General features: G+C 44.0%; 1 protein-coding gene and 1 non-coding gene across 2 annotated transcripts; both read left to right on the plus strand.

Moving 5' to 3' along the window:
* Window positions 1–8,562: 8,562 nt before the first annotated feature.
* On the plus strand, window positions 8,563–8,636 carry Trnat-ugu (transfer RNA threonine (anticodon UGU)). Its single transcript has one exon. It is a non-coding gene; the product is annotated as a tRNA-Thr (tRNA).
* Window positions 8,637–66,240: 57,604 nt separating this feature from the next.
* Window positions 66,241–393,605, plus strand: LOC126100226 (translation initiation factor IF-2). The gene is made up of 7 exons (XM_049910801.1): window positions 66,241–66,436; window positions 360,353–360,623; window positions 364,567–364,891; window positions 372,416–372,595; window positions 374,247–374,379; window positions 381,489–381,631; window positions 389,630–393,605. Exons 1-7 carry the CDS (start codon window positions 66,386–66,388, stop codon window positions 389,823–389,825), a joined length of 1,299 nt encoding a protein of 432 aa, XP_049766758.1. The 5' UTR covers window positions 66,241–66,385; the 3' UTR covers window positions 389,826–393,605.
* Window positions 393,606–576,716: the final 183,111 nt, after the last annotated feature.

Consider the following 576,716-nt stretch of genomic DNA (forward strand, 5'->3'; position numbering starts at 1 on the left):
TTGCCGTAAGCTAAAGATCTGGTTCTGACAACCTCTAAGAGGCCTAAACCCACACTGATTTTCATCCAATTGGTCCTCAACTAATACTCGCACTTTCCTTTCAACAATACCTGAGAAGATTTTACCCACAACGCTGATTAAAGAGATACCTCTGTAGTTGTTACAATCTTTTCTGTTTCCATGTTTAAAGATTGCTGTGATTACCGCTTTTGTCCAGTCTGATGGAACCTGTCCCGACTCCCAGGCCATTTCAATTATCCTGTGTAGCCATTTAAGACCTGACATTCCACTGTATTTGATGAGTTCCGACTTAATTTCATCCACCCCAGCCGCTTTATTGCACTGCAATCTATTGACCATTTTTTCCACTTCCTCAAATGTGATCCTACTTCCATCATCATTCCTATCCCATTCTACCTCGAAATCTGAAACATTACTGATCGCATTTTCACCTACATTGAGCAACTCTTCAAAATATTCCCTCCATCTGCCCAAGGCATCCACAGGATTCACCAGCAGTTTTCCTGACCTGTCCAAAATACTTGTCATTTCCTTCTTACCTCCCTTTCGAAGACTGCTAATTACACTTCAGAATGGTTTTCCAGCAGCTTGACCCATAGTCTCCAACCTGTTTCCAAAGTCTTCCCAAGATTTCTTCTTGGATGCTGCAATTATCTGTTTGGCTTTGTTTCTTTCTTCAACATAACTTTCTCTGTCTACCTGGGTTCTGGTATGTAGCCATTTTTGATACGCCTTCTTTTTCCTTTTACAGGCGGCCTTGACTGTTTCATTCCACCAAGCTGTTTGCTTCATCCTACTTTTACACACTACTGTTCCAAGACATTCTTTAGCCACTTCTAGTACTGTGTCCCTGTACCTTGTCCATTCCTTTTCCAATAACTGTAATTGACTACATTCAACTAACTGGTACCTTTCTGAGATCGCTGTTATGTACTTGTGCCTGATTTCCTTATCCTGAAGTTTCTCCACTCTTATTCTCCTACATATGGACCTGACCTCCTGCACTTTCGGCCTCACAATCCCAATTTCACTGCAGATTAAATAATGATCAGTGTCATCAAAGAATCCCCTGAATACACGTGTGTCCCTCACAGCCTTCATGAATTCCTGATCTGTTATGACAGATCTGGTTCCCCTGCCTTCCCAAGTATACCGGTGAATGTTCTTATGTTTAAAAAAGGAGTTTGTGATTACTAAGCCCATACTGGCACAGAAATCCAAGAGTTGTTTCCCGTTCCTGTTGGCCTTCATATCCTCTCCAAATTTACCCGTAACCTTTTCATACCCTTCTCTTCGATTTCCAATCCTGGCGTTAAAATCACCCATGAGCAGAACACTGTCTAACAACTACATCACTGAGTGCCTCATAAAAACTATCCATCTTTTCTTGATCTGTCCCTTCACAATGCGAATATACTGACACAATCCTAATTTTCTTGCTAGACACTGTCAAATCTATCCACATCAGTCGTTCGTTTACATACCTTATTGCAACTACGCTGGGTTCCATTTCTTTCCTGATGTAAAGCCCTACACCCCATTGTGCTATTCCTGCTTTGACTCCTGACAGGTAGACCTTGTATTCTCCCACTTCCTCTTCTTTCTCACCCCTTACCCGAAAGTCACTAACAGCTAAAACGTCCAGCCCCATCTTACTTGCAGCCTCTGCCAGCTCTACCTTCTTCCCAGAGTAGCCCCCATTGATATTAATAGCTCCCCATCTCATTACCATTTGTTTGCCAAGTCGTATCTTAGGAGTCCCTGGTTTGTCAGTTAGAGGTGGGACACCGTCACCTCCAAAGGTCCGAGGCATTTTGCTCTGATTGTTGCCAGCATCATATTTAAAGTACCAGGGAAGCAGGTTGCTAGCCTTACTTGCCCCGAGTCCCATTGGGTTTTACCCCTAACGGCTGAGGGACTAACCAGTGGATTTGGTAGTCTTTGCCGTATGAGCACAAAGGTGACCACGACTCAGAATATGTCCGAGATGCCCAGCCTTATTCCAAAGTAACTGGTATCCCGACTGTCGGGACCACTTACTTGGCCACTCATACGTTGCCTGTGGTTCATGGACTAGACATGACTACAGGAACCCACACCATGAACCACCAAATGTATACACGTTTTCTAAAATTATATAGAAAGGTTTATGTATAAACGATGTTTTATGAATGTTGCACATTGTTTTATAGACTATTTTTTAAATGTACAGCAGTGGCCTGGCTGTAAGTTATGATAATAATTTAGGCATATGTACACTCCTGGAAATTGAAATAAGAACACCGTGAATTCATTGTCCCAGGAAGGGGAAACTTTATTGACACATTCCTGGGGTCAGATACATCACATGATCACACTGACAGAACCACAGGCACATAGACACAGGCAACAGAGCATGCACAATGTCGGCACTAGTACAGTGTATATCCACCTTTCGCAGCAATGCAGGCTGCTATTCTCCCATGGAGACGATCGTAGAGATGCTGGATGTAGTCCTGTGGAACGGCTTGCCATGCCATTTCCACCTGGCGCCTCAGTTGGACCAGCGTTCGTGCTGGACGTGCAGACCGCGTGAGACGACGCTTCATCCAGTCCCAAACATGCTCAATGGGGGACAGATCCGGAGATCTTGCTGGCCAGGGTAGTTGACTTACACCTTCTAGAGCACGTTGGGTGGCACGGGATACATGCGGACGTGCATTGTCCTGTTGGAACAGCAAGTTCCCTTGCCGGTCTAGGAATGGTAGAACGATGGGTTCGATGACGGTTTGGATGTACCGTGCACTATTCAGTGTCCCCTCGACGATCACCAGTGGTGTACGGCCAGTGTAGGAGATCGCTCCCCACACCATGACGCCGGGTGTTGGCCCTGTGTGCCTCGGTCGCATGCAGTCCTGATTGTGGCGCTCACCTGCACGGCGCCAAACACGCATACGACCATCATTGGCACCAAGGCAGAAGCGACTCTCATCGCTGAAGACGACACGTCTCCATTCGTCCCTCCATTCACGCCTGTCGCGACACCACTGGAGGCGGGCTGCACGATGTTGGAGCGTGAGCGGAAGATGGCCTAACGGTGTGCGGGACCGTAGCCCAGCTTCATGGAGACGGTTGCGAATGGTCCTCGCCGATACCCCAGGAGCAACAGTGTCCCTAATTTGCTGGGAAGTGGCGGTGCGGTCCCCTACGGCACTGCGTAGGATCCTACGGTCTTGGCATGCATCCGTGCGTCGCTGCGGTCCGGTCCCAGGTCGACGGGCACGTGCACCTTCCGCCGACCACTGGCGACAACATCGATGTACTGTGGAGACCTCACGCCCCACGTGTTGAGCAATTCGGCGGTACGTCCACCCGGCCTCCCGCATGCCCACTATACGCCCTCGCTCAAAGTCCGTCAACTGCACATACGGTTCACGTCCACGCTGTCGCGGCATGCTACCAGTGTTAAAGACTGCGATGGAGCTCCGTATGCCACGGCAAACTGGCTGACACTGACGGCGGCGGTGCACAAATGCTGCGCAGCTAGCACCATTCGACGGACAACACCGCGGTTCCTGGTGTGTCCGCTGTGCCGTGCGTGTGATCATTGCTTGTACAGCCCTCTCGCAGTGTCCGGAGCAAGTATGGTGGGTCTGACACACCGGTGTCAATGTGTTCTTTTTTCCATTTCCAGGAGTGTAATTGTATGGAATAGTAGATCCATGCCTTAACGTGATGTGAGATGATAATACTGATTAATGCTACCACTGCGCCATCTGATGGTCTTGTACATAAGTATGGATATTTACGCTAGAATTTGTCAGCTGTATAATGGTGATGAACGTGAGCACGCATAATTAGTGCAATTACAGGTGTGTGCATAGCTCTTATATTGAAATTGACATGCAGACTTCTAGACTATCTCACGATACCACAAATAAATACATTGTGTAGCACTACTTCTGTACTGGTGGAGGAGATTATGTAATTATGTAAACATAGGTATTTTGCTGTTCCATATATTTAAATTTTGCTCATAATTATGTGTGCTGCTATGTTAGTAGCTGTATCCTAGCATCTTAACACCATCAATGGTGGAAATGTGTGGTGTTGTGGAGCACCTGATTTCAACAAAGGACTCTTTCTTTTCTAGAAGTTGGCAGAGCCTCTGGTCTAATCCTTTCTCAATTTCCTGGTATTTTGTTTCATGATCTTCAGCCATAACGGGTCTGAAGATTGCACTTTTTGCTGTTCAAGTTTCTTTATCTTGCTGTGGATCTTTCTGAGAATAGTTTTGCCTTCCTTCTCTGTCGTCCTGGTTTCTGTTCGAGTTTCTTACGTGATACGCTTTGTGCCCCATGCTATTATTCTCGCTTCCTTTGCTTGCTTTTGTGCGTCTGAAACATCTCGTTTCAATTTTTGCTCGGGTTACCAACAGCTGGTTTTCGAGGTACCCTATTTTTCTTCTTGTTCAAATGGGTTCAAATGGCTCTGAGCACTATGGGACTTAACTTCTATGGTCATCAGTCCCCTAGAACTTACAACTACTTAAACCTAACTAACCTAAGGACATCACACAACACCCAGTCATCACGAGGCAGAGAAAATCCCTGACCCCGCCGGGAATCGAACCCGGGCGTGGGAAGCGAGAACGCTACCGCACGACCACGAGCTGCAGACCTACTTCTTGTCTCCTCCCCTAATTTCTTAATCTACTCTCGCATTTCAACCTCTGTTTCATCAAATTTTTTGCATAGTTTTGTCCAAATAGTCGAATATGCTCAACATGTCGTTCGTTGCCTTTCTTTCTCCATCATACGTGCCTCGCTCCATCCAAACTGACTGAGGAGAGTCTCACTTATCGCGATGTCGGTCTTTCTCTGCTAAATATTTGCGATCCATATGTACCCGTCAGACTACCTCGTCCGCATGTACGAGGGCAGTTCAATAAGTAATGCAACACATTTTTCTTTATGAAACAGGGGTTGTTTTATTCAGCATTGAAATACACCAGGTTATTCCCCAATCTTTTAGCTACACAACACTATTTTTCAACGTAATCTCCATTCAATGCTACGGCATTACGCCACCTTGAAATGAGGGCCTGTATGCCTGTACGGTACCATTCCACCGGTCGATGTCGGAGCCAACGTCGTACTGCATCAATAACTTCTTCATCATCCGCGTAGTGCCTCCCACGGATTGCGTCCTTCATTGGGCCAAACATATGGAAATCCGACGGTGCGAGATCGGGGCTGTAGGGTGCATGAGGAAGAACAGTCCACTGAAGTTTTGTGAGCTCCTCTCGGGTGCGAAGACTTGTGTGAGGTCTTGCGTTGTCATGAAGAAGGAGAAGTTCGTTCAGATTTTTGTGCCTACGAACACGCTGAAGTCGTTTCTTCAATTTCTGAAGGGTAGCACAATACACTTCAGAGTTGATCGTTTGACCATGGGGAAGGACATCGAACAGAATAACCTCTTCAGCGTCCCAGAAGACTGTAACCATGACTTTACCGACTGAGGGTATGGCCTTACACTTTTTCTTGGTAGGGGAGTGGGTGTGGCGCCACTCCATTGATTGCCGTTTTGTTTCAGGTTCGAAGTGATGAACCCATGTTTCATTGCCTGTAACAATCTTTGACAAGAAATTGTCACGCTCAGCCACATGACGAGCAAGCAATTCCGCACAGATGGTTCTCCTTTGCTCTTTATGGTGTTTGGTTAGACAACGAGGGACCCAGCGGGAACAAACCTTTGAATATCCCAACTGGTGAACAATTGTGACAGCACTACCAACAGAGATGTCAAGTTGAGCACTGAGTTGTTTGATGGTGATCCGTCGATCATCTCGAACGAGTGTGTTCGCACGCTCCGCCATTGCAGGAGTCACAGCTGTGCACGGCCGGCCCGCACGCGGGAGATCAGACAGTCTTGCTTGACCTTGCGGCGATGATGACACACGCTTTGCCCAACGACTCACCGTGCTTTTGTCCACTGCCAGATCACCGTAGACATTCTGCAAGCGCCTATGAATATCTGAGATGCCCTGGTTTTCCGCCAAAAGAAACTCGATCACTGCCGTTGTTTGCAACGCACATCCGTTACAGACGCCATTTTAACAGCTCCGTACAGCGCTGCCACCTGTCGGAAGTCAATGAAACTATACAAGACGAAGCGGGAATGTTCCACAAGAAATTTCCGGTTTTTTCAACCAAAATTGGCCGAGAAAAAACATGTGTTGCATTACTTATTGAACTGCCCTCGTACATGATGCAGGCCCGCTCTAACACCTTCTCTCCACTTACGGTCCATCACAATCACTTTCTGGATAGTTTCGTAAATTAACTATTGCTTCTACATAGTTTCGCGCTTGCCCCTCATTATCTGTTGCATAATCCATTATCTTATCACAATTGTGCTGTCGAGACATGCAGTCTGTCTATATCCTCCACTACAGCTTCCCTTTCTATACAGTTTTTTTTTTTTGCCATTTCTTCTCTGTATACGGTGCTATTCTGTTCTTTCTCTTTACGAGCCTTGCTAAGACTTAAAATGAGCCTCCTACTCTGTTATTTGCGCATACATATGTGAAAATAATTTGCAAAATTATCAAAAATTTCTATACGGTAAGTGAATTTACAAAGTCATCGGACTGTGTCTATTAGTCGTCAATACATTTTACATTATCCTACAACAAAGTCCTATCGTAATTTACATAGTCACACAACAACGTAAAGACAGCACAATGACGTGAAAAAAATAAAGTGAGGTCAAAAATCAGAAAAAATTCTGGAAATGAAATATTAGTTATGGCATGGCACAGTACATGTACTTCTTCTAGCATGCGAAGTTAAGAGTTTATTGCAAAATTGTGCAAACCTAGTAACAGTTCCGCAAATTTTATTTTTATAATACTGAGCAATTTTTTGCCTACTAACCTGGTATTAACGATACTGTGTTGATAGAATTAAGACATAAACGATTCCTGTTTTTGCAGTGATGTCAGACATAGGAGATATAAATATAAAAAAACTTGCATATTTTGCTTATTTTCACTCCATTATGTTATATGGTATCAAATTGTGGGGTAACTCCACAAACTGAGAAAAAATTTTTAGATTACAAAAGCGTATAATAAGAGTAATGTGTAGTGAAAATCCAAGAACATCATGTCGAAACCGATTCCAAAAATTGGGCATAGAAACCACAGTTTCTCAGTATATTTATTCCTTAATGAAGCTTGTTGTAAATAATACATCTCTTTTTCCAACTTAGTGCTTTGTACACAGTATGAATACTAGGAATAAGAACAATATACATAAAGATTTAAAATCACTTTCTCTTGCCCAGAAAGGAGTCCAGTATTCAACAACGCATATTTTCAATAAGTTACCAGCAAGCATTAAGAGTTTAGTTTCAGACAAGGCACAATTTAAACATGATTTTAAAGAATTTTTGGTGGCCAACTCCTTCTGTTCCATCCATGATTTTCTCAACAAGTGCAGTAGACCATTTTAATGAAAATTTATTATGCTATAATTTTTGGCAATACTTAGCTGTAACAGCCAAGTAACTACGTACTCTATGAATGATGGATGTATGGAAAGAAGGTGTACCTCTTAAGTATGTAAACAGTGGAAGCTTAATTTTAAATCTTGTACACAATTTGACTGTTCTTAACTGAGGATCATTGAAATGAATAATTTACTTTAATTTTTGACAATACTTGGTTGTAATAGCCAAGTGTGTGAATAGCTACTGTGTGAATGATGAATGTAATGAAAGCAGATGTAAGTATTAAACCTGTAAATATTAGAAGTTTAATTTTACTTCACGTACATAATTTTACTGTTTATTGACCGAGGACCATTAAAATTAATGAAACACGTTTTTCTAATTTCATTTTTGTAATTTGTTTATCTGACATGTACCACAACAAGAAGGATCCCCTCTTTTGTGGGACTTGGAATGAATAATTAATCTAATCTATCTAATCTAATCTAAGATGCTTGCAGGTCCCCATTACATATAACTAGGTCAGTCAAGATTTTATTATGTTGTTGTTGCGTTCTGCCTAGTCCTTCTATAGTTGGCCCACTTCAGATGTTACACAAAAATTATTTAACTGGTCCTAACTGATTAATGTTATTCAGTAACCTATCCAGGATCGATGGACAAAAGAGTAGACCTAGTTAAATAAGAACAGTAGGTTGCTATCAAGTTATTTGTTACAAGAAAGAATCAAGGAAACTGCAAAATGGAATCTGTAAAATTGCAGCATTCAGTTAGTTCTACTGGTTAGACTAGTCTGAGGCTGTCACTACGCCAAAATTCTACAGATACCATCTTAGTATATCTATAATTAAGGCTCACCGGCCACTTTGTCTTCTGTGCGAATGCACAAACAGTGCCCGAACTCTTAGGGGAATCGGCAACGCGCCACGAGTAATGAGTATAATGGGCGGGGCCACTACGAATGTAGTGCGGGACAATACGTTGAGGATGTGGGTTTCGCGGGAGGCGTGCCAGAGATAAATCCCTGCAGTCGCGCTATCGTATGTGTCCTCGGTGGCTCAGATGGATAGAGCGTCTGCCATGTAAGCAGGAGATCCCGGGTTCGAGTCCCGGTCGGGGCACACATTATCATTTGTCCACGTTGGCGTATGTCAACACCTGTAAACAGCTAAGGGTGTTCATTTCATTGTAATTTCACCTATATTCTATGCCAAAATCGGGCCTCCTACCCTTTTTTCACGATAGGAACACTTAAATGGTTGACACTGTGTAGTCTCCTTATTAATAAAAACCCCTACCGTCACTGGTGCCGGTAACAGTGAGCTCAGAGAACAATCTAGTGGCCGGCCGTTGTGGCGGAGTGGTTCTAGGCGCTTCAGTCTGGAAGGTTCGAATCCTGCCTCGGGCATGGATGTGTGTGATGTCCTTAGGTTAGTTAGGTTTAAGTAGTTCTAAGTTCTAGGGGACTGATGACCTCAGATGTTAAGTCCCATAGTGCTCAGAGCCATTTGAACCATTTTTGAACAATCCAGTGGAACTGAACACATTTATCGTTATGGTTCCCTGTTTGTCAAGCCGTGGAGCGTATATCACCATAAATAGTCGAGTAAAGAGCACGTCCACCAAGTCGACCTGCGGAAGAGTGCAGTTGGCGTGTAGACGAAGTACGACTTGCGGATATGAATTTAACTACACAGTAGACAAATAGCTGCATTTGCAAACTCGTATATTCGAAGTTACTCAAGTAAAGAATCCGTTCACTAGTCAAGGCAAGCTGTTTGCACGCTTGCCAGAAGTAGGCACTTCACACAAGTGCGCAGTCGTGAGTACTTTGGAATGCCTAAAACTCCACAGAGAAGCACATATTCGTCTTTCTGTCCGCAGAGAAAGAAAATGATGTTACTTCATGTGGCACAATCAGCATTTTCTCAAACTAAGTTTGAAAGTTATCACTAGACGATTTGCCAACAGCGTCTCAAACAAACAATAAATTCTCCAGTGGTGAGTGTGGAAGGACACCAACAAGGAGTCCCTGACACCTTCTGCCTGCACATTAGCAAACTACTGTTCACTAATGTGGACTCTCGACTCAGCCAAATATGGCCTGCATTACAACCTCATTTCCTCCCACTCTTTGAAACTGCTAGCCAACCGGAGCAGTTCATACACTAATGTTCTAGAAGCTTCTATAGCAATTTAGAGCAGTGTCTGACTGAAGGACTTACCCAATCGCAGGGCCTCCTGGAAACAGCAGCAGGAAAACGCTCTGTGTTCTTCGTGGGAACGATTCTTAACTGTTGACTCCTGGGCACCTGCGGGGCGGCAGGAGATGCATGCCGATGGGGCGGAAAAAAACTGCAGGCAATTCTTGTGAGACGGCTCTTTGCCGTCTCCTTGCAACTTTCACCCGCGCCCCTTACAACAGGAGGCTGCGCTCACTGGTTAGCTACACAGGAAGGCTTCGCAGCGTGTTGTAAAAATTGTGTTCTTCACGTTGCTGAGCTAAAACTCGCACGTCACCCCAGATGTGTCCGAAGTCCGCCGCTTCCTTAGCCTCTCTCGCTGTCCTAGACAGCGTAAAAATTACTTATGTAAGGCATGCGATATTACAGTTGTTAGTGTGAAGTTGTCCAGTATCAACCACTACGATTAATAAACTGATAACCTCACCTAAATTTCAATTCCAAATGATATAAACACGTTAATCTAAGCGACCAAATTAATTACATTAGTTCATCACATAAGAAGGCAAAAAACAGTCGCCTTACAGAATGACTTAGCAAAGAGCTGTATCTGATCGCTGAATGCATAAAAAATTACTTATTGTAATCAAGAAGACGAATATTTGTCTCAAAGAAAAAAAATTCATTACATGCAGCACAAATTGACCATATGCGCAACGAATGCTTTAGGCGAACTGAAGTGACATACAAGACCAATGTCATTTCAGACATGGAGAAGTATAAAGCATTTACTAAATCTGTTGCAATGTAACATTATTACGACATAAATATTTGGTTTGTAGATTCCTTTAGTTTTCTGCCTCGCTCTCCTGAAATATGTGTCTTGTATTTAAATCCTAATAAGTTGAAAATAAGAATAAAGTACTTCTGTGACAGTGTATAGTTTAGTTTGAGTAATAAGGAAAGGGTCTTTCCATATGAGTATATAACTGACGATTCCTTTTCGTTGCAATCAGTTGATATCATCAATGGCTTGCTGACCAGTGACACATCTACCAAAGAATACGAATATCTAAGGGTGTGCAAGGTATGGTTTTTTTCTGAATGCAAGACATTAGTACCTTACTGTAAGGTACATATTAAAATTGATGTTTTGCCATTGGTCGATATCTTTGAAACTCTCCATGCACTTTTCCTCAAAAGGAACGAACTTATTATGTGACTGCATCTGGTTTAGTGTGGGGGTGTGTGAAATCTTATGGGACTTAGCAGCTAAGGTCATCATTCCATAAGCTTACACACTACTTAACCTAAATTATCCTAAGGACAAACACACACACCCATGCCCGAGGGAGGACTCGAACCTCCACCGGGATCAGCCGCACAGTCCATGACTGCATCGCCTAAGACCGCTCGGCTAATCCCGCGCGGCTTTAGTGTGGGAAACTTTTCTGAAAACTACTAATGTAGTATTGCAACTTATAATTTGTTGGGCATGGTATCAGATGTGGTACAGTTCGCAGTTCATATACACATGCTGTTGCAAACAATAGGTTCATGGCTGATTATAACGAAAATAATTATGAACCTTGGGTTTCATGTGTCGATGCAGCAGGATATTGATGTAATTTCTACTGTTCTTTGATTTTGCATGGGTTTATGGACTCTTTTATGTAAAGAAGATACCAGTTGGTTCAGATAAGATTCATTTTTAAGTTGATCTTGAGTATCAGGAAATATCCAAGAACTTTTCTTCAGTCTACCATTATTCATAGATAAAATACTTCCACCACAAAGTATCAACGAGGTAGGAGTTCCATGGAAGTCGATTTTCATACCACGCGATAAAATTAGTTAATTCATTACAGAAAGTCAAAGCACTCAAACAATAATCATACTCTAAGCGAAATTCAGCGGATATGATCATTCCATTAAGCTCCTTGGATGAAAACATATGTCGATATTAATGCTGAAAAACGTATAAATGGAAAAAAAATTGAGAAGATTTTTCAAACTTATGATATACAGTGTTCTGTGGAAGACTACGCAGAATGTACAAAAAATGAATAATATGTAGGAAATAACAAGCTGGGAAGGTATGTATGAAACTGCTGCTCTGATTGATAAGCTGAATTTCAAGTGAATTGTGGTATTTACAGACAATATGCTTCCTATTCAATTAAGCAGACTTATTGTTCCTGATGAACCCATATCAGCAGGAATAGCTATTTTGACATTTCTAAGATTCTTCATGTAGAGTTACATTATGGATATGCATTGAAGAAATCTGAGGCAAAAAATTTATAATATGTTACATATACAAGCGGAGCTTAATCTGTCATTTAACTATCTCAGAAATTTTTCATGTTATCTAAAGTGATGTACATAAATGGTTTGATAATTTGGGTAATCTCAACAGAAACGTTTATGACATCCCATGCATCAATAAAACGAAAGTAGGTGTAATGGAAGATGTATTTTAAGGCGACATTATTACAGAATTCGTAGGTCTGAGAGAAAAAATGTATGCTCTGGAATTTTGAACACAACGTATAATGTGTTGAGCGAAAGATGCAAAACGCTCATCAGCTATGGAATTGAGCACAAATGATTTGTAAAATGTGAATTAAATGGTGTTGATAACTCGATTGCCAGTACGTATTTCACTCCAAGTGACATACAATTCCCACTACACAGCAAATTAAATTAACATTGTCGGCAACAGATGATAAACACTATATACTTGATGATAAAGAGAGCATCACAGCGTGGGGTCATTTTCGATAAGACATGGATATTCAGAAGCTGTGTGCGCAACAGTAGGCGATTTGAAATTGATTTAGCAGTAAAATGCTAGTTGTAAACGTAGAAAAAATGGTTCAAATGGCTCTGAGCACTATGGGTCTTAACATCTGAGGTCATCAGTCCCCTAGAGCTTAGAACTACGTAAACCTAACTAAGCTAAGGACATCACACACATCCATGCCCGAGGCAGGATTCGAACCTGAGACCGTAGCGGTCGCGCGGTTCTAGACTGAAGCGCCCAGAACCGCTCAGCCACAACGGCCGGCTGTAAATGTAATTTAGTCAAATTGTAACCTATGCATTATAGAAGTTGGAAGGACGTAAATTGAAATTATAACCTACATTTTAATATTAATGTAATACACATAAATTGTAACGTGTATGTTACTGAAGTAGAAAAGACGCAGTCGTAGCATTAATTGAAATTGTAACCAACATGTCATAGGTGTAATATAATAATGAAATGTATCACACTGGCTGTAGAAATATTATGAAAATGTAACTGTATCACTGTTGTTGTAGAAAGGGCGAGTCAAAAGTCCTTGACCACCTTCCTAAGTTGGAAGATTGAAAGTAAAATTGAAATGTGACGATGGGAACGTAGGTTTGATGTGGGGCCGCAACTTTCGGAGTGAAAGTCATTCATGGCCGCCATCTTGAAATCCGCCATTTTGAATTCAAGTCTTTTTTTTTTTTTAATGGAAAGGGGGGTGTATGACACATCAAATAACACTCGCTTGAGCTCTGCAATTTAGTGGTGTAATTTGTTTTTGTCTGTCTTGTACTGTTTAGAGGTTATTAATGTTCAAAGTTGGGAAATTAACCTTCATAGCGACTGCTACAACACATGTCCTACGTGTGGTCCATCCCGTGCAATGCACAACTGTAGTCGCCGCAACCAATCTGACTGCACACGGAGGAGAGTGTCTCCTGCAATTTGGTCACAGGCGTGTTGTATGTGTTCCTCCAGGTGTCCCAAATCACGGATGCTCTCAGCATACACTATCTGCTTAAGATGTCCCCTTAGATAAAAATCAAGGGGCGTTAAGTCAAGGGATCTGGGCGGCCACTCCACGAGACCACGGCGAGACTTCCCTGGCAGTTGTTCCTCCAACCATTCACGGACACCAATGCCATAGCGCGGAGGGGCTCCATCGAGCTGAAAATAAAATGGGAAAATGCTGTCAGCGTTCAGTGTGGAAGGGATCACAAGGTCCTGCAGCAGTATCAGATACTGTGGTGCAGTTAAGGTGTTGTAAATGAAAAATGGCCCAATGATGCGGGTGTCCCATGTGCCACACCACACCATCACCTTCGCTGGACTATGTTCTCGAATTGGGGCAACCCAGTTCGGATTTGCGTCACTCCAGTATCGACAATTATCTCGATTAACCTCCCTGTTCAAAGTGAAATGCGCCTCGTCGCTCAACAGTATGCCCTTGGCAAACGAAGGATCCAGTTCGCGTTGTTCGGTAGCCCACAGGCAGAACTCCAACCAGCCATCAGGGTCATCCTCGTTAAGTCGATGTTGCATATGCAGCTTGTAAGGATGCCACTTATTGGTGTGCAGTATCCGGACAACGGAGGTTTGGCTTATTCAACATGCTAGGGCCACACGATGGGTACTTCGTTTAGGACTTTTCACAAACGACGCAACAACCGCAGTTGCAGCTTCCCCATTGGTGGCAGTCCTTGGTCGCCCACTACGTGCCCTATCGTGAACAGAGCCCGTCTCCCGGAATTTGGTGATCACGTGAGCGACTGTGCTTTGCGATACCAGTTCTCTGTCTGGGTGCCGTCTGTTGTAGACAGGTGCTATTGTTCGGTAGCTACGTTCCCCTGTTGTAAGGATGATTTCGATATTCTTTTCACGTGTCAGACCCATTTTAGATCACCTGGAACAAAGAGAGACATGAGTCGGTATCAATGTAACTTTGAACATTAATAACTTCGAAACTGCACAATATAGACAAAAACAAATTACACCGCTCAATTCCAGAGCTCAAGCGAGTGTTATTTCATGTGTCGTACACCCCCTTCCCATTTAAAAAAAATGACTTGAATCCAAAATGGCGGATTTCAAGATAGCGGCCATGAATGACATTCACTCCAAAAGTTGCGGCCCCGCGTCAAATCTATGTTCCCATCATCACATTTAAAATTTTACCTTTAATCTTCCAAATTATGAAGTAGACCAATGACTTTTCACTCGCCCAGCTCCGTTGCCTCAGCGTTTTTAATATGATGTATGCAAATCATTCTTGTTGAAACCTAAGTGGGTGAGAGAATATTGCATCTCCTTCATGCGTGTGTACATTTGCCTAGATTGTATCACATGAGACTTTTGGTGAAATGGCGTAAATTGTAAGACATCTTATGCAGGTAAGTGAAGTATATGCCTCTTCCTACCTGCAGATAGACGGCAGCGGTGGCCGAGAGGTTCTAAGGCGTTTCAGTCCGGAACCGCGCTACTGCTACGGTCGCAGGTTCGAATCCTGCCTCGGGAATGGATGTGTGTGATGTCCTTAGGTTGGTTAGGTTTAAGTAGTTCTAAGTTCTAGGGGACTGATGACCTCAGACGTTACGTCCCATAGTGCTGAGAGCCATTTGAAACATTTTTGAACAGTTTTTGAACATACGAATACTGTGGTGAAAAGCAAGCAAAGAGGAATAAGATGGGCTGGTCATGTAAATGGAATTCCAGATGCTCGAAGTGTTAAGAGAGCGTTTACAGGAAAGCCCGCGGTGAGAAGGAGAGGATGATGACCCAAGAATAGGTGGCAAGGAGATATGGGGGAAGTTTTTAAAGCAGTGGGAGCCAGGAATTAGAGAACGAAACCAATGGACAGAGAAGAATGTAGGCAGGTGACAAAGGAGGCCAAGGTTCTACAAGGACTGTAGCGCCAGTCAGAAGGCAAGTAAATAAGTCTCCAATTGGATGTCCGAATTGGTGGTTACGTTACATCAGGAATATTTTACCCAAGAAGATGCCATCATCATTTAACCATACAGAAGAGCTACATATATCGGGAAAAATAATGGCTGTAATTCCCCTTTCCTTCAATTGTTCTCGCCGGCCGCGGTGGACGAGCGGTTCTAGGTGTTTCAGTCCGGAACTGCGCGACTGCTACGGTCGCAGGTTCGAATCCTGCCTCGGGCATGGATGTGTGTGATGTCCTTAGGTTAGTTACGTTTAAGTAGTTCTAAGTTCTAGGGGACTGATGACCTCAGATGTTAAGTCCCATAGTACTCAGAGCCATTTGAACCATTTGGACCTACCTGCAGTTGTGAAACAACCATCGCCACTGGATGAGAATGATGCCGTGCACTGCTTGTCATTGCCATAGGAAAAACTAATATATCTATTTCCAAATAAGATAGTGACCTATGGAGGAACTGAAAAATGTGACTGGAAGGTAAAATACTGAGCTGTTATAGGGAGAGTTTAATATGTTTGACGGCTTGGAAGTTCTCTGATTGGCCTATTTTCAAAAAAGAAGCAAGGCTTAGGAAAGGACACGTTACACGACATCATGTGTAGTGGCAACGGTAAAATACAGAGGAGTTGGCTTTACGGTAGGGAGGGTGATTTTCGTGGTTAGCATGTGATTCCCTTTTGTGCTCAATAAAATGCTAAATGTGGAAGGATATGAAGACAGTGTACAGCATTATGTACTGTGTGCAGCAGAGGAGTTCATAGACGAAGATGATATTCAGCATGACATTTCACTCTGTCATAAAGCATCGTCTGTGGCATCTGTGGACAGTAAGATTCCAGAAATGGGCTAGCCTTCCCAGAGTCCTGACCTGAGAGAGATTTAATGGAACACCTTTTGGATGAATTAAAACGACGGATTCGCTCCAGATCCCGCTACTTTTTCTGGCTGTGACTGTTGAGGAAGAATAGGCTCCATTCTTCCACAGACATTCAGATAGTTCATTGAAAATAACGCCAACAGAGTTCAAGCTGTCAAAAAGACGAACGGTGGAAACAGTCCGTATTAAAGTCCGCTAATAGGTGTCCACATACTTTTGATTTGTAAGTGTCTCTTCTTAGCTCCATTCTATCGGTATGATACGTGGTAATTCCATTTCTTCACATTTTCGTCTACTATTGTCTTACTTCAAACAAAATTTGGTTATTTTCTTACCTTTTTGTCGTATTCAGTGTAAATAATTATTTCACTTATCTCCGAAATTCACGGTCTCAATTTGGTTCAGCTAGTTCTTTGGAGGAACTTGTTGTTCACTTGCGTATGTCAGAACTGGTCTCCAGGTGCCTATGCTGGTCTTTTGTTATTCGAAACCCATCCTAAGCTTTATGATTTTGGCTTATTACTTCTTCATTTCTCTGCGTTAGTTGGGTTCGTATTTGAGTTGATGCTGACTACTTTCGAACGTATGTGTTGACTTTCAAACTATTAACTGAGTCGCTCTCATGTATTAACAAAATAATTTCATAGTACAGGGTGTTTCCGCAACAGCGCATAAAACTGTAACAGATCGTAGAGAATGCTACACTGAACAGTCTAGAGTCGGGGAAGCCAGCTTAAGGATATATGGAAGTAAACTTGTCTACCGCTTTGTCTAGCATTACTGTTTCCCAGCTTGTCTAGAACTAACATGCGTACAAGTTTACACATACTGAGCTGTTTAGTTGCACGTACATTATTTATTTCCTACAAGGAAAGGAGGAGGACGAGACTGATTTCTATGAAGTCTTCATGCAGGTTTTGCTTACTTCTCTTGTCGAGGAGGTCGTTCTGTTGTATCGTATTTACATTGTCTCATGACAGAACATGCTACAAATCAACGACAGACCCATTCATTACTCAGTGCTGTTCAGAGACGTACAGTGCAATACGATGGAGCAGTACCGGTACAGTGTCGCAGTACTCACTGACGTGCACGTTGTGTATGGAGACGTATGTTGCAATAGTCTCGCTGCTGAAAGACTGTATAGGGAATGATTTACTGACAGGTATCATCCGTCACGAAGAGTGTTATTTCTCTCGATCGATGGATACGGGAGACCTGGTTCACTGGAAAGGAGAAACGAGGGACGTGGCAACATGAGGACAACTCGCTCATCCGATTTTGAAGAGGAGATGCTGGAACGTGTTCTAGCGGACCCCACTACAAGTACTGCACGTGCAATGAACGCCGCACGCACTACACTAGTATCACGCACAACGAGTCTCTGTAATGCTTGTGTCTGACTTTGTACCAAGGGTCGCATTGTGTCAGTGGTTGCTCCAACAATATATTGATTGACCAAATTTCCTCCTAATCGTGCTGCTTACTGACGAACCGTCATCTGATCGTGATGGTATTTCGAACAGCAGGAATAGCTAAGTGTGGGTCGAGGAAAACCCTCACGCTGTGGTGGAGTCACATCATCGAGTACGTTTTGCTGTGAATACCTGGGCCGGCATTGTAGGCGTCAATCTCATTGGGCCATATCTTCTATCTGGCCGTCTGCGTGGCCACCTGTACTTGAGATTCGTACAAAGAGTTCTACCTGATTTATTGGAGAATGTACCCTTGGATGTTCGTGAGAGGATGTGGATGTAACATGACGGTGCACAGCCTCACTTCAGTGTCGATGACCGCAACCATCTCAGTGCTGTATTTCCCGGTTGCTGATTGGAAGGGAAGGTTCTATTCCATGACCTGCGACGTCATCTGGCCTGAATCCCCTTGATTATTTCCTATGGTTCCAATGGGAATATCTAAAGTCACTTGTATGTGAGACCCCAGTGGAGCCGGAGATGGAATTAGTTGCCTGAATTGTAGCTACCTGTACTGTGATTAGAAATACATCAGGAATATTTGTCAGGGTGCATCAGAATCTTGTTCGCCGATGATGTTAAGGTTGATGTTGATGGCCGTCAGTTTCAGCATATTCTGTAAGATGTAGTACAAATTGTACGTTCATTATGTCAGTCATGGTATTTGCACTTAACTGTAACTAATGTAAATAAAAAAGTAGACAGTAATCTGATTTTATTCCTATTATCTCCTTAAGCTGGGTTCTCCGATCCCAGGTTCCCTACCTCAAATTGTTCAGTGGAGCATCCTCTATGTCCTATGTCTTGCACGCTCTTATGGATACACGCTATATCTGTACTGCTGCATCAAACACAGAATGTTCAAATGTTAACTGTTGAAATATATTAACATAATACTACACTGATGCTCATAAATTAAGGATAATTGCAGAATGTGGTGTCACACACCGTGGCACCACACAAAACTAGCGCTAATTGCATAGGCACATAGGGAACACACACGACACAGATCTGTAAGTCCACGGTATTGGTGATATATTGAGAAAATCGTCCCGAAATACATGTGCTACAAAACGACACTGTTTCCTGCGCATGTACCCCGACATCAATATGGGATATGATCATCATGCACACGTACACGGACCGCACAACGGGTTGTCATACTCTGGATCAGGTGGTCGAGTAGCTACTGGGTTATAGCCTCCCGTTCTTGCACCAGTGCCTGTCGAAGTTCCTGAAGTGTCCTAGAGGTTTGAAGACGTGCAGCCATACGTCGACCGAGATCATGCCAAACTTACTCGATGGGGTTTAGGTCTGGAGAACAGGCAGGCCACTCCATTCGCCTGATATCTTCTGTTTCAAGGTACTCCTCCACGATGGCAGCTCGGTGGGGCCGTGCGTTATCATCCATCAGGAGGAAGGTGGGACACACTGCACCCCTGAAAAGGTGGACATACCGGAGCAAAATGACGTCCCGATACACCTCACCTGTTACATTTCCTTTGTCAGAGACATGCAGGGGTGTACGAGCACCAATCATAATCCTACCCCACATCATGAAACTACGACCTCCATACAGATCCCTTTCAAGGGGTTGGTATCTGTATCCTGGTTCACGTCAGATGAAAACCCGGCGAGAATCACTGTTCAGACTATACCTGGACACGTCCGTGAACATTACTTGGGACCACTGTTCCAATTACCATGTACTCTGTTCTTGACACTAGGATTTACGGGCTCTCCTGTGACCAGGGATCATTGGAATGCACTTTGCAGGTCTCCAGGCGAATAAACCATGTCTGTTCAATCGTCTGTAGACTGTGTGTCTAGACACAACTGTTCCAGTGGCTGCGGTAAGGTCCCGAGCAAGGCTACCTGCAGTACTCCGTAGCCGTCTGCGGGCACTGGTGGTGAGATACCGGTCTTCTTGTGGTATTGTGCACTGTAGTCTTCCCGTACTGTAGCGTCTGGACACGTTTCCTGTCTGCTGGAATCGTTGCTATAATCTTGAGATCACATTTTTTGGCACATGGATAGCCTGTGCTATGACCTGCTGTACTTGACCAGCCTCCAGTCGTCCTAGTGCCCTACCCCTCATAATGTCATCAAAATATGTTTTTTGAGCCATTTTCAACACACAGTCACCATTAGCACGTTTGAAAACGTCTGCACACTTACTCGCTGCTCCGCACTCTGACATGCACCAACACACCTCTGCGTATGTGGACTGCTGCCAGCGCCACCGTGCGACGACCACAGGTCAAATGCACCGCATGGTCATACCCCGAGGTGATTTAAACGCGCAAACCGCTCACCAGAGCGTAATTTCACCAAGTATCAGCATTATTCTTAATTTATGAGAATAAATGTATGAGACTGGTTCATTAATCCCGTGAGAACTATTCAACTAATTGTCTGAAAACTAACAAATGCATTCAAAATTAGACACCATTAACTACAATGTGAACCCAACTAAGACACAAAAATATAGAAATAGTATGATTAAATGAAACTGCTCGTCCTTCTGCCAACGGAGTTTTCGAATTTCACATTTATGGTTTTCGTTCTACGTCTCCTTCTCGTAGCTTACACTACTATCTTAGCAGTTCCGTTCGGATCGGCACTGTAAACTGTTTCTGAGCGATCAGCAGGAAATTTCGGTTGAAAAGCTATGCTTCCGGCTCTATCGCTGATATTTCAAAACTTTTCTTTTGAAAAAATTGTTCTAGTTTGGACACTATTCGTTCGGACCATCTTACGTTTACTGTGTTTAATTTAATTTTAAAACTTTAAGTGGCAACTACTCTGTCTTGAAGCCGCTGCACCAGGAATGACTAAGCGTTACAGCTACATGTGATTGCGAAACAGCTGGTCAGACCAAAAATACCGCCTGTTAGTGTCCAACGGTGCGACGTAACGTATGTGAGCTGTCGTGGAAGCCTACACGTCCAGCCTCGACCCGTGGACTCCCAGCAGCGTGAATCACAGCAGAGCCGGCCGGACATGTGCCGCGCTCTGCTCTGAGTGTGTGTGTGTGTGTGTGTGTGTGTGTGTGTGTGTATTACATACGCGCCAACTGTGTCAGACGAGACGGCGTGGTCGGAGGCGGTGACACAGCGAAGGTTAGCAAGCAGGGGAAAAGCTCTAAGCGAAATAAGTGTACCAAGGCCTGCATCCTTAACATCTCATTTCAAAATACTAGAGGTTAGCTTCAAAACTAATGGACTGATCTACTTCTTAGGCCTCCTTAGTCACTGATACCTAACTTTCCTGAGATTGCACAGATAAGCTCACCGAAAAACAAATTAGCACGTTTCATGCGGTCCATAGTGTATGAACACGCGCTAGATCGCTCAGAGGGAGGGAGGGGATAGATGGGGCAGGGGGGGGGGGGCGAGGTATCGTGGAATAGGGCAGGAAGGCGGTCATCGCTTCAGCAATAACGCTTACGTGCGTGGTGACATCAGCGCTACAGTACCCGACTGTGTACTGTTCCTCACCATATGACGTCTGGGTGAATGTTGCATTTGGTGCTTAATCTGGGTCAAGGCACGGGTTTCTCTTGAAAAGATGTAAACAATATCGGACTTCCTAGTATTTTATTATGACAGAGATAACAACCTAAGCGCGTCATTCTTACGGTAACAAATCGCCAGATGTGAAAGTAAGTGAACCGCGGGACTGCTACGGTCGCAGGTTCGAATCCTGCCTCGGGCATGGGTGTGTGTGATGTCCTTAGGTTAGTTAGGTTTAAGTAGTTCTAAGTTCTAGGGGACTTATGACCTAAGATGTTGAGTCCCATAGTGCTCAGAGCCATTTGAACCATTTGAAAGTAAGTTCTTGAGCATCCTAAAGGAGTGTTTATAACACCGTTGTGTTTACTACCGTAAACACTGTGATGGAAATGTGTGACGTGTTGCATCGTCAAGCCGGCCGGGGTGGCCGAGCGATTCTAGGCGCTTCAGTCTGGAACCGCGCGACCGCTACGGTCGCAGATTCGAATCCTGCCTCGGGCATGGATGTGTGTGATGTCCTTAGGTTAGTTAGGTTTAAGAAGTTCTAAGTTCTAGGGGACTGATGACCGTACAAGTTAAGTCCCATAGTGCTCAGAGCCATTTGAACCATTTTTTGCATCGTCAATCCGCGGTCTGTTTTGTACTGCTCAAACACATTCAGCATCCCAATATACCTTCACATCTGTGTCATCTCCATATAGGACGTACTCACCATACCGCATAAAGCACGTAGAAGCAACAACAGGGAATAAAAGAATGCCAAGATCGCCCTTGGCCAATTCAGTGAAACATTATTTTAATTAAAGCTAGTTCAGTCAGCCTAAAATTCGAGGAGCGTTCAATAAGTTATGTAGTACATATTTTTTTCTAAAATCAGTTTGCTTTTATTCAGGTTTCCAATACACCATATTACTCCCTACTCTTTCGGCTACAAAACACTATTTTTCAACATAATCTCCGTTCAATGCGACAGTATTATGCCACCTTCCTGGGAGGGCTTGTATGCCCCCATGTTACCACTCTACTGGTCGACGTCGGAGCATCAACAACTTCCCCGTCATCCACGTATTGCTTCTCACTGAGCCATATGGAAATCGGAAGGTATAAGCTGTAGACTGAATGACCAATGAAGTTTTGCGATCTCCTCTCAGGTACGCAGACTTGTGTGACACCTTGCGTTGTGATGTAGAAAAGGAAATTCGTTTCCATTTTTGTGGCAACGAACACGTTGAAGTCGTATATATTTATATGGATATAGTGTCTGTACCCCGCCCCCCCCCCCCCCCCCCATGAACCATGGACCTTGCCGTTGGTGGGGAGGCTTGCGTGCCTCAGCGATACAGATAGCCGTACCGTAGGTACAACCACAACAGAGGGGTATCTGTTGAGAGGCCAGACAAACGTGTGGTTCCTGAAGAGGGGCAGCAGCCTTTTCAGTAGTTGCAAGGGCAATAGTCTGGATGATTGACTGATCTGGCCTTGTAACAATAACCAAATCGGCCTTGCTGTGCTGGTACTGCGAACGGCTGAAAGCAAGGGGAAACTACGGCCGTAATTTTTCCCGAGGGCATGCAGCTTTACAGTATGATTAAATGATGATGGCGTCCTCTTGGGTAAAATATTCCGGAGGTAAAATAGTCCCCCATTCGGATCTCCGGGCGGGGACTACTCAAGAGGATGTCGTTATCAGGAGAAAGAAAACTGGCGTTCTACGGATCGGAGCGTGGAATGTCAGATCCCTTAATCGGGCAGGTAGTTAGAAAATTTAAAAAGGGAAATGGATAGGTTAAAGTTAGATATAGTGGGAATTAGTGAAGTTTGGTGGCAGGAGGAACAAGACTTCTGGTCAGGTGGCTACAGGGTTATAAACACAAAATCAAATAGGGGTAATGCAGGAGTAGGTTTAATAATGAATAGGAAAATAGGAATGCGGGTAAGCTACTACAAACAGCATAGTGGACGCATTATTGTGGCCAAGATAGATACAAAGCCCACACCTACTACAGTAGTACAAGTTTATATGCCAACTAGCTCTGCAGATGACGAAGAAATTGAAGAAATGTATGATGAAATAAAAGAAATTATTCAGATAGTGAAGGGAGATGAAAATTTAATAGTCATGGGTGACTGGAATTCGAGTATAGGAAAAGGGAGAGAAGAAAACGTAGTAGGTGAATATGGATTGGGGCTAAGATATGAAGGAGGAAGCCGCCTGGTAAAATTTTGCACAGAGCACAACTTAATCATAGCTAACACTTGCTTTAAGAATCATGAAAGAAGGTTGTATACATGGAAGAACCCTGGAGGGTAAAAATCGTAGGGGGAGACCAAGAGATGAATACGCTAAGCAGATTCAGCAGGATGTAGGTACTGGGAGATGAAGAAGCTTGCACAGGATAGAGTAGCATGGAGAGCTGCATCAAACCAGTCTCGGGACTGAAGACCACAACAACAACAACATAGTGTCTGTACTTTCGGACATGTGTGCATCCGCACATAAGAAGGTCATGGCCGGTATTGCCAGAACTATGTATTTATATGGATGTGATGTCTGTTCTTTCGGACATGTCCGAAAAAAACGGACACCATTGATGACCGGCCATGACCTTTCTCTTCTATGCGGATGCACACATATTACCCGAACCCTCACGGGACTTGGAAAGAATGTCTTCCACGAGTAATGAGTGTGTTGGGGTGGGACACTACGAACGTAGTGTGTGGATATACAAGGTGAGAATGTGAGTCCCGCGGGAGGCATGCGCGAGATAGTCCCTCCAGTCGCACTATCCTCTGTGCCCTTGGTGGCTCAGCTAGATAGAGCGTTTGCCATGTAAGCAGGAGATCCCGTGTTCGAGTCCCGGTCGGGGCACACATTTTCACCTGTCCCCGTTGAGGATTTTGTGCACGAACTGACTTCTCGATTATGTCCCATAAATGTTTGATGGGATTTACGTCGGGCTATTGAGCGGCCAACGGTTCGGTAGAACTGTCCAGAATGTTCTTCAAACCAGTCACGACATGTCGCATTGTCATCCATAAAAATTCCATCGTTGCCCGCGAATACCATGTCCATGAATAGCTGTAAATGGTCCCAGAGTAGACGAACATAATCATTTCCAGTCAATGATCGGTTTAGTTGGACCAGAGGACCCCGTCCTTTCCATGTAAATACAGCCCACACCATTATGGGGCCACCATCAGCTTGTACAGTGCCTTACTGACAACGTGGGACCTCGCTTCGTGGTGTCTGCGCCACACTCGAACCCTATCGTCAACTCTTATGAAGTGAAACCGAGACTCATTTGATCAGACTATGGTTTCCAATTCGACTAGGATCCATCAGATATGGTCACGAGCCCAGGAGAGGAGCTGCAGGCGATGTCGTACTCTTAGTAAAGACATTCGCATCGGTCGTCTGTTGCCATAGCCCATTAACACCAAATTTCGCCGCACTGGCCCAAAGCATGCGTCCATCGTTTGACCCATATTTATTTTTGCGGTTATTTCTCGCAGTGTTCCTTGTCTGAAAGCAATGATCGTTAAGTGTCCATGGCGAGAGGTAAGGCCTGAAATTTGGTGTTCTCGGCCCATTCTTATGCACTGTGGATCTCTGAATATCGAATACTAGCTCCAACCACCATTCCACGTCCAAATTCTTTTTCATTCCCGTCTTGCGGCCATCATTACATCGGAAATATTTTCACATGAATCAGCTAAATTCAAATGACAGCTCCATCAATGCACTGCCCTTTCATACCATCTGTATGCGTGCTTAAAGGAAATTAAACTCAACCGCGATGGTTGAGAAACGAAAGAATTTAGTATTCTTGGAGACAAAAATGCTTGTGTTATTTTGTACCTTCAGCTGTAAGTTTTATTGAGAGGCATGAATTCGGATAAAATTCAGCCTTTCAGCTTAAACTGCTATTCATGTACAACTTTCGATTTGGGTACCGAGCGAAGTGTCCCACAGGGTAGGATCATCATTCAAAACCCGGTCCATCCATCTCGATTTAGGATACCATTTGTTTCCCTAGCCTTCTTCAGCCACGGATTGTTCTCTGTCTCTAATGAACGCGTTATAGTTCGGACATTACACCCTATTCGAACTTTCACTATTATGTCGCCTACGTGTATTTTAAGCAATTTTTTTACCGTTACGTTACAAGTTCACAATATTATTAACATTCTAATGACAGTTTTTAAATTAATTTAAAGATTTCATTCCAACCTATTTCGCAGTACGTAAATCTTCGCTTGTGTTCGATCGTAATGTCACAGTTAGGCCATTATTAGCTGCACAGAAGTTTGAGAACTAATCGTTGTTGACGAGATTTTGAATTCAAACGCTTATATAAACACATAGAAAAGTCGTGATTTGAAAAGAAGCTCTCATTGAAAACAACTTTTTGTTTGCAACGTGATATGCATGAGTATGTACACATCTTAAATTATCGATTTTCAGTGTACCCTCACAGTTTGGAGACATCAGTCCAATAGAAAATTTGTTGCCTTTATTTAAGTAAACCGAGAATAAGAAGTGCACGTCGTTAAATTAGCAACATGGAAACGTCTTGGGCGTAAATAGGTCCTGGGGTTTCAGCTAAAGTTTTGAATTCAATACCTAGAAAACTACGAACCATAACAGAAGCAAAATGACTCTATACTAAATATTATAGCTTAAGAAATACTCAAGATATAGTTATATAACTACTTTCATTGCACAAAATTCTTTATACGAATAGAGGCTTAAGAAGTCCTCATAACATCGTTACAGGGGTACGTCCTTTGCACGCAGTTCTTGTATCTAATTAATTATTTAGTTTTGTCTTATAATTCCGGTAATTCAGAATTAGAGTGCTATGTTCGTTTTAAATAAATAGTATCTTTTTTTAACTGTGACCAAAACTTATACAGAAACGAGACTGCAGTTATGAGAGTCAAATGCCATGAAAGTGAGGCAACAGTTGAGAAGTGCCTTATGTACACTGAGCAAGCAGTCAAGGAAACGAAAGAGATTTCTGAATAATTAAGGTCCAGCAAGAAGGAATAAAAACTTTATGATTTGCCTTCGACTCTACGGTTCTCTGAGAGGTGGAAAATGACTTGAAACAGGACTTGACTGGAACTAATAGCGTCTAGAAAACAAGTTATAAGATTAAAATCAACAAAAGTAAAATAAGAGTAATTGAAGGTAATAGAGGTCAATTAAGCAATGCTGAGGGTATTAGATTAGGAAATGAGACACTAAAGTTTTGCAATTTGGGCAGAACAATAAATGATGATAGCTGAAGTAGGGAGGATATAAAACGCAGACTTTCAACAGGAAGAAGAGTAGTTCTGCTAAAGAGTAATTTGTTAACATGGAGCATAAATTTAATTGTTACGAAGACAATTGCCTGGAGTGTAGTGTACGTACGCAAGTGAAACGTGGGTGATAAACATTTTAGAGAAGAAAATAATAGAAGTTTTTAAAATGTGGTTCTCAGGAAGATGCCGAAAATTTGAAAAAGACAGATAGAGTAACTAATTAGGAGACACTGAATCGAGTTAGCATACAAAGAAATTTATGGCACAGCTGGACTGAAATAAGGGGTCGGTTGATAAGATTCTGAGCATCAAGGAGTCGTCGCTTTGTTAATAAAAGGAAACGCGGGAGCAAAAATTATAGAGCTAGGCCAAGACTTGAATACAGTAGGCTGATTCAAATGGAGTTAGGTTCTGGCAGTTGCGAGGCTTTCACAGCATAGCCTAGTGTGGAAAGAAGCATCGAAAATGTCTTCGAACTGAAGACAGCAACAACAACGCAAGCAAATAGAAGAGCATGAGGGTATGAATACCGGTATTAACTGCTGTGCGAATACCTCGAAGATCAATGTGGGGAGGTACTTTTAAGTATTTGAAAAAATCCACATATCACTTCCATAATACACAATCGCGTAGTAATAATTAAATATTTTATCATTACTGAACAACTAGCAGAAGGCGCGAATTATTCGTTGTTGCGTATACGCAGACCTAGCGAGCGCCCTTGCCGGGCTGGTCCGGTGACCCAGATGTCGCCACCTACAGCAGAATAACAACAGAGGTCGGCGGTCAGTGGGCCCGTGCCAGCACAGCCCGACACGTAGCGAGAGGACCCTCTGGAATGCTGCACTCACTGGGGCAAGGTTACGGCGCTTCGCAAGCACCGCCACCGTGACTAATGGAAGTCAGACACGTGCTTTTCAAGGTCGCCGACGCCTTTGAGCCAGTAGCTGTTCATGTTGTTATTGTTGCTGTGGTTTTTGAGGTTATCAGTTCGAATACTGGCTTGATGGATCTCGCGACTGCTGGCCGCTGTGGCCGAGCGGTTTTAGGCGCTTCAGTGCGGAACCGAGCTGATACTACGTTCGCAGATTCGAATCCTGCCTCGGGCATAGGAGTGTGTGATGTCCTTAGGTTAGTTAGGTTTAAGTAGTTCTAATTCTAGTGGACTGATGACTTCAGAAGTTAATTCCCATAGTGCTTAGAGTCATTTGAACCGTTTTTGACCTCTCGACTGTTTATGATGTTGTTGTTGTGGTCTTTAGTCCTGAGACTGGTTTGATGCAGCTCTCCATTCTACTCTATCCTGTGCAATCTGCTTCATCTCCCAGTACTTATTGCAACCTACATCCTTCTGAATCTGTTTAGTGTATTCATCTCTTGGTCTCCCTCTACGATTTTTAACCTCCACGCTGCCCTCCAGTACTAAATTGGTGATCCCTTGATACCTCAGAACATGTCCTACCAACTGATCCCTTCTTCTAGTCAAGTTGTGCCACAAACTCCTCTTCTCCCCAATCCTATTCAATACCTCCTCATTAGTTATGTGATCTACCCATGTAATCTTCAGCATTCTTCTGTAGCACCACATTTCGAAAGCTTCTATTCTCTTCTTGTCCAAACTATTTATCGTCCATGTTTCACTTACATACATGGCTACACTGCATACAAATACTTTCAGAAACGACTTCCTGACACCTAATTCTATACTCGATTTTAACAAATTTCTCTTCTTCAGAAACGCTTACCTTGCCATTGCCAGTCTACATTTTATATCGTCTCTACTTCGACCATCATCAGTTATTTTGCTCCCCAAATAGCAAAACTCCTTTACTACTTTAAGTGTCTCATTTCCTAATCTAGTTCCCTCGGCATCACCCGACTTAATTCGACTACATCCCATTATCCTCGTTTTCCTTTTGTTGACGTTCATCTTATACCCTCCTTTCAAGACACTGTCCATTCCGTTCAGCTGCTCTTCCAAGTCCTTTGCTGTCTCTGACAGAATTACAATGTTTTTATTTCTTCTCCATGGATTTTAATACCTACTCCGAATTTTTCTTTTGTTTCCTTCACTGCTTGCTCAATAAAATGGTTCAAATGGCTCTGAGCACTATGGGACTTAACATCTAAGGTCATCAGTCCCCTAGAACTTAGAACTACTTAAACCTAACTAACCTAAGGACATCACACACATCCATGCCCGAGGCAGGATTCGAACCTGCGACCGTAGTGGTCCCGCGGTTCCAAACTGAAGCGCTTAGAACCGCACGGCCACACCGGCCGGCCTTGCTCAATATACAGATTGAATAACACCGGGGATAGGCTACAACACGGCCTCACTTCCCTTTCGTGCTGTTGTCTACTCCCGGGGCCTTGTTTCGACTTAGGTCTTTCAGTGCTCTGTCAAACTCTTCACGCAGTATGATATCTCCCATTTCATGTTCATCTACATCCTCTTCCATTTCTATAACACTGCGCTCAAGTACATCGCCCTTGTATAGACCCTCGATATACTCCTTCCACCTTTCCGCTTTCCCTTCTTTGCTTAGAACTGGATTTCCATCTGAGCTCTTGATATTCATACAAGTGGCTCTCTTTTCTCCAAAGGTCTCTTTAATTTTCCTGTAGGCAGTATTTATTTTTATGGAAACAAAGAATTTTTTTAACTAATATGAAGCTCGACAGCAGGTGTAGCATAGATCACCCAGGAGTGACCGCGCTCTCGGAGCACAGGTCGCCAGCGGCAGAGGACCCCGGGACTCAGTGGGTGTGGAGCCGCCCCGCCATCGGGAGAAACCTGGGCCGGGCGCCTTGCGACACTTTGCAGGCGAGGCCGGCTCACCTCTGGCTGGCAGCCACAGTGTGTCCAGCAGAACGGCAGCATGCGCTCCTACACCGCCACACACCACTGCCGGCTCGCCGTCCTCCTGGTAAGTCACGCCGGGCGCGGCTGCTCGCTAGCCTGTGCTCGCCTCAAATGGTTCAAATGGCTCTGAGCACTATGGGACTCAACATCTTAGGTCATAAGTCCCCTAGAACTTAGAACTACTTAAACCTAACTAACCTAAGGACAGCACACACACCCATGCCCGAGGCAGGATTCGAACCTGCGACCGTAGCAGCCTCGCGGTTCCGGACTGCAGCGCTAGAACCGCACGGCCACCGCGGCCGGCTGTGCTCGCCTCACGCCGCCAACCAGCGCAACCTCCGATACCCCCTGCTGTCGTCTTCTGAACATGCCCTCAGTGATCGTATTCACATCGCACCTTTAAACCGGCAACTCGTTAAGTGATTTAGTTACACCCATATCTCATCCTAGCAGTGCACGTCGAATGATAATAAGAAATTTCGTGCTTCCTCGTATTTGATAAAAAGCATATTTCAAGATCGTTGACAGCTATTCTTTATTTGACTTGTAAATTATAGATTTCAGCGATCAGTCGCCCTTTTCAAATTTTATAGCTAGAAGCTAGCCATCCTCAATGCACTATTATTTATGATCAATGTTTGTAATGCCTGTTGGTCGGGCTTCATCCACAGTTCATTAAATACTATTGTTTGCGGAAGGCGGGCTCTATGGAGGACACATCGGTTGGTTACATTGCAACTTCCCTTGAAGTTGAAACTTCCTGGCAGATTAAAACTGTGTGCCGGACCGAGACTCGAACTCGGGACCTTTGCCTTTCGCAGGCAAGTGCTCTACCATCTGAGCTACCCAGGCACGACTCACGCCCCGTCCTCACAGCTTTACTTCTGCCAGTACCTCGTCTCCTACCTTCCAAACTTTACAGAACCTGTGGCGGAAGTAAAGCTATGAGGACGGGGCGTGAGTCGTGCTTGGGTAGCTCAGATGGTAGAGCACTTGCCCGCGAAAGGCAAAGGTCCCGAGTTCGAGTCTCGGTCAGGCACACAGTTTTAATCTGCCAGGAAGTTTCATATCAGCGCACACTCCGCTGCAGGGTGAAAATCTCATTCCCTTGAAGTTTATATACGTAGTTCACATAGATGACGTCATGTAACCAACCGATGTGTCCTCCATAGAGCCTGCCTTCCGCAAACACTAGGATTCAATGAACTGTGGATGAAGCCCGACCAACAGGCATTACATGCATTGAGCATAAATAATAGTGGTATGTAATATACAAACCATATGAGTTAAACCATTAATCGTAACTTTTTATGACATCTTCTAACTATGTACTTCTTGTATTCTTAGCATTGGGAATGGCTAGCTTCTAGCTGAAATCTAGATCTGCCAATAAAATTTAAAAATGACGACTGATCGCTGAAATCTATAACTTACAAGTCAATATAACAGTCGCTGAATGCAACAGCTTTGTGAATGGAAGGTAACCTGATATTCTTTATTAGCTATCGATTTCTATCATTGATTATCTTCAGGTATAATAAAACTATTTACAACAGCCTATGAGGAAAATGCTTATTGTAGCGTCTAATACGATAAAATCCACCCTGCGTCACTGTCATCAATAGTAAAATACACTATACCGCCAATAGTATTTAGCTGATGCGTAAGTTGGTAGCGTTTTTGTTTTGCATGCTGGTATTGCGGTCCCTATGCCTTTGCTTATAGACTGTCATTTCTTATTTGTAATTTAGTCTTGCTATTTGAGTATACATATTGTCATTGTGTCATCTGGATACAATGAGTGAAACTGTGGACACTAGAAAACGGAGTGCCAACTGGAGAAAGCGGAACATATTAGACAAATTCCTCTGTTTGACTTCGACAGAGGGATGACAGCAGCAGAGCCAGCCAGAAATATTTGCGCCGTGTGTGGGAACAACCCTATTGGACAGAGCACGACAAGAAAATGGTTTTCTCGTTTCAAAGAGGACCATTTTGACATTAGTGACTCCCCACGTTCAGGAAGACCTTCGAGGTCTGATGAAGATCCTTTAAACGCAGAGTTCCACAATGAACCACGTCAGTGAACTCGAGACCTGGCAAATCTGATGGGCCGTGATCATTCCACCATCGTGTGGGCATTTACATGCGTGGGGAAGTTTCAGAAATTGGCTGTGTGGGTAGCGCATACTCTAGCCCAAAATCACAAAAATCAGCGCGTGGCCATATGTGCGTCTCTGCGCGCTAGCCATCAGTCGGCTCGTGAACAACGCCGACCACTCCTATCCTGTATAGTTTGGTGACGAGGAACTGTGCCTTCATGCTGACATAATGAAAAGAAAGGAATGGTTGAGCTCAAATAAAGCAGCAACTCCCCGTACAAAGGCCTGGGCTCATCCACAAAAGATAGTGTTATGCATCTGGTGGAACAGCGACGGTGTGGTGTACTACAAATTGCTTCTCTGAGCTGTAACTATCACTGCTGACATTTATTGTCAATAACTGAGACGTCTTGCACCTGCAGTCCAATAACAACGACCAGGAAGTGTTGCGTGATATGATGCTACTTCACGATAACACCCGCTCGCATTCTGTTAGACTGATTAGAAACACTGTACAGGAGTTGGTTTTGGAATTCACTTCGCACCCCCTTGTTTACCTGATCTTGTGGCCTCAGATTTTCACCTTTTCCGCTGTTTATCGAACAACCTCCAAGGAAGATTCTTTCCGGGTGAAAATGCGCTCCGAACATTGCTAGACGAGATCTTCACCTCAAAACATGTGATTTTTCAGTCGGGGAGTCGAAAAGCTACTCAGGAATTGGCAGTGGTAAAGGAGAATATACACTACTGGCCATTAAAATTGCTACACCACTAAGATGACGTGCTACAGACGCGAAATTTAACCAACAGGAAGAAGATGCTGTGATATGCAAATGATTAGCTTTTCATAGCATTCACACAAGGTTGGCACCGGTGGCGACCTCTATAACGTGCTGACATGAGGGAAGTTTCCAATCGATTTCTCATACAAAAGCAGCAGTTGACCGGCGTTGCATGGTGAAACGTTGTTGTGATACCTCGTGTAAGGAAGAGAAATGCGTACCATCACGTTTCCGACTTTGATAAAGGTCGGATTGTAGCCTATCGTGATTGCGGTTTATCATATCGCGACATTGCTGCTCGCGTTGGTCGAGATCCAATGACTGTTACCAGATTATGGAATCGGTGGGTTCAGGAGGGTAATACGGAACGCCGTGCTGGATCCCAACGGCCTCGTATCACTAGCAGTTGAGATGACAGACATCTTATCTGCATGGCTGTAACGGATCGTGCCGCCACGTCTCGATCCCTGAGTCAACAGATGGGGACGTTTGCAAGTCAACAACCATCTGCACGAAGAGTTTGCCGACGTTTGCAGCAGCATGGACTATCAGCTCGGAGACCATGGCTGCGGTCACCCTTGACGCTGCACCACTGACAGGAGCGTCTGCGATGGTGTACTCAACGACGAACCTGGGTGCACGAATGGCAAAGCCTCATTTTTCGGATAAATCCAGGTTCTGTTTACAGCATCATGATGGTCGAATCCGTGTTTGGCGACATCGCGGTGAACGCACATTGGAAGCGTGTATTCGTCATCGCCATACTGTCGTATCACCTGGCGTGATGGTATGAGGTGCTATTGGTTACACGTCTCGGTCACCTCTTGTTCGCATTGACGGCACTTTGAACAGTGTACATTACATTTCAGATGTGTTACGACCCGTGGCTCTACCCTTCATTCGATCCCTGCGAAACCCTACATTCCAGCAGGATAATGCACGACCGCATGTTGCAGGTCATGTACGGGCCTTTCTGGATACAGAAATGTTCGACTGCTGCCCTGGCCAGCACATTCTCCAGATGTCTCACCAATTGAAAACGTCTGTTCAATGGTGGTCGTGCAACTGGCTCGTCACAATACGCCAGCCACTACTCTTGATGAACTGTGGTATGGTGTTGACGCTGCATGGGCAGCATGCCTGTACACGCCATCCAAGCTCTGTTTGACTCAATGCCCAGGCCTATCAAGGCTGTTATTACGGCCAGAGGTGGTTGTTCTGGGTACTGATTTCTCATGATCTATGCACCCAAACTGCGTGACAATGTAATCACATGTCAGTTGTGGTATAATATATTTGTCCAATGAATACCCGTTTATCATCTGCATTTCTTCTTGGTGTAGCAATTTTGATGGCCAGTAGTGTATTGTTGATGACTGAAGTCTCTGGTATGTGTATCCGTGATGTTTATTAAACTTATAGAAAAACGCTATGAACTTATGCACCAACCTAATAGGATGTATTGACATAGGTATGCACACCATAACTCAGCGTTTCACGTCCAAGTGCTCGGCTGAGCGTTCACGAAACATTTTCAGACTCCTCGTGTTTTTCGACCGTTCCAGTCTCGAATAAAATATGGGAAAAGTGAACACTTAACTCTTTCAGAGAGACTTCTGATTCCCCTTATTCCCTCATGGTGGTCATTTCTCACTATGTAAGTGGGAGTCAACAATACATCAATCTTTGTGACATGATAATTAAATGGACACCCTAGCTGCAAACAGGCGTTGATATACTTCATTGGGGACATGTTGAAAATGTGTACCCGCACCGGGACTCGAACACGGAATCTCCTACTTACATGGCAGACGTTCTATCCATCTGAGCCACCGTGCACCTGCAGGGACTTATCCCTTGCACGCTCTCCGCGAGACCCACATTCCTAACATGTCCTGTATGCAGCTAGGGTGTCCATTTAATTATCATGTCATTTCTAGCAAAGCTGCATGGTCATCAACGGTAATTGTTCTTTCGGGAACAGTTACTACTGTCATATATAATCAATTTTTGTATTCTGTCATAACAATGTCATCTTTTCATAGGACTAGTCGACCACAATATATTCGTACCTGAGAGTGAAGGCGCTTCGACCGACTTATGGTGTGTTTTTATCGTGGTATTTCATGAGGACGCTCTGAACCACTTGATGGCATATGCAAAACAATCTTGAAATCATTCACAATACGATGCCTTGTCTTAGTCGCCACTGTTCTTCTTTACTGTAATGTCACCGCATGAGTCCATTAACGTCGACGGAAGATCAAATGCAATAATATCGTGGCGAGGTAAAAAGTGATCATTACATAATGTTGTTGTTGCTATTGTTGTTGTGGTCCTCAGCCTGACGACTGGTTAGATGCAGCTCTCCACGCTACTATACAACATACATTCATTTGAATCTGCTTATTCTGTTCATCCCTTGGTCGCCCTCCACAATATTTACCCCCCACACTTTCCTCCATTACCACACTAACGATTGCCTACAGACCACAGGATATCCCTTCTTTTAGTCAAGTTGCGCCACAAATTTCTTATCTCCCCAGTTCTATTCAGCATCTCCTCATTAGTCACGCAATCTACCCACCTAATTTTCAGCATTCTACTGTATCACCACATTTCAAAAGCTTTTATTCTCTTCTTGCCTGAACTGTTTGTCGCCCACGTTTCACGACTGTTCATGGCTACACACCAGCCAAATCCCTTCGAAGAAGACTTCCTACCGGTTAAATTCCTACTCAGTGGTAACAATCGAAAAATGTACTAAGTGCCACGTGTGTCGGCTGACAAAGAAATCTTGATAAGGACTGGGAAAACACACTAGCTGTGGCGGCTCTCAGGATATCAGCCCTTGCCCTCTGTCTTGATCTTTGGTCTTTGATTGCGACTCGAGCTGGAGATGGCGCACCCTGGCGGAAAGAAAAGGAGTCGCTGGAGAGAGGTGAGGGGAGTACAAGCCTAGCAAGTGCCTCGCGACGTGGTCGTCAACTTGGCCGGCGTCGACGGTGCTTGCGGCGTGGAATGGATGAGTCGGGTAGACTAGGCGCTTGGAGGCGGTTGACGGCTGTTGCTGTGCGAACCTCGTTCACTTATCTGTCAACTGGAGAATTTGTGGTGTCAGACGTGGACCCTTGGAAATGTTTTAAGGTGATTCTCCTGTGCTTACGTCGTTTTATTTGAACATGTTTTCTGGTCTCTATGTCTGCAAGTGCGGTTACCCTGATGCTGCTTTAAGTGCAGTTTGCTGTCTGCTTTTGAACTCTGAATTCGTATTCAAGCGAGTTTCTGCGCGGGTCGTTGTCATGATCCGTTCAGAGTAGTGCTGAATAGTAACTCAGGTTATTCGCGCCTGTGTATGAGTTGTTCAAAATGTTCAAATGTGTGTGAAATCTTATGGGACTTAACTGCTAAGGTCATCACTCCCTAAGCTTACACACTACTTAACCTAAATTACACTAAGGACAAACAGACACACCCATGCCCGAGGGAGGACTCGAACCTCCGCCGGGACCAGACGCACTGTCTATGACTGCAGCGCCCCAGACTGCTTGGCTAATCCCGCGCGGCTGTATGAGTTTAAAATGAACAAAGTAAGAGCATATGGACTATCAGACCAATTGTGTGATTGGATTGAAGAGTTCCTAGATAACAGAACGCAGCGTGTCATTCTCAATGGAGAGAAGTCTTCCAAAGTGAGAGTGTTTTCAGGTGTGCCACAGGGGAGTGTCATAGGACCGTTACTATTCACAATATACATAAATGACCTTGTGGATGACATCGGAAGTTCACTGAGGCTTTTTGCAGATGATGCTGTGATGTATCGAGAGGTTGTAACAATGGAAAATTGTACTGAAATTCAGAAGGATCTGCAGCAAATTGACGCATGGTGCAGGGAATGGCAATTGAATCTCAATGTAGACAAGTGTAATGTGCTACGAATGCATAGAAAGATAGATCCCTTATCATTTAGCTACAAAATAGCAGGTCAGCAACTGGAAGCAGTTGATTCCGTAAATTATCTGGGAGTACGCATTAGGAGTGATTTAAAATGGAATGATCATATAAAGTTGATCGTCGGTAAAGCAGATGCCAGACCGAGATTCATTGGAAGAATCCTAAGGAAATGTAATCCGAAAACAAAGGAAGTAGGTTACAGTACAGTTGTTCGCCCACTGCTTGAATACTGCTCAGCAGTGTGGGATCCGTACCAGATAGGGTTGATAGAAGAGATAGAGAAGATCCAACGGAGAGCAGCGCGCTTCGTTACAGGATCACTTAGTAATCGCGAAAGCGTTACGGAGATGATAGATAAACTCCAGTGGAAGACTCTGCAGGAGAGACGCTCAGTAGCTCGGTACGGGCTTTTGTTAAAGTTTCGAGAACATACCTTCACCGAAGAGTCAAGCAGTATATTGCTCCCTCCTACGTATATCTCGCGAAGAGACCATGAGGATAAAATCAGAGAGATTAGAGCCCACACAGAAGCATACCGACAATCCTTCTTTCCATGAACAATAAGAGACTGGAATAGAAGGGAGAACCGATAGAGGTACTCAGGGTACCCTCCGCCACACACCGTCAGGTGGCTTGAGGAGTATGGATGTAGATGTAGATGTAGATGTTCTTACCTTGGAAACCTGTGATCACTGTGAGTATTTGTTGTTTTACCACCTCTCAGTGCTGTCACTTAGTTCGTTCCAGGCAGCACTGTGTACGGCCGAGCCTCGTGGAGAGGAACGTGGCCAATGAGACGCGACATCGTTTTACGTCACAAGCAGAACTTTGAAGCCAAAATATTGTATTGAGTCACACTACGTATTTGGCGGGTATTCTTCATCACGTATCACATGGTATGAATACGTGCTGTTCCAAAGCATCAGTAAACTGGGGATGTCTTGAAAAAGCGTCATTTAGCTATAACAAAATGACGGGAAACTACATGTCGGGAGGTAAAGGTTTCCTGTATATAATGTTGCTACTGTTATAACTTACGTGCTACGAAAGTATACCGTATCAATGTTACGGCATAATGATGACCTATCAAAAGTGCGTCGTCCTGATACGATCTGTTCTAATTAAATATCAAATCATTTGTAGGTGCAGTCCTTACCTAATATGTATCAGATACGGAAACTCTGGTACTAGAGGTCGTAGCTGAATTGTTAGAATCATGAGCCGTGTAGTGAAAGGTAGCGGATAAGTTTCTACATCCTACAAAAGTATTTTTTTTCCTTTTTTAATAATATTCTGAGTCTTCCTTATTGATTTAATACAAGTAACACATACAGTGGAATGGAAATGAAGTCCCACGCTACTTGACAGCGCGTATTGGAACGATTCTGGAGACTCCCATCTCCGTACTAGGCAAGGTCCTAATGGAGGTGGTTTACCGTTGCCTTCCTCCGACCTTAATGGGGATGAATGATGATGATGAAGACGACACAACAACACCCAATCATCTCGGGGCAAGTGAAAATCCAGGATCCCGCCGGGAATCGAACTCGGGACCCCGTGCTAGGGAAGCGAGGACGCTACTACGAGACCACGAGCTGCAGACAACACATATGGTAGTTGATGGTATTTATTATGAATACTGTATTTGCTGCACTTCTTGTTCCAGTGACTGGACTGTTTCCCCAGTGGCCAGAAATTGTAACGTAACCAAGGGCGCCATACGATGTTTTGTAGGAAGGCGTGAGGGGGCTAGACCTGTGAGCATGGAGTATTTCTTAATTTTTAGGAAGAAGAGTAGCGACTTTTAAGTATCTGGGGAAAAGTTCCAGTTCCTGCATTATTAAAAGCCTTCATAGTTCCGAGTTTGAAATCATTTACTTGAAACTAAAGCACGTGGCCACACTATATTTTTTTCCTTTCCCTAAGAGTTAGGCTGGAGGTTGGAGGGGGGGGGGGCGAGGGGAACCCCACCACCTTGCCCCGGGTATCGGCGCCCTTGAACTGACTGTCTGTCTATGGCAGAAAGTGAAGTTACACTCTGGTAGCGTTCTTCTATTAGAACCTATGAGTAAAATGTACATACCTACCTCTTGGTTTTATGAACTGCCTTATATTTCTATCTTGTCCATAAATATCTTTTTCAGTGATGCTGAGCAGCTTCGGAGAAATCTCCTCTTCCATTCGAATAAAATTACGAAACTCTCTGCCGGCCGGAGTGGCCGAGCGGTTAAAGGCGCTACAGTCTGGAACTGCACGACCGCTACGGTCGCAGGTTCGAATCCTGCCTCGGGCATGGATGTGTGTGATGTCCTTAGTTTAGTTAGGTTTAAGTAGTTCTAAGTTCTAGGGGACTTATGATCACAGCAGTTGAGTCCCATAGTGCTCAGAGCCATTTGAACCATTTTTTGAACGAAACTCTCTATCTTGAAATTCGTAGGAGCGGTCGTATTCAACGACAACGCAACATCAAGAATACAGATATTGAGCAAGTGTAGACTGACATTAGAGACTATAACTACATTCGGTTTAAAACTGAAAGTAGGATGAAGATTTGATTGAGCTACATAACGAATAACTTCTACTAGTATGTACGTCAGATCGTTGTAGAGCATTATCCGCTGTTCAAGTCATCAACGAGTCCAGAGTCTTCTTCACGATTTTCTCCGTTCTTCTTCGACAATCGCTAACAGGGTTAACGCAGCAATTTCAGGCGCATCCATATTCGTAAGGAAACTGTGATTTACGCTCCAGATCCTGCACCAGATGCCGCAGACTGCAACTGGAGAGCGCTCAGAGTGTAAATCGCGTTAACTAGCTCCTCCCGTGTGGGGATGGCGCTCGTCCGCGTCAGCGCTAGCTGCCTCGTCCCGTGTGAGAACGGCGTAGGACTCTCGGCCGGGAGCTGAATGACGGCTGGCGTTTCGTAAGCCGTAGCGCCGGAGGGTCTGAACGCGCTCTTGACACCGCAGACCGCATCGCAGTGGCGGACTGAGTTATTACGGTTGCTCCCCTCCAAGGTCGCGGCCATGGGCGTCGCTCTGTTCCGTCACTAAAGCGACGTGAGTTGCGCTCCTACTGGCCAGGTTATCCCCACCTTGCGTCACACTTGACGGCAGCTGTTTCCCGGAAGATGCTCTCCAATTCATTCCACAATCTAGTATTCTCGATTCCGCGTGGTATCCAGTAGCAGGAAGTCGTAGAACCCTGAAGGAAGCGGAACTGCTCACCCTAATTCCTTGGCCTATCTGTGTTAAACACAACGTACCCTGAACTTCGTGCGAGAAAAGAATTGTATCCCACCGAATTTTTTTACAACGCTACTGCCCTAATGGCGGTCGTAACAATGTGTGACCTGCAACAGAAAGTCTTCGTTGATCCATTATGGATCGTGGGACGACGACTGGCATGAACGTCTTGATGCAATAATTTACCAACAGCCGTATGTTCTTCTTTTCTTCTTCGCGGATGGATCACTTAGGACCACGCGTAATCAACATTTGTTGGCCTTCCTTTCGCCCAGTATTCCTTCATAAACAACGAATGGGCTAGCTTTCGTTGCGTAGACCATGTATGTCGCTTAGTTTTTCTCTCTTCTTCCTCAAAACCCCGTGTGTTTGTGATTTTTCTGCTTTCATTTCTATCATGTAGATTTGGAGACCCTAATTCTCTCAGGTCTTTTTCCGTCTGTTTGTACCAGTTCGGTCTTGTAGTTTTGTTCTTTAAAAATGTATGGATTTTGTGCGTTAACCTGTTTGAGTCCATTCTTTCTAAGTGCCCCATGAACTGGATTCTTCTCATGCGCATTGTGTCTGTTATTTTGGAGATATTTTTATATATTTCCGCATTGGGTTTTGGATAATGTACCCCATCTTTAGTTCTTGGTCCTAGGATTTTCCTCATTATCTTACGTTCTTTCACTTCTAATTCCTCTTTTAGTGTTCTGTGTTGAAGGTTTAGTGTCTCAGATGCATAGAGAGCTTCGGGTCTAATTACTGTTGTATAGTGTCGTATTTTGCAGTTCCACGAGAGACTCTTTTTGATGTAAATGTTTTCTGTTAACTGAAACGCCGTCTCCATTTTCTGGACTCTTGATCTGACAGATTTCTTTTCATTACAATTTTCTGCAATCAATTCACCTAAATATTTAAATTCTTTTACTCGAGAGATGTAGTTATTACCAATTTTGAGATCAGAAGGTGCATCTTTGACGTCAGTCATAAATTTTGTTTTTTCAAATGAAATTTGTAATCCTATTTTAGCTGCCTGTTCTTGTAATAATTCTAGCTGTTTCTGTGCATCGGTAATGTCTTGTGCGATCTTCAGGCTCCACTCGTCATAGTCGTAAAATCACTATACTCCGAAGGAGCCATATAACTGGATCCGTGAATCAATTCGTCCTGCAACAGCTCTTGGTGGCCAGGCGACACAGAGTCTGTGGGGCCTCAAGACTGCATCAATATAATGCCGAAACTGGTAGCGCATAGAAGTTGATAAAATAAAATAAATTTCTACAATACATAAGGCTGTTGGTAAATTATTGCATCAAGAAGGAAATGCAAAAGAAAACGTTGGCCCACTGTCTTAAAGTGCGTTTACACCTGTCCAACTTCCTGTGCGCTCTGGGTGTCTGCACAAAAGGCAATCAAGCGCGTGCACCAGTGTAAAGCCACACACGTCTCTGATTTGTGCACGCCCGTTATTGAGCACTGGTGTACGAGTCCTCCCCATCACAGACTTCGAGACACGTGCAACAATGTGCCCCTGCTCGTGCTTGTCTCCGCTTGGTGGTACGTTACACTAGATCTCACAGTCAGTTTTTCGCACGTATTCAAATTTGCCTTTGCACGAGCACTTTGACCGATTGGTCTAACGAGAAACATGGATTTTGGAAAGTATCGTCGTGCATTTCCCGTCTTGTGGATGGGTCGGTTTTAAGACACAATGGAAACAACAAAGGCAGACCTGAACAAAATAAAAAGCCTCCTTTCGTACTTCCGCCAAAGATGAGAACAAATTCTGCAACTCTTGACATGCCAAAGCCGTCCTGATTTCTTTACAAGCCGTTTTGAGTCATAAATAGTTTGCGGCGACGAGAGCAAATGAAAGAAAATTGCAATCGTGCTTATGATTCAAACAGTTGCTTTCACTTTTGTATGGGTTCTGAAAACCATGTGATTGCCTCCTAAAGTCACCAAACAGTATAGGAAATACCTCCTCAGTTGGGAATCTCGTGCGACATCCAACGACTCTTCTTCAGAGTTGGAGGCTGAAGGTAAACAAAAAAAAATCTATCAAATCTAATTAAATGCTTTTGGAAAAATAAGACTATACACAAGCCCCCGCCAAAGACACGCACATGTTCATATTCAGAAATTAGCACATTCAAATACTCTGTAACTACTCACTGTAAACGTTGCACAGTCCGCAGCTCGTGGTCGTGCGGTAGCGTTCTCGCTACCCACGCCCGGGTTCCCGGGTTCGATTTCCGGCGGGGTCAGGGATTTTCTCTGCCTCGTGATGACTGGGTGTAGTGTGATGTCCTTAGGTTAGTGAAGTTTAAGTAGTTCTAAGTTCTAGGGGACTGATGACCATAGATGTTAAGTCCCATAGTGCTCAGAGCCATTTGAACCATTTGAAACGTTGCACAGGAAAGAATCGTTTTGTTTGACAAGGGCCTGGAAAACTTCTGGGGTTATGTTACATTTCCATCCAGTCAACTGGAACTTCAAACCGGGCCAACTCTTACCAGGATTCGAAACTGCAGAACTATCCTTGTCGTCACTGAAACAGGGTCTTTGTATTTTGTGTTTTCCTTCGCTATCAGTGGTCTGTATCGTTGCCACCTTTGGCGAATCAAAAATCGGGGTATGTCAAACTTTAATACATCACATGCGACGACCTTACTAACGTTCGTTAGTTTTAATCCTCATGCCAAAACTAAACTACAAACGCCATACTAGAAAGTTAAAATACTTAAAAGTTAACCGTGTTTAGCTTATACATTGGTGAAAATCGGTGGGGCTGGGGCTGAAACCTACAGACGTACTTCCTGTCTGATGTAGCAGCCTCTAGAAGTCTCTTCTCACGTAGGACATGTTAATGTAACTCTGTGCAGCTCATAATTTAGTTTATTTTTATAAGCAATTCACTTTTAAACAGATTTCACCTTAAGTTAGATTCGCTCTTCAGTTCACAAGTATTTCATCAGAAAAAACACCTGTTCCACGTTTGCATTGATCACAAAAACAGAAAAAAATTTCGCTGCCTTTAATAAGTTTGGGGCTGTAGCTTCACTAAGGAAATGAATCCATTTTTGGTTTGTTGGTAAATATGAAATTCTACTCGTTTCAGTGACGCTGCGAATTCATTGTACAATTCGTCACTGTTTATTTCTATACTATAGTCATTTCCAATATCCATAAGGCTACCAAAGGTCATCTCGTCTTTCATGCTCATAACAGTGAATTTCTTCAAAGGTCAGTTTTTTAATTAGTTTAGGCTTCTCTGATAATTGTTAGTAGCAGCTCTCCTAAATTTCTTCTGGTCTCATTAGCTCAAGCAATATCTCTAAATTTTGGTTCACGTTATAACACAAAAAGGTCATCTTTCAATCTCGATTCAACGTTTTATGCTCAGGTACTGTAAAAGGTCATAAAGATCTGTACGTTGCGTTTTCTGGTTTTCAAGTTGTAAAACCGTGTAATAAAAGTCATATTACAGTTATGTATGAATTGCATACAAAAAAGGGAAGTCACTTTTCATTTTCTTCATCCACACCTTTAACGGAAGTCCATTTTAAAGAGTTGGCCTCTTTTCCCCTAAAGAGAAAAACTACGATCGAATAGCTGTCCAGTGTCTTAGTAAACGCTCAAGAGCCGGCAACAAGGACAACTATCGTACGGGAATAAGCCCATAAAATAGTTAAATATTCTTACTGAACAAACTTCAACTTATTTTTGCGTTCACGAGTTATCTTACTAGAAGATGAGAAGTCGTTGTAGACTTCCAGTACTAGACTGTCGACGTCGAATTTAATCATATAGCGGGCGTTATTGTCCATGTTATGAATATTACGACAGCAAGTATTAGTTTCATTTACATTACTTTTTAAAGATTTAAAACTCAGAAGAACTGAATGATGTTTTCCATAGATCATTACTACATTTTCTGCATCGAAATTTTGTGTACTACCAACTTCCAAACTGGGTTCATCTAAAATAAACTTAGGTTTTCCGAAAACAGCAACAGCTGTTTCATTTGTATCGTCATAGAAACTTAGTAATTTTCCTTTCACCCGGATAATTCAGAAACTCGACGCAGATAAAATGTGCCATCTTTTAATTCATTTTCTACGAATTCTACCGAAAGCGGAGACAACACTTTTGTGATAGCACCTCACATTTTGCATGCCCAAAATCGAGTTTTGAACTTAACTTAGGGTTTTTGAAAGTTGTACTTCCTAGCTTAAGACCTTAACCAGTAGAAACTAACTGTAGTTATGCTTAACTCCATTATGTGCAGATGACAGTTCGGCTGCTGAAACTTCATTGTCATAGAAGAACGTATTACACTAACAAATTTTCCTTCACTTGGAATATATAGCTACCTCTTTAACGCCATGAAAACAAGGTGGTGAAACAGTTGATAGCAGCCTCGACGACACTATTATGAAAATAAGGTGGCGAAGCAGTTCTAAATACGTTGTGTACTTTACCCATAATGGCTTTGGATAACAATAATAAGATTATAAGAATATGACATGAAAAATTTTGCAGTATGTAATATAAGAAGTAAAACTGTAAAAGTAAACCAAAATGAGCGTATCCCGTCATACTCATATGGGACACGGGACAATTAGAGAAAAGAAAAGACGATCCCTACGAAGTCGGAACAAGTGGCAACCCTAGTGGTCCGACCTAGTAGAAGGTAAGTAACAATGAAATGGGCCCAAATATGTTGGATAGCAGTAGTTCTATGTTTAGTCCTGAAAGAGATACTGTGGGAAACACCGCTGAAAATTCTCAGAGCTGTCTAGAACACAAGCTCGGTGTAGTTGATGCCATGGACTCTACAAATGACGAGTCACTTGCCTTCTATGCTCAGGGAATCAGAGTTTTATGAATGGGGATCACCTTACCTTCTTTGGAGAACATTTAGAAATCTTAGCAGCACTTGTCTTCAGTCTCTAGCAGAAATGATGATCCATAAACTTGTGACGATACTGGTTTGTCACATCTCGGTTGAAATGGCTCTGAGCACTATGGGACTTAACATCGGAGGTCATCAGTCCCCTAGAACTTAGAACTACTTAAACACATGTATGCCCGAGGAAGGATTCGAACCTGCGACCGTAGCGGTCGTGCGGTTCCGGACTGAAGCGCCTAAAACCGCTCGGCCAGGCAGACCTCGCTAAGCGAATATACCGGGTGATCAAAAAGTCAGTATAAATTTGAAAACTGAATAAATAAAGGAATAATGTGGACAGAGAGGTACAAATTGACACTCATGCTTGCAATGACGTGGGGTTTTCTTAGAACCAAAAAAACACAAAAGTTCAAAAAATGTCCGACAGATGGCGCTTCATCTGATCAGAATAGCAATAATTAGCATAACAAAGTAAGACAAAGCAAATATGATGTTCTTTACAGTAAATTCTCAATATGTCCACCATCATTCCTCAACAATAGCTGTAGTCGAGGAATAATGTTGTGAACAGCACTGTAAAGCATGTCCGGAGTTATGGTGAGGCATTGGCGTCGAATGTCGTCTTTCAGCATCCCTAGAGATGTCGGTCGATCACGATACACTTGCGACTTCAGGTAAACCCAAAGACAATAATCGCACGTACTGAGGTCTGGGGACCTGGAGGCCAAGCATGACGAAAGTGGCGGCTGAGCACACGATCATCACCAAACGGCGTGCGCAAGAGATCTTTCACGCGTCTAGCAATATGGGGTGGAGCGCCATCCTGCATTTTGGTTCTAATAAAACCCCATGTCATTCCAAACATGTGTGTCAATTTTTACCTCTCTATCTACATTATTCCATGGTTTATTAAGTTTTCAAATTTATATTGACTTTTTGATCACCAGGTATATACTAATCATTTTATGTTTTACTCTCGTAAGCTTTCTGAATGCAACGGCAGGGCCTGTGAATTCTCGAATTTTAGATACTGCTTCTGCCAGTTGTTGAAATGCCGCGAGACAAGCCACCTGCAAGGCTTAGCGGTGGGCAAACAATGGTGGAAATCCGGGAGATTTCCCACCAGGAACTCCCAGTGGCAGTGGACGCTCGAGAGTGAGCCACTTTGGGTACCTCTTAGGCCAGAGTACCCAATAGCGCCTTTCAAAGCAGCACGAGCCACGTGAGATCCCACAAGATTTCAACGAAAGCCCACAGGTTATCCTAAAACCGGAAGCAGAGAAAAGAGTCACCGTTATGTTTCCGTAAACAAAATGGGAAGCGAGCTGCATTTACATTCATCAAAAAAAGTTTTGCATCGCCCCGGTTCCCAGAACTCCTCAAGATGGACGTTGGTTGTGGATATTGTATCACAGACACAGTCCCTTCGACTGTTCATAGATGTCACTAAACCAGCTCAAAGATAACGGCAAACATCTGATACCTGTTATAAAGGAAGACCTTGAACTCCCTAAGCATGCGTTTAGAAGGCTGAAACTGACAAAAAATAACAAGGCAGTGAAGGACTTTGCGATGCCACCGTTCGGGACTGCTCTTCTGTCCACGTAATTTACCCTGGAAGGAACGCACATCAAGGATATACTGAATGATTCATTTGGGTCTGGCAAATGATGGTGAGGAACGTCAGGCTGCAGAATAAGAAAATGTGCATGCTGAATTGCCACCAGTTGAAGATGACAGTGAAGATGCTAAATGAGTGCTACTACTGAAGACTGAATATCATTCCTCATTCTATCACCGCTGTAATTTATGGCTGCAATTATCTGTCACCTTACTTATGACATTTCATTGCAAGCTAGCCATTTTTTTACTGTTTTTGTGGAATAAAAGAAAGAGTAAACAACCATGCTTGAGCATGGTCTATTAGACGGAGGGGGTCCGACCGCCGATCAGTTCCAGTCATTCCACCAGGAAGGAGATACACGGCTCGTGTTGTCTGTAGTTCCACCACGCCTACACGGTCATTACCGCTGTTTGATCGCGTCCGCATTGTTACTGTAGTGGACTGACAAGACAGCCAGTCCACAGTGACGGGTAACCGAAAGGCACGCGTTTACTCATGCAGGCTTGCGTTATGTCTGAAACAGGATACGTAATGAATGCTATAAAGAAAAGTACGTAGCTGCTGGAATACTTAACTTTAATCCATCATTTGTATACAGCATTCTGGATGATACAAGTGAGACTCTCTCTAGAAATGGTTAATGGCGCCTTGCTAGGTCGTAGCGATGGACTTAGCTGAAGGCTATTCTAACTATCTCTCGGCTAATGAGAGAAAGGCTTCGTCAGTGTAGTCGCTAGCTAAGTCGTCCGTACAACTGGGGCGAGTGCTAGTAAGTCTCTCTAGACCTGCCGTGTGGGGGCGCTCGGTCTGCAATTACTGACAGTGGCGACACGCGGGTCCGACATGTACTAATGGACCGCGGCCGATTTAAAGCTACCACCTAGCAAGTGTGGTGTCTGGCGGTGACACCACAGTTACTTTGTGCCAGGAAGGGCTCTCAACAAGGGCGTTTTGGAGTGAACCAAAGCGATGTTGTTCGGATATGAAGGAGATACAGACAGGAACTGTCGATGACATGCCTCGCTATGGCCACCCAAGGGCTACTACTGCAGTGGATGACCGCTCCCTACGGATTATGGCTTGAAGGAACCATGATAGCAACGCCACCATGTTGAATAATGCTTTTCGTGCAGCCACAAGACGTCGTGTTACGACTCAAACTGTGCCCAATAGGCTACACGATGTGCAACTCACTCCCGACGTTCATGGCGAGGTCCATCTTTGCAGCCACGACAACCAAACAGCACTGTACAGATGGGCCCAACAGCATGCCGAGTGGACCACTCACGATTGCCATCACGTTCTCTTCACCGATGAGTGTAGCATATGCCTTCAACCTGACAATCGTCGGAGACGTTATTTGGAGGCAACCTGGTTAGGTTGAACGCCTTAGACACACTGTCAAGCGAGTGCAGCAAAGTGGAGGTTCCTTGTTGTTTTGGGGTGGCATTATGTGGGGCTGACGTAGGCCGCAGGTGGTCATGGAAGGCGACGTAACGACTGTGTGATACGTGGATGCCATCCTCCGACAGATAGTGCAACCAATTCGGCAGCATATAGACGAGGCATTCGTCTTCACGGACGACAATTCGCACCCCCATAGTGCACATCTTGCGAATGACTTCCTTCAGGGTAACGACATCGATCGACTAGAGTGGCCAGCATGTTCTCCAGACATGAACCCTATCGACAATGCCTGGGATGGATTGGAAAGGGCTGTTTATGGACGGCGTGACTCACCAACCACTCTGAAGGATGTACGCCGAGTCGCCGTTGAGGAGTGGAACAATCTGGACCATCAGTGCCATGATGAACCTGTGAATATTATGCTACGACGAATACAGTCATGCATCAATGAAAGAGGATGTGCTACTGGGTATTAGAGGTACCGGTGTGTACAGCAATCTGCGCCACCACCTCTGAAGGTCTCGCTGTATGGTGGTACAACATGAAATGTGTGATTTCCATGAGCAATAAAAAGGACGGAAATGATGTTGATGTTGATCTCTGTTCCAATTTTCTGTACAGGTTCCGGAACTCCCGGAGCCGAGGTAATGCAAAACTTTTTTTGACGTGTGTACATGCCCACCCAGCCAATCGTAAGACGAAGGCCAGTACAATGCCAACTTTGTTGACAGAGAATATAACGAGTGGAGTAGGAGAAAATTCTCCAAGCTTTCCCTACATGTAGGATGAGAGAGGGAGATTTGCAGTTGTTACTGTGGCAAGCCTTCCAATGCCCTTCCCCCCCTACGGAAATTTTGAGAACTGTGTGAAAGTAGGCAGTTGTCGCTTTTGGGAGAACACATGGCGGCTGTTCATGTCTGGTCTTTGGAAAGTCGTTGTCCGGTGCTCTGCTTCAGCTTGGTGCTGGTTTTAGCTGTTGTGGAGTAAGTTTTGCATTTAGCATTTTCCATGTCTCTGCATTGCATAGCTCACTATTTGCGAGTGTTTTGCAATTTGTGATTGCTTTATGTGGTTAGTTCTCTATCACAGTAGGATCAAAAGTCGATGCTAGCCAGTATATGTTACGATTGTGAGTCCCTCAGACTTTGGAAAGTGATCTGCACCTCAATTTACCGTCTTAGGATTTGGGTGCCATCTGCACAGATACAGCGTTTATAAATGTGCATATCATCACACTAATGATTTAGAAAAATCTGAACATTGTATATGTATTGCTTTTTACGTTTTTGGATGAAATAAACTGTAAATCAATACTACTTAGACTTAAACAATATTGACTACGAACAAGTAAATTAGTATTTTTAAGATAATTTTTCTTACTCCCTCATTCTCTCTCACAACGTTCTGATAAGGTGACCCTTTCCATTGAAAATAAATGTCGTCAAAGTATTCTTCCTCGCTGAATTGCAGTCTAACTGTGATGGTGTCTGAATGTAATGCAGATCCATTACGGGAAACATTATCTTTTCTTTTCTTTTAATCTGGAAAGTTAGCTGGGTCCTTTTTGTTTATATGAATTGAATTTAGTTTATGTTTTGTGGATAACGAAAATTCAGCTACAGTAGCACTTAGCAGCACGAGTAATTATCAGTTTAGTAGACGTACCATAGTGTGGGATTCTATCAGAGCATAGAATCACTTCTTTGCTCATTTGTGTGTTGTTCGCGAGTGCTGCAGGCAGCTTGCACAAGTAACAGATGAGCACTGGTCGATTCGCACGTAGTGCAACAAGTAGGCCTATAACAAGAGACGTGAACATTTCAAAGTATATGTTTTTTTTTTTATTTGCAAATGGAATCGGAAATCCAACATATAATGTCTGGTATTTCTCCACTGGCCGCGAGCCAGTCCTTGAATGTTGCAGATCCATATACTGCAGCAACTACTCCACTGTCTTAATCACAAATTTCAACTGCCGATGCATACGGCTTAGCCAGTAAATCGAATTCATCAGAGCAACAACAAAATATCGTGACGTTTAACTCTTTGTGCTTCAGTCTACGACCACCCGAAGTGAAGCAAAAAAATATGTTTCTAAGAACTCATGACAGTGAACTGCATTTACTGCATTTTATTAGTACTACCTGTTTCGGCTGTAAGCCATCATCCGGTATGAAACTCATTTAAGACATTTCATTTGTCATGAATATTGCAACACAAAGCAATGAATATTTTAATCCACATGAAACACGTAATAAAATCTCGTTCAAAGCATTTACAAGTACAGCAAACGTCCCATTCATATGGGACGACATATGAATGGGACCTTTGCTGCAATTGTAAATGCTATGAATGAGTTTGTTATTATGTGTTTCATGTGAATTAAGATATTCATTGGCCTGTGTTGCACTATTGGTGACAAATGAAATGTTTTGAGTGAATTTCGCAGCGGATGATGGCTTATAACCGAAACAGGAAGTACTAACAAAATCCAGTAAGTGCAGTTCAATGTCATGAGTTTTTTGAAACATATATCGACTGCTGAAAATTGCCTGAAGAAAACCTAAGAAAAAAAGTGTTCATAATACAAACTGAAGGACTTACCAAAAATACTGATTTGATTACTTTTTTCTTTTTTAATAAAAGGTTTCCTCATATTTTTAATTCATCAATATGATTCTATAAGTTTTGCGATATAAATAAGATACTCATACTTACATAGTCTTGAACTGTTAATTGTAATTGTTAGGAATCTAGCAAGTAATTTGTTCCGTACTGTACGACTCATAAGTAATGTTAGTTGGTCGTAGCCCGCCTTTAGAGGGTATGTTTATGCTGTAACGTCGCTGGTGCACATCGCCAGCACCCCAGGCTGGCTCTGATAAACAAACCCATTGCCTACTGGCCAGTCACACAGGCGCATTTAACCTGCAACTGTATCTTCAAGACTGCAACAGCGTGCGTGCGTCTCTCTAAGTGCAAATGAAATAGCTCATGCGCAGAGAAAGAGGCATGCACTTACAGGTGTGTCTCGGGCTTGCGTCTGGGGTAAGCACAGGTGAAAATGCAACTCTAGGGTCAGTCATAAACGCACGTGCTATTCTGTGCCTAAACTTGAAGTGTTAGCAGTTCTTCAAATAAAGTTGTTTGGTACTAGTCGTGTGCTATAAATTGCTTCCACAGACTAAAATTTTTATTCAGTTACAAATAACTTCAAATGTCGTCACATGAATCAATCACTATTGACTGAGTGAAGATTGCCTGAGTTAAACGACCATAAATTGCTCATACTCAAATCGTTTATCGTTATTCACAGTTTTCTAAATTCAGTGCCAACTGTTCCGGTAGAATATTATGTACTCGAAACTTGTGGCCTTATCGACACTCATACCGTCATCATTGACCACGTCTCCGCAGTGCCCTCGCCATTTTGCCTTCTCGTGGACCGTCTGAAGCGTCCACTCATTTTGCGTGCTAATCGACTCATCCTCTCTTATCAGCACACAAATCTTTATTTAATGAAATTAATCAATACCATGAACATAGCATTGTCGAATGCGTGCACATGCACCGATTATAATGATATGATGCTTATACTTTGTAATACAGTCTCTCTTTGAACAACAACAAAACTGAGTATTCGAATGTCGTCACAAATCTCACTTCTTGCACAGTGCACTCTTTTGTATAAGTGGATCACGATTCCTTAAAAGGCAGAATCAAAGAAATTGTGATTAGAATTTCAATCTTGATTTTAAATTGAATATTGGTGACTAATTTTACTAAATTTTAGACATCATACTTTATCACTTTTTTAAGATCTTGGTACATTGAGTCTCGCAGTAACAACTATCATTACATGGTACAAAAAATTGTTGGGTTCATTATATTATTCCAGTGATCTAGAATAAAAGGCCCTATTTGTTTAAATTGATTCTTCAGTACTCGTAGTTCATCATTCCAAATACGTTTTTGCCAGAAAATATGCAGAGAAACAACATAATACATACCACTCTCAGCCCAATACATAACATAGCATACATAACACAAGCATCTTCAAACCATCTGCGAGAAAGCGAGCAGCACAAAGATGTAATTTTTACAGGGGTCTATACACAGAAAGAAAAAGTGATATGTGACTAATTCATTCGATATTATACTTGATGATTTATTTAAATAGTCATCAAGAAATTATAGAAAATTAAAGAAAACAGCTTCACCACAGGGGGACAAACATTGTATCAAGGGATGGACCTTAAAAGTGGTTCAAATGGCTCTGAGTACTATGGGACGTCATCAGTCCCCTAGAACTTAGAACTACCTAAACCTAACTGCCCGAGGCAGGATTCGAACCTGCGAACGTAGCAGTTCCGGACTGAAGCGCCTAGAACCGCTGGGCCACCGCGGCCGGCTAGGATGGACCTCATCAGCCGCAATGGTCACATAATACTTCGCAGTGTTGCAGCCTTGCAGAATAACTTTCGGGACCATGTTACCAAAGCCATGTTTCACTCTTGGGACGTTAACTCGACCAGCAGTTGGAAACTGTGTGAAGAAAGGCTATCTGACCAAAAGGCTTTCTTCCAATGCTCCATATCGCTATTTCTTCCTTTTCTTACAGTGTTCGCGAGCGCGACATTCAGTGCAGCAGTGACTTCCGCAGCTGTTGTCCCCTTATTTTTCGTCACAGACCTATTCAGTGACAGTCTCTCACGATCACACAACACACACTTCCGTCCGCGTTGTAACTTCCCGGCTTTCCCTGTAAGTGGCATAAATCTTCGATACGATGCCTCTTGAAACACCAAACACTACGCCTCCTTTGGCTATAGAAGCACACACCATACGAGCAACAGCAATTTATCCCCGTTCGAATTCACTTAGCTCCGATATAATGCAATCGCAACTACACAGAACACTGATTTGAATAAGACTGACAAATGCAATGTATTAAGGACATTGCATGGGTGCCGTACGTGATCCAGTACAACAGCGTAACCTCCGGCTTGGCTAACATCTGTATTTACGAGGGTTGGAACTTAAATAGTGGCAAGTATTTATTCACAACCGATACGAAAGAGTTACATGTTTGCACCCATTACTGTCCTTCAAAGTAGTCACCAGCTTTGTGTAGAACCCGTTGCCAGCGATGTGGAAGGCGTAGTATACCGCTAGCAGAGCCTGTTCTGTTGATGGTGCGAATGGAGCGGTCTACTGCCTGTCGAATGTCTGGAACGGTTCTGAAGCGAATGCCACGTACCCAAAACCGAAACGCCAGCCCAACGAATGGCGTCATTATGGGTCGCCGCGAAAGTCGAAAGTGCATCAGAGACCCAGTATGGTTAAAGTTATGGTGATTCTCGTGTACGACTGTGATGGTGTTATCCTAACGATTACGTTCCTCCATGGCAGACCGTCAACGCACAGTATTACTGTTCGTTTTTGGATCTTCACCTGTTACCAGCTTTGAGAAACAAGTGGCGACACTTTCTACGCAAGCCACCCATCATTTTGGATGACAATGCGGGGGCACATACAGCGAAAGCTGTGGCTGCTCTGTTCGGTCGAAGGGACTGGGAAGTACCGTACCATCCACCATACTCCCTTGTGACTTTGATTTGATTCCGAAGGAACCACTTCGCGACATTCGCTTCAGAAGTGTTCCAGAGATTCGACAGGCATAGACCGCTCCATCGGCAGAACAGGCTCTGCTAACTGTATACTACGCCTTCCACATCGCTGGCAACGGGTTCTACACAACACTGGTGACTACTTTGAAGGACAATAACAGGTGCAAACGTATAACTCTTTTGTATCGGTTGTGAATAAATAGTTGCCACTATTTAAGTTCCAACCCTCGTATATTCAAGAATGCGTTTCTCGCTATGTTTCCATATTTTTGTCCAAACCTTGTAAATCGATGGGAGTAGATTACACATTACGATGTGTGGCGGGTGGTGCTTCGGATATAACGAACTTGTACTCCCTGTCCCGTTCCATTCACGAACCGCACATGAGAAGAATGACCGGCGCTAAAACTTCGTATTGGTTTTAATTTCTCGTATTCTCTCGTTGTGTTCATTTCGCAATAAATACGCGGGAGAAAAGCAGCACACTGAAAAAAAAAACGCACCACGAAGGAATTATCCGGATGGGTGGGAAATCGGTAGGCGTGATGTACATGTACGGACAGACAAATGATTACAATTTCACAAAAATTCGATGATTTATTCAAGACAAAGGGCTTCACAAACTGAACACGCCAATAAAGTTTTGGTCTATCTCTGGCCTTATGCAAGCTGTTATTCGGCTTGGCATTGACTGACAGAGTTTTTGGATGTCCTCACGAGGACCAGGATAGCTTGCAGCGAAGGGCAACAAAACGGAGCGCGCCGACCTGACGCTGCGCTATAAAGGTGCCGGAAATGACAACCAAAGGGGTCCTTACAAGGACATCCAGCATCAAAGACGAATGACTGGCTCAGTTTGTGGAACTCTTTCTCTTGAATAAATCATCCAAGCCGGATAACAGCTTTCATAGAGGCCAAAGGTGGACCAACGCGTTTTAGTTTACTCAGTTTCTGAAGCTCTTTCTCATCAATAAATCATCCAGTTTTCCTGAAACTGTAATCATTTTTTTGCCTGTACATGTATATCACATATGCCGATTTTCGTCTCCTTCAGATAATTCCTTCGTGGTGCGTCTTTTTATCTTTTCTGGAGTGTATATTCGAATCTGGATTTCGGATATCGTTGCTGTTTGTTTTCGAATTCAACCAGCTTTCAGTTCCTAATATATTATTGGACTTATTGTTCTTAAAATACGACAGTAATTCTGGGACCTTACCGTGGATGATACTGCAGTTTACTGATATCGTATCAGCCGTTTCTGTTTCCGATCTGCGGGGGTGGACGTTCGATAACAGTAATGTGGTTGACCTATCTTCGTCTTAGGCAAGCTGTTCATCAGCGACCTCAGTGAGGAGTCCGCCATATATACTCTTCTACCTCGGTATCCACGTCCTTTGTGTAGTGCACTTCTGACCTACTCAATGGGGCCCTGAAAATGTTCCACTGTCCAGCAGACGTCAAGAAATTCGCATACTGGGTCGTCGCAGAATCGTGTCGGCCTTTGCTTTAGACCTTCAACTCGGCTCCAAACCAGAGGACTGTGGACTCTGGGTACAATGCTCAAAAAACTCAGTCAGCTGCCTAAAGGAAGCAAAGATGGTCTCAAACCAAAACGGGAAGCGTCATTCGTAGTAACATCAACTAAGATTTGCCGACGGTTGCACCCAGTGCGTTCAGCAGCCGCCGTCAGATCCTCCTCCACATTTCGAATGAGACCTTGCGGCAAGTATACCTGGTGCACGCTGGTCTCCTGTTTGAATCTGCCTGCTGTGTTTTTGAGGGGTCCCCATTACCAGTCTATCATTGGAGCTGCCAGCAGCAAAACACTCATCCCCTGTGATTACAATTGCATCTACATCTATATATACTTCCCAAGCTAACCGAGCGAGGCGGCGCAGTAGTCAGCACGCTGGACTCGCATTCCGGAGGAAGACGGTTCAAACCCGCGTCCGGTCAACCTCATTTAGATTTTCCTTTGAAAGGGGCCACGGCCGAATTCCTTCCCCATCCTTCTCTACTCCGATGGAAATGATGACCTCACTGTTTGGACCCCTTCCACAAATAAACCAACCAACCAATCCTCAAGCTACTATATGGTGCGCAGTGGAGGGTACCCCATACCAGTACCAGTCATTTATTTTCTTGCTCCACTACCAAACAGAGCGAGGGAAAAATGGGTCTCTATATGTCTCCATATGACCCCTAATTTCTCCTATCTTATCTTCGTGGTCCATACGCGAAATGTACACTCCTGGAAATGGAAAAAAGAACACATTGACACCGGTGTGTCAGACCCACCATACTTGCTCCGGACACTGCGAGAGGTCTGTACAAGCAATGATCACACGCACGGCACAGCGGACACACCAGGAACCGCGGTGTTGGCCGTCGAATGGCGCTAGCTGCGCAGCATTTGTGCACCGCCGCCGTCAGTGTCAGCCAGTTTGCCGTGGCATACGGAGCTCCATCGCAGTCTTTAACACTGGTAGCATGCCGCGACAGCGTGGACGTGAACCGTATGTGCAGTTGACGGACTTTGAGCGAGGGCGTATAGTGGGCATGCGGGAGGCCGGGTAGACGTACCGCCGAATTGCTCAACACGTGGGGCGTGAGGTCTCCACAGTACATCGATGTTGTCGCCTGTGGTCAGCGGAAGGTGCACGTGCCCGTCGACCTGGGACCGGACCGCAGCGACGCACGGATGCACGCCAAGACCGTAGGATCCTACGCAGTGCCGTAGGGGACCGCACCGCCACTTCCCAGCAAATTACGGACACTGTTGCTCCTGGGGTATCGGCGAGGACCATTCGCAACCGTCTCCATGAAGCTGGGCTACGGTCCCGCACACCGTTAGGCCGTCTTCCGCTCACGCCCCAACATCGTGCAGCCCGCCTCCAGTGGTGTCGCGACAGCTGTGAATGGAGGGACGAATGGAGACGTGTCGTCTTCAGCGATGAGAGTCGCTTCTGCCTTGGTGCCAATGATGGTCGTATGCGTGTTTGGCGCCGTGCAGGTGACCGCCACAATCAGGACTGCATACGACCGAGGCACACAGGGCCAACACCCGGCATCATGGTGTGGGGAGCGATCTCCTACACTGGCCGTACACCACTGGTGATCGTCGAGGGGACACTGAATAGTGCACGGTACATCCAAACCGTCATCGAACCCATCGTTCTACCATTCCTAGACCGGCAAGGGAACTTGCTGTTCCAACAGGACAATGCACGTCCGCATGTATCCCGTGCCACCCAACGTGCTCTAGAAGGTGTAAGTCAACTACCCTGGCCAGCAAGATCTCCGGATCTGTCCCCCATTGAGCATGTTTGGGACTGGATGAAGCGTCGTCTCACGCGGTCTGCACGTCCAGCACGAACGCTGGTCCAACTGAGGCGCCAGGTGGAAATGGCATGGCAAGCCGTTCCACAGGACTACATCCAGCATCTCTACGATCGTCTCCATGGGAGAATAGCACCCTGCATTGCTGCGAAAGGTGGATATACACTGTACTAGTGCCGACATTGTGCATGCTCTGTTGCCTGTGTCTATGTGCCTGTGGTTCTGTCAGTGTGATCATGTGATGTATCTGACCCCAGGAATGTGTCAATAAAGTTTCCCCTTGCTGGGACAATGAATTCACGGTGTTCTTATTTCAATTTCCAGGAGTGTATATTGGCGGCAGCAGAATTCTTCTGCAGTGAGCTCCAAATGCCGATTCTCTAAATTTTCTGAGTAATGTTCCTCGAAAAGAACGTCGCTTTCTCTCGTGGGATTCTCATTTGAGTTCCCGAATCATCTTCTTTACACATACATTTTGTCGGAATCTACTGGTAACAAATTTAGGAGCCAGAATTTGAATTTCTTCCAATCCGACCTGGTACGGACCTCAAACTCTCGAGGACTACTCAAAAATAGGTCGCACTAACGTCCTATATGCGGCCCCATTTACAGGTGAACCACACTTTCCCTAAATTCTTCCAGTAAACTGAAGTCGACCATTCACCTTCCGTACCACTAGCCGGACTTGGTAGCAAAATCGGCTATTCGCCCAACGGGCTAACTCATAAGGGGGAAACCCTGTAACCAGTTGCCATGTTCGCCCTCTGCCCAGAGATACGCGAAGCCACCACTGTCCATCACTCAGACTTGAGTGAAGTCAGACCAGTCACGTGTGGCGCTTCGAAAGACACACTGACAACGGGAATTACAACGGTACCAAAGGTGCAGTAGCATTCGTCTCTGGTGCCCGCTTGTCATTGCAGCTTAGAGCGGCAGGTGAATCCTGAGAGCTATGGTCAACACAGCCCCTATCTGTTCTCGGACAGCAGCTAAATCTCAGCCTGCAATAGACTGTCCCGGTCCGTTTCATACTTTCAAAAAACTGTATAAAATCACAATGCAGGGCTGTCCATAAATCCGTAAGAGTACGAGGGAGTGGAGATCTCTTCTAAACAGCACGTTGCAAGGCATCCCAGATATGCTCAATAATGTTCAAGTCTGTGAAGCTTTGCGTCCAGCGGAAATGTTTAAACTCAGAAGAGTTTTCTCAGAGCCACTCTGTAGCCATTCTGGACATGCAGGGTGTCGCATTGTCCTGCTGGAATTGCCTAAGTCCGTCGGAATGCACAATGGATGAAACGCCAGGGCTAGCAGGACAGAGCGGATTAGGTTGTAGAAAGGGACCAAAGTGAGTTCCTGTCAGTTGCATTCTACATACAAACTTTTTTTGTCAACACAATATTACAACAAGGATGCAAAACACTCAAAACCTCCTTGATTAACTTTAGATCGTCTGAAGGCCATATTCAAAATCCAAGACACAAGGCCTAAGCAAAATAGAAATAAAAGATTCTTTTGGAGGTTTCACCAAAGAATATTTTCTAAATCTTCGATCTAATCGGCTGAAGGCCTTAGCAATTTAATTTTAATGGAACCAGACTGGAGGTCGTATATTAAGCAATAAGAGGAGTTTCAATCAAAAGGCAGAAGGCCTTATCTTAAAACATTTCACATAAAATAAAGAATAACAGTCTCGTGCCTTAAGGGCAAGACAAGGACATTAATTTAAGAGATATTAATACTCGGCTTAAGGCCACACATCAACACAATAATTTCACGACTTCAGGCCTCAAGAGATTTGATGTAAAATTCGGCTGAAAGCCCCATATAACAATCTTAGGAACATCAATTCAGGATATATAAAAACTCGGCTGAAGGCCACACATCAACCAAATAGCGAAAACTCAAACAAGGAAGTTACTATGTAAAAGACACGGAACGGTGCTCAGGAGTTTCCAAGGATCGGCCTGGAAATGTAACACTTAGGCCCGTTTTGGCGAGACAGGCAGCCTGACCAACGATCTCTAAATCAGAAGGCAACCCAACCGACAGACAGCCGACGAACCAACCAACTACCTGATTTCGGTCACCAGACCAAAAACACTACAACCAAAACGCCAGCGAGGCGAAGAGACCAGTACCAGTCTTCTTCAAATATTGGTTTGTTAATAAGCCAAAGCACAGTAACTACTGACATACATGAACATCGCAATGGCTGTGGAACTACACGCCGTGGCGGACAGCATCAACATGGTGTGAAAACACTCACTCGCTGCTCTGTCGCAGCCGACCAACTGGCTACTGTAGTACGCAGACAGCATTACAGCCTTGAAAGCATTGCTCAGTCGAAATGACACAGGGTATTCAGTGTTGCACGAAACACTGTCACAAGAAACTCGAACACTCGTAAAACGAATCACTGATGAACAACTAGAACAAATCAGCGGCAGACACACACGCAAACTCGAAGAACGGTCGGTAGCGAAACACACGTCATCTGACCAGACGACCGACCAACAACCAACCAAGGTCGTTGGCACTCAAACCATGTGCGTCCGCTGTCCGTCGGGAACTGGGAGACACGGCGTTCCCGGCACACTGGCCCGGACCCAATCATGCAGAGGTGACTCTTGCCCATTGGCCATGACGTCTCCGCACAAGAAGGGGCCGAGCCACGTCCAGCAAGATGACCCTGTGACGAGGCCCAGAAACGGTTAAAAGACCAAACACACGTCGCCCAAAGAGGTGACCAACTGAACGACCGACCAACGGTCGATCCTCCTGCCATCTCCGTCCGTTCATCCTGTGTCGCGGGCGGTCGGCGAGTACTGGCTGTCCGCGCCTCCCTAGCGTTCCGTCCCTGACTGCAGCTACGTCCCGACTGCACTTCTGACGCGTTCCAATTCCAAAATGTTTCAAATGGCTCTGAGCACTATAGGACTCAACATCTTAGGTCATAAGTCCCCTAGAACTTAGAACTACTTAAACCTAACTAACCTAAGGACATCACACACACCCATGCCCGAGGCAGGAATCGAACCTGCGACCGTAGCAGTCCCGCGGTTCCGGACTGCAGCGCCAGAACCGCTAGACCACCGCGGCCGGCGTTCCAATTCCAACCGCGCCAGGTGCGTTCTCTCTCCACGACACACCACGACCGGGAAGTAACAGCCGTCCAACAAAGATAATACGGCAGGGAAGATATCGATACGCGCTGCTGCTGCCACTCTCGGGCAGGTAAGACAGTAATTCAGTGACAACAATAATTGAAATTTAAAATGACGAGGCGGCCATACGGTAAAACAAGATGTTACCTGATAGATTGCAGGAACATGAGCCACTCACGGTTCAATGGGCATCAATGGATACAAGTGATCAGACAGGATGCGTATTTAGACGTATCACGGGTCCCATATCACTCAAATTGCTCACGACCCACACCATTACACAGCCTCCGGCAGCTTGAACAGTCCCTTGCTGACATGCAGGGTTCATGGATTCATGAGGTTATCTCCATACCCATACACGCCCATCCGCTCGATACAATGTGAAACGTGACTCGTCCGACCAGGCAACATGTTTACAGTCATCAACAGTCCATGGTCGGTGTTGACGGGCCCAGGCGAGGCATAAAGCTTTGTGTCGTGCACTAATCAAGGGTACGCGAGTGGGCCTTTGGCTCCGAAAGCCCGTATCGATGGTGTTTCGTTGAATGGTTCGCACGCTGATGGCCCAGCATTGCGATCTGCAGCAATTCGCGGAACGGTTGCACTTCTGTCGTGTTCAACGACTCTCTTAGTCGTCGTTGGTCCCGTTCTTGCAGGATCTTTTCCCGGCCACAGCGATGTCGGAGATTTGATGTTTTATCGGATTCCTAATATTCACGGTACACTCGTAAAATAGTCGTACGGGAAAATCCCCACTTCATAGCTACCTAGGAGATGCTGTGTCACATCACTCTTGCGTCGACTGCTGCTCCACGTTCAAACTCACTTAAATCTTGATAGCCGGCCGGGGTGGCCGAGCGGTTCTAGGCGCTACAGTCTGGAACCGCGTGACCGCTACGGTCGCAGGTTCGAATCCTGCCTCGGGCATGGATGTTTGTGATGTCCTTAGGTTAGTTAGGTTTAAGTAGTTCTAAGTTCTAGGGGACGGATGACCTCATAAATTAAGTCCCATAGTGCTCAGAGCCATTTTAAATCTTGATAATCGGCCATTGTATCAGTAGCAACCGATCTAGAAATTGCGCCAGACACTTGTCTTACGTAGGTGTTGCCGACCGCAGCGCCGTATTATGCCTGTTTACATATCTTTGTATTTTAATACGCATGCCTACACCAATTTCTTTGGCGCTTCAGTGTATCTTTTTTATATTTTATTTGTTCCTGTCAAAATTTCCACATTTTCATTAATTTTTAAGCACTGTAGGTGGATTGTGCCCCCATGTCTTACGGTTAGCCAGTTATGTTCAGCCTACTGTCTCCGTTTCAAAAATGGCTCTGAGCACTACGGGACTCAACTGCTGAGGTCATTAGTCCCCTAGAACTTAGAACTAGTTAAACCTAACTAACCTAAGGACATCACAAACATCCATGCCCGAGGCAGGATTCGAACCTGCGACCGTAGCGGTCTTGCGGTTCCAGACTGCAGCGCCTTTAACCGCACGGCCACTTCGGCCGGCCGTCTCCGTTTCAGATTCATGGCATGGTCTCCTAGTCTATTATGCGTATTTCATCGCGTTAAGTAGGGAGCATATTTCTGGATGATTCTTACAGCTTTTTTGTTTTTTAATTGGGCACGATTGGGAACAGTGGTCCCATACTTCCCGCTTATCTGACGATCCGCTAATTGCGCCGTTTATTCATAGACAAGAAGTGTTCGGTCCTGTCCATGATCCACCATGTTAGTAATTTTCTCTATTTCTCAATACTAATTATAACCATATTTCGACCACAATTGTAGCGAATGTCTTTTTTCCTAATTTTATAGGTCTAACGTGTTAACGTTGCTTCTAGGCTACTAGACCCGTAGTTAAATAAATTATTTACAAGAGCAGCCAAGCGGTTATTATTCAAGATGACACAGATATATAACACAAGAGATAGAACAGTTGCCTACATATTTTAAATTGGACTCAGCTATGCTTCTGGCTCAAAAACAACAGTCCTTACCTGTGGAAAAAAAAACCTTCGTGGTAGAGTCATTTCTTAGGTGCGAACCAAGCATTACTTTTTCCCTTGCTGCAGGTGGAATAACTCACTAATGAGAAGTTTCTGTCATTCTCAGCGTATATATGAGAGAGAGAAAGATAAGAGGTTTTTTGACCAATTATGTATTCCTCTTTAGAGCAATTCACTCATCTGTAACGGAATCACTGTCTACACCGATCGGCTTCGTTGTGAGCATTCTCATTACATCTCCTGCATTACATTTTCATTGTAACAACGTAAGTAATTCCAAAATCAGAATACTGATCGCGCCTAACTCCACAACTACGGTACTTGTTGGCATGTATAGGTGGCAAAGTTTTGCAACGGCGGCTCACCATCAGTTGTGCACCGGTGTTGAGAATGTCCTCACGTGTCGCTATACTTCTATGTAGGCTTTTGTTTTTTGGTATAATGACCCAACTGTGAATTATTTTCATTTTCTTTTAAATAACGTGAAATGTTTTCACTTTTAATCTTTAGCGTACGGTATGTCTATGCTCTCGCAACTTTTGTATATCGTTTGGCAGGTCTTCTGAGGACAGGGTATGCCCGAAATGCGTCAAATATAACTTCGTAACAACAATGTCTGTTTACTGATTTCCAGCAATGGTTGGTTTGTTGGTTGATTGGTTTGGGGGAGGAGACCAAACAGTGAGATCATCAGTCCCATCGGATTAGGGAAGGCTGGGCAAGGAAATCGACAGTGTCCTTTCAAAGGAACCATCCCGACATTTGCCCGAATTCATTTAGGGAAATCACAGGAATCCTAAATCAGAATGGCCGGACGCGGGTTTGAACCGTCGTTCTCCCGAATCAGAGACCAGTGTGCTAACCACTGCGCCTATTGGCTCGGCAATTTCCAGCTTTCTGGGAGGCATGACGTCAGCAACTTTATGGTTTACCAAATTATGCAATAAATTGCAGAGAACCGTCGAAATTGTAATTTTTTTTATTACTTGATGAGTAGTTTCGAGCCAAAGCTTATTATCAAATCATCCATTACCACAGCCACGTATTGTAAAACAATATAGGGCTGAACTTAGGCGAATTAAGTTCAGTTCTGTACTGTTGACTGTGGTATAATTCTCGCACTTGTCGGCTCTCGCAATCTTCGGAATGGTGTGGATGATACTTTCCGAAAGTCTGATGGTACACCTCCAGTCTCATACATTCTACACAGCAACGTGAATAGTCATTTTGTTGCTACTTCTGCCAAGGGTTTTAAAAATTCAGTAGGAATGTTATCCATCGATTCTGCATTATTTGATTTTAAGTCTACCATAGCTCTGCTTGTAATATTGTATCCCTCCCTATCTCTTCGCTGCCAACTTCTGTTTCTTCTTCTATCACGTCATCAGACAAACCCTGCCTCTCACAGATGATTTACATATAGCTTTCCAAAGTTATTTCCGGCAGGTGCCGGAAAACATCATCCAATCGTGAGGAAATCATTCATCTTTGAAAGAGCATGGTCGGCCCAAACTACAAGCCATTTAGCAGAATACGAAACAGGAACGTTGCATCGCACTTCTTAATAGCGCAGGCACTGCTATTTCTTGCTTATTCTCCAGTACCGGTCCGTGACTCTCAATAAATACACTACTGGCCATTAAAATTGCTACACCACGAAGATGACGTGCTACAGACGCGAAATTTAATCGACAGGAAGAAGATGCTGTGATATGCAAATGATTAGCTTTTCAGACCATTCACACAAGGTTGGCGCCGGTGGCGACACCTACAACGTGCTGACATGAGGAAAGTTTCCAACCGATTTCTCATACATAAACAGCAGTTGGCCGGCGTTGCCTGGTGAAACGTTGTTGTGATGCCTCGTGTAAGAAGAAGAAATGCGTACCATCACGTTTCCGACTTTGATAAAGGTCGGGCTGTAGCCTAACGCGATGGCGGTTTATCGTATCACGATATTGCTGCACGCGTTGGTCGAGATCCAATGACTGTTAGCAGAATATGGAATCGGTGGGTTCAGGAGGGTAATACGGAACGCCGTGCTGGATCCCACGGGCCTCGTATCACTAGCAGTCGAGATGACAGGCATCTTATTTACATGGCTGTAACGGATCGTGCAGCCAGATCTCGATCTCTGAGTTAACAGATGGGGACGTCTGCAAGACAACGACCATCTGCACGAACAGTTCGACGACGTTTGCAGCGAGCATAGACTATCAGCTCGGAGACCGTGGCTGCAGTTACCCTTGATGCTGCATCACAGACAGGAGCGCCTGCGATGGTGTACTCAACGACGAACCTGGGTGCACGAATGGCAAAACGTCATTTTTTCGGATGAATCCAGGTTCTGTTTACAGCCTCATGACGGTCGCATCCGTGTTTGGTGACATCGCGGTGAATGCACATTGGAAGCGTGTATTCGTCATTGCCATACTGGCGTATCATCCGGAGTGATGGTATGGGGTGCCAATTGTTACACGTCTCGGTCACCTCTTGTTCGCGTTGACTGCATATTGAACAGTGGTCGCTACATTTGAGATGTGTTACGATCGGTGGCTCTACCCTTGATTCGATCCCTGCGAAATCCTACATTTCAGCAGGGTAATGTACGACCGCGTGTTGCAGGTCCTGTACGGGCATTTCTGGATACAGAAAATGTTCGACTGCTGCCCTGGCCAGCACATTCTCCAGATGTGTCACCAATTGAAAACGTCTGGTCAATGGTGGCCGAGCAACTGGCTCGTCACAATACTCCAGTCACTACTCCTGATGAACTGCGGTAACGAGTTGAAGCTGCATGGGCAGCTGTACGTGAACACGCCATCCAAGCTCTGTTTGACTCAATGCCCAGGCGTATCAGGGCAGTTCCGCTGGCCTGTGTGGCAGAGCGGTTCTAGGCGCTTCAGTCTGGAACCGCGCGACCGCTACGGTCGCAGGTTCGAATCCTGCTACGGGCATGGATGTGTGTGATGTCCTTAGGTTAGTTAGGTTTAAGTAGTTCTAAGTTCTAGGGAACTGATGACTACCGATGTTAAGTCCCATAGTGCTCAGAGCCATTTTGAACATGTTAGTTCTAGTATAATATATTTGTCCAATATATACCCATTTATCACCTGAATTTCTTCTTGGTGTAGCAATTTTAATGGCCAGTAGTTTATGTGCTTTCTGGAAGAGGATACATGTGACGTACGTATGTAGATTGTGACGCAAGGACGACGATCGTGGAAGTTTGGGTCTGGTCGTCATTCGTGCACGGATAGCCGAAGCGGTTAAGGCGACCGCTCGGGTAAAGCGTGAAATCCGGGCTCGAGTCCCGGTGTGGCACAAAATTTGGCTGTCGTCATTGTAATGAACAACCGAAGGTGGTTCATATTTGCAAATGCGAATACGTCCCGCACATTCAGCAGGAGTGAGGGAAGAAGTGGCCATTTTCTCTAAATCTACATCTACACCCATACTCCGCAAGCCACCTGACGGTGTGTGGCGGAGGGTACCTTGAGTACCTCTATCGATTCTCCCTTCTATTCCAGTCTCGTATTGTTCGTGGGAAGAAGGATTGTCGGTATGCTTCTGTGTGGGCTCTAATCTCTCTGATTTTGTCCTCATGGTCTCTCCGCGAGATATACGTAGGAGGGAGCAATATACTGCTTGACTCTTCGGTGAAGGTACGTTCTCTAAACTTCAACAAAAGCCCGTACCGAGCTACTGAGCGTCTCTCTTGCAGAGTCTTCCACTGGTGTTTATCTATCATCACCGTAACGCTTTCGCGATTACTAAATGATCCTGTAACGAAGCGCGCTGCTCTCCGTTGGATCTTCTCTATCTTTTCTATCATCCCCATCTGGTACGGATCCCACACTGCTGAGCAGTATTCAAGCAGTGGTCGAACAAGCGTACTGTAACCTACTTTCTTTTTTTTCGGATTGCATTTCCTTAGGATTCTTCCAATGAATCTCAGTCTGGCATCTGCTTTACCAACGATCAACTTTATATGGTCATTCCATTTTAAATCACTCCTAATGCGTACTCCCAGATAATATACGGAATTAACTGCTTCCAGTTGCTGACCTCCTATTTTGTAGCTAAATGATAAAGGATCTATCTTTATGTGTATTCGCAGCACATTTCTCGACGCAGGACAGAACCTTCCTTCTCCAGAATACCGATAGCTGGCTCGGGCTTATCACCGTAGCCGAAGGGCGAGTACACAGGTGCGGCCGGGTAATGATTTGTCTAAAAAGCCGGAATAAACGGGAGACGAAACGGCATTCCACTTCATCGAATCGCGCGTCACCGTTCCAGGTCCGAACAGGGAAATGTGAAGTGCAAATCAAATAGCAGCAGGAAACCTGTGCTAGGAAAGGGCGGCGCTTCCGGCGCCTAGCACGAGGAGGTACGGGGCCGTGCCCGCGTTCCGGGACGCGCCGCAGTGACGCGCGGGCGGTGCGGTGCGCCCCTGCGTGTGACTCAGGGCCGGCGGCGCGCCTTTTGCGTGGCCGGGCAGCGCCGGCTCCCCCACCCTGGACGCGGCGGCCACGCCTGCAGAGCCGCCAGCCGCACAGCCGCTGGCCGCCAGACGCCAGTCAGTAGACGCGCGGCCGTCAGCTGATCGGCTGCCTGCTCGCCCGCTAGCCCCACCTGCCCTGTGCGCCCCGCGCTGCGCTCCGCTGCCCGACGTCTCGACCCGCCGCACCGACTGCACTCGAATCGAATCGAACCGACTGTCATCGATCATGACGAATCGCTCCGTGTTCGCCCGAGGCCTGCTGGTCGCCACGTTGTCGGTAAGTCGATCACACACAGGGTGCAACATTTATTTCTCTGTAAGTCGAACTTATCTTAGAAGCTAGATTAAGGAAAGGCAATCCTACGTTTCTAGCATTTGTAGACTTGGGAAAAATTCTGAAGGTGGCAGGGGTAAAATACAGGTAGCGAAAGGCAATTTACAATTTGTACAGAAACCAGACGGCAGTTATAAGAGTCGAGGGACATGAAAGGGAAACAGTGGTTGGGAAGGGAGTGAGACAGGGCTGTAGCCTCTCCCCGATGCTATTCAATCTGTATATTGAGCAAGCAGTGAAGGAAACAAAATAAAAATTCGGAGTAGGTATTAAAATCCATGGAGAAGAAATACAAACGTTGAGGTTCGCCGATGACATTGTAATTCTGTCAGAGACAGCAAAGGACTTGGAAGAGCAGTTGAACGGAATGGACAGTGTCATGAAAGGAGAGTATAAGATGAACATCAACCAAAGCAAAGCGAGGATAATGGAATGTAGTCGAATTAAGTTGCGTGATGCTGAAGGAATTAGATTAGGAAATGAGACACTTAAAGTAGTAAAGGAGTTTTGCTATTTCGGGAGCAAAATGACTGATGATGGTCGAAGTAGAGAGGATATAAAATGTAGACTGGCAATGATAAGGAAAGCGTTTCTGAAGAAGAGAAATTTGTTAACATCGAGTATACATTTAAATGTCAGGAAGTCGTTTCTGAAAGTATTTGTATGGAGCGTAGCCATGTATGGAAGTGAAACATGGACGATAAATAGTTTGTACAAGAAGAGAATAGAAGCTTTCGAAATGTGGTGCTACAGAAGAATGCTGAAGATTAGATGGGTAGATCATACAACTAATGAGGAGGTATTGAATAGGATTGGGCAGAAGAGAAGTTTCTGGCACAACTTGACTAGAAGAAGGGATCGGTTGGTAGGACATGTTCTGAGGCGTCAAGGGATCACTAATTTAGTACTGGATGGCAGCGTGGAGGGCAAAAATCGTAGAGGGAGACCAAGAGATGAATACACTAAACAGATTCAGAAGCATGTAGGTTGCAGTAGGTACTGGCAGATGAAGAAACTTGCACAGGATAGAGTAGCATGGAGAGCTGCATCAAACCAGTCTCAGGACTGGAGACCACAACAACAACAACAAGACGAAGTTATACAGATGGTTGCGGGGCTTCGCCTGTTCATCTACATCTACATCTACATTTATACTCCGCAAGCCACCCAAAGGTGTGTGGCGGAGGGCACTTTACGTGCCACTGTCATTACCTCCCTTTCCTGTTCCAGTCGCGTATGGTTCGCGGGAAGAACGACCGCCGGAAAGCCTCCGTGCTCGCTCGAATCTCTCTAATTTTACATTCGTGATCTCCTCGGGAGGTATAGGTAGGGGGAAGCAATATATTCGATACCTCATCCAGAAACGCACCCTCTCGAAACCTGGCCAGCAAGCTACACCGTGATGCAGAGCGCCTCTCTTGCAGAGTCAGCCACTTGAGTTTGCTAAACATCTCCGTAACGCTATCACGCTTACCAAATAACCCTGTGACGAAACGCGCCGCTCTTCTTTGGATCTTCTCTGTCTCCTCCGTCAATCCGATCTGGTACGCATCCCACACTGATGAGCAATACTTAAGTATAGGTCGAACGAGTGTTTTGTATGCCATCTCCTTTGTTGATGGACTACATTTTCTAAGGACTCTCCCAATGAATCTCAACCTGGTACCCGCCTTATCAATAGTTAATTTTATATGATCATTCCACTTCAAATCGTTCCGCACGCATATTCCCAGATATTATATAGAAGTAGCTGCTACCAGTGTTTGTTCCACTATCATATAATCATACAATAAATGATCCTTCTTTCTATGTATTCGCAATACATCACATTTTTCTATGTTAAGGGTCAGTTTCCACTCCCTGCACCAAGTGCCTATCCGCTGTAGATCTTCCTGCATTTCGCAACAATTTTCTAATGCTGCAACTTCTCTGTATACTACAGTATCATCCGCGAAAAGCCACATGGAACTTCCGACTCTATCTGTTCAGTACAAAATGTCGAATCAAAACATCTTCAACCGTCTAAGTTTCCAGTTGTTATTTTACTTGAGCAGTCAGTTTCAGTGCTACATTACACCATCTTCAGGCTCTCTGAACGACGTGTGGGAAGGATCCCACCCCCGGTCCAGTCGAAATAGGTGCCAGCATTCAGTGACAGTTATCCGTGGATTTCTTCTGAACGCAGCGATCCCTTCGATCACTACTTGCCAGTCGAATGGATTGCTGTCTTAAGAAGAAATCTACGGTTATCTGTCACTGAATGCTGGTCCCCATGTTGACCAGACCAGAGGTAGGATCCTTTCCACACGGCTGTCAGGGAGCCAGGGGATGGTGTAATTTAGGACTGAAAGTGGTTGCCCAAAGAAAAAGACGACTGGAGATTTGGTCGACTCTAGCTGTTTTGAATCGATATTTTATCTATTCATTCAGCGTATACGCGTGCGTCCACGGTAACTGAGTGGTCAGCGAGAGGGAATGTCAAAGCTCCGGTTCGATTCCCGGCTGGGTCGGAGGTTTTCTCCTCTCAGGGACTGTGTGTTGTGTTGTCCTGATCATCATCATTTCATCCCCATCGGGGATAAGAGAAATTATACCGGAAAGAAAAGAAATTATACCGGAAGTCCCTCGTAATAGCCGTCAGGCGCATATTCTCTGGTATTTCTGAAGATATCTGCAGTTTCGTTTTTGGAATGTGTAGCTCGAGTTAGCCCAAATAAACAAAAATGGTTCAAATGGCTCTGAGCACTATGGGACTTAACATCTGAGGTCATCAGTCCCCTAGAACTTAGAACTACTTAAACCTAACTAACCTAAGGACACCACACACATCCATGCCCGAGGCAGGATTCGAACCTGCGACCGTAACGGTCACGCGGTCCCAGACTGTAGCGCCTAGAACCGCTCGGCCATTCCGGCTGACCCCAAATAAACAGAGTTCATCACCTCTTTTATACGGCGTCCAGAATCGACGGAAAGCGCTAGTCTCTTTCTCCTTGCAAACAACATGCGACATATGTTTCATCAATATGAATTAACAGGGACAGTAAAAACCGAATAATACTCCAACAGCAATTGAGCAGCGCTGCTACATGGCGGTAGCAGTCAGCACGGGCTAAGACGTTGTTGTCGCTGCTGCAGTACTCGCTATACTTCGTGTCTTACTCTCCCTGTTATGTAATAGCGATAAAGCAAATGTCACAGTAGACTAGTACGGTACCACTCTATTGAATGAGCACGTAATATATCTTAGCAAAAATTAATTTTGTTTCTAAAGGGAAAGAAACTGACGCTTTCGTACGACACTGGGTTTGGTTGGGTTGGGTTGTTTGGGGCAAGAGACCAAACAGCGAGGTCATAGGTCTCATCAAGTTAGGGAAGGACGGGGAGCGAAGTCGGCCGTGCCCTTTCAAAGGAACCATCCCAGCATTTGCCTGGAGCGATTTAGGGAAATCACGGAAAACCTAAATCAGGATGGCCGGACGCGGGACTGAACCGTCGTCCTTCCGAATGAGATTCCAGTGTGCTAACCACTGCGCCACCTCGCTCGTTGTACGACACTGGACACCGCATGAAAGATGTAGTGAGCAGTATTTGTTTGGGCTAACTGGAGCTGTACATTGCAAAAATGAAATTGCAAATAGCTACGGAAACACCAGACAAAATGCGCCTGACGACTCTTACAAGAGAATCCCTGTATATCATTGTGAAGATGTTCAGTCCTTTCTATCGCCGATGGAGATACCTACACTATGTTTACCTCCTTGTAAGAGTGCAAAGAATATTCGCTGCCAAGATGCTGGATGCGCTGTATCGGTGCTCTGCATCCACTGTCTCGAGATTTCATTTTTCCCTGTTTATACATGGTGTCCCAGGAGTACTGGTCAGTTTTCAAGAATGTGACAAGAACGCTCATTTGAAGCAAAAACTTGATATGGATATGTGTCCCAATGCAATTGGTTTTCGAGGTAGAACACATTCAATGTACACCGTTATTTAAATTCTTTATTATAAAAAACCTTTCCGGTTCACACATATACGTGTGTACAACAGTCATTAAACAGCACACTTTGTAAAACAGCATGCGTTTTGGAAAGTGCCATCCCGTGCTACTGGGACAGTGACACGTATATTTGTTATCTGACAATCACATGCCTACCAAGTGTTATGCCTTTCTATATGCAGGATATATATGAGAATTCTTCTTTTACAAATTCAGTCTTGATCACACTTCGTATGTTACAAGAACATAGGTTACCAGTTTCGGTCATATCACATGACCATCATCAGACCCATGGCATCCTTCGAAGATGGTAGGTGGAGCACTCTTCTTAGCTGCTGTGATGTCAACTGGTTAGCAGCTGATAAGAGTGCTCCACGTACCATCTTCGAAGGATGCCATGGGTCTGATGATGGTCATGTGATATGACCGAAACCGGTCACCTATGTTCGTGTAACATACTTGGTGTGATCAAGACTGAATTTTAAAAAGAAAAATTTTAAAATTTTTTTATCACTGTTCCAAAAATGTTTATTAAAATATATGAGAATTCCTACTGAAGTCTTGTAGGAGTTGTGGATGGAACTTAGTAGATAAGGTTATGACGGCCAGAAATATTCCATTTGTATATAAACCGCTATACTGTAGGCACGCAAGCCGAGAAAAGGGTATCGTAGTCAGTCCCTGTTGTAATAATGGCGTCACGTCAGACTACAACAACGCCTGCGATAACTAGTACGTTCACAACTAGGATGGTTGACTTTGGTGCTCCACGGATGCGCGCAGTCTACTCTCGACTCTAAAGATGACGTCCTTCGTCACGTAGAAGACGAGATTACGAGTACTCGAAACACTGCCCGTGCCATGGCCTTCTGTGGACCTCGTAAGTCATTGTCTCCTTTGTGTGTGTGTGTGTGTGTGTGTGTGTGTGTGTGTGTGAGTGTGTGTGTGTGTGTGTCTGTGTGTGTGGGTGTGTGAATGTGTGTGTTTACTGTCGAGCATATAATCACCAGTTTTATAAACGCTGTCACTGTCATGAAAAAGAACTTTAGCTTGCAACTGTAGCATATCATGACTGATTTCGTAGCTTTAGTAACGTTGAGTGAGATAAAGAGTCTACGAAAAATCGATTATTCTTATCTTGGGCAGCGTTGTCTAGAGGATACGTCTTCTATCATCGTCTTAATAACGGTCCGGCCTTTTGATTTCGATATTAAAACACACATCTTCTTGGTCGTATATTGCGTTCGAAAATAACGCGTGCACATTCTACATCGACTTCAGGTCACATTTCGATATCATTAACAAGCAAAATTCACTTGTGTCTATTACACCACGTCTCAAAACGGACTATTTACAAAACTGGTCATTACGTAAGTGGCTCATGACCATAACTGTTTTCAACCATTCGCCTCACATGAAGCCAAAAGCAAAACCAAACACACAGATGAGTTTCAAAGCTGTTAACTCATACGGTTGAAAGTACACCACAACATAAGCAAAAATTTTCCAGTAAGCATGGCTCCTCAAACGAGCCGTTCGAGAGATAACTGCTAATGTGTGGCTACGAGTGGGCATGGAATTCAGTATGAGTTGTTATCCTAGTATGAACGAATATAGTTGAAATGCAAACTCTTCGATTAAGTCTCCACCTAGCTGGACACAAGTTTCACCCGTGTCCCATCTTAACAAGAAATGCAAAACTACTTCGGCGCGTTACATGTTGCAATTTACCGTAGTGCCAGGTCTAATAAAGGAGGCATTGCACGTGGCGTCCTCACATTTGGATGCAATTCAGCACTTGTCAGCATTGGGTTACCGTTCCATTTAAGCACTCCGCATCAAATCGTAAGAGTTGAAAAGATTTCACAACTAGTCATTCCAGTTCTTCAAGTGTATAATCGGGAGTCCTGTACACTTTACTTCTGAGATGACTCCAGACAGAAAAAACCCAGAGGACTGAGGACACGTAACCTTAAATGCCGAGGTACAGGCCTTATTCGGTCTATCCATCTTGAACCATATCGATAAGTTGGATGAAGTCTTAAATCAGCAACAAAATGTACAAAACCTTGCACTACCACATTCATAAAACATGAAACTTGGGTGAAATTTGAGCCCACTTAGATGGGGACTTAACCAAAAAACGTTTTAATTTTAAATATTTTGTGCAAATTTCAAGCCGGCCGTTGTGGCCGAGCGGTTCTAGGCACTTCAGTCTGGAACCGCACGACCGCTACGGTCGCAGGTTCGAATCCTGCCTCGGGCATGGATGTGTGCGATGTCCTTGGGTTAGTTAAGTTTAACTAGTTCTAGGTGATTGATGAACTCAGATGTTAAGTCCCATAGTGCTCAGAGCCATTTGAACCATTTTTGCAAATTGCAACTATATCTCACATTTAAGTCAGTGGTGGAACGTTACTGCATATTCGCATTTCTCTCGCAAACGGCCCGTTTCCAACGGAGGGCATTCAGTAAGTAATGCAAGACATTTTTTTCTGACAGCAGGTTGACTTTATTCAGTACTCCAGTAAAAATATTATTGCCCACTCTTTTGGCTACAAAACCCTGTTTTTCATCATAATCACTGTTCAATGCGATCAGCCATACGCCACCATACTGGGAGGGCATGTACGTTCGCATGGTACCACTCTACTTGCTGGACGTCGGAGCCAACGTCTTACTGCATCAGTAACCTTCACCGCCAGTGCAAGCAGTCCTTCATAGATGATCAAAAAATTGGTTCAAATGGCTCTGAGCACTATGGGACTTAACATCTGAGGTGATCAGTCCCATAGAACGTATAACTACTTAAACCTAACTAACCTAATGACATCACACACATCCATGCCCGAGGCAGGATTCGAACCTGCGACTGTAGCGCTCGCGCGGTTCCAGACTGAAGCGCCTAGAACCGCTTGGCCACAAAAGCCGCCCCATAGATGATCCTTCGTTGCTCTTTGTCTTCTGCTTGACGTCGAGGAACCCATCGGGCACATACCTTTGAGTACCCCAATGGTGGACGAGTGTGACAGCACTACGACAGAGACGTCCAGCTGTGTTTGAGGGTGTTCAATTGTGATCCGTCGATCACCTCGAATGAGAGTGTCCGCACGTTCCAACACTGCAGGAGTCACCGCTGTGTGCGGCCGGCCGCACGCGAGAGTTCGCGCGACATTGCTGTGATGATGACAGACGCCTCGCTCAACGACTCACCGTGATTTTGTTCACTGCCAGATCTCCGCAGACATTCTGCAAGCACCCCTGAATATCTGCGGTGCTCTGGTTTTCCACCAAAAGAAACTCAATGACATCTCTCTGCTTGGAACGCACCTGTGTTGTGAACGCTAATTTGAAGGTTATGTATAACGCCTCCACGTATCGGAACCTCAGGAAATGAAGCGATGATATTCCAAAATGTTCCATAACAAATTTCGCATTTTTTCACCCGAAACTGACCGAGAAAAAAATGTGCTGCATTGCTTATTGAACGCCCCACGTATTTACCAATAATTTCAGCAGTATCAGTTACCTCAGTTAATAGTAATACATCCTGTAGACAAAGAACTGGACGAAAGTAGTGCGTAGACATGTATAATGGATGCATATTAATGAAATACACATATGTCGTTTGCTCCTCGTAATACTGAGCTAGCATCATTCATCTGGTGTTTGTGGACATAAACTCAGTTTCATTTCGTGATATGTAGGTGAAACCAGTTCAGAGATTGCGCATGAAGTGATTCGCATGAAGGGCAAAGGCAAAGTTTCCTGCGTTGTAATTTTTGATCTCAGTTGTTGGGACACAATCTAATTATTATTATTATTATTATTATCGACTTTTTTTTCTCAGACTTAAGTCTGGTTAAAAATGGAACGTGACGCGGACCTCGGTCAAGCGTGACTTCCTTGTAACTGTATGGTATATGTTATATTGCATTTAGGAACTTTCGGGTAATTGAACATGTATGAATAATTACGGATTTCTGTAATTGTATATATAAGTTTGGATGTAGCTGTATTGCATTGATGTACTGGTGAATATTGTGAGGTATGACTCCTGTAGTTGATAGTATAATTGGGATAATGTCGACTTTATCCTGATGCCACATGTCCTTGACTTCCTCAGCCAGTTGGATGTATTTTTCAATTTTTTCTCCTGTTTTCTTCTGTATATTTGTTGTGTTGGGTATGGATATTTCAATTAGTTATTATTATTATTATTATTATTATTATTATTATCATTATTATTATTATTTTGGATGGTGACGGCAAAATGCGAAGAATAATCAATGTGTTCAGCAGTCACTGTGTCAGGCTACTGTGGGGAACCGATCTGTCCTCGCATGTTCACCAGACTGCTACGCGGCAAGTTTCCGCGGACGTTAAGGCACCGGTTCAGCAACCTGGGGGCTGAAATCCCCGTATGATTCAGTTATATCGCTTAAGGAAACTGCCGGGATGGATCCACTGCAATGAACGTGTTAACTTCCTCCCGCCTCGCTGTCCGATGGCGTGTTCCGTCTACAATGACCTCATCGTCGACGGGACACTAAACGCTATTTGCCATCAACCTATTGCAATAGACTTCGGCTACAAGCACTGTTTATTCTTAACGGTTGGTTGGTTGGTTTGGGGAAGGAGACCAGACAGCGAGGTCATCGGTCTCATCGGATTAGGGAAGGACGGGGAAGGAAGGCGGCCGTGCCCTTTGAAAGGAACCATCCCGGCATTTGCCTGGAGCGATTTAGGGAAATCACGGAAAACCTAAACCAGGATGGCCGGACGCGGGATTGAACCGTCGTCCTCCCGAATGCGAGTCCAGTGTCTAACCACTGCGCCACCTCGCTCGGTTTATTCTTAACGTTTTGCTCTCACTGCAATCAAACATGGAACTGGGAAACGCATCAAACCCATATTCCAGTCCATCTATCCAGACTTACATTTTCTGCGTTTTCTCTAAATCATTAAGCTAAACGCCTTGTTGGCGCCTTTCGAAGGGGGCACAGCTGGCTTCTTCCCTTATCCTTGTCTTCCTGATTCGTTACACTGTCATGACCTTATCAATTAGACATAAACAAAACATTCTTGCCTTCTTTCCTTGCACCAGACCAATATGAGGTCGTCCTTCGATCGGACAGATATAAAATGGAGACCATTTTTACTTCTAATAAGAACCTAATCAATGTGTTACATTATTACCAGAGATCATATGAATCATCCCATCAGTACTTTTTTTCTTTTCTTGTTTTAGGGACTGCAACTACACGTGGCAAAAAATTAAAAATATTTTTAGAAATGCCATACAAAACGTACTATATATTTGTTAGCAGGAACAGTCGCAGTGACAGAGTAAAACGGATTACCAGGCCAGTTTCGACCCTTGCCTTTCGCGGGCAGTGTTCTTAGCGGCTAAAGTATCCAGTTACAGCTCGAGCTTCACTAATCTATGACAGCGAGTCCTGAATAGTTCCTGGATAGCTCACTCGAGAAGAGCACTGCCCGCGAAAGAGAAGGAACTGTGCTCGAGTCCCGTTCGAACGCACAGTTTTACTCTACAACACCGCACCCTCCCCTGCAGAGTGAAAGATTCGTTGTGGATTTGCTAACACCTCTGTACCCTGCTTACTGAAATATGGATTATCAAGACCCAAATAAAAATTATAATTCTGAGGTTAAATTAAAAAAAAGGGCAAGCACATGGCTCGCAACACCAAACAGTGGTGACAAGGTCAGTCGTCAAAAAAATATGCAGGAAAATAACATTATCTGGGCATACTCCCGATGGGGACCCGAAAAATCGGTATGACAGCGTTCGCAATTTTGTGTGAAGGGCACTAATAGAGTTCCAGGGTACAATCCCTGCCGCTTAATATCTCTTTCCGTTTTTTTCAACTGCCGGTGTGTTATGTCTTGCGTTAATGCACGTGATTAATGCTAACATAATAATAATGAAGTCGTCCTTGCAGCATAGTACATTTATTTTTGTCTTTGACACTGAAGCAGCCGAAAAATCGTATTTCAGCTAGTTTCTTGCAGTAATGAATTACGATAGTGAAATTTCGATACCGATTAAAACTGTACAGAAACAGATTCGGATCTCAGTCTTGCACAGTCATAATGACAATCTATTTCAGAACTGCTTATACTCCTCTGCACTGTGAAAGACGTGTTCTGAAAACGGTTCCTCGACCGTGGCCGAGCCGTTGCCGGCACTATTTTTTCCACAGATGTGATAGTCGACAAGATGTGTAGAGGAGCCTCTAGTAAATATAAAACTAGGAAAAATATCTGCAACTGTTCGTCGTCATCTGGGTTATTAAACGTCTGCTGGGACGAGTCTTCTGGTGTCACCGGGTGAATGTTGACCAACCGGAAGACGCCAGTAGATTGAAGCGGCGCTCAGCCCTGTCTGCATAGCTCAGCGGGTAAGAGTAATTCGCCGGTAGGTAAGTGTCTGCGTTCTAGTGTCGACCCGGTTCGCGATTTAGCGAATAAGGATATTTCCAAGAAGATTACACTGACTCTTTCTAGAAGTATGAAGTTTGCACCAAATTAACATGCGAACACATTTCTGCCGTACATAGTCGTATAAATAACAGTAACCAGTCTCTTAGGAAACAGCACATTCATTATAAAAGATGACCCATGGGACATAAACACCCTAAAATATCCTAAAACAGTTGAAGATAGCAAAGCTTTCAGCGACCGACAATATTTGCTGTATCGTCAGTATTTCTTCATTATTTTGTTTGTCAAGACACCGAAGCAACTAGGTTCGTCTTTAATGCAAAAGTGTACATTATGTTTAATAGCGTTCGATAGACTGACAAAAGAAGAGTCTTTTGAGACGCGAAATATGTCAGTATTCACGACAGAACTATTCTTAGAAATAGCTCGCAAGTGGGCTACATGTGCAGCCGAAATTTTGCGAAACAGGACAATTTAAACTGCACGAAGATGTGACACTAGCTGCAGCTGAAGCTTTTCTGTACGAAGATACTTTGTCCTACTGACCTTTGTAGCTAAGAAAAAGGCTTACGTAGTACGGAGATGAAAGACATGTACATCATAAGCAAATTATCGTGTATCTCCATTACAAGTTGGATGTCGATTTCAAAAATTATTTATTCATAACTTTTTCTTCGGCTTCTAGTCAAAGGAATGAAGGATAGAGACTCAACAATCGTTAGAGACGGGCAGCTAGTCTATTAGGACAAGGGACAAAAAATAACTCAGTTACGTCGTTGTTGAGCGAACCCGGCCACCACTCGTCTGAACTGATTTAAAAAACCTGCAGAAAACCTGAACCAGGTTGGTCTGAGTGAAGTTGTAACACTGCTCCGGCGGTACAGCGGTTCAGCCACCCCCTTGTCGATCTCTGATTCAGCGTTCACGAATTTTCATAAAATACTTCTGGGAAATACTTGGATGGTTCTTTCGATAAGGCCGGGTGATCCGTGTGTAATAAACTCGCTGCCTATCATGTGATAAATTATTCTTTCATTATTACGTTATGGACTTAAAGAGAAGCAAGGTGCGTGCTCTCATAAATTTGATCCTGTCACGTACTCCACATTACCTGATTGGATTTTAACGTGTGACCAATAAATTATGCGCCTTAGACATTTATTAATTAGATGTGATGTACATTGAGGTTACAGAAGTCATGGGATAGGGGTGTGTACAAATACAGATGGCGCTGGTATCGCGTATACAAGTTACAAAACGGCATCGATGAAGCTGTCATTGCTAGTCAGGTGATTTCATGTGAAAAGGTTTCCGACGTGATTACGGCCGCACGAAGGGATTTGAACCCGGAATGGTAGTTGGAGCTAGACGCATGGTACATTCCATTTCGGAAATCGTTACGGGATTCAATACTCCGAGATCCGTAGTGCCAAGAATGTGACGAGAATACGAAATTTCACCGACAATGCAGTGGCTGACGTGCCTCACTTAACGGCAGAGAGCAGTGGCGTTAGGATGGAGCTGTCACAGCTAACAGACAAGCAACACAGAGTGGTTCAAATGGTTCAAATGGCTCTGAGAACCATGGGACTTAACTTCTGAAGTCGTCAATCCCCTAGAACTTAGAAATACTTAAATCTAACTAACCTAAAGACATCACACACATCCATGTCCGAGGCTGGATTCGAACCTGCGACCGTGGCGGTCGCGCGGTTCCGGCCTGTAGCGCCTAGAACCGCTCGACCACCCTACCCGGCCAACACTGAGTGAAATAACCGTAGAGATTAAGGAGAGATGTACGATGAACGTATCCGCTAGGACAGTGCGGCGAAAATCGTCGTTAATGGGCTATGGTAGCAGACGACAACCGCGAGTTCTTTTGCTAACAGCACGACATCGCCTGCAGAGCCTCTCCTGTAATCGTAACCACATGGGTTGGACCCTAGACGACCGGAAACCATGGCCTCGTCAGACGAGTCCCGATTTCAGTTGGTAAGAGGTGATTGTAGGGTTCGATTGTGGCACACACATCCTGAAACCATGGACCCGAGTTGACAACAAGGCACTGTGCTGGCTGATGCGGCTCCTTAATGGTGTGGGCATTTATCTGCTCCAACTGAGCCGATCATTAACCGTAACTGGTTATGTTCGGCTACTTGGAGACGATTTGCAGCCACTTGTGGTCTTCATGTTCCCCCCCCCCCCCACCCCCACCCCCCAAAAAAAAACGACGGAATTTTTATGGATGACAATGCGCCGTATCATCGGGCCACAACAGTTCGCGACTGGTTTGAAAAACATTCTGTATAATTCGAGAGAATGTTTTGGCTACCCAGATCGTCCGACATGAATCCTATCGAACATTTACGGGACAATCGATTGGACAGTTAATGCACAAAATGCTTCACTAGCAACACTTCGCAATTAAGTGACGGCTATAGAGGAAGCATGGATCAATATTTTTGCAGGGCACTTCCAACGATTTTTTGAGTCCATGCGGCTGGTCCCGGTGGAGGTTCAAGTCCTCCCTTGGTCATGGGTGTGTGTGTTTGTCCTTAGGATAATTTAGGTTAAGTAGTGTGTAAGTTTAGGGACTGGTGACCTTAGCAGTTAAGTCCCACAAGATTTCACATACATTTGAGTCCATGCCACGTCGGGTTGCTGCGCTATGCCAGGCAAAAAGAGATGCGACACGATATTAGGAGGTGACTTTTGTTACGTCAGTGTAGAGGAGGTCTAGAACTTAGGACTTGTGATGCGACTATCAAAAGAAATAACCACGTCAGCGTGAGAAATCGGCACCCTTTAGAACACAGGACGACCTGCACGGACTCCCTAATTTTGCAAAGGAACGGCACAGTCTTGCCCTCGCACGCCACTTATCAAGGCAACATACATAACGCGCTGCCATGTGCTCCCCTCACAGACTGTTCCTTCTGACCAACCTATTACTCTTATCCTGTCTCCATCACAACTCTTAACGACTGTACTAGAATGGGTGGCGTTGTTATCTGGTGCTCTCCAGGGTCAAAATGACAACAGGCGTGATTAAACATCTCTATTAGCACATTGTTCAAGAGGTGTAGTCGGATATTAGCCACTGCTGCCCTTGGCTTTTATCTGCTAAGGCAGTTTCTCATTACGTTAGATGCATCAGGAATGTGAACAGCTTTCAGAACTGTTGCTGTACTTGTACATTAAGATCCGCCTAACAGCTATGCTAACAGCTTCTGGACTCGCATAGATGTTTCACAAGTCGACGTTAGTGACTTTGGAACTCCTAAATTTCTGACGTAGACATATGCCGAGTTGTCTTGTTTTGAAGTTTTGGAGAGAACTGATGCCTCCCTTCTGACAAAAGCAGGGAGTAACCAGTCAACTCTTTAACATGTAAATCTGAGGAGCGGACCACACTAAGCTATCTTTTGTATGTTCATTGTGTTATTCCGTGAGGTGAGTTTTGAGGCTGAACTCGGAACATTTGTGAATAATCTCATTAAGAGCTGTACTCCATCACATGATTATTTACGAGTATATCCTTATTTTTATGTTTTGCGTTTCTTTCAATAAGCCTAGTATTCCTCTTGTGCAATGATATTAGCATATTCGACGATGATGTTTATTTAAACCAAATTAAATTAAATTTCCTGCATCTAATAACGATAGGGAGCAATATTAGGGTTTAACGTCTCGTCAGCGACGTGGAAATCATTAGAGACGGACTACAAGCTCGAACTGGGTCACAATGGCGAAGGAAATCGAATGTATCTTTCATAAAGGAACTATCCTGGTATCTCCTTAAGTAGAAAATCACAGATATTTGAACAGCCGTACTCACGTATGCGAGTCCTGTGTCCCACCAGGTGTCGCCTTACTTGATTTTAATACTGAAGTCAAAGATCAATTTGTGAACCGATTAATTTTTTTTTATTTGTGGTAAGATCCTATGGGACCAAACTGCTTAGGTCATTGGTCCCTAAGTCTACACACTACTTAATGTACCTTAAGGGGCTCCGGAACGCCCTATACTTGCAATGTTAAAATAACGCTTATAAATTACATCTTTCCTCACAAAGTATTTGAGGTAGGATTTTACACATTATTTATTGGAATATGGGCTACAACTTAACACAGGGATTTTACAAAATTTTAGTTCAGTTATTAAAGATGATTTTTTTTCAATTGTAATGAAAATTCACAACATTTTTTTGCAATTTTTTATTTATATATTCAAAAATATACAGTTTTTTGGAAAAAGGCTGTGTTAAATTATGCAGAAGGTACTGTGTAACATTTACTGAAAGTTTGAAACAAATATGTTTGGAAGATCCTTAGAAAACATGTAATTAGTATGAGAAAATAAAAGTTTTGGGAATCGAGCGACAAAGATTGGATTAACTTTTTAGTGCATTCCAGGTCCATAGGATGGATTATCTTCATCCTCTGCAAACTCCTCCTCCAGCTTCCTCTTGTTCCTCCTCCTGTTTACTCTTGCTTGTATTTCTAGACTCTTTACAGCCCTGTCTGCAGCCCGAAGGCGTTCCTTGTCTAAAGCAAGCAGCGCTCGTACCATGTTAGAACCTATCTTCATTCCCATATTTCTAAATACCTTGCACCTTACAATGTTGCCATCATTGAAAGTCGCAACAGCATCATACACACCAAAGTGAAGTGTTTCTATTCCAACAAATACATTCTTGGGGATTCTCGACCATATAACACTATTTACACTTTCATTGGGGTTTTGAGTTTTTCCGTGAATACACTTTTTCAACAGTTCAGGTGCTGCTAAGTCTCTGAAAATAGGTTTAGCCACAACACATACTTTATCTCACATCAGTAAAATGTACCTGATGAACACGGACGTTAATAATAACACCATTTGACAGCAGTTTAACAGCGCCACAGTGGGTCACGCCCATGTAGAACACATTTCAAAAAAAATTTAAAAATAGTTGTAGTCTTCGAAATTGAATAAATTATATATCTATTACAAGGTAATAGTCTGCAGATTCAGAAAACGCAAAAAAGTAAAAATTGAACTTTTCATGATTTTGAGCCTTTCCGGAGCCCCTTAAACTAACTTATGCTATGGACAACACACACACCGATGCCCGAGGGAGGACTCGAACCTTCTACGGAGGCAGCCGCGCGGACCGTGACAAGACGCCTGAGACCGCGCTGCTAACCCGTGTGGCTGTGAACCGATTAAAACAATTGTTAACACATTATTATGTAATACATTTAAAATTTTAACGTCAATGATCAATAATAATAGACGAAATGTATTTGTAGCCGTCAAATTCGTACAAACAATGAAAAATTTCTGCCACAGTAAAGTAACAGACATCATGTTGATAGCACCACACACAGTGTTACCGAGAACGTCTACATCTACAGATGATCATAGGCACACGAAACCAATAACAATTTGAATAAAGAAGAAATTAAAAACAACGCCCTGAGGTGCATTATTTCATAACCATATGGTATATTTGGTATTAGTATCGTAAATGAAAAAAAAAGATTGTGACAAACCATTACCGTCAACATGAGGCGTTTCCTTTTAAAACTTTTATTTAATCGTAGATAAGTGACATGCATAAAAGGCAGCCTCATTGAAGAAGGGGGCCGGAAAATTTAATTCTCCTTATATTTCGGTGCGAAAGAGGTAGATAACATTCATTTAGTACTTTTTACCTCAAACGCTGCCTCTTCTAATGCTTTTGATTGACGCGCTTGTCAGACGGCGGCTGACCATTCGACTTACTACAATTTTTACGAAAAAAATCACGCAAGTCATTGAAGACTGACCGGTATGAAATATCTCAGGACCGCTTTAGCTTCAATTAAAGAAATAAATACCGAGAGAAAGCGATTAGCGTTCGGTCGTTCGCGGTCCAATAGTTCATCACCAACCTCTCTTATTTGAAGCTTGAAATGAAAATCTAAAAGCACAACGAATATTGCTCGCATTAGGAAAATTCGGATCGATGATGGAACTGAAATGATGGACACCGCAATGTATCAGATATTATAATAATTATTGAAGTACTTTAATATAAAGAGCGAAATTTATATGTTGCGTACAAAACATCAGACAAGAGAGAGTGTGTGTGAGCTCGCAAGCTCCAGGCACTAGAAGCTCGGTCCTTCTTCATTTTCCCCGCGATACTACACGTTTTTCTTTACTAGGTGCACAAAAATTCTACATCTACATCTACGTGGATACTCTGCAAGTCACATTTAAGTGCCTGGAAGAGTATTCATCGAACCACCTCCACAACTCTCTGTTATTTCAATCTCGTATAGCGCGCGGAAAGAACGAACACCTGTATCTTTCGGTACGAGATCTGATTTCCCTTATTTTATCGTGGTGATCGTTTCTCCCTACGTAGGTCAGTGTCAACAAAATATTTTCGCTTTCTGAGGAGAAAATTGGTGACTTGAATTTTGTGAGAAGATTCCGTCGCAACGTAAAACGCCTTTCTTTTAATGGCGTCCAGCCCAAATTCTTTATCATTTCTGTGACACTCTCTCCCATATTTCGCGATAATACGAAACATGCTGCCTTTCTTTGAACTTTTTCGATGTACTCCGTCAGTCCTATCTGGCAAGAATTCCACACCGCGCAGCAGTATTCTAAAAGAGGACGGACAAGCGTAGTGTAGGCAGTCTCCTTAGTAGGTCTGTTACATTTTCTAAGTGTGCTGCCAGTAAAACGCAGTCTTTGGTTAGCCTTCCCCACAAGATTTTCTATGTGTTCCTTCCAATTTAAGTTGTTCGTAATTGTAATACCTAGGTATTTAGTTGAATTCACGGTCTTGATTAGACTGATTTATCGTGTAACCGAAGTTTAACGAATTCCTTTTAGCATTCATGAGGATGACCTAACACTTTTCGCTATTTAGGGTCAACTGCCAATTTTCGCACCATTCAGATATCTTTTCTAAATCTTTTTGCAATTTGTTTTGATCTTATGATGACTTTATTAGTCGATAAACGACAGCGTCATCTGCAAACAACCTAAGACGGCAGCTCAGATTGTCTCCCAAATCTTTTATATAAATAAGGAAAAGCAAAGGGACTATAACACTACCTTGGGGAACGCCAGAAATCACTTCTGTTTTACTCGATGACTTTCCGTTAATTACTACGAACTGTGGACTGTCTGACAGGAAATCACAAATCCAGTCACATAACTGAAAAGATATTCCATAAGCACGAAATTTCACTACAAGCCGCTTGTGTGGTACAGTGTCAAAAGTCTTTGGAGAATCCAGAAATGCGGAATCGATCTGAAATCCCTTGTCAATAGCGCTCAACAGTTCATGTGAGTAAAGAGTTAGTTGTGTTTCACAGGAACGATGTTTTCTAAACCCATACTGACTGTGTGTCAATAGACAGATTAAATACTAATAGGACTCCACGAAAATGTTTACAGACGTATGTTTTCTCCATCATGCTGAAAATTTCAACGGAATGCTATTACAAAACGGTACAAACTTCAATTAATTTAAAAGTAATACTTCAAACAGCGCTTTTACCAAAGACGAGGACCAAAAACGAACTAGTTAGTTGCATTCGGGAATTAAAATATGCGTGCGGACACGTAGCTCTCGGTTTCCCTACCTCGATTAAAGTGAATGCTGGAATTATTTCTTTCAAAAGTACATGGCTGATTTTCTTCCCTCTCCTACCTCTCTCTCGGAGATTGTGCTCCAAGGACTTGGTGTCGACGGGGCGAAACACCGAAACATCGTGATCTTCCTTCCAAGGACAAAAAAGAAATCAAACAGATGCAGCTACCGACGAGTTTTCTTTCGATGGTCGGATACCGCACGTCGCATTCCCGGCGTTCCAGTGGCACGTGTTGACAGGAAATCAAAAGGCCGCTGTGGTCGGAGCAAAGCTCCAGCAACGTGGAAGTATCGGATCCGAAGGCAGCGGCGCAGCCGGGGGATCGGGTTTCTCGCCTGCCCGGCCTCCAGAGCTCTGCGGTCTCGGCCGGCGGCGCTTTCGCCGCTGTATGCATTCTTCGCTCCGCTAGCTGTCGGCCGTCAACTTTCCGTCTTGTTCCTGTCTGAGAAGAAGGCAGTGTCAGCAGCAGAATTTGTGGAATGAGCAAGCAGGCATGATAACAGACATCGTATGAAGTAGGAAGAACGAAGATTACATTTTAATGTTCTCTCAGTGATGAGATCATTAGAGACGGATTGGGAAGGGAAGGGGAAGGAAATCGGCCTTGCCATTTTCAAAGGAACCCTCCTAGCGTTTGCATTAAGCCGTTCAGGGAAATCGCTGAAAGCCTAAATCTGAAGCCTGAAACTCGGTCATGTAATACGGAGGCACGCTACTAGTGTGGCACGAAGTTCACACGAAGTGAACACAAGCGAACGCGGAGCACCGAACAAGAATTCAGTCCGGTGCAAACACTAAGCGCTCGCACGCAAACGGCATTCTGCATTGGACGGTTCGCTTTCGCAGTATTTCGCTCCTGTTCGCCTAGCTGTCGATTTTTCAGCGAACCACCATATAAAGTTCTCGTTCTTTCCGCTTCGGCGCTGGCAATACAGAACACTTTGATCTGCTTTGTCGTCTGCTTCTCTTGTCGTTGAATGAGTTCCGTGAGTGATGGATTGATCCGAGAAGGATGTAATGTTACTTGTTCTTTTGCCTGTCTGCATGGTAATTACCGGACCTGGCATTGTTAATGTTAGACGTTGGCCGAATGCCCTTACTATCACCATCGCCTCTTCTTTACCATCCCCCTCTCCCCTCCCAGGGCCGTGAGGGGGGTGGGGAGATTGAGCTTGTAATGTTCCTGATAGAAGAATGTAGGTGTCATACGTGCTTCTGGGATCCAAGAGATCGACAGCACATACGCCAAAACAAAAGGAATATGATTGGTGGAAAACTGCCGAAGCGCCCAACGTTCTACTGGGAACGTAAGAAAGAAGATAGCCGCGTGGTCTGGGGCGCCTTGCCAAGGTTTGCGCGGCTCCCCCCGTCGGAGGTTCAAATCCTCCATCGGGCATGGGTGTGTGTGTTTTCCTTAGCGTAAGCTAGTTTAAATTAGATTAAGTAGTGTGTAAGTCTAGGGACCGATAACCTCAGGAGTTTTATCCCATAGAAGCTTGCCACAAATTTCCAATTTCCAAAGAAGATATTCATTAGATGTTTGCAGCAGATGGGAACGGTGTAAATATACAATCACTTCGTCATTCTTTTTATTAAAAAGAAAAAGAGTAGTGTATTGCACTCAAAGAAAACAAGTGGGAATATGTAGTCATTATGCTTATTAAAATTAAAGGTATACAAAAGACGTGATCATTCTCGATGGTTATGTTCATTGTATGTGTAGTTAGATGGCCAATGTATCACTTATAGGTTAGAGATTTTTTATGATAACTAAGAATGGCTTACCCGGGAATACGCTATCTCTCCTCAAACAACCATACAGCAGATTTTATGTAGTGGCCTATGTGACAGGTCATCAATTCATTAATCTTATTTTATTATCATTATTTTCCTTACACGTACTTTAACAAAATCTTTAAAGGGTTTCGCACATGACAGAGCAGACACTAGAACCTATCTGATTTAAAGCAGCTATTAAAATATGAAATCATCACTAAAATAAATATTTCGGTTGTTAATAACGAGAGTGCAAATGCTAGCCTTAGTTCAGGTTGGGTTGGTCGTCAGTAATTAGTATTCTGCTTTAAAATTCACTTCTTACTTCTAATGAGAAGCCAGCGAAAAGCTTCTACACCTTTGCAAAATTTTGGGCTAATGCTAAGGGAGTCTGTACCTGCAGTTCAGCGTTAAGTGCATTTCAAGTTTACGTAAAAATTAAGACACCTAAATTCTTTCTTTCCTACACCAAACTGTACATTTATGTTGTACTGTGACTATGATGCGCTGTACAGAATATAAGTTGAGCAACAGCGTATGATTCTGTGTTCGCATCTTCACGTTCTCTTCCTTTCGCGCCAGTGTAAATAGTTATTCGTAGTTAAAAGTCAGTGATGGAGAGCACTACCGAATCCCCTGCACATTGTTTGTGTCCATTTTAGTGTAGAGGGGGCTTAAGAGGTCAACGTACACCATATGAAAATTTAACGGAAACGCTTGGTACTGCATTGCCTTAAAATGATGTGTTTTAGAGAGTATAGGCAACCCTTAATGAGAACTACATCATCGCTACTTTCCTTTTATTGTGTTCACAATAAGTGGGACAGCCTGCATGTGCAGATATAACGACAATCATCTGTCGCACTGCCTTTCCTAACTTGGATTAAAATATGCCTTTGAATTTTGTCTTTTTCATTGTTGCGTAGTTTCTGCTGTCAAGTCGTTATTAGGTGTATGGTATAACAGGTCAAATGGACATATTTAAGTTAGTCAAGCCTGAGAATGGAAATGCATTCGTGAAGTGCAGTTCGGTTGCAGGACTTCAAAATAAACATGACATCAAGTGCGCAACGTATCGTTTTCATTGAAAATCATGCTGAACTCTCTTTTGGAACTAGGGGCCTCCTCGTTTGTGAAAGCTCGAAAGTGCTGAGAGTGTGAAAGTAAGTTTCAATGGTGATTGTCGTAATAAAACCATGATCAAAAATACACTTTTCGCTGACACTCACAGACCCAATAGCACACCAAGCTGCTACGCGCTCTGAATCGAGAAGTTTAACAGGATTCACGTTGGTCCAGTAGCAGAAACTCTGTTTATTGAACTTGCCTCATCACTCTTGACGATTTTTTCGTTTTCTTCAAGGAGCACTTGTATTCGAATGACAGTGTCTCCATGCTCATAATTTGACGCCTTAAGCTGCTAAACAGCACACGTCTTGTACAGATGAAATTTTAAATCATTTCATCAAATTGTTCAAACTGATTGAAGAATTAATCTTAATTTACGTTCGTGTCTTCGCGCTGATCGCTTTAATCTTCGATTTAGCTCTTATCTTTGCCTCTCGATTTCTTCCATAGCCCTTTGAACCAGATCGCTTCATCTTTGTAATACAGCCGACTGTTCTCAGACAGTAAACACATCTTGAGAAGTGTATCGCGTTTGGGAGCGGTATCTTACCATCCAAATCAAAAGTGAATTTAAAATATCCGCTTCCGTAACCGTGCCAGACTCACGATTTCCAAAATGTGCCGCACACTCAAAGAGCTCTACAGTCTATCGCTCCATCTCTACTGAATGAAATGATATCGTATAGCGAGAGGCCAATGATCCCAAATACAGTCACCCTACCTACGTAGATGTATGTTTCATTACCATTTGATCCATATCGGTCACTCTGTGTAAAAAATATGGTGGCATGTCAAATCTGTGAATAAAGAAAGACTCTACAGCTGCACTGTTAAGAAAATACAGTGTTGAATGATCGCCTTGTCGATAATTTCCATTTATGCAATGCATTCACTGTAACCGATCTGTTTACACGGTGACTGATCGAGTTCGTCGTCTCTTCGCTTGTTGAAGTCTCCAGCCTTTTTTACGACAGCAGAAAATATAAAGCTGTCAATAACGTATTTATGATGGATAGAGTCTTCTTTAACGTCGATAGTATGTTCAGACGAAACTTGTTTGATCTGTCCATGTGATTAACTAATTCTTATCAGCTGCATCATGTTTACCTCAGTATTGAAACTCTGTCAAATAAGTCGCAAGGCGAATAAAAAGAAAAAGGTCATTAATACGTATTAAATACAAGATTTCCACATCACGTGCTTTTGTGCTTCTCTTTGGGGGAAGTGCAAATTGCGCGACTAAATCCCGGCCACATCTTGAAATCTTGCATATCGCATGAGGCTCGTTGGAAACACTAATCTCTTGCAGCATCTGTGCTAAGGAAGAGAGAAGGTAGAGAAAGACGGAGAGAGAGGGAAAGATGGACGGAAAACTCTCAACAAACAAGAGGCAATTTAAACGTCTTCTCACGGAAGTCCCGAATAGTGCTTATCTGTTTAGCTTATCTCCCATCTCCTGGACGTGATGCAATATGAGAGCTTGGGTTTGGCAACGTGGGTTTTGTAGTCGCAGGTACAAATGTGGCTGTAAAATTCTACCAACGCTAACAGAATTTAAACAGATCATCTTCAGTGCATGTGATGCATACTTAAAGCGTCTATACTGCGTACTCGGAGCGCATCATTCCAGGTACCTCGTGAGGCATTTAACTTCGATACAAAAAATGGTTCAAATGGCTCTGAGCACTATGGGACTTAACAGCTGAGGTCATCACTCCCCTAGAACTTAGAACTACTTAAACCTAACTAACCTAAGGACATCACACACATCCATGCCCGAGGCAGGATTCGAACCTGTGATCGTAGCGGTCACGTGGACTTCGATACATTTTCATGCCTGTGGACATCGCAACTTTCCATCTCCTTTCTTATAGTCTCTTTCTTTTATCTACGTTATTTAACTTATTTACAGCTCCAACTTCATTATTCGTTTTCCTCTCCTATAGTATTTTCACTAAATGTAATCACCTTTCAGTTTCACAACTTACATACGTCGCTTTCAGAAACTGCATTTGCCTGAAAGATAAAATTTTCATAAATTTATTACAAGAGGGCTTTTCCCACAATAACAGTAACACCACTACAAGGAATGTGCCGCGTGGGTACGATTACAAAAATGGCTCTGAGCACTATGGGACTTAACATCTATGGCCATCAGTCCCCTAGAACTTTGAACTACTTAAACCTAACTAACCTAAGGACATCACACAACACCCAGTCATCACGAGGCAGAGAAAATCCCCGACCCCGCCGGGAATCGAACCCAGGAACCCGGGCGCGGGAAGCGAGAACGCTATCGCACGACCACGAGCTGCGGACGGTACGATTACATTCAGCTGACAATTACACCTCGGTCCACTCACGAAAATAAAAAAAAAGTCAAGTGTTACTAGTACAAAATACCTCAGCTCAAGATGAGCAGCTCCTTTGCTGAATATAAATGTAAACTAGTGCTGAATATAAATATAAACTGAGACCACTTTATTGTATGGTGTCGCTATTGATGTAAAATTAAGTCGTCATTAATTGTTTTCCTTCTGTAACACTTAAATGGACAAGAATTCATCGTGATGCATACTTAGAGACAGCTTGCAGCCCTCGGTTAGGGTTAGGCGGAGACGAGACTGACCGTCAAAGTTTTTCACTACATAAGCGTTTCAAAGGCAGCACTATCGCCTAAACTCTGTTTCAGTCTATTATGGTATTGCAAATCCCCTACATCCATTATCATGTTCCACATTTAAGCTTTTAACCTCAGTAATATAACGTGTAGTTTCCTATTTTAGCTTAAAGTTCTCTGACTTCATTACGAAAGTTTCCAGTGGAACCGTGTACATGTTTCTTTAAATGCACAACAAGACATTGGCTTGCAGATAATGACTGAGGTTGCTGAACGGCGTCCGTGATCTTGACTACAGAAACATGGGTTTGAAGCTTAACCCATCTGAAATGCAAGCAATCTTAGTCGGCCAGAAAAGGCTTATTATTCTTCTGAAACAGCGCAGAAATCGCCTTTTCTTCTTCTGCAAAGAATTTGGTGATGCTTTTGGACCATCACCTAGACTGATTTGACCTCACACCTGCAGTCTGTATGAAGATGTCATTATCACTTCATTCACTACAAAAATATAAATATACCCTGAAGAATTTTATTGAAGATAAAATTTATTTCCTCTCGAGCTTAAAAGGAAACCCGTAGAGTCACTAATAGTCCCCATTCTTGATTATTCTCCAAGGACTTTCGTCTGAGTGCTCACGTCGACTGGAACTGGCGGTGAATGCTTGTGCGTGATAACTTTGTGCTGTAAGCTGTTTGGAACATATCGCTCCTGCCTGTGAACAATTATCTTGGCTGCGTGCCAATAAGCGTAGAGAGTATTATACAATGTGTTTTCCGTATCATCATCTCAATTATCGCACTCCTTCCTATTTATCTTCAACGCTTACAGTACCATCTGACCAAACCAACAGAAATACTCGTGCCCATCAAAGTGAAATCCTACTTGTACCATTGCACAACACTGGCACGTTCTCTAAGTCATTTTTCTGTATCAGGAACCGATTATGGAACAACCTTCCTCAGAATATTAGAGAAATTAAAACCATTTCAAAGTTCAAGAGACAGGTAATGGTCCACCTTTTACCACAATGGCTATCTCTTCTTGCAGCTCACTCCAGTCAGCTCCCCCTCCCCTACCATATTTCCCTCCTCTTGTCTACAAAGTTCTTTATCGACATTCTCTTTTTTCATAACACCCACTGTCACTTTCTTTTTAATCGTCTCCTGTTTCATTAACAATTCCACTTCTTCTAATACTAAACAAGGCTTCAAAAGTGCTGCACTAATCAATATAATTCTTAAACCATCCATTATTATTATTATTACTATTATTATTAGTATTTAATGATATTGTTATTATTGCATATTATTACTTTTATTAATAATGCAAACTATTATCATTAAGTTTTATGTAGTAAAAAACGAATATCATTTTTAATTCCTCCACTATTCGATCACCATTATCAGTCAGTGTTACTGTTTTTATTATTGTTATTATTATCATTTTAATGCCAATTATTAGTTTTATTAATAATACAAATTAGTATTATTGTGATTTTTGTGTAATATTTTTGTATGTGTTGACTCTGGTCAGATGTAAGACAGGGCCTAAAGGCCATAATCTGTGAAACGTCCCCTTAGAAAAATTATGAATGACTGTGCTAGTAAACCTCTTACGTTATTTGATTTTCAAACAGCTGAGCAAAACTGAACGTACTCAGACATTTCTCTCTTTGCTTATTCTGATCATCACTAAACTGACACACAATATTTTTAGCGCAACGCAATCTGAATTTCAATAATCCCTGCAGAATAATGGCCCTGTCTAACAATAACCCATACCCTTCATGAATCACTTACCTCACCACTAGCTACTGATAGGAATAGTTAGCAAATGAAATATTTTGATAGAGAAGAATGTATTTACCTTAATAATGTTCAAAAGTCATCATATATATATATATATATATATATATATATATATATATATATATATATATATATATATATATATATCAATTCATGCCATCCATCTTTACAAATTTCCTTTTACTGGCGGACACACATCCAGATCGTCCGTTCTCAAAACTCTGGCATCTCTCTCTCCACATCCTCCACTGCTGGCGGCTCACCTCCAACTACACAACGCCACGCGCTGTTGCCATCCAGCTGCCCAGCACTACAATAGCGAATATTCCAACAATGCCAACCAGCCACAGACTGCAAACAGCACAGTCAGTGATTTTCATACAGAGCACTAAGAGGCGTTACCAACATAAAAATCTAAACAGCCTACTCACATCTGGCCACACTAAATAAGCGATAAATAAATAAAAATTACTCACTAGACTTCGTATGAGTTGCATTGATTTTATAACCGGTCTAAAGTATGTAAATGTTTATGGTCATGGTTGATCTTACTGTTTAATTTCTGGTATTTTGCATCTAGAGAAGGAAGGCAAACAATGTGGGAACACCTGTGCATTTTTCACACTGAGAAAAATCTTCCCTCTAATTAATACTGACAATTTGTTTTGGTTCACTGCTTTAGCTCTTGGGCATACATCTAGTATGTAATTCCGGAAACGCTCCTCGTGAATCTGCTACTAGAGTCTTTGGCTATTATGCTTGAAAATTAAGTGGCATATTTAAGGTGGTCATAAAACTGGTTCCCCACGTACTCTGTCGTACAGGCACAATTTTCACGAGCCCAACCGCCACTGTATCGGTGAGTCACTTCTACACACACAGTGGAATAGAGCGCAAGTAGCGCTAAACGCTCCCATTCGTTCCAGCCGCTCCCGATGATGTCATATGTTTATTGCCGCCGCTCCTGGCAGACAAATTATCGTCGCGCGCCTCTGTTGGTGCAGCAGCAGTATTGCTCAAGACTTCCGTGCAGGAGTCGCTTAACGCCGAGGCCGTAGTGCCTGCTATAAGGCCGTTCATGTATCCCAGTAGTTCACGGCCTATACTCTTTGCATTCCTCATTTTCTTCCATTGCTTGGCAAACATAATATGGTTACTGTAAGTACTAACATTTGCCTGCGCTTCGTAACACGGTGCGCACAGAACTCCAGTTCATCTGTGGTATTGGCTTTTTTCCGTCCGAAAGTGCATGTAATTTCCGTTTACGATTCACTCTGATTTGCCTCTTTCGCTCGGCTGATTTTCCTGATTCAGGCTGCGCAATGGCAAATGTGCTGGGTTCGTATTCCGAAGAACAAGATTCAGAACTCACATGGTTCTTTTTTGCAATTTAGCTGTTATACACTACTCTTGAACACTTCAGTTGAATGCTGGTCTGTTTCCGTCAAAATGCCGTGACCGATTCATCCATGGCAAAGAAACAACTTTTTCTCCTTCCGCAAAGAACTTGCGGACAAATGTGGCTCATTAATTAGACTGATGGACAGAAATTAGTAAATGTGATGTACATATATATGTTACGTTTTTAGTTAGAACGCGTTCTTACTAGTTAGAACTAGTTTATACTGAGCCACTTCGTCAAAACGCATTTTGTCTAGTTAAAACTAGTTTTAACTGACTTTCGCTTTTGACCAGCAGTAAATTCTAGTTGTAACTAAGGCTATCAGTATCAACTAGTTTCAACTATTAAGAAAGCGTTCTAACGAAACTAGACAGAACTAGTTTTCACTAAATTTATTTAGGGGCAAGTATTAAAATTAAGAGCAACTACGTGTTGATTGAAATAAAAAAAACAGCATTTTCAGTATTGTGCAATGCAATATTTATTGAGAATATTGATCATACATCTAAATCGTTAGCTACAGCAATACAAAAATAACCATACACTGAAGAAACATTTAAAGGAACATTACAGAGCCATATTAACTGTATTAGTTACGAAAAGGGAAACAAAATAATCATACAGTAAAAGTATATTAATTACTCATACATTTGACAAAAGTTACTACAGTCTTAATAAAAGAGAAACGTACCAAAAAAATTTAACAATTACATTTTGATTATTTGTTATAGCGAGGCAAACTGTCGTGACATTTTGCGTTACAAAGGTTTCCTTTTTTCCTACAAAAGCACCTTTTTGAAATACATGCCTTCTTACACACACAGCGAACAAATCCTTGTTTGAAAGGCGATTAGGCCGGCCAGAGTGGCCGTGCGGATCTAGGCGCCACAGTCTGGAACTGAGCGACTGCTACGGTCGCAGGTTCGAATCCTGCCTCGAGCATGGCTGTGTGTGATGTCCTTGATGTCCTTAGGTTAGTTAGGTTTAAGTAGTTCTAAGTTCTAGGCGACTGATGACCTCAGAAGTTAAGTCCCATAGTGCTCAGAGAGCCAAAGGCGATTAGGTACTTAATAAATATCATAAAATATATTACAATGCAAGTATTAAAACTTAAAATATTAATTAATTATTTGTATAGTTAGCAACATTTTCAGACTATTAAATCAATAGAGTAATGAATATGTCTGACATTTGTCCTTAATTTTTGAAATCAATTCAGAAATACATACCTGCAATACAATGTTTCGAGTATCCTATATTTTGTTCCAATCTTGTGCAAGCCTTGTTCATCTTTCTGAAGAACAACTCCAATAACATTGGGGAGATCTGCTTTTGCTCTGTCGATAACAGGAATCGGTATAATTATATTGTCTCTGATTTCTACAGTGGTGTGTGTTGAAACTAGTTGATACTGTTAACCTTAGTTACAACTAGAATTTACTGCTGGTCAAAAGTGAAAGTCAGTTAAACGTAAATGTCGTGTGGCTAGGGCCTCCCGTCTTTCGATTTGACGCCACTTCGGCGACTTGCGCGTCGATGGGGATGCAATGATGATGATTAGGACAACACAACACCCAGTTCCTGAGCGGAGAAAATCTCCGACGCAACTAGGAATCGAACCCGGGCCCTTAGCATTGACATTCTGTCGCGCTGACCACTCAGATACCGGGGGCGGACGAAGGTCAGTTAAAACTAGTTTTAACTAGGCAAAGCGCATTTTGACGAAGTGACTCAGTAAAAACTAGTTTTAACTAGTAAGAATGCGTTCTAACTAAAAACATGGTTCGACTGTAAAATCCAGACAAACAAATGATTACGATTTCAGAAAAACTGGATGATTTATCCAAGAGAAATAACTGCAAGAAATTGAGTAAGTCACAGCCTCACAAACCGAGCAAGTCAATAACGCGTTGGTTCACCTCTGGCCCTTGTGCAAGCAGTTATTCGACTTCGCGTTGACTGACAGAGGTCCTGGATATCCTCATGAGGGATATCGTGGCAAATTCTGTCCAGCAGGAGCATTATATCGTCAAAATCCCGATCTGGTTGGAGAGCCCTGCCCACAGTGCTCCAAACAGCCTCAGTCGGGGAGACATTCGGCGAGCGTGCTAGCCGAGGTATGGCTTGGCAAGCAGTAGAAACTTTAGGCGTGTGCGGACGGGCGTTATCTTGTTGAAATGTATGCCCAGAATGGCTTGCCATGAAGGGCAACAAGACGAGGCATAGAGTACGTCGACGTACCGCTGTGCTGCAAGGGTGTCGCCGATGGCAACCAAAGGGTTTCTGGTATGAAATGAAATGGCACCCGGACCAACACTCCTGGTTGTCAGACCATATGGCCGGCGACAGATTGCTATCCCATCGCTGTCTGGGGCGTCTCGCTGATCACTGGAATTCAGTTCGAAGCGGGACTCGTCACTGAGGACAGTTCTACTTCAGTTAATGATTTTCCAGGCCGAATCTCCCGGAAAACACCTCAAATGGGCTTCTTAGTGTACAGACGTCAATGGTAGTCAGCGAAAGGGACACCGTGAGCTCGGCCCCCTTTCTGTGAGCCGACTTTTAAAGGTCTTTGTGCTTAACGAAGCATCAGTTGCACGTCGAATAGAAGACAATGATGAACCCAGGGCTCTGAGCGCTTCTCTGACGATTGCTCGGCCCTCACATACTGTCGTCTCTCCAGATCAACCGCTTCGTTTTTCACGCTGTTTTCGGCCATGGTTCACCCGTTCCTGCCAACATCATCAAACAATGGCAGCGCTCATAGTAAAATGTCTAGCAATTCGCCAATTACTCCAACTGTCTTATTTGACCCCAGCTACACATACTGTCTGAAATGCTCATATCAGTGTGTACTGTTCACGCTCTTGCCTGTGAGGCATCTTTACTGTCCAACCAAATACACGGAATGAGATTCGCAAAGACTTCCTGCCTTGGTATTTGCATGTCTCTTCTTTACTATCCATCCCAGCGGCGTTTTTCTTTTTCCCGTAGAGTTTATAAAAATAAATCCCTGTCGAGCTTAAAAAGGAACTCGTAGAATCGCTAATACTCCCCATACTTGAAACTTCCTTGCAGATTAAAACTGTGTGCTAGACCGAGACTCGAACTCGGGACCTTTGCCTTTCGCGGGCAAGTGCTCTACCGACTGAGCTAACCAAGCACGACTCACGAATCCCGAGTTCAAGTCTCGGTCTGGCACACAGTTTTAATCTGCCAGGAAGTTTCATATCAGCGCACACTCCACTGCAGAGTGAAAATCTCATTCTCCCCATACTTGATTACGGTGATCCTATTCTTCAAGGACTTCTGTAAGAGAATTTGCTTCTACTGAAACTGGTGTTGGCTGAGTCTGATACATTTCACACGTTCGCTATTTCCACCATATCACACCTCCCTACGAACAATTACCGTGGCTACGCACCGATAACCGTGGAGACTATCATGCTCTGAGTTTGCTCTAATGTCTTCTTAACTATCTCACTTCGTCTAACTTATCTTCCGTCGTTACACTACTATCTAAACAGCACAGCAGAAATACTCGTTCTCAACAAAGTAAAATCTTCCCTATATCTTTACTTGACACCACCATTTGCTCGAAATCATTTCCTGTATCAGGAACCCGACTTAGGAATGATCTTCCTCATTATATCAGAGAAATTAAATTCCTTCAAAATCTTCAAAAGATGTCTAACGGTCCACCTTCTATCACAATTGCTGTACTTGTCTGCAGCTCACTCTCGGCAACACCTACTTCATCACCGCTTTTCTCTCTTCCTTGTCACAGAGTCCTTTGTTGAATATCTCGTTTCTTTCTTAATGGCTATTATCGCTGTCCCTTTAATTTCTCCTCTTTCGCTACTACTTCTGTTTCTGAGGATACTAAACACAGCTTGAAATGTGTTAATCAATATTATTGTTACCATTAATGTCCGTTATTAATAATTTATTATTATTATTATTGTTTTTACCGTGTTATTATTTGTGTTCTTAATTACAACTGTGCTCATAATGTCTCAGATGTACGTAGCTGAACCAGAAATATGCACAGTAATTGAGAATGTTTTGGTAATGATTTGTTCCCGATCCAATGTAAGAGACAGCATTAAGACCCTTCCTTGGTCAGGCTAAATAAACAATAATTTATAAGCAAATTTGCGCCTTGGGTAACGACAGATCTCTAATGACCTACGTAGTTACGATACTTCTAATTTTCCTATTTCTAACTCTTTTTGGGAGTGAGTATGTTCTTCCAGTTTCGGCGTGTTTGGCTCCTTGTCGTGTCCTTTCCGCATTATCAAAGTTCTATGCATATACCGAGTGAATAATATATGAAATCAGAGCTAAATGTTTGTTGGTATTCCTCTAGTAGTAATCATCAGTTACGATACTGACCTACACTTTTACATGGTATATGTGTTAGTATCCAAAAGTGAAGCCAGAATCCATGTTTAATTGCATGAAAAGTTTACTGTAAGCCTTAAACAATAGCATGAGTTTACTGCACTATTGCACCATGTTTACAGAACAAAACAGAACAGAACAAATGTGGGTCTTGCTACGCGATCAACTAAACATCTCTTGCTATTAGGTTGTATACTGCAAGTAAATAGAGAAGATTCTAACGAAAATTTGAAGTTTGAATGTGACAGTATTGACTACAGCGAACGAAAAGGTATAAAGAGAGCACTGTAATCAAAAGAAAACAGTCCAGATGCCTTGAGGATAACCGTGTACTCTGAAAAAACATCAACGATATACAGTCTGTTGAGTTATTTAAAAGTCTGATGAACGTAGAGAAGAAGTGCTAAGAGAAACTAACGACTAATAATAATAGAAATAATTGGGATTATAAATACGGACAATCAGGGAAAGAAAAACTTGTAAGAAACATTTAAAACAGATATTTACAGTTGGCATTTTGGAGAAGTAATTTTGGAATGAAGTCTTTCAAGATTAATTTTATAGGTTCAATAAATGACAAATGACGGTCTAGACACAAGTTTATTGATCGTTGGTCTTTTTATTACAGTATTATGGCTAGGAAATTATAATTTTTATTTCCCGAGCGAGTTGCTATTCTTCTCTGACATTTATTATGAATAAGGTGAAACTGGACTCTAAGAACATCACAGACAATATATTTTACTAAACCCGTCTTTATTTGGCGTTTAACGCTGCTATAGAATATACAGCTTTCTGCTGTTTCTTAGAAACACTCGTTTGTGTAGATTCAGGTCGTATTCAGTTGAAATCCCCACTCACGCCTTCCGTCAAACTAGTGTCGACAGATTTCATAATAACCGAATCCCAGAACCAAACGATAAGGGCCGCAAATGGGGAAATTCACTGATATAAAAGCCTCTGATAAACCTTGGACTGTTGTGACTCGGCACTTGGGAACGCGCCCACCGAAATGGCGTACCTGCTCGGCTGTTCCCCTACTGCTTTGATAAGCACGCGTGAAAAGTGACTGGAAGACGGTGAAACCTCGAGTAGGCAGCAAGGTGTTGATCGTCAACGCCTCTTCACGGAACATTGAGATCAGAAACTTGCCCGATCTATGAAGCAAAATATATTGCGATTTGTGGCAGATCTGACGGCCGAGTATAATGCTGGTGCTATTCACAGGTGTTTCCCAGCACACCGTTGAGCGCGCGTTGTTATAGACAACCACTACGTGTTCTCATGTTGTCCCAACAATATAGTCACTTATGACTGCAGTGGGCACGATACCGTAGTGATTGGATCGTGGATCAATAGAAACGTATCACCTGTGTGAAGATGAATCACGTTGTAAACAGGTGGATGACTGCTTGATTCACACGAAGGACGCAGACTGTTGAGGACTATTTATTACGGGAAACATTCGTCTGGGTTTTCGTGGGACCTGTGGTAGTAATCGAAGGCACGATAACAACTGTGAGCTGCGTGAATATTATTGTGGATCACCTACAGTCCTTCACGACTGATGTCTTCTCCAAAAACGCTGGCATCTTTCAGCAAGATAGCTGTCCTTGTCACAAGGCTAGAATCATGCTACAATGGAGTGCGGAGCATGATAGTGACCTCACATTGACGTCTTGGCCACCAAAGTTGCTTGATATGAATCCTGTGTAACACACAATGGACGCTACGAGATGCCAGCACCGTGCCCATACACCGCCGTCTCGTAATTTACGGTATCTGCTTGGACTCTACTACTACTGAGATCTACGAAAGACTTTTCGAAACCGTGCCACTCAAAATCGCTGTTGTATTGCTTTCCACGTTGCAAAGATGGACCAACGCGTGGAGAATGACTATGTATTTATTTGTTATGTACGACTGGATCCTGTTGGATCTCGCAAAACTTCTTGATACTTTTTCCTTTCTTTCCACACTGCTCTTACTTTTTCTGCATGGGCTCTCTTCCTTTCCTCTGTCTATTTTGTTCCTGATTTCTTCGGAGCTTCGTTCTCTGACTTAATTTCCAATCTGCCAACATTCTGCTTAAATACTTTTGTGTCCAAAATATCTGAATAATTTATCTGAGCTTTTTGTACGTCCTTTTTGACCTCTTGTACCAGGATATAGTTTTAAGTACTTCTATGTATTTAAGAAATTTGTGAGTAAGTCTTATTTTGGGAAGCCTAGAGGCGTGCCCGTAAAATTTTAATTGCCTTTTCCTATTGTCTGCTGTAAGGTCAGACAATTTCTCAGTTGTTTGACGAGATAGTAGTGTATAGCTCTCTTCTGTATTCTTTGTCCCTAGTATCTTTCTAATGATTTTAGGTTTTTCTTTTGATAAGATTTCTAGGTGACCTTTTATGTGTACTGTCAGGGTTTCACTGGCATACAGGACCTCAGGTTTTAATACCATGTTATAGTACCTAATTTTAGTGTTTTTGGACAATAATTTTTTTGTGTCCACCTTGTAGGTTCTTTTATAGGCTCTCTTAAGTTTTTGAAGGCAAATGTTTTTTTGCTATTTTCTCTCGCTCCATAGGTTCAAGGATTTCACCTAAGTATTTAAAAAAAATGACACCACTGATATGACCCTATTTTATAGTCAAATTATGGGTGTCAATTTTTGTGGCGACGAACTCAGATTTTAGGAAAGATATCTGCAGACCAACTTTCTCAGCACATCCTTTAAGGGTTTCAACCTGTTCGATTGCTGTTATCTCATCATCCGCTAGTAAGGTTAAGTCGTCAGCAAAAGCTAAACACGAAATTCTTGTGTCATTCTTAACTCGCCCCATCTGTATACGTTTCCAGCAGTTTTTATTCTTCAATTCCTTTTCCTATTCGCGGATGACCTTGTCCGGCACAAGACTGAGTAGGAGTTGAGACAGACCATCACATTGTCGGGCGCCAATTTTGATCAGGAAGGGCTCGGATTTTCACCCATGAATTTCACCTTGGAGGTAGTATCGGTCAATGTTTCTTTGATGAGGTCATGGATTTTTGGATCTAACTCTTGTTCTTCAAGGATATTAAAAATTGCTTGTTGGTCAAATGTGTCGTATGCCTTTTTAAAATCAACAAGCGTGCTAATTATTGTGCTGTTTCTGACTGCTTTGTATTTTAGCACGATCTTTAGATTGAAAATTTGTTCTGTGCAGGATCTCCTGGGGCGAAAGCCAGCTTCGTATTCACCGATTTTGTTTTCCAGTTGCTCTTGTGCTCTTTGAAGAAAGACTGATAGAAATTTGTATGCGATCTGAAGTAGAGATATGCCTCGATAATTATTTACATCAGATTGGTAAAAAAATGTCGTGTGACTAGGGCTACTCGTCGGGTAGACCGTTCGCCGGGTGCAAGTCTTTCGATCTGGCGCCACTTCGACGACTTGCGCATCGATGGGGATGAAATGATGATGATTAGGACAACACCCTCTCCTTGAGCGGAGAAAATCTCCGACCCAGCCAGGAATCGAACCCGGGCCCCCAGGAATGACATTCCGTCGCACTGACCACTCAGCTGCTGGGGGCGGACATCAGTTTGGTAGAATGACTATGGACTTATTTCGGTATCTGTGAATGCGAGTCATATATCAAAAGATATTATTCTATCGTGAAGTTAGTTAAAACTTTAGAAAGCTGTCAATAGAGTTTAAACTATCTCCTACGGTACCTGGCAAGATACGCTATATCATGCAGATGCAGGTGCGTATTCCCGAAACGGCCAGGTATGTCCTTTGATGGCTCGGCTCCGTGGAGCTGACGGGTAGTGTCCGAGCTCTGGTAACGGTGTTGCGTCAGCCGCCCCACGCCCTTGATCCGTGTTGTCGGACCACTTGCACTGGCGCCCTTACGTCACACTTATAAGCACACCGGAAGTAGGACGCCAGGCGCGGCCTCTTGGAGTGCTGCACCTGTGGAGAAGACGACTCCTCGAGAGAACGCGGCAGAAGGCTTTCTCCGGTGGCGGGCATGTAAACACGCCGGCTGCAGCTTTCGTCACGTCGCGTGTTGACAGTTCGGGAGAAATTCCGACAGTACGGTGGACTGCGTTACTCCATGGCTCAATTGATTCGTTGTTCCATGCGCTATATCTTTTGCGTAAAATATTTCAGTATGGTGTAGGTGCCATGTAAAGGGGAGGGTGTGTGAGTCTTATCCGGGTATTTGAGTAAGACCAAAGACCGACCCAACTCGTTTTAGCAACACACTGGCTGAAATTTCATTATGGTTCAAAATATGGTGCCTGGTCTTCGATGCCGAAGCTTTCATGATGTTTCATCTACATGTACATCTACATATATACTCCGCTAGCTGCCAAGCGGTGTGTGGCGGAGGGCACAATTCGCGCCAAAGGCATATTTCCCCCTCTCTGTTCCACTCGCGGATCGCGCGAGGGAAAAACGACTGTCTGAACGCGTCAGAAGAAGCTCTAATTTGCCTTGTCTTTGAATGATGATCATTGCGCGATTTTAAACTTGGTGATAACAATATATGCTCTACATCCTCGGCGAAGATTGGATTTCGGAATTTAGTGAGGACCCCGTTCCGCTTGTCGCGCCGTCTATCTCTAAGTGTGTCCCACTTCAAACTTTCTATTAGATTTGTAACGCTCTCGCGATGGCTAAATGTACCAGTTACGAATCTGGCCGCTCTTCTTTGGACCTTCTCAATCTCTTGAATCAGACCCAACTGGTAAGGGTCCCATACAAACGAACAATTCTCTAAGACTGGAAGAACTAACGTATTGTAAGCTATTTCCTTTGTTGAAGGACTGCATCGCTTCAGCATTCTACCAATGAACCGCAATTTAGAGTTCGCCTTGCCCGTTACTTGAGTAATCTGATCATTTCATTTGAGATCATTTCGAATAGTCACACCCAGATACTTGACGGATGTTACCGCTTCCAAAGACTGGGCATTTATTTTGTACTCGTACATTAATGGGGGTTTTCGCCTTGTTATACGCAGTAGGTTTCAATTACTAATATTGAGAGATAACTGCCAGTCATTACACCACCCATTTATTTTCTGCAAATCCTCATTGATTTGTTCACAACTTTCGTGTGATACTACTTTCCTGTAGACTACAACATCATCAGCAAACAGTCTAATGCCGCTGTCAATACCATCAACCAGATCGCTTATGTAAATTGTAAAAAGCAGCGGACCTATTACACTGCCCTGGGGCACACCTGAAGTTACGCTTGTTTCTGTTGAAGTCACCCCGTTCAGGACGACATAATGCTCCCTGTTTGTTAGTAAACTATCTATCCAACCGCATATGTCATCGGATAGGCCGTAAGCGCGCACTTTTTGGAGCAAGCGACAGTGCAGAACTTGAGTCGAACGCCTTTCGAAAGTCGAGAAATACGGCATCAATCTGGGAGCCAGTATCTAGAGCCTGTTGTATATCATGCACAAAGAGGGCCAGCTGTGTCTCGGATGACCGCTGTTTCCTAAAACCGTGCTGGTTTCTGCAGAGGAACTTCTCAGAGTCTAGAAAGGTCATTATGTCTGAACACAAAATATGTTTCATGATTCTATAACAAATTATGTCACTGAAATTGGCCGATAATTATGTGCATCCGATTTTCTACCCTTTTTATATATTGCTATGACCTGAGCCTTCTTCCAGTCCCGTGGAACTTTTCGCTGTTCCAGTTATCTCTGATAGATGACGGATAAGAATGGTGCTATATTTGTAGCATAGTCAACATAAAATCTTACGGGGATACCGTTCATGTTGGACAACACAGCGTGTCGTGCTTAAATTTGAATCTAGAAACAGTCCCTAAGCAGTGTTTAAGCTATGCTTCAATTTGTCCTTTGTTCCGCAGGTTCTAGCTTAACTAGGCTAGTTGCTGGAAACTTTGGAAAAGTAGGAGAGAGTTTCTGAGATGTCGAAACTCTAGGGCAAGCCACGAGAGTGTTTATAGTTCCTGAAATTGACAGATTCGTACGCTAACTAAAGATACATAGTCCCGCACCACCACACAGCTTTAAATTGTCATGAATTTTATTCCATTGTCTACTACACTACGACATTAAGTATATTTTCTACACACTAAAAGTGAAGGAGCTGCTGACGGCAACGAATGTGACTTTTTACCATATAGCCAGTCAATATGGTCGTGAAGATGGCCTGTACATTCCAGAACCGTTTGCACGTTGAATAAATAATTTTTGTATAGATTGCTTAAGTACTTTTTTAAAATTCTATGTCACATGTTTCGACTACTGGACTTATCGGATATTGTAGACAGAGGAGAAACAAGTACAGAGGTAACTTACGTCCAAACATAAAACCATGATAGCTGTAAAATACCGTAGCACCACCTCGTGTTTGTTGCTTTTGCCTCCCACAAACAATAACGCCCTGCCAGTAGTTAGTTCTTTGCTCCAGTACATGAGATTTCATTGACACGGGACTTTATTTCTGTTAGGAGTGCGATTAAAATTCAGGGTCCAAAGACATCAATAACAAATTTCGCTGACGACACCGCTACCCTCATTGAAAGTGAGGAAGGATTACAGGATATATTGACTGAAGTCTTGCGAACATAGAGCATCAACTGACATTAAACCGAAGAAAGACGATTGAGGAGTAGCAGAAATGAGATTAGCGTTAAACTAGAAATTAAAATTGGAAATCACGAAGTAACGAAATGAAGAGATTTCGCAAACTTAGAAACTAAAAACACATGTCGGGTGAAACAAGGATGACATAAAAGCAAACTAGCACGGGCAAAGAGGGCATCATGACCAGGAGAATCTATCAATATCAAATATCGGCCTTAATTTGAGGAGGAAATTCACTGGCTGTGGGACAACAGAAACGGACACGAGTGGCAGCGGTTCAGAAGCAGTGCTTTATAACGACGGCGATAATTAGCTGCACCGATAAGGAATGAGAAGGTTCTCCGCAGAATCGACGAGGAAAAGAATGTATGAGAAACTGACAAGAAGACACAGTAACAGGGCTTGGCACGTAGAGGAAGTCTTTGTGACACACATTAAATCAGTGAAAAGATTGATTTAAAAAAGTGAAACTCTCCCAAATATGCCATATTCAACCAAAAATTGTTTAGCAATATGGCCACGAAGCCTTTCATGACGGAGTCGTTACATAATAGCTCTCAGCTTACTTGACGGGTCAAATTCGGATAACATCCCTAGCTTTCGATGCCTGCCTCCAATATCGTCGTCAGAAGCTATGTCTGACTGTCGCGAATCTGCCAAGAACGGCATCTGATTGGTTGGTTTACGTCATGATGACAACCGGAAATGGCGCGTACTGAGAAGGCGCCATGGAGATATACTAAGTGCAGATGGCGCTACAGACTTAAGCGATGTACGTTGCTTTGAAGCCGCCGCCGCCATGTTAGATGCCCCAAAACATTAGCAGGCTAATGTTTACGATTGTTACTGCTCCTAATTTCTGTTGTGTGCACGCAAAAATTATTTTAGATAGTAAACGTTACAGTACTTTCGTGAGTAAAACCGTGTCAGGAAGTCTTTTTCAGATTTTCTTCTCGTCATAAATAAATATTTGGAGACTTTATTTTTGCTATTCCCTTCGAATAACCAAGACGAGAAGTATGTGACGTGAAAACGTCGCTTTCGTAAACCAGCATTTTGTTTAATACAGACAGGGTATGTTCTCTTGCCGAAAATGCTGAGATGTATCTTGCTATGTTTGGTCGGCTTCCTAAACTTTCTTACTCGCTGCGTTCTCCCAGAGAACTTTTCGAGTTGGACTGATAGGAATCCAAAAGCCAAATGACAGAAATAAAACTACTGCAATAAAAGCACACAGTGCAATCCAAATTCATGTATATAAAACAAAATATATCTTGAAAGGGTCCATTTACAAATGAAATACGATTCATTAATCCTTTATACTATAATCAGAACGATTAGTACTCCCGAAAATGAAACAAAGTGACATTCTTATATCGTAGTACTCCCACCAGAAACTAATGTTTGGAACAACTGGCATAGCGGCCGGAAACGAGGCCCACGAGAAAGACAGGCAGCGTACGTCATAGCACGTGACGCTACAGATCTTACGAGTTGCACCGTCTGCAGCAGGAAGCGAATTACTATTGAGATCACTTTAATACTTCATAGCTGCGCATTTAAATTGATTCGTGCTCTCGATAACGTACTACAGAGTTAACGACTTTATTGGGTGCCTCTTCATTGAGATACTGATTTCACGGCAGGCCCCGGACGTAGCAGAGCGTTCGTGATGTATATCGAACAAGGCGACTAGTGTGACGTCACTAATTCGTTGCGGGGCCCCGGCTTCAAGTATGTGACGTCATGAGGGTGGCGCCCTCTTCGTCTGCAGGTTGTGCTCTCTGTCCAACGTTGCTTGCAGCGCCATTACTAGCAACAGGCGGTAACTGCGAGAAGGCTTCCTCTGTGGTCTCTATTTATCAGCGACACGCTTCCATGCATTGCTTAGAGCATAGCCGGTGTTGTTTGTACACTCATTTCAACTGCTTTCTTGATGACAGATTCCCAACAGTTTAATGCGTGAGCAAGTACTCTCGATTCATCAAACCAAATCTTGTGATTGTTTGACATTCTGTGCTTAGCCACGGCTGATTCTTAACACAGCTATCGGCAACAGTCGATACGGAGTATATTTCGTCACGCACACAAATAATGTAAGTTCTTTGCTCTCTCAGCCCGAGATTATCTTTAACGGGTCGCAAATTTTCTTTAGTTTACCTGGATGGTCGGAATATTGGTCTGATTCAGTGCCTGTTTGACCGCAGCTCGTGGTCTTGCGGTCGCGTTCTCGGGATCCCGGGTTCAAATGGTTCAAATGGCTCTGAGCACTATGGGACTTAACATCTTAGGTCATCAGTCCCCTAGAACTTAGAACTACTTAAACCTAACTAACCTAGGGACATCACACACATCCATGCCCGAGGCAGGATTCGGACCTGCGACCGTTGCAGTCCCGGGGTTCCGGACTGCAGCGCCTAGAACCGCACGACCACCGCGGCCGGCGATCCCGGGTTCGATTCCCGGCGGGGTCAGGGATTTTTCCCTGCCTCGAGATGATTGGGTGTTGTTGTGTCGACCTCATCATCATCATCATTCATCCACATTACGGTCGAAGAAAGGCAATGGCAAACCACCTCCGCTAGCACCTTGACTAGTCGGAGGTGCGGGTCTCCAGCATCGTCCTCTACGCTCCTCGGAGTATGGGACATCATCGTCCTCAACATTGACTGTTTAGGACTCTACCTATCTTACTAATTGTTGCAGCGCTAAATGGAAGAATGCTATGTACTGTTCCACCTGGCTTGCTTGAACGGTGCCGCGTCTTGGTTACCTCGACAACATTGACCCGTTATCACGTACAGAATACCCGTTCCTTCTGAACGCCATCGGCAGATGGTAAATGTCGGAGCTGAGGCGATCCTTGTGCGAAATATTATGTGTACTAATTTGTTCAACAGAGCTCTGTTTTGAGCTCCACGGTGAAGGCTATGAACATTGAGATACAATCTGTGCGCATCGGGTATCGTTCATAAAATTAACGCGATGACTGGGTGTTGTGTGATGTCTTTAGGTTAGTTAGGTTTAAGTAGTTCTAGGGGACTGATGACCATAGATGTTAAGTCCCATAGTTCTCAGAGCCATTTGAACCATTTGAACATAAAATTAAAAAAAAAATTGATTAACACGACGTGGTGGAACTGCATCTTATCTTTGTCTAAAGTTTGGACGTTACTTCTCATTGTACTTGTTTCACTTTTCTTGATATGCAATTTGGAATAAAAACTCCTCAAACGTTCGAGTTAAAAATTATTTATTTGAAGTGTCAAGAAGCTTCATGCAGTGAAACTGTTTCGGGATGTCTCTAAGTTGCCAGGTGGCGAGGAACAATAGTGAATGATAGCTCCCAAGCGCATTGACCTCTAGTGACGTGTTGCGGCAGGTGTCGATCTGAGTGAGCGCACAGCCCCGTCGATGACGCGCCTGCCACCTTCCCGCTCTGACGGGCCTGGGACAGCTGTCTCTGCCCGTGGCCGTCGATCCGCTCGCTCCAGCGAGCGCGGCGGAACGCGGACATCAGGTGAACATGAGCGGAACCCCCAGTCGCATCCTCTCGTTGATTCGACGCTGCTGATGCGGAAGAAGAGACAAGGCAACTCTCTTTGTTGGGCAGTAACTGAACTTTTTATATCTGGGAAGAAAAAGAAACACCATTGCCTAGGATCAAACACAAATAGGACTTCTACCGTAGCTTCTAGGCATGCGAAGACAGCACAGTTGGTAACAGCACTGCTCGCAAGAGGTGGAGGTGCAGGTTCGAGTCTTGGCCCAACATAATTTTAGTTTAAGGAAAGTTTCAGTACAGAGTACACATAGCTATAGGTAGTGAACATTTCATTCTGCAAAAAATTAAAGGCTAATGCCATGCCATTTCCTATCCCAGGGATCCTGCGAAAAGATAAACATCAGGACCTAAGTTGAGTTTGGAAGAGCTGGGAAGAGTGTCAGGACGATTGAAACTGAGGGTGTGGCCATGAGGCGTCCATACACACTGAACGGCGAAACCGTATGACCATCTACCTAATAGCACGTATGTCCACCTTTGGCGTGGTTTGGCGTGGATAACAGCGGTGACTCGTCGTCGTGTCATGGAAGGAATAAGGCCTTGGTAGGTCGCTGGAGGGAGCTGACATCGTATCTGCTCACACAACTCACCTAATACCGGGGAAGGGGACGAAGAGCTCTGACGCCACGTTCAATCCCAGATGTGTTCGATCGGGTTCCAATCTGGCGAGTTGGTTAGGCCAGGTCATCAGCTGGAACTCGCCGCTGTGTTCCTCGAACCACCCCATCATACTCTTGGCCTTGTGACATGGCGCATTATCATGTTGAAAAATGTCACTGCCGTCGGGAATTGTGATCCTCATGAAGGGATTTACGTGGTTTGCAACCAGTGCCCGATACTCCTCGGCCGTCAGGGAGTCTTCCACGAGCTCTGCTGGACCCATGGATGCCGACGTGAATGTTCCCTAGAGCATAATGGAGCCACCGCCAGCTTGTCTCCGTCCCGCAGTGGAGGTGTCAAGGAGATATTCCCCTGGAAGACCTCGGCTTCTCCCCGTCCCATCGGCATGATGAAGAAGATATCGGGATTCATCAGAACATGCAACGTTTTGCCACTGCACCAACACCCAGTGTTGAGGTAATTGCCCATTTCAATCGTAGTTGCCGATGCCGTGGTCTTAACATTGGCACATGCATGGGTCGTCGGCTGCGGAGGCCAATCTTTAGGGGTGTTCGGTGCACTGTGTGTTAACACTCTTTTACTCTGCCCCGCATTTAAGTCTGATGATAGTTCCGCCACAGTTTGCTGCCTGTTCTGTTTTACCAGTTTGCTTGGACTCTGATGTCCGACATCTGAAGTAAGGGATGGCCGTCCAACCCTAAAACGTCTGGAAGTGGTTTCATCTTGGTTTCGCCACACGCTGAAGACACCACAATACTCCTCGAACACCCGACAAGTCGTGCAGTTTCCGAAATGCTCGTGCCGAGCCTCCGGGCCATCACAGTCTGCCCTCGGTCCAACTAAGATAGTACGTGTACCTTCTCCGTTCCACACACGGACAGCACGCTTACTGATTAGCAGTCATTCCTCGCCAAGTGACCCTGCTATGATCTGAACGGATTTCTGTCGATAGTAGGGCGCTGGTCATAACGTTCTGGTTCAAAATGGTTCAAAAGGCTCTAAGCACTATGGGACTTAACATCTGAGGTTATCAGTCCCCTAGACTTAGAACTACTTTAACCTAACTAACCTAACGACATTACACACATCCATGCCCGAGGCAGGATTCGAACCTGCGACCGTAACAGCAGCGCGGATCTGGACTGAAGCGCCTAGAACCGCTCAGCCACAGCGGCCAGCCATAATGTTCTGGCTGACCAGTGTATGCTGTATGTGAGAAGTTCATACATTAGGTAGAAGTACCGTTCAGATTGCAATGCAGCCATCCAGATTTGATTTTCCGTGCTTTTACTACACACATTTAGGGGAATGATGCGATTTTCTTACGAAATGCACACGCCAAATTTCGTGTCCTGTCCTTCTCCAGTCCTAGCTTCTGTTTTGTTTCCAACGACAAAGTCGTCCATTGAACATTTAACGCCACCCGGTGTGGCCGTGCGGTTCTAGGCGCTTCAATCTGGAACCGCGCGACCGCTACGTGCCTCGGGCATGGATGTGTGTGATGTACTTAGGTTAGTTAGGTTTAAATAGTTCTAAGCTCTAGGGGACTGATGACCTTAGATGTTAAGTCCCATAGTGCTCAGAGTCATTTGAACATTAAACTGCCAATTTCCTTCTCCTTTCTTCGATTACGGTTATCTGTGGAGGACATGAATTAGTATAAATCCTCGCACTCTATGGCCATGGTGCATGAACCGGGATGTATTTCCAGTGGAAGGAAACAGTGTAGATTTTGATGACAGCAGAAGCTTTATTGGCGCATTTCACCATTTTGAGGCATCTTCAGAATTTCTACGTGGGAGAAATACATAACAACAGATTAATGGTATGGTCCTATCTGACCTGAGTAGGTAGTAAAGCTTATTTTAAAATGCTGCCCTGGTGTTTTGTAGCATTTCAAAAAAGTTTTTACCACATTCTCACTCTAGCAAAAAATTTGGAAATGTGTGGTAAGGTCTTATGGGACCAAATTGCTGAGGCCATCGGTCCCTAGGCTTACACAGTACTTAATCTAGTTTAAACTAATTTACGCTAAGGACAACACATACACCCATGCCCGAGGGATGACTCGAACCTCCGACGGGGGTTACCCCGCGCGGTTCACAAAAGTGAAACGCTTCATATAGGTCTTTTCAGTATTCCTTCATTTTAGTTTTATTACGATGTAGTTGAGTTGGATTTTTGTTATTACTGAGAGTGATTTTTTGTTGTAAATGTCCTTCGTTAATTGATAAGCCATTTCCATTTTTTGGGCTCTATTTTTGTCTGCTTCCTTATTTATACCATTTGGCTGTGTTACTTTCCCTAACTACTTAAATTTTATTTACTCATTCAGTGCGGACGCTTCGACAAACTGCTATATGCAGATGTGCAGGGCACCCACTGCCACAGTTATTTCAGCTATGTGACAGTTGGTGCTCCCTGCAAAAATTCATTTTTCTGTTCCCGGCGTCACATGCGAAGTGTGTCCATCTCCACTTGACTCTCCATCGGCAACGAAATCCTCGTACATACCTTGTTAAGGTTCGTCAGAATTGTCCAAGCGGCCGTAAGGTGCCTACACCCGCGGCTCAACTACGCATTTATTTTGGATCCTGTCTCCGGTGATTTTTGTATCTTCGTTTTTGAATGTTACGCTCTATACATTCGTGCCCAATTTTATGATCACGGATGTACTATATGCTGATATATTCTAATTTTTTGTGCAGCAAGTGGATCATGATGCTGCAGAATGCGCAGCTGCAGTAATTACCGGAATCAAATAGCAGCACCAATTGCACTTTTGCTTTCGACTATCGAGACCGGTCTCTTGACACTTTCAAATGTCTCACCAGTCCATGCAGATACTATGTATTATATGTATGATCGCAAGATTCATGCACGACTTCCTATCCTATTTAAAACCTAAATATGCTCCCACGACTCTAGAGTCATAATCAGTTGAAAAGACCGTCGGCGGCCGACATTCTAATGTATCGCGGTACAGTAAACCGAGGAAACCTTCAAACTTTTTTTTAATTTCCAACCCTGAATCCTTTTGAGCTTTCTAGATACGGACTTGTATCACGCCATGAAACGTCACACCTACACTCCTACTCAAAATATCGATTGATTTATGCTAACTGGCTATTGCCGTGTGGCTAGGGCCTCCCGTCGGGTAGACCGTTAGACTGGTGCAAGTCTTTCGAGTTGACGCCACTGCGGCGACTTGCGTGTCGATGGGGATGAGATGATGATGATAAGGACAACACAACATCCAGTCCCTGAGCGGAGAAAATCTCCGACCCAGTCGGGAATCGAACCCGGACCGTTAGGTGTGACATTCCGCAGCGCTGACCACTCAGCTACCAGGGGCGGACAACTGGATATTTAATCTCTGTCAAGGAGAGGCCAGACTTTGTGAACCACCTATTTCGTCGAGCTCCGGAGTATTAGTCGTGGCTACTCTAAAGTAACTACGCTTCTGTATTTAGAAAAAAAAAAAAGAAATACTGCCTGCGGCAATGTTTCCGTGAAGCTGTGTAATCAACATAGCTGGAAAGCATAACTGTGTTTCCCGTAGTGACTTGTGGTGATAATAACTGTACACAACGAAGCACAAAATGTCACAAGAAAAAAACATTTAAAGTTGTATACCATCTGATGGCGAACCTTCCTGGCAGATTGAAACTGTGTGCCGTACCGAGACTCGAACTTGGGACCTTTGTCTTTCGCGGTCAAGTGCTCTACCAAGGTTCTTTTTAATTTTTTTTATCGTTGTGTTTGGTTGTTGCAGACGTGACACGTGACCTGACATCCGTTAAAGTGTTAAAGTTCGTTTGTTAATCCTTCGACTCAGCTTTTTATTACAGAGGCCAAACAGCTCTCCGACCGAACAAGCTGAGCTATCGTGCCGGCGACCAACTGAGATCCCCAAGTACGACTCACACCCTTCTTCTCACAGCTTTACTTCTGCCAGTCTGTACGCGACTAGAAACAAGTCATGGTAAAATAAAAATTCAACAATCACAAAAGGTTGCAGTAATTTCTGACAACCTTTGTTCATCACAGTAGGAGTATTCCACGTCTATAATGAATGTTTTGTTTCAGCTACGTAGCTGTTCCGACGAAGGCTAAATGTAGATAGCTTAAGGGAGAAAAAAGAGGAAAAGTGGTGTAAGGCCTACATTCGGATCACAGTCAACTTGCCTGCGTGTGGATCCACGCTTATAACACTTTTTTTCGTACGCATGGTACGTGTCGAAGTTAATTACGAAGAGGCAAAGTAGACTGCGTGTGGCGCCCGTCGATCATTGCATGGGAAGTAAGAGTCTGTAAGCAAAGGACTTTCATCCGGAGTGATTAATGCAGAGGACTTTTCTGCTTCGCTTGTTCCTGTCACGAGTACCGTTAGACGCAGTGTAAAGGCATACGAAGACAGGAAGAAATAAGTGAGGGCGAGAGATTCCAACAACACTTTTGGGCTTTTTACACATTCATGTGCCCTAAAAAGTGTAATGTTTGCTAGTGAAAAGAAGATAAACATACACTCTGCACCGGAAACGAGACATGTCTGCTCAAAGCTCATAGGTACCTATGCTGATGACTTTCACCGTTCACAGTACAGTTTACTCTATTTTAAAAAATTACGTAAGTTTCGTTACAGCTTTCGTTTTCATGTCAAAAAAGTTGGGTCTAGTGCCAAGTGTCAGATTCGATCCCACGCGTTACGAAATTACCCTTGACAGCAGTTCCTACACCACTTACCCTCCGTTAAAGTAGAGAATCTGGGGTTCAGCGTCCCACAGACAAATTGATTGACAATGAGTGGAGCTGAATCAAACTTCTTCTATAAACCACGACAAAAATTGCAACGCTGTTTCTTCTTCTACATCTGCATCAATATGACTACTTCCCAATTCACACTTAAGTGCCTGGCGGAGAGTTTATCGAAACACTTTCACCCTATTTCCCTACCGTTCGACACTCAAACACCGCGCGGGAAAAACGAACAGCCGGCCGGGGTGGCCGAGCTGTTCTAGGCGCTACAGTCTGGAACCACGCGACCGCTACGGTCGCAGGTTCGAATCCTGCCTCGAGAATTGGTGTGATGTCCTTAGGTTAGTTAGGTTTAAGTAGTTCTACGTTCTAGGGGACTGATGACCTCAGAAGTTAAATCCCATAGTGCTCAGAGGCAAAAACGAGCACTGAAATCTTTCCATGCTAGCTCTGATTTCTATTATTTTATAACGATAACCATTTCTCCCTCTGTAGGTGGGTGCCAACAAAATATTTTCACATGCGGAAGTGGAAGCTAATGATTGAAATTTCGTGAAAAATTCTCGTACTCTTTCACCTGTGTTATTCAAGTTTGAAATTACTTAAACAGAAAGTCGCTCACAAGGACGAACTTGCCTTCCCCTACTCGGCATCAATTTCAACGACATTTTCACGTCATGTTTTAATTTCCCTCCAGCACACAGTTTTCTACACTGAAGCGCCAAAGAAACTGGTATAGGCATGCGCATTCAAATACAGAGATATGTAAACAGACAGAATAAGGCACCGCAGTCGGCAACGCCAATATAAGACAACAAGTGCTTGGCGCAGTTGTTTAGATCGGCTACTGCTGCTGAAATTGCAGAGTATCCAGATTTAAATGAGTCTGAACGTGGTGTTATAGTCGGAGCACGAGCGGTGGGACACAGCATCTCCGAGGTAGCGATGAAGTGGGAATTTCCCCGTACGACCATTTCATGAATGTACCCTGAATGTCAGAAATCCGGTACAATATCAAATCTCCGACATCGCTGCGGCTGGAAGAGATCGTGCAGGAACGGGAGCAACGACGACTGAAGAGAATCGTTCAACGTGACGGATGTGCAACCCTTCCGCAAACTGCTGCAGGTTTCAATGCTGGGCTATCAACAAGTGTCAGCATGTCAACCATTCAACGACACATCATCAATACGGGCTATCGGAGCCGAAGGCCCACTAGCGTATTCTTGATGACTGTACGACACAAAGCTTTTTTAATGACTTGAAACATTTCGCCTCGTTGGACGAGTCTCGTTTTACATTGTATCAAGCGGATGGACGTGTACGGGTATGGAGACAACCTCATGAATCCATGAACCCTGCATGTCAGCAGGAGACTGTTCAAGCTGGTGGAGGCTCTGTAATGGTGTGGGGCGTGTGCAGCTGGAGTGATACGGGACACCTGATACAACTAGATGTGACTCTGACAGTTGACACGTACGTAAGCATACTGTCTGGTCACCTGCATCCATTAATGTCCATTGAGCTGCATTGGGCAATTCCAGCAGGACAATGCGACACCCCAAACGTCTAGAATTGCTACACAGTGGCTTCAGGAACTGTCTTCTGAGTTTAAACACTTCCGCTGGCCGCCAAAGTCCCCAGAGATGAACATCATCGAGCGTATCAGAGATGCCTTGCAACGTGCCATTCAAAAGAGATCTCCACCCCGTCGTACACTTACGGATTTGGCCCCTGCAGGATTCATGGTGTCAGTTCCCTCCAGCACTACTTCAGACATTAGTCGAGTCCATGCCATGTGCTGCGGCACTCCTGCGTGCTCGCGGGACCCTACACGATATTAGGCAGGTGTATCAGTTTGTTTGGCTCTTCAGCTAGGATGTTTCACATCTTTCAGAAATGTTCGATCCAGCCTAGCTTCTAATGTGGCGCAAACACGTCACGTCGCTTTGTGGGAGTACTTCTCTGCGGTCTCTGGCTGAGACACACACTGTGCCTGTGTGGCTAGCTGGAACAACTGAATTAGGTATAGTGGCTGATTAATGTTGCTCAACGATTCCCCTGAAACCATAACCATGCCCATTGATCTAGTTAAAAAACTATCCGTATGAAAGAGCATCGGTTCGATACCATCTGCATGGTTGTACAGCAATTTTGTGAGAGTGTACTGCAGAATGTGTGTGCAGAACAACATCCACTCTACAGGGCTATTACAAATGATTGAAGCGATTTCATAAATTCACTGTAGCTCCATTCATTGACATATGGTCACGACACACTACAGATACATAGAAAAACTCATAAAGTTTTGTTCGGCTGAAGCCGCACTTCAGGTTTCTGCCGCCAGAGCGCTCGAGAGCGCAGTGAGACAAAATGGTGACATGAGCCGAGAATGCGTATGTCGTGCTTGAAATGCACTCACATCAGTCAGTCATAACAGTGCAACGACACTTCAGGACGAAGTTCAACAAAGATCCACCAACTGCTAACTCCATTCGGCGATGGTATGCGCAGTTTAAAGCTTCTGGATGCCTCTGTAAGGGGAAATCAACGGGTCGGCCTGCAGTGAGCGAAGAAACAGTTGAACGCGTGCAGGCAAGTTTCACGCGTAGCCCGCGGAAGTCGACGAATAAAGCAAGCAGGGAGCTAAACGTACCACAGCCGACGGTTTGGAAAATCTTACGGAAAAGGCTAAAGCAGAAGCCTTACCGTTTACAATTGCTACAAGCCCTGACACCCGATGACAAAGTCAAACGCTTTGAATTTTCGGCGCGGTTGCAACAGCTCATGGAAGAGGATGCGTTCAGTGCGAAACTTGTTTTCAGTGATGAAGCAACATTTTTTATTAATGGTGAAGTGAACTGACACAATGTGCGAATCTGGGCGGTAGAGAATCCTCACGCATTCGTGCAGCAAATTCGCAATTCACCAAAAGTTAACGTGTTTTGTGCAATCTCACGGTTTAAAGTTTACGGCCTCTTTTTATTCTGCGAAAAAAACGTTACAGGACACGTGTATCTGGACATGCTGGAAAATTGGCTCATGCCACAACTGGAGACCGACAGCGCCGACTTCATCTTTCAACAGGATGGAGCTCCACCGCACTTCCATCATGATGTTCGGCATTTCTTAAACAGGAGATTAGAAAACCGATGGATCGGTCGTGGTGTAGATCATGATCAGCAATTCATGTCATGGCCTCGACGCTCTCCCGACTTAACCCCATGCGATTTCTTTCTGTGGGGTTATGTGAAAGATTCAGTGTTTAAACCTCCTCTACCAAGAAATGTGCCAGAACTGCGAGCTCGCATCAACGATGCTTTCGAACTCATTGATGGGGACATGCTGCTCCGAGTGTGGGAGGAACTTGATTATCGACTTGACGTCTGCCGAATCACTAAAGGGGCACATACCGAACATTTGTGAATGCCTAAAAAAACTTTTTGAGTTTTTGTACGTGTGTGCAAAGCATTGTGAAAATATCTCAAATAATAAAGTTATTGTAGAACTGTGAAATCGCTTCAATCGTTTGTAATAACCCTGTATTAATTGGGCTGGACATACAAAATAATTTATGAACACAGGTATATCGGTAATGACTTTCAGTGGACAATTTATGATGAGAAGCACCTACAGAAATACTTCGAGTGTGATAGAAAGCAAAGGAACAATTGTGCCAGGATTTTCTAGTTACTGTAAGTTTACCCGCATATTGCAGCGAAATTTTTTGAGGCGATAGTGAGCGAAATGGCAAACGGACTCTGCTTCGGAAAAAGAGGCTCATTACTCAGGAAGACGATCGCAGGACACGACCCCTCTCTAGCGTGAGCTCCTTTTCCATCACGAAAACTGTTGGTCTTTATCTGCATCTTACTCCACAGAATCTGTTGCACAGGTTCCAACTTAGTTGCTCATGTAGACATACTCCTACCACGGGAATTACAGATGAGCAGTTCTCCGCTACGATTTTGCACGAGACCTGTGACTGATATCATGTTTGTATTCTTTGACGAGTTTGAACTTAACATCCTCGCTGTCACTTCCTGTCATAAGACGTGGCCACCGCGAACATTCCCCGCAGAACTTTTCCTGTGGAGACGATCACTGCTAACACTGAAGCGGCCACCCGGGACGAAAATTGTGAGCAGAAGTTTCGGGACCTATTAAATCCTACTACATTGCCGAAAGCTAAGTTCAGATCCGACTCAATGGATTACGTGGAATACTGAAACGTCCCCTTAGAACAATTTATACAAGACTGTGCTTAACCTGACACACAATAATTTTAGCGCAACGCAATCTGACTTTCAAAAATCCCTACAAAAGAATGGCCCTGACTAACATTAACCTATACCTTTCACAAATCACTTACCTCACAAAAATCTTCATTACTCGAACTACTGCAATACAGCGAGCGCCACTACTGCCAGCTAAATAAAAGATTCAAACTACGGAAGTCACTAACTACTGATAGGGATAGTTAGCAAATGAAAGATTTTAATAGAGAACAAACACTGTATTTACCTTAATAATCATAATATATATAGCAGTTCAATTTCAAAACTTCCGCCATCTCTCTCCCCACATCCACCACTGCTGGCGGCTCACCTCCAACTGCCCAACACTACAATGGCAGACAACAATGCAAACTAGCCACAGACTGCACACAGTACAGCCAGTGATTTTCATACAGAGAGCGCTACGTGGCGGCGGCGTTACCAATATAAGAACCTAAACAGCCTACTTACATAAAGAAAACATAAACAGCCTACTTACAATACGAATCGATTAATGAAGGTGTGTTGTGTCTCGGTGGACATACAGAGGAACCTGTGCAACACAGAAGTTGTACCACTTCGGTTGTATGGATTGCCACAAATCTATAAGGATAAGGTCTCACTAAGACCGATCGTAAGTGCTCTTGATTCACCGACGTATAAATTAGTTCGTGAAATTTCATTGAGAAATTGAGGAGACTGAAGCCTGGGCCAAACGAGGTCACCTCGCCTTGAGTAGTCCACTTAGTCCTGTGGTGGCCAATTTCTTCTTGGAGCATTTTGAAACACGGCGCTCGACTTGACACCTTGTTAACCTAAGGTGTGGTAAAGGTACGTTGCTGGCACCTAGGTGGTGTGGAGCCATGGTGAGGGACAGCTTGGTGACTTCTTAAGACATTTGAAGAGTCTCCGTGCCAACTTAAAATTTACCGTGGAGGTAGAAGAGGACCAACAGCTACCCTTTCCAGATGAGCTCGTTACGAGGAATGGCGAAAACCTGGAAAACAGCGTCAGTCGAAAACAACCACGCATGGACCGATACCTGCACAGACTGTCAAACCGTCACCTAAACCAGGAAAGAGGAACGACTGATAAGCTCGTAACGCGTGCGAGACGGATATCTGAGCCGCCAAAAATCAGACACTAGAAACAATTCCTGGAAAGCGTTCCAAGGAGCAATGGGTACTCTACCAGCTGCATAAAAAGTGTCACGTAATCTACTGTAGTGAAGTGAATCATATAAAAACATATCATTGACGGCCTGTTTGCCATGCATCCCCAAGGAGATGGACAGAATCGGCTATTTACGCAAACACGGCGTGAAGACTATTTAAAAATCGACCATGAAGACCAAAGAGTGTCTCATATCGCTAAAGGACAAAAGAGACCCAACTGCAATGTCAGGAAGATACCACATACCCTGTACATATAGGAAAATCTATGAGGGAATGACTGGACGTTCCATCTACATCTACGTCTACGTGATTTCTCTGCTATTTACAATAAAGTGCCTGGCAGAGGGTTAAAAAATGAACAACCTACAAGCTGTCTCTCTACCGTTCCACTCTCGAACGGCACGCAGGAACAACGAGCACTTAAATTTTTCCGTGCGAACCCTGATTTCTCTTCTTTTATCGTGATGATCATTTCTCCCTATGTAGGTGGGTGCCAACAGAATGTTTTCGCATTCGGAGGAGACAACTGGTGATTGAACTTTCATGAGAAGATCCCGTAGCAACGAAAAACGCCTTTGTTTTAATGATTGCCACTCCAATTCACGTATCATGTCTGTGACACTATCTCCCCTATTTCGCGATAATACAAAACGAGCTGCCCTTCTTTGTCCTCTTTCGATGTCATCCGTCAGCCCCACCTGATGCAGATCCCACACCGCACAGCTCCAGAATAGGGCGGACAAGCGTAGTGTAAGCAGTCTCTTTGGTAGACCTGTTGCACCCTCCAATGTTCTGTCAATGAATCGCGGTCTTCGGTTTGCTCTACTCACAATATTATCTATGTGATCGTTCCAGTTTAGGTAATTAGTAATTGTAATCGCTAAGTATTTAGTTGAATTTACAGCCCACAGATTTGTGTGACTTATCGCATAATCGAAATTTAGTTGATTTCTTTTAGTACTCATGTGAATAACTTCACACTTTTCCTTATTCAGGGTCAATTGCCACTTTTCGCACCATACGGATATCTTATCTAAATCATTTTGCAAGTCGTTTTGATCATCTGATGACTTTACAAGACGGTAAATAACAGCATCATCTGCAAACAATCTAAGCCGGCTACTCAGATTGTCTCCTATGTCGTTAATATAGATCAGAAACAATAGAGGGCCTGTAACATTTCCTTGGGGAGATAGCAGCATCACAAAAATAAATGTTATTGCAGGCTGGAATAGTTGGAGAAATCGGCCTTGTCAAAGCACGCGCTGGATGATCACCGACCACATAAAAAAAAATTCGCTGACACGCAAATTCTCGCTGTGGAGAAGAGTGGAAAATGGCTCTGAGCACTATGGGACTTAACATCTGAGGTCATCAGTCCCCTAGACTTAGAACTACTTAAACCTTACTAACCTAAGGACATCACACACATCCATGCCCGAGGCAGCATTCGAACCGACGACAGTAGCAGCACCGCGGTTCTGGACTAAAGCGCCTGGAACCGCTCGGCCACAGCGGTCCGCGGAGAAGAGTGACCGCGGACGCTTCTTCAGTGAAGCCATAGAACTCGAGAAATATGACAATAGCTTGAATAAGAAAGCGGAATGCCTCAAGCGATACGCTGTTCCTGTCATCTCCGTCACTTACGTTGTGAGCAGGTTATCTCGTTATCTCACTTATATATATATATATATATATATATATATATATATATATATACTCCTGGAAATTGAAATAAGAACACCGTGAATTCATTGTCCCAGGAAGGGGAAACTTTATTGACACATTCCTGGGGTCAGATACATCACATGATCACACTGACAGAACCACAGGCACATAGACACAGGCAACAGAGCATGCACAATGTCGGCACTAGTACAGTGTATATCCACCTTTCGCAGCAATGCAGGCTGCTATTCTCCCATGGAGACGATCGTAGAGATGCTGGATGTAGTCCTGTGGAACGGCTTGCCATGCCATTTCCACCTGGCGCCTCAGTTGGACCGGCGTTCGTGCTGGACGTGCAGACCGCGTGAGACGACGCTTCATCCAGTCCCAAACATGCTCAATGGGGGACAGATCCGGAGATCTTGCTGGCCAGGGTAGTTGACTTACACCTTCTAGAGCACGTTGGGTGGCACGGGATACATGCGGACGTGCATTGTCCTGTTGGAACAGCAAGTTGCCTTGCCGGTCTAGGTATGGTAGAACGATGGGTTCGATGACGGTTTGGATGTACCGTGCACTATTCAGTGTCCCCTCGACGATCACCAGTGGTGTACGGCCAGTGTAGGAGATCGCTCCCCACACCATGATGCCGGGTGTTGGCCCTGTGTGCCTCGGTCGTATGCAGTCCGGATTGTGGCGCTCACCTGCACGGCGCCAAACACGCGTACGACCATCATTGGCACCAAGGCATAAGCGACTCTCATCGCTGAAGACGACACGTCTCCATTCGTCCCTCCATTCACGCCTGTCGCGACACCACTGGAGGCGGGCTGCACGATGTTGGGGCGTGAGCGGAAGACGGCCTAACGGTGTGCGGGACCGTAGCCCAGCTTCATGGAGACGGTTGCGAATGGTCCTCGCCGATACCCCAGGAGCAACAGTGTCCCTAATTTGCTGGGAAGTGGCGGTGCGGTCCCCTACGGCACTGCGTAGGATCCTACGGTCTTGGCGTGCATCCGTGCGTCGCTGCGGTCCGGTCCCAGGTCGACGGGCACGTGCACCTTCCGCCGACCACTGGCGACAACATCGATGTACTGTGAGACCTCACGCCCCACGTGTTGGGCAATTCGGCGGTACGTCCACCCGGCCTCCCGCATGCCAATATACGCCCTCGCTCAAAGTCCGTCAACTGCACATACGGTTCACGTCCACGCTGTCGCGGCATGCTACCAGTGTTAAAGACTGCGATGGAGCTCCGTATGCCACGGCAAACTGGCTGACACTGACGGCGGCAGTGCACAAATGCTGCGCAGCTAGCGCCATTCGACGGCCAACACCGCGGTTCCTGGTGTGTCCCCTGTGCCGTGCGTGTGATCATTGCTTGTACAGTCCTCTCGCAGTGTCCGGAGCAAGTATGGTGGGTCTGACACACCGGTGTCAATGTGTTCTTTTTTCCATTTCCAGGAGTGTATATACACCAGACGTCAAGCTTCAAGCTTCGTGATGACGAATTAAATACTCGCATCACTACAGTTTCCGCACGGCACGTACGTAATTCCTTGACTTGCCTTTCGTGCCGGTGTATGAGTGGGTTTTGATGGACGTGGCAGCCGGCAGAGAACTATTACGGAGGTTTACGAGTTGACAGCCTGGACACGAACAGCGGACCCTCGGCCCTCGGCTGTGTGCTCCGGCCGGCCGCAGCAAGCCTCGCTTCCACTTTCGCCGCTCGCTTTCCTGCGGCGTCCCCCCCCCCCCCCCCCCCCCCCGTGCGAAACAAAAGAAGAGCACGGTTCGGACTGTGTGACTGCTGCTCTGGGCTGGGAAAGTCCGCGCCGGCTCGACAAGCTGCGTAAACATGAGCGCTAAACGCCGGACACCGTGTAGCGGCCCCCCTCTCTGAACCAGCGTTTCTTCCCTCTTTCTTTCGTCAGTAATTTGCTCAATAAGTTGGCTATACAGCACAGCACCTGTAGGAGCTGCCCTTTCCTCTTTCCCTTCCCTACTACCTCACTACCTCATCAGTCATCCCATAGGATTTTCTGCGTTTATTTCCATTCTGTATTTGTAAAAAGAAGGAAAAATAAGTATTAACGTATAGCAGACGACGAAGTCATAAGAACCTGCACGTACAGCGCGCTGTCTTGCGAGACATGGAGGTTAGGCAGACGCTGATGGGATACACTGAATGTTTCCAATTCCTGTTATAGGTCTCTACATCTACATCTACATCCATACTCCGCAAGCCACCTAACGGTGTGTGGCGGAGGGTACCATGAGTACCTCTATCGGTTCTCCCTTCTATTCCAGTCTTGTATTGTTCGTGAAAAGAAGGATTGTCTGTATGCTTCTGTGTGGGCTCTAATCTCTCTGATTTTATCCTCATGGTCTCTTCGCGAGATATATGTAGGAGGGAGCAATATACTGCTGGACGCTTCGGTGAAGGTATGTTCTCGAAACTTTAAAAAAAGCCCGTACCGAGCTACTGAGCGTCTCTCCTGCAGAGTCTTCCACTGGAGTTTATCTATCATCTCCGTAATGCCTTCGCGATTACTAAATGATCCTGTAACGAAGCGCGCTGCTCTCCGTTGGATCTTCTCTATCTCTTCTATCAACCCTATCTGGTACGGATCCCACACTGCTGAGCAATATTCAAGCAGTGGGCGAACAAGCGTACTGTAACCTACTTCCTTTGTTTTCGGATTGCATTTCCTTAGGATTCTTCCAATGAATCTCAGTCTGGCATCTGCTTTACCGACAATCAACTTTATATCATCATTCCATTTTAAATCACTCCTATTGCGTACTCCCAGATATTTTATGGAATTAACTGCTTCCAGTTGCTGACCTGCTATTTTGTAGCTAAATGATAAGGGATCTATCTTTCTATGTATTCGCATTCCTAGGGTATCCTTAATAGATAAATTTTTGATAAGGAATCGATGTCTGGAAATGTACCGTATGACTGTAAAATAGGTCTCACGATGAGATCTCTCACTTCAAGGTACGCACGCAGTGGAGACAATGAGCTCTGAACTCTCTTCTCCACGTGGTGCCATAGCATGGCCAATGCTGCGAGTACACTACGTGGGGTTCCCTCTTACATGACGGAGGAAGTCCTCTGCAGAACTGACGGTGCGGTGCGACTGTGGAGCACCACAGTCAACCCTAGTAGCTGAGAACGTACCAGTTTCTAACAGCGGTTTTTGTAGTCGGACGGAAATGGTGCGTGGTGTCGTAATTTCAACAGGGGTTGACAACTGTACCCATCCTCACTTTCTGTCCGTCCCGTAAAGAGGGAGATTTGAAAATGATCCTGTTCTAAAAATTATTTCACATCCAAACGGTTTATGTCCACATCAGCCGATACTGGGAATAGGCCCATCTTCTCTAAGACATCCTGCAGGAAACGGTGCTCCCCTCGGCCAAATGCATGATCTAGGTCAGTCGACACGAGGGCACCTTCTCAACGACACGCAGACGTGTGTGCCACATCTCTACAAGAGCTTAACGCCGTGTGTATATTACTCCTACCTCGCAGACATGTTTGGTCGGCGTGAATGGCATCCTTGACAGTAGTGAGGAGGTGAACACGAACTGTGTGGGCCAACAGGTTGTAGTCCGAGTTCACTAACGTCATCGTCCCGAAGTCTTGCGATCTGCATTCTCTCCATTCCGCTTTTGCACAGGGATTACCATGCCATCCACAAATTCAGGAGGGAAAAGGGGGACGAACTTTCGGAACCGGGAGTTAGCAGCACATTTGCCACCAAACTTCCCCTTCAGGTCAGAAAAGGTGCTATAAAACTTAAGCGGAAGACCATCAGGCCCAGGGGATTTGTTTGCCGCGCCCTGTCACAGGCCATGCGCAATTCTTCCAGTGTGACGTCCTCCAAGACTGTGCCGTCTTCTTGTGCTCTACCAAAAGGCGGCAGGTCGTGCAGGACGTCAATGTCAGGCCGTCGATCGGCCAAACAGAGAGTGCGGTAATAATATGTGATGACACAGGAGATGGCAGTAAGTGTCTTTGTACGTTCCCCATTAGTTGCTGTTGCTGTTCGCCTCTTACGATGTCCACGTTCTCTGACGATACTGTAGAGAGAAGCACCTTCATTTGGGATGGAATCTTGTAGTCTCGCTCGAACCTGCATGCCTGCTTGTCTGCATGCCTTCTAGTCTGGCAGCCGTGAAGTGCAGGAGCTGTGCCCGTGACCGGTGGACAGCCGTTTGGTGGTCTGGTGAAGGTGGTTGCGTTGCTGGTCCCCTCAAGACCGCGCACTAAAACTCAGAGGTCGATCGTTGCCAAAGCGCCCTGTCTCGGCCATACACCATGAGCATGCGGCGAATAGCCGGTTTGGCGCAGTGTGTCCACCATCGTATCGCGGAACCCTAGGTTTGATGTATTCGTATACATTTGTGCCATGTACAAGTGACCGCTAGACGGCAAGCCGTTTCCCGGCTAAAGTTGATGTTAGGAGTCTATGCTCCTCTACTACGGCTTGTCTGTTGTTGTGGTAGGTCACGGCGCTGATGAAGGCCTAATGGTCAGTGAATGCAGCCGGCCGTTGTGGCCGATCGGTTCTAGGCGCTACAGCCCGGAACCGCACTGCTGCTACGGTCGCATGTGTGTGTGCTGTCCTTAGGTTAGTTAGATTTAAGTGGTTCTAAATCTAATGGACTGATGACCTCAGATGTTAAGTCCCATAGTGCTCAGAGCCATACTAGGGATGAAGGACGACAGGCAGATTCCGTATTTCTAGATTTCCGGAAAGCGTTTGAGACAGTGCCCCACTGCAGACTGTTAAAGAAGGTACGATCATATGGAATAGATTCATAAGCATATGTGTGGCTCGAAGACATCATAAGTTATAAAACCCAGTGTGTTGCTCCCGACGGCGAGTGTTCATCAGAGGACTGAGGCTGAATTTCTCATTCGACAAACGGAAGACCATCAGCAGCATACTGAGTCGTCGTTTCATAAGCTGCTACTGACGTACTCTGTTGAGTGCCCCTGTAACGCTATAATTCACCAATGTCTACCGCTCACAAGGATACTGATGTTAAGGGAATTATTTGCACAAATTGTATAAGACACGACTCCTGATCGTTAAATGCAGCATGTTCTCTTTTAATGCCTGACCGCATAAATAACTCAGTGACTGGCCCACCTGTTACTGTCTGGATACCAGCTGTTGCGACAGTAAATTCGACTGACCCTCAGACGGTATAATGCGTTGCACAATATGCGGCTCTGCTGGCTGAGATCTGAAATGCCTGCGAACGCACCTGCGCCACGCACTGATCCGGTTTCGTGGGAGCACAAGAGAAACGGGAGCACGCATGCCACTACTGTAAAAAGAGGGCGTCTACGCCCCACTCAACCGGTCGAAGCAATTCCAAATACAGGGGGCATCAAAAAGAATCATCCGATTTGGCTCGTCTATGTTTCTGAAACTAATAAGAATATACAATTAATTTTGTTTTTTGATGAACGGGAAACTTTAAAAGTTTTTATTCATACATTTTCATAGGTATTAAATATGCCCCCTTGAGGTGTAGGCATATGTCAATGCGGTATTCAGGTTGTTCCCGCACTGCAGCGAGCATGTCTTGAGCTGCAGCTTCTACAGATACTGTCATGCGATGTCTCAGTTCAATATTTGTTGTTGGCAACGGAAGAACATAAACAAAGTGTTTTACAAACCCCACAAGAAACAGTCACATACAGTCAGGTCTGGTGACTTTGGAGGTCAGTAACGTAAGCCTAAATCATATGTTCCAGTGCGACTGATCCATCAAAAATGGTTCAAATGGCTCTGAGCACTATGGGACTTAACATCTGAGGTCATCAGTCCCCTAGAACTTAGAACTACTTAAACCTAACTATCCTAAGGACATCACACACATCCATACCCGAGGCAGGATTCGAACCTGCGACCGTAGCAGTCGCGCGGTTCCCGACTGTAGCGCCTAGAACCGCTCGGCCACCGCGGCCGGCGACGACCGATCCATCGTTCAGTAATCTTTTCATTTAGAAATTCCTGCACTTCCAGATGCCAGTGTGGCGATGCCCAATCCTGTTGGTAAATGAAATCGTTCGAATCAGTCTCCATCCGTGGGAAAAAAAAGTTCTCAAGCATATCGAGGTATATGCTTCCTCTAACACCTTTTCCAATGAAACTGCACAAAACAAATTAAGTTTTGGAGAGTTCCTCTCATGTTGTACAACTTAGTGCGGTTGTTCTGTAGCGCCGGCCGCTGTGGCCGAGCGGTTCTAGGCGCTTCAATCTGGAACCGCGCTGCTGCTACAGTCGCAGGTTCGAATCCTGCCTCGGGCATGGATGTGTGTGATGTCCTTAGATTAGTTAGGTTTAAGTAGTTCTAAGTTCTAGGGGACTGATGACCATAGATGTTAAGTCCCATCGTGCTCAGAGCCATTTGAACCTTTTTTTTTTTTCTGATGACCTCAGATGTCAAGTCCCATAGTACTTAGGGCCATTTGAACCATTTTGTTGTGTAGCCTATATTCTCACATTATGATGGTTCACTTGTCGATTTAAATGGAATGTTGCCTCGTCATTAAAGACTAAGAGTGGAACAAAACTTCCGAAGAACGAAATTACCGAACTCCACAACTTGTTGTTTGTCATCTTCACAAAGAACTTGCAGTAGCTGAATTTTGTATGGTTTCATGTGTAAACGTCGATGCAACACACGCCAGACGGACATCGGGGGCATGTTGAGCTGTCGAGCTGCGCGGCAAACGGATTTCTCTGGACTCCTTCCGAAACTATGGTTGACGCGTTCGACGTCTGTGTCAGACACTCCGGGACGGCCCGGCGATTTGCCTTTACACAAACAACCTGTTTCTGGAAACTGTTCATGCCATTGTCTGTCTAATGTTCTGTGCTGTAGGAGGATCCACACCATACCTGGTACGAAAGCCACGCTGGACCGTTGTTGCTGATCCGCACTGCGCAAAACGTAGAACACAAAACGCTTTCTGTTGTCCCACTACCATTTTTACTAGAACTGAAGTGGGCACACACTGCTGCTGCCTAGCGGGAACCATGTAAAACTCGAGAGTTTGTTCTTTCCTACAGTACATTGTTCACGCACATATCTCAAATATCATAATAGTTATGATTTTTTAAAATCGGATGATTCTTTTTGATGCACTCTTATATAAACAGAGACTATGCATATTGTAATGTTATCTCTCTGGAGGCAAGAACATAGCCTTAATTCTTTTCCCGTTAGCAAATTTATTAATTTGATTTAAGCAGCTCACGTCAATCTCAAGACAAGGTTCCGGTTATACATGGTAGGAAAAACAAAAACTGACTCAGAAAATATTTATAGTAAGACTGGCGCTTTATGCACCCACGGTCTACAGATAGCGTCTTTTACTAGTAATCAAAACGTCCCTAGCTTCCGTGTTCGAACCTCGCCTGCTCTTAAATTCTGAATAAAAGTCATCAGCAATGAATGCGTAGACTGCCGTCGTAAGAAGTCGCCTTCGTTCTGCCAACGGCCTTCTCAAAGAAGGCGAAGGAGCGGACAGAGGATCAGGGCAGTCTCTTGCTCTTGGGGTGAGGATGAATCAGCACTAATCAACGGCATGAGGATGCAAAACCAACGGAAACCACTGCATTAAACGCACATAATTAGTGTCAACAGCACAAGAGGCCTGTCATTTGAAACGCTTTATGATGATCTCTCTATTAACAAAAGACTCCAGACCAGTCCCCTAATCGGATCTCCGGAAGAGGATTGTCAAGGAGGAAATGAGTAGGAGAAAAAGACTGAGTAACCAACGAAAGGCAACGTACTGTGAATCGGGGCGTGGAATGTCAGAAGTTGAACGTGGTAGGGAAGCTAGAAAATCTGAAAAGGAAAATACTAAGGCTCAATCTAGATATAGTGGGAGTCAGTGAAGAAAAGGATTTCTAGTCAGTCTTGTGTAGTGTAGCGTAATATCAACAGCAGCAGAAAGTTGAAGGACTCGTTATGAATAGGAAGGTAAAGCAGAAAGTAAGATACTGTAAAGATATCAGCGATTATGTTGGTCAGAACAGACAGCGAATCAACACCGACAATAGCTCAGGTACCGGTATACATGTCGACGTCGCAAGCAGACGATGGAGAGATAAAGAAATATTTGAGGACCCTGAACGGGTAGTTCAGTACGAAAAGAGAGACGAAAATGTTATAGTCATATGGGATTGGAACGCTGTTGTAGGAGAAGAAGTAGAAGAAAGGGTTACGGGAGAATATTGTCTTGGTAGTAGGAATGAGAGAGGAAAAACTTTGAGTTCGGCAATAAATTTCAGCTGGTAACAGCGAATACTCTATTCAAGAATCACAAGAGGAGGGGGTAAACTTGGAAAAGGCTGCGAGATACGGGAAGATTCCAGTTAAATTACTTCATGGTCAGGCAGAGATTCCGAGCTCAGATATTGGATTGTAAGGCGAGGAGCTGATATAGGATCGTATCACAGTTCAGAATGAAGGAGAGTACGCTGAAGTTTAAGAGATTAGTCCGAAAGAATCGATGCGCAAAGAGTGATATATGGAAATACTAATGAAGAGATACGCTTGAAGTTCTTTGAGGCTTAAAATAGAGCGAAAATGAATAACACAGCAGGCAATATAGTGGAAGAGGCATGGATATCTCTAATAAGGGCAGTCATAGAAGTTGGGAAGAAAAGCATGGGTACAAGGAAGATAACTGCGAAGAAACCCTGGGTAACTGAAGAAATACTTAAATTGATCGACGAAAGAAGGAAGCACAAAAACGTTTAGGGAAATTCAGGAACACAAAGATATGCGTCACTTTGGAACGAAATGAATGGGAAGTGCAGAAAGACCAAGTGAAATGGCTGTACGAAAAATGTAAAGAAATCGGAAAAAATGGTTGACGAAAGGACTGATTCAAAATACAGAAAAGTTAAACAAACTTTGGTGAAATTAAAAGCAAAGCTAGTAGCACTGAGTGCTATGGGAATTCCACTGTTAAATTCAGAGGAGGGAGCGAATAGATGGAAAGAGTATACCGAATGCCTCTATGAGGGGGAACGTTTGTCTTATGACGTGATGGAAGAGGAAACAAAGGCGAACAGGGAACAGAGAGTGGATCCAGATTTGAAGCGGAATTTTAAAGAGCTTTGGATGTGATGTTTAAAACATAAAGTTTACCATTGAGATAGAGAAAGATGGTCGCTTGCCATTTTTAGACGACTTGGTGCGACGTAAGAGTGATGGCACACTTGGTCACTCGGTGTACAGAAAGCCCACTCATACAGACCTGTATCTACAAGCTACTAGTTGCCACCATCCAGCACAAACAATGGGAGATCTCAAAACCTTGATCCACCGTGCCCATACCATCTCTGACGCCGACAGTCTTCAAGCGGAACTGGAACACCTGCAAAAAGTATTCCTGAAGAATGGCTTTTCAACTAGACAAGTGAACAGAGTGATGCAGACCTACAAACGACGGAACAAGGAAGAGGAAGTGGCCTTCAGGTCGACTGCTTATCTACCATTTATTGTGAATGTTTCTTCACAGATAGGCAGAATATTGAGAAGTATCAGGTGAGAGTCATCTTTCGCCCTCCTTCCAAAATTTCATCACTGGTGGGATCCGTTAAAGACGACCTGGGCCTGCGCAAATCAGGTGTTTACAAGATTCCGTGTGAATGCGGCAAATCATATATAGGGCAAACAACACGAACTAGCCGGCCGCGGTGGTCTAGCGGTTCTGGCGCTGCAGTCCGGATTCGCGGGACTGCTACGGTCGCAGGTTCGAATCCTGCCTCGGGCATGGGTGTGTGTGATGTCCTTAGGTTAGTTGGGTTTAAGTAGTTCTAAGTTCTAGGGGACTTATGACCTAAGATGTTGAGTCCCATAGTGCTCAGAGCCATTTGAAGCCAACACGAACTGTGCAGGAATGCATTGTGGAACACCAACGGCATACTCGCCTTCTCCAACACACCAAGTCCGCAATCGCCGAACATTGTATTTACACAGACCACTCCATGAATTACAACGAAACAAAAATTTTGGCCCATACATTAAACTATTGGAGCTCCATTATCAATGAATCTGTGGAAATAAGATTGTCTGACAACGAGACTCTCATCAATCGAGATAGCGGTTATCAGCTAAACTCTGCTTGGAATCCTGTTATGGAGAAACTTCGCAAACGACGTAGTTATATGCATAAAGGTGAAAATCGACCTGATATCGATACGCCAAGCTTTCACCGTGGATGGCGCGAGGCGCAGCGCACGGAGTTGTTATGAACGTGCACGCTGAGCAGCGCATGCGCAGTGTCACCTCAGTATGGCTTTAAACAGCAAAGCTCAGCGCCAGTACTACTACAGTGGTACTCAGCTGAAGATGGTCAGTAGACTCTGCGCCGAACTATCGTGGCAGGACGTTACTGACATCCGGCAGTTCTCCCGTGTTTTTATGGAACGAGCTTTGGATGACTTGAGACCAAGTAAGGCGCAAGGTATAAGTAGCACTCCATCAGAGTTTCTTAAATCATTGGGGGAAGTGGCAACGAAAGGATTATTCACGTTGCTTCATAGAATGTATGAGACTGGCGATACACCACCTGACTTTCGGATAAACATCATCCATACAGTTCCCAAGATAGCAAGAACCGACTAGTGCGAGAAGTATCGCACAATCAGCTTAACAGCTCATGCAACCAAGTTGATGACAAGAATAATATGCAGAAGAAAGGAAATGAAAATTGAGGACCTGTTTGACGACTATCATTCTGGCTTAGGAAAGGTAAAGGCACGAGAGAGGAAGTTCTGACGTTGTGGTTGATAATGGAAGAAAGACTAAAGAAAAATCAAGACACGTATATAGGAGTTTTCGACCTGGAAAAGCATTTGGCAATGTCAAATGGTGCAAGTTGTTCGACATTATGAGAAAAACAGGAGCAAGTTGTAGCGAAGGACAACGTAATATACAATAGGTACAAGAGCCAAGAAGTAACAGGAGAGCTTGGATTAAAATGGGTGCAAGAGAGGGATGTAATCTTTCGCTCATACTGCACAATCTCTACATAGAAGATGTAAAGGCGAAAATAAAAGCGAGATTTAAGCGTCGGATTAAAATTCAGTGTGAAAGGATATCAGTCATATGATTCACTGATAACAATCCTATCCTCAGTGGAAGTGAATAAGAATTACAGGATGTGTGGAATGGAGTGAACAATGTAATGAGGACAGAATATGGGTTGAGAGTAAACCGAAAAAAGACGAAACTAATGAGAAGTTACAAAAATGAAAATAGCGAAAAATCTGACATCAAAACTGGTTGTCACGAAGTACATGAAGTTAAGAATTTCTACCAAGCAAGCACAATAACGGATGACGGACGGAGCAGGGAGGACATAAAAAGCAGGCTAGCACTGGCAAAAAAGGCGTACCTGGCCAAGAGAAACCTACTGGTGACAAACATAGGCCTTAATATGGAGCAGAAATCTATTGGGATGTACGTTTGGGGCACAGCACTGTATGGTGGTGAAACATGTATTGTGGGAAAATTGGAACAGAAAAGAATAGAACCATTTGAGATGTGGTACTACAGAAGAATATTGAAAATTAGGTGGACTGGTAAGGTGAGGAATGAGGTTCTTTGCATAATAGCAGAGGAAAGAAATGTATGGAAAACACTAAAAAAACGAGGGTTAGGATGATAGGATAAGGCATTGGGGAATCACTTCAGTAGTACTAGAGGGAACTGTAGAGGGTATGAACTACAGAAGAAGACAGGTTGGCATAAATCCAGCAAATTCCTGAGGACGTAGGTTGCAAGCGTTACTCGGAGATGACGAGGTTGCTGCAAGAGAAGAAATAGTGGCGGACAGTATGATATGACTTGTTAATGAAGATCACAGAAAATGCTGTTATTGGCCAGCGTTTACATCGTAGCGCTGTGCTCATCAAACTGTAAAGACGTGAAGCAGCTCAGCCTTGAGGGTTAGCAGCAGTAGCGTATTCCGTGTTCTGCTGCAACTCTTCCAGCGTGCGACTTTTCGATTTATCAGACAGGTAACACTCACAGGGTTAGAGATGGAGCGATCCAGGTTGCCTGCGGACTGTACTACCCCAGCTGATTGTCCTCACCTCACGCATCTACTCGTGCACTCGTGACGAAACCTCTGAGCTGTTGTTCTGTCTGGCTAAAAATATCGATACGCGTGAGTTGATACAGTTTTTCCGTAAAAATTTAAAAATGTAACGGTAAATAGAAAACGCTGAGCTGAACAATTTGAGGCAGGGAACCTGGGGTCGGAGAAGCCAGCTTAAGGAGGTATGGAAGAAAACTTGTGTACCACTTTGTCTAACATAATAGTTTTCTAGCTTATTTACAACTAACATGCGCACAAGTTACACGTACTGTGCTGTTTATTTACATGTATATTCTTTATTTGCTGCAAAGAAGTAATGAAGAAGAGCCTGATGACTAGGAAGCCTGAATGTCCACCTGTACTTGAGGTTCGAGTAAAGAGTTCTACTTGAGTTGTTGGAGAACGTACCCTCGAATGTTCATGAGAGAATGTGGATGCAACATTAAGGTGCACTGCCTCACTGCAGTGTGGATGTCCGCAACAATATCAATGCTGTATTTCCTGGTCGGTGGCTTAGATGGGGAGGTCCTATTGCATGGACTGCGAGGTCACCTGACCTGAATCCCCTTGACTATTCACTATGGGGATGTCTAAAGTCACTTTGTGTGAGACCCCAGTGGGTAAGAAGATGGAATTAGTAGCCATAATTGTAGCTGCCTGTGATATGATTCGAAACACACCAGGGATATTTGCCAGGGTGCGTCAGAATCTTGTTCCTCGACGTCATGCCTGCATTTGAGGTTGATGATCGTCAGTTTTAGCACATTTTGTATGATGTAGTAGAAACGGTACGTTCATTGTGTCAGTGATGGTATTTACAGTTAACTGTAAATGGTTCAAATGGCTCTGAGCACTATGGGACTCAACTTCTGAGGTCATCAGTCCCCTAGAACTTACAACTACTTAAACCTAACTAACCTAAGGACATCACACACATCCATGCCCGAGGCAGGATTCGAACCTGCGACCGTAGCGGTCTCGCGGTTCCAGACTGTAGCGCCTAGAACCGCACGGCCACTCCGGCCTGCTAGTTAACTGTAAATAATGTAAATAAAAAAGTACACAGTAATGTGATTTTATTCCTATTACCTCTCCAACCCTAGGTTCCCTATCTCAAGGAGCATTCTATATGTCCTGTTAAACTTTTGCACACTGGTACGGAAACATCCTCTATCTGTGTCCCGTTTCTGGACACAGATTATGCAACGCCTCTGATCGGGATTTTCTGATACATAATGGTGAATGTAGTGTGAGTTCTCATATCCTGAGAGGCTGAACTAGGCCTCATATGAAAAAATTAAAAGCTGACGATTTGTAAGTTCTGATTTCAGTTCAGTCACCGGCAGAACTCAACACGTGCAAGTTCTTATGGACGCTTTAATTCATGCACAGTACTAAATTTGTAAGGATATGGATGCAATCCATGTTTCGACACGGCGATCGCTTAATTCTCACTTGACAAGAAAAACGAAGTTGAGATTTCGTCGGACCTTGCTGAACGCATTACTTCGGCCGAGCGACGTTTCCTGGAGTTCGAAGAATTTTGGGATAGTTATTTTTTAGTAGATACAGAGACCGTGTCGTGCCGTTTTGCCACTGAGTTCTACATTGCAGATTTTTCTGGAGTTTGTGCAAAAACACTTCCAATTTTTAACTCCTGCACAAACAGTTCCGCAGTTGTTCTCCACGAATATTGCTTCGCGTAACAGTCGACAGCGAACACGCTCTGTTATCTAATGAACACGATATTGTGTTGAATTCGGCTGGTCGCTAAACACATCTCCTCCTCTCACTCACTCAAACGTAATGACACATAGAAATATTCTGGGCAGAGCAGTGAGATATACGCATCAACAGACTCGTCACACCAACCGATTCGTGCATCGAAATTACCGTTTCTGCTACGGCTAGTTTTCCTGTTCATTAACAAAGGTCAGTTTCGCATCAGTCTTATAAATAAAATCCGGACCAATTTGTTTTGCACACCTCCTATATGATGGTTTAAATTCCTCTTGAAAATTCTTTGGCCCTGTAGATAGCACTAGGAAAATAGGCTTTTAAATGGGGATCCATATCCGAAGAGGTATTGTCTCTCTTCCATCCTCCTGAAAGTAGACCATCATTTAAGGTGGAAGAGACGAGTGTCAAAATAGAGATTTTAATACTCTGCGTTTCGTGTGTCCATTAGCACTGGTCTCTATCCCCGCAACAATTGATTTAAGTATACGAGGTGCATTCAAGTTCTAAGGCCTCCGACTTTTTTTCTAATTAACTACTCACCCGAAATCGATGAAACTGGCGTTACTTCTCGACGTAATCGCCCTGCAGACGTACACATTTTTCACAACGCTGACGCCATGATTCCATGGCAGCAGCGAAGGCTTCTTTAGGAGTCTGTTTTGACCACTGGAAAATCGCTGAGGCAATAGCAGCACGGCTGGTGAATGTGCGGCCACGGACAGTGTCTTTCATTGTTGGAAAAAGCCAAAAGTCACTAGGAGCCAGGTCAGGTGAGTAGGGAGCATGAGGAATCACTTCAAAGTTGTTATCACGAAGAAACTGTTGCGTAACGTTAGCTCGATGTGCGGGTGCGTTGTCTTGGCGATGATGATGTTTGGTTTGTGGGGCGCTCAACGGCGTGGTTATCAGCGCCCGTACAATTACCCAATTATTGCTCAGTCCAATTTCGCCACTTTCCTGGATGATGATGAAATGATGGGGACAACACAAACACCCAGTCATCTCGAGGGAGGTGAAAATCCCTGACCCCGCCGGGAATCGAACCCGGGACCCCGTGCTCGGGAAGCGAGAACGCTACCGCGAGACCACGAGCGGCGGACGCGTTGTCTTGGTGAAACAGCACACGCGCAGCCCTTCCCGGACGTTTTTTTCTTGCAGTGCAGGAAGGAATTTGTTCTTCAAAACATTTTCGTAGGATGCACCTATTAGCGCAGTGCCCTTTGGAACGCAATGGGTAAGGATTACGCCCTCGCTGTCCCAGAACATGGACACCATCATTTTTTCAGCACTGGCGGTTACCCGAAATTTTTTTGGTGGCGGTGAATCTGTGTGCTTCCATTGAGCTGACTGGCGCTTTGTTTCTGGATTGAAAAATGGCATCCACGTCTCATCCATTGTCACAACCGACGAAAAGAAAGTCCCATTCATGCTGTCGTTGCGCATCAACATTGCTTGGCAACATGCCACACGGGCAGCCGTGTGGTCGTCCGTCAGCATTTTCGCATTTTCAGGTCGTCATGCAGGATTGTGTGCACAGAACCCACAGAAATGCCAACTCTGGAGGCGATCTGTTCAACAGTCATTCGGCGATCCCCCTAAACAATTGTCTCCACTTTCTCGATCATGTCGGCAGACCGGCTTGTGCGAGCCTGAGGTTGTTTCGGTTTGTTGTCACATGATGTTCTGCCTTCATTAAACAGTCGCACACACGAACGCACTTTCGACACATCCATAACTCCATCACCACATGTCTCCTTCAACTGTCGATGAATTTCAATTGGTTTCACACCACGCAAATTCAAAAAACGAATGACTGCACGCTGTTCAAGTAAGGAAAACGTCGCCATTTTAAGTATTTAAAACAGTTCTCATTCTCGCCGCTGGCGGTAAAATTCCATCTGCCGCACGGTGCTGCCATCTCTGGGACGTATTGACAATGAACGCGGCCTCATTTTAAAACAATGCGCATGTTTCTATCTCTTTCCAGTCCGAAGAAAAAGAATCGGAGGCCTTAGAACTTGAATGCACCTCGTAGTATGCACAGGAGAATAGGCAACTGCTTGTGTATGTTTATTCTTGTAGCACGCAAACGTATACTCTCAGTATATGGGTTCCTATCCAGTAGTTGTTATCCTGGATGACGGTGTATCAGGACACGACCATTGACCAGGTGTAATAAGGAAAATGATTCTTCTGACCAGAGGACACGTTTACGCTGATTCACGGTCTAGTGTCGATGTTCCCGAGGCCACAAAAATCATAGCTGTCGAAGTCGTTCGGAACACTTGGCCTCGTGTGGTGTTATACCCCTTATTCAACAATGCGCGCTGGCTTTGAGTTCCTAAACTCTTGTACCTGCAGCTGCATTGTACTTTGTCGTCATATCTGCCACAAATCGCTGCCTATTCTGTTTTACAACGCGGGAAAACCTCCGACCTCCACGTTCTGTGATGAGGCGCGGACGTCGAACACGTAGCGCCTACTCCTGGTTTTGCCGCCCTTCTCTCACTTTCCGTAGAAAGTCACGACAGCAGCAGGCGCAAAGCCCACCAGCTTCGCCGTCCCTAGACGCTCGTTCCCAGGTTCCGTGGCATAACAATCTGCGTTTTCTCAAAGTCGCTTATGTCACTCGATTGCCCGTATCGCCGTTAGTACACGGAAGCGCCAAAGAAACTGGTATAGGCAAGCGTATTCAATATAGAGATATGAAACAGGCAGAATACGGCGCTGCGGTCGGCAATGCCAGTATAAGACAAGTGTCTGGCGCAGTTGTTAGATCGGTTACTGCTACTACAATGGCAGGTTAGAAAGATTTAAGTGGCTTTGAACGTGGTGTTATAGTCGACGCATGAGCAATTGGAAACACCATAAAAATGGTTCAAATGGCTCTGAGAACTATGGGACTTTACATCTGAAGTCATCAGTCCCCTAAAACTTAGAACTACTTAAACCTGACTAACCTAGAGACATCACACACATCCATGCCCGAGGCAGGATTCGAACCTGCGACCGTAGCAGCAGCGCGATTCCGGACTGAAGCGCCTAGAACCGCTCGGCCACAGCGACCGGCTGAAACAGCATCTCCCAGGTACGGATGAAGTGGGGATTTTCCCGTACGACCAATTCACGAGTATACTGCGAGAATCAGTAATCCGGTGAAACATCAAATCTCCGACATCCCTGAAGCTGCAAAAAGATCCTGCAAGAACGGGACCAAATGACGACTGAAGAGAATCGTTCAACGTGACAGAAGTGCAACCTTTCGGCAAATTGCTGCAGATTTCAATTCTGGGCCATCAACAAGTGACAGTCTGCGAACCATTCAACAAAAAATCATCGATATGGACTTTCGGAGTCGAAGCCCCAGCCCCACTCGTGTACCATTGATGACTGCACGACACAAAGCTTTACGCCTCGCCAGACCTCCCGCCGGAGGATCGAGCCCCCTCTCGGGCATGGTTGTGTGTGTTGCTCCTAGTTAGTTTGTGTGTAAGTCTGGGGACCGATGACCTCAACTGTTTGGTCCCTTAGGAATTCACACAGTGAACATTTGAGCCTCGCCTGGACCCGTCAACACCGACATTGGACTTTTGATGACTGGAAACACGTTGCCTAGTCTGACGAGTCTCGTTTCAAATTTTATCAAGGGGATGGACGTCTACGGTTATGGAGGCCACCTCATGAATCCATGGAACCTGGATATCAGCAGAGGACAGTTCAAGCTGGTGTGGGGCGTATGCAGTAGGAGTGATAATGGGACCACTGATACGTCTAGTTACGACTCTGACAGGTGACACATAGGTATGCATGCTGTCTCATCACCTGCATCCATTCATGTCATTGTCCATTCCTACGGACTTCGGCAATTCCAGCAGGGCCATGCGACACCCAGAACGTCCAGAATTGCTACAGAGTGGCTTCAGGAACACTCTCCTGAGTTGAAACACTTCCGCTGGCCACCAAACTCCCCAGACATGAACATTATTGAGCATATCTGGCATGCCTAGGAGCTTGATATTTAGATCTCCACCCTCCCCCCCCCCCCCCACCGCCGCCCCTCGTACTCTTACGGATATATGGATGCCCTGTAGGATTCATGGTGTCTGTTCCATCCAGCACTACTTCAGACATTAGTCGAGTCCACGTCACGGCGTGTTGCGGCACTTCTGCGTGCTCGCCGATGCCCTACACGATATTACACTACTGGCCATAAAAATTGCTACAGCACGAAGATGACGTGCTACAGACGCGAAATTTAACCAACGGGAAGAAGATGCTGTGGTATGCAGATGATTAGCTTTTCAGAGCATTCACACAAGGTTGGCTGACACGAGGAAAGTTTCCAACCGATTTCTCATACACAAAAAGCAGTTGACCGGCGTTGCCTGGTGAAACGTTGTTGTGATGCCTCGTGTAAGGAGGAGAAATGCGTATCATTAGGTTTCCAACTTTGATAAAGGTCGGACTGTAGCCTGTCGCCATTGCGGTTTATCGTATCGCGACATTATTGCTCGCGTTGGTCGAGATCCAATGACTGTTAGCAGAATATGGAATCGTTGGGTTCAGGAGGGTAATACGGAACGCCGTGCTGGATCCCAACTGCCTCGTATCACTAGTAGTCGACATGACAGGCATCTTATCCGCTTGACTGTGACGGATCGTGCAGTCACGTCTCGATCCCTGAGTCAACAGATGGGGACGTTTGCTAGACAACAACCATCTGCACGAACAGTTAGATGACGTTTGCAGCAGCATGGACTATCAGCTCGGAGACCATAGCTGCATCACAGACAGGAGCGCCCGCTATACTGTACTCAACGACGAACCTGGGTGCACGAATGGCAAAACGTAATTTTTTCGGATGAATCCTGGTTCTGTTTACGACATCAAGATGATCGCATCCGTGTTTTGTGACATAGCGGTGAACGCCATACTGGCGTATCACCCGGCTTGATGGTATGGGGTGCCATTGGTTACGTCTCGGTCACCTCTTGTTCGCATTGACGGCATTTTGAACAGTGTACGTTACATTTCAGATTTGTTACGACCCGTGGCTCTACCCTTCATTCGATCCCTGCGAAACCCTACATTTCAGCAGGATAATGCACGACCGCATGTTGCACGTCCTGTACGGGCCTTTCTGGATACAGAAAATGTTCGACTGATGCCCTGGCCAGCACATTCTCCAGATATCTCACCAATTATAAACGTCTGGTCAATGTTGACCGAACAACTGGCTCGTCACAATACGCCAGTCACTGCTCTTGGTGAACTGTGGTATCGTGTTGAAGGTGCATGGGCAGCTGCACCTGTACACGCCATCCAAGCTCTGTTTGACTCAATGGCCAGGCGCATCAAGGCCGGTATTATGGTTAGAGGTGGTTGTTCTGGGTACTGATATCTCAGGATCTATGCACTCAAATTGCGTGAAAATGTAATATATTTGTCCAATGAATACCCGTTTACCATCTGCATTTATTCTTGGTGTAGCAATTTTATGGCCAGTAGTGTAGGTAGGTGTACCAGTTTCAGTGGCTCTTCAGCGTATTTCCCTTACCATATCAGGTGTCCGTAACGTCATCAGACGGTAGGCAGTTGTCATAATATTTTGGCCAGTCAGTGAATTTCGCGGGGCTGGTGAAAGACTGCAGGCACTGGCGCTGCCTCTGGCGCCAGTGCACTGGAAGAAAGCGCCTCGGCGCGCCAGAAGCGTGTCAGGAATGCGCGCGCAGTCTTCCCAGGGGCGGGGCGCTCCGTACACTCTCCGGAGCAGAGTGCAGTCACTCGCCGTCGGTGAGCTCAGCCGCGTCTGCTGCCTGTGGGAGCAGCGGCTGGTGGCGCCGGCCCCACGTCCCCTGCCGCCCGCGATGCTCAAACACCCAGCGGCCGCCTCGCTGCTCGCCCGCTACTGCTGCTGCAGCTGCCTGGTGAGTCCTCACCTCCCCTGCTGCTAACCAGCTCTCATTGTCTGCCCGCCGCTACGCGCGGCGCGTCCTACATACTCCTAGGCGCCGTGGCCTCGCTCGGTGCTAAAAGTGAGGACGGAGCATGCAGATTCGTGACTGGCTTACTTTGTGAGGGAGAGCGTCGTACAAGAAAGGTGTAGTCCCGGTGATTAGAGTGGTTCGGCATCGATGAAATAGAATTACAGAGTAATGAAATTATGAGAGACAATTGCTGCCTAGTATTTACTTTCAGGAGACAAAATACTTAATTTCTGCGGAGAGGCACGCATAAAATTAAAAGTAATTATATTATGTCAGTTTTCAGGTGATGGTGGTAAGTTCCTGTAGGGCCAAACTGCTGAGGTATCGGTACAGTTTGTAGGACTATTAGTTCCTTTTTACAGGGAAGAGAGAGAGATAGGTTGAGGAAGGTTAAAAAGGAAGAACAGGTCATCCAGACTCCACCTGTTGAGGGTCCCTCTCTTTCTACGCGCCGCCCGCAGTGGCCGAGCGGTTCTAGGTGCTTCACGCCGGGACCACGCTGCTCCTACGGTCGCAGGTTCGAATCCTGCCTCGGACGTGAATGTGTGTGATGTCCTTAGGTTAGTTAGGTTTAAGTAGTTCTATATCTACATCTACATCTACATTTATACCCCGCAAGCCACCCAACGGTGTGTGGCGGAGGGCACTTTACGTGCCTCTGTCGTTACCTCCCTTTCCTGTTCCAGTCGCGTATGGTTCGCGGGAAGAACTACTGTCTGAAAGCCTCCGTGCGCCCTCTGATCTCTCTAATTTTACATTCGTGATCTCCTCGGGAGGTATAAGTAGGGGGAAGCAATATATTCGATACCTCATACAGAAACGCACCCTCTCGAAACCTGGCGAGCAAGCTACACCGCGATGCAGAGCGCCTCTCTTGCAGAGTCTGCCACTTGAGTTTGTTAAACATCTCCCTAACGCTATCACCAAATAACCCTGTGACGAAACGCGCTGCTCTCCTTTGGATCTTCTCTATCTCCTCCGTTAACCCGATCTGGTACGGATCCCACACTGATGAGCAATACTCAAGTACAGATCGAACGAGTGTTTTGTAAGCCACCTCCTTTGTTGATGGACTACATTTTCTAAGGACTCTCCCAATGAATCTCAACCTGGTACCCGCCTTACCAACAATTAATTTTATATGATCATTCCACTTCAAATCGTTCCGCACGCATACACCCAGATATTTTACAGAAGTAACTGCTACCAGTGTTTGTTCCGCTATCATATAATCATACAATAAAGGATCCTTCTTTCTATGTATTCGCAATACATTACATTTGTCTATGTTAAGGGTCAGTTGCCACTCCCTGCACCAAGTGCCTATCCGCTGCAGATCTTCCTGCATTTCACTACAATTTTCTAATGCTGCAGCTTCTCTGTATACTACAGCATCATCCGCGAAAAGCCGCATATTCTAGGGGACTGGTAACCTCAGATGTTAAGTCCCATAGTGCTCAGAGCCATTTGCACTATTTGAAACTTTCTACGCCTGAGTAGTATGCCCTTCCCTTTTAACCTTCCTCAACCTATCCCTCATCTTTTCCGGTAAAAAGAACTGGTAGTCGTGTTGGCAGTATTAAGTCTACGAATGTAAGACCAAGCGGCGATATGAACTAATAATGTTTTCTTGAGTTTCCAGTAGGTTGAAGGGGTTAAATATCCTTTCCTTTTCGAACGATTACTCTTTATCCATTCTCAAACGATGACTGACAGTGGCCAAGGAGCACTAGTCCAAAAGCTCGAGGATATTTAAATACCTGATCTGGCTTACAGTACTGAACATTTCACCTTCTGAAGGCATGTGTACATTCATATTCTTAAAGTCGTCGGGACAACCATTGGCTATTCGATTTAGTTTCATGTAATTGTCACATCCTATCCTCTTCTCTGTGTCTTCCAAATACTTCTTCCTAGACCACCTGATCTCTTCTTTCCCAGCACATTCGTTTCGAGAATGTTTGTGATGAACGTGTTGTCTGATGACATGTCCAAAAAATTTTACTTGTCTACTCTCCGTTTCCTTTAATATCTTCTCTCTTCGTTGACTTCCCTTAAGAGAGAGAGATAGGTTGAGGAACGTTAGAAAGGAAGGACAGGTCACTCAGACCTAACCTGTTGATGGTCCCTCTCATTCTACGCCTGAGTAGCATGCCCTTCCCTCTTAACCTTCCTCAACCTATCCCTCATCTTTTCCGGAAAAAAGAACTGGTTGTTCTGAAAGCTAGGATAGTGTGCGTGTTGGCAGTATTAACTGTAAGATTGTATGACCAAGCAACGATGTGAACTAACAGCCGGCCGATGTGGCCGTGCGGTTCTAGGCGCTTCAGTCTGGAACCGCGTGACCGCTACGGTCGCAGGTTCGAATCCTGCCTCGGGCATGGATGTGTGTGATGTCCTTAGGTTAGTTAGGTTTAAGTAGTTCTAAGTTCTAGGGGACTGATGACCTTAGAAGTTAAGTCCCATAGTGCTCAGAGCCATTTGAACTAACAATCTTTTCTTGAGTTTCCTGTAGCTTGAAGCGGTTAAATATCCTCTCGTGTTCTCTTTGGCCATTCTCAAACGATGATTGACAATGCCCAAGGAGCACTAGTCCAAAAGCTCGAGGATATTTAAGTACCTGATCTGGCTTACAGTACTAAACATTTCACTTTCTGAAGGCGTGTATACATTTATATTATTTATGTTCTTAAGGTTATCAAGACAACCATTGGCTATTCGATTTAGTTTGATGTAATTGTCACTTTCTATCCTCTTCTCTGTGTCTTCCAAATACTTCTTCCTAGACCAACCTCATCTTTTCTTTCCCAGCACATTCCTTTAAAGAATGTTTGTGATGAACTTGTTGTCTGATGACATGTCCAACAAATTTTACTTGTCTGTTCCCTGTTTCCTTTAATATCTTCCCTTTTCGCTGACTTCCCTTAAGACTTCCATTTTGGTTTTTCTTTCCATCGAACTCGCTCTCGGCATTTTTTGCTGTATCCACATTTCATCAGCTTCAAGCTGATCCGTTGCCAGTTTACATTGAGTCAGACTTTCACTTCCATAAAACAGTGTACTCCATAAAAATAATTTTGCAAAGGTTATTCTGACATTTGTGTTCATATGTTTCCTGGCCAAAACATTTTCTTAGCAATAAATACTTGTTTTGCCAATGTAATACTTCACTTCAATTAAGCGTCTATTATCCTCCGACATTATACTACCCAGATAGTAAATTTGTTTCATTTGATCAAATTCTGACGTTATCGATTCTTATATTGGTTTCAATTTCGTCCATATTTTTCCGTAATACCATTCCATTCCTTTACCTTTTTCTTCGCTTTTAATATCCATAGTTTAACAGTGTCTGACAGTGTTTGCAGCACTCTATTTCTTTTTAAAGGGTTGGATGTGTATCTGCAGCTATTACACCGTCGTCAGCATATCTAATACAATGCACCCTTTCACCATCAACTTTTGTTCTCTTTGCCTTCTCCATCTTCATCTGGATAGCTTCCTCAATTAAAGCGTTTAATAAAGATCGAGATAGGGGACATCCAATTTTAACCCCTTTTCTATTCCTGGCCTGTTCTTTTACATTATTTGTGTTTATTTTTGAGTTTTGGTTCTGATACATTTGATTAATCAATCTTCTATGAGTCCAGTAAAGCCCTATTTTCTTCATAACTCAACAGACTAGCTCTCAGTACTCTTTGCTCAAATGGTTCAAATGGCTCTGAGCACTATGGGACTTAACATCTGAAATCATGTCCCCTAGAACTTAGAACTACTTAAACCTAAGAAACCTAAGGACATCACACACATCCATGCCCGAGGCAGGATTCGAACCTACGACCGCAGCGGTCACGCGGTTCCAGACTGAAGCGCCTAGAACCGCTCGACCACACCGGCCGGCAGTACAATCTGTCAAAATAATTTTCTGAGCCAATGAAAGCATGGTAAGTCTAACCATCCATATTCATCCTCCTCTCCAATAGCATGCTCAAGGCCTAAATTGTTTCTTGAGTTCCTGTGCCTTCTCTAAATCCAAATGTGCCTTCTGAGATACACTTATCTAGCTTTCCTTTTATCCACATTTAAGTATACTAATGAATATTTTATGGGCATGTGATAACACTGATATCGTTTTAAAATTGGTGTAGCCTTACCTGTTTTCGATATGGAAATAGCTCTGCAATTCGTGGAGTATTTTGGCATGATTCCTCTTTCTTAGCAATCATTTATTACTCTGAATAACTGGTCGTTCATGTTGTTACCTTACTTTTTCACCACTTTCGTACCAATTGGTATTTTCAATTAGATTATTTTCATTCTTGAATTTCTGATCTCGCACAGTTCCTTTGTGTATTCTTTCCAATGGCACACATTGGCCACCAATTCTCTCATAACTGTATAGCTTTCTTCAGTGAATTTTCCTTTTGACAGACTATCAGAACAGTACTGATGAGTTAGTCTGCTGTCGTCTTCCGCCTAGCAGGCATTCATGCTATGCGGTACTGATCCAAACGAATTGCCTAATTTTTCCAATACATTTGGTTATCTGTGCCCGTAATTCTTTGGAATGCATAACAAAAAAAAAGAGTAGAGTTTCTCTTAGCGATCTTTTCGAAATGTAAGCCATTATGGGTTCGGCTTTTCTCGCAACAATATCCATGTGTAAGATTATATCGGTGTTCGTACCGCGTCACATCTACGTTAAAATGACGTTTTGGAAGATATTCACTATCATCTTTGTTATTCAGCCTCTGACGACGAAGAGAATCTCGGAAAGCTTGACGTTTAACTCTGGCAAGAAGCTTCTCAAATACTGAGATGTATGCATGTAAGCCATTAAATTTGAAGTCGCAATATATCTAAAATTCACTTCAGATCATTTAGTAAAATCTGGGGGATCCCGAATAAGGATTATAGCACTGCTTTTCACTAAATAAAATTCCTGTTTCTTCACAACTTTGCCACCTCTCTTGATCTACGATACAAAGAGATCAGTAATTTAGGATAGTATTTGTATTTACGTGAGGTAGTTGTTGTACATGTTTTGTGACTTGTGCCTTGTTCCGGGTTGGGCCTGGTTACTTTTGTGAGTTTATTTTTCTATACATTTATGGTAATGTAGCTCGGTGGCTTCGGCGGTAAAACCCGGTTGTAACGCGGCCGGCTCTGAGTCCACATTAAACTGTAGGTCTCCCCCCCCCCCCCGTCCCCCATCCCCCACGACTGAGGTTCGAGTCCTCCCTCGGGCATGGGTGTGTGTGTTGTCCATAGCGTAAGTTAGTTTAAGTTAGATTAAAAAATGTGTAGGCTTGGGGATCAATGACCTCAGCAGTTTGGTCCCATAAGACCTTACCACAAATTTCCAAAAAAGGTCGAAGGAAGACAACGGCGTAAGACCTCTTATAAGGCCATGCGTAGTAAAACAATGTGACGTTCAATTCAAATTTCAAATTTAGTAGAACTTTACCATTGCCTTATGTTAATGGTAGTGCCATCACGCAAGGATAGTTTATAGTATTATTTTCCAGTATAGTCAATTGCAACGAACACCTAGTTACGAACATAATGTAACATGTACGTCACTACTAGCACTTTTTCAAACATACAGTGTACTAAAACAGAGGGCGCGTATTCGGAAGGAGTCGCGTTCAGACATCAAGCTGAACGTACTGATTTGCGTTTCTCTGAAACACTTCAGATGGACATGTGAATGGTTTCACTGAAATTACCGCATTCGTTTTACTGTAGCGTCCCTTCCTAACTGATTCTCCGTCTATCAGAGTCTATTAATCCGTTAGGCAACGATCCGGAATTAAATGGTAGCCCATCATCCCGCCCTTATCCAATAATTATAACAGTAATCTGACATAATACTGTGCTGCAGAAACTGTTCTGTGTTTATACTTTATTCAAGCACGTGCGTATTGCTTTTTTTCCCTTCTGCCAAAGAATGTATGAATTCCCTGCATAAGTTTACTTCGATGTATTTCATTATTCATGGGCTAAGCTAAATTTTTCAACCGTATGCACCTTGTTTTCACTCGATTAGCAATACTAATGTTTGCTGGGAAACGATTTCCCGAATTTGCAATACAACGAGCTTTTACCTACTTTCATCGATAATGTCTGGCGAACATTCCTCCAGTATAACATTATTCTATACGTCAGAAGCACTTTCACCCGTTTCACAGATACCGCATTTCTACTTCATTTGTAGTATGTGGATTGAATACTGCTCAGATAAGAATTACCATTTGCACAATGTGCTGAATCAATTGAAATTACAAGATCGCGTGCTTTGTTCGAATGTCATTGTAATTGTAAAGAGAGCAACAACGTTCGTAGTCGTAGTATCCTGGTTCCGTGAGATGCAGCATTATATCAGAAAGTGTGCTTAGTAATTAGTAACGGCTCAAGGACTGTAATTCTTTTGAATGAAGGCTACAGTTTAAAGTCCCGCTCACAAAGATGTCATTACAGGAGAAACAATTTGTCGTTTCATTTGATTTCGCCCACTGAGGTAATGACAATTATTTTCCATATGCTGTTCGATCAAAATATTGTAAATTAATTGGAAAGTCGGCATCTGTTAGAGACGAAAGTGCTTTTCGATGCACTGAACAATATTTTACTGGAGGTACGTTTCCCAAACATTATCGAGAAGGCAGGTAAAGGCTAGTGATGTCTCCTTTATTTTGCCGGCCGCGGTGGTCTAGTGGTTCTAGGCGCGCAGTCCGGAACCGCGGGACTGCTACGGTCGCAGGTTCGAATCCTGCCTCGGGCATGGATGTGTGTGATGTCCTTAGGTTAGTTAGGTTTAAGTAGTTCTAAGTTCTAGGGGACTGATGACCACAGAAGTTAAGTCCCATAGTGCTCAGAGCCATTTCTCCTTTATTTTCTTGGTACGACCAAAGGCGATTCGCTAGTTTTGGGCACGGAGAAAGTTGTTGCCAAACTTTCACAGGTATTTCGATGTCTCTTTCACCATCGGCCTTATTGCATTTCGTTCAAAGACGAGAGTCATCTTCCTTTTTTTATCTATTTCGACGTGAAAAGCTATTTTCGCTCATCGGTCAACTGTCGTGGGTGGCAAAATACCGTCAGATTTAAATCGCTAATAACTGCAAAAACAATGTTTGTACCGACAATGGGTAGTCCATATCTGTTCTGCTGGCCATGCAGTATTTGTTTTGTTATGACGTCACCGCACCAGTGTAGACGCATGCACCTGATCGGTACGAATTAGTTTCGTGCTAAGTTATAGACTGGTGTAGCGAGAAAACGGGTTTAGCTAGGATACTGAATCAGGTGTTCCTGTGAAGAGCTTGCGGAGCCCTACTACATCTCAAAGTGAGACGGTAAAAATACTACGAGGAATATAAGTGAAAATCGGTATTAACTTAAAATTACAGAACAATGGAAAGTGTTGGCTCTTATGGCTCTCAAATACGCTCGGAATTAAAGAAAACGCAATGCAGAAGAAAACTAGAGTCGAAATAAATCCAAGGGCTTAAGATGTCCAGTGACGAGTGAATGTGAGAGCTACGGAAGCGTCGAAAAGTATATGGAAAAATGTCGCAAAGTGATTACCTAACTGGACCGTCGGACATATGACGGCCAGCGTCAGTTAGAACTTGTCATTAATCTATTCTGTAACAATTCTACTGCTCTATGAAACCATGTATTAGAAAGATTGATAATTAAATTACATACCAATGAGAAAAAATTGCAATAGTCTTTATCGCTACGTTTTCGAGAAAAATCTACCTCAGGTATACGAACTACGCTCACAGGGTTTTCAAGAAATTTCAAGTTCTCTCTGCACTTCGTCATTTTTAGATGTGTGTAGTCTCGTGCAGCCTTCCTTGGATCTCAGGAATTTCCTTTCCGAATCTTGTATCTTTCTTATTTAGTAATTGACACCCATGTCTTCGAGCCGTAGAGTAAAACTGGCACAGTCATCATCTTGACTACAATTTCAGATGAATTTCTCTATATACAGTAATAAAATGTTCGATGTTATTTACTTGTTTTTCTGTATTTATTTACGAATTTTTTTGACCCGACGAGGTCAGGGCGTTCCAGCGCTCTTTCGCATCTAAACAAATTTTCTCAGCGAGTAAACATAACAATCGATGTTATACATGAGCTACATATAATAATAATAGTAATAATAATAATACTAATAATAATAATGGCCTTATGTGTAGCAATGGATATTTGGAGTTTAAGTAATATTAGTCTTATTAACATTTGCAATTTCCACTTCACATGCTTGTCGAATAGTAGTGATATCTAACACAAACACAGCGTAGCGGTACAGAAGAAATTAATGAGAAGAAGTAGAGCGAGAAATAATAGGGTAAGATTACCAGATGAGACGAAAGGAAGAAAAATTCTATCTTTGCCACTGTCTTCTATCTTAAAGAGCGCTTATGTGAAATATTAGGATTATTCCGATGTATGCATTGAGGATTTCTAAAAATTTTACCTGAACACATTTGAAGATGAAATACGTCTATCGAAACATGAAATGTGAGGAACAAATCAACTGAGTGGCAATGGTGGAAATTCTCATTACCGCTTCCCCACGTTGCCACCGTCGCAAACATTCCATGGGCAACTGTACAGGTTTCCCTATCATCACCCGCCCCCTCACCCGTTGTTGCTGATGTTCGTGAGTACAGTGACTGCCCAGGGAGGGTGGGGATCCGTCATAGTGACCAAAGCCAGTAACGATTATGGAGAAAACTGTTAAGGGCGTACAGTTCTTTCCATAGGGACGCTAAGTTCGGCGACTCCTTTGGTGCTCGTGGAAGGGAATGGGCTACATGCCAGCACTGAAATACACTTTTACACTAAAATTATACACAGTACTTAAACGCATCACAGAACTTACAGATCACAAATGAAATGTAACAGTTTAATAGAATAAAGATATTCTTTCCAGTCACATATTAGCTGATCGGAAACATCCGGACACCACTGTGTAGTGAGGAACTGACCACTAGATGTCACAAGGGGCGAAACCGGCAGCGTAAAAGGACGCCCGGAGTATTGTGTTGCCAGCAGAGAAGTAGTAATATCATAATGGATCAGCCAGAAGAGCTCAAAATGGTTCAAATGGCTCTAAGCACTATGGGAGTTAACATCGGAGGTCATCAGTCCCCTAGACTTAGAACTACGTAAACCTAACTAACCTAAGGACATCACACACATCCATGCCCGAGGCAGGATTCGAACCTGCGACCGTAGCAGCCGCGTGGATCCAGACTGAAGCGCCTAGAACCGCTCGGTCACAGCGGTCGGCCAGAAGAGCTTAGTCACTTCGAATGTGGTCGTCGTTGTATGTCTCATGAGCCACAAATCTATCAGCGACATTTCAGTCCTTCTAAAGCTGCCCAAGTGAAATGTCAGTGATGTGACTGTGAAGTGAAGACACGAAAGAATATCCCTCTTGTATTTGTTATCAAGGACCGTAGAATATTGACGTGGGTGGTTGTAAAAAAATCGCATAGGGAATCACTCGTTATTCCCAAACTGCTACCGCCAGTCCATCTAGCACGATAACTGGAGGTAGTCAATTAAAAAGAATGCGCTACAGCGGTCGAGCAGCTACTCACAGGCCACACAGTCCGCAGCTCTCGTTATAGTAGCTAGCGTTGCTGCCTCTGGATCACGGGGTCTCCGGTTCGATTTTCTCTCATCATTTCATCATTGTCATCATCATTCGTGACAGTGGTTAGATAGGACTGAGTAAAAATCGTACTGTGTAAAACTTGGGTCTTTGTAAGGGCGTTGAAGACGGTGCAGTCGAGAGCCCCCAAACCAAACCCCATCATCACAGGCCACACATTTCTGTAATCAATGTTGGGCGACGCTTAAGGTGGTGTGAAGCGTGACACCACCGGTCAGTCGAAGACTAAAAATGAGTGATTTAGAGCCATTAATCATGCCGTACCTTGTGACAGTCCGATGGAAGGGTTTGGGTTTTGGCAAAAGCCTCAAGAACCTTACATGTCATCATGTGTAGTGAAGTATGGACGACGTACCAATAGAGTATGGTGATGTTTTTTGTGGTTAATGTGTGCTCCCCCTATTCCGCTTTGGAAAACACTATATGTGGAAAGATATCGACACAGTCTACAGTGTTGTGTAGAACATACATCAAAGGAACAGTTCGGACACAATGATTGTATCAGCTCGACAATGCACCCTGTCATAAAGGAGCATCTGTGAGACACTGGTTTGTGGACAGTGACATTCCTGAAATGGACCGGCCTGCCCTAGATCCAGATGTGAACTCAGTGAAACACCTTTGGGACGAGTTAGGACAGTGACCTCACTCCAGACTCCGGCGTCAAACATCACTACCTTTGGTGGTTTTGGCTCTTCACGACGAATGGACTGACAGTCCTCCACGTACATGGGGTCTTCCACCTAACCATACTCCTCTTTCTCTACAAACGCATTTATTTACCACTCCTGCCTGTTAACAACTTTGATGCCAAAGTAAACATTGCAGAGTGTGTCAGATGGTGGCTGCTGGAATTGTGAGCGGGGTCCCTGTCGGTGGCGCGAGCAGCTGACTCAGCGAAGCTGTCACTCCCCACGGCGTTGCTCAGTATGCGGTGGCCGTCGGGACATACGTAGCATCGCCGCCTGCGCCGGACGTTGCGTCAACGCAGCTCACCGTGTCACGGCCAATGGCGTAACACGCGGCCAGAGCCTCAGGAGGTGGGCTCTGACAAGGGAACCTCCCCATCGCACCCCCCTCAGATTTAGTTATACGTTTGCACAGTGGATAGGCCTTGAAAAAGTGAACACAGATCAATCGAGAAAACAGGAAGAAGTTGTGTGGAACTATGAAAAAAATAAGCAAAATATAGAAACGAAGTAGCCCATGTGCAAGATAAGCAACATCAAGGATGATGTGAGCGCAGGAGCGCCGTGGTCCCGTGGTTAGCGCGAGCAGCTGCGGAACGAGAGGTCCTTGGTTCAAGTCTTCCCTCGAGTGAAAAGTTTCCTTTCTTTATTTTCGCAAAGTTATGATCTGTCCGTTCGTTCATTGACGTCTTTGTTCGCTGTAATAAGTTTAGTGTTTGTGTTTTCCGACCGCACCGCAAAACCGTGCGATTAGTAGACGAAAGGACATACCTCTCCAATGGGAACCGAAAACATTTGACTGTAAGGTCATAGGTCAACCGATTCCTCCACAGGAAAACACGTCTGACATATACTATACGACACTGGTGACGGCATGTGCGTCACATGACAGGAATATGTTGTCGACGCACCTAACTTGTACACTTGGCGAATGGGTAAAAAGATTCTTCTACCTTGCCCGATTTAGGTTTTCTTGTGGGTGTAATAATCACTCCCGAAAAAGTGATGAAAACATAAGAGTTTGTCTCACAAACTCCAACAAATCAATGCAACTGCCAGCCAGGGAGCCTCTTTAGCAGGAATACTCTCTCTTCCGTGCGCTGCAGTCGACTGATGTCGTGTGTTTCGATGTTTGCTTAGGTGTAGCGTCCCCATACTACGGCGCAGTTACCTCGCATCGGACGGACGGACGGGAAGATAATAATTATCTGAAAATAAAAAATTAAAATTTTCACGTGACCAAAGACTTGAACCAAGGACCTCTTACTCTGTAGCTTCTCACTCTAACCACGGGACTACCTCGCCCCTCTGCCCATACGATCCTTGATGTTGCTTATATTGCAGATGGACTACTCCGTTTGTATATTTTGCTTATTTTTTTCATAGTTCCACAGAACTTCTTCCTGTTTTCTCGATTGATCTGTGTTCAGTTTTTCAAGACCTATCCACTGTGCCAACTTATAACTCAATCTGAGGGGGGTGCGATGGGGAGGTTCCCTTGTGAGAGCCCTTAAAGTGGTCAGTGCAGCTCACAACCAGATCGAACGAACTACTTCACACCAGTTTGATTCGTGTTGAGAGAGTGTGTAGCACACGAGTAGGATTTTTATGTCTTTACTTTGGCTTTGGGTTACAAGGACCATACAGCCAACAACGGTTACAAACTGCCAAAGAAATATAATCGGAAAAAAGCAGAATAGCACAAAATTACGAAAGTAGCATGTAAACACACTCTTGCAGTAAGATATAAACACAATTATACACTACTGGCCATTAAAATTGCTACACCAAGAAGAAATGCAGATGATAAACGGGTATTCAGTGGAGAAATATATTATACTAGAACTGACACGTGATTACATTTTCACGCAATTTAGGTGCATAGATCCTGAGAAAACAGTACCCAGAACAACCACTTCTGGCAGTAATAACGGCCTTTATACGCCTGGGCATTGAGTCAAACACAGCTTGGATGGCGTGTACAGGTACAGCTGCCCATGCAGCTTCAACACGATACCACAGTTCATCAAGAGTAGTAACTGGCGTATTGTGACGAGCCAGTTGCTCGGCCACCATTGACCAGAAGTTTTCAGTTGGTGAGAGATCTGGAGAATGTGCTGGCCAGGACAGCAGTCGAACATTTTCTGTATCCAGAAAGGCCCGTACAGGACCTGCAACATGCGGTTGTGCATTATCCTGCTGAAATGTAGGGTTTCGCAATGATCGAATGAAGGGTAGAAATGGTTCAAATGGCTCTGAACACTATGGGACTTAACATCTGAGGTCATCAGTCCCCTAGAACTTAGAACTACTTAAACCTAACTAACCTAAAGACATCACACACATCCATGCCTGAGGCAGGATTCGAACCTGCGACAGCAGCAGTCGCGCGGTTCCGGATTGAAGCGCCTAGAACCGCTCGGCCACCGCGGCCGGCAATAAAGGGTGGAGCCACGGGTCGTAATACATCTGAAATGTAACGTCCACTGTTCAAAGTGCCGTCAATGCGAACAAGAGGTGACCGAGACGTGTAACCAATGGCACCCCATATCACCACGGGCGATACGCCAGTATGGCGATGACGAATACACGTTTCCAATGTGTGTTCACCGCGATGTTGCCAAACACAGTTGCAACCATCATGGTGCTGTAAACGGAACCTGGATTCATTCGAAAAAATGACGTTTTGCGATTCGTGCACCTAGGTTTGTCGTTGAGTACACCATCACACGCGCTCCTGTCTGTGATGCAGCGTCGAGGGTAACCGCAGCCATGGTCTCCGAGCTGATAGTCCATGCTGCTGCAAACGTCGTCGAACTGTCCGTGCAGATGGTTGTGGTCTTGCAAACGTCCCCATCTGTTGACTCAGGGATCGAGACGTGGCTGCACGATCCGTTACAGCCATGCAGATAAGATGCCTGTCATCTCGGCTGCTAGTGATACGAGGCCGTTGGGATCCAGCACGACGTTCCGTATTACTCTCCTGAACCCACCGATCCCATATTCTGCTAACAGTCATTGGATCTCGACCAACGCGAACAGCAATGTCGCCATACGATAAACCGCAATCGCGATAGGTTACAATCCGACCTTTATCAAAGTCGGAAACGTGATGGTACGCATTTCTCCTCCCTACACGAGGCATCACAACAACGTTTCACCAGCCGACGCCGGTCACCTGCTATTTATGTATGATAAATCGGTTGGAAACTTTCCTCATTTCAGCACGTTGTAGGTGTCGCCACTGGCGCCAACCTTGTGTGAATTCTCTGAAAAGCTAATCATTTGCATATCAGAGCATCTTCTTCCTGTCGGTTAAATTTCGCGTCTGTAGCACGTCATCTTCGAGGTGTAGCAATGGCCAGTGGTATAGAAACCCCAGACAGTTGACGACAGTGATGACAATGACTAACGGGACTATACCGCAACATTATGACAAGCAGACAACGACTAGGATTTCAACATATGTTTCCGAGAAATTCGAAGTAGAAGATTCAAGGCGTACTTACGTGCTTTTGTATGGTCGCTCTTTTTGAACGAGTCAGCAACCAAGCAAACAAGTGCCTCATTTCATAAGAGCAAGTTCTATGGATCGAATGTAACTGCTGCTACTTTTTTTCATTCCCATGTACTTCTAACAACAGATTTTATTACGACTTTGCAGACTATCAGTATTTAATGTTTCTTTTATTATTGTCATGCTGTTTATCCCGAAAAAAGGTCGCGAGAAACTACTGGTTCATTTGCAGCGAGGGTGAAAAAATCAGTTGCGTATTTATGCAAATACAAAATCGTTACCATAACATCTTAAATGTGCGACAGACTCACAGCAACGCAATACAAATGTTTTCTAGCGCACGTCTTGAAGCCATGCGTTTGCTCCTCAATTTATGGGGAGATCAAACGAACCTGCGTATCTATGACGAAAGTTTCCACGATGGTAACCGTCTGACAACTTTCGGTACTGAAGTAATTCACCATAAATGCACTCCACTGGCAGCCTTGCGACTTTTATTTACACAGACACGTAAAGGACTTTGTACCACTACTACAACATTCCACATATATCACTAAGCAGGAAAGGAGATGACTGCCCAAAAATTCAGTGAATCGTACTTCATCGTCAGTCTGCACCAATACTCGGTGATGTACTTCCATAAGCGTGGTACTCCGCGGAACTCCAGCGTACCGTTTATGTAAGTAAACCAGATTTCCTTGCAGCAGACACATATGCAAAAATTCAGCGTTCATTACAGGCGTTGAATGTCGCAATAGTTATACACTGAAGAACCAAAGAAATTAGTACACGTGCTAATTTCGGGTAGGGCTCGCGCGAGCACACAGAAATGGCGCAAAGCGACGTAGTGCGGACTCTACTAATGTCTGAAGTAGTGGTGGAGAGAATTGACACCATGAATACTGCAGGGCTGTCCATAAATCCGTAAGAGTACGAGGCAGATAGAGATCTCTTGTGAACAGCACGTTGCAACGTCTCCCAGATATCGCCCAATAATATTCACGTCTTGGGAGTTTGGTAGCCAGCGGAAGTGTTTAAACTCAGAAGGGTGTTCCTGGAGCCACTCTGTAGCAATTCTGGACTTATAGGGTGTCACATTGTCCTTCTGTAATTGCTCAGTCCATAGGAATGTACAACGGACGTGAATGGATGCAGGTGGTCAGACAGAACGCTTACATACGTGTCACCCGTCAGAGCCGTATCTAGACGTATCAGGGGTCCCATATCACTCCAATGCCACACGCCCCACACCATTACAGTGCCTACACCAGCTTGAACAGTCCCCTGGTGGCATGCATCGTCTATGGATTCATGAGATTGTCTCCTTACCTGTTCACATCCGTCTGCTCGATACAATTTGAAAAGAGACTCGTCCGCTCAGGCAGCATCTTTCCTGTCGCAGTTTCGAATCCTGCCCCGGGCATGGATGTGTGTGATGTCAAATCAAATGGTTCAAATGGCTCTGAGCACTATGGGACTTAACTGCTGAGGTCATTAGTCCCCTAGAACTTAGAACTAGTTAAACCTAACTAACCTAAGGACATCACAAACATCCATGCCCGAGGCAGGATTCGAACCTGCGACCGTAGCGGTCTTGCGGTTCCAGACTGCAGCGCCTTTAACCGCACGGCCACTTCGGCCGGCTATGTGTGTGATGTCCTTAGGTTAGTTAGGTTTAAGTAGTCCTAAGTTCTAGGCGACAGATGACCTCAGATGTTGCCATAGTGCTCAGAGCCATTTGAACCATCAACAGTCCAATGCCGGTGTTGACGGGCCCAAGCGAGCCGTATAGCTTAGTTTCGTGCAGTCATCAAGAGTACACTAGTGGGCCTTAGGCTCCTAAAGTCCGTAACGATGATGTTTCGTTGAATGGTTCGTACGCTGTCACTTGTTGACGGCCCAGCACTGAAATACGCAGCAATTTGCGGATGGGTTGCACTTCTGTCATGCTGAACGATTCTCTTCAGTCATCATTGGTCCCTTTCTTGCAGGATCTTTTCCCGGCCGCAGTGATGTCGGAGATTTGATGTTTTAGAGGAATTACTGATATTCACGCTACACTCGTGAAATGGTCGTACGGGAAAATCCCCAGTTTACCGCTACCTCGGAGGTGCTGTGTGCCATCGCTCGTGCGCCGACTATAACTCCATGTTCGAAAACTCACTTAAATCTTGATAACCTGTCATTGTAGTAGAAGTAACGATCTAATAATGCGTTACCGACCGCAGCGCCGTACTCTGCCTGTTTACATATCTCTGTATTTGAATGTGTATACTAGTTTCCATACCAGTTTCTTTGGTGCCTCAGTGTAGTTCCCCATGTTTTATGATCAGTATCATCCTAATTCGCGCAGTGCTCCATAGGATACACATAACACTCGTATTTCACATGCATCTAGTTATAATAATATATAAAGAATGACTATGGTGATTTGTTTGAAAGGTTCTCGTGTAATTATTTCCAGTTTCGTTGTCAAAAACTTATTTCTCACCTCCTCGGGGTAAAGAATATGCACTTAATAAAGGAACCATTAAAAACTGATAATTTCCACAGTCATAATTAATGTTTTGCTAGAATTATGTGGGAATGGGATAAATGTACCGGCACGATTTTAAATGGAGAGACCTTCGTTTATTAAAATAAGGACGCGCTTCCTCGCCCGGCCTCGGACCCCTTGAAGACGAGCGACCATAAAAACTACAGAAGCAGGCGTAAAATTTTCATCTCGATTTTTTAGAAAAAGGCTGAAAGTTGTGTTTCACTTTTTACGTATGTTGAAATCATAGTCGTGCCCCACATATCCTGGCAGTATGAAATCGATCGGTGAGGGGACGTTCGTACGGTTCCCTTTTCAGTGTTAACTAAACGACGCTAGCGTCTCACTTGCGATTTCGTTAGAGCTTTTAACATTTTGAAAATGTTAAGGATATTAAGTTGTCGTCTCTTCATCTAAGAATAGATGATGAATGCAGCTAGCCGCTAACTTTGTGTAATGTCTTGTCTGTATAGACGTGTATCTGTTGCCTTTAAGATCCCTTCACCTTCACACATAAATCTCTACAGTAAAGTAAGGGCCTCCCATTTCTTGGCTGATCCGTGATAAGACAGGCGAAAAGTTAGACTAATGGAGGATTATTAGTATTATCTCTATTTTCATTCGCTCTCTCTCTTTCTCTCCTTTATCTATGTACAGTTTTTAATATAATATTTCATTACGTGAAATCAGCCAAATAGAATCTTTGGTGGAGTCCTTCGTCTTGGTAATCAGCGGCTGGCTTGCTGTAAGAAATCTTTACATTTATTATTACTGTTAAACACTGCATTCAGTCGGCAGAATCAATCGTGTGGACAATTTGTTCCTTTTACGAAAGATTGCGAATTCCAGATGTGTACGAAGCCTTTTTGGACGATTTAACACAGACTCAGTGATTGCAGGCTCTCTTCGACACAGCTGAAACTTCCCCACTAATTACAGGGCCAACGTGATCATCAAATGATTCAGAAAAACTCATTCGTTCATTCACTCCAGAACAAAAAAGTCATAAACCTTATTTATAAAGGAAATTGTGTATTAAATCCATCTCCATTACATATCCAGATCTCCGGTGATTCCACGCCTTAATTATTTTCCTTTTACAGTCTTTTCCTCGCCAAACCAATCGCTAGCGGCACAAATGTTAATTGGCTCGCTTTAGCGAGAATAACAGCAGAATATGTATCTCTCAGAAACACGTCAATCCCTCAACAGATACTCCAGAAGCTGTCCTAGTTACCACTCTAACAACCATGGAGAAAGCATATATGCATCTCTGTTATTTCAAAGAATAAACGCACTAGAAAATACTTTGGCGTCGTCGAGCTGTCGCCGCATATGTTACGAGAAAATCAGATCAGATACTTTTCCAAAGTGAATGAATGTGGATGGTTTGATTGACAATGATTAATTGGTGCGTGGTAGAGGGTATTTTCTGTGGAGACATTACAATCTCTCGCAGATCGAGGAATATTTATGTGTTTATTGCTGCTACAAGTTTCTGCTGCGATCCGAGGTCTGTAGGTCCGTTATAAGACGAATGATGAGAAGCGTACTTCCCAGGCTTACTGGTGCTTTGGGGTGATACTGTCGAATCTGTACGGGTAATAGCGGGGATCTACGCCAGGCAAACTCTACCGAGTGCAGCTGATTACAGGGGTAAATAAAAGTAACAACATCTAGCTTCTGTCTGGAGAACATATGAATGGCAGGGTGACTCGAACGATAGGATATCGGTGTGTGTGCAGCTTCCTTCCAAGTGTCAAAGACAGAGTACGAGCATGCCTGGATGGCACGACAAACGAAATTGTGCATTTCATTACTGGACATGGTCCTTACACCGTCCACATAGAATCAGGAGACCGGCAACACCTCTCTGCGACGGCGGAGAAATAGGGACGCCTGGATATGTAAAGTTTCATTGTCATTTACACCGTATAAAAAGGGAAAACTTGTCAAGATATAGAAGGATGGAAGTCACTTAATTCTAGTCCCAAAAGAATATCAAGACCACTGCAGAATGATTTCTACAATAGGAAATTTTGGAAATTTGTGGTAAGATCTTATGGGACCAAACTGCCGAGCTCTTCGGTCCCTAAGCTTACACACTACTTAATCTAACTGAAAGTAACTTACGCTGAGGACAACACACACACCCATGCCCGAGGGAGAACTCGAACCTCCGACGGGGGGAGCCGCGCGAACCGTAACAGGACGCCCTGGACCACGCGGCTAACTCGCGCGGCTTTACAATAGGAAACATACAGATGTCAGTGACGAAGTATGGAGCAGTATACCTGACAACTAAATGAAATAAGGTCGAAGAGGTTTCGAGCTGATACGCACAAGAAGAACAGCAACAACAGCAGCAGAAACCATCTCAAGTGAACAATGAGGAGGAAACCTCATCGGCCATTCTAAGTTCAGATGTGACGATGAGCTGGAATGATATACTGATGGGTATGCTAATTACTGAAGTAATGTGTTCATTTCGAGTACACAATTGTTTGCATTCTTATCACTGGATCCAAAGCCATACAAATGGGTTAGTTTTAATGTAATATTTGCGGTTTCACCATTTCAATATTTATTTTTTTTCTTTATCGACGGTACTTTAAGGAAATGAATTTAATTCTCACACAAATCAAACTGTCCGCTCGTGTGATTAGCTACCGAACATCTGGATGTGAACAGCATTGTACTGTGGGTCTGCATCCAAGTCAATACTCTGCAAGTTATGTGACGGTGTGTGGCCGAGGGTGCCCTTGAACCACTGACAGAGCCTCCCTTTCCTTCTGCACTTGCGAATTGCACATGGGAAGAATAACTGTTGGTAAGTCTCTGTATCAGCTCTAATTTCTCAAATTTTTTCGTCGTGGTCACTTCGCGAAATTTATGTGAAAGGAAGTAATACGTTGTCTGAAAGTCTCCGGGAAGTACTCACTGTCATCGACACTTCAACTTTTTATTACTAATTAAAATATTATATGCAATATGTATCATTAAAATCACTAAACATAAATTTTAACTACTTTTAAAAATATCACGGGCGACACGGCTTTTTTCCTTGTAACATTAGGAATAAACATACTAAAAACCAAAAGACAGAGCTACCTTCATTAAATAAAGCTTTTTTCATCGTTAGATTCTATTATTAGTCCATAAAATTAGTCCATGAAACTACAGTGCCTTTTTCATCAAAAGCAAAAATATATGTGGATCAACACATTAGATGCATATTTTCGGTATGAACAGTGTGTTGTGCAGTTGGTTCAAATGGTTCAAATGGCTCTGAGCACTATGGGACTCAACATCTTAGGTCATAAGTCCCCTAGAACTTAGAACTACTTAAACCTAACTAACCTAAGGACATCACACACACCCATGCCCGAGGCAGGATTCGAACCTGCGACCGTAGCAGCCTCACGGTTCCGGACTGCAGCGCCAGAACCGCACGGCCACCGCGGCCGGGGTTGTGCAGTTGATACCACTTACCTGGTACTGTGCGCAACACTTAATACTTTGAACTAGTCTTCTTTAGGAATGCACTTCAAATCCCGTTTGAACCCTTTTCAGTGTTAATTCAGTCCCGTGTTTAATCATTTCTATGCATGCTATTTGATTCCTCCGACAGCTCCGCAATCGAAGTCCTCCCACAGCTTTACCTACCCTAGCTATTGCTCTGTCTGCCATCGCCTCATAGTCACTTTCTTCGATAGTACTTACTATGGGGGGAAAATTAATACTAGATTCTTTTGTAGCGGAGCGTTTCCTTCTTCAGTTGGGTTAGAGACTTTCTCCTAACGGAATTCAGTGATATTGCAGAATTTGGTATACGCAATGAAAATAGTAATTGTAAAGAGACACAGAAACTCCTAAAAGACAATTAGGAATTCATTCAGTTGGAGACAATTACCTGTGCGTATTACGGAAATCGGACCGCTTACGGTCATGAAGTTGAATGAGCGCTCACATAGAGGAACAAGTAACAGTTGTGTTCACATCTCCGATAAGAAGTGAGAAAGTAGTTTTCAAGGGCGCTGAAGTACAACACTTCAGCGCTAACGATCTAACGGTTACACTCTCCTTGTCACTTTTTACGCACTGCCAAATCTTCTCCTAAAACTTAATACGCTAACAAGTAAGCCACCCCCTCACTTTTTTGGACATCTGATTTCGACAATGCGTTAAGATGCAGTGTATTATCACTACAGACGGAACCATAATTGAGATATACGATACTGAGAGAAAGTATAGACCTTATTGTCATAGGATGAAGATCTGCAGTATCGAGCGAAACAAGAAAAAACACCAGTCGAGCTTGAAGTAGGTTTCGGGCCCGCCTTCTCCTTCGCGTCCCAGTATTGTCCTGGCGCCAACTTAATGGATCTATGTTTTTAATAGCTTACCCGTACAGTCAAAAGCAGGTTCCAAAAGGCTCTATTGAAATGTGTCAGCTTATACTAAAAGAAGTGTACGAAAATTAAATACTCTGGACATTCTCTCTAGTTACTCATTCCTTTACAAAATATCTCATAAATGATCTGCCTATTGAAAAATCTGCACAACGATACACGTTTTCGTATAGGAACTACGCTGTAAATTGAAGACTTTACATTAATGTTCACTATTTGTTCCAGATACTACCGTTGCTCTTGAAAAGTACGGTTATGACTCATTTTCCCATTGTTGTTGCTATCTAGAACTGAAGCAGAAACGACGAAATTTGCTTATATTACTGTCTCAAAAAAGAAAAAGAAAAGAAAGTGCTGTGGCGACGAGCTACAATCTAATTCAAAAAGTAATAGACAGACTGAAAAAAATGCAATTCCCTCAAGGACAAGATTATTTTATTGACAACTGAGGTGACAGGTAGTTGATCAATGTAGGAGTATTTGATCACAAATCCAACCAAATGAAACATACATGTCACAATAAAGTGTGTCCAAACAATCATATCAATACACAATGTACCCCCTTCTGGTGGCAAAGCACGCTTGTATTTTCACATGCAAATGATCATAAAGCTGCCGAATGGCAACTTGCTATAGATTTTGCAAAGCATCTTGCGCCTTTTGTTGCAATTCGGCAATGGTTCTTGCAGGTTCTGCAGAATAAGTATATTCTCGCTTCACCACATACCATATGTTCAATTGGTGAGAGACTTGGGGATGTTGCTGGCCAGGCCAGTAATTGTGTACCATGAAGAGTACGTTATGTCGCAGCAGTGCTCTGCTGAAAAAGCACTTTACCTCCCTGTCGAAGAAATGGCAGTAGCACGCGGAGATCTGCTTGCTCGGGGCGAACCCCCCCACCCTCTTGCGCGTCCGACCGAATTGCCACCCGCACCGCCCCCGCCAGTCAGCCCGCACACTATTCGTTCGTTTCTTTAGTCAGTCGACTCGACTGAATCGAGTTATCGAGTAGTTGTACTTTCCTATGTAGCACGCGCGTCCGCGTCATCGTATTTTATACGTTTCTTTCTGGCACATATATAGTTAACACACACCTACGAGAAAAGTCGCGGCCATCCTAGTGATCTCGATACGTTACTCTGTCTGCCATTTGCTCGAGAAAAGTCGCAAATATTCTATTGTTTTCTTGTACAGAAAATGGTTCAAATGGCTCTGAGCACTATGGGACTTAACTTCTGAGGCCACCAGTCCCCTAGAACGTAGAACTACTTAAACGTAACTAACCTAAGGACATCACACACATCCATGCCCGAGGCAGGATTCAAACCTGCTACAGTAGCGGTCGCGCGGTTCCACACTGAAGCACCTAGAACCGCTCGGCCACTCCGACCGGTTCTTGTACAGAGAACCTTCGACACGTAGCGTTATAAATACGGACCATTCACCGAATAGGAAGCTAGTTTACATTCAGAAGCAGAAATATTGAGACTGAAGAATGAATAAGTAAAATGTCCTAGTTGTAGCAAGTGGAAGTGTGAAGATTAGGCAATAGTGAGAGTGATCAGTTGATTGTGAAGAATTAATAATAATAATAAGGATCGACTCAATGGCTTCGCTCTGTTCAACACTCACCCTGACACAGATTGTCCTATTGATGATGTTATTAACCAATTTGCCAAGAAGAATAGGCGCATAGAATTCATCATTTAAGGAAGAGAATCACAATTGTAACTTTATTTTGTGATAATATTGTCTTGAATATGTGTATAATCAGTTTAAGTAAAATTTTCTTAAATTTTGCATGTGACTTCATTATTTTTTATTTCGGTAAAAGTAAAGGTAGCTCAAGATAGCTTTATCGCCCCCTCCTTGCGGTTTTTCTGTATCCGCCACTGCCACGAGCACGATGAAGCTGACGGTTGTGGGCCGGCCGGTACAGCTGCACATGCAGCTTCAACACGGTACCACAGTTCATCAAGAGTAGTGACTGGCGTCTTGTGACGAACCTGTTGCTCGGCCACCATTGAAAAAAAGTTTTCAATTGGTGAAAGATCTGGAAAATGTGCTGGCCAGGGCAGCTATCGAACATTTTCTGTATCCAGAAAGGCCCGCACAGGACCTGCAACATGCGGTCGTGCGTTATCCTGCTGAAATGTAGGGTTTCACAGGGATCGAATGAAGGGTAGAGCCACGAGTCGTAACACATCTGAAATGTAACGTCCACTGTTCAAAGTGCTGTCAATGCGAACAAGAGGTGACAGAGACGTGTAACCAATGGCACCCCACACCATCACGCCGGGTGACACGCCAGTATGGCGATGACGAATACACGCTTCCAATGTGCGTTCACCGCGATGTCGCCAAACACGGATGCGACTATCATGATGTTATAAACAGAAAATGAATTCATCCGAAAAAATGAAGTTTCGCCATTCGTGCACCCAGGTTCGTCGTTGAGTACAACATGGCAGGCGCTCCTGTCTGTGATGCAGCGTCAAGGGTAACCGCAGCCATGGTCTCCGAGCTGATAGTTCATGCTGTTGCAAACGTCGTCGAACTATTCGTGCAGATGGTTGTTGTCTTGGGAATGTCTCCATCTGCTGACTCAGGGATCGAGACGTGGCTGCACGATGCGTTACAGCCATGCGGATAAAGTTCCTGTCATCTCGACTGCTAGTGATACGAGGCTGTTGGGATCCAGCACGGCGTTCCGTATTACCCGCATGAACCCACCGATTCCATATTCTGCTAACAATCATTGGATCTCTAACAACGCGAGCAGCAATGTCGCGATACGATAAACCGCAATCGTGATAGGCTTCAATCCGACATTCATCAAAGTCGGAAACGTGATGGTACGCATTTCTCCTCCTTACACGAGGCATCACAACAACGTTTCGCAGGCTGCGGTGGCCGTGCGGTTCTAGGCGCTTCAGTCCGGAACCGCGTGACTGCTACGGTCGCAGGTTCGAATCCTGCCTCGGGCATGGATGTGTGCGATGTGCTTAGGTTAGTTATGTTTAAGTAGTTCTAAGTTCTAGAGGACTGATGACCATACGCGTTAAGTCCCATAGTGCTCAGAGCCATTTGAACCATTTGAACAACGTTTCACCAGGCAACGCCGGTCAGCTGCTGTTTGTGTATGAGAAATCGGTTGGAAACTTTCCTCATGTCAGCACGTTGTAGGTGTCGCCACCGGCGCCAACCTTGTGTGAATGCTCTGGAAAGCTAATCATTTGCATATCACGGCATCTTCTTCCCGTCGTTTAAATTTCGCGCCTGTAGCACGTCATCTTCGTGGTGTAGCAATTTTAATGGCCAGTAGTGTATTATCTGACTCATTTATGAGCATCTATTAACGTCTATGCTTTCTGTATGCTATGTAAGTTGTTAAAAGTACAAGTATCAGTAAACTAAGAACTCAATAAATTCGTAACGTCTACAGGTGTTATTTCTGTTTGTTACAGGTGAGTAGCTACCTAGCTTCACGTCAGTGTGCGAGTCCTGCGGGAGTACGTAAGTGAGAAGAGCCATCTTGGAAAAAAAATCCGCATGATTTTCTTCATCTACGTCTACATGACTACTCTGCAATTCACATATAAGTTCCTGCCAGACGGTTCATCTAACCAGTTATCCACTATTTCACTCCCGAATAGGATGCGGGAAAATCATCCTGTGCGAGCTCTGATTCCTCTTATTTTTTCCGTTGATGATGTCTCCCTACACAAGTAGCTTCAAACGAAAAATTCTAGCGTTCAGGGGAAGAAAGTTGGAGACTGAAATTTCGTTAAAACCTGCCGCAACGGAGAGCGCCTTTGTTTTAAGGATTACCACTCCAATTCAAGCATCATACCCGTGACACTGTCTATCCTATTTCGCTGTAATACAAAACGAAGTGTCCTTCTTTGGACTTTTTCTATGTCTTATCGCCTTATTCTGCTCTCTGTTCCGTAAATTGACAGGCAGCTTGAACTACAGTTACAGATGATTGTTGCATTGCACTGACTTTTTTACGTCACACAGTTTTGGCAGCAATGTCAAATATGTCATGGTGAAATTGGTGCCACATTTCTGCAGGGTGACAAATCAAATTATTCGTAACACAATAACCTTAAAACCTTCTTTTGTCCTCGCTGTCTGCATTAGAAACATTCTTTCCCTGAGATGTAAACAATGGTTCAAATGGCTCTGAGGACTATGGGTCATTAGTCCCCTAGAACTTAGAACTAGTTAAACCTAACTAACCTAAGGACATCACACACATCCATGCCCGAGGCAGGATTCGAACCTGCGACCGTAGCGGTCTCGCGATTCCAGACTGCAGCGCCTAGAACCGCACGGCCACTTCGGCCGGCTGATGTAAACAATGAACAGGTATTCGTACTTTTGAGACCACTGTTGACTTCCAGTAGAAAAACGTTCTCTTACATAGGTGGTGTAAAGCATAGAGCAGAGCACCTGGTGCGATGACGTCAGTGAAAGTTCCAGGCACTCCTGTAAAGCCCCACCCGCGATAGGATACACAATGCAGCATCGATAAACTCTTACTGTGTGTAGTCGATAGCTAACGCCGTACTCCTGCTGTGGCATTCCCTTCTTGTCCCACAATGAGAGTTAAAACAAGCTAAAGGTTTCTCAAAGGTGCGGTGGTAATTTAATAATTTGCGGATTGAACAACTCAAAACAATAGGATAGCCGCGACATAGAGACAACCGGCAGCCAGGGTGGCCGAGCGGTTCTAGGCGCTTCAGACTGGAAATGCGCAACTGCTGCGGTCGCCGGTTCGAATCCTACCTCGGGCATGGGTCTGTGTGCTGTACTTAGGTTAGTTAGGTTTAATTAGTTTAAAGTTCTAGGGGACTGATTGCCTCCGATGTTAAGTCCCATAGTGCTCAGAACCATTTTAACCATTTTTAGAGACAACCCACACTGAGGATGGAGAATTTGACTCAGATGCACACAACGTAGTATGCCACAGGGAAGTTCTCTGTTTTTATAACACAGTTTACCTTGTAGAATTCCACCCTCGTGTTCTTTATTCATAGACCTGTCTGGTATTAGGCCATTAAGTAGGATGGCAGATGTCGTCGTTCGGAAACGGAAACCGATCAGACACACGTAATTTTTTTGCAATATATCGCATACAGTCGGGAAATGATCGGATAAAGTATCTCAAGAGGGTTGGGGCACTTAACTGAAAAGTAGGACGGAAGGACGTAAATTTTGTCCGATCGTTAATGTCCGAACAATCCGTAGCCAGCTGCATCTGCTTTTTGTTGAAACATATGTAAATTACAATGTAAACTGCGTAAATGTTAAGGAGACGAGGTAGTGGTTTGGATTAATAACGTAATCGACACAAATATATAAATATAAATATCATTTATTTAGAAAGCAGAAACTGGTTCCATAGCTTAGGACTGCATAGCTCAAGAGGTTCCGAACAAGAGATAATTCTACAGGAAGAAGATAAAAGAGCAAAGGCCCTTTATTTATTCTCATTGACTTCGCGTTCACCACCTTAATAAACACTGGAAGCATTGCTATATTAAATGCAGTCTTTGAATATTTCGCAACTATTTTATCGCATACTGGGTTTGCAAACGAGTCATCCTTTTCTTATTGCACATCACTTCATTATCACTTATGAGAGTAAAAATAAGGACATGAAAGGAAATAATGTTATGAAATATAGGGTGACACAGAATAACGGGAATGTTTAGATGATTAGTAGTAGCCATGGGCAGGTGTCAGCATTGCGGGTTCGTGACTATTAGCGACTAAACAGTCCGCCATTTCAGTAATCATGGATCAGTGGAACGGACAACAGTGCGCGTTAACCATAAAAATATTTTATAAAAACAATGATAGTTTGGTTGCAGCGCAGAGGGAGTTTCGACGTTTTTATAATTTAGGACGTCATGATTCCGTTCCGTCAAAACACGCTATAAAATGTTGGATTAATAACTTTGAAGAGATTGGATCTGCCCTCAAGAAGAAACGAACAGAACGACCAAGAAGTGTGCGTTCTCCTGCGAACATTGATGTTGTACGCGAGTCTGTCTTACGGAGCCTACGGCGTTCAATTCGTAAACAAGCAGCAGTGGTTGGAATGTCTCGGGAGAGTGTTCGCAGGAGGCACATTTTCATCTCACGGGTTCTGTGAATAAACAGAACTACCGTTACTGGGCAAACATAAATCTTAATGACGTTCATGAGTGCCCTTTACACGCTAGTAAAGTGACAGTGTGAAGTGGTGTTTCATCGCGTGGGATTATGGGTCCGTATTTTTTCGCGCCGGCCGGTGTGGCCGTGCGGTTCTAGGCGCTTCAGTTTGGAACCGCGTGACCGCTACGGTCGCAGGTTCGAATCCTGTCTCGGGCATGGATGTGTGTGATGTCCTTAGGTTAATTAGGTTTAAGTAGTTCTAAGTTCTAGGGGACTGATGACCTCAGATATTGAGTCCCATAGTGCTCAGAGCCATTTGAACCATTTTTGATTTTTTCGCAAATGAACAGGGAAACATAATAACTGACAATGTCCATCATTACGTGGAGATGTTACGAACTTCCTTTAAGCCTGTATTGAACAGCTTTCCATACGTTTAAGAAGCCTGGTTTCAACAGGACGGAGCGACATCATACATTGCACGGCAATCAGTGGCATATTTGCGAGAATTGTGTGGCAACCGTGTGATCTCACGATTCGTCATCATTCTCTGGCCCCCTAGACCGCCAGATTTATCCGTTTGTGATTTTTCTCCTTGTGGGGCTACCTCAAGAGCAAAGTCTACACTACTCGACCAAGAACCCTGAATGAGTTAAAACAGAGAATTCGGGATGCAATTCACAGTATCCCAGCTGAGATGTTGCAGCGGTCAGTGAGAAATCTAAACAGCAGACTATTAATGCAATTCCTTTCCTTAATCACTTCTAATTTTATTGGATTGTGGAAATATTCCCGTTTTTCTGTGTCACCCTGTGCTTCGCTGCAGCTTACGTTGCGAGCGCTTTCTAACGAGTAGACAGCAAATTTTTATCAGTTTTCTTTTTAATATCTTTAAGAACTACAAATTCTGATAAAGACTACCCAAAGTTTTAGTTAAGTAACCGTCATTTATTGTGGAGTTTCACTATGGATTGACCTTCCTCTTAGCACGAGGTGCATGGTTCAAATGGCTCTGACCACTATGGGACTTAACTTCTGAGATCATCAGTCCCCTACAACTTAGAACTACTTAAAGCTAACTAACCTACGGACATCACACACATCCATCCCCGAGGCAGGATTCGAACCTGCGACCGTAGCGGTCGCGCGGTTCCAGACTAAAGTGCCTAGAACCGCTTGGCCACTCCGGCCGGCCGAAGTGCATGACCATGAATTTTAAATGATTTTTCTGCGTTACTCCAGGCGTCAGTTCCTCAATGAACGTTAAGATAGTCTCTTTCCACTGTGTCATCTTTTGAAGGAAGAAAAATTCCTTTCCAAATGTCATATTTTTCCAACAAGTTTGATAATGGTTTTGTTTAGCTGTACATTAACGATCATACACATTACCTTCGCCGAGACATAATTATTAAACGATTATCAGCGACTCAACAACGAATTCAAGAGCAGTTTGTAAGCTGTTTTCGATGCTGACTCACAGCGTTTGATTCAGTGCTACATCGACGCCTTTGAAGGTAAATACGTACCTATGAGACATCTCCTTTAAATCAATGACATCACACAGTCATTCTGTTTGCTTGTAAATGTCATTTCTATGCCGATGACTTCCGGATTTACTAACGTGCCAGAACTGATGATCTAAATACTGCCATCGTCCTGATGATTGAGGATTCTCCTCACTGTTGAGATGGATGGAAAACTTGGGATTTAAACTAAATGGTAGGAAGAAGTTCCGTGTAATTTTAGTATCTTTTAAATTAATTAGTCCTTAATTCCGCCGGCCGCTGTGACCCAGCGGATCTAGGCGCTTCAGTCTGGATCCGCGCTGCTGCTACGGTCATAGGTTCGAATCCTGCCTAAGGCATCGATGTGTGTGATGTCCTTGGGTTAGTTTGGTTAAAGTGGTTCTAAGTCTAGGGAACTGATGATCTCAGATGTCAAGTCCCATAGATCTTAGAGCCATTTGAACCTTAATTCCGCTAATGCTTGTCTCCTCTTCTTCTCAACGGTACACCTGTATCGTATCAGCAAACGTTAGAGGAGTATAGTCTGGAGGAGCATCTCAATTGGGCAGAAAATACTGTCACCACACGTGAATTTTCTCATTGAGACGTTCAGGTTTTCTACTGTTTTCTTTATATAGTATTTACCTCTGTTATCATTTCCTTTACTCTCAGTTCATTTTTCTCGCCACAGCGAAAAAATGGTCCAAAGAAACACTCTTACATCCTAAACAAAAAGGCGGTTGGGAGGGGGGAGGAGTATGGTTAACGCGCCATATTACTGCGCAACAATCCGCCTGCAGGCGTGCACAACAGAAAAAAATGTAACGTACAGATCAACTTCTTCAAGGTCAGCAATTACGCTAAAGTGTTGCGTCCTACAAAGCAATTGCTAGTTACACAGCTGGCACTTTGCCTTTTCAATCTTTATCTCTTTTGAAGGCGTCAGCAGTAGAATCATGCCGACAATTCTACATACCGCTGGATCCAAGGGGAGAGAAGGGTGGGGGCAGAGCATTCTTGAGGAAACTGAAAGTGTTTATATCTTAGCACACATCAGTTTTCAAATTTATCAGCTAACCTTCAGGAAATAAAGCATCATCAAAATAACAAGTGTACCACGCCTCTTCTTCATCTGTTTCGCTCAAATTAGTTCTGTGCGCAGGACTTGGCCAGATGAAAAGACTGACAGAAGTATATGTATATATTCTTTTCTTTGCACGGACCAGATGACGCGTGAACCATTTATGCCAGCGTAGTCTTTCCGGTGCGCTAACCAGAAATACTACTTTTTTTACATGAACGCATAGCTATCTGCAGCTCTCATTTTCGTCACTTTAATTTCTTGCCGAAGCCTACAGCTCCATAAATTTGGACGAAATCGATGAAGACGAATTGGCGCAGTCCTCCTGTAAGAGTCTCGAAAATTGAGAGGCATTCTAGAAAATTACAAGCTATGTGTAACACAGTACATTTTTCACTTACTTTCCTGATTGTTTTCCTACATGGATTGACTAGAGACCTGACTGGACGACTACAGGAAACATTCTAGCCGGGAAGATGCTCATGCACACATATTTACCTACCTGTCGCCAACAATATATCGGTCACAACCCGAGAGACCACAGGTGTAACGGCAACCACGGAAAGTTGGGCAGGGCAAGACAGGGAGGTAAAGACCTTCCATGAATGAAATAATAACTTTCCCGAAGGGATGCGGAGATAACTAATACACAGAGCTCTGAGCACTATGGGACTCAACTGCTGTGGTCATAAGTCCCCTAGAACTTACTACTACTTAAACCTAACTAACCTAAGGACATCACACACATCCATGCCCGAGGCAGGATTCGAACCTGCGACCGTAGCGGTCGTGCGGTTCCAGACTGTAGCGCCTTTAACCGCTCGGCCACTTCGGCCGGCGCAATACACAGAGCATTTCCGCCATTTACACGCTCGCATAGGCAAAGTTTCCACAATCGTAATGAAAATTCATTACGTAGGTTCATAACGTTGACAAGATCTGAGAGTTTGTTGCTGTTACAGTTGTTAAGACAGTTGCATAATGTGCGGAAGTACCCAATCCCCTGGTGGGTGTTTACTGTTATGTTTTTCTTCAGAATTGCGATTTCTGGCAAGTTATGATAAAGCGATTTACTACGTACTATAGTAAGGAAATTATTATGTTCATATTTTAAAAAATTTATACATTTTATGGTCATTATTGTTACTACTCAACACTTAAGCATTTTTGGCACTTAAAATGGCAAAAGTGGGAGGGGGCGGGGTTTGGGTTACACACTGCGCAACCCAGTTAAAGTGTCAGTTTTCGAAACCCCTTAACTGTGTTTGCCGGTTTATTCGTGCTTATGCTAATGTCGTTCCCTTCCTCCCATCCACAACCTGCGCAGCCCTCGTGATCATGTCGAAGGATGGCGCAAAACAGGAGAGCTGAAAATGCATAAAAACTCTTTGCTACTTCGTATCACGCTACTGCCGAAACGGGTGCGATTCCGTTCAATGGTGCTGGGACCCCACGATGTCCTTAGAGAAGGGTTTAATCGTCCAGGGGGGTGAGGGGTAGGGGCGGAAGTGGTGTCAGGAGCGTCGGAAGTTATTGGGAACGTTACCCTGTTCCTCATCGCTCTGGAAACTGTCGTTTTCGACAGTGAAATTTTTGGGAATCATCACACCAAGGGAATTGATGTTTCCATTGACGACCTTCATGCCACCCGTGTCGATTGTGAGCGGCGGCGTATCTGAAATGTTTCCCTCGGCCTCCCATGACAAAACTGCCTGATTTCGACGATGGGTGTCGTGATTCTGATGTCTATCGCAGAGGCGTGAAAAGAAGGGCTGAAAAGTAGCTAGTAGGCGGTGTGACGACCTTCCCATCGTGTGACGCGTCCGTGGGGTGTAGGGCAGCACTGTACCGAAATCTGGTGCCAATGTGACATCATTAATCCACCTTACACCTCACAAGAACTTCTGAGCTCTGGCCTCTTTTGCACTTGTCGGGCCCTTACTGACTGGAGCGTCGCCGACCCCGTGGAGTGACGTCACAGGGCGCCATGCTTTTGCACCATTACAGCGGAAGGCTGTAGGCTCCTTTGAGACAAATTTCAAAATTCTGCTTCGCAACGGGAGACAATTACGGGCTTTCGAAAAAAGTTACCCTTTGTGTCGCTCAGTATAGTAAGAAACTGTGATCCCTCTCTCCCGCTCTCCAACCCCGCCCTCCGCCCCTTCCCTCCCACCCTAAGGACCTAAGAATGGATCCACGACTGGCGGGATAGGAACATCTGATTCTCCTAGACTAGTCCTGGTGGTAGCAATGAATTACGCTTGACGCAGCAGCACATATTTAACAATTGCGAACGAACAATATAGTGAATCGTTTCACTCTAATCGCCTTCACATTCCACTGCAGTAAATCAGGGAAAACATCAACACATAAGAAAAACATAAAAATCTACAATAGAAAAACGTCAGGTTGAAAGAATGAGATTTTCACTCTGCAGCGGAGTGTGCGCTGATATGAAACTTCCTGGCAGATTAAATCTGTGTGCCGGACCGAGACTCGAACTCGGGACCTATGCCTTTCGCGGGCAAGTGCTCTAACATCTGAGCTACCCAAGCACGACTCACGCTCCGTCCTCACAGCTTTACTTCTGCCAGTACTTCGTCTCCTACCTTCCAAACTTTACAGAAGTTCTCCTGCGAACCTTGCAGAGGTAGTACTCCTGAAAATTCTGCAAGGTTCGCAGGAGAGCTTCTGTAACGTTTGGAAGGTAGGAGACAAGGTACTGGCAGAAGTACAGCTGTGAGGACGGGGCGTGAGTCGTGCTTGGATAGCTCAGATGGTGCCCTCACGGTAGCGCAGCGTGTTCGGCCAGAGAGCTGGTAGGCCTCTGTAATAATATGTGGAAGGATCAACATACGAACTTGACCGGATGTCATCTGACGTCCGCAAGTACCAGGATAGCAGCGTTGAAGCGACCATTAGTCTGCTGGTGGCAATTAGGAGAGTTTAGAGTAGGGCGAAATAAAATAAAAAGTTGCAGAAATCAAGACCCCGCAAGAAAAAGATGATTGTGATTAACAACAATTTATTAACAGGATAAACTGAACAGAAAGTAACGCAATAGCTAGCATTAACGGAGTATCGTGAGTGAGTGACGCCATAAGCACTTCATGTGTTGATTTTTGTAGAAGTGTAAACTCAATCGGCAGTGTGTGGCTTGTCTCACGTCAGATCAGGCATTCACCAACTTTATAACTGACGTGAAGCCATCACACAACAGCTACTCGAGCAATACTGACAACATTTCAGGCCAGTAGTAAATCGTGTGATTATTGCCACTACAAGTTTCGGGGCAACATATCCCATTTTCAACTGCTAAAAACGAGAACACCAGATAAAACCATCCCCCTTATATCGACAGACATATTGACGTCCGGTGTAATAACCTACGTTGAAAGGTTTAGTCAGTGTTCCACAGTTATTAATACCCACAGTGACATACAAGCGCTAAGGCAGGCCGTTGGTATAGTACCAACAAAATTCACTACATCGCGGACCGATCAAAAGATCGAACAGAACCTGAGATTTCCCGAACTGTGACGTGAACTGTTCGAGCAGTTCGAGTCGTGTTCCAACACAGCCCTACTTGAAACTGTGAAAACTGAGCGGAGAGAGTAGGAAAATACTCTACAAGAACACAGTGTGATACGTATCTCAGAAAGCAACAACAGGTGGCGCAACAAATCATCGTTTCATACAGGTGAAGACATATTCGTTCCTCTCATTCCATTGACACCTAGTGATTCAAATATGCCCTTCGCTTTAAAGCGATTGCAGCTTCCCAAGTGGTTTCCATTCACTGTGTGTATCAGTAAGGTACATGGCCGATCGCCTTGTGTGGCAGGTATTAAACATACCGAGCAACGCCGGGGACTGCAGCTAATATCTCAATATGTGAGGCCGTCGACATCTCTTGTCTACCCTGTGAGACCTGGTAACAACAGTAACGTCTAACAACAGTATTGCTTTCTGGTGGCCGTTATACTTGTCACGGAGAACTGTAGCTCTTAATCATTTACGTATCTGCCGATGGTGTGTACTTGTAGAGTGTTTCATCGACATCCGACCGTTACTTCCGGGCCTTTCACTTTTATTTGTCGGGCAACTTGTGGCAAATACGAATCTCACAGATGGAACAGGAGGCAACAGTGTGGTCGTTTGTATGAAACGGCCTCTACTGGCGGCTGTGTTTGCTCTGTGTCATCGATTCCGCACTGACCGCTTGTGTTCCCACCACGGTTACGAGCCATCGGCGGAGCAGCGTGCACGCCCAGCGGACGGGAAGCACGCTGGGGCCGCGTTTCCCGCTTTCCCGCGTCCGGCGCGGTCCGTGTGCTCTGTGTACGGCGCCGGGGCAGTGGGTGCGCGCGGCGGCTCCAATCGCGGCTTCCTGTGGCCGCCCGGGCTGGGCGGGATCTGCGCACACAGCCGGCCGTGAACGCCGCGCGGCGCGGTTGCATCCGCTCTGCAGCGGGCAACTCGACGTGTTTAGAATGTCGACGTCCTTCGGCGGTACAGTGAGCGACTACCAGCCCACACTCGTCACTCGTCTCCCACTGCTTCCGGCACTGGACCGATCTTTGCCGACACTTCAGCTTAGAAGTACCCAAAGTGTCGTCCGAACAAGGCACAGCCAGGGCAAAAGCACCACGAGCGGGAAGATGCGAGCTGGTGCAACAACCACAGAGACTCGCCACTTGCGCCATGGGCGGCGCTGAGGATGAAGATATCGTTTGGCCTCTGCCAATTACCAGCCGAGAACAATCCATTTATATTACATAAGAAATGGATACACAAGAAAAATCCACACCAGTCGTTCAGTCAACCATATTCAGTTGAAGGTTTGTGTAAGTACAGTAAACACTAACAAAGAGAGGGTAGAAACGCTGCTCGTCTAAGAAGAATGTACACTACTGGGCATTAAAATTGCTACACCACGAAGATTACGTGCTATAGACGCGAAATTTAATCGACAGCAAGAAGATGCTGTGATATGCAAATGATTAGCTTTTCAGAACATTCACACAATGTTGTCACCGGTGGCAACACCTACAACGTGCTGACATGAGGAAAGTTTCCAACCGATCTCTCATACACAAACAGCAGTTGACCGGCGTTGCCTGGTGAAACGTTGTTGTGATCAGGAGAAATGCGTACCCTCACGTTTTCGACTTTGATAGTTCGGATTGTTGCCTATCGCGATTGCGGTTTATCGTATCGCGACATTGCTGCTCGCGTTGGTCGACATCCAATGACTGTTAGCAGAATATGGAATCAGTGGGTTCAGGAGGGTAATACGGAACGCCGTGCTGGATCCCAACGGCCTCATATCAGTAGCAATCGACATGACAGGCATCTTATCCTCATGGCTGCAACGGGTCGTGCAGACAAGTCTCGATCCCTGAGTCAACAGATGGGGACGTTTGCAAGACAACAACCATCTGCCCGAACAGTTCGACGACATTTGCAGCAGCATGGACTATCAGCTCGGAAACCATGGCTGCAATTACCCTTGACGCTGCATCACAGACAGGAGCGCCTGCGATGGTATACTCGACGACGAACCTGGGTGCAAGAATGGCAAAACGTCAGTTTCTCGGATGGATCCAGGTTATGTTTACAGCATCATCATGGTCGCATCCGTGTTTGGTGACATCGCGGTGAACGCACATTGGAATCGTGTATTCGTCATCGCCATACTGGCGTATCACACGGCGTGATGGTATGTGGTGCCATTGGTTACACGTCTCGGTCAGCTCTTGTTCGCATTGACGGCATTCTGAACAGTGGACGTTACATTTCAGATGTGTTACGACCCGTGGCTGTACCCTTCATTCGATCCCTGCCAAACCCTACATTTCAGCAGGATAATGCACGGCTGCATGTGCAGGTCCTGTACGGGCCTTTCTGAATACAGAAAATGTTCGACTGCTCCCCTGGCCAGCGCATTCTCCAGATTTCGCACCAATTGAAAACGTATGGTCAATGGTAGCCGAGCAACTGGCTCGTCACACTACGCCAGTCATTACTCTTGATGAACTGTGGTATGGTGTTGAAGCTGCATGGGCAGCTGTACCTGTAGACGGCATTCGAGCTCTGTTTGACTCAATGCCCAGGCGTATCAAGGCCGTTATTACGACCAGAGGTGGTTGTTCCGGGTACTGATTTCTCAGGATCTATGCACCCAAATTGCGTGAAAATGTAATCACATGTCATTTCTAGTACAATATATTTGTACAATGAGTGCCCGTTTATCATATCTATTTCTTCTTGCTGGAGCAGTTTTAATGGCCAGTAGTGTAAATTAGCACAACAGCAACTGCAGCAATGTTTTTTTTTATCTACAATACGGGTACATGTAGAACAGTTCTGATATCTGACTAACATTTCTACTTTCTCTTCCTTCGTACACTGTTTTGATGCCGAGATGATCTGATGATGAACAATACCTGAAAACAGTCATTTTTATAAAAATAAAACAATAATGTTTGCAATCTAAACTGAAAATTGTATGAAAGCTAAGGGCATAATTTGTACGTTTTTTTTTTTTTTTTTTCCTTCCAGGAAGGGGCTGTTTGGCATCCGACCCATCACACAGCTCGGTTCTTTTAATTCAAGTCAGTCGGACAGAGGGTTCGAATGGTTGAAGTGGCTCTAAGCACTATGGGACTTACGTTCTGAGGTCATCAGTCCCCTAGAACTTAGAACTACTTAAACCTAACTAACCTAAGGACATCACACACATCCATGCCCGAGACAGGATTCGAACCTGCGACAGTAGCAGTCGCGCGGTTCCAGACTGTAGCGCCCAGAACCGTTCGGCCCCCGCGTCCGGCCAGAAGGGACAGAGGGAGGATGTAACTTAGCAGAACAGTAACAGTAAATTTTAAATAAATCCGGAATTCCCTGCTGCGAGAAGACGGGCAGAGAAATAGACTAGGCACCGCTGACTACAGATAACGTTGGCTGTGGTGTCAGGTTCCCGGAAGGCGTGCGTGGCGAGACTCCTGGGGACGAGCGAGTCTGGCCACGCCCACAGCAAGGCCGCAACGGCTGAGCCGAGGGCCGCTGCGCTGCATGACTTATGCATCAGCCGGTGTTTGCGGAGCCAAAGTAGCGCGACGGTGTTACTGCGCTGACGCCAACGGTCGCTCTGTAGCCCCCCTAATAGTTTGCTTGTCTCGCGGAGGAGCAATTCTGAGCGACAGGAGGCGTACGTGTCTTAAGTAAGTGCCAGGACTCGGACTACGCAGCTTAGGAGCTTCCTCTCAGTTTCTTTGGCTTCGACAGCTGAGCAACGCGACACTCGTACCCTTGGCCGTACCAAGTAGCTCGCAAGGACACAGGCACAGGGGTGCAGAACCTGATAAAAAAGGAAGAGAGACGGTGTAAGGATTAACCGGTGGAAGTATCAGAATTGTCCTACAGTTCTTGTTCTTATACTGTGCCCACGAAAAGAAGCCTCTCCCTCGACCCACGACTGTAAAGGCAAGTTGTTGCCAAAGTGTCATTTCGTCCAAGCAGTGTCTTCAGGAAACGAATGGTTCAAATGGCTCTGAGCACTATGCAACTTAACTTCTGAGGTCATCAGTCGCCTAGAACTTAGAACTAATTAAACCTAACTAACCTACGGACATCACACACATCCATGCCCGAGGCAGGATTCGAACCTGCGACCGTAGCGGTCGCCCGGTTCCAGACTGTAGCGCCTAGAACCGCACGGCCACTCTGGCCGGCTCAGGTAACGACTACTATATAACAGCCGTCTATGGTTTATGTGGCAACAGTAGGTTACTTTCACACAGCTAGCACCTACAGTACGTGACTCGCCCATGTCCAAGAAGGAGCTCTTCCTGATACAACGAAACGGTATTGTGGAATCACACAGGTCAGCGAACGGGAGGAAAATTCTTTATTTAAATGAGTGTGTCTGTACTTAAATTGCTGAATGACTGAGACTCGCAATATCCGAGCGGAACGCAATCTGACTGCTCCAAAAAAAGGATAAGCTGACTTGAAATAATTAATTCAAAAGAATGGCCCTGACTAAAAAGAAATCCTAACAATAACCTATACATTTCATTAAGCACTTACCAAAGAGTCTTCATCACGCGAACTACTGCAATACAGCGAGCGTGAATACTGCCAGCTAAATAAGCGATTCTAATTACTAAAGCCACTAACTACTAATAGGCAAGTGGTTAGCAAAGCAAAGATTTTGTTGCAAATCAAATGATCAAATGATGTATTTTTTACCTTAATAATGTGACATCCAGTTCAGACACGAATATAAATTGTCATTGACAGCTAGTTCAAAGGTACGTAATCATGAATAGTATTCACTCTTCAGGTCGAACATCTACAGATCGTTAGCCTACGCTAACACTTCAGACCTCTACCCTTCATCAATGCTTCTTCACATCTAACATCCATCACTGCTGGCTGTTCACCTCCAACTGCCCAACAGTACTTCCATCGCTGCTGGCAACGAACTTACATTTCTCTGCCTCGTGATGACTGGGTGTTGTGTGATGTCCTTAGGTTAGTTAGGTTTAAGTAGTTCTAAGTTCTAGGGGACTGATGACCATAGCTGTTAAGTCCCATAGTGCTCAGAGCCATTTGAACCATTTGAACCATTTGACGAACTTACAACTGCCCAACACTACTGGCGATTAACTTCCAACAACGAGTACAACCAGCCAGAGTCTCTTACAAACAAAGCGCAGTCAGAGATCCAGCGAAAAGCGCTGCACAGCGCTGCCAACACAGAAGCAGTCCACTTACAGGGTGCTGAAGCAAATGTGGTATTTGACCAACGGCAGTCGATTCTTACGATTCTGCCGACTATAATTTATGGGGAACAAATAAAATGTATCCTTCATTATACAGCATGCTAAAACATATGGATAGTAGTTACCAAACATATATAGATTATGTTTTACTTTGAATGTTGTAAGAAAGCCTGTACAATGGCACATTTAATTTGTGATACGCAGTGTTATCCGTCAATATAATACATTTTTGGGGTTCCGTGTCACAATCGGTAAAAACGGTAGCATTGCACACTGAAGTGAGAAACGTCATAGGGTAGCGCTATGCACGTCTATTGATGGCGGTGCTGTCGCGTACACAAGGTGTAAAGGGGCAGCGCACTGGAGGACGTGTCATTATTGTACTCAGGTGATTCATGTGAAAAAGTTTCCGACGTGATCGTAGCTACTCGACAGGATTTATCAGACTTTTAATGCGGAATGGTAGTTGGAGCTAGAAGCGTGGACAATTCCATTTCGAAAATCGTTAGAGAATTCAATATTCCGAGATCTAGAGCGTCAAGAGTGCGCCGAGAATACCAAATTTCAGGCATAACCTCTCACCACGGACGACGCAGTGGCCGACCGCCTTCACTTAACGAGCGAGAGAAGCGACGTTTACGTAGAGTTGTCAGTGCCTATAGACAAGCAACACTGCGTGAAATAGCCGCAGAAATCAATGTGGGACGTACGACAAACGTTTCCGCTTGGACTGTGCGATGAAATTTGGCGTCAATGGGCTACGGCAACAAATGACCGACGCGACTGCCTTTGCTGACAGCACGTCACCTGGGTTCGTGACCTTGTCAGTTGGACCCTAGAAGACTGGAAAACGGTGATGTGGTCAGACGAGTCCAGATTTTAGTCGATAAAAACTGATGGTAGAATTCGAGTGTGGCGCAGACTACACGAAGTCACGGACCGACGCTGTCAACAGGGCACTAGGCAAGCTGGTGCTGTCTCCGTAATGGAGTAGGCTGTGTTTACATAGAATGGACTGGGTCATCTGATCCACCTGGATCGATCATTGACTAGAAATCGTTATGTTCGGGCACTTGGAGACAACGTGCACCCATTCATGGACATCATGTTCTTAAACATGTCACCAGATCATAACTGTACCTGATAGGTTTGAAGTACAATCTGGAGAATTTGAGGGAGGCCACCCAGATCGTCAGACATGAATCCAATCGAACATTTATGGGACATAATCGAGAAGTCATTTCGTACAAATGGTTCAAATGGCTCTAAGCACTATGTGACTTAACATCTGAGGTCATCACTCCCCTAGACTTAGATCTACTAAAACCTAACTAACCTAAGGACATCACACACACCCAAGCCCGAGGCAGGATTCGAACCTGCGACCGTAGCATCAGCGCGGTTCCGGACTGAAGCGCCTAGAACCGCTCGGTCACAACGGCCGGTTCACTTCGTGCACTTTCGCAATTATGGACGGCTGTACAGGCATCGTGGCTCCATACTTCTGCAGAGGACTATCAAAGACTTGTTGAATCAATGCCACGACGAGATGGTGCACTATGTCAGACAAAAGAAGGTCGATACGATATTAGGAGGTACTCCATGACTTTTGCCACCTCAGTGTAGGATCAGTTTGTTGTCTGTCTGCATGTTCGTCTCTTTAGACTCCTTTTCCTCATGAAGGGGAAGAGGTATCAAGTTGAAATTTGTCACATACTAAGGAGTGTGGTCTCTTGGTGATGTAAAAACAATTGAGGCTTCTAAGTGAACAGATACGGCCATTTTGATCACATATTTTGCTACTGGCAAACTCACTCATCAGAGCATACAGACGAACTATTTGTATACACATTTAAGTTCGTACGGATCCGTCAGAGCGTGAGTCATACTAGCACATTTCCGGTTTTCAGATAATGTGAGACTTTTTAAACATATTAAAAATGTAAATGTCGTGTGACTAGGGCCTTCCCGTCGGGTAGACCGTTCACCGGGTGCAAGTCTTTCGATTTGACGCCACTTCGGTGACTTGCGCGTCTATGGGGATGAAATGATGATGATTAGGACAACACAACAGCCAGTCCCTGAGCGGAGAAAATCTCCGACCCAGCCGGGAATCGAACCAGGTCCCTTAGTATTGACATTCTGTCGCGCTAACCACTCATCTATCGGGGGCGGACTTTAAACATATTTACAAAATTGCAAATTTTGTCAAAATTGAGTACAGAAAACAGCAGAGAGGTAATTTTAGCTGATGTGGCAGGGTGGGGGCATGGGCATTTCCACTAGTGGCTAAGGATCACCACAGTATGGGTTACCTTACACGAGAAAACCCCGTATAGATTCGGAAGAGAAGTATTCACAAATTGCAAATACGATTAGATGTCAGCTGTACAATGAATAGGTGACATATGAATATTTGAGCCGTTCCGTGATTCGAACTTGGATTTCCCGCGTAGCACGAGCGGTCTGTTTAACCCCTTCGGCTATCCGTACACGCCTCCTAAGTCGATCCGCAACCCCCATATGTCGCCGTGTCCACCTCCTGTACCTCCACACTTTCTGTGATTCTCCACAGAGGGAGAGATGATATTATTACTGTCGCGGTCTACCTAGCCATGTATCATAATTTTGCAGTGTCTGAAGTTTACAGTGCCTGTATAGTACTATCCAATGTCCTTCAGACATGGATGTATGTGCCAAATGACACGCTAACGTGCGGGCATTTGGATTGGTCCGCGAAGCGTGCACGGGTAGCCGATGTGGTTAAAGCAACCGCTCGTGTTAGGCGTGAAATCCGGATTCGAGTCCCGAACTGGCACAAACTTTCATGTGTCGTTAATAAATTATACAGCTGATGTCTAATAGTATTCGCAATTTGCTAATACATCTTCTCTACCTCATAGAGCCGTATGTCGTTTAGCACGCTGACTCGCATTTGGGAGGGCGTCGGTTCAGATCCGCGTCCGGCCATCCTGATTTAGGTTTGCCATGATTTACCTAAATCGCTTCAGTCAAATGCCGGGATGGTTACTTTGAAAAAGCACGGCCGACTTCCTTCCGTAATCCACTGGGACCGATAACCTCGCTGTTTGGTTCCCTCCCGCAGATCAATCAACAGTAGATCGTCTACAGCAGTGTCTGCTCCTTCAGACTCTCTCTCTCTCTCTCTTACTCACACACACACACACACACACACACACACACACACACAGACAAATCGACGCGAACGGTCGTTATGGAGATATATACGTGCATAGAGCGTATATGCCAACTCCCAGTGAATTTACACAACTGGCCATTAAAATTGCTACACCAAGAAGAAATGCAGATGATAAACGGGTATTCATTAGACAAATATACTAGAACTGACATGTGATTACATTTTCACGCAATTTGGGCCTGCAACATGCGTTCGTGCATAATCCTGCTGAAATGTTGGGATTCGCAGGGATCGAATTAAGGGTAGAGCCACGGGTCATAACACTTGTGAAATGTAACGTCCACTGTTCAAAGTGCCGTCAATGGGAACAAGAGGTGAGCGATACGTGTAACAAATAGCACCCCATACCATCACGCCGGGTGATACGCCAGAATGGCGATGACGAATACACGCCTCCAATGTGCGTTGACCGCGATGTCGCCAAACACGGATGTGACCATCATGATGCTGTACGCAGGACCTGGATTTATCCGAAAAAATTACGTTTTGCCAGTCGTGCACCCAGGTTCATCGTTGAGTACACCATCGCAAGCACTCCTGTCTGTGATGCAGCGTCAAGGGTAACCGCAGCCATGGTCTTCGAGCTGATAGTCCATGCTGCTGCAAACGTCGTCGAACTGTTCGTGCAGATGGTTGTTGTCTTGCAAACGTCGCCATCTGTTGACTCAGGGACCGAGACGTGGCTGCACGATCCGTTACAGCCATGATGATAAGATGCCTGTCATCTCGATTGCCAGTGATACGAGGCCGTTGGGATCCAGCACTGCGTTCCGTATTACCCTCCTGAACCCAACGATTCCATATTCTGCTAACATTCATTGGATCTCGACCAACGCGAACAGCAATGTCGCAATACGATAAACTGCAATCGCGATAGGCTACAATCCGACCTTTATCAAATTCGGAAACGTGATGGTACCCATTTCTCCTCCTTACACGAGGCATCACAACAACGTTTCACCAGGCATCGCCAGTCAACTGCTGTTTGTGTATGATAAATCGGTTGTAAACTTTCCTCATGTCAGCACGTTGTAGTTGTCGCCACCGGCGCCAGCCTTGTGTGAGTGCTCTGAAAAGCTAATCATTTGCATATCACAGCATCTTCTTCCTGTCGGTTAAATTTCGCGTCTGTAGCACGTCATCTTCGTGGTGTAGCAATTTTAATGGCAAGTAGTGTATATGAATGCGCAATGAACTGGGAAATAATTCGTTATTCTCTGAAATCAGTGGTTGCTAATGTAACACACATCAGAGAATTTTTTTTCTGAAATTACGGTGTTCGCAACTAACTTATAACCAAAACTGTGTCGGAGACGTAACTGGAGCTCTGATTCAGTATTTCATCACGAGAAAGTTCCCGTTAGTCATACAGAGGTCCTGCTCCAGAATGCACTAATTTCCTGCCAGGCGGTAAAGCAGATTCTTGCGGGCCAGCTGTTGCAAGCGGTTGCTCTGCTACCCGTCGCCGTAAATCGAACAAGAAGATGGGGGAGAGTCGTTGAGTATCGGCTGCAGCAGGAGCAGCAGCGGTCCGCACTTACACACTGGCTGGGCCCGCTACTGCCCGGGCAGGTTGAGCGCCGGCCGAAAGCGCGAGTGGTCCAGTTCTGGCTGATCGAGGACAAGCGGGCCGAGCTGCCGGCACCACTCTCGCTTTCAGAGGCATCCGGCCGACGCTCGCCACCACTCACCCGCTGCCCGCCGTAGCGCAATCCACAGGCAGCGCGTTTCTGAAGACCAACATATACGTCCAAAAGTCTGTGAATCACCGCGAAGAGTGTGGCAGAAGGGGGCTTTTCAAAGTGTGTGTTATACACTGAAGCGCCAAAAAGAACTGGTATAGGCATGCTATCCAATTACAGAGACATGAAACAGGCAGAATACGGCGCTGCGACCTGTATAGGACAACAAGTACCTGGCGCAGTTGTTAGATCGGTTACTGCCGCTACAATGGCAGGTTGTCAATATGTGAGTTTGAACGTGATGTTATACTCGGTTCACGAGCGATGGGACACAACATCACCGAGGTAGCGATGAACTAGGAATTTTCCCATACGACAATTTCACGAGTGTACCGTGAATATCACGAATCCAGTAAAATATCAAATCTCCGACATCACTGCGGTCGAAAAAAGATCCTGCAAGAACGGGACCAACGACAACTGAAGAAAACCGTTCGACGTGACAGGAGTGCTCAACCCTTCCGCCAATTTCTGCAGATTTCAATGTTGGAACATCAACAAGTGTCAGTGCGCCAACCATTCGACGAAACATCATCGATATGGGCATTCGGAGTCGAAAGCCCAGTACACTTGTTCGCCCACTGCTTGAATACTGCTCACCAGCGTGCGATCCGTACCAGATAGGGTTGATAGAAGAGATAGAGAAGAGCTAACGGAGAGCAGCGCGCTTCGTTACAGGATCATTTAGTAATCGCGAAAGCGTTACGGAGATGATAGATAAACTCCAGTGGAAGACTTTGCAGGAGAGACGCTCAGTAGCTCGGTACGTTCTTTTGTTGAAGTTTCGAGAACATACCTTCACCGAGGAGTCAAGGAGTATATTGCTCCCTCCTACGTATATCTCGCGAAGAGACCATGAGGATAAAATCAGAGATATTAGAGCCCACACAGAGGCATACCGACAATCCTTCTTTCCACGAACAATACGAGACCGGAATAGGAGAACCGATAGAGGTACTCATGGAACCCTCCGCCACACACCGTCAGGTGGCTTGCGGAGTATGGATGTAGATGCAGATGTAGATGTAGACATGTACCTATGGTCACTAGACGACACAAAGCTTTAAGCCTTGCCTGGTCCCGTCAACAAAGACATTGGACTATTGATGACTGAAAATATGTTGCATGGTCGGAAAAGTCTCGTTTCAGTTATATCGAGCGGATGGACGTGTACACTGCATCTCAGTAGGGGACTGTTGAATCTGGTGGAGACACTGTAATGGTCTGTGGAGCTGGAGTGATGACCGAGCGAGGTGGCGCAGTGGCTAGCACACCCGACTCGCATTCGGGAGGACGACGATTCAATCCCGCGTCCGGCCATCCTGATTTAGGTTTTCCGTGATTTCCCTAAATCGCTCCAGGCAAATGCCGGTATGGTTCCTTTGAAAGGGCACGGCCGGCTTCCTTTCCCGTCGTTCCCTAATCCGATGAGATCGATGACCTGGCTGTCTGCTCTCCTCCCTCAAAACAATCCAATCCAATCCAATCTTGGAGTGATGTGGGACCCCTGATACGCCCAGATACGACTCTGACAGTGAACACGTATGTAAGCATTATGTCTGATGACCTGCATCCATTCATGTCCATTGTGCATTTCAACGGACTTGTGCAATTTCAGCAGGACAATGCTACACCCCACACTTCCAGGAACACTCTTCTGACTTTAAACATTTCCGCTGGCCACCAAACTTCCCGGACATGAGAACATATCTGGGATACCTTGCAACGTGCTGTTCGGAAGAGACCTCCACCCCCTCGTACTCTTACGGATTTATGGGCAGGCCTGCAGGATTCATGGTGTCACTTCTCTCCAGCACTAAGTTTCTTTGTCTCTTCATTGTAGTTAGAGTAAACAAGAGTTCACAAACAAGATGGTTTCCAGACAGTTGCAGCTGCTTCATTACGATACGCCATTGAACTGAATCACCGTAAAAGTCAGTAAAAACGAAGAGTGGAAACGGAGACGTTCTAACAAGAAGTGTATCCAACTCGACTGCTTACTTTAAGGAGTGGAAAGCACGCTAGCAAGATATCAGCCACAGAAATCGATCACACGAGAAAAACTGCGCTTTAAATCAGATACTTGCAGTTTACTTGTAAATTACATATAAATTGGCGTTGTATTGCATACTCATATTACCGCCGACTATAACACCACGTTTAAACTCACATAAACCTTGATAATCTGCCATTGTAGCAGTATTAACCGATCTAACAACTGCGTCAGACACTTGTTGTCTTATATAGGCGTTGCCGACCCCAGCGCCGTATTCTAGCTGTTTACATATCTGTGTATTTAAAACGCATACCTATTCCAGTTTCTTTGGCGCTTCAGTGTAATTTATTTGTAGCTGAGATAATGTGGTCGTTCCAGTACATATCTATATAGACTGTTACTCCCAGATATCAGAATGGAGTGACGCAGTAATTGTGTCATCTTTACAATTATTAAATTATAGTTCCCGCAATATTTTCCGTAGATATTATTAAGTCCACTGATGCATTTTTCTGCCTGTATATGAAGGCTAATCCCTACTGAAAGGTCTCTGTTGGATTCCTTTCATGTTAATTTCTTAAATCTGTTGTCATTTACGGCATAAATTCCTCTTATAAATTTACTGTGGTGTTTCTATCTGGGCAGAGACTGAGCAGTGAAACGTGTTACTTTTACACATAAACAAGAACGATCTGTCACACTACTACTCTTTAAAACATAGTTTATATGTAATTCATGTCACACAGTCTCATACGGAACCTACATCCACTTTCTTTTATATACTGCATATGATAAGATACTGTCATACCCCTTCCCTTCTGTGTGAGAGGATGAATGAGCAAATGTATTTCTAGTTGCATGCTTGAGGGTAGCAGACAAGCCTGTCTGCTAGAGAACAGTAGGACCAACGTCGGAACAGGTAGCTACGCTTTCTAAGAGCAAAGAGGTTTCTATCCTTAGTATGGTCCTGTCCGTCCCTTGTCATGTTGGTATAGGAAGCTGCCCCTCTGGCCACTTCCGTTTGTATTTGTGTGCCACCCTCAGGGAGGGACCAGGGCAGTCTGTCCGTGGCGAGCGTCTGAAGTGTTAAGATCTCCAGCTAAGCGCGTCTCTGCTAAGTCCGTAGGACAATAGATTTCTTAAGTTCAGCCTAAATGAAAATTTAATCACCTTTATTTCTGATTTAGCTCTAAAATATCTAATGTTATCTTAAATTGCAGCGCAGTGTAATTCTCGTGTGAAGTTCAGAATATATTCCGGTAGTTGCTTTGTCACTACTTTGTGAGTAAAGTGGAACCACGTGTTGATCAGTAACTCTAACTAAGATCATCAATCTTAAATGCGAATGTGCGTGAGATTATAACGTCTCGTCTTGACAATATTTTTCAATATAGCAACTTTTCTTTATGTTCAACCCACGTGGGGTGTACTTTGTGAGACCAGTACCACGTGCTCATACAATGGTTTGACCCATCAGGTTAATAGTAAGACGATAGTAACCAGTTTGAGGTTTTTCTTTTGTAAATTGCTTTTCGATCTAATTTATTTTAATTATCAAAATTATTGTGGAGTTACACTCTTTGTGTAAACCAAGTTGACCAAGTGAAGCATGTGGTGTAATCATCAAAGTAGCCCTCAGCTATTCTTTTCGGGAAGATTTCACAGAGAGTTAGTATGAATTTAGTATACCAGTGCGTGGTAATTACATGACGGACAGGATTGCGCTACGAACGTAACTTCTTTGAGTGAAAATTGAATCGGTTGGTAGTGGTTAATTTCCTCTTGCATATGTTTCAACGTTCTTCGTGTGTTATTTTATGAATGCAGTGTTGTATGCAGTCTCCCAATCTTGGCTCCATATTTGATGTGTTCTGTAAGAATACAAACTCACATTTTCACAATCCTAAATAAGGCACCAGTTTAGTTAGGAATCAAGTTGAATATGCTAAAATTTCCATGATCAATGTTAAAATATATTTCCAAATATATACTGATTTATTTCTTTTTATTTAAATTCTCTTATATATATATATATATCACCGGTTGTCGTATGACTATTAAAATATTATAATTAATGTTAGTCTGGTTGGGAATTTGGTAAGCTAGACTGGATACCTGGTGAAACAGTTGCGCAGTAATGCAAGGTTAACTTCCTCAGATAGCTCACAACTTTTAACCCGCTTTTATTGTCTATCAGCACCGCTTACACCAGAAAATAAAGCTACAACATTACACTACTGTAGCGACTATGGTGCGGTTTTCGCTAATAGGCCGACTGATTCACGAGGAAAGTGTGCGTACATAATTTGCTACCACTGCGCCACGCAAGTCGTCCGGCCGTATTCGCTGAGTGCTACCAGTGCGAAGCCCCGGCAGGTCACTAGTGAATCCCGTAGTCAAGGGCTCCCACTCTTTAAAGTTTCTTGAAGTACTCACCTACTCCGTCCCTTTTTTTTACATTAAGAGCTAGTCAGTATTTTCACCAGTTTGATATTTTACTGAGCTTCAACCCAGTGCCGGTTGCTGTGGCCGAGTGGTTCTAGGTGCTTCAGTCCGGAACCGCGCGACCGCTACGGTCGCAGGCTCGAATCCTGCCTAGAGAATGGATGTGTGTGATGTCCTTAGGTTAGTTAAGTTTAAGTAGTTCTAAGTTCTAGGGGACTGATGACCTCAGTTGTTAAGTCCCATAGTGCTCAGAGCCATTTGAACCTCATTAATGTACAGTAACACAAAATGGTTACCTAACTCGGTGTGGAAATAATACATGTGTAGAATCATTGGGAAGGAAATTTCCCTCCCTTAACGCAAAACGTGATGGAAAGAAGCGATGACAACTTTCTTTAATGACCTGTCCGCAGGAGGACGGTGGAAAAACAACTGGAAACTCGTGGTCGTTTACTTCCTGGAATATTTCGAAACAAGAAAAGGAACAATTCTTAATTATTCTCAAAATCAAATGTCGCTTTCTCAACCGCCGCAACTAACCATTTCTGTTACGTTAGCATTATAACCAAATACTTTTTGTGTGATTAACAATTTCTGTGTGCTTCAGCGTTTTCGTTAAGCAAGGTTATCGATCGATAGTCCAATTTTACAACGAACAAAATACAATTGATATTTGCTGGGTCACTGAATTCAGTATTCAGGAAGCGACAAATCTAGCTTCGATGTCGATCAACTTAGAACACTAATCCCTCATACGTCTGTTACTAACATAAAATGTAAGTCAGATATCTTTTAAAATCTTGACGGGAGTCGAAAGTTTTAAGGGTATCGTATTCAGTGGCGTTTTTAGTTATTTACTCGTTCCATAGTTAATATTCACTATAAACGTTATGATATTGAATTGTCAAACAAAACATTTATAACTGAACAAAAAGACGAAAAAACATTTATACGGCTAAATGCCAGGAACGTGCTGTTTTTTTCTATATAAATGACTATTTCAGTTCAAGAATTACTCTACGGTCCAGAAGAAGTTGTTAAAGATAACAATCTGTGATGTGTGTTTGAAAACACTTCTGCTGCCTGTCACACATTTTATTTCCATGCGTAGATTTTTATATAGTTTTAAAGCTGCATATATCATTCATTTCTATGTTGAAGATAGAATCGTTAATTGATAATCCAGAGAACTTTCGTTTATGGCGATCTCGTTCTTTTTGACATACATAACGTGATCTTCTATGAGTTAACAGCGTTGAATACTGATTTCAGTTTACTGTCCTATTTGTGAACTGCAGACAAGCTGAGACGTTTGGAAGCTATTTTGAATATCAACTGTTTTCGTACACCGTATTAAGCATGGCAATGTGTTGTGTCTTTAGTATTTCCATATTTTTGTCACCCTCTGTTGTGATCCAAGAATTTCTTTTAAATTTCTTAATGGATTTGGAAGTACAAAGCTTCTTTAATGATTCCCATTATTGCATTTAATTATCTTTTTAGGAAAACTGATTTCATAAATGGACACAAACTCATTAATAAAGCTGTTGAGCTTAGAGCTAGCATTAAACCCACTGTGAACATCCAAACAAACATTTTTCAAGTTTCCTTTAAAATATTCAGTTATTTTGTCATTAATCACACTGACCAGCTCCTTTGTTTCTGAACTGCACATCGAGTTACATTACGTAATAACTGACTGTGCACTGTGATCTGACAATCCGTTTACCACAAGATTGGCCTACGTGTCTCTAATTTCCGCTTGTTAATGAAAGCATTACCCGATCAAGTGGTTCAAATGGCTCTAAGCACTATGGGACTTAACATTTGAGGTCATCAATCCCCTAGACTTAGAACTACTTAAACCTAACTAACCTCCCCGAGGCAGGATTCGAACCTGCGACCGTAGCAGAAGCTCGGTTCCGGATGGAAGCGCCTAGTACCGCTCGGCCACACCGGCCAGCTTACCCATAAGAGGATTAATATCTTGATGGACCTTGTAGAAGTTTGTAAGAACTAATACAGTCGAAATAACTGTAAGTACTACTACAATCTCTTCTTTGATTGCCCTGACGCTTTTGACTCCACCTTCGCATTTACAGTTGGCACTATTCGCAAAGCATACGTAATCCGTCCTGTGGACTAGTGCGACGTTGCCGAGAGGAGTCAAATTATTTCTGGCGATACAGTTGTCGCAATTGTTGTGAGTAGCTACGGGCATGAAGGACACATTTCCATTTTTTCGCAACTGCTTGGAAACCCCAAGTAAGCGAGTGGCTCAACCTGTTATAATAACACGAAAGGCCGAAGCAGAGAAATAAAAAAATCAGCTGCTCGGATCTCCAACAAACAGCAGGTGGTGAGCAAGAAGATAGTAAATTCTTTTTCCCGACTTTCATCCAGCTTGTACACAGCTGTTCGTATGGGACATTCTTCTCCCCTACCTTAGTGTGTGTGTACGAGCAAGCATGCGGGCGCGCGCGCGCTTGTGTGTGTGTGTGTGTGTGTGTGTGTGTGTGTGTGTGCCTTTCCTGGAGAAATGCGATTTCTCAAGGTCGCTGAAAGTAGTGTCGCCTGTAGCGGATGCGAGAGCCGTGTTCGGCCACGACTACCACCGTCAGCCCTCAGCAGACACCAACAGCTGCTGCCTTTCCCCTGGGTCTGTTACAGCTTACAACGTTCTCTTGCCGCGTTCTCCCATGCTGTTTCGTCCGACTTACATGCTGCGACTCAATTTCCGCGCGACGTACTAATCCAGCATTTTTATCGGGAGTGGTCGATAGAAGTGAAAGAATATTCAGTTGCTATTGTTCCAATACTATCGGACCTTATCAGTAAATATCTGTCAGCTCATATATTCGTGTAGTAGGAGAAGCAGCTTTTTACATAGCAAGTCCTCCCTTCTGTTAGACGACATATAAGGACGATGCTACTGCATCTACATCTGTATTCGACTATCTACCGTATTATATCTGGCACAGATTACCTTGTGTGTTGACGAAGATTTCCTCATTAAAGTCGAGAGTGTTGCATGGAAGGACAAAGGACGATTGTTTGTAGTCCCCCGTGCGAGCTTGAATCTCTTTAATTTTACATACTATGCTTTTCTGCGAGATGTACAGCGAAGTGACAAAAGTCATGGGATACCTCAAAAAATGGTTCAAATGGCTCTAAGCACTATGGGACTAAACATCTGAGGTCATCAAACCCAACTAACATAAGTACAACACACACATCCATTCCCGAGGCACGATTCGAACCTGCGACCGTAGCAGCAGCGCGGTTCCAGATTGAAGCGCCTAGAATCGCTCGGCCACAGCGGCCGGCCATGGGATACCTCCTAATACTGTGTCGGACCTCCTTTTCCCCTGCATAGTGAAACAGCTGCACGTGGCATAGACTCAACAAGTCATTGGAAGTTCCCTGCGGAAATATTTAGCCATGTTGCCTATATGTTGTTGTTGTTGTGGTCATCAGTCCTGAGACTGGTTTGATGCAGCTCTCCATGCTACTCTATCCTGTGCAAGCTTCTTCATCTCCCAGTACCTACTGCAACCTACATCCTTCTGAATCTGCTTAGTGTATTCATCTCTTGGTTTCCCCCTAAGATTTTTACCCTCCACGCTGCCCTCCAATACTAAATTGGTGATCCCTTGATGCCTCAGAACATGTCCTACCAACCGATCTCTTCTTCTGGTCAAGTTGTGCCACAAACTTCTCTTCTCCCCAATCCTATTCAATACTTCCTCATTAGTTATGTGATCTACCCATCTAATCTTCAGCATTCTTCTGTAGCACCACATTTCGAAAGCTTCTATTCTCTTCTTGTCCAAACTATTTACCGTCCACGTTTCACTTCCATACATGGCTACACTCCATACAAATACTTTCAGAAACGACTTCCTGACTCTTAAATCTATACTCGATGTTTACAAATTTCTCTTCTTCAGAAACCATTTCCTTGCCATTGCCAGTCTACATTTTATATCCTCTCTACTTCGACCATCATCGGTTATTTTGCTCCCCAAATAGCAAAACTCCTTTACTACTTTAAGTGTCTCATTTCCTAATCTAATACCCTCAACATCACCCGACTTAATTCGACTACATTCCATTATCCTCGTTTTGCTTTGGTTGATGTTCATCTTATATCCTCCCTTCAAGACACCATCCATTCCGTTCAACTGCTCTTCCAAGTCCATTGCTGTCTCTTCAAAAATGGTTCAAATGGCTCTGAGCACTATAGGACTCAACTGTTGTGGTTATAAGTCCCCTAGAACTTAGAACTACTTAAACCTAACTAACCTAAGGACAGCACACAACACCCAGCCATCACGAGGCAGAGAAAATCCCTGACCCCGCCGGGAATCGAACCCGGGAACCCGGGCGTGGGAAGCGAGAACGCTACCGCACGACCACGAGATGCGGGCATTGCTGTCTCTGACAGAATTACAATGTCATCGGCGAACCTCAAAGTTTTTATTTCTTCTCCATGGATTTTAATACCTACTCCGAATTTTTCTTTTGTTTCCTTTACTGCTTGCTCAATATACAGATTGAATAACATTGGGGAGAGGCTACAACCCTGTCTTACTCCCTTCCCAACCACTGCTTCCCTTTCATGTCCCTCGACTCTTATAACTGCCATCTGGTTGTAATTGTAAATAGCCTTTCGATCCCTGTATTTTACCCCTGCCACCTTTAGAATTTGAAAGAGAGTATTCCAGTCAACATTGTCAAAAGCTTTCTCTAAGTCTACAAATGCTAGAAACGTAGGTTTGCCTTTCCTTAATCTTTCTTCTAAGATAAGTCGTAAGGTCATTATTGCCTCACGTGTTCCAGTATTTCTACGGAATCCAAACTGATCTTCCCCGAGGTCGGCTTCTACTAGTTTTTCCATTCGTCTGTGAAGAATTCGCGTTAGTATTTTGCAGCTGTGGCTTATTAAACTGATTGTTCGGTAATTTTCACATCTGTCAACACCTGCTTTCTTTGGGATTGGAATAATTAAATTCTTCTTGAAGTCTGAGGGTATTTCGCCTGTCTCATACATCTTGCTCACCAGATGGTAGAGTTTTGTCAGGACTGGCTCTCCCAAGGCCGTCAGTAGTTCCAATGGAATGTTGTCTACTCCGGGGGCCTTGTTTCGACTCAGGTCTTTCAGTGCTCTGTCAAACTCTTCACGCAGTATCGTATCTCCCATTTTGTCACGAACTGACCTCTCGATTATGTCCCACAAATGATCGATGGGTTTCATGTCGGTCTAACTGGGTGGCTCAACCATTCCCTCTAAATGTCTAGAATGTTCTCCAAACCAGTTGCAAACAATTGTGGCCCGGTGACATGGTGGATTGTTAGCCACAAAAATTACATCGTTGAATGGCTGCAAACGGTCTCCAAGTAGCCAAATATAGCCATTTCCAGTCAACGGTCAGTTCAGTTGGACGAGAGGACCCAGTCCTTCACATATCAACACAGCGTACGCCAGTAAGAAGCTACTACCAGCTTTCACAATCCCTCTTTAGCAACTTGGGTCCATGGCTTCGTTGGGTCTGGGCCACACTCGAACCGTATCATCAGCCGTCACCAACTGAAAGCGGGACTCATCTGACAAGGCCGCGGTTTTCCAGCAGTCTAGCGTCCAACGGTACGGGCACGAGCTGGCGAGAGGCACTGCAGGCATGTGCTGTTAGCGAAGGCATTCGAGCCGGCCGCCTGCTGCCATAGCCCATTAGCGCCACATTTCGCTGCACTTTCCTAACGGATACGTTCGTCGTACGTCCCACATTGATTTCTACGGCTATTTCACGCAGTGTTGCTTGACTGTTAGCACTGAAACTCTACGCAAACGCAACTGCTCTCGGTTGCGAAGTGAAGGCTATCAGCCACTGCGTTGTCCGTGGTGAGAGGTAATGCCTGATGCTATGGATCTCGGAATATTGAATTCACTAAAGATTTTCGAAATGGGAATGTCCACATGCGTCTAGCTCCAACTACCATCCCGCCTTCAGAGTCTGCTAATTTCCGTCGTGTGGCCGTAATCTCGTCGGAAACCTTTCCACATGAATCACCAGAGTACAAATGACAGCTTCGCCAATGCCCTGTCCTTTTATACCTTCTGTACGTGATACTGCCACCATCTTCGTAAGTTCATGTCGCTATGCGATGACTTTTGACGCCTCAATGTGTAATGTTTCGATTGTGGGAAAATAAACTGTCGGAAAATGAAACAGTATACCACACTTTCATAAACAACGCCTCTCTTGTAGCGTGTGCTGCTCGAGTTGATTGAGCACTCCGTGACGCTTTCGCGCTTATTAAACTAATTTGTGAGGAAACGCGCTGCTTTTCTTTGAGTCTCTTCTATCAGCTCAGTTCGTCCACTGAATCTCAGTACGGCATCTGCCTTTTCTTCGATGGTCGACCCGTTCTAAATCGCTCGGTAGGCATACTCCCAGAGATCTAATGGATGTGTAACTGTACAGCAAGGGGTCTTTCCAGCTATTTATGTGCAGTAGTCTACATTTGCTTACGTTGGTCAGCTTTCAGTCGCTGCGCTGAGCTTCAGTCCGCTACAGGTGTTTCTGCATTTCGCTACAATTTTCTAGATTTGCGACCTCTGTATACGACAGTATCATCCACAAATAGCCTCATGGGCCTTCCAACAGGAGCAGCAGTAGCTCTATAACACTTTCTTGCGTTGTGCCTGAAGCTACATTTACGTGTGAAGTTCCTCCTCCTTTAAGAATAACACGCTGGGTGTTCCCTTTGCTATGAACTCTTCAGTCCATTCAGCGTCCCGAGAACTAACACAGAAAATTTAATAGAATTCAACGTTCCATCGACGAGAAGTTCTTCAAAGCTGTATAAAGTGATGCTGATTGCATCTTGACAACCGCATTGAGACACCCTACTTTCATCAGTCAGAACATCATGACCACCGACCTACTATCGATATAAACCAGCTCAGGCGATAGGAATGTCTCTTGGTGAGGAGTGACTGCTAGTCAGACACAAGCAAGTTAAGTTGAGAGGTGGCATGAGCCCCCTCTCATATTTCTATCTTACGATTTTCTTCTCTAATTGCATGCAGTGAAAAGTCGCTATTCCTTCACACACGGACTTCCCACGCAGCGTCTCTCGTCACCCGGGTGGTCCAGTGACAGGCGGGCTCTCCTGATCTGGAAAGCGTTAAGCCGACGGGTGTGAGGAAGTCGAGTGAATGCTTTGCAGATGCCGACATTGTCAAAAGACACGCCCGGAGGGGTCTGAAGTAGCGGCTGGGCTAGAGGTTCCGTTACTTCGCAGAAACTTAACGAAAACACTTTCTGGCAGGCTACCAGCGAGGCGTGGGAATGATTTGTGTACCCAGGCAGTTGTGGCGGGAAAATTCCCGCGCTTTCTGCAAAATAGTAACTGTGATTGGCTTGCTCAGGGCATAGCTCCGTGACGTAGCAAAATCAGCGCAGAAATTGGCGCCAAGAATCTCCATTGGTGGAATGGTAGTGCTCCGGCAATAGAGTGGAATTTTCCGCCGGTTTTCGAGTTGCTGATTGGAACGTTTAACCACGGCCACTGTCGTGGGGGCGGGAATGTTGTGTGTTCGGCCTGTACGGGTGCTCTAGGTAGTCGGCTCCCGCCTTTCGGTCGAGGACGTCGAAGCAACCAGCCATCGCCTCCGGTACGCCAGATCGTGTTCTGGCAGTTAAGAAGACAGTTTGGTAAGGTATGTCCGCAGCACCGGCAGACAGGGATTTTCCTAGGTGATAATCAGAGCTCAGCAGAGCGCGCCTGTTCGTCTTTTTCTAACTTTGTTCTGTCTTGGGTAGCAGCAATTAATGTTGGGTTGGCTATGTGTTTTCTCTAAGATTTGAGTTGCAAGGAATTGGCTGCACATACCACTTCGTCATAATCCTCACAATCTAGTTTGGGGACAACTTCACATTCACAGCGTTTGTTTGAGTATCCAATTTGAGCCAATTTGATGTATTGTAAATGTTTCATGTGTTTTTGTTTATTATTTTGTGTTTAGTCTTAATAAATCATATTGTTATTTTGGACAGAACTTTCAATCTGTTAATCGGTAGAGCAACCCTATCATTCCTCACTATATTAATGAAACCTTCGTTTATTTAACTTATTTATCAAATTAAATTATTGCAGGTGCCAAACTCTCTTCTACTCCACTGGCAAGGTTGATTAGAGTCAGTTCGCGTATTTTTTTATCCTTGTGCAACAGCAAAAGTCGGAGTTAGAATAGTGGGGGGGGGGGGGGGGCTTAGAGCATCATTTACATATGTAGATTCTAGAAGAATTTAGTGTTAAATACACTGCTAGCCCCGGCACCTCGCAAAGTGTTGTATCAGCGAGCGTGCTGTCCGTCCGTAGAATGGGGAAGATGCGCGATCTGTCTGAGACTGACGGAGGAAAGAGTGCTCGCCACGAGCATTTCGGAATCTCCATGACTTGTCTGGTGTTGGAGGAGTGACGTGATGAGTGTCTTCAACAAGTGGCGAAACCAAGGTGAAAACACGTTTAGAAGTCTTGGGGTTGGGCGACTACCCATCATTGCAAAATGTTCAAATGTGTGTGAAATCTTATGGGACTTAACTGCTAAGGTCATCAGTCCCTAAGCGTACACACTACTTAACCTAAATTATCCTAAGGACAAACCCACTCCCATGCCCGAGGGAGGAACCTCCGCCGGGACTAGCCGCACAGTCCATGACTGCAGCGCCCCAGACCGCTCGGGTAATCCCGCGCGGCCCCATCATTACACGTGGTGGGTGTCGTAGGCTGGGTACGCAGGTAAAACACGGCGAACTGGGGTGCACGTAACATCAGACTTTAGTTCATGGCAAAGTACAAGTGCGTCTGAACATGCAGTGCACTGAGCACTTCTAACGATGGACCTCCGCAGCCGACGACCCATGCATGTGCCAATGTTAACACCACGACATCGGCAACTGCGACTGAAATGGGCACGTGACCATCGGCACTGGTCGCTGACGTATCGGCAGAGAGCTGCACGGTATGATGAGTCCCGAAATCTTATTCATTGTGCCGATGGGGGGGAAGCGAATCCGTCGTTTTCCAGGGAACAACTCCTTGACACCTGTAATGTGGGACGGAGACAAGCTGGCAGCAGCTCCGTTATGCTCTGGGGAAGATTCACGTGGGCCTCCAAGGGTCCAGCGGAGCTCGTGCAGGTCACCATGACGGCCAAAGAGTATCATACACTGATAGCAGACCATGTAACCCCTTCGTGACGATCATGTTCCCCACAGCACTGGCATTTTTCAGCAAGATAATGCTCTATGTCACAAGGCCAGGAGTGTGATGGAGTGGTTCGAGGAACACAGTGGCGAGTTCCAATTGATGACGTGGCCTCCCCAACTCGTCAGATCTGAACCAGATCTAGGATGTCATTGAACGTGGTGTAAGAGCTCATCGCCTCCATCCCAGCAATTTACGGGAATTAGATGAGTTGTGTGTGTAGATGTAGTGCCAGCTCCCTCCAGAGACCTACCAAGGCCTCGTTACTTCCACGGTACGACGTCTCACCGCTGTCAGCCGTTCCAAAGGTGGATACACCGACTATTAGATAGGTACATCCGACAAAAACTTTTTCAAATAGGTCTATTTATATTTAATTTTGTTTTACTCTGTCATGTGTCCTTTTTTTACCAAAAGAATCTGGTACAAGTATTTTTGTACTATCAGTGTTTTTGCAACGAGCGCACACCAAGAATTTTCCTTTCACATGTTCTGATGCATTTCATCAACAGCAGACGCTTGAGGCAAATTTGATTCATACATTTACCACTCAGTTCTTTTCGCCTGCTAGGGACACAATTTTTCATGAGTTGCCTTTTTGTATAATTCATCTCTTAACGGACGAAATTCCATCGTGGCTGTTTGTTTATCGCACTCGTACTGAAATAGTTACTTATACCTGCAAATAATACCCCAAGAAACATAGCTCTCGTTCGCGCATTTCGTACATTTGTAGTGGTTAGTATTGTCATTGGTTCCATAGCTTTTTATTGCGTGTGTCTGCTCCCTCCGCCGGTAATATTACAAGATAGTCTGGTGACAGATGGTGACACTATAAGGTTATCCTACCTTTATTACGCTTTTCAAGTCTAATATTAAGAAAGAATAAAAATTAAAGAGATCGATAGACAGACAGAGAGAGAGAGAGAGAGAAAGAGAGAGAAACCTCCGAAGGTCCGAGCACAGTTTGAGTTATCACCTCGAAAGATGCATAGCATTGTGTTTTATAGCCGGCCGGAGTGGCCGAGCGGCGCCGGCACGGTAGCTCAGCGTGTTCGGTCAGAGAGCCGGTTGGCCTCTGTAATAAAGAAACTGAGTGGAAGGATCAGCAAACGAACTTGCCTGGATGTCATGTGACGTCCGCAACGACCAAACACAACGTCAACAACGAACAATGTTGTTGTTGTTGTTGTGGTCTTCAGTCCCGAGACTGGTTTGATGCAGCTCTCCATGCTACTCTATCCTGTGTAAGCTTCTTCATCTCCCAATACCTACTGCAACCTACATCCTACTGAATCTGCTTAGTGTATTCATCTCTTGGTCTCCCCCTACGATTTTTACCCTCCACGCTGCCCTCCAATACTAAATTGGTGATCCCTTGATGCCTCAGAACATGTCCTACCAACCGGTCCCTTCTTCTGGTCAAGTTGTGCCACAAACTTCTCTTCTCCCCAATCCTATTCAATACCTCCTCATTAGTTATGTGACCTACCCATCTAATCTTCAGCATTCTTCTGTAGCACCACATTTCGAAAGCTTCCATTCTCTTCTTGTCCAAACTATTTACCGTCCATGTTTCACTTCCATACATGGCTACACTCCATAAAAATACTTTCAAAAACGACTTCCTGACACTTAAATCTATACTCGATGTTAACAAATTTCTCTTCTTCAGAAACGCTTTCCTTGCCATTGCCAGTCTACATTTTATATCCTCTCTACTTCGTCCATCATCAGTTATTTTGCTCCCCAAATAGCAAAACTCCTTTACTACTTTAAGTGTCTCATTTCCTAATCTAATACCCTCAACATCACCCGACTTAATTGGACTACATTCCATTATCCTCGTTTTGCTTTTGTTGATGTTCATCTTATATCCTCCCTTCAAGACACCATCCATTCCGTTCAACTGCTCTTCCAAGTCCTTTGCTGTCTCTGACAGAATTACAATATCATCGGCGAACCTCAAAATTTTTATTTCTTCTCCATGGATTTTAATACCTACTCCGAATTTTTCTTTTGTTTCCTTTACTGCTTGCTCAATATACAGATTGAATAGCATCGGGGAGAGGCTACAACCCTGTCTTACTCCCTTCCCAACCACTGCTTCCCTTTCATGTCCCTCGACTGCCATCTGGTTTCTGTACAAATTGTACATAGGCTTTCGCTCCCTGTATTTTATCCCTGCCACTTTTAGAATTTGAAAGAGAGTATTCCTGTCAACATTGTCAAAAGCTTTCTCTCTTCTTGAAGTCTGAGGGTATTTCGCCTGTTTCATACATCTTGCTCACCAGATGGTAGAGTTTTGTCAGGACTGGCTCTCCCAAGGCCGTCAGTAGTTCCAATGGAACAACGAACAAATTAAAATAAAAAAAAGGTTCTAGGCGCTACAGTCTGGAACCGCGCGACCGGTACGGTCGCAGGTTCGAATCCTGCCTCGGGCATGGATGTGAATGATGCCTTTAGGTTAGTTAGGTTTAAGTAGTTCTAAGATCTGGGGGACTGACGACATTAGAAGTTAAGTCCCATAGTGCTCAGAGCCATTTGAACCATTGTGTTTTATACAATTTTTCATCTGTGTTATTCACAATTAGCAAATAATGAAGGAAGATAACGATTTAACATTCCATCGAGGGCAAGATCATTACAACCTAAGTACAAGCTCGAATTGTGGAAACCATCCCAGTATTCTCCTTAAGTCATTTAGCGGAATCACGAAAAGAAATTTGGTTGTCTGCTCCGGGATTTGAACAATCGTCCTCCGGACACGAATCCGTTGTCTTACCACTGCGCCACTTTATCGGGTAATTTACAAGTGATCACTGAAGCTGTAAATCTTACGCATACTTGACGGATGACTACGTTTGCTAGGGCGGTGCAGTGAGTTAACATCCTCGTACGAAGTAGCTCCGAATATGCCAGGTTTGTTCGGAAAAAAAAGTGAAGCAGCATCAGAGCACAAGAACCATCTGTAATTACGAATGGTGCTGTAAGGTATTATTAGCCTTGACGCTCTCTTTAATCTGCCAGCTGCTGCCAAGTCTCGGTGTACTAGTTCGTCCTTGGTGTGCGTCAGTGTGTTCCTGATTGGAACAGTTCAAAGTCAGTATTATAATTACGTGCCTGTGAATTCTTACATTTTATTGTTTAGAACCGAAACTGATACCGACGTTATAGGAGTGGCGTTTAGTACCTAATATAACACTTTTTTCTCTGCCAGTTTCGGTTGGAAAAATGCGGTATACGGTGTGGGACATCATGGAATATTCCCGCTTCAGCCTTTTTACGCGCTGTACGTAGACTTGAAAATGGCTTCTGTGACAGAATTGGGTTCCAAGCAGAGAGCTGTCATTGACTCCTTTGGCAAAAAACCAGAGCATTGCAGATATCCACAGGTGCTTGCCAGTATCTATGGAGACCTGGCCGTGAACAAAAGCACGATGAGTCGTTGGGCAAGGCGTTCGTCATGATCGAAACAAGGTCGCCCAAACTTTCCCCATCCCCACGTGCTGGCCGGTCGCACACAGATGTGACACCTGGGGACGGCCGGTCGCACATAGCAATGTTGGTACGTGCGGATACTCTCGTTTAATAATCGACGTATCACAATCAAACACCCCACTGCACAACTGGACGTCTCTGTCAGTAGTGCTGACATTCGCGTCTACCAGTTGAGTTACTCAAAGATGTGTTCCCGCTCGGTTGCTCGCCGCCTAACAGAAGACCATAAAGAACAAAGAAGGAACATATGCGGTATTGCTTGCAGGTTAAGTGGTTGATCGTGACAGGCTTTTGCCGAACATCATCACAGTCGTTGTACAGCGTATGGTAACGGTCCTCCAAGTTGGCCTACTATTCGTTAAGACATAACAAATCCTATGACGACGTCGTATAGCAAGTAAAACAAATCTTTGTGAATAGTCTTACAAAATCGACCTGGAAAGCTTGTCGAGAGGTGGACATTCTACATGTGACTCTTGGCGTGTGTTAAGAAAAGATTGCATCTCAAACCAAACAAGGTTACAATGGTGTAAGAACTAAAAGGTTGCTGAGGCCTTTTATGTGGAAATGTTACATCGGTTGGATGAAGATTTCATTAGAAGAATTATCTTTAATGATGAGTCGACTTTTCACTTAAGTGGTAAAGTTAAGAAACAAAGCTGTAGGTTTTCCTAAATGTCTACTTTCCAGGTAAGTGGAAGGGCCGAGGTGCACCAATTGCATTGCCCCCACATTCAAAGGACCTGACACTTCGTGAGTTCTTTTGGGGGCGCATCAAGGATACCCTGTTTGTTCCACCCTTACTGGCTTCTCTACTAAAGTTCAGAGCTGGACGCTACCTCGCAGTTCAACAATTCACGCCTGACATGGTGCGGCAAGAAATCGACTTCTGAAAGGTGTCTGCTGCATAGACAATGGAAGCCACATTGAAACTTTTTAGGTGCAAGGTAAAAAACGTAATGTATGTTGGTGTAAAATGACAACGAAAATATCTATGGAAGTTAAGTGAATAAATCTATATGCGTTTTCAAAGTCATAAATTCTTGATATAAATTTATTTATGCAAAGATGCGTTCCGGGATTTCATCCATTTCAAGAGGTGAAATACATACACGTTTTCGTCAATAAAACGACCTTGTGGACTGTTTTTCGAATTTTGCAGCTGCCTTTTATTCTACAGTTTGTGGCTACTTTTACCACCTTCATATGCATAGCACACATACTCGCTGATACACTAGTGGAGATAGAGTGAGTGTGCTACGAATATAGAGCCGGGAAAGGAGCCACAAAGTACAGAACAAAACACTGTTTCAGCATCCAGAATGCTGTCCAGAAAATCTTTATTATGGCACTTAAATATGGCCTAAATCCTAATATGCGTCTTGGCATAAAATAAAGCATACTGAATTTCGGCAAGAGAGTTAGTGTATTCTAGTGTAGTACATGTGTAGAACAGTTTTGCTTTTTTTACTTATTTGTTGACCTTTGAGTACACCAATACAGTCATCCCAAACTTACAGTGCTGCGCATCCTTTCGAGACTTCGATCTATCGTTTCTACAGCTTCTCACAAAATTTAAAATAAATTTCAGTGACATGTTGAATAACACACAAATAAATACAATGACATCTTACGTTAATAAACATATTTCTAATAAATGGAAATGAACGGCTACACACATACACACTCCACACGTACGCACACACACACACACACACACACACACACACACACACACGAGATTTCCACACTCCTAAACATCCCTAGGTCCACTATTTCCGATGTGACAATGAAGTGGAAACATGAAGGGACACATACAGCACAAAAGCGTACAGCCCGACCACGTCTGTTGACTGACAGAGACCGTGAACAGTTGAAGATGGTCGTAATGTGTAATAGGCAGACATGTATCCAGACCATCACACAGGAATTCCAAACTGCATCAGGATGCACTACAAGTACTATGACTGTTAGGCGGGAGGTGAGAATACTTGGATTTCGTCGTCGAGCGGCTGCTCATAAGCCACACGTCACTCCGGTAAATACCAAACGACGCCTCGCTCGGTGTAAAGAGCGTAAACACTGGACGATTGAACAATGGAAAAACGTTGTGTGGAGTGAGGAATCAGGGTACACATTGTGGCGATCCGATGGCAGCGTGTGGGTATGGCGAATGCACAGTGAACGTCTTCTGCTAACGTGTGATGTGTCAACAGTAAAATTCGGAGGGGATGGTGTTATGGTGTGGTCGTGTTTTTCACGGAGGGGGATTGCACCCCTTGTTGTTTTGCAAGGCACTATCACAGCACAGGCCTACATTGATGTTTTAAGCACCTTCTTGCTTCTCACTGTTGAACAGCAATTCGGAAATGACGGTTGCATCTTTCAACACGATCGAGCACCTCTTCCTAATGCACGGCCTATGGCGGAGTGGTTACACGACAATAACATCCGTGTAATGGACTGGCCTGCACAGAGTTCTGACCTGAATGGTACAGAACACTTTTTGGGATGTTTTGGAGCGCCAACTTCGTGCTAGGCCTCACCGACCGACATCGATACCTCTCCTCAGTGCAGATCCGTGAAGAATGGGTTGCCATTCCCCGAGAAACCTAGCAGCACCTGACTGAACGTATGCCTGCGAGTGTGGAAGGTGTCATCAAGGCTAAAGGTCGGCCAACACCATAATGAATTCCAGCATTACTGATGGAGGGCACCACAAACATTTCCTTTGTGACGAGATAGTATGTTAGCACCTCCCGGGAGCAGTATAGAGGAACACGGTGGTTAATAAAGGGGACTGGTATTTCTTAGAATTGTTGTTCTTTACTTAGGAATTCGGATGTTTCAAAATCCGCTTCATTTGACTGCCTGCTTGATTAACTCTACAAGGACATGCTAAATTTACCTCTTGATCAACCTAGCTGAAGCCTTTCTTTTACAACGTGAATTTCCAAGAAGCTTAAACTCTAATCTTTCTTTCTTCATGCACTGATTTATAGTTCCACATGTTTTTCTTGGCGCCCTCTTTTTTCTTTTCTTCGAACACAGATCGGACGGAGAGCAGCTATTACTGCACTTTTCCTTTAAGAATGTACTTACAGAACCTAAAATATCCTAAGGCAGCCAAGCCACTATTGAGTGACCTCGCTTTCGCTCCAAGGCGCGCACCTGGTGCAGTGGGTTGGTGGGGCTGCGCCGGTATACGCCGACTGTGAAAGGACCCGACAATAAGTTCACTCTCAAGGTTTAGCGCCCCATTTCCTACATGTGCAATCTTCGACTGGTTCTGCCGAGCAGAAAGGGAAAAGATACTCGTCGTATAAGAAAAAGAACAATGCAGCCCGGTTTTCCCAGTGCCAGTCAGAGGCTCAGCACTCTAATAACATATCATGTACGTAATTACTACCCCTCGTTACTACTGTCATTCTGGCGCGGCAATGATTAAGCAAAAAGCAGCGTCCTACAGCCGACAGGGGATGTAGGTTCCGTATGTCAGGTTTCAGTGTTCGTGTGCTGCCGTATAATATAATACAGTGCCTGTTATCTGAAGTCTGAATTCTGACAAAATGATAGACACCTTGTTGCTGACAGTTCTTCAGATATGTCCAACTTCTACAGGAGTATACTGCTTAATACGGAGGTACTACATCTTCGAAGCAAAATAACTACTACAATATGTGATCAAAAGTATCCGGACACCTAGCTGAAAATGACTTAAAAGTTCGTGGCACCCTCCATCGCTAATGCTGGAATTCAGTATGGTGTTGGCCCACCCTTAGCCTTGATGACACCTTCCACTGTCGCAGGCATACGTTCAATCAGATGCTGGAAGGTTTCTTGCGGAATGGCAGCCCATTCTCCACGGAGTGCTGCACTGAAGAGAGGTATCGATGTCGGTCGGTCAGGCTTGGCACGCAGTTGGCGTTCCAAAACATCCCAAAGGAGTTCTGTAGGATTCAGGTCAGGACTCTGTGCAGGCCAGTCCATTACAGGGATGTTACTGTCGTGTAACCACCCCGCCACAGGCCGTGCATTATAAAGAGGTGCTCGATCGTGTTGAAATATGCAATCGACATCCCCGAATTGCTCTTCAACAGTGGGGAGCAAGAAGGTGCTTAAAACATCAATGTAGGCCTGTGCTGTGATATATAAAGGGGATATTTTACTAACGAAAATATCATATTTGTTTCTTTAAAATCTTAAAACTCCGAAAGTTCTTCACCTATTCCTTTGAAATTTTTATGCAATGTTGCATTCCAATGCGCGCGTGTTTTTATGTACCTGCAAGAGCGTCATAGCTTTTATGCTTCATGTTGCCAGGCCAGCCCAACTTGACGCTATAGTCACAGTGAGCTCACATCATGTGACGTTCAAATTTATGTCCACGACTGCCTCTGGCAACATTGTCCCGCATTTAATTTGTTTCCATTGAGTTGTTAATATGCATTCTACGTTATATACACTGAAGCGCAAAGAAACTGGTACAGGCATGCGTCTTCAGAGATATGTAAACAGGCCGTATACGGCACTGCCGTCGGCAACGCCTATATGAGACAACAAGTATCTGGCGAAGTTGTTAGATCGGTTACTACTGCTACAATGGCAGGTTATCAAGTGTTAAATGAGTTTGAACGTGGTGTTACAGTCGGCTCGCGACCGATTCAACACAGCATCTCCAAGGTAGCGATGAAGTGGGGATTTACCCGTACGACAGTTTCACGAGTGTTCTGTGAATATCAGGATTCCGGTAAAACGTCGAATCTCACACATCGCCACGGCCGGAAAAAAATCTTGCAAGAACGGCACGAACGAAGACTGAAGAGAATCGTTCAACGTCACAGAAGGGGAACCGTTCCGCAAATTGCTGCTGATTTCAATGCTGGGCCATCAACAAGTGTCACGTACGAACAATTCACGAAACATCATCGATATGGGCTTTCGTAGCCGAAAGTCGAATGTTCTTCGGAACCGAAGACCCACTTGTGTGCCCTTGATGACCGCACGAGACAAAGCTTTGCGTGTCGCCTGGGCCCGGCAACGCCGACATTGGACTGCTGATGGTTAGAAACATGTTGTCTGGTCGAACAGGTGTCGTTTTAAATTGTATCGAGCTGACGGACGTGTACGGTTATGTAGACAACCTCATGAATCTATGGAGCCTGCATGTCAGCAGAGGACTGCTCAAGCTAGAGGAGGCTCTGTAATTGTGTGAGGCGTATGCAGTTGCAGTGTCATGGGATCCCTGATACGTCTAGATACGACTCTGACAGGCGGCACGTACGTAAGCATCCTGTCTGGCCACCTGCACCCATTCATGACCAATGTGCATTTCGACGGACTTGGGCAATTCCAGCAGGACCATGCGACGCCCCATACATCCAGAATTGCTACAGGTGGGTCAGGAACACTCTTCTGACTTTAGACATTTTCGCTGCCTACCAAACTCCCCAGACATGAACACTGTTGATCATATCTGGGATGCCTTGCAACGTGCTGTCCAGAAGAGATCTCCACCCCCTCGTACTCTTACGGATTTATGGACAGCCCTGCAGGATTCATGGTGTCAGTTCCCTCGAGCACCACTTGAGACATTAGTCGAGTCCATGACACGTTGTGCTGCGACATTTCTGCGAGCTCGCGGGGTCCATACCCGATTTTAGGCAGGTATACCAGTTTCTTTGGAGTGTATCTGGTCCTTAAGATGTGCAGAGGATCAAATGGTTCAAAAATGGTTCAAATGGCTCTGAGCACTGTGGGACTTAACATCTGTGGTCATCAGTCCCCTAGAACTTAGAACTACTTAAACCTAACTAACCTAAGGACATCACACACATCCATGCCCGAGGCAGGATTCGAACCTGCGACCGTAGCGGTCACGCGGTTCCAGACTGAAGCGCCTAGAACCGCACGGCCACACCGGCCGGCCCAGAGGATCAAATTTAGGGATAATACTGATGCGATGTGAAACGAAATGATCTCGTAAAATCAGCATCAGGATGGCGAATGGAAGAATTAGGTCTGTTTGGAGTTTTCGGAATGGAAATTACATATAAGACGCTAGTTCGACGAATTCTGTTGTTCGAGCGTTTGCAGTCTTTATCATTTGGATATGGCAACAAGTATTGAGCGAAATCAGTTATGCGCTGTTATAATCGTAATGGGACGGTATACAAGTTGTAAATGATTGGCGAAGTTTAGTGGGAATTTTGGAAGAGAGACGATTTAGTTCTGGGGAAACGGTTTTGGATCAAATTAGAGACAGTGTGACCATTCTGCTGACGTCGTCATAATGCTCTGGTAGCGTCATGAGTATAAAAGATTAGAGCGGGGGCATGCAAAAAGTCGCTTCCCCTCACCCAGTACGTAAATGGGCCATGGCAGATAACCGACTATATTGGTATGAAGTACCCTCCGCCATGGCTGCAGGTTCTACGACATAATTTTAGATCATTTCTATTTGATGGACTATTCTCACATGTTTGCGAGGTAAAGTTACCTTCAGGTGTCAAGAGCGGATGTTCGAAGTCGAAAGGAGAGTGAACACCCATTCTCTCGGTCGCGAGTTCAATGACCGAAACGTCTTCGCTTGATCCGGTAGAAATGAAACTGTGATTTTCATTAGGTGTTCCAGGGAGTATTATTTTTGAGAGAATGAACTTGGGAGGCTAACTGTATCGATGTGTAAGGCAGTAAGTATGAGGCGGCAACGGAAGCGATTGATATGGAAAACAAACACGCGAAGTCCATGTATATGCATGAGCGGGCAGCCCCTGCCCCACGGCCACGCAGAGGCGGTGCGTTATGTTGTTAATCGCAACACTGCGGAAGTCACGCTCAGGGAATGTGGCAGGTGCGTACACAGCATCAGGTGGAAGTAAGGCGTCGTAGTGGACTTAACTTTGTGACGATTACCTGACGAGGATATCTGATATCAAGATTACTCACTTTCGCCAACTTTACCGTGCGGGGTAGCCACGTGGTCTGAGGCGTTTTACACGGTCCGTGTGGCTGCCCCCGTCGGAGGTTCGAGTCCTCCCTCTGGCATGGGTGTGTGTGTTGTCCATGGGCCTGAAGATGGCATAGTAAAACGCTGAAACTGATTGCCAAATAAAATAAGCTTGGAAACTAGACGGCTGGAAGGTTTCAATTTGACATCCAGTATCGAACAGCCGAGTCCCGCAACCGTCCCTAAAAACGTGGACATACAGATTCTTAGGAAAGGTACGGCAGTCAGCATATTTCTGACCGGCAGAGGACTGAGTGCTCACCAGTGTGGAAACCATGAGCTGCGCCTGGTAGAACTACGAACCACCCCTACCCCCTACACCACTCCCCTTGTATCCACGGCTGGCTGTTCCTTTCGTGCGACCACTGTAGAGGAAACGCTAAAGCCGTGGGCACTTGGACCGTGCTGTCGAATGTCAACGTTGAGCGTGCCAAGTTCAAAGTGCTGTTGAACGCTCAGCAACGATGCGACTTGTGCAGACGGCACTTGGGCCCCAACGTGGTATACGCGATGGCAGTGCACTTCAGCGGCAGCTGAGGGATGTTTCTAGTTCGTAAATCACACTGTTTACTCAACGGGGGCACATAAAATTCTCGCGTTAGCTCTATTAAAACGCACATTTCCTCCACTGTCCACGAAAAGGAAAGTAGCATGTCCAATCAGTAAGGACACAGGCTTATAAAAGTTCCATTACAAACAGTGCGGTACAAATTTGGAATACTTCTCCGCGTGAGATGAACATTATTTCATCATTTCCACATTTTAGTAAAGCCCCAAGGTCAGTCTTATTTGATCACTGTTTCTACCCAGTAGCACAGTCTTTGCAACATGTGAGCTACGAAGCGTAAAAGAAAAAGGAGCAAAATATCTTTATACAAGTAGCGCAAGCTGTCCCGTAGATTAAGCCAACCGAACAAAGTCACCCCTCAAAAAAAAGGTGAAATTATATATACATAACATCAAATATTATAATATATACTTATATTAAACTAACCATAAAGTATCGGAACCTAATAAAAACGCGAAGGTTAGGAAAAAAATTTGGAACTGCTAAAACGCGAACCACTGCCCCAACCAATTGCTCTATACATGTCAGTAGCGCAACTCATTGCGCTAAACCAACACTGCAGGTCTCAGTTGTAATCATGTTAGCGCTTCCTGAAAACCATAATCGTAGATATGTTACTAATTGAAATTTAATTATAACAAATTGTAGCAAGAACAATGCGTTTTGGGTGGATATTCAGTGTGTCGCTGCCTTCAAATAGCATACTCTCCTAATACGCAACTTACAATAATTCTTTTGCCACGAATATGATGTTTCTCATTATTTTATTGGAACGAATCACACAGTTAACAACGGGTTATCCAGTGATTGTCAATTTTCTGGTGTTCAGAGAGGGCATATATAACTTTATTTATTTTTTTTTTTTCATCAGTCTACTGACTGGTTTGATGCGGCCCGCCACGAATTCCTTTCCTCTGCTAACCTTTTCATCTCAGAGTAGCACTTGCAACCTACGTCCTCAGTTATTTGCTTGACGTATTCCAATCTCTGTCTTCCTCTACAGTTTTTGCCCTCTACAGCTCCCTCTAGTACCATGGAAGTCATTCCCTGATGTCTTAGCAAATGTCCTATCATCCTGTCCCTTCTCCATATCAATGTTTTCCACATATTCCTTTCCTCTCCGATTCTGCGTAGAACCTCCTCATTCCTTGCCTTATCAGTCCACCTAATTTTCAACATTCGTCTGTAGCACCACATCTCAAATGCTTCGATTCTCTTCTGTTCCGGTTTTCCCACAGTCCATTTTTCACTACCATACAATGCTGTACTCCAGACGTACAACCTCAGAAATTTCTTCTTCACATTATAAAAATATATACACTTATAGGCTTGAAATGAATGCCAATATGGCGCCTCACAACTCTGTACTGAAGGGAGACGGCGTGCGTGTGTCGAAGGTGGCGGTGTGCCAACTCATTGGTCAACGCTCAGACGCACGCTTAGAATATCTGACACGCCAGATATTGCTCTGCACGTTCGGAAAGACTCCCGAACGTGCTATTCCACGCTATGACGTCAGAAACTCGGCACGCTCAACGTTCGGATGCACGGGCCGTGTGCCGACGGCTTAACGCTGTGCACGTGACCGGGCGCCTGCCACGGAGCACGTGCGTGTAGTGGGCGGGGCCGCCGCCCGCGCTGTTGCCGGAAGGCTTGCGGCGCGGCCACTGGGTCAGCCGTCGGCGGCGCGGCGGTATTCCGCTCACGGAACGCGCCCGCAGTGGCGTGACGGGGCCGCGAGCCAAACATGGCCATATTCCACTACACTCCACCCCCACTCCACTCCGCTCCTCTCTACCGAGAACCGCTTCGCCACGGCCCGCGCAGCCGCACAAAGCCCATACATGGATGCATTCGTCAAATAGAGTGTGTCTCCCAGCTTCTTACACCAAACCGTCTCTTTGTTTCCACCTGCCACGATTCCCTGCAGCACCTAAGTGCTCGTCGGCGTTGTCTCGGTGACAAGACAAGCGCAGGCGCGGTGCAGGTGAACATAAAAGACAGGAATGAAAAATGGTTCTGTCATCGCTCAAAAAAAGGCGGGTATGTCCTGGGCACTGCTGTAAAACAAGGAAACTAGCTTTTCACCCATCTGGCAGCTTCAAAGACATTTAAATCAAAATATCTCGACATATTAGCACCTTTTTACTTATTAGTAGCCGGCCGCTCTTGTCGAGCGGATCTAGGCGCTTCAGTCCGGAACCACGCGGCTGCTGCGGTCGCAGGTTCGAATCCTACCTCGGGCATGGATGTGTGTGATGTCCTTAGGTTAGTTAGGTTTAAGTAGTTCTAAGTCTAGCCGGCCGGAGTGGCCGAGCGGTTAAAGGCGCTACAGTCTGGAACCGCACGACCGCTACGGTCGCAGGTTCGAATCCTGCCTCGGGCATGGATGTGTGTGATGTCCTTAGGTTAGTTAGGTTGAAGTAGTTCTAAGTTCTAGGTGACTTATGCCCACAGCAGTTGAGTCCCATAGTGCTCAGAGCCAGTTCTAAGTCTACGGGACTGATGACCTCAGATGTCAAGTCCCATAGTACTTAGAGCCATTTGAACCATTTGAACTTATTAGTGTTAATACCCGTGTCATGTAATATAATACATCGTGTCAAGTAAAACAACTTGATAAATGAAATCATAACAGGTGCCATCATGTCATCAAACATGGCACCTGTCATGTCGTAGAATGTGACTCAACGTGTCACTTAAGATCAGGATGCATGCATCCACACTCTCGGATATTTCCTATTACAGGTGTCTGAATGGTCAGCGTGTTGACTGATATGCAGCGGGGTTTAAAAAAAATTCCCTAGATGGGGACACCCGGGTATCAAGGCCACAACAAACATCTCATTTCAGTTCCTATCACGGGTCCACCCCACACTCAGGTACTTCAATTTGCATCTGTTTGTGCTTACACCCCGCACATTACATGTAAGAAGGAGGGGGGGGGGGATTTGGAGGAGAAGTGATCTCCTGGGGCAAAAAAGTCACCGCCCACCAAACCCACCCAAAACTCAAAAAACTGTTGTAGTGAGCACTCAGGAACAAATCCACCACCAAAAATTTTATCCCTACAGAGAAACGTTTTTGGTTATTCCCAGATATTCTCAATAATGTTCATGGTTGGAGAGTTTCAAGGCCAGTGGAAGTGTTTAAACTCTGAGGAGTGTTCCTCCAGCCACTCTGTAGAAATTCTAGACGTGTGGGCGTTGGGGGACGGGGTGCATTATTCTGCTGGAATTGTCCAAGTCCGTTGGAATGCACAGTGGACATGAACGGATGCAGGTTATCTGACAGAATGCTTACGTACGTGTCACCGGTCAGAGTCGTATCTAGAGGTATCAGGGGTCCCATATCACTCAGACTGCACATGCTCCACACCATTACATAGCCTCCACGAGCTTGAACAGTCCCATGCTGACATGCAGGGTCCAAGCATTCATGAGGTTGTCTCCATACCCGTACACGTCCATCCGCTCGATACAATTTGAAACGAGACTCATCCGACCAGGCAACTTGATTCCATTCATCAACAGTTCATTGTCGGTATTAACGGGCCCAGGCGAGGCGTAAAGCTTTGTGTCGTGCAGACATCAGGGGTACACGAGTGGGTCTTCAGCTCTGAAAGCCCATATCGATGGTGTTCCGTTGAACGCCGCTGATACTTATTGATGGCCCAGCATTGAAATTTGCAGCAGTTTGCGTAAGGGTTGGACTTCTTTTACGTTGAATAATTCTCTTCAGTCGTCGTTGGTCATGTTCTTGCAGGATATTATTCCGACCGCAGCGATGTCGGTAATTTGTTGTCCTACCGGATTCCTGATATTCACGGTACACTCGTGAAATGGTCGTACGGCAAAATTCCACCGCATCGCTACCTCGGAAATACTGTGTCCCATCGCTTGTGCGACGGCTATAAAACCACGTTCAAACTCACTTAAATCTTGATAACCTGTCATTGTAGCAGCAGTAACCGATCTAACAACTGCGCCAAACACTTGTTGTCTTATACTGGTGTTGCCGACCGCAGCGCCGTATGCTGCCTGTTTATATATCTCCGTATTTGAATATGCATGCCTATACCAGTTTCTTTGGCGTTTCATTGATATTGTTTACTACGGCTGCCGCATCTCCTGGCTTTTGGGCGTCTTATCAGGGACTTTAACTTATAAATTGCAAGACGCACGTGTGCTAACATTTAGCAGCTGACAGAGTACACTATGCTGGGGAATTAAGGTTAACTCGTAAAAAAAGCTCGAATTTGTCAAGATGCTTTGATTTAATTTCCTTTGAAGCTGCAGATAAGTCGAAAAGCTAGTTCCGTTTTTTTTTATTATTTTATTATTTTTTTTTTAAATCCCTAGCTCTGCCCAGTAGATACTTGTCATTTTTTGTTCTATGACAGCAGCATTTTTCATTCTGGTCCCTATCTTTACTCTAACATAATTTTGACATTAGACAGCCATAGCTTGGCAACCGATGTAATTTTTGTTGACTCAGATGATGACTGATCTGGTATAGGTTATTTTATTCTCTTTAGAACCATTCTGCTTATAACGTGGAAACGGGAAAAGCGTTCAAAAACCAGGACGACTATTAATTACACGAGTTTGTCTAACTTCTTATAAAATTTGAACCGTTTCGCAGAAGTTTGAAACATAGAAGTGGCGCGCGTGAAAAATCTTATAGTACTTTTGTCGCTTGTAAAATCCGAACGAAGCTGTATTTTTGAAAGCGAGTTTTCAGTTTTATCGTAACTTTTTAATTTATTAGTTTGACTTTAAACGTTTCCGCGCATTCAGCTTATGTAAGAACGAATTTTACGCACTACATTTAGGTCGAGTTCAAACGATCGTATGTCGATGACAGATAAAGATAATTGTATGCTCGAATTTAGTTTTGACTTTATGCATTTATCTACTTTCTTTCAAAGTTTGAAGCGATTCGTGCAAGTTTACAGAAGTGGCGCGCTTCAAAAACTTCCCAGGAAAACGTACTTTTGCACGTAAAATCAAAACGAAGCAGTTGAAATTTACCTTAGGTCAAAGCCCGAAACATCTGTGAACCAAACTTCAACCAACAGTCTCGCTCCAGTCCAGGATTGTTTAAAGGTGACTGCTTCTGCACCTGAAATCCGAAGGAGGGTAACTGTTTTTCCACGTAAAATCCGAACTGTGCACATACAAACGCCGCCATTAATTGATCATTAATTTCAGCTTGTTTAAGTCATTTGCAATGGGAATTAATCGATTCGCACCATTATCCTGGGCACCAGTTCCAGTTCGTCATTCAAACCTTGCTTAATATGTGGTTAAAACAGATACAGTAAGACAGATGTTCGAATGGCTGTACAAATAGCTGCAAGTTCGGGCAAAACCAAAAACTTTTTAACCCATGTTCCTGACTCGAACAGGGACCGAGCACCAAGATTCACCCTTCCCCCCCCCCCCTTCCCCCACCCCCCAATCAGACCACGATTCCGCGCGCAGCGTTTTCAGAATTACCTTAATCGAAGATAATGTTAACTGGTTATGCGGTGATAGCTGTTGTGGATATCGAGATGGTTGTCATCTCATCATATTAGGACGATCAGTAGGAAATGTCCGCCCCAGTAGCTGAGTGGTCAGCGTGACGGATTGCCGTCCTCCGGGCCCGGGTTCGATTCCCGGCTGGGTCGGAGATTTTCTCCGCTCAGGGACTGGGTGTTGTGTTGTGTTCATCATCATTTCATCCCCATCCGGCGTGCGGGTCGCCCAATGTGGAGCCGAATGTAATAAGACCTGCGCCAAGGCGGCCGGACCTGCCCCGCGAGGGGCCTCCCGGCCAATGACGCCAAACGCTCATTTCCATTTCCAGCAGGAAATATTCTGTCTCTTCCTCCATCGATGTGTTTTTCAAGGGGGAAAATGCGAGATTGTTTGACAATATTCTCGAGCTTTTATGAATATTGTCGAATATGGTCGTATGTTTTAGAACTTGGAAATGACACATATCGCGCTCCGGCAAAATCGGCTTAATCAATTAACCTAGAAGAGAAGGGAAATAACACATACACCATTGATACAATGACGAATCGATATGAAAGTATAAACGTACCAATAAAATCCCTAAATTTTCTCAGCGTCCCTATATGCCCTCTCAAAAAGCTTCGAAACATCATAGAAGCTAAAATATTAACCGGTAAAGAAAAGGGCGTCATTATTCATACCACAAATTCTATTCATTTCAGCTAACTTACCATTCAGCTCAAAAATACTCCAACTTCCGGTACGATTAGCGTACATTATTAATGTTAACAAAGCACCAAGGCATATAGGACTCGGGTACTCTTAGTCCTATGTGGGTGCTATTAGTTGAACAAGGGAAACCTATGAGACATGTATGAACCACGTTTGTAAATATGCAGTGTCCCGTTGGTATAAACTCTTGTAAAAATGTATTTTTCTAAATTGACAATATTTATCGTCACAGACGTATCGTCCAAGAGATAAAGTATGTATCCAGTAAGTTACTAAATCTAGTGTAACTTATGGTATATTTAGCCGCAGCTTTTAACTTTAACTAAAATTATGTGAAATGCTTTTTATTCTAGTCTTTGATCACAATATCAATTCTTTAGACGATGACCGGTTTCAGTCCGTAATGGCCATCCTCATATCTACAATATACAAATAACATACACCTAGCGAGCAGTGTGTTTTTCAACATAATGCAGCTATACGTATCACAATATACTATCATACAACCAGGGAAGTGTACAGATAAAATACGGTAAAATGTACCTTTATTACACCATGTCCTAAAGTGATATGGGCATAACGGCATCGTCAAAACATATAAATATAATCAGCACAGCATCGTCACATAGATCTAAATAAGGTGTAGAATAGGCAAACAGATTTCTGGTAGCTACTGTACTTCAGTAGCCAGTTGCAATAATAACTGTGTGGACGATGTCGCCTATTCTACACCTTATTTAGATCTATGTGACGATGCTGTGCTGGTTATATTTATATGTTTTGACGATGCCATTATGGTCTTATCAATTTAGGACATGGTGTAATAAAGGTACGTTTTACCGTATTTTATCTGTACATTTCCCTGGTTGTATGATGGTATATTGTGATACGTACTGCTGTATTATATTGAAAAACACACTGCTCACTAGGCGTATATATTTGCGTATTGTAGATCTAAGGATGGTCATTACGGACTGAAACCGGTCATCGTCTAAAGAATTGATATTGTGATCAAAGACTGGAATGAAAAACATTTGACAGTATTGGTCACTGTTTGTATACGTGACTATGTCCCAGTTGGTAAAAATTATGTACTGAAGATCTGACATTGCTTTTTATATATATATAAACTTAACAGGGTACTTGAAAATGGCAGAATGGCCTAACGCTGAAATTATACAATAGTACGATAGTTAATTAAAAATTAACTGTTTCAGGCATTATGTAGTCAGTTAACAAAATATATGTAGTCTACATGAATGCCCTGCAAAGTAACGATCTACTTAGTGCCTGAGACCTATTTCCAAAATATCATCTTTTATTAATATGGCTTGTGTAATTATATATTACAGTCTGAAGATGAACCAGTAAAGTTCGAAATGCTGTGTATGAAATAGACGCTTGAAAATTCTATTGTCCTGCGCTGCACTAACGCCGGGAGCCAACATAATCAGTGAAACGGCACCGTCCATACTTGCTACCTCCGCACGCAACACGAGCGTTTAGCTGCTGCTGTAATAAGCGGTTACGTGTCCAATAAGCCAAGGTCGCTTTCCCCGGCACTCTAGTCACGCTGTCTGACCGAACGACCCGATTTCTTCTTCATCATGACCGTCACCATGGCAACAACTTTGGTTCTCCCTTGATGACTTTTCATAAGGTCTGTAACTGAGATTTTAAATAAAGTAAGGCTCCAATGAGACAAAATTACATATCCGTACATTCATTTCTACGAATGCAGTAAGAGCAACGCGTTTCAAAGGAGTGGATTTCACGAGTGCTTTCTGATGAACGGTATGGGGTAAAAGTTGGGACACGCTTTTTGTGGTCTCTTAAAGCCAGATGACTTTCAGTGGCCAAAATGGGCGCTAGATGACGACTTGGCGTGTTTCTCTGGAAACAAGATACTGGTCCTGATGACTGATTAGACTCGAAACTGGTAAACGTCTACAAATCCACCAGACGCGATCGAGACATTTTTGATTTAAAAAGGATTTTACAAAAAGATCGCCTGTTTCTGTTTGACAATGTCAGATTTCATTACTGTGTCACTCGGCATCGACAAAGCACGTCGGCAGACAACACGGCTGCATACCTAAGAATATCTGATACAGAAATGGGAAAGATATCACCAGCAGCTGTCAGGCGCATATAGATTCCCACCTTGAAGAGAAAAAAGCCTTTCTTGGACATAGTGTGGATCCAATTTCGGCGTCAACTTGCCAACTGCTATAGGACAAGGATTTGATTGAGTCTCATAAATCGCATTTTTGGCTGCCACTTCCTTGCCCAGAGTGTCTCTAAATGCGCGTAAAACCTGGGAACCTTGTCTATATCATTATAGGGCAATCATTACGAAACGTCCGATTCTTTGCCACATCATTCTCGCTTACGGTATGTACTGTAATATGCACTTGCAACACAGGAACTTTTTATATATAAGTACAAACTTAGGCGCGCGGGGTAGCCGCTCGGTCCAGGGCGTCTTGTACGGTCCGTGCGGCTCCCCCCCCCCCCCCCCCCCCGTCGCAGGTTCGAGTCCTCCCTCGGACATGGGTGTGTGTGTTGTCCATAGCGTGTTTAAGTTAGATTAAGCAGTGTGTAGGCTTAGGGACCGATGACCTCAGCAGTTTTGTCCCATAAGACCTCACTACAAATTTCCGGAAATTTTACGAACTTAACTGCGCCACCGAAAGCACTACCAGATCGAGCCAGTACAGCAACAGGTGTACACTTGCGGCAGGGATAAGAAGTGCACTGGTTGGTGATTTAGACACAATAAGAATAATTTCACAAATATCATGGTTGCCATAGATACGTAGGGCCTTCAAAAGGTAAGTTACACATATCGTTCCATGCCAAAACCATTTCGCAACAAGAGTGGCGCGTTGTCAGAAGAGAGCACGTGTTCCGTGTTTCCTGTATACACAGCTCTGCTGCTGTACTGGTTATGCACTGCACAGTGCGGCTCAAATGGGGGTTGGGGGGCAACGGGAAACGTTATCCAATGTTGAAGTACGCTGGACAGTACGAATGTTGTAGGTAAAACGTCTAAAGTGCCCACCGATTCACCAGCAATTCTGGTGAAGTCACGCTACGCTACACAAACGTTGCCACAGTGCCCCCGAATGGAAACTTTTTGATCGACTCTTATACTTTTTGGAGACCCGTCGCACTAGCTGAAAGCGTAAGGTAGCCTGAACTTGACAATGGGTTATTGTGGCCACCTCAAATACAACTCATTGGACAAAACGTATGGACAGACGCGTCGGAGGAACCGCCTTCACATGGTTCCTTGTGAGCATTGGGTGGGTGTTTTATGCTATAGGCTGATGGCTGAGAGTGTTCTTCTTTAATAGATTCATCCCCCTTACTGAGGTATTTTTTTCCGTGTTGATCTCAAAGGCGATGAGTGGAGCTTTGTTGGGTACTCCTAGAAATCGCTGCCTATAGACTGATTGCCAGGCGACAGACAAAAGACTGTTTTTGACCACTGATCGTTTCGTTTATAAGTAAAAGTCAGTACTAAAACCCAGTGATAATGGAGAAAAGTAGGAAAGTTACTTTACCTACAAATTCCTGGTGGATAGTTCTACTTCATAGTCAAATCGCACTTTTTGAGAAAAATCTGCTACAAACAATACAAAACGTAACTGATGCTAGCTCTCTTTCTCTCTTTCTCTCTGTCTCAATCACACACACACACACACACACACACACACACACACACACACACACAAACGCGCGCGCGCGCGCAGTACAACAGACGACAAAAGTAAATGGAATAATGTTTGAAAATTATTTATAAGTATTTTCTCATACTCACAAATTTACGAATTACAGGTGAACTAACACGTTTCTAAACTAACAATCAGGCACATTATTTTGGAAATATTTACGCATGCAGATACAAAAATCTTAGATCAGAGGAGAAACGTAATTAACGAAGAAGTTCAACAGAAGTGGTAATAGTACAATAACAACAGTCTCATAAATAATCATAAAGTGAGAAAATGTCTCAAGCACCAATAGTTCCGTTTTAGGCATAAAGTTTGGCTCCACAGAAATTAAAACAGTATAAAAATAAACCTTTTCATCTATGGATCTTCAGCTGACGTTTGTTTACTGTTTAGTACAAGTGGCTGGCATTGTCATACAGTAGATAGTGGTGGACAACCAGCAGTCAAAGATGAATATTTCATAACGTCAGCTACTAATTAAGGCGATCAGAAAAATATCAGTCAACTAACGTCGGCCGAAGGCAGCAGGATGAAGGCGAAGAGGCAATTCGTAATAAGTGGCCACGAAAGCCTCAAATATATTGTACTGTAAAACTTACTTACCAGTTGTTGATAGAATTAAGAGTGATAATACGCAAGACAGACAGTAAGATGAACAATAAAATGTGCTATTAATGCATGTATTATTTTTGAGACAGTTTTGTGAAGCCTATCCCGAGAATACCACCACTCGAAGATAAATACAAAAGTCGTGATAGGAACTACAGTTTTTTTTACACATGACGCGTGTGGGTAAACGTCTTCCTATTAACTACAAAATCCAACAGTTATGCAGAGACAAAACGTCCGAAACAGTTACTTCATTAACATTCTTGAACACATCATCTATATGAAGATTAGGTTGCAACATATACATGGAATTTTTATTTTATCTCATTACCATAATACCAACTTGCATGTATTTTAACCTAAAACTTATATGTAAACAAAAGCCATTAGTGATGGTATAAAATAATCGAAACACGTCTAGGTAAACAAGAATCTTCTTCCTAATGCGGAAAAGTCCTGCTATTGACACACGCGTAAGTAAGCGCGTAGCTCTGATGGACTAAGTCCGCACTGCTTCGGGAACCAGGTAACGTCCGGCGTGTGGCTTCCCGCTCGTTGAGATTCGGGACGCGTTCCCTGTGCTGCGTCGGCCGGACCCCGTGGCCGCCAAACGTGCTGACATCACAGCGTCCCGCCACGGTCATATGAGGCGGTCAGCCGGGGTTCTCCCGCGTCTCACCCCAGGGAACGCGTCCAGCATTCTGCACCGCTGGCCAGCACACTTTGCTCTCCACTCACAGACGGAGTACAGCAGCGGTAGTGGCATGAAATTAGAGTGGCAGACGTACACTACTGGCCATTAAAATTGCTACACCACGAAGATGACGCGCTACAACGCGAAATTTAACCAACAAGGAAGAAGATGCTGTGATATGCAAATGATTAGCTTTTCAGAGAATTCACACAAGGTTGGCGCCGATGGCGACACATACAACATAATGACACGAGGAAAGTTTCCAACCGATTTCTCATACACAAACAGCAATTGATCGGCGTTGCATGGTGAAACGTTGTTGTGATGCCTCGTGTAATGCGTACCATCACGTTTCTGACTTTGATAAAGGTCGGGTTGTAGCGGTTTATCGTATCGCGACATTGCTGCTCGCGTTGTTCGAGATCCAATGATTGTTAGCAGAATATGGAATCGGTGGGTTCAGGAGCGTAATACGGAACGCCGTGCTGGATCCAAACGGCCTCGTATCACTAGCAGTCGAGATGACAGGAACTTTATCCGCATGGCTGTAACGCATCGTGCAGCCACGTCTCGAATCTTGAGTCAACAGATGGGGACGTTTGCCAGACAACAACCATCTGCACGAACAGTTCGACGATGTTCGCAGTAGCATGGACTACCAGCTCGGAGACCATGGCTGCGGTTACCCTTGACGCTGCATCACAGACAGGAGCGCCTGCGATGGTATACTCGACGACGAACCTGGGTGCACGAATGGCAAAACGTCATTTTTTCGGATGAATCCAGGTTCTGTTTACAGCATCATGATGGTCGCATCCGTGTTTGGCGACATCGCGGTGAACGCACATTGGAAGCGTGTATTCGTCATCGCCATACTGGCGTATCACCCGGCGTGATGATGTGGGGTGCCATTGGTTACACGTCTCGGTCACCTCTTGTTCGCATTGACGGCACTTTGATCAGTGGACGTTACATTTCAGATGTGTTACGACCCGTGGCTCTAACCTTCATTCGATCCCTGCGAAACCTTACATTTCAGCAGGATAATGCACGACCCCATGTTGCAGGTCCTGTACGGGCCTTTCTGGATACAGAAAATGTTCGACTGCTGCCCTGGCCAGCACATTCTCCAGATCTCTCACCAATTGAAAACGTCTGGTCAATCGTGGCCGAGCAACTGGCTCGTCACAATATGTCAGTCATTACTCTTGATGAACTGTGGTATCGTGTTGAAGCTGCATGGGCAGCTGCACTTGTACACGCCATCCAAGCTCTGTTTGACTCAATGCCCACGCGTATCAAGGCCGTCATTACGGCCAGAGGTGGTTGTTCTGGATACTGATTTCTCAGCATCTATGCACTCAGATGTCGTGAAAATGTAATCACATGTCAGTTGTAGTATAATATATTTGTCCAATGAATACTCGTTCATCATCTGCATTTCTTCTTGGTATAGCAATTCTAATGGCCAGTAGTGTATTTCAGTGGCGAGATACGGGAAAAGGAGCAATAACACTGCAAAGGAGAAGGCTTAATAAACTGTTTTGTTTTCTTAGGAAACTGATAAGTATGTGGGATCCATACCATGTAGGACTAAGAGGGGACACTGAACGTACTGAAAGAAGGGCGGTACGAAAGGTCACAGGATTGTTTGACTCTTTGGCTCACGGAGGAGCGTCACGGAGATGCCGAGGACCTTGTATTACCAGACACTAGAAGGTAGACGCCAACTATACCTGCGAAAGGCTACTTAAAACGTTCCAAAAGCCACTGTTGGGCGAAAAATCTAGAGATATTCTTCGGCTCGCTTCGGGTCGCTCCCGAAGAGACCATTAAAAAGACCTAATTACAGCGCACAGACCCATGTAAGCAGTTCTTCCCTCTCTGCATACGTGATTTGGATAGGAAATGATCCAACATTCGGTACAGGGTCACATACCTTCTGCCTCCTGCCAGTGGTTGGCAGAGTATACTATCTGATCAAATGTTTTCGGCTATCTATTAGCGAATCTCAATATCATGAAACTTGAAACTTCCTGGCAGATTAAAACTGTGTGCTGGATCGAAACTCGAACTCGGGACCTTTGCCTTTCGCGGGCAAGTGCTCTACCATCTGAGCTACCCAAGCACGACTCACGTCCCGTCCTCACAGCTTTGCTTCTGCCAGTACCTCGTCTCCTACCTTCCAAACTTTACATAAGCTCTTCTGCGAAATGGTGTTTGTCCACGCTCCATTTTTAAGATGGCTTGAACTCTTCTGCGGACACTTTCAATGAAGTATCTATAGGTCTGTGGAGAAACGGTCGCCCATTCTTACTCAGGAACAAAAACCAGAAATGCTCGGATATAGAGCGAACTCGAAATTATATCTCATCCCAAAGTTGTCCCATTCGGTTTAGATCCAGTCTCAGGAACGGTATTATCCACAAACCGTTGCCTCACAGACGCTGCAACGTGATAGGGTGCATTGTCCTGCTGATACGAATAACCACTGTCTCGGAACTGTTACTCTACTGTACGTAGTACACAGTTCTGTAAAATGTATTCATATCCATCCACATTTAACTTAAGCGCTATAATGCAACTACACACTAACCTCGAAAACACCTCCTTTGAATTTACCTGTTGCCAGTACACGCGACGGAAGGTAACGCACTTCCAACATTCGCCAAACCCAAACCCTTCCATTGGATTGCCAGACAGTATAGCGTGATTCGTCACTCCCAATCACTCGTTTACAGTCGTTCGGACAACAACAACATACGATCAGAGGCTCCGTAGAGCTACTCCAATGGAGCAGGGAGTGAAACAGGTGCTAGGCGCATATAATGTCGCTGTGTGTTAAAGTGATGTCTCTAGAACAAGATCAGGTTTGTATCGACAGGACCAGTTACGGATCATCACAGAAGTAGTCGCAGAAGAAAAGCACCTAGCGTATAACAGTAGGCAGAAACTCTCAATACAACGCTACACGTCTACTCTCCACAGTAGCTGTACCTTATGCACAATCTAAGGTCGATCATGAACGAATGGAACATGTCAGTCTAAAGTAAAAAACCGTGTTAATGTGTATTTACTGTATATTGTGATTTATAAGTCTTAACAATCTTCTGTGAGCGCTACATATACATACGTGGCCACATGCGCAAGGTGCTTTGTGATTCTAAATGTTTTATTTTTGACGAACATCTGTTTAATTGCCAGATTTTATCCACTAATATGACACTCTATTCTCATTTCAGCTCACAAAGAACACATTTTGTAACAAAAATTTTTGTAAACTAGAAGTCTGTCGAAACCTGTGTCGGAAATTAAGAAATATTTATGCGACCTTGACTATAGAAAGTTTCTTACCGAGTAAAACAGATTACTCGACGTGAGACATGTTGCAAAACCTTTTTACTGTATCTATCTTGCTGCAGCATATTTACAAGTTCCTTCTATTTCTGCTTAAATGTGCCAATTTTTTGTGTTAACGTAAGTACTTTAAACTCATTTCTACTATCGTCAATTCTTAATCTGTCTTCTAGCTTACATCCTTTAACTGATCCGAAGAATTTTATTTCTGACGTCACTATTCGGTTTATGCCCTCCTTGTCTGCTATCCAAGAAACGGAACAACTAGTGTTTTACGGCATTTAAGTCGCGTTTCTTTGGTTGTCTTCTTGTTTAAAGTTATTTTTATTGTTCCACAGGCACGCTGAAATTGTATAATAGAATTTAATAATGAGGCAAACATAGCTTTTATCGACTGTGTCAAGGAGATTGATAGATTAAATGAGACCTCTCACCAGTTTTACAAGAAAACTGAATTCCACAACACTTGATATGGGCCGTAAATGTCTTATGCAATGAAACTAAATTTGTAATAAAGACTGGGAGCAATATACGTAAAAACCAAGGAATTGAACAAGGTTGTAGACTTCCCCAGTTTTATTCAATTTATGTATACTCGTAAGTAACGTGACTGAAAACAAAAAACAACAAAGGAATAAAACTAGATAAGGGTTATCACACAAAAACATTAATGTATACATACGACCAGATTGTAACACTCGCTTCAGAAGAAAAGTATTAAGAATCTTTTAAAGAATTCAGAATCGGTCAAAATCACAATTTCGAACTTTATATCGGAAAAAGTAATGGCATTCCGGCAAAAACAACGGATGCGATCAAAAATAATATTAGAAAACAAAGTAATCGCGTAAGTGAATCATTTTGACTACCTGGGCTGCGAAACTTCTTTTCATCGTGATAAAGGTGTAAAAAAGCGACAACATTCGACTGTTATTCTTTTTACTACCTACCGTGATGTTCGGCTGATGTGTGCATAGTTTCTAAAACTATATGAAGTAATGGAGACAATTGTTTCAGTAGAATGTACCAAGAACTCGTGATCTACTTGAGGTACAGGCAGTAAGTTGTCTCTGAGATAAGTTTATTGGAGCACATATCGCTGGGAGCTCCATTGGATTGCGTCCTGTTACTGCACGTGTTCTCGCTGGACGATTTGCCGCTCATCGATAGCATCGGAAACATGAGCAGAGTGATATTGTTTCGACGGCCTTCAGGCGCCAGGCATAACGGAGAAAGGCTTCGCCTCGACGCGTTCCCTAATTCTGTGTTCTGCACACACAGCTCCCAACAACCTTACCGATACCTGTACTAGTCGTATCCTAAATATACGATGGTACTTTTATATTGAGCACATCTAATTTTCTTCACTTGCTGTCTAGTTGGGTACATTAACACACGCATGCCAATTATGTACGGGCAGCTAAGGCCGAATGGTGCTGCAGTATTTATGAGGTAAAATACTCAAAGATTCATTGTTACTACTCACTATTTCTCCTCCTCCTCTTCTCTACTCTACTCTGTTCTTTTCATTTCATAGTCTTGCCATTTCCTGATTTGTCTTGTAATATCCTGATCTGTCTTCGTCAAATCTTTTCCTGTTTTGTCTTGCCTAGGCATTTCCAGTTTGTCTTGTAGTTCCCTCTCTTGAAATCAAGTGTTTAACGCATTCTCCACCGTATTCTGAAGGGAATGCAAGTGTGTGGAAAGTTTATTCTGCACACCTTCAATCTCGAACAAAAACAACTAGGTGTCGACGGCAGCCGCGACTTGACTGAAATGTAAAATGAGGGCACGTCTCTGCTGGAAAAAGTCAGCACTGGTGACGAGACTTGGTGTTATAAATACAAACCTAGAAATAAAAATATATCGCCGGTTGGTATTTTCTGAGACCTGTCTAAGAGATTTGACTGTGTGAATCACAGCATCTTCCTAGATATATTGAAGTTTTATGAGAATGATGGTATAACCGACCAGTGGGTACTGTCATACGTAACCAAAATATGCGGAAAGTAGTACTTACCAATACAACCATTGTAGTCCGGGATCATTATTCTGACTGGAAAAAAAAATCACGTATAGGTTTCCCCAAGGCTTAGTCTTAGGTCCACTATTGTTCCTCATAAATGTAAACTGTCTTCTGTGTAATATAAAACATAGAGATTCAGTTCTTTTTCCAGGGGACGCTAATATTGAAATCAAACAAGCAAATGGTAAACAATGTCCTTAAGCATATTCGGTTCTGCACATCTAGGGACACTACACCAGTGATAAGTGTAACACATGGTGAACAAATAATAAGTAGGATGGAAACCGCGAAACTATTAGGAGTCCATATCGAAGAGAATTTAAACTAGAAAACGCATATTTTGGAATTCCTAAAACAACTTAGTTCGGCCACATTTCCACCTTGGGGAGAGACAAATCAGTAAGTTGAGTATATATCGAATGAAATTCTGGCGTAACTCACCTTTAAGAGAGAGAGAAAGTCTTCATTTCTCAAAACCGTGTTGTAAGAATAATATGTCATGTTCATCACGATCATCTTGTAGACATCTGTTCAAGGAGTTGGCCATTCTAACTGCTTCACAGTATATTTATTCTCTCATGAAGTTTGTTTTAATTAATCAGCTGCAGTTCAAAGGTATAATGATGGACATAATTACGATACCAGAAAGAAAAATGAGGTTGATTACTCTACATTAAGGTTTCGTTCAAAACAAAAAGGGGTGCATAATGCTGAAACGAAAAGTTTTCATCCCAGCAATATAAATGTTTCACAGACAGCAAAGTTAAATTTGAAAGCAAAGTGGAGAAGTTTCTCCTTGACAAATAGTAATGTGTAAAAGGTGGTGGGTAGGAATTACTAACTCACTGCTGTACAATTTTTTATATAAAAAACGGTACAAATGTTCAACGTGCAGGCATATTTTACAAACTAAATTGCAATGTGAAAGTAAAATGACTCGTTTCACATCATTACGATTTATCACGCAAAATGTTCCATAGAATATGAAAGTAACTAACTGACGAAATCACACAGCGCAGGATAGGTCTCTTATGGTTCATGAAGACCGCAGAAGGTGGGAATGTGTCGTTTGAGCTGAAGAGTATACTAAAAAAGGACTTTACTGATTGGTTGACGTTGTTATGTGGACGTTCTGTGCTTGTACTCATGTTGGGGGAGAGAATGTAGAACACTTCGAGCATTAAAACGATAATTTTAACTTCTCTTTATTTTTTATTACTTCAATCTCGAAACTTTTTGGGCTTACAGTTTATGCCTTTAAAGGTCTAAGATACGTTTCGAGGTGGGTATTGCTTCTCTTCCACGTGCAGTGAGCTGTAGAAATGAACCTGCTTCTCATAGGCAGTTAGGTTATCAAAGGGGATTATCTTACGATAATATGAGAATAGCATAGTTATCAGTTTCTGAATTAAAGTGGCATACACGAGAGTAAAAGCCTATAAAAGCGTAATGTTCATATCATTTAGTGCGGTAAGTCATCCCGTGAGTCAGCAAGTCGCTAAGCCAGTCAGCTGTGTCACGCTTGCCACGGCGGCGTGCCAGACACCCACAAACTCGGTCATCGCAGCCGCGATAGGAGGAAACGGCAGCTGCTCGCTGAGACGTTAGCGGCCCGCTCTGACATTTGATCGGTCAGAAATACCTGTTACGCAGACCGCACGCGTGGCGGCTGGCGTACACCCTTCACCCGGCGCGGCGCCGTGACGTCATCAGAGCAGAGCCCCGCCCTGCTGCTGCCCGGAGCTAACTGAGTGCCCCCCTGGCGGCAGACCCTCACTCCAGACAGCCACAGGACGGCCTTTCTCTTCCGGCGCAGGTCTCTCACGCCCACCTCCGTCAGTGCCTAATTGCAGCGACCCCGGACGGGGAACAAGTTTTTTCCCAGCACAATTTATCAGCCATTCGACTGGTTTGATACTGTTCCCCCTCCCTATCTTGAGCACAAAAAATTTTCACCCTGTAATGTCTCTTGCAGCGGTCTCTCCGCGATATTTTCAGAAATTTTATAAATTATGTAACTCAGTACATATCTCGAAATATCTCTTCTTATCTTACCGATTCCTAAACTTTAGCCGGCCGCGGTGGCCGAGCGGTTCTAGGCGCCCAGCCCGGAACCGCGCGACTGCTACGGTAATATACGATGATTATCAATGCAAAGTAGTTTCAAGCCCTATTATTCCTTGGAGCGTCCATTTACTCCATGGAATAGCTTCTCTGCTATCTACGTTTTCTCTTATGAAAAGAATGAAGGAGATCTTGCCGATTAGCCATGAAAGAACGAAGATGTATATGTATGTATTGTTGAGCTAGTCGCCATCTTGATGAGATTCTGTATAAGAAGGAATTTAATACATGAACTAAACTAAAGTAAGTGTGTTCGCGTATTATTTAACTGATTATTATTGACAATGTCTGCTTACTACGCTGTGTTGCACGGGATCAGTGGGGAACGTCTCATTTACACTGGGCGAACCTGCCGTTTTGTATGCTCAAGATATCCAGCTTATTACTTTCAATAAATAGGCTAACACGGTCTCACCAGCAGATCTCCGGTCTTCCCCATGTGATCACCGAAAGTTAATAACTATTACAAATGTTTTCAGGAGATCGACTGACAATTTTCGTCGCACCGAGACTTCGAAATTGCTTCACTGCCTTATGGAATTTAAGTTAAGCTCAATTTAATCAGGATAGAACAGTATTGAACTGTGTGAAAGTGATAAGCCTGATTTGTGAATGAAAATTCCCTTAATATACGCATGTTTTTTTACTATCCTGATCAGTGAATCTAAATCAGGACGGTGTGAGAGAGGTTTTTAAATTTTATATCCCACAAAAAATATTAAAACCCCTAGGTAACACATCATGCTGATACCGCTAACACAGCCTCTATCTTTGATTATGGCACCATTTCGGTGAGGACCAGAGTCCGCAAGCTTCTTGAGGTATTTCATACCCTGCTATAGCAACTCGTTGCTTATTGGATCCCAAAGACGTTCCGATTGCCACATTTCACTGGCTGTTTCATATAGTCCCGGACATTTTCTATCAGATTAACAATGGGTGATTTAGCGAACTAGTTGAGGAGCGATAAGACGCCTGAACGTTCATCAAACCAGGAACGTTATGCTTTTAGCCGTGTGAAAACGGCTGATGTCACCTTGGAAGCTGGGAGTGTTCACAGAACCTTCATCCTGAAGATGAAGAGGAAAGCGCAACTTTTTGTCTCCGAGAAGGATGAAACAGACATGCAGGCGTACGGTCCCGGTAACTTCAATGTGTGAGCCAAGTCACGGCTTCAAAAATATCTGGCCGGCCGCTATGGCCGAGCGGTTCTACGCGCTTCAGTCTGGAACCGCTCGACCGCCACAGTCGCAGGTTCGAATCCTGCCTCGGGCATGGACGTGTGATGTCCTTAGGTTTAAGTAGTTCTAAGTTCTAGGGGACTGATGACCTCAGATGTTAAGTCCCATAGTACTCAGAGTCATTTGAACCATTTTTTTGAAAAATATCTACCAAAACACCACAGAGCCAGCTCTGGTGTGAACCACATCGTCCACACACTGTGGGTTACAGACCCCATTGGATCGCCGGTGCGCTCGACGCCTTGCATCATTTGAATAGCGGCAAAACCGCGACTTATCGGACCACTTTACATGACTCCTGTCAACTATTGGCTAAATTTTGAGTTGTCTGGACCTTTGAAAACGTATAGCTTTATGTGCCGCTATGAGCAACGACTTGTTCGAAGTAACCAACTCCAAATGTCCATTTTCGTGTAGTTCCCTTTGCATTATTCGGTCGGAAACTGCCTAGGACAGACCAGCAATTCCTCTTGGGTTTGAAAACGATTGTCATGGACAAGAGGAGACACTCGCCTCCATTCTTGTCGTCTAGCTATTTCTATCGCTTGAGCCTTGTCCTACAGTTACGCAGGGTCAGCCATCGTTAATCGGATTTGGCATGTTAATGTTTAAGGGGTGGCCGGGTGCCCTTCCTACCGCCACCCCATACCCCCCAGGACGGAATTAGTGTACCCCAACTGTCTGCGTCGAGTGTAATTCATGGAATAGTGCGAATGTGGTCAGATATCTGCGAGCCATGTAACTGAGGCGGAACATGGAGACCAGTCCGGCATTCACCTAGTGGGATGTGGAAAACCGCCTAAAAACCACATCCAGTCTGGCCGGCACACCGGCCCTCATCGTTAATCCGCCGGGCGGATTCGATCCGGGGCCTGCGCGCCTACCCGAGTCCAGGAAGCAGCGCGTTAGCGCTCTCGGCTACCCTGGCGGGTCATTCTCTGTCGTCTAGCATATTTTTATAATCGCAGTTTTAACGCCACGTCACACGATTGCGGATGGTAGACATGCTAGGACGTCCGAATTCATACATCAAAAACCTGAGCAACTCCATTCAGTGTGTGATGATAGGCACATCCAAACACGACAGCTTCTTTTTTGCCATTATTGCACATCTCCTCGTCAACCCATCTAACTGCACTCTTTCACATGCAACAGACTGGTACATACAAATAGCGTTCAATAAGTAATGCGACACATTCCTTTTCTCCGCCAATTTCGGCTGAAAAAATGAGGAATCTGTTGTGGGACATCGTGGAATATTCCTGTTTCAGCCCTTATAGTTTCATGAAGTTTCAGTAGTTGGTGGCTCAAGACATAGACTTCAAAATGGCATCTGTAAGGCAGGTTCGTTTCAAGCAGGCAGTTGTTACTGAGCTTCTTTTGGCCTAAAACCAGAGCATCGCAGATATTGACAGGCGCTTGCAGAATGTCTTCATAGCAGTGAACTCAAGCACAGTGAGTCATTGGGCGAGGCGTTTGTCATCATCCCAACAAGGTTGTGGCCAGCCGCACACAGCTGTGAATCCTGCAGTGTTGGAACGTGTGGACACTCTCATTCGAAGTGATTTTCGGATCACAAAAAACTCGTTGCTGCTCAGCTGGACGTCTCTGCTGGTAGTGGCGACACAATCATCCACCAGTTGGGAAACCCCTGCTTTGTTCTTCGCGGCAACGGGAAACCACCACTGGAATCACTTCCCTAGACACTCATGCGGTGGGCCGCTCTGGCGAGGCTTCCCCCATGACAAGACCTGCCGTAAGGCAGAACACAAAGTTTAAGTTAGTTCTTCGCCACCTAACAGAAGACCACAAAGAGCGACGAACGACCATATGTGTGGAATTGCTCGCACATTACCAGGCTGATCGTGACAGTTTTTTTGTTGAACGTCGCACAAGGCGATGAAACACGAGTTCATCACTTCGAACCAGAAACTAAACGGCAATCCGTGGAGCCGCGCCACACCACCTCTCCTCCGAAGAAGCCGCATCCTTGCCCGTAGCTCGTGGTCGTGCGGTAGCGTTCTCGCTTCCCACGCACGGGTTCCCGGGTTTGATTCCCGGCGGGGTCAGGGATTTTCTATGCCTCGTGATGTCTGGGTGTTGTGTGATGTGCTTAGGTTAGTTAGATATAAGTAGTTCTAGGGGACTGATGACCATAGATTTCAAGTCCCATAGTGCTCAGAGCCATTTGAACCATTTTTTTTTTTTTTTGAAGCCGCATCCTTATGTGGTAAAGCTATGGTGACTGTCTTCTGGAATTCTAAAGAGGTTATTCTGTTTCATGCCCTCCTTCATGGTGCAACGATCGACTCTGAAGTGTACTGTGCTACCCTCAGAAAATCTAAGAAATTACTTCAGCATGTTCGTCGCCACAAAAATGCAAACGAGTTTCTCCTTCCCGATGACAACGCAGGGCCTCACACTTGCCTGCGGACCCGAGAGGAGCTCACAAAACTTCATTACACTGTTCTTGCTCATTCATCCCATAGCCTGGATCTCGCATCTTTCGATTTCCATATATTTGGCCCAATGAACGATACACTCCGCTGGAAGCAAGGCTTGGAAGATAGGGAGGTTATTGATGCAGCAAGATGTTGGCTCTGACGTCGACCAGTAGATTGATACCGTGAAGACATGCAGGCCATCTCAGTAAGGTGCCTAAGGCCATCGCACTGAAAGGAGATTATGTGAAAAATAAGGTCTTGTAGCCAAAGTAGTGGGGAATAATATGATGTAGTGGAACCCTTCATAAAACCAATCTGATTTTTTTTTTTTTAAAAAAAGTGTTGCATTACATATTGAACGTCCCTCGCACATGCCACTTCACTGCCGTGACTTACGTTGGCGGTGGAGTGTCCCATGACCTTCTGGTACCACTTATACAGTATTCAAGGCGATCCATCGCCAACAGTGTGCACTTTGAAGGGGGTAACAAATATTGTTCCGTGAGCATATTAACAACATCGCATAAAATTAACGCAGTTTATAAATGGAAAACACCCCTCCTGTTACTTGTCTTCTTTCTTCACTTATAATTTCTAGTAATCACATTTCGGATTTTCTCTTTGGGCTGGATGCAAACTGAAGTGAGTACAATAGAAACAATGATGAAACTAGGTTTATGCTTACTGAAATCAACTAAAACAAAATAATAAATAGTAAACGTGCTAGAAATAACTGACAACGGCATGAGGTTCTACGAGAATTGGAGATTAACGTCAGCTGCACAGCAGTTACCCCTGAGCAGAACAATATGGCTGTAGCTCTCATCAGCTTGACAGAAGCAGCCCACTTCCTCGGCCCTAACGATACATTCAGAAGAAAATGCGTTTACAGCCACTGGCCGCACCTAGCCTCGAGAATATAACGGGCCGCGGTTTCTTCTTGTTACACGATACACGTCCTTCTCACAGCGAGAGCCAACTCATGTATGGATTTCTTGCGCAGCCTTGGTCTTTGACTTTTACTTTTTTAAGCAACCTGCCCAATACAGGCATGCTAAAATTACGAACACGATTTATAAACATTGACAGCAGATGCCCTTTACGTTACGGAAAGGAACAATAGCTGCTCGGTCACTGACCCACAATAATGAGCGAATCAGCATTTTATTGCCTTCCGTGGATGGAATTTAAGGACCACAGGAAAACAACAGCTCTACGGCCATTGGTGCCATGCCACTGAGTTATCGCCAAAGGCAGAAGTCGATGTGTAAGCTATGAAGTTTCATTTACAGCCACGTGCCTGTAATTGGTATCATAAAAGCTGCGGACTTGTAATTCTTGTAGGCTAATATGGCACATTTGTAGCAGTTTAGGAGGCACAATTTAAGTTATAAAAGAAACGTCTATGGTTAGTGCAGTTTTATTATAAAAACAGTTACGTGCTAAACAGGTGTCTACTCCGTTCAGTGTGTGGCTAACACCATTGGGTACTACTTCGAACCCCGCCAGACGTTGCCTTAAATGTTCCCTGATGACGATCAACGGATGATTCTATTGACCGAAAGCTCTAGCTGCATTAACATTAAATAAACGAAATTGAGACTGTTCTTTTATAAGAACGACATAGCAATCGCTGTAGTCACATAAAAATTATGCCTAAATTATTTAGTACACTTTTGATAATCGACGTCTTTCAATTTACATATTCGGTACAAGGGTAGGACATTTTTTTCCGGTGAGACTTACCTAACACTTTAAAAATAGGACAGTAAGTGAACGACATTTGTTACTGTTCTTATGTACTTTTATTCTACTAAGCCTTGTATTCTAAATTAGAAACTACCATAGGACATAATGCCATAAGAATTTAGTGATTACAAGCAAGCAAATTAAAATCAACCCCGTCTCCTCTCCACTTCTCATTCACTGTCACACTTGCACCGTGTTCTTACTTACATCTACTTCTAGCACTCTGCGACTGTAGCAGAGGAAAAATAGTACCTAACGTATGGACTGAGGTATCCTTGAGTAGCTTGTCGACGGAGAGTAAACAAGAAATGCATTAGCGTCGGTTGGAGTACGAGTCCTCCAGTTATCTGCGTAGAGTACATAAAAAATGTAGGCCGAGATGCGATACAGTGACAGAGTGTTCCTTAACCGAATATCCTAGTCCGGAGGCCGGCCGGAGTGGCCGAGCGGTTCTAGGCGCTACAGTCTGTAACCGCGTGACCGCTACAGTCGCAGGTTCGAATCCTGCCTCGGCTATGGATGTGTGTGATGTCCTTAGGTTAGTTAGGTTTAAGTAGTTCTAAGTTCTAGGAGACTGATGACCTTAGCAGTTAAGTCCCATAGTGCTCAGAGCCATTTGAACCATTTTTTGAATCGAAGAACAAGGAGAGAGATGCTGGCAGAGGACACCAGCCCTCTCTATCTTGGTGTGCGTGACACGGGGCATGTAGGTGGAACGACCTGTCTCGCCGAATTCACGGAGGTGTGTTTCCATTGTGCTGGAAGTTCACAGTAGAAGTATCCAGATCTTTCAAGATAATACGTCCTTTAAAACGACCGAAGAAGGAATCCAGAGGTCGTGCTTTGCACGCGAGCCGATTGCACCGGAAGGTGAGCGGAAAAGGACGTCGTCTCGCGGATGTAGAGCGAACAGGGGAAAGCTGAAGATGGGACAGGCTACAGACTGCGCGCTTTGGGTATGCTGATGGCTGGCGCGGACATGCTTTGCAGCTGAACCATGAAGCAATGGTGGAGTACGCGATACAGCTGCTTGCTGGTGTACCGTTAGTTATTTCGTGATCAGAATTAGTTAGCAGCCCAAATTCTTTGTACTAAATCCTTTCCGTTCTGCTATAGTCTTTACGACATGGGTCGTAAGCTAATTTCTTTTCACAGCCCTGATTTAAGTTGAACAGAGTGTTCGTTCTCTTGTTTCAACGCCTGTAATTCACATCAATTTTTCTCTCGCTCTGCTCTTGTCCCGTGCAAGTCCGTTAGCTAAATTTTAAGTTTATCAGCATTGCGAATTTCTGTGAAAGTGTCATAGCCACTTGCTTGCTCCCTTGTTCTTTGCCCCCCCCCCCACCCCCCCAGCAATGCTTATCTCTGTTGCAGCATGTTGGATCACACACAAGCACATAAGATCGTTTCCCTTGTTCCCATAAAGGCAATCCGCCATGCTGATCGCTTTGACAAGTCTGCATTTCATACGGGACATTAGCATTTGAGAACATTGTTAGCTACGTAATTAAACTTCCTTCTCTACAAGAAACTGTAATAACGCGAAAGATTTAAATTCTATCTTTAACTTCAAGCTGCCCAGGTCAGTTTCAGATGCATCAGACAATAGATTAAGAAAATTATGAGGTACTGCTAAACATTGGGTTCGTCTCCATGAATACATATCGTGCAGCTTCTTTCCGTTAAATGAGAGTAAAGAAATTGTTTTACTTGTTTTCAGAGCAGAAATTCCTCCTACTTTATTAATCTACAGTGTAGTCATTGCACTTGTGGGGTACGGCACTATTACATCTACATCTACATGATTACTCTGCAATTCACATTTAAATGCTTGGTAGAGGGTTCATCGAACCACAATCATACTATCTCTCTACCATTCCACTCCCGAACAGCGCGCGGGAAAAACGAACACCTAATCCTTTCTGTTCGAGCTCTGATTTCTCTTATTTTAGTTTGATGATCATTCCTACCTGTGTAGGTTGGGCTCAACAAAATATTTTCGCATTCGGAAGAGAAAGTTGGTGACTGAAATTTCGTAAATAGATCTCGCCGCGACGAAAAACGTCTTTGCTTTAATGACTTCCATCCCAACTCGCGTATCATATCTGCCACACTCTCTCCCCTATTACGTGATAATACAAAACGAGCTGCCCTTTTTTGCCCCCTTTCGATGTCCTCGGTCAATCCCAGCTGGTAAGGATCCTACACCGCAGTGTAGTGTAAGCTGTCTCTTTAGTGGACTTGTTGCACCTTCTAAGTGTCCTGCCAATGAAACGCAACCTTTGGCTCGCCTTCCCCACAATATTATCTATGTGGTCTTTCCAACTGAAGTTGTTCGTAATTTTAACACGCAGGTACTTAGTTGAATTGACAGCCTTAAGAATTGTACTATTTATCGAGTAATCGAATCAGTGAATATGATTTAAAAAAGCAATAGGGATTGTTAGTTAAATATATTCAAGATCCATTTTTGCCTATTTTTAACCACAAACACAGATTAAAATCAGATCACTATTTTACTGTCAGAACAGTCCACACTGCAACACATTAAAATACGGCCTGCTCCTCATACCTGCAGTCAAAGTACACAGAAACACTTCCGAAGTGAACTACACCATACAATGTGGTTTTTTACGCATTGGGCCGTCACTGCACTCTACATCTACATCTACATGATTACTCTGTAATTCACATTTAAGTGCTTGGCAGAGGGTTCATCGAACCACAATCATACTATCTCCCTACCATTCCACTCCCGAACAGCGCGTTGTGCGCCGCTCGTGGTCTCGCGGTAGCGTTCTCGCTTCCCGAGCACGGGGTCCCGGGTTCGATTACCGGCGAGGTCAGGGATTTTCACCTACCTCGAGATGACTGGGTGTTTGTGTTGTCCTCATCATTTCATCATCATCCAGGAAAGTAGCGAAATTGGACTGAGCAAAGATTGGGTAATTGTACGGGCGCTGATAACCACGCAGTTGAGCGCCCCACAAACCAATCATCATCGAACAGCGCGTGGGAAATCGAACACCTAAACCTTTCGAGCTCTGATTTCTCTTATTTTATTTTGATGATCATTCCTACCTATGTAGGTTGGGCTCAACAAAATAGTTTCGCATTCGGAAGAGAAAGTTGGTGACTGAAATTTCGTAAATAGATCTCGCCGCGACGAAAAACGTCTTTGCTTTAATGACTTCCATCCCAACTCGCGTATCATATCTGCCACACTCTCTTCCCTATTACGCGATAATACAAAACGAGCTGCCCTTTTTTGCACCCTTTCGATGTCGTCCGTCAATCCCAACTGGGAGTGTAGTGTAAGCCGTCTCTTTAGTGGACTTGTTGCGTCTTCTATGTGTCCTGCCAATGAAACGCAACCTTTGGCTCGCCTTCCCCACAATATTATCTATGTGGTCTTTCCAACTGAAGTTGTTCGTAATTTTTACACCCAGGTACTTAGTTGCATTGACAGCCTTGAGAATTGTACTATTTATCGAGTAATCGAATTCCAACGGATTTCTTTTGGAACTCATGTGGATCACCTCACACTTTTCGTTATTTAGCGTCAACTGCCACCTGCCACACCATACAGCAATCTTTTCTAAATCGCTTTACAACTGATACTGGTCTTCGGATGACCTTACTAGATGGTAAATTACAGCATCATCTGCGAACAACCTAAGAGAACTGCTCAGATTGTCACCCACGTCATTTATATAGATCAGGAACAGCAGAGGTCCCAGGACGCTTCCCTGGGGAACACCTGATATCACTTCAGTTTTACTCGATGATTTGCCGTCTATTACTACGAAATGCGACCATCCTGACAGGAAATCACGAATCCAGTCGCACAACTGAGACGATACCACATAGGCCCGCAGCTTGATTAGAAGTCGCTTGTGAGGAACTGTGTCAAAAGCTTTCCGGAAATCTAGAAATACGGAATCAACTTGAGATCCCGTGTCGATAGCGGCCATTACTTCGTGCGAATAAAGAGCTAGCTGCGTTGCACAAGAACGATGTTTCCTGAAACTATGCTGATTACGTATCAATAGATCGTTCCTCTCGAGGTGATTCATTACGTTTGAATACAGTATATGCTCCAGAACCCTACTGCAAACCGACGTCAATGATATAGGTCTGTAGTTCGATGGATTATTCGTACTTCCCTTCTTAAACACTGGTGCGACCTGCGCACTCATTCGAAAAGAGGCAAAATCGATATTATAAGCCTCCATTCAGCTACATCCCAGTATCTGTAGTATTTGGCTCTTTGAATATGTGCGGCTTTATATGCCTTCCGCGATGTACCACACTCGAGTTGTTCATTTTATGTGGATCCCTTCGCAGTGTTCACTCCGGAACTGATTGTAATGAGCCTGCTTTGACTGACAGCAGCAGTTCCATTCGGGTTTGGAACTGATTGGCATTGATAAGGCGTGACAATCGTCTCCAGTCCCTTTCGGTTAGGATCTCTTTATGATCGCCGTTCTTACGCCATGCCACGAGTGGCAACTGTTTCCGTGCAGTCTGCGGTGATGCGCCAATAAATCGGCCAACTTCATTCTGCGTGTGGTCATGGGGACGTAGATGTTTTCCACCTTTCTGTCACACCTCCAAGCCGGCCAATCCTAGTGTGCAAATTCCTTAAAGACTGCTACATACACACACACACACACACACACACACACACACACACACACACACATACACACACACACCACCACCACTACCACTGCCGTGTGTTACGTCAGTTGATGCAGGGCCACATGATAGTCTAGTATCAAGTGCCCCATCTAAAGCGCTGCAAAACGAACGGTGCGCTCTTTCAATAGGACCACTAATATAGGGTACAGGTTGCGCCTTACCCTCGCGTAGGTCTCAACTAAGGACCGAACCCTACTCATGGCGCACAGAATTCCCGCTGAATACTCCTAAATACCGTCAGATAATTTCCCTGTTAATGGACTAGCAACGGCGCACATAATTTGATGTCAGAGAAACCAGAAACCAAGCGTATTGTACAACAATAATGAATTCAGTTTACCTGCATGAGTTTCACAAGCTGCCGAATCTAGACAGTTGTTCAAAACAGCCTCTCCTATGGTCAGCGCAAGGCATGGCATCGTCACACAAAGTTCTGTCGTGCCAGTTCAACGAGGGTGCGCTGAAAAGTAGTGCTCTGAATATTTTACGTGCAGATTCTTAATTCTTTCTAAATGAAACAAACATTATTAACATTTTACATCTTTATTCTTCATGTTTACATATTTATTTCTCAACACAGTCACCCTCGCGACGAACGCATCTCTCCCAATGAGAGAAAAGTTTGTTGTTACCGTCACTATAGAATGCATGACTTTGTTGACGGACCACAACCTGACCTCTGCTTACATCGATTCATGACTACAAAAGTCAATTCTTTTAAGGTATACTTTAGTTTTTGAAAACAGGTGAAAATCGAAAGCGGTGCCGGATTGATGCAAATGTCGCAACGTTCGTGTGTAGCAGGACATTGTCATGCTCAAGAAGAGAGTGCTCCTTGAGCGAACGAACTCTTAGAGTTCGAAACTCAGTTCCAACGGTGTTCCTACGAACCGACATACACTACTGGCCATTAAAATTGCTACACCACGAAGATGACGTGCTACAGACGCGAAATTTAACCGACAGGAAGAAGATGCTGTCATATGCAATTGATTAGCTTTTCATGGGCAGCTGTACCTGTACACGCCATCCAAGCTCTGTTTGACTCAATGCCCAGGCGTATCAAGGCCGTTATTACGGCCAGAGGTGGTTGTTCTGGGTACTGATTTCTCAGGATCTATTCACCCAAATTGCGTGAAAATGAAATCACACGTCAGTTCTAGTATAATATATTTGTCCAATGAATACCCGTTTATCATCTGCATTTCTTCTTGGTGTAGCAATTTTAATGGCCAGTAGTGTATTTCTCTCTCTCCCCTCCAGCCGTAACTGCTTCCTTGCGGGCAAGAGCTTGAATAAGTGCGAGTGCCCACGTTCATAATTAGCGAGTTGTTAAGATCTGCACCAGGCCAACGAACGACAGAGCCTGGATCCAGCCGAACGTTGGTCGCCAGTGGACTGGCGTTCGGGTTCTCGTCTACACCAGGCGAAGGACTTTGGGTCAAGGTGTTATGCCGGAGCCAAGATAGCCTTTTGGGCTGGCAACCCATATTACACCGCAGAGGACAGGGTTGTCAATGTCCAACGCAAAAGCTCCATGGTAAACACCGGCTATTTACACACAAGATAATGGAAACAGACATTCTGAGTACTACTTCCTGCAAAGGGAGGTCGAGCCACGTCCTGCAGGAAGTATCACCACGCCAAAACCTGATTGGCTGGAGGCAGCTATTTAGGGGTTAGAACCAGTCCCGAAGTTCAGTTCACTCCGGGTGGCGACCTAGTGGAATTTGACCGCTGAAGATTACGTCTTCATCTCTGAATTGGACATTTACTAGTGTGTGTGTGCGTATGTGTGTGTGTGTGTGTGTGTGTGTGTGTGTGTGTTTTACCACGAACCTTTGTGGAAAATTAGAAGTGAAATTTTGTTGGCCTCAATTAGGAGACTTTTACTGGCATCGTTATTGTTACCTTTCTTTTGTTGTTCAGTCATCAGCCTTGTAACCTACATCAATAAAAGTTGTGTTCGTGAAAAATTGCGAATTTTTAGTCACAACACAAAGCATTCAGCTTTGTGGAATCGCCGTTGGCTCTGATAAGATGAAGAAGCTGCTCCCGTTTGTTGTTATTACAAAGCATCATTTGAATTACAATTTCACCGGGAGATATTATGAGGGTAGAATAGGATTTAGCAGTCGTCGCATGTGCAGCGTTTATTTTACTGCAAGAACCTGATCGTCAGGAAAAGAAGACACGACGGTGGTGGACGACCACTCCTTTAAAGAGTAGGGAGCAGTCTGCGGGTACAAAATTAATGTCTACCTTAAAGCTGAATTGGAATACGGGATATTCCATTATTTTTCCCTAATAAAAACGATTTCGGATTGTTATTTAACGGTCGAGGCTCTAAAATATCGAAAGATAACACCTCTTTCAGGAGAGCTGTACCTGCAGCAGAAGTTTAATAGGTACTCTCAGATTTGTTTATTTCTTTTTGTCGTTAACGGCAAAAAGATCTCAATAAAGACACCATTTTCTTTTTCACATCGTGCATATCAGTTTCTAATAATCCAAGCGTCCAGTCTTTTCAGTTTGTTTTTATAATGCCAGTTCATAGAGATAAACATTGCCACTCAAGATAAAACTTTATCAGCTTTAATTCTCCCTCCATATTCTCCTCCATATTCCATTATTTTTAAATACACACCCTTAGTGAAAGCAAGCGTTGTTTGTAGGGGAAACAGCGACTGTTGGAATTAAATTCTTCAGGACAGCTTAAAGCCCCACTCAGTATGTTTTATTGACTAGTCCCGTTCTTCAATTTAACAGCCAACTACTGTACTTTAAGCTGTAAATTCCAGAGTTATGTTACGCTCTTATTGAATCACAGAACGACTCTGGTCAGTAAAACATACTAAGTGCGCCTTCTGGCTGATCTAAAAAAGCTGAAATACGCAGCTGTTCCAGAGGCACAACAAATCGGTACTGAACCAAGAAACATGCGACCCGGGGTCCACACTACGAGGGGAACCCCAACTCCAAGCAACTGGCAATGCTTTGGTAATACCTGCTGGCGTAAGCTGTCGCCAGCACACAGGTCGGCAGAGATGTAGCGCGAAAATCGATAGTAGGCGTTGGAGCAACCGCACCTATCACGAGAGAGGCCAGAAACATACCGACAAGCAATACACCTCCAACACCCTCAGGACAGCAAGTGTTTAAGCCGCCGCCGCTGACCGGGTTTCCTCACTGACGCTTCCAGTTTGGCGTCTGCCAGTACAGGCGCAGAGTAGGACTAGCAACGTGACTAAAGTTTGTAATACGAAGATTACCTTTATTTTCTGCAAGAGGAGTATTACCTATAAGCTTGTACCACAACACATAGACTCTATTCAAGATAAGCAAATATTGCAAGTTCATGTAAATTAGGAACCATATTAATCCACGTGTGCATTTGCGTTGTAGAAACAGGATAAAAAATGGTTTAAATGGTTCTAAGCACTATTGGACAAAACATCTTTGGTCACCAGTCCCCTAGACCTAGAACTACTTAAACCTAACCAGCCTAAGGACTTCACACACATCCATGCCCAAGGCAGGATTCGAACCTGCAGCCGTAGCAGCAGCGCGGTTGCGGACTGAAGCTCCTAGAACCTCTCGGCCACAGCGGCCGGCGAAGAGGATACCACCACCCATAACAACATCCTCTCCCTTGCTTCCTTGCGGTACAAGACTCTACATTACCGCCAGCAGACTGAACTGCAACCGAGGCCAACGCTTCGAAGTGTCCGATTTGCCGCCCGTACATACCAAGAAAATCTCGACCAGCCAAGTGGTTCGTTGTCTACATCTATATCTACATCAACATACATATTCCGCAATCCACCGTACTGTGCGTGGCGGAGGGTACCTCATACCACAGCTAGCATCTTCTCTCCCTGTTCCACTCCCAGACAGAACGATGGAAAAATGACTGCCTACATGCCTCTGTACGAGCCCTAATCTCTCTTATCTTTGTGGTCTTTCCGCGAAATATAAGTTGGCGGCAGTAAAATTGTACTGTAGTCAGCCTCAAATGCTGGTTCTCTAAATTTACTCAGTAGCGATTCACGAAAAGAATGCCCCCTTTCCTCCAGAGACTCCCACCCGTGTTCCTGAAGCATTTCCGTAACACTCGCGTTATGATCAAACCTACCAGTAACAAATCTAGCAGCTCGCCTCTGAATTGCTTCTATGTCCTCCCTCAATCCGACCTGATAGGGATCCCAAACGCTCGGCAATCTCATTTTTGAGACATTTGTATTCCTTTTCACGAGCTTCATCTACTGCATTTTTATATTTTAGTTTAATTCAATATCTCTTCTGTTACCCAAGGATTTCTGGTAGCCTTCGTCTTTTTTTTCCTTCTTGATCCTCTGCTGCCTTCACTATTTCATCTCTCAAAGCTACCCATTCTTCTTCTACTGTATGTCTTTCCGCTAATGTTCTCCCTGAAACTCCCTAGAACCTCTGGTTCTTTCTGTTTATCCAGGTCCCATCTCCTTAAATTCCCACCTTTTTGCAGTTTCTTTACTTTTAATCTACAGTTCATAACCGACAGACTGTGGTCAGAGTCCACATCTGCCCCTGGAAATGTCTTACAATTTAAAACCTGGTTCCTAAATCTCTGTCTTACCATTATATTACCTATCTGAAACCTTCCAGTATCTCTAGGCCTCTTCCACATATACAACCTTCTTTCATGATTCTTAAATCAAGTATTAGCTATGAGTAAGTTACGTTCGGTGCAAAATTCTATTAGGTGGCTTTATCTTTCATTCCTTACCCGCATTCCACATTCACCTACTACTTTTCCTTCTCTTCCTATTCCTACTATCGAATTCCAGTCCCCATTAAATTTTCATCACCCTTCACTATCTGAATAATTTATTTTATCGCATCATACATTTCTTCAATCTCTTCATCATCTGTGGAGCTAGTTGGCATATAAACTTGTACTATTGTGGTAGGCATGGGCTTCATATCTATTTGGGGTACAATAATACATTCACTATGCTGCTTGTAGTAGCTTACTCACACTCCCATTTTTTATTCATTATTAAACCAACTCCTGCATCACCCCTATTTAATTTTGTGGTTAAAATGCTGTGTTCACCTGACCAGAAGTCTTGATCCTCCTGTCACCGAAGTTCACTAATTGCCACTATATCTAACTTTAACCTATCCACTTCGCTCTTTAAATTTTCTAACCTGCCTGCCCAATTAAGGGATCTGACATACCATGCTCCGACCCGTAGAAATCAGTGCAGATACTGACCTACGCAGGTGACATAGATATAATAGCAAGAACCCAAAAAGCAATGGAAGAGACATTTACAGTTCTTGAACAGGCCAGTAGGAACTTGTGGTTAATTATTAACGAACAAAAAACAAAATTTATGGCAGCTGGAAAAGCACATAGAGAAAATATGCCAAACTCAAAAACAATGGGCAATTATACATTTGAGAGAGTTGAACATTTCAAGTACCTGGGCTCAACAGTTACACATGTAAATGATACCTCCTATGAAATAAAGCAGGGATTAATACTAGCCAACAGAGCCTATTTTGCCTTAACAAGACTTCTATCCTCAAGGCTCCTGACTCGTACCACGAAATTAGCTATGTATAAATCACTTATACGGCCAGTGCTTACCTATGCCTCTGAAGCCTGGACATTAACAACTAAAGATATTGAAACACTGGATGCATTTGAGAGAAAGGTACTTAGACGAATTATCGCATTCGTTGGCCCAGTGTATACGCGCCTTGAGTCACGTTCCAGTGTTGGCAGGAACGCTCGACGAGGCACCTTGACAGTGGCCGTTGGCTGGAGCGTAACGAAGATCCAGCGCGGAACAGCAGTGGGCGCATCTGGAGGAGAGCCGGGCCGGGCCGGCTCACCTTTGCGGGCAGGAGCTGCGTCTGACGCAACGCGCGATTTGCGAGGATAGGCGAGGCGGGCAGAGGAGAGGCTACACGCGACTGGAGTGGGCCGCGCGGACGAGCGCTCCAGAGGGCACCGCGCTGACGCAACGTCCAGGTGGGAGGGCGAGCCGCGGCCAGCGCTCTGGACCCGCCTCAGCCCTCGGCAGGCGCACGCGTTTCACCTGTTGCGGCATACCAGCCGCCAGGAGCCGGCCGCAGTGTGTGCTTCGTCACGACGAGCTGTCGGGGCTGTATTCCCTGGAACTCTGCAGGCCTCCGTTGATAATCAACACTTCGCTCTCAATGGGACAAAACTGGCAGATGTACAGGTCATTTCAGGAGTCCTCAAGGAAGTGTGACAGGACTGTTTCTCTTTCCAATACCAGCGGAAAAATTCTCCTATCGAGGCACAAAAAATGCAAATACACTCCTGGAAATTGAAATAAGAACACCGTGAATTCATTGTCCCAGGAAGGGGAAACTTTATTGACACATTCCTGGGGTCAGATACATCACATGATCACACTGACAGAACCACAGGCACATAGACACAGGCAACAGAGCATGCACAATGTCGGCACTAGTACAGTGTATATCCACCTTTCGCAGCAATGCAGGCTGCTATTCTCCCATGGAGAAGATCGTAGAGATGCTGGATGTAGTCCTGTGGAACGGCTTGCCATGCCATTTCCACCTGGCGCCTCAGTTGCACCAGCGTTCGTGCTGGACGTGCAGACCGCGTGAGACGACGCTTCATCCAGTCCCAAACATGCTCAATGGGGGACAGATCCGGAGATCTTGCTGGCCAGGGTAGTTGACTTACACCTTCTAGAGCACGATGGGTGGCACGGGATACATGCGGACGTGCATTGTCCTGTTGGAACAGCAAGTTCCCTTGCCGGTCTAGGAATGGTAGTACGATGGGTTCGATGACGGTTTGGATGTACCGTGCACTATTCAGTGTCCCCTCGACGATCACCAGTGGTGTACGGCCAGTGTAGGAGATCGCTCCCCACACCATGATGCCGGGTGTTGGCCCTGTGTGCCTCGGTCGTATGCAGTCCTGATTGTGGCGCTCACCTGCACGGCGCCAAACACGCATACGACCATCATTGGCACCAGGGCAGAAGCGACTCTCATCGCTGAAGACGACACGTCTCCATTCGTCCCTCCATTCACGCCTGTCGCGACACCACTGGAGGCGGGCTGCACGGTGTTGGGGCGTGAGCGGAAGACGGCCTAACGGTGTGCGGGACCGTAGCCCAGCTTCATGGAGACGGTTGCGAATGGTCCTCGCCGATACCCCAGGAGCAACAGTGTCCCTAATTTGCTGGGAAGTGGCGGTGCGGTCCCCTACGGCACTGCGTAGGATCCTACGGTCTTGGCGTGCATCCGTGCGCCGCTGCGGTCCGGTCCCAGGTCGACGGGCACGTGCACCTTCCGCCGACCACTGGCGACAACACCGATGCACTGTGGAGACCTCACGCCCCACGTGTTGAGCAATTCGGCGGTACGTCCACCCGGCCTCCCGCATGCCCACTATACGCCCTCGCTGAAAGTCCGTCAACTGCACATACGGTTCACGTCCACGCTGTCGCGGCATGCTACCAGTGTTAAAGACTGCGATGGAGCTCCGTATGCCACGGCAAACTGGCTGACACTGACGGCGGCGGTGCACAAATGCTGCGCAGCTAGCGCCATTCGACGGCCAACACCGCGGTTCCTGGTGTGTCCGCTGTGCCGTGCGTGTGATCATTGCTTGTACAGCCCTCTCGCAGTGTCCGGAGCAAGTATGGTGGGTCTGACACACCGGTGTCAATGTGTTCTTTTTTCCATTTCCAGGACTGTTTATTTAAAAGACTGACTGGAAAGTGGGGTACCAGCTGCCTCAGTCTGCTTTCCTCAGCATCTTTAAAATTTTTATTAAATATTTTGGCATGCGAACCTATTTTCGCTTTTTTGACATGCAACTCATCTCAAACTCCCACAATCTCCCCTAATTATAACTCACACCCACTGGTCCACTGCTGTAAGTAGTTCGTCCCGTCCATTCCCAGCTGCCCTTCCTCACTCACTCTCTCAGCTGAAATCATTATCTCTTTGTGCCCTCTGTCCGTATTTCTCCTTCACAGCCACAGTTCCCTTCGATCTGTCCTACTACTACAGTCTCACTGTCACTGTCTCCCTCTTGCTGTCTCTTACTCATATTATTTCCTTCCTACTGCTGCTGCTTCTTCTCACAGTCGCTACTATCTCTCTCTTCCTCGTTCTCATTGTCATAGACTCTGTCTCTCATTATCACTGGCTTTCACCCATTTCCACTTTCTCTTTCTCTTTATTCCTTACCCTCCTGTCACTGTCTCATTTTCGCAGCACTGTTCCGTCATTGTCAATTACGTTCCACTGACACTCTATCCCCCCCCCCTCTCTCTCTCTCTCTCTCTCTCACACACACACACACACACACACACACACACACACACACACACACACACACTGTCATTGTCTCCTAATAATACAATTTCGGTCTACTATCTTCCAGTATTTATTACTTTACCATCTCTTTGCCACTGCCACTGTCTTCTTCTCTCTCAGCGTAAAAAGTGCGAGTATGTTCGCATGCCGCAATTGTTGGGAAAAATTTTAAAAAGGCACTGAAGAAGGTAGAACGAGGCAGCTGGTAACCCAAGTTTCAGTCTCTGTCTTCATAAGTAAACAAGACGTATTCGCATTTTTTGTGCTCCGAGAGCAGCATTTTTCCAATGCTTCCTTTCTTTCCCTTGCTGCAGTACGGCATGTAACTCAAATCAGAAGAAATGTATTGGTCAGTAAAAATTAGATAATTTACACTACTGGCAATTAAAATTGCTACACCAAGAATAAATGCAGATGATAAACTGGTATCCAATGGACAAATATATTATACTACAACTGACATGTTATTGCATTCTCACGCAATTTGGGTGCATAGATCCTGAGAAATAAGTACACAGAACAACCACCTCTGGCCGTAATAACGGCCTTGATACGCCTGGGCATTGAGTCAAACAGAGCTCGGATGGCGTGTACAGGTACAGCTGCCCATGCAACTTCAACACGATACCACAGTTCATCAAAACTAGTGACTGGAAAATTGTGACGAGCCAGTTGCTCGGATAACATTGACCAGACGTTTTCAATTGGTGAGAAATCTGGGGAATGTGCTGGCCAGGGCAGCAGTCGAACATTTTCTGTATCCAGAAAGGCCCGTACAGGACCTGCAACATGTGGTCGTGCATTATCCTGCTTAAATGTAGGGTTTCGCAGGGATCGACTCAAGGGTAGAGCCACGGGTCGTAACACATCTGATATGTAACGTCCACTATTCAAAGTGCCGTCAATGCGAACAAGAGGTGACTGAGACGAGTAACCAATGGCACCCCATACCATCACGCCGTGTGATACGCCAGTATGGCAATGACGAATACACGCTTCCAATGTGCGTTTACCGCGATGTCGCCAAACACGCATGCGACAATCATGATGCTGTAGAGAGAACCTGGATTCATCCGAAAAAATGACGTTTTGCCATTCGTGCACCCAGGTTCGTCGTTGAGTACACCATCGGAGTCGCTCCTGTCTGTGATGCAGCATCAAGAGTAACCGCAGGCATTGTCTCCGAGCTGATAGTCCATGCTGCTGCAAATGTCGTCGAACTGTTCGCGCAGATGGTTGTTGTCTTGCAAACGTCCCCATCTGTTGACTCAGGGATCGAGACATGGCTGCACGATCCGTTAGAGCCATGTGGATAAGATGCCTGTCATCTCGACTGCTAGTGATACGAGGCCGTTGGAATCCAGCACGGCGTTCCGTATTACCCTCCTGAACCCACCGATTCCATATTCTGCTAACAGTCATTGGATCTCGACCGACGCGAGCAGCACTGTCGCGATACGAGAAACCGCAATCGCGATAGGCTACAGTCCGACCTTTATCAAAGTCGGAAACGTGATGGTACGCATTTCTCCTCCTTACACGAGGCATTAGAACAACGTTTCACCTGGCAACGCCGGTCAACTGCTGTTTGTGTATGAGAAATCGGTTGGAAACTTTCCTCATGTGAGCACGTTGTAGGTGTCGCCACCGGCGCCAACCTTGTGTGAATGCTCTGAAAAGCTAATCATTTGCATATCACAGCATCTTCTTCCTGTCGGTTAAATTTCGCGTCTGTAGCACGTCGTCTTCGTGGTGTAGCAATTTTAGTGGCCAGTAGTGTATTTTCATTACACAGGCGACTGCACGTAGTGTAGAGTAGGTTTGCTCTTTTTAAAGAAGAAAAAAGCAAACAAAGCCTGTGCAAGGTGTGATCGTGAGGCAAAACATTTTCTCAGCAGTTTATTTTCATCTGTCAAACACTGGTGTTTAGCCATAAACTCTAGGCAGAATATCAGGTCGACGTTCTGGGTAGACGATACAGTAAGAGGGGAGTGACGGTATGCAGCGGGCAGCGGAGCAATCTCGGTGTTGCGTGACCGAGGTGCTCGCTTGCGAAACCCGCCGGCTCACTCACTGACCAACGCCCGGCGTCCCGTTCTCGCCTCCGCCTGCTGCCCACGTCGCCGCCTCCCAGCCTCCTGCGCTCGAGGGCTCCAGGTGCAGAGCTGCGTGCTGACCAGCGTATTTAGGGCTCCGGCGCTTGCAGAGCAATTGGCAGAACGAAGCGTGGCTTTGTAACTGTGCAAACCATTCTGTGACCGAGAACTCGAACTCATACAGTCGTTTATGCCCTAGGCTTATCGTCAGCATCAAGATACCAAGATACATCTAGGTGCAGGGGGGAGGGAGGAGAAGAAGAGAGCAGGAATGTTTTTCTGAACAACAGTCCTCAATGGCGTGAGATTCTCTGTTAGTAGGCTGTTCAGGTTTTTATGTTGGTAACGCCACGTCGCGCTCTGTATGAAAATCACTGACTGTGCTGTGTGCAGTCTGTGGCTGGTTGGCATTGTTGGAATATTCGCTATTGTAATGTTGGGCAGTTGGAAGCGAACAGTGCGTAGCGTTGGGCAGTTGGAGGTGAGCCGCCAGCAGAGGTGCGTGCGGAGAGAGAGAGATGCGAGGGTTTTGAGAGGTTACTATAAGCAGACGATCTGAACGTGTGTCCGCCAGAAAAAGGAAATTTTTAAAGATGGATGTCATGAATTGACATATATATATATATATATATATATATATATATATATATATATATATATATATACTGTATATATATATATACGTATATATATATATATGGTGGTCCATTGATAGTGACCGGGCCAAATATCTCACGAAATAAGCATCAAACGAAAAAACTACAAAGAACGAAACTCGTCTAGGTTGAAGGGGGAAACAAGATGGCGCTATGGTTGGCCAGCTAGATGGCGCTGCCATAGGTCAAACGGATATCAACCGCGTTTTTTAAATAGGAACCCCCATACATCAACACGACATCGATCTTTTCCGCAATTGGTAAAAGGTCCATTCTAACACGGGTAATGTATCACGAAGCTAATACCGTCCGCACTGGCGGAATGTTACGAGATACCACGTACTTATACGTTTGTGACTATTACAGCGCCATCTATCACAAAGCGAAAAAAGTGGTCCAACTAAAACATTCATATTTCTTTACGTACTACACGAATATGCAATAGAAAATGGACGTTCCTATTCAAAAAAAAACGCAGTTGATTTCCCTTTGACTTATGGAAGCGCCACCTAGCGCGCCAACTATAGCGCCATCTGGTTTCCCCCTTCAAGCTAGACAAGTTTCGTTCTTTGTAGTTTTTTTGTTTGACGTTTATTTCGTGAGATATTTGCCCCGGTCACGATCAATGGACCACCCTATATATGATGACTTTTGAACATTATTAAGGTACATACTGTTGTGTCTAGACAAGACAGTCTAGACACAAGGCGAGGAAGCCGAAAGGGCACGCTCTTAACTCACGCAGGCTTGCTTAGGTCTGAAACAGGATACGTAATGAATGCTATAAAGAAAAGTACGTAGCTGCTGGAATACTTAACTTTAAGCCATCATTTGTATACAGCATTCTTCATGATACAAGTGAGACTCTCTCTAGAAATGGTTAATGGAGCCTTGCTAGGTCGTAGCCCTGGACTTAGCTGAAGGCTATTCTAACTGTCTCTCGGCAAATGAGAGAAAGGCTTCGTCAGTGTAGTCGCTAGCAAAGTCGTCCGTACAACTGGGGCGAGTGCTAGTCCGTCTCTCTAGACCTGCCGTGTGGTGGCGCTCGGTCTGCAATTACTGACACTGGCGACACGCGGGTCCGACATGTACTAATGGACCGCGGCCGATTTAAAGCTACCACCTAGCAAGTGTGGCGTCTGGCGGTGACACCACACATACATTGTTTGTTCTCTATCAAAATCTTTCATTTGCTACCTATTCCTATCAGTAGTTAGTGCCTTCAGTAGTTAGAATCTTTTATTTAGCTCGCAGTATTGGCGCTCACTGTATTGCAGTAGTTCGATTAACGAAGATTTTTGTGAGGTAAATGATTCATGAAAGGTATAGGTTATTGTTAGTCAGGGCCATTCTTTTGTAGGGATTATTGAAAGTCAGATTGCGTTGCGCTAAATATATTGTGTGTCAGTTTAGTGATGATCAGAATAAGTAAGGGGAAAACAGTCTGAGTACGTTGGTTTCTGCTCAGCTGTTTGAAAATCAAATAACGTAGAAGTTTACCAGCACAGTCATTCTTAATTTTCAAAGGCGACATTTCTTCTCTCATTGTTAGTCACACTAATGAAATCCCTGGCTATTTGTTTAGAAAACAGCGACAGAACTGAAATTGTGTGGGACTGTACAGCTGCCACTGATTCAACTTCTTTTTCTTCACAGTAGCCCTTGATGGGCCTTGGGCTCCTTTACAGTGTACCTGTTCTCGGCTTTTCTTCTCCATCCTCGGATCTCCAGCTTGGTAGGCTCATCCAATACATTGTCCACTCATCTTCCTCTTGGTCGGCCCTTCTTTCTGCTGGGCATCCGGTTATTACCCTCTAACCAGAGGATTCCCACCGATTTAAAAAAATTTTACAAGTTGCTGTACTGCATCGTTATTTGTTAGTCACGAATCCTCTGCCACTCTCTCAGGTCCGCACATTTTCCTCGGTTGTCTTTATGTTTACTTTATTTCTTCTTGCCCTCCCTCAGTATCCGCCTCCTGTCCCTGTGTATCTCTTGATACGTGTCTAACATGCTACTCCAGGCGGGTGTAAAATGAATGTGCCCAACGGAAAATAATAAACGCTAAAATGAAGATTCGGCCCTTTATGACTACCCCCTGAAGCAGATCTTAGCATCTCTTAATGGACTTTAACATATAAATTGCAATCTAAACATTAATGAACGATGAAGGTAACTAATCCTACTAAATTATAAACGTTGTTCCTGTTTATATATTTATTGTAGATTTTAAAAAAATTATATTACAAAGTTTACATTTCCTAAGTAAAATTGCTAATCAGCTGCCCAACTCTGCGCCTTATTATGAATACGCGGTCTAATATCAATAACGCGAAATGACTGACATCATCTACGTACCAAACACTAGAAGACACTACTTTCAAAGATGATCTACGGTGGTGTGGAACCTCAGTGGAAATCAAATAACGTGATCACAGCTGTTTAGCTTTACAGCCCTAATAAGCCGATGCAATTTGCGATTTCACCGTATGTACTGCATCCGGTACCTCGAAGTGATGGTTCTCGTACGCGTCTGCGACAATGGAAGAGTTCCAGCCACAAATAAATTCTTTCAAACTCTAGGACGGCAGAAGGCGGTCCTCTGACTAATATGTTCTAATACTGTCTTCTCCTCTCTGTGTTCTACAGACGAGAAACATGAACTCCAAGCCACAAAGACGGAGTTCAGATAACGTCTCAACGTAAGTATAGGCAGAAGGAGTGGCCTCAATTACTAAACGCTGCGTACTCAACGACGATTTCCAACCAGGAGGTGAAGTCCAGAATCGTACAGGTCCGCAACAGTATAGTATCTAACTGTTCTAACTATAAACTCTCCTGAGAGCAAAGACAGCAAGTCCTCTGTACCAACTAAGCTGACGTCGAGAAACCGTCACATACTGGCGCTCACAATGAAAGACCACGTTTCTCCACCGCTGGCTTATCAGCAAGGCTTGGCTCCCCATCATCGTAATTTCGTATACGAATCATATTCCCGAAACCACGGAATAATTTCCCTCTCTACAGATTCTTCAGAACGCCGACCAACCATATTTTAGTCTTTTGTCGTCCAGCACGGTAAGTTTGTGAGGGAAAACCTATACTCGTACATTGATACGCTTCTGAGCAAAAATTCTTGGAAATAATCCAGCCTCCGTGGTTTATGAGGTGCCACTTCTTCGTTCCTCTCACCTGTGTCCAAGATTTTTCAGCGTTTCCAAAGTGTAATCCATCTGGTTCAGATACAAGACCAGCTGGTCCCAACTCTATTATGTTCCAGTGCTTAGGTGCTACGACGTCTGTCTTGCTATTTCCTGTGTTTAAGCAGGACCAACACACTCGTGGGGTCCTTCAACCCAGGGCTTCAGTTCTGCCAGCCGTTTCATTTCCACTGGCGTTCCAACCTCTACTGGTGTAGGCAATCATTCATTACACCATTTTCATAATAAAGACACTCCGTCACCTTTCATGCAATAAGCGTTAACAATTATTTACAAGACGTATGTGACAAAGTCAGTCTTCTTTATATATTCATATATACGATGTACAACCTATCACATGATACCTAATTGTGTTTGTAGATCACGCCAATGTATGTGGATGAGTGCGTGTAAGGAGCGAAATTATAGCCACCTTACACGTGGTGTAAACTGATATTCAGTAAATCTTATAATTATCCTGCCATGCCGTAAAAGTGTTATCTTCATCTTTCAAATGGTTCAAATGGCTCTGAGCACTATGGGACTCAACTTCTGAGGTCATCAGTCCCTTAGAACTTAAAACTACTTAAACATAACTAACCTAAGGACATCACACACATCCATTCTCGAGGCAGGATTCGAGCCTGCGACCGTAGCGGTCGTGCGGTTCCAGACTGTAGCGCCTAGAACCGCTCGGCCACTACGGCTGGCTATCTTCATCTTTAACTGACCCACCATTGAAATTTTATTCCTCGTCTCTCTTATTTAATGACAGCGTTTTCTTGTTTTATTTTGTTTATTTTAGTATTCCATCTACTGAAATTTTTCTTTGAACCATTGTTTTTTTCTTTTTCTTTTCCTTACATATCTTAAGTGCACCATCACAATCACATTTATTCGTTAAGTTTCCAATCCAAGCTTTATAATTATTCGCAAAACGTCAGTACAATGTTGAAACTTCCAGACAGACAGAAACTTTATGCAAGGCTGGGACTTGAACGTGGAACCTTGCTTTGAGTAGCTCTCCAAGTTGAAACAACATTGTGGAGAAATGGATTAGTCACAGCCTGATGGTTGTTTCCAGAACGAATCTTTCGCTATGCAGCAGAACGTACGTGCCAACAGAAAATCTGTGACTCTTCGCTGCATTGGTCAGTCGGTTAGAGCATCGTCCGTCAATGGAAAGGTTTCGGGCTCACCTCTCTGTCAAGAAGTTTCAAAACAAGTGACAATTCTGTGGCCAACTGAAAGATTCATTTTGTAGTAGTGTGTGTCTCAGTGTAGTTAATTACATCCCTGTTATGAAACATTTGTTCCGCAGTAGCATTAAAATAACTTTGACGAAATTTACGGTTTATATGCCTTTTATCTACAGATAGTGTATAAATGTGTATCTGTCAAAACAGATTTGTGGCAATTTAAATTATAGAGCTTGTAACTACTGTTAACTTTTAAAAAGTACCGTTGCCAGGCGTATGTGTATGCATTGCTTTTCTTCTCGGCAATACTATTTAGTCTGCTGTTTTTTAAAAAGTTTATAATTTTAAATACATAAAATGTATTGAAAAAATACAAATTTTTAGCCCAGATTAAATGTCAGTTGTGTTTTACACCAAAATCTTTAACTGAAGAAGGGAAAGGGATTCCGGTATAACAGTGATATACAGGACATAAAATCCAGTCTAAGGCCTGCGATCATTGTATGTTAATAATTGGCAACCAATGCTGTACAATCGCAATAAAGTCATGAGTTATTCAACTGATTCTTTTATTAGAACATGTTACGCGTTTCGGGATTACACCCATCTTCAGACATAACAAGCCAACTCCTTCCTAACCAGGCTATACGCCTGGGTGGTTAGGAAGGAGATGAAGTTTGTGATGTCTGAAGATGGATGTAATCACAAAACGCGTAACATGTCCTAATAAGAGAGTCAATTGAACATCTCATGACTTTATTGCGATTGTGCAGCATTGGTTGCCAATTATTCGGTATAACGGTAGGATGTGTGGCAGTGTGTCCTATAAGTATGAACTCCAAGAGTCTTTGCTGAGATATTGCTTGTACATATGTATGAATCTTCTTAAGTAATGTTCTTCTGATCCAGTCATATACAGCTTGACGAATTACGTGAACAGAATTTAGATTTTATGGCCTGGCATTGAGGGAAAATTATGTTGGCCCCGACAATGATCATTGAGGAACACCTGATTTTCGGCCTGTCTGCAGTTTTACTATCATTGACAAAGGGCTCGATAGAGCCGAATTACCAGCTCCAGTCGAACAGAGTACGATAGGAAATGACTCCTGTCATTGACAAGCGAATTATTCTTGTACTCCACTGTTTGGTGACAATAAGGATTGAAATTTAATTTACCACTAAAAAGAGACCCGTGCGTTAACCGTGTATAAGCTCTCTAGTTTTGCTGCAATTACCATTATATTTTGATCGGTGCAGCCTCTTCACCTTAATTAGACAATTTTCCCCTCCCTAGGGCAGCCAGAAATCCGGTCCAGGGAGCGCCCATCTCGGCGGTCGGGTTACGTCACTGGTAACCGAGATGAGACGCCAGTGGCGTACGACCCGCAAGGCCGGCACAGCGGCGTCCAAGGCCGGCCAGGAGCATCGCCAACTGACTGCTCTCCGGAGAGGTCGCCAATTCCGAGCGCGCTTACGACTTCTGCGTAGGAATGTCAATGCCAAATCGAAGGCGACCTGTGGTCTGGTGGCACAATTACGTACCGCTTCTGCAAATTCGGAGAAACTACCACAATGTAACACATGACTCGCTGTGGTGTCAAGGAGAAGATGAGATGGCCTAATTCTTGCTGCGGAATCTACTGTACTTCCGTTGTGGAAGCGGGTGAACTCGTTATTGTTTAAAATGGGTGCCATCTGTGACATCTATTTTAAATTTAGTTTTGTCATAACTAGTTCCAAACTTACACTTTTATTTAATACTACTTCATACCTTTATTGTTTATAAGACAAGATCGTTGTAATTACATCACTGGTTCATCGACTGTATCACTGCTCGAAGTAAATAATAATAATTGTGTTAATTATTATGGAATGTTAATTGAACGTTCTTGTATGCCGACGAGCACGTAATAATTATTGAAGGTATTTTAACTCTGTGTTTGTCCACTTGCTTAGTTGGGTGGTAACGTGCTTCCCTCCCATGTAAGTGGACCAGGATTCGATTCCCTGCAGGGTTGGAGATTTTCTCCACTCAGGGACTGGGTGTTGTTGTGTTGTCCTCATCATCATTTCATCCTTATCACCGGCGTGCAAGTCGCCCGATGTAGCATCTACTGAAATAAGACTTGCACTTGGCGCCAAAACTTCACCAGATGGGGCCTCCCGGTCAACGACACCATACGCTCATTTCATTTTTTCATTTCAATTCTGTTTTTGCAACTGCAAGAAAATGCCTATTTTTGTCATCAAACACGTTTCGTTTTATTGAAAGGAAACATACCGCTTGTTTTTCCTTTGTTCTAAGAATGATTTCTTCCTTTTTTGCTTTCCTACCCCTCACTCTTTCTCTTCTCCCCCCCACCTCCACCTTCATTTCATCTCTGCCGTGTCATCCCATTTTCCTCTATATCACTACTCACTACCACTACCACTACCAACTCACTTTACATTCTCCTACTTTGCATACAGTGTTCACTCAACTCTTCCTGTACCATTCCCATAGTGAGGTTGGGAACGATGGTTGCTCAAAGTCCTTTGTGCATGCTGTAATTAGTCTAACCTCTTCTTCGCAGTCGCTACAGATGTGATACATCTGGGCGTCTGTTTTCATGTGTTTGCCAATTCAGCATCATCAGCATCTCTGTGAGTCAAATAGCCATATCACTATATGTGCTGTGCTTCTTTGTATACGCTCAATCTTCTTTCTTCTTCTTTTGCCACTGCCTTCATCCCACATTGTGCCCAGGGTCGGCAGGGTTAAGTACGGATTTGGCATGGTTAATTGTAAGGGGTGGCCAGATGCCCTTCCTGCCACCACCCCATACCCCCCCGGGACGGAATTAGAGTACCCCAGCTGTCTGCGTCTAGTGTAAATCGGGAAATAGTGCGAACGTGTTTCAAATGTCTGCGAGTCATGTAAAGGCGGGACGTGGGGACCAGCCCAGTATTCACCTCAAAGAATATGGAAAACCGCCTAAAAACCACATCCAGGCTGGCCGGCACACCGGCCGTCGCCGTTAATCTGCCCGGCGGATTCGATCCGGGGCCGGCTCGCCTATCCGAGTCCAGGAAGCAGCGCGTTAGCGCTCTCGGCTAACCTGGCGGGTTCTTTGTATACGCACAATGTCCTCCCATAATTCTATTGGAAGTCATGAAGCCTTTTTTTTACTGGTCACTTTTCATTCAGTTCGATACCTAGATTCAGCTTAACGTAATTACCCTTATGAAAATCACGCAAACACATTTTTTTGTCTTGGATAAAGTGACAACAGTGATTGTTAGGGTCGATTATGTTCCCCTTTCTTTACTGTACTAGAGTTAACCTAGTGCATACTGTTATAATAAATTCTTTCAGATAACTTTCAAGCTGTTGTATGCCGGGAACAGGACATTTAAGGAGAAACACAAGCAAACAGAATCCTGCAGATAAGGGTCAAGGTGTTCTGAGAATTGGCAAGGGGCCTCCCAGGTAAAAGCAAATGAGGGATGCACATGTCATTCAAACGAAAGGAGAGGAGCAGACATCATGGCAGTATCACCCACTGAATAGAGCCAGTGACTCTGGAATAATATGGACTAAGGTGGAAAAACCCAGTAAAAGGTAGAGGAACAGTTAGGGAATGGTAATTTTTACAGCCTGTGTCCTGTTTGGTGCACTGAAGGAAGATTCTGCGAGATAAACATCTCTTAAACATACTAAAATATGCCAAAATAGGACTCCAAAGAATTGTAGCTCTCACATGGCTGCCAGGCTGCTGTCAGGGAACGAACTTATATTTTTTTCTTAATTCTTTTCCCATGGCCATAAGAATCTATGGCAGCTAAAAATATCACTGACTGGTGGCTGTACTGTGACGTCAGGATTACCTTTGCATTTAAGTTGCCTTCTTTGAGAAGGGAGGGTGGAAAACATGCTGACTGGATTTGACGTTTTACCAGTCCCTTGTGGGATATTTTAAGAAAACATCTATGCGGCTGGCAAAATAAAGGTAGCTTGTTAAAAATTGGTTGATGAAATTCTCTTGGCGCAAAATGCAGAGATTCTTTTCTCTAAATTACCCTCTGATCTCATACACTTAATTTCTGGATCTCGGGGACTTCACTTCCAGCTGTTGTCAGCTTAGGTTCGGGGCTTCAGTTTTGGATGTAGGATAGCAGACTTCGAAGTCAACCCTCCCCAGCGATGGGGACTGGTAGAGTCCAATGTTTGAGTTCATGACAGAGAACTCCTTGGAGCGCAGCTGATGCTAGCTGGCATGCCGTCAGTAGTCTGTTCACGCTACATGGACGAGTATGACGACGATAACTTGCAGCACTGGTACGTTAGATCTAATGGAATTTATGGATGCCGCAGCTTTTATGATTCAGCCTTTCCACGACAGTACATCCACAGTTGCATGGATAACATCAGCTTCCTTTTGTAGCCATGCAATGACTGTTATTGATAGATATGTATGTTACTGCAAATTATTTATGAAAGGGAAATGAGTTCAGTATATCCCCTCTCCCCACCAATTAACTTTGTCAACTGTTAATCATATTATCTCAATTTCTTGTCAAGGTTTGATTGCACATCAAGTAGTATAATTTCATGTCATGTCATGTCTTTGTTCAGATTTTGTTCACATAAACTTCTGAAATAAATTCAGAATCACACAAATCATGATTTTTATTAAAATACACTCCTGGAAATTGAAATAAGAACACCGTGAATTCATTGTCCCAGGAAGGGGAAACTTTATTGACACATTCCTGGGGTCAGATACATCACATGATCACACTGACAGAACCACAGGCACATAGACACAGGCAACAGAGCATGCACAATGTCGGCACTAGTACAGTGTATATCCACCTTTCGCAGCAATGTAGGCTGCTATTCTCCCATGGAGACGATCGTAAAGATGCTGGATGTAGTCCTGTGGAACGGCTTGCCATGCCATTCCCACCTGGCGCCTCAGTTGGACCAGCGTTCGTGCTGGACGTGCAGACCGCGTGAGACGACGCTTCATCCAGTCCCAAACATGCTCAATGGGGGACAGATCCGGAGATCTTGCTGGCCAGGGTAGTTGACTTAACACCTTCTAGAGCACGTTGGGTGGCACGGGATACATGCGGACGTGCATTGTCCTGTTGGAACAGCAAGTTCCCTTGCCGGTCTAGGAATGGTAGAACGATGGGTTCGATGACGGTTTGGATGTACCGTGCACTATTCAGTGTCCCCTCGACGATCACCAGTGGTGTACGGCCAGTGTAGGAGATCGCTCCCCACACCATGAAGCCGGGTGTTGGCCCTGTGTGCCTCGGTCGTATGCAGTCCTGATTGTGGCGCTCACCAGCACGGCGCCAAACACGCATACGACCATCATTGGCACCAAGGCAGAAGCGACTCTCATCGCTGAAGACGACACGTCTCCATTCGTCCCTCCATTCACGCCTGTCGCGACACCACTGGAGGCGGGCTGCACGATGTTGGGGCGTGAGCGGAAGACGGCCTAACGGTGTGCGGGACCGTAGCCCAACTTCATGGAGACGGTTGCGAATGGTCCTCGCCGATACCCCAGGAGCAACAGTGTCCCTAATTTGCTGGGAAGTGGCGGTGCGGTCCCCTATGGCACTGCGTAGGATCCTACGGTCTTGGCGTGCATCCGTGCGTCGCTGCGGTCCGGTCCCAGGTCGACGGGCACGTGCACCTTCCGCCGACCACTGGCTACAACATCGATGTACTGTGGAGACCTCACGCCCCACGTGTTGAGCAATTCGGCGGTACGTCCACCCGGCCTCCCGCATGCCCACCATACGCCCTCGCTCAAAGTCCGTCAACTGCACATACGGTTCACGTCCACGCTGTCGCGGCATGCTACCAGTGTTAAAGACTGCGATGGAGCTCCGTATGCCACGGCAAACTGGCTGACACTGACGGCGGCTGTGCACAAATGCTGCGCAGTTAGCGCCATTCGACGGCCAACACCGCGGTTCCTGGTGTGTCCGCTGTGCCGTGCGTGTGATCATTGCTTGTACAGCCCTCTCGCAGTGTCCGGAGCAAGTATGGTGTCAATGTGTTCTTTTTTCCATTTCCAGGAGTGTATTTGTATGAGTCGACTGATGTCTGTTACGACTCGCTGATACTGTATTCATATTGTTTCTATTTTACAAAGTGCACAATTTCACGTTTATAAACATTTAAAGCGAGTTGTCCGTTTTTGCACCATTTTGAAATCTCGTCTAGTTTTGAGTGAATATTCGTGCGGCTTTTTTGAAATTATTCCATTATAGATTACTGCATCATCTTCAAAATGTCTGCCACGTCATTAATATGTAACACGAACAACAAAAGCCCAACACACTTCCTTGTGACACTCCTGAAGCTACTTCTGCACCTGTCGATGACTGTCCATCGAAGGTAACATGCTGTACCCGCCCATCCAAGAAATCAATGCATTCACAAGTTTTGTTTGGTATCCCACATGATCGTCCTTTCATTAATAAGCGTTGCTGTGGTCTTTCCTTATCTCATTCTCATCCAATTTCGTTTGTAAAATGTATTGGAATATACGCCGCTTGACACAAAAAGTGGAGTACTCAGAAGAAGTAGTGAGCTGTCAATGTAACTTCGTACCCTTACGCACCATCGACTGGTACGTAAACTTGTTAGAGTTATATTTTTCTGTAACAGATGAAACAGTCACCAGAGTGAATTAGTGTTGCTCGTGTTTAGTGTCGTTACGAGAACTTGTAATGTACATAACGGGCATGAACGGTGGCACGTGTTGAGTGATCACTGTGAAAGATTCGGATATCCCACGTACTCGTGTGAGTCAGTGTTATCAGCCCCTTGCGGAGTAGAGAGGAGTCTCATTGTGAGTTTTCATGTGGGATAATGGTGTAATCGTGTAATATTCAGGTCTCTTTTTGGGGGCGGAGGGGTTGCAGATGTGGTAGTAGCCCCATATTGGACTGCATGAGAACGTGAGGACAGGCACATTCGTGTGAAAGTTTCAGTCGACCACTTCTGACAAGGCAGGATCGTCGAATTGTGCACCAACCAGCAACCATATAGTAACCCATCACATCTGTTCCCGCCAGCCAAGAATAAGTAATGGACTCTCCGCAGCATTCTGCGTCATTCCCCACCACTGGTCGGATACCAGCCAGACTAGGGAATTACTGTCGCATCTGTAGCTTGCCATAAACCACAGACTGATACATCTGAAGTGGTGCTGTGCCTGGGCAGTATGTACTGCTAGGAACTGTGCTGCGTAGTGTTCAGCGATGAAACGCGTTTCTGCACTGACCCCGGATGACCATCGTCGCGAGTACGCAGCGACATGAGCAGAGGTACCGATCTTCCAGCGGTTTGGAGAGATCCCGATCTTCCAGCGTTTTGGAGAGGGAGAGCAGTGTTACACCGTGTGTCACGCTGTGGGAAGTCGTCGGCTATGACTTCCTTCACGTCACAGCTAAGAGTGATCGAGTGAACTCTGCTTTTACTTTGGTAAGTCACATCTCTCATGTGACAGTATAGTGATCCCACTTTTCAATGGGACAGTGCCCGTCAACACGTGGCACGTTTACGCACGAACTGTCTGTGTGATATTAAGGAATTCCCGTGGCCAGCAAGACTCCCAGACATGTCCCTGATAGGGCACGTATGGGATCGGCTCGTCCCTTTGCCAGTATACGGGATATCAAAGACCATTAAAAACAGTTTAGGCCAGCTTACCTCAAGAGAGGATACATAAACTTTGTGTCACTCTCCCCAAACTAATCAATGAATGCATTCAGGCCGGAGAGGGTGCAAGTTAAACCGATAAGTGGGCTCACATTGCCAAGATATTTCCAAACTTAATATTGTCATCACTGAAATAACATCACACATCGCCTTAGACTAATCCGTGAAGATTCGTTTCCTTCTCCCGTTTTCGGTACCTAACTTTCTTGTCGGGCAGTCTATTGCATAACTGCGCAGTGCTTTCCAGTAACAGTTTAAACTGGAGTGGTCCGCAGCTCGTGGTCGTGCGGTAGCGTTCTCGCTTCCCACGCCCGGGTTCCCGGGTTCGATTCCCGGCGGGGTCAGGGATTTTCTCTGCCTCGTGATGACTGGGTGTTGTGTGCTGTCCTTAGGTTAGTTAGGTTTAAGTAGTTCTAAGTTCTAGAGGACTGATGACCATATCTGTTAAGTCCCATAGTGCTCAGAACCATTTGAACCATTTTTTTTTAAACTGGAGTGAAAAACTAGAAACCGACGCCAGCCTTCTGAAGCATAGTTGCAGTTTGACTGTGCCTATAGTCGTTAGCCGAATATGTCTGTAATACGCCGCTGCAGCTACTAGGATACACGGCCACCACATGCCGGACAGGTCGTATAGAAAGTGAAGACCGCAGAGGCGGGCGCGATTGCGACACGCCTGCGGCCGCGCTGGCCGGCCGAGTGCAGACACCCCACTCAGTTACTGGAGCAGAGCCGGTTGTTGACCGCGCCGGGGCTGGAGCGGGACCGCGGCGCCAGCCAGTCCTCGGTCGCTCCTGTTCCCTCGCGTCACATTACGGAAAGCATTGCTGGGCTGACGTGGTACCAACACGCGTGCTTCTCTTGCTCCTTTCACGGCACTGGAAATCAGAAAGTGAAGTCTGTTACCATCAAAGAGACAGGATAGCATAGGGACGCAACACCGCGACAGCAGTGAAGGAAACTGAACAACCGTCCGCCACATTTTTTGTTGTCAAGAGAAATGTGCGTTTTGTGGAACAGTTGTACATAATGTGCCAAGAAACTACCAAATAGCTTCCAGCTGTTAATCTCGAGCAGTTAACGGCGGAAAAATTGATCGCCATGCATTAAAGGCTGTAACATATACAAATAGGACTAGATACTGCAGTCCTAGACGATACTTCAAATGAGAAGGCACGCTCTAGAAAGTTCAGTTCAGGGCCCGTCTTCGTGTAGTTACTACACAAAATAACATCCATTAAAAATAAATAAAAATAAAAAAGTAGATGTGTATAATAGACAACTTTCAGAGAAAAGAAAATGTAGACAAAAACGTCCTAGAAAAGGCCTAATTTCATATAAGTTGTATGTAGCTTGTGATCAACTTGCTTTTAAATTTGCAATACAATGTGTGTTACTTAGGTCAAATTCGGAAAATCTGAGTCACGGAGCAAGCACAATACGACCTAACCCACCAAGCGAGTCGAATATGTAACTGTTCGCTGATAGTAAATTTATGAAATTAATACCTAAGACAATACCTAGCTAAACTGTCTCCGTCGTTATTCAGTTTATGATCTGCTCATTCTATACATCCAAACTTTGCAAAATGGCTACCTGTGTAAAACAGATACCAACATTTCTTCATACAGCAATTTTCACTTTATGTTTTTTGCGTTACATACGAGGAGGAGGCGATTAAAAAGTTTCCGTTCGGAGGCACACTAACCCCTTGCCTGCATGTTATATAACCACATTGGAGTCGCGCCAGATTGCATATACGCTGCAGCAACGTCCTCAGACGGAAACATTTAGATCGCCCCTTATAATTTTCAATTACACTACTGCCCATTAAAATTGCTACACCAAGAAGAAATGCAGATGATAAGCGGGTATTCATTGGACAAATATATTATACTAGTACTAACATGTGATTTCATTTTCACGCAATTTGGGTGCATAGATCCTGAGAAATCAGTACCCAGAACAACCACCTCTCGCCGTAATAACGGCCTTGATACGCCTGGGCCTTGAGTCAAACAGAGCTTCGATGGCGTGTACGGGTAAAGCTGCCAATGCAGCTTCAACACGATACCACAGTTCATCAAGAGTAGTGACGGACGTAATGTGACGAACCAGTTGCTCGGCCACCACTGACCAGACGTTTTCAATTGGTGAGAGATCTGGAGAATGCGCTGGCCAGAGCAGCAGTCGAACATTTTCGGTATCCATAAATGCCCGTACAGGACCTTGAACTTGCGGTCGTGCATTATCCTGCTGAAATGTAGGGTTTCGCAGGCATTGAATTCAGGGTAGAGCCACACATCTGAAATGTAACATCCACTGTTCAAAGTGCCGTCAATGCAAACAAGAGGTGACCGAGACGTGTAGCCAGTGGCACCCATACCATCATGCCGTGTGATACTCCAGTATGGAAATGAGGAATACGCGCTTCCAATGTGCGTTCACCGCGATGTCGCCAGTCACGGATGCGACCGTCATGATGCTGTAAACAGAACCTGGATTCATACGAAAAAATGACGTTTTGCCATTCGTGCACCCAGGTTCGTCGTTGAGTACACCACGCAGGCGCTCCTGCCTGTGATGCAGCGTCAAGGGTAACCGCAGCCATGGTCTCAGAGCTGATAGTCCATGCTGCTGCAAACGTCGTCGAACTGTTCATGCAGATGGTTGTTGTCTTGCAAACGTCCCCATTTGTTGACTCAGGGATCGAGACGTGGCTGCACGATCCGTTACAGCTATGCGGATAAGATGCCTGTCATGTCGACTGCTAGCGATATGAGGCCGTTGGGATCCAGCACGGCGTTCCGTATTACCCTCCTGAACCCACCGATTCCATATTCTGCTAACAGTCATTCGATCCCAACCAACGCGAGCAGCAATATCGCGTTACGATAAACCGCAATCGCGATAGGCTACAATACGATCTTTATGAAAGTCGGAAACGTGGTGGTACGCATTTCTCCTCCGTACACGAGGCATCACAACAACGTTTCACCAGGTAACTCCGGCCAACTGCTGTTTGTGTATGAGAAATCGGTTGGAAACTTTCCTCATATCAGCACGTCGTAGGTGTCACCAACGGTGTCAACCTTGTGCTCTGAAAAGCTAATCATTTGCATATCACAGTATCTTCTTCCTGTCGGTTAAATTTCGCGTCTGTAGCACGTCATCTTCGTGGTGTAGCAATTTTAATTGCCAGTAGTGTAGCTGTCCGTATCTTGAATAAAGGGAACTCTCGCTCTTGCTGAGTGTGTGTGCGTATGTGTGTGTGTGCGTGTGTGTGTGTGTGTGTGTGTGCGCGCGCGCGCGGGCGCACTGGTGTGCTTGACAGCGCGGTCTATAGCATCCATATAAAACTTCCTGGCCAGGCGCTAGTTCCGTCGGCTGTTGTAGTCACTCAGGTGGAACGGTGTTTTCGTTCTGCCTAAATAAGATGGGCCGCGCTTTCCCTAATCCTCATAATTAGGTTCTGTTTGGAGCCTTCATGGCTCGGTTCATGGAGAGTAATTTTCCGATGGCGGCTGGTATTTCCAACAGAAAAGGGTATGTAAGTTCTACCAGGAGGCAGCCCCTTACGGAAAGGCTGTAGGCAGAAGCTGGAAATGGCCGATGAGAATGTATAGAATACATTCTGCTAAAGGCTTCCAGGCCAGTACGTTAAATAATTTCATGGAGCAGTTTTTTTGGACTCGCGAAATCGAGGCTGTCAGCCGGCAGACCTCGTGTCGTTGAGGTGGCAAGACATGGTCGCTCTGGGGCGGAGTTAAAGTGGTTATCATATTGGAAAACTAGACTTACTGATCCTTCGTGATCAACGATGTTACTTCTCCGGCACGGAAGAGAAAATTTGTAACTGATGTGATGAATAGCAGCTAGCTCAAAATGTAGAAAAATAGAAGTTAATTGCCGGCCGATGTGGCCGAGCGGTTCTAGGCGCTTCAGTCTCGAACCGGGCGACCGCCCCGGTCGCGGGTTCGAATCCTGCCTCGGGCATGGATCTGTGTGATGTCCTTAGGTTAGTTAGGTTTAATTAGTTCTAATTTCTAGGCGACTAATGACCTCAGAAATTAAGTCGCATAGTGCTCAGAGCCATTTGGAACAGACATGTAAGAATTGTAGTAAGGAAAGCGAACGGCCGACTTCGGTATATTAGGTGAGTTTTAGGAAAGGGTGGTTCATCTGTTAACGAGACAGTATACAGAACACTAGTACGATCCATTCTTGAGTATTGCTCGGGTGTTTGGTCTCCCGTCCAGGTCGAATTAGAGCAAGACATCGAAACTATTCAGAGGCGGGCAGATAGATTTGCTACCGCTAGGTGCGATCAAAAGGCAAGTATTACGCAGATGCTTCGGGAACTCAAATGGGAAGCCCTGAAGAGAAGACGACGCTCTTTTCGAGGAGCGCTTTTAAGAAAACATAGAGAACAGGTTGGTTGGTTGGTTGGTTGTTTGGGGAAGGAGACCAGACAGCGTGGTCATCGGTCTCATCGGATTAGGGAAGGATGGGGAAGGAAGTCAGCCGTGCCCTTTCAGAGAAACCATCCCGGCATTTGCCTGGAGTGATTTAGGGAAATCACGGAAAACCTAAATCAGGATGGCCGGACGCGGGATTGAACCGTCGTCCTCCCGAATGCGAGTCCAGTGTCTAACCACTGCGCCACCTCGCTCGGTGGTTACAGAACAGGAATCTGAAGCTGACTGAGGAATGATTCTATCGCCGCCAATGTACATTTTGTGTAAGGACCATGAACATAAGTTTGGGAAACTGAGACTGTACGGAGGCATATACACTGAAGCGCCAAAGAAACTGATATAGACATACGTATTCAAATACAGAGATATGTAAAGCAGCAGAATACAGCGCTACGGTCGGCAACGCCTATATACGAGTAAGACAAGTGTCTGGTGCAGTTGTTAATTCGGTTACTGCTGCTACAATGGCAGGCTATCAATATTTGAGTGAGTTTGAACGTAGTGTTAGAGTCGGCGCACGAGCGATGGGACACAGCATCTCCGAGGTAGCGACGAAGTGGGGGTTTTCCCGTACGACCATTTCACGATTGTACCGTGAATATCGGGAATCCGGTAAAACATCAAATCTCCGACATCGCTGCGGCCGGAAAACGATTCTACAAGAACGGGACCAACGACGACTGAAGAGAATCGTTGAACATGACAAAAGTGCAACCTTTTCGCAATTTGCTGCAGATTTCAATGCTGGGCATGAACAAGTGTCAGCATGTGAACCATTCAACGACACATCATCGGTATGGGCTTTCGAAGCCGAAGACCCACTCGCTGCCGGTCGGGTGTTAATTTCCATAGTGCTCAGAGCCATTTGAACCATTTGACACAAAGCTTTATCCCTCGCCTGAGCCCGTCACCACCAACATTTGACTGTTGATGACTGGAAACATGTTGCCTGGTCGAACGAGTGTCGTTTCAAATTGTATCGAGTGGATGGACGTGCACGGGTATGGAGACAACCTCATGAATCCATGCACCCTACATCTCAGCAGAGGACTGTTTAGTGTGGTGGAGACTCTGCAATGGTGTGAGGACTGTGCAGTTGGAGTGATATGGTACCTCTGATAGGTCTAGAAGCGACTCTGAAAGGTAACATGTACGTAAGTATCCGCTCTGATCACCTGCATCCATTCAGGTCCATTTTGCATTCCGACGGACTTGTGCAATTCCAGCAGGACAATGCGACACTCCACAAGCCCGGTATTGCTACAGAGTGGCTGCAGGAACATTCTTCTGAGCTTAAGCACTTACGCTGGCCACCAAACTCGACATGAACATTATTGAGCATATCTGGGATGTCTTGCAACGTGCTGTTCAGAAGAGGTCTTCACCTCCTCATACTCTTACGGATTTATGGACAGTCCTGCAGGCACTAGTTCAGACATTAGTCGAGTCCTTGCCACGTCGTCCTGCAGCACTTCTGCGTGCTCGCAGGGGCCCTACACGATATTAGGGTTGGGTTGTTTTGGGGGAAGAGACCAAACAGCGAGGTCATCGGTCTCATCGGGAAGGAAGTCGGCCGTGCCCTTTCAAAGGAACCATCCCGGCATTTGCCTGAAGCGATTTAGGAAAATCACGGAAAACCTAAATCAGGATGGCCGGATGCGGGAAAGATATTAGGCAGGTATACCAATATCTTTGGCTCTTCAGTGTAGACAGTCTGTTTTCCTTCGCTCTGACTGCGAGTGGAACAGAAGAGGTTATGACTAATAGTGGTACAACGTACGCTCCGCCACGCACCGTAAGGTCGCTTGTATGTAGATGTATATTCGGAAGTGTGTTACTCTGTGTTCGCGCCGAATTTGGCTGAGGCGCTTTCTTGATTTCCCGGATAAGTTAGCTGTGACTTGCCCGATAAAAAGAGGTTTCAGAGCAGAGCGATGAATGGTTAGGTAGCTGGAGGTTGATGTCCATAAAATGATGAACTTCGGCACGGTTAATTCTGGCCAATGAATTTCATTTGTTTCCGAGCGAATTTAAGAATGATGCTTTTGTTTGACTCTTTCCCTATTGGCTTTGACTGTATTTCTGTTTGTTGCTGTGGTGTTTATCTGTGAGAGAACTGGGGTTCCATCCGAATCTGGCGCATTATTTGTTTCCAGCTCTTTCAGTTACTTGACAACTCCAGAAGTTGTTCTATGTCCTTCACACAGGACTCCGTGAAACGGTCAAACGATGGTATGGCTGTACAATCTTCCTGTGTTAATTTTTTTAACCCGAAATTTAAAACTTCAGGTATCCTTTTGCTGTTTGCTGTAGCCACACGAGACTGGTCGACGAGTGACTGCATAAAAGCGCACGACCTGATTAGTGATTTTACGTAAGACCAGAATTTTCTCTGGTTTTCGGCGAGTACTTCCTCTAAGGTGTTAAGGTGGAAGTTGTATGTTTCGCGGATCGACTTTTTGCAAGAATGTTTAGTTAATGCTATATGAAAGTGATTGACTTTCGGCCGGCCAGGGTGGCCGAGCGGTTCTAGGCGCTACAGTCTGGAACCGGCGACCGCTACGGTCGCATATTCGAATCCTGCCTCGGGCATTTATGTGTATGATGTCCTTAGGTTTCAGTAGTTCTAAGTTCTAGGGGACTGATGACCTTAGAAGTTAAGTCCCATAGTGCTCACAAGGGAACCTCCCCATCGCACCCCCGTCAGATTTAGTTGTAAGTTGGCACAGTGGATAGGCCTTGAAAAACTGAACACAGATCAATCGAGAAAACAGGAAGAAGTTGGGTGGAACTATGAAAAAAATAAGCAAAATATGCAAACTGAGTAGTCCATGCACAAGATAGGCAACATCAAGGATAGTGTGAGTTCATGAGCGCCGTGATCCCGTGGTTAGCGTGAGCAGCTGCGGAACGAGAGGTCCTTGGTTCAAGTCCTCCCTCGAGTGAAAAGTTTAATTTTGTATTTTCAGACAATTATTATCTGTCCGTCCTTCCGTCCGATGCGAGGTAACTGCGCCGTAGTATCGGGCAAGGTAGAAGAATCTTTTTACCCATTCGCCAAGTGTACAAGTTAGGTGGATCGACAACATATTCCTGTCATGTGACGCACATGCCGTCACCAGTGCTCCTGATCTTACCCTGTCCTTGATGTTGCATATCTTGCACATGGACTACTCAGTTTGTATATTTTGCTTAGTTTTTTTCATAGTTCCACACAACTTCTTCCTGTTTTCTCGATTGATCTGTGTTCAGTTTTTCAAGGCCTATCCACTGTGCCAACTTATAACTAAATCTGAGGGGGGTGCGATGGGGAGGTTCCCTTGTCAGAGCCATTTGAACCATTTGATTGACGTTCCGTCGTTGAGCGACAGTTGCAACCGAGCCCTACTCCGCTCACCGCACGAACCGCGTCGTCTAGCGGTAACCTAATGAGTACCTCTCTGGATCGCTGGCTGGGGGCGTTCCCGTGCATGCACGCATCGGTCCGCTTATCAGCGCAGATCGGGGCCAGTCCGTGCAGTGAAAGTGCTGGGACGGCGGATCGCTGTAGCTGGTGAGAGGCTGGGGGGAGGGGCGGTGGGTGAGGGTGAAGGAGGGGGGCGGTGGGACCGTGCGTGGGCGGCGGGCCGCGTCGCCGGCCTTCCGCGCGTTCGTTTGTTTACGGCCGCCGCGGGCACGCGGAAGCGACGCGCCACGGCCGCAGTGCGCCAGCCGGGTGGTGGTGGTGGGGGGGGGGGTCTTGTTTAAACCAGGAGCTCCTCCCAACCTGTCGAACCCGAGTACGTAGTACGCGCTGCCCATTTGTCAAAACAGTGTAGAATGAAAACCTTCCAGCACTTTTACTAAAGGCAGAAACATCAACAATGTGCACTGAACTGATTCACCGATCGCTTTTTATTATAATAGTATAGCGCCAGCTCGCATTTTTTGTGATCTTTCGAAGGCTTCTGATGGTGTAGATCATATTACCCTCTTTGAAAAAGTCAGGTTTTATGGAACTGGAGGCCTTAAGCACAGCTGGTTTCACTAAAACCAAACAATGTCGGAAAGGCAGAAAATTTTAGTATTTGGGAAAAAAATACAAAAAGAATCCGATAGTGTTCAAAGATCCACTTCTATTCCTTATATGAATGACCTTACACTTAACACTGAACGAACAAACTCGGTACTTTAAGGTATCTTGAAAGTGAACGGCTGGAAAAACAGTAAGAATTTTCATAAAGTTTATGAGGGTCTAACTGCATAATGTGAACTCTGAATGCAAAGGAATTTTACAACAATGAAAGTGTTTCAAGAATGTAGATTTTGGTATGAGAATAATCAGAATAGCTTTGATATAAACTTTACTATATACACATTTATGTCGGTCAGTAATTTAAAATTTTTCCTGTCAGTCTACGTTTGTACTCTATAGACTTATTAATTACTTTTCTTAGATGCTTAAAACTTTGTGCACACATTCATACATTGTATCTAAAAGGTAGGCTGCAATCAAATGATTTCTAATGGTTCTAATGGCTCTGAGCACTATGGGACTTAACATCTATGGTCATCAGTCCCCTAGAACTTAGAACTACTTAAACCTAACTAACCTAAGGACAGCACACAACACCCAGCCATCACGAGGCAGAGAAAATCATCCCGGACCCCGCCGGGAATCGAACCCGGGAACCCGGGCGTGGGAAGCGAGAAAGCTACCGCACGACCACGAGATGCGGGCACCTGTCAAATGATTTCAATCAATAGTTTTTATACTATAAGCACATAAATTAGACAATCAAAATTAAGGTAAGTTTTTTTATAGTTAAGAAGGGTAAATTTTTCCTCCTGGAGATAGTAAGCTGGTGTCTGTAGTCTACTTTTCTCTAAATGGTAGCCTGAAATATCACAAAAATTTCAGACCTTTAGCTCAAATAGTTTTTTTTTGCATAAAATAAACATGTCAGAAAATTTGATTCTCGGGAAATTCAGTTTAAAGGTGCATTTCATCTGTTACTCACCTCTGTTGTTCTTAAAACCCTCAAGTTGCGTAATATTCTTGGTTTGCATCAGTGCTTTTCTCATATTGAAACCAGGAGTTTGTCCCAACAACTCTAAAACATCACATCTGCTAACTGCCCCATCATTAAAGCAAATAACTGCATCTAATACACCTAATCTCATGGTACTGAAACTAACAAACACAGTTTTAGGCTGGCGTTCCCATATCACATGGTTGAAACATTCATTAACATTTTGTGTCTTTCCATGTAAGCACCGTGACAATAGTTTAGTGTCACTTAGATCCCTATATATGGGCTTAATTGCTTCCAATACCTCAAATGGCAGGGAGTGACAATATGCATGAGGCTCACCATTTGCTATTGCTTTTTTGTATCCATACAACGTGTCTACACCACTGTCGCAGAGAGCATGCTGTGGATGGCCATCCGTAGAAGCTTTATGGAAAAAGGTAGCCCATACTGCTTTCTTCATGGCCTCAATATTGTCTTCACTCCTTCTTATGGTTAAACCATACTAGAGCTGCAGTTTGTCCACCTCTTCCTTAGTAAGACGACGCCAACCGCCAACTATTTTGTCATCACTGAGTTTCCCCTTCATATCTTTTATTAGCTTACGTAAACTTGTGCCCATCCTCTTTTGGACATGACCAACACATTCTAACTTTTCAATTTTTACAGTTCTTCCATAAGGCATATTTTCCAATACATTTGCAAACCCTTTGTAGTCCAAGGCCACATACCGACATATATTTAAATTTGTTTTTAAAGATGTTCTCGATGTTCTAATCGATTCATTTAACCACCATTTTGTTTACAAAACTCTAAATATTGACTTAAGGCGGAAAAAAATCGAATTTCTGAAGCAGATTCACTATCAAGTGACCTTAAGTAGAGTTATAATAAATCCCATTAGAGAAAAAGCAACAGAAGAGTTGGCAAATGATATTTTCCAAAGAATTGTTAAGTGGTTCTATGAAAAAAAGCACTGTGCACAGTTCTGTACAACAGGCATACCAACGATTGATGTAGCACAAGAGCAGGAGTCAGTAAAGTGGGCTACGATAAATAAATAAGTATCTAAAGCTGCATTAAATGTTTTATGGTCCTATTTTACCCAGTGGAAATGTTAACAGCTCCCATCTCCTGCTCTTCCATCAGTATGGTAGCTACAAGATTACTGTTTTGCGTTGTGCAGTCTTACGTTGGTTAAGAAGCTTAGTCGCGCTGAAGAGGACCAGCACAAAGTCAGCCGAAATGTCGGTTTCAAGTGTCGTTTTAATTACAAAATGACACGCCGAAAGGATTTTCTTCAAAGCGGTGTGTAGATTGTTTCACATATATAAGACATGTATTCAGGTTGTAACCTCCCCACAAAAAGTGTAACCTCTCAACAGTAAAAAATACAATTATTTATATATCATTCACATTTAGCGTTACCTACTAACAGATAAATTCCGTAACCTCACAATAATAACGTGCCTAATCTCTCAATAAAATTGTGCCTCACCTACATAACCTTTCAATAATTGACTGTCAGTTTAAACTGGTAAACTTTGGACGTCAGCAGTGCTGCGTCATGGCCCTGAAAATGTATTCTGAATAAATTGAAAATTCTTACCTCAATAAGGTCGCCAGATGACGCATATATATCTGCACCTATAAGAAATTTTTCTGGCACGGCCCAGTGCAATGCTGGCCGATAGATTTGTCACGTGTAAAAAGAAACAACTGATTTTTCTTTACAATAATCGGGATGACCATGGATTGGAGAAATTAGTAAATTCTTTAAATTGAGATGAATGATTGTCAAAAGTTAATTTTTATAAGAAAGATTATTATTAAGAGATTTTTTTAAATACATTTACATGGGACTTGATATAACAATAGTACATATGCGCGAGGCTGCATTTACCTTATACTACAAGGCTCAGGCACCGCCATCGCTCCCCACGACCGGCCCAGCTAACTCGATGCACCAGACTCCTAGCTACTACTTACTTCTACTGCTACACAGTTCCTACTGCTGACAACACTGCTCTCTGGTCTGAGACTCTCTTATAGCTTACATATGGCAGGCAGCGCGTGAACAATCCATCGAAATTACATATGCTCGAGTGCGCTAGCAATAAATTCCTTAGTCATGGATCTCTTACAACGTGTGCCCGCATCTCGTGGTCGTGCGGTAGCGTTCTCGCTTCCCACGCCCGGGTTCCCGGGTTCGATTCCCGGCGGGGTCAGGGATTTTCTCTGCCTCGTGATGGCTGGGTGTTGTGTGCTGTCCTTAGGTTAGTTAGGTTTAAGTAGTTCTAAGTTCTAGGGGACTTATGACCACAGCAGTTGAGTCCCATAGTGCTCAGAGCCATTTGAACCATTTTTTCTTACAACGTGTTTACACTTCACTACAGAGTAACTCGCCGCAACAGGATAGTAGCTCGATTCATAAACAAAACATAGATATTAAAGTAAGCGTTGAAGTGCCTTACCTAGTAATTAATCAGAAACCGAATTTTGTCGTCCTTTTTCTGCCTTTTTGTGAGATTTAGTCAAATGTCGAGGTAAAGCAACTCATCTTTGCTACTGCAAACCAGGTAAACCGACAGGTTTTCTTGACTGGAGACCTGACGTCGTCCGCAGCTCGTGGTCGTGCGGTAGCGTTCTCGCTTCCCGTGCCCGGGTTTCCGGGTTCGATTCCCGGCGGGGTCAGGGATTTTCTCTGCCTCGTGATGACTGGGTGTTGTGTGATGTCCTTAGGTTAGTTAGGTTTAAGTAGTTCTAAGTTCTAGGGGACTGATGACCATAGATGTTAAGTCCCATAGTGTTCAGAGCCATTTGCGAAATTATTCTTGGCACTAGTGTTTCAAGTTTGTAACCACCTCATCTTCCGGTAGATAAGATGCTGAATGTTTCTAGGTTGAAGTGTTGTGTATGGTTATGAGTGAAAGAGGCCCAAGTGTAACGTTGGCACGTAGCCTCCTCTCGAATAATACACAATTTATTCTTCGAAGTTTATGCCCACATTCAACGAACAGGTCACTAGCCACAGTGTCAGATGACCTAACTCCATGATACACAGAGCGTAGGTTTTGGAATTAAACCACCTTCTCCTGCTCTAATTAAAAGTCAAAAATGTTTGCAAATAGAAGTTTCACCACCTGATTCGAACTTCTCTCTCCGGCTCGACCACCATCACAGATAAATAAGTGACTTCGGCCACGGCTGGTCTGTTATTTCTAAATCACTACATAGATTTCTTCACATCGCGGAGCTGTTAGGTAGAAAGCTAGTTATAAAATTAATCAGGAATTGGCTTTGCTAGTAACGCAACGACAGCACAATGCTGCTAAGAGACGTGGTATTAAGACTAGCTCTTAATCACGGTTGACTGACGACACAATGGGCCTGTGTGACAGAAATCGGGAGCACAGTTTGCGAAACCCCCCCAGCGCTGGCTACTGGTTGGCGCTGGCGGTAGTTCGACCTGTCCGGAATGTAAAACTGTCGCAACCATTTGTAATCCACTGAGGAATTCTTGTCATCTGTGCGTTTGGCCTACAGCGGTCAATCACATCAGTGAAAGGGACCCACTGTAGTTAACTGCATTCTTGTAGCCGTTATTTTCTCGTACCTCGCAACTAAATGTCAAGGAATGTGGACAGAGCAAAAGACGAATATGGCACAGACATCGTAAAATTCGTATAGCTACCTTCTAGCGCAATCGCTCACTGTTGAGAATGAGCGCTGGAAGACAGGAATGAGTTTAACGCCAACACGGAATAGCGGGCATATACACTGAAGAGCCAGAGAAACTGGCACACTTGTCTAATATCGTGTAGGCCCCCGTGAGCACGCAGAAGTGCCGCAACACGACGTGACATGGACTCGACTAATATCTGTAGTAGTGCTGGAAGGAAATGACGTCATTAATCCTGTAGGGCTACCCATAAATCCGAAAGAGTACGATGGGGTGGAGGTCTCTTCTAAACAGCACGTTGCAAGGTATCCCAGACATGCTCAATAATGTTCATGTCTGGAGAGTTTGGTGACCAGTGGAAGTGTTGAAACTCAGAAGAGTTTTCCTGGAGCCAGTCTGTAGCAATTCTGGACGTGTGGGGTGTCGCATTGTCCTGCTGGAATTGCCCAAGTCCGTCGGAATGCGCAGTGGATGTGAATGGATGCAGGTGATCGGACAGGATACTTACGTACGTGTCACCTGTCAGAGTCGTATCTAGACGTATCAGGGATCCCATACCACTCCAACTGTACACGCCCCATACCATTACAGAGCCTCCACCAGCGTGAACACTCTCCTGTTGACATGCAGGGTCCATGGATTCATGAGGTTGTCTCCATACCCGTACACGTCCACCATCTCGATACAATTTGAAACGAGACTCGTCTGACCATCAACATGCTTTCATTCATCAACAGTCCAATGTCGGTGTTGATGGGCTCAGGCGAGACGTAAAGCTTTCTATAGTGCAGTCATCAAGGATACACGAGTGGGCTTTAGGCTCCGAAAGCCCTTATCGAAAGTGTTTCGTTGAATGGTTCGCACGCTGACAGTTGCTGATCGCCCAACATTGAAATCTGCGGTAATTTGCGGAAGGTTTGCACTACTGTCACGTTCAACGATTCTCTTCAGTTGTTGTTGGTCCCGTTGTTTCAGGATCTTTTTCCGGGTGCAGCAATGTCGGAGATTTGATGTTTTACCGGATTCCTGATATACTCGATACACTCGTGAAACGGTCGTACGGGAAAATCCCCATTTCATCGCTACCTCAGAGACGCTGTGTCCCATCGCTAGAGGGCCGACTATAACACCACGTTGAAACTCACTTAAACCTTGATAATCTGCCATTGTAGCAGCAGTAACCGATCTAACAATTGCACCAGACACTTATTGTCTTATATAGGTGTTGCCGACCGCAGCGCCGTTATCTGCCTGTTTACATAGCTCTGTATTTGAATAAGCATGCCTGTACCAGTTTCTTTGGTGCTTCAGTGTAATTTGCGTTGCTTGCAGTAGAGAAATGACACTGATAAGACACAAAAATTTTTTGACTTCATTCTTAAAGTTTGCTTCTGAGAAGTTTTTGCCTTCCGTCTTAACAGCGATGTGATACTGAGAGTAATCCCAGATCATGTCTCATTGCCTAAATCAGTTTTTCATCTGTGCCTATTTGTTCTGTATTATTTTTATGAGTGTGACAGAGGTAATTTTTATTGTGCTGTATTCATTTATTTTTATGTCGCATTATGCGTGTGACAGAGATAATTTTTATTGTGTTGTATTTATTTATTTTTATGTCGCACCAGGCTTTCACACATGTTAATCCGAATTTATTTCTTCCCGTTGTACTAACGAAAAGAGCTTGGGAGACAAGTCACGATACAGGTCTCTAAGCATCTGTCATCTATGTCCAAAAGACGCACTTCATTGAAAGCTGTTGCGAATGTTCATCCACAAAGCGAACTCCGCGAAACCGGTGCAACGCTAGGAACAAGAAGAGTATCTATTATTAGATTGATGCATCAGTTCGCAGCGTTTTTCCACAAGTTTAAACGCAACAATGTAACTGAGACTTTAGTAATCAATAATACAATCTCCTTCACCATTTACAACAGTATGCCGATGTTGGGGTCGATACCGCGACTGTAGAAATCACATGGGTTTGAGGCGAAGGATCCTTTCAGCCATCTTCGGAACGAATTTTCATCCATAAAGTAAGTTCCTGGAAGGTTGTTGGACAGAGAGCGGAAAAAGGGAAAATCTGAGAGTACAAGATCAGGTGAAATAGGTAGGCGCCTCGCCTGGACCGTCAACACAGAGACTGCACTGTTGATGAATGGAAACAAGTTGCCTGGTCGGGCGAGTCCTGTTTCAAACTGTATCGAGCGGCTGGACGTGTACGGGTATGGAGACAACCTCATGAATCCTTGGAGCCTGCATGTCAGCATGGGACTGTTCAAGCTGGTGGAGACTCTACAATGGTGCAGTCTGAGTGATATGGGACCCCTGGATACGACTCTGACAGGTGACACGTACGTAAGCATCCGGTCTGATAACCTGCATCCCTTCATGTCCACTGTGCATTCCGACGAACTTGGGCAATTCCAGCAGGACAATGCGACACCCCAAACCTCCAGAATTGCTACAGACTGGCTCCAGGAAAACTCTTCTGAGTTTAAACATTTCCGCTGACCACCAGACACCGCAGACACGAACACTACTTTGAAACGTGCTGTTCAGAAGAGATCTCCACTCCCTCGTACTCTTATGTATTTATGTACATCCCTACAGGATTCGTGGTGTCAATTCCCTCCAGCACTACTTCAGTCATTAGTCGAGTCCATGCCACGTCGTGTTGTGGCATTTCTGCACGATACTAAGCAGACGTACCAGTTTCTTTGGCTCTTCAGTGTATTTCTAGGTCGTAACCCGCACTTAACTTGGAAAGAGAATTTTTTTTAAAATCAGGGAGAAGGAATTAAAATTTTAAAGCTTGGTGATGAGTCAGAAACAACAAAGGAGTTGGAAGATCAATTGAGCTGAAAGGATAATTTTTTGAAAAGAAGCGGGAACACCAAAAAAGTGAAACAAGAGTAATGGAATATAGCAGATTTAATCAGCTGAAGATGCGGGGAATTGGTTGTGATGTGAGTCATTAGAAGTTGCAGAAGAATTTCGCTAATTTGGTAGCAAGATAATTGACATGTAGAATAATCGGGTCTACTGCCGGATATTTGTGTCGCTCTGGCACAATATTTCGGCCACGTATTTCAGGTGCTACCTGAGAAAGGCAACAAGTTACGAGGCCGAAATATTGTGCCAGAGCGACACAAACATCCGACACTAGACCCGATTACTCCACATGTCAAGATCTCGCCGGGAAAGCCTGAAGAATTACAAGACAATTGACGATGAGGATATAATATCTGAAATACCAAGAATAGCGTTACTACATCTACATCCATACTCCGCAAGCCACCTGACGGTGTGTGGCGGAGGGTACCTTGAGTACCTCTATCGGTTCTCCCTTCTATTACAGTCTCGTATTGTTCGTGGAAAGGATTGTCGGTATGCCTCTGTGTGGGCTCTAATCTATCTGATTTTATCCTCATGGTCTCTTCGCGAGATATACGTAGGAGGGAGCAATATACTGCTTGACTCCTCGATGAAGGTATGTTCTCGAAACTTCAACAAAAGCCCGTACCGAGCTACTGAGCGTCTCTCCTGCAAGGTCTTCCACTCGAGTTTATCTATCAATCTATCATTTCCGTAACGCTTTCGCGATTACTAAATGATCCTGTAACGAAGCGCGCAGCTCTCCGTTGGATATTCTCTATCTCTTCTATCAACCCTGTCTGGTACGGATCCCACATTGCTGAGCAGTATTCAAGCAGTGGGCGAACAAGCGTATTGTAACCTACTTCCTTTGTTTTCGGATTGCATTTCCTTAGGATTCTTCCAATAAATCTCAGTCTGGCATCTGCTTTACCAACGATCAATTTTATATGACCATTCCATTTTAAATCACTCCTAATGCGTACTTCCAGATAATTTATGGAATTAACTGCTTCCAGTTTCTGACCTGCTACGAGTATATTGTAGCTAAATGATATGGGATCTTTCTTTCTATGTATTCGCAGCACATTACACTTGTCTACATTGAGATTCAATTGCTATTCCCTGCACCATGCGTCAATTCGTTGCAGATCCTCCTGCATTTCAATACAATTTTCCATTGTTAAAACCTCTCGATATACCACAGCATCAACCGCAAAAAGCCTCAGTTAACTTCCGATGTCATCTACAAGCTCATTTATGTATATTGTGAATAGCAACGGTCCTACGACACTCCCCTGCGGCACACCTGAAATCACTCTTACTTCGGAAGACTTCTCTCCATTGAGAATGACATGCTGCGTTCTGTTATCTAGGAACTCTTCAATCTAATCACACAATTGGTCTGATAGTCCATATGCTCTTACTTTGCTCATTAAACAATTGTGGGGAACTGTATCGAACGCCTTGCGGAAGTCAAGAAACACGGCATCTACCTGGGAACCCGTGTCTATGGCCCTCTGAGTCTAGTGGACGAATAGCGCGCACTGGGTTTCACACGATCGTCTTTTTCGAAACCCATGCTAATTCCTACAGAGTAGATTTCTAGTTTCCAGAAAAGTCATAATACTCGAACATAATACGTGTTCCAAAATTCTACAACTGATCGACGTTAGATATAGGTCTATAGTTCTGCACATCTGTTCGACGTCCCTTCTTGAAAACGGGGATGACCTGTGCCCTTTTCCAAACCTTTGGAGCGCTACGCTCTTGTAGACACCTACGGTACACCGCTGCAAGAAGGGGGGCAAGTTCCTTCGCGTACTCTGTGTAAAATCGAACCTGTATCCCATCAGGTCCAGCGGCCTTTCCTCTTTCGAGCGATTTTAATTGTTTCTCTATCCCTCTGTCGTCTATTTCGATATCTACCATTTTGTCATCTGTGCGACAATCTAGAGAAGGAACTACAGTGCAGTTTTCCTCTGTGAAACAGCTTTGGAAAAAGGCCTTTAGTCTGTCATCCTCTGTTTCAGTACCATTTTGGTCACAGAGTGTCTGGACATTTTGTTTTGATCCACCTACCGCTTTGACATAAGACCAAAATTTCTTAGGATTTTCTGCCAAATCAGTACATAGAACTTTACTTTCGAATTCATTGAACGCCTCTCGCATGGCCCTCCTCACATTACATTTCGCTTCGCGTAGCTTTTGTTTGTCTGCAAGGCGTTGGTTACGTTTATGTTTGCTGTGAAGTTCCCTCTGCTTCCGCAGCAGTTTTATAACGCGGTTGTTGTACTAAAAGAGAGAAATAATTAAATATATAATATAAACGAAAGTAATGCGAAATCTTTTCTGCAAGTATCTCTCTGGAGGATTACGTTACACGGAAGTGAAAGGTGGCAGATAGATAGTCGAGACAAGTATAGAGCAAAAGCTTTTGAAAAGTGAGTGCTGAAGATTAGATGAGTAGATTGGCTAAATAATGAAGAGCTACGAAACCAAATCGTCCAGAAAAGAAATTTATGTTGCAATTTGACTAAAAGAAAAGGTTGGTTGCTATGTCACACCCTGACATGAAAGAAAAATTATTTTGGTGATGTAGGGAAGTGTGGAAGGTATGAAGGCTGCCCAGAAAGTAATGCACCGCATTTTTCCTTCAACAATTCTTTATCAATGATAATGAGAATTACACACACAAAATAATGGTGTTTTATCTACACGCTCTATTTTTCCAAGAAATCGCCATCCCGTTCTAAGCCCTTCCTCCAGAGCGAAACAAGGGAGTGTATGCCCTGTCGGTACCAAACTTTGTCCTTGTGACGGAGCCACTGCTTCACTGTGTTGATCACCTCCTCATCGCCCTCAAAATGTATTCCACGAATGCTTCCTTTAAGGGCCCAAACAATTGGAAGTCCGAGGGGGCTAGATCAGGGCTGTAGGTCGGATGGGGTAACACTGTCCAACCGTGTTTGCGATGTGTTCAGCACTCCTTAGACTTGTAAGCGTTATCGTGTTGCACCAAAACATCTTCTGGATTGCTGTGGCGCCGAAGTCGCCGCACGTGCGTCCTGAGTTTTGTTAATGTGTTTATCCATGCTTTGAATTAATGGTACCGCCTTCACAGTCCCAGAACACGGTGATCATGACCTTACTGGCGGAAGCACTTGCTTTGAATTTTTTCTTCTGTGGGGAGTGGGAATGGCGCCGTTCCATCGACTGTCGTTTTGTCTTGAGCTCAAAATGGTGAACCCATATTTCATCACCTATCACAATCCGGACAGCTTCAAAACGTTGCAACAGATCAACACAAATGGTTTTTCTGTGCGATTTGTGATCCACCGTTAGACACCCCTGCACCCATCTTGCACACACTTTTGAATCTCCACTAGTGCGGATAATAGCAACCACAATTGCTTTGCTGATTGACAGATGCAGCGCCAACTTCCGAGCCGGAATGCGTCTGTCCTCGCGAATGACAACATCAGCTCGCTGCAACATGTCAGGTGTGACAGCCGTAGATTGTCTCCACGACCGCTACAAATCGTGGAGCTCCCCGGAAACGCCTTCTAATGACCTCACCCTACGTGCCCAGGGACTAACCGTATTTCTGGCGACAAGAGATGCACCATAGACTTTGGACAAACGTTTGTCAATATTCCCTACAACTTTTTTTCTCTGTAGTGAGAAATTCAATGACGGAACGTTACTTTGTACACCACTTACAGACGCCACTTTGAAACCGTCCTGTCAGTTATGCTATCTGTCGCAAGTGACGGAAACTTGGCGCGCTCAGGAATGGTTCCAACGGCTCTGAGCACTGTGGGACTTAACATCTGAGGTCATCAGTCCCATAGAACTTAGAACTACTTAAACCTAACTAACCTAAGGACATCACACGCATCCATGCCCGAGGCAGGATTCGAACCTGCGACCGTAGCGGTCGCGCGGTTTTAGACTGAAACTACTAGAACCGCTCGGCCACAGCGGCCGACCTCACTCAGGAAACTTCAAATAATGCATGCGTAACGTTTCAGCACTTTTTCTCTGTAGTGAGAAATTCAATGACGGCACGTTACTTGTACACCACTTACAGATGCCACTTTGAAACCGTCCTGTCAGTTATGCTATCTGTCGCAAGTGACGGAAACTTGGCGCGCTCAGGAATGGTTCCAATGGCTCTGAGCACTATGGGACTTAACATCTGAGGTCATCAGTCCCGTAGAACTTAGAACTACTTAAACCTAACTAACCTAAGGACACCACACGCATCCATGCCCGAGGCAGGATTCGAACCTGCGACCGTAGCGGTCGCGCGGTTCTAGACTGAAACGCCTAGAACCGCTCGGCCACAGCGGCCGACCTCACTCAGGAAACTTCAAATAATGCATGCGTAACGTTTCGCTTTCATAGCATTGTCTTCGTCTGAGGAAAAAATGCGGTGCATTACTTTCTGGGCAGCCCTCGTAAAAGCTGTAGAGAGAAACCAACGCTTGACTGTGGTGGATTTGGTTTTCAGAAGTAACGAGGCTTGCACAGAAGAGACTATAAGACGATTAAAATTACTTGATAGTTGACACTTCACGCGCTGGAGCTGATTTCCTCCAATCAGAGCGCTCAACCTCACGGCCGAACCGTTCGCCCTTTCCACACTGCCACAACCATCAGTTCACTTCCAGTTCCTTTTCTTTCTTGACATGTTTGGATGCCGAACCTTGGATCTGGCCCTTTTATTTCGTATTTCACCACACGTGATAATCACACAAAAAACAACACATACACACAACGATGCTAAGGACATGTTTATTTCATACATAGCGTTAACCTAACACTACTGGATCCTTCCGCAGAAGACGCAATTCGGCATCACATATAAATTTATTATAACAACAGAGATCGGCTTACATTGCATGAGATTCACACGACAGTGTATGATACCAAATTTTTAAACGCTGCAATTCATCGCTGCGAATGAGTCACAAGAGCCATAAGTGTAAGAACCGACAGCTATGAGGCGGCGTAGTATATAGCTTATAAATCTTATGTGTAGAAGTTCATAGGATCAAATCTCGTCAAATGCAGCTAATTCTTCTTAATTTATATATCTAATCAAAACACTTTGATCATTATTTTTATTCAGTTAACTGACTTAAAGGTAATTTTCTTATTTCCAATACTTTGCCCCGTTATTTTCATCATCGTATTGAGTTTTTTGTATTTGCTCTTATTTTTCTTCCTGTCTTACCTTTTTCGTTATGAATCTGCCTGTGTCGCCTATAATTGGCAACCAAGTGGCAACCAGGACTTCGCATTGTTTGGTAATGTGACAGCTCGTTTAGCCAGTATCCTCATACTGGCATAGTTTCAGGTAACCAATGATAGCGAGAAATTACAGTTTTCTTTTAGCGCTGAAACTGAAATTTTTCTGTCTTGAGTTTGCTCATAGAGGTTATCTTCAATTACCGTCAACAAAGCGATCGTGATTTTACTTCTGCCGCAGACTGTTGTCGGCCATTTTCGAGGACACATTTCCCATCGCGATGTTTTGGTTAGGATAAGACATGAATTTAAATTCAGGGCTAAGACACCCGCCGTCTGCCACAGTGCAGTCATTGGTCACCTAAAATTAGGTGTTGACAGCTTGGCTCGCATTTCCGTCATACACTATGCGATCAAAAGTATCCGGACACCTGGCTGAAAATGACTTACATGTTCGTGGCGCCCTCCATCGGTAATGCTGGAATTCAGTACGGTGTTCGCCTACCTTTAGCCTTGACGACAGCTTCCACTCTCGCAGGCATACGTTCAATCAGATGCTGGAAGGTTTTTTGGGGAATGGCAGCCCATTCTTCACGGAATGCTGCACTGATGTGAGGTATCAATGTCGGTCGATGAGGCATAGCACGAAGGTGGTGTCCCAAAACATCAGAAAGGTGTTCTGTAGAATTCAGGTCAGAACACTGTGCAGGCCAGTCCATCACAGGGATGTTATTGTCGTGTTACCACTCCGCCACCGGCCGTGCATTATGAACAGGTGTTCGATCGTGCTGAAAGATACAATCGCCATCCCGGAAATGCTCTTCAACAGTGTGAAGCGAGATGGTTCTTAAAACATCAATGTAGGCCGGAGCTGTTATAGTGCAACAAGGGGTGCAACAAGCCCCCTCCATGAAAAACACGCTGGCAGATGACGTTCTCCCGGCATTCGCCATACCCACACCCTGCCATCGGGCCGACACATTGTGTACCGTGATTCGTCACTTCACACAACTTTTTTCCACTGTTCAATCGTCCAATGTTAACGCTCCTTACACCAAGCGAGGCGTCGTTTGGCACTTACCAGAGCTAGGTGTGGCTCATGAGCTGCCGCTCGACCATGAAATCCAGGTTTTCTCACCTCCCGCCTAATTTTCATAGTATTTGCAGTGGATCCTGATGCAGTTTGGAATTCCTATGTGATGCTCTGGATAGATGTCTGCCTATTACACATTACGACCAACTGTCGGCGCTCTCTGTCAGTCAACAGACGAGGTCGGTCCGTATGCTTTTGTGCTGTACGGGTCTCTTCACCTTTTCACTTCTCTATCACATCGGAAACAGCGGGCCTAGGGATGTTTAGGAGTATGTAAATCTCGCGTACAGACGTATGACACAAGTGCACCCAATCGCCTGACAACGTTCGAAGTCCATGAGTTCCGCGGAGCGCCCCATTCTGCTAATGACTAACTGAGGCCGCTGATATGGAGTACCTGGCAGTAGGTGGCAGAATAATGCACCTAATACGAAAAACATATTTTTTGCGGGTGTCCGGATACCTTCGATCATATAGTGTATCTCCAAGCTGTCCACCACAGCTTTCATAAGGTGTTTTAATACAAACCGCTGGAAGATGCTGTATAACTTTGTCTTTCAGTAACTACTTTGGACTGTTTCATCATCTGACATACGTTTACACTTACATTGTTTTATACCAATTTTGCGATTTGGACGAGTGCTGTATGCCGTAGTTTTTTGTAATTTGTATAAAAATTGTGTAAATAGGCTATAAAAAGCCGCTAGTAGTTCAGAAGTTTAAAGTACAGTTGGCGACACTGTCCCGCCGTTGCGCAGCCTGCGACAGTACGTGTGTCGTATAGACGGAAGTGAACGGCAGGGCGGAACGTTTTACAGCAACGACAGATCGTTAAAAAGTATACGAGCTTTCGGCACGGCACGGCTGTTCCCTTTCATTGCCAGGTGCTGGCTTGCCGCTTTTCTTACGACGTACTATGTCCTTATTCTCTCAATCAAATCATTCATGAAATTCGCGAACTGTGAATGGCACAAACAAAGTTGAGGCAACTGCTAGTGCCATTGGAATGCAATATTTTACATACAGGTGTGTTTCAGGTAAGTGCGACTTTATACACGCACGCTGCAGACCGCGCTATACCTAAAAAGAAACAGAATGAGAAGGAGCAAAAACGAAAGAAAATGTTGAAGCGCCATCTTCTTCCACTTTTTATTGTTAAACTCACTGGAAATCATTCAGATTGACAGTCTGTACCCCATTGATCTCTGTCTGCAATTTACGCCATTGTTTCGTTCCCAACTATGATGCCTGTCATTATTTTTGGTGGGCCGTGTCAGCAAGCAGCATATTAATCATTAGCACACTGGAACAGACAATCTGATACAAGAGCTGTTAAATCCACACCTACAGAAAATAATTCGCAACACCAAGAAGGAGTAGTGCGACATAAACGAAAGTTTCCAGACGTGTTTCTACGTACATCTGGAAGATGATGTCTCATCAAATTTCCCACCAGCAGCATGAGAGTGGCGTTAGTAGCTCCACTATGAGGACGAAAATCTGGTGTCCTTTAAGGGAACCCGGATGAAATTTTGGGTTTTCAGTTTACTGTGAAATAAAATACTATAGATCTTCCTCTTTAAAATGACATATTAATCTTACTTATTTTCAATAATGTGTTGTAGAGGGCATGTCGCGACATTGAATTTCCATGGATACATGTTCATTGAAAACATCGTTTTCAAAACTTCCGGTCTTTGCAAAGACTTTATATTATGTTGGCAACACGAACTGATAGTCAATTGTTTAGTCTGCGTATTGTAGTCTTTGGATACTGTTGTTTACATTGAGCATTTGGTGGTTATTGCACGATTTGTGTTGTATTTCTATTGCGTAACTGGAACTTACTCAATATGCCTCGATTTAGTAACAGAGTTTACAAGAGGAAGAAGCCTCCTCCGAGGTACACTAGTGGAACTGTGACAGTTTCTCCGACCTTGGGAAATGATTCTGAAAATAGTGAGGTTATTCATGAAGTGAAATCTACTCCTGTCTCTAGCACAAGCAAGAAGTTGCATGGATCAACTGAAAAATACTGCAGTTTCTTGGAGAAGTGTAGCGAGGATAATGTGAACGAAATAATTAACATTTCATTGCTCTCAGAGGTGATTGAGAGTTCAGTACTGTGTAAGGAATGCTGCAAATTGAGTATGTCGGTAAATGTCAAGCGACACATAGGACTTGCAGCAGAAATCTGTGGTGTCACCGCCAGACACCACACTTGCTAGGTGGTAGCCTTTAAATCGGCCGCGGTCCGTTAGTATACGTCGGACCCGCGTGTCGCCACTATCAGTGATTGCAGACCGAGCGCCGCCACACGACAGGTCTAGAGTGACTTACTAGCACTCGCCCCAGTTGTACAGCCGACTTTGCTAGCGTCGGTTCACTGACAAATTACGCTCTCATTTGCCGAGACGATAGTTAGCATAGCCTTCAGCTACGTCATTTGCTACGACCTAGCAAGGCGCCATTACCAGTTACTATTGATGCTGTAAAACATGTACCGTCAAGATCGATGTTCACCAATTATGGATTAAAGTTAAGTATTCCAGCAGCTACGTACTATTTTTGTTAGTCTCATTTACCTGTCCTGTTCCAGACCTCACGCCAGCCTGCGTGAGCTCAAACGCGTGCCTTTCGGCTTCCTCCTAGTGGATTGGCTGTCTTGCCAGTCCACAACAAAATCTGTCTCCATTGCACTAGTTGTCATTACAGAGTTTCATTTTGGAACTCAGAATATGTCGAAATAGGCCAAGGTGAAACTGATAGTGAGAAAAGCAAGTACTACGCTGTAAATATTAGATGTGTTTGTGCTCTAAGGTCAATCGCTAAGGGATATTCTGCTGGTCAAATGTTTTGTGGTGTAATGAATCTACCACCACCACCAACGAAATTCCCAAAATATAACTCGGTTGTTGGACTCTGTGTTGAAGATATTGCCCAAGAATACATGAAAGAAGCAGTGGAGGAGGCTGTGGCGGTGAATGAAGAAATTCCAGATGTTCAGAATCCTCGGGGCCTGACTGTCGCACTAGATGGTACGTGGCAGAAGCGCGGGCACACTTCACATAATGGGGTAATATCGGCAACAAGTGCTGATACCACAAAAGTTATAGATGTTGTAATTAAATCCAAGCACTGTAGGTGTCCTAAAAGAGTGAAGGATGAGCATGCAGAAAACTGTCGAAGGAATTACAGTGGGTCTAGTGGGGCCATGGAAGTGTCCAGTGTGAAAGACATTTTCAGTCGCTCTCTTCTGTGGTACAAGGTCAGATACCTACAGTTCCTGGGTGATGGTGATTCGAAGACTTTTGCTGCTGTATCTGAGCTGAAACCTTATGGAAATGATGTTACCATTACTAAACAGGAGTGCAAAAGTCACGTACAGAAACGTATTGGAAGAAGGCTGCGTCGACTGAAGACCACAATGAAAGGCCAAGTACTTAGTGATGGAAAACCTTTGGGTGGAGCTAGAAGATTGACAGATGAGGTAATCAACATATTGCAGAGAGACTATGGTCTGGCAATAAGACAAAATACTCACAGTGTTGATGCAATGGAAAAGGCTGTAATGGCACTTTACTACCACACCTTATCGACTGACGAGGAACCACTACATGGACTATGCCCACAGGGACCCAATTCCTGGTGCAAGTACAACAAATATCAGGGATCTGAACGCGTGTACAAGCATCATCACAGTCTACCAGAAACTGTCATGAAGGCTATAAAACCAATTTTCAGAGATCTTTCTGCAACTCAACTTTTGAAGAAATGTCTCCACGGACGTACACAAAATCAAAATGAGAGTGTGAATAATGTAATTTGGACCAGAATCCCAAAAAATGTTTTTGTGGAAAGTCATACACTTCATTTTGGAGTATATGATGCCATTGCTACGTACAACGAAGGTAACATTATAAAGTGAAATATGCTGCAGAAATTGGATGTGATGCCCGGAAAGTACATGGTGAGTGCAATGATGTCGATAGACAATGAGAGGAAACGGGATGCTGAAAGGAAAGAAAAGGAGTGTGAGAGGCAAGCCAGACAAAGAATGAAAGGTGTGAAAAGAAGGCTAGATGGGGAGATGTCTAGTGACAGTGAAAACCCCTCTTATGGTGCTGGGCTCCACTAAAATGTTAGTGAAACTTTGAACTCGTTTTCCGCAAGTTCACTTTTTTGCCATATAAGGAACATTTTCTGCTAAACTATTAGAGATAAAGACTTAGAATTTTCAAGGAATGTAAACAATGCCAATATACACCTTGTATCATAGCCTTGTTGTGATACATAATTGATAACAGATTTTATTTCAAAGATACTATGCCAACAAATTTATCAATTATTTTCAGTAACAAAATAATTAATATCTTCCCAAAAAACACCAATAAATTAAAATCCATATGGTACATGGTATTAAATATATGTAATATTATACTGTAAAAGTTTCATCATTCTGGTGTTAATAGTTCATAAGAAAATGTTACTTTCATTTAACATTGGAGGTGCCCGCATCTCGTGGTCGTGCGGTAGCGTTCTCGCTTCCCACGCCCGGGTTCCCGGCGGGGTCAGGGATTTTCTCTGCCTCGTGATGGCTGGGTGTTGTGTGCTGTCCTTAGGTTAGTTAGGTTTAAGTAGTTCTAAGTTCTAGGGGACTTATGACCACAGCAGTTGAGTCCCATAGTGCTCAGAGCCATTTGAACCATTTGAACATTGGAGGTATAGGACGTTCCGGGTCCCCTTAAATGCACACTGTAACGGTTGTGGGTGTTAGTTACCTTTGAGATTGGACGTGCTGAGTTGATGTTAGTCAAGGATGCCTTTAAGGCGACAAAGACATTATCTACACCTCACTGAGTTTGAACGAGTTCGTGTAATAGGGATACGAGAAGCTGGATGTTCCTTCTGCGATACTGCAGAAAGACTTGGCAGGAATGCAGCCACTGGACATGACTGCTTGTAGCGGTTGTCACAGAAACGTCCAGTCACAAGAAGACTGGTCTCCGGACGGCTACGTGGCAGTATCGAAAGGAAAGACGAACGTGTTCGGCATATGGCTCTTGCGTGCTGTACTGCATCTTCAGCAGCTGTTTGAGCAGCTGTTGCCAACACGACGACACAACGAACTGTTGCAGACCTCCTGTAGCGCACATCCCACTGACCCCAAGCGACCGCCATTTGCGACTTAATGTCGTGTCAAGCGAGAGAACATTCGAGGGCAGGGTGTAGGTTTTTTGTGTTTCCCGATAAAAGATGTCTCTGGGTCGGTGCCAGTAATGACCTTGTGTTGGTTAGAGGGAGACCAGTTGATGGTCTGCAACCAACCTGTCTGCGTGCTAGAAACACAGGACCTAAACATGGATTTTTGGTATGGGGTGCGATTTCGTATGATACTAGGGGCGCACTCGTGGTTATCCCACGCATCCTGACTACAGATCTGTACGTCAATCTTGTGATTCGATGATGAAGATGATGATGATTTGGATTGAGGAGACGCTCGAGATCATGGTCATCAGCGCCCTGACGAAAAGTCAACATGCAAATGTCATGGGTGTGGACGAAGGCTGTTCCCACATGCGGAGCAGTTTATAACGTAAAGTCTGCCACCCTTCCCCATCAGTTTAGGGATGAGGCCTGATAGTTCACAAAATTTCACCACTATTGTAGCACTGGTATCGGTATCTGCGAGGATGGTGGGCAGATCTCCAGCGAGACCGAGGGATTCCCCAGTACCAGTATACAGAACACACGTAGCCACAATATGCTGAACTGAAAGCGCACGCCACAAACTTCACAGAATGGTCGAAGTGTGATTTGACCTGTTGTGCTGCCATTCATGAACAGCATTCCAATAGGGGTTTTCCAACAGGATGACGCTCGCCCAAGTACCACTGTTGTAACCCAACATTTTGTACACAGTATCGACATGTTGCCTTGGACTGCTCGAACACAAGACGCTCCAATCGACCCCCTATGGGACATAATCGAAGGGCAGCTCCAGCGTCATCCACAAACAACACAAACCGTCCCAGTATTGACCGACCAGGTGCAATCGGCATGGAAGTCCATCCTACAAACTGACATCCAGAAGCTTTACGACACAATGTATGCACGTCTGCATGCTTACATGCAACACCGGTTATTAGTGTACCGGCATTTCACATTTGCAATGGCTTACCTCGCTCTTACGTTGAGCAGTTATCTTTAATGTTTATCACTTAAATATGTTGGCTATACAAATATATTCCAGAAATTTCATTACTCTACATTAATTATTTTTTGGTTTTGCGTTTTTTTTTTCGTCAGTGTATTATCGCAACAAAGGAGCCAGTACTTGTTGCAAAATCTGACCAAAAAAGTGAAAGACAGTTCGCTCTAAGGAGCTAATGTTATGGCGTACAGTGTCCAACAGTTTTTTCACTTGCTTGAGAAAAGCCTTAGTGCATCTGCCTTTATGTAGGCTGTCCCCTTTATGCAGCAGCCAACAGGCAACAAGAGGTAGCTGATTATAAATATGACAATTAAATTAAAATCCCTATTATGAACGTATCGCCTTGAGTGTGACCACTCCAGTACAACGTGTGATTGTACAGGCTGCAAACGATAACTGTTTACAACGTGGTGTACATACAGCCGAGACGAATAATTTCATATGGGACACTTGAAGTCTATCAAGCCGGGGAATGATCTCAAATTGGGGTAAAATAGCAAGGTGAGGTGCAGCATAATATGCACGCCGCGCGACATTTTCAGTGTCCTGTCGCTGTCTTACGCTACTCGTTCAGTCTGCTTTTTCATTATAATTACTAATTTAAGCTTTCCCATGAACATTATGAAAGAAAAAAAGAAGCTCTTGTAAATGTTAGGAAAAAACCTTATAATTCTCTCTAAACTTAACCCTTACAAGAACAGTAGTTTAGTGGGAAGAAGGCCAGACAAAAAATCAATTTAATTGTTAATTTTACGCTGTTAAATTAACAGTATTTTCATGTAAAATTGACAAAGACGTCAATTTTACATTTATAAATGCAAGAATAAGGTGCGTTTAATACCCATGGACGACTTTAGACAAAATCTCGCGCGACGCTCATGGCTTAGTGGCTACTGTAGTTCAATTTGAGGCTCTTTCCCGGCGCGGCAGACCGTAAGTGTCCTATATCAAATTGTTTGTCTCGACTTCACCTACACCATTGTGGAACCATGTAAACTGTTATCGTGTACACTCTGTCTGAATTGTAGTTTATTATGTCATACCAATTTTCATACATTTAGTTTTATATTTTATTAACATAACGAAATAATTTCTTAAAAATTTTCATCCCCTATTTCATCCCCTTTGGTGTTGAATCTCCAAAAACGTTGAGACACGTAATGTTTCCAACAGAGAAGCGAAATACAAATTTTCGTAGATTGAGCTTCAAAAACATTTGCAAAACAATACTAGAACACGTATTTTTTTTATTTGGGACCGAGAAGTGAAATACAAGTTTTCATAGATGTCGACACAAAGATAGTGAGCAGCTCTTTAACAATTATTTATTTCAAAAAGCCTCTCACCACTTGTTTCACCTCTTAAGAGTCGAATTTTTAAAAATGCTTAAATACGTATTATTTTAATTTCTGAGCTAGAAACCAAATACCAATTTTTGTAGTTCTTGTTTGAAAATTGGCTTAATAGCGACACATTTTCACAAAGCCTTTCATCCTCTATTTCGCCCCCTTAGGGATGGATAATCAAAAACTCTGTCCTTAAAGGATGTCTTCATTACAGATTTCATGTTTCTGTTCTTAGTGGTTTGAGTTGGGCGATGATGTGGCAGTGAGTGAGTGGGTCAGTCGGGACACTGCGTTTTATACATAGAGATTCGGTAAATTATTGCCACATCAACCAATTATTTGCATCATTATGTCATTTTTATGCACAAACTGTTTGCTGTAATTAAGCAAGAACTAAAGGCTGGACTCACCTTTAGATGTACAAATGTTTATTATTTACCAATTTCTGGAATATTTATCTTTTCCCTTTAAAGATAAACACAAAAAACAGGAGTATGACCACCGCCGACTGATAAACACAGAAGCTCAACTTCTCCGCAACATCTACATCCCCTTAATCTGTCCAAATCTGTCCCACTAACATCCTCACGACGTCTACCCTTTTCAGGGATCTTCCATTAAGGCGGATTTAAGTCTAGGATCTCCTTGCCTCTGTTTATCGCAGCCATAGTCTCACTAGTGCTTCGTCAACCGCTTGTCTGCAATCGCATGCATATCTGGTTGCACTGACGTACCTGAGAAAATGTTCTGTGGTAATTTACCAGTTTTTTTTATACTGTCTTTGCTGCTGTGCAAACTACTGCCAGAGAAGGAATGAACTTCCCTATGAACATAAGAAAAGCCACGCGTAAAAAATCTGTGCGAAGTCCTCGTGTGGAACGCGGATGTAGACGCCGAGTCAACGAGGCAGAGCGGAGTACTGGCGTAAGAAGACTGCGTGGCGCAAGAACGGGCAGATCTGCCGGAACCGAGGGTCCGCGTACTAAGCTCACCCACCAGCAGGCGCCAGCGCTCTTTAGAGCATTTCCCATAATGAAGAAGTCTTGCCGTAAAGACGAAACACGTTAATAAATATTCATTCTATCAGTTATTCTAACTTAGAGGGTCTGCAAACACATTTCGCATCTCATTCCATCGAAATAAATTTCTTCTTTCATTCTCATCTAACCTTCTCTGTTTCTAATGACACTCTCTTCTGCATCTGTCTTTGTATTTCACGAGACACTTCTATATTCCTACCCCTCACTGTTTCGATCGTAAATGGAAAGAACGTCAGTCGACTAACCTCTGCAACTTCTCTGATTTCTCACATTTTCTCGTCGCGCTCATCTCACGAGACGTTTATGTGGGAGAAAATAATATGTTACCCGACTCTTCTTCGACCATGCGCTTTCGGAATTCAGATAGTAAACTTCTCCATGATACACATCGCCTCTCTTGTAGTGTTTAGTACTGACGTCTCCGTTGTGACTTTAAACCTCAATCTACCTTCTTAATACGGTGCTCATAGCTGACAGTAGATGTCGCTACCCATTCGCGGTACTGCTTTTGCTATCCTCATGAACGCCACAGTCGCTAATGACCACTACTGATGCCAAGGCAGCATTTCATTTCATCTGCTGGACAATCAGTACTGACCTGAGGGAGCTATACCATTACACCATCTGTGAGACTACGGTTGAGCATCCTATGGACATTTATTACAATGATCATTTCTCGCTATGTAGGTGGGGTGTCAAACAAAATATTTTCGCATTCTAAGGAGAACGTTGCAGACTGAAATCTCGTTTTTAAGATCTCGACGCAATGAAAAACGCCCTTGTTTTAATTATTGTCACCTCACCTCACGTATCATATCTGTGGCATTCTCTCCTCTATTTCGCGATAATACACAACGAGCTGCCCTTCTTTGAACTTTTCCGATGTCACCGTCAATTCTATCTAATAAGGATCCCATACGGCTCAACAATACTCCTGAAGAGGATGAACAACCGTAGTATAGACAGTCTCTTAAGGAGACCTGTCGCATTTTCTAAGTAAATGCCAATAAAATGCAGTCTTGCCTTTCCCACATCATTATCTATATGATCATTCCAATTTAAGTTGTTCGTAATTGTAATTCCTAGGTATTTAGCTGACACCTTTTAAATTTGTGTGATTCATCGAGTAAGCGAAATTTAACGGATTTCTTTTCGTACTCATGTGGATGACTCCACACTTCTCGTTACTGAGAGGCCAATACCTCTTTGCCATTCTGTTACTTGTTCAACCGTCTTATTGCAATGAAGAGGGAGGGAGCACATGGCAGCCTTTGTGAAAATGGATCATTTAATTTCCGCCTTGCTTATATCTTGTGTAAATCATTTTTTTTATAATTCCTACTGACGTTTTGACGACTTTACTAGACAACAAATGACAGCATCATTCTGCAATCTCGACTTTACCAGACAATAAACGACAGCATCATTCTGCAATCTAAGATGGTAGCTTAGATCGCCTCCTAATCGTTTGTACATACTGAGATCAGCAGATGGCCAATAACACTTTTTCGGGGAACCCCAGATAGCACCACTGCTGTTTCATTCGATGGATTCCCGTAAATCACTACCTCTCTGACAGGAAACTACGAATCCAGTCGCACATCTAAGACGATACTGCGCAGGCACGTAACTTAGCTAGAAGGCGTTTGTGAGGAACTGTGCCGAAAGCTGTTTGCAAATCTAAAAATATGGAATCAGTTTGAGATAGCCTCTCAATAACATTCATTACTTCATGTGAATAAAGGGCCTATTGTGTTTCATAGGAACGATATTTACTGAATCCGTGCAGGTTATAAGTCAAAAGATCGTTTTATTCCAGGTATTTGGTAATGTTCGAACATAGTACTTGTTCCAAATTTCTACTGCAAATGGATGTCAATGACGTAGAAACATACTGTTTGGAATATAAATACAAAAACATTTTGTACAATAAATAATAATCGTCTATTAATATGAAAATTAACAATTTGTTAAGCATGAAATAATTGGTGTAACTGAAGCGAAGTAAAAACGCTATTTGATAAAAAGTAAATACATGGACTTTATTATTAATCTTCCCATTCATTTCATGTTTCAGTATTGCTAAGAATAGATACCATGGCTACCATGAAAGAAGCAGGATATGAAGTATTTATCCCTATTCCGAGTCACTGCGAATTTGCTGGTGGTTACATAACCCCTGTTTATTTAATTAAAATTAAAAGCAACAGTAATAGAGTCAGAATCACACAGCGAGATCAGGACTTCGGATGTGCATCATGGTAGCTTTCTCGATCAGCTGTTGCAATGCCCAACTAAGAGCAGTGACGCTGATAAGGTGATTCGCGAGGCACTGGCTATAAGCATTCGTTGCCGTTCTTTGTTGCAGTGTTTCGTAATAACCGGGCTCTTTTGGAACTGCGACCGTACGGGACGACTGAAGCGCGGGCTCGGGAGATGCATATGACGGCGAGTGGTTCTCCTAAGACGGTACCTTGACTTTTGTAAGACTTCTGACGTAACGGTCTTAGCAAACGGCGAGAAAGTGCGCGCCTGCCGTACGCACAGAGCGCTATGCGCGTCTGCATTGTCGCCGAAAGGAAATTGCAGACCAGCTGTGACTTATCAACAGTTCCACCTCGATGTACGTAGCTTTAGTCTACTGTTCCCATAAAACGTAATGAAAGAAGCGGTATCAATCCCACTTGTTGCTCAGTATTGCTCCTTGCATAGAAAGTTAACCTTTAAGCAACCAAACAATCTGTCAATCTCCTACGTGTGTTTATTGCTTAAAAACGTAATGAATCAAGCGGCTTCAGTCTTACTTGTTGCTCGGTATTAGTTGCTCTTTGCGTAGAAAGCTAACCTTGAAGCAACCAAACACTCTGGCAAACTCCTACGTTTATTTATTACACTACTGGCCATTAAAATAGCTACACCACGAAGAAATGCAAATGATAAACGGGTATTCATTGGACAAATATATTATACAAGAACTGATAGGTGACTACATTTTCACACAATTTGGGTGCATAGATCCTGAGAACTCAGTACCCAGAACAACCACCTCAGGCCGTAATAACGGCCTTGATACGCCTGGGCATTGAGTAAAACAGAGCTTGGATGGCGTGTACAGGTACAGCTGCCCATGCAGCTTCAACACGATACCACAGTTCATCAAGAGTAGTGACTGGCGTATTGTGACGAGCTAGTTGGTCGGCCACTATTGACCAGACGTTTTCAATTGGTGAGAGATCTAGAGAATGTGCTGGCCAGGGCAGCAGTCGAACATTTTCTGTATCCAGAAAGGCCCGTAGAGGACCTGCAACATACGATCGTGCATTATCCTGCTGAAATGTAGGGTTTCGCAGGGATCGAATGAAGGGTAGAGCCACGGGTCGTAACACATCTGAAATGTAACGTCCACTGTTCTAAGTGGCATCAATGCGAACAAGAGGTGACCGTGACGTGTAAGCAATGGCACCCCATACCATCACGCTTAGTGATACGCCAGTATGGCGATGACGAATACACTCTTCCAATGTGCGTTCACCGCGATGTCGCCAAACACGGACGCGACCATCATGATGCTGTAAACAGAACCTGGATTCATCCGAAAAAATGACGTTCTGCCATTCGAGCAGCCAGGTTCGTCGTTGAGTACACCATCGCAGGCGCACCTGTCTGTGATGCAGCGTCAAGGCTAACCGCAGCCACGGTCTCCGAGCTGATAGTCCATGCTGCTGCAAACGTCGTCGAACTGTTCATGCAGATACTTGTTGTCTTGCAAACGTCCCCATCTGTTGACTCAGGGATCTAGACATGGCTGCTCGATCCGTTACAGTCATGCGGATAAGATGCCTGTCATCTCGACTGCTAGTGATACGAGGCCGTTGGGATCCAGCACGGCGTTCCGTATTACCCTCCTGAACCCACCGATTCCATAATCTGCTAACAGTCATTGGATCTCGAACAACGCGAGCAGCAATGTCGCGATACGATAAACCACAATCGCGATAGGCTACAATCCGACCTTTATCAAAGTCGGAAACGTGATGCTACGCATTTCTCCTCCTTACACGAGGCATCATAACAACATTTCACCAGGTAACGCCGGTCAACTGCTGTTTGTGTATGAGAAATCGGTTGGAAACTTTCCTCATGTGAGCACGTTGTACGTGTCACCACCGGCGCCAACCCTGTGTGAATGCTCTGAAAAGCTAATCATTGGCATATCACAGCATCTTCTTCCTGTCGATTAAATTTCGCATCTGTAGCAAGTCATCTTCTTGGTGTAGCAATTTTAATGGCCAGTAGTGTACTTCACGCAGTAGCCAAAGTGCTGAAAACAGAAATGAATCACATTGTTTGAAAAGTTACCATTCGGCGTAGCTTAAGGATTTGCACATACATTCCGGGAAGTTTCATTCTTTGTCAAAACTGCTCGGAACATAGTACCTAACTGGTGATCTTAAACACACACACACACACACACACACACACACACACACACGGGTGAGCCGAAACGTTATGATCACCGGCTTAATACACTCCTGGAAATGGAAAAAAGAACACATTGACACCCGTGTGTGAGACCCACCATACTTACTCCGGACACTGCGAGAGGGCTGTACAAGCAATGAACACACGCACGGCACAGCGGACACACCAGGAACCGCGGTGTTGGCCGTCGAATGGCGCTAGCTGCGCAGCATTTGTGCACCGCCGCCGTCAGTGTCAGCCAGTTTGCCGTGGCATACGGAGCTCCATCGCAGTCTTTAACACTGGTAGCATGCCGCGACAGCGTGGACGTGAACCGTATGTGCAGTTGACGGACTTTGAGCGAGGGCGTATAGTGGGCATGCGGGAGGCCGGGTGGACGTACCGCCGAATTGCTCAACACGTGGGGCGTGAGGTCTCCACAGTACATCGATATTGTCGCCAGTGGTCGGCGGAAGGTGCACGTGCCCGTCGACCTGGGACCGGACCGCAGCGACGCACGGATGCACGCCAAGACCGTAGGATCCTACGCAGTGCCGTAGGGGACCGCACCGCCACTTCCCAGCAAATTAGGGACACTGTTGCTCCTGGGGTATCGGCGAGGACCATTCGCAACCGTCTCCATGAAGCTGGGCTACGGTCCCGCACACCGTTAGGCCGTCTTCCGCTCACGCCCCAACATCGTGCAGCCCGCCTCCAGTGGTGTCGCGACAGGCGTGAGTGGAGGGACGAATGGAGACGTGTCGTCTTCAGCGATGAGAGTCGCTTCTGCCTTGGTGCCAATGATGGTCGTATGCGTGTTTGGCGCCGTGCAAGTGAGCGCCACAATCAGGACTGCATACGACCGAGGCACACAGGGCCAACACCCGGCATCATGGTGTGGGGAGCGATCTCCTACACTGGCCGTACACCACTGGTGATCGTCGAGGGGACACTGAATAGTGCACGGTACATCCAAACCGTCATCGAACCCATCGTTCTACCATTCCTAGACCGGCAAGGGAACTTGCTGTTCCAACAGGACAATGCACGTCCGCATGTATCCCGTGCCACCCAACGTGCTCTAGAAGGTGTAAGTCAACTACCCTGGCCAGCAAGATCTCCGGATCTGTCCCCCATTGAGCATGTTTGGGACTGGATGAAGCGTCGTCTCACGCGGTCTGCACGTCCAGCACGAACGCTGGTCCAACTGAGGCGCCAGGTGGAAATGGCATGGCAAGCCGTTCCACAGGACTACATCCAGCATCTCTACGATCGTCTCCATGGGAGAATAGCAGTCTGCATTGCTGCGAAAGGTGGATATACACTGTACTAGTGCCGACATTGTGCATGCTCTGTTGCCTGTGTCTATGTGCCTGTGGTTCTGTCAGTGTGATCATGTGATGTATCTGACCCCAGGAATGTGTCAATAAAGTTTCCCCTTCCTGGGACAATGAATTCACGGTGTTCTTATTTCAATTTCCAGGAGTGTAGTTTGTTTGTCCGTCTTTGGAATGAAATACGTTACTGATTCTGCGTATCAGGGATCAGACAGTTTATTTGCAGGTTTGTGGTGGTTTGTGGCGTTAGATGTCTACGCACAGGTCATGTAAATCGCGTAAATAACGGCCCGTTGATTTGCGTACGCGATGTTTGCGCCAGATAGCGACCAAGATGGGTTCCATAGGATTTGCATCAGGCGAATTTGGTCGCCGACACGTCAGCGTGATTTCACTATACGTCTCCTCAATGTAATGTAGCACGATTCTGGCTCCGAAACACGGATGGTTGTACCGCTGAAAGATGACACCTCCGTCGGGGAAGACATCAAGCGCGAAGGAATACAAGTGGGTCACAGCTGTCAGCGTGTCTTCAATTACTACCACAGGACTCACGCAGGCGCAGGACAGTGTCTCCCATAGCGTAATACCGCTCCCACCAGCGGTGCACGTTTCGAGCCCCCGTTCATACGATAAGGTGTTTGTGGAGGCGATCGTCGACCTAGTGTAGAAAAAAATGTGATTCGCCCGAAGAGCCGACACGTTTCCATTGATCAACGGTGGAATCTCGATGGTCCCGTGCGCACTGCAACCGTAATTGACGATGTCGTTGGATCAGCAAGTGAACACGTAGGTGTAGTCTCCTGCGGAGAGCTCCATGTTCAACAGTGTACGATGGACGGTGCTCCGAAACCCTTGAGTGTGCACCATCGTTGTGCTCTTTCGCCGGCCACGGTGACCGAGCAGTTCTAGGCGCTACAGTCTGGAACCGCGCGACCGCAATGGTCGCAGGTTCAAATTCTGTCTCGGGCATGGATGTGTGTGATGTCCTTAGGTTAGTTAGGTTTAAGTAGTTCTCAGTTCTAGGGGACTGATGACCTCAGAAGTCAAGTCCCATAGTGCTCAGAGCCATTTGAACCATTTTTGTGCTCTTTCGGCAGAGCTCTTACTTCAGAGAGCAGATAAGCCTCTGAACCCACTTTCTGTGAAGAGTCGTGGACGTCCAACCATTTAGCGCCCAGTGGTAGTTTCACTGTCCTTCTACCTCTTACCATAGATGATCACGACAGTGGCATGTGAACATTCGACCAACTTCGTCGTTTTCGAGATACTCGTTCACAGGTCTGCGTAATACTTATCTGTCTTTCGTCAAAGTCGCTTATCTCAATATCTTTCCCCATTTGCATTCCATATCTTAGCTAGGGTCATCCGCCGTCTGTGTCTGCCGCACTTACATGCTTTCGCTACCGCGTCACGTGCCCGAAACGCCACCAGTTGGCATCCAACATCGCCGTGGGTAGTGGTCATAATGTTTTGGCTGCTCAGTGTAAATCACCTGGCTGATGACGACTGTTTGTCCATAAGACTGATGGCTGACATCTTAGCTGTGAGGTGGCGGGTTGTGTCAGTATGAAAATTTTCCTCTAAATCTACTGTACAGGCTCAGGGATCTTCATACCAATTTCATCGATGTTCTGTCATATTTATTATTATATTAGAAGGAGAAGTGTGCTCCTACATGCCTCTCCGTGTGTCCTAATCTCTTTTATCTTACCCTCATGGGTCCCTATGTACCATATACGATGGCGGAATTTACCAAACAGGGCTTCGTGAGAACGGCATCTTTCTTCCAAGCATTCCCATTCGAGTACCACGAGCGTTTCTATTACGCTTTGGTATGGGCTATACCGAACTGTTAACAATACAACCACCGCGTCACTGTATTCGTTTGGTGTCTATTGTTATGATACCTGATAAAGGCACTAAACGCTGTACCAGCATTCTAGAAATGATCGCACTAGCGTCGTGGGTAACTACAGAAATGCTAGCAGATGATCGGCTGGCAGACGTCTAACACCCTTACCAATTTAATGCGATATCCATACAGGCGAAAGATACAATATTGTTCGGTCGATCAAATACAAGACTTTCTCACAGACATCAAATCTGTGAAGGAATATTCCTGAGTTAGGGGAGGGGGAAGGATCACAATCTAATTTCGTGAAAGACAAATCTAAGATACATTGGAAGAACTTCAAGGAAGTGTAATTAATCAGTGAACAATGTCGCCTATAAAAGTCTTGTCCAACCGATTCTTGGATATTGTCCATCAGGATAGTACCCTTACCGTATTTTATGAATGCGAAAGAGAGAGAGAGAGAGAGAGAGAGAGAGACAGACAGACAGACAGGTAGACAGACAGACAGGTAGACAGACAGACACACAGACAGAGACGGCAAACAGATTCGATTCGTCACATATCTTCCTTGAACCACAGGTCCTCATTGAATTGCTCAAAAGCGCGGTGTGATACTTTGCAAGAAACGCAAAATTCCTAGAAAGCATATTTAGATAAGAGAGAGGGAACACAGTTCCCTACAGTTTGCATATCGCATAATGACCACAACAATAACTTCGGGCTTATACTGAGTGCACGTTTCGCCAGAGGAATAATAGAAGAGTGTGGAATGAAGTAAGTGAACTGTCTTTCATCGTACACCGTATAGTGGCATGCGGGACGTACATATAGTCATAGATTAGAACAAACGTTTATTTAGTTTAGGAAAAAAAGAGAAATGATTGTGTCTCGCTCTAAGAAAACATAGTGAACATATTCGTAGGTAGAGTTAGGGAAACAATGGAGCCAACATGGTAGTAGCATAATCTAACCATAAACAATCACGACACTCAAATCAGTGCTATAAAAGCTATTATCGTCTCACAGTTGGAAAGACACCTCCGGCCCCATCGGCGGGAAAGCCAGCCGTAAGATTAATGTTTGTTTTTAGTATTATTTGCATTTCATTAAAGAAATAGCTATTATATTTTTGCGCTGAAGCATCAGTAAATTATCGACATGAATGATCGTGAAATGAATGTGAAAGTGCCGAATCTCTCTGATTCGGTGGCATAAGCTACAACTTATTCATTAAAAAATACTTTAGAAAATGTGAATATCTGCAGCTTGCTCTTTTGAAATGAAGGGAATATAAACACATGAGAAGCATATATATTCTGCTGCTATCTCTTCTAACTATAACAGACACTTTTCTTGACACATAAGAATTTTGTGTGGATTCTAATGATTCGCAGATTCCTACACCTTTCTCTACTTTCTAATGTACGAATACTTTTTTTAGTGTATTTACGACTGTGTTGAAGTTTCTTGGCGCCCGGGTTCCCGGGTTCGATTACCAGCGGGGTCAGGGATTTTCTCTGTCTCGTGATGACTGGGTGTTGTGTGATGTCCTTAGGTTAGTTAGGTTTAAGTAGTTCTCAGCTCTAGGGGACTGATGACCATAGATGTTAAGTCCTATAGTGCTCAGAGCCATTTGAACCATTTTTTTGAAGTTTCTTGCCGTTTGTGGCCCAGAAGTAGCAACGATTGCAGAACTGATTTCTCCTGTCTTTGGAAATAATTTTGTTGCTTTTGGCGCTTTATTGTGCCGTCTGTACGGTTTTCTCTACAGCTGCAGATGTAGTGGCTTATTTGGTACGTTAAATAATGTAGGTATTGTATGTCATACAAGTTTCCTACGTTCCACATTACTGATTTGGTTGAAAGTGTTGCGAACAGCACTTCATATTGTTGGGTAGATATACGAGCCTTTCTGCAAAAGGTGAGATCTCCTGTTGTTTACTAGTAATTTTATTCCTCTTAAAGAATAACGACATTATTTAATAAATATCTGTACGTTACAAGAGAACTGTAAATAAACTGTCCTGTAATGTGCTGTTTAATGTCTTCCAGTACCATTGAGAAAATGAAAAACGGCAACTGTGCTGTAATTTTTTAATTATTGCAGATTTCTATTCATCTACGTACGCTCCCTATTGTAAAAATTACGTTGCAAATCAATATAAACGATACCATTTGCACTCCTCCCATATCCCATTCAAAGATGTAGCTTACTTCCGCTTGGAGCCCTGCTGTCGTTGTGTATAATAAAAATGAGCGAAATGCCATGACTGCATGTGCTCAAATGTGGTTATAGGAGCATATGGAGCATATATATAACAGGGGCCCTCCAGTGATAAAATACGGTTTATCGGTTACACCGCATATCACTGTTACAATTTAAAGTGGCGAAAACAACCGAATTATCCCAAAATCGTTTCTTGACTTTGGAGTCTTTATTTGTTATAACAGAACCAATTTTTCACCAAGAAATAATTAACCAATTTCGATGTATGGTTACCAAACGAGACTTATTATGGAGTAAATACTGTGCAGTATACGTGACCCTGCCGGTGGTTCCGTTTGCGGGAAGTTTGTCTACGTACGTTCTGGGGGCCAGTGGGGTATGCGGATCGCTTTCGCACCAGTACACTGTATTTATACTCATCCCTACAGTAATTTCATCATTCTCTGTTGCCACAATTCCATCCCAACATCTACAGGTGATGATACGAGGGGCGTTCAATAACTAATCGAACACAATTTTTTCCACGGCCAATTTCGGTTCAAAAAATACTGAATTTGTTATGGAATGTCGTGGAACATACCCGCTTCAGCCTCTATCGTTTTATGGAATTCCGATAGGTGCCGACGTTATAGCAATCTTCAAAATGGCGTCTGTTAAGGAGCCGCGTTCGAAGCAGGGAGCTGTCATTCAGCTTCTTTTGGCGGAAAACCAGGGCATAGTAGATATTCACAGGCACTTGCAGAATGTTTACGGAGACCTGGCAGTGAACAAAAGCATGATGAGTCGTTGGGCGACGGATGCAAACGAACTTCTCCTTCTCCATGACAACTCGTAGTTTCACAAGTGTGCATCCGAGAGGAGCTCACAAACCTTCATTGGACTGTTCTCCCTCATCCACCCTACAGACGAATCTCGCACCTTCCGACTTCCACCTGTTTGGTCCACGAAGGATGCACTCTGTGTGAAGCAGTACATGGACGATGAGTCGGTTATTACCATGCGGGCGTACTGGCCTCCCAGTAAAGTGGCGTAAGGCCGTCGCGTTGAATGGAGACTACGTTGGAAAATAGCATTTTGTAGTCAAAAGAGTGGGAATAATACGGTGTATAGGAATTCTGAATAAAACCTTCCTGCTTTCAGAAAAAAAAATATGTTGCATTACTTATTGAGCACCCCTCGCATTAATGTCATTGAGACTATTTCTCTCATCAGCTCAAACAGCGGTGACGAGTTTCCATTCTGGACTGCGCTGCCCTGTAAAGACGGGAAGGAGGAAAGGGGGTGGTTCCTCTGACATGCCCTTCTCGGCATTTGTCTGCAGTCCAGCGTCCGTTCGAGAGGATTCGCTTCGCCGAATCATTTAACAGTTTGTTTTCCTACGTCACATTAAAGCGTATTTCAGATATCTCTATTCCTACAGTGCAGCAGTGTCATTACGAGTCTTGCTTCACGGTACTGAGAATTCTTTTTGTTAAAAATTTTCTAGTTGAACGACGTGCATGTGACTATAAATATCAGGAGCATAGCAATTATTCGCGAAATATGGTCCCTACACAACACATTTGGGTGTGTGATTTTGTCTAGCTGATAGAGAGATCACAAACTAACTGCTGGTAGTCAGGTATTTCGTGGCCTGTGTGCGGATATCTCATGGCATTTCCGTCCGGCGACGTACCGACAACTAGTGGAATGCGTGACGCAACAAAGTAAGGCAGTTTTCCGCACAACACCCTATGAACTGGCTTGTCATAATGTTTTAACAATTCAGTGCACACACAGACAATTTCTTTACACAACTAAGTAATGTCACTTATTGAAATTGTTTTATTTCCCATTGTAAGTAAAAATTTGAAAATGTTGTCCTAGAATGGCTAAAACATTTGTACTCGAAGGGCTTATAACAATCAGCACATTGCTTTTCTGAATTCTTAAATGGAAGCAGTTTCAGTGTCAATAAAATGGTACAAAATCACATCCACCTCTTTTATTGCTAAATATACATGTGTAATAAATGTACTGTAGAGGAGAAGTAAATGGAAGGCAGCTGACGATGAGGAACTTCCATTTTGTGGTAAAGCTTAAAAAATTATGACAAGAATTGCTGCGAGGAAAGCAGTACCATTGGGAATGCCTTCCAAATTTTTATGCTACTGTGTTTATGTTCACCTCTCGATTGGAAAACGTAAATTACACAACTGCATTAGTAAGGGTGTGCGTGAACTTTAAGCATCTCACATACACTGTGCGTGGCCAGGAGAAGTAAAGGAGCTCAAAATGGTTCAAATGGCTCTGAGCACTATGGAACTTAACATCTGAGGTCATCAGTCCCATAGAACGTAGAACTACTTAAACCTAACTAACCTAAGGACATCACACACACCCATGCCCGAGGCAGCATTCGAACCTGCGACCGTAGCACTCGCGCGGTATAGGAGTGAAGCGCCTAGAACTGCTCGGCCACCGCAGCCGGCGTAAAGGTGCTATTGGTAGCTTACAGCCTTTCAAACATTCAACTGAAATGTATCGACATTTACACATTCGAAGCAAGCGAATGGATGATCAAATTACTGTAAATTGGATCGCGCTTCCCCCATTATTGATTACGAGTACATTGCCTTTAGAAACTGTACAGAAAAGTTTAGAGTTATTGTATACTGTGCCTTAAGACCTAAACGGAAACCACATCGAACGTTGCTCGAAGTCCAGTGAAGCGATTCTGAAGTATCCCCTTACAACACACAGGAGTTGGACAAAAATATGTAACACAGCGAGAAATGCGTGCTTCAACGTAAATACTAGCCTGCAGGTTGTGCTGTTGTATTTGATCTCAAACGACATCTGTGCTGCGTCATCAACACGTTGCAAGTGTCAGCCGTGATCAGAGCAGTGACACGTGTAGTTGTGAGTGCATTGTGTCGGAGTTAAGTGTCTTCGACCGTGCTCAAATTGTTGGAATTCGTATGGTGAGCGCTTCCGTAAGCAAAGAAGTCAAAGTGTTTGGTGCTTCAAGAGGCACAATATCGAAGATATTTCGCACACAGGAAAAGCGGAAATGGCTCTGAGCACTACGGGACTTAACTTCTAAGGTTATCAGTCCCCTAGAACTTAGAACTACTTAAACCTAACTAACCTAAGGACATCACACACATCCATGCCCGAGGCAGGACTCGAACCTGCGACCGTAGCGGTCACGCGGTTCCAGACTGTAGCGCCTTCAACCGCTTGGCCACACCGGCCGGCGGAAAAGCGGAAAAACATCAACCGCTGCCACAACGCAGGCGAAAGTTTGTGCTGAGTGGTCGTGGCAGAGGGTCATTGAAGAGGACTCTGACGAAAAATAAGAGAACGACAACTGCAAAAGTCACTATAGAACTGAGTGTCCCACTCGCGCACCCTGTAAACACGGAAGCAAGACGAAGGGAGCGCCGTAAGTTGGGAATTACAAGGAGAGCTAGAATTCCAAAACCACAAATTAGTAATCCAAACGCCCCTAACAGGAAAATGTAGTATCGAACACACAAAACCTGGACTGTGGAGAAATGGAAGAAGTCATTTCGTCGAATGTGTCTCGGATCAGACTGTTACCAACTTCTAGACGAGGTCAAGTTCAAAGAGTGAAACATGGTGCGTGTTCGGTGTTGATTTGGGCAGCCACATCATGGTATTCCATGGGCCTCGTGGTTACTCAGCAAGATCGTGTTACTGTCAAGGTTGATGTGAGGTTTGTTGTCCAATGGTGATGCTGTGTTCCAAGACGATAGGACTGCTGCTCACACAGACCGCATCGTCCAGGACTGGTTTTGTGAGCACCACCCTTGCCATCATTGTCACCAGATCTCAATATTACTGAAGCTTTGTGGTCCACTTCGGAAAGAAGGTTGGATGATCGCTATACACCTTCTTCATCGCTGCCTTAACTTGTCACTACTTTGCACTAAGAATGGTACAAGATTCGATTGAAAACCGAACAGGGCCTGTATTTAACAATTTGAGACGACTGGACGCTGTTTCGAAAGTCAACTGTTTCCTAACACACTATCAGGCATGGTAACGCGTTCCGCCTTTCCGTTTGTCCACCCCTCTAGATCAGTAGATAATGGCTACTATAGCCTCTCTATTTGACGCCAGCAGAGATTTTCAAAGCCTGACTGCGCACTTCGAATGCCGAGAGGCAGTTTCCGACGGCACGGTGAGAGACATAGGGCGAGGACAGATGCTAAGACAGCTCGGTCTGCCGCTGAAATTCGTTGCAATTTCCTGGTCAGAGTAAATAGCCACCCCCAATAGAAACAATCAAAGACCACTCGAAGGTACACTACTGGACATTAAAATTGCTACACCACAATGATGGCGTGGAACAAACGCGAAATTTAACAGACAGGAAGAAGATGCTGTGAATGCAAATAATTAGCTTTTCAGAGCATTCACACAAGGTTGGCGCCGGTGGCGACACCTACAACGTGCTGACATGAGAGGAAAGTTTCCAACCGATTTTTCATACTCAAACAGCAATTGACCGGCGTTGCCTGGTGAAACGTTGTTGTGATGCCTCGTGTAACGAGGAGAAATGCGTACCACCACGTTTCCGACTTTGATAAAGGTCAGATTGTAGCCTATCGCGATTGCGGTTTATCGTAACGCGACATTGCTGCTCGCGTTGGTCAAGATCCAATGATTGTTAACAGAATATGGAATCGGTGGGTTCAGGAGGGTAATACGGAACTCCGTGCTGGATTCCAACGGCCTCGTCTCACTAGTAGTCGAGATGACTGGGCATCTTATCCGCATGGCTGTAACGGATCGTGCAGCCACGTCTCGATCCCTGAGTCAACAGATGGGGACGTTTGCAAGACAACAACCATCTGCACGAACAGTTCGACGACGTTTGCAGCAGCATGGACTATCAGCTCGGAGACCATGGCTGCGGTTACCCTTGACGCTGCATCACAGACAGGAGCGCCTACGATGGTGTACTCAATGACGAACCTGGGTGCACGAATGGCTAAACGTCATTTTTTCGGATGATCCAGGTTCTGTTTACCGCTTCACGATGGTCGCATCCGTGTTTGGCGACATCGCGGTTAACGCACATTGGAAGCGTGTATTCGTCATCGCCATACTGGCGTATCACCCGGCGTGATGGTATGGGATGCCATTGGTTACACGTCTCGGTCACCTCTTCTTCACATTGACTGCACTTTGAACAGTGGACATTACATTTCAGATGTGTTACGACCCGTGGCTCTACCCTTCATTCGATCCCTGCGAATCCCTATATTTCAGCAGGATAATGCACGACCGCATGTTGCAGGTCCTGTACGGGCCTTTCTGGATACAGAAAATGTTCAACTGCTGCCCTGGCCAGCACATTCTCCAGATCTCTCACCAACTGAAAACGTCTGGTCAATGGTTGACGAGCAACTGGCTCGTCACAGTACGCTAGTCACTACTCTTGATGAACTGTGGTATCGTGGTGGAGCTGCGTGGGCAGCTGTACCTGTACACGCCATACAAGCTCTGTTTGACTCAATGGCCACGTGTATCGAGGCCGTTATTACGGCCAGAGGTGGTTGTTCTGGGTACTGATTTCTCAGGATCTATGCCCCCAAATTTCGTTAAAATGCAATCGCATGTAAGTTCTAGTATAATTATTTGTCGAATGAATACCCGTTTAACATCTGCATTTCTTCTTGATGTAGCAATTTTAATGGCCAGTAGTGTTTAATCGTCCCTTCTATTGAATCATCGTCCAATTTTCGAAATAAAATTTGCACCAAGGTCGGGAGCTTCAAATACGATGCAGGTCGTCAGCAAGACCGGCTGTCACCGCCAGAATTCGCTCTAGATCGGACGTCAGCGGCCGCTGCTGGCTCTGACTCTGCGCGGCCCACGTACTGTGGTGTGGTGTGGTGTGGTGTGCTGTATATACAGGTGACCGGCGGCCCGGCGGCCTATCCCACGCTCTGCGCAGATCCGGCACGGCCTGAACGTCCTTCAGCTCAGAGCCTGCCACTCGGCTGCTCATGGACTCACCTGGCTCCTGACATCGTAAATTTTATCTCCTCCTTCACGCCCAGCCGTTCTAACAATCCCACCACAACAAAGGTCAAAAATTAATTATGATTGTAGTGTTGCTCAAGCTGCTAAATATTGCATTTTCGGGCAACAACAAAGTTGTATTATGTGGCAGGTATCATTAGAGCACAGTTAACAAAGTCATTTCTTTAAATAATGGATAAACTAGGCACTCATCTTTTCGTGTTTCCCACGCTGGTCTCGTTGTGAACTCACGGCTCAATCGTCGAAAATCTAGGTAGTGATGATTCCAAGCTCGGATGCAAAGAGGCCTAGTTGTTATTCTGCGCTATTCAAAAGCTTTATAGATGTGTTTCATAAACCATTCTTGAAGATTAAACTTTTGCAAGTTAGGACAATGGTGATGTAAAAAAGTAATCAGCCCTCCGAATTTAAGTTACACTTCTTTTTTATTACTTTTGTTGCAATATCACGTAACTCGTTCCAAAACATCACTTCACAATATAAAACTTACTTGAAAATATCTTCCTCACTGTTAAAGTTCACATTTCATAAACTGACTACAATTTGCGTCTTTTTGACATGGTGACCGAAAGTTGACTCTCTAATAACCGCTTACGCGCCCAAAAATCAGAGTTACAAGTACGTCAAAGATCATAGAGACAAAAGAAGGAATACACATAAGAATATCTTTGCAACATATACATATCGATGTATCGATGTACCTCTACATTAATGAAATCAAATCTGAATGTTGTCACATAAATATGTTAACTATTTTACAGAAACACAGTAGAATATTGCGGTATCGAGAGGTTGAGGTGAGGTGCCGTAATGATTACGTAATTCAAGTACTATTACACTGTTCACGCTTTCACCAATGTTGAGATATTATCCCTGTCGATTTAATACTAAAACTAACGATGAGAACACGGCAAGTGGCATAATCAGATTTCCCAGAAGCTTTTCTAGGTAGAAGAGGGGGTCAAAAAAAGCGAAAACGTCTCTCAGCTTATCAATAGATTCTAGACAGTTTCAAAGTAAACGACAAAGTTTTCGAGGCACTTTATGGGCCTTTTAGCGAGTAAATAGTTCAACCGAAGCAATGGTACAGTAGCTAGCGTCGCGCCTTAACACTATTACGCCCTGTGTTCATAACCTGATTGTCAGTTTTAATTTTCTTTCTCATTTATCTATCAACGTCGTAGAAGATTACTACACGAATGTTTTCCAGTGTATGTCGAAATAACGTTGTCCTTATTCGTCGGCTAATTGTACGCCTGGTGAATGAAACAAAAAACAAAGAACAGTAAATGAATGAGAAAATTACTTGAAATTGTTTCGATGAAATTCCTGTAGTGTATCTTGATTCACAATCAGTCGCAAGCGCCAGATTTCAGTAAAGTGATTCGTTACGCTTGGCTTGCCGCGAAATTGTTGCCAACGCGTGAAATCTTCATCAATGTTAACGACGTTTCTTCCCCGAGTCAGATTCACTCGAAATAATGTCGCTGTGGCAAACCTGCCCTGGCATGATGCTCGTGTTGTTCGCAATTACTGTGTTTCGAAGGTTTCTACTACAAGTATCATAGAAGGGACTGCACTAAACCGTCCTGAAAAATAAACGTAAGAATGAAATATAAGAATTAATATATGAATTGATATAAGATGAATTACGCTATATGTTGACTATTAACTTTTTATCCTACATCAGTCGTTACTTTTTGATGCACCCTCGTATTAATCAAAGTTTCCCACATACCTGAGATTCTCGAGTGTAATTTTGGTGCAGTTCAGTGTATAAGAATATTTCTGAAGTGTTTCCCATAGTCAGCGGAACTTAATGACAGGGCATAATGCGTGAAGCTGTATTTTTACAGAGATAGTGTAATGGGGAAAAAATAGCATTTATGATTATACAATGTAAGCTTTCACGGTTGGAAATAACATCATTTAAAACTCCCGGCTATTAAGCCGTGGTCGATGTAGAAAAGTTTCTCCTAACGTTTCCTCTGCGATTGTGGGATAAATCTTCAGAGGTAAAATGGGGAACTGCAACCAGAACCCGAGTAAGTACCGAATATATAGACAGTGTAGAGGTCACCACAGTCTATCACGTGGCGCTGGCTACGAGATTCTCGCTGGGAATTTTATATACACCCCACAAGGAATCTTATGTTTACCCGGTGTAGCCAAAGTATGTCTTTAAGTCTTTTGCCGATCTTATTGGGAAAGTGTTGAGCAAGTACGGTGTGGAAACTACCTTCAGATCCACTAGGAAGGTAAAAGAATGTTTGAGGTCGGCAGAAGATATACGGCATTCTTTGTCTACACCGGGTATATATATAAACCGGTGGAGTGGTTTATATTGGTACCACAAAAAGAAGTGTTAACATCCGTCTCGTTGAACACAAGAGGAATTGCCGCCTAGAACATACGGATAAATCGGCCGTAGCGGAACATCTTTACCAAGAGGATGACCATGAAATAAAATTCACTGAGACGAGTCTCATATCGAAAACATCACGTTATCATGTGCGTAGGTATAAAGAGGCTATTGGTATTTATAAACACCACAATAATTCTAACAGAAAAAGGGTAGATTACATAAAATTTGGATGTCAACATTGCAACGTAAGAATGACGATCGAATACTTTCAATCGAAAATGTTGGCAATACTAGCGATAATCTCGTAGCCGACGTCACGTGACAGACTGTGGTGCCCTCTATATTGCCTATATATTCAGCGCGACATAGAGTTTCTGGTTGCAGTTCGCCATTTACCTCTGAAGATGTCTCCCGCAGTCGGAGAGGAAACCTTAGAAGAAAGTTTTATACATCGACCACCGCCTAATAGGTCGGAAGTTTTAAGTGGTAGCATTTATGATTATTTAGCTGATTACATGAAGACAATTAATTACACAGTAACATTAGGATTATGGAGGCATTTCCTGGCATTGTCCGTTAACTTGTGGAGCGACATCAGAGAGCCGTCTCTGAAACCATGAATGTTACAAACCAGAAGATGGTCCATTGTTTGTACCTCGCCACAGTCACAACACGAATCGTCTGTATAGCCCCATTTGGTTGTTTGCTGTCTGCATCGTCCAACTCCCGTGCGAAACCTGTTTAGAGGCGACCAGTGTTTCCTGTTGAGATTGACGCCTTCAATCCTTTTGGTTGCGTCGTGGATTAGGTTATTGTTTTTCCACGACTCCTCTTCTCAGACCCTGCCATGCATTCTTCTATTCAGCATCGAGACCCTCTGTACCCAATGTTCTGCTCCAGAGATAGGTTTCCTGGACTTGAGTCTCGTGAGTCCTCCCGTGTCGGCATGTATGGGTAGCCTTAGGTTTGCTTCAATTTTTTCTTCTGTGTCCTGGAACCAGGAGCGATGTTTGCCAGCACCGGAAGCCACTCAACGGGGGTTGGCCTGAGAGTGCCGGTGACGTTTCTCAGAGTGGCAGCATTTAGTTGTACATCCACTTTTTGGGCGTGCGGGCTTCTGCTCCAGACTGGGGCACAGTATTCTGCAGCGCTACACACCAGCGCCAGTGCAGCAGTTCGTAGAGTGGCAGCATCACAACCCCAAGTGGTGCCTGCCAGCCTGTTGCGCAGGTTATTTCTCGTCTTTAGCTTTTGGGCAGTATCAGTTAGGTGTTGTCTGAAAGTCATGCTGCGACCTAGCTTAATACCGAAATATTTTGGGAAATTCTCGTGGCTGACAGCTTTACCATTTATAACCAGGCGCAGTTCCCTTCTCGCTTCCTTGTCGTTTAGATGCATGAGTGTGCTTGCTGTTTTTGTCACATTGATTTTTAGATGCCGTGTGTCATAGTATTTTTTCAGTGTAGCTAGATCTTCATTTAGTGTTGATTCCAGGTTTTCAAACGAGTTACTTTGCGCTGTAACAGCTAAATCATCTGCGTAGGCAAATTTACGTGAGTGCAGATCAGGCAAATCTGCTATATAGATGTTGAAGAGCCAGGGAGCTAAGACTGATCCTTGCGGAAGACCATTTTTTAGGGTATGGCACTTGCTGGCTTCACCATTTAATTTGACCCTGATTATGTGATTTTTGTTCCTTTTAATGTAATAATATAGTTTCCCTGACATAATTGGAATGTAATAACTGATATACACTCCTGGAAATTGAAATAAGAACACCGTGAATTCATTGTCCCAGGAAGGGGAAACTTTATTGACACATTCCTGGGGTCAGATACATCACATGATCACACTGACAGAACCACAGGCACATAGACACAGGCAAGAGAGCATGCACAATGTCGGCACTAGTACAGTGTATATCCACCTTTCGCAGCAATGCAGGCTGCTATTCTCCCATGGAGACGATCGTAGAGATGCTGGATGTAGTCCTGTGGAACGGCTTGCCATGCCATTTCCACCTGGCGCCTCAGTTGGACCAGCGTTCGTGCTGGACGTGCAGACCGCGTGAGACGACGCTTCATCCAGTCCCAAACATGCTCAATGGGGGACAGATCCGGAGATCTTGCTGGCCAGGGTAGTTGACTTACACCTTCTAGAGCACGTTGGGTGGCACGGGATACATGCGGACGTGCATTGTCCTGTTGGAACAGCAAGTTCCCTTGCCGGTCTATGAATGGTAGAACGATGGGTTCGATGACGGTTTGGATGTACCGTGCACTATTCAGTGTCCCCTCGACGATCACCAGTGGTGTACGGCCAGTGTAGGAGATCGCTCCCCACACCATGATGCCGGGTGTTGGCCCTGTGTGCCTCGGTCGTATGCAGTCCTGATTGTGGCGCTCACCTGCACGGCGCCAAACACGCATACGACCATCATTGGCACCAAGGCAGAAGCGACTCTCATCGCTGAAGACGACACGTCTCCATTCGTCCCTCTATTCACGCCTGTCGCGACACCACTGGAGGCGGGCTGCACGATGTTGGGGCGTGAGCGGAAGACGGCCTAACGGTGTGCGGGACCGTAGCCCAGCTTCATGGAGACGGTTGCGAATGGTCCTCGCCGATACCCCAGTAGCAACAGTGTCCCTAATTTGCTGGGAAGTGGCGGTGCGGTCCCCTACGGCACTGCGTAGGATCCTACGGTCTTGGCGTGCATCCGTGCGTCGCTGCGGTCCGGTCCCAGGTCGACGGGCACGTGCACCTTCCGCCGACCACTGGCGACAACATCGATGTACTGTGGAGACCTCACGCCCCACGTGTTGAGCAATTCGGCGGTACGTCCACCCGGCCTCCCGCATGCCCACTATACGCCCTCGCTCAAAGTCCGTCAACTGCACATACGGTTCACGTCCACGCTGTCGCGGCATGCTACCAGTGTTAAAGACTGCGATGGAGCTCCGTATGCCACGGCAAACTGGCTGACACTGACGGCGGCGGTGCACAAATGCTGCGCAGCTAGCGCCATTCGACGGCCAACACCGCGGTTCCTGGTGTGTCCGCTGTGCCGTGCGTGTGATCATTGCTTGTACAGCCCTCTCGCAGTGTCCGGAGCAAGTATGGTGGGTCTGACACACCGGTGTCAATGTGTTCTTTTTTCCATTTCCAGGAGTGTAATTTGTTTCCACATTGTAAGTTCCCAACGTTTATTGTGATCTATATTAATCTTATCTGTTCTTTGTAAAATGTATCTGGCAGATCGAACGAGAAATAAGAAAAAAGAAGCTGATTACATGTGGGAACGGTACCTGTCCACATTCAATAAATTCACTTCTCGTGCTAGCAGTCTCAATCACTCTTTCCGTGCCGTTAAGCGCTACAAATGGTGCACCCAAACATGATGAAGAAACCGGGCGTTAACAGGGCCCCCTCAGCCGTTCCACAAATGCTCCATTGCGCCGCTCATTGGGAAACGACCGCGCTGTGTGGCAAGCATCGTTAGCGGCTATCGTCACCTCCTCACGGCGAAAACAATTACTGCCGATCCGACGCCTGGTACGCCCCTCAAATGTCTCTGGCTGGAACGGTTGAGACATCGTGACCACGACCTACATATTCACAAACACATTTCCCAAATGCCTAGCCACTGACTCTATCGTCACAGGCTGTCAAATCCATTCATCTTCGGAGATCACAGAAACAGATATCACACCGTATTCTTGGAGAGCCAAACAGCCTCAGATTACGTTCTTTCAGTCCGTTTGTTACAAATACTCGTTCATTTCAGTGGCATTCCTCGTCGTAACAACTTTATTTTATTGTTCACAATAGAGTCTTCAAATTTCTATACACAGGCTACCGGGTCGTCTGAGAGGAAAGAATAATTGAGCGTAGAACGTAGAAAGGTCACACGTACATACGTAAATGGCTATTGCACTTTCAACACTTGTCGCAACAGCCTACCTTCAATATATCTCTGTTTATGCAGTGGAGAAAATCTCTGAGATCTAATACAGTCACTCAGCATTGCTACAATGAAACAAAGAATCCCTTTCCGTTTAATTAGCCACTCCAAGTACAGACGTGACAAGAGTGGGGCAATGCCCAAGTACTGGAACTCCAGGAGACGTTGATGTTCAGTATTCACTTCGACACGAGTAAAGCCGATGCAGTTCCTCAGCTACGTCATTTACCAGGATACTTGCTACAGGGAGTGATTTGCGGGGAGAATCCTGGACATTCATAGTCTAAGATGCCCACTGCATAACCTTGCGTGTGTGGATAAGCCTTCAAATTGAACGAGAACGGTTTGAAGATTGTCCCCCGCGGAAATTACAGCTAGAGACCAATGTTACGTCACGCTCACAGCTAGTGCGAATAAGCGGCAGAATACAATTAAGTTAGAACGAGTCTTAAAAACAGAACGGAAAACATTATCCCAAATTGTCCTTTATTCGTTAATCGATAGTGTTCCGCGGAACTCATCAAGAAGGAGAGTCAACGATGTGGAACAAAAGACAAGAAAAATACAGAAATCGAAACGTTAACAATAAACCGTCGCCGTACTGCTTAACGCTATTTGTGCTTACAGGGCCGGCCGGAGTGGCCGTGCGGTTCTAGCCGCTACAGTCTGGAGCCGAGCGACTGCTACGGTCGCAGGTTCGAATCCTGCCTCGGGCATGGATGTGTGTGATGTCCTTAGGTTAGTTAGGTTTAATTAGTTGTAAGTTCTAGGCGACTGATGACCTCAGAAGTTAAGTCGCATAGTGGTCAGAGCCATTTGAACCATTTTTTTGTGCTTACGGCAATTAAATTTAGCATTGTAAATCAAAAGGAAATACAATACTTGAAGCAAAACTTCTTCTTCCTCAGTTACGTTAAATAGCCGCTGTTTACGTTTTATTGCAGTTCTTATTTAGTTGATTTACTATGAATTTTTTTTTAGAAAATGCTTACATAAATCTGTACAGCAAAGGGCAGTTTTTTATACCTCATATTTATTGTCCACCTCTACAATAAACATTCCCACTTGGCATATAGCACACAGCAGTTTTCTCTTCGTAAATCTACCTAATCAGATAATTTGTACTAGTGGCTAATGAGATATATTTTTTATATGCTGTTGAATTACTAGAAATATTTTGAAATTAAACAAAACTGTACAAAATTATAACTTAAAAATATCTATCGAAAACTAAAAGTAATGGCATTCCGAGGACAACAACACAAACAACGATAGAAAACAAAATGATCGAGCAAGTAGATTATTTGAGCTACCTTAGCTGCAGCATTTCTTTTTACTATGTTAAAGGTATAATAAATAAAACAGCAAAATTCCAGGGTGCCTGAAGAACAATATTTTTAACAGGAAACAAGAAGACAACTAAAAAAAACTAAGCTGAAATTCTATAAAACACTAGCTATTCCAGTGCTACTTTACAGATATGATGCTTGGCTACCAAAGAAGAAACGCATAAGTAGTGGCATCAGAAATGAAATGCCTCAGATCAGTTAAAGGATATGAACCAGGAGACAGAATCAGAAACCAAGATATTACAAATGAGCTTAAAGTATTCCCAATAACAGAGAATATCGACACACATAAGCAGACATGAAAGCAACATGTACATTGAATACAATAAGGAAAATATCCTAAAGAAGTTTTTCAATATATACCCAAATGGGTAAGGGATGAGGGTCAATCCAGGAAGCGATAGAGCTAAGAAGTTGAATCCGAAACAGGTTGACGATATGATGATGATAACTGGTAGGTTGCACCCTGTTTCCCATTTTACGTCAGCTGGGAGCTTGCAGTGGTAATACCTCTCACGTCGAGAAAAATCAGCGACGACGGTACCTCATACAATGGTGTGGGCAATGCACGTCCTAAGCCTTTACATCGCTCGTTTGAAGTCACCAGTGGGCGGGCGTGCACAATCATTTTTAAGTCCAAATCTTAAAACAAATAAATATTCATAAAATCTTTGCAAATTAAACTTTTTATCGAAATGTATATTAAATTAAATAAATGAAATGTGGAATCAATGGTTAAGATGTCGTAGGACAATGAAATGTCGTGTGGCTAGGGCCTCCCGTCGGGTAGACCGCTCGCCTGGTGCAAGTCTTTCGAGCTGACGCCACTTCCCGTCCCTGAGCGGAGAAAATCTCCGTCCCAACCGGGAATCGAACCCGGGCCGTTAGGTATGACATTCCGTCGCGTTGACCACTCAGCTACCAGGGGCGGACCGTAGGACAATAACGGACGCTAAAACAACTTGTTTAACGATGAACCAAATGTTTTTCAAGAAATATACACACTGATATGATCACATAGTGTAAGTCGGGGGAACAGGCAGGCCAGTCGATTCGCTAAATATCTTCTCGTTGCAAGAGCTCCGCAGCCTGCGCAGTTCGATGTGGTCGCCCATTGTCCCATATAGAAACGAAGTCATGGCCGAATGCGCTCGTGTAAAGAAGGGCATGGGGAAAGAGTTCGTTGGAAGAATTACATTGGCCGGTGTGTGCACTGTGTTCAAATATTTGGAGATAAGTGCGCCCATTCAACACTACGCCTCCGCATGGACCATCAGCACGATCACGTTCGACAATGTTCGACTACGTACCCTCATACGGTGGAAGATGGGAACAGCTAGTGCAGCCAGCAAGATTGCCTCACAGATGCTGCTTTCTGAGAAGTTGCGTTGTAATGTTCACTCAGTAATCATTTACGAATTGTTCCTCTACTGTACGTCGTACACAACGCCCTTACATATATTTACACAGGGTCATTATAATTAAAGTTAAACTTCCAAACGGCTGTAGAAATAACGCCACTGGTCGGAATGACGTCCAATTGCAACAGAATATTATCGGAGAAGGGGAAAAACGTACGCCAGAAGAAAAAAAATATTTACAAAATGTAGCAATAGATGGTGCTGTAACTTCATAATTTAACAGTGGTCGACTACAACAATGCCTAAGGTGTACGTTTGACGCTAAACAAACTGTCCTACTCAGTGTACGTGGGTGTACAGGTGTGACAATGTTAGTTACGTAAGCCCATCCACCACGGCAAAGTCATATCACATCGGACGGGAAAAACCGGTTTTTTAATTGTCCTGAGGCCAAAAACGCATAAAAAGCATCAATAACATCGGTTTTCTAATTGTTCTGAGGTGAAAAAGCGCATAAAAAGGATCAATCAAAATGAAATCTAATTATTAATTTACGTGTTACTGACGCAAAACGTGTTCAATATGCTGTCCACCATTTTCTGCAACAAGTTGAAATTGAGAAACAGCATATTCCACAACTGATCGAAGTGTTTCGGGGGTCACGTTCAGAATGTGTTGCCTTCAGTGCAGCTAAGTTTGCAATCGGAACACTGAACACAACATCTTTCAGATAGCCTCACAGTCAGAAGTCACACGGATTAAGATCAGGTGATCGGGACGGCCAGGCTGTAGGGAAATGGCGGCTGATAATTCTAGAATTTCCGAAATGGCGCTTCAGCAGCTTCTTAGCTGGATTTGCAATGGGTGGAAGCGTACCATCTTTCATAAAAACGATCCCATCCACACAGCCACACTGTTGGAGAGCTGGAATGACGGGGTTTGCAAAAGACATTCATAGCGCTTACCAGTGACGGTACAGGTAACAGGACAGGAAGCACCTGTCTCTTCAAAAAAATATGGCTCTATCATAAATGATGCCGTAACCCACACCACACAGTGACCTCTTCAGGATGAAGTGTTACTGGTTGATTTGCGTGTGGATTTTCCATTGCCCATATTTGACAAATCTGTGTATTGACAGATACCGTCAGATGGAAGTGGACTTCGCCTGTCCACAAAATCTTCGACGGCGAATCATTGTCCACTTCCCTGCGAGCAAGAAGTTCTAAAGCAAAGGTCTCTCTTGCTGGCACGTCAACAGGAAGCAACTCATGCACGTGGTTAATTTGGAATGGATAGCAAAGAATGGTGTTTAGTAGGATTTTACGCACCGTGCTCACTGTTATGTGCAATGTTCGGGTAATTCTCAGTGCACTACACGTCGGCACACCACCACTCAGCTGCTCCTGAACTGCTGTGACCTCTGCTTCCACTGACGTCGAATCAATTCGTTTCCTCCCTCTATCAGGTTGCGCACCAAAAGAACCCGTCTTTTCGAATTTCCGAATCATTTCCTCCAGACCCACGGCAGTCATCGGACCAACGCCTTTTTTCAGACCCTTCAGTGTCCGGAAGTTCTGTAGAGTGACGTGACTCAGGCGTTTTGTCACGGTTCGCGCGGCTCCCCCCGTCGGAGGTTCGAGTCCTCCCTCTGGTATGGGTGTGTGTGTCATCCTTAGCGTAAGTTAGTTTAAGTTAGATTAAATAGTGTGTAAGCTGAGGGACCGATGACCTCAGCAGTTTGGTCCCATAAGACCTTACCACAAATTTCCAGAGCGACGTATGCACAGTCATAATTTTTGTAATACAGATTTACAACCAGAGCGCCATCCTCCATTGGGCCAGTCGTGGTGAACGTCGCAGACGCGAAAGGAGGAAAAGCCGTGTACCCGTCTTGTTCATACCAACTTCAATGGGTCGCGCGCATGACCGGTGTTTACATTTACGTGTTTTGACACATACATCGCCATCTATTGATCAATTTGCACACTTTTTTTTTATTCTGCCATACATTTCCGCCTTATCCGATAGTATTCCGTTGCAATTTGACGTCATTCTGACCAGTGGTTGTTGTTTCTACAGCGTTTTGAAAGTTTAACTTAAATTATAATCACCCCATACTTCGCATTCATAACTTCTTAACAGCATTAAGAGGACCACCAAACCACAAAAAAAAAAAAAAAAAAAAAAAAAAAAAATCGCGCGCTTCACCGTTCACAGTACATATGAAGGGCTTATTTCTATAGTGATACAAATCCATTTTTGTTTATTTCCTAAAGTTAAATGAGCGCTGAAAAATCTGCTGTTGAGATACCAGAAATATTCAAGCATATGGCTTCTTGCTAGAGATGAACCTTTCTTTCCGTTTGTTTGGATCATTAATTTCAGAAGCATTATAGGCAGAAAAGTAGAGGTAATGGACTTGTACGACTATTTAAATAAGCCCTTCATATGATGGCAGGTAATGTTCTCCGGTCATTCGCGAAGACCAAACCTTTCCACCAGACTGCCACATGGTGTAGCGTGATTCATCACTCTGGATCGCTCGTCACCAACCACCCACCGTCCAGTGCCGTCGCTGTTTATATCACTTCATGCGTCGCTTAGCAACGATTAATGAAAAGTATGACTTACGAGCAGCTTCTTGACCATTGTGTCTTATTCTTTTCAATTCTTTGCGAACAGCCGTTGTGCTAGTTCGACTGTTGGCAGCACTTTGGAGCTCACAAATTGTTCTCTCCGCTGATTTCGTGCGAGTATTTACGTACACCCTCTGCAATTCTCGACGGTCCCTGTCCGCCATGACATGACGTCAGCGTCATCTTCGTTTAGATATGATTGTTCCTTCGCATTTCCACTCAATAATCGTAGCACCAACATTCGACTCTAACAGCTGTAGAAGGGCTGCAATGCCCCTGATGGATTTCTTACTGAGTGACATGTAGTGACTGTGTTCGAAGTCACTGTGCTATCCTGAAGGGCCCATTGTAATATAATAAAAAATAAAGTTTAGATATATGGAAATAATGAAATTAATTAATGGCAGATAAGAAAATGATAAAGAGATGATCTGAAATTGGAATTTTGATCACTGCCTCCTGTGAAATTTACCGGCGTGTCGGACAAGCACAATAGGCTGAGGTAAGCCTGTGAATGGGTAAAAAATCTTTTCATATTAGTTCCACATAAACGAAATAGTCTTTCTCTTGTTGTAGATTTATGCTTACCAATTAATAATACTACGCCCGATCCCCGTATTCACCTACAAAATCTTGATTCGTGTCCTTTAAATTGTTGTAATCGGATCTTCGTGATAACTCCGAAATCCCTCCACGCCCACACCGGCATGATGGCCAACTCAACAGGTCTACTCTGCCATCTCTGCATAAGGGTTAGTATTCACTAAAGTGAGGTGTCGCAGGATGTGGATACTGCCATGTTTGAGTACGTCTGGTTAAGGTTAACCATTAATACGCGCTCATCTGGAGATACACTCCTGGAAATTGAAATAAGAACCCCGTGAATTCATTGTCCCAGGAAGGGGAAACTTTATTGACACATTCCTGGGATCAGATACATCACATGATCACACTGACAGAACCACAGGCACATAGACACAGGCAACAGAGCATGCACAATGTCGGCACTAGTACAGTGTATATCCACCTTTCGCAGCAATGCAGGCTGCTATTCTCCCATGGAGACGATCGTAGAGATGCTGGATGTAGTCCTGTGGAACGGCTTGCCATGCCATTTCCACCTGGCGCCTCAGTTGGACCAGCGTTCGTGCTGGACGTGCAGACCGCGTGAGACGACGCTTCATCCAGTCCAAAACATGCTCAATGGGGGACAGATCCGGAGATCTTGCTGGCCAGGGTAGTTGACTTACACCTTCTAGAGCACGTTGGGTGGCACGGGATACATGCGGACGTGCATTGTCCTGTTGGAACAGCAAGTTCCCTTGCAGGTCTAGGAATAGTAGAACGATGGGTTCGATGACGGTTTGGATGTACCGTGCACTATTCAGTGTCCCCTCGACGATCACCAGTGGTGTACGGCCAGTGTAGGAGATCGCTCCCCACACCATGATGCCGGGTGTTGGCCCTGTGTGCCTCGGTCGTATGCAGTCCTGATTGTGGCGCTCACCTGCACGGCGCCAAACACGCATACGACCATCATTGGCACCAAGGCAGAAGCGACTCTCATCGCTGAAGACGACACGTCTCCATTCGTCCCTCCATTCACACCTGTCGCGACACCACTGGACGCGGGCTGCACTATGTTGGGGCGAGAGCGGAAGACGGCCTAACGGTGTGCGGGACCGTAGCCCAGCTTCATGGAGACGGTTTCGAATGGTCCTCGCCGATACCCCAGGAGCAACAGAGTCCCTAATTTGCTGGGAAGTGGCGATGCGGTCCCCTACGGCACTGCGTAGGATCCTACGGTTTTGGCGTGCATCTGTGCGTCGCTGCGGTCCGGTCCCAGGTCGACGGGCACGTGCACCTTCCGCCGACCACTGGCGACAACATCGATGTACTGTGGAGACCTCACGCCCCACGTGTTGAGCAATTCGGCGGTACGTCCACCCGGCCTCCCGCATGCCCACTATACGCCCTCGCTCAAAGTCCGTCAACTGCACATACGGTTCACGTCCACGCTGTCGCGGCATGCTACCAGTGTTAAAGACTGCGATGGAGCTCCGTATGCCACGGCAAACTGGCTGGCACTGACGGCGGCGGTGCACAAATGCTGCGCAGCTAGCGCCATTCGACGGCCAACACCGCGGTTCCTGGTGTGTCCGCTGTGCCGTGCGTGTGATCATTGCTTGTACAGCCCTCTCGCAGTGTCCGGAGCAAGTATGGTGGGTCTGACACACCGGTGTAAATGTGTTCTTTTTTCCATTTCCAGGAGTGTAGATTGGGTCGAAGTCGAACGAAGGGTAGCTGTTTGAAGGGCAGAGGAAAAAAAAAGTGACAAGGCAAGAGCCAAGGGAAAAGAACCTCTGCGATAGCTAGGTCGGTTGGTAAGAGCAGTAGCGGATGTCTTGCTGCCTGCGATAGGTCGTGCACGGGTAGGCTTTGTTAGTAGTGGGTATCATGCATGTCGATACCTTTGACGTTGTGCGGTTGTGTTGCTCCGAGGCTGGCGCTGGGTGCCGGTGTAGAGTTCTCGTTCAGCGTCAGCAACCTGCAACAGTTAGGTTTATTATCGTTTTTGTGTCCGATAGGTCACATATCGGATGCACAGTGTAAGGTAATGTTGGCGGTTTGTTTATGCGTCAGTGGGCGAGCTCGTCGGTGTCCCTGCTGTGGCCTGTTGGTGGGCCCTAATAGCAGCTGGTGATTACCAGTCAGTGTTGCTGATATGCAGGGGCTTGCCGACGTTTGTCGCTTGTTTGAGTATGTTAGTTTACTATAGGTGGCTATGCCCTAGCTAGTAGTGTCTTTGGCTGCTTGTGCTTCCACCTATGGTTGTGATGTACACTGGTGGGCTTCTCGGGTTTTTATATACTGCATTAGTACTTGGAATAACGAGTCAAACAGTTTTTCACTAGCGAAATAATACTATATTCTTCCTTCTACTCACATCATAAACACAGAGTTTTACCGAGCGAGGTGGCGCAGTGGTTAGACACTGGACTCGCATTCGGGAGGACGACGGTTCAATCCCGCGTCCGGCCATCCTGATTTAGGTTTTCCGTGATTTCCCTAAATCGCTCCAGGCAAATGCCGGGATGGTTCCTTTCTAAGGGCACGGCCGACTTCCTTCCCCGTCCTTCCCTAATCCGATGAGACCGATGACCTCGCTGTCTGGTCTCCTTCCCCGAAACAACCAACCAACCACAGAGTTTTAACTTATTCTCACAACCAAAATGGTTACCGCCGATTACGCTCTAAAATAACGTGCGTCTATCGTCGTTCATTAACAGAGAGAGAGTCATTCCTCTTTCCGAGGAACAGGAAAAACGTTTTATCCAGAATGAGATTTTCGCTCTGCAGCGGAACGTACGCTGATATGAAACTTCCTGGCAGATTAAAACTGTGCGCCGGACCGAGACTCGAACTCGGGACCTTTGCCTTTCGCGGTCAAGTGCTCTACCAAGTTTTTTTTTTTTTTTGTTGCGGGCAAGTACCCTACCATCTGAGCTACCCAAGCACGACTCACGCCCCGTCTTCATAGCTTGACTGTCGTGAGTCGTGCTTGAGTAACTCAGATGGTAGCCGGCACGGTGACTCAGCGTGTTCGGTCAGAGGGTTAGCTGCCCTCTGTAATAAAAAAAAACTGAGTTAATGGATCAACCACGAACTGAATCAGGTGTCTTTCGACGTCCACCCAGAGCAGATACAACGAACGAGAGGGGGGGGGGGGGGGGGGAAGAGGGTAGAGCACTTGCCCGCGAAAGGCAAGGTCCCGAGTTCGATTCTCGGTCCGGCCTACAGTTTTAATCTACCAGGAAGTTTAATATCAGCGTACACTCTGCTGCAGAGTGAAAATCTCATTCTGGAAACATCCCCCAGCCTGTGGCTAAGCCATGTCTCCCACCTTTCTTTCAGGAGTGCTAGTTCTGCATGGTTCGCAGGAGAGCTTCTGTAAAGTTTGGAAGGTAGGAGACAGGTTACTGGCAGAAGTAAAGCTCTGAGGACGAGACGTGAGTCGTGCGTGGGTAGCTCAGATGATAGAGCACTTGCCGGCGGAAAGGCGAAGGTCCCGAGTTCGAGTCCCGGTCTAGCATACAGTTTTAATCTACCAAGAAGTTTCACAAACATATTATGTTTTATAACATTTGAATGCGGAAAATACGTGACGGTAGGCTCAGGCTCTACGCTGGACTACAACTTCCACTTTTCTCTTTGAATTTGAAGAAATCGAAAACATAACAGCAAGAAATGCAAAAGGTTTTTATACTGACTGGTCCGCCTCTCGTGACATCTAGTGGCCACTTTCCGATTTCAAATGGATGTCTGGATACTCCTGAGCAGATAGCGCAGATGTAGATGTTAGAGTACGCTGTTCGTTTGACTATAGGCTGCAGCGTAGGATGATTCAGTGGCACACTAGCGCCGGTGGCTGGATGCGCGGTGCGGGCAGTCACGACCGCGGATCGCCGGCTGCACTTTTGCAACGGCGAGTCGCCCACGACGCGCAACTCCACGTCGGCTCCGGCGTCCTTGCGGGCAACCGGCGCGCAGATTTCCTCGGCGTGACGTCAGCCACTGTATTCTCCCGGCGCGTGCCTGCGGCTTAAAGATCTGCCGCGCCGGCCAGCTGAGGTAACGGGCCGGCACGGAGACCCGTCCCACGCACGCGGCGGCGTGGGCGTGAGAGGGCGTTGCGTCACTGAATGGAGTAACTCAGGGAGGAGGGCGGGCGGGGAAGGGTTTACGCTGCAAATGTAATGCACTTCATCTGACGGTACGTCAGTCACGGCGTCTCACTGGCCGCACGATGAAGATAGTGCCTCGTCAAAGCGCAATCACGTAGAAGCGTACGCAAGTGCCTCTTTAAATTGTTTTTCACCTTGAGTTGAGAAAACACAGTGCTACTTCGATGCAGGAGAGCTGACTCACTTCAGCTAAAGACTAGGCCAACACTTCATCATCCATTTGGAAGTCTGCTTGGTTTCGCGTCATTGAAAGTAAAATCTTCTCGGATGTCAGACCGCATCGTGATCCTCTTCAATTTCTTATGGACGATCGACGTTCGAACCGACTGCTCGCACCTTCCTCAGGATCTTTTCGCGTCCACGATTAGCTGAATGCTTTGAAAGACCACTGTCGCGTTCACATATTAAAGGGGAGTTTTCCCGCGCTTATACTGAAGAAGTGGAATGACTGGGTAAAATTCTTCCGCCTACCACTGGAGGGCCATCGTAACGACTCTGGATAGAAAGCTAAAGAGACACAGCAGGAGATGATGAATGTTTATAGAAAATATGGTCGTGATGTTTGAATTCCTCGCGTACCATGGCTGCGTATTTATTTCTTGAAGGCGGGTACGTCCTCGAAGCAGAAAACCTGTAGCCATCTTCTCCATTGAAGTTACATTCATTCTTGGAAATCTCAGTCGCTTCTCGGTCCTCCCTTCTATAAACATTCGCTTCCTTGGTCAGCATGCGTATGTTGTTGATATCAGTCTAATGGCCGCAATCCTCCTGATGTTCCGCTACCACACATTTCACAGATAATTCTTAACCGCGCGTGGCGTTCGTGCACTTTAATACGTTCTTATCCCTCCCGTTTCTGCCGAAGCTACACGTCACTTCATAGACTCCCACAGTGTCGAGGTAATCAGGTGCGTCCATTTTTCCCTGCCTCTTTTGCTATCCACTGAGGATGGTCCATCAATAATAGAGTGAATAATTTTACCCAATAATCCTGCTTCTTCTACATCTACATCTACATCCATACACCGCAAGCCACCTGACGGTGTGTGGCGGAGGGTACCTTGAGTACCTCTATCGGTTCTCCCTTCTATTCCAGTCTCGTATTGTTCGTGGAAAGAAGGATTGTCGGTATTCCTCTGTGTGGGCTCTAATCTCTCTGATTTTATCCTCATGGTCTCTTCGCGAGATATACGTAGGAGGGAGCAATATACTGCTTGACTCTTCTGTGAATGTATGTTCTCGAAACTTTGACAAAAACCCGTACCGAGCTACTGAGCGTCTCTCCTGCAGAGTCTTCCACTGGAGTTTATCTATCATCTCCGTAACGCTTACGCGATTACTAAATGATCATGTAACGAAGCGCGCTGCTCTCCGTTGGATCTTCTCCATACCCTCTATCAACCCTATCTGGCACGGATCCCACACTGCTGAGCAGTATTCAAGCAGTGGGCGAACAAGCGTACTGTAACCTACTTCCTTTGTTTTCGGATTGCATTTCCTTAGGATTCTTCCAATGAATCTCAGTCTGGCATCTGCTTTACCGACGATCAACATTATATGATCATTCCATTTAAAATCACTGCTAATGCGTACTCCCAGATAATTTATGGTATTAACTGCTTCCAGTTGCTGACCTGCTATTTTGTAGCTAAATGATAAAGGATCTATCTTTCTGTGTATTCGCAGCACATTACACTTGTCTACATTGAGATTCAGTTGCCATTCCCTGCACCATGCGTCAATTCGCTGCAGATCCTCCTGCATTTCAGTACAATTTTCCATTGTTACAATCTCTCGATACACCACAGCAAAATCTGCAAAAAGCCTCAGTGAACTTCCGATGTCATCCACCAGGTCATTTATGTATATTGTGAATAGCAACGGTCCTATGACACTCCCCTGCGGCACACCTGAAATCACTCTTACTTCGGAAGACTTCTCTCCATTGAGAATGACATACTGCGTCCTGTTATCTAGGAGCTCCTCAATCCAATCACACAATTGGTCTGATAGTCCATATGCTCTTACTTTGTTCATTAAACGACTGTGGGGAACTGTATCGAACGCCTTGCGGAAGTCAAGAAACACGGCATCTACCTGTGAACCCGTGTCTATGGCCCTCTGAGTCTCGTGGACGAATAGCGCGAGCTGGGTTTCACATGACCGTCTTTTTCGATACCCATGCTGATTCCTACAGAGTAGATTTCTAGTCTCCAGAAAACACAGTGCTTCTTCAGCATAAGCGCGGAAAAACTCCAAGTCAACGCGACGCTCGTCAGCATTGTTCAGCTAACAAAGAACGCAAAAACATAATTAAAATCATCCGCGCACAGGGGTCGAAACGTCGATTGCACAGAAGAAACTGGAGGGAAATATGACGTGGCCTTACAATCAAAAAGATTTTACCTTCACTCAGCTTTAATAATAAACGAAATAGATTTCCTGAATGGTTCTGCGATCATTGCAGCTATTTTCTGAACAAACCGTCTAGAGCTCTTAGTATAATGCTTTATTTATTACTACTGTTAAAGGAACATAGTAATCGGAGGCGTTTGTTATACATTATCAAGGTACAGAGGACGAAAAGTTATAAGTTTAAAAAATTTGTAAATGCCCACTCAGAAAAACTTAAAATTTCCAAACCATCATATAGTGCCAATCAATACAACCTATACTTAATCGCGGCGTCAATTGTCAACTTGGCTCAAACATTTCTTACAAAGATAGAAGCGTTAGCAAAGACGTGACATTAGTGCGGTGGCTTCTTTTGTTTTTTCTTAGGAAAAGAGATTCATTCTTTACAATTACCATTATTCAGATCCACAATATAAAACATCATTCAAATTAGCTTTTCAGATGGCAAATTATAAAATACGATATAAGAGAGTACACTTACACATACGCAAAATTAGCCATTCAGATGGCACCATTAAGTTGATCTGTATTTGAATAATTTCGTTAAATTTGCTCACATACCCACATCGGAGTCGTGCTACGTTGCATATAAGCTGCAGCAACGCCCTCAAACGGAAACTTTTTTGACTGCCCCTTATATTTACAGATTTGATACTGCCAGTAGAAACGAGCGACGTCCATTGTTTTATTCATAAAAATCTTTATCATCCAAGGTAGACAGGTAATTTTGGCAGGATGTAGCTGCAATTGTGGCTTGATCACGGAGGTATGTAAATGCAGCTAACTTGTAACTCAGAACGTTGGTAGTTTATAGTACCAACTAGCCCAATTAGGTTTTTTTGTTTAGTTTATGGGAAACCGTTGTTGCACATTTCAAATTTATACATTCATCGTCAGACGGCTTACTTGACCTTATAGCCGGCCGCTGTGGCCGAGCGGTTCTAGGCGCTTCAGTCCGAAACCGCGCGACTGCTGCAGTTCCAGGTTCGAATCTTGCCTCGGGCATGGATGTGTGTGATGTCTTTAGGTTAGTTAGGTTTAAGTGGTTCTAAGTTCTAGGGGACTGGTGAAGGCAACGGCCTTGGATGGGTGACCATCCTAGCCGCCATGCGCTGTTGCCATTTTTCGGGGTGCACTCAGCCTCGTGATGCCAATTGAGGAGCTACTCGACCGAATAGTAGCGGCTACGGTCAAAAATACCATCATAACGACCGGGAGAGCTGTGTGCTGACCCCACGCTCCTCCTATCCGCATCCTGCACTGAGGATGACACGGTGGCCGGATGGTCCCGGAAGGCCACTCGTTGCCTGAAGACGGAGAGGGGACTGATGACCTCAGATGTTAAGTCCGATAATGCTCAGAGCCATTTGAACTTGTCCTTATTAAAGCACGCGGACGTTGGATTAGAGGTGAGCTGTCGTGAAATTATCGCCTGGAACGTGTTCGCATCGTCTTTCTCCACGCTGTCCTTCATGACTACTATCCATTGTAGAGATCTGTACAATCAGTGCCACAGCTCAGTGGGAGTCAAACCCGGATAGGTCAGTAATCGAGGGATGTTTAACCGTTGCAGTAGAATGGCGACAAATTCTTTGTCTGGTACCGAAAGAGATGGCGCAGTGGTCAGTACACTGGACTCGTATTCAGGAGGACGACGGTTCGAATCTACGCTCGGCCACCCAGGTTTAGGTTTTCCGTAATTTCCCTAAATCACTCCAGGCAAATGCCGGGATGGCTCCTTTGCAAGTGCACGATCTATTTCCTACCTCATCCTTGAAACAATCCGTGTTTTTGCTCCTCTCTGTCGACGGGACGTTAAACCCTAGTCTCCGTTCCTTCCTCCTTTCCTCCTTTGTCCGGTGAGCTTAGCTTACGGTCTTTCGAAGTACTCGATGGGCCGCGGCCGCCACTTTTCGTGAGGTCGTCCTTTTCGTGTGGTCAGTGGACCGTGTCAGCCCTGACTCAGTTTCTCCGCAGCCGCAGAAACGACCGGCGCCGTGACGTCACTGATGAAAGCGGCTGTCACCAGGCGGCGCCTCGTTAGCGGTCAGCTCTGCAGCCGCCGCCGCCGCCGCTGCCCGCGCCTCGGCGAAACGTGACGGCGTGCGGCGCCGAGCGGAGCGGAGAAAATGGACTCGCCCTGCACGGTTTGTCCCGTTCCCCGTACGAAGGTCTCTAGTGGAGATGGAGATAAGCTCGGCAGCAGACCAGATACGGTCCGCAACAACACGGAGAACTGAGCTCAAGTCGCTTAACGATCGAAGCTTTGTTATTGCCGAGTTGTTACCACTTTGGGCGAACCAGAGATCAACAAAGTGGAACCATTCGAATATCTTTACTGCAGAAGGATGTTGTTAGCTAAAATACTAAATATAGAGGCATTGGAAACAATAACAAGGGGAGGCCACGACGTTTGGAATGCGGATTCACTGCAAACTTCGTACACTCGTAGTACTCCATGAGGACAACAAAATGTGCAAGCAGTAGCGCGTACTTCTCAAGCGTTATTGATAAAATCGTAAGATAGTTTCTGTCGTCGAATATATATTTGTGCGTGGCCATTTTCACCCTCAAGCGGCTGCGGCCGAGTGGTGCCGGCACGGTAGCTCAGCCTGTTCGGTCAGAGCGTTAGCCACCCTTTATAATGAAAGAACTGAACGAACAGATGAACGAGCAAACTGCACAGCTATCATCGGACGTCTGCCCTGAACAATATAGAACAAAATGTGTAACCTCCCCACAAAATTTGTATTAAATAATTATAATAATATGATTCTAATTTTTGTGTAACCTCAGAACAAAATTGTTTCCCATTTATAACCTCCCTACAGAAATTCATTCACATTTAACCTCCACACAAAATTTGTTTCCCATTTAAATGTACCCACAAAGTTCTTTTCTCATCTAATGTAAGCTCGAAACAGAAAAATTCCTAAACCTCGTAATAATAAATAAATTCAGTAACCTGGTAAATTTTGGACGACAGCAGTGCTGCGTCATGGCCCTGTAAGATCATTCTGAATAAAAAAAGGAAAAATTCTTACGTCAATAAAGTCGAATATATCTGCTCTTACAATAAATTTTTCCGGCAGAGCTCTGTGCAATGCTGGCCGATAGATTGGTCATATATGAAAGGAAGCAACTGATCTTTCTTTTGCAACAATCGGAATGATCATGGATTGGAGAAATTAGTAAATTCTTTAAAATGAAATGAATGCTTGTAAAAAAATTACTTTATATGACACAGATTATTATTACGACATTTTTAAAAGATTTACATGGGAGTTCAGGTAACATTACTACTCGTAGATATGCGCGAGGCTGCTTTTTACCTTATACAATAATACTCAGGCTCCGGCATCGCTGCACCGCGACCCGCGAGCCAACACGATACACCATACCAGACCAGAGCAGACTCCAGACTAGCGCAGACTAGGAACAACTTACTGCTACAGCTACACAGTTCCTACTCAGTCAACACTGCTCTCTGGTCAGCGATTCTCTTATACCTTGCATATCGCAGGCAGCGCATGAGCAATACATCGAAATTACATCTGCTCGGACCTCTTACATAAAATTACATCTGCATTACATCTGCTCGGACCTCTTACATAAAATTACATCTGCATTACATCTGCTCGGACCTCTTACAAATATTCTTTTTTTTTTTTAAAAAAAAATGAGTTTGCGGTTCAAGCCGCTGGATCGCTGTATCGAGTTCCATTCATCAGTTTATTTTTTTTTTAAATTTTCAACGCAGTCATTTTCTTTATTATTTATATTACAATGGATGTAATGGGGAAAATACGTATAATCGGCTGAACTTTTATTAAATTTACACTGTTATTTGGCAGTCTACTAATTTTTATTGTCATAAATAATATAATATTCATTACTATCGACTAGTAAACGACCAAATGCATAAAGCGATACTCAAAATGTATGCTTGTCCGTGATTTGAGAAATCCCTTATACCTTGAAGGAGCCAGAAACGATTTGTTAACTCCAAGTTTTGACCGGCACAGACGGCTTTCGAAAGACGTACAATTAATCGGCGCTTTCGACATTACGGGTTCAAGCTGCAGGATGGTATTTTTCGTAAAAACATGGCAAACATAAAGTTAAACGGCATCAAGTGCATTGAACAAACGCTATGTTTCCGCATACGTAAGGTCCTTTTTACGTTTTCCGTGGAAAAACAAACTTCGTTAACATTTTCAAAAACCTCTCTTTCAGACGATATTTTGGAAGCAAACCATGCATAACGCAGTATTTCCTTAAAAATCGGCGCTGATAATTGGTTATGCAGTATCTAGTGTACTTTAATAGTGTTTTCCGAGAAGCAATTTTTCGTTCTCTTTCATTAAATACGAACGGTTTTGAAGACACGGACAAGCATACATTTTCAGTAACACTTTAAGAGTTTGGTCGTTTACTAGTCGATAGTTAAGAATATTATATTATTTGTGATAATAAAAATTAGTAGACTGCCAAATAACATTGTAAATTTAATAAAAGTTCACGTATTTTCCCCATTACATCAGTTGTAATATAAATAATAAGGAAAATGACTGTGTTGAAAATAAAAAAAAAAACTGGTGAATGCAACTCGATCCAGAATCCAGGGGCTTGAACGCCAAACACATTTTTTTTTAAAAAAAAAAAAGAAAAAAGAACATTTTACTCTACATTGTTCGTTGAATTTGTTCAGGGCGGACGTCCGATGACACCTGTTCAGTTTGCTCGTTCATCTGTTTGCTCAGTTTTTTTATTATTATTATAAAGGGTAGCTAACGGTCTGACCGAACACGCTGAGCTACCGTGCCGGCACCACTTGACCGCAGCCGCTTCTCGGTGAAAATTGCCGCGCACAAATATATATTCGACGACCGAAATTATCTTGCGATTTTATCAATAACGCTTGAGACGTACGCGCTACTGCTTACACATTTTGTTGTCTTCATGGAGTACTACGAGTGTACGAAGTTTGCAGTAAATTCGCATTCCAAACGTCGTGGCCTCCCCTTGTAAGACCGACCGACCGCCGCGTCCTCCTCTGCCAGTGCCGTCATTCTGATGTGGTATGAGGGGCGTGCCTAGCACAGCGCACTCCCACACTTTGTAGCCGCTACTTCTCACTCAAGTATCTCTTCAGTTCTCAACATCCATTTCCAGTCCTCCGACCAAGGAAAATTCGGGAACCGAATCCGCGTCCTCTGCATAATACCTACACAAGCTGACTACTTATCAACGGAGGCGCACCATTAGAAAGACTAAAAGGGAAATGCCGGCCGGTGTGGACGAGCGGTTCTAGGCGCTACAGTCTGGAACCGCGTGACCACTACGGTCGCAGGTTCGAATCCTGCCTCGGGCATGGATGTGTGTGATGTCTTTAGGTTAGTTAGGTTTAAGTAGTTCTAAGTTATAGGGGACCGATGACCTTAGAAGTTAAGTCCAATTGTGCTCAGAGCCATTTGAACCATTTGAACTAAAAGGGAAATAAAATTTCAGAAACCTTATACGAAGAAGAGATATATTCATGGGCTCATATGTATGTGGATGACATGCAACTGAAGCAAATCACAATTGCCACCTGTCGACCATACATCCGAACGTCTCTTCGCGCTCACATTTCACCTCGGTGAAGCTCAGTAGACGTCATGTGACCTCTCTCATCGGCATGAGACAGGGATATGGATATTACCCATCCCGGCTAAAAAGGCTCAGAATCATCAATTTTGAATGTCTCTTCAGGACAGAACGGCGGTGGCGGAACTGAACCGCGTCATAATGGTGTGTACCAAGTACTCTGCCGCACAGGCAGTCTCGTAAAAAATATGGGTTCTGAGGGACTACCCCTCCCTAGAAGTAAAACTGCCTTACTTCATCATATATATATATATATATATATATATATATATATATATATATATGCTCGTGAATTGTTTAAAAGACGTCGGCATCCAGATATGACCTATAGACCTATATGTTGTGTGGCTCTTGTCCTCCCATGGAACCAGCCCGTTTCGAAAACTGGGGCTTTTGTTTGAGATTGTGGTTTTTCTTTGCATTAAGAAATTGTCTTTGTAAACGGGGCCGTTATCCAGCTTTCAGTCTTAATTTGCTGTGGATGTCATTCTCCTCTGGGCCCGGCCCAGTTCGAAACGCCGGGGTCGTAATCCTGTGTTTTTTATATTTATATAGCGAACTTATCTTTGTATTTCACTTTCTTATCGTTATTCTGTTGTGACAATTGCACTAACGTGCTTGATAAGCAATAATAAGACACAAGCAAACAAAAACAAGGGTTTATTGCGACCACAGTAGAGAGATTTAATGACAAAGAAAAAGCTCTTCTCAGTAAAAATAATAAAACTTCTCAGACTCTAGCAGGCATACGCCCGCAACACACAGTGAGTAAACGTGGTGGGGCGTGAAGACTATATCACTGATAATTCCTAACGATGGAGGCTGAGCTTTCGGCGTAGTTGTTCGACAGGTACTTCTCGGAACATCGCTGGAAGTCGTAGGTTCCGCTGCGGTCGCTTCCTACCGGGTTCTGACTGATGGGCTACTAAGAACCGGCGCATGAGTTGACCCAGAGCTTCGGTGGAGCGAAATGCCAACTTGTTGGTTTGCACCGTCCTATATAGCCGGGGCGTGAAGGAATTCTTTGCCGATCCGGTTCAGCAGCCGTGACACCGCTAAGGAAATAGGTCCCTAGCGCTTGTCATGTCGTCTGTCGCTCTTGTTCTGATCGACGCATTCCGGGGAGTCAACGCCTTGAGCATATTCAACTCCGTGATGCTTCAGTGTCTGAGGGGTTGCCGATCCGATTAAGCAAACGTCGAGTAGATGACACGACCCATCCTAGAATACTGGTCATATATGTGAGCCTCGAATCAAACAGGACTAATAGGGGATATAGGACGCATGCAAAGAAGGACAGCACTGATGGTCAAGGTTTGTTTCACTCATGGAAGAGCGTCTTGGAGATGCTGAAGATAGTCGGAAATTATGCCGCGAAAAATCCATTTAGAAAGTTTCAAGAACCAGCATTAAGAGACGAACCTAGAAATTTAGCACGACCCTTCTACGTGTCTGTCCCGTAGGGAAAGCGAAGACAAGAACAGTGAAATTAAATCGTGTACAGAGGCATTTAATCATGTACCCTATGGACAGTACGCAGATGGAATAATACGAAGCCCTAATGAGAGGTACAATGGGAAGTACTTTCTACCATACACCTTACAGTGGTTCTCAGAGTACAAAAATAGAACTACCCCAGACAAGGACAGGTGACGGCTGAAAAACAGTACCACAGGTATCTCTCCAGGAGACACCGCCGGGAGGTATGGAATCCAGTCCAAGACGATGAAGTTAGTCTGTTGACTAGGAACTTCTTGCCACTATGCTTAATCCACTTGCTGCTTGCCAAATGTTGAGGACGACTATTTCTTCCGCTGCCAGGATCTGAGATGGGACGAGCGCAAATGGTTTGCCTTATCGAATTACATAGATGCGTACATTTAGTGATTCTGTAAGGAATACATGGACACCGCTCCAGTATATAGCAAATTTCTTTCGTTTACTCTCAACACCAGACGACGTGCTGCCCTATTTCTGGTTCATAAGGACTAATTTCTATGTACCTCGGAGATACTACTTCCTCGAATGCCGTGTTTGGTTTTGCCCTGGTGACATAAGAAAGTCAGTTATTTGTGAGTGTCAGGAAACGACACAGCAACGACCGTTCGCCCAGTGGACGCTTCCCCCCACGCACTCTAAGGTAAACGCGTGCTCCAACCGTTGCGTGTTATGCCGGGTGGCCTTCACATGGGCTGAGATTTCGAGCCGTTATTACCGTTCTTCTGGCAGAGCCAGCTGTTCCACGTCCTTCAGCCGTTTGGAGCGTTCTGATGAGGCCGAGGCAAGTCTAATGTCTACATCATCTATTTATGGAGGTTACGCTGTTTTTCTCTGCACGAGCGCAGGAAAGTTAAAAGTCCTTACGGTAGCAATTTTGATACGTGCTTAATCAACAGAGGTAATCTCATTTTACGAGGGGCATTCAGTAAGTAATCCAACACATTTTTTTCTGATACCAGGTTGATTTTTTCAGGGTACCAATACCTCATATTATTCCCCATTCTTTTGGCTACAAAACCCTGTTCTTCAACATTATCTCAATCTAACGAGACGACCTTACGCCACCTTGCTGGAAGGGCGTGAATGCCTGCTGATATGGTTGGCAGCAGGATACAGGGGCTGCTGGAGTGGAAGGCTGAGCAACAAATTGAGGATAGAATAGAACATTTAATTTATTACGCAAGAAAATTCATGCAAGGTACTGGTAACAACATATTGACATATAACTTGTTCAATTTAAATGTACATCAGCTGTTTTAACATGAAGCATCAACAAGTTATCTAACATCAAACAATCTGCAAATATGAGATTGAAACCTTTCCCAAAATTTTAATGTTTGTAAAATGTTATTACGAAACGCAGAAAATTACCAAACTGATCACCGTATTTAAGCCTTACGTAATCTAATGGGCACAATGGCTTACAGGAAATAATATCACAGACGTATAGCAATTTCTGCCCACAACAGTACCCACAGAACTCTTTCTAAAACCAAACCGTGAAATGACGTCAGAGGGGTTTCCAAAACAGTTTAACACTCAACAGTAGTGAGAAAGAGAAAAGGACAAAAAAACAAACACACACGGCCCTTACAATTAGCCTTGAATTATTCCTAGTTGTGGTTAAGATTGAATTAATTTTAATCCAACAGGTAAACAGTGGTGTCACAGTAGACTAAACTTTACTTGACTAGCGTGACAATTTGGGCGTCCCTTAACTGACATAAGTTCAGTAACAAACTGAAATGCAATTTAAAGACACTCAAGTAAGGGTATTGTGAAACACTTCATCAACAATTTAAGCAAACACGCCCACATAGGCACTCCAGTTCATACGTAAATCAACCGGGGCACAAGTCAGTATTTCGACACGCGACGTGGGAACACTCACTGCTCAGCAGCGCAAGCCAGAATACGACAGAAAGAAGTCTCGCTGTAACTCCACCAGATGAAGATGCACCAAACTAACGGCTCACCTTTAACAATATTAATCCAAATGCCGCTAATAAGGTGATGGCCAGAATAACACCAGCCCGTAGCCACAGCGTGAGGAAGGTTGAACTTGTAAACAGAACGAACGACAGCGAGTCACTGCAGCACCTCCAGTTCGGCTGCTCGGCCGGCCCCAATGCGACTGCCACACTCACACCACTTGCCGGCGCGACTTCCGCGGTCTTCCGGCGTCGCTCCGCCTCGGCCCGCTCGTCTCTCCCTCTGCACGAGACTGCCTTTTCGGCTTCCCCTACGGAATCCAAGAGGGCGCACCAACCCGTGCACCGCAAAGCGAATCAAATAAAAAAAAAATCGAACACAATACACCGGAACAATGAAATTGCAGGAGCACACGGCACACCTGCATGGCACTACTCTACTGATCGACATCGGAGCCAACGTCGGAGCCAATATCTTGCTCCTTTAGTAACCTCCCCATCATCCACATACAGCTTTCCGAGGAGTGCATCCTTCATTGGGCCAGACAGATGGAAGTTTCGATATCTGGGCTGTAGGGTGAATGAGGAAGAACAATCGAATGAAGTTCTTTGAGCTCATCTGGGGTGCGCACACTTGGGTCAGACCTTCAGAGAAGGAGAAGTTAATTTGCGTTTCTCTGGCGGCGAACAGGCTGAAGTCGATTCTTGCTGAGGGTGGCACAGCTATTGCGGGTGGCCGGCACGCGTCAAATCGGACACGTTTCCGCGATCTTCTTGCGATGATGACAAACCTCTTGCCCAACGACTCGCCGTGCTTTTGTTTACTGACAGGTCTCCGTAGATATTCTCCAAGCGCCTGTGAGTATCTGTAATGCTCTGGTTTCCGCCAAAGGAAACTCAACGGCAGCTCTCTGTTTGGGACGCACCTCTGTTACAGAAGCCATTTTGAAGACTGCACACAGCGCCGCCACCTATCAGAGCTTCATAAAACAATAAAAGCTGAAGCGGGAATATGCCACAATGTCCCACAACAAATTCCACATTTTTCAACAAAAATTGGCCGATAGAAAAATGTGCTGCATTGCATATTGAATGCCCCTCGTAATAACGTATTTGACCCGTAACTGGGGTGATGGTTTTCTTTTTTTTCTCAAAGAACTTTTCTAGCACCAGGCACTAATTAGACTTCGGCGATGGTTCTCATTTAACCTAGTAGTTGTATTCTATGTGAATCGTTTACTGTGGACGGTATAGACATAGCACCTTAATGTACATTACTGTCTATTACAATTGCAAAACCAGTAAGGACAGCAAGTAACGAAATGTTACTTCTCGTGCATACACAGTTTAGAACACACAAAGCATACATGATTAAATTTGGCGCATATACGGCGCGAACTGTAGTACACGGACGGACCACCTTTGGCAGCAACAACAGACCGGGACTCGAACGTAGAACGTTTGTTTTTCACAGAAGAGTGCTCTACCGACTGAGCTACCCCCGCACGACTCACGACCCATCCAGCCACTGCTCAGCGGACTATTTTCATTCAGCGTATTTTTACTGCGTATATGCATGTATTATTCATCGTCTTGGTTGGTTAAGCATCAAAATAATGATCCTAGGCATATGAGCTCCATCACTGGGTGACCATACGATTTTTCCCTCTTGTGTGTAAAGTCAGCTCCAGAAATACTTTGCGAACATCATTAATAACCCGTCGCAGTCTATTTTGTATTCCACGTTAAATGGCAAAACTCCAGTAACAGCCACGACGATCTAGCTCTCCCATCAGAGAAAGACAAAGCGAAACGACGTCATCCACACGGCGGAAAGTGAAGATGATTTCGTGGTGGGAGACACAACCTGCATACGGGTCCGTTCAAGCAGGAGGACACAAAGAAAGAGGTTGCGTTCTCTGTAGTCTCAGAAGCATGCTATACAATCTATTTATAGGCGTGAGCCAAGCAATCAGTTGATCAACAGACTAATCGAGGGTGGAGGGGAAGAGGAGGGACCGTACCACAGTCACAACAGCGGGAGGAGTTGACGTATGACTCAAATATAGAAGTGTGTTATGCAAAAAAATTACTTGTGACTAAGTAAAGAAACATATGCACTGAAATCAGAGAGAAATATAGCATCCTCGTAGTAGCATTAGCACTATATTTCACTGGTTGACACAAATTAATTTAAAAAGTAAAAATGTCTCAAAATGAATATTTTATGGTCACTGGTCTAACAACCCTACCACAACAAAGGTCAAAAATTAATTATGGTTGTAGTGTTCCTCACGATGCTAAATATTGCATTTTCGGGCAACAGCAAACTTATATTATGTGGCAAGTGTCATTAGAGCACAGTTAATAAAGTCATGTCTTGAAATAATGGATAAACTAGGCACTCATCTTTTCGTGTTTCCCACGCTGGTCTCGTTGTGAACTCATGGCTCAATCGTCGAAAATCTAGGTAGTGATGATTCCAAGCTCGGATGCAAAGAGGCCTAGGTGTTATTCTGCGATATTCAAAACTTTTATAGATGTGTTTCATAAACCGATCTTGAAGATTAAACTTTTGCAAGTTAGGACAATGGTGAAGTAAAAAAGTAATCAGCACTCCAAATTTAAGTTCCACTTCTTTTTTATTACTTTTATTGCAATATCACGTAACTCGTTCCAAAACATCACTTCACAATATAAAACATACTTGAAAATATCTTCCTCACTGTTGAAGTTCACATTTGATAAACTGACTACAATTTGCGTCTTTTTAACATGACGACCAAAAGTTGACTCTCTAATAACCGCTTACGCACCCAAAAATCACAGTTACAAGTACGTCAAAGATCATAGTGACAAAAGAAAGAATACGCACAAGAATAATAACATTGCAATATACAGGGTGTTACAAAAAGGTACGGCCAAACTTTCAGGAAACATTCCTCGCACACAAAGAAAGAATATATGTTATGTGGACATGTGTCCGGAAACGTTTACTTTCCATGTTAGAGCTCATTTTATTACTTCTCTTCAAATCACATTAATCAAGGAATGGAAAAACACAGAAACAGAACGTACCAGCGTGACTTCAAACACTTTGTTACAGGAAATGTTCAAAATGTCCTCCGTTAGCGAGGATACATGCATCCACCCTCCGTCGCATGGAATCCCTGATGCGCTGATGCAGCCCTGGAGAATGGCGTATTGTATCACAGCCGTCCACAATACGAGCACGAAGAGTACTCTACATTTGGTACCGGGGTTGCGTAGACAAGAGCTTTCAAATGCCCCCATAAATGAAAGTCAAGAGGGTTGAGGTTAGGAGAGCGTGGAGGCCATGGAATTGGTCCGCCTCTACCAATCCATCGGTCACCGAATCTGTTGTTGAGAAGCGTACGAACACGTCGACTGAAATGTGCAGGAGCTCCATCGTGCATGAACCACATGTTGTGTCGTACTTGTAAAGGCACATGTTCAACATTACCTTCCTTCAATTGGGCCAACTGGCGGTGAATGGAGGAAGTACAGTACATACTGACGAAACTAAAATGAGCTCTAACATGGAAATTAAGCGTTTCCGGACACATATCCACATAACATCTTTTCTTTATTTGTGTGTGAGGAATGTTTCCTGAAAGTTTGGCCGTACCTTTTTGTAACACCCTGTATACATATCGATGTATCGAAGTACCTCTACATTAATGAAATCAAATCTGAATGTTGTCACATAAATATGTTAACTATTTTACAGAAACACAGTAGAATATTGCTGGTATCGAGAGGTTGAGGTGAGGTGCCGTAATGGTTACGTAATTCAAGTACCATTACACTGGAAAGGCACCATACTGCTAAGCGGGAGAAAGAAATCTGATCGGTAAGAAGCTACACATGGAGCATGCCGGTGTGGTAGCTGACTTGTCTGCGTCAGAATCTCCGTGGGTAGCTATAAATTGGGGGCAGGCGGTTTATTTTGCAATAGCAGGACTCACAGAAGGCAATTAACGCCTCACGAGCGGTAAATGTTACGATCTGATTACAGACGCTTGCTACTCTCCTGAGTGCGTGAGCCCTCGTTGCGAGGCTTTCGCGAATATGGCGCCTCGCACAATGTGCATCGAGCTGGAAACTTGACTACGCGATGCGAATGTTAAGCGGTGGCGAGTTGGGAACGATAAAAGTGAAGCTGAGCGAGCCAGCAAATTAGAGCTCGATAATGTTTACATTCAGGCCTTATCTTACCGCGAACCACGAGAGATTCTGGTAGTCACGTTCTACTAGACTGCGTGAATCACAATATGCTCCTAGATAAAGTGAGATTTTATGGAATTAATGGTACAGCCAACGAATGGCTAATATCACACCTAATCAAAACAAAGCAGGAAGTTATACTCAGTAATTCAACGAATGCAATCAGGAGAGCTTTTTCCGACTCGGGAGAAATCTGAGAAATCAAGCATGGGGTTTCCCAAAGCTCAATCTTAGGTAGCTGTTATATAAACGATCTTCAAAAAAAATGGTTCAAATGGCTCTGAGCACTATGGGACTCAACATCTTAGGTCATAAGTCCCCTAGAACTTAGAACTACTTAAACCTAACTAACCTAAGGACATCACACTCACCCATGCCCGAAGCAGGATTCGAACCTGCGACCGTAGCAGTCCCGCGGTTCCGGACTGCAGCGCCAGAACCGCACGGCCTAAACGATCTTCCATCTAACAGCAACAAGCAGTATTAGTTCTTTTTGTGGATGACCCTAGTATTGTAAACAATCCAAGTAAACATACAACAACAGAATAAATGGTAAATAGTGTTCTTGAAAGTACCATTGACTGGTTTTCTCTTTATTTCAGAAAGACTCAACATATTTATTTATGATCCAGTGATTAGTGTAACATTTGGTGAAGAAATAATAAATAGGACAAATCTGGTAAAAGGACGTTTCGTGAAACCTGAAGCAACTGTTTTCTGTCACATTTGCACTTTTAGTCATTGCAAATCTTGGGGAGTGAGGTGACATATTTCGCATATTTTCATCCAATAATTTCATAGGATTAATGGTCTAGAGCAACTCATCTTTCAGAACGAAATTCTTCATTGCTCGAAAACGTGCTTTAAGAATAATAACTAGTAATCACCCATGATCTTCTTGAGGACATCTGTTTACAGATTTAGGGATCCTGACTACTGCTCCAACTATGTTTATTCCCTCGTAACATTTGCTGTCAATAATCCACTATAGTTAAAAGGTAACAAATATGTTCATAACTACAATTTCAGAAGAAAAAATAACGTAAATTATTCTACATTAAGGTTGTCTTTGGCACAAAAAGAGGTGCATAATGTTGCCACCAGAAATTTTGATCAGTTACGTAGTGATTAAAATATTTGACAGAAAGCAACGTAAAATCTGAAAACAAACTGAAAGAGTTTCTCCTTGACAGATCCTGCTATTCAGTAGAAAAAGATATTACTGTAATGTTAAAAGGTGGTGGGTAGGAGTTAGGAAACTACATTTTGTATAACTAAAAAAGCGCTTCTATATGGTCAGCATGTAACCAAATTTAAAAATTAATTTATTCTGTGATTGTAAAATGACTTGTTCCACATCATTACGATTTACCGTGCGAATTATCCATGGAACACGTAACTAACTAACTACGGATACATAAGACATGTACGAGCTCCTTTCCTTCTTTGAAACATTACAGTGGTTCTTAATTCGTCATTTTCTTTACGCCGGAAAGTCAAACGTAGAAAAAAAAATCACAGAGACTGAGAGCCATGATGAAACTATAATATTAATAGTGCATGACAACTATAACGCGTCCTGAAAACGCAGAATTCAATCCCTACAAAACAGTGACTGATGCAACTATCGCCATGCATCTAAAGACGTTAGCACCTCAGCGTCGCTGTCCCTGAGAGGCACGCTACCTGCTGGACAGTACTGAGTTGTTGGTAGACTACGTGTACGAGAAGAGTGCGCCATAGTCGGTAGGGATGGGAACCTAAACTCGTAGATTCCACATAACATTATCACGTGATCTCTGGTTTCCTCGAGCTACAACGATGACATATTTCGTTTACCTTGGTACTTGAGCAAGAAGCAGACTCTGCAACGGAAAGCCTTTTGATGGGAGGAGACTAGCTCCACCTTGTGCCCTATAAGTAAGAAAATTAATTACGATTTCTGGTCTCAGTCTTGCTCGTAGAAGACTATCGAATTTTTCCCCACTTGTAAGGAATTTTAAACATTGATTAAGGAACTTAGAAGGTGTACAGAGTTGTTTTATTGTTTGTGGGAATGCAAAATCGTTCTGGAAATGTGTTTCCTCAGGAGTGCGAGACGATCGCTCTTAGGCCCGATTTTGTTTCCCTTGTATGTGAATCACATTTCGTCGGTTCTGTAATATGCCGATGACCTTCAGCTTTAGCTAAGTGCCTGGTCTGAAGATATAAATACTGCGATTTCCCAGATGAACGATGATCTGTCTTTAGCGGTAACATGGACTGAAAACCTGGGGCTTACATAAAATGTAACGAACTCTCTAGTACTATTAGTATATAATCAGAAATTAATGATTTCAGAATTCCATGACGAACTGTTTCCTATTCAGCACGACGATGTTCAAACACCATATCAGAAAACAGCTGAGAACTTGGATGTAACATTGGATGTGCATCTTTACGGTACAGAAACTATCAAAATGATAAGAATCCCGCTTGCTTCTCTGCCTTATGAAAGTTTCGATACGTATCTCCATAGGAAGTGAAACGTAAACTCGTTCAAGCATTCGTTCTACCAAACTATTGTGATGTAATTCAGCATGGCACAATTAGTGGAAACACAAAACGGTATGAATGCAAAAAAATGTTCAAATGTGTGTGAAATCATATGGAACTTAACTGCTAAGGTCATCAGTCCCTAAGCTTACACACTGCTTAACCTAAATTATCCTAAGGACAAACACACACACCCATGCCCAAGGGAGGACTCGAACCTCCGCCGGGACCAGCCACCCAGGGTATGAATGCATCTGCAGCATCGATCGATATGACAATATCAGTGCTTCATATGGCAAAAAAATGGTTCAAATGGCTCTGAGCACTATGGGACTAAACATCTGTGATCATCAGTCCCCTAGAACTGAGAACTACTTAAACCTAACTATCCTAAGGACATCACACACATCCATGCCCGAGGCAGGATTCGAACCTGCGACCGTAGCAGTCGCGCGGTTCCGGACTGAGCGCCCAGAACCGCTAGACCACCGTGGCCGGCTCATATGGCAAGTTAGGGTGGTTGCGGCAAGACAAATTACGTGGCTACCATACGCCACCTTGTGTCTACTTCACCCTGTCCTCAGTGCACAGGTACCTTATTACATGCGCCAGAGATTAAAAGCCTTTCATGTCATCATAATCGGATCATAAGGTCCCATTTATCTAGTATCGTTTCTGTGCGCACTATACATTCGCATATGGTATAGTGAAACCACGAATTTTCACATTGCCGAAAAGAGCTTCAACAAAGGTACTGTTGCAGATAATAATTCCATGCTGTCATCCAAAATCAAAACAGTCATTTAAAGGAAACAAATATTGTTTGTAAATTGCTAAACAAGTAGTGCTTACAGACTGGTAGACGATGTCTCGTTACTACAGAAGCTACACTCAGCCTTTACACTGCAGATACTGCTGGCGGAAAGCTTTCGCGTTAATCCAGAGAGATCATTGGCCTCATGACAGTCCGGTCGAGGCAGCAAAGGGGTGCTGTTGCGACATTTTCATAAAACAAGGCGACGAAGACCCATTGCATTATCCAGCAGGCTGCTACTACGCTCCTCGAAACAGTTTTTCACACCGCGTAAAATGATGGCACTTTATCGCGAACATCATTACGAGTCACTGTTCAAGCGAATGAACTAGGCAGTGAATTACTGGAGCCGAATGCATATATACCACTATAATAACAATAATAATACGCATTCGGGAGGACGACGGTTCAATCCCGCGTCCGGCCATCCTGATTTAGGTTTTCCGTGATTTCCCTAAATCGCTCCAGGCAAATGCAGGGATGGTTCCTTTGAAAGGGCACGGCCGACTTCCTTCCCCATCCTTCCCTAAACCGATGAGACCGATGACCTCGCTGTCTGGTCTCCTTCCCCAAAACAACTCAACCTCAACAATAATAATAATAATAATAAAATAAAACGTGTCATACACAATTGCGCATATCATGTACACGGTGCCTCTAGATAGTTAGGTCACAAATTTTTACGTTTTTCAACATCATATCTAATATTAGAGCACTCTTTCGGGTTTATAACAACACTGCAGCCGACTTTGGAAGAGGAAACTCTGCGTTAAGCAATGCACCAATAAAGGATATTTATTGTGTCTTGTATCTGGTACACGAGAACCGTAGATGATTCACTTCGCCTTCAATGTATAAATTACATACTGGGATTGATTCAATCATATTCGACGTAGGTGAGTTGGGAATCCCCCATGAATTAAGCGTATGCGCGAAATCGTTGTTATTAGAGTTGCGCTAAACCAAAACTACAGTTCAATAGGTTTGGTACAGTACACAAATGGCGTAGTAAATGGTAGGATTACTGGATGCATTGGTAGCATTGGAAGGGAAAGAAACATAACTCAATGTGTGAGGAGAAACTGGGATCCGACAACTTCACTTTGTTCTCTGTTTGTCTTTTTTTACATAATTGGAGCCTCGCATCGTTTTGTGCTAGTTCATCGTGTATTGTATATCCTAACAATATACAAATTGCGTTTTATAAGTAAAGGAAATTAGATGATGGCGTAACTTCTTCGCTTTTATGTAACGAAAGCAATTGATTCTGATGAAACTACAATTTACATGCACAAATATAAACAATCTATACAATTATTGCTGTTATTTTGTACTCAATACAACGTTCTTCATCATGATTGAAGGCAAGAGTCTACCGTTCTTATTGATAAGTGTGAAAGTTGTTTACGAATAAGAGAAAGATGTTCTATATAACCTCGACGAAGTATTGAAGCAATGTTTGATATGGTTTTGTTATGCGTTTTTTACCTTTACCTTTTTCAGGAAATTTTGTTTTGTAACGCTGTAAGATAAATCTGTATCGCTTTTCTATTTTTACCGGAACATCCCTGTGTTTCACGTTACAAATCAACAATTTTCCAATAAAAGCTGCATTAAAAATTGACAGTTTCAATTTTGCTGTAAATACTGTATATTATTAAGCAACAGACAGGAAGATATCTACGTAGAACAAAAATGTTCCCATAGGTTACATGGTCCTTTACATACCCTACTCAGTTTCAAGACGGTTCACCGCTTCCAATTTCTAGGAGAATGCAGTAACACACTGGTTTGAATGCCCAATAGGTATGCAACACGCTTAACGTACAGGTAACGTGGCTACTATCTCAACTGACCAATTCTAAAACAGTAATATCACAAATTGAGTTCGGAAATTTCTGCTTGTTTGTCCTATGTAGTGGCCTGACAAGAGTTGCAAGTGAGTTGATATATTGTCAGGCCCACCACATAGGACAAACAAGCAGAAATTTCCGAACGAGATTCACAGAGTACATGAGTGCTCTAAGAAGTGACAGCACACATTCAACTTTTGCAGGACATCTAATGAACAAAAACCATAACCCCACTAATATCGAATAATATCTACGCATTCTGAGAAACAGCAACAGTCTATACCGACAACTAACGATAGAAGAAAATTACCACATACAAAAGGCTATAGTCGAAGGGAAAAATGTAATAAACGAAAACACAACACTCTGCAACAACACACTCTTTACCGCTCTGAGAGAACTGACCAAGGACACAGAACAGAAAGCACACACACGCAAAAGAATCTCTTCCTCATCACACACAGAGACATAAATAATGGATAGAGGTCGTCGTAATTCGTGCTACAGTTTTTCATAGCCTTTCTCGCCACTTGCGATACGCCTCTCGCGACACACGCGATGAGCAAGATGGCGTAATATTCTGGATCAGAAACAAGGTGCAAAAGTTTTGTTTTTCTGTGTAAAAAGCAGCCACACACTATCCAACGAACGTGAGTACACGAATAGCTAAGCAACAGCTAAATACACTCCAAAACAACTGGTTTCCACAAACACTACCAGAACCCTAAGTATATACTGCTGACATACGAAGTTCACCTTGAGTATTTGTTTACTAACAGCCGCTCACATGGTTGCAAATGACATGATGTTCACTAAGTAAGTAGATGGCAACAGAAAAAAAAGCACAGAAAATATGTCACAAACAGCGCCCATAATAGCTTAAAACATGCTGTAGCATACAATAAATAACGTAGTATGAAAGTATCAATATAAAACTATATTTCAAAAGACGATTTGTAAAAATGTAATAATGCTTTATTGTGTTTGTACAACGATACCATGTTCTGCATGTTTTAGGTTAAAAAACAAACCACTGATGATGGCGATGTTTGTCGCCGAAACTAGCTTGGGGTAATAAAGAAATAAACAAATAACACGGTGTTTGCATCAATGCGGACTCAATTTGTGATATTACTGTTTTTCTATGCAAACACGGACCAAATGGAAGCGTTCCAAGATAATATTATTGACCAATTCTACATGGAAAACTCCCATAGTCTACGCTCTGTAACGGTAGCCTACGGTGGTTTTACAACTTTAGTAGTTGTGAATCATCTGCCCCTATTCCAGGAATCACCAGTATTGGCAGACTCTCCTAGGCGCGGCCTTAAGGGTCTCCGGAACGCCCTATACTTGCAACGTTAAAATAACGCTTATAAATTACATCTTTCCTCACAAAGTATTTGAGGTAGGAAGTTGAACTTTTTACAGATTATTTATTGGAATATGGGCTACAACTTAACACTGGGATTTTACAAAATTTTAGTTCAGTTATTAAAGATGATTTTTTTTCAATTGTAATGAAAATTCACAACAAGATCCTTAGAAAACATGTAATTGGTATGAGAAAATAAAAGTTTTGGGAATCGAGCGACAAAGATTGAATTAACTTTTTAGTGCATTCCAGGTCCATAGGATGGATTATCTTCATCCTCTGCAAACTCCTCCTCCAGCTTCCTCTTGTTCCTCCTCCTGTTTACTCTTGCTTGTATTTCTAGACTCTTTACAGCCCTGTCTGCAGCCCGAAGGCGTTCCTTGTCTAAAGCAAGCATCGCTCGTACCATGTTAGAATGTTATTATTTACAGTAATAACACATACCTTGGGCTTTCCAACATTTCTCCTTTTCTTAAAAGCCTTCAGAGGATTTCTAATAACTTTACTTTTACTCATTATTATACTTCAACAAAACAGAGACTCAAGAAACAGAATTAATTACGAATATTTTCGAGATAACGACAGAGTAAATAAACATGAAACAATCGACAATCACACCAGCGATATATATTGAACCATCACAGGTTAGCCACAACACATACTGTATCTCACATCACTAAAATGTACCTGATGAACACGGACGTTAATAATAACACCATTTGACAGCAGTTTAACACCGCCACAGTGGGTCACGCCCATGTAGAACACATTTCAAAAAAAATTTAAAAATAGTTGTAGTCTTCGGAATTGAATAAATGATATATCTATTAAAAGGTAATAGTCTGCAGATTCAGAAAACGCAAAAAAGTAAAAATTGAACTTTTCATGATTTTGAGCCTTTCCGGAGCCCCTTAAACAATACACTCTGTTGCGCTCCAGGCGACTTATTTCAATGAGAAAATGTTTAATAAAATGACTAGAGAGGAAAGTGTAGCTACTTGTGGAAACGACAAACCATCTCCCGAAGTCTCACTGCGACCGCTGGCAGATGAGTTTACTCCCCCCCTTCCCGCTTCCCCCCCCCTCCCCCCCGCGGAGCAATGCCGCGTGACAGGTGTCTGCTGGTTGGGCCCTCCACCGGCTGCTGACCTGCAACGCGGCACGGGGGCAGCGGCGCGCCCACACCAGGCCGGCAGGCTGACGGGCGCGTCCAATTCGCGGCCTCTCGCTGGCCCCGCCCAAGGTCGCCGCATTAACACACAATGTGCGCCGCTATGGGGGCCAGGTTGCCGCCTCATCTTCCCTCGTCAGCTTGCATTGCTCCTGAGCAGAGCATAACGAATACACTGTCTGGAGAGGAAACTGTGTAAAGTGTACACCTACACACACACACACACACACACACACACACACACTAGAGGTGGGTAGTTCGCTAACGAACGGGTGCAAAGGAACGGTTCACCAAGATGAACGAAAGGACCGAGGAACGAATTCCAAGGAACGATCGGTCGCGGCGGTCTACTTATAGTTCCCAGGAATGAAGAACGATCGGTTCACAGTTCACTTCGGTTGCGGCGGTCTACTTATAGTTCCCGGGAACGAAGAACGATCGGTTCACAGTTCACTTCGGTCGCGGCAGTCTACTTATAGTTCCCGGGAACGAAGAACGATCGGTTCACAGTTCACTTCGGTCGCGGCTGTCTACTTATAGTTCCCGGGAACGAAGAACGATCTGTTCACAGTTCACTTCGGTCGCGGCGGTCTACTTATAGTTACCGGGAACGAAGAACGATCGGTTCATAGTTCACTTCGGTCGCGGCGGTCTACTTATAGTTCCCGGGAACGAAGAACGATCGGTTCATAGTTCACTTCGGTCGCGGCCGTCTACTTACAGTTCCCGGGAACGAAGAACGATCGGTTCATAGTTCACTTCGGTCGCGGCGGTCTATTTATAGTTCCCGCGAACGAAGAACAATCGGTTCACAGTTCACTTCGGTAGCGGCGGTCTACTTATAGTTCCCAGGAACGAAGAACGATCGGTTCATAGTTCACTTCGGTCGCGGCGGTCTACTTATAGTTCCCGGGAATGAAGAACGATCGGTTCACAGTTCACTTCGGTCGCGGCGGTCACTTCGGCAGTTCTCGTTCCAGCCTCGATCGCGTGCTCGTCTCAGTCTCGGTCTCCCTCGGCCGCACTCGTCGTTCTTCGCATGACCACCTGTCTCAGTTCCACTGCCGACTGCTCCTAGTTAGTTCAGTATCCAGTTGTTCGTTTCGTTCACTGCGCTCACCTATTTTACATGTGTTTCAAACTGTTCTTGCACTTGGTTCTGGCTATTTAGCATCCACGACCGGTAATCAAAAAGTATTTTATAGTTACGTAAATTACATAAAAATTACGTTGTATGTAATAGGTACGTCTTTTCAGGTAACAAAAGGCCATATCAGCTCACTTCATTATATCGATGAACAGCAGAAGACATACTTATAACAAGGCAAGTTTTTTTTGTTATTCATATGTTTTTTGGTTTCATCGACTTGAGTTAGCAGCTAACTTTCAATAATTTGCTTAATTTTTAGTGTAAGAAAATTCATATAAAAGGATTTTCGTGTATCTTTCATATACAAAACATTACGTTTAGGAAGGCTCTAATTATTTTTAACTTTGGTTGTTTCCAATTTTCATTTCCTGCTACTTTGGTTTCTTCGGAAAAGAAAGAAAAGAAAAAAAAGTGGGTTGTGGGTCATTTTGGCTCAGTAGGAAAAGCGGTGGCTCTTCATTTGAAAAGACACAGATTGCCATAAAATCGTATTTACTTATTATCTCAAAAACATTTGTTCAGAAGGAGCTTTCAAACCAAAAACTTTATTACTGCGAACTTTATAATTATTATTATTATTATTATTATTATTATTATTATTATTGCTGCATTAACTTTAGTAATGCAACAAAAAAACCTAATTTTTACTAAGCGGGTGATGCAAGTATAAGAAAACCACATTCTATTTTATGCTTCCATGAAGTCTACTTTGACTACGAACTCAGAGACAACGTGAAGTGAAGTATATATACGGTGTAAACGATTATTGTTTACAACGTAGCATAGCTATGTAGTGGAAGTCGAAACGAAGAATTTTATACAAGACACTTGTGGTTTATTAAGTTTGGAAACAGCCACCAACATGACTACATGAGCTATACCCCATGCGCGTAGCATGTTCTCTTCTCCAGCTCTCTACACATCGTCATAGATTGTTTCGCAGTTGTTGCTTGCATTAGCTTGTTATTTCTTCACTGCCTAATTATTACATGTTTGTCTGTTTGTTGTATCTGTTCGTAACGGGCAACACATCGTCCGTAATTGGCGAGTAGTCTGTACTCGAGGCCGGTTTTCCGTGCGCCACCCTATATTATTTCTTTGCGATCAGCCACACAAGGCTACAGTTGGCTAAACGAGAGGTTCTGCAGAATCACAGAAATTTCTTCTAAAAGTGTTTGAGAATTCTGTAATGAATAAAAACTGTATACTCCAGGGGGGAGGCAAGTGCCCCCTCTTGGTACCCTCCATCCTTCAGTCACCTACACTACTAGTTTCCAGTTTTTCATAAGAACCATATACCAAGCACAAATGAACGGTGAACGAGTAAAAATGAACGGTTCCCAAAAAAGAATGATCACCAGTGAACTAGTTCCCAAGGATGAACGAGTTTGCCCATCTCTAACACACACACACACACACACACACACACACACACACACACTGCCTGATCAAAGCTATCCAGACACCTACCAGTGGCAACTAACATAATGTCTGTACTCCCTCCACCGTTATGATGCTTTGACACGACTGGGGACACTTTCAATGAGGTTTCCGGTGCCTGTGGAGGAATCGCAACACATTCTTCATCAAAAATCTAAACCAAAGAAGATAGTGATGATGGAGGCTGGGATCTGAAGTGATATCGACTTTCTCTCTCAGGGGTGTTCCGCTGGGTTCAAGTCGGGACGCTGGGGAGGCCAGATCACTTCAGGATCGTAACAGTCCACAAACCATACTCGCATATATACTGTTCGTAAGTCGTGGTCTAGTGGCTAGCGTTGCTACTTCTGGATCACGGGGTCCCGGGTTCGATTCCCGGCCAGGTTGGGGATTTTCTCTGCCCGGGGACTGGCTGTTTGTGTTGTCCTCATCATTCCATCATCATTCATGAAAGTAGCTAGACTGGACTGTGTACATATTGGGAATGTGTACGGGCGCTGATGACCGCGAAGTTGGACGCCCCACAAACCAAACATCATCATCATCATATCTGCTGCATTATCGTAAGATGCATTGTTATGTTGATAGAAACGATCATCGTCTCCTAACGTTCCTCTGCTGTATGCAGAACACTGTATCATAAAATGCGTTCTTTTCATTACGCATATAGCGTTTTTCTTTAGCACAATAACGGTACCACATTTAACAACGTAAAACATCCCATAACGTAACATCATCTCCTGCATAGTTCGCTGCCTACATTAAACGTTATCGCAGGTAAGGTTCTCCACACATTCATCGAACCCATAGTCCTCCTTGGGGCTGACACAAGGTGTACCGTGATTTATCACTCCAGATCTCTCGTTTCCAGTCATCCACTGTCTAGTGGTTCAAATGGCTCTGAGCACTATGGGACTTAACATCGATGGTCATCAGTCCCCTAGAACTTAGAACTACTTAAACCTAACTAACAACACCCAGCTATCACGAGGCAGAGAAAATCCCTGACCCCGCCGGGAATCGAACCCGGGAACCCGGGCGTGGGAAGCGGGAACGCTACCACTGTCTAGTGCTGTTAACTCTTTACACTACCCCTTGCTTGTATAAGGAGCTGTTCCACTGTTATATCCCATACCCTTTTTAACTCCCTATCCACAGTCACTGTCCTAGCCGAACTGCTGGCAGCACTTTGGAACTTGCGAGTGATTCTTACTTCTGATTTCATGTAATTTTCTCATAACCATCCTCCACAATACTAGATGGTCCTTGTCTGTCAGTGTACAGGTCTGCCTGGTCTTGGTTTAGATGTTCTTGTTTCTTCTCGTTTCTGCTTCAAATTCACAACAGTCTACTTGGGCGGCTCAAGAAGAACTGAACTGTACTGACAACGCAATACTCCCAGCTTCCTCTTTTCACTAGCGGGTTCTGTAGTCGAGACGGCGTAAGAAGATCCCTGACAGATCGCAATGCTGTTGGCAGCTTTCAACTGCGAAGTGCTAACGGCTGCAGGCTAAAACAATAGGCGTCGACAGAGCTGCGACAACACTGAGGCGTTGCCATATAAACATTTGAAAATCGCGTGACGTTACTGGTTAGTCGTACTCCCGTGAAGCTGCCGCCTCCAGCCCATTACAACTGTCAACGATCAGCTTAGGCCGATTCAACTACATTCACGTGTAGTTGTCATTTATACAGAGGTGTCCTGAAACTTTTGGTTACATGGTGTTTAGGCCACACCACTGCCCAGTGTTACGTTTCGTACCAATATTACGAACTGTCTGTCTTACCCAATTCGTGTCAGCAGCAGACATCGTTAACGCGGCCTGGTCTTTCTTCCTATGAATGGTATGCGAAGAAACAACTGTCGCAAAATATTCGTCAGCTGACGTTTCCCTAAATTCACGATTCCCAAAATCTCAGCATTCACGAAAACAACATCCGCTTTCTTACAAAGAAGTTCCATAAGGATCTTTGCCACACTTTCCTACGGGCTGTGCCCGCCTGTTGTAATTCTAGCGGCACATATCTCACCGCGGTCTGTCTCTGCTGTCAGCTCTGCTTACTAAGCACTCCATTCTTATATACGATGTCTTTATAGATACACTGCACTTCCCTCGAACCCCACAACAAATCTTACATCCGCCTACCATTCATTTCACGTGTTCATTCATTTCATATCCCTTACTGATATTTCCTTAAATATTTTATTGATAGTATACTTTGCGTCTTCTGCGTGCATTTAATGATATAAATATGCTTTAGAATGGAATGTATTTTTCTGAATACTAAAACCGCAAAAATTGGAAAAAATACCTCAAAAAAGCTCACTCGATATTACGGAAACTAGCCATGCTGCCTGAGGAACCGTCTTAAACTCTTTTTTTTTTTCTTATTATTATTATTTCATCCTCATGTCTACAACTACGACTCCATGACTGCTCTGCAATTCTCACTTACGTGATTGGCACATAGAACCACTTTCACACTATTTTGCGACCGCTCCACTCCCGAAACTAAATTCTTCCATGCGACCTTTGTTTCTCTTATTTTATCACGATGGTTGTTTCACGTGAGCGTGAACAAAATATTTTCATATTCGGAGGGCACAGTTGGTGATTAAAATTTCGAGTTAAGATCTGGCCACAACTAAAAATGTTTTAGTGATTGCTACCCCAGGTCGCTTATCATACCTGTGACAGTACTGTTTCGCGATACTACGAAACGAGCTGCCCTTCCTTTAGCTTCTTCGATGTCGTTTGTCAATCCTATGTGCTAAGAATCTCATGCCATGCAACATATCTCTAGAAGAGAGCGGAAAAGCAAAATGTGATGGTCTCTTTAGTAGATCAGTTGCATCTTCTTAACTCTTCTGGCAATAAAACACAATCTTTGGTTCGCCTTCCCCTCAACATTCTCTATGTGATTGTTTCACATTTAAGTTTTTCATAACCGTTATCCTAGGTATTTATTTGAAAAGGTAACATATCGACGTGTATTATTTATCATGTAATCCTTATATGGAGAACGTCACACTTTTCATTGTTCAGAGCAATTAACACTTTTCACATCAGAGATATATCTTTTGTAAATCGTTTTGTAATTCATATTGTTCTTCTGGTGGTTTTGGTAGACGATAAGCGACAGAATGACCTGCGAAAAATCTGTGAGGGCTGGTTAGACCGTCTCCTGAATCGTTTATATAAATTATGAACAGCAGAGGACCAATAACACTTCCTTGGAGAACCCCAAGTATCACTTCTGTTTCAGTATGACTTTCTGTCAGTTACTACAAACTGTGACTTTTCGGACAGCAAATCAAGAACCTAGTCGCACAACTGAGACGATTCTCCATACTCACACATTTCGACTGGAATACACTTGTGAGGAACAGTGTGAAAGGCATCAGTAAAATTTAGAAATATGGAATCTACTTTTCTCCACTGTCGATAGTACACATTACTTGATTTGAGTAAAGACTTGAGTTTCATGAGAAAAATATTTTCTGAATCAGAAGAAATAGGTATCGTTCACGGGTTCGACTTAGGAAGAGTCATCAGGCCATCCGAATACTTTGCGTAGTTGCACGTCAAGATAGTTTGATGAGTTACTTTGTAACAGACATGATTAGTCCAATGTAGTGGGTGTTTCCTTCCCGCGAGGGCGCGGTTGGCTCCTTTTGCAGCGAGTGGCTAATGTGTGACGTCATTATCCGGGCTCGCTGTCCAGTCCGGACCAGTTCTCTGGATTTGGGCAGCAGGACCGCAACGCCTTTCCTTATTGAGAGGCGGTGTGCGTTTCACCGAAACCTACGCCATGCCGCGCGTGGGATCCGACACGCAATGCACATCACAGAGTTTCACCGCGTATTGAAGGCTGTCTAACACATCAGCTGTTCTAGGTGAGAAGCAGGCGAGCTTGCAAACGTTCAGGATGGATGGAACGGAGATTGAATTTCGATATCTCGCCTGCGACTATATCGTAATGGATGAAGTGTTAGCTCATCGTGGAAGGATTGGATATTGCGCCTGTAGTTTATTGATATAAGTGTTCTGGACTTCGTCTGATTTCCTTTCGGAGAAGCCACAGGAAATTTGAACCAAGGTCGCCGAACGAAAATTTAAGTCCATACTGCAGGGTTCTAATCCCAACTACCACACTTTCGCATCTCGCCTGGACACCATTGTCACCGGATCTCAATATTATTGAGCCTTTGTGGTCTAATTCGGAGAGAAAGGTGCATGATCGCTATCCATCTCAGTCACTCAATCATCCTTACCTGGACGTACCACAAATTTGCTTGAAAAATGGTCTGAGATTCCCTTGTATACCAAACAGGACCGGTATTTGTCCATACCGAGACAACTGGGAGCTATTTCGACGCCCAACGATTTTCCTACATGGTAATTGGGCCTGGTAATGTATTGTGTTTTTGGCGTTTCCATATATTTGTCCAACCCCTGCATCTGACAGTAGTGGCACGTGTTCTCATCCAAAATTCAACCCCCCAACCCCACCTCCACCCCTCAAACAGACCATGAAGGTCCAACGGCACCACCAGCCGCCGTATAATCCTCAGCCCAAAGGCGTCACTGGATAGGGAATGTATTGTAACGAGCCAGTTGCTCGGCCACCATTGACCAGACGTTTTCATTTGGTGAGAGATCTGGAGAATGTGCTGGCCAGGGCAGCAGTTGAACATTTTCTGTATCCAGAAAGGCCCGTACAGGAACTGCAACATGCGGTCGTGCATCATCCTGCTGCAATGTAGGGTTTAGCAGGGATCGAATGAAGGGTAGAGCCAAGGGTCGTAACACATCTGAAATGTAACGTCCACTGTTCCAAGTGCCGTCAATGCGAACAAGAGGTGACCGAGACGCGTAACCAATGGCACCCCATACTATCACGGCGGGTGATACGCCAATATGGCGATGACGAATACACGCTTCCAATGTGCGTTAACCGCGATGTTGCCAAATACAGATGCCACCATCATGATGCTGTAAACAGAACCGGGATTCATCCGAAAAAATGACGTTTTTCCATTCGTGCACCCGGGTTCGTCGTCGAGTACACCATCGTAGGTGCTCCTGTCTGTGATGCAGCGTCAAGGGTAAACACAGCCATGGTCTCCGAGCTGATAGTCCATGCCGCTGCAAACGTCGTCGAACTGTTCGTGCAGATGGTTGCAGTCTTGCAAACGTTCCCATCTGTTGCCTCAGGGATCGAGACGTGGCTGCACGATCCTTTACAGCCATGCGGATAAGATGCCTGTTATCTCGACTGCTAGTGATACAAGGCCGTTGGGATCCATCACGGCGTTCCGTATTAACCTGCTGAACCCACCGATTCCATATTCTGCTAACAGTCATTGGATCTCGACCAACGCGAGCAGCAATTTTGCGATGCGATAAACCCCAATCGCGATAGGCTACAATCCGACCTTTATCGAAGTCGGAAACGTGATGGTACGCATTTCTCCTCCTTACACGAGCATCACAACAACGTTTCACCAGGCAGCGCCGGTCAGCTGCTGTTAGAGTATGAAAAATCGGTTGGAAACTTTCCTCATGTCAGCACGTTGTAGGTGTCGCCACCGGCGCCAACCTTCTGTGAATGCTCTGAAAAGTTAAATATTTGCATATCACAGCATCTTCTTCCTGTCGGTTAAATTTCCCGTCTGTAGCACGTCATCTTCGTGGTGTAGCAATTTTAATGGCCAGTAGTGTAGCTCCTCAGTTTGCCTGATAAGGGCTGAGTGCACCCCGCTTGCCAGGTGATCTGACAGGAACCGGCTATTACAACTGCGAGAAGGCCATTGGCTGTGTTCTCATTTGCTGCTGCACATTCTGCACGAACACTATCTCCGATACCAGTACAAATTGAAACTAAATGAAATCTTATTTCTTATTATGTACTCTGAGAGCAAATTGAGAATCATATTCAGTATAAAATAATTTAAAAAACTACGCTACAAGTGACTCGATGTGAAGATATGCGCAACTGTATAACATACAGATAAAGTAAGAATCGGCTTCAGTTGTAATGAGATTTTATTTATTAATTTCGTGACTGGTTTCAGACCGGTAAAGCTCCATTCTCAGCCGCTGACAATTAACTGGATACAAACATGCATATCGGTCGGACCTGTCTGGTCAGGTTCTCGTCCTCCCATGTGCAAGGGAGCTACGAACAGCCAGCAAAGCACAGCCCCGAGGCCAACAACGAACTATGTAGGTGTATCTGCATGTATGGTTTTTTCTAGTTAATTGTTCGAACCTGAGGACGGAGATGTAATGCTATAAATCCGGTCGTGTAGTGAATAAACAAGCCGGCCGGTGTGGCCGAGCGGTTCTAGGCGCTACAGTCTGGAACCGCGCGACCGCTACGGTTGCAGGTTCGAATCCTGCCTCGGGCATGGATGTGTGTGATGTCCTTGGGTTAGTTAGGTTTAAGTAGTTTTACGTTTTACGGGACTGACGACCTCAGAAGTTAAGTCCCATAGTGCTCAGAGCCATTTGAACCATTTTTTTGAACTATTTAAATAAACAAATTCTCATTACGGCTCAGGCGGAGTCTTGCTTTACGAACTAAACTACAGCTCCGCGCAACACTGGATCAAGGTAAAAGCTATCAGTGTGAATGTCTGGCGGAATGGGACTACAAGAAACGACATTCGAAACAGGAGTGATTTAGCACTCTTTCTTAGGGATTTTTTGCGCAACAAGCCGCTACAAGTGGCCTACTGAAGTACTAACAAAAGGAAAAGGAATGAGGGGCAGTGTGTGAAAGCAGGCGGGCCTCCGCTGCTCCCCTTGCACGGCCCACACAAAGCAGCCGTGCTGCTGTCTCGAGTCGTCGTCCACGACCTTGGCGTCCGCAACTTGCGAATGTGGGCCGGCGGTTTTTGCTCCTCGCTTGTAGTTCCGTTACCTGCATGGAACCAGAGCGGTACTCTCGACGCAAAGTTCTTTGCCGCTATTCACTAGCTGTAGAATCATGTCCTACCCTATGCGTCACGCACTATGTGCCACCACCCTTGCGAAGGACAGTAACGTGTCAGTTGCGAAATTGTTATTGAGACATTTTCAACGCGATCAAGGGCATGAAAAATGTAATAGAAATATAGTGCTCTTCCAATGCTAACATATAATTCATATCTGGCCAAAACCGCAAGTACATGAATTTCCTATTTTTCTGCCTGCATGCGTTACGCTTCTGTAATGGAGATAAATAACGTATGATAATGGTACGGCGCAGAAAATGAAGGTAGCCATTTCGAAATTTGGTACTGGAAATTTGCTTTTATTTCACAGGATTTGGCTGAAAGTAGAAGGAGAGGTCGTGGCAGAATATTCCCGATCTTCAAAAATTCAGTACACAGTAGCACATCTGTCTGCATAAGCTGGACATATTCTAAACAGCAAAAATCCACGTTAAACGACGTATAAAATACAACTGCCGTTTAAAGTGGATTTCCACTGTTTAGAATATGTCCACCTCACGTAAACAGATGTGCTACTGTGTACTGTGATTTTTGTGATGTAACAAGCATCTATAAGCGATATATAGATGGATATGCCCATTTGCACAAGGTCCTTTATGTTTTTAAACATTTTAATCACAACAAGACTCTTATAATGTGCTGATTTTTATCCACATGACAACGTGGCGTGAGGTCCAACGTAAAATGAACACATTTCACTACAAAAAGATGTTTAAGACCTGAAGATAACAGCAAAGTCTTTTGAAACCGGTTACCTTAAAGAAAGGAATATTTATGCGATCTAGGATGTTGAATGAATTTAACAAGAAAAACGGATCGCTCCTTCGGTATTCCCAGAACGAGAAAATTCAAAAGAATAAACAACTTTTTGTAATTTTTTTAAATATTAAACTATAAAACAACGGGTTTAATCAAAGTACCAGGATCTTCGAAGTGTTCCTTCAGACGAAAATTTTGGGAACCCGTGCTCTAGACTTACCCATCAGGCTACTGTAGTAGTAACACCGCCCTTTTTTCTTACATTCCATTTTCCCTAAACGTGTATCATAAACTTACAAATGGGCTACACTGATCTGTTGCGAATATAGCATTTCGCTTCTGCATTTGGTGAAATCTTATGGGACTTAACTGCTAAGGTCATCAGTCCCTAAGCTTACACACTACTTAACCTAAATTATCCTAAGGACAAACACACACACATGCCCGAGGGAGGACTCGAACCTCCGCCGGGACCAGCCGTACAGTCCATGACCGCAGCGCCTTAGACCGCTCGGCTAATCGCGCGCAGCAGATAATAATGCTCTGCCGTTCTGGCCTCAGATTGGCCAATCCAGACCGACCGACTACCTTATCACCTTCGGCCAGTGGCGTCATGTGGATACGGTTTGAAGGGCCTTGTCTTCAACACACAGTCTCTCGGCCATGGCAGACTTCGCAGACGTTCGAGCGGCTACTTCCTCTTCAAGCAGCTCCTCAACGCTGCTATCACGAGCCTGAGTGCATTCCCGATCCAGTCCACCCAGCAAGGAAAAATCCCTGGCAGTAACAGGAATTGATCTCAGGTGCTCCACATGGCAGTCGGCCACGTCGACCACAGTTATGTATGCGCGCTCTTACTAGAGTGGAACAGCAAAATTTCTATCGCAGACCACGCTCTACACAGGCACGACTGAGTGCCTGCTCTCAGCACTTCAACTATGCCAGCATAGCTCGCGAAAAATAACAAAATTAAAAATAAACATAAAATATACAAAATAAACATAATAACAAAATAAACATAATAACAAAATTAAAAATAAATAACAAAATTAAAATTTTGATAAACCCTGGTACAAAAGGTACAATAAATAAAATGTACTTAAAAAATTTAAAATAATATTTCATAAAACACTTACATTACCAATAAACTACAAAAAAATCAATTCTATAAAATATACTAAGACAAAATTCAACAAAATTATTTATATTAAATAATTAAATAAACAAAAAATAAATATAAGAGACGCATTCTCTTCTTGATCGTAGGGCCGATTTGCATCCCTGTGTTCCGAAGAGCGCTGCCCCAGTTGACAGTCACTTTACGACCTAAGCAATACGTTCGATTTGGTTGCTATCTCTTTACTACATAGTCGGGCATTGCAGTCAAAAAAATGGTTCAGATGGCTCTGAGCACTATGGGACTCATCTGCTGAGGTCATTAGTCCCCTAGAACTTAGAACTAGTTAAACCTAACTAACCTAAGGACATCACAAACATCCATGCCCGAGGCACCCCATAGTGCTAGACACGTGAAAGATCTCTTGCGCGCGTCGTTTGGTGATGATCGTGTGCTCAGCCGCCACTTTCGTCATGCTTGGCCTCCCAGGTCCCCAGACCTCAGTCCTCGCGATTATTGGCTTTGGTGTTACCTGAAGTCGCAAGTGTATCGTGATCGACCGACATCTCTAGGGATGCTGAAAGACAACATCTGACGCCAATGCCTCACCATAACTCCGGACATGCTTTACAGTGCTGTTCACAACATTATTCCTCCACTACAGCTATTGTTGAGGAATGATGATGGACATATTGAGCATTTCCTGTAGAGAACATCATCTTTACTTTGTCTTACTTTGTTATGTTAATTAATGCTATTCTTATCAGATGAAGCGCCATCTGTCGGACATTTTTTGAAGGTTTGTATTTTTTTTTTGTTCTAATAAAACCCCATGTCATTCCAAGCTTGTGTGTCAATTTGTACCTCTCTATCTACATTATTCCGTGATTTATTAAGTTTTCAAATTTATACTGACTTTTTGATCACCCGGTATATCGCGCGCCTTCCCCTTCCTACACACAGCCGGCCGGAGTGGCCGTGCGGTTCTAGGCGCTACAGTCCGGAACCGCGGGACTGCTACGGTCGCAGGTTCGAATCCTGCCTCGGGCATGGATGTGTGTGTTTACGTAGTTGTACGTTCTAGGGGACTGATGACCTAAGATGTTAAGTCCCATAGTGCCCAGAGCCATTGTGTCTGACCAGCAGTCATTCCTCGCCAGTTCCGCTGCTTTGGCCTGTACGTGTTTATATCGATAAAAGACCGGTGGACATAATGTTCTGGCTGATAAGTGGAGTTTTAATCTGCCAGTACGTTTTAAATCACCGCACTGTCCCCTGCAGAGTCAAAGAATGATTGTAGCAACATTGCTACCTGATATAAACGTGCTTCTGGAGGGCTGTGAAGTGACGAGGCGTTCTGCTCGCGTTTGCAGGTGCTGGCGCTCGCCGCCGCCGCGGCGGCCGCCACAGATAGCAGCGAAGGCGACGGCGACAAGAGCGGCCCGGCCGTCGCGCCGGCCAGCACGGAGGCTCCAGCCCAGGCGGCCGCGGCTCCTGCCGCCAGCTCCAGCACGGTGGGCCCGCCGCCTCCTGCGGTCGCCGACAGCGCCGCCGCGGGGTCCGACACTTCCAGCGTCGCCGTGCCCAATGACGTCGTCAGCAGCGGGAGCGCCAGGGAAGGCGCCGCCAGTCTCGCCGATGCTCGTAAGTCGCCCACACCCGCCGTCCGCACGGCGTGCTGCAGATACCTGCTCTAATCCGACTCCTTGCTCTGTCGGCTACAATAATAGTAATTTAAAAAAATTGTAGACTTTGCGAACTGCTAACTCCACTATGTGTGCGTAATAAATGCATATTAATATCAGCGCCATCTGGTTTCCCCCTTCAAGCTAGAAGAGTTTCGTTCTTTGTAGTTTTTTCGTTTGATGCTTATTTCGTGAGATATTTGGCCCGGTCACTATCAATGGACCACCCTGTGTATATAAGATACACTGAAGCCCCAAAGAAACTGGTATACGCATGCGTATTCAAATATATGTAAACAGGAAGAATACGGCGCTGCGGTTAGCAACACCTATATAGGACAAAAAGCGTCTGGCACAACTGTGAGATCGGTTACAGTTGCCACAGTGGCGGGTTATCAAGATTTAAGTGAATTTGAAAGTGGTGTTATAGTTGGCGCACGAGCGACGGGATATAATATCTTCGAGGTAACGATAAGTGGGGATTTTCCCGTACGACCATTTCACAAGTGTACCGTGCATATCAGGAATCCGGTAAAACATCAAATCTCCGACATCGCTACGGGCGGATAAAAGCCCTGCAAGAATGGAATCAACGACGACTGAAGAGAATCGCTCCACGAGACAGAAGTGCAACCCTTCCGCAAATTCCTGCAGGTTTCGAATCTGGGCCATCAATAAGTGTCAGCGTGCGAACCATTCAACGAAACATCACCGATATAGGCTTTCGGAGATGAAGGCCCACCCTTGTACCCTTAATGACTGCACAACACAAAGCTTTACTCCTCGCGTGGGTCTGTCAACAGTGACATTGGACTTCTGATGACTGGAAACATGTTGACTGTTCGAACGACTCTCGTTTCAAATTGTACCGAGCAGATGGATGTTTACGGGTATGGAGACAATCTCGTAAGTCCATTGACCCTGCATGTCAGCAGGGGACTGTTCAAACTGGTGGAGGTTGTGTAATGGTGTAGGGCGTGTGCAGTTGGAGTGGCATGGGACTCCTAATACTTCTAGATACGACTCTGACAGGTGACACATACTTAAGCATCCTGTCTGATCACCTGCATGATGTCCTTAGGTTAGTTAGGTTGAAGTAGTTCTAAGTTCTAGGGGACTGATGACCATAGATGTTAAGTCCCATAGTGGTCAGAGCCATTTTTTTTTTTTTTTGATCACCTGCATCCATTCATGTACATAATGATTTCCGACAGACTTGGGCAATTCCAGCAGGACAATGGGACACCTCACATGTCCAGAATTGTTGCATAGTGGCTCCAGGAACACACTTCTGAATTTAAACACTTCCGCTGACCCCTAAACTCCCTAGGTATGAACATTATTGAGCATATCTGGAATGCCTTGCAACGTGCTGTTCAGAACAGATCTCCACACTCATCTACATCTACATCTACATTTATACTCCGCAAGCCACCCAACGGTGTGTGGCGGAGGGCACTTTACGTGCCACTGTCATTACCTCCCTTTCCTGTTCCAGTCGAGCATGGTTCGCGGGAAGAACGACTGCCGGAAAGCCTCCATGCGCGCACGAATCTCTCTGATTTTACATTCGTGATATCCTCGGGAGGTATAAGTAGGGGGAAGCAATATATTCGATGACTCATCCAGAAACGCACCCTCTCGGAACCTGGACAGCAAGCTACACCTCGAACCAGAGCGTTCTCTTGCAGAGTCTGCCACCTGAGTTTGCTAAACATCTCCATAACGCCATCACGCTTACCAAATAACCCTGTGAAGAAACGCGCCGCTCTTCTTTGGATCTTCTCTATCTCCTCTGTCAACCCGACCTGGTACAGATCTCACACTCTCGTACTCTTACGGATTTATGGACAGCCCTACAGGATTCATGGTGTCAATTCCCTCTAGAACCACTTTCAGACATTAGTCGAATCTTTCTGTGTGCCCGCATCTCGTGGTCGTGCGGTAGCGTTCTCGCTTCCCACGCCCGGGTTCCCGGGTTCGATTCCCGGCGGGGTCAGGGATTTTCTCTGCCTCGTGATGGCTGGGTGTTGTGTGCTGTCCTTAGGTTAGTTAGGTCTAAGTAGTTCTAAGTTCTAGGGGACTTACGACCACAGCAGTTGAGTCCCATAGTGCTCAGAGCCATTTTCTTTCTGTGTGCTCGCGGGGGCCCCACACGATATTAGGGAGATGTACCAGTTTCTTTGGCTCTACAGGTTGTAGACACATAGTTGACAACACATTGAAATTTGCGTCTGGCCATGAGTCGTGCACGGATAGCCAAAGCGGTCAAGGCGGCCGCTCGCGTAATGCGGGAAATCTGGGTTCGATTCCCGATGTGGCACAAATTTTCACTGTCGTCATTCCATTATACAGCTGTCCATAGTAGCAACTGTACGTTCATTATATGAAATACTGAAAATCAAATTTTTTGTTGCCCTTGGAAGCAGTGAAAGTAGGCTACCTGCAACTGGGTCCGTGCGTCGTTTAGCCGCTTAGCAATCTACACTACTGGCCATTAAAATTGCTACATTACGAAACTGACGTGCTACAGACGCGAAATTTAACAGACAGGAAGAAGATGCTGAGATATGCAAATGATTAGCTTTTCAGAACATTCACACAAGGTTGGCGCCGTTGGCGATTCTTACAACGTGCTGACATGAGGAAAGTTTCCAACCGATATCTCATACACAGACAGCAGTTGGCCGGCGTTGCCTGGTGAAAGGTTTTTAAGATTCCTCGTGTAAGGATGAGAAATGCGTACCATCACGTTTCCGACTTAGATAAAGGTCGGATTGTAGCCTATCGCGATTGCGGTTTATCGTATCGCGACATTGCTGCTCGCCTACGTCGAGATCCAATGACTGTTAGCAGAATTGGAATCGGTGAGCTCTGGAGGGTAATACGGAACGCCGTGCTGGATCCCAAAGGCCTGGTATTACTAGCAGTCGAGATGACAGGCATCTTATCCGCATGGCTGTAAAGGATCGTGCAGCCACGTCTCGATCCCAGAGTCAACAGATGGGGACGTTTGCAGGACAGCAATCATCTGCACGAACAGTTCGACGACGTTTGCAGCAGCATGGACTATCAGCTCGGAGACCACGGCTTCGGCTACCCTTGACGCTGCATCACAGACAGGAGCGCCTGCGATAGTGTACTCAACGACTAACCTGGGCGCACGAATGGCAAAACGTCATTTTTTCGGATGAATCCAGGTTCTGTTTACAGCATCATGATGGTCGCATACGTGCTTGGTGACATCGCAGGGAACGCACATTGAAAGTGTGTATTCGTCATCGCCATCTGGTGTGTCACCCGCCGTGATGGTATGGGGTGCCATTGGTTACACGTCTCGGTCACCTCTTGTTCGCATTGACCGGACTTTGAACAGTGGACGTTACATTTCAGATGTGTTACGACCCGTGGCTCTACCCTTCATTCAGTCCCTGTGAAACCCTACTTTTCAGCAGGATAATGCACGACCGCATGTTGCACGTCCTGTAGGGATACAGAAAATGTTCGACTGCTGCCCTGGCCAGCACATTCTCCAGAACTCTCACAAGTTGAGAACGTCTGGTCAATGGTGGCCCAGCAACTGGCTCGTCACAATACGCCAGTCACTGCTCTTGATGAACTGTGGTATGGTGTTGAAGCTGCATGGGCAGCTGTTCCTGTACACGCCATCCAAGCTCTGTTTGACTCAATGCCTAGGCGTATCAAGGCCGTTATTACGGCCAGAGGTGGTTGTTCTGGGTACTGATTTCTCAGGCTCTATGCACCCAAATTGCGTGAAAATGTCATCACATGGCAGTTCTAGTATAATATATTTGCCCAATGAATATCCGTTTATCATCTGCATTTCTTCTTGGTGTAGCCATTTTAATGGCCAGTAGTGTATATTAGTTTGTCTTGGGTAGGTTTCAGCGCCGGTCGGCCGGAGGCTGGCGGCCGCAGCAGCGCGGTGAGCGGCCGCAGCATCAGCAGAGCCAGCGGCAGCCCCGGCTCCTGGAACAGCGCCGTTCCAGCTCCAGCTCCAGCGCCCGCTCCGGTGCCAGCGGCGGACGCGGGCCAGTTCCACATCCAGACGGACGAGGGCCCCGAGCGCTACTTCCGCTACCAGACGCAGAGCGGCCAGTACCGCAAGGAGAAGCGCCTGCAGGACGGCTCCGTCGTCGGCTCCTACGGCTGGATCGGCGCCGACGGCGTCCTCCGCCTCCGGGACTACGTCGCCGACAACTCGGGGTGAGCGACCGCGGGGACGCTTCCGAGCGGCGTCAAATTTCTACTCTAGTAACACTGATTTCAACGAGTAATCTTTAACACCAGACACTGTCCAAAAGGTCCTGAAATAAACTTTCTGATCAATAGTATCCTGACGTCTATTCGGGAACATTAATGTGAAACTTCCTGGCACATTAAAACTGTGTGCCGCACCAAGACTCGAACTCGGGACCTTTGCCTTTCGCGGGCAAGTGCTCTACCAACTGAGCTATCCAAGCACGACTCACGCCCCGTCCTCAGAGCTTTACTTCTGCCAGTAACCGGTCTCCTACCTTCCATACTTTACAGAAGCTCTCCTGCGAACCTTGCAGAACTAGCACTCCTGAAAGAAAGGATATTGCGGAGACATGGCTTAGCCACAGCCTGGGGGATTTTTCCAGAATGAGATTTTCACTCTGCAGCGGAGTGTGCGCTGATATGAAACTGCCTGGCAGATTAAAACTGATCAGCGCACACTCCGCTGCAGACTGAAAATCTCATTCTGGAAAAATCCTCCAGGCTGTGGCTAAGCCATATCTCCGCAATATCCTTTCTTTCAGGAGTGCTAGTTCTGCAAGGTTCGCAGGAGAGCTTCTGTAAAGTTTGGAACGTAGGAGACGAGGTACTGGTAGAAGTAAAGCTGTGAGGACGGGACGTGAGTCGCACTTGGGTAGCTCAGTTGATAGAGCACTTGCCCGCGAAAGGCAAAGGTCCCGAGTTCGAGTCTCGGTCCGGCACACAGTTTTAATCTGCCAGGAAGTTTCATATCTGCGCACATTCCGCTGCAGAGTGAAAATCTCATTCTGGAAACATTAATGTGGGTTGTGCCTGTAAAGTCTTATACCACAAGGAAGAAAGCGAGAGGATTTGTTATGGGTGGCCGGTATCCACATTCTACAACACAAAAGTACATGTGGAATTATACAGCTCTTTATTTACACGAACAGGAAGCTGTTACTTAACTTGAATAGTGTCTATGTTTTGTAGCAGTCTTTTGCAGACTGATGTAACATCAATAATAGTAGTCCTACTGTAGTCACTAATCTGGCCACTATGTACTGTGATGAACTATACCGGCTCTACGAGTAAACTGACAGATGCCAAACTGCATGAATAAGTGAGTCAGTCCCTCCGGTCAGCGTCGGCGGCCTAAATACCTGCAGCCGAGAGAGCGTTGGCGGCGTGGTGCTTGTGGATGCGTCTCTGGCGTATCTCGTGATAGGCGCGCTTGATCCAGATTAGAGATTAGATTAGATTAGTACTTGTTCCATAGATCATGAATACGACACTTCATAATGATGTGGAACATGTCAGCTTAATAAAAGGTGTCTATACAAGATATTACATTACACAAAATATTACATGACACTCAATATTTTTTTGTGTGGGGGAAATTACCCACTTACTATGTCCAAAAATTCATCTAATGAGTAGAAGGAGTTGCCATTCAGAAATTCTTTTAATTTCCTTTTAAATGCTATATGGCTCTCTGTCAGACTTTTGATGCTATTAGGTAAGTGACCAAATACTTTTGTGGCAGCGTAATTTACCCCCTTCTGAGTCAAAGTTAGATTTAACCTTGAGTAGTGAAGATCATCCTTTCTCCTAGTGTTGTAGCCATGTACACTGCTATTACTTTTGAATTCGTTCGGAGTGCTAATAACAAATTTCATAAGTGAAAATATATATTGTGAGGCTACAGTGAAGATCTCTAGCTCTTTAAATAAGTGTCTGTAGGATGATCTTGGATGAGCTCCAGCAATTATTCTGATTACACGCTTTTGTGCAATGAATACTCTTTTACTCATTGATGAGTTACCCCAGAATATGATGCCATACGAAAGCAGAGAATGAAAATAGGCGTGGTAAGTTAATTTACTCAGATGTTTATCTCCAAAATTTGCAATGACCCTAATAGCATAAATAGCTGAACTCAAACGTTTCAGCACATCCTCAGTGTGTTTTCTCCAGTTCAACCCCTCATCAATGCATACACCTAGAAATTTTGAATATTCTACCTTAGCTACCGAGTTCTGGTCGAAGTCTATATTTATTAATGGTGTCATTCCATTTACTGTGTGGACCTGTATATACTGTGTTTTGTCAAAGTTTAATGAGAGCCCATTTGCAGAGAACCACTTAATGATTTTCTGAAAAAGATCGTTTACAATTTCTCCAGTTAATTCTCGTCTGTTGAGTGTGATGGCTATACTTGTATCATCGGCAAAAACTACAAGCTGCCAGTGCCTGCTAATCGATCTTCGCACTTCATCTTTGCCGATTGGTGTGCTGGCGATAGCTTAGGGCCAGCACTGTGCCCACCCTTCACCGTTATGTGAGCTTACAATCTGCTGGAACCACTTCCAGTGAGGTTTCTGAATATCTCTAGAGGATCAGCAGGCTGTTCTCTCCAAGAGCCGAAATAAGGCAACGCAAGGATGCTGGACGCTACCTTCTGGAGTGAAGTTGACGTTCCGCTGAGTACAGGTCGGGACTCTAGTTATCCCCGCCCATTTCAGAAATCTCATTGTCCACAGACCATTGCTTCACAGATGCCGCTTTATAACACGCTGCGTTGTCATGCTGATATAAACAATCACCGTTCCCGAAATGCTCCTGGACTGTGTTCAGCACCTGCTGTTGTAAAATTTATTCACTTTCTTTCGCATTTAGCATATTCTTAAACTCAATAAGGAGATCACAACTTAACCAAGAAAAAGACACCCCATAATGCAACACCACCTCCTCTGTGCTCTAGTGTTGGCACTGCACATGGCGATAGGTAACGTTCTGCAGGCAGTTAGCGTAGTTCGTCACTCCAAATCACTAGTTTTCAGACATTTCCAGTGACGTCATTCTTTGCACCACCTGAAGCGCCACTTAACACCGACTGCAGAAACGTGACCGTTGTATGATGTGTACCCATTTTTTTTAGCGCCATACAGACATTCATTGTGCTACCTGGACTGCTGGTAGCACTTGAGAACTCATGAGTCACAGAACAGAATTTGGTATAAAACGACGATCTGTAAAGTGGTCACGACGTCCATAACTCTTATTTAATTCTCTTGATGGTGCAGCTTTTTGAATAGAATTACCGCTTTCAGCTATACAATAGACATCGTCAGACTTTACAATAAAAGTAAAAGAAAGTACATTACGAACCACTACATTAAAAGATTAAAAGCAAAGTTCTTATAAAAACACAATACACCTGTTATTCTGCTGTTTTGCAACAAATTATAACATATAAAAATAATGCCAGTCAGAATCGCCATGCATGCTTCATCCAGTTATATGCAAAACGATCCTACAGGTTGGTTGATGCACACATAAATATACAAAGTATTTAAAAGGAAATTCATTTTAAAGTATAGTTCTTTAAAATATTCTCGGTTACATATGAGAAAACAAGATTTCCTTTAAAAAAAAGTCTAGACATATGTATTTCAATTAAGATGGGCTGATGTCAATTACCAATACGAAACACGACGTGGAGCTAACTGCGTGCTGCGTCCTCACATCCCGTCCTCTCGATACTGGCTCGCTTCTGTGTTCCATTCCACACTCTGTTTTGGTCAGATGTTCCGTGACGTCACGTCAATACATCCAACGAGCAGACCCCTGAGCCCTGATACATTTACAGATGAAATAAAAGATCACACACTTGTCGTGGTGCAGGGATACCTAAATATTTAGCCCGTCTGAAATTGCCTGACATCCATCACATTTGAAACAGTCCATCTTAGCTGAGTCATAGTCAATCTGTTCGTTATTTGCTTATTTGGAGTTCACGCCACTTTTTGGTAAGTGCGTTCGTTTCTCTGACGTACTGTTCCCAGCGATACATTACACCACTGCAGTGAGATTTTATCTAAATTTGTCGTCTGTAATCAAGCACGAGTTTCGTGACTGTTCCAATTCATGGTCTTTGTTCCGATTGGATTGTTAACCTCTTCGTCAGTATGTTCAGGCTGTGGCGGGGTTCCGTGTGTGACGACGCGGCTTACAACCGCATGCAATACTAAGAGCTTTGTCTAATCTGATCACTAGTTCGGCTTCGACATGCAGGTCGCAGAAGTGGCGTCAACTCAAAAGACTTGCACTAGACGATAGGTCTACCCGCCGGCAGGCCCTAGTCACACGACATTTCTTTCTACTAGGTCGACTATATTCTCCCATGTCCAATATTTGTTTCCATAAACTTGGCTACAAACGCATGCGATGGCTTTGTCTAATCTGATCATTAGTTTGGCGATATTCTATCATATTTGATAGGACTGATTGTATAAGCCTACAGCTCAGCTCACGAATACTTGTGTGTCTGATTAACGTACTTTCACCGTTATTGATCACAGGCACATGTAATTCTGTCGCGTCCATGTTGCACGGCATATTTTTGAAAAAGGGAATGCTACTTTCTTTTCCAAATCATGTAGGCAATATTTCTTACTTTCCTACATGCAGTGATGTGTAACCTTTCTTGCTTGTGTACATGAGCTACAATTAATAGGTAATATTATAGCAAGAAGAGGCAGCCGTTGCAGAGCTGACATGAGCATGAGTACATTGCACAGGTTTTGCATCTAAAATAATAAGACGCTTAACGTATTTCATTATAAAATACGCATCTTTGTCTTAGTTCAGGCTAGTGTGGCGCTCACTCCAACATGGTGGTGTCCTTGTAAGTGAAGGAATTCATATAGGGTGTTACAAAAAGGTACGGCCAAACTTTCAGGAAACGTTCCTCACACACAAAGAAAGAAAATATGTTATGTGGACATGTGTCCGGAAAAGCTTACTTTCCATGTTAGAGCTCATTTTATTACTTCTCTTCAAATCACATTAATCATGGAATGGAAACACACAGCAACAGAACGTACCAGCGTGACTTCAAACACTTTGTTACAGGAAATGTTCAAAATGTCCTCCGTTAATACATGCATCCACCCTCCGTCGCATGGAGTCCCTCATGCGCTGATGCAGTCCTGGAGAATGGCGTATTGTATACAGCCGTCCACAATACGAACACGAAGAGTCTCTACATTTGGTACCGGGGTTGCGTAGACAAGAGCTTTCAAATGCCCCCATAAATGAATGTCAAGAGGGTTGAGGTCAGGAGAGCGTGGAGGCCATGGAATTGGTCCGCCTCTACCAATCCATCGGTCACCGAATCTGTTGTTGAGAAGCGTACGAACACTTCGACTGAAATGTGCAAGAGCTCCATCGTGCATGAACCACATGTTGTGTCGTACTTGTAAAGGCACATGCTCTAGCAGCACAGGTAGTGTATCCCGTATGAAATCATGATAACGTGCTCCATTGAGTGTAGGTGGAAGAACATGGGGCCCAATCAAGACATCACCAACAATGCCTGTCTAAACGTTCACAGAAAATCTGTGTTGATGACGTGATTGCACAATTGCGTGCGGATTCTCGTCAGCCCACACATCTTGATTGTGAAAATTTACAATTTGATCACGTTGGAATGAAGCCTCATCCGTAAAGAGAACATTTGCACTGAAATGAGGATTCACACATTGTTGGATGAATCATTCGCAGAAGTGTACCCGAGGAGGCCAATCAGCTGCTGATAGTGCCTGCACACGCTGTACACTGTACGGAAACAACTGGTTCTCCCGTAGCACTCTCCATACAGTGACGTGGTCAACGTTACCTTGTACAGCAGCAACTTCTCTGACGCTGACATTAGGGTTATCGTCAACTGCACGAAGAATTGCCTCGTCCACTGCAGGTGTCCTCGTCGTTCTAGGTCTTCCCCAGTTGCGAGTCATAGGCTGGAATGTTCCGTGCTTCCTAAGACGCCGATCAATTGCTTCGAACGTATTCCTTTCGGGACACCTTCGTTCTGGAAATCTGTCTAGATACAAACGTACCGCGCCACGGCTATTGCCCCGTGCTAATCCATACATCAAATGGGCGTCTGCAAACTCCGCATTTGTAAACATTACACTGACTGCAAAATCACGTTCGTGATGAACACTAACCTGTTGATGCTACGCACTGATGTGCTTGATGCTAGTACTGTAGAGCAATGAGTCGCATGTCAACACAAGCACCGAAGTCAACATTTCCTTCCTTCAATTGGGCCAACTGGCGGTGAATCGAGGAAGTACAGTACATACTGACGAAACTAAAATGAGCTCCAACATGGAAATTAAGCGTTTCCGGACACATGTCCACATAACATCTTTTCTTTATTTGTGCGTGAGGAATGTTTCCTGAAAGTTTGGCCGTACCTTTTTGTAACACCCAGTATAAAACAGTTGGATTTTGGAGAACCGGTACATGGTTAACAGGTATGCAGAACGAGTACAGTGTCACTTTTACAGGGAGTATTATGTCATGGACAAAACGAAGAGAATAAAGAAGTACAATTTTCAGTCTGTTCCATTAACAAGTGGTGCGCTGACGGAAGGACTGCCTGTCCAATGCTGTATGTCTCGAAAATCCACGCACTGGAGACATCTCAGGGACCCGGATTATCAGGAAGACAGTTGCTTCGATGGCAGTGCTCTATGCCTCCCTGAGTATTTGTCTATAGTATCCCTTTGCTTTTCCTTTTCTCCTGTTCCTTATCTCTAGAAATTCTGACATACTTAGACCTAGGATCAAGAACTAGTGTTATTACTTGAATACGTACTATATGTTGACACTGATTTTTACGTCCTGTCCACAGAAGCAAGCCAAACCAAGTGTCACATTGCTTTGAAAATGTGTGTAGGTTATCTTAAATAACATCCAGTTACGTTGTGTCGCCTTTAAGTTTTAATTATCACTTCAAATAAAAAATGCTGTGTAATTAATTTTTGTTTGTTTACAGTCCTACTACAAGCTGAAATGCCTGCGGCAAAGTACTAGAAGATCCGAAGCAAAAATCGCAGATCATTGACAAAGTACAAACGGATTGCACCATTTGGCTTCTCTGCCGACGTGCTATATTAGCTTGGTGTAGAGATTTATATGTTTACCACGACTGTAGACATATACCTGTAAACAACCAAAAAGTTAATTATTTAACTTTTTTTCGACTTGTAAGCCAAGCTTTCCTTTTTTCGTAAATATGAATTGCCATTTATTGCGATCTTGTCGTAAATATCTGGTTATGTGTTCCGCAGTTTTCAAGAAACAAATTATCACTGGCATTGCCAGAAATGTCATTAAGTATTACTACAGCCAACGAGAATCTCTTATCAAAGCTGCTTGATATAGCATGGTTAGAATTGTATCAGTACCTGTGCTTCCCTTGTGTTACACATGGTCGGAAGATGAAATATTCAAGTACAGTTACGTGAGAATGTAGCCTTATTTAGCTTCAATTACGTGAAATGTAGCCTTAACAAATTATATTGAGAACCAAATTAGTTTCCTTTTACGATGACATTACAGTCCACCAGTTGAAGTACAGTTTCTTGTTGCGCAAAACAATATGTAGTTTTCACACTGTCCCAGACGCATACTCAGACTTTAAACCCACTTTCGCAGGTACCGCGTGGTGCGCACCAAGTCGGTGTACGTGGGACGCGATGAGCCGATCGGCAGCGCGCTGGCCAAGAGCAAGTCTGCGCCCTCGCAGGGCGGCACCAGCTACCGCGCGCCCATCGCCACAGCGCCCCCCACCCCGGCGCCGCTGCCCCTCTCCACGCCGCAGCAGGAGCCAGTCAGGTGAGTGCACGCCGCACTGCTCTGATGAAGGACTCTTAGCACGATGAAAGCTCTTGTTCCACAACCAGCAGCAGAGGCTCAGACTTCCAGTCAAACGTAATAGGCATGAAACCTTCCTTGCCGACTGCACAATAGTGTTGGATGAAGAACCACTCCCCTCTTTCTGCTGTGTCATGCACTAGACAAATTATGCAACTTATTGTTCCATAGACTACCTCCAAAATGTTTGGTGATAGACCCTGATTAACCGTCTGTGCTTTTATAAATACACACTCAGTCTAAATAACTGCTGCTAGCCTGACTTTGACCCACAAGTCAGGGTTGAAACAACCACTTCTTCAACATAACTAAGCTCTATAGCAGTCTACCCACTTTTTTAAAAAAAACTCTAGGACCTGACCACTGATTTGGTAAATGAGCACAGCAAATAGCAGCTTCATTTATCAGCTGTTTTCTAGAATCTCCTCTACGAGAAAACAGTCTAAAGTTGAAAAAGGAGAAAGATACACACACAAACACCACAAGCTTCCACTGGAACATGTGGACTTTATTGCTGTCTGTAAGACCTCACCAAGCCTGTTTCATCATTATCAGACACTACTTCCAGCTAGCTGATGTCTCTATGGTCTGATATGAGACCGCTGTCTGCTTAGCAAGTGCTTCTTCACTGCACCATTTCTCACAGAAAAATGGAAATTTATTCAGCCCTTGACACCCATGCATTTGCCAATCATTTTCTTTCCATAACAAAAGAACAACTTTACTGATCAAATAAGATCAACGGGCTTCTGACTTCTTACATGTAACAGTTTTTAAATCACAGGGTCACCACATATGGATCATGACTCCAGTCCAACTCCTAAATTGAATGCTATCAGAGTCCTCATTTTGTGGGCTATCAAAACTTAACATGCAGACATATTGGCCAATTAGCTCTAGAGCGGAACATACATATTTCAATTGGCCCTCTCTTACTAATGCTCATAGTATTTGCTGTGATGTGCTGCTTCTTGCCAAGCCTATGAGAAGTTTCTTTTCTAAAAGGTGTTAGAAAAAACAGGCTTTCTACAGAAACCACCAGGATCAAGCTAGACCACCAGCACTTAGCCACATTAACGTAAAAACATTCCATTATCTTCAGGCTGCAGAATAGTCCTTGTTCCTAGAAACAGAAAAACCAGGTGGACAATATTTCGACGCCCTATCCAGCCGTCTTCTTCAGGTTATGCACACATAACTGCACGACTCAAAAATATTGCGCAAAAAATGGAAACAACAGCAACTCAGCTGTATACCCAGAAGCACATCAGTAATGCACCACACCGAGAAAACCTGAGAGGTCACAATAAGACATAGGATTTTTTTGTAGAAATTGTGAAAAAAAGACGTTTCCCATAACGTTTAAGTATCTCCTCGAGTATTGTTTTGATGTTTGCGAGCACTTTGCATTTTTTATTCTTGTCGTTAATTTAAACAGGACCAAGTCACTGGCGCTGGTAACCCTACATCTTCCATTCTGAATCATCAGCCGATGCTTGACTGGGGTGTCAGTTCAAAGCTGGAGACAGCATATAGTAAAATCCCAGTCGCGTAGATAATTTGGCCTTGCCCGGTCTGCTGGTGCTGAGTCCTTTCTCCTGACCTTTTACAGGCGGCCCGCCCTGGGCTACTCAGCGCCCGCCTTCAGCTTCAGCCCGCCGGCGTCGGTCATCTACCCCGGCTACCAGCCCATCTCGTCCAACGCCATCCAGCCGCAGTACTCCGGTCTGCCGAGCAACTACCAGGTAAAAGAACTCAAGTAATCCCTTGTAGACCATTGTTTGTATTACACCAGTTTACATTATCGCATCACAGCAATATGAGATCTGAGCTCTATAACGCGCAGTAGTTCTGTAATGTTAAGCACTTATTATTAAGCACTCCGTCTTCAGGCCACGAGTGGCCTACCGGGACCATCCGACCGCCATTTCATCCTCATGGAGGATGCGGTAGCAGGGGTGTGGGGTCAGCACACTGCTCTCGCGGTATTCTTGACCGAATCCGCTACTATTCGGTCGAGTAGCTCCTCAATTGGCATCACGAGGCTGAGTGCACCCCGAAAAATGGCAACAGCGCATGGCGGCTTGGATGGTCACCCATTCAAGTGCCGACCACGCCTGACAGCACAAAACTTCGGTGATCTCGCGGGAACCGGTGTATCCACTGCGGCAAGGCCGTTGCCTAGTTCTGTAAAGTACACTATAGAATACAGTGATCAGCCAGAACATTATGACCACCTACCTAATATGTCCTCTTTTGGCACGGATAACAGCGACGACACGTCGTAGCGTGGAAGCACTGACGCCTTGGTAGGGTGCTTGGAGGGAGCTGGAACCACATCTGCACCGACAAGTCACCTAATTGCCATAAATTCTGGGAAAAGGGGGGAGGGGGTGATAGGCTCTGAAGACACGTTCAGTCACATCCCAGATGTGTTCGATCGGGTTCAGGACCCATGGATGCCCACGTGAATGTTCCCCACAGCGTAACGGATCTTGTCTCTGTCCCACAGTACAGGTGTTAACGAGCTGTTCCTCTGGAAGGCGACGGATTCGCGCCCTCGCGTCGGCATGACGATGAAGTTGTCGGGATTCATCAGACCGTGCAACACTCTGCCATTGCTCCAAAGTGCAGTGCCAATAGTCACGTGCCCAATCAGTCGTATTTGCCGATACCGTGGTCTTAACATTGGCACATGCACGGGTCGTCGGCTGCAGAGGCTTTAACATTTTTTAAATGTTCGGATAATAAGTTGCCGTCTCTTTATCTAAGAATATATGACGATTGCAGCTAGCCGCTATCTCTGTGTAATGTCTTGTCTGTATAGACGTGTATCTGTTGCCTTTAAGATACCTTCACCTTCACCCAAAAATTTATACAGTAAAGTAAGGCCTCTTGGCTGATCTGTGATAAGACAGGCGAAAAATTAGACTAATGGACGATTATTAGTATTATCTCTATTTTCATTCGCTCTCTCTCTCTTTCTCTCCTTTATCTATGTACAGTTTTTAATATAATATTTCATTACATCAAATCAGCCAAATAGGGTCTTTGGTGGAGTCCTTCGTCTTGGTAATCAGCGGCTGGCTTGCTGTAAGAGATCTTTACATTTATTATTACTGTTAAGCACTGCAGTCAGTCGGGAGAATCAATCGTTTGGACAATTTATTCCTTTTACGAAAGATTGCGAATGCCAGATGTGTAGGAAGCCTTTTTGGACGATTTTACACAGACTCAGTGATTGCAGCCTCTCTTCGACACAGCTGAAACTTCCCCACTAATTACAGGGCCAACGTGATCATCAAATGATTCAGAAAAAAACTCATTCGTTCATTCACTCCAGAACAAAAAAGTCACAAACCTTATTTACGGAGGAAATTGTGTATTAAATCCATATCCATTACATATCCAGATCTCCGGTGATTCCACGCCTTAATTATTTTCCTTGTACAGTTTCTTTCTCCTCAAACAAACCGCTAGCGGCACAAATGTTAATTGGCTCGCTTTAGCGAGAAGAAAAGCAGAATATGTATCTCTAAGAAACACGTCAATCCCTCAACAGATACTCCAGAAGCTGTCCTAGTTACCACTCTAACAAAAATGGTTCAAATGGCTCTGAGCACTATGGGACTCAACATCTTAGGTCATAAGTCCCCTAGAACTTAGAACTACTGAAACCTAACTAACCTAAAGACATCACACACACCCATACCCGAGGCAGGATTCGAACCTGCGACCGTAGCAGTCCCGCGGTTCCGGACTGCAGCGCCAGAACCGCTCGACCACCGCGGCCGGCCCACTCTAACAACCATGGAGAATGCATATATGCATCTCTGTTATTTCAAAGAATAAACGCACTAGAAAATACTTTGGCGTCGTCGAGCTGTCGCCGCATATATTACGAGAAAATCAGATCAGATAGCTTTTCCAAAGTGAATGAATGTGGATGGTTTGATTGAAAATGATTAATTGGTGCGTGGTAGTGGGTATTTTCTGTGGGGACATTACAAGGCCCATTATTAGGAGTGTTTGGTACACTATGTGTTCAGACACGTGCTCTGCCCAGCATTTAAGTTTGGTATTAGTTCCACAACAGTTCGCCGCCTGTCCTGTTTTACCTGTCTGATCAGCCTATGACGTCCGACATCTGTAATGAGGTTTGGCCCCCCGACCCCACAACGTCTGGACATGGTTTCATCTTGGTATCGCCAAGTGTTGAAGGCATCACCAGAGCACTCCTCGATTACTCAGTGAGTCGTGCAGTTTCCGAAAAGCTCGTGCCGAGCCTTCGACCAATAAAAAGGGGCCGTCGGTCAAATGCAGATCGTGCGCCTTGGCCATTCTACACACGGACAGCACGCTTAATGATACTACACCCACCCTGCATGTGTGTGACTAGTAGTCATTCAAAATTTTCAAATGTGTGTGAATTCCTAAGGGACCAAACTGCTGATGTCATCGGTCCCTAGACTTACACACTCCTCTAACTAACTTAAACTAACTTGTGCTAAGAACAACACACAGACCCATGCCCGAGGGAGGACTCGAACCTCCGGCGGGAGGGGCCGTATGGTTAGTAACATGGCGCCTCTAACCACGCGGCTACTCCACGCGGCTATCAGTCATTCCTTAGCAGATGACGCTGCTATCACCTGTACGTCTTTATATCGATAGTGGGTCGGTGGTCATAATGTTCTGGCTGATCGATGTATGTTATGTGTAATTGGGAAAAGAGAGAAATAGAAATATAAAAAGCAAGCAATCACTATGAATGAATAAACTCTGAATGCAGCAGAGATCGAATTGCATTGAGAAAGCAGTGAAAGAAACCAAAGAGAAATTTGTAAAAGGAATTACATTACAGGGAGAAGAATTAAAAAGTTTGAGGCTTCCCAATGGCATTGTAATTTTGACCGATATGGCGATGGACTTCAAAGATCAATTGCATGGAATGGATGATGTCTTGAAAGTGAACACGGACAAAAAGTTAATGCAGTGTAATACGGTTAAATCAGTCAATAATAAGGGGATCAGTTATTGAAACGGAACAATGAATATGACATAAGTAAAGAGATTATAAAATGAAGCTATCAACAGCAAGCAAAGCTTCTCTGAAAAAGAGAAATCAGTGCATGTAATACTAAGGTAATGAGAAGTAACAGAAAGGAGATTAGCAATAAACTTTAAAACTGTCGACCGCAAAGTAGACAGAGTGACTGAATTCTGCTGTCTTGGAAGCAAAATAACACATGACAAACGAAACAAGGACACAAAATGCAGACTAGCATAAGTAAGGAGGCCATTCCTGTCCGAACAAAGGCTGCTAGTGTCGAACATCGGCCGTAATTTGAAGAAAAAAATTCTGGAAACGTACGTTTGCGGTAAAGTATTATACGAAGCTGAATGATAGAAAACTGTAAAAAAAGAATATAATCAAAGCTTAACGCATCTTGTCCTATAGAAAGATGTTGAAAGTTAGGTGGACCGATATGGTGAGAAATGGGGAGGTACTCTGCAGAATCGACAACAAGAACAGAGACGATGATAGGACGTGTGTCACGACATCAAGAAAGAACTTCTGTGGTAATCGAGGGAACTGTAGAGTGTAAAAATGTGGAAGAAGGCAGTGATCGGAATATATTTAACAAATAAATGAGGTCGTTAAGTGGGAGTGATTTTTAGAGACACGGGAGAGGAAGTCGAGGCCATCCGCATCAAACCAGTTAAAAGATAGATGTCACAAAATAAAACAAATAAAAATATGTGTTGTGAAGTCCTTTCCTGGAAATATTTGTGTCTAGTGTAGCCCCATACGGATTTAAAACAAGGAGGATAAGTAATGCAGACAAAAGGAGAACGGTGCAACAGGAGACCAAGTAACTAACGTGGAGATACTGGGAGAAAAGGAACCTAATTTCTTGTCTAGCATATGGATCACAGTGGTACAACTTCCGCAAATATAGTATTACTTAGGAGCAAATGGCGGCATCAGCTGAGCTTTTATTTTTCTTTTTGATTTCCACGATTCGGCCACTAAGGGGATTTTCCAGTGATCGTATGGCTGTCGTCGTGAGAATTTGAGTCTGTGTGTGTACACGACGATAGACATATAACAGACGAGTCGTGGAAGGTTGAGTGTTTGTACTCCTACGATGATACACATATAACTAGTGGGAAAGGGGCTTGGTGGCCAAAGCCAGTCTTGGTAATCAAAAACAAAAGTCAAACTGTTACTGTCATTTGATACAAACAAACGAATTTTACCACACAACCTGCCAAAAAGAAGAGATTGGTTAATAAGACACATCTTGAGACATTATTGGTAATGGAGGAAAATGTGTGGACGTAAAAATTGCAGAGGCCGACCAAGGCATGATCACATTAAGCACGAACAAGAGAAAATAGAATGCAACAGTTACACATAGATAGAGGTATTTGTACTGAATAAATTAGCTTGGAGAGCTGCATAACTAGACTTTGGATCAGGACAATAACAACATCTACCAAAATCCCATTACGTACCGAAATTGTTCTATGTGCAAAGAATAGGAACATTGCTTGTTTCAAATAGGCACGTGGTTCTAAGATAACGAAAATCATCTGCATAGACCACCTTATATCCCTGGTGCGCTATATTCCTGGATCGATATGCATGCAGCTACACGCGCACTTAATACGTTCCAAAACGCCGCGCATAAAAACAGAATTTTCTGTTGCTCATACCACGGGTTTTGTTGGTGATAAAAAGGTAGCGTCAAGTGTTTAGGATAGCACTTGGGTTAGGGACCATTTGTATACAGAACAGAAGAATAGCCTTAGTATCATTATCCCATAGCACAGGGTCAAAGTATAATTATTACAGACGTCCTCCTGCTTAGGCAAATGGAGCAAATCGGTTGGTTCTTTTTCCATTTGATGTGGTTTACGGTGAATCTGATGGAACTTATGGGCGGGCCCTCGAGAAATGCCACTAAAAGGTTTTTTACTATATTTCCGCCATCACCAGTGAAGCAAAACCCAGCCTCGGATTCCAAGACGGCTATTCGCGGAAAATGACTGAAATTTATTAGATATATTTTAAAATCCCGGTCTCGAACAACGTTGAAAATTTTCTTCATATCTTTATCTGTTTTCTAGAGGCAGTGGTTCAAATTTACCTTACCTTTACACGAAAAATACGCACATAGAAACCGGTGTGAGGCGAAAATGTGGTTAATAAAGTGACGTAACGCTGAGAAATATACTGTAAAGTGTCTTCGCTATCATCTGTAAACCCCATGTAGTAGTTCTGGAGCACTTGCAAAACATTTTTGCACGTAAAGTACGGTCTAAAGTGTAAAATAAGTTTTGAGCTATTTCAATTACACATAAGTAAAATATCTAAATCTACTGACCAATACTTTTCTTTTCATAGGAGTTACATGCTCTGTTGCAGCAGGAAAAAGAAGTAAATCAGTGGAAAAATGTTCCTCTGGGATCACAAAAAATGCGTATACAAACCTGTTTATCTAAAATATTCTGATTTAAACGACAGGCATAAGCTGCCCGTTTAAAAATTTCCCAAAGTTTTGTCATGGGAACATATTCACTCTTTTGTGGCAGTGGCAAAGAGCTGGAAAAGTAATAAATGCTGGAAGATAATAGACAGTGGCTGTGTTCTAGAAAGAGCGAAGGAGATAGTGGCAGCGTGAGAGAAAAAGACGCATACAGCGCAGTGGAACATAGTAGAGAATGACAGAACAGTGCTAGGGAAAGAGTGAAGGAGACAGTGCCAGGGGGCGGGAGAAGAAATAAAGAGAAAGGCGAAAAGGTGGGAACCAGTGATAATGAGAGACAGAGTATATGACAATAACGAAGAGTGAGATAGTGACAGAGAGAAGAGACAGCAGCAGCACTAGTAAAGAAAACGAAAGGAATAAAATGTTATGAGTAAGAAAGAGCAAGAGGGAGACAATGACGGAGAGAAGAAACTGTAGTTGTAGGGGACTGTGGCTGTGATGCAGGAGAGAGTGACATTTCGAGAGACACAATGAGATAATGACTGTGAGTTGGGCTGAATGTCTGAGTGAGAAAGAGCAACTGGGCTTGGGATGGGTAGGAGCGATGGACTGGTAGGTGTGAGCGTGTAACTGTTAGGGTGGCTTGTAGAAGTTTGACGTGAGCTCCATGTTAAAAAAGCGTCGAATATGTTTGCATGCCAAAATTTTTGGGAAATTTTTAAAGGTGCTGAAGAAGACAGAATGAGGTAGTCGTAGTTAGAGTCATCTAAATAAACAGGAACATATTCGCATCTCTGCTCTCCGATAGTACCATTTTTCCGCTGGTAGATAGCGTGTATGCATTTTGGTGACATGTATCAAATTTTGTCATAGATTAAGATTTTTTTAAAACAATTTTGGTAAACATTTTTGGAATACAGTGATCAATAGATTATTATATTTTAACTAAAGTTCAGTCTTGATCACAACACTTATGTCCCAATAACATAGGTGACCGGTTTCGGTTATATTTATATAACCGTCTTCAGACCCATGGCTTCCTTGAAGGATGGTAGGCGGAGCTCTCCTCAACTGACTTCGTAGCAGCTGAGGAGAGCTCCGCCTACCATCCTTCAAGGAAGCCATGGGTCTGAAGATGGTTATATAAATATAGCCGAAACCGGTCACCTATGTTATTGGGACATAAGTGTTGTGATCATGATTGAACTTTAGTTAAAATTGTGTTTGTGCAGCATGTAGCCATGTTTTCAGAGAAAAGTGTCGTAATTGTAAAATCACTGACACGTTCGACATCGCAGCGAGTTCTCACGAATGTGGGCCACGGAAAGTGTCTAAAAGCTGTACTTTTCCCGCAGTACCAGACGGCGTCGCCGCCGGCGGCGGACCGCTACGACAACGCGGCGGCCGGCTACTACCAGAACACTGTGCAGCCGCCCGTGCAGGCGCACACGCAGTTCCCACTCTACGACGGCATCGCCACCACGCAGAACGGCTTCAGGTAACAGCGAGTTCCACTCTGAACACTCCACTGCATACCGACTCTGAACTGATCGCCATTTCTCTCATGATCGCAAAGAACAACAAACACATCTCATCTTCTATCCAAAGATATTTTTCCTTGTTTATAAGACTGTGTCTACAGGGTGGTCCATTGATCGTGACCGGGCCAAATATCTCACGAAATAAGCGTCAAATGAGAAAACTACAAACAACGAAACTTGTCTAGCTTGAAGGGGGAAATCAGATGGCGCTATGATTGGCCCGCTAGAAGGCGCTGCCATTGGTCAAAAGGCTATGAACTCCGTTTTTTTTTTAAATAGGAACCCCCATTTTTATTACATATTCGTGTAGTACGTAAAGAAATATGAATGTTTTAGTTGGACTACTTTTTGCGCTTTGTGATACATGGCGCTGTAACAGTCACATGCACATGGCTCACAATTTTGGACGAACAGTTGGTAACAGGTAGGTTTTTTAAATTAAAATACAGAACGTAGGTACGTTTGAACATTTTATTTCGGTTGTTCCAATGTGGTACATGTACCTTTGTGAACTTATCATTTCTGAGAGCGCATGCTGTTACAGCGTGATTACCTGTAAATACCACATTAATGCAATAAATGCTCAAAATGATGTCCGTCAACCTCAGTGCATTTGGCAATACGTGTAACGACATTCCTCTCAACAGCGAGTAGTTCGCCTTCCGTAATGTTCGCACATGCATTGACAATGCGCTGACGCATGTTGTCAGTTATTGTCGGTGGATCACGACAGCAAATATCCTTCGACTTTCACCACAGAAACATACCCGGGGACGTCAGATTCAGTGAACGTGCTTCGACGACCAATCCACCAGTCGTGAAATACGCTATTCAATACCACTTCAACCGCACGCGAGCTATGTGCCGGACATCCATCATGTTGGAAGTACATCGCCATTCTGTCATCGAGTGAAACATCTTGTAGTAACATCGGTAGAACATTACGTAGGAAATCAGCATACATTGCAACATTTACATTGCCATCGATGAAATGAGGGGTCAATTATTCTTCCTCCCATAATGCCGCACCATACGTTAACCCGTTAAGGTCGCTGATGTTCCACTTGTCGCAGCCATCGTGGATTTTCCGTTGCCCAGTAGTGCATATTATGCCGGTTTACGTTACCGCTGTTGGTGAATGACGCTAAAAATCTGTCATCGTCCCGTAATTTCTCTTGTGCCCAGAGCCAGAACTGCACACGACATTCCCCATTCTCGCGCAATTTGTCTGCTACTGATGTGCGGATTAGCCGCGACAGCTGCTAAAACACCTACTTGGGCATCATCATTTGTTGCAGGTCGTGATTGACGTTTCACATGTTGCTGAACACTTCCTGTTTCCTTAAGTAACGTAACTACCCGACGAACGGTCCGGACATTTGGAAGATGTCTTCCAGGATACCGAGCAGCTTACATAGCACACGCCCGTTGGGCATTTTGATCACAATAGCCATAAATCAACACGATATTGATCTTTTCTGCATTTGGTAAACGGTCCATTTTAACACGGGTAATGTATCACGAAGCAAATACCGTCCGCACTGGCGGAATGTTACGTGATACCACGTACTTATATGTTTGTGACTATTGCAGCGCCATCTATCACAAAGTGAAAAAAGTGGTCCAACTGAAACATTCATACTTCTTTATGTACTACACGAATATGTTATAAAAATTTTTGAAAAACGCAGTTGCTACCCGTTTGACCTATGGCAGCGCCATCTAGCGGGCCAACCATAGCGCCACCTGGTTTCCCCCTTCAAGGTAGACAAGTTTCGTTCTTTGTAGTTTTTTCGTTTGATGCGTATTTCGTGAGATATTTGGCCCGGTGTCTATCAATGGACCACCCTGTATACAGGAAATTGTGGTGGAATAGGTTTTCTAAATGCAGAATATAAAATCTGCGGGAAAATTCTTAATCAAAGATTACGAACTATCGCTGATGCAATATTCTCAGAAGAACAGTAAGGCTTCAGAAAGGGACGTTCGTGTTATGATATTTACACTGAAGAGCCAAAGAAACTGGTACACCTGCCAAATATCGCGTAGGGCTCCCGGGAGCAGGCAGAAGCGCCGCACCACGGCATGGCATGGACTCGACTAATGTCTGAAGTAGTACATAAATACCGCAGGGCTGTCCATAAATCCGTAGGAGTACGAGGGGGCGGAGATCTCTTCTGAACACGTTACAAGGCTTCCCAGATACGCTCAGTAATGTACATGTCTGGGGAGTCTGGTGGCCAGCGGAAGTGTTTAAACTCGGAAGAGCGCTCCTGGAGCCACTCTGCAGCAATTCTGAATGTGTGTGGTGTCGCATTGTCCTGCTGGAATTCCCCAACTCCGTTGGAATGCAGAATGGACATGAATGGATGCAGGTGACCAGACTGGATGCTTACGTACGTGTCACCTGTCAGAGTCGTATCTAGACGTATCAGGGGTCCTATATCACACCAACTGCACACGCCCCACACCATTATAGAGCCTCCACCAACTTGAACAGTCCCCCACTGACATGCAGGGTACATGTTCTCATGAGGTTGTTTCCATACCCATACTCATCCTTCCGCTCGATACAATTTCTATCGAGACTCGTCCGACCAGGCAACATGTTTCCAGTCATTAATAGTCCAATGTCGGCGTTGACGGTCCCAGGCCAGGCGTAAAGCTTGAGGCGTAAAGCTTTGTGTCATGCAGTCATCAAGGGTACTCAAGTGGGCCTTCGGCTCCGGAAGCCCATATCAAAGATGTTTCGTTTAATGATTTGCACGCTGACACTTGTTGATGGTCCAACATTGAAGTCGGCAGCGATTTGCGGAAGGGCTGCAGTTACGTCACGTTGAATGATTCTCCCTACTCGTCGTTGATCCCGCAGGCGCTTTTTCCTTCCGTCGGAGATTAGATGTTTTTTCGGATTCCTGATTTTCACGGTACAATCGTACGGCAAAATCCCCACTTCATTGCTACCTCGGACATGCTGTGTTCCATCGCTCGTGCGCCGACTTTAGCACCAAGTTCATACTCATATAAATCTTAATAACCTACCATTGTGGCACCAGTAACCGATCTAACAACTGCTCCAGACACTTGTTGTCTTATACAGTTGTTACCGACGGCAGCGTCGTACTCTGCCTGTTTACATATCTCGGTATTTGAATACCCATGCCTATACCAGTTTCTTTGGCGCTTCAGTGTATGTTATCTTACTTTATCTATCTCGTCCTTATGTTTTGCGGACGAGGGTAGTAAAACTGAGGAGAGAGCAACTTCCTTAAAAGTTTTAGCTTCCTTAAGAATTAGTTGATTAAATTTAGATAATACAAGCGTGAAGAGCTTTAAGCAGTACATTGATAGTCAGTAGACAGATAAAGATTAATGTGACATCGTGGGCTTTCCCGGCGTAATAGGTCTTGAAAGTCTGTTCGGGTTTGCTGCCGGATCCTAAAATCAACTCGATTCGATATTTCGGCGATCCAACTGGTCGCCATCTTCAGGAGAAAGCTGCTTCTGCTGATGGGTCTCGCTGAGAACTGACGTCAGGCTGCCAATCGACGTCCGATATTGGCCACCGTACCGTACACGGCGCATGCGCTGCCCATCACAGTTGCTGCCCTTCATTACTGTGCAGGTGACGCTGCCCTTAGTAGAACACTGGCGGCAACGATAAATCGCATTCAGAGACGATATTCGAATACTCGGGCTGGCCGCACCGAAGAACGTTCTGTTTTGATGCGGGATAATATAGGATTCCAAGTCCTGCTAAGAGGAAACCCACTGTCTCCGTCAATTAAATTATCCGCCAATCTAATTTCAATTGCTTCTTTGTAGGCACTGTTCCATAAATCGGAAGTGTTGGCAACTCTCACAGTTTCGTCAAATTTCATACCGTGTCCTTCATTTAAGCAGTGTCCTGCTACTGTCGATTTTTCCGGCTGTTGTAGTCTCGTATGACGGCGATGTTCCACACACCTGTCGTGAACTGTGCGAATCGAACTGCCGATGTAAGCCTTCCCAAACTGGCACGTAATTTTGTGTACACCGGGTTTCCTAAGCTCCATATTTTAATGTGGTATCTCTGTTTACACGAGTCCCTCTGGAAGAGTCCCTTAGTTTGATAAGTGAAAAACTGGATGAAGAGTTGGTGGAGCTTTCTCGTCAAGTGCTGACATCGACGTATTTCTTATTTAATGACAACATTTTTTAGTAGAATGACGGAGTGGCTATGGGTAGTCCTTTATCACCCATAGTCGCCAGTTTATTTATGGAGGACTTCGAGCATATGTTACAGAGCACTTCGGCTTCGCAACCAACGTGATTCTGTAGATATGTGGACGATACTTTTTTTCGTCTGGTCACATGAACGCGATGCTCGCAATAGATTTTTGGACCACTTCAGCTGTCTTCATCCCCACATTTAATTTACCGTGGAGGTTGAAAGTGATGGGGTGCTTCCATTTTTAGATGTTATGTCTAATAAAAAGTCCGTAGCTCGTGGTCGTGCGGTAGCGTTCTCGCTTCCCGCGCCCGGGTTCCCGGGTTCGATTCCCGGCGGGGTCAGGGATTTTCTCTGCCTCGTGATGACTAGGTGTTGTGTGATGTCCTTAGGTTAGTTAGGTTTAAGTAGTTCTAAGTACTAGGGGACTGATGACCATAGATGTTAAGTCCCATAGTGCTCAGAGACATTTGAACCAATCTTATAAAAACCCAGATGGTACTTTGGGACATAGTGTTCACCGAAAGCCTACCCACACGGATCGGAATCTGCATTCTAAGAGTTGTCATCCATCACACCAACGCTGTGGCGTCCTTAGGACTTTGGTACGCAGAGCTTATGCCATTTCCGACACGGACAGCTGAACACAAGAACTTGCACATTTGAAAGCTGTTTTTAAGGAAAATGGTTACTCTGAGAAGCAGATTCGTCGGGCTATGGAGTTTGGACCATCACTGGAGGTGCATGAGGAGGAAAATAAATCAGTGGCATTTATCCTTATGGCGGGGGCATATCTTTTAAGATAGGAAGAATTCTAAGAAATTTTAACATTAAGAGTGTGTTCCGTACACCTTCTAAGATTAGGGCACTACTCGGATCTGTGAAAGATGATTTGGGGCTTAGGAAATCCTGTGTATACAAAATTACGTGCCAACGTGAGAAGGCTTACATCGGCCGTTCGATTCGCACAGTTCATGACAAGTGTGTGGAACATCGCCGTCATACGAGGCTACAACAGCCTGAAAAATCGGCAGTAGCAGAACACTGCTAAAATTAGGGACACGGTATGAAATTTGACGAAACTGTGAGAGTTGCCAACACTTCCTATTTTTGGAACAGTGTCTACAAAGAAGCAATTGAAATTAGCTTGGCGGATAATGTAATTAACAGAGATAATGGGTTTCCTCTTAGCAGGACGTTAAATCCTGTATTATGCCACATCGAAACAGAACGTTCTTCGGTGCGGCCAGCCCGAGTATTCGAATATCCTGCGATTTGTAGTTGCCGGCAGTGTTCACAAATGGTTCAAATGGCTCTGAGCACTATGGGACTCAACTTCTCAGGTCATTAGTCCCCTAGAACTTAGAACTAGTTAAACCTAACTAACCTAAGGACATCACACACATCCATTCCCGAGGCAGGATTCGAACCTGCGCCCGTAGCGGTCTCGCGGTTCCAGACTGCAGCGCCTAGAACCGCACGACTACTTCGGCCGGCGGCGGTGTTCTATTAAGGGCGGCGCCACATGCCCAGTCATGGAGTGCAGCAACTGTATGGGTGGCGCTTGCGCCGTGTGCGGTACGGTGGCCTATGCAGGGTGTTACAAAAAGGTACGGCCAATCTTTCAGGAAACATTCCTCACACACAAAGAAAGGAAATATGTTAGGTGGACATGTGTCCGGAAACGCTTACTTTCCATGTTAGAGCTCATTTTATTACTTCTCTTCAAATCACATTAATCATGGAATGGAAACACACAGCAACAGAATGTACCAGCGTGACTTCAAACACTTTGTTACAGGAAATGTTCAAAATGTCCTCTGTTAGCGAGGATACTTGCATCCACCCTCCGTCGCATGGAATCCCTGATGCGCTGATGCAGCCCTGGAGAATGGCGTATTGTATACAGCCGTCCACAATACGAGCACGAAGAGTCTCTACATTTGGTACCGGGGTTGCGTAGATAAGAGCTTTCAAATGTCCCCATAAATGAAAGTCAGGAGGGTTGAGGTTAGGAGAGCGTGGAGGCCATGGAATTGGTCCGCTTCTACCAATCCATCGGTCACCGAATCTGTTGTTGAGAAGCGTACGAACACGTCGACTGAAATGCATCGTGCATGAACCACATGTTGTGTCGTACTTGTAAAGGCACATGTTCTAGCAGCACAGGTAGAGTATCCCGTATGAAATCATGATAACGTGCTGCATTGAGCGTAGGTGAAAGAACATGGGGCCCAATCAAGACATCACCAAGAATGCCTGTCCAAACGTTCACAGAAAATCTGTGTTGATGACGTGATTGTACAATTGCGTGCGGATTCTCGTCAGCCCACACATGTTGATTGTGAAAATTTACAATTTGATCACGTTGGAATGAAGCCTCATCCGTTAAGAGAACATTTGCACTGAAATGAGGATTCACACATTGTTGGATGAACCAATCGCAGAAGTGTACCCGTGGAGGCCAATCAGCTGTTGATAGTGCCTGCACACTCTGTACATGGTACGGAAATAACTGGTTCTCCCGTAGCACTCTCCGTACAGTGACGTGTTCAACATTACCTTGTACAGCAGCAACTTCTCTGACGCTGACATTAGGGTTATCGTCAATTGCACGAAGAATTGCCTCGTCCATTGCAGGTGTCTTCGTCGTTCTAGGTTTTCCCCAGTCGCGAGTCATAGGCTGGAATGTTCCGTGCTCCCTAAGACGCCGATCAATTGCTTCGAACGTCTTGCTGTCGGGACACCTTCATTCTGGAAATCTGTCTCGATACAAACGTACCGCGCCACGGCTATTGACCCGTGCTAATCCATACATCAAATGGGCATCTGCCAACTCCGCATTTGTAAACATTGCACTGACTGCAAAACCACGTTCGTGATGAACACTAACCTGTTGATGCTACGTACTGATGTGCTTGATGCTAGTACTGTAGAGCAATGAGTCGCATGTCAACACAAGCATCGAAGTCAACATTACCACCCTTCAATTGGGCCAACTGGCGGTGAATCGAGGAAGTACAGTACATACTGACGAAACTAAAATGAGCTCTAACATGGAAATTAAGCGTTTCCGGACACATGTCCACATAACATCTTTTCTTTATTTGTGTGTGAGGAATGTTTCCTGCAACTTTGGCCGTACCTTTTTGTAACACCCTGTATAGGACGTCGATTTGCGGCAGTTCTCAGCGGTACTCATCATCAAAAGCAGCTCTCTCCTGAAGATGGCGACCAGTTGGGTCGTTGAAATATGGAATCGAGTTGATTTTAGGAGCCGGCAGCAAACCCGAAAAGACTTTCAAGATAAAGATTAAGTTTCTGTGATGAACTTTGCCATGTTGAAGTAGATCTTGACACTTTTCACAGCCACCGGCCGCGGTGGTCTACCGGTTCTAGGCGCTCAGTCCGGAACCGCGCGACTGCTACGGTCGCAGGTTCGAATCCTGCCTCGGGCATCGATGTTTGTGATGTCCTTAGGTTGGTTAGGTTTAAGTAGTTCTAAGTTCTAGGGGACTGATGACGTTAGAAGTTAAGTCCCATAGTGCTCAGAGCCATTTTGAACTTTTCACAGCCTTGAAAGCTCTGCTTTTTGATGCGATCTACATAACAAGATGAATGAATGAATGGCACACTAAATGAAAAGGTAGACGCTCTCAAGATCGCTAACTGTTTGTCGCACAGCAGCCTATGCAGAAACACATGTGTCGTCAGACGTGTTACGTGTGTTTTGGTCGTGTTCCAGGTACTACCTGCCGCGTCAGTACCAGGAGGAGGAGACGCTGTCTCAGGACCGCCGCGCGGGCAGCTTCGGCTACATCGACCCGTTCGGCATCCGGCGCGTCATCTACTACAACACGGCCCCAGACACCGGCTTCGTCCACCGCAAGAACAATCGATACGTCGGCTTCGACGCGACGCCCTACGACCCCCGCTTCTGAGCGCGTCGCCGCCCCCAGTAGTAGCTCTCCTGGAAATATGGCCCTCGTCTGCCGGACACTTGTTCTTTATTACTGCTGTTATACCCGCTCTCGCAAAGGAAAAACGCCCAAAATTGTTACGTTAGTATTCGAGAGTTTCCGAGATCATATTTTTCACCTTCCCTCCTTCTGTTCATTCGCAAGTATTTGAGGTGCTCCCATGATAGAAGATACCACGGTCTCTGGCAATGCCCTATGCTACAGCTTTATTTATTTATTTATTTTCATGTGGCCTTCAAATTTTCTCCTAGTCTACAGCTAAGGCGGATATAGTGCAGTACAAATCTTCGATTATTTTAATCGAGACGACAGTGGTGTACTGATGAAAACGCAAACTTGGAATATGTAAACTACGTTCTTCAGAATTCACTTAGCTTTTGGCAGTGCTATACCATAACACAGGAGAATCAGTTTTATTAAATGGCAATGATAACTTTACAAAGACTATATATTCACACGACCGCTTTAGTTCCTAGACCTTTATCAAGAGCTCCGTCACAACACGACTCCTGTTGTGGCTGAGCACGTACTAATGGCCTAAGGCCCAAACGTAATTATGCACTTTTCGTGCTACTGGAACTGTCATTAATAAAACTGATGCCCAAGTGCGATATGAGAATCATGGTGTGCAAAGAAACTAACAAGAGAATCTGTTCCCGGTTTCTCGTCCCTTTTAGAACATAACGAAATAAATGTTAATCTTTTCCTATTTTGAAGTCAGTGTTTCGAAAGGTTTAACGCCGTCCAGCTCTTTTTATCTTGGATATGCATCTCTCAAATCTTGTTACAAACTACATCCACCGGAATATGTATTAAATCTTTCGCATGTCGGTTTTTATCTTCTTCAAGAATTTTCGTCCATCGTCACGTTAGCTATCTTGGATGCACCAGCTGTCCTTCACTTTGGTGTCTGTCTTCTAGACTTCTAATGTAGATTATTCCTTTTTCTACCTCTTATTTTCTCAGTCTATATGCCTGTCTGATTTATAACATTGTTCCATACCACTGCATTCCAAATCCTCTCAGTTTCTTCTTGTGTGAACTTCTTATGATCCATGTTTGACAGACCTGTACAGTTTCAGAAACATCATCGTCTGACCTGTGACAGTATTTGAAGACATACTCTCTCTTTTTTTTTTTCGTTTTCCGGCCATAATCTGCTTCTGATTTGTTACGTGCTTCTACCACCAGCTCTAATTTTGTTTTCTTGACAGCGTGATTCACTCGCTTCATCTATTACTGCATCTTCTCGGAATATGTAGTTACCATATTCACTATATTCACTATATTCACGATAGCTCTATGCATCTCTCAAATCTTGTTACAAGCTACATCCACCAGAATATGTATTAAATATTTCGCATTTCGGTTTTTATCTGCTTCAAGAATTTTCGTCCATCGTCACGTTAGCTATCTTGGATGCACCAGCTGTCCTTCGCTTTGGTAACTGTCTTCTAGACTTCTAACCTAGATTATTCTTTCTTCTACCTCTTATTTTCTTAGTATATATGCCTATTTGATTTTTAACATTGTTCCATACCACTGAAATCTAAATCCTCTCAGTTTCTTCTTGCGTGAACTTCTTATGATCTGTTCTATTGTTTTTTATATATATTTCCTCCTATCTCTGTTATTAACTCAAATTGATATGCAACGTAGCCTGTCAATTCTCTGCTTTCCGCCAAAAGGCCGTTGGTATCTCTGCATTATGACAATACAACTTGCAAATTCATCGCTCAAAAATTATCATGCAGGTTTTCAGATCACTAGTGCACGGAATACAAATTCTAGAAATAAATGGGAACGTCTGTGCCTGTTCTTATGGCAGTCATAACCCTTAGTGCACTTAATATACGGGCGCCAAAGCAATTGTTTTCTCACTCGCGGATATAGTAATTCTGATCTACGAGCAACAGGGCCATATTTCCAGGCACTAATAGGATTGGAGCTTTGGATGCGCTGCAGCCGCGGAATCATCTCACCGTCCCCGTAGCAAACAGAGGGAGGTTCGCACGAGTGAAGCAACACCCACGCGTTGTCCGTCGCACAGCCCGTGAGTGGTCGCCGGGCGGTGCCCGTCTACTCCAGAGTTTCCGCCTCGAGGTCGAAGCTCTGTCCGAGTAAACGTGTTGCCGTCCCTTCCCTTCGTTCTTACGCACCTTCAGACCCCCACCATTAACGCGGAAAACCATCTAATTAATACGCCACTCTTTCTAACATAAAAACGAGTACATTTTTCTGTATTTACAAGGCATTTACTGACACCCTAAATCATTTAAGGCAGCATCGACTCATACCCATACACTCAGACATATCTTTTCAAGTAATAATTTATAAACAGTTGGAAGTACCGATACACGTTAACACACTGTGGTAAGATGCCAAAGGGAAAGAATTTTCTATGTAGTTAATAACATTTTTATGAATGGAGATGATGATTCATCGATATATTTTTAGTGGAACTATACACTTCTTCCGAAATATTCGACAGTTCTTGAAAAGAGCAGTGCAATGATTAGCTTGTCAAGTCTCCATACAGTGAAGCTGTTCGAAGAAAGAGGCGAGGGATGTGCTAAATATGAAAACGCAGTTTCATCTCCAGTGCCACATAAACATTGCGTAATGGAGCAGCACTCTCGGTATCCATAATTACAAGACTTTCCACGCCTCTTAACGAAATGTGACAGCGCTAACTGTAACGAGCGTCATATGACTGCTCACTTCTTTTCAAAGACTCACAAATTCCATAAAAAATTATAAATCTGTTTCAAACCGTAGGCGTCTAAGTGTTTCGGAAAGTAAAGTTGCTAGCATTAACCGTAAGGGAAATACCCTTCCCTTTGCCTACTGGTATCTCGTCTTTATATATGCTGTTCTTTCTGAAACAGTAGGAATGACATTTTTATGTGGTCCTCCTCTATAACTAGCGCAATTTGTTATTTAATAATTACAAAATAGGCATTGTCATTGTTTGATTATACTTCGGTGTATTGTACAATTTACCTTATCAGGAACTGAGATATGTTATCAGCAATTTCTAAAATTTTCACATCTTCCATTTTCACGTTCTTACATTTAATAACAAGTTTTTAAACTTATAAGCCGTTTTTTGTTACATATTTTCCTACCCAACCTCCAGTCTTATGCAGGACATTTTCTACATTTAAGTACCTTCCCCTTGCATTCCTACAGAAGACTACATAACTGCTTACAAGGAACATAAAAGAATAAAAAACGAAACGATCCACTTAGTATACCTGAAACTTCCCACATCCCAGCATCTGTTCATCCATTCTCAAAAGTGATCATATTTGTACATAAATTCCTTCTTACATGCTATTTCCCTATTTGGTTCTCACTAACGAGGATAGTGATGTCACTGCAGTGACTACAAGCAGCTATACTCCCACCTAATAACTTTTAAGACGACGTCCAAAACGGCTGCTAGCGAATTACGTCGGTGTTCGATGTGTCGTGTTGGAAGATGAAGACAACAACGCAATGTTAACCATTTTCATAACGTAACTGTTATGTTTGTCTGCTTTGACGTAGTTTATTCCTTATCACACTGTTTCACGTTGAACATTTTAGGCTAGAGTAGATTAGACACTTTTTTTATTTATATCTTACACGATGGTAGCAAGTAATTTATATTAAATATTGCAGTGCAAATAGTACAGTTGTGAACTGTAACACTCGAGCCTGTACAAATTTGATATGAATAAAAAGATTTGTTACAATTTACTGTATTTTCTTAGCAACAGTGACATAATTGACAGGTGCTTGATTCAAGGTTCGCGTACGCCCAGCTGTGGAGAAACATATCTTCCTGAGCTAATTCTGTCATGAACTGAGCATGTTCCCTTATAACAAGTAATTTCATAGTTGTGTAATTGGAAGTTCCATACACATCGCTGACACTTCTTTTGGTATGTCTAACATTAGTCGACCACAGCTTCGTTTTAATTTATTCTTTAGATTCTAAAATGAAACATGAACTCCAGTCCATCGAAAAAATCTTGAAGAATGTTCAGGGACATTTTTCGAGTATTTTGGTATAGAGATCTCATGGTCTACAGTGGTTCGTTAGACACTAATTACATTTAGCTTGATTTCTTATCCTAATTTGTCTTCGTATCTGAACTGCCCTAGAAATAACAGCCAAACAATACAAACGCATACGTCATGTGTCTTGTTTGGGAATAGATTTGTTCCATTCACTCATGGTACTTGCCGCTGACAGCACGTAAGGTGCCTCTTACGTGAGGAAGACATTTTTACCAGTTTTAATAAATTATTGTCTCTCATTGACGTATTCACGGTAGTTAGGAAGTGCTGTAGTCCGTAACCGGCCATGATTCGGAGAGCATTTCCCACGCTGGCTGGCTACGTAACGAAGCGACCATATGTCGCGCGTAGTGGGGTGGGGCTCGGCGCTGGACCGTAGCAACAAGCGTCAGCCTGGGAAATATACATGACGGGAAGTACCGCCATCTTGGCGCCAAAGTCACCGATTTTGTTTATTTATATTTAATAATTAAAGTCATTTATGACTACATGAATAGTAGGAGGAGCCTCTGGATGTTTAAAGCTATTTATCATAATTTTGCTTCGTTAAAATTCACATCCGTTCATTAACAAATGCATATCTTCGTAAGTACGAACTTGATCGGAAATCCGCGAACTGTGACGAAACTAAAAGAGATACGGACTGCGCGCTAAAGTCGTCAGTCGGCCTTAAGAGCTCTTCCTGTCTTGTTCGATGGTAGCCATGCTCTCGGTTACGAGTAGTTTGTAACATTACTGTTTCATTATTGATCTAATAGGAATAAAAGTGATATTACCGCATCCTGAATGTTAATTTCGAGTAAATACACTCCTGGAAATGGAAAAAAGAACACATTGACACCAGTGTGTCAGACCCACCATACTTGCTCCGGACACTGCGAGAGGGCAGTACAAGCAATGATCACACGCACGGCACAGCGGACACACCAGGAACCGCGGTGTTGGCCGTCGAATGGCGCTAGCTGCGCAGCATTTGTGCACCGCCGCCGTCAGTGTCAGCCAGTTTGCCGTGGCATACGGAGCTCCATCGCAGTCTTTAACACTGGTAGCATGCCGCGACAGCGTGGACGTGAACCGTATGTGCAGTTGACGGACTTTGAGCGAGGGCGTATAGTGGGCATGCGGGAGGCCGGGTGGACGTACCGCCGAATTGCTCAACACGTGGGGCATGAGGTCTCCACAGTACATCGATGTTGTCGCCAGTGGTCGGCGGAAGGTGCACGTGCCCGTCGACCTGGGACCGGACAGCAGCGACGCACGGATGCACGCCAAGACCGTAGGATCCTACGCAGTGCCGTAGGGGACCGCACCGCCACTTCCCAGCAAATTAGGGACACTGTTGCTCCTGGGGTATCGGCGAGGACCATTCGCAACCGTCTCCATGAAGCTGGGCTACGGTCCCACACACCGTTAGGCCGTCTTCCGCTCACGCCGCAACATCGTGCAGCCCGCCTCCAGTGGTGTCGCGACAGGCGTGAATGGAGGGACGAATGGAGACGTGTCGTCTTCAGCGATGAGAGTCGCTTCTGCCTTGGTGCCAATGATGGTCGTATGCGTGTTTGGCGCCGTGCAGGTGAGCGCCACAATCAGGACTGCATACGACCGAGGCACACAGGGCCAACACCCGGCATCATGGTGTGGGGAGCGATCTCCTACACTGGCCGTACACCACTGGTGATCGTCGAGGGGACACTCAATAGTGCACGGTACATCCAAACCGTCATCGAACCCATCGTTCTACCATTCCTAGACCGGCAAGGGAACTTGCTGTTCCAACAGGACAATGCACGTCCGCATATATCCCGTGCCACCCAACGTGCTCTAGAAGGTGTAAGTCAACTACCCTGGCTAGGAAGATCTCCGGATCTGTCCCCCTTTGATCATGTTTGGGACTGGATGAAGCGTCGTCTCACGCGGTCTGCACGTCCAGCACGAACGTTGGTCCAACTGAGGCGCCAGGTGGAAATGGCATGGCAAGCCGTTCCACAGGACTACATCCAGCATCTCTACGATCGTCTCCATGGGAGAATAGCAGCCTGCATTGCTGCGAAAGGTGGATATACACTATACTAGTGCCGACATTGTGCATGCTCTGTTGCCTGTGTCTATGTGCCTGTGGTTCTGTCAGTGTGATCATGTGATGTATCTGACCCCAGGAATGTGTCAATAAAGTTTCCCCTTCCTGGGACAATGAATTCACGGTGTTCTTATTTCAATTTCCAGGAGTGTAGATACCCCAAAGTTGATCGACAGCAATTTCAGATAATTAGCTTCCACCGACAGAGACATCCATTGCGCCAATGAAGAATCTGCACGGGACGACATTTACGAGAGTTGCACCGCGCACAGGTAGGAGGAAATCCGACGACACGACCCACCAAGGCGGATCAAGGAAAGTCCGACTTCCACTCACAAATTCCGGGTGGAAATGCTGACCAGTCACACTGTACGTCACATATACCACCCTCTACGGACTCGCGGCTAAGCTGACCAATAAGAATATCAGTTTAGAAGCGACGGGATCTTGCAAGCAGTAATTTCCACTTTACTCTTCGCCCTTAAGCTTGTATTCAATACTACTCGGTGCTGTCTCAGGTTTGTTCTTCCAGCAGTAGTATAAAAGAAATGTACTGAAGTGTAGATAGGTTGACCGATAAGGAACTGGCTGATATTCCAGAACATGACCACTGCCCACTGCAAGGTTGGATGCCTCCTCGTGGCGTTGTGGGCAAGTGACGCATCACGAAAGTATGTAAGCCGATCAGAGACGGATGGGGGTCTGCTCTAGCGAAGATATGCGCTGCAAATGGGGAAATCCAACGTGATGAGCGACTTTGGCAAAGGGAGGATTATTTATTACGCAGAACCTGTGAACGAGTACGTCGAGGCCGACCTTTGTGGGCGAGTGGTTCTAGGCGCTTCAGTGCGGAACCGCGCTGCTGCTACGGTTGCAGGTTCGAATCATGCCTCGGGAATGGATGTGTGTGATGTCCTTAGGTTAGTTAGGTTTAAGTAGTTCTAACTCCAGGGGGCTGATGACCTCAGAAGTTAAGTTCCATACTGCTCAGAGTCATTTGAACCATTTTTGAGTATGTCGAAAACGGCGAAGCTGATCGAATGTCTACTTGCTGCTGTCGCGAGCGTCTACAGAGAGTTAGAAGGGCAGTGAAACCACTACTAGCCACTAAGTGGTTGGACGTCCACGACTCTTCACAGAACGTGGGTTTGGAGGCTTGTCTGCTTTGTAAAGTAGGATAGATGGCGATCTGTGGCACCTGTGGCGAAGGAGCACATTGCCGATGGATGGACATGTGTTTCGGAGCACAGCGTTCAGTGCACATTGTTGAAGAAGGGGCTCCGCAGCAAACGACCCCTGTGTGTTCAATTATTGGCTCAACGACCTCGTCAGTTTAGTGGGATCGAGATCATCAAGATTGGACGGTGTATCACTGGAAACATATCGGCTCGTCGGATGAATCACGTTTTGCTACGCAAGATCTATGCTCGTCTCCACAAACGCCGTCGTTGAGGTAAATGTCGTGTGGCTAGGACCTCCCGTCGGGTAGACCGTTCGCCAGGTGCAAGTCTTTCGATTTGATGCCACTTCGGCGACTTGCGCGTCGATGGGGATGAAATGATGATAATTAGTACAACACAACATCCAGTCCCTGAGCGGAGAAAATCTCTGACCCAGCCGGGAATCGAAACCGGGCCTTTAGCACTAACATTCTGTCGCGCTGACCATTCAGCTACCGGGGGCGGATAGTCGATGAGGTGAACAGCTGCTTGAAACGTGCAGACGTAGGCTGCTGGGGGGTAGTACTATGCTATGATAGACGTTCTCCTGCGCGTGCATGGGAGCTGTTGTGGTAATCGATGATACCAGGTCCGCTACGGACCACCTGTATCTCTTCATGCTTGATGTTTTCCCTGACGACGGTGTCATCTTTCAGTAGTATAACTCTCCATAGCCAAAATCGTGCTACAGGGTTCGAGGAGCATGAAAGTGAAATCACATTAATGTCTCGGCCGCAAAATTCGCCTAATGTAAAGTTGATGGTTCCAATATTGGTGTCTATCGAGTGCCATCACCGCATACACAAATCAGTGGCCATTTATTTACGGAAGTTACATGACTTGTGCGTAGCCACTTGGTGCCACATAGCTCCATAAATCAACCAGCGAACTGTAGAATGGATGACATGCAGAGTCGGTGATATGTTGCGTTACTAAGATAGCCCAACAAGCTATTAAGCAGGTGGTCATGATGATTGGGATCGTCAATGCATGTATATGGGTTCACTCAGTGTAATACAAGAGCCCCACAGCGACGCTAAGCTCAGCTTAAGCATATTTTGTTTATTTGTATGGCCTTCAGCAGCCAGTATCAGTCAAAATTAGAACGTATGTCATTATAATAACTAAACACTGTTTCTGCACTACTGAGTGAAGAAAGGAAAGCTTAATTGCTAAGTCCTGACGCACTGAAGTAAAAACAAAAAGTTTGAAAATGCCCTTCTCGTTGAGAATTACACGATTTCTTAAGTAAATGGTAATTGCACCTTTTCTTTAGTTCTATGGTCAGATTTTGAAATTGTTCACTGGAATTAATCTTGTCATTCCTTGTTAGAAGACTAATAATGCTTGTCCGCAATGGAACCCTAAGACTGCTAAGTTCTGAGACGAATTGGTCTCTGTGTTGATCGTGCTTCGGGCAAGTGAAGATTAATATGATTAAGGCGCTCCTCCCCCCCCCTCCCCCACCCATCTCAGTTGTTGAGTTGTAGCAGTCAGAGGTAGTAGGCGAAATAAATGAGAAGGAAAACTTCTGTAGTTAAACCTCATCCCCATGATTGTAGAAATAGCTCTGCGGTTTACAGAGGTGTTGTGAAACCGTATATTTACCATAATTAGTAAGTTACAGCTAGGAAGACTGAAAACGATTGTATTGACGAGTTTTGTCAGTATTACCCATAATTCGACAATTATAGATGTTTGAAGTCAACAGTTTCTCACGAAAGTACAGAAAAATAAGTGGTTATGTAAGGGAAAGACCAAAGGCATCATGTACTGTCAGAAGCAAATCTCATAAAAGAAAAAAAAGAGATAAAAATGTAGCATGGCGGAGAACGTTGCTTACTTCAATACTACATCTACATCTACATCTATACACCGCAAGCCACCTGACGGTGTGTGGCGGAGGGTACCTTCAGTATCTCTATCGGTTCTCCCTTCTATTCCAGTCTCGTATTGTTCGTGGAAAGAAGGATTGTCGGTATGCCTCTGTGTGGGCTCTAATCTCTCTGATTTTATCCTCATGGTCTCTTCGCGAGATATACATAGGAGGGAGCAATATACTGCTTGACTCTTCGGTGAAGGTATGTTCTCGAAACTTTGACAAAAGCCCGTACCGAGCTACTGAGCGTCTCTCCTGCAGAGTCTTCCACTGGAGTTTATCTATCATCTCCGTAACGCTTTCGCGATTACTAAATGATCCTGTAACGAAGCGCGCTGCTCTCCGTTGGATCTTCTCTATGTCTTGTATCAACCCTATCTGGTACGGATCCCACACTGCTGAGCAGTATTCAAGCAGTGGGCGAACAAGCGTACTGTAACCTACTTCCTTTGTTTTCGGATTGCATTTCCTTAGGATTCTTCCAATGAATCTCAGTCTGGCATCTGCTTTACCGACAATCAACATTATATGATCATTCCATTTTAAATCACTCCTAATGCGTACTCCCAGATAATTTATGGTATTAACTGCTTCCAGTTGCTGACCTGCTATTTTGTAGCTAAATGATAAAGGATCTATCTTTCTGTGTATTCGCAGCACATTACACTTGTCTACATTGAGATTCAGTTGCCATTCCCTGCACCATGCGTCAATTCGCTGCAGATCCTCCTGCATTTCAGTACAATTTTCCATTGTTACAACCTCTCGATACACCACAGCATCATCTGCAAAAAGCCTCAGTGAACTTCCGATGTCATCCACCAGGCCATTTATGTATATTGTGAATAGCAACGGTCCTATGACACTCCACTGCGGCACACCTGAAACTACTCTTACTTCGGAAGACTTCTCTCCATTGAGAATAACATGCTGCGTCCTGTTATCTAGGAACTCCTCAATCCAATCACACAATTGGTCTGATAGTCCATATGCTCTTACTTTGTTCAATAAACGACTGTGGGGAACTGTATCGAACGCCTTGCGGAAGTCAAGAAACACGGCATCTACCTGTGAACCCGTGTCTATGGCCCTCTGAGTCTCGTGGACGAATAGCGCGAGCTGGGTTTCTCATGACCGTCTTTTTCGAAACCCATGCTGATTCCTACAGAGTAGATTTCTAGTCTCCAGAAAAGTCATTATACTCGAACACAATACGTGTTCCAAAATTCTACAACTGATCGACGTTAGAGATACAGGTCTATAGTTCTGCACATCTGTTCGACGTCCCTTCTTGAAAACGGGGATGACCTGTGCCCTTTTCCAATCCTTTGGAACGCTACGCTCTTCTAGAGACCTGCGGTACACCGCTGCAAGAAGGGGGGCAAGATCCTTCCCGTACTCTGTGTAAAATTGAACTGGTATCCCATCAGGTCCAGAGGCCTTTCCTGCTTTGAGCGATTTTAATTGTTTCTCTATCCCTCTGTCGTCTATTTCGATATCTACCATTTTGTCATCTGTGCGACAATCTAGAGAAGGAACTACAGTGCAATCTTCCTCTGTGAAACAACTTTGGAAAAAGACATTTAGTATTGTCTTTAGTCTGTCATCCTCTGTTTCAGTACGATTTTGGTCACAGAGTGTCTGGACATTTTGTTTTGATCCACCTACCGCTTTGACATAAGACCAAAATTTCTTAGGATTTTCTGCCAAGTCAGTACATAGAACTTTACTTTCGAATTCATTGAACGCCTCTCGCATAGCTCTCTTCACACTACATTTCGCTTCGCGTAATTTTTGTTTGTCTGCAAGGCTTTGGCTATGTTTATGTTTGCTGTGAAGTTCCCTTTGCTTCCGCAGCAGTTTTCTAACTCGGTTGTTGAACCACGGTGGCTCTTTTCCATCTCTTACGATCTTGCTTGGCACATACTCATCTAACGCATATTGTACGATGGCTTTGAACTTTGTCCACTGATCCTCAACACTATCAGTACTTGAGACAAAACTTTTGTGTTGAGCCAACAGGTACTCTGAAATCTGCTTTTTGTCACTTTTTCTAAACAGAAAAATCTTCCTACCCTTTTTAATATTCCTATTTACGGCTGAATTCATCGATGCCGTAACCGCTTTATGATCACTGATTCCCTGTTCTGCGTTAACTTTTTCAAATAGTTCGGGTCTGTTTGTCACCAGAAGGTCTAATATGTTACCGCCACGAGTCGGTTCTCTGTTTAACTGCTCAAGGTAGTTTTCAGATAAAGCACTTAAAAAAAAATTTCACTGGATTCTTTGTCCCTGCCACCCGTTATGAACGTCTGAGTCTCCCAGTCTATATCCGGCAAATTAAAATCTCCACCCAGAACTATAACATGGTGGGGAAATCTACTCGAAATATTTTCCAAATTATCATTCAGGTGCTCAGCCACAACAGCTGCTGAGCCAGGGGGCCTATAGAGACATCCAATTACCATGTCTGAGCCTGCTTTAACCACGACCTTCACCCAAATCATTTCACATTTCGGATCTCCGTCAATTTCCTTCGATACTATTGCACTTCTTACCGCTATAAACACGCCTCCCCCTTCACTGTTCAGCCTGTCTCTGCGGTATACATTCCAATCTGAGTTTAGGATTTCGTTACTGTTTACGTCTGGTTTCAGCCAACTTTCTGTCCCTAGTACTATATGGGCGTTGTGATCGTTTATTAATGAGAGCAGTTCTGGGACCTTTCTATAGACGCTCCTGCAGTTTACTATTAGCACATTAATATTGTTATTCCCTGTTGCATTTTGCCTACTCCTATCTTGCCGCGTCTCAGGAGGCGTCTTGTCGGGCCTAGGGAGGGGATTCTCTAACCTAAAAAACCCCCATGTGCACTCCACACGTACTCCGCTACCCTTGTAGCCGCTTCCGGCGTGTAGTGCACGCCTGACCTATTCAGGGGGACCCTACATTTCTCCACCCGATAGCGGAGGTCGAGAAATTTGCACCCCAGATCTCCGCAGAATCGTCTGAGCCTCTGGTTTAAGCCTTCCACTCGGCTCCAAACCAGAGGACCGCGATCGGTTCTGGGAACGATACTACAAATAGTTAGCTCTGATTCCACCCCGCGAGCGAGGCTTTCCGCCTTCACCAATTCCGCCAACCGCCTGTACGAACTGAGGATGACCTCTGAACCCAGACGGCAGGAGTCATTGGTGCCAACATGAGCAACAATTTGCAGTCGGGTGCACCCAGTGCTCTCTATCGCCGCCGGTAGGGCCTCCTCCACATCTCGGATGAGACCCCCCGGCAAGCAGACAGAGTGAACACTGGCCTTCTTCCCCGACCTTCTCGCTATTTCCCTAAGGGGCTCCATCACCCGCCTAACGTTGGAGCTCCCAATAACTAATAAACCCCTCCCCCCGTGTGCCTGCTCGGACCTTGCTGAAGGAGCAGCCACATGTCCCCTCAAAGGCAGAGCGGGCGATGCCACACGGCCAGCCTCCACATTGACCTTCCGCCTCGTGCGCCGCGAACGCCGCTGAACCCGCCACTCCCCTTGGGGAGAGGGTGGCCCAACCGCGCCCGGTACCCGCGAAGATGTCTCGACAGCAGGGGCAGTGGGTGAAGCATGTAACACCTGGGGTGTACCTTGCGACGCACCAGACTCCCCACTGCCGCTACACTCCGAGGCAGCAGCCTGAAGACGGCTGACCGCGGCCATCAACACGCTCAGCTGTTCGCGAACAGTGGCCAGCTCCTCCTGCGTCCGTACACAGCAGTCACACATCCTATCCATCCTAAGGAAACAATTTACTGAAGAGAGTTAATCAACCTTTAACTAGACTGCTAATTCACTAAAGGCGGCTGCTTATTCACTAAACTGTGGTTGCTAGCCACTTCTTGTAGAAAACAATGAAAATAGCACTACCTGTCTCTGGACTGTATTGAAAACAAACTCTAGCACTACTGGCACTATGGTTGACTACAGGGACTCTCTCTTACTGTATTCAAAACAAACACGAAATCTATGGAACACTATTAAGAGCACTCGAAAAATAAAGCTTCCTAAAAGCAAATACACACGGAAGAAGAAGTGACAAGTAAGAAAAATACAGTTAATACTTAAATTAAGGTAGCTCGCTGCACAGCAGACGTGAAGCAGACGGCAGTTACGACGACACTGACACTGGCGGTGTAAAATAAAGAACATGTGTCACACGAAAGTTATGTGTCAGCTCTCTGACAACTTAATGAAACATGTTACCCAAAAATAAAAATTTTCTTATTAGAAAGCAGTTGTATCTATTTTTTCCTCCTGTTCTTTATTTTCTTTTCTGAGACTCTGTAATAGCTAGTGGTTTCTGCATCCCTCTCAAGTAGAAATTTTAATGATATTTTTGCTTCCCGATTACGAAGGACTTTCCCTGACTCTATGGTATATGAAGATTCCGGTGCATACTAAACAGTGAAAAAATAGCAACTCGACGCTCAAAGTGCGCCACGTCGGAAGACGACAGCCACTGACGTGGCCACCCACTCGGAACAACAGAATGGGATCGCCCAGCGGCCTGGACGAGAATGTGTTTCTGCACCAGCGCAACGTCACATTGCGGGAGCTTTTAGTGACACTCGTGCCATCAGTATTCGGTTCCAAATACAACTCCAAACAGCTGTTTCCAGAGTACTCATATCATCCAAAAAAGGTGCAGTAATTGCATACAGTGGGCTTTCCAAATCGAGTTCACAAACTTGCAAACTGGAGCCTGCATCAGTGTACAGAAAACTACAATTTTCCTGCATGGGGTTATAATGTCATAAATTACAGGGTGGCGCACGAAATGTGTTACCAATTGTTTCCTTCACAATTTACGACGCACATTAGATATCCTGCTGGGATCTCTACAGCAGTACCAGCAGAGCTTGGAAAAACAAATGAGTTACGAAATGACGTGTAATTCACAATACTGCCGCTAGGAGACTAGTAAGCAGCAATGGCTGACAATGGAAGACTGACGACACAGCAACGACCGGCAATTGTGTTACTTTTTCATGAAACGAAAAGCCTTGTTGTGACTCAAAGACGTTTTCGACAACAGTTTAACACACGATGGGTCCCTTGCAAGAAGACCATCCAGAGGTTGTACGATAAATTTGTACAGGAAGGAACAGAATTGGAAGCGAAGCGACCTCGGCCTAAGCCTGTTTGCTCGCTGGAGAATATTGAAGCGGTACGAGTTGCTGTACAGAGAAGTCCCGGGAAATCGTGTAGAAAGGCAGCAGTGCAACTGGGAATATCCAGACGCTCCGTTCAACGCATTCTTAAAAGTAACCTCCATATGTACCCATACAAGATGACCTATGCACAGAAGCTCACTGAAGAACACAAGCAGCAGAGACTACTGTTTGCTCAGTGGGCGGAGGATAGGGAAGAATCTCTTAACAACGTTTGGTTTTCAGACGAGGCGCATTTTCATTTAGACGGTGTGGTTAACAAACAAAATGTACGCTTTTGGGCCACTAAAAACCCACAAGTCTTCATGAACGACAGCATTATGCTCCGAGGATTACAGCGTGGGCAGCAATTTCCAGTCACGGACTTATTGGACCCTTTTTCTTTGAAGAAACTGTGAACAGCTAGCGTTATTTGAGCATGCTTCGCAATAGCTTCATTCCATAGCTTCTTGCTACTGCCTTGCCCTTCAATACGACGTGGTTCATGCAAGATGGAGCAAGGCCACATACTACAAGCACAGTGTTGGAGTTTTTACACGAGCATTTCGACATGCGAATCATTTCACTCAGGTTTCCAGGTCGCTTCAATGATCGCTTCAATGACGGACAAAATTGGCCCCCAACAGTCCAGACCTCAATCCATGTGACTTTTTTCTTTGGGGGTACCTAAAGGAAAACATTTTCCCGAAACGTCCTCGTGATTTAATGGAGCTCAGAAGACTTATTCTTCAAGCTTGCAGTGAAATTACGGAAGACATGTGCCGTAGGGTAATCACTAACTTCAGTGCTTGTTTGAAGGAAGTTAGGAAACGAAATGGTAGACATATTGAGCATGTGCTGAGTTAGAACAAATCTCCATGGACGGCTCTTCATTGTAGTGTATGTTCCTTTCAGTTTGTACTGACAATGAAGTTTATATTCAAAAACAAAATGGTAACACATTTCGTGCGCCACCCTGTATGTGATTGGATCACACGAACTTTCCGCTAAACTCAACAAACTAGCGTACAAAACGTTCCTTCAACATGTCCTCTCACCGTTCCTAGATCTATGCCGCTGAGAACTCGTCCACTTACGTGGTTTCAATATGACGGGGCGCCAGCACACTTTGCATTCGAAGATAGGGTCGCATTGATATACAGTTTGAACAACAATGGGTTGGTCGTGGGATTCCTGTTTCCTAGCAGGTCAGTCAACAGACAAGACACCAATGGACCTTTTCTTCTGGAGGCAGCCGATACTCACGCGGACCCAGTTGCTAGTGTTGTTGCAGCCACAGAAGCAAAACGTAAAATTTCTGGGATTCTTGATGGTGTAAGACAGCTGAAAGGGAATCGCTGTACATTCTATCACGATCACGGTGATCGACATTTTTAACACCTCCTGCTAAGGGTACATTTCAGCATTTCATCCAGTTACTTTCCATTAAGAATGTGGAATGCAGTCGAGTGAGGTATGACTTCCTAAATGATGGAGAACAGTAATCAGTCGCCCTTTTCTTTCAGGTTTTATTTAAGCTCATTTAGATTTCGGCTTGTAACTAGCCATTGTCAATGCAGTATATCAGAGTTTTAATAGATGCCCTAGTTTGTTGGTCCCTTGTTGTTCATTCAAGGACCCCAACGACAGGGGTCTGACGTACTAGGGCATATATTAAACCTCTGAAACACTGTACTGATCATGGCTAATTACAAGCCAAAATTTAGATTTGCTTTAATAAAACCTGAAAGGAGGGGACGACTGATTGCTGTTCTCCATCATTTTGAAGATTTCAGCATTTTTAAATGCTGTAATATGCCCTGATAGAGCAGACCGAACACACTGTGATAAAAGGATGGAAGCTGTTACGTTATCATGGTTATGTTGTACATTCTGGTGATTGCGTACTGCAAGCCTTTTCACGCCTGCGAAAGTATTTTCACAAAAGGGTAGGTAACTGGGGTAGCAGATCAAGTAAGTGATAATTATGTTATTACTCCGTAACGAGCCGCCTGAGACCACGGGCCCCTTAAAGGAAAATGCCTGAACGGCCTCCGAAAGTTTGTCTGAGAAATTCCGACTCACTCTGTAATTGGCAACAGCATGTTCCTGAAGCGCAACAGCTTTCTGTACTGTACACTCATGAGCAATCGAAAGATCGACAAATTTCTGTAGTGGGCATTCAACAGGAAATACTTTAAAGACTCTTGCCCAATATACAATTTAATTGTACGTTAGACTGGACAACTAATACTTTATTAATTTCCTTACACGTTTCGGGCATTGGTCGTCTTCAAAACAACATATTATAGATTTATAATGTTCTCAGTACAAATATCTTTTCCAACAAAGCTCTCTTTTCAGTAAGGTGAGTCTTTTTCCAAGTCTCCTAAGGGTAGCATAGTTAAGTAACCAAAGAACCTCATAATTTTAGTTTTAGGGAACATCTCTCGAGTGGTATCGAATAAATGCAGTTTTACAAAGTACGTGGACTTCTTGAACACTTCCCCACCATTTTACCGTTTCCTTTATCTAGCTTTAAGTGTTACGAGATGCAACCGACGCTACAATCTTCCGCCGGTGCCAGGTAAGTCAAGAAGTGTAAGTTAAGAGCATCGTCGACTTGTAATAGAGCTAACAGTTTATTTCATCCAACTACGTACTGATTAATGCAACACCAGTCTCACAGGTGTCAGTGGCTTACCACAGACCTGTAAGTTGTCGGCTACGTTGCAAATCTTTCTCCATGTCCCGAGCATCCAGTGGCAGTATTTGTGCGCTCGTGCAACACATGATGAGCAGAGATGCAGTTATAGAGCGATGTTTGCTGTACGTCTGAATCTTATGGCGGTTCATCGGGCATGTAAACCCAGTTCAGAAGATAAAAATTCTGAAAGGTTCAGAGAAAACTTCAGTTTATCTTCAAACACGTACCCGACTCCTACCGTCATAGTTGGTAGTGACTTTAATTTACTATCGATATGTTAGCGAATATACACGCTTAAATCTGGACGTATGCATAAAACATCATCCTAAATTCTACTAAACGCATTCTCTGAAAATTATTTCGAGCAGTTACTTCGCAAGCCCACGCGAATAGTAAATGGTTGTGAAAACACACTTAACATCTTGGCAACAAATAACCTTGAGTTAATAACGAGCATCAAAACGTATACATGGATTAGTGAAACACAAAGCTGCCATAGCGATAATGAATATTGTAACCCCCAAATCCTCCAAAAATAAACGAAAAATATACCTACTCAGAAAAGCAGATAAAAATTCACTTGACGCCTTCCTGAGATACAATATCCACTTCTTGCAAATTAACAATGTAAGTGTAGACCAGGTGTGGCTTGGATTCAAAGAAATATTTTCGACAGCAGTTGAGAGATTTATACAAAATAAATTAAAAAACGACGAAGCTGAACCCCTTGGTATACAAAATGGGTCAGAACACTGTTGCAGAAACAACGAAACAAATATGCCAAATTTAAACAGACTCAAAATCCCCAAGACTGGCCATCTTTTACAGAAGCTCGATATTTAGTGCGAAGTTCAATGCGAGATGCTTATAATAGTTTCCGCAACGAAACTTTGTCTCAAAAGCTGACAGAAAATTCAAAGAGATTCTGGGCGTATGTAAAGTATGCTAGCGCCAAGACACAATCAATGCCTTCTCTGCGCGATAGCAATGAAAATACGATCGTCGACAGTGTTGTCAAAACACCGTTATCAAACACTGCCTTCCGAAATTGCTTCACCAAAGAAGATGAAGTAAATATTCCAGAATTCAATCAAGAATAGCTGCCAACATGAGTAGCATAGAAGTAGATATCCTCGGAGAAGTGAAGCAACTTAAATGACTTAGTAAAAGCAGGTCTTCTGGTCCAGAATGTATACCAATTAGGTTCCTTTCAGAGTACGCTGATACAATAGCTCCACACTTAACAGTCTTACGCAACCGGACTCTCGACGAAAGATCCGTACTCAAAGACTGAAAAGTTGCACACGTCACACCAGAAAGGTAGTAGGAGTAATCCACTAAATTACAGGCCCATATCATTAACGTCGATATGCTGCAGCATTTTTGAAACACATATTGTATTCGAAATTATGAATTGCCTCGAATAGATCGGTCTGTTGATAGACAGTCAACACGTATTTAGAAAACATGGTTCTTGTGAAACACAACTGCCTCTTTACTGACACGAAATCTTCAGTGCTATTTAAAAGGGACTTCAAATTGATTCTGTAATTCTAGATTTCCAGAAGTCTTTTGGCACTGTACTACACAAGTGCCTTGTAGTGAAATTTAGTGCTTATAGAATATCGTATGTTACGTGACTGGATTTGCGATTTCCTGTCAGAGAGGTCACAATTCGTAGTAACTGACGGAAAGTCATCGAGTAAAACAGAAGTGCTTTCTGGCGTTCCTCAAGGTAGTGTTACAGGCCCTCTGCTGTTTCTTATCTGTATTAGGAGACCATCTGGGTGGCCGTCTTAGATTGTTTGCAGATGACGCTGTCCTTTATCCTCTAGTAAAGTCATCAGAAGATCAAAACGATTTGGAAAAGATGTATGTATGGTGCGAAAATTGGCAGTTGACACTAAATAATGAAAAGTGTGAGGTCATCCACGTGAGTGCTAAAAACAATCCGTTAAACTTCGGTTACACGATAAATAGGTCAAAACTAAAGGCCGTAGATGAAATACCTATGAATTACAATTACGAACAATTTAAATTGGAAGGGACATATAGAAAATGTGGGGAAGGCAAACCAAAGATTACGTTTTCTTGGCAGGTCACTTAGAAAATGTAACAAACCTTCTTAAGAGACTGCCTACACTGCATTTGTCCGTCCTCTTTCGGATTACTGTTGCACGGTCTGGGATCCTTACGAGGTAGAATTAACAGAGTAAATCGAGAAAGTTCAAAGAATAGCAGCACGTTACGTATTATGGCGAAATAGGGAGAGAGTATTACTGACACGACACAGGATTTGGTGTGGACATCATTAAAACAAAGGCGTTTTTCGTTGCGCCGGAAACTTCTCACGAAATTTCAATCACCAACTTTCTCCTCCGAATGCTAAAATATTTTGTTGACACCGACCTATATAGGGAGGAACGATCATCATAGTAAGATAAGGCAAATCACAGGTTGCGCGGAAAGATATAGGTAACGATGATGGAGGTGGACAGCGATCATCCACTCTTCTCTCCAAAGAAACTCACAAACTCTCAATAATACTGACATTTGGTGACTCTAGTGACCAATCTCGCGTTCACAAAACTAGTCCTGGACGAGCTGTGTGAAGAGAGTCCCTGTCGTCTGGGAACACAGTATCACCATTGGCAATAATCATTGCACCGTGGGGTGGACCTGATTAGCCAAAATGGTCACACAATCCTTGCCAGTAATGCGACCTTGCGATGTAACCATGGGACCCATGGGATACGACGGTATGACTGCCTAGATCATCACCCAGTCCCCGCCATGTTTCACTCTTCGGGCGCTAACTCAGTCAGTAGTTGGGAAGGGTTAGGAACAAGACTCATGACTTGCTTCCATTGTTCCACAGTCCAGGTTTTAATCTTTCGGCACCACGGTTTATTCTTATGAACAGTTGCGTCACTGATGTGTTGTTTTGGAGTGCCAGCTCGCCCTAAAGATCCCTACGTGATGTTTTAGTACTGACATGGTTCGTCAGTACGACATTCTGTAGTGACTTTTGGAACTGTCGTCCCCTTACTTTTCGTCACAGTGTTTTTCAATTACTGTCTATCACGATCACTCAAAACACGCTTTCGTCGGCGTTGTGACCTAGCCGATGATGTTTCTTCACTTTCCCTGTGTGCGCTAGAAATCTTAGATACGTTGTTCTTTTGAAACACCAAACACTTCGGTTACCATGGTTACGGGGTCATACACCATACGAGCACCAACAATTCGCCTGTGTTCGAAATCACTTAACTCCGACATAATGCACTCACAGCTACAGAGAAAACTTTTCTGATCGTGACCCACACTTCCAGGGTATTGAAGACATTGTACAGTCATCGTTTGCGGTCAAACACAACAGCGGCACCTGCGTGCTAGGCTAGAATTTGCAATAATGTTCAAGCACGCATTTCTCGGGCTCTTTTCATATTTTTGTTCAACCTGTGTATTTGATGTTAAGTAGGTATGCGAGAAAAAGTTTAGAAAAGGTTTGAAATTATGCTTAAAGTTTGCTGGACATCGTTAAGTGCTCTTATTATGAAATATTGGATAAATATAATGTGGGTATTTTGCTCTGTATTTTAAATAAAAGAAAGGTTATCATGTATCGCAATATGTACGCTGTCGTATCTCCTGAGCTATGTGCCATATAATGATATAATTGTGCAGGTTCATTCAGTAATTTACAAGAACGATCAATAAGTAATGCAACATTTTTTTCTCGGACTGTTTCAGTTGAGGAAATGCGAAATTTATTGTGCGACATCGTAGAATATTGCAGTTTCAGCCCCTATAGTTTCATGTAGTTCCGGTAAGTTGTGGCGCTATACGCATCCTTCAAAATGGCGTCCGTAACAGAGGTGCCTTCTAAGCAGAGAGCTGTCATTCAATTTCTTATGGTGGAACATCAGAGCATCGCAAATATACTTAGGCTCTTGCAGAATATCTACAAAGATCTGGCAGTGAAGAAAAGCACGGTGAGACGTTGGGCGAGCCATCTATCATCGTCGCAACAAGCTTCGACCTCGAGTGTGCCGGCGGGGTGCATATAACTCTGACTCCTGCAATTTTGGAACGTGCGGACACTCGCATTTGAGATGCTCAACGGATCATAATAAAACTCCTCTCTGCTCAACTAGACGTCAGAGTTGCTAGTGCTGACACACTAGCCCACCAGTTGGGACACTCAAAGGCGTGTGACCGCTGGATTTCTCGCCACGTAACGGAAGACCACTAGCACATCCATCTGTTTGGTTCAATGAAGGATGCACTCTGCAGGAAGCAGTACATGGATGATGTCGAGGTTATTGATGCAGCAAGAAGTTGGCTCCGACGTCGGCCAGTATAGTGGTGTCACGTGGACATAAAGTGCATTCCAGTAATGAGTGGTAAGGCCGTCGCATTGAACAGAGATAATGATGCAAAACAGGGTTTTGTAGCCCACGTTGTTGTTGTTGTGGTCTTCAGTCCAGAGACTGGTTTGATGCAGCTCTCCATGCTACTCTACCCTGTGCAAGCTTCTTCATCTCCCAGTACCGACTGCAACCTACATCCTTCTGAATCTGTTTAGTGTATTCATCTCTTGGTCTCCCTCTACGATTTTTACCCTCCACGCTGGCCTCCAATACTAAATTGGTGACCCCTTGATGCCTCAGAATATGCCCTACCAACCGATCCCTTCTTCTAGTCAAGTTGTGCCACAAACTCCTCTTCTCCCCAATTCTGTTCAATACCTCCTCATTAGTTATGTGACCTACCCATCTAATCTTCAGCATTCTTCTGTAGCACCACATTTCGAAAGCTTCTATTCTCTTCTTGTCCAAACTATTTATCGTCCATGTTTCACTTTCATACATGGCTACACTTCATACAAATACTTTCAGAAACGACTTCCTAACACTTAAATCTATACTCGATGCTAACAAATTTCTCTTCTTCAGAAACGCTTTCCTTGCCATTGCCAGTCTACATTTTATATCCTCTCTACTTCGACCATCATCCGTTATTTTGCTCCCCAAATAGCAAAGCTCTTTTACTACTTTAAGTGTCTCATTTCCTAATCTAATTCCCGCATCATCACCCGATTTAATTCGACTACATTCCATTATTCTCGTTTTGCTTTTGTTGATGTACATCTTATATCCTCCGTTCAAGACACGGTCCATTCCGTTCAGCTGCTCTTCTAGGCCCTTTGCTGTCTCTGACAGAATTACAATGTCATCAGCGAACCTCAAAGTTTTTATTTCTTCTCCATGGATTTTAATACCTACTCTGAATTTTTCTTTTGTTTACTTTACTGTTGCTCAATATACAGATTGAATAACATCGGGGATAGGCTATAAATCTGTCTCACTCCCTTACCAACCACTGCTTCCCTTTCATGCCCCTCGATTCTTATAACTGCCATATGGTTTCCGTACAAATTGTAAATAGCCTTTCGCTCCCTGTATTTGATCCCTGCCACCTTCAGAATATGAAAGAGAGTATTCCAGTCAACATTGTCAAAAGCTTTCTCTAAGTCTACAAATGCTAGAAACGTAGGTTTGCCTTTCCTTAATATATTTTCTAAGATAAGTCGTAGGGTCAGTATTGCCTCATGTGTTTCAACATTTCTACGGAATCCAAACTGATCTTCCCCGAGGTCGGCTTCTACCAGTTTTTCCATTCGTCTGTAAAGAATTCGTGTTATTATTTTGCAGCCATGGCTTATTAAAGTGATAGTTCGGTAATTTTCACATCTTTCTTTGGGATTGGAATTATTATATTCTTCTTGAAGTCTGAGGGTATTTCGCCTTTCTCATACATCTTGTTCACTAGATGGTAGAGTTTTGCCAGGGCAGGTTCTCCCAAGGCTGTCAGTAGTTCTAATGGAATGTTGTCTACTCCTGGGGCCTTGTTTCGAGTTAGGTCTTTCAGTGCTCTGTGAAACACACAGTATCATGTCTCCTATTTTATCTTCATCTAGCGCATAATAGCCCATAATATGGCATATTGGAATCCTGAATGAAACCAACCTGCTTTCAGATAAAAATTGTTACATACCAACGGCCTTGGCGCATTGGTAACACCGGTTCCAGTTAGATCCCCGAAAATAAGCTATGTCGGACTTTGTTAGCACTTGGATAGGTCCCTGTCCAGGTCTGCCGAGTGCTGTTGGCAAGCGGGGTGCACCCAGGCTTGTGAGGGCAATTGAGGAGCTACTTGATTGAGAAGTAGCGGCTCCGGTCATGAAAACTGACAAGGGCCAGGAGAGCAGTGTGCTGACCACATGCCCCTCCGTATCTGCATCCGGTGACACCTAAGGGCTGAGGATGACACGGTGGACGGTCGGTAGCGTAGAGCCTTTAAGGCCTGTTCGGACGTTGTTTGTGTGTGTGGAATCTTACGGGACTTAACTGCTAAGGTCATCAGTCCCTAAGCTTAGACACTACTTAACCTAAATTATCCTAAGGACAAACACATACACCCATGCCCGAGGGAGGACTCGAACCTCCACCGGGGCCGGACATTGTTTGTTTGTTTGTTTGTTTGTCTTTATTACTTACCGAATGCCGTAGGAGATAATGTCTGCAAAGTCTGTTGCGAATAGAGTTAGTTGTAAAGAAGTAATAAATTAAAATGACATGCCTGATGCTGAATTTGTACTGGAGAAACAGTGAAAACGTAGTAAGGGAAAAACTTTTTTTCTCCTTTTATTTTATGAGGGATGTCAGAGAGAAAAAGTTTCTTAAAGGTTTAAAATTATGTGTAAAGTTTGTTGAAATTCACTAAGTGCTCCCAATTTCAAATACTGGATGAATAAATTCCAAGCATTTGCGTGCCAGCTGTTATCCTCAAATGGCTCTGAGCACTATGGGACTTAACATCTATGGTCATCAGTCCCCTAGAACTTAGAACTACTTAAACCTAACTAACCTAAGGACAGCACACAACACCCAGCCATCACGAGGCGGAGAAAATCCCTGACCCCGCCGGGAATCGAACCCGGTAACCCGGGCGTGCGAAGCGAGAACGCTACCGCACGACCACGAGATGCGGGCAGGCTGTTATCCTGCTATGAGAAAAGTACACACTTTATAACAATAGTTTTGTCTCATTGTCTTAAGTCTCAACATAAGGTTATACCTCTTAATGAGTCGATTGTCACACCATTTTAAATTTTTAAATTCGGTCAAGAAATAATTACGCGATATTTTGAGAATCAATTTTTTGTTGCCCTGTAAGCCATAAGATAGGCATTCGGTAACTGGTACCTGGTTCCAGGTTCAGGGATACGGTACAGAGCTAAAACTAAGCTCCGTCCGAACAGGCCTTGGAAGGCCCAACGATACCGACCGGCCGCCGTGTCATCCTCAGCTCACATATGTCACTGGATGCGGATATGGAGGGGCATGTGGTCAGCACACCGCTCTCCCGGCCGTATGCCAGTTTACGTGACCGGAGCCGCTGCTTCTCAATCAAGTAGCTCCTCAGTTTGCCTCACAAGAACTGAGTGCACCCCGCTTGCCAACAGCGCTCAGCAGACTGGATGGTTGGGTCTGACCACTATGGGACTTAACATCTTAGGTCATCAGTCCCCTAGAACTTAGAACTACTTAAACCTAACTAACCTAAGGACATCACACACATCCATGCCCGAGGCAGGATTCGAACCTGCGACCGTAGAAGTCGCGCGGTTCCAGACTGTAGCGCCTAGAACCACACGGCCAGCTCGACCGGCGCAGACTGGATGGTCACCCATTTAAGTGCTTGCCTAGACCGACAGGGCTTAACTTCGCTGATCCGACGGGAAGCGGTGTTACCACTGCGGGGAGGCCGTTGGGTACGGTACAGAACTACTTCTTTTAAATCGTGTACGAGGGTAAGTCAATTATTATCCACAATTTAGTTATATTTTTGTTTATTTTGGTGGTACTGTCGTTTTACGTTGATGACGCACACTTTGTTTATTTGTTGTTATATCTTTGCAATTTACAAGTTGCTAGGCTAGTTTCGTTATCGCTGGCATGCTGTTAATCATGGCTGCTCCGCTGTCTATTAGCACCAAAGAAGAGCAACGTTCAGTGATCCGTTATTTGTGGTCGGAAGGCGTATCAGGAGCCTAAATTTATCTTTCGGTAGCGTACGGGAGCAGTGTTTTGCCACAACGGAGTATCTACGAATGGATTGAAAAATTCGGAACTGGTCGCACAAGTGTTACGCACGGTGAAGAAGCCGGACGATGGTTTACCGCTACAAATGAAAAAACCATTGACTGTTCACGTGAAATGATTCTCTTAGGCAGATATTTAACTATTGACGAAGTGGCACATCGTCTGCAAATTAGTCACGGTTCTGCCTACAACATCATCCACAACAGAGTTGGGTTTCATAAAGTTTTTGCAAGATGGGTCCCAAAACAACTCACACAGTTGCGTAAACAACCGCTCTTGGACATCTGCAAAAAACATTTGGATCGCTGTGGTAACGAAGGGGACAACTTCTTAGGCAGGTTCATTACTGGTGAAGAAACATGGCTCCATCATTACGAGCCGGAGAGTAAACGGCAGAGTATGAAATTGAAACATCCAAATTCGCCGTGCAAGAAAAAGTCCAAGACCCAACCGTCCGCAGGACTCACAAGGTCCAATACTGGATCATTATGGGGAAAGGGGCACAACAATAAACAGTGTACTTTACAGTGAGATGCTTACTACCAGGCTAAAGCCTGCAATTCGAAGCAAACGAAAAAAATGGTTCAAATGGCTCTGAGCATTATGGCACTTAACAGCTGAGGTCACCAGTCCCCTAGAACTTAGAATTACTTAAACCTAACTAACCTAAGGACATCACACACAGCCATGCCTGAGGTAGGATTCGAACCTGCGACCGTAGCGGTCGCGCTATTCCAGACTGAAGTGCGTAGAACCGCTCAGCCACACCGGCCGGCTCGAAGCAAACGCCGAGGATTGCTGTCAAAAGGTGTTGCGTTGCAACACGACAATGCCCGTCCGCATACTGCTGCACACACTGCTGAAACTCTCCAGACACTCACATTTGAAGTACTGGATCATCCTCGCCGGCCGGTGTGGCCGAGCGGTTCTAGGCGCTTCAGTCTGGAACCGCGCGACCGCTACGGTCGCAGTTTCAAATCCTGCCTCGGGCATCGATGTGTGTGATGTCCTTAGGTTAGTTAGGTTTAAGTAGTTCTAAGTTCTAGGGGACTGATGACCTCAGATGTTAAGTCCCATAGTGCTCAGAGCCATTTGAACCATTTTTGGATCATCCTCCATATAGTCCTGATCTTGCCCCTTATGACTATCACTTGTTTGGTCCACTCAAACAAGCGTTAAGGGGCCGTCGATTTGCCTCGGACGAAGCAGTGAAAGAAGCGGTGCATTCCTCACCCGCGGCTCAACCGACAGCCTTCATTTATGAGGGCATCGGAAGCTTGTACAACGGTGGACCAAGTGCGTTGAAACGCAAGGAGACTATGTCGAAAAATTATGTTCTTGTAAGTTTCCTATTTGATTACAATAAAATTTTATAACTACTTTGTGGATAATAATTGTTTACCCTGGTATTTTAAATGGTGATTAAGTGGATGGGACGCACATGTTCTAGACAGAGTCAAGGACTGCCACATTGGATAACGATAATGTGTGAGTCTGCATACAATACCTTCTGAAGAGGACAGTTTTAAAACGATACTAACCACGGTCAAGGTTTAATAAATTTGTATTTTGCAACTGGTTGACTATTATTTCCAATCCATTGAAGTTCCACAATAATACATATATATAGTTAGGTGTCAACTGGCATTCAGTTATCTAGGCCATCTTTAGACTACTTACGACTGTACAGATAGTCCATACAACATAAGTCAGAGTTTAGAGCTGTACACAGATTGCTTTTCCATAGTAAGTGACCTTTTATGATCTAGTACCACTATCTAGTTTCTGAGTAAAAATTATTTGTATTTAGCAAAAGTAATGAGAAGTATTGTGGAAGCTGCCGCAGAGCATTTCATTAACGACCATGAGCTGGTAGCCATCGGTGTGGCGGCATGCGGGTCACAATAACAGACACGCAAGAGGATTGTGAAGCCAGGACAGTCGAGCACAACAGTAAACTGCACCACACAGTGATAACCGTGCAGGCAGTGGAGCGATGTCACCTCGCCAGGGCAGGTCTCTCGTTATGGGTGACATGACTAGGTGCTGGGTTTTAGTGAAACAAGTGTGCAGCAGAGGCATATAAATAAGTTTGGATTTTGAATGAAGGGTCACTTCTCGTCGCCGGAGATCAGTAGCACCACCATGACACCAGAGCTATGCCGGGCTGGCCACAACCAGCAACAGCTATGTGTTCAAGAACAGACTGCACCTGCTGCCAACACTAAGTCCTTCACTGGACCTGGTGCCACAGCCCAGGCCATCAACCTGCCATCTGAAACTGCTGCTGCCTGCTACATTGAGTTCCAAGTTGGACTTGGTGCCACAACGCCAATTGGCATCCAACTCCTGCCTGAGGGCAGTAAGTCGCACCCCAGGCACAGCCGTCTTTGCACACTGTCTTGGGGAAGCGAGGGGCCGTACGGACTCCACGACACAGGGGGAAGTAGCACGCCGTTGAAGCCTCTAAAGGTTGCGCGCCTTCCTCTGGCCTGTCTTCAGCATCGCAGGGCGCCAGTTCAGTAGCCAGGGTCGGATCCGCAGCCTATTCGTCAGCGCCGGCCGGTGACAACATAGAGACGGGCGGTCACCTTACCGTGTCATGTGCCGAAGTCAATAAAAGTCATTCTCAACCCAACAGTGTTTCCACTGGGGACGTTGGCTCCACCACTCATCCTGCCCCCTTGGAAGTGGTATCAGAAGTGCCTATGTCTCTACACCAGTGAACACAACACAGGATTCTATCAAGCAGTGAAGCACAGGTGCATCAAAGGCTGTACAGAATAACCACGATCGCTGCAATCAGTTTGGATGACTTTGTAGGCCAACAATTGAGTGATGATATTAAAGAAGAGAGCATCAGCTCCTGGAGGGCATGAATTGTGATTGTGCCCAAGAAGTCATGACTGACAGAAGTATTACTTTTGTTACGATTACTGCCACTTGAATAGTAAGGATATAACCGATGGTTACCCAATGCACAATTCATTGTTGAAAAGTCATTCTGATCATATAGACTAGAACTGTCATTAGTAAAAGTGAGAACTTCTCTAAAAGGCCTAAATATACAGCAGACTTTCATTCCTGCACTATATAGCACAGATAACCAATAAACAGATATACACTACCTGTAGAGAGATGAAATTAGGACCCCACTGGTTGTGCCAGCCAAGTTGAAGGTAGAAGTATTACACGAAATACGTGATTACATCTTTTCAGGACATAGGGGAAGCAGGGTGACAAATCGGGAAATGTCACTAAAATATTGATAGGACAGAAGGAAGAATGCTGATCAGTACGTCAGAAATTGTGTGGATTGTGCACAGCAGACAGATTTAAACTGAAAGCAGGTACTGATTCAAAGACTGCCACAAGAAACAGAATCATTCAGTTTTACTGAGATGAACGTGTTTGGCCCATTCAACGAAACACTAGCAGGTAATCTTTTTGTGTTGAATGATAATAGACCATTTTACTCGTTACTTAGAGATGGTGCCAATGCCAGACAAGCAGGTACTCACATTAGTGAAAGCATTGGCTAGCAGGCCGATATTGAAGTTCGGCGTGCCAAAGGCAATAATTACGGACCAAGGGTCAGCTGGAAAAAAAAACCTCGTTCACTTCATCTACAACCTAACGGAAAGACAGATGAATTCATCCAGCAGAAAGTGGAAATATGCTTAATTATTACGTGATTTCACAGCATTAGGATGGGACATGGGACATGTATTTGTCCTTTTTAGTTTGTGCAAACAACACCAAAGTAGAGTCTAGTACAGGGTTGTCGCCATTCGAGGTGGTGTACGGAAAAAAGATACCGTTAGCATTCGACATGTTTAGCCAGAAAGGAGGTAGGAAACGAGAGACGGTGCGGAAGTTTGCAAGAACGATGAGGGAAGTGTGGAGAAACGTCCAGTAAGGAATATTAAGCCAACAGAGAAGCAGGTGGAGGTGATGAAAGGAGTGGGAAACGGAACGAGTGGGAACTAGCGTAGGCTAGTGGGCAATTTCGTCAAGCCTGTATATTCCGAAGGGAAAGACAAAAGTTTCTAACACTACGCCATTGCCTGCACCAAGTAACTGAAACAACATCACCAGTAAATGTGAAGCTGCAGCTGCTGACAAGAACAAAGACTGCGCATGTTGGGCGACTCCGCAGAACTCAATGGAGTTCGAACGTGGTCATGTGATAGTGTGTCACTTGTGTCATACGTCTGTACGTGAAATTTCCACACTCCTAAACATTCCTAGTTCGAGTGTTTCCATTGTGATAGTGAAGTGGAAACGTGAAGATACACGGAAATTCGGAGGCGGTGGCGTTATGGTGTGGTCGTGTTGTTTTGCGTGGCACTATCGCATCACAGGCCTACAATGATGTTTTAAGCGCTTTCTTGCTTCCAACTATTGAAGAACAATTCGGGGATGGCGACTGCATCTTTCAACACGATCGACCACCTGTTTATAATGCACGACCTGTGGCGGAGTGGTTACTCGACAATAAGATCCCTGTAATGGACTGACCTGCACACAGTCCTCACCTGAATCCTGTAAAACTCGTTTGGGGTGTTCTGGAACTCCGACTTCGTGCCAGGCCTCACCGACCGACATCGATACCTCTGTTCAGTGCAGCACTCCGTGAACAATGGGCTGTCATTCCCCAGGAAACCTTCCAGCATCTGATTGAACGTATGCCTAAGAGAGTGGACGTTGTGATCAAGGCTAAGGGTGAGCCAACGCCATATTGCATTCCAGCATTACCGATGGAGGGTGCCACGAACTTGTAAGTCATTTTCAGCCAGGTGTCCGGATACTTTTGATCACATAGGTATTAGTGAAGACAAGGAAACAGGCTAAGAGGAGGGAGTGGAAGGATGAGCAACAGAGGAGCGAGAGATCCATATACATCATGCCCAGTGTGCATTGACGCCAAGGAAGTAATTCATGTGTATTGTAATTATGAATATTCGGAATATTTTTCGTGTGTAGAGAAGATTTGTTAGTTTTTATCGTTAGTGTATTAATAGGAGCTTTTCGGGGCCAGATGAGAGGGGGAGGGGAGATGATATTGATCCCTGTCCTCAGGGTGCTATATGGCAGAAGGGCCAGAAAAGAAGAATACTACCTTTGATAGTACTGTGCCACTTCGTCGAGAGAAAATATGAGGAAATAATGAACCAATAAAAAGAAACAGCAAATGAAGAAAATAAGTGGTGAATGTCGTGAACAGGCAAAAAAGGGGAGGGGAGAGGGGAGGAAGGAGTCAATGGCGGGCGAATAGTTTTCAATTTAAAATGATCCTGTTATACTACTACTTTATATGTAGAAAATAACTGGCGAATGTATCAAGCAAAGAAAAGGGAGGGAGGGGAGAAGAGAAGGAGCCAATTATATACGTGTGCTGAACAGTTGTACAATTTACAACAAGCATATAACCTTTTGATCAGAAAGTTATGAACTGGCTGCTGCTACTTTAGTGAGTGGGTATAGTGGGACTGTATTTGATCATTAAGTATTAAGTCAAAATTCTGTGATTTGTGTTTATTGATAGCCAGAGTTTCAAGTGATGTTAGTTTTCTGCCTTTATTTGCTCTAAAAAGATACAATCACATTTAATATCATGACATTACTTCAGATCATGGTCAGGAACAGTGTAATCTTTCTTTTTCAGTTTCCAGCTTCTTTCATTTCCAGTTAGTCTAATAGATATAGCCGTACATGCTTGACCTACAGTAATTCCTATAAATTCATCTCTGTTCTAAAGGTGGAATCTTGTCTTTATTGTTGAACAAGATGTGGGTAACAGTGTTGCTACTGGTGTATGTATCTGGGAAAAGGTTACACTGGATGGGCCAAGAAAAGAACATACCAAAAGCATATTGGCCAAGGTGATGGGAGCTTTCTGCAATAAAAGAGCTCTACTGGTATCCGACGTTGATACGCAAAAGGTTTCTGAAGTGTACTTCTGTAACAGAAGAATGTATGTAAAAACCCCAGAGAACAAGAAACTGGAAGTATCTGAAATGGGACGCCATCGAAGAAAGTTAAAAATTATTTGGACAGGTAAGATACCCCAGGAAGAAGTACAGTATAAGGGGCTGTCAAATAAGAACGAATAGTAAAATTTAAGTAAATTATTTCAAAAGGAATCGCCATAGCTAGTAATAGAGACTGGCAAAAAATAGATGTTAGAAAGTTTTTGTCTCGTACGATATGATATGGAGTGATTGATTCTTTTTATTATACTTATGCTGTAGTAGACAGCCTGAAAGTTTATGTAAAGGTTTTCAAAGTATTTTCGTTTTGGAGCAATGTGTGAGTAGAGACTTGAACTGAATTCCATGATGACTTTCTGAAGCACGTCGACTGCAAAAATCTCTCTGGAAATTGCAGTACGAAGATACTGGAGTGCAGGAGGTACATCTTTGAAGGCTCTGTCCTTTTGATAACCCCAAAAGAAATAACCTCGCGAAGGTTTTAAGGGGGGTCATGTTCAGTGAACGCTAAGGTATCCAGGGCATCGATCCGATCTGTAATTACTGTCTGAAGGAAATAGAAACGCCCGCAGTATGTTGTGGACTTGCTCCATCCTGCATGAACCAATAGTTTCGAAGCATTCAGAGGAGTGGTGCACCCAGTATAAGTTCATTCTGTAAGATCTCTATGGACTTTTTTGCCGTGACTGCTTCCTCAATAAAAAAATCGGTCCAAATAATGCACTGTGCACTGATTGTGCATCGAACAACGGGCACGCCAGCTCCGGGAAAGTCATGATGACCTTTCTCTTTAAGAATGAGATTTTTCACTCTGCAGCGGAGTGTGCGCTTATATGAAACGTCCTGGCAGATTAAAACTTTGTGCCGGACCGAGACCCGAACTCGGAACGTTTGCCTTCCGCTGGCAAGTGCTCTACCACCTGAGCTACCCAAGCACGACTCACGTCCCCCCCTTCCCCCCTCACACCTTCACTTCTGCCACTAGAGCACTTGCCGCGAAAGGCAAAGGTCCCGAGTTGGGAAGACCTTATACATTCTCCATTCAGTCCCGATCTCACCCGATACGATCACCACATTTTTGAAGCCCTAAGGAAAGACATTCGTGGCCGTCGATGTGCTTCGGAGAAAGAGGTGCACAGCTGGATACAATCATAGTTTCGTAGACAACCGCAAACATTTTTCCATGAAGGCACTGACCGTCTTGTTTCACAGTGGGATAAATGTATTAGCAGTTATGTCGATTAGTTTTGAAATAATAAACAGTTTACTTAGTTGAGGCGTGCACGGTTCGCGTTTATGCCATCTATTGTTTGTCATCGTCTATTTCGGTACTACCGCCTCGTTTTCTTATTCCATTTACTGGCGTCGCTAACTTCCTGCCTTATTTGCCCGTGAGGGGCAGCAGCAACGGGTATCGATAAGTGCACTGCCGTACCATCTCTGGAGCGACCGATAGTACTTCCGGATCGTCGTGTGTCTGGCGGTAAGTTGCAGACGGACCAGCAGTGAAGTCGGGGACGGAGCGCCGGTGAGGCGTCGACAGCCAATGCTCGCCGACCGCTGGCGACACACATGAACTGTCCGACGGAGGGAGATTGGAGCGGGACGACCGTTGGTTGGTCGTTCGGTTGGTCGTCTCAGCGGCCGACGTATATTTGGTCCTTCCACCGTTTCCAGGCCTTGGAGTTGGTCGGTTGGCGTGGAGCAGCGAGGAAACAGGAAATCTCCGCGGCGTGTAGTTTGGCCGAGGCCGCTGGCGGCGTCCACGCGCGCTCGGAGTGTGTGGTGCTCTTCCCATTGCTACGAGGGCCGTGGCTCACCGATACTGGACACGAAAGTTGAGTTTTGACTTAACCTACCAGCAAGTCACGACTGTTCACATTGCATCGTCTGGATTTCGTTGTTGGCTGTTGGGACGTTGCTATGAGCAACAATGTGTGTTTTCAAGTTCTCAAAGTTTAGCCACCCTCCGGTAGAGTTTACTGAAGTGCACCAGCGGAATCTTCTGCCTTGTGGCCGTTAACGTTCCGGTTACCTGCCCTGGCCGTTGACGTAGATTCAGGCAGCGTATTTTCCTCATCGTGTTGTCGCTGTCCAGCACGGTGTGTAGTTTGGCAGCTCAATGTATAATTGGTTCCGGGCGCCAATACCTTCTACGTTGTCTATTGAACTCCCTGTTGTGTGCTGGTCGGGTGGAGCGGAAGTTATCTTGTCGGTGGGTCCGTTGACTGTCTGTCGGTTGGGTTGTCGTCGGATCGAGAATGGTCGGGCCGACTGCCTGTCTCGCCTAAGCGAGCGTCAGTGTTTGAATTCCAGGCCGACCCTCGGAAACTTCTGAGCGCCGTTGTGTGTACTGCCTTTTCTTATTTGTGCTTGTTGCTCGTATTTGTATGGCTTCTAGTCGTTTTTTAAATTAAGGTTGTTTTGACCTTAAGGCGTAAGATTGTTTGGGCCTTCAGCCTAATTTAAAGAACTATTTTAAGGTAAGGACTTGGCCATTTAAAAATTTATTTTGGTTTGAGTCTGAAGTGATTGAACTTCAGCCGATTTTTAAATTAAAGTTGTTTTGCTCTTAAGGTGTGACATTGTTTGGGCCTTCAGCCTAATTAAAGAACTGTTTTAAAATAAGGTCTTCTGCCTTTTAAATTTCTGATTTTGGTTTGAGTCTTAAATTATTGGCTTTCAGCCGATTTTAAATTAAATTGGACTTGGTAAATTAATGCTGTGTGTGTGTGTGTTTTTTTTTTAATTTTCTTGGCTCTTGTAAAGTTTGGTCAAATAAATAAAGTTGTATGTTCGAGTGTAACTGACAGCCGCTTATTTTGGCCCCTTTCACAATTTGACCTACCTGTCCTGTCCTCCGTGTTTAACAGGGCGTCTCATTACTCTTTTCATCTGCCACATTTCCTGAGTGATACTGCCACCATTTGCCAATAATAATTATTATTTTATTGTTATATGATTCAGATTTCGTCCTTAGGCTGTTTTCAAGAACAAAAACTTGTCTATATGCCAAAGGACATCAGACTGGTATGACTGTCAGAAAATCATGTTGTTTGTTGTTGTTGTCTTCAGTCCTGAGACTGGTTTGATGCAGCTCTCCATGCTACTCTATCCTGTGCAAGCTTCATCTCCCAGTACTTACTGCAACCTACATCCTTCTGAATCTGCTTAGTGTATTCATCTCTTAGTCTCCCTCTACAATTATTACCCTCCACGCTGACCTCCAATGCTAAATTTGTGATCCCTTGATGCTTCAGAACATGTCCTACCAACCGGTCCCTTCTTCTTGTCAAGTTGTGCCACAAACTCCTCTTCTCCCTAGTCCTATTCAATACCTCCTTATTAGTTATGTGATCTACCCATCGAATCTTCAGCATTCTTCTGTAGCACCACATTTCGAAAGCTTCTATTCTCTTCTTGTCTAAACTATTTATTGTCCATGTTTCACTTCCATACATGGCTATACTCCATACAAATACTTTTAGAAAAGACTTCCTGACACTTAAATCTATACTCGATGTTAACAAATTTCTCTTCTTCAGAAACGCTTTCTTTGCCATTGCCAGTCTACATTTTATATCCTCTCTACTTCGACCATCATCAGTTATTTTGCTCCCCAAGTAGCAAAACTCCTTTACTACTTTAAGTGTCTCATTTCCTAATCTAATTCCCTCAGCATCACGCGACTTAATTCGACTACATTCCATTATCCTTGTTTTGCTTTTGTTGATGTTCATCTTATATCCTCCTTTCAAGACACTGTCCATTCCGTTCAACTGCTCTTCCAAGTCCTTTGCTGTCTCTGACAGAATTACAATGTCATCGGCGAACCTCAAAGTTTTTATTTCTTTTGTTTCTTTTACTACTTGCTCAATATACAGATTGTATAACATCGGGGACAGGCTACAACCCTGTCTCACTCCCCTCCCAAACACTGCTTCCATTTCATGCCCCTCGACTCTTATAACTGCTGTTGTAACTTGGCAAGACAGCCAAGCCACTATGACCGGTAGCCGAAAGGCACGCGTTTAAGCTCACGCAGGCTGGCGTGAGGTCTGGAACAGTTAAAGGAGTTGAGTCTAGTAAAAATAATACGTAGCTGCTGGAATACTTAACTTTAATGCATAATTGGTGAACATCGGTCTGACGGTACATGCATCACAAGATAAATAGCAAATGATAATGGCGCCTTGCTAGGTCGTAGCAAATGACGTAGCTGAAGGCTATGCTAACTATGGTCTCGGCAAATGAGAGCGTAATTTGTCAGTGAACCATCTCTAGCAAAGTCGGCTGTACAACTGGGCGAGTGCTAGGAAGTGTCTCTAGACCTGCCGTGTGGCGGCGCTCGGTCTGCAATCACTGACAGTGGCGACACGCGGGTCCGTCGTATACTAGCGGACCGCGGCCGATTTAAAAGCTACCACCTAGCAAGTGTGGTGTCTGGCGGTGACACCACAACTGCCATCTGATTTCTGTACAAATTGTAAATAGCCTATCGCTCCCAGTATTTTACCCCTGCCACTCTCTAAGTCTACAAATGCTAGAAATGTGGGTTTGCCTTTCCTTAGTCCAGCTTCTAAGATAAGTCGTAGGGTCAGTATTGCCTCATGTGTTCCAACATTGCTACGGAATCCAAACTGATCTTCGCCGAGGTCGGCTTCTACCAGTTTTTCCATTCGTCTGTAAAGAATTCGCGTTAGTATTTTGCAGCTGTGACTTATTAAACTGATAGTTCGGTAATTTTCACATCTGTCCACACCTGCTTTCTTTGGGATTGGAATTATTATATTCTTCTTGAAGTCTGAGGGTATTTCGCCTGTCTCACACATCTTGCTCACCAAATGGTAGAGTTTTGTCAGGACTGGCTCTCCCAAGGCCTTCAGTAGTTCCAATGGAATGTTGTCTACTCCCGGGGCCTTGCTTCGACTCAGGTCTTTCAGTGCTCTGTGAAACTCTTCACGCAGTATCGTATCTCCCATTTTATCTTCATCTACGCCGGCCGCGGTGGTCTAGCGGTTCTGGCGCTGCAGTCCGGAACCGCGGGACTGCTACGGTCCCAGGTTCGAATCCTGCCTCGGGCATGGGTGTGTGTGATGTCCTTAGGTTAGTTAGGTTTAAGTAGTTCTAAGTTCTAGGGGACTTATGACCTACGATGTTGAGTCCCATAGTGCTCAGAGCCATTTTATCTTCATCTACATCCTCTTCCATTTCCATAATATTGTCCTCAAGTACATCGCCCTTGTATAGACCCTCTATATACTCCTTCCACCTTTCTTGCTTTCCCTTCTTTGCTTAGAACTGGTTTCCATCTGAGCTCTTGATATTCATATAAGTGGTTCTCTTTTCTCCAAAGGTCTCTTTAATTATCCTGTAGGCAGTTTCTATCCTATCCCTAGTGAGATAAGCCTCTAGATCCTTACATTTGTCCTCTAGCCATCCATGCTTAGCCATTTTGCACTTACTGTCGATCTCATTTTTTAGACGTTTATATTCCCTTTTGCCTGCTTCATTTACTGCGTTTTTATATTTTCTCCTTTCATCAATTAAATTCAATATTTCTTCTGTTACCCAAGGATTTCTACTAGCCCTCGTCTTTTTACCTACTTGATCCTCTGCTACCTTCACTACTTCATCCCACAAAGCTACCCTTTCTTCTTCTACTGTATTTCTTTCCCCCATTCCTGTCAATTGTTCCCTTATGCTCTCCCTGAAGCTCTGTACAACCTCTGGTTCTTTCAGTTTATCCAGGTCCCATCTCCTTAAATTCCCACCTCTTTGCAGTTTCTTCAGTTTTAATCTACAGTTCATAACAAACAGATTGTGGTCAGAGTCCACATATGCCCCTGGAAATGTCTTACAATTTAAAACCTGGTTCCTAAATCTCTGTCTTGCCATTATATAATCTAATTGATACCTTTTAGTATCTCCAGGATTCTTCCATGTACACAGCCTTCTTTTATGATTCTTGAACCAGGTGTTAGCTATGATTAAGTTATACTCTGTGCAAAATTGTACCAGACGGCTTCCTCTTTCATTTCTCTCCCCCAATCCATATTCACCCACTATGTTTCCTTCTCTCCCTTTTCCTACTCTCGAATTCCAGTCACCCATGATTATTACATTTTCGTGTCCCTTCACTACCTGAACAATTTCTTTTATCTCATCATACATTTCATCAATTTCTTCATCATCTGCAGGCTTGTTGGCATATAAACTTGTACTGCTGTAGTAGGCATGGGCTTCGTGTCTATCTTGGCCACAATAATGCGTTCACTATGCTGTTGGTAGTAGCTTACCCGCACTCCTATTTCTTTATTCATTATTAAACCTACTCCTGCATTACCCCTATTTGATTTTGTATTTACAACCCTGTATTCACCTGACCAAAAGTCTTGTTCTTCCTGCCACCGAACTTCACTAATTCCCGCTATATCTAACTTCAACCTATCCATTTCCCTATTTAAATTTTCTAACCTACCTGCCCGATTAAGGGATCTGACATTCCACGCTCCGATCCGTAGAACGCCAGTTTTCTTTCTCCTGATAACGACGTCCTCCTGAGTAGTCCCCGCCCGGAGATCCGAATGAGGGACTATTTTACCTCCGGAATATTTTACCCAAGAGGACGCCATCATCATTTAACCATACAGTAAAGCTGCGTGGCCTCAGGAAAAATTACGGCTGTAGTTTCCCCCTTGCTTTCAGCCGTTCGCAGTACCAGCACAGCAAGGCCGTTTTGGTTAGTGTTGCAAGGCCAGATCAGTCAATCATCCAGACTGTTGCCCCTGCAACTACTGAAAAGGCTGCTGCCCCTCTTCAGGAAGCACACGTTTGTCTGGCCTCTCAACAGATACCCCTCCGTTGTGGTTGCACCTACGGTACGGCCATCTGTATCGCTGAGGCGCGCAAGCCTTCCCACCAACGGCAAGGTCCATGGTTCATGGGGGTAGGAGAAAATCATACCTGCTCATATATCCAGATTTGCCATTAGCAAAAGTAAGAGTATCTCTAAAACGTCTAAATAAGGTACAGGCTTTCATTTCTGGGTCACATGGCTGTTACATGAAACTGCTAACCAATAAACAGGTATACGCCACAATGTTGTGTCTGAGCAACAAATCAGATCATTCCAGTTGTTTGTTGGTTAAAAGTTTCATATAAAATTTGGGCTATAGGATTCAGAAATGGAGGTCTGCAACCTATTTAGACATTTTAGAGATGTTCCCCCCCTTTGCTAATGATCTATCTGTACTATATGACGCGATATGCTTTTCTGACAAGGATTTGTATCTCATACCGGTCTGATGTCTTTTGGCATATAAATAAGTTTTGTTCTTGAAAATGGCTTAAGCCCGGAATCCGGATTGTATAACGACAAAGAAAAATTATTACAGTCAAATGGCGGTACCATCATTCAAATAATTTTACTTTCATTTAACTGTCCTTTATACTAAAGGGAATAGGTACAGACTGATTGCTATAGAAGCCTTAACCAGCGGGTAAGCTAATGGGGAGTATGCTATGGCGTCCAGGAATAGTCGACGTGGTGCTGAAAGGAGCAATAGAGGGGAAATACCACGGCTGAACGAAGACTAGAATAAGCCAAAGACGTTATAGAAAATGATGATTGTAATAGAGAGGAAAGAATTTGCACAAGACTGATGACTGAAAAAAAGGCCCATACTGAGACGACGTCCTAGTAATCGTTTTTCTTTCGTTGGGTGTGCTAGTGTGACAGCAAAGGAACAAGTAACAGGGGTAGAAAGTACCCTCAACCATGCACTCTTTCCCTTCGAAGGGTGTAGGTAGATGCAGATGTAGAAAGGCGCAGAACTTCCTACACTGGGCACTTGTCTGGGTTAATCCGGCAACACGCTGGAGGCACAAGGACAGTAGGGACGTTTACCGGACCGAGCTGCTGGAGCGCTTGCCGTCACGTAATCTGAAAGTGAGGCGGCGGCGCTCTCAGAGCAAGGACGGCGGCTGGGCGACTTCCCGGCCGCCCACGGAGGGAGTGGTCGCCCTTGCAGAAACCTGACCACGCGCGGTTTCCTCCTGCTCTGCCAACTCGGCTCTGTTTGTCCACACGCTGTAGCTGCCCTGCCCACGTGAGGGCGGCGTTGCCTCTTCTCGTGGAATCACAGATCATGTTACGCTAGCGAGTAGCAGCGAGGCGCGGCTCATAAGAATCGCCAAGAAAAGATTTGACTGAGAAGAGGACAGACTTGTACATGTTTTGTTTTGAAGGACATCGCATTCACCGTCAACTGTAGAGGTTGCTTATTTCACAATTGCATTTTCGCCCCGTGTGTCATTTTCAACGATACTGCAAAAGATTTTGCTTCAGCACATGTTAGACTTTAAAATCCTCCTACGTGTACAAATTTCATCGTCAAAAAGCAAGCCTTTTCACTGTAGAAATACAGTAACATGAGACAAGTACGAAGTTCTGTATATCTTGAAATGAAGCGAATTATGTGAAATGATACCAGGGTTGACATCCTTCACATAAATCGCTAAAAATCAATGTTGTAATACACTTTTTACACATAAGCAGTGTGTTAACAAATTGATTTGTAGCAATTTATGTGAAGGATGTTAACATTGGTAATATTTCACAATTTACATTATTTCACGATGAACACAGCTTCGCACTTGTCTGATGTTACAGTATTTCTATTCTAGAGAGGACGTTTTCCATAACGCAGCCCACTGATACCCGCTCCGTAGGAACACCCGGCCGGATTCTTTGGTGTTGCAGGGGACATTGTTCTGGAATATTTCGCTTGTCTCCCCACTCTCTGGTTGCAAGGGACGACGTGGTATCCTTCTGAATCAAGTCTTCCGCGCCGATTTAGCTACTGATTATCAGTATCAGCAATATCCAGCGGACATCACCAGATAGAATGTTCTGGCGTTCCTCCTCCACTACAGGAACATTCGGAGGTTTGTCTTCACCAAGTTCAATGCCAGTTGGCAGCATAACGCCCATGACCCTCTGCCTTTGTTTATCCCATCTCCTAAGCTAAGACGTAGTTATTCTCACGTCTTACCACATTTCCTTAGAACTCAAAATGATTTTCACTGAGACTGAATTATATCAGTTTTTCCATTCTTCTGTAAATAATTCCTGTTAGTATTTGGGAACCATCACTTACAAAACTGATAGTTCAGAAATAGATTTGTCAGCACCTGCATTTTTTGTTATTGGAATTATCTGAAGTCAATGAGACAGACACACGCACGGTGGATAAACAAGAGCGGGATGCTGTACCGGCTAGTTGGAGCGCAGTTTTTAGGCGGTTTCCCTCGCACGTCTAGGCGAATCTTATGCTGGGCCATAATTCCGCGACAGAGAAAACGACCACATACAGTTGATACGTATAGACAGCGTACTCAGAAACAGTCTGAGAAACTTTCAGGGGTGTTGGAGGGTAGGTTGTGCTGATAAATTATCGTTAAGAATAAAATTCGATATGCCGGCCGCAGTGGCCGCGCGGTTCTGGCGCTGCAGCCCGGAACCGCGGGACTGCTACGGTCGCAGGTTCGAATCCTGCCTCGGGCATGGGTGTGTGTGATGTCCTTAGGTTAGTTAGGTTTAAGTAGTTCTAAGTTCTAGGGGACTTATGACCTAAGATGTTGAGTCCCATAGTGCTCAGAGCCATTTGAACCATTTGATTTGAAAATTCGATATGTTCTGCCATTTCCGAGTTGGTTAACGTTGAAGTTAGCCAAACACGTCTTTGCGCACGGAAGTTCCACCGGTGCACCAGAAACGGTGTAGTCAGATGGGTGCTTTGTTTTGTTTCATAAAAGCGAGAAAGAGAGCGATACAAAACGATCGATCCCGAGGCAAAGGTCGAGCAGTCTCGTGCGCTGTCATCTATGCTATGAGGATAACTGACATTAATTGAAACTGGCGGTATGCGTCGGCCTGACTGGCTAACTTTAATGCTGAAACTTCTTGGCAGATTAAAACTGTATGCCGGACCGAGACTCGAACTCGAGACCTTTGCCTTACTCGGGCAAGTGCTCTAGCATCTGAGCTACCCAAGCACGACTCACGCCCCGTCCTCACAGCTTTACTTCTGACAGTATCTCGTCTCCTACCTTCCAAACTTCACAGGAGCTCTCCTGAGAGCCTTGCAGAACTAGCACTCCAGGAAGAAAGGATATTGCGGAGACAAGGGACACAGTTTTAATCTCTAAGGAAGTTTGATATCAACGCACACTCCGCTGCAGAGTGAAAATCTCATTCTTTTAACTTCAATGCTAATTAACTCCGAAACCGCGCAACGTCGCGAATTTCTTTCTTAACAGTTCTTTCTCAGCCAACCTACCCGCAACATTCTTACAAGCATTCCAGGCTGTTTCTGATCACCCTGAATATATATAACGCCTTTTTTCGCTACTTTAACCTTTTTGTAGTCTTTCAAGAGTTTTCTTGATCCTAGTTCAATTTTTCATGTTTTCCACCATTTTTTGAGAAAAAATAAATATTTATGACAGAGGACGTGAACGACAATACAGACATCAATATATCTCTTTTCTCAAAAAATGAAAGTAGTGAAAAGCATGAATACAACATTAGGTTAGAAAAAACTCCACAAAGACTTCAGATGGTTAAAATTAATGCAGAACTCATGGTATGCGTACATCCAACAACTTTGTAAAACCTATTAAATGCCTTGGTAGTAACATGTTGGATATTAAGAGTGAATTAAAGAACTTCCCGTTCGAAAACTATTTCTACATTATTGAAGAGTTTCTTCATAGAAACACGTACAATGTTTTACATTACCATATAGTTAACATGAGCACTGTAATGCAATAATATTTAGTAATGGTAAGTCAATTCATTCTACTACACTTAAAACAAAATATACATCTTTGACCTCTTCCCACATGCCAGAGGCCTCACTCCATGGGAATCACTGAATACGAATGTACTGTAAAGGATCATCTGTGTTTCATTGCTCATGATCACTCTCACCATCGTCATCACTGAACTTAATGTTCAGACGTACTGGTTTGCTCTGCGTCTGAACTGATCCCCTTTCTGAAAGGGAAGTCAGTGAAGTCACACTTTACCAGCTACACACACGAAACCTATCGTAATCTTTCAAACAGACAGCAGAAAATCATTGTTATTAAAAAAGCTATTAAAACGTGAGAACAAATAGTCTCAGATCTTTGACGTATTTCCAGGAAAAGATGTTTTGCTAGACTTGGATTTCCGTACCATTGTATCTCGAAAATGAACGGAATATGCTTCGAGCACTCGCGTATAAGAAAAACTGTACATGCCAAGAAATTTATTGTGAATCATTGTACGGCGCAGGATTAAATCCTAACAACGGAATTCCATAAGGATTGACTCACTGACACTGTCTAATATTTATACTAATGATGGTGTGGTACATATCTAAAATATGAAATAGACACTTTCAATTTAAAACCATTATTTTTATTGAAGAGGCACTAATCATTTTGAGTTCTGTGGAAATGGCTTAACTCTAAAATTTTAGTTTTTCATAAATTTATATAAGCATTCCTCACATTTAAAGAGACAAATTGCAGAACGATGTAATTATCACTAAAATTACGGCTCACAATGCCTACTTTCTTTATTTACGTGGACTTAATATACCAACCAGTAAATGGTCTTCGCAAGAAAGTTACTTTGACAATAATTCTGTAGAGCTTTAGCTAACCAGTTTACACATAACAAATATAGTGAAAAATACGTCAAATGTTTTTGAAAAATGATGAGTACAACCGTTTCTGATGAATGTACCACAGTAAACAATGATGAAAATGAAAACCAGACACATGTGTAGAAGTGCACCCCCAGTCAGCGCGACGGAATGTCAGTCCTAACGGTCCGGGTTCGATTCCCGGTTGGGTTGGAGATTTTCACCGATCAGGGACTTGATGTTGTGTTGTCCTAATCATCATCATTTCATCCCCATCTACGCGCAAGTCGCCGCAGTGGCGTCAAGTAGAAAGACTTGCACCCGGTGAGCGGTCTACCCGACGGGAGGCTCTAGTCACGCGAGATTATATATATATATATATATATATATATATATATATATATATAGAGAGAGAGAGAGAGAGAGAGAGAGAGAGAGAGAGAGAGAGAGAGAGAGAGAGGGGGGGGGGGGTTTAGAAATTAAGCCACATCGCAGCTAAATACAATGTGAAACTGACGTGCTCGACTTTCAGAGCTTAGTGTTACGAAGAGACTACTGAATAAAGTATCATTTACTATGTTGGTCGTGTAAATAAAAATGGAGAAAATTTAAAGATAATCTTCGTTTAACTGCATGAGTAACTCAAGCTTCACTATGAAATCGTATTTTGATTACTACTACGCGCATTCGAGAAACAATCGACAGGTGAGTAATACGAAATGAACAATATCGAATAAGATTTTTCATTATACATATGGATATTCAGGTTTGTTTTATAAGTAATTAAAATACAGGAGAGTGGAACTAAGAGAAGAGACTTTAAAAACTTGGAAATTTATATAAAAACTGGAGAGATCATTTAGATTAGCGTTAAACACAATCACTTTACCTTGGCCTAAACTTTTGTCTGCTAATACACTAAGATTTACATGTTGGAGTGATAGCTTAAAGTGCCACTAACGACGCATTGGATATCGGTCCACAGACATGCTACGAACTAAGAACTTAACATCTTACAGCCTGGCGCCTTTCTCACGTGACGTAGTTGTGCCTGTTAGATGAAACAGTGGAAGTATAGAAAAGGTTTCGATAATATTGTCGTTTAAAAAATAACTGTCGTCCAGGTACCGTTTCCTGCATCACTGTATCACGATAACACCGTAAAATCTAAGTAATTAACCCTTTAGGAAGTACAGTAATCTATTGCTACCCGGAACGAGCGGCTAACACAAGGCTTTGCTCACCTACATTTTGCGCCTGAACGCATTGGCAACCCCCATATCTTTCCTGTAAGGCGGTTAGGATCACACGAGGGGACGCACGAACTTCCTCTCACCGATTTGATTCATATTGACAAGCATATGTAGGGCACGACTAGACTTCAGCATATGTAAACAAGAAGAAGCAATTCTCAACCGCCTTCGATAAAATCGAGCTCCAAAACTTTCCGCATTCTTATATACGTCGCTAGTGCTGAAGGAGTCCGCAGTCGAACGAGCAAGCGCTTACTTTAAGAAGCGAAGGTCTTTGGAAAAAATCTCTTATTCTTATTCCTTTAACTGATTTCCATGTAATTCTAACAACAGATTTATTATGACTAAACAAATTATCAATATTTAATGATTCATTGATTATTTTCATAATCTTTATACCTAAAAATTAGAAAAAAGTTTCGTAAGGGGACTGGAAATAAAAATGATACACAAAAACTTCCAACACAATCAGCACAGTCATTTTACTTGTTATTTTTTACACATCCGTGACGAGTGTAATCTGTAATCTATCAGGATAATGCTGATCATAGAAACATGGGAATAAATCCGAAATAACAGACAGCATATCCATATAAGTATGATGTCGATTATATTTGGCATGGAAACTGCATGAATTAAGAGGAAGAATATAGACTACTTTAGAAAGTGTGTGGCACAAGATACTGTTGGAAATAATATTAGCGTCGGCCGAGGTGGCCGAGCGGTTCTAAGCGCTGCAGTCAGGAACCGCGCGACTGCTACGGTCGCAGGTTCGAACCCTGCCTCGGGCATGGATGGGTGTGATGTCCTTAGGTTAGTTAGTTTTAAGTAGTTCTAAGTTATATGGGACTGATGACCTCCGATGTTAAGTCCCATAGTGTTCAGAGCCATTTGAGCCTTTTTTTTAAACAATATTATGTAAGGGGAAGATATTTACTCTTTGAAAATCTTATTTATGCTTTGACTTTTGATCTTTATCGTATCTGTGAAAATGCCGTTATTGGTTGATGTGTGCTATGTGAAACAACTCAAAGTGATGAATGGTTCAAATGGCTCTACGCACAATGGGAGTTAACATCTGAGGTCATCAGTCCCCTAGACTTAGAACTACTTAAACCTAACTAACCTAAGGACATCACACACATCCATGCCCGAGGCAGGTTTCGAACCTGCTACCGTAGCAGCAGCGCGGTTCCAGAATGAAGCGTCTATAACCGCTCGGCCACAGCGGCCGGCAAAGTAATAAATATATTTTTTCACAATCTTCAGTTTAATTCATACTCCCACACTATTTGTTGTACAATGTACATGTTGTATGACGTATAGTAGGTACTTCAGTAGCAGAATGCACAGATGCGCACTCCTGCCCATGCCATTCTGTACCCACTGCTGGGCAGCGATGCATCACGCATTGGGCAGCTTAGCAGGAGGGACAGCGGGGCACGTAACGTGAACAGTGCTCACCTGTACAGGCGGACACGTGAGGGCAGCTCATGTTACTGCAACCCTTTCCCACTCACCATCACTCATCGTGACAAAACTGCTGACATGTGACTGCAGCCCCACACAGTGGCTAGTTGTGAACAAATTAGAGCCTGTTTGTATAAAGTGGAGGAAAGAGTTTCAGAGCACATTGAAAAGAAGTTAGGAAAAAACGAGAGGTATCATGTACTGTATTCCATTTCAATGATTTCGTTGGGGTAATGTTCTCTCTCAATCATTCAGAGTAGAAAAAATTTTCTAAATTTGCGGTAATATCTTATGGAACCAAACTGTTTAGGTCATCGGTGTCTAAGCGTCTAAGCTTACACACTACTTAATCTTACTTAAACTAACTTACGGTATGGACAACACACACACCTATGCCCGAGGGAGGACTCGAACTCGAACCTCCGAGGGGGGGGGGGGGGGGAGCCGCACTCAGATGTAGATTCAAGTGATATTGTCCATTTTAGATATGCTCCTGTCAGCTGAAGCAGTAAGAAATTCTTCAAAGTACAAGGCTTTGTCGGCTGCCAACACGAAATCTTTTTTGTGTGAAAATTTTCACAAAGTATGCATTGTATATCGCAATTCAGAGCCCATAAACTGATGTAACAACGGGGATATACAAAAAATAATAATTTAACTATTTTTTGATAGTGTTAGTAAAAAGCAAACAACAGCGAAATGTTGGAAGCTGTTTTATAGATCTTATAATTAAATTTTCCCGAGACATTTAATTCTCCTCTTTATCTACGATAATGTTGGAAGCTGAATATATGAATTAAAATTTTTGTTATGGCCAGGACTCGAAACCGGATCTTCTTGCTCAATTTTTTTTTCTTTTTTTTTCATTTTATTCGGTTTTGATCGTTGCGTTTGGTCTGGGCGGACGTCGCAAGACATCCGTTCAAGTTGGTCGTTGATTCCTTTACTCAGTTTTATATTACAGAGGGCGAGCAGCCCTCTGACCGAACACGCTGAGCTACCGTGCTGGCATTTAACAAATAATCCTCGACCAATTTTTTTTAATTGATCTCATTTTCTTCGTTATGGTTCGTTCGGGGCGGACGTCCCATGACGCTTGTTCAAGTTCATCACTGTTCCATTAACTCAGGTGTTTTTTTTTTTACAGAAGGCAGCTAATCCTCTGACCGAATACGCTTATGAAACGTCCCCTTTTGAACAATTATACAAAACTGTGCTTAAACTGACACACAATATTTTTTAGCGCAACGCAATCTGACTTTCAATAATCCCTACAAAACAATGGCCCTGACTAACATTAACCTATACCTTTCACAAATCACTTACCTCACAAAAATCTTCGTTACTCGAACTACTGCAATACAGCGAGCGCCACTACTGCCAGCTAAATAAAAGATTCAAACTACGGAAGGCACTAACTACTGATAGGCATAGTTAGCAAATGAAAGATTTTAATAGAGAACAAACAATGTATTTACCTTAATAGTGTTGAAAAACCATAATATACATAGCAGTTCATAATATCCAGTATAACAAATTTCAAAACTCCGCCATCTTTCTCCCCACATCCTCCACTGCTGGCGGCTCACCTCCAACTGCGCAACGCTACGCGCTGTTCACATCCAGCTGCCGCTGCCCAACACTACAATGGCAGACAACAATGCTAACTAGCCACAGACTGCACGCAGCACAGCCAGTGATTTTCATACAGAGCGCTACGTAACGTTGCCAATAAGAAAACATAAACAGCCTACTTAGACGCTGAGCTACCGTGCCGACACTCATGAGACAGAAACGTTGACCATTACATCACTGCAGCAGTATGGTCAACAGTGCTGCACAAACTACTCAAGTCGAATGCGCTTCCCAGCACAAACTTCAGTTCATATCTCGGGTGGGGAGGTCATTCGACTTGGGTAGTTTGTGCAGCACTGTTGGCCACAGTGCTGCGTTTCGACCCACTTAACTAAAAGACTGCGATTCGAACCCCCAGCTACGTCACAACATTTAATTCGTATCTTCAACTTCTAACATTATCGTAGATGAAGAGGAGACTTAAATGTCTCGGGGAAAATTTAATCACAAGATCGATACAACAGCGAAGTCCATACTTTAGCTTGCTTCTCATTCGCATTTTATTCTTAAATAAATATTTCGTTGTTAGAAATGATGAGAACATCGAGGAGGAACCTGTTGCAGGCTTTCATTTGACATGCGTGACATGTATGACAGAAATATCAAGACGCAAGGCAGGAAACGGGGCTTCTTGACTGAAGGTGAGTTCTGCCTGTGTGGTGACTTGCAGGACTCACAGCCTCCTGACCTGTAGGAACCTGAACCACGGAAGATTTGTAGGTGGCATGTGATAAGGCCATCAACGCAGCGGAATTCCGAACCTTACGGTCCATCTAACAGAAATCGGTAGTTCCTGTCAGAATTTTGTTATTCTTTTTGTTATTTTGTATCATCTAAGCGCTGGACGCATAAAAAACTAAACAAATAAACTGTCTTATTTACATACTTTACGAAAGAAGTTTTATCATGTTTTAATATTGTCAGGACATATTTTTATGTTACTATGCATATTTTTGTAAATTTTTGAACGGCATACTTTTTGAGCATATCATGGTGATTTTAAGTCATAAATATCCTCGCCCTACTTACTACTTACTGTGTGGACAACAATACTGTGAGGATGAGACTGGTCTGGCATACTTATGGATGAGATAAAGGTAGAAGAGGGTTATACGTATCAAAAACGACAGATACTACAGTCAAAACCACAGTATCTAGGGGTCGCTAGACTCACTGGTAACATTCTATTCTAATAGGATTTGCACGAGTTAGAGTCTGCAAGGTCCTTCTTTTAACGGGCGCAAGTATGAAAGCAGGTTGATTACTAAATAAAACCAAAAGGTAGAGGCGGACTGTCCCACAACTTGGATTTCCCTGTTTTCGGACGTGTATTCGATTCCTTTTTGTTCTCGTAAACAGAGTTCACGGTTTCTTGAAGTTCTCCTTTCTGCCCATCTCTGCAATAACAGCTTCAGCTCCGTCCCTAATGCTCTCCCTTCTCTCAGGCTGAACCGCATCAGTAACACAGGAAACACAGAATTGTATGCAACGCACCAACATGTGTCTTTCCGTAACTGAAGAGACGGTCAGTTGGAAAATATTCGGATTTTTAAACTGAAGTCCGGAAAATAATGAATGTCCCACAGTAGGTCGAGAGCATTCACAGAGATAAGTGCATTGTCCTCATTTGTATTATACAATATGAAATTATTTAGTTTATCTGAATATGCTGTGCGACTCCATAAGACTCAGGTTTTTGACAAAGTTTCATGCGTATGACAAATCCCATAATGCAGTAAAAACTGGCATTCTGAATCTCTTTCTTAGACAATCCACATTCCCTGATAAGCTTCGTCATGACAGTAATTCAGTGTTCACCTACCTACGCAAATAAGTTACAGAATCGTCAATACAGACTATCTTACGTTACATGGTCTTGATGTATACCATAACGGTGCGATGCTGTATTCATAATATGACCTGTGAGTCCGTTCTCGGCGTTTTTCATTCCCGTTCTGACGCGATTCAGAGACGTGTATACAATCAGCCTTATGAGATGTGGAAATTACGCTACTGGTCATTAAAATTCACACCAAAAAAAGGCAGATGATAAACGGGTATTCAGTGGAAAAATATATTATACTAGAACTGACATGTCACTACATTTTCACGCAATTTGGGTGCATAGATCCTGAGAAATCAGTACCCAGAACAACCACCTCTGGCCGTAATAACGGCCTTCATACGCCTCGGCATTCAGTCAAACAGAGCTTGGATGGCGTGTACAGGTACAGCTGTCCATGCAGCTTCAACACGATACCACAGTTCATCAAGAGTAGGGACTGGCGTATTATGACGAGCCAGATGCTCCGCCACCATTGACCAGACGTTTCCAATTGCTGAGAGATCTGGAGAATGTGCTGGCCAGGGCAGCAGTCGAACATTTTCTGTATCCAGAAAGGCCCGTACAGGACCTGCAACATGCGGTCGTGCATTACCCTGCTGAAATGTAGGGTTTCGCAGGGATCGAATGAAGGGTAGAGCCACGGGTCGTAACACATCTGAAATGTAACGTCCACTGTTCAAAGTGCCGTCAATGCGAACAAGAGGTGACCGAGACGTGTAACAAATGGCACCCCATACCCTCACGCCGGGTGATACGCCAGTATGGCGATGACGAATACGCGCTTCCAATTGGTGTTCACCGCGATGTTGCCAAACGTGGATGCGACCATCATGATGCTTCAAACAGAAGATGGATGCATCGGAAAAAATGACGTTATGCCATTCGTGCACCCAGGTTCGCCGTTGAGTACACCATTGAAGATGCTCCTGTCTGTGATGTAGCGTCACGGGTAATCGCAGCTATGGTTTCCGATATGATGGTGCATGAAGCTGCAAACGTCGTCGAAATGTTCGTGCAGATGGTTGTTGTCTTGCAAACGTCCCCATCTGTTAACTCAAGGATCGAGAAAAAAATGGTTCAAATGGTTCTGAGCACTATGGGACTCAATTGCTGAGGTCATTAGTCCCCTAGAACTTAGAACTAGTTAAACCTAACTAACCTAAGGACATCACAAACATCCATGCCCGAGGCAGGATTCGAACCTGCGAGCGTAGCGGCCTTGCGGTTCCAGACTGCAGCGCCTTTAACCGCTCGGCCACTTCGGCCGGCTAAGGATCGAGACATGGCTGCACGATCCGTTACAGCCATGCGGATAAGATGCCTGTCATCTCGACTGCTAGAGATACGAGGCCGTTGGGATCCAGCACGGCGTTCCGTATTGCCTTCCTGAGCCCACCGATACCATATTCTGCTAACAGTCATTGGATCTCGACCAACGCGAGCACCAATGTCGCGATACGATAAACCGCAATCGCTATAGGCTGCAATCCGACCTTTATCAAAGTCGGAAACGTGATGGTACGCATTTCTCCTCCTTACAGGAGGCGTCACAACAACGTTTCACCAGGCAACGCCGGTCAACTGATGTTGTGTATGAGAAATCGGTTGGAAACTTTCCTCATGTTAGCACGTTGTAGGTGTCGCCACCGGCGCCAACCTTGTGTGAATCCTCTGAAAAGCTAATCGTTTGCACATCACAGCATCTTCTTCCTGTCGGTTAAATTTCACGTCTGTAGCACGTCTTCTTCGTGGTGTAGCAATTTGAATGGCCAGTAGTGTATATGATGTCAGTTTTTATAATACCATCTCGCTCACCTGCATTTCAGTACTAATGTATACATTCTAACGAAATTAACATATCTCCGCTGTACTTTCCAGTGACGAAATAAGTAGTAACCCTCTCCACTAATATCTTAATTGCCCGCATCTCGTGGTCGTGCGGTAGCGTTCTCGCTTCCCACGCACGGGTTCCCGGGTTCGATTCCCGGCGGGGTCAGGGATTTTCTCTGCCTCGTGATGGCTGGGTGTTGTGTGCTGTCATTAGTTAGGTTTAAGTATTTTTACGTTCTAGGGGACTGATGACCATAGATGTTAAGTCCCATAGTGCTCAGAGCCATTTTTGAACCAATATCTTAATTAAGATAGCAATATGATATTTTCACTGAGACTTCACAGTTGGAAACATAAATGAACTCTCGCCATATGTCATGTATTTTGCGAATTGCCTAGAAACATCATATAATACAGGTTATTCACAATTCTAATGCTTGTTCATTTTTTTTTTTAACCAAGACTCTGCAACTGCTCGTACCGTCTATAGCCTGCTCCATCCACATCGCACCAGTTAACAGTCGCTCATCTTGGAAAGTTGCAAGAAACACAATGGCTGTTTTGAAGGAGGCTTTCCGAGAGCCTCTCCTGGTCGTTTTGTCATTTCCACAAGGTCTTTCTTGACATTCTCATACCAGGAAGCTGCCGTCTTTGGCCTTGAATTACGTATTAACGAGGCCTCTTTTCCATACATCTTGTATAGCTGTAGAAGTGGTACGTGCATTCACTCATTTAATGTGTTGTTGAGCGCCCCACAAACCGAACCGAACCGATTTAATGTGTTAACTTCTAAATCTAGTGTGTGTATCTACAACATAAATAACAAATTTCTTGTATACTACGCACACAAGATATTTCAGAGTAAGAGGTCGTGCTGAAAAGTAATTCCAAATTTTTATTCCGTTCTCAATATCGGCTGAGGTATTACATCTCATGCATGTTACTCGGTTAAATTTCGTGCTTCGCTGACACAACTTGCAATCCTCTACCGCCAGAGGGCTGCGAATTATAGCGTGTAACGTGGAGTGCAACGTAACTATGTTGGTGCGTGAGAAACAGCGAGCTGTATTCGAGTTCCTAACCGCACAAAACGCTCTTCCAATTGAAATTCGTAGAAGAATGAAAGTTACGGAAAACTGAATCTCTAGAATTAAATGTAGCTTCATGGCAATATTGCATTTCGGTTTTATTTTTACCTGGACATATCCGCACACAATCCGATTCCTTTACTTCGGACGTCAGAGCATCACCTAGGAAGACATCTTAATACTGACAGTGAAGTTCAAATAATTTGCTTCCCCTATGTTGATCTGATAATCCTAAGATGTAAGTTGAGTAACAGGGCATATCCATCAGAGTGGAAGATAGTTTATAACAGTTAGTTTTTCACGTCTGATAGAGAATGATTGCACTACAGTTATTCGATTTCAGCCATAACCCAAGTCCTACGAAGTTAGTGGTCCGTTCCATGTTAGGATGATTACAGACAAATACCTATATTCCTTTTTCTCCACTGCACTGGTCAATACGTTCTACAGATAAACTGTTACAGGTGATGATACACGCCGAAGAGCCAAAGACGCCTGTCTAATATAGTGTAGGGCGCTCATCAACATGCAGAAGTGCCACAACACGACGTGGCATGGACTCGACTAAAGTCTGAAGTAGTGGTGGATGAAATTGAAACCATGAATCCTGCACGGCTGTCCATAAATCCTTAAGAGTACGAGGGGGTGGAAATCTCTTCTGAGCAGCACTTTGCAAGGCACCACAGATACGCTCAGTATTGTTCATGTCTGAGGAGTTTGGTGGACAGCGGAAGTGTTTAAACTCAGAAGAGTGTTCCTGGAGCCACTCTGTAGAAATTCTGTACGTGTAGGGTGCCGCATTGTCCAGCTGGAATTGCACAAGTCCATCGTAATGCACAATGGACATGAATGAATGTAGCTGATGAGACAGGATGCTTACGTACGTGTCACCTGTCAGATTCGTATCTATATGTATCAGGGGTCCCATATCACTCCAACTGCACAGACCCCACACCGTTACAGAATCTCCACCAGTTTGAACAGTCCCCCGCTGACATGCAGGGTTCATAGATTCATGAGGATGTCTCAATACCTGTACACTTCCATCCGCTCCATACAATTTGAAACGAGACTCGTTCGACCAGACAATATGTTTCCAGTCATCAACATTCCAGTGTCGGTGTTAACGGGCTCAGGCGAGGCGTAAAGCTTTGTGTCGTGCAGTCATCAAGTGTACACGAGTGGGCTTTCGGCTCCAAAAGCCCATATCGATGATGTTTCGTTGAATGGTTCGCACGCTGAGATTTGTTGATGGCCCAGCATTGAAATCTACAGCAGTTTGCGGGAGGGATACGCTTCTATCATGTTGGACGATTCATTGTTGGTCCCGTTCTTGTAGGATGTTTTTCCGGCAGCAGCGATGTCGGAGATTTGATGTTTTACCGGATTCCTGATATTCACCGTACACTCGTGAAATGGTCGTACGGGAAAATTCCCATTTCATCCCTACCTCGGAGACACTGTGTGCCATCACCCGTGGGCCTACTATAGCACCACGTTCAATCTCAAAACCTGATAGCCTGCCATTGCAGCAGCAGTAACCGATCTAACAACTGCGCCAGACACTCGTCTTACACAGACGTTGCCGACTTATCGAGAGGTCCGAAACGAATAATACGGTCTGTTGCCATCCTGCATTAACGTCGTACATTCCAGCAGGTGTTTATCCCATAGGCTAGGGGTGATGCGGTTCTGTAACATATCTGTGTACCGCAACGTTAGTCACAAAGTTATCGTTAATCCGTTACTTTGTGACTAACGTTGCGGTACACAGATATGTTACAGAACCGCATCACCCCTAGCCTATGGGATAAGTACCTGCTGGAATGTACAACGTTAATGCAGGATGGCAGCAGACCGTATTATTCGTTTCGGACCTCTTGATAAGTATGGAAGTATGGAAGTGTGATTACGCATGTCAACCACATCGCGATTACGGGCAGCATGGGGTTTACGCCTGAGCCTCAGGACGTGCGCTAGCAGCGCATGTCGGGTGTTCCAAGCGTCAACTTCGCGTCTTAATATCTCTGGATGTAATGGGAATATTGCGATGCAATCAACGCCATTGTGTATGTGCTTTGTCATGCTATGGATTGCTGCAGAAAAAATATAGGAGGTCCATTTAAAAAAACATAAGTTTGTGTTAAAAAACACATATGCTTTCGTTTCAGAATGTTTCCAAATACACTCCTGGAAATTGAGATAAGAACACCGTGAATTCATTGTCCCAGGAAGGGGAAACTATATTGACACATTCCTGGGGTTAGATACATCACATGATCACACTGACAGAACCACAGGCACATAGACACAGTCAACAGAGCATGCACAATGTCGGCACTAGTACAGTGTATATCCACCTTTCGCAGCAATGCAGGCTGCTATTCTCCCATGGAGACGATCGTAGAGATGCTGGATGTAGTCCTGTGGAACGGCTTGCCATGCCATTTCCACCTGGCGCCTCAGTTGGACCAGCGTTCGTGCTGGACGTGCAGACCGCGTGAGACGACGCTTCATCCAGTCCCAAACATGCTCAATGGGGGACAGATCCGGAGATCTTGCTGGCCAGGGTAGTTGACTTACACCTTCTAGAGCACGTTGGGTGGCACGGGATACATGCGGACGTGCATTGTCCTGTTGGAACAGCAAGTTCCCTTGCCGGTCTAGGAATGGTAGAACGATGGGTTCGACGACGGTTTGGATGTACCGTGCACTATTCAGTGTCCCCTCGACGATCACCAGTGGTGTACGGCCAGTGTAGGAGATCGCTCCCCACACCATGATGCCGGGTGTTGGCCCTGTGTGCCTCGGTCGTATGCAGTCCTGATTGTGGCGCTCACCTGCACGGCGCCAAACACGCATACGACCATCATTGGCACCAAGGCAGAAGCGACTCTCATCGCTGAAGACGACACGTCTCCATTCGTCCCTCCATTCACCCCTGTCGCGACACCACTGGAGGCGGGCTGCACGATGTTGGGGCGTGAGCGGAAGACGGCCTAACGGTGTGCGGGACCGTAGCCCAGCTTCATGGAGACGGTTGCGAATGGTCCTCGCCGATACCCCAGGAGCAACAGTGTCCCTAATTTGCTGGGAAGTGGCGGTGCGGTCCCCTACGGCACTGCGTAGGATCCTACGGTCTTGGCGTGCATCCGTGCGTCGCTGCGGTCCGGTCCCAGGTCGACGGGCACGTGCACCTTCCGCCGTCCACTGGCGACAACATCGATGTACTGTGGAGACCTCACGCCCCACGTGTTGAGCAATTCGGCGGTACGTCCACCCGGCCTCCCGCATGCCCACTATACGCCGTCAACTGCACATACGGTTCACGTCCACGCTGTCGCGGCATGGTACCAGTGTTAAAGACTGCGATGGAGCTCCGTATGCCACGGCAAACTGGCTGACACTGACGGCGGCGGTGCACAAATGCTGCGCAGCTAGCGCCATTCGACGGCCAACACCGCGGTTCCTGGTGTGTCCGCTGTGCCGTGCGTTTGATCATTGCTTGTACAGCCCTCTCGCAGTGTCCGGAGCAAGTATGGTGGGTCTGACACACCGGTGTCAATGTGTTCTTTTTTCCATTTCCAGGAGTGTATGTACATTCATGGGCCCCAGACCTACATTGATACTGGTGAAAGTCATTTTCCAATAGCTGTTATTGTTCCAGAGATATTTTGGGTGGATAAGATAGCCGGGACACCCTGTATATAAAAATATTTGCATGTGTACCCGTTACACCCGGTATAGAAGGGTTAAGCTCAGTATGGATGGACAAAAATATCAATATATCAAAATGTCGGTAATTGTTTTATATTAATACCGATATACGTCGTAGATATCTAAATCTCATGTACATTGATTTGACGCGTCTCCTCACGCAAGAGTACTAAAATTTGATTTTTAATAGAAATTGAAATTAATCACTGGAAAGAAAACTGTTAAAATAAACTGTAGCAGACAGCCATTGTTGATTGTGGACGCATTTTGTTAGTGATCAAGATGACTTCTAGAAAAGTGCTGTAAAATTTAGAGAAGATTACATCTTTTCATATCACCATCAATTTTCCGGGACCGGGATCTGTCATTTACTGCGAAATGGAAATGTAGTTTGGAGACTGTGGCCAGACCATTTAAGGTTTCGCGCTTGTATTCAAGTTTTCAAAACGCTTCGTGATGATCAGCAGTTAGTCTCAGGGACACTGTAGGAAGTTGCAAATGAATAAATGGCAGAATACTAATTATATTTGGCCATTGCATCTCCACTCTGCGATCCGTGAAGCTCGTATTGGTCGTTGGCTGTAACAATAAAACATTTCACGTATCTCTGTATCAATTAGGAGAACTGTTAAAATGAGAACTCATGAGATTTAATTTACTTTAATTTAATTACAAATGGTTCTAAAGCTAACACGTGACATTTACATCAAAAAATGTTCAAATGTGTGTGTTTTCCAAGGGGACCAAACTGCTGAGGTCATCGGTCACTAGTTACACACTACTTAAACTAACTTATGCTAAGAACAACACACACAGCCATGCCCGAGGGAGGACTCGAACCTCCGGCAGGAGGGGCCGCGCAATCCGTGACATGGCCCTCTAACCGCGCGGCCACTCCGCGCAAATTGCCATCAGATCTGTCTACACCAAAGAAATATTAGTTACTGATAAGCAAGGAACACAGTTATAGTACGTCCTATCAGTACAAAGACTAGCAGACAAAAGAGAAAGCGATACGAGCAGGAACGCTTTTCACTTACTTTCTGAAACAAACAGACGTATTACAATCGATCGTAACCAGCCACAGGCTGTTTGTCGCTATATTTTTGAAATGTTATTTATGAAATCATAATTTCATTCCACAAAATTAATTCTCATAAGTTATTTAGATATGAAGTTATTTACAGTAAAAAATATATTAGTAGGCATTTTTGTGCTTTCCGTGGTTTTTGCGACGGTACATTTACACAAAATTACGTGGGTCTGTCCATGTAATGCTTCAGTTTAATCGATAACATACATTGAGTATCGGAAGTGATATTTTTTATTATCTGCCTTGTCATAGGCACTATAGTTCTCATCGGAAGATTTCTTGCCCATTCCAGTTAAGGCCAGTGCTTGCAATCTTACACTAAATGTCTTACAACGGGCTTAATTTAATTTCATAGTCAATGCTACAAATGAGAACATGAACATGATTGTAACTGTGCTGCATACTCATGTAAGTTTCTTACTTCCGCATGTCATTTCTACTATTGCAAAGACACGTACGAAATGCAGATCGAACGCGTTTGGTGACGGCACTGTATGAGAATGGTGGGAGTTGCCACTCTCTGCTCCCAACTATGAGCCAGAAGGTGCCCTCTCCTCCTCTCCTGACGACCTGCGTTATTGGGTCAAAAAAAAAAAAGAAGACGCACTGTAAAATTAAAATAGACTCGGCACAAAAGCCACACACATTACTGCACTGGTATTTAATGGGAAATGGACTGTTGTCGTCTGTGGTAAGTGCAATATTTCATGCGCAGAACACATATCAGAAGTTTTTCACTCCAGAGACTTCTCTCGCGCGGGACTGGGAAAAAATGTCGGTACATAAAAACATCGATGCTTCCTTCTCAATAATATGGATATCTTCTACAAATATGGATACAATATACATATCGATAAATTTATAAACTTGTCCATGTCTAATACATAGGAAACGAACTTGCAGACATTATACAAAAGAAAGGTGAAGCGGGTGAGGAGATCGCGATATACTGTGAGAAAAACTGGAAGAACGCTGAAAGACTTTACGTCGATAGAAGGCACCTGAATAGAGACATTCCCTCAGAATTACTGAGATCCTTGAGGGAATTTGCCACGACAAAACTATTTCGCCTGGTATGCAAGATGCATGAGACAGGGGAGATATCCAAAATCTTGAAAAAAAATGTAATAATTCGAATGCCAAAAATGGTAAGATCTAACAGGTGTACCGTACGTATTACCGAACACTCAGTTTAATAACTCATCGATGCAAAATACTGGAACGAATTATTTACAGAACAGTGGAAAAAACTTGTAGAAGCTGAGCTGAGGGAAGATTAGTTTGGAATCCAGAGGCACGTCGCAACACGCGAGGCAATGAACGCCCTACGACATATCTTAAAACGTAGACTGAAGAAATGCGAAACTCCGCTCATATCACACATACCACGTGTAGTCTTAGACAAAGGGTTGTCTCAAATAAATCCTTTCAAATCCTGTAGGTATCAGGGATAAATAACAGGAAGTGGAAGATTATCTTAATTTTGTATAGAACGACACCGCAGTTATGAGTTAACTAGACATGAAAGGGGAATAATAGTTCTGAAAGCAGTGAGACAGTGATGTAGTCTACTCCCGATGTTATTCGATCTATACATTGAAAACCTGGAATGTGGCGTAAGTATTTCAATCTTTTATGTTCACAAAACCGTAACTAGAAATACTAACATTGATCACAAAAAATTAATGATATTTACTTCTGTTCGAGAAAGTTTCTGTTTGTAAGAGACACATATTTTCAATTACTTTCTAGCAAGCTTAAGAAGTTTAGACAAATAAAAGAGGTTTGCCGACGACACTGTATATATTTCAGAAAAGGCAAAGGACTTGGAAGTGCAGTTGAACGAAATGGATAGCGCGCTGAAAAAAATTGTAAGGCCAGTATAAAAAAAAAAAAAAGGTAACGAAATACAGTCAGATTAAATAAGGTGATGCTGAGGGAATCAGATTAGGAAATGAGACACTAAAAGTAGTAGATGAGCTTTGTTGTTTGGGCTGCAAAATAAGAGACTACGGCCGAAGTAGAGAGGATGTATATAAGATGCAGACTGGCAATAGCAAGAAGAGTATTTCTTAAATGAAGTTATTGTTAAAACCACATCCAAATGTAAATATTAACAAGTCATTTCGAAAGGCATTTGTTTGGATAGTAGCCATTTATTGAAGTGGAAAGTGGGCTGCAAAATAAGAGACAGCAGTCGAACATTTTCTGTATCCAGAAAGGTCCGTACAGGACCTGCAGCATGCGGTCGTGCATTTTCCTGCTGAAGTGTAGGGTTTCGCAGAGATCGAATGAAGGGTGGAGCCACGGGTCGCAACACATCTAAAACGTAACGTCTACTGCTCAAAGTGTCGTCAATGCGAACAAGAGGTGACCGAGACGTGTAACAAATGGCACCCCATACCCTCACGCCGGGTGATACGCCAGTATGGCGATGACGAATACACGCTTCCAATGTACGTTCATCGCGAAGTCGCCAAACACGGATGCGACCATCATGATGCTGTAAATAGAACCTGGACTCATCCGAAAAATGACGTTTTGCCATTCGTGCACCCAGATTCGTCGTTGATTACACCATCGCAGGCGCTCCTGTCTGTGATGCAGTGCCAAGGTTAACCGCAGCCATGGTCTCCGAGCTGATAGTCCATGCTGCTGCAAACGTCGTCGAACTGTTTGTGCAGATGATTGTTGTCTTGCAAGTGTCCCCATCTGTTGACTCAGGGATCGAGACGTGACTGCATGATCCGTTACAGCCATGCGGATAAGATGTCTGTCATCTCGACTGCTAGTGATACAAGGCCGTTGGGATCCAGCACGGCTTTCCGTATTACCCTCCTGAACCCACCGATTCCATAATTTGCTAACAGTCATTGGGTCTCGGCCAACGCGAGCAGCAATGTCGCGATACGATAAACCGCAATCGCGATAGGCTACAATCCGATCTTTATCAAAGTCGGAAACGTGATGGTACGCATGTGTCCTCCTTACACGAGGCATCAAAACAACGTTTCACCAGGCACAGCCGGTCAACTGCTGTTTGTGTATAAGAAATCGGTTGGAAACTTTCCTCATGTTAGCACGTTGTAGGTGTCGCCACCGGCTCCAACCTTGTGTGAATGCTCTGAAAAGCTAATCATTTGTATATCACAGCAGCTCCTTCCTGTCGGTTAAATTTCGCGTCTGTAGCACGTGATCTTCGTGGTGTAGCAATCTTAATGGCCAGTAGTGTATAAATGATGAGGATATCTTAGCGAACTTGAAACTTATGAAGAAAATGTCCTACAGAAAATTTCAAGATTGAACTATATGTTCAGCTTTAATGATCAATCCGGAGTTCCTATATAAGAGAAAAAATGTGTGGTGCAGTTGTTAGATCTGTTACCGCTGCTAAAATGGCAGGTTATCAAGATTTAAGCGACCAGAATGAGATTTTCACTCTGCAGCGGAGTGTGCGCCACAATGAGATTTTCACTCTGCAGCGGAGTGTGCGCTGATATGAAACTTCCTCGCAGATTAAAACTGTGTACCGGACCGAGACTTGAACTCGGGACCTTTGCCTCTCGCGGCAAGTGCTCTACCATCTGAGCTACCAAGCACGACTAATGTACCGTCCTCACAGCTTCACGTCTGCCATCTAAAGGCAAAGGTCCCGAGTTCGAGTCTCGGTCCGGCACACAGTTTTAATCTGCCAGGAGCGATCGGAAACTAGTAGCGACGAAGTGGGGATTTTCTCGTACAACGATTTCACGAGTTGTGCCGTGAATATCAGGAATCCGGTAAAACATCAAATCTCCGACATCGCTACAGCCTCAAAAAAATCCTGCAAGAACGGGACCAACGACGAGTGAAGAGAATCGTTAAACGTCACAGAAGTCCAACCTTCCGCAAATTGCCGCAGATTTCAATGATGGGCCATCCACAAGCGTCAGCGTGCGAACCATTCAACGATACATAATCGATACGGTCTTTCGGAGCCGAAACCGATTCTTGTACACTTAATGACTGCATGATACAAAGCTTTGCGCCTCGCCTGGCCCGTCAACACCGACATTGTACTGTTAATGACCGGAAACATGTTACCTGATCAGATGAGTCTCGTTTCAAATTGTATCGAGCGGATGGACGTGTACGGGTGTGGAGAAAACCTGGTGAATCCATGGACGCTGCATTTCAGCAGGGAGCTGTTTAAGCTGGTGGAGGTTCTGTAATGGTGTGGGACGAGTGCAGTTGGAGTGGTATGGGCCCCTGATACGTCTAGCTACGACTCTGACAAGTGACACGTACATAAACATCCTGTCTCATCACTTGCATCCATTCATGTCCACTGTGCATTCCGACGGACTTGAGCAGTCCCAGTAGGACAATGCGACATCCTACACGTCCAGAATGCTTCTATTAACAATAGTTTGTTGTTTTTTTACTTAAAGGCTATATTTTCAAACGGTTTTTTTAGTCGGGTTTGCACAGAGATCACTATCTTGACAGTGCAACTGTGTATCCACCTTTGTGTATTGATTTTTAGCGAAGAAAATAGTTACTAACATACTGTATAAATGCAGACTTGTTTAACTGTAAACATAACCTGTCCAGTACGTACAGAGCTCTCTGAAACCAGTACCTCCTGGAATTCAAATAATCTGCAAGAATGATTAGTAATATATAATTTTTGTTAAAGTCTCTTGGGCCGTTCAAGGAGACCAATGATCCTGATACTCTAAGAACTGAGAGTCTTTATCACACATTGGTTTATTTTTACAAATTAGCGGCTGATAATTTATGCCATCATCCAAAAGTTTTCAAACTTGTGGAATATGAACGTGTTATACATACACAGGAAACATATTAGCTAATTACCTTAAAATATCAACAATGCACAGTGTAAGTAGGCTGTTTAGGTTTTTATGTTGGTAACGTCACGTAGCGCTTTATATGAAAATCACTGACTGTGCTGTGTGCAGTCTGTGGCTGGTTTGCATTGTTGGAATTTGCTATTGTAGTGTTGGGCAGTTGGCTGTTAACAACGCGTAGCGTTGCGCAGTTGGAGGTGAGCCGCTAGCAGTGGTGGATATGGGGAGAGAAATGGCAGAATTTTGAGAGCGGACGATCTGGACGTGTGTCCATCAGAAAGAGTAAATTTGTAATACTGGATATTATGAACTGATATACATGATGACTTTGGAACATTATTAACGTAAATACATTGTTTGTTCTCTATCAAAATCTTTCATTTGCTAACTATGCCAACAAGTAGTTAGTGCCTTTAGTAGTTAGAATCTTTTATTCAGCTGGCAGTATTGGCGCACGCTGCATTGCAGTAATTCGAGTAACGAAGATTTTTGTGAGGTAAGTGATTCATGAAAGGTATAGGTTATTGTTAGTCAGGGCCATTCTTTTGTAGGGATTTTTGAAAGTCAGGCTGCGTTGCACTAAAAATATTGGTTGTCAGTTTAGTGTTGATCAGAATAAGTAAAAAGAGAAATGTCTGAGTACGTTCAGCTTTTCTCAGCTGTTTGAAAATCAAATAATGTAAGAGGTTTATCAGCACAGTAATTCACTAATTTTTCTAAGTGGACGTTTCAACAGGAAGCATAGTCATAAAATTTAGTGATAAACAAGATTAAAAATACTTAAATAAGGGATAAAAATTACGAAGCTTTTGGCGCTGGCATTAAAATGGCGTTAAATATAAGAAAATATGGGACGATCGTAAGCTTATGAAGGTAACAAAACAACTTGATTTTTGTAAAGAAAAACAAACTGACAGGTTAAAAGTCCCTCGACAGACAAATTCTCATCTTACCTAAGTTTCTTTTTATTTCTTATCCTTTGTTTTTTAAAGCGTATCTTACACTCCTGGAAATGGAAAAAAGAACACATTGACACCGGTGTGTCAGACCCACCATACTTGCTCCGGACACTGCGAGAGGGCTGTACAAGCAATGATCACACGCACGGCACAGCGGACACACCAGGAACCGCGGTGTTGGCCGTCGAATGGCGCTAGCTGCGCAGCATTTGTGCACCGCCGCCGTCATTGTCAGCCAGTTTGCCGTGGCATACGGAGCTCCATCGCAGGCTTTAACACTGGTAGCATGCCGCGACAGCGTGGACGTGAACCGTATGTGCAGTTGACGGACTTTGAGCGAGGGCGTATAGTGGGCATGCGGGAGGCCGGGGGGACGTACCGCCGAATTGCTCAACACGTGGGGCGTGAGGTCTCCACAGTACATCGATGTTGTCGCCAGTGGTCGCCGGAAGGTGCACGTGCCCGTCGACCTGGGACCGGACCGCAGCGACGCACGGATGCACGCCAAGACCGTAGGATCCTACGCAGTGCCGTAGGGGACCGCACCGCCACTTCCCAGCAAATTAGGAACACTGTTGCTCCTGGGGTATCGGCGAGGACCATTCGCAACCGTCTCCATGAAGCTGGGCTACGGTCCCGCACACCGTTAGGCCGTCTTCCGCTCACGCCCCAACATCGTGCAGCCCGCCTCCAGTGGTGTCGCGACAGGCGTGAATGGAGGCACGAATGGAGACGTGTCGTCTTCAGCGATGAGAGTCGCTTCTGCCTTGGTGCCAATGATGGTCGTATGCGTGTTTGGCGCCGTGCAGGTGAGCGCCACAATCAGGACTGCATACGACCGAGGCACACAGGGCCAACACCCGGCATCATGGTGTGGGGAGCGATCTCCTACACTGGCCGTACACCACTGGTGATCGTCGAGGGGACACTGAATAGTGCACGGTACATCCAAACCGTCATCGAACCCATCGTTCTACCATTCCTAGACCGGCAAGGGAACTTGCTGTTCCAACAGGACAATGCACGTCCGCATGTATCCCGTGCCACCCAACGTGCTCTAGAAGGTGTAAGTCAACTACCCTGGCCAGCAAGATCTCCGGATCTGTCCCCCATTGAGCATGTTTGGGACTGGATGAAGCGTCGTCTCACGCGGTCTGCACGTCCAGCACGAACGCTGGTCCAACTGAGGCGCCAGGTGGAAATGGCATGGCAAGCCGTTCCACAGGACTACATCCAGCATCTCTACGATCGTCTCCATGGGAGAATAGCAGCCTGCATTGCTGCGAAAGGTGGATATACACTGTACTAATGCCGACATTGTGCATGCTCTGTTGACTGTGTCTATGTGCCTGTGGTTCTGTCAGTGTGATCATGTGATGTATCTGACCCCAGGAATGTGTCAATAAAGTTTCCCCTTCCTGGGACAATGAATTCACGGTGTTCGTATTTCAATTTCCAGGAGTGTACATTACTACTACTACTACTACTACTATTGCTTCTCTTAACCTCTGCACACTCGGGTACGTATCATAGTCGTACAAGCGATTCATAAGCAGTGTCTTTCGTGCAGGAATTAAAGTTTCACGTCTGACATATAGCACAGACGATGCAGCTTCGTTCGTTAGCAGTGGGGATCGCATCTACATCTACAGCTTTATTTGCATCTACATCTACATCTATATCTACATGATTACTCTGCAGTTCACAATTAAATATGTGCCAGAGGGTTCATAGAACCTCCCCCAATCTATTTCTCTGCTGTTTCACTCTCGAAAAGCATGCTGGTAAAACGAACACTTAAACCTTGAGAGCTCTGAATTCTTTTATTTTTATTACAATGATCATTTCTTCCTAGGCAGGTGGGCGCCAACAAACTGTTTTTGCATTCAGAAAGTTGGTGATTGAAATTTCGTAAAAAGTTCCTATAGCAACGAAAAACGCCTTTGTTTTAATTATTGCCACCCCGACTTGTGTAACATATCGCTGACACTGTCTCCCCCGTTTCGCGATAATACAAAACGAACTGCCCTTGTTTGGACTATTGGTCGTATCCCGTATAGCACAACAGCATTCTAGCAGAGGAGGGACAAGCGTAGTGTAGACATCCTCTATAGGAGGCCTGCGTTTGCCCAATAAATCCCAGGCTTTGGTTAGCTTTTCCCACGACATTATGTATGTGATCGTTCCACTTTAAGTTATTCGTGCAGTCGCAAAGTATTTAGTTGAATTCGCAGCTTTTAGATTTGTGTGATTTATCGTATAACCGAAATTTAGTGGAATCCGTTTAGTACTCATGTGTACGACTTCACAGTTTATTAGGGTCAAATGTTATATATATATATATATATATATATATATATATATATATATATATATATATATGTGGTGTCACCGCCAGACACCGCACTTGCTAGGTGGTAGCCTTTAAATCGGCCGCGGTCCGTTAGTATACGTCGGACCCGCGTGTCGCCACTATCAGTGATTGCAGACCGAGCGCCGCCACACGGCAGGTCTAGAGAGACTTCCTAGCACTCGCCCCAGTTGTACAACCGACTTTGCTAGCGATGGTTCACTGACAAAATACGCTCATTTGCCGAGACGATAGTTAGCATAGCCTTCAGCTACGTCATTTGCTACGACCTAGCAAGGCGCCATTACCAGTTACTATCGATACTGTAATCATGTACAGTCAAGAGCGACGCTCATCATTAATGGATTAAAGTTAAGTATTCCACCAGCTACGTCCGTTTTTCTAAAGTCTAATTTCCTTGTCCTGTTCCAGACCTCACGCCAGCCTGCGTGAGCTAAAACGCATGCCTTTCGGCTTCCTCTAATAATACGATGTTGGCTCTCCTGCCAACCCACAACAATATATATATGTTTTAGACCAACGGATGACTTTGTGAGACGGTAAATAACGGTATTACGTGCAAATAATCTAAAAGCGCAGCTCAAACTGTCCCTCAAGTCGTTTATAATGATTAGGAACAGCAAAGGGCTTGTAACACTTCCTTGGACAACGTCATTATCACTTCTGTAATTACTACGAACTGTCGCATAACTGAAACGATACTCCGTAAGCACGGAAGGTGGTTAGAAGATGAAGTTTCATATCAGCGCACACTTCGCTGCAGAGTGAAAATCTCATTCTGGTTAGAAGATGCTTGTCAGGAACGGCGTCGAAAGCCCACTACAAATATGGAGTCAATTTTAGAGCCGCTGTCAATACAATTCATTACTTCGAGTGAATAAATAACTAGTTGTGTTTCACAAGAACGATATCTTCTGAATCCGTGTTGACTATGTGTCAATAAATCGTTTTCTTTGACGTAATTCATAATGTTCGAAAAAAGTATATGTTTCAGAACCCTACTGCAGATCGACATTAGTGATACGGGTCTGTAATTTAGCGGATTACTTTTACTTTCCTTCTTTAATATTGGCGTGATCTGTGAAATTTTCCAGTCTTAGGGGACGGCTGTTTCGTTGAGCGAGAATTTGTATGTGATTGCTAAATATGGAGTTATTGATCAACATAATTTGAAAGGAACCTAACTGGAAGACAATCTGGACGGAACTACTTACCTTTACCAAGTGATTTAAGCTGCTTCCCTACACCGAGGAGATCTACTTCTAAGTTACTCATTTTGGCAGAAGTTCTTGATTCGTAGTCTGGAACATTTAATTCGTCCTCTTTGATGAAAGAGCTTCGGAAAATAGAGTTTAGTAACCCAGCTGTAGTAGCAATGTCATCGGTAACACTACCATCGACATCGCGCAGCGAAGGTACTGATTGTGTTTTGCCGCTGGTATATCGTACATACGAGCAGAATGTCTTTGGATTTTCTGCCAGATTTCGAGACAGAGGTTCGTTGTGGAAACTGTTAAAAGTATTCTAAATTTAAACAACAGGATTTCGCGAGATTTCCACCGTCTTTTTTCGGAGAATTTCCGAGCACTTCTGCCAAACTGTTACGAGTCAAGCAGCGCGCCTCTGGATTTATTCGATTTCTCTTGGCGTGATTACTTGAGAAGGACTCTAGAACTGGTCGCACTATCGTCGCGTATGCGATTTCATTTAGAGAAGCATTGCATTTTCGCAGAATCGTTTCAACAAATCTAAGTTTTTCATTCGCCTTCCCTAATACTGATTTTCCGAGATCGTCCCATTTCATATTGCTCATTAGTACTGCTGAAACTTCTTTATTTAAATGTTTATGTCTGTACTTAAATTGCAGAATGACTGAGATGATGAAACTTCTACGTTATTTGATTCGGAAGCAGCTGAGTAAAACTGAACGTCCTGATCCTACTTTCTCTTAACTTTTTCTTATCATGTCAACACTGACCCACAGTATTCTAGCGCAACGCAATCTGACTGCTCAAAAAAAAATTACAACCTGACTTCAAATAATTAATTCAAAAGAATGGCCATGACTAAAAAGAAATCTTAACAATAACCTACACATTTCATTAAGCACTTACCTCACAAAAATCTTCATTCGCGAACTACTGCAATACAGCGAGCGTCAATACTACCAGCTAAGTAAAAGATTCTAACTACTAAAGCCACTAACTACTAATAGGCATGTGGTTAGCAAAGGAAAGATTTTGTTGCAAGTGTGACATCCAGTTCAAACACGAATATAAATCGTCATTGACATCTAGTACAAAGGTATATAATCATGAATAATATTCAGTCTCCAAGTCGGATACTTCCAGATCGTTAGGCTACGCTAACACTTCAGACCTCTACCCACCATCAATGCTAACTTCTCACATCTAACATCCATCACTGCTGGCTGTTTACCTCCAACTGCCCAACAGTACTTCCATCAGCGCTGGCGACTAACATCCAACTGCCAAACAGTACTGGCGATTAACTTCCAACAACGCGTCCAACCAGCCACGGAGTCTCTTACAAAGAAAGAGATCTTACAAAGAAAGAGATCCAATGCAAAGCGCTACACAGCGCTGCCAACACACAATCAGCCCACTTACACTGCCACTGATTCTTATACGACATGACGCTCTGGATGTTCATCACTAATCTTGTGATCAGATACTACCGGGTCCTTTCTCCTTCTCGTAGCACTGTAACTTTATGGGGATCAAATTCTCATGCATCCACTGAGGATAGTTTCTCTTGTTTTGAGTCGGCTTTGGCCAAATGTTAGAATGGGTATTTCAACAAGATCACGAAGGATTGCTTGCTTCTACGAGGGTCACTCCAAAAGAAATGCACACTATTTTTTTTTAAATTCATCTTTTATTCTACATGTTTGAAAGTTTTACAGTGTGTAGACACATCCTTTAGAAACAATATTTTCATTTCTCCACATAATTTCCATCCCTCTCAACTGCCTTACGCCATCTTGAAACCAGCGCCTGCATACCCGCGCGGTAAAAATTCTGGACCAACCTGTTGGATCCACTGCTTGGCAGCGTGCACAAGGGAGTCATCATCTTCAAACCCTGTTCCATGAAGAGAGTCTTTCAGTTTCCCAAAGAGATGATAGTCACATGCAGCCAGGTCAGGCCGGTAAGGCGGGTGTTTCAGTGTTGTCCATCCGAGTTTTGTGATCGCTTCCATGGTTTTTTGACTGACATGTGGTCGTGCATTGTCTTGCAACAGCAAAACATCCTGCTTTTACCGAAGTGGTCGAACACGACTCAGTCGAGCTTTAAGTTTCTTGAGTGTCGTCACATATGCATCAGAATTTATGGTGGTTCCACTTGGCATGATGTCCACAAGCAAGAGTCCTACGGAATCGAAAAACACCGTAGCCATAATTTTTCCAGCAGAAGGTGTGGTTTTGAATTTTTTTTCTTGGGTGAATTTGCATTATGCCACTCCATTGATTACCTCTTCGTCTCTGGTGAAAAATGATGGTGTGGTGTCACCGCCAGACACCACACTTGCTCGGTGGTTGCCTTTAAATCAGCCGCGGTCCGTTAGTACACGTCGGACTCGCGTGTCGCCACTATCAGTGATTGCAGACCGAGCGCCGCCACACGGCAGGTCTAGAGAGACTTCCTAGCACTCGACCCAGTGGTACAACCGACTTTGCTAGCGATGGTTCACTGACAAAATACGCTCTCATTTGCCGAGACGATAGTTAGCATAGCCTTCAGCTACGTCATTTGCTACGACCTAGCAAGGCGCCATTACCAGTTACTATTGATACTGAATCATGTACAGTCAAGAGCGACGTTCACCATTAATGGATTAAAGTTAAGTATTCCACCAGCTACGTCCGTTTTTTCTAAATTCTAATTTCCTTGTCCTGTTCCAGACCTCACGCCAGCCTGCGTGAGCTAAAACGCGTGCCTTTCGGCTTCCTCTAGTAACACGGCGTTGGTTCTCCTTGCCAACCACAACAGATGGAGCCATGTTTCATCACCTGTCGCAATTCTTCCAAGAAATTCATCTCCACCATTCTTGTACTGTTCCAAAAGTTCGTTGCATACCGTTTTTCTCTTTTCTTTATTAGCCACTGTCAACATCCTCGGAACCCACCTGGAACAACACTTTTTTAACGCCAACACTTGAAGTATTCTGCAAACATTTCCTTCCCCTATCCCAACGTAGTTTGACAATTCGTTCACTGTGATGCGTCTGTCAGCAGTCACCAATTCGTTAACTCTTTGCACATTGTCTGTGATGTGTGCAGTACGAGACCTGCCGCTGCGAGGACAATCCTCAATATTGCCGTTCCCGCTTTCATCACGTAACCTTCTTGCCCACCAACTAACTGTACTGCGAACGACAGCAGCATCTCCATACATCTTTTTCAACCTCTTGCGGATGTTTCCAATTCTATGAAAGCACGTTGCTTCTGACGAACCTCAAGTGTAGCAGCCTTCTTGAAAACATGCTGTGACGGCGTCACTCACGGGAACAGGTTGATCTAAGTTTGAAAACAAGCAGGAAGGATGTATCAACACGCTGTAAGACTTTCACGCATGCAGAATTAAAACTGTATTTTTACAAAAATAGTGTGCATTTCTTTTGGAGTGACCCTTGTATTTTACTAAAGGAGATGTCTAACGAGACGTTGAATAAAATTTATGTATCTCAATTTTATTCGTTTGTTTATTGCAGTCCACATTCTTGAGGAGAGAACTGGAACGATTTTAGTAAATCTTTATGATAATCTATTTATTTCTGAACACTGAACTCCGTTTACGGTATGAAATTTTCTCTCAGAAGCGGAATGTGCGCTGATCTGAACCCTCCTCGCAAACTGAAACTGTGTGCCGGACCAGGACGAACGCTCCACCAACTGAACTACCCATCCACGACTCACGGTGCGACCCATAGCTTTACTTCCGGCAGTATCTCACGTCCTACCTTCCAACCTTCACGAAAGGTCTCCCGCGAAACTTGCAGGATCAGCACTTCAGGAAGACAGGATATTGAGGGGGCATGGCTTAGCCACAGGCTGGGGAATGTTTCCAAAATGAAATTTCCACTCAGCAGCGGAGTGTACGCTGGTATGTATCTTCCTGGTAGGTTCAGACTGTGTACCTGACATGAAGTTTGGAAGGTAGGGGATGAGCTACTTACGGACGTATAGCTGCGAGGATGGTTCGTGAGTCGTGTTTTGCTAGCTCAGTTGGTAGAACACTTGGCGCGAAAAACGAAGGAATCGGGTTCGAGTCCCGGACTGGCACACAGTTTTCATCTGCCAGGAAGTTTCAGTTTACTGTGTATATCATACAAGTTTTGTTAGCTATATTTGTTTCTTCTACTATCGCTACAACACTCAGATGGCTTGCTATCCTATGTATAATTTTCCTATGTCTTATTTTTCCATGTTCTAGGGTGATTCTCTACTGTGACAGAAAAAGAGCCAATGGTTTTCATTGACTTAAACTATTTGCACTGATTATACGGTTATCATCTACTACAGTTAGTAGCGTACATTGTTGTATGTGGCGGATAGTGTACCGAGAAACTCTTGATTTTTCCTAATCCGTTTTTCAGTGTAGTGACTTATTTTAGAACCAAATGAACGAATGCATGCAAAGAAACCGGCAAAAGCTGTTTCCGGTATTTTTTGCTATTTTTGTTGTTGTGAGGTAGCGGTTGTGTTTTGTACAGCGCTTATAAATATAGTACATATTTAAGTTCTGTATAACACAGTAAAGCTATATGGGGATATAGTTAGTTCTTCAGCTGCAGAGTTGTATGCTTCATAAAATTCAGTACTTTTTAAAACAAGTTATGCAACGTATGGATGTTTAAGCCAAATTTCGTCAACATGCACAGTCGCGTACCTTGAATGGAAGGTCTTCTACCATAGAACACGTGATATTTTGAAATGAGCTGAGTTTATTTCATGTCTTAGTAATTTTGCTTACGTTGAAAATGGACTTTTTTAGTTGCTTATAACTTCTGTTTCAATTTTTTTAAATTTCAATTAGTTTTTCATAGTAATTCTTTCTTAATTTGATGGCACTTACTGATTATTGGTCCATAGAAGATTAATGAAGTAACACACAGACCATTAAATACGGTATTCACTAGATATTGTGAACTGCAACACCTTTAAATTTGAAAAGAAAATTTGTTGCTAGGGGCATAATCATGATGTACTTTGGAACAGTTTTTCATCTTTGGAAAAACTTTACGTTTTCAGAATAATCTTTGCAATTTCAGAAAAAACTGCAACAAAAATAAAATGGCTGCTATCATTCCTAAATGGAACAATAAAATATATTACCGCTTTGCCTAGTAGTGAAAGTCTGAATGTGTTCCAAACTACAAAACTATCCCCTACTATTACAACAGTATATACTACTACTACGATAACGAACTATACGATTAATGCAAGTATAGAAAGACCGGATTACTACTAACAACACCTTGATTGTTCTACAGCAACTACTGCCACTAAAATGTATGTTAACAATAGTAAAATTCATACTAATACTTCTATTATGGTTATTTATGTTATGGTCTCTGAGTTTCAGAGAATAGTTAAGTAAAATACTTTTGTGTAGCTTCACTCTTTCTTTTTCCTTTAGTCTCAGATGGACACACACACACACACAATTTACTACGATTGTAATGTATCTAGTTTTTCTGCATGTTCCGTATCAAATCGGCCACGGTGTCGGGACCAGCTTCCAGACAGTAAGACGACAGGTCATAGCGTATCACTGATCTTTCACTGATTCTTCTCGTTCTCCTTAGGTACGCTTGTGGCCGCCTACCTTCCCATTCCCGTTACAGGACCAAGCGATTGTAAATCTGTCGGGCTTCGTTCTAGCTCCCTAGGCTCCTCTATAAACCTTACTCGTCTCTTCTGTGGTGTCTGTCGGCTGTAGTTACACCTTTCTTTTTCCAAGATGGCCTCAGCTAGGAGGTTTAAGACATCATAGTCCTATTTACTATCATTACGTTGTAAACATCTTCATCTCTTAACAGCGTGCCTAGCAGTCCTTGCCGTATCTTCAGCTAGGCGACACTGCAATAGTAGATGATCTGGTGAGTTAATTTCGCCAGAGCCACAGCGGGTCGTTGTCATTTAATCATCTCTATTCAGATGTGTTGGATATGCCCAGTGCCCAGAAAGGTAATTTGACAACAGCCATTCGTGTGTACTGCGAAATATAAATAAGAGAAGCAAATGGCTGGGTATGTAATCTTACGAGGAAAGAGAGCAGGTGTGCTAGCGGCTGGGTTTTCCCAAATGGTCTCCTGGCAACAGAAGTGGCCTCGACAGTGGCGTGGGAAGAGGTGGCGGCTGCGGCGGAGCTGCGCAACGTCACACCCAGTAGCCAGACGACAAACTACGAATTACTAAACGTCTAACTAAACTTCAGTGCAGTCACGAAAACTGGAAAGGGCTGGGAGACTGGTTTGCTGTCCACATGCTCCTCCATATCAGCATCCAATGACGCCCATGGACTATCTATGACACGGCGGTTAGTCGGCACTGTTGGGCCTTCATGCCTCTACGGACAGTGTTTGTTTTGCAACTAAAGATCAAACGGGGAACAAAAAAATTTAGGAATATTATAATGCAGTGTCGTTCACACTATAAAAATTGCCGGCAACGGATAATAGTCGTCGGAATGAATTAGTCTGCGACACTACTTTTCTTTAGCACAGAGAAAATATCCTACTCACGTTGATCTACTCTTTTTGCAAGGTAATTTGGAACATGTTGCTGAATTGTGCACAGAAAGAATGAGACTATGAAAACGTTTGTTCTTTTAATATGATAATTCATTATTGCGTACCATAAAGATCATGAAACACTCTGCTTAGTATCGCTCTAGGGTAAAGTACTAAAATTCACCTCTCAGCTTGTTACAAAATACAGCATTCAAATTTTGCTGTGTCGTGTACTAACTGCAGTACGAAACTGCAAATGAATCAGAAAGTAGTGGTAAAACATAATTTTCCGTTTTTCGTCTTGCCTATAGGATGAAGCAGTCGAAGTAAATCAGGTGATGCTAAGGGAATTAGGTTAAACAAGACACTTAAGTAGTAGTTTTTTTTTCTTTGTGCAACAAAATAGATGATGGCAGAAGTAGAGACGACATAAAACGTAGACTAGCAATGGCAAGAAAAGTATTTCTGAAGAAGAGAAATTTGTTAACATCAAATATATATTAAAGTGTTGAGTGTATGGAAGTGAAACATGCACAATAAACAGTTTAGACCAAAGCACAATAGAAGCTTTCGAAATGTGGTGCTACAGAATAGTGCTAAAGATTCGATGGGACGATCATGTAACTAATGAGGAGGTACTGAAAAGAATTGGGGAATAAGAAATTTGTGACACAACTTGACTACAAGAAGCGTTCAGCTGATAGAACATATTCTGAGACATCAAGGAGTCGCCAGTTTAGTATTGGAGGGAAATGCGGGACGGGGGGGGGGGGCAGGGTTAAAACTCGTAGAGGGAGACAAAGGGATGAATACACTAAACAGATTCAGAAGGATGTAGGTTGCAGTAGTTACTCTGAGATGAAGCTTGCACAAGATAGAGTAGCATGGAGAGCTGCATCAAATCAGTCTTCGGACTGAAGACCACAACAACAACAACGCTAACAACATATGATTAAAACATATGGGCAGGCACACACGTGAGCACGCTAAGAACATCCATATTCATTTCTGGAGCATTCAATTCGTAACGAAGTTGACATCAGTAATACTTCCATCTTTTATTAGCGGTGAAGGTAAACTGTTTACGTCCTGCTATCATCTAATGTAAGTGGCTGCGTGATCCTAATTATCACTAGCTACTATTAATCGTAACCTTGATTTTCCTATCACTAGCCGTTGATTATTCAACATCTGATTACTCAAAGTTTCCCATTATCACAAAATACACGCTTTTGTAACGCAAGTTGACTAAGCAACTAATTAAACTGTAAAACTATCACTTTTTAAACATTTTGCTTACATCCAATTAAATTGTTTATTTACTTATTCGTCGAACTACAGGCAACGTTATTCGTTTGCAGATGACGAACTATATGGTTCCTTTACTATTGAATGCTGGTGCATGTCTGTGAGTGCAGTGACATTTTTTTTTAATACTTACGGCCTTGTGGCTAGTTATTCAACAGAAAGTCAGACTCGAAAACATCTGTAACCTTTCCAGGAGACGACAACCAAGAAATGTACTAAAACTTAGAGGAAACTTCTTTCAGCATGGTACGGAAGATGCCTTGGGATCTGGGAGCTCACCTGTCAGCAGTACTGTCAAACTAAAAACGCTATAAGGCTGATAGGAAATGAAATGCTACGTCAAAAACGTAGGACCAGTAGAAAAAGTGCTTTAAAAATATGGAACGAAGAGATACAAAAAGCCATAAACAGTAAAAAGAAAGCACATAATGAATAGTTACAGAAGAAATCGTTAGAAGATGAAAGAGCAATACCATCGGAAAAGAAAGCAAGCAAAAGCGACGCTAATATCAGCATGTATTACGTCGCGTGATGCGTTTGTAAACAGAGTTCAGAATGATATCCATGGAAGGCAAGAAATGGCACAGAAATTAAAGAGATACCTCAACAAAGAAGAAAGATATACCGTAAATCAAAATGTAATACAACCATGTGACAGGATTACACATCATACAGAACTGTGGTACATTGCAGAAATAAAAGACGGAGATAAAAAAGAACAACTACAAGGCATAGACTATACTGAACTGCCTGAATTGAAGACAGTTTTCAAAAAAATGAAAAATCGAAAATAACCAGGACTAGGTGGAATAAATAGTCAACTGAGCAATTTTCTTAGAATAAAGAATGCTACATGTCGTTAACATGTGCTGGGTAAAATATGAGATACCGGAAGAATGTAAAATAGCAAAGGTCATTTCAGTACACAAGAAAGGAGAAAGAAGTAATACATCTGCCTACAGGGGCGCAGGTATTCTGAATACTGCTTACCATATCTACAGCAAAATAACAAATGAAAGAGCGCAAAATATCTCGGCTGTAATTTTAATGAAGGAACAAGCAAGTTTCTGAAAGGGAAGATCGTCACAGACGATGTTTTTGCGCTGAAACAGATAATTCAAAGGAAACTCACTTAGAATTTGTGAATTATGAAAAAGCATTTGGCAGAATTCACAAAGAGAGCCTATGAGCAATAATGTAAAAAAGAGGAATCACTAAGTAGCTGATCCAAGTCCCAAAAAGCCTAAACATGAACACCAAAATAAGAATTCTCATGGGTAAGGAGATAACACATGAAATACAAACAAATCAAGAAGTAGGACAAGGGTGTAGCTCGTCACGAAAAGTATTCAACATGAATATAGATGACATCAGCAGGCAATGGAATAGAATTGACTACCAAGCACAAATATTGAGAGGAATAAAACTGATAACACAATGTAACTCGGGATGATAAAGTTATCATACGTGACAGCGAAGATAAATTACAAATGGCTTTACATAAACTAAATGAGATAAGTGCAAGCTACAATCTGACTAAATCTTTAAATAAAACTAAAACTATGTTTGCCCTTTTACGTACTCAGCCAGTAGGAACAAAAATAGTCCTCTATAATAAACCAGTAGAACTGAAAGCTCATTTAAAGTATTTAGGATGTGACATAAAATACGATCAAGCTGTAGATATATAGAAAAAAAAAACGAATACTTACCGGCATATATATGGCGCAATGGGGAGAACACTTAAGAGCAAAACAAGTAAAAGACACAACTGAATTTTTATACAGTTATGGCAATTCCTACTTTATCATATGGGGCAAGAAAGCTGGACGCTTACAAATAAAGATTTACGACTAGTTAGAAGCATCACAAATGAAATTTGTAAGATCTGTGAAAGGGTGCACTAGGGAGGACAAAATCAGAAAAGAAGTAATAAGGGACGAATTAGGGATCCAGCCAATAACCCAAAAGGCAATCCAGTACAAAGAAAAATGAAGACAAAATGTACTCCGTATGACGCCACGAAGACTTCCTAAACTAGCAGTAGATTACAAACCAAGGGACAAGAATAGAGTGGGATAACTGAGATGAGATCACAGGCCCTTGGCCTGGCCCTGGACTGGCAGAAGCAGAAGACTATCAGCACGTTTCTCTGCACCGCCACCATGCCCGGTTCTCTTAAATTTCTCTTTCTGTTGTTTTCTTTCTCACACACACACCAACACAGCCCCCCCCCCTCTCCATTTCAGTTCAGTATACGTACTGGTAAGGCGGTACACATTATGTTAAAAGCCAATCTGCAATTGGGCGTTGACGTGATAGATATAAACTATTTACCCTGAAAAACTCATCAAAACATTTTAAATAAAGAAAAATTTATTTCCGGTAAATATATTTTTCTGTTACCATCAGAAATCTCAATAACAACCCAGTAACATGTAAAATAAGTACTGTATTAATGGTAGAATATAAACTACTGGCCATTAAAATTGCTACTCCACGAAGGTGATGTGTTACAGACGCGAAATTTAACCGACAGGAAGAAGATGCTGTGATATGCAAATGATTAGCTTCTCAGAGCAGTCACACAAGGTTGGCGCCAGTGGCGACACCTACAACGTGCTGACATGAGGAAAGTTTCCAACCGATTACTCATACACAAACAGCAGTTGACCGGCGTTGCCTGGTGAAACGTTGTTGTGATGCCTCGTGTAAGGAGGAGAAATTCGTACCATCACGTTTCCGACTTTGATAAAGGTCGGATTGTAGCCTATCGCGATTTCGGTTTATCGTATCGCGACATTGGTGCTCGCGTTGGTCGAGATCCAATAACTGGAATCGGTGGGTTCAGAAGGGTAATACGGAACGCCGTGCTGGATACCAACGGTCTCGTATCACTAGCAGTCGAGATGACAGGCATCTTATCCACATGGCTGTAACGGATCGTGCAGCCACGTCTCGATCCCTGAGTCAACAGATGGGGACGTTTGCAAGACAACCATCTGCACGAACAGTTCGACAACGTTTGCAGCAACATGGACTATCAGCCCGGATACCGTGGCTGCGGTTACCCTTGACGCTGCATCACAGACAGGAGTGCCTGCGATGGTGTACTCAAAGACGAACCTGGCTGCACGAATGGCAAAACGTCATTTTTTCGGATGAATCCAGGTTCTGTTTACAGCATCATCATGGTCGCATCTGTGTTTGGCGACATCGTGGTGAACGCACATTAGAAGCGTGTATTCGCCATCGCCATACTGGCGTATCACCCGGCGTGATGGTATGGGGTGCCATTGGTTACACGTCTCGGTCACCTCTTGTTCGTATTGACGGCACTTTGAACAGTGGACGTTACATTTCAGATGTGTTACGACCCGTGGCTGTACCCTTCATTCGATGCCTGCGAAACCCTACATTTCAGCAGGATAATGCACGACCGTATGTTGCAGGTCCCGTACGGGCCTTTCTGCATACAGATAATGTTCGACTGCTGCCCTGGCCAGCACATTTTCCAGATTTCTCACCAATTGAAAACGCCTGGTCAATAGTGGCCGAGCAACTGGCTCGTCACAATACGCCACTCACTACTCTTGATGAACTGTGATATCTTGTTGAAGCTGCATGGGCAGCTGTGCCTGTACACGCCATGCAAGCTCTGTTTGACTCAATGCTCAGGCGTATCCAGGCCGTTATCACGGCCAGGGGTGGTTGTTCTGGGTACTGATTTCTCAGGATCTATGCACCCAAATTGCGTGAAAATGTAATCACATGTCAGTTCTAGTATAGTATATTTGTCCAATGAATACTCGTTTATCATCTGCATTTCTTCTTGGTGTAGCAGTTTTAATGGTCAGTAGTGTATGAAAGTGCAGGTCGTTGCTCTACCAAGTGGACGGGTGATGGACAGAGAGGGGCGAAAGAATTTCGATTGAACTCAATCAGAGCCTTTTATCTCGATCAGTCTTTATTCCATATATTTATGGTGTGAGAACAAAGAAAATGTTCAATCCGTTTGCTTCGAAATTCACTGATCACGTCGAGCCACTTTTGCAGATCACGAGCCACACAGCCTACACCGCGAACAGATAACGTCACAAGTGTCGTTTACCAACAAAGCGCATAATTTGTTAGTTCCTCCCACACTATTGGCCTCGTCTCGCAATTACGTTCAGTCAATCGATCGTGTGGGATTTGTTTACGTTCTCGCTGCTAACGCTTTATTTCCTGTTTCTTTATTTCTTCTTTTACGAAGCTGGCGCCCACAGCTATACCTTAAGAGGATCTGCTCGTAGCACCCAAGGACAAAGCAAGGAAAAACGGAGTAGCACAGTTTGGATATTCGCCAAGAACACCTTTAATGAAAACACTGAGCACATCATCCAAGTCTGTCATAAGGAATTGCGGCAATGACTCTCAGCAATGCATCACAGTGCGTACTTAGTTTCACAAGAGCAGTGCTGTAACGCGAGCTAAACATGTACATCATACGAGTTTCTTCTCATATCTTCTTTTTACTTGCGCCGCAGCCGGCCGGAGTGGCCGAGCGGTTAAAGGCGCTACAGTCTGGAACCGCACGACCGCTACGGTCGCAGGTTCGAATCCTGCCTCGGGCATGGATGTGTGTGATGTCCTTAGGTTAGTTAGGTTTAAGTAGTTCTAAGTTCTAGGGGACTTATGACCACAGCAGTTGAGTCCCATAGTGCTCAGAGCCATTTGAACCATTTGAACTTGCGCCGCCTCAGCCAGCCTTCGATATATGCTGAATCACTCACACATGCATACACCCATGATTCGCATACAATATTTATAAGGGTAGTGAAGATATTACTCACATCACGATGTGCTCACATCATCGCTATGAGATGTCACTCCAAACGCAAATTCAGTATTGTATAGATAACGTTCACGCCGCCAGACAACTTTCGTGCTGTACGATGCTTGCATCGCGAATGTTATGTGAGAGAGATTATATTCTTTTCCTTAACATTGTTCTCTGAAATTTATTCGTAACTCTACACGGAGGCCCGCAAATAAAATACGGTATGCCACACAAATCATCTGGCCATAGAAACAATCCTACCCGTACGAAGTCGGGCCGGGTATCTAGTGTATTCCTAAACCAGTCACATGCCTGTCAGGTATAAATTCTTTGTGATGAAACTTCCTGGCAGATTAAAACGCTGTGCCGGACCGAGACTCGAACTCGGGAACTTTGCCTTTCGCGGCCAAGTGCTCTACCATCTCAGCTACCCAAACACGACTCACTCCCCGTCCTCAATGCTGTACATCCGCCAGTACCTCGTCTCCTACTGGCGGAAGTAAATCCGTGAGGACGGGGCGTGAGTCGTGCTTGGGTAGCTCAGATGGTAAGGGCTGCTAGCCATCTGTAATAAAAAACCGAGTAAAGGAATCAACGATCAACTTGAACGGATGTCTTGCGACGTCCGCCTAGACCAAAACACAACGAACAATACAAAAAAAAGATGGTAGAGCACTTGCCAACGAAAGGCAAAGGTCCTGAGTTCGAGTCTCCGTCCGGGACACAATTTTAATCTGCCAGGAAGTTTCGTATCAGCGCACACTCCTCTGCAGAGTGAAAATCTCATTCTGGATAAATTCTTTGTGATGTTTATCCATAAAGCAGTACTCAGGTTGCCGTGTATGTTACAGCTGCCAAATCTTAGGCTGCGACATTTCTTTGCCAAGTTTGACATAACTGTTACACAGTACCAACATGGAACTGACAGATAGACCATAGAGTCTGTACTCCGTGTCTTGTGTTACTTTTGAGATTATATTTACACGTATCTGTTCATATATGTAAAATACTATCTTTGGACAATTATTATTTAGCGACATACTATACATAAGGTATTAATTTCTAAACTATATCCGTAAATAGATATAAATTGTTGTTGAATACCATGAACCCGATGGCGCAGTGGTCATCGCATCTCCCCAGTAAATTGGAAACCTGGGTTCGAAACCCAGTCCACCTCAACTTTTCAACTTTCCCCGTTGATTTAAATCAATGTTCGCAGGCAGCTAATGTCACTAATCCCTTTGCGTTTTGATTCATAGTGGCTGCAGGACAATAAGGTATCTGTTGTTTTGGACATTCCAAAAGAACGGGCATCACATATATATTTATCAAGTTCGCCTTAATACAATGTCTGTCTCCTTCGTATAACGAGGTCGTCAATTAGGACAGGGACTCTCTCTGTATCCTGCAAGAAAAATTATATAATCTGACATAATGTGTTGCATCACCATTTGACCCTAGTCCGAATTGACCAACAAATTATACGAAAGGCAGAGATTATGCGTTAAAATCAACCAGCAAAATGCGTCATTCGTGAGAACTAACATCAATGTTTATTCATTTACGTATACATTTTTCAATTGTATACCTTTCGTGCATTCTGACCTTCCATAATAACCGTCCAAATATAGAATTTTACATATAGCAACTGCCGCATATAAATGTGATTTCAGAGGTTAGGGGGCATGGCGTACAGCCTCTATGACCTATCTATCAGTTCCATGTTGACATTATGTGGTTCAAATGGCTCTAAGCACTATGGGACTTAACATCTGAGGTCATCAGTCCCTTAGACTTAGAACTACTTAAACCTAACTAACCTAAGGTCATCACACACATCCATGCCCGAGGCAGAATTCGAACCTGCGACCGTAGCAGCTGCGTAGTTCCGAACTGAAGCGACTAGAACCGCTCGGCCACCGCGGCCGGCGATATTATGTGATATGTTAAACGTGAATAAGAAATGTCGCTTTCTAAGATCTGGCTGCAGTTACACTCGTGATAACCTGTGTACTATTTTATAGTTGAACATCACAAATAATTTATATCTCATACGCAAGTGATTTATTTAGAGGTACATACTACTAGTAGACTTACGTTTTTGCTGATATGTATACAATTCTCACGTCGCAGATATCAATATTCAGACAGTTGTTTGTCGTTCTCTGTATCAGATGCCACTGACGATAGGTTATACTCTCAAGAATACCCGTTTCATTATTAAACACTTAAATACAGCTCGTTGTGTTCAGAAGATGTCCTTTAACAAAATAGAGAAACTTTAATAGAAAAGGGGGAATACTTTAATTCGCCAGATGTAGAATCGGACAGTCATACGATCAAAGCTCGTGGTAGAAATCAAATGGCTCTGAGCACTATGGGACTTAACATCTGAGGTCATCAGTCCCCTAGAACTTAGAAGTACTTAAACCTAATTAACCTAAGGACATCACACACATCCACGCCCGATGCAGAATTCGAACCTGCGACTAGAGCGGTCGCGCGGTTCCAGACTGAAGTGCCTAGAACCGTTCGGCCCTCGTAGCAGAGACAGGGATACATGCGACATTACTCTGAATCTCTTGTCAGAAAATTACTTCGAGCAGAGATAGAACTAAATCCTAAGTATAGCGCCTTTGACCTCCTAAAAACAAACGGACCTGAAGAGAGATAAGAGATTCAATGACGAGCGGCGCGTGTCATCACGGAATCATTTAAACTGTCACGAGAGCATTATGAAGATGTTACACACACACCAATGGCAGACACAACAAGAGAGTCGTGCAGACTGATGACCTCAGTAGTTAAGTCCCATAGTGCTCAGAGCCATTTGAACTCAGAGTCGTGCAACACAGTGAGGTTTACTGTTCAAATTCCGATAGACTACGTTCCTGGAAGAGCCGGGCGTATTTTACTTCCTTTCACATACGTCTCCTAAAATGGTGACAACGAGAAAATCCGATAAATTTAAGCAAATACAGAGGTTTACCGGCAATCATTCTTCCCACTCGGCATTCATGAATGAAACAGGGAACGGGGGATCAGATAGTCGTGCCGGAAGTAACCTTCGCCATACACAGGCAGGTGGCTTGTGGGATGTATGTAGATGGAGATGGACATTAAACACTTCCCTGGTATGTATTGCTGTAAATGGATGCTGTCCCTAACTACACAGCGTGGCCTTAATCGAGTGACCCTCTACGAAATATAAGCAAGCATGAAGCTCATGGTCTAGTGGTGCCGGCACGGTAGCTCAGCGTATTCGGTCAGGGAGCTGGTTGGCCTCTGTAATAAAAAATAAATAAATAAAATAAAATAAACTGAATGAAAAGATCAACAACGAACTGGAACGGATGTCATGTGACGTCCGCAACGACCAAACACAACGAACAAAATAACAAAAAGTGGCTACCATTGCTGCCTCTGGATTACGGGGTCCGGGGTTCGATTCCCGGCCAGGCTGGGGATTTTTCTCTGCTCGGAGACTGGGTGTCTGTGTTGTCCTCACCATTTCATTATCATTCGTGAAAGTGGCTAGAGTGGATTGTGTAAAGATTGGGAATTTGTACGGGCACTGAAGACCGCGCAGTTAAGGGCCCAACAAATGGTTCAAATGGCTCTGAGCACTATGGGACTTAATATCTGTGGTCATCAGTCCCCTAGAACTTAGAACTACTTAAACCTAACTAACCTAAGGACATCACACACATCCATGCCCGAGGCAGGATTCGAACCTGCGACCGTAGCGGTCACGCGGTTCCAGACTGAAGCGCCTAAACCACACGGCCACACCGGCCGGCTTAAGGGCCCCCCCAAACCAAACATCATCAGCATAAATACTTTTCACGTTACAGCACATCACATTATACATCGTGTTCTTCACTATCACCTGCTGTGAGTCCTGTAGCAAGCCATCTGACCACATAATTTAAAGCACAAAGTATAACCTTTTAAAATAATACTTGAACAGCACTTTCAGTAACAAGTTGCCGCTGGCCGAGGTGGCCGAGCGGTACTAGACGCTACAGACTGGAACTGCGCGACCGCTGCGGTCGCAGGTTCGAGTCCTGCCTCGAGCATGATGGGTGTGATGTCCTTAGATTAGTTAGGTTTAAGTAGTTCTAAGTTCTAGGGGAATGATGAGCTCAGCAGTTAAGTCCCATAGTGCTCAGAGCCACTTGAACGAGTTGCCGGCGTATTTGCCAAGAAAGTATGTGAAGACGACTCATGGATCTAAAATAACTTGACAGTTTTTTGAATAGTGAGGAAGTGTGTCGTATGCCGATGTACTAAAGGTCACTCGAACCTGAAGTAATAGGGAAGTGTTGAGGATTGATGCCGACATGTGTCTTTTCCTGCTTCTCATGTTTCAAATTCAAATGGTTCAAATGGCTCTAAGCACTATGCGATTTAACATCTGAGGTCATCAGTCCCCTAGACTTAGAACTTCTTAAACCCAAGTAACCAAAGACATCACACACATCCATACCTGAGGCAGGATTCCCACCTGCGACCGTAGCAACAGCGCGGTTCCGGACTGAAGCGCCTAGAACCGCAAGGCTACGGCGGTCGGCTCATGTTTCCTGTGTAGACTTTGTCTCCTGCAAGTTAACAGAATAATATTTTCTATGCACAGTTGTTTCCTCTTCGTGGAGTACTTACTACCTCGATGGAATGTAAGAAGTTAAAATTGTGAGCCGACCCGGTAATCTGTCACAGATACATGATTCTGGCGAGCAGTATCGCCTACTTATTTACTGTTCACTTACACTTTTTCGACTAGTATGAAAACGACATATTAGATTAGATTAGATTAGATTAGAATTATACTAGTTCCATGGATCATGAATACGATATTTCGTAATGATGTGGAACGAGTCAAATTTTCCAATACATGACATAATTAAGTTAATTTAACAACATACTTAAGTTAATATAACAACTTTTTCATTTTTGTGTTTTTTTTATTTTTATTTTTTTTTTTAATTTTTTATTAATATTTTGTTTTTTTTTGTTTTTTTTTTAATTTATATCTAAAAATTCCTCTATGGAGTAGAAGGAGTTGTCATTCAGAAATTCTTTTAATTTCTTCTTAAATACTTGTTGGTTATCTGTCAGACTTTTGATACTATTTGGTAAGTGACCAAAGACTTTAGTGCCAGCATAATTCACCCCTTTCTGTGCCAAAGTTAGATTTAATCTTGAATAGTGAAGATCATCCTTTCTCCTAGTATTGTAGTTATGCACACTGCTATTACTTTTGAATTGGGTTTGGTTGTTAATAACAAATTTCATAAGAGAGTATATATACTGAGAAGCTACTGGTAATATCCCTAGATCCTTAAATAATTGTCTGCAGGATGATCTTGGGTGGACTCTAGCTATTATTCTGATTACACGCTTTTGTGAAATAAATACTTTATTCCTCAGTGATGAATTACCCCAAAATATGATGCCATATGAAAGCAACGAGTGAAAATAGGCGTAGTAAGCTAATTTACTAAGATGTTTATCACCAAAATTTGCAATGACCCTTATTGCATAAGTAGCTGAACTCAAACGTTTCAGCAGATCATCAATGTTTTTCTTCCAATTTAATCTCTCATCAATGGACACACCTAAAAATTTGGAATATTCTACCTTAGCTATATGCTTCTGATTAAGGTCTATATTTATTAATGGTGTCATACCATTCACTGTACGGAACTGTATGTACTGTGCCTTATCAAAATTCAGTGAGAGTCCGTTTACAAGGAACCACTTAGTAATTTTCTGAAAGACGGTATTGACAATTTCATCAGTTAAGTCTTGTTTGTCAGGTGTGATTACTATACTTGTATCATCAGCAAAGAGAACTAACTTTGCCTCTTCATGAATATAGAATGGCAAGTCTTGCTACTGTCTCTCCTGCGGAACACGATTATACACTTTCTGAATATTAAATAAAAATTATTGTTAATTAGAAGCTCTCCAGCTCAATGTTGCAGCTGATAAAACGCATTGTGAATTTCAAAGTCCTAGAACACCAACATCCCTGTGTTAGCTTTGTAAACTTTAAACATCACTTTATCATTCTCTGTAAACTTCTTGATTACCTCAAACGGAACTTTCATAGATGTCATGTTACCTTTTACCGTCTTATTAATTAAAACGGCTGTCAGATCCCTGTGGGAAGAGAAATAGAAAACATCTGTAAATAGAGGAAAATATTATACTTTGGTATGAGGCACGTACCCAGCTTATTGTGCTTATGCAACATGTCTGTACACCATAAAGCTCTCTCTACATCACGAGGATGACATTTAGTAACAGCAATTTTCCTTTGCAATTATTTTGTCTACAACTTCGAAATTCTGACACATGTCACGGCAACATTTCAAAGGTCGGGAACATTAATCAGTTAATCTTCGCCTGACCAGAGTGCAGTCAACGTAGACGACAATTCCTCTCAGAATTTAACAATGTTAGGCTTCCATCCCCAACAGCCTTCTAATAAAAAAGAGAGAGCATTGCTTAGATGTTTGACAAGGTTTATTTTAGTGAGCAGTTTTAAAATCTGAAGATAGAAACACAGTCAACATACAAATACAGTTTTTTTAAAAAAAATTACGGCAGAACATGGCTCAGGCTTCTTCTTTTCAGCCATTTGTCCGAAATCCAGACTCCACAATGCTAACTGTACAAGCAGATCCTCGTCGGCTGGAAATTTTATCTTTATGTTAGGTCTTTCTCCGACTAAGGCACGTTGCTTACACCAAGGAACGTCTTCGAAATCAGGTAATCCGTTAACGTGCGTGTTTTGAACAAGGTCAGCGGGAATATTCTTGAAAAATGTTTGACTAATGTGTTGACGACAGCCGTCATCACCATTTCTAGATGTCACGTACAAACAGGCCCTTCAAGGTAATATTGAGATATTAAGCTGTGTCTCATACGTTACGATGTTCCGTCTTTACTCACACGAAAAGTATCCACAGTGTTCAGATCGCTTAATCCTAAAGATCCACAAGTTAATTGTTACCGGTCTTAAAACAGGCCTTACAATCGCTCTAGCACGAAGAAAATTCTACAATAATCGAAAATCTGCTGAACAGAACATGCAGTAGCTTAGTATAATACCTCGAATCAACACAACGTGAAGTGATAGGCAATTAGAAAAACGAAAAGCAGTCAGTCATCACAAAAGTTGGCACTACATTACACTATTCACTTCCTGAACTATCTAATACAGCCATTTACTCGTAGACGTAGCACTTATACAATCGCTTCTTTGCCATTTGCAGGGTACAGCCAACATGTCATCAAACTACTGCAGAAAATCGTGCACAATACCCACACACGAGCCAAGCATCTTTGAATTCTAATCTTACCTAACAGTCTTAACTACAGAGAGAACTGCTATATCTATTACCAGCAGTGTATATGCGTAGCACAAACATTACTATGGTTTCTGTACCTCCAGCGTAGAGCATTACAAGTAGGTCAATATGAACGAAGCAGATGAGGAAAACGTATATTTATAAATAATACAACAATTTCTACACAACGATGCACAATTTATTACTGATTACCAAACGTTCTCCTATAATCAATACCGTCGGTTCCTCCATGATAATTTGGATGTGTCTCGATTATATGATTATCAAGGTGAGCACATGAAGATATGGTTTTTGTATTTTTTGATGTTCGTGGCACATGAAGTTCACAACTCAAATATCAGTCGCTCGAAGCGGTTCGGGCAACTCTCAAAACTTCTCTAGAAAATCGACTTCGAAGCTTACCGGGAGTCTTTAATACCATAAAACAAGGCCATCTGCTCGGCAGACTACGTGGCCTGGCAGGATGCTTGCGTACAATACGGATGTCCTATGTTCGACTACCAGCTGTAATATATTTTCAAATGAAGATGCATGTTCCATGAGCGCTTCTGTAAAGCATGAAATACATATGGATGAAAAAACCATCGATTTGTAATTTTTAAGTACAAACAATATGAATTAACAATCTTTCATATAAGATCGGTATTGAAGAATTCATATTTGCAATGAAAACTGGATTTTTGTGTGCTGTATGTCATTTTTCATACAAATTACAATCATATATATATGTTAACTGACATATTTGGTGAATTTTATATTTTAATGATGCGGGTATTCGAATTAAATGGAAAAAAGAGGAAAATAAATTCTGATAGAAATCAGAATGGAACCAGCGATCCAACGGATACTAATCTCAAGCGCTACTAATTTTCTCATGAAAATGCTCGTAAAACATAAACCTTTATTTAAAAATTTGCGTCATCCAGGAATCGAATCCAAGACCCCTACGCTATAGGCGAGCATTCTACCACAGAGCCACACTATCTCTGGAAAAATAAAATCGAACTTACTTTAAAGAATTAAAAATGCTCGGAAAACTTAAAATTCGATTTCTCAACAATTTTTGAGAGTTGCATCGAACGTCTGTGGAGGACTGATATTTGAGTTCTGGACTTCACGTACCGTAAATATAAAAAAATTGCAAAAACTCGATACCTTGTGGTCTCCTCGTAAGTTCAAAAGTCTAATCTGTTCACGATTGTCCCCTGGGAATTCATGTGATGTGACGTTTTATATTTGGCTTGAAGTTGCGTAAAATTATTTATTTCTGTATTTCGCAAATATAATAGCAGAACATTTAAAGATCTCCGTGAAGTAGTGACGGCAGGAAATGAAACTTTTAACAGCGGCAACTCAAGCGAATAACAGATTTACCACGCACCTTTGATTTATGAAGTGTCACATCGTAACACGTAAGCGAGCTGGACCCGACCAGCAGTCGCTATCGGATCATCTAAGCTCGCGCATTTGGGGTTTGACGTGCCAGATCCTGATGTACCTTGACACTCAACCAAATGACCATACGTCACTCACCACCTACGCTGTATCACTCCTTTTGAAAGATATAGCACAGACATTGAAGGATCAGTCGATGTTACATCTTGAAAAGATACTTTTTAGTAAGCATCATCCTGTCTGAGTAGGAAGATTTATGTAATGTGATGTAGAAGGAAGGACGGTGAGGGGCAGAGAAAGGGGGGGGGGGCGGGGGGAGGAGAATCATAGCTCGCTATCGTTATCGTTCGTCAGACAATGGTCTGTATCTCTATCTTTGCTCGATAGCATCTACTGGTTTTACTTTCATGACGAATTCTTCTATCTTGCTTATACTATAAACAGAGTGTCGTCCCGTACAGCTTGATGACACGGATCTCCACTCGGCTGTCACACCCAAGTCTGAGACTAATGACGGCGACTACAGCGCTTAAATACGCTACTACGTCTGCTAGTTGATTGGTAAATGTCTCTGAATAAAACTTTTTTTTTTGCCTTTCATTTTCTTCCGTGTGTTACTGATCTCAGAATCATTGGAGGAAATAGCTAAAAGCTTTTCTGTAACACCGAACTTGTGCAGGTCGTAAGAGGTCAATTTATCTAAACTTTTGTACCAAAATTAACCACCAGCAAGATCGGAACAATATTTTTATGTGGATGGTAAAACTCAGCAAGAAAAGGACACAGCTTGAAATTCTCGTAGCTGCAGGAGTCAATTACTACCGAAAAAATGATGCTTCTTTGAGATACTCGCTTGCTAGTTCCGGAAAAGTAACACTGATTGTGTGTTACTTTGAGAGCATGTGATTTGAATGAAAAGTGTTTTGATTACATTAGTGGTGCGATCCATAGACTTGGCTGTGCTACAAATAGATTTTTTCTCTGTTTTCCCCAATAGGTAATTAGCAATTCTGAGTTTTGACTATTTTTTTAACTTGATTTCACATTGAAAGGCATCTACCAGTGGACACCCTTCACTCCACTTATTCGTGCGAGCATCCATAGGCAGTTGCGTGTCTCAAAGAAGCTGGAGTCATTTATCCGTCTGCTGGGTGGTACACTGAGGAGACAAAAGTCGTGGGATAGCGACATGCGAGTGTACCGACGGTGGTAGAATCGTATACACATGGTATAAAGTGGTAGTGCATTGGCGTAACTGTCGTTTGTACTCAAGTGGCTCATGTGAGAAGGATTCCGACGTGATTATGGCCGCACAACGGGAATTAACAGACTCTGGACGCAGAATGGTGGTTGCAGCTAGACGCATGGGACTTTACATTTCGGAAATAGTTAGTGAATTCAAATGCCGAGATCCACAGTGTCAAGAGCGTGCCGAGAATAACAAATTTCACGCGTTACCTCTCACCACGGACAACGCAATGGCCGAAACTCTTCACTTAACGACCGAGAGCAGCGACGTTCGTGTAAGTTGTCTGTGAAAACAAACGAGCAGCAATGTGTGAAATGACCGCAGAAATAACTTTAGGACGTACGACGAACGTAGGGTACTGCAGCGAAATTTGGCGTTAATGTGCTGTGGCAGCAGACGAACGACCTGAGTGTCTTTGGCAAGAGCACGACAAGGCCTGCAGCGTCTATGTTGGACTTGTAATCACACCGGTTAGACCCTAGACGACTGGAGAACCGTGACCTGGTGAGATGAGTCCCGATTTCATTTGGTAACAATTTATGGCAGAATTCGAGTGTGGTGCAGACCCCACAAGCTGTGGACCCAAGATGTAAACAAGGCACTGTGAAAGCTGGTGGTGGCTCCATAATGGTGTACGCTGTGCTTACACGGAATAGACTGGGTCCTCTGGTCCAACTGAACTGATCACTGACTGAAATGGTTTTCAAATGGTTCATATGGCTCTGAGCACTATGGGACTTAATTTCTGAAGTCATCAGTCCCCTAGAACTTAGAACTACTTAAACCTAACTAACCTAAGGACATCACAAACGTCCATGCCCGAGGCAGGATTCGAACCTGCGACTGGAGCGGTCGCGCGGTTCCAGACTGAAGCGCCTGGAACCGCTCGGCCATACCGGCTGGCTGAATTGGTTTTGTTCGGTTACTTCCAGCCATGACCCAACCAACAACGGAATTTTTGTGGATGGGTATGCACCGTGACACCGTATCACAATTATTCACGATTGGTTTGGATAACATCCTGGACATTTCGAGTGAATTACTTGGCCGCCCAGATCGCCCGACATGTATCTCATCGAATATTTAAGTGACGTAATCGAGAGGTCAGTTCGCGCACGAAATCCTGCACGAGGAACATTTTTAAATTATGATCGGCTATAGAGGCAGTTGTTGTTGTTGTGGTCTTCAGTCCTGAGACTGGTTTGATGCAGCTCTCCATGCTACTCTATCCTGTGCAAGCTTCTTCATCTCCCAGTATCTACTGCAACCTACATCCTTCTGAATCTGCTTAGTGTATTCATCTCTTGGTCTCCCTCTACGATTTTTACCCTCCACACTGCCCTCCAATGCTAAATTTGTGATCCCTTGATGCCTCAAAACATGTCCTACCAACCGATCCCTTCTTCTAATCAAGTTGTGCCACAAACTTCTCTTCTCCCCAATCCTATTCAATACCTCTTCATTAGTTACGTGATCTACCCACCTTATCTTCAGCATTCTTCTGTAGCACCACATTTCGAAAGCTTCTATTCTCTTCTTGTCCAAACTAGTTATCGTCCATGTTTCACTTCCATACATGGCTACACTCCATACAAATACTTTCAGAAATGACTTCCTGACACTTAAATCTATACTCGATGTTAACAAATTCCTCTTCTTGAGAAACGCTTTCCTTGCCATTGCCAGTCTACATTTTATATCCTCTCTACTTCGACCATCATCGGTTATTTTACTCCCTAAATAGCAAAACTCCTTTACTACTTTAAGTGTCTCATTTCCTAATCTAATTCCCTCAGCATCACCCGACTTAATTTGACTACATTCCATTATCCTCGTTTTGCTTTTGTTGATGTTCATCTTATATCCTCCTTTCAAGACACTGTCCATTCCGTTCAACTGCTCTTCCAAGTCCTTTGCTGTCTCCGACAGAATTACAATGTCATCGGCGAACCTCAAAGTTTTTACTTCTTCTCCATGAATTTTAATACCTACTCCGAATTTTTCTTTTGTTTCCTTTACTGCTTGCTCAATATACAGATTGAATAACATCGGGGAGAGGCTACAACCCTGTCTTACTCCTTTCCCAACCACTGCTTCCCTTTCATGCCCCTCGACTCTTATAACTGCCATCTGGTTTCTGTACAAACTGTAAATAGCCTTTCGCTCCCAGTATTTTACCCATGCCACCTTCAGAATTTGAAAGAGAGTATTCCATTTAACATTGTCAAAAGCTTTCTCTAAGTCTACAAATGCTAGAAACGTAGGTTTGCCTTTTCTTAATCTTTCTTCTAAGATAAGTCGTAAGGTCAGTATTGCCTCACGTGTTCCAACATTTCTACGGAATCCAAACTGATCTTCCCCGAGGTCGGCTTCTACCAGTTTTTCCATTCGTCTGTAAAGAATTCGCGTTATTATTTTGCAGCCGTGACTTATTAAACTGACAGTTCGGTAATTTTCACATCTGTCAGCACCTACTTTCTTTGGGATTGGAATTATTATATTCTTCTTGAAGTCTGAGTGTATTTCGCCTGTCTCATACATCGTGCTCACCAGATGGTAGAGTTTTGTCATGACTGGCTCTCCCGAGGCCATCAGTAGTTCAAATGGAATGTTGTCTACTCCCGGGGCCTTGTTTCGCCTTAGGTCTTTCAGTGCTCTGTCAAACTCTTCACGCAGTATCTTATCTCCCATTTCGTCTTCATCTACATCCTCTTCCATTTCCATAATATTGTCCTCAAGTACATCGCCCTTGTATAAGCCCTCTATATACTCCTTCCACCTTTCTGCCTTCCCTTCTTTACTTAGAACTGGGTTGCCATCTGAACTCTTGATATTCATACAAGTGATTCTCTTCTCTCCAAAGGTCTCTTTAATTTTCCTGTAGGCAGTATCTACACTCCTGGAAATGGAAAAAAGAACACATTGACACCGGTGTGTCAGACCCACCATACTTGCTCCGGACACTGCGAGAGGGCTGTACAAGCAATGATCACACGCACGGCACAGCGGACACACCAGGAACCGCGGTGTTGGCCGTCGAATGGCGCTAGCTGCGCAGCATTTGTGCACCGCCGCCGTCAGTGTCAGCCAGTTTGCCGTGGCATACGGAGCTCCATCGCAGTCTTTAACACTGGTAGCATGCCGCGACAGCGTGGACGTGAACCGTATGTGCAGTTGACGGACTTTGAGCGAGGGCGTATAGTGGGCATGCGGGAGGCCGGGTGGACGTACCGCCGAATTGCTCAACACGTGGGACGTGAGGACTCCACAGTACATCGATGTTGTCGCCAGTGGTCGGCGGAAGGTGCACGTGCCCGTCGACCTGGGACCGGACCGCAGCGACGCACGGATGCACGCCAAGACCGTAGGATCGTACGCAGTGCCGTAGGGGACCGCACCGCCACTTCCCAGCAAATTAGGGACACTGTTGCTCCTGGGGTATCGGCGAGGACCATTCGCAACCGTCTCCATGAAGCTGGGCTACGGTCCCGCACACCGTTAGGCCGTCTTCCGCTCACGCCCCAACATCGTGCAGCCCGCCTCCAGTGGTGTCGCGACAGGCGTGAATGGAGGGACGAATGGAGACGTGTCGTCTTCAGCGATGAGAGTCGCTTCTGCCTTGGTGCCAATGATGGTCGTATGCGTGTTTGGCGCCGTGCAGGTGAGCGCCACAATCAGGACTGCATACGACCGAGGCACACAGGGCCAACACCCGGCATCATGGTGTGGGGAACGATCTCCTACACTGGCCATACACCACTGGTGATCGTCGAGGGGACACTGAATAGTGCACGGTACATCCAAACCGTCATCGAACCATCGTTCTACCATTCCTAGACCGGCAAGGGAACTTGCTGTTCCAACAGGACAATGCACGTCCGCATGTATCCCGTGCCACCCAACGTGCTCTAGAAGGTGTAAGTCAACTACCCTGGCCAGCAAGATCTCCGGATCTGTCCCCCATTGAGCATGTTTGGGACTGGATGAAGCGTCGTCTCACGCGGTCTGCACGTCCAGCACGAACGCTGGTCCAACTGAGGCGCCAGGTGGAAATGGCATGGCAAGCCGTTCCACAGGACTACATCCAGCATCTCTACGATCGTCTCCATGGGAGAATAGCAGCCTGCATTGCTGCGAAAGGTAGATATACACTGTACTAGTGCCGACGTTGTGCATGCTCTGTTGCCTGTGTCTATGTGCCTGTGGTTCTGTCAGTGTGATCATGTGATGTATCTGACCCCAGGAATGTGTCAATAAAGTTTCCCCTTCCTGGGACAATGAATTCACGGTGTTCGTATTTCAGTTTCCAGGAGTGTATCTTACCCCTAGTGAGACAAGCCTCTATATCCTTACATTTGTCCTCTAGCCATCCCTGCTTAGCCATTTTGCACTTCCTGTCGATATCATTTTTGAGACGTTTGTATTCCTTTTTGCCTACTTCATTTACTGCATTTTTATATTTTCTCCTTTCATCAATTAAATTCAATATTTCTTCTGTTACCCAAGGATTTCTATTAGCCCTCGTCTTTTTACCTACTTGATCCTCTGCTGCCTTCACTACTTCATCCCTCAGATCTACCCATTCTTCTTCTACTGTATTTCTTTCCCCCATTCCTGTCAATTGTTCCCTTATGCTCTTCCTGAAACTCTCTACAACCTCTGGTTCTTTCAGTTTATCCAGGTCCCATCTCCTTAAATTCCCACCTTTTTGCAGTTTCTTCAGTTTCAATCTGCAGTTCATAACCAATAGATTGTGGTCAGAATCCACATCTGCCCCAGGAAATGTCTTACAGTTTAAAACCTGGTTCCTAAATCTCTGTCTTACCATTATATAATCTATCTGATACCTTTTAGTATCTCCAGGATTCTTCCAGGTATACAACCTTCTTTTATGATTCTTGAACCAAGTGTTGGCTATGATTAAGTTATGCTCTGTGCAAAATTCTACAAGGCGGCTTCCTCTTTCATTCCTTCCCCCCAATCTATATTCACCTACTATGTTTCCTTCTCTCCCTTTTCCTACTGACGAATTCCAGTCACCCATGACTATTAAATTTTCGTCTCCTTTCACTACCTGAATAATTTCTTTTATCTCGTCATACGTTTCATCTATTTCTTCATCATCTGCAGAGGTAGTTGGCATATAAACTTGTACTACTGTAGTTGGCATGGGCGTTGTGTCTATCTTGGCCACAATAATGCGTTCACTATGCTGTTTATAGTAGCTAACCCGCACTCCTATTTTTTTATTCATTATTAAACCTACTCCTGCATTACCCCTATTTGATTTTGTATTTATAACCCTGTAATCACCTGACCAAAAGTCTTGTTCCTCCTGCTACCGAACTTCACTAATTCCCACTATATCTAACTTTAACCTATCCATTTCCCTTTTTAAATTTTCTAACCTACCTGCCCGATTAAGGGATCTGACATTCCACGCTCCGATCCGTAGAACACCAGTTTTCTTTCTCCTGATAACGACGTCTTCCTGAGTAGTCCCCGCCCGGAGATCCGAATCGGGGACTATTTTACCTCCGGAATATTTTACCCAAGAGGACGCCATCATCATTTAATCATACAATAGAGCTGCATGTCCTCGGGAAAAATTACGGCTGTAGTTTCCCCTTGCTTTCAGCCGTTCGCAGTACCAGCACAGCAAGGCCGTTTTGGTTAATGTTACAAGGCCAGATCAGTCAATCATCCAGACTGTTGCCCCTGCAACTACTGAAAAGGCTGCTGCCCCTCTTCAGGAACCACATGTTTGTCTGGCCTCTCAACAGATACCCCTCCATTGTGGTTGCACCTACGGTACGGCCATCTGTATCGCTGAGGCACGCAAGCCTCCCCACCAGCGGCAAGGTCCATGGTTCATGGGGCAGTATAGCTCACTATTCCTCTAGGGAAATTCTAACGACATGTTGAGTGCATGGCACGTCCAGTTGATGTACTACACCGGCAAAAGCAGCTCCGACACGATATTTGGAGGTATGCCAAAGCTTTTGTCTCCTCATTGTACATCGCTGGGTGGAATCTGTAAGTTATGCCTTAGTACGTCGTGGGAGCTTTGGTAGGATTCAGCCAATAGGGAAATTTTTGTAGCAGAATTGGTTCGCGAGGACTAGACTCACCTTGCCTTCCACCTGCTGCAGTGATGTCGATGGACTGATTATACCTCCTAGGATAGACGTCTTGTTTTGTGACATACATCTACATCTACATGAAAACTCTACAACACACAAGTAAGAATCTGGGACTTTTCACACAGTTTCTATGCCGTCCATTTTTGTTTGTGTTACTCATTTCTCCTGATGTTGATGATAGTCAACAACATATTTTCGCATCCAGAGAAGAAAGTTAAAGTGTACAATTTTGTGAAAAGACATCGCTCCTTCGAGAAATGTCTTAGTTTTAATGACTGTATAATGTGTCATGATTTCTTCGGTATAGTCAGAATTTTAAATTCATCCATGAGAGTAGATCGTTAGCAAAAAAGGACACGTCGCATTGCTAACAAGAAGCGGAAACATGTAATCGTAAAACTGGTATGATGATATTTACTCTTTAACTTCTTCCTAATCGCATAAGTTAATTTTCTTCCTCATGTATGTGATAGCTTCAGACCGAGAACTCGTAGTTGGCAAGCAGCGAAATTGTGGGCAGAAAACGGTGTTATTGATAATTTTCGGTGCAATGAAATGGTTTGCCTAGCAATAATAATAATCATAACCATAACAGAACTTCGTTAGAATGCAGATTCGATTTATAAATGTTGAAATGATAAAAAAGAAAGATAGTGCGCTTATGGCGGGTGATAGCTGCTTCACAAAACGGACTACTTCCAACTGATTTAAAAGTCCAAAAAATATACAAATGAATCAATTAATACATGATTACAGGCTTATGCGCTGCGCTACCAAAATAAATATGTAAATTATTTAAATGACATTACTGTTTGAAAACATAATTCAAGATCCAGGAATGATTAGCAGCGAAGTTGGAGGATGAAGGAAGAACATCAGTTCTCTCATTTTTAAGAAAAAGAAAGCTAAAAATTTCATAGAAAGTTAACTCACTGAGTTGAAGCTGATATTCTGGTATGTAATGTTATTTCCAATATCGTGAAATACAATATTTTACTAAAATTGCCACCCCAACTCGCATATCATTTCGGTGACGCTCTCTCCCCTACTTCGCGATAGTACAAAACGAGGTGCCCCTCATTGGACTTTTTCGATTTTCTCTATCAATCCTACGTGGTAAGGATCCCATACCGAACAGTAATACTCCAGCAGAGGAAGGGAAAGCGTAGTGAAGCCAATTTTCTTTAGTGGATTTATTGCATCTTCTACGTGTTCTGCCAAAAAACGCAGCCTTTGTTTCGCATTCCACACAACATTATCTATGTGATTGTTCTAATTTAAGTTGTTCGTTATTGTTATCACTGAGTATTTAATTGAATGAAAATATGTGGACAAATATGTTTCTCAATGAACGTTGGCAGGAAAACATGTTAGTCCAGTCAACCATTGAAAAATCTGACTTTAATATAAGTGTACGTACGATCTTAACATAGCTTGCATGCTATTACGGAATATAAGATTTTATCTTTTACGATGATTTGAAAATGGGTAAAGGTAGCCAGAAACTAGTCATCAATTAAATAAAAAACTGGATCTGGCAAGTTTGGCTCTTTTCTACATCAGACAGCATCACCTTCAGACAGTCTAAGAGGCCTGCTCAAAAGTCTTCCACATCTTTTACATAGATTAGGAACGACAGAGGGTCTATAACTCTTCCTTGTGGAATGCCACATATCACTTCCACTTTACTCGATGACTTCCTGACAGTTCCTGACAGTCGCACAACTGGGATGGTATTCTATAGACACGCAATCTGAATAGAAGTCGCCTGTGAGCAACGCTATCAAAAGCCTTTTGGAAATCTATAAACACGGAATCAATTTGAGAACAATTGTCGGTAACACTCATTGTCGGTTGTATATGATTGCTAAGTATGGAGCAATTGTATCAGCATACTCTGAATGGAACCTGGCTGCAATACAATCTGGACGGGAGACTCTGCCTATCTTAAATGTTTTAAGCTGCTCCGCTTCAAGGAGGATATCTACGTCCAAGCTACTCATGTTGGCACTTGTTCTCAATTCGAATTCTCGTATATTTACTTCGTCGTCAGTTGTTCTCGATTCGAATTATCAATTATTTACTTCGTCGTCTTTCGTAAAGAAACTTCGGAAAACCGTGTTTAGTTTCTCTTCTTTAACGGTACTCTCGTCAAAAACATCACGACTGTTATCGTGCAGTGAAGATATTGATTGCGTCTTGCCACTAGCATACGTTATAACATTCGAACTTCTGTAAAACATCACCATTCTTGGGGATTTTCGGTTTTTTTTTAAATTTGACATGCTTTTTCCGTTCCTTTTACAACAGTGTTCTGACCTGTTTTGTGTACCATGGTGGATCAGTACTATTTCTTATTAATTTATTTGGTATATGCCTCTCAATTGTCGTTGACACTATTGCTTTCAATCCAAATCGCATCTGGTCTGCGCTTATACAGTCACATTGGAAGGAGTGCAGACTGCCTCTCAGGAAGGTGTCAAGAAAATTTGTACCTGCTTTTTTAAATATACGTATTTTGCGTTTATTTTTGGTGGGTTTGGAAGTTTCGGTATTCGTTCTAGCTACAACAACCTTCTGCTCACTAATCCCTGTATCTGTCATAAAGCACCCTATTTGACCAGGATTATTTGTTTCTAAGGGGTGAAGTATGTTTTCGCAGCCAATTTACACTTCTAGTGGGCCCCTGAACTAATTGTTCACAATAATTATCTGAGAAGATATTCACTGCTATTTCGGACGACGTTTTATACCTACCACTGACTTTAAACATGTATTTTCACCAACTTATCACGAGTAACTTGAAGTCACCACCGAATATAATTGTATGAGTGAGGTATCTAAGTGTGATGAGACTCACGTTTTCTTTGAACTGCTGAGCAACTGCATCATCTGAGTTGGGGAGTCGGTAAAAGGAACCAATTAATAATTTATTACTGTTGTCAAGTATAACTTCTACCCGCGCAAACTCATAGGAATTATATACTTCAACTTCACTACAAGGTAAACTACTTCTGATAGCAATGAACTGTACACCACCAACTGTATTTATCATCTTTCCTGAACACGATTAGGTCCTTTGTAAAAATTTCGGCTGAACTTATTTCCCGCATTAGCCAACTTTTTGTACCTATAACGGTTCGACATTCAGTGCTTTCTATGAGCATTTGGAACACTGGCTCTTTACAAACACCGCTACGACAGTTTACAGCTACAACATTGATTGGTGCTACTTCTACCTTCTTCCTGCACCCTTTGAAACTGAAGCCCTTTCTGCACTTTCCAGAGGTCCTCTAACCTACAAAAACGTCCAGTCCATTCCACAAAGCCCCCACTACCCATGTAGCAGCTTTCTGTGTGTAGTGGACACACCTATTTAAAGGAATATGGAAACCCACTATCCTATGGCGCAGTTGCAGGAATCTGCAACCTACACGTTCGATGAACCGCCTGAGGCTCTGATTCAGACCATCCACTCGCCTTTTTTTCAAAGGATCATAGTTGGTTCTGCTGACGATGCTACAGATGGTGAGATCCGCCTTCATCTCAAAAGCAAGATTGGCAGTCTTCCAATCCAAAGCGACACACATCGTTAGTACCAACATGAGCCATCACGTGCAAAAATGTTCAAATGTGTGTGAATTCCTAAGGGACCAAACTGCTAGGATCATCGGTCCCTAGACTTACACTAACTTACGCTAAGACAACACACACCCACGCCCGAGGGAGGACTCTAACCTCCGGCGGGAGGGGCCGCGCAATCCATGACAGAACGCCTTAGACCGCGCGGCCCATCAACTGCAGTTTGCTGCACCCTGTGTTTTTCGTGGGATCTGGAAGTACCCGTTCCACATCTGGAATGCTCCTCCCGGTATGAACACAGTGTGCACACTGGATTCCTTCACCTCTTTGGCAGCTATATCCCTAAGGGTCCCCACTACGCGCCCAACTCTGGAGCTCCCAACTACCAGTAATCCCATCTTTCGTGAATGGCCAGGGCATGCGGGCCGGGAGGCTTCCTCTGGAACATGTAGAGTGACTTCACGTGGCTCGTGGACTTCGTCAGCCACAGACAGCGCCCGAAAACTATTTGTCAGACGAATCGGGGAGGCCCTCTGATCGGACCATCGAAACTATTTTCCTTCCTTGATTTATGGTAGAAGAAACTGGATCTTTTTTGTACAGTTCGGAACCAGGTTGGTATGTACTCAGAGAGGACACAAGATAAGGTTATGATTGTGGATGGGGCCCTAAACAGTTACTGTGAGTTGCATAGTCAAACACACAACTTTATTTTTCTAAGAACCACTCATTTACACATTGCTTTATAAGATCACAACTAAACAATACGGCTGAAGGCCTAGTTAAAGAACTTGAGGTGCTTTCTGAGCTGAAGACCCAAAACCACATCAAAAACAAGAACAGCTGAAGGCCTGGATTAGAAATCAAAGCAAATAAAAATACAAGGTAATTTTTTTTCCGAAGGCCTACACTACAAGTCTGAAGGACAACTATAATTAAAACACATTAATAAATAATTTTCCAACCAAGAAATTTCTGTTTAAACTTACAACAGAACGGCCGAAAGCCTAATTAAAGAAATATTATCTTATTGCACGGCTGAAGGCCACAAACAAATTTGAAACAACGACTGAAGGCCTGAACAACAAATCGGACAAATAATAAAATAAAGCCCTTCCTTCTTATAAAAAATTTTCCTTTAAGGAATACATATGGCTGAAGGCGTTAGTAAAGGGCCTTCACGTAAATCCTCGGCTGAAGTCCACACATAACACATCGAACAACTAACGGCTTAGGGCCTGGATTACAAACCGTTTCAGATAGAACCAATTTTAAGAAAAAACTTTTTTAAAAATAAAATCAATGTAAAATTTAAAAAGATCTGAATTAATACACGGCCGAAGGCCTCACACAATACTTCAAACTAAAATGAAAATCGCAATATAAAACAAACAGAACAAATGGTGCTCAGAAGTGTTCCAAGGGTCAGCCTGAGAAGGTACCTCATACGTAAAGTGAGATGAGACAGGCAGACAAGAGTTGAAGTTAAATAATCGGATGGCAACCCACACTAGAAACGGCCCAAGGGCCGACCAATAATTTAACCAATTCCCTTCCGTCCGACCAACTGCACAACGATGGAGCCGGATGCTGTGGCCGACCGGTTCTAGGCGCTTCAGTCCGGAACCGCGCGACTGCTACAGTCGCAGGTTCGATTCCTGCCTCGGGCATGGATGTGTGTGATGTCCTTAGGTTAGTTAGGTTTAAGTAGTTCTAAGTTCTAGGGGACTGATGACCTCGGATGTTAAGTCCCATAGTGCTCAGAGCCATTTGAACAAAGATGGAAAATATCGGCCGAGGAAGAGGATACGAACAGCACTACGTCTTCAGAAATTGGCGTCTCAAAAACAGTCAAGCGAACAATAGCCACTTTTAGCAAAATATGAACCAAAAACTTAAAAAGCTATCGAACTACACGCCGTGCCGGACAGCATCAACACGTCAAGGAAAGGCACACTGCCGGAAAACTACGCAAATGACCAGGGCTGGTAACTGGAGTGTTAAAGGCCACAGGGCAGAAAATACCGCTGGTGCACTTCACTGGTAAGTAACAGTCAATTTGATGATTAATCACAATATAGGAAGACGGCAGCAAGATTTCGCTGACTCCAACACATCATGCCTCGGGCATGGATGTGTGTGATGTCCTTAGGTTAGTTAGGTTTAAGTAGTTCTAAGTTCTAGGGGACTGATGACCTCCGATGTTAAGTCCCATAGTGCTCAGAGCCATTTGAACAAAGATGGAAAATATCGGCTGAGGAAGAGGATACGAACAGCACTACGTCTTCAGAAATTGGCTTGCCCAAACGTCCCAGGGAGCAACAACCCGCAAATGAATGAAGAGATGTTACAATAGTTGAGACTTCATAACAGGTTCACTGATCACTCAACTTCAGTATCCAGGTTCGGTGGGGAACGCAGCTAGCACGTCACGATCCGACAGTGCGTGCACGCCGCCAGTGGTCCCAGCCTGGCCTCATGCCTCGGAGCTTCCTCGCTGCTCCATCCCAACTGACTGACTACCTCAATCCAACACAAAGACAGCATTAAAATAACTGCTCAGTCAAAACCACACAGGCTACACACAGTTCCGAAAAAACACTTCCACAAACAAATCGAGCAATCCTAAAACTAGTCACTGTGGAACAACTAGGAGTAAACGGTAGCGGTCGACGACCAAATACACGTCGTCCGACGAGACGACCGACCGAACGACCAACCAAGGTCGTCCCCATTGAAGTCATGTGTGCTGGCAACGGTGGGGCGAGTAATGACTGTCCGGATCACACTGCCGCTGCGTCCCCACTGGACTCCCAACACACGACGATCCGGAAATACGCTACTGGCCATTAAAATTGCTACACCAAGAAGAAATGCAGATGATAAACGGGTATTCATTCGACAAATATATTATACTAGAACTGACATGTGATTACATTTTCACGCAATTTGGGTGCATAGATCCTGAGAAATCAGTACCCAGAACAACCACCTCTGGCCGTACGAGTAATAACGACCTTGATACGCCTGGGCATTGAGACAAACAGAGCTTGGATGGCGTGTACAGGTACAGCTGCCCATGTAGCTTCACACGACAACACAGTTCAACAAGAGTAGTGAGTGGCGTATTGTGACGAGCCAGTTCCTCGGCCACCATTGACCAGACGTTTTCAGTTGGTGAGAGACCTGAAGAACGTGCTGACCAGGGCAGCCGTCGAACATTTTCTGTATTCACAAAGACCTGTATAGGACCTGCAACATGCGGTCGTGCATTATCCTGCTGAAATGTAGGGTTTCGCAAGGATCGAATGAAGGGTGGAGCCACGGGTCGTAACACATCTGAAATGTAACGTCCACTGTTCAAAGTGCCGTCAATGTGAACAAGAGGTGACCGAGACGTGTAACCAATGGCACCCCATACCATCACGCCGGGTGATGCGCCAGTATGGCGATGACGAATACACGCATCAAATGTGCGTTCAAAGCGCTGTCGCCAAACACGGATGCGACCATCATGATGCTGTAAACAGAACCTGGATTCATCAGACAAAATGACGTTTTGCCATTCGTGCACCCAGGTTCGTCGTTGATTACATCATCGCAGGTGCTCCTGTCTGTGATGCAGCGTCAAGGGTAACCGCAGCCGTGGTCTCCGAGCTGATAGTCCATGCTGCTGAAAATGTCGTCGAACTGTTCGTGCAAATCGTTGTCTTGCAAACGTCCCCATCTGTTGACTCGGGGATCGAGACGTGGCTGCACCATCCGTTACAGCCATGCGGATAAGATGCCTGTCATCTCGGCCGCTAGTGATACGAGGCCGCTGGGATCCAGCACGGCGTCCCGTATTACCCTCCTGAAGTCACCGATTCTACATTCTGGTCCACAGTCATTGGATCTCGACCAATGCGAGCAGCAATATCGCGATACGATAAACCGCAACCGCGATAGGCTACAATCCGACCTTTATAATAGTCGGAAACGTGATGGTACGCATTTCTCCTCCTTACACGAGGCATCACAACAACTTTCACCAGGCAACGCCGGTCAACTGCTGTTTGTGTATGAGAAATCGGTCGGAAACATTCCTCATGTCAGCAAGTTGTAGGTGTCACCACCGGCGCCATCTTGTGTGAATCCTCTGAAAAGCTAATTACTTGCATATCACAGCATCTTCTTCCTGTCGGTTAAATTTCATGTCTGTAGCACGTCATCTTCGTGGTGTAGCAATTTTAATGGCCAGTAGTGTGCTAACGGTCGCTCGAAAGATAGTACGACAGTGCTCTTCTCGATAAACGCTGCTCAGAAATGGCTCTGAGCACTATGGGACTTAACTTCTCAGGTCATCAGTCCCCTAGAACTTAGAGCTACTTAAACCTAACCAACCTAAGGACACCACACACATCCATGCCCGAGGCAGGATTCGAACCTGCGACCGTAGCGGTCGCGCGGTTCCAGACTGTAGCGCCTAGAACCACTCGGCCACTCCGGCCGGCGATAAACGCTGCTGCTGCCATTCACGGGCAGGCAAACGAGCAACTTAGTGACGCCAGTAAATCGAATAAGAAACCGCCAAGGCAAGATGTGAAGCAATAACGGCACGAATATGAGCCGCGCACGGCTCACAGTTTTTGCTTGAAATTCACTTGCGTTAACTCTTAACTTCAGTCCAGTTGGTCTCTCACCTTTTGTTTCCTTAAAAGAAGAAATCGTGCAAACCTTGAAAGATTGGCAATTTTCTATTACAAAACACGGATGTAACAAATGCGATTAGAAAATTTACACGAAGTACCAATGAAACTGATACAGGCATGGGTATTCAAATACAGAGATGTGTAAACAGGCAGAACACGGCTCTGCCGTCGGCAACGCCCATATAAGACAACAAGCGTGTGGTACAGCTGTTAGATCGGTTACGGCAGCTACACTGGCAGGTTGTCAAGATTAAAGTAAATTTGAACATGGTGTTACAGTCGGCACCCAAGCGATAGGACACAGCATCTGCGAGGCAGCGATGAAGTGGGGATTTTCCCTCACGACCATTTCATGAGTGTACTGTGAATGTCAAGAATCCGGCAAAATATCGAATCCTCGACATCGCTGCTGCTGGAAAAAGATCCTGCAAGAACGGGACGAACGACGGCTGAACAGAATCGTTCAACGTGACAAAAGTGCAACTCTTCCGCAATCTGCTGCAGATTTCAATGCTGGGCCATCGGCAAATCTCAGCGTGCGGGACCATTCAACATCCTCGATATGAGCTTTCGGAGCCGAAGGCCCACTTGTGTAGCCTTGATGACTGCACGATACAAAGCTTTATGCCTCGTCTGTTCCCATCAACACCGACACTGGACACTTGATGACTGGAAACATGTTGCCTGGTCGGACCACTCTCGTTTCAAATTGTATCGAGCAGATGCACGTGTACAGGTATGGAGACAGTCTCATGAATCCGTGGACCCTGCGTGTCACAAGGGGACTGTTTAAGCTGATGGAGGCTCTGTAATGGTGTGGAGCGTGTGCAGTTGGAGTGATATGGGACGCTTGATACGTCTAGATATGACTCTGACAGGTGACACGTAAGTAAGCATCCAGTCCACCTCCATCCATTTATGTCCACTGTGCACTTGGGCAATTCCAGCAAGACGATTCGAACACACCAAACCTCCAGAATGCTACAGAGTGGCTCTTATGAGTTTAAACGCTTCCGCTGGCCACCAATCTCCCTAGACATGAACATGATTGAGAATATCTGTGATGCCTTGCAACGTGCTGTTCTGAAGAGATCTCCAGCCCCTCGTACTCTTACGGTTTTATCGACAACCCTGCAGGATTCATGGTGTCAGTTCCCTCCAGCACTACCTCAGGCACTAGTCGAGTCCATGCCACATCTTGTTGCGACACTTCTGCGTGCTCGCGGGGGCCCTAAAGGCAACGGCCTTGCCGCAGTGGTTACACCGGTTCACGTGAGGTCACCGAAGTTAAGCGGTGTCGGGCGTGGTCGGCACTTGGATGGGTGACCATCCAGCCCGCCATGCACTGTTGCCATTTTTCGTGGTGCACTCAGCTTAGAGGTGCCAATTGAGGAGCTAATCGACCGAATAGTAGCGGCTTCGGTCAAGAATGCTATCTTACGACCGGGAGAGCGGTGTGCTGACCCCACGCTCCTCCTATCTGCATCCTCCTCCGAGGATGACACGGCGGTCGGATGGTCCCGGTAGGCCACTCGTGGCCTGAAGACGGAGTGCGGGGGCCCTAAACGATATTAGACAGGTGTACCAGTTTCTTTGGCTCTTCAGTGTGTATCCCTTAGTTGTTACCACTCATAATTAGCGGTTTTGGTTTCAGAATATCCCTGAGAACCAGCCGGTGAGAATACGTTTACAATTCTGATGCGAGTTGTCACAAAACAATATGTCGGACGAAGTGGCTGTGCGGTTCTAGGCGCTGCAGTCTGGAGCCGCGTGACCGCTACGGTCGCAGGTTCGAATCCTGCCACAGCACAGCCAGTGATTTTCATACAGAGCGCTACGTGGCGTTACCAATAAGAAAACCTAAACAGCCTACTTACATAGCCCCCATGCTCCCCACAAAAAATTTTACAAATTGTTTTGGGCAGTGGCCAATAATGATTTGATAAAATTTTTCATAATTACAATAGATGTAAAATGTTTCTCATCATTTCATTACAATATCAAATGCACACACTTATTGATACAATGTTGGTCAAAAGCTAAAATTTTCTCACGGTCCATAAAGACAGTTCTGATCATTCATCACAGTAACATAGCAGTGTCTTTCTCAAAGTCTGAGCAGTAAAAGAAAATGCACACAGAAGTAGTGGATTTCAATGCAGTCTTGAAGAGGTAGTGTTGTCCTTCCAACGGAAAGACAGTGCTGACTCTTGACATGCTGACAGGTAATGGGCCACAACAGAGCAAACCCACCGCAGAGTCAGTCGAAGTTTTGAAGAATATTGGTAGGTAGGTCATCACAGAGTAGACCCACTGTAGTCCTGGTAGAGATTGTGGTATTGGTGGGCCACCAGAGGTGCAGACCCACTGCAGTCCTTGTAGAAATAATGGTACTGGTGGGTCATCAAAGATGCAGACCCAATGTAGTCCTTGTAGAAATAATGGTATTGGTGGGTCATCAAAGGTGTAGACCCACTGTAGTCCTTGTAGAGATGGCCAGCAGCCATCTGCTGCGACTGTGCAGGTGCACAATCACCATCGAAGAGTCTTGCAGAGAAGATAGCAAGTCCATAAACCACCACTTGTGCATGCACAAAGTTTTTGAAATTGTCCTTAGAAGTCTTCCAGACAATATAGAAAGTCCATAAACCACCACTTGTACACTCACGAAGTTTTTGGAATTGTCCTTAGAACCAGCAATGCTGTTATCCAGTCCCTTCCTGAATTAGTAACACACATGCAAACACTACAGTCCCAACTTCTCACATATTGTGCATTACTATGACCAACAGAAATGTGTGGAGTGAAATGAATGCTTACAAGTTACTTAATTTGATGAACTGGTGTCAATTACAATATTATAACATGAGAATACAATTACAAAGGTACAAAATACATCATTAAAAACATAACAATACAGATAACATTTGTAGTAATACAGGCTTTACACAAGAATAGAAATAACATATACATCAGTGTTACAGGAATTATGACATGAGTACATACATAAAAGATCAGAATAGCTTTCGAAACATCAACTTCACACATGAGCATTAAAACAGAACAGAATAAATAATGTCTAAACATCTTTACAAAGAAAATAACATATTATCAGAAAAATTCTACAACATAGCTCTCATCAGCTAAACACATAAAGACAGGAAAAAGACATATAAACAAGGGTACATAAACACATAGTGGGATAACACAAGGAAAGGACAGGTTTTGTTTTATTGCAGTATTTTGCAAACAAAACTTTCTTTGCTTCTTGGAGATCTCCCTTCATTCATCATTATTCCCAAAATGTCCTATCTATACCTCCTTCCTGTATTCTATTCATATTTATTTCAAAATAATTATTTCTCATTGTACAACACTCATTTTGGCCCAAATCCTTTTCATATAACTTCGCAATGCATTCTTTACCTATTCTCCATAGTCAGTTTCTTATATAGTCTACCCCTCTTAAGCTAACTTAAATCTACTGAGCTCAGATGCTAAACTAAGGGACGAGGCAATGCAGCAGCACAAAACAATTAACGCAAACAGCAATGAAAAAAAAATGCAGATTCGTTAAGCAAGCAGCATTATAGAAATCAGCAAAGCAATTGCAATATTACAACTAATATAAGGCAATGTGCAGCAAACAAGAAAAATAAACCAGTAGTAAACTGCCTTAGAAGAGTAACACAAAGTCAAATTCAGTAATACTATGCCTGGCAAACAGCAGCAGCAAATGAAATAACTTATATCTAAACATGACATAGCTCAAGCAGAAAAAAAAACATTACACTAAAGATAATAATGCAGACAAGGAAAATTTATATTCACATCTTAATGTCTATGTAATTAAAGTGGTGCACCACAAAAACTAATTCTACAAAAAATTACCAAGTACTTGAAAAGAAAATTATATATGCAGTTATTGTTATCAGTCCCTTCTTATTGTTCTTTCCATTCCAAGAGCTCCTTTTTTCGAAGAATGTGGATCATAAAATAATTATTTAATAGATCTGTTGACAGAAAGTGTTCACATTAGCAAATGCATCTAAGTTTATTTTATAAAACTAATGCTGCAACACAGCTGGAAACCAGATATTAAACAAAATCAGCAATCTCTCGACTACAAAGACAATAGATGTAAAATGTTTCTCATCATTTCATTAGGCATTTTAGTAAATATCATAAATTACGAGCTCCACAGTATGCTTTCAGCAAGGAAATGTCAATAGCGAGGATAATGGCCTCCCCTTTTTTTTTCTACCTGTGCCTCTGAAAAGGCACACACTAATGGCTTGTTCTCCAGGCGTCTGACACAGCTGGGTGCCCATGACGCATTACGTGCAGGTGGTCACTTAACTTTCTTACGGAAATATTTACGACAGCAGTTTCCGCTACAGTGACAGACTCATATAAAAATATTTCACAGGTCAAGAATTTGCGTTGCAAATTTGTAGAAACAAAATCCTATGAATATAACATTGTCCAAAAAATTTTCGTCGGTATTGTAATACATTCACGCATTTACATACATTTCATAACTCTTAAAGTACGAGTCTTGGTTTCCAACATCCTTTTCATAAATCAGAGTCCCTAACCACTACTCCTTATTCCTTACCTTACTACACATATACATATTCGTCGACACTTCTTCAATATTTCATCTTAATAAATATGTAGCATAATCAAATTCCTCATATAACATCTGCTTATTGATCATAAACATACCTCAACAGCATAATACACATCGTCGTCATAAAAATAACATCATAACACCTCAGTCAAATCTCAAAAACGTCGTAGCTTTCTGAAATAATGTCAAAACCTAAAAAAAATGCTCTGCTCATTTCAATAGTGTCATCTACCTCAAACGTACTTTAAAATCATTCTCCCTTACCAAATACATCATTCAAAGCTTTCATAGTATCACAATGGTTCCGAAAAAATATGAACAGTTCACAAAGTACAGACAAAATACAATTTCATAAGTGTGAAGTTATCCAACTATGTAATTACGCAAACATCTGTCACTGATGTAGTAAAAAAAATGTTTGTAACTCTCAGTTAAATGATCAGATAGCTGTGTAATTTATGTGTTAGAGAAATATGGTACCGATGTGTAAAGTTGTATAAGCAAATACCATATTAGCTAGGGCTCCTTGTGCTTGCCAAACACATGGTACACAAAGTAAGCGTGTACTCCCCTGAGGATTAATGTAATTATACCCTCAGGTGTTACAGATTACAGTAATGGAATGAAATGTATCACGGAAAACCTTTGTATCGTTGTACTTCAAATATCTTTAAAAATAAATGATTTAAGTGCAAAATTAATCACACAAATACGTGTCCTGTAGCGCTATATGTGCGTCTTGCTGTAAGATAATCTCTGTGGAAGTGTCGTAGTTATCATCCTCCAAAAGCTAAGTTCTGCAGAAGCCAATGTACTTACCTCATGATAAACAAAAGTGAAATGCTTTGCGTATAGATATCTTAGTTACTACGCTTATTGCCGTGATGAAGAAAGTACTGTGCTGTTACGTATTGTTGTCCTACAGAAAAGGGTGTCTCCTTGTAGCTATAGCACAAAAGTTACTACTAAAACATGTTTTACTTTACAGAAGAATTCAGAAAAACTGTGCAGATATAAAACAGATACACCGCAAAAGCAACATTGTAAATTGTGTCACATATTAGTAGCGTCGTGATGTAGTTGTGTAGCTGTCAAAGAAACCAATACTAAGTCATCTTTAATCTCACGGAAAGTACTTCAAATAAAGAATGTCTTTTCAACTAAACCAAAATGTTGCATTAAAATCTCATTAACAGTGTATGTACTAAGTATGTAAGCCGTATATTCGGTACGTAATTGTGGAACTCACAAGGAATAATGTACAAATAACAACACTGTGTCGTATGTTCACTGTAACAATGCATTCGTAATTTCTGTTTAAATAAGTTCTCTTGGTTTTGACTGGATATTTAACTTCAAACATTGTTGCATGTTAACAGATTCTAAGTCTGACAAAGCATACTAGCAATGTAAAGTGAAAAGTTATATGGCAAAGACAAAGTTAAAAAGCAGATTATCTCTCAATAAACGGTTTTACATGTGAAATGTGGTGTAAACCTTTACTCTTCCTAGTACGCAGAGTTTCAACTTGAAAGCAATTATCATGTTGTATATGTCGGTAAGGAATGCTAAAATTTGCTCAAGGTTAGCGTCTATGTTATTTTTCTCTGAGCCAGCTGGCGCACGTGGCTGCCTGCGGTGCGAGTCATTGTCTGTTTCTTTGTTGGCGCGCATCGTTCCTGGGATTAGGAGACCTAACTTCTACCAATTCACCTTGCCGAGAGGGCCCTGCCCTGTTTAAATCCCGCCAGTTCTGATGCAATTCAGGTCTGTCGTTATGATCACATCATCTGTCGTCATGTCGGTAGTTCCTGTAGTTTCTTTCTTGTTGGTTAAGTGGTGGAGAATTTCTCCCTGAATCGTAACTGCGCGCTGGACCGTTGCGTCTAAAGTTATTCTGTCTCCCGTAATAATAGTTGTTTTGGTTCCCATATTGTCTGTTTCTATGGTTGTCTCTGTCACATTCATTACTATGTAAAAGCGATCTTTCTCTGTAACTATTATTACTCTGCCAGTGGTTGTCAAATGGGTGGTGTCTGTTTTGGTCACGATTTGCGTTGTAAGAATAGACTTGTCGTGTCCAGTTATTGTTTCTGTCGTCATGGAATTGTAACGGATGTGACCTGTAGTGATTGTTTTCCCGTTTTCGCATCCCACGACCGTCTGTGTCAATTTCTAATTCTTGTAAGAGTCCCTGAAAAGGTTCAATGTCGTCTTTACAACGCCCTGCTAAAATAATATGTCGTAAATGTTCAGGCAGTTTCATTAAGCAAATACGGATGACTTCTGAGGGGCTGTATGGGTTTGAAAGATACTGATTCTTGTGCAACATGTCTTCAAAATATTTGACAAGACTGGAAAATTCAGATTGTTCAAAGTATTTCATCATCATTATGCTATGTTTTACTCGGTCTTGTGTAGCTTGAGGCCAATATGCTGAGAGGAAGGCATGATAAAATTCTCCTTCACTGTGGCAATCGCGAATGACCAATCGCATTCTTACAGCTGGTTCATTCTCTAAGTAGCCACACATAAATTCTAATCTGTGTTCTAATGACCAGTTGGGAGGAAAACAATGAGAGAATTGATGAAGCCATGCTTGTGGATGAATGTCGTTGCCGGATTTCTTAAATGTTTTGAATTTACGTGTAGTAATGAACAGCTTATAGTCAATATCATCATGTCGGCGAGTCGCATGTCGGTCATTGTTACGTCGTTTCGGCGGTTCCATCTCAAAATTCGGTGTACCTTGCCAATTTCTTTCATAATTTCTGAAGTGCCCTGTGTTATTATTTTGTGGCTGTTCCGTATTTCTGTGTCCCTCTTCCCATATTGGAGCGCGAGTGTCCTCTGAAATACGTAATTCTTGTATTACCTGTGTCAGCTGATCTTGTACTTTCCGGATTTCTCTTTGGTGATGCGTATTAATTTGATTCAGATTTTGTTCCAGTTTCCTAATTTGTTCGCACTCTTCTGTGTCATTAAAGACTACCGGTTTTGTGTCATTCAGATTATCATCTACCTTCGTAGATAAATTATTTAGCTGATCCGAAAGTTCAACTACTTTCTCTGATAATGAACTAATTTCCTCCATGTGTCTTTCTGAACCAATTTTCAGAGTATCTACTGTGTCCTCTAAGTTTTCTTGAGTTTTTGCAAGTTGCGTAACCGAATCGGTAGATGCAACTGAGTCAATTTTAGCTTGCAGGGTCTCATGATTTTGATGAACAATAGTTTGCAGTTCTTTTATGGCTGCTTCGTGATTCTGTAATGCATTTTCATGCCGCGAAAAAATAGGTTGAAAATGCTCACAAGTTTGTGTTTTTACGTCGTTACAGACTTTTTGACATTTCGATTCAATGTTATGTAACTCAGTAGTTAAATCTTCACGTGTTTGTTCAAGTGTGGTGTCTAACTTTTGAAGCTTTTGCTGTGTTTGTCTCTGATTTTGTTCCATTGTGTTTAACTGTTGCTGTGTTTGTCTCTGATTTTGTTCCATTGTGTCTAACTTTTGAAGATTTTGTTCCATTGTGTCTAACTTTTGCTGTGTTTGTCTCTGATTTTGTTCCATTGTGTCTAACTTTTGAAGATTTTGTTCCATTGTGTCTAACTTTTGAAGCTTTTGCTGTGTTTGTCTCTGATTTTGTTCCATTGTGTCTAACTTTTGAAGCTTTTGTCCCATTTGTTGCATTAATTGTAATAACAATGCACTGGTGTCTGAAACATGTTCCTCAGTGCTATTCTGCAGTGCATTTGAACCGGCAATATTCACATTCTGAAAAGCAGAAAATGTGTCTTGATTTATTTGAGAAAACGGTGAGAACCCAAAACCTGAGTCTACAATATTTGCAATATTGTGTCCTGTCATTTCGGATTCCTGAGGCAAGCTGTTGCCGACCGATCGATCGATAACGCTTCCCTGTTCACTAATTGTTTCACTGTCTACACCATTGTTTGCAGCCCGCTCCATTTCCCTATGTACAATTACCAAATTACTACTTTGAACATTAGTTAATTCATTACTCGGTGGCGCTAACACACTGCCTTCGTCTTCACTGTCATTTCTCAGTTAACTTTGGAGCCTAGTATTACATTTTTCACACGCCATTATTGTCACAATATTTCACACGATAACACAGAAAAACACAATTCGAAGAGCAACAATAAGAGAACACATTAACATGGCACTGAAAATAATACCTCGTTAATTGCAAGTGCAGCTGCGAAATACTTGGTGCAAATCTACTTGCATGCCACAACTGTTTTACTGTACAACAATGAAAGGCTGCAACTATAAAGGAGATTCTCTACAATTACGCGCTAGCAATAAACAAAATCTACACTAATTACACAAACTACAAGAAAAAATCAGAAGATTCCAGTGAGGTATCCTCGGCTAAGGGTCGACATATGAAACATCCCTTTTGAAAAATTAATGAATTACTGTGTTTAAACTGACACACAATAGTTTTAGCGCAACGCAATCTGACTTTCAGAAATCCCTACAAAAGAATGACCCTGACTAACATTAACCTATGCCTTTCACAAATCGCTTATTTCACAAAAATCTTGGTTACTCGAACTACTGCAATACAGCGAGCGCCACTACTGCCAGCTAAATAAAAGATTCAAACTACGGAAGGCACTAACTACTGATAGGCATAGTTAGCAAATGAAAGATTTTGATAGAGAACAAACAATGTATTTACCTTAATAGTGTTGAAAAATCATAATATATATAGCAGTTCATAATATCCAGTATTACAAATTTCAAAACTCTACCATCTCTGTCCCCACATCCACCACTGCTGGCGGCTCACCTCCAACTGCGCAACGCTACGCGCTGTTCACATCCAGCTGCCCAACACTACAATGGCAGACAACAATGCAAACTAGCCACAGACTGCACAGAGCCCAGCCAGTGTTTTTCATACAGAGCGCTACGTGGCGTTACCAATAAGAAAACCTAAACAGCCTACTTACAAACGGAAGAACCATGTCATCAGCCGTGTAGACACAAAATCTGTACTCTTGAAGTAGAGGCTGCAAGCCCTCAACGCTCGACGTGAATGTTGCTGGAAGCTGCGTTTGTCAAGCAGTTTAATATATTATTTCACGTTACTAATGCTTCCAGGATTTTTCTTGTCTGGCTTAACCGTAGTCTACATGCAGTTCCGAAAACTGTTAATCTTCAGTCGTACAATTCCAGAAACTTCATTTCTTTATGGATATTTGATATTTGCACCTACAATTTCTTCCAGCTGACAATCTTCGCTTATACCACGGTTTCTGATACCTTTCTTCCTCCTACTGCCTAGACTAACTTCACTTCCACGATATACAGCGTGTTTGTTTTGACTTGACAGAACTACATACTTCGAAAATGAGGCATCGTACGAAAAAATGTTCTTGGTGAAAAGTTAATATTAGTAATCTGTCTGTGCTGCAGCTGGTCAACCACCCTTCTTGATTGGGCGGTGTCTACTTCATATCTTCAAGTAGGAACCCCCGTCTATGCTGCATATTCGGATTCTTCACCAAAATATTCGTACGGTTTACCCAAACCATTGTTCTTCATTCGTTGCAGATGGTATTGTAATTGATAAATATCAAGTGCGCAACTTTTGGAATTAAGAACCGAAGCGTTTGATTCTACATTTCGTTTACGATGTAAATGTAATCTTTTGTGTTCAAAGGGCTCATATTGATCTTTAAATGGTACTTAAGTGTTTCAGATGTATTTTTACAGTACAAATAATGTGGTCAGACACTGACATTTCTGGCAAGTAAAGCTACTTGTATGCTAACGTAGTTTTCTGTTCCCTTCAGTGTTGATTGTGATGAAACCTTAAACCATCTACTTGATTTCGGTAGTCGTCCTCGAACCTCTCCATCAAGATGACTGATTTCGGTCTGTGTTCTCATCCAACCGCAGGAAGTTGTTGCTAGCTGTTACAAATAAAAAAAGTTTTGATTTTCACTGTGGTTTCCATTTCGCGACATATGGTTCCTTACATTCCAAATAGCCCTCGTAATTAGGTGAAATGTCTATGAAGTGATAGAGACAGGGGCACCGGCCATGGCTACTCAACGTAATCAAGCATCCCAATGGTGAGAGGCAATCGGACTCACCACACTGGATCACACTAAATGTAGTTCTTAACCACACACAGGTACGGCTAACCGTAGTGTACAATCAGGTTTGCAACAGTAAAGTAAATTTCGAACAAAAATATCAAACGTTAGAACGCAAGGGTTTACATTTACATAGTAAACGAAATGTAGAAACAAATGTGACGGTTCCTAATTGCAAAAACAAATACACTTGATATTTGTCGATTACGGCGCCATCCACCACAAATGAGAAACAATGCTCTAAACCATTTTGTGGCGTAGAATAAATTTACTCTACCTACACACTAGGGGTGGTTAGAAGTGGCCAGTTGTAGCACAGACAGTAGCCCCCTTCACTAATATTAACTTTTTACCTAGAATATTTTTTTTCGCACAACGCATCATTCTCGAGATATTTATTTGTCTCAAGTTAAACACCCTGTGTACACCGAGGTGACAAAGTTCATCTTGAAGTAGAGGGTGCAAGCCCTCAAAGCATATCGTGAATGTTACTGGAAACGGGATCACACATGAACTTTGTCCCTTGGTCCATAATAATCTTTTGAGGTTCCCCAGATTTAGGTATCCAATGCTTTACCACAGCTTGAGCTACTGAGCTCACTTTCTGATCCGGTATAGCTACCATTGCAAAATACCTTGAGAAGTGGTCGATAATTGTTAATACATACTTGTTCCCCGTTGACTCCAGTGAAATGGTCCCAAAACATTGACTCCTATCATTTAAAATGGGTAGTCGGACTCCAGTAGTGTCTGTAATTGTATCTATTGATGGCATAAATGAGCATGCTGTGTACACAGAATACAGCTCTTCACATACTGCTGAACATCAGCACATCTTGTGCTCCAGTAGAACCTGTCTGCTACTCTTCTATGCATTGTTCTGTTACCCCCCCCCCCCCCTTCCCCGATCCCATAACATACGATCATGTGCTTGCTGTAATACTTCTGTCCTAAAAGCTCCTGGAACTAAAAATTGTGGTCCACACTTGGTTGATCTACACCAGTGTTTTTCAACCTGTGACGCATGAGTCCCTGAGAGGGGGGGGGGGGGGGGGAAGTGGGTCGCAAAGCCGTGCTCAGGGGGTAGCGGTCTGTAGCATGGCTGGTAACGTATGTTTCATGACGATCATCTGCTATGGTATAAATGTCACACGGAAGTGACAAGGTTTTGTGAAAGCACCTTGCAAATTCGCTCACGTTCAGATCTGGTACTTATTTATAATAATGAATACGAATTTAATTTAAACATGTTGAAGAGTTCAAATACGCAAACACTTGCAGCAGTGAGAAGCAACACTTTTGTGGAATGGAACTAGGGCGGCGAGCGTCACTAAGTCTTGTACCTATAGTATTTACCACTGAGAGGTTTGCAGGGAGAGGGAAAAGACCACATCAACTTCCAGGGTGAAAGAGCGGTGCAGTGGTAGAGTCTTGTGTATTACTGACAACTTAGTTTACGTGGCAATCATCTGCTGTGATAAAAATATCACACGGAACGAGAACAGTTTATCAAAGCGGATTTAAAAGTTGCTCACGTTTAAATGTGACACAAGATGGCTGCAAAATGATCAAATGTGTGTGAAATCTTATGGGACTTAACTGCTAAGGTCATCAGTCCCTAAGCTTACACACTACTTAACCTAAATTATCCTAAGGACAAACACACACACCCATGCCTGAGGGAGGACTCGAACCTCCGCTGGGACCAGCCGCACAGTCCATGACTGCAGCGCCCCAGACCGCTCGGCTAATCCCGCGCGGCAAAATGGCTGCAACAACACACACACAGATCACGTGCAAGATTTGGCACCATGGTTACTAGAATGCATTTCAGCAATAAGTTTCGAACCAACAGCAGGATTCCCACAAAATTGGTTACAGGGAACCTCCGCTCGGGTCTCCTCAACGATATTGCCAAATTCTCTGTGATATTGTTGCAAGCAAGACTCATGTAACAATTATTGGTTCCAGGACTCGTGTCAATGAAGTAACATGTCAATATCTTTCCTTTGGAAAGCCACCTGACTTCTGTGTGATAAAGGAGATTTTGTTGAAACGAACCCATGACTTCACAAATGATCATAAACAGTCAATTTTGCAGTGCTTTACCATTAATAGAGTTTACATCTCTGATCACCTTTTTAAGCAAAATCATTTAAATCAGAAGTTAAAATCGAGGCTGCCAGAGCTTGTCGATGAATTTTATTACCTGAATCACAGTAATTTGCTGCTTGTTAAGTGTTTTCAGTTTCCTTTCGAACGAATCCAACGGTTTATCAGCTTCCTTGGAATGTTTAGTTGAGGGGTGACGCAGATGGTTTCATACTCTCACGTGACAATACTCCGCCGCAATTTACACATTGAAGTTGATTGTTCATGACAGTAAAACCATACTTCAGATAACTGTCGACATAAAGTCTATTATTTTTCGACTTTGATTCGCTTCCACCACTGCCACTTGTACCAGACGTGGAGGGCTGCACAGATCTTTTAAGTAACTTGTCCATTTTATGCTCACTCAGAGCGAAGAGTGAAGACAATAATCACGTCTGTACTTGCGGGCGTACTCGGACAACAGATTGTAGTGACCGAAAAAGAGCGACTATGCCCTCGCAGACCCCTTCTTAGCCCCATGCCTGTACCGTGGCAAAGAATATAATTATACCCCTGCCCGCAGAGCACTGCGACATCTTTTCGCATTCCACTTGATTTCTCGATCAGTATAGTATCAATAGAAATAAAATAAAATACATTGCCTTTGAAATCGCTGACACACCTCTATTGTGTATTTTTACTTGGAAAGGGGTCGAGTATTCAAAAAGGTTGAAAAACACTTGTCTACACAATATCCTATCTTGCATGATAAACAGTGGCTCTTCGCAGTGTATCTGACACTCTTTATCAAAAAAATGGTTCAAATAGCTCTGAGCACTATGGGACTTAACTTCTAAGGTCATCAGTCCCCTAGAACTTAGAACTACTTAAACCTAACGAGCCTAAGGACATCACACACACCCATGCCCGAGGCAGGATTCGAACCTGCGACCGTAGCGGTCGCTCGGTTCCAGACTGAAGCGCCTAGAACCGCTCGGCCACTTCGGCCGGCACACTCTTTATCACTTGCTTGCGCATTCTTCATATCAGAAACTTGAAACATCCCAATTTTCCAACTAAGTGTGTCAGCATTTGTGTGTTTAACACACACTTTGTCGATTACATCATATTGAAATTCATTTAGTTTCAAAGCCCATTTTTCTAGATGACTTGAAAGATCTTTTAGTACAAGTAGCCATTTTAAAGCTGCATGATGAGTAGCCACTGTGAATTTGCATCTGTATAGACAACATCTAAAAAAAATCGCATATATTGATGCCAACATCTCCTTTTCAGTGGGATAATAATTTTTCTCGCCATTATTGAGCTAACGAGATTCATACATAATTGGGTTTTCTTTCCCGTCAATGATTTTCCCCAGAAATGCTAGTAAAGCTGTACTACTTGCATCACACAACAATACTAAATCAAAAATCAAAACTGGATCTGAAATTAATATAGCCTTTAAATTTTGAGGTGTGGATACGTCCTTAGTCCGTCTTGGCTACTTAAATGCCCCAGTTAGTTTACTTGTGACTGTGCAAAATGATACTTTTCAGTACTGAGTTTAGTCGAGACTTTTACAACCTGTCAAATACCCTCTCCAAATGCTGAACATGCTCTTCAATACTTTTTGCGTATATCATTACATCATCTACATGGACGATCCATTTGTTTGGTCTTAAACCACTGAGGACTCCCATCTCATAAACTCTAAAACGTAGCTGGTGCGTTTTCCAACCCAAAAGGCATCCTACAACATTGGTAGTGACCAGAAAACATGGTAAATGATGTTTTAGGTCTATCCTCAGGGTGTACCTTAGAGTGATGGTATCAATTTCTTAAACGTATAGCTGAAAAGAACTTGCTCTACCCTAACGGATCTGATGTGCTAGTAATATGAGGGATCAGGTACGCATCTGTTACCGTTTTTTCATTTAATAATCTACAGTTCAACAAAAGCAATAATTTTTTGTTCCATCCAGTGACTTTTTTGGTAAATTTGCTGTGCACACTAACCACGGCCTATCACTTTGTTCTATAATCTCGTCTGATAACTGCTGACCCACAAATTGCTTTACTAAAGACTGTAAATGCATAGGTAACCTATACTGTCTTCTAAATACTGGCAGATGACACCAACATTTTCTGATCATTCCAATTCCTAGACTGCCTGTTGGTATTCTATGCTGTGTGATCGGTGTAGCAGGTAACATTCCTTGTGGATTGAACAAATCTTTGTATCATATTGATAATAATTCCATTAGTGCCTCTAGACGGAAGGAAGATTCCGGTTGTCGTTTAACTTCTTTTTCCCATTACAGTTACATTGTTTCTCTGATCTACTCTCCTGTACCCTGTGACCAACCCACTGACAATTAAAAGAATGCGATTGTCGGCACTATGCGTTTAAATGACACTTCTTCCACAGCGCTAACGTTATTTTTTCGACACCAGCATTTTCTGGTCATTCCAAGACTTAGTACTATTATCTATCTGTGGTAGATAAGTAGCTACACGCAGCGCTGCTACTATGTTTTTTGGATTTTTCATTCTCACTCTGCGAGAAAATTCTAGATAAATCCCCCTTATGCTCAGCTTCTCTCAATAAAACTGCATCAGCGTCCGCTTTGTTAATCAGCTCGTACGGTTGGACGTTCGTCAACTTGTGTATCCTGTCCGAAAACGCTTCTAGAGTCTGATTGGGCATTTGTCTCAAATTACTTATTTTTGTCGAAAGAAAAGAGCACTATTCTTTTTGTACCGTTGCTTTAAACCATTTGCCAACTCTTTAAATGTGGCCACCTTACTCAAACCCTCATGGCACATGATGTACATCTTAATCTCACTAGACACACTCAATATGGTCATCAGCAATGATGTTTATTCAGACCGGTTGCACAAGCTGGCTGCGGACAACATATCCTGAACAAAAATAGTGACAGCCTCCGATGTTTGGCCCGACAAAAAGCGAAAAAAGACTAGAGGTTAGAGGATCCAAGAATGAGGAAGGTACTGCCAATATGAATTTAACTTCACTAGGACCTGATTGTGAAGGATATACTATTTGAAGACGTAACTTGCTTCGTTGTAGTACAGGAGCATATAAGTCTCTAGCTCTCACTGAATTTCGTTGGCATTCTCCGTAAATGAGACGCATATAGAATTGTTCCTTGAAGGAATATATCATTCACATTCGCTTGATTCGACGATACTAGTCTTATCGTTCCTATTAGTGTTGTATTGTGAAACCATCGAATGGTGTTTACCTGTCAATGGCACGTTATATGGATACGCCGTATTAGGCGAATATTTACTATTTGCACGAGATACGAAAGAGAATTGTCAGAGCATGTGCTTAGATAAGTGCCAAAGTGATAAGATAAGGAATACCACTCAATCCATGATAATAAGATTTCAGCACTGCATTGATACCAATGGCCATCACTTCGAATACCTTTTGTAAATGGACGTTCATGCCACCTTTGTGGGCTTCGTTGACCTCAAAGACCTTACTGTTACACATCATTGGATTCGTCTCGACAGCAGTTATCAGAAAATAAATACCAAACTATAGCATCCCATTTAAAAAATAAAGTTGACCTTCATATCTCTGAAGCGACCCCACCTAGCAACAAAAAACCAGTCCTATTATGACCCTTGTTGTCCGATGGAACATTTGTCCTACAAACTTTTCAGCTCCTGTCATACTTTCGGAGTTATTTTTGATGACAATAGTTACAGGCTCACCCTGTACGTTGAAGAGAAGACTGCGTGATCGTTGTCCGCCTCCATCGTAGTTACCGGAAACAGCAACTATTTTGTAGGAAGAATGGTATAGGATTCCCTTGAAAACTATACAGCACTTGTATTTATCCATTCCGAGACTATTGGAAGCTGTTTTGAATGCTAACGGTTTTCCTACACCGTATGAGGCACAATAATGTGTTATGGTTTTGGACCTTTCTTTATTTCTCTCCACCCTCTGAACGTGGACATCCACATTTCTATTCTCCCGAAGCCACCTTATATTGTGTGGCGGAGTGTTCTTGTGGTACTGTTATCTATTCCACACTTCCTAATTCCACTCGCGAATGGCGCGTGGTGAGAATGGTTGTCGGTAAATCTCCATATTAGCTCTAATTTCTAGAATTTTCTCCCGATTCGCGAGACATGTTTGGGAGGAAGTAATATCTCTCCCGATTCTTCCCGGAATGTTCTCTCTACGAATGTCAACAGTAAACATCTCCGAGATGTGTAATGCATCTATTGTAGCATCTGCCACTGGAGACTGTTACACATCTACGTAATGCTTTCGTGTCGATTAAATACTAAGCTCTTTGCTAGAATAATTGCTTTTGAATACATTATGAGAGTGGCAGTGATCAATGTCTTACAAATATTTATTATTAAAAACAGTCTTGATCACGATTTATTTATCAAGGTGACCGGTTTCGACCACTATCTTTGATAGATCTTCTCTAGCTGTTCTATCAGTCCAACCTGGTAAGGCTTGCAGGCTCACGAGAAATAATCGAGAGTAGGTTGAACAAACATTCTGTAATCCACTTCTTTCGTGGATGAATCATATGTCCGCAAGATTCTTCCAATTAATCTCAGCCTGGCGCGTATTATTCCTACAGTTTGTTTTGTTTGGTCATTCTACTTTAGGTCACGCCGGATGGTTACTGGTAGCTACACTCCTCGAAATGGAAAAAAGAACACATTGACACCGGTGTGTCAGACCCACCATACTTGCTCCGGACACTGCGAGAGGGCTGTACAAGCAATGATCACACGCACGGCACAGCGGACACACCAGGAACCGCGGTGTTGGCCGTCGAATGGCGCTAGCTGCGCAGCATTTGTGCACCGCCGCCGTCAGTGTCAGCCAGTTTGCCGTGGCATACGGAGCTCCATCGCAGTCTTTAACACTGGTAGCATGCCGCGACAGCGTGGACGTGAACCGTATGTGCAGTTGACGGACTTTGAGCGAGGGCGTATAGTGGGCATGCGGGAGGCCGAGTGGACGTACCGCCGAATTGCTCAACACGTGGGGCGTGAGGTCTCCACAGTACATCGATGTTGTCGCCAGTGGTCGCCGGAAGGTGCACGTGCCCGTCGACCTGGGACCGGACCGCAGCGACGCACGGATGCACGCCAAGACCGTAGGATCCTACGCAGTGCCGTAGGGGACCGCACCGCCACTTCCCAGCAAATTAGGAACACTGTTGCTCCTGGGGTATCGGCGAGGACCATTCGCAACCGTCTCCATGAAGCTGGGCTACGGTCCCGCACACCGTTAGGCCGTCTTCCGCTCACGCCCCAACATCGTGCAGCCCGCCTCCAGTGGTGTCGCGACAGGCGTGAATGGAGGGACGAATGGAGACGTGTCGTCTTCAGCGATGAGAGTCGCTTCTGCCTTGGTGCCAATGATGGTCGTATGCGTGTTTGGCGCCGTGCAGGTGAGCGCCACAATCAGGACTGCATACGACCGAGGCACACAGGGCCAACACCCGGCATCATGGTGTGGGGAGCGATCTCCTACACTGGCCGTACACCACTGGTGATCGTCGAGGGGACATTGAATAGTGCACGGTACATCCAAACCGTCATCGAACCCATCGTTCTACCATTCCTAGACCGGCAAGGGAACTTGCTGTTCCAACAGGACAATGCACGTCCGCATGTATCCCGTGCCACCCAACGTGCTCTAGAAGGTGTAAGTCAACTACCCTGGCCAGCAAGATCTCCGGATCTGTCCCCCATTGAGCATGTTTAGGACTGGATGAAGCGTCGTCTCACGCGGTCTGCACGTCCAGCACGAACGCTGGTCCAACTGAGGCGCCAGGTGGAAATGGCATGGCAAGCCGTTCCACAGGACTACATCCAGCATCTCTACGATCGTCTCCATGGGAGAATAGCAGCCTGCATTGCTGCGAAAGGTGGATATACACTGTACTAGTGCCGACATTGTGCATGCTCTGTTGCCTGTGTCTATGTGCCTGTGGTTCTGTCAGTGTGATCATGTGATGTATCTGACCCCAGGAATGTGTCAATAAAGTTTCCCCTTCCTGGGACAATGAATTCACGGTGTTCTTATTTCAATTTCCAGGAGTGTATTTCACGCTGGTTACTGTTTCCAGTGATTTGTGTAATGGTAAAATAGCGTATTTCTTTGCCTACTTAGTCGCACTACGGTACATTTATTTATCGTATAGCATCAACTGCCAGTCCCTGCAATACCCACCGGTCCTCTACTGGTCATTCTGTAATTCGTTAGTCTTCTCAGCCTGTTTCATTCTGGTAGACTACCGCACCAGCTGTTGAACGGCCTTATTATGGAGCTGCCAACGTTCTTCAGTAGATGTATACTGCTCGACAAAAATAGGGAAACAATCAGAGGAGGTGTGATGTTGTGTCAGTGATTCTAATACCCAGTAGAATTTCAAAGAACTTCGCAGTACGCGCCTGCTTATCTCTGGCCTGCATGAATGCACTGAATCGGCTTAGAAGGGCGCCATACTGTCGGTATATCCTCACCTACGTTAATTGTAAGACATTTCCAGGGGCAGATGTGGACTCTGACCACAGTCTATTGGTTATGAAGTGTAGATTAAAACTGAAGAAACTGCAAAAAGGTGGGAATTTAAGGAGATGGGAACTGGATAAACTGAAAGAACCAGAGGTTGTACAGAGTTTCAGGGAGAGCATAAGGGAACAATTGACAGGAATGTGGTAAAGAAGTACAGTCGAAGAAGAATGGGTAGCTCTGAGGGATGAAGTAGGAAGGTAGCAGAGGATCAAGTAGGTAAAAAGACGAGGGCTAGTAGAAACCGTTGGGTAACAGAAGAAATATTGAATTTAATTGATGAAATCAGAAAATATAAAAATGCAGTAAATTAAGCAGGCAAAAAGGAAAACAAACGTCTCAAAAATGAGATCGACAGGAAGTGCAAAATGGCTAACCAGGGATGGCTAGAGGACAAATGTAAGGACGTAGAGGATTATCTCACTAGGGGTAAGATAGATACTGCCTACAGGAAAATTAAAGAGACCTTTGGAGAAAAGAGAACCACTTGTATGAATATCAAGAGCTCAGATGGAAACCCAGTTCTAAGCAAAGAAGGGAAAGCAGAAAGGTGGAAGGAGTATATGGAGGGTCTATACAAGGGCGATGTACTTGAGGACAATATTATAGAAATGGAAGAGGATGTAGATGAAGATGAAATGGGAGATACGATACTGCGTGAAGAATTGTACAGAGCACTGAAACACCTAAGTCGAAACAAAGCCCCGGGAGTAGACAACATTCCATTAGAACTACTGACGGCCTTGGGAGAGCCAGTCCTGACAAAACTCTACCATCTGGTGAGCATGCTGTATGAGACAGGCGAAATATCCTCAGACTTCAAGAAGAATATAATAATACCAGTCCCAAAGAAAGCAGGTGTTGACAGATGTGCAAATTACCGAACTATCAGTTTAATAAGTCACAGCTGCAAAATACTAACGTGAATTCTTTACAGACGAATGGAAAAACTGGTAGAAGCCGACCTCTGGGAAGACCAGTTTGGATTCCGTAGAAATATTGGAACACGTGAGGCAATACTGACCCTGCGACTTAGCTTAGAAGAAAGATTAAGGAAAGGCAAACCTACGTTTGTAGCTTTTGTAGACTTAGAGAAAGCTTTTGACAATGTTGACTGGAATACTCTCTTTCAAATTCTAAAGGTGGCAGGGGTAAAATACAGGGAGCGAAAGGCTATTTAGAGTTTGTACAGAAACCAGAAGGCAGTTATAAGAGTCGAGGGACATGAAAGGGAAGCAGTGGTTGGGAAGGGAGTGAGACAGGGTTGTAGCCTATCCCCGATGTTATTCAATCTGCATATTGAGCAAGCAGTAAAGGAAACAAAAGAAAAATTCGGAGTAGGTATTAAAATCCATGGAGAAGAGATAAAAACTTTGAGGTTCGCCGATGACATTGTAATTCTGTCAGAGACAGCAAAGGACTTGGAAGAGCAGTTGAACGGAATGGACCGTGTTTTGAAAGGAGGGTATAAGATGAACATCAACAAAACCAAAACGAGGATAATGGAATGTAGTCGAATTAAATCGAGTGATGCTGAGGGAATTAGATTAGGAAATGAGACACTTAAAGTAGTAAAGGAGTTTTGCTATTTGGGGAGCAAAATAACTGATGACGGTCGAAGTAGAGAAGATATAAAATGTAGACTGGCAATGGCAAGGAAAGCGTTCTGAAGAAGAGGAATTTGTTAACATCGAGTGTAGATTTAAGTGTCAGGAAGTCGTTTCTGAAAGTATTTGTATGGAGTGTAGCCATGTATAGAAGTGAAACATGGGCGGTAAATAGTTTGGACAAGAAGAGAATAGAAGCTTTCGAAATGTGGTGCTACAGAAGAATGCTGAAAATTAGATGGGTAGATGACATAACTAATGATGAAGTATTGAATATAATTGGGGAGAAGAGGATTTTGTAGCACAATTTGACAAAAAGAAGGTACCGGTTAGCAGGACATGTTCTGAGGCATCAAGAGATCACAAATTTAGCATTGGAGGGCAGCGTGGTGGGTAAAAATCGTAGAGAGAGACCAAGAGATGAATACACTAAGCAGATTCAGAAGCATGTAGGCTGCAGTAGGTACTGGGAGATGAAGAAGCTTGCACAGGATAGAGTAGCATGGAGAGCAGCATCAAACTAATCTCAGGACTGAAGACCACAACAACCACAACAACAACAACAACATGACGAAGTTTCAGTCCTGTCTCCAAGGAAGTCTTCAATCCCACCGTAAATCCGGTCGTATACTCTATAAGGACGTATTTTGTTCAAAAAACGACAGTGCGAAGCTGAACCAAATGCCTTCATGAATTCAAGGCACACAACACCAATCTGTGTTCCGATGCCTAGGAGCTATGGATTTTACGGACGAATGGAGCTTGTCGTGTTTCGTAAGACTTCTGCCCACTGAATCCGTGATGATTTTTGTACAGGAGATTTTGTTCTCCGAAGCCGCCATAATACATTTGCAGAAAACGTGTTCCATGATCTTACAATGGACTGACGTCAGCGATTTACGTCTTGTTACAGTGTAAAGTCAGCATCGGAACCCAGGTCGGGAAACGACAGAGAAAAGAAGGCTGTGAGAAGAGGTCAGTGAATCGCACCCTGACAGACTTGCCACCAGGGCGACAACACGACATCAGTGGCCCCTCGGAGAAGACGACATAAACGCCACTCCCAAGTGATGGCGGCTCACTGCGATAGCAGCTTCAACGTTAGCCACTTTGTTAGCCGACGCATCTTCATTAGCAACCTCTACGTAGCTCAGTTAGAGATCATCAGTCACTGTAGTTCAGTTGACAGACTTTTGTTCAAAAATGGCTCTGAGCACTATGGGACTTAACATCTGAAGTCATCAGTCCCCTAGAACTTAGAACTACTTAAACCTAACTAACCTAAGGACATCACACATATCCATGCCCGAGGCAGGATTCGAAGCTGCGACCGTAGCGGATGCACGGTTCCAGACTGAAGCGCCTAGAATCGCTCGGCCACACCGGCCGGCAGACTTTTGTTAGTAGCGGTCACTAGGACCAGAAGTATTACTTGTGTTTCTCTATTTTGTATGTCACCCATTACTTGCGACACATCTCTGTAATTGCACTTGTGGATGATAATGTATAAAGGACTAGAAGAATTCTCAGATCCAAGTTAAGTATTTGTACTTGTCTTGTTGTAATAAAACTCATTAATACGAGTTGTTGGATTGTTTGTCTAGTGAACCTAATATTCAGGATTTATAGACACAACAACTTGATGATGGAATAATATGGTGCCAATGATCTTCCTTTCTTTCTTTCGCTTACGCCATAGTCCCGCAGCGATCGCAGGATCGGCGCGGTTACAACGGATTTGGCAAGGTTACAGTTAGGGATGGCCGGATGTCCTTCCTGCCGCCACCCCGTACCCTCCAGGACGGGATGAGTGTACCCCAACTGTCGGCGTCTAGTGGAAATCGTGAAATAGTGCGGACGTGTTTCAAATGTCTGCGACGCGTGTAACAGGCGGAACGTGGGGTCCAGCCCGGTAGTCACCTAGCGGGATGTGAAAAACCGAACATGGTGTCAATGATATAGGAGCAATAACACACCGACAACGTGTTAACATTTCGAACCCAGAGCCGCCAGCTGCCACAGATTGTCTCTGTTTTGTTTTGTCCTGGGCTTTTGTGTTTTTCTGGCGCCTTAATTCTACCTTATCTTTTCTTCGCTGGGGTGTGTTTACCAGCCGCGCGGGGTTAGCCGAACGGTCGTGGGCGCTGCAGTCATGGACTGTGCGGCTGATCCCGGCGGAGGTTCGAGTCCTCCCTCGGGCATGGGTGTGTGTGTGTTTGTCCTTAGGATAATTTAGGTTAAGTAGTGTGTAAGCTTGGGGACTAATGACCTTAGCAGTTAAGTCCCATAAGATTGCACACACATTTGAACATTTTGTGTTTACCAGCTTTAATAGAGTCCCTTATAACGTTTTCTCTATTCAGTCTTTTCAGGTGGACGCTGCAGAAATTTCCTTTGCTTCTGTGCTTATTTTTGTTGCTTGCATTGTCTGTGTATTTCACTTGTCTATTCCTAAATGAGCAAATCACCTCTCTCACCCCCTGCTCAGGTGCATCAGCGGCAAGCGATAGATGCAACGCAGCTGACACAGATGTTTCAGTTTCAGATGCAGCAGACTGCTACCCTTCGAAACGTGGTACAGCAGTTACTGGTCAACCAAGCAACAAACGCAGCGTGACCACGCGACAAACATGTAACTACTGTAGCTTCAAGTACCGTACCGCTATTTCAACAGTTTAACGAAAAAGAAGAGGAAAGGCTCGATTGGTTGCAACAGTATGAAGCCCACATAATTGCTCACAAAGTATCAGGTACTGCGAAACGACATCACTTTTTGTGAACAGGAGGAAGTGCAGTCTTTTGCCTCATTCAGAAATTGTTCCCTCACGCCACACCAAGTGGACTTTCCTATGATCAGGTTGTAGGTTCTCTAACTAACTGCCGGCCGGAGTGGCCGTGTGGCTCTAGACGCTACAGTCTGGAGCCGAGCGACCGCTACGGTCGGAGGTTCGAATCCTGCCTCGGGCATGGATGTGTGTGATGTCCTCAGGTTAGTTACGTTTAATTAGTTCTAAGTTCTAGGCCACTGATGACCTCAGAAGTTAAGTCGCATAGTGCTCAGAGCCATTTGAACCATCTAACTACACTCATGCTCATAAATTAAGGATGGTGCTGATACATGGTGAAACAACGCTCTGGTGGGCGGTTTGCGGGTTTAAATAACCTCGGGGTATGACCATGCGGTGCATTTCACCTGCGGTCGTCGCACGGTGGTGCTGGCAGCAGTCCACATACACAGAGGTGTGTTTATGCATATCAGAGTACGGTACAGCGAGTAAGTGTGCAGACGTTTTCAGACGTGCTAATGGTCACCGTGTGTTGAAAATGGCTCAAAGAACACTTATTGATGTCGTTATGAGGGGTAGAATACTAGGGCGACTGGAGGCTGCTCAAACACAGCAGGTGGTAGCACGGGCCGTCCGTGTGCCACAAAGTGTGATCTCAAAATTATGGCAACGATTCCAGCAGACAGGAAACATATCCAGGCGCTACAGTACGGGACGTCCACAGTGCACAACACCACAAGAAGACCAATATCTCACCATCAGTGCCCGCTAACGGCCACGGAGTGCTGCAGGTAGCCCTACTCGGGACCTTACCGCAGCCACTGAAACAATTTTCTCCAGACACACAGTCTACAGACGACTGAACAGACATGGTTTATTCGCCCGGAGACCTGCAAGGTGCATTCCACTGACGACTGGTCACAAGAGAGCCCGTAAAGCCTGGTATCAAGAGCACGAGTCCATGTATAGTCTGAACAGTTATTCTCGCCGGTTTTCATCTGGCGTGAACCAGGAACCGGATACCAACCATTTAATGTCCTTGAAACGTACCTGTACGGAGGTCGTGGTTTTATGGTGTGGGGTGGGATTATGATTTGTGCACGTACACTCCTGCATGTCTTTGACAGAGGAACTATAGCAGGTCAGGTGTAACGGGACGTCATTTTGCACCAGTATGTCCGCCTTTTCAGGGGTGCAGTGGGTCCCACCTTTCTCCTGATGTATGATAACGCACGGCCCCTCCGAGCTGCCATCGTGGAGGAGTACCTTGAAACAGAAGATATCAGCGAATGGAGTAGCCTGCCTGTTCTCCAGACCTAAATCCCATCGAGCTCTTCTGCGATTCTCTCGGTCGACGTATCGCCGCACGTCTTCAAACCCCTACGACACTTCAGGAGCTCCGACAGGCATTGGTGCAAGAATGGGAGGCTATACCCCAGCAGCTGCTCGACCACCTGATCCAGAGTACGCCAACCCGTTGTGCGGCCTGTGTACGTGTGCATGGTGATCATATCCCACATTGATGTCAGGGTAGATGCACAGGAAACAGTGGTGTTTTGTAGCACATGTGTTTCGGAACGGTTTTCTCAACGTATCGCCAATATCGTGGACTTGCAGATCTGTGTCGTGTGTGTTCCCTATGTGCTTATGCTATTAGTTGTGTGGCACCACATTCTGCAATTATCCTTAATTTATGAGCATGAGTGTATTATGACCAACAAGTGAATGTGGTGGCAGCTAGGTATCAGTTCTTTCGTAGCGAGAAAAGGTCAGAACAAAGTCGTCGCGAGTGGGTAACAGATTTGCAGGGTATGACGAGGAAGTGCAAATTCAAATATGCTTGTGGTGCTTTAGATTCAGATGTTATGTTGCGTGATGTGATCGTGTACAATGTAACTGATGTCAAACTTAGAGAACAGATTTTGAGACGGTCAGATCCATCATTTCATCACATAGTGCTAAATATAGATCACTATGATTCAGGTGCCGTAGTGGTTGATAAATTTGAGCACCCACCAATTTGTTGGACTGAGTCGTCCCTTGCATACGAGCAGCCCAGTGGGTAGCAACAGCACACGCGTCCCAAGCCGTGTAAACAGTTCACTAAACAGGCAGCTACATCAGTGAATAGAATTAAGTGATGTCCTCGGTGCTATTCACGGCACAAACACCAAGATTGCACGTCCAGACAAGCACAGTGTTACTTTTTTGGCAAGAAAGGTGTCGTACAACGCAAAAAGCATAAAAATTCCGCCCACTCACAAAAATCTAGTCACAAGGCCCATGCAATCAGTGCAGTGTATTCTAAGCCTGCTGTAGGCATTAGCAAAACTAGCAAGAAAACAGTTTCTTCAGTGCTACGCCAGTCCAACAAACTTTTTGTTCATATGCACCTTAGTAGAAAACGTGTGAAACTTCAGTTGGACACGGATGCCTCTGTTACATATCTGAATCGTATCGCTATGAACTATTAGGCTGCCGGCCGTGGTGGCCAAGCGGTTAAAGACGCTACAGTCTGGAACCGCGCGGCCGCTACGGTCGCAGGTTCGAATCCTGCCTCAGGCATGGATGTGTGTGATGTCCTTAGGTTAGTTAGGTTTAAGTAGTTCTTCAAATCTAGACATAGTTGTCTCACTGGGAATTCCGCGATCGTTCAATAAGTAAAATCTGGAGTTTCAGTCTTCGATCGCTATTCTTTATTTTCAATTACCGGTTTCGGGCTAGCTGCCCATCTTCAGATCATATGTTGTAGTTACAGAGTAACTTGTCCGTACAGAACACACTGTTCACACGGGCCGGCATACCTTACTAGTCACTCAGCCAGTCGCCTAGATCGCATTTATGTCTCACGAGCTCTAGCATCGGGAGTATTGGACGCCGAGCGTTGGCCGCTTTCATATGCACACTCACTCTACAACAGCAGCGGATATGGCGCAGCCGAGGACCCTGGAAGCTGAATGTGGCACATCTTCAAGCCCCGGAATGCCGTCAGATTATCGCCAACACATGGCTGGATTGCGAACGTCGTCTTCCCCGATACCCATCGACTCTAGCATGGTGGGTGGACTGTGCAAAACCAGCTTTTCGGCGTGTGCTAACACAATTCGGAAAAGATATCGCAGCTTGGCATCGTCACACATTGGACTTTTATTACACGATGCTTCGCGAACTCGACAGCCAACCACCATCTCCAAACCGACAAATGGAAAGCCGCCGAATTAAAGGTAAAATATTGTCTCTTACGAGGAAACGTTTGGAGGGGGTCGTAGTGCGATCGCGACGTCAAGACCGAGTGGAAGGAGAAAACCCGTCTATGCATCACATCGTGCTCGACAGCCGCCGACGCCGACAGCAGCTGATCACGGACCTCGTTTTGCCAGGTGGTAGGGTCGTAAAGACAGGCGGCGGTTACAGAAGCCTTCTCAGATCACTATCGCCGGTTTTACGACGAGGTGAATACAGAGGACGAGGAAGCGGACGATCACGACATACTGCAGCACGTGTCGCACACCCTAGACAATGCAGCAGCGGCGACGCTGTTAGGTGGGATTACACGGGACGACATCGAGGACGCGCTTAACAAGGGAGCACTCAACAAATCTCCCGGGCCAGACGGACTGCCGCTCGAGTTTTATCGTACTTTCCGCGATCTCATGATGCGATGGATCATCATGTACCAAGAACTGATGACCCCCGGTTCCCACGTGCCATCTGCATTCGTGGAAGGTCTCCTTATACCGATACACAAGCCTTCCAGAGGTCGGACGGTCGAGGACTACAGGCCAATTACAATGCTCAACTCGGACTATAAAATCTTCGCCCGACTACTCGCCAGCCGCCTAAAGAAGGTTCTGCCCCTACTCCGCTCAATGGAGCAAACGACACAGGGCGGAGTGACCAACATGCAAACGGCAACCAGTGAATGCAGGTATTTAATAGCCATCGCCACATCCTGTCGCCTTCGAGCTGCTCTGATCTGCATTGATTTCGACCACGCCTTCGACAGAGTTCACCACAAGTTCCTTCCGTCCGTTATGGCCCGCATGGGCTTCCCGCCTGCCTTTCTCGACATCTTTCAGCGCCTTTTCCGTGGAGCTGCATCCCGTGTACTGGTGAATGGACGGATTGGGGGTCCCTTTCCAATCCGACGGTCGGTTCGCCAAGGATGCCCACTCTCCATGATCCTTTACGCGATCGCACTCGAACCACTTGTCGGAGGGTTGAAACACAGGCTCTCGGGCATGTCATTGACGGATCACACCTTTCACTGCAGGATATATGCTGATGACCTTCTATTACTTGTCCGATCTGGTGACGAGGTACGCTCCGTGATACAATGGATCAATCGCTATGGTTTGGCAGCGGGCAGCCTCATGAATGTGGCCAAGTCGGCAGCGATGCCCATTGGGAGAGGTCTACAGGAGGACGCTTTAGCCCCACTCCCACTAGTTAACAAGATCCGGTTCTTGGGCATAACATTTACACAGGATGTGCGCCGCACGGCTGCCATGAACTATGCACGATTACTACAGGCAATACGCACAGAAGTTCGCCGGAACTTACTTCGACGGATGGACCTCCTACAGCGTGTAGAATACCTCAACTAAGATGATCCACATGGCCCAGGTCCTACCGATATCTACAGCGATGGCACACAGACTGCAAGCAGCGTTTGGATATTACCTTACCGCCGGACACCTCTTTAAAGTCCGCTACGAAACACTTATTTCCGCTTGATGGCGGACTGGGACTTATAAATGTACGAGCGAGGGCTACAGCATTATACTTGTGCACAATGATGAAATTGTGGACCCACAAAGATGCTTCCCTTACGGGTCGTCTGTTAGAGGAATTGCTGCCGGCGTCTCTTCTGCCACCTGTCACGGTTGCGCACATTACACCCTCACTCTCGCATCTCTCGGCATTTATTCTTGAGTATAGTTACGTGCACCCCGACCTTCCCAACACTCGCACTCCCGAGGCGAGAGACTTTTACAGACTGCTGCTAAGGTCCATCCCTTGCAATGTGATTGAGAGGAAGAGCCCTACGACCCTGTGGCCTGCAGTGTGGAGAGCGGTCCAGAAGCCGTTCCTCCCCACGCGGGTACGAGCCGCGTGGTACCAGGTGGTGAACGGGAAGGTTCTAACACGACAAAGGCTGCACGCTATTGGGATGGCGGATTCCCCCCTTTGCCCACATTGCCACCTCGTGGATACTGACGAACACCGTTTAACATGTGGATCGGCGTCAGAGGTATGGCTGCTAGTGCAGAAGATCCTGGCCTACTACCAATGTCTCGCTCCTCGCACAATTGAGCCACGGCTCCTCCTTTGTCCAGAGGATACTTATTTCCCACCTGCTCAACTCGGACTATAAAATCTCACATGGTTTAAAGGCATGTCCATATACTACCTCTTTCGAGATGATGAGAAGATGGTACTTGATTACTGGCAATTTCTTCAGGACAGTCATAGCACACTTGAGTGTACACCCCGATACCGACAACTATTTGCGAACTATTTGCGCAGTGTCTTCGATAACCCCTCTCACAGTTGTGGAGTACCGGGCAGAGGATGACCGCCTTCATGGGGCTCCACACGCTGCGAAATGTTGTACCAATTTGGAACATGGAATCTGTACGCAGATGGGCCATGCATATGGAATGGCGTGCGGGATTTGGTTACTTTTATTTTATTTTATTTTTTTGATCACACTATTGGTTTCAAATTCTATTTCATAGTTTAGAAGGAACTCTTGTTCTGTTGTTGCTACGGATGTGCATTCTAATTTTGTTTGTCCTAACTGAAAGACGCCTTTTTCCATCTACATAAAAAAAAGGTTGGCCGAGGAAAAAAATTTAAAAAAACACAAAAAAATAAAAAATAAAAATGAAAAAATGGTAAGGCACTTGCCCTCAAAAAAAGGAAAAAAAGGAAAAAGTAAAAAAAAAATTAAAAAAAGTGGTTAGCGCGCTGGGATATGATGCGATAGATCAGGGGTTCGCGCAATGGTGGATGCAAAAAAATTTTTTTAACTCTTCATATGCAACACGTTCTGAGACATTGTTATTTGTGTAAGTTAAGATTTTTCTGCGATATTCGTTATTACTTACATGTAAGAGCGCACTTCCTCAGTAATGATTTCGTGATTTCTGTGTGTTTTAAGTACGAAATATGAAATTGTTAGAGATGAAATTACTGTGAGTAAAACAATCGACAGTGAACTTTATATTTTTTCTTATCAGAAATCATTCACCATTTTTTCCGAATATATAGCTATTTCCGAGTATGTGATTAGACAGGAATCACAGTCTGCCTTCGGCGGTGCTACGGCACGGACGTCTGTTTACGTCCCTGCCGGAGAAGTTCGCGCTCGCGCAGTTGTTTACCTCTTCGGCGTACTCGTGCGTTTAGACGACTCGATATAGAATGGCACATGCATACCGAAAGTCGACTCTCAAGATTAGTTTTTCGAATGAATATGCGAGACCGAAAGCCTACGAAATAGAAAGGTTCCTACGAGACGAAGTTAAACTTGACTACAACGAACTTATCGGAATCCACCTCTCCATAGTGAGCAGTGTTGTTTACGTCAAGCTGATTAACGATGCAGTATGTGACAGAATCATCCGAGATACTAAACATGGACTCAAATTTCGTCACTCTGATGGACATGTTGGAGAAGTAACTATTGATCATGCAGGACTGGGCTTACGAAACATATGTATTTTCGAACTTCCCTTCGAGGTTCCGTCTGACTTGGTCGTTGACGCCTTACGCCCATATGGAAGGGTGCTTAGCCACGTTGAGGAAAAATGGTCCAACTTCACGACTTACCCCGTTCTCAATGGGATGCGTCAAATCAGAATAGAACTGACACAACATGTACCCTTGTACTTGTTCATCGGCGGTTGCAGAGCTATAGTCATCTACGATGGACAACCCAAAACATGCTCAGACTGTGGGAAAGAGGGCCACGTCCGTTCCGAATGTATGCAGCGGAGGATAGTGCAAGTTCCAAACGGCGAACCCGTACCTCCGTCCACGTTGACGCCGCTGCCACTAACGTATGCGGACGCATTTCGAACGGATCCCATCCCGAAGACTGACCAACTACAGAATCCTGACAGTTTACGGCAACCGACTGCGGCAGAGACCGCCTCCAGTGACGAAACGACGCGCACCTCTGCCGCTCCGGCGCCGACGACGCACTTAACCGAGCGGAAAGGATCGGTAGGAGAAATGGAAATTGATCCTGCTGTTGTGCCGACAGCTGCTTTCATCCCTGAGCACCGGGAGTCACTTCCGCACTCGGATACGGAGGCGCACACGCGCAAACAACGATCGCCGAAGCGCCACAAGAAACGACGGCTAGCGCCGTCGGATACCTGCTTACTGCAGTCCACGTCAGATGGACTTGGGTGTAACGTCGATACAGTGCCTCCGGATGCGCAACGGGAGGTTCTACCTCCCACACAGCAGTACGACGCGAATCATGCTACACAGGGGTTGAATACAGACACACCGGACGGAAAGCCGACGGAAGGAGTCCCTCCACCCACCGCAGCAACGCCACCGCCTTCGGTCAGCCCGGCCGGAGAGACACGACGGGAGCTGGACCTCCAGCACAGGAACTGGGCCGACGAATCCGATACTGACCCCCACACCGACGACGCACCCGCAATGGCGAGTGCCGCGTCCACTGGATGTTAACCGCGCAGAAGATGCCGACTGACGCACAGACAGCATGTCACCGGGCAGCAGCACACAAATTAACATAAGCGTTCATGTGCGCTTTACGCACTGAGGAACAGTGGCAGGAATATCGAACAGCCTCTATTAATATTAATACGATCAGAACGCCTGTCAAATTGCAATTATTACGAGACATGTTGCATGCGTCAGACGTCGACATCGTTCTGCTGCAGGAAGTATGTGTTGAGAGCTTCCCCGACCTCTATGAGTACGATACGCACATTACACCTACTACCGACGGCGGCAGCGGAACAGCGATACTTCTACGTAGCGGCATAGTAGCCGAGGACGTGGTGTACCTGCCGTCAGCGCGAGGACTGGCGCTCACAGTGCTGGGAGTACGGGTCGTTAACATTTACGCACCGTCGGGGTCAGACAGACGGCGCGACCGATCCCGATTTTACGCAGAGGAGATTGCAACACTATTCTTAGGTCGGTATGAACATGTCTTATTTGGAGGCGACTTCAACTGCGTGCTCGCACCAAAAGATCAACACCCACGTTATACTTCATGCCCGGAGCTGCGGCAACTCATACAGGACATGAATCTCATTGATACATGGGAGAAGATACACCTACGTCTCGATCGCATTTACGTAACACGTCGTCTCGAACCTGCGATCCTCGATGCGGAATTGTGGCCTGTCGCCTTTTCAGATCACATAGCATATATATGCACGGTCTCCCTGAGTCGTCAACAAGTGTGGAGGAGTCGCAGTGTTTGGAAACTGAATACAGCACACCTTAGGGAACCTGAGTGCAGACGCTTAGTCGAAGACACTTGGCATGTGTGTGAACGACGCCTCCCGACATATCCGACGACGTTGCAGTGGTGGCTGGAATGCGTTAAGCCTGCATTGCGCCGAGCGTTACTTGCATACGGAAGAGAGCAGATGATGTGGAGGCGATACACGACGGAATTTTATTTCACGATGCTCCGCGAACTTTCTGTACAAGCACCTTCACAGGAGCGTCGTGCCGGTATAACACGAGCACAGGCCCAAATAATTTCCATAACGCGCCGCCGACTGGAGGGTGTCGCAATCCGTGCAAGGGCCTTTGAACGAGTCCGTGGAGAATCCCCGTCGGTGTATCACGTTATCAGAGAAAAACAACGTAGCCGCAGAACCTTAATACAGACGGTCGTACTGCCAGATGGTCGCCGCATGACAACGCAAAAAGACATTGCCAACGCTTTCGTGGAACACTACGGTCATCTCTATGAAGAAGCGGAACACGATCAGGCAGCCTTTCATGAGGTCCGACGAACGCTCTCCGCGTGTTTCGACGAGTCGGCCAACCTGAAGTTAACAAGTGAAATCACAGTTGACGACGTAATGGAAGCGATTGATAAGGGAGCGTCGCACAAATCGCCGGGGCCCGACGGGTTTCCGTTAGAGTTCTATCGTACATTTCAAGATCTCATGATTCAACGATGGACTGCCATGTACTGCGAATTGATGTCTCCCAACGTGCCTCTTCCACCCTCCTTCGTGGAAGGAATGATCATCCCCATCCACAAACCATCTGGCGGCACAGGGATACAGGCCTACCGGCCACTGACCCTTCTTAATTGCGACTACAAGATCTACGCCAGGATACTTGCAGCACGCTTTAAACGCGTAATACGACAAGTGATTTCACTCGACCAAACCCAGCTAGGAGGAGCTAGCAATATACAAACGGCACTCAGCGACTACCGCGATGTTATCGCACTGGCTTCAACATGTCGTCTCCGGGGTGTTTTGGTATCGATAGACTTCGATCGCGCATTTGACAGGCTGAGTCATGCTTATCTCACGGACGTGATGACGAAAATGAAGTTTCCGGAAAGTTTTGTCACCGTCGTCATGAGACTACTCCACGGAGCCGCATCCAAAGTGCTCATCAATGGACGCTTGGTGGGGCCCATCACCATCTCACGATCGGTCAGACAAGGGTGCCCGCTGTCAGCGATATTGTATGCCATCGCTGTCGAGTCGCTGCTTTGCGGGCTCCGGAATCGACTCCAAGGAATGACGATAAGGCACAACAAGATTATATGCCGAACATACGCAGATGACCTAGTGTTTTTAGCACGGTCAGGCGACGAGGCAAGAGCGGCCTTGCATTGGATTAATTTGTATTGTATGGCTACGGGAAGTCGCCTGAATATGGCAAAGTCGGCAGCGATGAACATCGGGAGATGACTCCCGACAGGAAGTGTAGCACCATTACAGCCGATCACCAAGATGAAATGCCTAGGAATTATCTTCACTACAGACGTTCGACGCACGGTGGCACTGAGTTACAGACATCTTCTGCAAACAATTCGTGCGAGTGTCCGAAGTCACTGGTTAAGGGCACTGGATATGATACAACGGGTCACCTTTGCCAACACTTATCTAGCCTCTCGCATCCGCCACCTGGCACAAGTTCTTCCTATGCCGGTGGTGTTGGCCCGCCGAATCCTGGCAGCACTAGGATATTTTGTGAGCACAGGTCTGCTTTTTAAGGTAGGATACGAAACCCTCACCCTTCCTCGTAGTCGTGGAGGTCTTGGACTAGTCCACGTACGCGACCGAGCAGCGGCTATTTATGTAACCACAATGATAAAGATGTGGACACGACACCAGACAAGTCTGACGGGCAGCTTGATAGACGAACTTGCTCCACCTTCTCGTTCGGCTCCGGTAGCGGTGGCTCACATCTCACCATCGCTTGCCCATATGCGAACCTTCTTTGTGGAACACAGTTATGTACATATGGAACTACCGACTACCAGGACGGCAACGGCACGTGATATATATCACATCTTGAATCGACGACGGCCGAATAATGCCGTAGAGGCCGCCAACCAACAGTTACGTGGTCAGTGGTATGGCGCACAGTGCACCACCCACACCTCGATACCGGAACGCGCGCACTGTGGTATCAGGTGGTAAATGGGAAATACGTGACTCGTTCCAGGTTGCATACAATTCATATGGCGGACGAGCCACTGTGTCCGCAGTGCAATGTTATAGACACTGAGGAGCATCGCCTGATATGCGGTCCTTCGGCGGACGTACGGTGTTTGGTCAAAAAAATTATCGCCTTCCTCCTTCGGGTGGGCCGCAAACAATAGAACCACGCACACTACTTCTCCCAGATAGGACATATTATCCCCGAACGAAGACAAACGCAGTGACTTGGACTCGAGGTTTGACTGTGCCTTATCTATTCCGCGACGGCAGTAAGAATGTGCTTGACTTTTGGGCCTTACTACAGGAACAACACTCACAGCTTATGAGACATCCGAGATATCGAACATATTACGCAAATTTTTTAGGGAATGCCTTGCTTGATCCCCCATCCAGTTGGGGTGTCCCGGGTAGGAGAATGTAATTATTGTCTATAAGTATAAGAACAAGAAAGGACCAGGACAGTGGAGAGGATTCACAAACACACGTGAAGACGTACCCGACACCAACGCGAGGTATGACGGGATTAGCGAGATACGCGCCTAAAAGAGGAACGTAGACCATTATTGTTTTGTACTGACAGAAGCAGGATATTTTATTTTATTTTTTTCACTATTATGTAAAAAAAAAGTGGTTAGCGCGCTGGGATATGATGCGATAGATCAGGGGTTCGCGCAATGGTGGATGCAAAAAAAATTTTTTAACTCTTCATATGCAACACGTTCTGAGACATTGTTATTTGTGTAAGTTAAGATTTTTCTGCTATATTCGTTATTACTTACATGTAAGAGCGCAATTCCTCAGTAATGATTTCGTGATTTCTGTGTGTTTTAAGTACGAAATATGAAACTGTTAGAGATGAAATTACTGTGAGTAAAACAATCGACAGTGAACTTTATATTTTTTCTTATCAGAAATCATTCACCATTTTTTCCGAATATGTAGCGATTTCCGAGTATGTGATTAGACAGGAATCTAAGAGCATAACTTAAATTACTGGGAACGTAACTAGCACCAGTCATCTTCATAAACTTGCTTGTCACAAGTATTTATCTGCGATCAAATGCTCAACCACAGTAGACAGAGATGAAAGATCTATGCCGTAATATTTTTAGACTGTAGCACCATGTACGAAACATTTTCATTCATGAGATGCATGTTACAAACTTTTACGAACTGCAGGAGCTCTCGAAAATGCGTTTTTTTTTCAATTTTGTTTTTAAGACCCAAATCGTTGACGCATCATATAGGGAAGTGGGCTACTTAATCATTTGGATCTCTAGGAGCGTGTTATAACCACATTCTGTTTATCTTCTTATTCTTTGAAACTCTCAGAATCAATTTTTCGGGTGTTTTTGTAGTTGTATTAGTACAATGTGGTACTACACACTATTCCTAACTCATTTTCCGAAACTTAAAATCCAAAACACGATGTCAGTGTGAATGAGAATAAGATGACATAATACGGCATTTACGACAATCTGCAGAATACAGTCAAATACGCTGTCGTTATTATGCATGCATGAAAACATGCGGTCAGAGAAACTGTAAAATTTTTTATGCATTTCAGCTGAGAATCATGGAAATGGATATACTACACCTGATACTGTTAAGGAGGAGGCAAGGGCGATGAAGGCGGGCACGTCAGCTCGATGGAATGCGGCGTCATGCATTGTGGCAACGTAAACGCAATTTTCGGTACTTGGAAGAACAGCGCGCCTGTGTCGTCTGCTAGCCGCTTTCTGTTCGTGGCGCTGTGCGCGCTGCAGTGCGCATGCGCGGATCTGCGGCCGCTTGCTTTTCATTGGCTTGCGCGACACGAACCGACAACAGCGCTTCGGTTCTCTAGACCCGAACGGTATCGCCAGCGAAATGCATACTGAATAACGCAGGGACTTTAATTCGAGTACTAGACCGTTCGGTGCTATGATACAGAGAGGCACCCAGACGCCCAAACTTCGGACTGCATACAGCAGGGATAAAGCATTGCAACTGTTTCTCGCCTCCAATCGTTCGCAAGCACGAGATGGACCATCGCTGGGAGAGTTGTTTCACGGCCTCCGCGATCGGACACTGCTCCACCTGCTCCACCCTCCTTAGCATCTGGCGCCGAAGGAAGCCCATTTGCGGATCCCGAGGACAGTGTGGCCACAGCAGCCGCCAGAGGGTGTCATCATGACACCGCGGGACGACCCCATGGAAACGGAGCCTTCACCTCCGCCGCCTCCTCTCGTCCTACCCAAGGAGCAGGACCCGCCCACGCCGCAGCAGCCGACCCTTCTACATCTTCTTATGGGCCTCAGGAGGTGGACGCGTGCCCTTCTGGTCGTTTCACGGGGGACGTTTCGCCAGAGCGAAGGCTGGATGGCTTCCAATCCTTCGCAGCATCCGCGCTCCTGCCTCCCCTCCGGTTATCAGGCTCCTTATACTACGATGGTCCATCGTTTTGGAGGAAGGGGGGGGGGAGGAATGTTACGGCGTAAAGTCAAGCGTCGGCACACTAGTCGGGTACGAGAGAGCAGAGAGGGCTGTGGAAAGGATGTTAGCCAATTGTACGCTGACCGACCCTTCTCCAGGACGACAACGCGACAGCAGCGGCCTCTATGCGAAGAGAACATAAACGCCGCGCCCGACTGACCGCGGCCCAGTTCTGCCCACAACTCACCACACCAGCAGAGATCCGTAAAATTATCCGGAAGACTCGGAATAACGCGCCATGCAACGACTCTATAAGCAACACCGATTTGAAACAGTTGCCCAGGAAGCCAACTGTGCTCCTTACCCGAATTTACAACGGCTGTCTTCTGCAGGGATATTTTCCTACGGCATGGAAGACCGCTCGAGTAGTTCCAATACCCAAGCCAGGCAAAGACCTAGCAGAACCCAACAGCTACCGGCCAATCAGCCTCTTGCCGACCCTTGGCAAGGTGCACGAGAGAGTGCTGTTGAAGAGGCTCCATGACACGCTTACAGCACATGATGTTATACGACCCGAACAATTCGGTTTCAAGGACAAGTTATCTGCCGAACTTCAACTTCTGCGGATCACCGAACGGATGCAAGAAGGATACAACAAGCAGCACTCCACGATTGGTGTATTCCTTGACATCGAAAAAGCTTACGATAAGGTATGGCGGTCCAACCTTGTCTTCAAACTACATCGCACTACCCCTATTGCGGATTGTTACATTGGACTCATAGACAGCTTTCTACAGGACAGGAAACTGTATGTCCGAGTCGACGATAAAAACTCCGAAATGAAACTGATCTCCGCAGGAATTCCGCAGGGCTCTGTCCTTTCGCCTCTGCTTTTCAACTTATATAGAAATGACGTCCCAACAGTCCCCCTTGTTACGGCGAGTTTTTATGCGGACGATACGGCCTTTCTGATAACTGGACGACACTTGAACCAGCTAATCGCTAGGATGCAATGACAACTTGCTGTAATGGAACGCTGGGCGCTGCAAAATAAGATAACGATCAATCCTGCGAAGAAGGCAGCCGTTATGTTCACACGGAGGAAACCAGTTCTGAATGACAGACTCCAAATAGCTGATCAATTTATCCCATGGTCGCTAGGAGTGAAGTACCTCGGTGTCTACCTTGACAAAATATTACTCTTTACGCAGCATATTGACGACAAGAAGGCGGCAGCCCAGAAGATGGCCAGGTCGTTGATTCCGTTCCTGAAGAGTCAGGATCTCAACCATAAGACTAAACTCCAATTGTATAAGGCAACGGTGGAACCCACAATGTTATATGGCTCCACCTCGTGGGGAACTACGTGCGTCTCCAACTACAACAAACTCCAAACGCCGCGAAGCATTTGCTATCAATGGATCACAGGAGTTCCATGGTGGACAAGAAACGTCGACATCCGCACCGCACTCCACGAGACCACTATATAAGAGAAGGTCCATGACAAGGCTCTACGAGTTTTTGACAAAATCGATGCCCTTAGGGACGCAGTTCGACAATTGGTATCGGTAGGAACGGTAAGCCCTGCAAGATGGCACAAGTATCGAGTACCGAAGTCAATAACGTTTCACCCCCCGCCCCCCCCCCCCCATAGGCAATCTGTCATAACACGAGGAAGCAGTCACACATAACAGCCTAGACACATCTCACCCTCCACAGCAGATAGATATCACCAAAGACAGCAGGCTAAAGGACCAATTGAGTGCCCAAGCCTAACTGAATGTGCAATAAATAAAGTGTTTTCCTTTTATCCTTACATCCCATCCTAGAAGAATAAGTCATCAAGGATGATCTCTTCAGCCCACACTACACAGTATATAATTAAAAAAAGGCTCAGTTCTACAGAAGCTTCAAGACTAGTGACCTGAATAGACGAGTCAAATCTATTACTCGCTTGTATTAGGATTGTTTATACTGAAGAACCTTGCTTATTTTGCATATCGCCCTTTGCTTGGCACAAAACAGTGTAATATTCAAAGATAAGTATTGTCATTTACTTGCTTGTAATAAAATTCATTAATACGATTTGTTGGAATATTGTCTAGCGATCCGAGAAAGCAGGTTTCCTAGACACCCCATAATCGACGACTATGCAGGATTCGACATTTGCCGACGTGGACGGGATTCAACAGATTTTGTGTTTATAATTCTGTATTCACCTGACCAGAAGTCCTGTTGCTCTGTCCTCCGAACTTCACTAATTCCCGCTATATCTAACTTCAACCTACCCGTTTCTCTTTTTAAATTTTCCAACCTACTTGCCCTGTTAAGGAACCTGACATTCCACGCTGCGATCCGTAGAACACCAGTTTTGTTTATTCTGACAACGATAGCTTCCTTAGTAGTCCCCGCCAGAGGATCCGAATGGGGGACTATTTTACCTCCGGAATATTTTACCCAAGAGAGTTCCATCATCTTTTAACCATACAGTAGAACTGCACGCCCTCGAGAAAAATTAAAGCTGTAGTTTGCCCTTGATTTCTGCAGTTCGGAGTACCATCACAGCAAGGCCATTTTAATTGATGTACCAAGGCCAGATCAGTCAATCATCCAGACGCTTGCTCCTCCAACTACTGAAAAGGTTGAGGCACCAAGCCTCCCCACCACGGTTCATGGGGGACTCAGGTAAAGAGAAACTAAAATAACCCTGGTATTTACCACATATCTCTGTTGTAATCTCATCAAAATGTTTGAAATCGATTAAAATTTTACACACATAAGACTAAAAATAAGAAATTAATTATTTAAATAATAAACTTTTTAATATAATATGTTTTTAAAACATTAAAAAGTATACAGGAATTTCTCCTGGCCCCATATAGATTTGTAGCCCCATAAAGATAGCTCTGAAAATTTGTGCTCGTGAATTTTTAATGACTATGAAAATACTTGCAAAATTTAAACGAAAACAATGGGGCGCATGCAATAAATAACCGATTCATAAACAGTTGACCTCACTTATATTATCTGTTGCATGTGTCCCATGTATTTTTGAATTCTACAGGTATTGTCGTAGCTGTTAAAAATTCACAATTACAGATTTTCAGGCCTATATTTATCGACATTGGCTTCTGTTTCTGATTCTTCGGCCGACGTTTGATTAATGATGAGTAGGAAAATCATGAATCAAACATCAGCCGAAGAACCCGGACAGAAGCCAACAGGCAATTTGTCAGTAAGTTGCCACGAAAACCTTAACAATTTATCTGTATGGGGTTAGGAATCTGTATGCGGCTAGGAGAAATCATTTTATACTTTTCGAAACGTATTCCCCGTTGCGGCTGTGTAACGGAATGACCATAATGACAATTTGTGCTGGACCGGAACTCCCACGCGCGCACTCGCCTTACCGTAAGGCTACCCGAGCACACGTCACAGCCAGACCCAAACTTCCGTATGTCTACAGTGTGTCTACAGTGTGCACTCGTACATCCATTATGTATGTTCTCGTACAGGGGTGAAGTGAAATAGATGGAAAATTTTAGATGGCAAGATGGATAGATATCGGAGTGAATTTCATTTTCTGGGAGAGGAAGTCGGCTGGATATCGTTGGGATTGGGTACGGAGAGAATGTAGATGTAGGCACAGAGAGATGTTTGTAAGGGTGCGGCAGCATACCGGGGTTGGTGATCAGAGGGGAAAGTGTAGGACGCGTAAAAGTGTTCAATATGGGTGAGAGGGATAGGAATTTGATGAAGTGCTGGCGGATCCACATGGGGGAAATAAACAGATGCGGAAAGAAAGGATTTGGAGGAACTGATAGAATTTAACAGGGACAGATATCCATGCAACGTTTCTGTAGGAAAGGATGGGTCGGACCAAAGTCTTGTAGGTGTGGAAGATAGTGAAGGGGTGTAATCCCCAAATTTGGCCAGTCAGTAGTTTTGGTCGATTTTGAGTTTTCTGTTGGGATGATTATTAGATGGGCTTTTGTTTGTTAGTTAATTGGATAGAACAGTTCTACAAAGTGAGGTAGAAGTTATGGAGGCAGAAGCTGCGGGTGGTTAGTCCTATGATTACTGATGGAATTTCTAAGGGTAGATCTCGAAGAGTTAATGGATACTTCAGGAGGTAACACATCATGACGTTTTTAGAGAAAGAAAATCTCCTCTGTAAAAATTAACATGGATTCCGATAACACAAATCTTACGAAATTCAGCACGCTCTGTTCCTCTATGAGATTCATAGCGCCATAGACAACGGCGCTCAGGTTGATGCGGTGTTCCTTGACTTCAGGAAGGCATTTAGCACCGTCTCGCATTGCCGTTCAATGAAAAAACTAAGAGCTTACCGATTACTGGCTAGGTTTGTGGCTGGATGCAAGACTTCCTTATATGTAGAACTCAACACGTTGGTCTTAATGAAACAAAATCAACAGATGTAGAGGTAATATCGGAGTATCCGAAGAAAGTGTATTAGACCCGTTATACACTATATATAAACGATCTAATGGGAAACTTCGGAAGTTCATTAGGGCCATTTGCAGATGATACGGTTGCCTAGCAACACCAGAAGACAGTATGGGTTTGCAGAATGGCCTGCAGGCGATTAACGAATAGTGCAGGCTCTGGCAGTAGACTCTGAACGTGAATAAATGTAACATATTGCGCATACGTAGGAAAAGAAATCCACTAATGTACAACTACGCTATTCATGAGAAATTGTTGGAAACAGTACATATCTATGAATAACTACCCAGAGAGACCTTGAGTGGAATCACCCTATGAGAAAATAGTAGGAAAAGCAATTCCCGACTGAGATTCATAGGAAGAATTTTAAGGAAATGTAATTCATCCAAGAAGGAAGTGGCTTACAAGGCGCTTGTTCGACCGATTCTTGAATATGGTTCTTCTAGGATCCTTACGAGGTAGGACTGATAGAAAAGATAGAGAACATCCAAAGAAAGACGGAGCGTATCGCTAAGGGATCGCTTTGTCCGTGCGAGACAGTTATGGTGGTGCTCAACAAACAGTGCCCAGACGCTACAAGAGAGCTGTTGTGAATGACGGTGAGGTTTGCTGCTGAAATTTCGAGAGAGCTCTTTTCGGGACGAGTCGAACAACATATTACTTCCTCCGACAAACATCTCGCGAAATGACCACGACGTGAAAATTCGAGAAAATCTAATACAGAATGGCTTACCGACATTCAGGATGCCCACGCGCCATAGCAAGTGGAACAGGGAATGGATAAACCAGTTGGTAGCATCAGAAGAACGGTCCGAAATACACGGTTAGATGGCTTGCGAAGTATTACGTAGATATATATGTAGAGGACGTAAACTGATTGACTTGGATTTGAAAGGATCGTCGGGATTTCAGGAGTGTAGGATAGACGGTGAGGAAAGCGATGACATCGGCATACTGAAGGAGGTGGCCTTGCGGAGGTTGTTTGGGCATATCGGTAGTTCAGAATAGATAGAGGATAGGAGAGTGGTCAGAGCCTCTGCGGACGGAATGGAAGGAAGGGACAAAGGATGGGCATTTAGGTAAGAAGCATGCAACAAGGCGGACATTGTTAATTGGAAGTACATAGGTCTAGAGTTTGAATAGGACACATGAATGCCGTACACGATCAAAGGCTTTCTCCAGGTCGAGGGAGGCAAAAATGTCGGCCTTCTGGATATTGAGGCGGGGGGACAGGAGATGAGTGAGGTACAAGACTCTCTAAGAGGGACAGTGTGTATCACGGAGAAGCTTACTGTTGAAATTCCAAGAGCACGCATACCAAAAAGTTTAGGGCAGCATACCATTTCCCATGTAGCGAGGTGACACTTTTAGTACACGCGCCGCACTCGATCATCGAAATGGACGCACCAGCGTTGGCCATTTGCAGTTGTTTGTGTTCGCGTCCGTACCGCGGACTGCGTGGACTTTGTCGGCAAAACCCTCTCGCTGCGTAAGCCAGCAGGAAAGCGTGCGCGCTTTCTTCGTCCGCTGACGTTTCCGAAGCCTTCTGATCACTGACGCTATTTTCGCTCATTTACTCACCTTCTCTAAGTTCTTCTCTCAGTTTGCTTTTGTGGCCTTGTTTGTATGCCGCTGTCAATCCTCGATCCATGGCTTTCACTTTCTGGATTACTCTCGGTTTGTCGTTTCGGATTTTACTGTTTTCGCCCTCGACCACTCGATTCTTACGGCCACGTCATCTTCGACGTGAAATATTGTTGTCGGCGTTGGTTTGCTGTCGATTCTGATGAGAACTCTATTACTGAACTGTTCACTGTAACTTATTCTATGTTCTACCTTCCTATTCCTAAAGAATCCTACTCCCGTTGTTCCTGCTGCTGCTAATACTTTTTTTTTAATTTGTATTTCTTTTATGTTGTTGTTGTTGTTGTTGTTGTTGTCGTGGTCTTCAGTCCTGAGACTGGTTTGATGCAGCTCTCCATGCTACTCTATCCTGTGCAAGCTTCTTCATCTCCCAGTACCTACTGCAGCCTACATCCTTCTGAATCTGCTTAGTGTATTCATCTCTTGGTCTCCCTCTACGATTTTTACCCTCCACGCTGCCCTCCAGTATCAAATAGGTGATCCCTTGAAGCCTCAGAACATGTCTTACCAACCGATCCCTTCTTCTAGTCAAGTTGTGCCACAAAGTCCTCTTCTCCCCAATTCTATTCAATACCTCCTCATTAGTTTTGTGATCTACCCATCTAACCTTCAGCATTCTTCTGTAGCACCACATTTCGAAAGCTTCTATTCTCTTCTTGTCTAAGCTTTTTATCGCCCATGTTTCACTTCCATACATGGCTTCGCTCCATACAAATACTTTCAGAAACGACTTCCTGACACTTAAATCAATACTCGATGTTAACAAATTTCTCTTCTTCAGAAACGATTTCCTTACCATTGCCAGTCTACATTTTATATCCTCTCTACTTCGACCATCATCAGTTATTTTGCTCCCCAAATAGCAAAATTCCTTTACTACTTTAAGGGTCTCATTTCCTAATCTAATTCCCTCAGCATCACCCGATTTAATTCGACTACATTCCATTATCCTCGTTTTGCTTTTGTTGGTGTTTATCTTATAACCTCCTTTCAAGACACTGTCCATTCCGTTCAACTGCTCTTCCAAGTCCGTTGCTGTCTCTGACAGAATTACAATGTCATCGGCCAACCTCAAAGTTTTTATTTCTTCTCCATGGATTTTAATACCTACTCCGAACTTTTCTTTTGTTTACTTTACTGCTTGCTCAATATACAGATTGAATAGCATCGGGGAGAGGCTACAACCCTGCCTAACTGCCTTCCCAACAACTGCTTCTCTTTCATGCCCCTCGACTCTTATCACTGCCGTCTGGTTTCTGTACAAATTGTAAATAGCCTTTCGCTCCCTGTATGTTACCCCTACCACCTTCAGAATTTGAAAGAGAATATTTCAATCAACATTGTCGAAAGCTTTCTCTAAGTCTACAAATGCTGGAAACGTAGGTTTGCCTTTCCTTAATCTTTCTTCTAAGATAAGTCGTAGGGTCAGTATTGCCTCACGTGTTCCAACATTTCTACGGAATCCAAACTGATCTTCCCCGAGGTCAGCTTCTACCAGTTTTTCCATTCGTCTGTAAAGAATTCACGTTAGTATTTTGCAGCTGTGACTTATTAAACTGATAGTTCGGTAATTTTCACATCTGTCTTTTATACCACACCTAAAATACGTGCAACTAGCGCCGCATCGTGCACTAAGTAAACAAACAAATAATCTCCGGACTGTGCAACACAGAGGTAATGCATATGAGGAAACGGAAAATTTCATTCGTACACGATGCCGAAGGGTGTGCCGCTACCCTCCGTAGCTTCATCATCCATGTGTGCCCTCACGCATGTCGTATGTTGTTCCACCGACAATCGGTCGTGCTCTTGTGAGCTCTAGTTACGTGGAGGGTCGCGTAGGCTCTTCCTAAGTAATTAGAGAAGTATTGCCTATATTTTGGGTTCTGTACACTCTTACAATTAAGTTCTTGCAGGCACTTCCAAAAGTCCAATGAATCTTTAGGTCCACCATGAAATAAATATTTTACAGCGTGCCCAAGAATCCAGGCGACTGCGTCGTTTTTGGTGCGCGGGAAATAGTTTATCCGGAAAAAGAAGCCGAGGTGCGATATTCTCCGTTGTAGAAAGTACGACAAAATTTATCGCATCAAGCTCCGTAAGTCTTCTGCCGCGCCACATCTGAGACCGTGCTCGCACATAGAGGTGAGCCCGCCATATGTATCTTGTGGGGGCGCGATCGGCTGATCTGTTTACCGTTGACTGTGATGCACCATGCTGATCGGACGTCTGTGTCCAGTATAACCGCGTGTGTCGTCCACCAAACCACCTTCCAACTAACATGAGGGTTCCTCCACGACGTCTAGTGGACGCTTCTGTTGTGGGACGCCATATACCTCCCACGCCGTCGCCTGTTTCGCCGGTGGTACTGCAATACGGACATACAAGTAGCTGTGTTCAGCGTAAGTGACCGAAGTAGTAGAAAGGTCGGGATATGTCTGGCCTCGTCAGTAGGGGCGTAAGGGACGCCGGAGCTAAGGACTCAAGCAGCAAACCCGTAAAACTCTGATATGCGAGCTGATAAACAGAGCCACCTCTCTACTGTGGAGGTGACTAGGCCAAGACCTCCGCTGTCTGGAGGAGGGACCAACGATTGATAATTGACTTTGAAGAGCGTGCCTCTACTGACGTAGGCTCCGAATGTCGCTAACACACGTCCAGCCGTCAGTAATGATATTAGAAGTACACGCGCTATGTGTGGAACGCGTGATAATAGGTAAATATTGACGAAGTGTGTCCTTTGAAGAACGTCGAGGATCCGCAGACGAAGGTTGGAGATCTAGACACCGCTTGATAAGGTTTGTGATGATACTGGCCCTCCAAATACGAATTTCCTCACTGATACGATTTAGAAGCAGGGTGGCACATTTTTTGTGTACCTTTATGAGTTGAATGCCACCTCTGGACGTGGGTTAAGTTAATGCATCAAACTGAACTTTGAAAATGTGCCCTCTAAAAAGAAACTAGCACAACGTTTGCTGTATGCTCTTTGATAGATAGTCGGACACAGGGAGAATTAGCGCCAAATAATCCATCTTGCTTGCTCTTAACCTTCTGTATTAAGTTCAAATCACTGTCAGAGTGAAGCTCCAAAGCAACATCTGTGACCAGTTATTCGTCAGGAATCTGTCTAGAATGGCCTCAAAGTTAGCACCGAGAGATTTATGACAGTCCTTTTCTGTGCACCAGATAGCTTGTGATATATCTCCAACACCGCGTTCTATTTGCTAGTCTGTAGTTTTGGTGCTATTCAGTTTTCCCCTTGAAAGAAACGTGAATGCCGCTAAAAAGAGTCTCTGCTGACAAAAGTTCTTGCAATGATGACACAACTACGCATACGTCTTCAGCATGGGATAGTAACAGAATTGTTGCTAAGCCCGATCAGACTTTGCACAACATCTTTCAGTAGCGGCTCCAGCAGCATAGACACTGAAGAGCTAAAGAACCTGGTACACCTGCCTAATATCGTGTTGGCCCGCCGCGAGTACGCAGAAGTGCCGCAACAGGACGTAGCGAGGATGTCAGGAACCCGGTAAAACATCAAATCTCCGGCATCGCTGCGGCCGGAAAAACATCCTGCGAGAACGGGACCGATGACAACTAAAGGGAATCGTTCAACTTGACAGAAGTGCAATCCTTCTGCAAATTGCTGCAGATTTCAATACTGGGTCATCAACAACTGTCAGCGGAAGAACCATTCAACGATACATCATCGATACGGGCTTTCTGAGCCGAAGAACCACTCGTATATCTTTGATAACTGCACGACACAAAGCTTTACGCCTCTCCTGAGCCCATCAACATCGGACAACTGATGACTGGAAACATCTTGCCTGGTCGGACGAGTCTCGTTTCAAATTGTATCTAGTGGATGGACGTATACGGTTGTGGAGACAAGTCATGAATCCATGGATCGCCGGCCTGGGTGGACGAGCGGTTCTAGGCGCTACAGTCTGGAACTGCGCGACCGCTACGGTCACAAGTTCGAATCCTGCCTCGGGCATGGGTGTGTGTGATGTCCTTAGGTTAGTTAGGTTTAAGTAGTTCTATGTTCTAGGGGACTGATGACCTCAGAAGTTAAGTCCCATAGTGCTCAGACCTATTTCTATGCCATCAGTGTTTGCAAAAGTTATCAAAAAGGCTGCGTATGTAAGGTTAATTGATCGTTTTATATCACACGATTTGCTATCAAATGTACAGTTCGGCTTTAGAAGTCGTTTGACAACTGAAAATGCTATATTCTCTTTTCTCTGTGAGGTACTTGATGGGCTAAACAAACAGTTTCGAACGCTTGGCGTATTTTTTGATTTAACAAAGGCATTTGACTGTGTTGATCTCACAATATTGCTCCAGAAGTTGGACCATTACGGAATAAGAGGAGTAGCTCACAATTGGTTCACCTCTTACTTTAGTAACAGGCACCAAAAGGTCATTATTCACAATGTTGTTAACGGCTGTGATGTGGGATCTAAGTGGGGTACTGTCAAGTGGGGGGGGGGGGGGAAGGGGGTGCTCCAGGGATCAGTGTTGGGGCCGCTCCTGTTCCTTATTTATATAAATGACATGCGCTCTAGTATTATGGGTAACTCTAAAATATTTCTGTTTGCTGATGACACTAGTTTGGTAGTAAAGGATGTTGTGTGCAACATTGACTCGGTTTCAAGTAGTGCAGTACATGACCTCAGTTCATGGCTTGTAGAAAATAAACTAACGTTAAATCACAGTAAGACTCAGTTTTTACAGTTTCTAACACACAATTCAACAAAACCTGTCGTTTTAATCTCACAGAACAGGCATATGATTAGTGAAACTGTACAGTTCAAATTCCTAGGTGTTCAGATAGATAGTAAGCCGTCGTGGAAAGCCCACGTTCAGGATCTTGTTCAAAGACTTAATACTGCCATTTTCACTATTCGAACGGTATCAAAAGTGAGTGATACTTCGACACGTAAATTAGTCTACTATGCTTATTTTCATTCACTTATGTCGTATGGTGTTATGTTTTGGGGTAACTCTTCCCATTCTAGAAAGATATTTTTGGTTCAGAAACGGGCGGTTCGGGCAATAAGTGGTGTGAGTTCACGAACCTCTTGTCGACCTCTGTACACGAGTCTTGGTATTTTGACATTGGCCTCTCAATATGTATATTCCTTATTGTCGTTTCTTGTTACCAATATTAGTTTATTTCTAAGAATAAGCAGCTTTCACTCGGTTAATACTCGGCAGAAATCAAACCTCCATTTGGATCGGACTTCCTTAACTCTTGTGCAAAAAGGTGTGCAGTATGCTGCTGCATCCATTTTCAATAAGCTTCCACTCGAATTCAAAAGTCTTAGCAGTAATCCACGCGCTTTCAAATCGAAACTGAAGAGTTTCCTCGTGGGGCACTCCTTCTATTCTGTCGAGGAGTTCCTTGAAAAATTAAGCCGATTCTTATTGTATTGCTAATAGCGTTTCCTTAAACTTATGGACTCACTTTTTTTCAGGTTGAAACGTCCCCTTAGAAAAATTATACATGACTGTGCTTAAACTGACACACAATATTTTTAGCGCAACACAATCTGACTTTCAAAAATCCATACAAAAGAATGGCCCTGACTAACATTAACCTATACCTTTCACGAATCACTTACCTCACCAAAAATCTTCGTTACTCGAACTACTGCAATACAGCGAGCGCCACTACTGCCAGCTAAATAAAAGATTCAAAGTACTGAAGGCACTAACTACTGATAGGCATAGTTAGCAAATGAAAGATTTTGATAGAGAGCAAACAATGTATTTAGCTTAATAGTGTTGAAAAATCATAATATACATAGCAGTTCATGACATCCAGTCTTACAAATTTCAAAACTCCGCCATTTATCTCCCCACATCCACCACTGCTGGCGGCTCACCTCCAACTGCGCAACGCTACGCGTTGTTCACATCCAGCTGCCCAACACTACAATGGCAGACAACAATGCAAACTAGCCACAGACTGCACACTGCACACAGCACAGCCAGTGATTTTCATACAGAGCGCTACGTAACGTTGCCAATAAGAAAACATAAACAGCTTACTTACATAGACCCACGCTCCCCACAAAAAATTTTACAAATTGTTTTGGGCAGTGGCCAATACAGATTTGAAAAAAAAATTCATAATTACAATAACAAAGACATCAAATGCTCACACTTATCGATACAATGTTGATCAAAAGTTAAAATTTTCTCACAGTCCATAAAGACAGTCCTGATCATTCATCACAGTAAAATTGCAGTGATTTTCTCAAAGTCTGAGCAGCAAAAGAAAATGCACACGGAAGTAGTGGATTTCCAAGCAGTCTTGAAGAAGTAGTGTTGTCCTTCCAGCGGAAAGACAGTGCTGACTCTCGACATGCAGACAGGTAATGGGCCACAACAGAGCAAACCCACAGTAGAGTCATTCGAAGTTTTGAAGAATATTGGTAGGTAGGTCATCACAGAGTAGACCCACTGTAGTCCTGGTAGAGATTACGGTATTGGTGGCCCACCAGAGGTGCACACCCACTGCAGTCCTTGTAGAAATAATGGTATTGGTGAGTCATCAAAGGTGTAGAACCACTGTAGTCCTTGTAGAAATAATGGTATTGGTGGGTCATCAAAGATGCAGACCCACTGTAGTCCTTGTAGAGATAATGGTACTGGTGGGCCATCAAAGATGCAGACCCACTGTAGTCCTTGTAGAGATGGCTAGCAGCCATCCGTTGTGACTGTGCAGGTGCACAATCACCATCAAAGAGTCTTGCAGAGAATATAGCAAGTCCATAAACCACCACTTGTGCACTCACAAAGTTTTTGGAATTGTCCTTAGAACCAGCAATGCTGTTAACCAGTCCCTTGCTGAATTATTAATACACGTGCAAGCACTAACAGCCCCAACTTCTCACATATTGTCCATATACTATGACCAACAGAAACATGTGCAGTGAAATGTAACTTACAAGTTACTTAATTTGATGAACTGGTGTCAATTACAATTTTATAACATAAGAATACAATAAGAAAGGTACAAAATACATCATTAAAGAACATAACAATACAGATAACATTTGTAGTAATACAAGCTTTACAAAAGAATCGAAATAACATATACATCAGTGTTACAGGAATTATGACATAAGTACATACATAAAAGATCAGAATAACTGTCGAAACATCAACTTCACACATGAGCATTAAAACAGAACAGAATAAATAATGCCTAAACATATTTACAAAGAAAATAACATATTATCAGAAAAATTCTACAACATAACTCTCATTAGCTAAACACATTACGACAGGAAAAACACAAATTCACATACTGCAATAACACAAAAATACAGGACAGGGTTTGTTTTCAGTGTGACATTTGGTACTGCAGTCCACCTCAAAACTTCATTCCATATATCTTTCCTCTTATTTCAACATTTTGCAAGTAGGCTGTTTATGTTTTCTTATTGGCAACGTTACGTAGCGCTCTGTGTGCTAGTTTGCATTGTTGTTTGCCATTGTAGTGTTGCGCAGCGGCAGCTGGATGTTAACAGCGCATAGCGTTGGGCAGTGGGAGGTGAGCCGCCAGCAGTGGTGGATGTGGGGAGAGAGATGGGGGAGTTTTGTAATTTGTCATGAACTGCTATATATATTATGACTATTAAGGTAAATACATTGTTTGTTCTCTATTAATATCTTTCATTTGCTAACTATCCCTATCAGTAGTTAGTGCCTTCTGTAGTTTGAATCTTTTATTTAGCTGGCAGTAGTGGTGCTCGCTGTATTGCAGTAGTTCGAGTAATGAAGATTTTTGTGAGGTAAGTGATTTCTGAAAGGTGTAGTTTAATGTTAGTCAGGGCCATTCTTTTGTAGGGATTTTTGAAAGTCAGATTGCGTTGCGCTAAATAATATTGTGTGTCAGGTTAAGCACAGTCGTGTATAAATTGTTCTAAAGGGACGTTTCATATGTCGACCCTTAGCCGAGGATACCTCACTGGAATCTTCTGATTTTTTTCTTGTAGTTTGTGTAATTAGTGTAGATTTTGTTTATTGCTAGCGCGTAATTGTAGAGAGAATCTCCTTTGTAGTTGCAGCCTTTCATTGTTGTACAGTAAAACAGTTGTGGCATGCATGTAGATTTGCACCAAGTATTTCGCAGCTGCAATTAACTAGATATTATTTTCAGTGTTCTCTTATATTTGCTCTTCAAATTGTGCTTTTCTGTGTTATCGTGTGAAATATTGTGACAATAATGACGTGTGAAAAACGTAACACTAGGCTTCAAAGTAAACTGAGAAATAATAGTGACGACGAGCGTAGCTTATCAGCACCACTGGGTAGTGAATTAACAGACATTCGAAGTAGTAATTTGGTAACTGTGCATAGGGAGATGGAGCGGGCGGCAAATAATGGTGTAGACACTCAAACAGGTAGTGAACAGGGAAGCATTATCGATCGATCGGTCGGCAACAGCTCGCCTCAGGAATCCGAAATGATAGGACACAATTTTGCAAATAATGTAGATTCAGGTTTTGGGTCCTCACCGTTTTCTCAAATGAGTCAAGACACATTTTCTGCTTGTCAAAATGTGAATGTTGCCGGTGAAAATGCACTTCCAAAAAGCATAGAGAAACAGATTCCAGACACTAATACATTATTATTGCAATTAATGGAACAAATGGAACAAAATCAGACACAGCAAAAGCTTCAAAAGTTAGACTCATTGGAACAAACTCTCGAACAAACACGTGAAGATTTAACTGCTGAGTTACATAACATTGAATTGAAATGTCAGAAAGTGTGTAATGACGTAAAAACACAAATTTGTGAGCATTTTCAACCTATTTTTTCGCGTCATGAAAATGCATTACAGAATCACGAAGCAGCCATAAAAGAACTGCAAACCATTGTTCATGAAAATCATGAGACCTTGTGGGCTAAAATTAACTCAGTTGCATCTACCGATTCGGTTACACAACTTGCAAAAACTCAGGAAAACTTAAAGGACACAGTAGATTCGATTTCAACACAAATGGACACTCTGAAGCTTGGTTCAGAAAAACACACTGAGGAAATGTGTTCATTATCAGAGAAAGTAGTTGAACTTTCGGATCAGCTAAATAATTTATCTACGAAGGTAGACGATAATCTGAATGACGCAAAACTGGTAGTCTTTAATGACACAGAAGAGAGCGAACAAATTAGGAAACTGAAACAAAATCTGAATCAAATTGATACGCAACATCAAAGAGAAATCCGGGAAGTACAAGATCAGCTGACACAGGTAATACAAGAATTACGTATTTCAGAGGACACTCGCGCTCCAATACGGGAAGAGGGACATAGAAATACAGAACAGCCACAAATTAATAACACAAGGCACTTCGGAAATTATGAAAGAAATTGGCAAGGTACACCGAATTTTGAGATGGAACCGCCGAAACGACGTAACAATGACCGACATGCGACTCGCCGACATGATGATTTTGATTATAAGCAATTCATTACTACACGTAAATTTAAAACATTTAAGAATTCCGGCAACGACATTCATCCACAAGCATGGCTCCATCAATTCTCTCATTGTTTTCCTCCCAACTGGTCATTGGAGCACAGATTAGAATTTATGTGTGGCTACTTGGAGAATGAACCAACTGTAAGAATGCGATCGGTCATTCTTGATTGTCACAGTGAAGGAGAATTTTATCATGCCTTCCTCTCAGCGTATTGGTCTCAAGCTACACAAGACCGAGTAAAACATGGCATCATAATGATGAAACATTTCGAACAATCTGAATTTTCCAGTCTTGTGAAATATTTTGAAGACATGTTGCACAAGAATCAGTACCTGTCAAACCCATACAGCCCCTCAGAACTCATCCGCATTTGTTTAATCAAATTACCTGAACATTTACGGCATATTATTTTGGCAGGACGTTTCAAAGACGATATTGAAGCTTTTCAGGGACTCTTACAAGAATTAGAAATTGACACAGACAGTCGCGGGATGCGAAAACAGGAAAACAATCACTACAGGTCACATCAGTCACAATTCCGTGACGACAGAAACAATAAATGGCCATGACAAACCTATTCTTACAACGTAAATCGTGACCAAAACAGACACCACCCATATGACAACCACTGGCAGAGTAATAGTTACAGGGAAAGATCACCTTTCCGCGGTAATGACTATCACAGAGACAATCAGAGAAACAGACGATATGGGAACCAAAACAATTATTATCAAGGGAGACAGAATAATTTCAGACGCAACAGTTCAGCGCGCAGTTACGATTCAGGGAGAAATTCTCCACCACGTGACCGACACGAAAGAAACTGTGTAAACTACCGACAAAACGACAGAACTGAATTCCATCAGAACTGGCGAGCTTTAAACAGAGCTGGGCCCTCTCGGCAAGGCGAATTTGTGGAAGTTAGGCCTCCTAATCCCAGTAACGACACGCGGCAACAAAGAGACAGACAATGACTCGCACCGCAGACATACACGTGCGCCGGCTGGCTCCGAGAAAAATAACATTATATCTGGTACTGCTAATGAGATTTTAATGCAACATTTTGGTTCACTTGAAAATACATTCTGGATTTAAAGTACTTTCTGTGAAATACCAGATGACACAGTGGTTGGTTTATGTGACAGCTACACGATCATATCACGACACTACTAATGAGTGACAATTTACAATGTTGCTTTTGCGTTGTTTCTGTTTTATATCTGCACAGTTTTTCTGTATTATTCTGGAAAGTAAAACATGTTTTAATAGTAACTTTTGTGGTATAGCTACAATGAGACATCCTCTTTCGTAGCACAACAATACGTTACAGCACAGTACGTTCTTCACCACGACAATAAGCGTAATAACTAAGAAATCTATACCCAAAGCATTTCAGTTTTGTTTATCATGAGGTAAGTACATTGACTTCTGCAGAATTTAGCTTTTGGAGGACGGTAACTACGACACTTCCACAGAGATTATCTTACAGCAGGACGCACATCTAGCGCTACAGGACACATATTTAAGTGATTAATTTTGTACTTAAAACATTTATTTTTAAAGATTTTTGAATTACAAAGAAAGTTTTTCGTGATACATTTCATTCCTTTGCTGTAATCTGTAACACCTGAGGGTATAATTACAATAATCCTCAGGGGGGTACATGCTTACTTTGTGTACCATGTGTTTGGCAAGCGCAAGGAGCCCTAGCTAATATGCTATTTGCTTATACAACTTTACACATCGCAACCATATTTCTCTAAAACACAAATTACACAGCTATCTGATCATTTAACTGAGAGATAAACATGCTTTTTACTATGTCAGTGACACATGTTTACGCAATTACAGAGTTGGATTACTTCACACTTACGAAATTGTATTTAGTCTGTACTGTGTGAACTGTTCATATTTTTCCGGAACCATTGTGATCCTATGAGAGCTTTGAATGATGTATTTGGTAAGGGAGAATGATTTTAAAGTACGTTTGCTGCAGATGACACTTTTGACATGAGCAGAGGATTTTTTTTAGATTTTGAAATTATTGGAGGAAGCTACGACGATTTTGAGAGTTAACTGAGGTGTTATGATGTTATTATTACGATGACTATGTGTATTATGCTGTTGAGGTATGTTTATGTCAATAAGATGATGCTACCATATATGAGGAATGTGATTATGTGTTTATATGTATATGAATAATGAATAGAAGTTAGGGACTCTTGACTTGTGAAAAAGGATGTTGGAAACCAAGATTCGTACTTTAAGAATTATGAAATGTGTGTAAATGCGTGAATGTATCACAATGCCGGCGAAAATTTTTGGACACTGTTATATTCATAGGATTTTGTTTCTACACATTTGCAACGTAAATTCTCGACCTGTGAAATTTTTGTATGAGACTGTCACTGTAGCGGAAACTGCTGTCGTAAATATTTCCGTAAGAAAGTTAAGTGACCACCTGCACGTAATGCGTTGTGAGCGGCCAGGTGTGCCAGCCGCCTTGAGAAAAAGCCATTAGGGTGTGCATTTCAGAGGCAGAGGTGGAGAAAAAAAAAGGGCGACCATTAACCTCGCTATTGACATTTCTTTGTAGAAAGCATCGCAAATATAACACGCTCATTACTTGAAAACATATGATTACTCGTACTTTCTGCTAATTACTGAAATGCTTATGAACTGATGGGAAATATTCGTACATCTGCACACCTGATTATGACAAGTGTCTTTCTACGAGAGTTGAGAGCTACTGACTTACGAAATGCCACATAGCTATTGAATGATGTTTTTATGCTTTGGTTTGTATAATTGCTTATTTCATTTGATACCTGTTTTCCAGCTGTGTTACAGCATTAGTTTCATAAAATAAACTTAGATGCATTTGCTAATGTGAACACTTTCTGTCAACAGATCTATTAAATAATAATTTTGTAATCCACATTCTTTAAAAAAGGAGCACCTGGAAAGGAAAGAACAATTAGAAGGGACTAGTAACAGTAACTGGACACATAATATTCTTTTCAAGTACATGGTAACATTTTTTTTACAATAAGTTACATAGACATTAAGATGTGAATATACATTTCCCTTGTCTGCATTATTGTCTTTAGTGTAATGTTTTTTTCTGCTTGAGCTATGTCATGTTTAGGTATAAGTTACTGCTGTTTGCCAGGCATAGTGTTACTAAATTTCACTTTGTATTACTCTGTTAAGCTAGTTTTACTATTGATTTATTTTTATTGTTGCTGCATATTGGCTCATATTAGTTGTAATGTTGCATTGCTTGGTAATTTAGATTTACTGTAGCTTGCTTTGCAATTTTCCATTTTTTTTTGCATTGCTGTTTGTGTTAATTTATTATGTGCTACTGCATTGCCTCATCCCTTAGTTTAGCATCTGAGCTCAGTAGATTTAAGTTAGCTTAAGAAGGGTAGACTATATAAGAAACTGACTATGGACAGTAGGGAAAGAATGCATTGCGAAGTTATATGAAAAAGATTTGGGCCAAAATGAGTATTGTACAATGAGAAACAATTATTTTGAAAGAAATATGAATAGAATACAGGAAGGAGGTATAGATAGGAGTTTTTGGGAATAATGATGAATGAGGGGAGATCTCCAAGAAGCAAAGAAAGTTTTGTTTGCAAAATACTGCAATGAAACGAACCCTGTCCTTTCCTTTTGTGTTATCCCACTATGTGTTTGTGTACCCTTGTGTATTTGTTTTCTTCCTGTCTCTGTGTAGTTTCATATAATTTTTTCTTCTTCTAATACTCAGCTACATTCACTATGATGAGGAATACTGTTATCCTCGAATATAATTGGCATTAATAATATGTTATTTACCTTGTAAATATGCTTAGACATTATTTATCTGTTCTGTTTTGTTGCTCATATGTGAAGTTGATGTTTCGCAAGTTATTCTGATCTTTTATGTATGTACTCATGTAATGATTCCTATAACACTGATGTATATGTTTATTTCTATTCTTTTGTCAAGCCTCTATTACTACAAATGTTATCTGTATTGTTATGTTCTTTAATGATGTATTTTGTACCTCATTTTGTACCTCATTTTGTATTCTTATGTTATAAAATTGTAATTGACACCAGTTCATCTAATTAAGTAACTTGTACGTTACATTTCACTGCACACGTTTCTGTTGGTCATAGTATATGGACAATATGTGAGAAGTTGGGACTGTTAGTGTTTGCACGTGTGTTGATAATTCAGCAAGGGACTGGATAACAGCATTGCTGGTTCTAAGGACAATTCCAAAAACGTTGTGAGTGCACAAGTGGTGGTTTATGGACTTGCTATATTCTCCGCAAGACTCTTTGATGGTGAATGTGCACCTGCACAGTCGCAACCGATGGCTGCTGGCCGTCTCTACAAGGACTACAGTGGGTCTACACCTTTGATGACTCACCAATACCATTATTTCTACAAGGACTGCAGTGGGTCTACACCTCTGGTGGCCCACCAATACCGTAATCTCTACCAGGACTACAGTGGGTCTACTCTGTGATGACCTACCTACCAATCTTCTTCAAACCGTCGAATGACTCTGCTGTGGGTTTGCTCTGTTGTGGCCCATTACCTGTCAGTATGTCAAGAGTCAGCACTGTCTTTCCATTGGAAGGACAACACTACTTCTTCAAGACTGCATGGAAATCCACTACTTCTGTGTGCAATTTCTTTTACTAATGAGACTTTGTGAAAAAAAAACTGTAATTCCTATTATGATGAATGATCAGGACTATCTTTATGAACTGTGAGAAAATTTTAGCTTTTGACCAACATTCTATCAATAAGTGTGTGCATTGGATATCTTTGTTAGTGTAATTATGAAAAAATTTTTCAAATCATTATTGGCCACTGCCCAAAAATATTTTGTAAAATTTTTTGTGGGGAGGATGGGGGCTATGTAAGTAGGCTGTTTATGTTTTCTTATTGGCAACGTTACGTAGCGCTCTGTGTGCTAGTTTGCATTGTTGTTTGCCATTGTAGTGTTGCGCAGCGGCAGCTGGATGTTAACAGCGCATAGCGTTGGGCAGTGGGAGGTGAGCCGCCAGCAGTGGTGGATGTGGGGAGAGAGATGGGGGAGTTTTGTAATTTGTCATGAACTGCTATATATATTATGACTATTAAGGTAAATACATTGTTTGTTCTCTATTAATATCTTTCATTTGCTAACTATCCCTATCAGTAGTTAGTGCCTTCTGTAGTTTGAATCTTTTATTTAGCTGGCAGTAGTGGTGCTCGCTGTATTGCAGTAGTTCGAGTAATGAAGATTTTTGTGAGGTAAGTGATTTCTGAAAGGTGTAGTTTAACGTTAGTCAGGGCCATTCTTTTGTAGGGATTTTTGAAAGTCAGATGGCGTTGCGCTAAATAATATTGTGTGTCAGGTTAAGCACAGTCGTGTATAAATTGTTCTAAGGGGACGTTTCTATTTGTTTCCAGCAAAAAAATTCTATCCAAGCATGCTTTCTGTATTTATATGTTCACACATTTCTTACCTCATTATTTATTTTCCATTATCTTACCTCATCATTTATTTTCAAGAAAATCCTACCTAAACCTGTTGTCCCTAAACCCTTATTTTTTTGTTCATATCCTCTTTCAAAATACTTTTTTGGCCAAACCATTTTCTTATAGCTTCTCAATGCATTTCTTCCAATTCATCACAACCTGTTCTCTTATATGGCCTACACCATCTTAAGCTAACTTAAGTCTACTGAGCTCAGATGCTAAACTAAGGGACGAGGCAATGCAGCAGCATAAAACAATTAACACAAACAGCAATGACAAAAAAATGCAAATTGGCAAAGCAAGCAGCAATATTACAACTAATATAAGGCAATGAGCAGCAAACAAGAAAAATAAATCAGTAGTAAAACTGGCTGAACAGAGTAATGTAAAGTGAAATTTAGTAGCACTATGCCTGGCAAACAGCAGCAGCAAATGCAATAACTTATATCTAAACATGACATAGCTCAAGCAGAAAAAATATTACACTAAAGACACCAATGCAGACAAGGGAAATGTATATTCACATCTTAATGTCTATGTAATTATAGTGGTGCACCACAACTTATTCTACGAGAAATATTACCAAGTAGTTGAAAAGAAAATTATGTATGCAAATCCTGTGAAGGGAAATGATTATTTGTGCTCTTTTTTCTAAGAAAGTACATCATAAACGTATTCTTTACTTGGTCTGTAGACAGAAAATAGTGATATTAGTACATCTATTAAAATTTATTTTAACCAATTCTACAGTGCAGCTAGAAACTTGATATTAAACAAAATGATCAAATATATATATAAAGCAACACATGAAACGTCATTCACTAGGCAAATGGCGTCTCCAAAGGCAAAAAAATTCTCTCAACTAGAAAGACTATAGATGTAAAATGTTTCTCATCATTTCGTTAGGCATTTTAGTCAATATCATAAATTAAGAGCTCCACAGTGTAATCATATGTTTTCAAGTTTGACTGTGTTGTATTTGCGATGCTTTCCACAAAGGAATGTCAATAGCGAGGATAATGGCCGCCTTTTTTTCCACCTGTGCCTCTGAAAGGCACACACTAATGCTTTTTTCCAGGCGACTGTCACGCAGCTGGGTGCCCACGACGCATTACGTGCAGGTGGTCACTTAACTTTCTTACCGAAATATTTATGACACCAGTTTGCACTACAGTGACAGTCTCATATAAAAATTTCACAGGTCAAGAATTTGCATTTCAAATCTGTATAAACAAAATCCTGTAAATATAACAGTGTCCAAAAAATTTTCGCCAGCATAGTGATACATTCACACATATCCACACATTTCATAACTCTTAAAGTACAATTCTCGGTTTCCAACATCCTTTTTCGCAAACCAGAGTCCCTAACCACTACTCATTATTCCTTGCTTTATTACTCATATACATATTCATAGACACTTCTTCAATATTTCATCATAATAAATACGTAGCATAATCAAATTCCTCATATAACATCAGCTTATTGATCATAAACATACCTCAACAGCATAATACACATTGTCATCATAATAATAACATCATAACACCTCAGTCAAATCTCAAAAACGTTGTAGCTTTCTGCAACAATGTCAAAACCTAAATAAATCACCTCTGCTCATTTCAACAGTGTCATCTACCTCCAACGTACTTTAAAAATCATGACCCCATACCAAATACATTATTCAGAGCTCTCATAGTATCACAATGGTTCAGAAAAAATACGAACAGTTCACAAAGTACAGACGAAATACAATTTCTTAAGTGTGAAGTTATCCATCTGTGTAATTGCATAAACATGTGTCACTGATGTAGTAAAAAAATGTTTGTTTCTCTGTTAAATAATCAGATAGCTGTGTAATTTATGTGTTAGAGAAATATGGTACCGATGTGTAAAGGTGTATAAGCAAATACCATATTAACTAGGACTCCTTGTGCTTGCCAAACACATGGTGCACAAAGTAGGCGTGTACCCCCTGAGGATTAATGTAATTATACCCTCAGGTGTTACAGATTACAGCAGTGGAATGAAATGTATCACGGAAAACCTTTGTATCATTGTACTTCAAATATCTTTGAAAATAAATGTTTTAAGTACAAAATTAATCACTCAAATACGTGTACTGTAGCGCTAAACTGTGCGTCTTGTTGTAAGATAATCTCTGTGGAAGTGTCCTCCAAAAACTAAGTTCTGCAGAAGTCAATGTACTTACCTCATGATAAACAAAAGTGAAATGCTTTGCGTATAGATATCTTAGTTATTACGCTTATTGCCATGATGAAGAAAGTACTGTGCTGTAACGTATTGTTGTGCTGCGGAAAAGGCTGTCTCATTGTAGCTATACCACAAAAGTTACTACTAAAACATGTTTTACTTTCCAGAATAATTCAGAAAAACTGTGCAGATATAAAACAGAAACACCGCAAAAGCAACATTGTAAATTGTCACTCATTAGTAGTGTCGTGATAAAATCGTGTAGCTGTCCCATAAACTAACCACTGTGTCATCTGGTGTCTCACAGAAAGTACTTTAAATCCAGAATGTATTTTCCAGTAAACCAAAATGTTGCATTAAAATTTCATTAGCAGTACTGGTAAATGTTCTAAGTATGTGAGCCTTATAGTCGTTACGTAATCGTGCAACTAACAAGCAAGAATGTACAAATACCAACACTGTGTCGTCTGTTCACTATAACAATGCATTCGTAATTTCTGTTGAAATAAGTTCTCTTGGTTCTTGACTGGATATTTAACTTCAAACATTGTTGCATGTTAACAGATTCTAAGTCTGACAAAGCATACTAGTAGTGTAAAGTGAAAAGTTATATGGCAAAGACAAAGTTAAAAAGCTGATTATCTTTCAATAAACGGTTTTACATCTGAAATGTGGTGTACACCTTTACTCTTCCTAGTACGCAGAGTTTCAACTTCAACGCAATTATCATGTGGTATACGTCGGATTCTGTAAGATCCATTGTAAACTAGAAAGAATTTGTGACTCAAGTGTTTCTTCTTATGTGACAATGAATGAGCTTTAATGAGAACTTTCTGACCAATATATAATTTCTTTGCATTTGCTTTACCATGTAGTTTTCTCCTTTTGTCTGCTGCAGATTTTATATTTTTAATAGCCAAATCAATTATGTCTTTGTGTCGAAGTTTACGTGTATTCGGGAAAGGTACAAGCTCTCTGATTCTGTTTGGTGGTTCTTGATTCTTCAGTACAAGAGTAGGTGGTAAAGCAGTGGAGTCGTGAGGCATTTCATTCAGTACGTTTGGAAATAAGTGTAAATATCTGTCCCATTGCTGATGCTTTCTGTGACAATAAAGTCTGCAAAGCTTATTGATTTCTTTCATAATCCGTTCGGAGGCGTGGCAATGTGGTGAGTACAATGAAATAAAAACAGGTTTGATTTTATGATTCCGAAGCATGCGTGACCAAACAGCAGATCTGAATTGCGGTCCGTTATCTGAAATGACTTTAGCAAAGTGGCCAACTTCACGTAAGAAATTTTTAACAAAGGCGTTAGATACAGACCGTCCAGTGGCTTTACGTAACGGAGTGAAAGAAACAAATTTTGAAGTAAGTTCAACAGCGACTAGAACGTACGAAAATCCATTCGATGTTCTGACAAGGGGTCCCAAGAGATCAACAGCAGCAAATTCTTTTAATTTAGAAGGAATGATAGGAAACAACGGAGCACGATGTGAGATAGTAGATGGTTTCGCCTTTTGACAAAGTTTACAAATAGGCAAGGCTCTTCGAATTCTCTTTTCCATATTGTTAAAATAACAAGTCGTCCGAAGAATATGATAACATTTTCGTGGGCCAAAATGTGCATAGCTGAAATGAATGTACCAAATGAGCTTATTAACAAAATCTTCAGGAATGCAAAGTACCCATAGCTTGTCATCAACAGTGCAGCGTTTGAACAGTATGTTGTTTCTAACCAGATAATAATGCCGAATCTGTGTGTCTTGTCATGTCATTTGCTTTTGATGTCTTTCCAAATCGGATCTTTATCTTGTTCATGAGCAATGTCCTCTAAAGATGTGGAGATGAAGTTTTCAAAGGCGACTTTCTGAATGTAAAGAATACTGAAATTTTTCTCGAGGTTGCCTTCTGTGCTACTTTTCTCAAGCCCAGCCGGTGCGCGTGACAGTGCGTCCGCAACAATGTTCTCCTTGCCGGGAATGTACACTATTGTGAAGTGGAATTCTTGCAGAAACAATGCCCAACGTTTTAACCTGTCATCATTTAATTTTGAAGACATAAGAAATTGTACTGCACGATGATCACTGTATACTTTTACATGCTTACCAGAAAGAAAGAAACGGAATTTGTTAAATGCCCAAACGATAGCTAAAGCTTCTAATTCAATAACAGAATAATTTTTTTCAGATTTTGTTAGCACTCGGCTAGCAAAATCAATGGTTTTCTGAACAGTAGTGTCATTTTCTGTGGCTTCTTGAAATAAATGGGCACCAATACCGACTTTAGAAGAATCCGTGCTAAGGCAGAAATCTTGTGACAGATCTGGATGAGCTAGTATTGGCGCGTTAAGTAGCGATTCTTTCAAAGAATTGAATTCCAACTGTGCTTGTTCGTCCCAGTTCCAAATAGTATTTTTTCCAGTGAGAGAACAAAGTTTTGGTGTAACTAGAATTTGCATATTCAATAAACGACGGTAAAAATTTACGAGACCTAGAAAACTGCGGACTTGTTTTTTTTTTTTTTTGTGGATGGAACTGGAATGGCTCTGATTGCTTCTAACTTTTCAGCATCCGGCTGAATTCCTTCAGAAGAAATAATATGTCCCAAAAACTTCACCTTTGTCCTACCGAATTCAGACTTTTCCAAGTTACTGTAATTCCAGATTCTGCAAAAATATGTAACACGCTGTTGAGGATGCGATTGTGTTGTTCCCATGAGGCTTCTGTTATCAGAATATCGTCTACATATTAGGTGATGTGACGTTTTAAGAACTCAGGTAATACGGAATTTATCCCGCGAATAAATGCTGCCGAAGAAATGTTCAAACCAAAAGGAAGTTTCCGAAACTGATAACAAACGCCGAAACAAAGGAAAGCTGTGTATTTTCTACATTCTGGATGAAGTTCTATCTGATAAAAGCTGGATCTGAGATCAATAGAAGACAACACTTTTACACCATAAAAATTTTGAAGAAGTTCTTCTAACGTTTGCGGCCTGTCTGTTTCAGGAATGATGATAGTATTGATTTGTCTCGAATCTAAGACAAGCCTGATCGATCCATTTTTCTTCTCAACAACATTTAATGGATTGTTGTATGAGCTTACTGCAGGTTCAATAATGCCCTCGCCAAGCATAGATTGTATTTCTGTTCTAACACGGTCCCTATAATGCGCCGGAATTACGTATGGTCTAACACAAATTTAGTATGCTCACGAACACGAAATTGGTATTGAAATCCCTTGATTGTTCCTGTTTTGTGAGTAAAAACTGTGGAATGTGCTTGTAAAATCTCAAAAAGGTCTTGCCTATCAGTGTCATTACAATTCTCAAATGTTTGAATTTTATTCTGAATTAACTCATTAGTATCAAATGCGCCATTGATATCATCCCTGTCAGTACTTGCAGAGTGATTGTTAGTGCCAAGTTCCGTCGAAAATTCCAAACTGTTGTCTAACAGGTGGTAAAGCCGATTAATTTCTTCGTCATGGTTTGAGAGCCAATCTCCAAATTTCAAAGCTATTGACTTATCTTCTTTCTCTAAACTTATTTCAGCATCGTGAAAGTTTAAGATTGCTTTGTATTCATTCAAAAAGTCTACTCCCAATATAATTTCCGTCGACAATAATGGAACAATAAGAAATTTCATAGAGAAGCTGTGGCTTTCACAAAAGAATTCTAAGTTGGTTTGTTGGCGTACATCTACACTTTTTTCAACGACTGCACCTTGTAATTTAATCTTACGTAACGGAAGTGTGGGGCAATCGCTCGATCTGTTGCATTTGCTAAAGGCTGTTTCACTAATTACTGAAATGGGACTGCCAGAGTCAAGTACTGCCGTAAATTTTACGTCATTTACAGTAATGTGACTCACAGGATATGCAATGTTGTTATGTTTTACGTCGTGTTCCTGGAGTAAGATGTTCCTAATGTCTTCCATTTTTACGTAATTACTAGCTACGGCAGCTGCGTCGTCAGTTTCAGAAGTACGTTTTGTGGCTGCCAGCGGTATGAGTCATTGCCTATTGTCTCTCTGTTGGCGCGCGTCGTTATTAGGATTTGGAGACCTAACTTCTACAAATTCACCTTGTCGAGAGGGCCCCGCCCTGTCTGAATCCCGCCAGTTCTGATGCAATTCAGGTCTGTCGTTCCGATCATAGCGTCGGTCGTCGTGTCTGTAGATTCCATAGTTTCTTTCTTGTCGGTCACATGGTGGAGAATTTCTCCCTGAATCGTAACTGCGCACTGGACCATTGCATCTAAAGTTATTCTGTCTCCCTTGATAATAATTATTTTGGTTCCCATATTGTCTGTTTCTCTGATTGTCTCTGTGATAGCCACTACTGCAGAGAGGTGATCTTTCCCTGTAATTATTACTACTCTGCCAACGGTTGTCATACGGGTGGTGTCTGTTTTGGTCACAATTTGTGTTGTGAGAATAGCCTTGTCGTGTCCAGTTATTATTTCTTTCATCGCGGAATTGTGACGGATGTGTCCAGTAATTGTTGTGTTCCTGTTTCCGCATTCCACGATTGTCAGTGTCGATTTCCAATTCTTGTAACAGTCCCTGAAAAGCTTCAATGTCATCTTTGCAACGTCCTGCCAAAATAATATGTCGTAAATGTTCAGGTAATTTGATTAAGCAAATGTGGATGAGTTCTGAGGGGCTGTATGGGATTGACAGGTACTGATTCTTGCATAACATGTCTTCAAAATATTTCACAAGACTGGAGAATTCAGATTGTTCGAAATGTTTCATCATTATGATACTATGTTTTACTCGGTCTTGTGTAGCTTGAGACCAATATGCTGAGAGGAAGGCATGATAAAATTCTCCTTCACTGTGGCAGTCGTGAATGACCGATCGCATTCTTACAGCTGGTTCATTCTCTAAATAGCCACACATAAATTCTAATCTGTGCTCTAATGACCAGTTGGTAGGAAAACAATGAGAGAATTGATGGAGCCACACTTGTGGATGAATGTCGTTGCCAGAATTCTTAAATGTTTTAAATTTACGTGTAGTAATGAACAGCTTATAGTCAAAATCATCATGTCGGCGAGTCGCATATTGGTCATTGTTACGTCGTGTCGGCGGTTCCATTTCAAAATTCGGTGCACCTTGCCAATTTCTTTCATATTTTCCGAAATTCGCTGTGTTATTATTTTGTGGCTGTTCCGTATTTCTATGTCCCTCTTCCCGTATTGGGGCGTGAGTGTCCTCTGAAATACATAATTCTTGTATTACCTGTGTCAGCTGATCTTGTACTTCCCGGATTTCTCTTTGGTGTTGTATATTAATTTGATTCTGATTTTGTTTGAATTTCCTAATTTGTTCGCACTCTTCTGTGTCATTAAAGACTACCGGTTTTGTGTCATTCAGATTATCATCTACCTTCATAGAGAAATTATTTAGCTGATCCGAAAGTTCAACTACTTTCTCTGATAATGAACTAATTTCCTCCATGTGTCTTTCTGAACAAATTTTCAGAGTATCTACTGCGTCCTTTAAGTTTTCCTGAGTTTTTGCAAGTTGCTTAACCGAATCGGTAGATGCAACTGAGTCAATTTTAGCTTGCAAGGTCTCATGATTTTCATGAACAATAGTTTGCAGTTCTTTTATGGCTGCTTCATGATTCTGTAATGCATTTTCATGCCGCGAAAAAATAGGTTGAAAATGCTCACAAATTTGTGTTTTTACGTCATTACAGACTTTTTGACATTTCGATTCAATGTTATGTAACTCAGTAGTTAAATCTTCACATGTTTGTTCAAGCGTGGTGTCTAACTTCCGAAGATTTTCTTCCATTGTGTCTAACTTTTGAAGATTTTGTTCCATTGTGTCTAACTTTTGAAGCTTTTGCTGTGTTTGTCCCATTTGTTGTATTAATTGTAATAACACTGCACTGGTGTCTGAAACATGTTCCTCAGTGCTTTTTGGCAGTGAATTTGCACCGGCAACATTCACATTTTGACAAGCAGAAAATGTGTCTTGACTTATTTGAGACAACAGTGAGGACCCAAAACCTGAATCTACAGTATTTGCTAGATTGTGTCCTGTCATTTCGGATTCCTGAGGCGAGCTATTGCCGACCGATCGATCGATAATGCTTCCTTGTTCACTAATTGTTTCTCTGTCTATGCCATTATTTGCCGCCCGCTCCATTTCCCTATGCACAGTTACCAAATTACTACTTTGAATGTCTGTTAATTCATTACACAGTGGTGCTGATAAGCTACACTCGTCGTCACTATTACTTCTCAGTTTACTTTGGAGCCTAGTGTTACGTTTTTCACACGCCATTATTGTCAGATTATTTCATATGGCAACACAGAAAAGCACAATTTGAAGAGCAAAATAAGAAAACACATTAACATAGCACTGAAAATAATATCTAGTTAATTGCAAGCGCAGCTGCGAATTACTTGGTGCAAATCTACATGCATGCCACAACTGTTTTACTGTACAACAATGAAAGACTGCAACTACAAAGGAGATTCTCTCTACAATCATGCACTAGCAATAAACAATAGCTACACTAATTACACAAACTACAAGAAAAAATCAGAAGATTCCAGTGAGGTATCCTGGCAGGGTCGCCATATGAAATGTCCCCTTACAAAAACTATACATGACTGTGTTTAAACTGACACACAGTATTTTTAGCGCAACGCAATCTGACTTTCAAAAATCCCTACAAAAGAATGGCCCTGACTAACATTAACCTATACCTTTTACAAATCACTTACCTCACCAAAAATCTTCGTTACTCGAACTACTGCAATACAGCGAGCGCCACTACTGCCAGCTAAATAAAAGATTCAAACTACTGAAGGCACTAACTACTGATAGGCATAGTTAGCAAATGAAAGATTTTGATAGAGAACAAACAATGTATTTACCTTAATAGTGTTGAAAATCATAATATACATAGCAGTTCATGACATCCAGTCTTACAAATTTCAAAACTCCGCCATTTCTCTGTCCACATTCACCACTGCTGATGGCTCACCTCCAACTACGCAACACTATGCGCTGTTCACATCCAGCTGCCCAACACTACAATGGCAGACAACAAAGCAAACTAGCCACAGACTGCACACAGCACAACCAGTGATTTTCATACAGAGCGCTACGTAACGTTGCCAATAAGAAAACATAAACAGCCTGCTTACAAGGTTCATGAACATTTATTTTTATCTGTTATTACTTTTATGTTGTAAGTTCATGTACTGACACGTTCCATGACCTTGGAGATTTGCTCCTCAATTTGGTCCTACGGAACTTTACGTGTAAATAAATAAATAAATAAAAATTTGAACCAAGCCATGGATCCTGCATGTCAACTGGGGACTGTTGAAACTGATAGATGCTCTGTAGTGGCGTGGGGCGTGTGCAGTTGGAATGATATGGGACCCCCTGATACATTTAAATACGACTGTGACAGGTGACACGTACGTATCTTGTCTGATCATCTGCATCCATTCATGCCCACTGTGCATTCCGACGTACTTGGGCAATTCCAGCAGAACAATGTGACACCTCACACGTCCAGAATTGGTACTGAGTGGCTCCAGGAACACTCTTCTGAGTTTAAACTCTTCCGCTGGTCATCGAACTCCCCAGACATGAACATTATTGATCATATCTGAGCTGCCTAGCTATGTGGCGTTACAAGAGATCTCCATCCCCTCGTACTCTTACGGATTTATGGACAGCCCTGCAGGATTCAAGATGTCAGTTCCCTCCGGCACTACCTAAGACATTAGTAGAGTACATGTCACGTCGTGTTGCGGCACTTCTGCATGCTACACGATATTAGGCAGGTGTACGAGTTTCTTTGTCTTTTAAGTCTACATTTACATTGTTTCTTCGTTCTCAGAATATGGTACAGAGAGGCTCGTTCTTCGCCGGCAACCTCTTTTGGGTGGTCAAGCACGATGATGCCTTCCATTTGCTTGCGTTGAATCGCCGTTATCTTCGCTTTATATCGTTTGATCTGTAAATCGATATTGCGCGAAAGATTGTTAGTTTGACTATACAACAGCGGTAAAAAAAATTGAATAGTGTGTTTCTGCCAAAAACTTTTGTCGGGCATAGTTCCTCTTGATGAGGCGTAATTTTGGCTTGGCACACTGAATCCACCACTGTAGATCGCTAGTGTAACGACATCGGTGGTGATGGAGTTGTTGCCACACGATGTTCACCTCTTCAAGTTGCGCACCCTGCAGAAGACTAACATTCGATTTCTAGTAGCCTTTGCAGCGGCAAATTTGCTGACGCTCTTGGTTAAGGTAACACTGATGTGCGCAGTGGTCGGAGAAGTTAACAGGAGCTATGTCACAGTTCACAGAGAGTCGCTGGAGTGCATCGGACACATACCAAGTGATCAAAAAGTCAGTATAAATTTGAAAACTTAATAAACCACGGAATAATGTAGATAGAGGTAAAAATTGACACACGTGCTTGGAATGACGTGGGGTTTTATTAGAACAAAAAAAAGTTCCCAAAATTTCCGACAGATGGCGCTCGATAGCAAAACTGCTACTGCTGCCGTGAAGGGTGAGAGGTACGCCGATATGTTACAGAATCGCATCATCCCCAGCCTGGCTGGTAAACACCTGCTGGAACGTACGATGTTTATGCAGGATGGCTCCACCCCGTATTGCTTGACGCGTGAAAGATCTCTTGCGCGCGTCGTTTGGTGATGATCGGGTGCTCAGCCGCCACTTTCGTCATGCTTGGTCTCCCAGGTCCCCAGACCTCAGTCCGTGCGATTATTTGCTTTGTGGTTACCTGAAGTCGCAAGTGTATCGTGATCGAACGACATCTCTAGGGATGCTGAAAGACAACATCCGACGCCAATGCCTCACCATAACTCCGGAAATGCTTTACAGTGCTGTTCACAATATTATTCCTCGACTACAGCTATTGTTGAGGAATGATGGTGGACATATTGAGCATTTCCTGTAAAGAACATCATCTTTGCTTTGTCTTACTTTGCTATGCTAATTATTGCTATTCGGACCAGATGAAGCGCCATCTGTCGGACATTTTTTACACTTTTGTATTTTTTTGGTTCGAATAAAACCCCACGACATTCCAAGCATGTGTGTCAATTTGTACCTCTCTATCTACATTATTCCGTGATTTATTCAGTTTTCAAATTTATACTGACTTTTTGATCACCCGGTAGATCGTGTCCAGACGACTGGCAGAGTGACTGGTTACGAAGGTGTACGCTACTCGTTCACCGTGCAGTTTTTCCCATGTATCGTGAAGACGCATGTCATGAATTAAGTATTCAAGTTCTACACAGTTGTTCGTGTTATTAGTTTGGCCTTTGTCAAATGAGTCAAATGGCTCTGGGCACTATGGGACTTAACTTCTGAGGTCATCAGTCCCCTAGAACTTAGAACTACTTAAACCTAACTAACCTAAGGACACCATACACACATCCATGCCCGAGGCAGGATTCGAACCTCCGACTGTAGCGGGTGTGTGGTTCCAGACTGTAGCGCCTAGAACCGCTCGGCCACTCCGGCCAGCTAGGCATTTGTCGTTAAGCACACAACTGAAGACACCACCAAGAATAAGATGTGGGCCGGCCGGGGTGGCCGAGCGGTTCCAGGCGCTACAGTCTGGAACCGCGGGACCGCTACGGTCGCAGGTTCGAATCCTGCCTCGGGCATGGATGTGTGTGATGCCCTTAGGTTGGTTAGGTTTAAGTAGTTCTAAGTTCTAGGGGACTGATGACCTCAGAAGTTACGTCCCATAGTGCTCAGAGCCATTTGAACCAATAAGATGTGCTTGATAACGCTAAGAAGCATGGGAAACTCATTTGTATAAAAAAAATTGAGCGTTCTCTCTTGTGGCTGCTACCTGAAGGGACCTATACGTTTACAATCCACACAGCATTCACTCGAAGAGAAAGGCCAAGACCATTATAGGCAGCCGCTGCCTGTCCGTAAAGTATATACCGTCGCGCAAAAGCATGACAGTTCCTACAGTTTCCTGCATAGTTATGTTATCAATAAGTACATAACTGGGCATTTGTAAAATTGTGACTACTTCCTGCAGCATGTCAACTCTGGTGCCATACACTAAATCTGCCAGCAAACGGTATTTCGATGTGCTTTGAATCCTATCAATGTTAGGGTGTTGTAATATTGTGGTGGCGATTAGATCTGAGTGTTGGGATCATCCTTCTTGACGTCTTGACACCAAGCTCGTTTTGTAACTTCTGGAGTATGAGCTGAAACGTCAAATCTGTAGCGTGTCAGGGAATAGCAGGGGGGGGGGGGGGGGGGGGGCGCAGCGCGACAGTCGTGGGCGACAGCACCTGCTGCATCGCTTCGTCCTGCTGCCACCCTGGCCCGCGGCTGTTGTGACGTGACAATCGCGCGCCGCCATGCCCGCCGCCGCCGGTTGAGTCAGTCGACAAGGCCGGTCCCCCTGGGGCCCTACTCTGTATCGTTCGCACCAATCGGTGCAGTAGGTTAGCCTCGGTAGTGACGTCAGTTTCGATTTTTATCCGAAGTTCCTATTCAGTTAGCTTCTGAGACCTGATACCGATCGGTCATCCTGCCGATTTTTCGACAACTGTACCGAGAGGTTTTTGAATTTCGGTATGGCCCTCTCGTTCGGTTTATTTATGCCTACAATTTGTTATTTTAAACGTATTTAGCGGTTTTCAGCTTCAGATTTAGCGATTGTCTTACTAAAGAATCACCAGGACATGTGTGGTTGGAAAGTGAGTTCATAATAGACAATTTTTCTTTGTTAGAAATATGGTTTGTATTGAAACTTCCTGGCAGATTAAAACTGTGTGCCCGACCGAGACTCGAACTCGGGACCTTTGCCTTTCGCGGGCAAGTGCTCTACCAACTGAGCTACCGAAGCACGACTCACGTCCGGTACTCACAGCTTTACTTCTGCCAGTACCTCGTCTCCTACCTTCCAAACTTTACAGAAGCTCTCCTGCGAAACTCTCCTGCAAGTTTCGCAGGAGAGCGTCTGTAAAGTTTGGAAGGTAGGAGACGAGGTACTGGCAGAAGTAAAGCTGTGAATACCGGACGTGAGTCGTGCTTCGGTAGCTCAGTTGGTAGAGCACTTGCCCGCGAAAGGCAAAGGTCCCGAGTTCGAGTCTCGGTCGGGCACACAGTTTTAATCTGCCAGGAAGTTTCATATCAGCGCACACTCCGCTGCAGAGTGAAAATCTCATTCTGGAAACATCCCCAGGCTGTGGCTAAGCCATGTCTCCGCAATATCCTTTTTTTCAGGAGTGCTAGTTCTGCAAGTTTCGCAGGAGAGCTTCTGTAAAGTTTGGAAGGTAGGAGACGAAGTACTGGCAGAAGTGAAGCTGTGAGTACCGGACGTGAGTCGTGCTTCGGTAGCTCAGTTGGTAGAGCACTTGCCCGCGAAAGGCAAAGGTCCCGAGTTCGAGTCTCGGTCGGGCACACAGTTTTAATCTGCCAGGAAGTTTCATATCAGCGCACACTCCGCTGCAGAGTGAAAATCTCATTCTGGAAACATCCCCAGGCTGTGGCTAAGCCATGTCTCCGCAATATCCTTTCTTTCAGGAGTGCTAGTTCTGCAAGTTTCGCAGAAGAGCTTCTGTAAAGTTTGGAAGGTAGGAGACGAGGTACTGGCAGAAGTAAAGCTGTGAGTACCGGACGTGAGTCGTGCTTCGGTAGCTCAGTTGGTAGAGCACTTGCCCGCGAAAGGCAAAGGTCCCGAGTTCGAGTCTCGGTCGGGCACACAGTTTTAATCTGCCAGGAAGTTTCATATCAGCGCACACTCCGCTGCAGAGTGAAAATCTCATTATGGTTTGTATTGTTGTTATTGTGAATGATTATAACATAAAAACAGTTTCGGTCAATATTCTCAAAAAATACCTGTTATTTGTGCGTAATTAAGAGTTTAAAAATCATTAAATTACAAAAGGTCGGCTCTACTTACATATATCATATGAGCGTTAGCTGAAATTACTAGTGACTTCGTGTACTTATTAATTACACATTCCAACGATAGAAAACTTTCTTGCTGGAAATTCCTTATTCTTATGTTTTTTAGGGTGGTAAATACAAATACGATACTTAAAAAACTGCATCATCCACCATTTCTTCACATTTTACAGTTAAATTTATTAAATTGAGAGAGTTTTTAAAGAATTTAACAGCTTTTATATAGTCAAAATAATTTAAAAATGAGGTGTAATGAATGTACATGACGTTGGTTGCACTGCTGAAAATCATTTTCTGGCCAAAAAAGGTCGGTTCTATTTTTGTGTTAACAGATGGTGTTTTCTTTACTGTCAACCTAACGTCACATTCCCGTTTTCTGTACAATTGCTCAGTACAATGTCTAATCGTGGATGTAAAAACTCTGCTGACAGTTTTTGTTATACTTGTGGTGAATTTGTAATTAAAAACACCGAAGAAACATGACAGACTTTGTGAAAAAGGTTTATCTATCATACTTAGGATCTAAACTTGGTGATCAAGATAAATCTTGGGCGCCGCATAAGGTATGTTATGTGTGTGTTGAAGATCTGAGAAAATGGTCCGAAAAGGAGAAAACAGCCTTTAGATTTTCTGTTCTTATGATATGGAGGGACCCAAGAAATCATTTCGATGATTGCTACTTTTGCAGTGTTGATATTACTGGTCATAATTCGAAAAACAAGAAGGTAATAAGCTACCCTAAACTTCCGTCCGCCATCCGACCAGTAGGGTATGGTGCAGATTTGCCGGTTCCTGAACCACCAGATGATTTAAATTATATTCCAACAGAAGTATTTTCTGATGTAAATGTGATTTAGGTGAACCAGATGATGATGACATAAAAGTTTTCTGGGTTTGGTACCGCGTCATAATGTAAAAACTGCTATAGAAAAGCCAACGTTTCGGCCACGATTGCAGCGGCCTTCTTCTGGGTCTAATGGTGACTGACTCTGGCTGCGGAAGCCTACGCAGTTATATCAAATGATGATGAATTCCATTGTAATACAGAAAGTCTAGAGCCCAAATTGTTTGCTCAGACCGAGCTTAACGATTTGGTCATGGATATGGGCTTAATTAAAGAAAACGCTGAATTGCTTGCCTCTAGGTTAAAAGAAAAGAACTTATTGACAGTTCGAACCCGCATATACATGTATAGAAAGAGAGAGCAGCAATTTTCCAAGTTTTTTCAACAATCAGGTGATTTAGTGTACTGCTCAGACATTCTCGGTCTGATGAATTAGTTTGGTGTTTAATACAAAAAGGAAGACTGGAGGCTGTTCATTGATTCATCCAAAACTAGTTTAAACGCTGTTTTATTACACAATGGTAACATGTATGCATCTATACATGTTGGACATTCTGTACATATGAAAGAAAGCTATGAAAACCTAGAAATAGTGCTAAATAAAATAGGCTATTCTGCTCATGCTTGGATGATATGTGGTGATCTAGAAGTAACGTGCATGCTCCTTGGTCATCAAGGTGGCTTCACCAAATTTCCATGTTTCTTGTGTGAATGGGACTGTAGGGCTAGGGATCAACACTGGTGCAGAAAGAACTGGCCTGTCAGGAGTCTTTAAGACATGGTGAGAAGAACATTCTACGCAAAAACCTTGTAGATCCAAAAAACGCACTCCTACCACCTCTACATATACAGTAATGTTAGGCCTAATGAAACAGTTTGTAAAGGCTTTGCCTGAAGATGGACCATGTTTTAAGCATCTCTGCCAAAAGTTTCCACACCTTCCAGAGGCTAAACTAAAAGAAGGGTCTTTGTCGGACCTGACATTAGAAAATTGATGTTTGATGTTAACGTTGAATCCATAATGAGCTTAAATGAGAAAGAAGCATGGGTATCATTCAAGCAAGTCGTTACAAAGTTCTTAGGATATGAAAAAGATCCAGAATATGTTTCTATTATGGCTACAGTGTTAAAGAAGTTCAAACTGCAGATTGTTTAATGAGCCTGAAAGTTCACTTTTTGAACAGTCACCTTGATTATTTCCCAGACAATATGGGAGATGTTAGTGAGGGGCAAGGAGAGCGTTTTCGCCAGCACATTAAAATGATGGAAAAACGCTACCAAGGCCTCTGGAACACCAACATGATGGCGGACTACTATTGGTCACTTCACCGAGAAGTTCAGCAGGCGACTCATCGTAGAAAAAGCTACACAAGAAGCTTCAAGGAATAATGAAAAAGAAAATACAAACCAATTCCAGCTGACAAGTGAAACCTCTATTAACACATATCATTGTTTCAAGTAGCTTACTGTAAATACAAACCATACTTATGTTATAAGAAAGCATTTCATTAATTTCCCCGTTTACCATATAGCATAGGATTTTTATACTATATAATAAAAAGCATTTTTCTCGGAAATTATGGGTGATATTAAAAAACTACGGCTAAAGTTAGATTCAGCTCACAAAAATTTATAAAGATCAGCTATCAAAGTAAAAAAAAAGTTTTTCAAAAAAAATTTTCGTTGGCCTGTGTTATCGAAACGCATTTAAAACTTTTAAGTAATAATGCAAAGGAATTTTGTGAGGTCTAATAGAGGAAACCTTCCAAAATTTCATGCAGTTACGGCTTACGCCCGCATCATTCGGCAACGAAGTCAGCCTGCGTCGCTCTCAAATGGAATTATGTAGGAGAGGAAGTCAATAAGGCGAGGAACTGTCGTGTCAAAGTGCGTAGGTTCGTATACTGCTAGATGGGTCAATACTTTTTTTTCCTTTTCGTGTTTTCAACACATTCTGAGACTTTGTTAATCGTCAAAGTTAAGCATTTTTCTGAAATATTCGTTGTAATTTACACGTAAGAGAGCGCTTTCTCAGTAACGAGTATCTCCGATTTCGTGACTTCCATGTGTTTAAGAAATGAAAGATGGAATTACAATGCGTGAAACAATTGAGTGACATTTATACTTCCTCTTGTCACAAATAATTAACCATTTTTTTCCGGAATAGTAGCGATTTCCGAGAGTGTGGTCAGACAGGACTCTAAGAGCACAACGTAAATTACTGCGAATGAAACAAACAGCAATCGTCTTTATACTCTAGCTTGTCACAAGTATTTATCTGCGACGGAATCCTTAACAATAGTAGACAGAGATGAAAGATTCCCGCCACAATATTTTCAGGCCATACCATCATATATGAAACATTTTGATTCTTCAGATGCATGTTATAAATTACAACGGGTTTCTATGGCTGCACTCGCCACAAGCTCTCGAAAAGGTGATTTTTTAAATTTTGTTTTTATGAACCAAATCGTTGATGTATCATATAGAGGAGTAGCAGACTTCATCATTTGGATCTGTAGGAGCGAGTTATAACCACATTCTGTGCATCTTCTAGATCTTTGACACTCTCTTAAACAATTTTTTTGGTTCGTGGAGATGTGTTCCGTCTGTGCAACCAACTGAAGGCAGTTTACTCCCACACGCGTTTCGCTTCTTCTATTTGTGAAGCATCATCACAAATAAAGGAAGCGAAACGCGTATGGCAATAAACAAAATGCCTTCAATCAGTTGCATAAACGGAACGTACCTCCATGAATTTTGAAGCAACTAAGGAACGACGGAAAACAGAAAAAATGAATTTTTCCGGTCTTTCTATAGATGTATTTGTACAGTGTGGTACTACACTCCATTCCTACCTCATATTGCGAAACGTAAAATACAAAACAAGATGTCGATGTGAATGAGAATAAAATTAAATAATGTGATATTTACTACAGTTTCCAGAACACATTTAATATTCTATAGTTATCATGCATTCATGGAAGCCCATGGTCAGCGAAATTTGAACAGTATTACGTACTCGGTATTGTGAAGAATGCATGCCTGTGTCGGCTGCTAGCCGCTTAGAGTTCGTGCCACTGTGGCGCTGCAGTACCCATGCGCGGATCTGAGGCAGATTGCTTTTCGTTGGTTGACGTAAGGAGAACTGACAACAGCGTTTTGGTTCGCTAGGACCGTTCGGCATGACTTTCCAAATGCTTATATTGTATTGTATTGTATGGAACTGACTATGGAGAGGTTTCGGCTCTTCCATAGCCCTCAGTGGTACACAACCCCACAACAGGCTACAGCAGACAGCAGTCCACTTACCCAACCGCCGCCTTACACCACCGAACCCAGGGTTATTGTGCGGTTCGGCCCCCAGGGGACCCCCCCCCCCCCCAAGAACGTCTCCCACCAATGTTTGAGTGGTAGAGTAATTAAGGTGTACGTCTATATGGAGAAAGTGTCAGCGCAGCAATCGCCGACATAGTGTAACTGAGGTGGAATAAGGGGAACCAGACCTCATTCGCCGAGGTAGATGGAAAACCGCCTTAAAAACCATACACGGGCTGGCCGGCACACTGGACCTCGGCACTAATCCACAAGACGGATTCGTGCTAGCCTTCCCGCCCGGAAAGCAGTGCATTAGACCGCACAGTTGACCACGCGGGCTTCCAAATGCTTACTGAATAATGTTGGGTCTCTTCTTTCGAACACTGGACTCGCATTCGGGAGGACGACGGTTCAATCCCGTCTCCGGCCATCCTGATTTAGGTTTTCCGTGATTTCCCTAAATCGCTTCAGGCAAATGCCGGGATGGTTTCTTTGAAAGGGCACGACCGATTTCCTTCCCCATCCTTCCCTCACCCGAGCTTGCACTCCGTCTCTAATGACCTCGTTGTCGACGGGACATTAAACACTAATCTCCTCCTCCTCCTCTTCTTTCGAAAACAAGACCGTTCGGTGCGCTCGTGTACCGAACCGATCAGCAAAATGGCGGAAAGATACAGAATGCTGCGACTGACATCGTGAGTTTCTGCAGGAGCACTGCGGCAGCTGCTCGCTGCTCTGCTCGTCTTTCCTCTTAGATGGTGCAGCGACCTGTTCCTTCTCAGCGCTCACCAATGCCTTCAGGTGTTTGGTTTGTTCGCGAATGCGTTCTTGCCTCTCGGTGTTCTTGCATGGCAGTGAGCAAGAAGACTGAGGTTCAGTCTCACTGCCACTGTCTGACTTGGATGTTACCCGGCTTCTCCTCTTTTCCTCTGTGCACTTCTCTGTCCTTTCTTAGTTTCTATCGAAATCTCTTCCGATAAGGGTGGTTAATGCAAACTGATCTACACCTGTTCCTGCGTCTCACTCGGTATATTTCCAGGGATGTCCGGTGCATCTTTGGTATCCAGTGGCAACTGTCAAAGCTTCGATGAAGGAGCTGAAGTGACTTACATCTTTCCCTGAATGTCTTTGGCACTGCTTTTAACCTGAGCTGGTGTTTCCGCTTCGTAAACCTGTTCCGGCTGCCATGCCGCACAGGGAAGCTGTGTGGTCTATAGTGCTTTGCCACGGTTCACGCGGATTCCCCCATCGGAGTCCTCCCTCGGGCATGGGCGTGTATGTTTTCCTTAGCGTAAGTTAGTTTAAGTGTGTAAGCCCAGAGACCGATGACCTCAGCAGTTTGGTCTGGCTGCTGGGATTGGGGTACAGTCCCCGCGACTCAGTCCACTCAACAATGAAACAAGTCTCTCACTCCCATCTACAGGTCGTTCCCATGCAACCTGAAATGGTCGTCGACTTGTGCAGTTCATCCATAGATTTGTTCCGTCAGTGGCAGATCGAACAGGTAGGAGGTTGCCCAATGTAAGTTGTCTACACGCGACAGTCGCCAATGACAACTTCTCACACTGCTGTTAACTTGGTAATGATGTGCACTCAACAATTTTTCGTTGTTTAACGACATGACAACGTCGTACAGTGACAGAGCACGTGCAATGAGCTCATTAGGGCACTCTGCTGGCCCATTAAATACCCTGACGGTTCTCACTCCGTATCTCGAAGGCATGATCTGGACATTATTAACGCTGCCATCAGTATGCCGAAACTGTCTCACGCCAGCATGATCCTCAACAAATTTCTCGTAAGCCTCACTACAAATAAAGTTGACAAATAACGAGTACTGCACAAAGTCGATATGCAGTGAATTTCAAATTCTCAAAAATCCACTCCTGAATGTCAAATGTCGTCGGCCGCAAGGCAGCGCGATTGAAAACACATTGAAAGCTGTTGGTTCTGTTGCTTGTCGACATTTTACTTACAGATAATTCTACACCAAAAACACGTAGACCACGATCTTACACGCTGCTCGGCTTCCCACCTCAGCACAGCTAGGCGATGTGACACTGGCCAGTACGACCGCCTGTCACCGCAGAACACGTTGTGCGCTGTCCACGACTGATAGTCTTCTGTCTGGTTTGATGCGGCCCGCCACGAATGCCTCTCCTGTGCCAACCTCCTTATCTCCGAGCAGCATTTGCAATCCATGTCCACAATTATTTGGTGGATGTATTCCAATCTCTGTCTTCCTCTACAGTTTTTCCCTCTACAGTTCCCCCTAGTATCATGGAAGTCATTCCCTGGTGTCTTAATAGATATTGGCCGGCCGCGGTGTCCGAGCGGTTCTAGGCACTTAGTCCGGAACCACGCAGCTGCTACGGTCGCAGGTTCGGATCCTGCCTCGGGCATGGATGTGTGTGATGTCCTTAGGTAAGTTAGGTTTAAGTAGTTTTAAGTCTAGGGGACTGATGACCTCAGATGTTAAGTCCGATAGAGCTCAGAGCCATATTAACCATCTTAACCGATGTTCTATCATCCTGTCACTTCTCCTTGTCCACATATTCCTTTCCTCTCCATTCCATTCCTTATCAATCCACCTAACTTTCAAATTTCGTCTGTAGCGCCACATCTCGAATGCTTCGATTCTTTTCTGTTCCAGTTTCCTACAGTCCATGTTTCACTACCATACAATGATGTGCTCCAAACGTTCATTCTCAGAAATATCTTCTTCAAATTAAGGCCTATGTTTGATAGTACAGTACTGGCCATTAAAAGTGCTACACCACGGAGATGACATGCTACGGACGCGAAATTTACCCGACAGGAAGAACATGCTGTGATATGCAAATGATTGGCTTTACAGAGCATTCACACAAGGTTGGCGCCGTTGGTGACACCTACAACGTGCTGACATGAGGAGAGTTTCCAACCGATTTCTCATACACAAACAGCAGTTGACCGGTTTTGCCTGGTGAAACATTGTTGTGATGCCTCGTTTAAGGAGGAGAAATGCGTACCATCACGTTTCCGACTTTGGTAAAGGTCGGATTGTAGCCTATCGCGATTGCGGTTTATCGTATCGCGACATTGCTGCTCGCGTTGGTCGAGATCCAATGACTGTTAGGAGAATATGGAATCGGTTTGTTCAGGAGGGTAATACGGAACGCTGTGTTGGATCCCAACGGCCTCGCGTCACTAGCAGTCGAAACGACAGGCATCTTATCCGCATGGCTGTAACGGATCGTGCAGCCACGTCTCGATCCCTGAGTCAACAGATGGGGACGTTTGCAAGACAACAACCATCTGCACGAACAGTTCGACGACGTTTGCAGCAACATGGACTATCAGCTCGGAGACCATGGCTGCGGTTACCCTTGACGCTGCATCACAGACAGGAGCGCCTGCGATGGTGTATTCTACTCAGCGACGAACCTGGGTGCACGAATGGGAAAACGTCATTTTTTCGGATGAATCCAGGTTCTGTTTACAGCATCATGATGGTCGAATCCGTGTTTGGCGACATCGCGGTGAACGTACAATGGAAGCGTGTATTCGTCATCGCCATACTGGCGTATCACCCAGCGTGATGGTATGGGGTGCCATTGGTTACACGTCTCTGTCACCTTTTGTTCGCATTGACGGCACTTTGAACAGGGGGCATTTCAGATGTGTTACGACCTGTGGCTCTACCCTTCATTCTATACCTGCGAAGCCCTACATTTCAGCAGGATAATGCACGACCACATGTTGCAGGTCCTGTACGGCCCCTTCTGAATACAGAAAATGTTCGACTGCTGCCCTGGCCAACATATTCTCCAGATCTCTCACCAATTGAAGACATCTGGTCAATGGTGGCGAAGCAACTGACTCGTCACAATACGCCAGTCACTTCTCTTGATGAACTGTGGTATCGTGTTGAACCTGCATGGGCAGCTGTACCTGTACGCGCCATCCAAGCTCTGACTCAATGCCCAGGCGTATCTTAGCAATTGTAATGGCCAGTAGTGTAGTAGACTTCTCTTGGCCATGAATGACGTTTATGGAAGTACCAGTCCTCTTTTGATATCCTCCTTGCTCTGTCCGTCATTGGTTATTTTGCTGCCTAGGTAGTAGAATTCCTTAACTTCATCTACCTCGTGACCATCAATCCCGACATTAAGTTTCTCGCTGTTCGCATTTCTGCTACTTCTCATGGCTCTCGTCTTTCTGGGATTTAGTCTCAATCCATATTCTGTACTCATTAAACTGTTCATTCCATTCAGCAGATCATGTAATTCTTCTTCACTTTCAGTCAGAATACCAATGTCATCACCTAATCGTATCGTTAATACCCTTATATCTTGAATTTTAATTCCACTCCTGAATCTTTGTTTTACTTCCATCATTGCTTCTTCGATGTACAGTTTGAACAGTGGGTATGTAAGACTACGTCCCTGTCTTACACCCGTTTTAATCGGGGCACTTCCTTCGTGGTTGTCCACTCTTATTATTCCCTCTTGGCTCTTGTACATATTGTGTCTTACTCGTCTCTCCCTACAGCTTACCCATGTTTTTCTCAGAATTTCGAACCTCTTGCACCATTTTACATTGTCGAACGTTTTTTCCAGATCGACAAATCCTATGAACTTGTCTTGATTTTTCTTTAGTCTTGCTTCCGTTATCAACCGCCATGTCAGGTTGCTAACTAGACAAAATACCATTGGGATAAGAAAAAATGTTGCTTCATTTTAGCTTATTAACAAAATATGTGGCGTTCCAGAAGTGTTGCGACGAACTTCAAGGGGGTACAGAGAGTGTCTTAAAAAATAAGTCGAGGATAGGAACACGTGTCCGGAAACGTCATCCAACGACGCTATCGAGTGTCGAAGTTACAGCCTGCCACTAGGTCAACCCTTCGGAAGCAAACGTGATTTTTTTAAGTTGGCGGAAGGTAGGCGGAACGTCTCGCAAAGTAGTTTGTTAATCAACGATCGTGACTGATTGCGACGATCGCCAGTGGGTAAGATGAAGTTAGCTGCTGCGTAGACAGCCCTTGTCTCCTATGAATGCGACACTCCGTTTCCTTAGTGGATCATGGTTTCGCACACAGGTTTCCATCTGCAGTACACGAAAAATCGTTGGAGATTTTAGAGGATTCCAGGAGAAAAATAAACTGTGGATGGAAACCTGTGTCCGAAACAGTCATCCATGAAACCAACAGAGAATCACATTCATAGGAGACGAGGCCTGTCTATGCAGCAGATTGGTCCCATCTCCTCCACTGGCGATCGTCGCAATCACTGAATAACAAACTACATTGCGAGACGTTCCGCTAGCGGTCTGTCAGCGTAAGAAATCACGTTTGCTGCCGAAGGGGTGGGCTAGAGGCAGGCACCTGGGCCTACAGCTTCGACGCTCAGTAGCGTCGGTGGATGACGCTACCAGACACGGATTCCTGTCTTCGATTTGTTCCTCAAGACACACTCTACAACAGCTTGTAGTTTGACGCAACATTTCTGGGGGACCTGTATATTCTTTTTTTAAATGAGTGTGTCTGTACTTAAATTGCAGAATGGCTGAGAAGATGAAACTTCTACGTTATTTGATTCTGAAAGAGCTGAGTAAAACTGAACGTATTGAGCCTACTTTATCTTTACTTTTTCTTATCATGTCAAAACTGACCCACAATATTCTAGCGCAACGCAATCTGACTGCTCAAAAAATTACAACCTGACTTCAAATAATTAATTCAAAAGAATGGCCCTGACTATAAAGAAATCTTAACAATAAACTAGACATTTCATTAAGCACTTACCTCACAAAAGTTCATTACATGAACTACCGCAATACAGTGAGCGCCAGTACTGCCAGCTACATATAAGATTCTAACTACTGAAGCCACTAACTTCTAATAGGGATATGATTAACAAAGTAAAGATTTTGTTGCGGAGCAAACAATGTATTTACCTTAATAATGTGGCAACCAGTTCAAAAATCATATAATATATAAACGTCCGTGACATCCAGTTCCAAAAGTTATAGAATCATCGACAAATTACATTTCCATGGCGGACACACGTCCAGATCGTCCGCTCGAGCTAACACTTCGAACCTCTAACCTCCATCACCTCTGGCTATTCTCTCCCCACATACACCACTGCTGGCCGTTCACCTCCAAGTGCCCAACAGTACTTCCATCGCTGCTGGCGACTAACTTCCAACTACCCAACACTACTGGCGATTAACTTCCAACAACGAGTACAACCAGCCACAGAGTCTCTTACAAAGAAAGAGCAGTCAGAGATCCAACGCAAAGCGCTACACAGCGCTGCCAACACAGAAGCAGCCCACTTACATCATCACGTTGTAAAGTGCGTGAGATCGTTAAATGTTGTGCCATCATTGTTATTTATCGAGATGAACGTGTTAACGAACATTAACAACTGCAAAAATTACAAAAAATCATAATAGCAAGTCTATAAATGAAGATTTTTCGGCATGCGTACATGGGAGCACCTCTGTTTGTACGTACGGCAAAATACTGTCCACTTTGCGTGCTGTCGTTTGCCAAAATCTTACTTCTATATCTCAAACCTTTTATGAAATATGATAAATGTTGTGTGTATTTCACTGTGACTCTGTCGCTACGATAGCAAATGAGTGCGCGTTTCGTCACAGGGTTATTTGGTAAGCGTGATAGCGTTACGGAGATGTTTAGCAAACTCAAGTGGCAGACTCTGCATGAGAGGCGCTCTGCATCGCGGTGTAGCTTGCTGTCCAGGTTTCGAGAGGGTGCGTTTCTGGATGAGGTATCGAATATAGTGTTTCCCCCCTACTTATACCTCCCGAGGAGACCACGAATGTAAAATTAGAAAGATTCGAGCGCGCACGGAGGCTTTACGGCAGTCGTTCTTCCCGCGAACCATACGCGACTGGAACAGGAAAGGGAGGTAATGACAGTGGCACGTA

This window comes from Schistocerca cancellata, chromosome 9, assembly GCF_023864275.1.
Source record: "Schistocerca cancellata isolate TAMUIC-IGC-003103 chromosome 9, iqSchCanc2.1, whole genome shotgun sequence".
In the NCBI taxonomy this organism is placed as follows: domain Eukaryota; kingdom Metazoa; phylum Arthropoda; class Insecta; order Orthoptera; family Acrididae; genus Schistocerca; species Schistocerca cancellata.

Coding starts and splice junctions, on each gene's coding strand:
- LOC126100226 (XM_049910801.1), top strand. CDS start 66,386: ATGACGAATCGCTCCGTGTTCGCCCGAGGCCTGCTGGTCGCCACGTTG. Junction 66,437..360,352: donor TGCTGGTCGCCACGTTGTCG/GTAAGTCGATCA, acceptor TCGCGTTTGCAG/GTGCTGGCGCTCGCCGCCGC. Junction 374,380..381,488: donor GTCTGCCGAGCAACTACCAG/GTAAAAGAACTC, acceptor CTTTTCCCGCAG/TACCAGACGGCGTCGCCGCC.